The 576,716-nt window shown below is 37.5% G+C and overlaps 1 protein-coding gene across 1 annotated transcript; it reads right to left on the reverse strand.

The window, feature by feature from the left end:
- Window positions 1–112,941: 112,941 nt before the first annotated feature.
- Window positions 112,942–413,720, reverse strand: Prkd1 (protein kinase D1). Its single transcript, XM_051195802.1, has 19 exons — window positions 413,409–413,720; window positions 254,509–254,647; window positions 198,393–198,524; window positions 196,026–196,186; window positions 190,670–190,693; window positions 174,060–174,270; window positions 173,806–173,883; window positions 171,861–172,065; window positions 170,167–170,290; window positions 168,828–168,905; window positions 167,027–167,306; window positions 165,916–165,968; window positions 164,004–164,076; window positions 162,178–162,284; window positions 141,191–141,352; window positions 140,517–140,615; window positions 139,409–139,676; window positions 114,258–114,343; window positions 112,942–113,453 (listed from the first exon to the last, which is right to left on the reverse strand). The coding sequence occupies exons 1-19, from the start codon at window positions 413,664–413,666 to the stop codon at window positions 113,235–113,237; spliced, it is 2,757 nt and encodes a 918-aa protein (XP_051051759.1). The 5' UTR covers window positions 413,667–413,720; the 3' UTR covers window positions 112,942–113,234.
- Window positions 413,721–576,716: the final 162,996 nt, after the last annotated feature.

Genomic DNA, 576,716 nt, shown 5'->3' on the forward strand with positions numbered 1-576,716 from the left:
GAAATAGAAGCATTCATCGAAAGCATTCCAACCAAAAAAAAGTTCAGGGCCATATGGCTTCAGTGCAGAATACTACCAGACATTCAAGGAAGAACTAAGGCCAATACTCCTCATATTGTTCCACAAAATAGAAACAGAAGGTTCATTGCCAAACTCTTTTTATGAGACCATAATAACATTGGTATCCAAGTATAACAAAGACACAACTGAAAAAGAAAGCTACAGACCAATATCCCTGATGAACATTGAAGTAAAAATACTCAATAAAATGCTGGCAAACTGAATTCAAGAATACATCAGAGAAATCATTCACCATGACCAAGTAGGCTCCATCCCTGGATTGCAGAAATGGTTCAACATATGAAAATCTATCAACATGAACCACCGTATAAACAAACAGAAAAAGAAAAACCATATGATCATCTCCCTAGATGCTGAAAAAGCCTTTGACAAAATTCAACACCCTTTCATGATAAAGGACATGGAGAGATCAGGGATAACAGGAACACACCTAAACATAATAAGAGCAATATACATCAAACCAACTGCCAACATCAAACTGAATGGAGAGAAACTTAAGCCAGTTCCTCTAAAATCAGGAACAAGACAAGGCTGCCCTCTCCATATATTTTCAATATCATACTGGAAGTTCTAGCTAAAGCTATAAGACAACAAAAGGAGATCAAGGGGATCCAAATTGGAAAGGAAGAAGTCAAACTGTCTCTATTTGCAGATGACATGATAGTTTACATAAGTGACCCAATAAACTCTATCAGAGAACTCCTACAGCTGATAAATACCTTCAGCAAACTAGCAGGATACAAGATAAGCTCAACAAAATCAGTAGCCCTACTTTTTTCAGATGACAAAGAGACAGAGAAAGAAATCAGAGAAACATCACCCTTTACAATAGCCATAAGCAACATAAAGTATCTTGGTGTAACACTTACCAAATAAGTAAAAGACCTATATAATAAGAACTTTGTGGCTCTAAAGAAAGAAATTAAAGAAGATACCAGAAAATGGAAAGATCTCCCATGCTCTTGGATAGGTAGGATAAACATAGTAAAAATGACAAACTTGCCAAAAGCAATCTACAGATTCAATGCAATCCCCATTAAAATCCCACCACAATTCTTCACTGACCTTGAAAGGATAATAATCAACTTTATATGGAAAAACAAAAGACCCAGGATAACCAAAACAACCCTATACAATAAAAGTACTTCAGGAGACATCACAATTCCTGACTTTAAGCTCTACAAAAGAGCTATAGTTCTGAAAAAAAACCTGGTATTGGCACAAAAATAGACAGGTAGACGAATGGAATTGAATTGAAAATCCTGATATTAACACACACACCTATGTTCGACAAAACAGCTAAAATTATACAATGGGGTGAGGACACCATCTTCAACAAATGGTGCTGGTACAACAGGATGAGGATGTGTAGAAGACTGTAGATAGACCCATGTCTGTTGCCATGCACAAAACTCAAGTCCAAATGAATCAAAGACCTCAACATCAATCCAGCCACATTGAACCTCTTAGAAGAGAAAGTAGGAAGTACCCTTGAACACATTGGTATAGGAGACCACTTCCTGAACATAACTCCAGGGGCACAGACACTGAAAGAAATAATTAATAAATGGGACCTCTTCAAACTTATAAGTTTCTGTAAGGCAATGGACACAGTGGACAAGACCAAACAGCAGCCCACAGACTGGGAAAAGATTTTCACCAATCCTATATTCGACAAAGGGCTGATCTCCAAAATATACAAAGAACTCAAGAAACTAGTCAACAAAACACCAAATAACCCTATTAAAAAATGGGGTACCAAACTGAAGAAAGAATTCTCAATGGAGGAAATCAAAAAGGCTGAAAGACACTTAAGAAAATGCTCCAAATCCTTAGCTGTCAGGGAAATGCAAATCAAAACAACTTTGAGATACCATCTTACTCCTGCCAGAATGGCTAAAATTAGAAACAGCAATGATGACTCATTTTGGAGAGGATGTGGAGAAATGGGGACACTCCTCCACTGCTGGTGGGAGTGCAATTCGTGCAGCCATTTTGGAGATCAGTATGGTGGTTCCTCAGGAAAATGGGAATTAGTTTACTACAGGACCCAGCTATCCCCCTCTTAGAGATATACCCAAATGATCCACATCCTTGCAACAATGACATCTGTGCAACTATGTTCATAGCAGCACTATTTGTAATAGCAAGAACCTGGAAGCAACCTAGATGCCCCTCAATTGAGGAATTGATAATTCCATCTACACAATGGAATACTACTCTGCAGAAAAAAATAATGGTATCTTGAAATTCGCAGGCAAGTGGATGGCACTTGAAGAAACCATCCTGAATGAGGTAACCCAGTCACAAAAAGAGGAACATAGTATGTACTCACTCATATATGGATTTTAGACCTAGAGCAAAGGATCACCAGCCTATAATTCACACCACCAGAGGAACTAGGATACAACATGTATTCTAAGAGATTCATATAAAGTCCCTCACAGAACAGGGAAGGGACAAGTCCCCCAGAGCACAGGGGAAATGGGGGGGGGTAGAGCGAATGGAGAGAGAAGTAGGAAAAAGCGAGGGGGAGGAAAGGAAAACACATGAGACTAGGAAGATTGAGTCCGGTTAGGAATAGAAGACAGGGGAGAGAGAGAGAAGGGGGGGGGGAGGGAGAACATAAAAGAGGGAGCCAATGTTGTTCTGAAGATAAAATTGAACACAAAGAAAGGCTAGAGTGTAAAGAGTAGGGTTTTTTCCACCTGCTGCCAAGTCTTGTCCCACAGCCCCGCCAGCCCCAAATAACACACTGAGACTCTGTATTAGATATAATTTTGTTGGCCCGTTACTTGTTTTTTATCCGCTAACTCTGTCTTAATTATTAGCCTATTTTTATGTATTTTCACCTGGTCTTACCAGGGAAAGGCGGCTGGTGGTTCTTTTTTCTCCAGACTCTCCAACTTGACTCCTCCTTACTACTTCCTCCTTCCTCCTTGTCTCCTAGTTCCGCCTATCTTGCTTTCCTATTGGCCAACAGTGCTTTATTCATTAACCAGTATGAGAAACATATACAGAATAACCTCTCCCATCATCTCCTCTTTTCTTTCTAAATAAAAAGAAGGGTCTTAACCTTAACATAGCAAAATATATCACATAACAGTTATCAAATAAAAATTATAGTTAACACTATTTACTTTATTCATTAACCAGTATGAAAAACATATACAAAATGACCTCTCCCATCACTAGAGAACTACAAGACTGCCTCCAACTAACAATTTGAGCATCTGTGGAAAGGCTGCCATAAATGCCCTTCCTGGATAGTGAGATCAACAACTAACTTATCCATGGAGCCCTCATCTAATACCTGTTTTAAACAGGAGCAATAACCCATGCATAAACACTGAGTCGAACTAGTACCCAGATGCAGATGGAGAGGACAAGACCAGGCTGCAGAAACACATAGAGAAAGCTGACCCGAACAAGGATTAGCTAACGGTCCCCCAGACTGATAGCTGGGAAGCCATCAGAGGTGTGACTCGGGCCCCCCTGAATAGGGGTCTCAGCTAAAAGCACTGAGCAGTCTAAGGGACCTCAGACAGTGGAGCCAGGATGTATCCCTGGTTCACAAAAGGACCTTGCGAACACACCCCCCATGGAGGGATAACTGCCTTAATCTAGAGACAGGAGAGAAGCCCTGGTCCCTACTTCACATGATGTCAGATCTACATGACCCAAAGTGGATGGCATTCCCATACATATGGAATTGGGGTGGGGGGATGGGAGGGGAGTGTGGTTAGGGTGCATGTGAGAGGGCAGAGTGGGTAAAAGTGAGGGAGGGAGAGAGGGAGGGAGGAAAAAAGGGAGGGAGGAAGGGAGGGAGAGGGAACTGTGATCAACATGTAAAGTAATAAATTAAAAAGTGGTTCTTACAAATTATTAATACTATGAAATATATCAATTTTCATAAAGTTAAATATTATGGTTTCGTAATATATCCATTACTGTTATTTGTGTGGTTATTTTTTTAGGTAAATTAACATGTAGATAATAGAAGGGGAAATAATTGATGATAATTTAAAATTCATATTAATGATACATTTTTCTTCAGTATTTTGCTCCATACTAGGGTATTCAAAGCCCCAACCCTCACAATATACCACCTAACTGAACATCTAAAGAACTATCAGTTAGATGCAATCACATTTAAGCTGGAGATTCAATCATTGCCACAATGGCCAAACATTGTTTGAGAATTTAGTCTGTGTGTTGTACATTGGCAGTAGGAGTTCCTAGTTTAAAAAATAGCAAAATTATTACTTATAATTCCTCTCAGTGATTGAGGAAGATGTAACCCTTTTAGGTGGTGTGAAATTAATGACATGATATTTTAATGCTCGCTTCTTAACCAAAGATTTCAAAAGACTAGAAGGCTGTCAGACATGGAAAGAAATTAAGGGTTTGATTTCAAAAGACATTCAAATTAACAACAAATAGAAACGTTTGCTTGAAATCCTCTCAAATAGCTGAATTTAACCGGGAAAGAATATCAAACACAAAAGGACGTTTATTTTCCATATTGATTTAAAAAACTGTATGATAGTTCCCTAAACGTACTCTAATTTATCTCTATAAAATGTGAAGTGGACAGGCTTGATTAGTGAATTGATTAGTCCATTTCTTTAAAGCTTTGGTGCTTTCTCACAAATATGTTAAAATATAAAAGAAATATGGAGACAAGAAGATAGAACTGTTTAAGTAGACTGACAGCTTCTGTATGAATAAGGAATTTCTGCAATTTTCTAAGGAAGCCCACAGCATTGGGAAATGAATTAAAATGCCAGGAGTTATTAGAAATCACAGGAATATGTGTGAGTGTGGACATAAGCCTATATTAGTTATATGTCTATTTTTTTCAAAAGATTTGTGAAAACTATTTAAATTCTATGCTAAATTGCCAAAATTTAAGATAAAATTATAGTATGTCTTAGTCTATAAACAATGAAATCAGAGCCAGGCATTAGTGGCTCACCCCTTTAGTCCCAGCACTCGAGAGGCAGAGGCAGGAGGATCTCTGTGAATTTGAGGCCAGCCTTGTCTACAGAGCTAGTTCCACTAAAAAAACAAAAAATTAAAGAAGAAAAGATAATGTATTCTAACATTTTAGTCAAGAATATTTGCACATTAACTAAATGGGTTGAATTTCTTGGGTTTCTTTTTGAATATATATATATATATCTTACAATTTAATAGCTAAGACTTGAGGGAGGGTTATTTTGGTTTTTGTTTAATTTCTTCAACAATTCATTTTTCTTAATTTTTTTCAATTTAAACTTGAAACAAGTTTGTTTTATATGTCAATCCAAGTTCCCTCACCCTCCCATCTTCCCCTTATGGCCCCTATCAAACCCCAGCCCATTTCCTTTCTGCTCCCCAGGGAGGGTGAGGCCTTCCATGGGGAGTCTTCAAAGTCTGTTATATCATTTGGGGCAGAGCCTAGGTCCTCCCCCATGTGTCTAGGCTGATAAAGTAACCCTCTATGTGAGATGGGCTCCCAAAGTCCTTGCCTATATTAGAGATGAATACTAATACACTACCAGAGGCCCCATAAACTACTTAGTCCTCCTAACAAACACCCACATTCTTTTTGATGTTATTGTTATTGATAATTTGAAATTAGGGGTTGACAACTGACCTGATCAATTGGGAGGACACAGACCCCAGGTATAAAACTGGGGAACCAGCATTGGACTGAACCAAGCCTTCGGAATGTGGGTGTCAGTTAGGAGTCCTGGGCAGCCTATGGGACCTCTGACAGTGGAACCTGTATTTATCTCTAGTGCATAAATAGTGTTGGGGGCCAATTCTCCATGAAGGGTTTACTCTTTCAGCCCAGATACATGGAGGATGGCCTAGGCCCTCACCCAAATCATATGACAGACTTTGATGATCCCCCATGGAAGGCCTCACCCTCCCTGGGAAGTGGATGGGGGTGGAATGAGGAAGTTGGTGGTGGGGGCATGGGAGGATAGAAGGGACAGGGTACTGGGAATGATATATAAAATAAGATCTTTTCTAAATTAAATTTTTAAAAGATTTCAAAGTAAGAAAATTGTGTGTGTGTATATTTAAATGTGTATAAATAAATAAGAAATATCATGCATAAAAAATGAAATTAGGGGTTGTTTTTAATGAAAAAGAAACAATATGGGATAGAGCCAAATTGTGTGTGTGTGTGTGTGTGTGTGTGATTACACATACATTAAACATACACAAATGTATATATAAAATATGGTATTTCGATTAGCCAATATGTACCAGTGAAATGACAAACTGGTGACAACACAATAGAAAATTATTCATGCTCTCCAAATTGTAAAATTTGGTAAGTAGCATCAGTCTGTGGTCATTTCTGCTGCTGCAGTTTTCCTAAGAGTTCATGTACATTAAGAATTAAATGCAATATTTACCTTAGGCATTTATTTCAAGTGCATGTAATCAATACATGTTGTATTGATAAATTCATTTACAATTAGTATTGATTAATACCTGTCCTATTGGCAGTGAGAAGCTAGTCAACTGTAGCCTGCTCCCTGCACAGCACCAGCATTTTCTTCATTTTAATTTTTATTTACATTTTGAAATTTTCATGCAACTACATGCAATATATTTTCCTCATCATATCTTAGCCTCCCCTAACATGTCTCTTTCTCAATTCCATGTCCTCCTTTTATCAGTTTTAATTGACTTTTAAACCCACTGAATTCAATTAGCACTGCACACATGTGCATAGGCATTATGTTATCCACTGAGTTATGGGAACCTACCAGTGGTCCCATTCCAGAAGGAAAACTACTGTCCCTTTTTTAGTATTCATTACCAGTCAAATGCTCCTCATTTAGAGGTGGGACCTCAAGACTCCCTCTGGCCTCCATGTAAAGCTTCAGTTTTGGCTTGACTTTGTACAGACCTCATGTGTGTAAAAAAAGTTACTGTGCATTTATACATGCCAAGGCCAAGTAATGTCTAGATAACATTTCACACCACTCCTCCCCATCTTGTGGATATTATGTTTTCTGCTTCCTCTTCTGTGATGCTTTCTGTACTTTGGAGTGAAGAAGTTGCTATAATGCCCTCTCCACAACTGAGCACCCCCAGTCAATTATTCTCAGCACGATCAAGAGTAATGCATCTCTGCTATAACTACTTCTTACATTAAGATGCTTCTGTAAATAAGATTAGAAGCAGTATACATTTATGTTTGATATAAACATTAATATGTAAATAGAAGTTTTACAACATGACCATTAAAAACCAAACAAACAATACTTAAGTCTCCTCCAATGGTCTATGATTCTTAAGCAGAGGTTTTGACCACATTTACAGTACCATGCATGGATTACCACATGATGTGGAACAGGCCTTAATTCCAATCAAGAAGCTAGTAGGTTACCCCCTGAACAGTTTTTCCATAATTGCATCAATCAACACATCTTGCCTAGGTGGTAGGTCTGGAAGCACTCGGGGCTCTGCCCTGAATAAAGATTATTGATATATTTTATACTTAAAAGTTTGCAGAGCACTTACCAATATTATAAAAGCTAGCCAGCAGGTTGAGTTTCCTGGTCTATGAAGATTAATCCCTATGTATCCTGAATCCAAAATGTGTGGTGTCTTCAGCAATAGAGTCTTACCATCCTGTTATAGTGGACAGCCAAGACCAATGCAATAACTTGTAGTGGGTGTGTGAGTGTGAGTGAGTGTGTGTGTGTGTGTGTGTGTGTGTGTGTGTGTGTATTAATGGGGTCTTTCAGACCAATTATCTGTATGGAAGTAACCAGGCAGTAATTGGCATTCATGAATTTGGGGGTACTTCTGTTCAATCTGTTCAATTTTCTTTATAATACTACATCAAAGTCCTATATGAATCTGAATTAAGAGACAATGTGTATGGAGTGATTGAGGGATATATTTTAGTCCAGATAAACAGAAGTGTGAGAGTTGGGTATTGAAGATTCTCACTATCAGTGTGTGGAAATCAATATATGATTTAAGTAGTAATAGTGTTTCTTTTACAAAAGTAGGTGCCTTTGTGTTTGGAGAATAGATGGTAAGAATTTAAATGTCATCTTGGTGCATATTTACTTTAGTGAGTACAAAGTATCCTTTTGAATAATTTTGGACTCTTTTATTTGATATTAGAATGGCTACTCCAGCTTACCCTTGGGTTCATTTGCTAGAAAAATTACAACAGTTTGCTATGAGATAATATCTGTCTTTAACACTGACGTATGTTCTTATATGCAGCAGAATGGTGGATCATGTTTTCTCACTCATTCTGCTATCCTGTGTTTTTAAACTGGGGAATTTGGTCCATTGATATTGAGAGATATTAATGCTTCCCTTCTTTTGGTTTGGCTTGTGTGAGATTATTTCTTTTCTATGTTTTAATGAGTGTAGTTAACTTCCTTGTGTTAGATAATTTACCTCTAGTACCTTTTTGGAAGGCTGAATTTGTAGATAGATATATTTTAAATTTGACTTTGTCATAAAATATCTTCTTTCCTCTTCTGAGATGATTGAAAGTTTTGCTGGAGATATGCATACATACATACATACATACATACATACATACATACATATATATATATATACACATACCATGTATCTGTAGTCTCTTATAGTCTGTGGGACATCCATCCAGGCTCTTCTGGCTTTTAGAGTCTCCATTGAGAAATCAGGTGTGATGCTAATAGGTTTGCCTTTATATGTTACTTGGCATTTTTCCCTTACAGATTTTAATATTCTTCCTTTGTTCTCTATGTTTAATGTTTTGATAATTATGTGGCAGGGAAGACTTTCTTTCCTGGTCAAATATTCTTGCTATTCTATAAGCTTCTTGTACCTTTATAGGCATGTCTGTCTTACATGTCTTCTATGATTTTGTTAAAAAATATTTTCTGGGTCTTTGAGCTGTGATTCTTCTTCTTCTATTCCTGTTATTCTTAGATTTATTTTTCTTCATAGTATTCCAGATTTCTTGGATGTTTTATGCCAGGATGTTTTTAGAGTTAATATTTTCTTTGACCAAAGTATCAATTATTTCTATTGTATTTTCTAAACCTGAGATTCTCTTTCATTTCTTGTATTCTGTTGCTTACCTAGATTTTTCTATTTGTTTACTTGGATTTTCTTTATTGTTTATATTTCCATTTTTAGATCTTGAACAGTTTTATATATTTGCTTTGCCTGTTTGTTTTTTCTTGACTCTCTGCTTTCTTTAAGGGATTTATTCATTTCCTCCAGCTGTTAGTTTGTTTTTTCCTAGATTTCTTTAAGGGATTTATTCATTTCCTCTTTAAGGGTATCTCTTATCTTCATAAGATTGGATTTAAGGTCCTTCTTGTACTTCAGCTGTGTTAGAATCTCCAGTGCTTTCTGTTATAGGATGTTTGGGCTTTGGTATGTCATATTTCTCTGGCTTGTAATTATTGTGTTCTCATGCTGGCCTCTAGGTATTAGGTTTGGAGTAAATATAGGTTCAAATGCTGATTTCTGAGACTATCTTTGTTGGATGGATGCTTTTTCCCTTGGTTTCTGGTCTTCTGGCCTGTGTTTTTGATGACTGGTGAGTTATTAGGTCCAGTATGGTGTCTCTTCTTGGATTTTGGTGGCTGACATTGTCTCTGGGATTCTGAGGTTCTGAAAGCTGGTGGCATCTGGAGTTCCAGGTACTGGCATGGCCTTGGAAACAGGCGTTTCTGGAGTTTGGGGTACTGGCATGGCATCTGGGGTTCCAGGTACTGGTGTGGATTCTGGTAGAGCAGAGATCTTCTAGAGTCCTGGGTTTCAGCATGGCTTCCAGTAAAGCAATGTGTTTCTTCCAGAGTTGTGGGTTAGAAAATGGAGGGGAAGGGGTGTTGTTGGGGAAACTGGGAGAGCTCTGAGGAAGGGTTGGATGATGGTGGGTAGGGTCTTACTTGAATAACTGAGCATCTTAGTGATCTCCAAGAGAGCAGTGGGCTTCTACTAGATTTTTGGGTCAGGGTATGGAAATTATTGGAGGGGGTATTGTTGGGAAGTTGGGCAGGCTTTGATGAAACATTGAATATCTGCTGGTAAATTCTTACCTGGGGTACCAGGTACCAGCATGGTTTGTGGGTGAGAAGTGTACTTCTGCTAGAGTTGTGAGCCAAGGTATATCCATTCTTATTATTCATAAGTTTGGTCTTTTTACAGTGTCCCAGATTTCCTGGATGTTTGTGTCAGGATTTTTTTTTTTAGATTTAACAATGTCTTTGACTGATGTATCCATTTATTTGATGGTATCTTCATTGCCTGAAATTCTGTCTTCTATACCTTGTATTCTGTTGGTGAATCTTGTAGTTTCTGTTCAAGTTCCTAAATTTTTCATTTCCAGAAGTCCCATAGTTTGTGTTTCATTTATCAATTCCACTTCCATTTTCAGGTCTTGACCAGTTTTATTCATTCCTTTCCATTTTTGTGTTTTCCTTGATTTCATTAAGGGATTAATTTATTTCTTCTGCAGGATACCTGTCATCTTTGCTCTTTGATTTTCTTTTCTTATGTTTCAGTTATGCTGAAATATTCTGGGCCTGCTATGGTAGTGTAACTTGGCTTTATTAGAAACATACTACCCTGGCCATTATTGATTGTTGTTTTATGCTGGCTGTAAATGGGGATAGGTTAGGTTTCCCAGGGGGTCCATAGGAGGGAAAAGAACAGAGTTTTCTACCAGGATCTGCTTATTTAGTAGTCTCCTTGGGATGCTACTGGGGGAAGGCAAATCTTGAAGAGAGATCACCTTTTAGGATCTGGTATTGCACTAAGGATGAGATTTGGTGTATGTGTGGGGCCATCTAAAGAAACAAAAGGAATGGAGAGTGTATTCAGATAGGATATAGGCTTTCCTGGCTGGAGTGGTCTGTGGGTTACCAAAGAGTGACTGCTGGAGTTGGGGACTTTGAAAAAGCAATAAGTAGTGAGAGGAAGATTAGGAGGGAAAGAACTGTGGGAGCTACATGAGATGTGGACCAAAAGGAAAGGAAGTCTGCAGCAGATTTTCTGTTGCAAAGATAAAAATGGGGCTGGGTGAATTGGGTTTAGAAGAGAGAAGGGAATGGTGAAGACCTTCAGCTAGCTTACCTGTTTGCCTGACATGTTTAGTTGGCTTGTTTACAGGGAATGCCTGCTGGTGTTGGAGTCCAAGGATACTGGGAGTAGTTGGGGGACAGAAGGTCGGAGAAGGTCTTTGTGATCCCTTGGAGGTAGGTCAGAGAAGAAGGGGACTGCAGCAGGTTTCTGCCACCGATTTTAGGTGATATTGTGGGGGCTGGATCTGGAGGAGCATAAGTAGTGTGGATCTGCCTTCAGCTTACTTGTTACTCTGGCAAGCATGGCCCTTGAGTTAGCTGGGGTTGCCTGCTGGAGCTAGGGCCTGTTATAAATCAGTGAGTAGCTAGGAAACAAAAAGGACTTTAAGAGAGACATACATGGACCTCTACCCCCAAGAAGAGGAAAGTGACAAGATCTCCTGAGGAGAGCATGAGGGATCAGGAAGGATGAGTTGGGGGAAGAACAGAGAAAGACAGCAAGGAAAGAGATGCCTTAATAGAGGGAGTCATTACTGGCTTAACGAGAAATGTAGCACTAGGGAAATCTCCAGGGATCCGTAAGGGTGACTTCAACTAACAATCTAAGCAATAGTGGAGAGGCTACGTTCTCCTATAATGAGATTGTTGACTTGCCATCACCCAGTTGCTGATGGAAGCAGAAGCAGAGATTCACAGCTAAGCACTGAACCAAACTCCTGGAATTCAGATGTAGAGAGGGAGAAGTGATGAGTAAAGGGATCAAGACCATGCTGGGAAAACCCAAATCAGCTGACCTGAGCAAGTGGGCACTCATGGACTCTAGACTGACAGCTAGAGAACCTGCATAAGACTGAACTGGGCCTCCTGAACATAGGTGTCAGTTGGGGGACCTAGGCATTCTATGAGGCCTCTGACAATGGTACCAGTATTTATCCCTAGTGCAGGAATGGACTTGGGGGCCCATTCCCTATGGGGGGATACTCTCTCAGCCTAGATACATGTTGTAAGAGACTTTGATGATACGCTTGGGAGACCTTACCCTCCCTAAGGAGTGGATATGGGGTACGATGGGGGTTGCTGGGGGGGGGGGAAGTCAGGACAGGAGAAACAGGGAACTACGATTGGTATATAAAATAAGATTGTTTTTAACTTAAATAAAAATTAATTTTAAAAAATCAGTTAGAAGGAGGAGGAGATTAGAATGAGAAAGGGAAAGATCTGTGGAATCCACAGGAAATGGGAACCAGGATGAGGGTGCAGAACAGTCAGGGGTTAGGGGAGGCTGCACAGTTGTTCTACTGCAGAGCTGTGAGTGATACTGGAAGATTAAATCTGGGGGTACAGAGAAAGATCTGTAGGCAGCCTACCTAGTTTTCTGGCAGATATAGCCTATTGGTTAGCAAGAGATGTCTGCTAAGTTGGGGGCTGGAATAAAGTGACACTTGGGGGAGGGAGAGGATGGTTTGTGGAATATACAGGTTGGAAGGCTGATGCTGGTTTTCTGTTGCAGTGATAGACTGAGGGTTTGGATTTGGAGGGCAGTAAGGAGTGGTGAATGTCTTCTGCTGGCTTACCAGCAAATATTTCTTGACTATCAAACATGAGCCAGGTACAATACTGCATTTTAGAAATAAAACACTGAAATAATTTAAATAAAATTCTTGCCCTTGTAGGGGCACACATATTGTGCTAGTATCTTCTAAGACAGAAGGCAAAAATTTAATACAAAGTGGATCTTTGAGACTTTCTCATCTTTACTGGATTACACAGTGAAGAGGAGTCAGGGACAATGAAGTGATAAATCACAGGAATGAAACAGTTAAGCAGACAGTGTCATAGTCAAGAGAAAAAAGCAGCTGAGATTTTTTTTGGGGGTTTTTTTTTAAACTCCTTTGAAAATAATGGTTGAACTTCTGGATACCTGTTGAGATGTGCAAGTCAATTCCATGCATACAATTAGCATCATCATCATCAATCTGCAGCATCAACATCATCCTTTGGTGATCAGGAATGTTACTATTTCATTCAGATGCAATGCAAGACATGGGGTGACACAATAGCTTTGGGCTCTCATTAAGGCTTTTTACCAAAATGAGCCAAGAAGTAACAAGAAACCAGAAATGGATTTAAAAGACTTAGTGGGAACTATCTGGAAATTCTTTCCAGAGTGAATGGCTTACACTGAGCATTCACTTGTACTACACATTATTTTCTATGTGTAATTCTTATAATTGACTGTTCAGTCTTGTATAGAATAGGTAAGTCCTCTACCCTGAGTTATATCTCCAGCCCTATATATTATTTCTGGAAAGTGAGTTTTATCATTAGTAACTTGTATTAACTAGTGAAATTTATCATTAATGTATTCTTACTGAGATTCAAAGTTATAGAGTTTCCTCTAAGATGTCTTAAAATGATTCCATATACATAAACACTATGATTGTACATGAATAAACATAACAAGAGTACACTGTTATTTAATATGTACACATAATAAATACATCTTTAACTCAGTAATACACAAAATTTAGATAGCATCTTACTTTACTAAATTTTAAATAGTGTAGTATTTCAGGTTGAAAACTAAAAGAAATGAATCTTTAGATGACTTTATAGAAATACAATTTTCCTGAAAAGTAAATCATTTGTGTCAAATGCCTTTGAAATGTGTTTGTTTTTACTTGCAATGTTTCCCCCCCTAGTATAATTGTAGTGCATTTAATGGGAGGGGAACCATTTTAAAAGGGCACAAAAGAATGTAATTTTAAGAAGAAATATGTACAAATCTGTACAACAAATATGTACAAATATGAACAACATTGGTTGGAAGAGTTTCAGTATAAAATTTGTAAAAAATACACATATTTTCTAACTTTCAGTATCTTCTGATTGATTGCTGTAATGGTCACCAGTTCGCAATACCTTTGCAATTTCAGTGTCCTACACGTGGAGATGTAGATGTTCACCTGTTCAGTGGACTGAGCTTCTAGAAGCTGAAACACCTGAGATTCTGGATTGATTCCCTTTATTTTCTAAACACATTTTAGGCCAAAGACAATATTTTAAAATATGTGATGGATTTGGATCTCTTTCTCACTCTGTTCCCTTTTAGCAGCCTTGTTCTCAAAATCATACTGAGGTCATTTTGGTTAGTATGCATTTCGGTGCCCATAAATAGAGTCTCTGGGGTGGGAAAATAAGTAAAATATGGAGAGATCCTTGCTTAAAGGTTTATTTACATATGGTCAGCACCTCCAGTCTTGCAGTTAGACCAGGAGTGGAGGTTGACCATGATATGTTACTGTTGCTCTACTTCCTGAGCATTGACAATGTGTGCATTCCCACATTTGCTGCTGTATGTTGTGCCCAGAATTGAACCCACAGCCCCTGCATGCTGCAGTAAGCACTCACCAATGCAGCTACTTCCTCAGCCCAAAAATGTGGACAATCTCTGCCAACATTTCAGTGCTAGAAGCACCACCAACCTCCCCACTATCTTAGGGTGTGATAATCTGACAGGAAAGCAGTGGCCCATGATCACCAAAGCTCAGAATGAGAAGTTCAATGGCTAGAGAAGAGTCCCTCAATCACAAAGTGGGCCAGCTGTTTCTTCTTATAACTGAGTTTTATTTTTTTCATTTATGAAAAATGTTAGTCATGCTCAATAAGCACTCTTCTACTGAGCTGTGCCAACAGCCCTCAAAGCTAACATATTTATATCAGCCACATAATATATTATATTTCACATCCCACTATTTAATTTGATCTTTAAAGTAACTTTACCCTCAATTATAATTTTGACAACTTCAAATCCATGGGCATCCTTCCCTGTGTAACAGTGAAGCTTTGTTTTATCTAATTCCTGTAACCTCTGTAAGGATAACTCCCAAAAGATGCACAATGAGCAGCAGAAGTTACAGAGTGTGAGTAGGTAGAGGGTGGTATGTCAGTTTGCCTCTGCCCTTTAAAAGACACTGGGGGTGCACCATCATGGCTGCCTTTGTACTCGCTGTCTCTTACATATGGCCCAGGCATGCTTAGCACCAGTATCTTCAGAAGAGGTGTGAAAAAAACTTTGCTCTGAGTCCAGGAGAGTGGGCTGTTCGAATCCTCCTGGAGACAAAAGAAAGAATTGGTTCCAGTGCCTTTTTTCAATCCTAACAGCTTTCGGATGACACATTGAGAGTCATTTATACAGACTTGAATATACCCAAGAGTGTTCCTCGCCAAGCCTTCCCACAGTCTACATGAGCCAATGCAGATCATTTTATTTTAAAAGGTTACATGTTATACAAAACCCACACAAGTAGCTGTCTTAGATTTTCTCTACCCCTTTCGGACCTGTGAGGTCCCCTTGATCTATTCCATATGTAATTATAGGTTAAATGCAATTCTGGTTTTAGTAAGGCACTTTGAAAGGTCTTCACTATTGTTAGAGCTGCTCAGGTCAGCAACAAAACCCATTGTTAGTCACTGCTCTGACCAGTAGACAAATCAACAATAATTTCTAAAATCAACACATTTAGGTACTTTCCTTTAGATCAGTCACCAGACCCACATAATCTTCAATTTATACCCTCAGTTGTTACCTTCATCGTGATAGAAAACCCCTGGGTTTGCCTTGAAATCTCTCTCTTGACCTATGAGAATACTGTGTTTAATTCCCACTCAACCTCCCTAACCAGGAAGTGTTCTTACCATCTTGAAAAGTAGCTATGTCTTCATTCAATATGCTTAGCACCACAGGGCTCACAAACTTCTGTGGTGATATATTCAAGAAGTAAAACATTGGACTCAATGCCCTGCCCTGTAAAATCCTTTGTCTTCTTTAAATATACTTCAATAATTGAGCTGTGAAGGTATTTTATTCTTATTTTTTTATTATAGTCCATATTTTAATCTTGCATGATGTCTTTAATTTTGTGGTGTTCTCTTTTGAAGCCTTATTTTATATATTTTTGGTGATTGCTAAACTACCTAGGCATGTGGTACTTTTAAATAATATTTATATAGATAACATTTTAGAGAAACCAGATTAATTACTTTATTTTTACAACTATAACCTGTTTTATGAACAGATTTTTAAAGAAATAGCAACCAAGAGAAGGAGAGGTAATGAAGTTAACCAAGGAATTTTGGTCATTCTTATTTTTAGCTTCTTTTACTGCTCGGCAAAATACCAATTTTAGCCTTTTTAAATTCAGCCTATATAATTTTCATTAATATAAATTCTCTGATTAAAATAATTCCAATTCAATTAGTATTATGTAATTTCAGTTTCAGCTTGCTGGTCCATCTGAAATCACATGCTTCATATATGCAAACAAAATTTAAATGTATTCCTCTACCTGGAAACACACAGTGAAACTAGGACCTCATAAATATAAATATCTTAAAATCATTAAAAGGAACTATATATATATATATATATACATATATATATATGTTCATAATTTTATTTATAAAATAAGAGCATACATTTATATTTGGAAGAGCATAATTTAAATTTTATAACAGTACAAACCAAATTTTATTTATAAATTAAGAATATGACTTCACATACATATATATGTGTTGTGCATATTTTCCTAGATTTTTTAAATGCACACTTAAGAAAATATGTATACATATTCAATTTTTAGATTTCATGTTTGAGTCTGCTACTAAGTGCAGTGAGCAATTTTTCAAATCAGTTTTTATATTATTTATTTGCTGGAAATGAAAACAACATGAAATTATACTTTAATAGTGGATTGCCAATGCAATTATAAGTTATTTTCCCCAACCATCTCTATTTTTGGTAGATGATTAGTGCCCCGTGGGATCCAGAGACTTCTCTGAGCGAGAGCTGTTTGTTTTCTGCTTACTGCAATTATATATTACACATACACCAATGATGAGTAGCCTCATGTGTTGGGATAAATATGTTATTATAAGTTCAAATGCTTAGATACTTTTTCGATGTTTATTTGAGCTGAGCAAAACATAGTGGTTTGAGTTCACAGGGGGCTTTCAGAAACCTTTTGGGGGAGATTTTCAGCTCACAGGGGTTTGCAAGCAGATGGCATATGCAAGCAATCACACTTCTCCTTGGTGGGAGGAATGGCATTCTCAGGGTAATAAAATAAGAGAGGGAGGTGACATGGCAAGTCTGTTCTCAGAGTCTCTGCTTAGGCTTTCCCCACGAAGCACAGGCACCAAGTACAAGCTTGAGGGATAACATGGAATCAGAACACAATTGGGCTCTTTTCACAACACCTCCATATTAGCCCACTCTCCCTCTGAGATCTTAGAACCAAGTTGAACCATCCCAGTGTTAAGAACCAAGACAAGACATTTCCAGAATTTGATACGATTGTGTTCAGGAACACCAATCACTTGTCCTCACTGTCGGCCCCCTATGGAGCTCTAGGAAAGAAACAATGTCAAATGATTCTTTCTAACAGTTGGATCAGCAATCAGTTCTTCTCTTTAGAGAGCTCAAAAAAGTCTGGATTCAAGCACATACAACAAGATCCCTAGGCTCTCCAGCCCTCTCCACTCCTTTTCAAACTGAATCCCGACTGGTGCTTCTGCCCAGTCTCACAAGAACTCAAATCAATGACCAGAAAATAAGGATAAAGAAATACTGGAGAGATGGCTCAGCCATTAAAGGCTAGGCTCACAACCAAAAATATAAGAAATACTGTGTTTATGCCCAAAAGCCTTAGTCTGTTTAGTAAATGCAACAACTTGAGGTGAGTAAGGAGTGGGACAGGAGAGAAAAAGAGAAAATGGAAGAGAGCAAGAAAAGAGAGGTGGGAGGAGAGAAAACTGGGGAATACATGAAAGTCAAAGCTGATCAAGAAAACAGAAGAGGTATGGGAAAGATTGTCTCCTTCCTGCTCCTCTGACTCAAACTCTGACATACCTGGACCTCCAACAACCCTTCCTCCTAAGAAGGATTATAAGAACAAACAGAGGGGAAAAAAAAAAAGGAAGATATTTCAGTCCTCTTTTCTCCACAACATAGAGTTAATCAAGTCAGATCCTAAGTGGTTCTGTCTTAGGAACTCATAAGCCTTAAGCCCACAGTATACATGTGAGGAGCAAAATCAGTGCTCAGAGACTCTTAGGCATGGCTTTGAGCACAGAACCTCACAAATAGACCAACGCATACACCTGTAATTCTGGTTTAACTAGAAACTTTACTGGATGGATTAAGGACAGACATACCGTTTGCAAGACTCCACACTCTTGCCTTGAACTCTTGATTTGCATTCTTATTCTCCACAAAAGCACATCTCAAAGAAATGGTCTGTCTTCCACTTAAGCATGACTCCTCAGAAACAAAATTATTAAAAAAAAATAACATAAGTTTCTGCTGAATAAACATGTCATCCCAATTCACTTCACATGGAATATAATGCTGTAGTCTTCATACATTGGTTGAATAACCCACAATGAGAACCTTAAACTGAAGATAATGTCAAATTCTGAAATGCATCTCTTTTTCATGTTCTGATTGAGTGCAAACTAATCCTAGGGCATCTCAAATACAAAGTATTTGCTCCACCACTAAGTCTTACCCAGCTTCTGCCTTTCATCTGTACCAAGCACTATACTGTACATTTTGATGTTTAGGTACTATAACAAAACTAGCATGCTTTTCTTTTTCCTTTTCAGTTTTCACTGACAGAAGACAGCATTTTTCTTTTCATACAGTGCAACAAACTTTCACATATGCACTTTGGATACATTATAAAATAAAATGAAGGTTACTTGAACACCATCTCTGCAGTACCATGACAGCTGATTTGATAACAGAGATTGAGTGACAGGCAGGTAACTTGCATAGTATGAATATTTTGCAGTTAAAATAATAATAATGATTTCACATATGGGGGAGAGTAGGCTAGATGGTTCAAGATTAAGGTACTCTATTACATCCAAGTATTTCAAATAAAGCCACATGCATCAAAAATGACAACTCTGGTCAGAAAAGAAATTGCTTTACTTTGCCACTATTCAGGTTATCTAACTGATTCTTGCATATGCAACATATTACATAAGTGAAAAATCGCTCTGATAAATCTTAAAATGTGAAAGAGAAATCCATTAAATTAATACACCATTTATTGGAAGTTTCTTTTTAAGGTCAATGCAAATTCCAATCATTTATGTTAACTACTTATAATTTATGCTCACTTAGCATCTTGCTCAATAGCAAAATGCACATTTTTAAATACAAATAGTATATCTTATTAGAACACTAAACTTCATTTAGATGTACACATCATCACTGTGTAGTTCATGCACCACGAAGGGAGGGAGGTAAGTAAGAGACCAGGAAAATGAAGAATGGGAGATAGAAGAGATAATTAGTGAGGAAAATTGAACAATAATAAGAAAAGTTCACTTTTCTTCACTTAAAACACACAGTTGAAAACGGACTTTAGAGGAACACAAATGAAACTTAATGGGCATTAATGATCAATATTAGTAATGTATGAAATCTAGTTTCTTTCTTAGTTATAACAATTCTAGTGGCAATATAAGAAGCTAACAAAAATGAAAAATTAATGAATGTTAATGATATAAAAATTCAAAGGAACTGTTTTTACACTGCCCCTTACATTTAAAACTACTATAAAACAAAAATATTTATTTAAAGCCAAAACATAGTAAAATTACTTGCTAATTATATTTACATTTCAATTATTGACCTACTTTTGTAGAATAATTTTGGTTCATGTTAAACTCTAAGTGACTATTATTAGAACTATTATGAATATATATTCATTATATACATTTAAGAGACGAATGTCTTGATATGTAATAGGAAGAATGTCCTAGAAACATTTAGTTGGTGAGTTTTGTGAATGACTTGATGAAGATGAGAGATCCCGAAGCCAAACTTTCAGCCTGATTAAATAAGTACAGATGAAGAAAAACACATTAGGGAAAATGAATAAGAATGAAGAAAAGGAGATAATAGTATTTGTAGCCTGGAAGATAAGAGCAAAGAATCTATAAATGAGATGGTAAGTTTCAGCCATGCTGAACAGTTGAGACAAGATCCAATGATTTAAGCACCAAGGAGAGTGAGAATTGTCAGTAAATACCTGTCATGATTCAACATAATACAATGGTGAGGGTGAGGTGCAGAGCCAAAGGGAATGTTTTCATGGATTGCATATTCAATTGTGTACCTTCTACTGCTTAAATATTAGAAGTTCCAGGAAAAATTGCCATTTATGTGTACCAGAGCGTAAACATAGCAGATGTGCAAGAAGACACGGTGAATTGAAAAACAAGATTATTCTTTCAATGATTCAACAATTTTTAAACTATATTGTCATGTAATCATTATATGTCCAAGAATCAGGTTTTATCAAAAATTGCATTAGTATACTGTGTCTTCTATGGACAAATGCTAGAAACTTGAGATTTATTATTTCAAACTACACATTAAAGTTTTTTTCTGTGAAAAAAAACCCAATCCATTAATAAATACCACCAAATAAGTTAATGTTAACTACATTTAATTTTTACACAAGGAGTACCATCAAGATCATAATCATCAAGACAGTCTTATCCTTTGCAACTCCTGACACCTTTGTAAACTTATTTTCCTGACCAAAAAATAAGTACTTATTTTACACATCTTATTGGAGAACATTCTCCAATAAGATTGTTTTCTTGTACATAAAATTCTGCTGTACAAATCATTGTCTATAGGCAATAGCATGACCTCATAAACAATACTGTGGAATAAACTTTTATGTTATTGCTCAAATAAAATTTCTAGTATTGCTTCGTGGTTAGATCTTGGGGTGGTAGAGAATAAAAGTCATACCTTGTGTGAAAAATATTATCTACATTTTTTCTGATTATTAACAGTATCAAATAATTTATAGAAATAAGACATAAAGCTATTAAAACACTATGAAAATTTTTTTAATATAAGTGTAGAGATTAATAAAGGGCATATTTACAAAAGCTCCTGTCTGGTCCTGCCTTCAAAACCCTTCTCAGTGAAAGTATTCCCATAGCTTCTGTGGTTTTACTTTGTACAGTTATAATAATTAAGAAATTAATAGATATTTTATTTTTCATATCTTAAGAATTTATATGGATATACACACACACATATATATATACATATATATGTATGTATGTATGTAGATGTCCATTTCATAAACCAAATTTAAATATGGGGTAACACTAAGGAAAATGTAGGGGAAAAATAGTTAGAAATGAAGTCAATCAGTATACTTAATAAATGTAACAGAGTTAAAATCCATTTTTAAAGATGAAACACTAAATTTGAATAAGAGAAGGACAAATAAAGGGTAAAAGGGAGGGAGAGAGTGAGGGAGGGAGAGGAAACTGGGATAAACATGTAAAATAATAAATAACAAAAAAAATGCTTTGAAGTTCAAGGACAAGTTACTGGGGAAAGGGATTTCTATTTTTTTTCCACAGAAAATGAAAAGCTGTGGATTCCTTCCAGACTAATGTGGTTTGATCAAGCCAGACTGCCTGAAACAGAGTACCAGGTGATCCTACATTCAAAACAGCTGGACAAAGCAGCCTTACAGACTATAGCCAAGATGTCTGCATCTTCTTAGAATCCCCCATGACAGCACCCCTTACCATCAGGAAGTAGTTTGGAAAGAACGACGCCCAAATTCCCAAATATTGTCTATAAATGTTTGTTTTCATTTAAATGGACTTGGTTATATAAAATAAATAATTAAAAAAAATATTTAAAAATGTAACTGAATTAAAATTCATTTTTAAAGATGAAACACTAAATTTGAATAAGCGAAGGAAAAATAAAAACTGCAGATATTTTCTAGATATATGATTGAAATAAATCACACAGAATCATTGAAATTAAATAATTTAATTTTTATTTAAAACTCTACTATGGAATAAATAGAAACAATGTTGAAAATGACTTATCAAGCTAGGCACAGTGACATGTACCAAGTGTCCTGGTGCATGGGAGGCTGAGACAGGAAGATCACATAAGACTCTTCCTCCAAGTATGTCAGCATATATTCTGAAAGAAAATATTCATCATATACAAAGGAAGTAATTTTAAAGGAGATAACAAGCTTTCACTTTACCCAGTATTCTCATTGGCTCATTTCTCACAGATTTGAACTCATGGCTTAATTGTGTTTCCTGCGGGCATCTCTACTGCTGTTTTCTATTTCAGAATAATCAGTTCTAGTGGCCCTACAGTCTTTGCTGAAAACCTGCAGATCATCATCTCTAATTTGATCCAGACTTCTTACCTACATCTCCTGATTTCAAGAAAATGTCAAGTTTTTATTTCATATTTCTAAATTAAAAAATGGGAATTCCCCTTTCTTTCCATAAATAAGTAAATAAATAAATAAATAAATAAATAAAGGAACTACTTATAGAGATTAGAATAAAATCAATCCTAATTACCAGAAGTCATTTACAATTCTGAGGGTTAAAGAGTGAATGCTTAGTGAACCCAGAGGCGATAAGCAAAGGATCATTGGATGAAAGCTGTGATCTTTCATCAAAGTCTAGTTATTGAGTTCAAATGGACAAAGTCTGTGCTATATGTGATGCACTTTCAATTTCCTCTCTTTAGATGTTCTTCTGGGAGGTTTCATTAGTCCAGTACAAAGGAAATCTCTTTTTATCTTGATATGGCCCATAAAAACAGCACTCAGAAAGAGAGGGATAAAAATGAGAGATAAAGGATAGATTGAGGAGGCCATGGTTCCCACAACAGACAGAAAATTAAATGTAAACTGTTCTATTATCACATGAATAAAATGAAGGGACAATGTCTCTAATATCAAAAATTCCTAAGATACACTTCCAAGAACTTTTACACATTAACAAAAGTATCATTGAACTATACAAAGCAAAATACAACAGCAATGTGAAAACAGTTTTATGAGACTCTGTTGAGAAGCACATCTTTAAATTTCACCAGAACAAAAAGAATGAGTAACAACTGTACTCAGAAGACAAATACAGAAATCTGGCGAGATGGCTCCATGGGCAAAGGACTGATTACACTAAGGAGAATTGGAGGCACGCCCCTTTTTTTAAAAAAAGTTGGGTTTTGTTTTCTAATTCCAACTGCTTTAGCTTGATTGCAATAACTCAAGGGTAAGATCCTAGTACTGAAGACACTGCCACACACTTTGGACTCAGGACCTAGAGAAAAAAAGCTGAAAGCTTTCTATCCATGCTAGCTAGCTACAATTGTGCAGGGAAGTGCAATGCAGGATGAAGGGGCAGAAAAAGTATCAGTGGTCTAACTCTGCTCTAAATCCTTCAAACTAAAAAAATGACTAGCTTGGCAAGATATCTACAACAGTGAAATAGTGTCATTAATATTTTGGGAGTGTCTAACAGCTGCCTGACTGAACTGCCTCATTGTCTCATACCGGATACTCTAAACTTGCCAAGAACCTGTGGCTGGCAAGATTACAGACCACAAAGGAAAATCAGCTACTGTAAGGTTGTAAGCAAATGTATTGCCATTTTGCCTAAATTGGTTTAGTTTACAAATGCTTTCTAAATGCTTATCCTCATAGCAATAAGTTAGTACAACCTTCCATTCTTACCAACGAGCCTTCTTTTTGCCAGGAATGAAAGCTGTTACAGAGAAGCACAACTGATCAAAGAACAGAGAATAAGTGACTGTAGAGTGCCCATCCCCTAATGAGGAACATGTGATGCAAACCCTATACCTGTGTCAGGAAGAAGGGTTGGAAAATTATAAGAGCCAGAGAATCAGAAACACTAATACTAAACAGTGTTTTATGGGTGTGACAAAAAACAACCTTGAACTCTTGACAGCTCTGGTTTTCTAAATAAGACCTGCATAAGATTGCATCAATCAACACTCCAGCATGGGTGACAGAAGGGTTGATGAGGCCCAAACCACAAGGAGAAACAGGCAGTCTACAGCTGTGAAGGATTGGAGAATCATTACTCTTCAGGGAAATGCCCCCTAATAGTTGCCTATAATCAAGTGTTTGTGCCTATATCCCCATGCATATGAACAACATAATTTAGACTCAGTAATGCCTATACACACAATAAATTTACACAAATGTATATAGATACATGTTTATATATGAACAATAATTATATAACAGGATATGAATTTGATGAGAGAATGAGGGAATCTCAGGAAAAATTGGAGAGAAGGAAACATGGTCAATATGCACTATACCCATTCATGACAAAAGAAAGCAGGCTTTGATCATTTGGATTGAAATCCATAACTTCAACATATAGGATGTGCAGAAGTTGGTGGATAACTGAGGTTCAACTGTCTGTCTACCAGGCTAACAAACCTCGAGTTCAGTGAGAGACCTTTATAATATTAGGTACACAGCAATCCAGGAAGACACCAGATGTTACCCTTTGGACTTTACACACACAGATGTCATGAAGCACACATGAGTAGACACATACACTATACACTACACAAACACACACTACATACAAATGCACTCAGGCTGAATCAGAGGGAGAAACATAGAGAGAGGGATTTGAAACTACTGAGAATAATATTCAATTCATAAAGATTCAGAAAAATGCCTACAACAAAATAAAATGAATCTCAGTGATTTCCAAAAGAAAAAATTATAGAACATGCTTACTTACCATAGTTCAATAATAACTAGAACTTACTAAGCAGCAATTTATATTCTAATTTAATCCATATACTACTATAAAAGAAATGTTATCCACATTTTATAAATAAGCTACAAGACTAAAGGAATTTTTACTGAATTTTAAAATGATGTAAAAATAGTAAGAGAATCAGATATCAAATATATACATGGGTAGACAGACACACAGATATGTATTTAGATCAGAACAGAGTGCTGAAAATGGGGAGGGGGCGTTCCAGAACACTATATATACAACTATGTGTGTTTTAAATATGCATGTACATTTTTCTAGAAAGATGAAATATAAAAGAAAGACTCAAATAAAAGTGGAATCTCTGAATTAAATACACAATTGCTCAAATCAAAATAAGACCACTTGATATCAGGCAAAATGAAAGGAAAATCATGCCTGAACAGATTTTCTGAAAATTAGCTATTTCAAAGGTTTTTAACCTTTAGAATCATGAGTTTAAAGCTATAATAAATAGTCAAATTTCTTACATTAAATGGAAAAATAAGGATCTCACTCAGATGATAACCTAAATGGTCCCTTCTTCCCATTCCCTGGGCCACTCTTTTTCTTCCAGTTGAAACTTTATTCATGCTTTGAGATGATGGTGGATTTCTTGAGGACACATATATGTCCTTGGAATCTATTATCACTCTGGTCTTTATTTTTCCCAAGCATCTTTCAATATTTGTTGATACTTAAGTTGATTATTTGCAGTTGAATTTGGAGTTTTATCTTTGGGAACATATTACCAGTTACTCTGCTATGTTGAGAAAACACTGTGCTTTGGTGTGTGTGCATGCGTGCATTTGGCTTGAGATGGTTGATATGTGGAAATAAGCAAACTGAAAAGTGAAGAAAACATCCATTAAACAAAGGTGGATCCTTGCAGGTTTTCAGAACTTCATGACAGTTCAAACTGTTGCATTCAAAACTGTTCATTGCCTCATGAAAAAAAAAAAAAAAAAAACCAATAGCCACAGAAACTGATGCTCAGCAGTCAACTTAACAACTTAACTGTGCTTCCATGAAATCTACAAACACCTGCCCTCAAGACAGGGTAACCATTTTACTGTGTGGATTAATCGAATGGAAAATATAATTTCAAAGCTTGCCACATTCTACAGCTGCACTGCACCAGTCAAGTTCAACATTGTAGCTTCAATGATACACAAATGTCTCCTTAATTTTTTTTGAAATTTTTCCTGTAGCACTTTTGCAGTGTCCACGCATTTGTGGTTCAATCAGCAGTAGCAATTGTTCATGATTCCCTGTGGTTCCTTAAGACAGCCCACTGAGTTGAGAGAGTTGTTATTTTTGAGTTCCTGCAGCTCTCATAGCTACCTAGAAAGTAATACATGTAAACAATCACATCATATTCACTTCGAAAGAAGCACTCTCCTGCTATATGCCTTTTAAGAATTTGTTTGAAGTTTCACTATTAATAAATCTATTATTGAATATCACTCTGTATCTTATAAATTCCTTGAGAAAACTGTTATTATTATATTAATCAATAATTGCACTTGTCTCTATGTCTGGCAGGTCTATAGATCCTATGTATAGGGTTTCTACAGAGGGTGCTAACTATCAGGCCTTGTCCTGAATATACTGTGTGAATGCCATAGAGTAAAAACTCGATCTTTACACCCAAAGAGGTTAGTGCAAGAGCTAAAGAGTACCCTAATTTGCGAAAGACACACCATATGCCTGTCTTCAGGACAAACACTACATCTGATCCTTAGAACTCTTCAAAAGCTTCTCTATTCTTAATAAAAGTAAATCAAATACTATTTGGATTTTTTCTGAGAACATGTTTAATTACTACTGTAAACACCATTTCCATTAACAGCTGATGTCTATGTTTGACCAATTCAAGGTTAACAAACCCTATAAATTGATGTTTAAAATATATTCTCAAAATCCTGCCATTCTCAAGAACTCTTCACCATAAAGCAAAAATAATTTTTATCTTCATTTTGCACATATTGCTCATCTCATGGCACTAGACGCTCAAAAAAAATTACTTTGAGGAATACAACCAAGCAAACACACCGTTTCTGTCCCAGAGCTAAGCAGATTATTTTCATTGTGTTCTCAGTCTTAGAAAGTGACAGATGACAAAGGAGTTTTTATATTAAATTTTTACATAAAAATCCACTTCTTTCCTATTTGCTTTTGGTCAAACGGTTTTAAATTACCATTAAAAAGAGAATAATATGAATGCGTATCTGAATCTACACCCAGATCTGTGAATTAGGCTCACTGCCTATTGAATGCACCCTACACCTGTTACATTTTGCCACTGGAATGGGATAAGCATTGTAACTAAATGGATTATGCTGCATTTTACTAGAAACAAATTACCCAATACTACCATTTATGAGTTAAGATTTCCTGTAAGAAAATAGTGCAGGAAAAAAGAGGGATTATTTCATATCTTTGAAGGGTGTTTTATCACACTGTGCAATTGCATGCAATTTAACACCTAAACTGCTTAAAGTGCAAATGATATCAACTAGTCCACCCTAAGGGCCTGGTAATAGTCCTGCCGTTTTTGCTACAAGAGCAGGTTTTGTCGGCACTTCCATTATAAGCCTGGTCTTTCAGGATTTTTTTCCACTCAACCATGAAAATTTGCTGTAGTTTACAACTTGGCATAGAAGGTTTTAGCTTAACAGTCCCTACTTTTCTTCCAGCTATTTTTTTCCAAAAGAAGTCAGCTGGCTGACTCTGTGGCCCATAAGGAAAAGAAGGGCAAAGAAAAATGTATGTTGCAAATAGAAAACAAGTTTCAAACTAATAGTCAACCCATTAAGAGCTGGTTTTGTTTTGTTTTGTTTCTTTCCAGCCACATTAGTGTTCAGGCCATTTGACAAACCAGTATCATCACCTCAAAAGTTTCCTCAAATATTTGGCAAGTTGTCCTGTATCCATATACACTATCTAGACTTGGTACCTGACTTAGGTGACTTGATTTATGATATTTACAGTATGATAACAACTCAATAGAAATCATATTTCAAATTTTGAGTTTTGATCTTTTCCTGGGCTAGTGAAAGAGGTAAGGCTATTTTTCAGGATTCTAGGCAGAGGCAGAGTTACAGAGTCCAGTCAACAGCGACATCACTAATTAAGGTAAAAAATTAACACTCCAAGTGTGTTATGTTGCCCACAATGTTTTTGCTAGGGACTTTCATGTTGTACCATATCTATCTACAAAACCTCCATCTGTATCTTGTTACAAGAAGGAAGATAATTACTCTTGAGGCAAAACTCAGAATGTCTCCTGATTGTGAAGGCAATTGGGCAATTAGTCCATTAGTTCATTGAGATCCATCATATTTGTTATATTAAATGATAATAAATCTGTAATGTAGTGAATGATAAGCTTCAGTTAAACCTGCTGTCACCACAGACAAAAATATTGGGGAAATGACTGAGAGGAAGAAGCATTTGTCACATCAATGATACAGAAATGAATAATACTACATTGTCTATTGATCATTTAGAGTAAGGCTAGAAATCTTTCTGCTATACCAAAATAGCACATTAGTTATCATATATATAGTTACATATCATATATAGAAATAATATCATTTTATCACACAATAGCTTCAGAACTTTTTAAAGCATCATAAATTGTATAGTGTCAAGTCCAGCATGAAATAGAAAATACAAATTCCTGTCATGCAGAATTTTTAAGGAAGAGCTGCATTAGAAACTGATAGATGAGAAATATAATCAGAGCAAACATTGTATGCCAATGTCACTATTTAATGTACATGTATATAACTCCAGCATTTTAAGCAATGCCAGAACTCATGACATTGAAAGACTACTTTGGGGTAGAAATGTTGCCCAATTCTAATTAAGGTTTTTTCCAAACCACCGTGCAGTGAGCCCTAAAACTTTCAAGAGTATGAGCATGCACCCAGTCCCTTGTCATTCTCAGGATAACGAGAGACTGGAGAACATCAGCATTCTCTGAAGACTACTTTTTCGATGAGGTGTCTCCATGGGTATGAGCATATTGTCAAATAACAAGATCCATCCACTGCATATTAGTGGCAATGTGCCCATCTATACAGGTGCTTCCCTTGCCTCCTTATTCACCCAAGAACATTGCTTCTTTCTTCAGCACATTGCACTCAAAGGCTGATGAAAGAATGGACACTAACCAATCCCTGTGGAAATTCTGGAAAGGTTTGAGCATATTCAATGCTGTCTGGAATATTGCGATATTCTGAGAAGTCACACACAGTCCCTGGAAGAAATGCCTTTAGAAGAAAGCTTTCAAGTTATAGCATCACATTCAAAGGCTTTAACGATACCCTTGCAATTGATGAAACAGCAAGGAGGTAGTGGTGCTTCAGAAATGCTAGCAATGGGCATTGCTGAAAAGCGTATTCAGGAACTTGCTGGTATTGAGGTTGAAGAGCTTTCCAGCAAGGAACTGATTAAGCTAGAGGGAAAAAGAGGTAAACAAGTCAAGGAAGAGGTTATTTCCAAGGCAGCTAGAAAGTTTGCACCAAAGAACTGCCTGATGGTGTTTGCCACTGTCTACAGGAGAGTAGAAATGGATGTTATCTTTGTGAGATTTGCAAGAACCAGGAGGCTGACAGACGTATAACATCATATTGTGTGCTAGTTTGTCCTCTGGTCATAACAAGATACCATCCTGGAATTTGCCCTGGTATCCATGGCAACCAGAACAGAATAGTACAGTGATAGTCAAGTCTGTGATAATGGTAATGGAGTTAGGTCTGTCCTTGAGTAGGTTCAAGTGACCCTCAAGTAACCCTTACCTGCTATTCCTTTCTGCTCCTGCTGCAAGTGATTTTGGAACATACTAAGCTATTTACAAGTTAGAAGGTTGATTAAAAGCTAGACTCCAAGGTGCAGCTTCCATGAGGTCTCCATTCAAGACAGGATGCAACTTGGCAACTCTTTTAGGATTACCTACAATCTTGTAATACCTCACAGGGGTAATGCTTGTGGTTCTCTCTCACTCTATGCCAGTCATAATTAAACATTTCATATTTATGAACTCACTGAGCTATGCCATATCATTGTCCTCAACTTTGAAATTAGGAAGCTGGTTAAAAAGCCTGCAGTTTTAATGGTATAATCAAGATCATTTCCAGCAGGCTAGTTCAGAGTCTAAGAACCACCGTAGTTTACCATGTTACTCTATTTCAAGGAGCAATAATCCTTTGATTCCTGAAATAAAGTATATTTTATCATTGTGTATTAATCTTGTAATTCATTACTACATTTTATACTTTTTGTCCAAGTAATGATATTAACTGTATACAGTTTGACTTGAAAAGTAAATCTTTGAGATTTTAATATTCAAAATATTTTATTTTTAACAATGACCTCAGTGAAGGCTATATTTAAGATTTTTATTTTAGTATTTTTATCTTTATCAGTCTAACTAGTTCCACACTTTTTCCTCAAGATTTTTCTGAGAATGTGTTCCCTGTCTTTAGCCTTTATTGTGGGCATAGCACTGGCCTGCACTGAAATATTTATCAAAATTCTATATTTGCTTCATGATTCATGATGTAATTAAGAACCATTTCTATAACAAAGTCATTGCATGATAGTTGACAGTGCTTTCATGCAGGGATAGTATCAAAGTGTGTTTAGTGTTGATTTAGGAATTACTATATTTAGGAGAAATTACTGCTGTGATTTAATCAAGGGCAATAGAATAGCAGATTGTAAAAATTATCAGGTTTTTACACTATTAGCAGTGCTGCGCCATTGCTCCAGAGCAAATGAAATTCGACTGATGAAGTATTCAAAATCCTGCCTGCCCTCAGAGGGGCTTAACTTTAGCAGAGGGCACAATAAAATGAGATATAATACCTTCATACAGAGAATAAGAAACCAGTGCAAAGGTGAAAAAACTGGCAAGGATGACTCACGTAGAAGGGGGTCAAGACCATGCTGGGGAAACCCACAGAAACAATTCACCTGAGCAAGTGGAAGTTCATGGACCCCAGTCTGACAGCTTAGAAAACAGCATGGGACTTAACCAGGTCCCCTGAACCGGGGTCTTAGTTAGGAGGCTGGGTAGTCTATGGGGACTCTGACAATGGAACCAGTATTTATCCCTAGTGCACAAATGGGCTTTGGGACCCCATTCCCCATGGAGGGATACTCTCTCAGCCTAGATATGGATACACGGGGGGAGGGCCTAGTTCCTACCCCAAATGATGTGTCAGACTTTGATGATCCCTCATGGGAGTCCTCATCCTCCCTGGCGGATAGATGGGGGTGGTATGGGGGATTGGTGGGGGGATGAGAGGATGGGAGGGAGACAGAACTGGGATTGGTTTGTAAAATAAAATTATTTATAGTTTAAATAAAATGTACTTTTTAAAAAGGAGAAGAAGAAAAGGACTGCAATTAGTCCCATTTCCCTGCAGCAGTACCTAACTCATGCTTGTCAGATAGAGAAACACAAGGTGAGGACAGCAGCCATGACTCTGCTGGCTTCAGTTTTTTTTTTCTCCTGGACAAGAAAGGTCACAGGTGTGATCATTCTAAGAAATAGCTAACAAATGATTTGGTAAATACTTTTACTAAATCACCATAATTTTTGTTAAGTATCTAGAAACTGGCACTTCTTCCCTTGAATGTTCCTATTTCAATGTCCTTCTAAAGGACAGAGAGACTTAGTTCTTTCTTCCTCTTCCTCTTCCTCCTCTTCCTACTTCATATTTGAATCAGGATTTCTCTTTGTAACAGTCTGGTATGTCCTGGTGGCCTGGAACTCACTTTGGAGATCAGGCTGGTCTTGAACCAGAAAGATGTGCCTTTCAAGTGCTGTGATTAAGGGTGTACACCACCACTGCCCAGCTAGTAAACTATTTCTTAAAGAACAGTCTATAGGAGATCTTACCTATTGTGATTCCATGAAGCAAACAAATCCTCAATTCTCTTTCCTATATTCTTGGGATGATAGTTCCAAGCTGAAGGGGGTGGGGGAGCATGACCACTTTACATGAATGCAAATCTTGTTCTTTTCAACCTTGAGCTAGCCAAATATTAAAATGAACCTTGATTAATTGTGAGATGCCCCTCGGCAATTTGTTGCTAATAATAAATTATCAAATTAGAAAAGTGATTTTTAGAGTAGATTTGTTAAAATTTGGAGCTATTTCTTACATGCCCTTTTGAAAGAGAAAGATGAAATTAGAGCAAGAAATTGCATAAAACAAAGATGAATTCTGCCTCTTAGTTCCATATATTGCATGTTATAAGAACAATATTGTTGAAGTCTAATGTGTATGATTCATTCAGTCACCGAATATTCATTGACAAGGGAGCATGAGTATGCTGAAAGGAAAGAAGGAAGCAGTCCAAGTGGATCAGGATATGAAAGAAATGCATGGATTCATTTATTACACATAGGAAGGAATCTTGGGGGGAGCCTGGAGCTGCCCTTGAGCCATGCATTTACCTCTCCACTCTTATCTACCATGCATGTTTCAGGTAGTCTCTGTGATTCACTGCAAGATTTCTCAGCTACACAGTATATACTATGCACATTAATCTTTCTCAGAGGGCCTGTGAAGCATCTCATACCAGAGTGCCATATCCAGAAGCAATGTATTTTTTAGTTCTGGCACTAGTGTTGTGGATATCAACAGTCTATAAGCTTCAAAATCAGATGAGTTATGATTTAGTGTCTGGAGGGATGTTTGAGAATTAGCACTAATCAGTAATATGACCATAAAATAAATTCAGGTAAAATCTAGAAGGTTAATACTGTAAATGTAATATTCTAGATACTATACTTGAGAGATATCTGTGCTTATTGATCAATACACTATAATATAGGCTCTTATATTTAAATTGTTTTTTTTTTTAGTTTGATTCCAATGATACTTAGTTCTTGACAGCTTTGTAGCTCAATTGGCCTAAATGCTTGCCTACAATTCTGAAAGCCCTCAGTACCATACCAGATACCAGTCACAAAGTATACTGATTGTACTGGTACATCTGTAATTCCAGAACTCAAGAGGTAAAAGTTAAATCATAAATTCAAAGTTACACTCATGGAGAGAGTTCAGGACCAACCTGGGATATCTGAGATTATACTTCATGTAATAATAATTAATAACAATAATTATTATCTTTATAACTTGACTATAGGAAGTATATGAATAATATGAAGTCCTTGAATTCCGACTCATCATATCAGACCTCATGTGTGACATGAATACTCTTGGCAGAGCAATCTTCAAATGTCAATTTTAACTAGATATTTTTTCAGAGTTCTTATTTTTTTCTTTGTTGAAAGATAACTTAGTAGTAATATATTGTTGAAATGTGTTACCTGCCTGTGTGACTGAAATAGTGCTACAATAAAAAACATACAGAAAAGGCTTTATGAGGTATTCAGATTAAGAATTAATGTTAATGTGTGACAAAGATAGAATCTATGCAATATAGCTCACTAAAAACAACTTGACACTCCCTCATCCCTTTTGAGCTTAGGCTCCCATGTGTTTAAGCACTAAGTCATGTTATGATGAAAGAGGGAAATGGAAAAGAAGAAAGGGGAAGGGAGAAAAGAAAAGAAAGGAGAGGTCAAGGAGAGATGAGAAAGGGGGAGGGAAAGGAGAAGAGAAGCATTATGGAATAATAGAAACTTTCATTTGTATAAAAAGATTTCTTGGTACCTAGCTAATGGCTTAAAGTAACTAGGAAAGGTTGAATCTACCTGTGTTCTCTTGGGAGACCATGATGCCCAATACTGTTTTTTGAAATGCTCCTACTACATATGACAACACAAAGTTGTTGATGGGACTAGTAATATACCTCATGTTACACAGAGAAAAACATTTAAGAATCCTCATTCTACATCTGCACTCAGTGGGCTATTTCAGAGATGGGAAGAGGGAGTGGAGGCTATAAGGGAAGCTTGAGGGGATAGAGGTGGATCTGGGAGGAGTTAGTGGCAAGCTTAGGCGGTGATGAATATTATCATAATATATATATTGTGTGTATATATATGACATTTTCAAAAATAAATAATAAAAATATTATATTTCATAAAAAGAATCATTGTGCTCAAAACTCAGCAAAGATGACTTTTTCCAGTTCTTTACTGCTCATGTGATGATTCCTTTCATCTTGTTCTTAAAATTCTTCCCTGTGATTCCCAAGAACTTAGTTTATTAATTGCCCTTTCCCTGACATGATGGCTCCAACTCAGTTTCCCACTGGCTTCCTTTAAGTGATTGTCCTTGAATAATGCATCCTAATGTGGTCTTGCTTTTCTATATTATATTCTTAAAGCTCATTTCACTTCTATCAAATATTTAAGATATTGCTTTGAAACTTTCAATAATTAGGTAATGAAATACAAAGTGTCAAAGATTAAGTCAATTATGCATATAAAATATGCAAAATAATCCACTATGATGAACGGTGATATCAGCATCCTCATGAGGCAGAAAAACATTGAAAAGCAAACTATGAACAGAAAATCCAGCCAATCTACATATTGCCATAGTAAAATTTTCCATTGGGGAAAGTGGCATAAAATAATTCTTCATAGAATGTCATAACTGATTATCTCAATTTAGAATGTGTAAATTAAAGAAGTTTAAAAAGTAATAAAACAATGGTGACCCAGAGAAGAATAGCTGGAAGTTCTTTGTAACAAAGTTTGAGATATGTATCAGTCATATTTATAGAGAGGGATTTAAGAAAGAAGTCTGTGATTTACAAGAGGTAACACTTCAGGAAAAGCCTATATTCCTATACCTCCATTTTCATTTATTATTTTGCACTCTAGTCTTTGTTTTTATATAAACTTGCTTCTCTAGATATTAGCTTCCCTATTCATGAAATAAGTGTTTTAGTAAAATCATATTAGTTAACATAGATTACATATGCTTCACTAGTAATTTACCACCTAAAGATCAGTGACAAAGCTCTACCAATGTTGTATGTTTGACTTGGTTCAAATACTAGTCTGCTACATTCTAGTCCATTATGTGCACTGAGATGATCCAGCTGAGAAAGGCCTTGTTATAATGAGATGTCACTGTCTCAATACCACATTTCAAGAGTAGTGTGGTAGGTGGTGGTACTGATGAGGATAGTGTGTAACTTTTAATTGTCTTGACCTGAAGATGACATCATTCCCACCACCCCTAATTATCCTCATGTTCAAAGTGGTTGCAAGCATGTATGAAAATATGAAGGGTGTGTACATTGTGATTTGTAATAACCTCTATATCTACAACCATCTTAAATTTCTCGACCAGAATCCTAAACTCTGTGGCCCTTTCAATATAAACTCTGAAGTTTATAGACTACCTTTTATTAATCAGGCAAACTACATATTCTCAAATTTGCTACCTAGAATAGTTCACCATGTAGAGTATCATTGTTCTAATTTTATAGATGAAAACAGGTTTAAAGAAAACCATTTTCTTAATTAAGTGTTGGACTCTTTAACTCAACAGCTTTGATGGTTCCTGTTGTCTCGCTGTCTTTTGTGGTGCTGTATGATAGAAATGGTTTATAAAAGCTGAGACCAGCACAAGTAGGAAAAAAATCTGAAGTTTGCATATCAGATTAAAAAGCCTAAAGGGAATTGTGTGCTCTCCCCCATAAAATTGCAGGTTGTTTAAAATGCCACAAGAGTACAGACGTTTGATTGAAATTATTAAAAAAAAAATGATTATCTATCACTTACTAAACACATTGATAGTTTATTTCTGGGTTTTGGCCTATTAAAAAGGGAACTGTATGGTAAGTTGAGTAAAATGTGTATGTGTGTGTGTGTGTGTGTGTGTGTGTGTGTGTGTGTGTGTCTGTGTGTCTGTGTGTCTGTGTGTGTGTGTGTGTGTGTGTGTGTGTGTTCTTCCTGACGTGTAGGGTCATGTACTGTGAGACTGGATGGCTTACCAGGAGTTATTAGGTATAGCTGGGACTGTATATACGCCTGCTTTGTTCTAGCAGATGGAATGTCTGCTAGACACCTTAGCTCTCCTGATGCTTTGCTTACATGGTAATAACTCTGCAGTTATTTGGAAAGCCCAGGTAACTGGGAAGGGTTTTCCAGGGAATCTGTAGGTTTGAAAGCAATCATTGCAATAAGACAGTTATTTAATTAATAATTGCTGAAAAGATTTCCCTATTTCTAAATTTTTCCTTGATTTGAGATGCTTTTTACTCTTTTCATGGAGTGCCTGTTGTGGATCCAACACTACTTGAGGACTGACCTTGTAGGGATGAATGTGTCAGGGAATTCAGTTTAAAGGACTCAAGGAAATATTGTAAGGTGATGGTTTCAGTTTATTTTCCTCCCGGTGTGTCAAATCACATTCTCTCTCGACCAATATACTTTACTTTCTAATATAACTGAGCTTTACATTATTTTGTTAAGACACTTGTGTCTAAATGGGACCTGCTTTCAAAATACTCAGGAATGTTAATTACCTTGTTTTTCTACACAAAGGCAAAACTATATCTTAATATGCAACTATTTTTACTAGTTATATGATTTATTTTACATATATGTTGTATGATAAAACATAAACAAATATAGAAAACAAATTATAAGTGGAAAATTTAGGTTATACTACACTGAGCATGTTAGTCTTTAAGGAAATTGAACTACTAACATTTAAAATTTATAAGTACATACAACTTCATCATTTGAAAGAAACTTCTGAAAAGTAAGCAAATTTCCCAAAGCAGAATTGATATAAAGTAAAATTTTAAAGACTTCTCCCTTACGATTTCTCTTAATTATTCTTAGACTATCTGTTCAAATTAGAAATGTTTTCTAGTGTTCTCAAATACAGAAAAAAAAATGCAATGAGTTAATCCATAAATGCCCTCTTGTGACAATATCCAAGAATGCAGCTTCCTTTTCTGTATTATGGGTTTTGTATAGTTGTATAATTTTTTGGGAACAATTTTATATATCCATACTTACCAATTCCACTAAGGGAAAAGGTCGACTTACATCTTATCTGGTAAATTTAACTTACCTTGTTTTTAATAATGTATTTAAATTTAGGGATGAAAACTGGTGACAGGATCCTTTCTAGTTCAGATCAGTCACAGCAAACCCAGAGAGTTCCTTTTATCCTGACCTCCCTCTACTTTCAGTATAGGTGCAGAGGTTTATATGCTGGAGGTGTGAAAGAATGCTCTTTGCATTCTTTCTTGAGCACTTCCTCACTAGGCAACCCTATTTCTCAAAATGAAAATTAAAGACAGCAAATACAAGGAGCTTGCAGTAGTCAATTCTTTCCTGCTTTGGAGAATTTGATTCAGTTATTTAATCTTGATGGTAATTCTGGAGTTCACAGACACAACTGTTCTAATATGCTTTTTAAAACAAAGCAGTTAAATGGCTTTCCCAAAATGAAGTGAGTGTATTTGTTGTGTGGCCTGGAAGCCAGCACAAGGCTTTCTCAATGGATTCAAACAAATGTGCATTCTAAAGTCAGTAGACATCAATGGCCCTTTCATGTCTATGTCTTAAAATTTAATACTAAATTTTTTTTCTGTCTTAAGATTAAAATGTATTACCTTAAATTCAAAACATCAAAAGGAAATTGGAAAGTATTTTCTTTCCAAGATTTAGTCAGGAGGAACACTCAGTGAAGACACACATGATGAGATTTCTTCATAAAATGGTAAACAAAGAATGCTGGAATTAGCCAATGAGGAAAGTAACTAATGTGTTTAGATTCATCTACCTGTGTTCAAATGCTTCATTTTTTTTAAGAATGAAGAATTACATGAGCATGTGTGTGTGTGTGTGTGTGTGTGTGTGTGCGCGCGCGCGTGCGGACATGCACATGTGAGTGTGTATGAGCATATGTTTATTTATGCACACACAAATGCCTAGGTGTATATATGTTAACACGTGCCTTCAAGTTCAGCAAAGAAAACATTGAATCCCCTGAAGCTGTAGTTACAGGTGGTTGTGAGCTGCCTGGTGTGGGTGTTGGGAACCAATCCTGGGTTCTCTTTTTAACTGCCAAGCAAACAATCTCTCTAATCCCAGCCATTAATTTTAAGGAAATACTTATCAATTTATTTTTCTTGGATAGTAACATTAGGGATTTAAAAAGTTAACAAGGTCTTTTTTTTCTTTTTTTTTTTTTTTTTAACCTTGATTTGTCTAAAGACAGGGTCTCACATATCTCAAGCTGGATTTAAATTAATCATGTAGCCAAAAGTCCGCATCTCCAGGCCTCTGCTTTCTGAGTGCTAACATTAAAACATACCTAGGTTTTGTGACCCTGGTAATCAAACCCAGATTAATGAGAATTTCAGGCAAGCAATGTCATCTAGGACTCATTCCTTACAAGCAGGCCTGGGAAATGGTCAACAGTTAAGAGCATGTATTGCTCTTGCAGAGGAGCTTTCTGTTTATTACACCCACATGGTGGCTCACATATGTCTGTAATCAGGTTCCAGGATATCTAACACCCTCTTCTGACCTAGGTGCCAAGCATGCATGCAGGCAAAAGTCTCATAAATCCTCTTTTCTTATCAGAAACTGATACTAATAATTTTGTCACTGTTGTTTGGAGTTTTGTATAGCAAAAGTTTAAATCTCTAATGTGGACTTATAAAAATAACACAATTTATAAATTTCTATTGTGGCAAGATATCCATGTATCAATTCATAACCATATAAATTCATACTTGTTTTACTTCCTTCAAAATAAAAAGTAATATTATATAATATGCTTAAATTTCATTGGCAATAAGTAAATTTGATACTGTAAATTCATTCTATTTATACTTCTATAATTAAGCTAATTTTTGAATTAAATACTCATCATAATTAAACATGACAGTAAATAACAGAAATTCACAATTATTTTCTGAGGCTAATATAGCCTTAAGTTTTACAAAGTCTGATCATTAGCAAATAGTATGTAAAATGTGCAGAATACAAATTAGTGATCTGTGCTGGAACCAGAGACAATGTGATCACTGGAAGCTCCCCAACACAGAAGATGCAATACTGTGCTTTCTTACCTACCTGGAGAAAAAACCTAAGGAACAACAGAACCTGAACACCCCATTATACTGAAAATGGACATAACCAGCCACACAAATTAGTGTATCTCAAAAGCCTTTGCAAGTCATTGTGCCATTTCATTTTAAAATTATGTAAGAATTTAAAACTGAAATTTGTCATAAGAAAATGACTGTTAGTTAGAAAAGATTCCCCCAGGAGAGGCTCCTAGGCATTCACCCTAGCTGAAGTGCTGTTGGTTTTACGTGAAGGAGAGTTGATTTTCTCTTGGGCCACACTACTGCAGATGGTTCCATACTTGTTAGTATATAGGCAGCACACTAACTTAAGCCGTTCTTTTTTAAAAGAGTACAATAAGGTGGGAAGGGCTAGGGAGTAGATTGGGAGGAACTGGGGCAAATATGATCAAAATACATAATGTGCATGTATTCAAATTCATTAAAATATTGTAATTTTACTACTGTTGTGAGTCATCATGTAGATATTTGTGTTCTCCAATGATCTCAGGTAATCCCTGTGAAAGGGTTGTTGGATCCCACTGGGAGCATGACCCACAGGTTGAGAACTTCTGTTCTTTACCTTCTTTCACTCATCTGCTCTTGTCAAAAAAAAGAGTACTTTTGGTTTCTTTAATACAAATAAGCTAACCAGAGTTTTTACTGAAATGATTTTTGATGATGGGTTAAATACTAGACTATGTAGGTTTCATGAGACTGTAACTGTTTCCTCATTACTGTTGTTAGCCATTGGTTTCATCAGATTGTTAGATCTATGACTCTGTGTCTGCTCACCACTATGGTTAGCTGTTGGTTCCATGAGACAGAAAGCTCCACGAGGCTGCTGAGTGTTTGTCCATCACTGTAGTTCCAGAGCTACTATGGCTCACAAACTTAATACTATGACCCACAAAGGTAGCTTTGAGTGATTTAATGGCTTATTTTTTCCTTTGGTGTAGAAATAATTCTGTGTTTAATTTTTCTTTAGGACAATCTGTGTCTGCACCACATTTTCATATTCTCAGTTCCAAACTTACCCTATTGCATGCCAAACAACATAGCTGTCTCAATTCAACGGTGCCACCTGTTGATCTTTCTTTGTGGCACACATCAAGCTCCAGCTTATACAGAATCGTAACTTTAATAAGCTTCTGTATCATGTGTATACACACAGAGAGAGAGAGAGCAAGCTTCTAACTTTCTTCTTTTATTGACAGTATTGTTCAATCATCCAGAAAAATCCCTTGCAATTTTCTTATTTTTTAGTAATTCCTCTCTCTTCCTCTCACACATTGTCTCACTTATTTTTCAGTATATTGTTCTTTCTCGCTCTGGTGATAAATGTATACAATGTCTCAAGAGCTTTCACATTTTACCTGAAATTGGTAGAACAGAACTTCCTAACAGATCTTACACCTACCAACTAAGATGTATATATATTTTTAAAATTAACAATCCTAACAAAGCCTAAAATCTAAAACACTTGTAATACTATGCACTTCACCTGTTTTAAGAGTAAACATTGATAGCTTCAGTAAATACATTATATAAAATCTAGTGATCTACCATATTTAATGATTGGTCATCAAAATTTGTTGTACTATATTGTGTAATAATTTACTATGCGTTAATAGGAAAAGCATCAAAGGTAAAAGGACAGATAATTCCAGTTTAGATTTTTTTTACAACCATTTGTATTTAGTATGCAAAATGAGATGAATAAATAATAAATACATATAATAAAGTAATAAAATATCAATTGCTATATGCAATCTAAGAATTTAAACAGAAAATTAATTTGGAGCTGTATGTAAAATTTTAAATTATATCTAAAACTCAATAAGTCAAACGCTGTTTTAAATAAAAACTTTTTATTTATTTATTTTTCTAATTGTACGTATCTATCCCATTTCCCTCTCACTCCCTCCTCCCTCCCTCTCTCCCTCTCTCCCATTCACCCAACCACCTTCCCATCCCACCCACCCCCAATCCACAGGGAGCATATGATGCCTTCTAGGAGGGATCAACAAAATCTGTCAAGTCATTTGGAGTAGGGACTTGATGGGAGATGTCATTTTGTATATGTTTCTCATACTGGTTAATGAATAAAGCACTGTTGGCCAATAGGAAAGCAAGATAGGAGGGACTAGGAGACAAGGAGGAAATTAATATCCTCCTCATTTAATTAGCAAATACTATGCCTTCTGGGTAAAATAGATAAGAAAATCTTCAGAGAAGGCATTGACTTTTTTAAGGAAACATCAGAACCTACATCATATCTCCTTTACTAGCACAGTACTGTTTGTCTATGCTACAGTAGTATATTATGCAAGGATCTTTTTGTTTAACTATTTATAGTATATTTGTATCACACTACACTTTGTGTTAAATAAATCATAAAAAAATCATACCTCAAAAAAAAACCTTTTAAGGATTTAAATAACAAGGCAATGTGAATTTGCATTTTATTATAATACATGATTTTAGATAAAATATAATCTTAAAATAAAATATGTAATATATAATTTTCCACATTATGATTATAGGATTACTTCCCATGCTGTGAATTTCTTATTGACAATATAGGAAATCACAGGTCCTTTTAAAAAAGCAAAAGCAAGTCATGAAGAGGCTGATGTGTAGAAATTATTCAGACCAAATTTTAGTTGGATCTCAAAATCCCAAAGGACTTGAGAAGTCATTTCATTCTTTCTCCACTCCTTCACCATTCAGCATATCTACTACTGAACTGAAATAACACTGCATAAATAGTTTAATTCCAAAGCTAAGACTGATTTTCCACTTTTACATTTTCAATACTTATATCAGCACTCATCTGCAAATTTCTCTACCTGTAAGATTATTTATACCATTAGTTTATTAAGTATATCTTATGAGAGAAGAAAGAGTACAAATTATGATTATAAATGGCATTCTATTTATCTAACAAATACCTGTTCAAGCATTATTGGGTGTCATGCATTGTTTTTAAAAGATTTATAGATAGATCCATTTTATATAATTCCTAGGTTTTCCTTTTTCCTTTTTAATTCTTAAAATATCCTAACAATGGCCATTTTAACTTCTCTTGGATTCATTTTGTTTTACATATATGATGAAAGTGATTTATTTTAGCTTATGTGTATGAATGTTTTACCTACATGTATGTAAGTACAACACATGAATGTCTGGAACACACAGATGCCAAAACAGGGTATCAGAGACCCTGGAACTGTAGACAGTTGTGAGATTTTGTGTAAGAGCTGGGAACTGAACACTAATCCCCTGCAAGAGCACTGAGTGCTCTAAACTATTTGATTAGCCATCTCTTCTAGCCATATACATGCATGTGTATATATAACATGTTATATATAGGATATTATACATTTAATGATTGGTTTATTTTATAATAATGGGAGTAAAAACTGAGGAAGTATCTTAATGATTTAATATTGCCAGAGTTAATGTCGGGGAGAAGTTACAGCTAGAAACTAGTGTGTGCGTGTAGGTGGATAGAAAGCCATGTGAATAGCCTTGAATATAACTGGGCAGATATGACATTCCTGCTGTAGTCTTTATGTTTTTGTATGAAAATATCAGTTGATGCTACAATGAAAGGAGCGTTAAATAGCCTGATTGAGGACAGAATAGATGTAAGTATTTTCTTCTAAATATATACTCTTTATTATCAAATCATTAAAGTATAGTAATTTACTTTAAAAGTCAAATGTGGATTTGGGAAATCATCATGAGAAAGTAAGGGAATGACTAAATTTAAAAATATTGTGTTTATATATCAAGGGATTATAATAACAATAATAAGTAAGTGTGTGTTTGTGTGTGTGTGTGTGTGTGTGCATGTGAATACATATGTATCTTGCCCCTTTTAGAACCTTGTTTTCCACAGTGATTTTTGATAGGGATTCAGTCTAAGTACTTTACAAATATTATTTACTTTTGGAAAGGGAAAGAAAATAATAAAACTGTTCAAATCATAAGGTTTTATATATTCCAAGATAATTTTTTACTTATTACAGTAATGTATCATATTACTAGTAGTAAGTCTAATCAATGAATTTCATTACAAAGCTACCTATAATTTAGTGTACTTAAATCATAAATGTGGCATCATTTAACTGCTGACAAACTAGTCCTATTGATAGAAAAAGCTTGAGTTGAAAGAGGGATCTTAAAAAGTTTATAGCTTTATTTTTTTCAAGTACCACAAACTAATAAGCAAAACATATGAATTAGATAAAATACTTCATTAAGTTACTTTTATTGGGTGAGTCAATGTGATATGATTACATTTCAGAGACATTTAATTCCCCATCACATAAAATCACATTGATGTTTGGTTATATTTTCTCTTCTGGTGATGTAGCCATTCAAAGTATTTTATTCCTATCAAAGCAGAGATAATATGAAGTTAAAACTAACGTCATTTTCATCAAAGCTAATCATAAATTTTATTTTCTTAAGAGTTCCTTGGAGTGATCATATTGCAGGTCTCTACAGGAGACGCTAAAGTACTCTGGGGTCTTGGGTTCTAATTAGAAAGAAACCCATCCAACCTTAAATCATTGCTGGAATAACAGGGAGTAGAAACCAAAACACCCACATTTGGTTCACAAAGCTTTGCATGAACCCATTGAACACTGATATTTTAGGAAGGTATTTCATAATGTCGAAAGTATAATTGGCTATTCATTACTTAGATGGCCAGCCCTCCAGTGGTTTGCACCCATTTGTATAACTCATGTAAATGCTTAAATGCTGTCTTTCAAGCAACATAAAACTTGAATCACTACGTAAACTAGCAAATGATAGTTGCTTGCTATCTTCTCCTTGGTTCCCTTTTATTGGTTCAAAAATGGTAGGTGAACATCACAGATGCAAAGTATTTGCTGTTGAGAATGTGTGTTTACAGGTGTGAAATACCCTGAGGACGGGTAGAACTGATACTCTCTGCAGGTGCAGGCTTTAATAAACAGGACTTATCTCTCCTTTATCATGCCTTCAGATTATCTCAATTCACAGTAAGTATCACTTGTGCATAAAGCATATACAATGTACTATATTTATTTAGATATACATGTTACTAGATCTTTCATGAATAAAACCCAAAATGCATTCACGTGAGAAAATGGGGTGGTTTAATTTAAATATTTTAGAAGCGCTAGAATACTAATAAACATCTGGGAGAACAGATAAAACTGGATAAATGTTTAGCCTTGTTATGAGTAACACACTAGCACACGATTAGGTTTATAATGGTTGTAATTTAACAAAACTGTTGTATGAAATATTTTGTTTAACATTCATTAGAAACTGTTAATTCACTTGTGTTTTTCATGGGCTAATTTTTTTGCAGCAGACGCACATTATTAGTATAATACAAATATGCTAAAAAGCAAACAGTTTGGTGTTAAAATGTTTTAAGTAGGATTGTGAAAAGAAATTTTACACCAATCTTCATTTTTTTCCTTTTTTACAGGGAAATTTTTACCACAAATTCCATATTTTAATGCTATTATACCAACTCTATTTTTTAAACTCATTTTGTCACTGTTTTGTAACAGAAACACTGTAAATATTATAGATGTGGTAAACTATTATACTTGTTTTCTTATAAATGAAATGATCTGTGCCAACACTGACAAAATGAATTAATGTGTTGCTAAGGCAACAGCCACATTACATGCTTTCTCTTTCACAGTAGGCAGCAGAGCATATGGTTTTCTCTTAATGGAACGCTAGCTTCTCATTAACATACCAGTAGCAGTGTCAGAACTTACAAGCCAGCATAACAGGGAGATGGAAAAACTTATAAATTAGACCCTTTCTGTACTATTGAGAGGGAAATGACTGATGTTCTAAGGTACAATATTTAGCTAATACTGTGCCCTTTTTCTGCACCTTCTTTCCACAAAAAAAAACTTTTTTCTTTTAATAAATATAAATATTGAAGTACAAATAATTTTTACTCTGCTTCTAAGAATGATTGGCACCCTGATTTTGATAACTCTTCCTGAAGATAATATTGTGTTGTATTTTTACCCCTAGTTTGTTTGTTGAAAACAGCTGTATTTTTATCATCCTGTTTCAATACAGTAAAACTATTAAGGTATAAAGCAAAATTTTTGCATTTGTTTTATTAAGAAAATCCACCAGGTAAGCAAAAATGAAGAGGGGAACCATTTGTCTTCTGGAGGCTAAGAATGCCTGGTCCAATGACAGACATGGAACCTCCAAGAGACTGTGACTGGTGTACAAGAAAGGAAAGACTGTCTTATGTGGTCCTTGTGTCATGGTAATACAGCTTAGAATGTATCTAGCTATTTCATACCTGCAGCGGCTGGAATTTTTTTTAACCTCTTTTCTTCTTTATGCTTCTTCTCACTGAGAATTCAGCTGTTTTGTAGAACAGACATTTTCAGCTGTCATGTTTGAGGAGATACTTTCTAAAATTAGAATTAGTTATTATACTTAAATATGCGTGATCATGGCAAGTGATAAGACCTCACCTTCCAGGAATTCCATAGCTGAAGTGGACTTCTCACTTGTGTCGTTTATTTTCATGACATTTCCCTATAGTTAAATTTATAACACAACAGAAGTGGAATATGAACCCTGTTTCCCAGTGCTTCTGTAGAGTATGTCATGAAGAAAGCGTATGTATTGCTGTTCTGGTAAAAGGCTTGGAAGAAAACAACAGGGTAAACAGTTCAGACCAATGACTTCAATGTCTATAGAAGTCGATTAACTGGATAAAAGTTATACTCCTGAGTCTAGTTGGTTACACAGTTCATTCTGTAATGTTTGTAGATGCCCTCCTTTATGTTGACAGATCATGATGCATGACAATAACATCTTTCAAAGGAGTAAGTCAGGAATGTATTAAAAATATATATAATATAATAATTTTAACTATAAAATGAAAACAAGAAGCCAATCATTAGTATCCTAAACTAAACCATTTGTAAATGTCACCATTTAAAAATTATTTTTCTCTCTTTGAATTTTGGTGATCACCCAAATCTAGAATCTAGATTTTTTTGACTTAGCTTCCCTTTTTCTTTCTTTTTTTTTTTTTCATTTTTTTCTATGAATGAAAACAGACCCAGAAGTCAGTAATAAATAAATAAATAAATAAATAAATAAATAAATAAATAAATAAATAAGTACAGAGATATCATTAGCCTGATCTTCTAGGACGTGAACCCCAGTGTTTAAAATTTAAAACTCGTTTATTTTCCTTTTGCAAAAAGACAGTGACCCTTTTCACAGAAGGCCATTTTCTTTCCCATAGACAAGGTTTGTTTCCTAATTGTTCCCCTTTTCTCTTGCCTCATAATTTTTCAGTATTGCCAACATAACAGCAAACATTTTGAAAATGATGTTACTGTCGTTTATTCAGGATCAATGTTGTTAATATATAATATAAATTTTTAATTTAAAGGATCCTTACCACTCACACTTTCTGAGTAGCAAGTAGCAAAATAATCACAGTCAATGCTGGAAATCTAAGAATGTCAATGAATACTGATTTGGTGAATAACCTCCCCCCCCTCCCAGAATCCACAAGAATCAAAAAGAGCCACAAGAAATAATAGGTACGTTGTCATGCCCCTTTCCAAAACCATGATGAAAAAAAAAAAAAAATCCTTGCCTCTCAAGAGCTTGAAACCACTGAAGCAGCGCCATCTCCATATCCGAGTATCAGAAGCTTCCACCTTAAGTCTAGCAGAACAAGACTGATACTCTGCTTCAGCCAGTACCAATAGAAGGTGACACTCATCTGGCCACCATCTTTGGGAGGCTGCCAGGGCTTCTGCTTTGGCTTCTTGGTGTCTTCTGTGAAGGAAGCCAATTAAGATCACAAGATAGGGGCTGGTAATAATAAACTTCTAATGATGCTCCTGACTGAAAAGAGGTAATTAAAATCTGGATACAGATGACCCCAGCTTCTGTCGTTCTTTCGTTTAGTTATTACACTGACAATGTCCATGGGTTGGTTTTTTTTTTTTTTTTTTTTTTGTTTTGTTTTGTTTTGTTTTTTTGTTTTGTTTTTTTTTTTTAAACGGAAAGGATTGCTTTGAAAATGCACATTAATTTTTGGTTCTTCTGTAGCCCTGACACTATTCCAACAACTGCTGCGTCTTAAATGGTCCATCTTCATCGTTTTGGTGATTCGCTGAAACATCACCCATCTACCTACTCAAGGTTTGCAGTCTGTGCTACACAACCCATCTCCAGTTGCAGCCCCAACAAGGGCTCTTTGGTTCCTGTACTTCACTCAGACTGTCTTAGCATCCTCGGGGGCTTCGTGAAAGCTAAGACTGTTTTTGAAAAGAAGACAATTAATTGGAGAGCAAAGGAAACCAGTCCTCTTATCACTTGATCTGGTCATGGACGTAAGTGCTTCACACTTTTTCTATCCCCCTACCCCGCTGCCCAAAGCTTTCCTGCCCACCTGCTCTGCTTGGCTCATCAATTTTCTGCCCCCCCCCCCGTTTAATTCCTTTAAGCCTGTCCACCAAGAGGTGGTGATAACTCTCTGAAAAAGAGAGAGAGAGAAACAGAAACAGAATGCTGCTCAGGACCTTTATCTTGATCACACTGTTTGTTTTTGCATTGATGTCTGTAATAAAACAAAGAGGATTTAATCGTGTTAAACAAAAGCCTGTTGGTACCCAGAGGAAACTCATTTAACTCTACTCCAAGTCTCAGAGTTTCAGGTTTCTTGTCTTCCTCTTTGCGGATCCACCAGGCTGAGTTTCTTACCTGGGGCTTAAAATTGTGAGGTGTGAAACTCTTCTTTTGTTTTGACAGGTGCTCTTTGCTAAACATCAGCCCAGCCTTCCATGGTGATAATACACAGAAGGAGGAAAAACTTCAGAGAAGCTAATGACTGTAGTTACTCAACTTATGCTTTAATGGGTTTTATTAGCTTCCCTCCTTGGAGTTCTTTAGTATAAAGTGGGAAAACAAATTGGGCTGATAGAAAGAGAGTGTGAAAAGATAGTAGCTAAGAGAAGACCCAGGATCTATTTCCATCACAGGATGCCAAGAAGGAAGAAAAGGTGGGTAAAATGGGTCTGGAACAGCTTCTTGATTGAGGAGTGAAATGGCAGACTTACTTGTGGGAAGAAAACAAAGAAGGAACAATGTGGGATCTGGCCACTGAATCCTGGACAATAGTCCCACTTTATATTATAGACCCTGTCAGGAGAGTGGAAGATGATGAACTGATAGTAAACCTCTCATTTCTTCAGGAAAGGAGCTCCTGGGAAAGTAAGAGAAACCCAGAGTTTCCCACAAGTGGCTTGAACACACTTTGATGAATTGTGTCTGATCATTCCCTTACAGTGACTATAGAAAGACCTTCCTGAATTCAAGGAATTATGTCCTTGATGATCTCTACTTGCTATTATAGTTCTCCCTGGGCCTCTCTCTATGACCTCTTGCCTTGGTCATCCTCTATAGAGGAGAAGAATGTTCTCCTGAGGGTTGTAAGGAACTCTAGGGTAAAAACAGCTGAACCATGTTTCAAAGAGGCAAAAAGACAGAGCTGTGTTGAAAATCATCAACAACCCAGAGTGCTCCAGTGTTTCTCAATAACTAACAGAAAAAGTACTCTGCAAATAAGATGACTCAGTGGGTAAAGACACTTGCTCCAAACCTGGAAACTTGAGTTCATTCCCTGGAGCCCATATAGTGGAAGAGAAAACCCAACTTCTCTGACTTCTGTCCTCTGACCTCTAAAAATGTGTTATGAAATAAAGCACTTTCATACATAGGCACATGGGACCTCATACCCATGCAAATATGGACTCTGTGTTACAGCATTAATAAATAAATTAATTAATAAAATCATTAAATAAATTTAAATTTTTAAAAAGTGGGGGTTTTTTGTTTTTTGTTTTTGGTTTTGTTTTGTTTTTGTTTTTTTTTTTTGTTTGTTTTTTTACTTTTACTTCATACACTCTAGAAAAGCTATCTTTTCTTAGGTACTGGTAAAGAAATAAGTATGGATTTCTCCCAGATAAAGTTTAGTAGTACTTCCCAGAAACTTACTAAGAGAAGACAGAGATGCCAAGTTCACCCAAATGATTTTGAAATGAAATTGTTTATACTGCAAATTCTCATGTACACACAGTAGCAACAAGAAACTAGCACTTATACTAATTAATGTGGAATGTTCCCAACACTCTAAACCTGTAATGTTCGCCATTATTCCTTGAAGCTCTTCAGTCTTCTTAGAGTTGTGCATCAGTTCACTGTACTGAGCTTCTTGTTTGTATACTTCATACTCCAAATTCTGACTGTTGGTTTCCTAGAGGTTTTAAGGAACCTAGATATTCCTTCTTCAGAAAGGGTTTTGTCCTCTAACACCATTGAATCTCCTCAGAAAACCAGTCTAATTTCTGCCCCTACCTCACCTCTTCTATTTCTAAAACAACTACTTGTACTTGGACTGCTTGGGCTTTCTCTCTTCTCAGTCAAGGTCTTAACACAAATGAAAGTTTCTGTATAATTGCAGTGTGAAGTCTAGACACATTAATCCTAGAGAGATGGACCTAGGAGTCAAAGGGCAGAAAAAGGGGAGTCTGCATTTCCTTTATGTATCTACCACTCTTCACAACTTGGGCAAATCTTTCTCCTGCATTGAAAGCAGCTTCCCTCTGTGCCTCTTCTAGATGTCTGCTCTCTGTTGCTGCTGTTTGGGGCTTGGGTGCCTTGAAAGGCAGCTTCTTGCTGTCCCTTCATGTCTGGAGTTTCCAGCTTGGAGAAGAAGAGAGCCATGGAGCCTAAGAAGTTCTCATAGCAAATCTTTATTTGTTTATTATGATTCCTTTAACTGTTAGTTTCAAAATGACAATGCTATAAAATACAAGGACCATCTCTTCAAAGATTGAGGCAGATGAGAAAAACATAGGTAGAAAAAAAAACTAGCATTAGTCTACTCTTTCAGAGGTAAGTAATTCTTAGGCTAATTGCAAATCTGCTTGATTTCTTAAGCCAAATGACTGGTATTAAGAAAAGGAAACAAAGAAAATGATACATTTAAAAAAATGGAAATCTCCCCTACTAGTAATATACTTATCAGTTTAGCTTCATTAAGCATAATCTGGACATAATGTCCTGTATTTACCTTAAAATAAGTTAACATATGAGAGCAACGGGGAAGAAAACTTTCCAGTACCAATTACCTAGTTGGGACAATTCTAATCCATTATGAAAAGCAGCTTCAACACAATCTTACCACTCAAGTTTTCAATTTCAATTGTTAAAAATACCCCAATGATGTAACACTTCTGGCAATGAAGCATTTAATTTAGAGCAGTATTTTTTCTTTAAAGTCTTCTCTTTTGACATTAAAGTATACAGATTGATCCATTTTATGCCTTTCACTGTAGTCATGTTTTATAGCTTTCTTTTCATGGAGACTTAGTTTCATTGTGCTGATTAGAACTGGTTGGGTATTTAAAGAAAGAAGAGCAATGAACAAAACAATTTTTGCAGTGTTTTCTCCCAAAATAAAAGTTATCTGTTTGGAGAAGAGGGAGTCTGGTCCCTAGTTTTTTTGTTTGTTTATTTGTTTCACCCTGTGTGTTCAGCTACTAGAGCTCCCCAAGTTTAGGCCTTGCAGAAGGCTGTGACTTGTTAATGTAGGACACACAAATTATTTTGTTAGGCTGCCATCTGCTGGAGTCAGAAATCCAAGGACTTGAACATCAGAAGTTGCTTGCTTCACATAACATTTTATCTTTTCTCATTTTCAGTTATAGTGTAGACTGTTTTCAAATGACCATGTAATGTACAATTCTTAAGCAGTCAAGTCAGATAATATGAAATAAAAGTTTATCGGTAATTTACAAAACTAGATATGCAAGTAGAGTTTTGACACACTAGCTTGTGACCTCTATAAGATCATTTAGATTTTCCTTGGCATTAAAAAAAATGCTGCTAAATTATCCCTGCCAGGAAAGCAAGTCCTTTTTTTTACATTCATAATGTTAAGAATTCCAACACCCAAAGGCTTTTTTATAAATGCTGAACTCATTTTCTTTGTGATAGCTAAAATAGAGGCACAATTTGTTGTTTCTCACTAAAGAAAGCTTAACTGGGTAGTTCTCGCCACCCATGGTCAGTTTGGTGCCTACTCCCAGCCTCCTTTTTATCTTTATCATTCCCTAGCTGTGTGACCTTGTGCAAGTAACTCTGCTCCCTTGGGCTTTCTCCTTATCTGTAAATTGCAGATGATAGCCCTTACCTCATAGAGATGTCAGGTTATCCTGAGTTTGAAACCCCTGTACAAAAGTCCTTGGAAAAGTACCTGTAGCATGACAGATACACTGTACTCCTTAGATGTTTTGTTGTAGCTACTCCACTATATGTTACTATAATAAAATGCCTGAAATAGACTAGTGTTACTGTTTATTTCATAGCTTTTGCTATTTAAAAGCTTGAACAGGTGTCAGCATCACATCACGGTAGGAACATAGGCATGAGGATATTGTAAACAGCCATTGCAAGAGAGTCTTGGATTATACAGTTACTTCCTAGGTACACAAGCATTTGATCTAAAGATTTCTCACTGGCCTCTACTTCTGAAAGTTTCCAATACCTTCCACATAGTTAGCCTAGGGACCAAACTTCAAGGTGTGAAACTTTTTTGGGGGGCACACTCAGACTACAGTGTCATTATTGAAGAATGTCAAAGAACACAGCTTAATAACAATTAGAGAATATAGTTTTATCATAACTATGGAAATTTTTTATTCCTAATTTATGGGATATAAAATATGTACATGTGTTTACAGTTAGGGAAGGAGGGAAAAAATCGTTATTTTCTTCCCTCTGTGATGGTTTGAATGGTAAATAATACACCATAATCTCAGACATTTAGATACTTGGTTCCCAGTTGTTGGCACTATTTGAGGTGGCTTGGGAGATGCAGCCATGTTAAAAGAAGTATGTCCCTAGAGATGGGCATTGAGAATTTAAAGACCTACCCCATTTATGGTTCTTTCTCTCTGCTCCATCCTTGTGGTTCAAAGTGTGAGCTTCAGGCTTTTGCCTCCATTGATTTGATCTGACATCAGGGACTCTAACCCTCTGGAACCACAGGCCCAAACAAAATCTTTCTTTGATTATGTTATCTTGGCCATGGTATCTTATCACAGCCATAGAAAGATAAGTATTACTTTCCTCCTTCCAGTGAGCACTTAACAGGCTTGAGATTTACTCTGCAACATCCTTTCATAGTCTGATGCCTCCTCCACCTTCATTTCTAGGCATGATGAGATTTCTAGATTCCAGAATAAACTGTATTTCCATACTGCAGAAATCTGCATGTTTATCCCAACTCTGCAGGAGTAGTATCTCCTGCTGACAATGCTAAATGAGACCTGTAAGCAGTGAGCACATTTCTGTCATCTTTAAGGTTACTACCATGATCCTCCGCATTCATTAATATCATTTTTATGTATATATCAGTAACAACAATCTATTATATATTGGTGTAGTTATATTTATATGAAAATTATTTTTACTTTATATGCTGGCATGAGATAAGTAATTTTATCTCTGGAATTACAATGGTTATAAGAGTATAACCAAAACAATTCATTCAATAAATAGTTATTGAGTCCTACTCAGTGCCATTAGCAAACCACACAAAGTTTCTTGACCGCATTGAGTTTAATCAGTTATGTGGTTTTTTACTCAAGTTTTCTTTATATTGTTGAGGCTGTCAGAAAAGAAACCAACAAGAACCATTACTTTCTCTGCCTGTAGAAGCAGTAAGAAAGAGTAATTAGAAAAAAAAATCGGGAAGCTCCTTGACAGAAGTCTTAGCCTTCCTCAAGACTGTTAAGCTGGTATACATTGTCTCTTTCAGAGACAGGGCATGGGAAATGATGAAATTGGTCCCACCTCCCATTTTCCTTTTGCTGTTTCTTTCCTGTCCCTGGAGCCAGAGGATTGAGCCCATACACATACTGATGGCGAGCAGCAACAGAGTAGGACTGTAAAGACAAAGGGAAAATGCCCAACACTGATTCTGATTACAACTTTTAAATTACCATTATGTTCCTGGTTCTAATTTTCTTTCAAATGCAGTATGGTTTATCAAATAATTGACAGTTTCTGTGCTGCACATTGGGTGACACCTGTTGGAAATCACAGCTTATTTTAGTAAGCCCATGTCCTTTCAACAAATATCAATGTTCTGCACACTTGGAGGCCTTTTCTGATATCAAAAGTGGGCATTTGGCAGATCTAATATGAATGAATAAACTGATTCTACATTGTCCCTCTGAGGTTTATGTTCAGACCTCTTAAAGAGAGTATTTATAACTCTGTGAGTGGAAAAATAACTGTCACCACTCATTTCCATCATGCCTGTGCATCTTCTGGAACATCTCAGGTGTTGTCATGACTATGCTATGTCACCAAGCCTAAGAGGCCAGCCATAAGAACTTCATATACAAACAGAACACTTGATATTGAGGCCCTGTTTAGCTATAGAGGGTCTACATTTCATTTTACATGTGGAGTGACAATCAGGAAAAGTAATAATGTTGCATTAACTGTTTCATAGCAATGTTCTTATGGCTTCATCTACCTCAAAAGTCTTTCTTCGATTTTTGAGATAGGTTTTCTTGGTGTAGCTTTGCAGCCTGTCCTGGAACTCACTCTGTAGACAAAGAGGACCTAAAACTCACAAAGATCTGTCTGCCTCTGCCTCTTGAGTGCTAGGATTGCCTACAAAACCACTGTCCAGCCTATTTTTTTTTCTTATTCTTTCTTATCAAAATGAACATGGCCACCTATAAGTTTATCTTTTAAACAATAAGAAGATAAAGAATACAATCTTTGATTTTTGTTTATTTTGTTCTTGTTCCCCCCCACCCTTGGTATATCAAATCCTGGAAGGAGAATACATATTGTCTTTTACACCTTCCACACAGTCTCACTATCAATATGTACTTAGTAACTTTTCTTGGAGCAATGAGCTAACAGATACTGCTAGCAAAGCTTTTGTATATGGGGAATGAGAGGCCAGCAAAGACCATAAATCCATTTATTTAGTTTAAGCAAATCATGGTTCTTGCAATGGAATGGTGAATGCAGTACAATGAAATGGTACAAGGTACAGTTCATCTGGAACTTCATGGGAAGCACTTTAGTGGGTCAGCACAGCTTTCTCCTGTTAGGGTCTGCGTGATGTCTCCAAGAAAAGACCAACAGTCATCTATGAAATAAACAAGAGCACTTTATATATCCAACATAGATATGGCACCTACCTCTGATAAAGCAGAAGCTGAAGAGGATAGAAAATAAAATGAAGAAGTGTCACACAGCTAGAACACAGGAGTTTCTATTGAGGAGCCACATGGACTGTGGCTTAGGTTAATGATTAAGAAATTAAAAATGAGCCCCAGAAGCCCAGCTAGCTCAAATGCTTTTAATCTTAATATTTGGAGATATGTTTACAGGTTGCAGAGTGCATCATACCTGAAAGAAAGCTTTGAAAATGGCTTAAGGTTGGATTAAGATGTTTTTGTTAAATATCTTCAAGATGAAAAATCCAAGAACAAGCAGCCCAATTATTTTAGCTGCTATGCCTTTCTTGCTAGGATTGGTTGGTGATCAAAGATAATGAATGATTCCTGCACCTTTTTCTGCCCTCAGCTTACTGATTTCATATATATATATGAATATATATATATATATATATATGGAAGGAGGGAGGGAGGGAGGGAGGGAGGGAGGTGTATATACCCTAAAGATTTAAAATAGAGCTAACTGGTTCTTTTTCATATATAAATGTTTAGATTTATGATTTTTCTAACTTTTTTATAATATTACCTTTTGAGATAAACAATAAAATTACTGGACTTTTCTTTGCAACATCAAAATGGAGCCTATGAGCAAAAGAACTGGCTGAGGATTTCCTTGCTTGTTTACACTCTGTTAATCTATAGCAAGTTGCTTGTACATGAGTGTATGTGGGTTTTTTGGGAGAATTTGTTGTTTGCCAGTAATATATAAGATGTTTAATCATGCAAGGAATAGATAAAATATGCTGTTTTTTACTTCTATGCATTATAAGCATTCACGTGAAAACCAGAATGTAACAATATTATAATTTTCATATTTCTTAAAATATTCTACTGGGATATATAAGCTGTCTGGAGTAAAAATAAAGACACAAGAGAAGGAAATCACAAAAAAAAATAGAAAAAAAATGTAAAGGGAAAATTAGAAGGAAAATATCAAGGGAAAGTTAGAAGGACAATATCAAGATAGACTGAAGAGAAACATCAGAATAACAGATAAGGACGAGTAACACTAAGAATAATAAAATGAAGAATTAAGCTTTGACCTTAAAGAAAATTCTCATTTGTCTCTTTGTCCAGGTCTCATGACTCCATAAGCTCCCACTCAAGTCCTGTGCTGATGGAGACTTGTGCTTAAGGCAGCAATACCTGATAGGATCCCCTAAAGTCATTTGTCATTTGCTGCTCCTCTGACATGGTCACCAGCAGAAGGTCATTTCTCCAAGGCCCCTGATTTTAGCCAAGACATTTGGTCACAAGTAACAGAGATTCCAATCATAGGAATTTAAATGATTTTTTAATAGCATCATAGTAGGGTACAAGACTAAATAAAGAAAAAGATAATAAAATTAAAGGTGGACTGTGTCAAAAATCAAAGGGGAATTGCTGTACAGGGGAGCTCCATGAGAAAATGAAATCGATATGAAACTACTCTCTCCTTTGCAAATGCACTTCCTCTCTTTCATCTCTAAGTGTGTATCTCTCTATTATCACTTCTCTACTTCCTTTGAGCTTAAGAATCTGTTACACTTGGTATGGCAGGACAAAGATGGACCTAACAAAGTGCTTGCCCTGTGACCTTAGTGAACAGAGGAGATGGGAATCAAAGTATGCCCGTCAGTATCATGCTAGCATTCACAAAATTCCAGAAGATCAGCTTGAGAAGATCCACAGACTACTGGGAGGATGGGAAGGTAAAAGTAATGTGTGTTTAACTCCATTTGTTGTTGTTTGTTTGTTTGTTTTGAGACAGGATTTCTCTGTGTGGCTTTGGCAATTCTAAACTCACTCTATAGACCCGGCTGGCCTTGATCTCAGAGATCTGGCTATTTCTTATTCCAAAAGGCTGGGATTAAAGGTACACTCCCCCACTACCCAGAATTTATCTCCACTTTTATGATCAGTTGTTTTAATAGATTCCAATGAAAAGATTATGATTATTTATACTAAGGCTTAAAGGCAAATGATACTACACAAGAAAATTTAGAAGTAGCCAAATTCAGATTAAGATGTTCCTGTAGTACATTTCAGGGGAAACTGGTATCTATATGGTTTATTTTGGTTCTATAGCTCTATCTCCTTTTCCCTGACTGCTCAGCCAATGGATGGGTTAGTAATGAAAACTTTTAAGTTTTCAAATCTTCATTCCCTTGCTGCAATGAGGATACATTGTATGTGAAGTTTGTAATCAGAATTTAGATGGACACATAGTTAACCTCATGGGGTCTTGATTTTCATATGTATATAATGAGAGTCTCACTTTAGAAAATTTCAGGAGGCTTTTTATTTTTTATAAAAGTGAATCTTTAAGTCAAGAACTACCAAAAACCCAGAATAAGATAAATAAATGGGTAAATAAACATCTTAGATGCAAGAAGGACAGAGCCTATTCCTATATCCACCACATTCTGTCTTCACTCTTTGTCAAATGAATCTCACAGCTGTGTTGCCATCTCAGTGACTCCATGAAGCAGAGCCCCAGCAGAGCTGACATGTAGCAGACAACAACCAATGGAGTCTATTGATACTGTTACTTGGAAGTAGATTCAATAAAAATATTTAAGCAAATTGTGATGAGTATTTTCATGAGACTGTGAACAATGTGTTCTACTGGCTCTATCACCAACACTTGGTTATTTTTATAAACACTTGATTATTTTTATAAACACTAAATTTTATGATTATTCAGGCATTTTCTCTTCTCTCTTGATCACTGCTTGTCTGCTTGTCTATATATTTCTACAGCTAAGCTTGATAAGCAACTTAACCTCTACCTTTTCACTAAAAGATAGAAAAGGTGGAAATCAACCATTCTTCCTGTATGTCTACTAAATATTAGTCTACATGAATTTTGACTTAGTGTTTCCAAATAGTCAAAGAGAATTATAATAGTAAGAGATAGTGAGATTTTTTTCATGATTTTTCAGAAATGAAGTGTTTACTCTGTATTATGAATATAGATAGCTACCTGATTCAAAGTGAAAACAGATATATAACAAACTTTTCTTTACTGTAGTTTTAGATAGAAACTCAGGGCTTATTGAATACAGTGGTTTGCCTTACTGCAATACACATACCCATGGTAAACACAATGAAAGCCACACACATTAATTACTGTTATGTAATATGAAGGGGATAAAATTTGTATGTACGGAAATGTGACACAAATTAAATGACTTTCCATTTATCACATAACTCCTCGAGCAAGTTCTGAATCCTCACCCTGAATCAAGACACACTGTCTCACAGCTTTGAATAAAGATGTATCAAAAGTAATCTGTGAACAATTATTACTGAATTGTACAAATGACACATATTTTGGAGAAATTAGAGCATATTTAATTAAGCATATTAAGTTTATTGCTGTAATGGTACTTGTGTTCTTGATGTTTATGTTTTATCAAATATAATATAGTCTCCAAAGGGAAGGAAACATCATTTATTTAGATTTATTTAAATCTTCAAAGGTGATGGATTTGAATTTTTGTATTTTTATTATATTTTTATTATTTAAAACAATTTTTAATTTAAATGTATTTTGATTATATTCTTTCCCTCTCCTAAGTCCCTCCCGATTCTCTCCCCCATCCTACCTACCCAAATTTAAGTTCTTTCTCTAAAAACAAACAAAAACCCAATGCAACCACAACCACCCCAAACCTAGAAAAAAAATAATTCCACCTCAAAAATCCCACCAAAGTGTTTACCAGTTACGCTTACTATGTGTTTTTCACACCTGTTAGTGCTTATTTTCCAACAGTAATGCTACAATGTTTATAGTAGAGACCACACCCACGTATGGTCTAAGTTTCTCAAACTGAGAAGGTCATGTGAGTATGTTGAACAGTTAAGCATTGGAAAAAATCATATGATTTTGGTTCAACTGTCAAGTAGAAAAGATTTGCGTGGCTATCTAAGGTCATGCTTTCTCCCAGGTCTCCAGGACCTTGATAGAGACAGCTTCATTGGAGGAAAGAAGTCTGCATATCTTGGATACTTGATAGCTCTGATGGGAGCCAGTCCTTCACAGGACAGTAATCAAAATCATTATTAATAATCATCATTCAGAACACACACAAATGACTTAGCCCTGGTAGCATTCATAATTTGAGCTGGTTTTCTAGTACTATTAATGAAGAACAGTATTCTCTCCCTGGAGTTCTCTTCATAGTCAAGGCTGTGTATTTTGAAGTTTTTGTTTGTTTGTTTTGTTTTGTTCAATATGGCTTCTTATTAATGATATAACTTTAAAGAAATTTTCTTAATTGAAAAGGGATTGATAAATACTCTTTCGATCTATCAACCAAAGAGTAGAGATTTCTAAATTTATATTACTTGTATTTGTTTGTGTGTGGGGGTGGGGGATGGAAATCTTGTGAGAGTTGGTTCTCTCCTTTAACCATGTGGGCATCAGGGACCAAACTGAGGTAATCAGGCTTGGCAGCAAGTACCTTTAATGCTGACCCATCTCAGTAGCTCAAAATGTTTAGATTTTGTTAACTTAAAAAATTAGTGAAATTTGGTTGAAAGGTACATACTAATTTTAATGGCATGCAAAACAAAATTCTGTGAAACAAAATTCAGGTTCTATGTTTATTTAATGACTTGGAAGAGCAGAAATCTCTATGTTCATCCTCAAGAAAGGTCACTAAAGATAAAATTATGCTCTCTGAGAAACTTTCAGTTCCAATACTTCATAGGTTTACAAGCATATAAAATATCAAGTTTCATGTGAGAATGAATCAGGGAATGGAACAAAACATACAAAATATTTAATAATGGTAATCTGACAAATAACTTTGACTTTTGAGAATTTATCTGCCCCACTTTAGTTATCTGAGAATGGCTATTGCACCTCTAGAGACATTTACATCTCCAGAAAAATCTGTGACTTATATACTGAAGTAGGAAAAAAATGCTAGAAGTTACTTTGTGTTCAAAGATGCTTGCTTTGAATTGAATGTCAGAGAAATTTCTATCACTTATGCAAACATATGTTCTACATTCATTAAGCCAGGGGTTTTATCTTTAGCTTAATAACATAGTGTAATCCAAATAATATTACTCAATTTTCTTATTTTATTAACTTTTCTTTTTGAAAAGAACTATGAGAAAAATAGATGAGGGGAAAATAAATATTGGGATGGTCACCCAGCAGACATGTCAGCCCAGACTAAATCATCAGACACTTAATTAGCATGGCCACTCTTTCATCAGCATTTTTCAGTTTATTGTAATATGTTTTAACCAGAATTGTTATAAATGAGATGTGTAAGGAATAAGGTCTTTTACGACGGAAAAAAAAAAAAACAAACAAACAAAAAACAAAACTTCAACCAACAACACAGATGGAGTCATGCAAATAACTGTAATGACCACAAGGTGGCAAAGCATACAAATCTACTTCATTCAGAGTGGGATCTTCCTAAAGGACCTGTCTCTTCCCTTGGGAGGGGGAGGGGGCTGCTTCAAAGAGTATCTCCTGGGCAGAATAGCAAAGTTATACTCATTGCTCAAACTTGTAATGCTCCAAATTTTTGGTTCAGGGCATGAATACACGTACCATGTTACAGCTTTAGTTTACCGCAAACACGTCTGTTTTAGTATCAAATTGAGTTTTAAAACATCTAATGTGTACTTTGAAAGAAAAATTATTATGTCCCTCACTTATGATATACAAAATCCATTTGATATATCAACTTCAGTCAGTTAGATGGTAGTAGGCTTTATTACTCTAAAATTCAAGTCCATAATGATGAGTGTTAGTCATCATAATTTAGTTATTAACTCCAAAAAAAGTTAGTGTAGAGAAGCTAGACTATAAGACTTTTCTTATTGTTGTGTCCTAAACACTACAATCTCGATCTTTTTTCTCTGTATTTTTATAGAGAGGGAACAGTCCGTTTTTGCCAATTATATGATGACAGTGCTTCATCTAGAGCCCTAATTCTCCCTCAGCCCTAGACCAGTTCAAAATTACCCATCCAACATACTCTCTGTAACTTATAGTTACAGAGAGTACTTATAGTAAAACTAAATTAATTTTTTCAACCCCCAAAATGCATACCATTTCTCACATTGTGAGATACAATGGCACTACCTCTCAAGCCTGGGATGCATAACAGCCAGCTTTTGGGTCCTCCGTCACTCGTGACTTGCATCCAGGACACTTTTGGCTTTAGCCTCTTTCACATCCTTTTCACAGCTTATAATACCTCTGTTCTGTTCCTTCATCTGTGCTACTTTTTGTCATCTATCTAATATTCCTGGATGTAAAAAGTCACCAAAAACATTCTGGAAGATTTAGGAATGGTGTATTAGATATTTAGGAAAAGTAGCATTCCTATATTTTTCTGATTTGTGTCTAAAAGGGCAACAATAAGGAAAGATTGCTTAATGTGTAAACTAGTACTTACTTAGAGAAATAACAAATTTTCTACCCTAATAATGTTGTACAGCTGTTAAATGGTGTTCCCAGGTAATTTTATGGATTATAGAAATTATTTTATTATTGTAAATTAAAAAAGCTAGAATAGAATTGTAATATGTAACCTGTTTAAGCTGCCTAAAAGGAAAGCTCAACTCATGATGGGTAGTGGTGGTGCACACCTTTAATCCCAGTACTCGGGAGGTAGAAGCAGGTGGATATCAGTGAATTCGAGGCCAGTCTGGTCTATAGAGCGAGTTCCAGGACAGGCTTCATTGCTACAGAGAAACACTGTCTCAAAAAAACCAAAACAAAAAGAGGGAAAAAGAAAGGAAGGAAGGAAGGAAGGAAGGAAGGAAGAAAGAAAGAAAGAAAGAAAGAAAGAAAGAAAGTTCAATGCATGCTTCACACCTCACCTTGTCTGAAATAGTACTTGGCATATTGTTTCATAATTACTGCTTTTATTTAACTTGCTTCTCATGATAATATTTTCCTAGACATAGTCTATGGATCACTTTATGGATATCACAAGTTATCTTTATGATACTCAAATACCAGACTTATAAAAATCTGCTAGACCTATAATTTAGAGTCAGAGATTTTACTATGAAGTTCCATAGCCTCATTATATATGATGCCCATAAAGCACAATGGCTTTGCATATTGTTAAAGTAAAATCACTAGTTGTGTGAAGTAGCTGACACTCTGAATGTGCTTGCTCCTGACTTTCTTCCATCCCCAACTTCTTGATGTCTTACTGACTTACTACTCTATTTTCTTATTTCAGTTGTACTGTAGAACTCCTAGAGCTATGGGTCTAAACTCCACAAAGTTTATAGCCAGGTGAAAGTAGAACCTATGCAACAAATACCAAGCAGAAGATTGAGAACAAGATACATCTTTTTTAAGTGTCAGTTGGTAAAAGCACCTTGATTGCCGAAAAGGTTTTCTGTGAGCAACCAGATCCACTAGGATGAAGCAGGAATCTACTTGTGTTCATCCTTCTCAAAACAGTAGGATAAACAGCCTGAGGGGAAGTTTGACATGGTGGAAGTACCCCAATATCCAGAGAGAGGGCCCAAAGAAAGCTCTGGGAGCTCCTAAGCAGCATGTGAGAATTCTGAGGACAGGTGGCACCTCTCTTCTGACCATGGCACTACAGTACTTATTATGCATTACTGATTATGTCTGTGCCTCTGTTTCCTTTGATATAAACAGAGATGATAATGGGCATTTGTAGGCATATTTGGGGAATAAATGCTTACAGTGACTGGCACAATGTAAATGTGAAATGAAGATATGTTAATAGTATTATGTAGAAGCCAAAACTGAGATTGCTGTGAGTGTTCTGGTGGTTACTAAGTATGTTCAGACCCTCTGCTGATTGTCATCTCAATTCACAATCATGTACCAATTAGTTCCCCATGCTGGTATGGTCTCAGGAAGGTGATGAGACAAATTACTCAAGCAAGATCAAGTCATTTACCTTTGGTCTACAAAGAAAGTCAGCTTACAATCCACATAGGCCTCAATGAACAATAATCTCCTCAGAGAAACATCTTCAAAAGACAGTGCTCAGACTGAACATTCTAGATAGAAGCCTGCTTTAATGTTTTAGCTTTTGTTCTTGAAATAGATGCACTGTATTCAAATGAATATTAATGAATATAATTAAAGACACATTAAAATAGTCTACTGATTTGCTCTCAGGATGGTTGACAATTCTGTAGGCCAATACTCGGTTTAGATATGCAGGTGTGAAAGACTTCATGTTTCTTGTGTTAATTATCTTCTGATATAAAAGGTAATTAATTTTATTTTGATTGGCCGATAACTTAGAAGTTCCTGAAACTCCAATACAACTATGATATTGTAGAGCAAAATGACTTTAGTATTCTCTTATCCTTCCTTAAACTTATTAAACTCATCAAATTATGAGTCTGTCCTAGAATATAAGACTATATCAATCTATACTAAGAGATATTGAAGTAAGTAATTCTCTAAGTTAATCCAGCTACTTAAAATTTCTTCAAGAATGGTGTTTTTCATTAAATTTTAAAATTTATGTATTATATTTTATAACTGTAATTTATCAGTAATGTTAATCATATCATTAATCATATATATTAACATAAAAATATTCTTAAGAAAGTGGTCACTCTTTAATTTATGGGGTGAGTAATCTTATTTTCCAGATATACTAATAGATCACTAGCCTTAGTAAAATTATCTCAGATATTAAAATATAATCATATTTTATATATTGCACTTGTCCTAATTCCATCAAATTGGTTATATATACATTTTAAAAAGTTGTTTTCTTCCACTTCAGTTTATCATCCATTATCTATGATGTAGTAAGTTTATCTGTAGTTCTCAAAAGTAATATGTACAAATCTTAATCACCTGAATCTGTGATTGTGACCTTATTTGAAAAGGAATCACTGTGAGTATAATTACAGACCTCAAGATGAGCCTGTCCTGGATGAGAATAAGATCAGCATTCAATGCCATTTGTCTTCATGAGACACAGATACAAAGGGAAGGTCATATGAAAACTGAAGCAAAGGTTGGAATTATGTGTCCATCAACCAGAGAACTGAAGCCACTAGAAACTGGCGACAGAATGGGCTCTCATCAACCACAGAAATGAAGCCACAAGAGGTTGGCAGAAGGAAAGGCTCTCTGGTGGAGCTTTTTGGAGTTGTCTGTGTCTGGTTACATCTTGATCTCAGTCTATTTTTCTAGGAAACTAGGAAAAAACAGATCTCTCTTGCCTTAAACTTTTTTACAACTTTGTTAAGGTGCCAAGGCGTAATGGTGTAGATTTTGGATTTCCTACAAAGTCCATGTGGCTTAGGTGATGGTTCTCAGGATGTGGTACCAGAAGAAGCAGACCCTTTAAAAGGATGCACCCAAGTGGTCCAGTCATTGTGGGTGTGCTCTTTTAAGGACTGGAGCACTCTCTTCCTCTTGTTCTTGAGGAACTAAGAGTTTTCCTGTTACCATGTACTCCTACCATGATGCACTGTCACACCACAGGCAAAAGCAATAACAGCAGCCAAAAAAATTCAAAGCCTGGAACTTCCAAAGCTGCAAGCACAGATTTTTTTTTTTTATTCAAATTTTTGTTTTAGGTATTTAGTGATAGTGACAGAGGGTTGACAAACGCAATGAACAAACTAATATGTGACAGATCTCTAAAAATTCACTACATATTAGATTGTTTTGGTAAATATTTTTAGTTTTTCTGTTTTAAACTTTGAAGTACATTAATATTAGTTATTACTTCTCTGAAAAACAGAATTTTTAATATGTATTTTTGTCTTTTAAGTTAAAACAGAATTACATAATTCCCCTCTTATCTTTATTGACTCTGATTACTTTCATGTACCCCCATTCACTACTCAAATTTATGTACTCATTCCCTTTAATTGTTATTACTACATGTACCTACATAAACATATGTGAATAAATGGCCTGCTGAGTCTTTGTTGCTTGTTTGTATATGATTTCAAGGCTGACCATTTGTAATTGAATAACCAATTATGGAGCCCACCCTGGATTAACTAATTCTCCTTTTCCCTGAAGTTCTTAATTGCCTGTAGTTATTGTCTAGGGTTGAGTCTTATTAGGACCCCACTCCATAGCATGTCTATTGGTGCTGACATTGTTCAGGTATTGTTTAAATAGCCATAAGTTGAGTTATCATGTGTATAGTGCTCTCGTAATTCTAAGAGATATTATATCACAGCATACTTCACAGTCCTCTGGCTCTTACAATTTTCCCACTTAGGTTCTGAGACATTCCCAACTTCTGGTATATTGTCTGAGCTTAGGCAAATGAGTTACAATATAGATATTATAATATGGTCCAAGGTGGGACCCAGGTGGATCCCATGATTGGAGCAAACATGACATCAGGCAGAACTTACATGGTAAGGAAGTTTAACTGGGAATGGAAGGGACTGGGGTAAGGGAGAGGGAGGGAGAGAATTAAAAGAGAGAAAGAGAGGGAGAGAGAAAAGAGAGAGTGGGGATGAAATAGAGAAAAGACAGATCTGTCTGCCTCCTCAGAGATGATGGAAAGACAAAGAGAGAAAGTGGGTGGAGTACACTTCTTTAAAAAACCTTTGCAGCTATGGGTAGATGTATGAGTAATGTAGCAGCCATAGGACCCTGAGTGCAACCTGCCAGGTGACAGAGGGCAGGCCAGCATAATGTCTGAATTCTAACAGTAGCTGGATACCACACAATCTATTATTTTCTGCATTTTGAAAAGTCATGGTTTCCTGTAATTATTTCTATTTGCTAACAATAGAAGTTTCTTTGAAGGGTGAGAGCTAAGCCAAACTGTGGGCATAAATATATTTGGGACACAGTTGGGATTGTGCTACTTGAGTAAAGTAACAATTAAAGATTCTCCTCTAAAACCTCAATAGCCCCAGTAAGGTGGGTATGTTTTAACTACAAAGCATTATCTCCATCCTATTGAGTAGGCCTTAACTTGAATTAGCTAGGTGTTAATTACTTCCAAGATATGAGTGTTACTATGCACTTTGTACCCAGGTCTAGAGGATTCAAACTTCGTCTTGCCTGGAATCCTCCTTCCTGAGAAATAGCTTTCATAGTACCAGAAGGTAGTAATCATGTGCCATAAGGGAAACAGTTAATTGCCAACACAATTGTGATAACTATGAACCACAACAATGGCCAGCATGGCAAGATATTCCTAAAGATGGACAGTCAAACACATCATGGTGAAGAATTATATTAAATAAAAGTGTATAATTTTAGGACTGCAGAGATGGTTCAGTGGTTAATAGGACTTGTTTCTCTTTCCAGAGGACAACAGTTTGGCTTCCAGAAACCATGCCAGGTTGTTCCCAACACCTATTATCTCTCACTCCAGGGGTTGAAACACCTTCTCCTGCCCTCTGTGGGTAAATATTTTCTTAAAATTAAATGTGTGTGTATATGTCTATGTGGGGGTTATATATGCATGCTTGTGAGTAGTGTGTGTGTGTGTGTGTGTGTGTGTGTGTGTGTCCTTCATTTTTTCTAAGACAAAATATCCAGCAAGAGATATCTATCTTATATGCCATCATAGAACCCTCATCTAGTAGCTGATGGAAACAGAAGCAGACACTCACAGTGAAACACTGAGCCAAACACCTGGAATCCAGTTGCAGAGAGGGAAGAGTGATAAGAAAAGGGGTCAAGACCAGGCTATAGAAACCCACAGAGACAGTTGACTTGAACAAGGGGAAACTCATGGACCCCCAGACTGATAGCTGGGAAACCAGCATTGGATCAACTCAGAGCCCCTAAATATTGGTCTCAGTTAGAAGGCCTGGGCAGCCTATGGGACCTCTGACAGTGGAACCAGGATGTATCCCTGGTGTACAAAATGACTTTGGGAGCAAATTCCCCATGGAGGGATATTCCCTTAACCTAGAGACAGAAGGGAGGGCCTAGTCCCTACTGCAAATGACTTGACAGATTTTGATGATCCCTTCTGGAATGCCTCACCCTCCTTGTGGAGTGGGGGCAGAGATGGGATTGGAGGAGGGTCGGGAGTCATGGGAGGGAGGGAAAGGGAACTGGGATTGATATGTAAAATAAGAAAAAAAATATGTGTATATATATAAAGAAAATGTTTAATTTGGATTACAATTTTAAAAAAATAGTTCATTATGACTATAGCAATATGAGTAGGACACATTGCTCACATTGTGTCTATAGTCAAGAAACAAATTAGATAAATTAGGATGCTCAGTGGGCATCCTCTAGATTTGGTCTGTGAACAAAATGCATGGAATTATGTTAGAAATCAATGGAAGCATTTTCACAAACATGGCTCCTCAGTGATTCTAAGTTCCAGCAAGTTGAAAATGAAATTTGTAAACTGGCCACTATAAATCTACTTTTAGTACATTTCCACATTCCAATGTATCATTTTTTGAATTATAGCATTCTACATCTGGTACTCAGAGATTCTCCTGGTAATAGACTCAATTTAGACATAGCCTAAATCTTGGTGATGAATAATGATTGTGAATAGGAGAATATCTCTATTTAGATTAAAGACTAGAGTGTTAGCCTTCATCATAGTAACAAAATACCTGGTCTTGTTTGGATCACGGTTTCAGAGGTTGCAACCTGTGACTGCTGAGCCTTTGCTCTGGGCCTGTAATAATACTGTGCATCATAGCACAAGCAAATGGCAGAGGAGGCCTCTTAACTTTTGGTGACAGAAAAGTAAAGAAAGAAACAGAAAGTGGGCAAGGTCACATCACTTCTGACATAATTTTCTTCTATTAGACTACATCTTTAAAGGTTCTATGATCTGAAATTGAGCCACAGGAATACATGAACACTGGTCCATATGGAACCTACTTCAAATATAGATTTGGACATTCTTAGGCATGAATTTGAAATAGTCAAAATACACTAGTAGAACACTCATGGAAAACTTGAATTTAAGGTTATATCCAGTACTGAAATAAACAAAAGTGTTCAAAAATTTAGATAAATCAAGCAGTCTGCTTATAACATCTGGAAACAGAATCACGAAAGCAGATTACAAAGACAGGGGAAAACGTGCTATGCTTTAATGCTCAAAAGATGCCATGACCTCACATGACAATCAAAATAAGAAGCCAAAAACACAAAAAACATAGGCAGCATGGTAGAATATCTAGAAGGAGAATTGAAACATCTATTTGAAGGAAATTCCACATTCTTCAAGATGTGGAGAGACCATTCAATAATGTAACAAAGAAATTTAGAGGAAAACACAAAAGCAATTTTTAAAAGTCAGGCAGACATTTTGATCAGAAAAATATGCCTTAGCAGAAGTCAAAGCATAACAGAAAGTGTCTACAATAGCATAGCTCAAACAGAAAAACAAACTTTTAAACTTGAAGACAGTACATAAAAAAATAAATGGGAAGAAAAGTAGGAAAATAAAAATAAATGAAGAGTGAAACAGCTGTAAGAAAGAATTAAATGAGAATATATATATATATATATATATACATATACACACACACATAAACACACACACACACATGTCAGAAGGTAGTGGCATGTAATTTGATAATTTAGATGGAAAATAAATTAACATCTAAGAAGTTTGTATCCAGAAATGTTTTCCTTTATAAACTAAGGGGAAAATATTCCCATATGTGCATGTGAGAGGGCAGAGAGGGTTAAAGGAGGGAGGGAGAAAGGGAGGGAGGGAAGGAGGGAGGGAGGGAGGTAGAGGGAACTGGGATCAACACATAAAATAATAAATTTAAAAAAAAAAAGTGCTCTGACTCAAAAATTTAAGATCAAGAACAAGTTACTGGGGAAAAGGATTTCTATTTTTGTTTCCACAGAAAATGAAAAACTGTGGATTCCTTCCAGACTAATGTGGTTTGATCAAGCCAGACCGCCTGAAACAGAGTACCAGGTGATCCTACATTCAAAACAGCTGGACAAAGCAGCCTTGCAGACTATAGCCAGCATTTCTGCATCTTCTTAGAATCCACCATGACAGCGCCCCTTACCATCAGGAAGTAGTTTGGAAAGAACGACGCCCAAATTCCCAAATATTGTCTATAAATGTTTGTTTTCATTTAAATGGACATGGTTATAAAAATAAATAAATGAATAAATAAATAAATAATATTCTCATATGAAAAATGATGAGAGAATCTACCTTCATCATGCCTCTCTTATAATACTAAAGAAATTAATGACTAAGAAGAAAACATTCAAAACTGTCTCTATTTGCAGATGATATGATAGTTTACATAAGAGACCCCATAAATTCTACCAGGGAACTCCTACAGCTGATAAACACATTCAGCAAACTAGCAGGATACAAGATAAACTCAACAAAATCAGTAGCCCTACTTTTTTCAGACAACAAAGAGACAGAGAAAGAAATCAGAGAAACATCACCCTTTACAATAGCCACAAGCAACATAAAGTACCTTGGTGTAACGCTTACCAAACAAGTAAAAGACCTATATAATAAGAACTTTGTGGCTCTAAAGAAAGAAACTAAAGAAGATACCAGAAAATGGAAAGATCTCCCATGCTCTTGGATAGGTAGGATAAACATAGTAAAAAATAGCAATCTTGCCAAAAGCAATCTACAGATTCAATGCAATCCCCATTAAAATCCCACCACAATTCTTCACTGACCTTGAAAGGATAATAATCAACTTTATATGGAAAAACAAAAGACCTAGGATAGCCAAAACAACCCTATACAATAAAAGAACTTCAGCCTCTTAGAAGAGAAAGTAGGAGGTACCCTTGAACAAATTGGTATAGGAGACCGCTTCTTGAACATAACTCCAGGGGCACAGACACTGAAAGAAACAATTAATAAATGGGACCTCTTCAAACTTAGAAGCTTCTGTAAGGCAAAGGACACAGTTGACAAGACCAAACGGCAGCCCACTGACTGGGAAAAGATTTTCACTAATCCTATATCCGACAAAGGGCTGATCTCCAAAATATACAAAGAACTCAAGAAACTAGTCAACAAAACACCAAATAACCCTATTAAAAAATGGGGTACAGAACTGAAGAAAGAATTCTCAATGGAGGAAATCAAAAAGGCTGAAAGACACTTAAGAAAATGCTCCACATCCTTAGCTATCAGGGAAATGCAAATCAAAACAACTTTGAGATACCATCTTACCCCTGCCAGAATGGCTAAAATTAGAAACACCAGTGATGACTTATGTTGGAGAGGATGTGGAGAAAGTGGAACACTCCTCCACTGCTGGTGGGAGTGCAAACTCATACAGCCACTTTGGAGATCAGTATGGCAGTTCCTCAGGAAAATGGGAATTAGTTTACCACAGGACCCGGCAATCCCCCTCTTAGGCATATACCCAAAGGATTCACATCAATGCAACAAAGACATCTGTTCAACTATGTTCATAGCAGCACTATTTGTAATAGCAAGAACCTGGAAGCAACCTAGATGCCCCTCAATTGAAGAATGGTTAATGAAGATGTGGCACATCTACACAATGGAATACTACTCTGCAGAAAAAAATAATGGTATCTTGAAATTCGTAGGCAAGTGCATGGCACTTGAAGAAACCATCCTGAATGAGGTAACCCAGTCACAAAAAGAGGAACACAGTATGTACTCACTCATATATGGATTTTAGACCTAGATCAAAGGATCACCAGCCTATAATTCACATCACCAGAGGAACCAGGATACAAGTTGTATTCTAAGAGATTCATATAAAGTCCCTCACAGAACTGGGAAGGGACAAGTCCCCCAGACCTCAGGTATAGTGGGGGAGGACAGCTAATGGAGAGAGAAGTAGGAGAAAATGAGAGGGAGGAGAGGAAGGCATGTGCGACCAGGAGGATTGAGCCTGGTTAGGAATGGAAAATAGGAAATAGAGAGAGAGACAGAGACAGAGAGAGAGAACATAAAAGAGGGAGCCAATATTGGTTTGAAGATAAAGTTGAACACAAAGAAAGGTCGTGGGAACTACAAGACTGCTCCCAACTAACAATCTCAGCTTCCGTGGAAAGGCTATCATAAATGCCCTTCCCGGAGAGTGAGATCAACAACTAACTTCTCCATGGAGTCCTCAACTAATGCCTGTTGAAAACAGGAGCAAACACCCATACATAAACACTGAGTCAAACTAGAACCCAGAAGCAGATGGAGAGGACAAGACCATGCGGTAGAAGTACATAGAGACAGCTTACCTGAACAAGGAGGAGCTAAGGGCCACTAGACTGATAGCTGGGAAGCCAACAGGGGTCTGACTCGGACCCCCCTGAATATGGGTCTCAGCCAGAAGGTCTGAGCAGCCTAAGAGACCTCAGACAGTGGAGCCAGGATGTATCCCTAGTGCACAAAAGGACTTTGCAAACATATCCCCCATGGAGGGATAACTGCCTTATTCTAGAGATAGGAGAGAAGCCCTAGTCCCTACTTCACAGGACCTGTCAGATCTACATGACCCCAACTGGATGGCATTCCCCTACATAATTGTATTGTGGTGGGGGGTTGGGAGGGGAGGGTGTTTAGAGTGCATGGGAGAGGGTAGAGAGGGCAAAAGTGAGGGAAGGAGGAAGGGAGGGCTTGGGGGGAGGGAGGGAGGGAGGGAGAGGGAACTGGGATCGACATGTAAAATAATAATAATAATAATAAAAAAAAAAAACGCTTTGACTCCAAAATTTAAGTTGAAGGACAAGTTACTGGGGAAAAGTATTTCTATTTTTGTTTCCACAGAAAATGAAAAGATGTGGATTCCTTCCAGACTAATGTGGTTTGATCACACCAGACCGCCTGAAACAGAGTACAAGCTGATCCTACATTCCAAACAGCTGGACAAAACAGCCCTACAGACTACAGCTAGGATATCTGAATCTTCTTCGAATCCCCCAAGACAGCGCCCCTTACCAGCAGGAAGTAGTTTGGAAAGAACGACGCCCAAATTCCCAAATATTGTGTATAAATGTTTGTTTTCATTTAATTGGACTTTGTTATATAAAATTAAATAAAAAATACTCTATATGCATAAAAAAAAATAAAAGAACTTCAGGAGGCATCACCATTCCTGACTTTAAGCTCTACAAAAGAGCTATAGTTCTGAAAACAGCCTGGTATTGGCATAAAAATAGACAGGTAGACCAATGGAATCACACACACCTATGAACACCTGATTTTCTACAAAACAGCTGAAATTATACAATGGGGGCGAGGACAGCATCTTCAAAAATGGTGCTGGCACAATTGGATGAGGGTGTGTAGAAGACTGCAGATAGACCCATGTCTGTCGCCATGAACAAAACTCAAGGTCAAATGGATCAAAACCTCAACATCAATCCAGCCACATTGAACCTCTTAGAAGAGAAAGTAGGAGGTACCCTTGAACAAATTGGTATAGGAGACCACTTCCTGAACATAACTCCAGGGGCACAGACACTGAGAGCAACAATTAAAAAATGGGACCTCTTCAAACTTAGAAGCTTCTGTAAGGCAAAGGACACAGTCCACAAAACCAAACGGCAGCCCACAGACTGGGAAAAGATTTTCACCAATCCTATATCCAACAAAGGGCTAATCTCCAAAATATAAAAAGAACTCAAGAAACTATTCAACAAAACACCAAATAACCCTATTAAAAAATGGGGTACAGAACTGAAGAAAGAATTCTCAATAGAGGAAATCAAAAAGGCTGAAAGACACTTAAGAAAATGCTCCATATCCTTAGGTATCAGGGAAATGAAAATCAAAACAACTTTGAGATACCATCTTACTCCTGCCAGAATGGCTAAAATTAGAAACACCAATGATGACTCATGTTGGAAAGGATGTGGAGAAAGGGGAACACTCCTCCACTGCTAATGGGAGTGCAAACTTGTACAGCCATTTTGGAGATCAGTATGGCAGTTCCTCAGGAAAATGGGAATTAGTTTACCACAGGACCCGGCAATCCTCCTCTTAGCCATATACCCACAGGATTCACATCCATGCAACAAAGACATCTGTTCAACTATGTTCATAACAGAACTAATTGTAATAGCAAGAACCTGGAAGCAACCTAGATGCCCCTCAATTGAAGAATGGTTAATGAAGATGTGGCACATCTACACAATGGAATACTACTCTGCAGAAAAAAATAATGGTATCTTGAAATTCGTAGGCAAGTGCATGGCACTTGAAGAAACCATCCTGAATGAGGTAACCCAGTCACAAAAAGAGGAACACAGTATGTACTCACTCATATATGGATTTTAGACCTAGATCAAAGGATCACCAGCTTATAATTCACACCACCAGAGGAACTAGGATACAAGGTGTATTCTAAGAGATTCATATAAAGTCCCTCACAGAACTGGTAATGGACAAGTCCCCCAGAGCTCAGAGGAAGTGAGGGCGGCAGCGAATGGAGAGAGAAGTAGGAGAAAACGAGGGGGAGGAAAGGAAAACATGTGTGACCAGGAAGATTTAGCCTGGTTAGGAATAGAAGACAGGAGAGAGAAAGAGAGAGAGAGAGAGAGAGAGAGAGAGAGAGAGAGAGAGAGAGAGAGAGAGAGAGAGAACATAAAATAGGGAGCCAATATTGGTTTGAAGATAAAATTGAACACAAAGAAAGGTCTAGAGAACTACAAGACTGCTCCCAACTAACAATTTGAGCTTCCGTGGAAAGGCTATCATAAATGCCCTTCCCGGAGAGTGAGATCAACAACTAACTTATCTATGGATCCCTCAACTAATGCCTGTTGTAAACAGGATCAAACACCCATACATAAACACTGAGTTGAAGTACAACTCAGATGCAGAGGGAGAGGACAAGACCATGAGGCAGAAACACATAGGGACAGCTTACCTGAACAAGGAGGAGCTAACAGGCCACCAGACTGATAGCTGGGAAGCCAGCATGGGACTGACTCAGACCCCCCTGAATATGGGTCTCAGCCAGAAGGACTGAGCAGTCTAAGGGACCTCAGACAGTGGAGCCAGTATGTATCCTTGGAGCTCAAAAGGACTTTGGGGACACATCCCCCATGGAGGGATAACTGCCTTAATCTAGAGACAGGAGAGAAGCCCTAGTCCTTACTTCACAAGACCTGTCAGACCTACATGACCCCTACTGGATGACATTCCTCTACATATCTAATTGGGGTGGGGGGATGGGAGGGTGGTTAGAGTGCATGTGAGAGGGCAGAGAGGGTAAAAGGGAGGGAAGGAGAAAGGGAGGAAGGGATGGAGTGAGGGAAGTTGGGAGGGCAGGAGGGAAGGAGGGAGAGAGGGCGGGAGGGAGAGGGAACTGGGATCGACATGTAAAATAATAAATTAAAGTAAAAAAAAATGCTTTGACTCCAAAATTTAATTTAGTTCAAGGACAAGTTACTGGGGAAAGGATTTCAATTTTTGTTTCCACAGAAAATGAAAAGATGTGGATACCTTCCAGACTAATGTGGTTTGATCACGCCAGACAGCCTGAAACAGAGTACCAGGTGATCCTACATTCAAAACAGCTGGACAAAGCAGCCTGACAGACTACAGCTAGGATTTCTGAATCTTCTTCAAATCCCCCATGACAGCGCCCCTTACCATCAGGAAGTAGTTTGGAAAGAACGATGCCCAAATTCCCAAATATTGTCTATAAATATTTGTTTTCATTTAAATGGACTTGGTTATATAAAATAAAAAAAAAGGAAATTTGTTTATAAAAGGGATTAAGGAGGTCCTTTTTCTGCTTGTCCTCCTTGGAGTCTCCTGTCCTGGGGATTGCCAGCAGTTATACCTGCCAAGGAAGACGAAGCCATCCCCGCTCTGCTGATATCTCAGTGTTAGTTCTGCCGCTACCAACTGGGAGAGGGAGTGTTTCAAACCTTCCTGTACTCACTGGGAAAGCCATCAGAGTATTGGACCTGCTTGAACTGACCAGAAGAGAACCTTGGATCCATACCAACCAGGAGAGGAAGAAGGGATGGGAAGATGACAATATAAGAAGACATTCAACAACAGAAAGACCAACATAACTCCACTAGAGTAGAGGAACTCTACACGAGCAAAATGCGAACATCCCAACACAGATGAAGCAGATGAGAGCAACCTTGAAAACAACTTTATGAAGATGATAGAGACCCTCAATAAGTAAATGAGAAAATCTCTTAAAGTATTGGTAGAAAAGACAAAAAAAATATATATATATAAGATATGGAGGAAAAGACACAACAAAAAATGCAAGAAATAAACAAATATCTTAAAGAAAGCAAGGAAGGGCACGAAACGAAAAAACAAACAAACAAACAAAAAACCAAACAAGTGAAGGAAACAATTCAAGCAATTAAAAGCTTGAAAGATGAAATAGAGACAACTGAAAAACAAACAAAAAACAAAAAAAATCACAGTCTGAGGGAATGCTGGAAATAGAAAACCTAGGTAAACAATCAGGAACTAGAGGTGCAAGCATAACGAACAGAATACAAGATATGGAAGGGAGAATTCAGGCATTGAAGGTACACTAGGAGAAACAGATTTATTGACCAAAGAAAATCTTAAGTACAACAAATACATAATACAGAATATCCAGGAAATATGAGACACTGTGAAAGGTCCAAACCTAAGAATAATAGGTATAGAAGAAAATGAAGAAACCCACCTTAAAGTACAGAAAGCATATTCAACTAAATCATAGAAGAAAACTTTCCCAACCTAAAGAAAGACACACCAATGAAAGTACAAGAAGCCTACAGAACACCAAATAGAATGGACCACAAAAAATGTCCCCTTACCACATAATAATCAAAACACCAAACATACAGAATAAAGAAAGTATATTAAGAGCAACAAAGAAAAGAGGCCAAGTAACATAAAGGCAGACCTATCAGAATTACACCTGACTTCTCCATGGAAACTCAGAAAGCTAGAAGGTCCTGGATAGATATTCTACAAACACAAAGAGACCACAGATGCCAGACCACCCATCCTACTATACCTAGCAAAGTTTTAATCACTATAGATGAAGAAAACAAAATATTCCATGAAAAAATCATATTTAAACAATATTTATACATGAATCCAGCCATACAGAAAGTACTAGAAGGAAAACTGAAACCTAAGGAAGTTAACTATACTCACAAAAACATAGGCAATAATTAATCCTATTTTACTAAAAGCCAAAGGAAAAATGGGGGTAAATCCACACACAATACCACCAATAAAAATAAATCCAAAACAAACAAGAATTAACAATCAATGGTCATTAATATCCCTCAATATCAATGATCTTAACTTGCTTATAAAAAGGCATAGGCTAACAGAATGGATACAAAGACAGAATCCATCCTTCTGCTGCATACAAGAAACACACCTCAACTTCAAAGACAGATGGTGTCTCAGAGTAAAAGGTTGGGAAAAGATTGTCCAATCGAATGGATCCAAGAAAGAATCTAGTGTAGCAATCCTAATATCTAACAAATTAGACTTCAAACTGAAATCAATCAAAAGAAATGAAGAAAGTTATTTCATATTCATCACAGGAAAAATCCATCATGACAAAGTCTCAATTCTGAACATCTATGCCCCAAATCCAAAGACATCCACATTCATAAAAGAAACATTACTAAAACTCAAATCACACATAAAACCTCACACATTTATAGTGGAAGACTTCAACACCCCACTCTCACCACTAGACAGGACCACCAGACAGAAACTTAACAAAGAAACAAAGAAATTAATATAAGGTATGACCCAATTTGGTTTAACAAACAACTATAGAACATTCCATCCAATCACACAAGAATATACCTTCTTCTCAATGCCACATGGAACTTTGCTAAAATCGACCACATACTTGGCAACATAGCAAACCTCAACAGATTAAAAAAAAAAAATTGGAATAACCTCCTGTATCTTATCAGACCACCATGTTTTAATGTCAGAATTCAACAACAACACAAATTGCAGAAATTATACAAACTCATGGAAATTGAACAATGCATAATTGTGCCATTCCTGGGTCAAGGAAGAAATAAAAAAAAAAGATTAAATCTTCCTAGAATCCAATAAAAATGATGACACAACATACTGAAACTTATGGAACACTTTGAAAGCAGTGCTAAAAGGAAAGTTCATAGCACTAAGTACCCTCCATGCAGAAACTGGAGAATAGTCACACTAGAGAACTAGCAGCACACTTGAAGGCTCTAGAACAAAAAGAAGCAAACTCATCTCTCAGGAGTAGGCACCAGGAAATAATCAAATTGAGGGCTGAAATCAATACAGTGGAAACTAGGAAAACAATACAAATAATCAAATGGAACCAAGAGTTGATTCTTCCAGAAAATCAATAAGATAGACAAACCTTTATCCAAATTAACCAAAAAGTAGAGAGAGAACATGCACATTAACAAAATCAGAAATGAAAAGGGAGACATAACAATAGACACTGAGGAAATCCAGAGAATCATCAGGTTGTACTTTGAAAACCTGTACTCCACAAAATTCAAAAATCTAAAGGAAATGGACAATTTTCTGGATAGATATCACTTACAAAAATTAAATTAAGAACAGATAAGCAATTAAAATAGACTTATAAACCTTAATGAAATAAAGGCAATCACCAAAAGTCTCCCAAACAAACAAAAAATATAACAGGGCCAGACGGTTTCAGTGCAGAATTCTACCAGAAATTCAAAGAAAAGCTAATAACAATTCTCCTCAAACTGTTACACACAATAGAAGCAGAAGGGTCATTGCCAAACTCTTTCTATGAGGCTACCATTACTGTAGTACCAAAACCACACAAAATCACAACTAAGAAAGAGAACTACAGACCAATTTACCTCATGAACATGGATGCAAAACTGCTCAATAAAATACTGGCAAATTGAATCCAAGAACACATCAGAAAAATCATCCACCATTATCAAGTAGGCTTCATCCCAGGGATGCAGAGATGGTTCAACATACAAAAATCCATCAATGTAATCCACCATATGAAGAAAATGAAAAAGAAAAACCACATGGTCATCTCACTAGATGCTGAAAAAGCCTTTGACAAAATTCAACACCCCTTCATGTTAAAGGTCTTGGAGAGATCAGAGATAACAGGAACAAACCAAAACATAATAAAAGCAATATATAGCAAACGAACAGCCAGTATCAAACTAAATGGAAAGAAACTAAATGTGATTCCTCTAAAATAGGAACAAGACAAGGATGTCCACTCTCTCCATATCTCTTCAATATTGTACTTGAAGTTCTAGCTAGATAATAAGACAACAAAAGGAGATCAAGGGGACACAATTGGAAAAGAAGATGTCAAATTTTCACTATTTACAGATGATGTGATAGTTTACATAAGTGATCCAAAAATTCTATCAGGAAACTCCTACAGCTGATAAACACCTTCAGCAAAGTGGCAGGATACAAGAATAACTCAAAACAACTCCTTTATATAGATGATAAATGGCCTTAGAAAGAAGTCAGAGAAACATCACCCTTCACATAGCTACAAACAACATAAAATATTTTGGGGTAACTCTAACAAAACAAGTGAAAGACCTGTATAACAAGAACTTTGTGTCTTTAAAGAAAGAAATTAAAGAAGTTACCAGAAAATGGAGAGATCTAACACTCTTGAATAGGTAGAACCAACATAGTGAAAATGGCAATCTTGTGACAAAACAATCTACAGATTCAATGCAATCCTCATCAAAATCCCAGCACAGTTCTTCACAGACCTTGAAAGAACAATACTCAACTTCATATGGAAAAACAAAAAACCCAGGATAGCTAAAACAACCCTGTACAATGAAAAAACTTGCAGAGGCATTACCATCCCTAACTTCAAGCTCTACTATAGATCTATAACACTGAAAAAAACTTGGTATTGGTACAAAAATATACAGGTAAACCAATGTAATCAAAATGAAAACCTTGATAGTAACCCAAGCACCTATGAACACCTGATATTTGACAAAGAAACTAAAATTATACAATGGAAAAAAGAAGACATCTTCAACCAATGATCCTGGCATATCTGGATGCTGTCATATAGAAGATGCATATCTATCACCATGTACAAAACTTAAGTTCAAATGGATCAAAGATCTCAACATAAAGCGACACACTGAACCTCTTAGAAGAGAAAGTGGGAGGTACTCTTGAACAAATTGGTACAGGGGCCTGCTTCCTGAATGTAACACCAGTATCACAGACTCTAAGATTGTCAATTAATAAATGCAACCTCCTGAAACTGAGAAGCTTCTGTAAGACAAAGGACACAGTAAACAAGACAAAATGGCAGCCCACAGAATGGAAAAGATCTTCACCAACCCCACATCAGACAAAGGACTGATTCTAAAATATACAAAAAGCTCAAAAAGCTAGTTACCAAAACACCAAATAATCTAATTTAAGAGTGGGGTACAGAGCTAAATAGAGAATTCTCAACAGAGGAATCTCAAATGGCCAAAAAAACACTTAACTCATTGGCATTTACATACATACATACATACATACATACATACATACATACATACATACATAGTGTGTGTGTTTCAGAGTTATGGGTTCCTGTGTGTACTAACATGTATGTATCTTCATGTATGTGTTTCTTGTTTTTTTTTTTTTTTTTGGTGTGGAGGATCTTTTTCTTCTGCTTGTTTTGTTATATCATGATGTGTTGGTTTTGTTTTATATTATCTTAGTTATCCTTTAAATGCCTGTTTGTTTCCTAATGAGAGACAGAAATGGTATGAATTCAGATGGGATGGGAATTAGGGACAATTTTGCAGGAGCTGTCATAAGGGAAACCATAACCAAAATATATTGTGTAAAAAAAAAAAATCTACTTTCAACAAAAGAAAATTAGGAAACAAACAATCAACCAAAAAGAACTCCGAGTGTGCTGGATAGTTTGTGTCAACTTGACACAAACATAGGTAGTTTTATTTTAAAAGAATAAACCTCAATTTAAAAAATGCCTCCAAAAGACCTGACTGTAGGGAATTTTCTTATTTAGTGACTGATGACCGTCCATTTAGTGACCGTCCATTGTGGGTGGTGTCATCCTTGGGTTAGTGGTCCGGGTTCTATAATCTCAGAAAGCCATGTTGAAATATCCAGTATGTAGCACCCTCACTGGTATCAGCATCAGTTCTTGTGTCCAGCTTCCTTCATGTTGGAGTTACTGTCCTGACTACCTTCAGTGAGAACAGTGATTTGGAAACATAAGTGAAATCAAGCCTTTCCTCCCCAACTTGCTTTAAGTCATGGTGTTTTATCACAGAAAGAGAAACCCTAACTAAGATCCACAACATAGACATTATTTTGGGGATCTGGAAAGATTTCAAAGTTAAATTACTGAAGCTGTATTGGATTAAGCTTTATAAACACTGGGAGATAAAAATGGTACAAGCAATTTTATTTGGGAATAAATGACTCTAGTGTCAATAAAAAATTTCCATAGCAACAGATCCAGAGTAAAAAAATAAAGATTTATATATTTCAGTGGCCAGGAGAAGAACATCCAAATTATACCAAAAAAAAAAAAAAATCAAACTGTCTTTGTTTACAGAAAACATAAAATAAAAAAGATGTGATCTTATATTTGGAAAAACCAAAAAGCTCCAATGAATGGTATTAGAACTGATAAACAGATTATTCAAATTTAGGAGGTTAAAAAAATAACAGACAACATCACAGTGTTTCTATATAACAACAACACAATATCTGCAATTAAATTTAAGGAAACTATTGGGTTTTTTTTCTTACTTCTTTAGTCTTTGGAGGCAGAACACCCAGCTCCTAAATAAACACATAGGGACTTATTCTTTCTTATGTCTGACCTTAGCTAAGCTTATTTCTAGCAAGCCTTTCTTAAATTATTCCATCTATCTTTTGCCTCTTAGTTTTTATCTTTCTGTATACCTTCTTTACTTCTTATTCCATGGCTTGCTGTGTAGCTCAGTACCTGGCCCCTGATGTCCTCCTCCTCTTCTCCTTTTCCTTCCTTCTTTGTCTCCTTCTCCCAGTTTTCTCCTCCTAATTAGTCCCTCTACCTGCCAGCCTTGCCCATTCTTTTTCCTGCCTAGCTGTTGGACATTCAGCTCTTTAGACCAGTCAGGTGTTTTAGACAGGCAAAGTAACACAGCTCCATAGAGTTAAACAGATACAACAGAAAATACTGCAACACATCTTTACAATATTAAACAAATATTTCACGGCATAAAAAAAGTAACACACCCTCGACTAGTATTCCAAAATAAAAAACTTCCATGCAGTAATGAATATATGGAAGCTAAAAGGACATATACAAAAATCAGAGGATATCTATGTTTGATGATTAAAAGAAATAATATTGTTTAATGTGCTCATCACCCAAATCAGTCCACAGGATGTATATAAACATTACAAAATATGAAAGAATTAAAGAATAAAACTGTGATGATTTTGATTGTCAAAATATTGATTGATAACATGCAGGACCTAGAGTTTATTGGAAAGACTAGCCTCTGTGATTAATGTCTGAAGCATTAACTACATTAGGTTAATCTAGTGAGAAAACTCACTCTAAGTATGTCATCATCCCGTAGACTGGTGCCCTTGACTTTACAATAAAGAGATTGGTCAGTGACCACAACATTCATTTCTTGTTACTTCCTGACTGTAGACACAATGTGGCCCACCACCTTAAAAATCTGATGTCAATGACTTCTCTGCTGTGATGGTCTCTTCCAACTGAGTAACCAAATAAACTTTCCCCTCTTAATGCTGATTTGTTGTTGTTGTTGTTGAGACAGGGTTTCTCTGTATTTCTTTGGAGTCTGTCCTGGGACTTGCTCTGTAGACCACGCTGGGCTTGAAATCACAGAGAATCTCTTGCCTCTACCTCCAGAGTGCTGGGCTGAAAAGCATGTGCCACCAATGTCCAGCCCTTAATGTTGATTTTTAAAAGTATTTTACAACATCAATGATAAAGGTATCTAACACAGATATAAAATCTTTCAAAATGGCAAAAACATGAATAGCTAAAGGCATATTGAGGTCAAAGAAAAAAGTAAAAGATATTATATACTACCTGAATTTAAAATATTCTTCAAAAAAATAAAAATGCTAGGTGGTGGTGGCACATTCCTTTAATCCCAGTACTCAGGAGGTAGAGGCAGGAGGATCTCTGTGAGTTCAAGGCCAGCTTGGTCCACAGAGTGAGTTCCAGGACAGATTCCAAAGCTATACAAAGAAACCATGTCTTGAAAAGACATAAATGAATAAATAAATAAACAAATACATAAATCATTCTTCAAATAACATAAATTCTAAAAAGTATTTTTAAAACAAGAATGAGATGATTAAGGACAACAATAGACATGCCTTGACCTCACACAAAGAAGTACAGTCAACCAAGGGATGTTTTGAGCAGAAGAAATAATATTCCCCGGGGAAGAGAACATCAGTTAGTTATCTAATATCTACCAAGTGGACATCTTTGAAAATATACATACAAGAAATATTATACAGACTAAACAGGTTGTATCTAAAAATAATAGTGTGTGTGCGTGCGTGCGTGTGTGTGTGCGTGCGTGCGTGCGTGCGTGTATGTGTGTGTGTGTGTGTGTGTGTGTGTGTGTGTGTCTATGTGTGATGACAATTAATGGAAAAAAGAGTCCATGAATTTGAAAGAGTACATGGAAGAGTTTGGAGGGAGGAAAGGTAAGGTGAAAACTTTATCATTATATTATAATCTCAAATTATAAAAGAAATAATTATAAAATGGAAAAACATTAACATAAACAGAAAGCAGGCTGATCAGATGCTTGTAAAGGCATTTGGCTGGCAAGCCTCATGACTTGAGTATGATCCCCATAACCTACAGTGGAGAAGGAATGAACTCACTTCCATAAATTGCCCTCTGACTTTTACACATGCCCAGTGGCACACACACACAAACAACTAAGTAAGGAGGAAAATGTCCTTCCAACCTGGGGTACTCACAATGATGTGATCATAAAACCAGATACATAGGCTAATGGACACAATATATAGCCCACAAGGAAACTCCCACTTCTTCAGTCATTGTCATCAACTTTTGACGAAGTTGATCAGGATACACTGAAAGGGCAGGGTTTTAAGTAAACTGAGATGGAAGTTTGGATGTTCATATTCATAAGAGTAAAAGTTTATTCCTATCTCTAATCATTTACAAAACTCAAATCAGATGGGGTCCCTGCACTGTGAAGGCAAGTGAACACGAATCCATTGTTAACAAAGAAGCTATTTACAATTGATACCCACTGGCAAAGAGAAAATCAGTTGTTTTTTTTTTTTTTTTTTTTTTTCAGTGTTATACACTGGGTATATGAACCACACTCCAGGGCAGCCCCCATGGCCAATAGTAATTGGCCAATACAAAATGAACTCCATGTTTTGTTTCTGAAGGTTTTTTTTTTTTCTCCTTGCTGGTCTTTAGGTTGTTTGTTTTGACTTTCTTTTTGGTGATTAGGTTTTTGAGAGACAGAAACAGAGAGAGGGCACAGGAATGGGATGGGGGGCACTGGAGGGAAGACAGAGGGAGCACAAAGTTAGGTGGGTACAGAAGATCTACGAAGAGCTGGTTGGGAAAGGAAAACATGCAGAAAATATATTATGTGAAAAATTTAAAAATGAAAAACAACTATAAATATACTAAAGACTGAAAAGTTAGACCTAACCCTCTGAAGACACTAAGAAAACCGTGTGTTACTTAGTTTGTTCAACTTGACACAAAGTAGTCATCTGTGAATAAGTAACATTTACTGAGAGATTGTCTTAATTAGATTATAAGTAGGCAAGTCTGTTGGGAATTTTCTTGATAAATTATTGGTGGGGAAAGGGCCAGACAAATGTTGCTGGTACCACTCCTGGATGTGTGGTCCTGAGTAACAAATGAAAAAGGCTGCGTAAACAGTAAACAACATTCCTCCATGTTTCTGCTTCAGTTCCAGTCTTTAGACAGAAGCTTGAGATTCAGTACAAACTTCCTTCAGTGATGAATGACGATATGGATCTGTCAATCTGAAATAAACACTTTCCCAAGTTGCTCTTGGTCATAGTGTTTATTACAGTAAGAGAAAACAAACTGGGACAGTGACAGTACTTCAGGATCTGTTATGAGCATCCATTTTTTTTTAAATGGTAATGGGAATTTATTTATTGAGATAGGTTGTCATGTGGCTCAGTCTAGGCTCAAACTCCTTATCCATAGCTAAGTTTGGTCTTGAACTCCAGATTCCCTAGCCATGGTCTTCTAAGTACTGAGATTATAGGCATGTGCCATTGTTAATCTCAAAGGGGAGAAAAAGACCACTATCACAATGTGAGCCAGATTTGCAGCAAACTTGATTTTTTATTAGGGTGTACCCAAGAGTTGGTCATCAACTGCTTCCTAAGTCAGTTTAAAGAAAGCAGGTGCAAATCCACCGCTTGCCCCTTCCCTTTTAAAATAAATTTTTATTTACATTAAAAACAATCTTATTTTACATATCAATCCCAGTTCTCTCTCACTCCCATTCTCCCATGCCCCCACTAACTTGTCATGCCACCCTCCATCCACTCCCCCAGAGAGGGTGAGGCCTCCTATGGGGGAATCATCAAAGTCCCCCAGGTTGCCCCCCATGTATCTAAGCTGAGAGAATATCCTTCCATATGGAATGGGCTTCCAAAGTCTTGATCCCCTTTTAAGGAGTAAAATCATGAGTAGTTTTATAGAAGGGAGACAATGGGGCAATAAGGAAATATATAAAAAACAATCTCAAAAAACAAACAAAAATCATGTAATCATCATGTGATTACAAGGGTCAGGGAAGGTTAGGAAGGGTCAGGGTATTCTCAAATACTGGTCAAGGTCATCGGTTGCAGAAGGGCAGGTTCCAGGAAACAGGAAGCAACTCAGCTCTTACAGTAAATAGAAAATTAATTTTAACAATACAGCATAATGGCCCTTGCCGTCAAAATGGAGTCAAATAGGATCCTCATCCCCACACCTAACTCTCCAAAAACTTTTTATAAAAATACCTCGAAAGTACAGAAAGCAATAGTTAAAATATTTCAATAACATTGTATCAAATTAAAAGTTTCCTGTACCACATGGGGATAATTTAAGAAATTGGAGAAGAAACCTCCATTTTGAAAAAAAAAAAATATTTTTCCAACTACACATTTGATAATATACAAAGTAGGAATTAATAAACTTCTGTAACTGAACAGAAAATATAACCTGATTAAAAGCAAGCAATAGATTTAAATAAATATTTTTAAAAGAAATCTTAAAAATGTTCACCAATGTAAAAATACTCAAAATAAGAAATTATTAGGAAAATGATAATGCAAACCAATGTGACAATTAAATTGAAAACTGCAAAACAACAGCAGCAACAAAAACAACAAAAAACCTAAAGCTAAAACAAAACAAGCCACCCTAAAGATAACTGTGGTCAGGTGTTAATGGTACATGCCTTTAGTCCCAGTACTTGGCAGGCAGAGGCAGGCAGAGACAGGCAGATCTCGGTAAATTCAAGGCCACCCTGGTCTACAGAGCTAGTTACAGAACAGGCTCCTAAGCAACACAGAGAAAAACCAACCAACCAAACAAACAAACAAACAAACTGTGAAGAAAAAGCAAACAAAGAGTTCCTGCATTTTGTTTGTAAGTTTGTACATTAGTACCAACATTTTGGAAAATCTATGGATATTCCCAAGAAAATGAAACATGGAACTACTGTTATGAACACAACTTAACAAGTTGGGACTGCATCTTGCAGGTCCCTAGTCCTTCAGTGCAGCAGGTAATGGACGGCCAGCAGATGGGAAACAGAGACCTATAGGCATTACTCAAATTGAAGTTTTATTGAGGGGGAGGTAAGAAAATAAAGGAAGGAAAGAGAAAAGAGGTAAATAGACACAGAGACAAAGAAAGGACAGAAGAGAAGGGGGAGACAGAAAAAGTCCTGTCTACCCCTTCAGGGGAAGGAGGGGAGATGGAAGTGAGTGTAGTTTTTCTTTTAAAGGGCCAGGGTACATACACCTAACATGTGTAGGTGCATGAGAGGCAGGGCCAGGTTTACCTGAATTATGAAAACTACTGCTATTTGATATCTATCCAAAAATGAAGTTAGAATGCTAAGGAGGCATCTGCATGTCCCTGTCAAGAAATGGGGGTTAGGGGAGCTGATGCTCATCACTTGTTGATAGGATAAAATATTATATTCTCTCTATATATATTAGATGGAAATTCATTCTCATAATGAAAATCTTGGATTTGCCACAGCATGGATGGGACTGGAAGTCATCACTGGAAGCCAGGCAAGTACTACATAATGACTCCCTTGTGGAACATCACCAAATTATCTCATAGAAATTGAGAACTTAATGGTAGTTATTAAGGGTGTGATGGCCAACATTTATTGTCAGTTTGAGTACTTTCAACATAATATAGAAGATACTTCTCTGGGTGTGTGTTTGAAAGAGTATCCAGAGGAGTAACCAGGAGGGAAGATTCACCATAAATATGGGTGTCACAAGTCCATGGGTTGGGATCCCTGGCTGTATCAAAGATGGAGAAAGAGAGCTGAGCATCAGTGATGGGAGATGTCATTCTGTAAATATGTTTCTCATACTGGTTAATGAATAAAGCACTGTTGGCCAATAGGAAAGCAAGATAGGCGGGACTAGGAGACAAGAAGGATTTGAGGAAGTAGTGAGGAGGAGTCAGCATGTAGAGACAGGAGAGGACAGAGGTCCTGGCCCTCTCTCAGGTAAGATGAGACCACATGGAAATACTTAGATTAATAGAAATGGGTTAATAATTAAGACAGAGCTGATAAGAAACAAGTAACTGGCCAACAGCATTATATCTAATACAGTGTCTTTCTATGTATTATTTGGAGCTGGCACCTTGGTGGGTCCAGGCCAGTGGGGAAAAACCTTACTCCTAACTTAATGCCCCACAACGTGGCTAATAAGAACTTCCACTTAAAACTAAGAAAAGCTAATGAAAAGGATTTTAGAAGCAAAAGAACAGTAATAAGCAAGGCTTCTTGCTGACAGCATTTTTTTGGGTTGGACTCTTTTTTGCCAGAGACAAGCAGAGATTTGTGTGGCTCCTTTAAGGGAGATTTCCTGACTCAGCAAAAAAAACGCATGGTTTAAAGATCTCTGCTAGCAACTGAATGGAGTGTAAGAGAGCTGACAATGGCAGTGACCACATCTACAAGCTGGCAACATGCTGCTGGATGGCAGGGCAAACCAAGGCAGTGAACAGAGCTCTCAGTTCTGGTGGTAAAAGTACCTGCCGCCATCTTGGATAGACCCCAGCCAACCCAGCTATGACTTTCATTTTAGCAATGTTGTTGTGTGTCTGATGAAGACTCGTGGCCAGAAATAGATAAAGATTTACAGTAAAGACGGACTCACATTAAGAAAAAGCACGAAAAGTTTACAGCGTGTTCTAAAATATATATAGGCTTGGGAAAGAAAAGGAATAAAATGGTTTTAAAAAGACAATGAGGAGCTGAGTATGGTGGCACACACCTTTAATACCAGCACTCAGGAGCCAGAGGCAAGCAGATCTCTGTGATGGCAAGGTAAACCTTGAATGCAGAGTGAATTCTAGGACAGATAAGAGTTACAGGGAGAAACCCTATCGCAAAAAAATATAAAAATAAAAAGTAAAAGAAACAGAGTAATAAAAAAGCCACATAAAGATGGAAAGCTCAGAGAAACTGTGGATACTATATGCTATTCTGTTGTCTTTAAATTGATTGGCTGCTGAGGAAATAAGAACAACTGATAAAAGAAATGTTACTAGATTAATTCAAATTATATATATATATAATTTATTTTATATAACAAAGTCCAATTGAATGAAAACAAATATTTATATACAATATTTGGGAATTTGGGCATTGTTCTTTCCAAACTACTTCCTGCTGGTAAGGGGCGCTGTCTTGGGGGATTCGAAGAAGATTCAGAAATCCTGGCTGTAGTCTGTAGGGCTGCTTTGTCCAGCTGTTTTGAATGTAGGATCACCTTGTACTCAGTTTCAGGCTGTCTGGCGTGATCAAACCATATTAGTCTGGAAGGAATCCACATCTTTTCATTTTCTGAGGAAACAAAAGTAGAAATCCTTTTCCCCAGTAATTTGTCCTTCAACTTAAATTTTGGAGTCAAAGCATTTTTTTTTTAAATTTAATTTATTATTTTACATGTCGATCCCAGTTCCCTCTCCCTCCCTCCCTCCCCCCAGCCCTCCCTTTTACCCTCTCTGCCCTCTCACATGCACTCTAACCACCCTGCCCTCCCATCCCCCCACCCCAATTCCATATGTAGGGGAATGCCATCCAGTTGTGGTCATGTAGATCTTACAGGTCATGTGAAGTAGGGACTAGGGCTTCTCTCCTGTCTCTAGATTAAGGCAGTTATCCCTCCATGGGGGATATGTTCGCAAAGTCCTTTTGTGCTCCAGGGATACATCCTGGCTCCACTGGCTGAGGTCCCTTAGACTGCTCAGTCCTTCTGGCTGAGACCCATATTCAGGGGGGCCTGAGTCAGTCCCATGCTGGCTTCCCAGCTATCAGTCTGGTGGCCTGTTAGCTCCTCCTTGTTCAGGTAAGCTGTCTCTATGTGTTTCTGCCGCATGGTCTTGTCCTCTCAATCTGCATCTGGGTTCTAGTTTGAATCAGTGTTTATGTATCGGTGTTTGATCCTGTTTACAACAGGCATTAGTTGAGGACTCCATGGATAAGTTAGTTGTTGATATCACTCTCCAGAAAGGACATTTATGATAGCTTTTCCAAAGAAGCTCAAATTGTTAGTTGGGAGCAGTCTTGTAGTTCTCTAGACCTTTCTTTGTTTTCAATTTTATCTTCAGACCAATATTGGCTCCCTCTTTTATGTTCTCTCTCTCTGTTTCTGTCTCTCTCTCTCTCTTTTTTATCTTCTTTCATAACCAGGCTCAATCTTCCTGGCCGCACATGTTTTCTTTCCTCTGCCTCATTTTCTCCTACTTCTCTCTCCATTCGCTGCCCCCCCCCAATTCACCTGAGGTCTGGGGGACTTTTCCCTTCCCAGATCTGTGAAGGACTTTATATAAATCTCTTAGAATACATCTTGTATCCTAGTTCCTCTGGTGGTGTGAATTATAGGCTGGTGATCCTTTGATCTAGGTCTAAAATCCATATATGAGTGAGTACATACTGTGTTCCTCTTTTTGTGACTGGGTTACCTAATGCAGACTGTTTCTTCAAGTGCCATCCACTTGCCTACGACTTTCAAGATACCATTATTTTTTTCTGCAGAGTAGTATTCCATTGGGTAGATGTGCCACATCTTCATTAACCATTCTTCAATTGAGGGGCATCTAGGTTGCTGCCAGGAGGTTCTTGCTATTACAAACAGTTCTGCGATGAACAAGGTTGAACAGATGTCTTTGTTGCATGGATGTGAATCTTGTGGGTATATGCCTAAGAGGGGGATTGCTGGGTCCTGTGGTAAACTAATTCCCGATTTCCTGAGGAACCGCCACACTGATCTCCAAAATGGCTGTATGAGTTTGCACTCCCACCAGCAGTGGAGGAGTGTTCCACTTTCTCCACATCCTCTCCAACATAAGTCATCACTGGTGTTTCTAATTTTAGCCATTCTGGCAGGGGTAAGATGGTATCTCAAAGTTGTTTTGATTTGCATTACCCTGATAGCTAAGGATGTGGAGCATTTTCTTAAGTGTCTTTCAGCCTTTTTGATTTCCTCTATTAAGAATTCTTTCTTCAGTTCTGTACCCCATTTTTTAATAGGGTTATTTGTGTTTTGTTGACTAGTTTCTTGAGTTCTTTGTATATTTGGAAGATCAGCCCTTTGTCAGATATAGGATTGGTGAAAATCTTTTCCCAGTCTGTGGGCTGCCATTTGATTTTGTGGACTGTGTCCTTTACCTTACAGAAGCTTCTAATTTTGAAGAGGTCCCATTTTTAATTGTTGCTCTCAGTGTCTGTGCCTCTGGAGTTATGTTCAGGAAGCGGTCTCCTATACCAATTTGTTCAAGGGTACCTCCTACTTACTCTTCTAAGAGGATCAATGTGGCTGGATTGATGTTGAGGTTTTGATCCATTTGGACTTGAGTTTTGTGCATGGCAACATACATGGGTCTATCTGCAGTCTTCTACACACCCTCATCCAATTGTGCCAGCACCATTTGTTGAAGATGCTGTCCTTGTCCCATTGTATAATTTTAGCTGTTTGTAGAAAATCAGTTGTTCATAGGTGTGTGGGTTAATATCAGGATTTTCAATTCGATTCCATTGGTCTACCTGTCTATTTTTATGCCAATACCAGGCTGTTTTCAGAACTATAGCTCTGTATTAGAGCTTAAAGTCAGAAATGTTGATGCCTCCTGAAATTCTTTTATTGTATAGGGTTGTTTTGGCTATACTGGGTCTTTTGTTTTTCCATACAAAGTTGATTATTATCCTTTCAAGGTTGGTGAAGAATTGTGGTGGGATTTTAATGGGGATTGCATTGAAATTGTAGGTTGTTTTGGCAAGATTGCCATTTTTACTATGTTTATCCTACCTATCCAAGAGCATGGGATATCTTTCCATTTTCTGGTATCTTCTTTAATTTCTTTCTTTAGAGCCACAAAGTTCTTATTATATAGGTCTTTTACTTGTTTGGTAAGCGTTACACCAAGGTACTTTATGTTGCTTGTGGCTATTGTAAAGGGTGATGTTTCTCTGATTTCTTTCTCTGTCTCTTTGTTGTCTGAAAAAAGTAGAGCTACTGATTTTGTTGAGCTTATCTTGTATCCTGCGAGTTTGCTGAAGGTGTTTATCAGCTGTAGGAGTTCCCTGGTAGAGTTTATTGGGTCGCTTATGTAAACTATCATGCCATCTGCAAATAGAGACAGTTTGACTTCTTCCTTTCCAATTTGGATCCCCTTGATCTCCTTTTGTTGTCTTATAGCATTATCTAGAACTTCTAGTACGATATTGAAGAGATATGGAGAGAGAGGGCAGCCATGTCTTGTTTATGATTTTAGAGGAATTGGCTTAAATTTCCCTCAATTCAGTTTGATGTTGGCAGTTGGTTTGCTGTATATTGCTCTTATTATGTTTAGGTATGTTCCTGTTATCCCTGACCTCTCCAAGACCTTTATCATGAAAGGGTGTTGAATTTTGTCAAAGGCTTTATCCGCATCTAGGGAGATAATTATATGGTTTTTCTTTTTCTGTTTGTTTATATGGTGGATCACGTTGATAGATTTTCATATATTAAACCATCCCTGCATTCTAGGTATGAAGCCTACTTGGTCATGGTGGATGATTTCTCTGATGTATTCTTGAATTCGGTTTGCCTGTATTTTATTGAGTATTTTTGCATCGATGTTCATCAGGGATAGTGGTCTGTAGTTTTCTTTCTTAGTTGTGTCCTTGTGAGGTTTGGTTTCCAAAGTTATTGTGGCCTCATAAAAAGAGTTTGGCAATGAACCTTCTGTTTCTCTCTTGTGGAACAGTTTGAGGAGTAGTGGTATTTGTTCTTCCTTGAATGTCTGGTAGAATTCTGCAGTGAATCCATCTGGCCCTGGACTTTTTTTGGTTGGAAGGGTTTCGATGACTGCTTCTATTTCACTGCTGGTTATAGGTCTATTTAAGTTGTTTGTCTGTTCTTGATTTAATTTTGGTAAGTGATAGTTATCCAGAAACTTGTTCATTTCCTTTGAATTTTCAATTTTTGTGGAATACAGATTTTCAAAGTATGACCTGAAAATTGTCTCGATCTCCTCTGTGTCTGTTGTTATTTTCCCTGTTTCGTTTTTTTTTTTTTTTTTTTTTTTTTTTTTTTTTTGGCATTGTTTTCCTGGTTTCTATTTTGTTGATTTCAGCCCTCAAGTTGATTATTTCCTGGCGTCTACTCCTAAGTGGTGAATTCGCTTCTCTGTTGTAATGCTTTCAGTTGTACTGTTAATTCTCTTATGTGACTATCCTCTGTTTTCTTCATATGGGCAGTTAGTGCAATGAACTTCCCTCGTAGCACTGCTTTCAAGGTGTCCCATAAGTTCGGGTATGTTGTATCCTCATTCTCGTTGAATATTAGAAAGTCTTTAATTTCTTTCTTTATTTCTTCTTTGACCCAGGAGTGGTGCAATTGCACATTGTTCAGTTTCCATGAGTTTGCAGGGTTTCTGCTATTTGTGTTGTTGTTGAATTCCAATTTTAAAGCATGGTGGTCCGATAAGATACAGGGCACTATTCCTATTCTCTTGTATCTGTTGAGGTTTGTTATGTCACCTAGTATGTGGTAGATTTTACAGAAGGTTCCATGTGGAGCAGAGAAGAAGGTATATTCTTTTGTCTTTGGATGGAATGTTCTATAGATGTCTCTTAACCCCAGTTGAGACATTACTTCTGTTAATTCTTTTGTTTCTTTGTTGAGTTTCTGATTTGTGGTCCTGTCTAGTGTTAAGAGTGGTGTATTGAAGTCTCCCACTATAATTGTTTGAGGTTTTATATGAGCTTTGAGTTTTAGTAGTGTTTCATTTACGAATGTAAAACTATGCCCACAAAAATGTAGGCAGCAGATAATCCAACTACACCAGAAACCAAGGGTGAAGCAGAACTAATATATTCACAATACCACTGCCAACAACAAACCTAAATCAAACAATCATCAACAATCAATGGTCCTTACTCACCCTCAACGTTAATGGTCTTAACTCACCTATAAAAAGACACAGGCTAACAAAATAGATACGAAGACAGAATCCATCCTTCTGCTGCATACAAGAAACACATCTAAGTTTCAAAGATAGACATTACCTCGTGTAAAGGGTTGGGAAAAGATTTTCCAATCAAATGAAATTAAGAAGCAAGCAGGCATGGCTATCCTAATATCTAACAAGTTAGACTACAAACCAAAATTAGTCAAAGGAGATGAAGATGGTCATTTCATATGCATCGCAGGAGAAATTATATATTTTTAAAAAGCTTTGACTTTAAAATTTAAGTCTAAGGACAAGTTACTGGGGAAAAGTATTTCTATTTTTTTTCCACAGAAAATGAAAAGCTGTGGATTCCTTCCAGACTTATATGGTTTGATCAAGCCAGACCCCCTGAAACAGAGTCACAGGTGATGCAACATTCAAAGCACTTGAGACATAGCAGCCTTGCAGACTACAGCCAGGATTTCTTCATCTTCTTAGGATCCCCAAGACAGTGCTTCCTACCAGCAAGAAGCAGTTTGGAAAGAACGACACCCAAATACCCAAATATTGTTTATAAATGGTTGTTTTCATTTAAATGGGGTTGGTTATAAATGGTTAATGACCACAACCAATCTCTTTTTAAAGGTAAGAAGGGGATTATGATATAGATATGAATACTTCATTTTGGAATGGATTTTTATTTATTGATACAATTTAAGGTCAATTTTGTGATATGTATATTTCTCCTCTTGTTTAGGCATTGTGTTTATATATATATAGCTCATTTAAATATAATGTATAACTTAGATTATAGATAGTTACCCATGATAGTCAAAACTTAGAGTTTATTTGCTTAGGTTTTCAAGATGTATTTGATATGGATAGGCATCCTTGAAACCTTTCAAAGACCTACAGAATATGGCATTTAAAATGGTCTAGGATTTTTCTTGGCAGTGAGGCATCAATGCTCCTGGAAACACCACCTATGTCAGAAAGGAAGATGGACATTAAAGAAACATATTGTGAAGTTACTTCCAATATGGCAAGACTAGCCATTTGGACAAGATACTGCTCTTGTCTGGACTGTTTGACTTTATGCTGTATAAACTGTACATGCAGGACTCACAGAATAGTGACTGGTGATTTAAGATGGACATTGCTACAGAGTTCCTGCTTCATGAATGAGTCTGCCAAATAGTCTGCTGGACACAGAGAAAAGTGACTGACAAACTGCCAATACAGTGGACAGTTTAGTTTCCTCCTTTGCTGAGGAGTGTGCTAGACACACTATGTCCTATAGGCTGAAGATGGAAGATTAAAGAACTTGGGGTGACTGACCAGGCAGGGAGTTGTCTCTGTCATTTCTAGAGTCTATGTATCTTCCTTCTGTGGTCTTTGAAGGAGTTGAAGACAGATAGTTATGGTTATATTTTTCCTTAGTTAGCATTAAAGATAAGTTATTTATAGGACTTTAGACTCACAAAGACAAAATAGATGATGGAATATTTTCTTAAATCTTACTAAATGTTAATGAACTAAATATTGTTAACTGTGATTCTTATTTGATAACTGTTGTGTGATATATTTTGTTATGTTAAGGTTAAAACCCTTCTCTTTATTTAGACAGAAAAGAGATAATGGAAGATGTCATTCTGTAAATATGTTTCTCATACTAGTTAATGAATAAAGCACTGTTGGCCAATAGGAAAGCAAGACAGACAGGACTAGGAGGCAAGGAGGATTTGAGGAAGTTATGAGGAGGAGTCAGCATGTAGAGACTGAAGAGAACAGAGGTCCTGGCTCACTCTCCAGTAAGATGAGACCATGTGGAAATACTTAGATTAATAGAAATGGGTTAATAATTAAGACAGAGCTAGCCGATAACAAACAAGTAACTGACCAACAGTGTTATATCTAATACAGAGTCTCTGTGTGTTATTTGGGGCTGGTGTGGCGGTGAGACAAGACTGGCAGGAAAAAAAAACCTATTCGTAACACAGCAGCATTAATTTCTCTCTTCATTCTGACTACCGACAAAATGTAACCTGTTTCCTCATACTCTTAGAATCGTACCTTCCCATTATAATTCTTCTTCCCCCAAGGTGTTTTTGTCAGGTGCTTGTTACTGCAAAGAGAGAGAAGAAACTAGTTACATATGATATCTAAAAATATTGATCACATGGATATTGAGAATAAAGTGGTAGTTATCAGAGGCCCAGGAGAATAGTGAAAGGAGACTTTGGGCTAAGGTTGAGCAAGTCATCATTAGATTGGACTTAAAAACAAAACTGTGGAATAAGCTATTCCACAGTTGGGTGCTTATAGATAATGACTGTAGTGAGATAGTCCTTCTGTGGCACTGACCACGCCCATTGGGGTGGAGCCATAGACTGAAGTGCCTGTGGAAGGAGGTCAGAGGAAGAGCCAGGAAAAGCTCTCTTGCTGGCGGGACTGGGACAGGAGAGCATCTGGTGGAATTTCCTGGTGTTCATCTGTCTAGGTTGTAAGTTATTTCTCCCTGAATAAACATCTATTCAGCCTATCTGTTTATTCTGATCCTTATTTAACAGCAATATCTGGTGTCAGAAGCAGGATTAGGATTTTTAGTGGACCCGGGTTTCACCGAGGCAGCAGATGTTGCTCCCCTCCCCCATCATCCCCAATGGGCAGAGTCCCTTGCTTAACCAGGTGGACTCACCACAGCTTTGGGACATTTGCCTCTTCCTTACAGCAAAGTGCCTGAGAAGGCACTCACTGCTTCTCATTTTTTGCCAATTTCTGCACTGCACTTTGCATTTGCACAGAGCTGCTCAGCACCCACCCTGCTTGTGCATTTTCCCGTGGTTAGCCCTGCTGTCCCACCAATTCCACTAGACTCCTTTTACTGATTTATCTAACAAAATTTCACTTGCCATAGTTTGTTAAGAGCTATTCTACAGGGACCGGGATCAGAAGGATCATCTGCTGCCAGACGATATTTGGCGGTACACTTCCGGGCAGAACCAAGATCAGACGGGTCCTCTGCGGCTGGACGCTATTTGGTGGTACACCTCCAGGCGTAACTACCACAAGCTGAGATCTACAACTAAAAGCATCAAAGTTCCAGGACAGCAGAATTACACCTAAGGTAATTGTAACATCCTTTGCAATTTAAGCTGATATAATATCTGAAATCAAATGTTCCATAACTATGGCAGATAATTTTACAATGCAGGACTTTAGGAATTATTTTACTTCATATATAGAAGGGATTTTAGCAGAAGAAACTTATGACTGGACCAATATGTACTTTTATTTTATAATAGCAATGGGTTTCATCATTAACATAATATTGTTAAAGAAATGGTTTGAGATTACAGCAACCAATAAGGAACTTGTAAAAACCATAGGAGACTTAGTAACAAGGATTTGAAACACTGAAAATGATAGAATTCAAAGCATAGAAAGTATAGAAAGAAAGGTTCAGAATATTGAAAATGGCATTGGAGAGCTGACAGGTAGAATACAAACCGTGGAACATGAAAATGACCAAGTAAAAAACAGAATTTGTTTCATGTCAAATACCTCAATGACCAGAACAGAAACAATGTAATGCATTAACATGCTAGCAGAAACAGCTCATTCCTGGTCGGAGGAAGCTACTAATAAGTTTAAAAAACTGGAACATCAGATAGAAAGACTAGATAGAATCTCTTCCATGTCTGAGGATAATGGCAAGCTAGCAGATAGAACAATTTTTCTGGAAGACAGTTTACATGCCATTCAAATAATATCTAAGGATGAGAAGATTAAAAACATGGAATCATTTGTAGTTGGAGAAAGTAAGAAACTGACTGATGCAATGAAGTCTCTAGAAAGTTATTTGATTCAAGAAGTTCAGACACTCAAAGAAACAATGGTGAATAGATTTAAGGCTTTAGAAAACCTTCAGTCTGATACATCAGGAGAAGAACTACAGGTAAAAGGGCATGAAAAAGACTTAAAATTTCCCACACCATTTAGGGTCAGGGGAGCTTTCCCTGTATCTATTAATGAAAAAACAGCAACAAAAAAACACCCAAAAGGTATCATTGCATATCAGTGGGAACCAATAAGTATGAAAGATTTAAAAGGTATAAAGGAAGCAGTAGACTCTTATGGCATAAACTCACCATATGTGAAGCAATTAGTAGAATCATGAGCAAGGAATAACAAGGTAACCCCTAAGCATTGGAATCAATTAATATCAGCTGTCCTTGAAAACTCCTCTCAATTAGAATGGAGGGCTTTATGGAGAGAGGAAGCAAAAGCTCTTGAACTTCAGGGCTTAAAGAAAGTTTATAAAACTCACCAAGATAAAATTCTTGGTAAGGGTCTTTATCCTGACCCAGAAACCTAAGCTGCCTATGATGAACATATCTTGTCTCTATGCAGTACAGCATCTCTGAATGCTTGGGATAAGATTCATGAATTAGGAGAGAGGATAGAATCCTATACCAAGATAATGCAAGGACCTAGAGAACGCTTTAGTGTCTTTCTAGAAAGATTATCTAGGGCAGTACAATTAGAGGTAGCAGACATAGATGTTAGGCAAATACTCATAGAATCTTTAGATTATGAGAATGCAAATCTTCAATGCAAACAGGTGCTTTGGCCTTTAAAAATGCGATCAGCACCCTTGGATGAATGGGTCCTATATATAGGCAACATTGAGTATAATAACAATAAGACTGAAGCATGGGTAGAAGAAGCCATATCTAAAGGTCAGAGAAGATATCAAGATAACAGAATTCCTTACTATGGTGACTTAGAAGCTTGGGTAGGAGAAGCCATCTCCAAAGGTTTGAAGAGATATCAACATGTCAGATGTTATAACTGTGGTAAGATAGGGCATCTAAAAAGAAATTGTAGGCAAAGCTTCCCTAGAAATAACACTCCCAGGAATGAATCAAACAGAAGGCCTCAGCCTCCTGGGTTATGTAGAAGGTGTGGCAAAGGCAGACACTGGACAAATGAGTGTAGATGACCAGAGACAAGCAAGGAAACCCTTTACCATCGGGAAACTCCTTGGGGGGGCACTCAAAGCCCCCCCCAACACGTCACAGGTGGTCCAAACATTCCCAGTCACAGTGGAAGACAATCTCCCACAGGACAATTAGAAAATTCTGTGCCTATTATAAAAACTCATACTGCTCTGGATGACAAACTAGTGACGGAAGTTGAATCAAACATGACAGAAGGAAATAACGTATATTTTGGTAAACCGCTATAAATAGTCATAGGCCTAGATTGATAGTTAAGATGAATAGACTGACGGTTTACTGGACACAGGGGCGGATGTAACTATCATATCTAATAAATCTTGGCCTCGAAGATGGCCTCTGCATGAGGTAAATGTTCAGTTCTTAGGGATTGGAACCCTGTCTCAGGTAAAACAAAGCACGACATGGATTGAATGTATAGGACCAGAAGGACATATGTAGTGATAAATTTATGGGGTCATGATCTATTACAGCAATGGAATACACAGATTAACATTCCTCCAGTTTTAGATAGGAACTATAAACAACCTCATGATTGTGGAAAAAATATTATAAAGTACTATACAAGACAGATACCAAATATCCAAGCTGTACAAAAACAGAATGCAAGTGCTGAAAAAACAGAGGAACCAAAAGCCCTACCTTCAAAATGGCTAACAGAGGAACCTGTCTGGGTAGGACAATGGCCTCCGAGAAGTTAGAAGCTTTAGAAAGCCTGGTTCAGGAACAACTAAATGCTGGACATATCGAGGAATCAACCAGCCCTTGGAATTCTCCTGTATTTGTGATCAAAAAGAAATCTGGTAAATGGAGAATGCTTACAGACCTGAGAGCCATCAATAAAGTTATCCAGCCAATGGGCTCTCTACAGCCTGGAATGCCCTTGCCTTCTTTGATACCCAAAGAATGCCCTATTATAGTTATTGATTTAAAGGATTGCTTCTTCACTATACCTTTACAAGAACAAGATAAAGAGAAATTTGCCTTCAGGGTACCTAATTACAATAATTCTTAACTGGTGAAGAGATATCAATGGAAGGTTTTGCCACAAGGAATGATAAATAGCCCCACCCTGTGCCAATATTTTGTACAAACACCACTAGAAATAATTCGTAAACAGTTTCCACAATCCATAATCTATTATTACATGGACGATATATTGTTAGCTGACTCTAAAGGAGAAATATTAAAAAAATGTTTGAGAAAGTAAAGGAAGTTTCACCTCACTGGAGATTACAAAAAAAGGAGAATCTATCAACTATTTAGGATATAAAATAGGTCTACAGAAAATTAGACCACAAAAAGTACAGATCAGAAGAGATCGCTACCAGACTCTTAATGATCTTCAAAAATTACTACAAGAGATTTCTCAATTGCAAACCATTATTGGAGTAGAAGGGCATGATTTAAATAACTTGAAAATGGCCCTAAAAGGAGATAAGGACTTGAATAGTCCACATATACTATCACCTGAAGCTGAGAAGTAATTAGAATGGGTAGAAAAGAGGATAGTAGAAGCACATGTGGACCGTGTGGATGCAAACCTAGACTGTATTCTGGTTATATTACCATCTAGAGAATATCCTTCAGGGATTTTCATGCAGAGAGAAGATATTATATTAGAATGGATATTCCTACCACATAAACAGAATAAAACACTAAAAACATATATAGATCTCTAACTTGATTATAAAAGGTAAATTAAGGCTTCATCAGCTAATAGGAAGAGACCCAGCAGAAATTATAGTACCTTTAACTATTGAGGAAATTTCCTCCTTATGGAAAGATAACGAATATTGGCAGAGAGCTTTGCAGTAAATTTTTTGGGAACGATTAGCAACAATTATCCCAAAACTGAGAGGATCAAATTCATAAAGAAAATGATTTTGGTCCTTCCACGCATTGTAAGAAAAACACCTATTTCTGGAGTTCATACATTCTACACTGATGCAAACAAATCAGGTAAGGCAGGATATAAATCAGGAAAAATTAGCAAAGTGGTTCAAAGCCCTTACAATTCTGTACAAAAGGCAGAATTGTATGCCATTCTCATGGTACTTATGGATTTTAAAGAACCCCTCAATATAGTTACTGACTCTCAATATGCAGAGAAAGTCATTTTACACATTGAATCTTCAGAATTTATTCCTGACAATACAGAATTAACTTCATTGTTTATACAGTTAGAAGATACTATCAGAAAGAGGACTCATCCTATATATATAACACACATCAGATCCCATATGGGTCTGCCAGGTCCTCTAGCACAGGCAATGATGAAATTGATCATTTATTGATAGGAAGTGTCCTAGAAGCCACAGAGTTTCTAAAGAAACACTACGTGAACAGCAAAGGTTTAAACAAGGATTTTTCTATCACTTGGGAACAAGCCAAGGAAATAGTCAGGAAATGTCCTACTCGCTTATTCTATAATCCTTTACCACCAGGCAGTAACCCTAAAGGTATAAATAGGAATGAAATATGGCAAATGGATGTGTTTCACTTTGCAGGATTTGGAAAATTAAAATATGTACATCACACTATAGATACATTTTCAGGATTTCAATGGGCCACTGCTCTGAGCTCTGAAAAGGCTGATTCTGTTATCACATACCTATTAGAGGCAATGGCCATTATGTGCATACCTGCACAAATAAAAAGTGACAATGCTCCAGCATATGTCTCCAGCAAATGGAAACAGTTTTTTGAGTATTATAACAAAAAGCACATAACTGGTATACCACACAGTCCTACAGGACAAGCAGTGGTTGAGAGATCCAATTGTACTTTAAAAGAAATGCTCCATAAACAGGCAGGAGGAAGCAAGACACCCAAACACAGATTACATAATGCTTTATTAACATTAAACTTTCTTAATGATGATGAAAAAGGAAAAACAGCTGCAGAAAGACACTGGACAATAGAAAAAACTTCTGAACCAAATCAGCCAGGTACTTCAAGGATGTACTGACCTCAGAATGGAAAGTAGGATATGTGCTATGTTGGGGTAGGGTTTTGCATTTGTATCTACAGGAGAAGAAAAAGTATGGATACCATCTAAGTTAATCAAGATCCGAGTTGAACAGGACAAACATCTTAATGAAGAGAAATAACAAATCATCCAACAAATTAGGTCCCATGAGGTGTGCGGAGACATCTCAAAGGTAGGGGAAGTGTTCTGTCTTGTTCTTACAGGAAAACAGAGAAAACCTATCATCAAACAGCCAAAAGACACTGAACATGTAGGTACCTACAGAAGAGAAGACATCTCTTCAGAAACAATCACTTAATGAAAGAGAATCTGGTATATGGTAAAATTATTTAAGTGTAGTAAACTATTTCTATACAGAAATCTATTTCTCTCTACTATCTACTATTCCTGAAGTCCCAATTCATGTAAACCAATGCTGGCTTTGGAGTTGGATTTGGCTTTCCTTCTCTAAATTCAAGCATATTGTTCAGATTAAATTCATGGTTTCTGCCATAAATCAAGAAGCTAATTAGTGTAAAGCAGAAGAATACAAAATCTGGAGATTCATTCCTTACACAATTTTCTCTCTGAAATCCTAATTTTCTCACATACGTTTTAATGCTTATTGTTGTCTTTCCCTAATGCATACCTTAAAACTTGAAAATTTTACTTTAATATTGATGTGTAACTTTTCCACAAGGAATAATAACAATTCATAACAGCAGTCTTTGAACTCTCCAGAAAGAAGATGGGGCCCCACATTATCGTTTCCACTTGACTCAACCTTATGCTTCTGAACTACAAACATCACCCTAAAACCGGTTTGAGACTGTTTTGCTCGAGACAACTCATGACTACTAACTTGCTGTAATGGTGCACCTTTTAGGGATTAATATGTATGTATATGTATATAGTTATATTGTCTAAGTATTTGTTCCTGCTTTACTCAGGGAAGTTTTAATCAGTTTTTTAGCTAAGTTCCTGAGTATTACAGATTACCTTCACTCACGTTTCCTGTACTTATGAGATTAGTCAGATACAGATGCTTAATCTTCAATCACTTCATAGACATGCAGAACATGATATTTAAATATTTAATATTAGTACTCCGTTTACATGAGACACTGTTGCTCCTGACAGCACCGTGCACTTTCCTGAAAATATATTGGACACTGTTGTTGCTCCTGCTGGAGTTCATTCTCATCTCAGCTAATGGCCTGTTGGGCAGAGAACTGCCCCCGCCTGACCACTGTTTTGGACATGCAGTCTTATGTGCTTGCAGGGAGACAAATATAGAAGACTGCTGGACCTTGCCAAGTCAGGGTAAGACAGTCATTCTACCTCCCTGCTGTTGTTGTGGTCTGTCACGTTCTCTTGGCCTTAGCCAAAACTGGGTGTACCAACATTGCTGTGAGACCTAGGGTGACTGTCCAGGTGGCTTGCTGTTTCTGTCCTTGCTGCACCTTTTGGAAGTTGTCCATCTGCACTTCCTGTCTACTCTAGTATCGTTATTTTCCTTCTCAGGTCTTGATGAGGTTGAAGATTAAACTACCACAACTATTATTCTCTCTTCCTACTTAGATATATTAGGTACTAGACTTACCTTAAGTTTTCTAGCTTAGGACAACTCTATTGTAAACTCCGTTATGCCTTCACCCTAGGACTAGATATATAGGTCATTTTGTTCTCGTTTTTACTTTTCTTAGAGCACACTTGTTATTCACTGTTTTGTATATATTTTTGTATTAAGCCTAAATCTTTTCTTTAGACTAAAAGAGGAATTGTAGTGAGATAGTCCTTCTTTGGCACGGACCACGCCCATTGGTGGGTGGAGCCATGGGCGGAAGTGACCTGTGGAAGGAGGTCAGAGGAAGAGCTGGGAAAACCTCTCTTGCTGGTGGGACTGGGACAGGAGAGCATCCAGTGGGATTTCCTGGTGTTCATCTTTCTAGGTTGTAAGTTATTTCTCCCTGAATAAACATGTATTCGGCCTATTTGTTTATCTTGATCCTTATTTAACAGCGATAAATGACAATGCTCTTCAGAATGCTGTGTGGAATAGAAAGGTGTCTTTCTATTCTTATCCAACCATTAAAAAAAAAATGTGTAATTTTAAGGAAAATGGCTGGAAAGGAGATAAATATATTAGCTGACATTAGCCAGACTCAGTAAGACAAATGTCATGTTCCCTTGCATACATACAATCTAAAATAAATAAAGAAAACCTGAGAGTAGAAGAGACACTGTTGCAGAACAGAAAGGTTAAATGGAAAAGGAGATAAGCGAGGAAAAATGGGTGGATATAATCAAAGTACATTATATGCAAGTATGATAATGCCAGAACAAAATTGATTATTTTGTTGATGAATGAATGAAATGAAAGGAAATTTGTAAGATTGAAAAGAAATACATAAAATCATCTCTGTATTCTCATAATAAAACATAAAAAAGCCAATGGAATCTTCACAAAGCCCAAGGACCTATAAGTACAAAATAGTTGAACAGGCACTTCTCCAAAGGAGATGGACTGAGAGTAAATATGAAAACTATACTCTGCCTAATTAACAATAAGTGAGTGCAAGTAAAAGCCATGATGACACATTGTTACACATAGATTACAAAGGTTAAAATCCAATTTAAAGTGGTAAACCATCACCTTCCATGGACAAGGCAGAGAATTTGGAAGGTAAGTTTACTGTTGTATACTTTCATGATGGTAGTGAAAAATAGTTTTCAAGTTCATTATGAACTAACATGGCTTTCAAACCACGAGCAAAAACAAAAACAAAAAAAAATGGAAATGTCAAAACTGGACAGGGGAAGAAAACTAGACCTTGGCCATATACAAAGAATTACAGGTATCTAAGGAATGCTGAGAGTGGAAGAAATAGTCTTCTCCAGAGAAGAACACAGCAATAGGTTGTCCAATGTGAAATGGTCAACCCTGAAAACATACACATAAAGAACATTATATAGAATGCTTAGATTACATTTAGAAATGAATATATGTATAAATATGTAATATATTATTTACATACTCTATATTATTTATATAATATCTTTCTACAATAACTACCTAAAAGGAGGCCATTAATTTGAGATAGAACAAGGAGGGATATATGGGAGAGTTTGGCGAGAGGAAAGGTAGGGAGAAAGCTTATAATTATATTATAACCTTAAAAAAAAAAGAAAAATGTTTATGGGCTTTTCATACAACCAAACAATCTTGCTTATGGGTACTTAAAGGGAAGAAATAAAATCTATTGTCACAGAAAAATCTATATATACACATATACAGTAACTCCATTAATATCAATCCAAAGTGGAGAAAAAAAAATCTTAGTTAATGAATACACAGACAGATGCATCCAAAAATGGGAAGTAACACTGAGAAAATGGTGGGGTATTGATTCAATCAGTAATATAGATGTTCTTCAAAGGAATTATTCTGAGGAGACACTAACCTGAAATGTGTACAAATTGTGATTCCATCTATATGATAGTCTGAAAAAGGCAAGTTAGCAGTGTCAGACAGTAGATCAGTGTTTGGTGAGGGAAATGTGGCCAAGTTTCAAGACAAAGAGCAACAGGAAGGGTTTTAGAATGATGAAGGTTTCTGTACCTAGAGTTGAGTCGTTACATTAAAGAACACATTTTAAAGCTTAGGGGCATGTACAACAGACCTCTTATGCATGTTAGCTTAAAGACAGCAACAGATGTATATGGATAGCTTATTTCATTTGTTAATAATTTAAGATGTATTACTTAGAAAGAAGCCTTTTAATGTATCAATTTTCTTAGAAAAGAGGTCTTAGAAGCTATTTTCATGGCAGTCCTCATAGGATTAATGAGAGGATGTTTGTGAAATGTTTTGAGTGCCTTTAAAGGAAGTTGCTATGTGAATATAAAGAGTTGTTATCTTTACTCAGGCAGTTATTTTTTGCTTTTGCTATGAAGTTTATGATCATCCTTATTTTTCACTTTATTTTTAATGAATTGTAACAATAACATGTGGTAACCAAGTTATAAAATGAAACCATGTGCTAATGAGGCTAAAAATTTGTAATTAGAATTTGAAGCATCCGTCCTTCTAAAGATAATTATTCTAATGATTATTTCTGTATGTACACAAGCTACAATCTTCTGAAGTCCAAGTGTAGCTTACTTTGCAGTTTTTCTGCAGAGCATATTTCAAGAATGCATGCCCTCTGAGATATTCCTAGCATTTAGTTGTAATTCTAAAGGGAAAGCATAGAAAAGGAGAGAAATTGATGCTGATAATAAAAGAATATACTGCTTTCAAAAATGTTATTGAAGGTATAGTCAGCTAAATGTGGACTCAGAATGACCTTCTTAGAAGAAATTTAATCTCTCTGTGAACATAACTATAACTTAAAGATAGTATTTAATTTTTGGACCCAATAAGAAATTTAGAATTTTTTTTTCCTTTTCCCAGTAAAACATAAAGAATTAGAGTATTCCCATTGTCAAAAACTGCCACTACTTATTTTAGGCCAGAGTGTCAAATTTTTCTGGTCTTTGAGGTCATAGATAATCAAGCTCAATTTAACCCATACTATGTAAATTTATCTATCTGTCTCTTCTTGATGTGGCTTCCTCAGGACCTTTTACTTGGTTCACATCAAGTTCATTCTTCTTTCTATATTATTATGTAAATGTGTCCTCCTGTGCCTCTGATTCAAAGCAAAGTGGCACAAACCTCATGGAAAGCATCTGGAGATTCTTCAAGAGCCTTCCATACGTGGGAAACACTCCGTGTCAGATCAGTATTCAGCCAATGCTAGACAGTTTTCCCATGTAGATGAAAAATTAAGAGAAGAAAATCTGACAGCGGAGATCACTTAGACTACTTACCTTAAGTAAAACTCAAAATCATTTTGTCTGGAACAAAGCAGTTTCTATGTCTTTAAAAGAACATCTTCAAAAACAACATCAGATGATACTTCCATTTCTGGAATGGTATGTGTGCCTTACTTAAACATAATACTATTTAATCAGAATGGTGGGCACTTCAGAGTCATTTACAAAAACCACCTGTATCCAGCCTCCTAGACATGACATATGTCACAGAAAGATTCGTTTTTTCTATTATTTCTCAAGAACACATTTCTGAGATTTAGGAAGAATACACAGATGACAAGATGACCCAATCATCTTGCTTTTATCAAATGCTGAAGCAAATAGAAACATCATATTTCACAGCTAGACATATGACTCAAGCAGATAAAAACATGTATAGTCCTCTTTCCGAGGATTGCAGTTCAATTCTTACTACTCAAGTTACGTGTAACTCCAGCTCCAGGAAATCTGACATCTTTTTTTGGACTCTGTAAGGAGTAAGGTATTTCCCCGCCACCGGTCTGGTCCCACCCTCACGCCAGCCCCAAATAACACACAGAGACGCTGTATTAGATATAATGCTGTTGGTCAAGTACTAGTTTTTTTTTTTTTATCAGCTAGCTGTGTCTTAAGTATTAACCCATTTCTGTTAATCTAAGTATTTCCATGTGGTTTCATCTTACTGGGGAATGTGGCCTCTGTTCGCTTTGGTCTCTATATGTTGACTCCTCCCTCCTACTTCCTCGAATCCTCCTGTCTTCTAGTCCCACCTATCTTGCTTTCCTATTGGCCAACAGTGCTTTATTCATTAACCAGTATGAGAAACATTTTTTATAGAATAACATCTCTCATCATCTCCTCTTTTCTGTCTAAATAAAAGGGTTTTAACCTTAACATAGCAAAATATATCACACAACAGTTCTCAAATAAGAAATACAGTTAACAATATTTAGTTCATTAACATTTAGTAAGATTTAATAAAATACTCCATCATCTATTTTATCTTTGTGAGTCTAAAGTCTATGTAACTTATCTTTATTCCTAACTAAGGAAAACTATAACCATAACTGTCTTCAACTCCTTCAAAGACCATAGAAGGAAGATACATAGACTCTAGAAATGACAAAGACAAGTCACTAGCTGGTCAGTCATCTGAAGTTCTTCTGTAATGTTCCATCTTCAGCCCATAGGCCATACTGTGTCTGGCAGACTGCTCAGCAAAGCAGGAAACTTTAAACTGTCCATCTGTAGTGGCAGTTCATTAGTCATTTTTCTCTGTGTCCTGCAGACTGTTTGGCAGATTCTTCCATGAAGCAGGAACCCTGAAGCAATGTCCATCTTGAATCATCAGTCACTTTTCTGTGGGTCCTGCATGTCCAGTTTCTACAGCATAAAGTCAAACAGTCCAGACAAGAGCAGTATCTTGTCCAAATGGCTAATCTTGCCATATTGGTAGTAAACTTCATAATGTGTTTCTTGGATGTCCATCTTCCTTTCTGATGTAGGTGGTGTTGCCAGGAGCATTTATGTCTCATTGTCAAGAAAAACCCTAAACCATTTAAAATGCCATATTCTGTAGGTCTTCAAAAGGTTTCAAGAATGCCTATCCTTCTCAAATACATCTCTATATATCTAGAAAACCTAACTCACCTAACTAAAGTTTTGACTATCATAGGTAACTATTTATAATCTGTACTAAATTATACCTTACCTTTCTAGCTGAGCTATATAAACACAATACCTAAACAAGAGAAATACAGATATCATAAAATTGACCTTAAATTGTATCAATAAATGAAAATCCATTCCAAAACAAAGTATTCATATCTATACAATAGGACTCCATCAGTAAGAAGTTAAAAAGGTTAACTCTTATACTTCTTTATCTTAATGTAGAAATAAGAACTGAATTTCATGGTAATAGATAGAACCTGGAAACAACCTAGATGCTCCCCTACTGAAGAATGGATAAAGAAGATGTGGCACTTTTACACAATGGAATACTACTCAGTGGAAAACAAACAAACAAAAAACCCAATGACATCTTGAAATTCACAGGCAAATGGATAGAACTTGAAGAAACCATCCTGAATGAGGTAACCCAGTCACAAAAAGAGAAATATGGTATGCACTCAGTCATATATGGATTTTAGACATAGAGCAAAGGATCACTAGCTTACAATTCATACCACCAGAGAAACTAGAACCTAAGAGAGTCATACATGGTCCCCCACAGAAGGGGAAAGGGACAAGATCTCATGAGCATATTGGGAGCAGGGTGGTGGGCAGTAAGTGGAGAGGTAGCTAGGAGAAAGAGAAGGAGAGGAGGGGAAAACATGAGGGACCAGGAAGATTGAGTCAGGGGACAAATAGATGAGAGCAAGAAAAGAGATACCATAATAGAAGGAGCCACTATATCTGTGAAGAGAAAAACTGATTCTAGAGAAATATCCAGAGACCTACAACTATGACCCCAACTAACAATTTGAGCAACAGTGAAGAGGCTAACTTAAATGCCTTTCTCTGATAATGAGATGACTAACTTATATGCCATCCTAGAGCCCTTTTCTAGTAGCTGTTAGAAACAGAAGCAGACACCCACTCAGCTAAACACTGAGCCAAACTCCTGGCAGTTGCAGAGAGGGAGGAATGATGGGCAAAGCAGTCAAGACCAGGCTACAGAAACCCACAGACACAGCTGACCTGAACAGGGGAAGCTCACGGACCCCAAGACTGATAGCTGGGAAACCAGCATTGAACCGACTCAGAACCCCTGAACGTGGGTCTCAGTTAGAAGGCCTGGGTAGTCTATGGGACCTCTGACAGTGGAACCAGGATACATCCTTGGTGCAGAAAAGGACTTTGGGAGCAAATTCCCCATGGAGGGATACTCCCTTAATCTAGAGACAAGCAGGGTCTAGGCCCTACACCAAATGACTTGACAGATTTTGATGATCCCTTTTGAAAGGCCTCATCCTCCCTGTGGAGTGGGGAATGGGATGGGAGGGGGGTCAGAAAGGGCATGGGAGGGTAGGAGGGATAGCGAACTGGAACTGATATGTAAAATAAGAAAAATAATAAAAAAGAACTTCATAATAAAAAAATGACTTTAAAAAAGTAAAAATTTTCTTAACCTGTTATCCATTTCTATAGTTCAGACATCTATAGAATAGCTAGAATTTTATTGTCATAATACTTACTGTGGTTTGGATACTTATACTCCAAGGCCCATTAGGTAAAGATTTGGTTCCAGCATAAGATGATAATGAGAGGTGGGCAGCTTTTTAAAATTACAACTTTGGTTCCGTGACTGGCAATCCAACCTGGGCCACAGTGATGAGAGTTCTGAATCCTAACCATTAGACCACCAGGGTATGCTGCAATTTTTAAAAGTGGCACCCAAGAGAAAGACACCACCCAACAGAACTTGAGTGGAGGTGTTTATTTATTGGGAGAAAGTGAATGGGAAAAGTGGGGAGGGGAGAGGGGACAGGAACATCAGAAAAGAAGAGGCAGAGAGGGGGAGAAAGGAGAATGGACAGAGAGACAGGCATAGAAACACACACACACACACACACACACAGAGAGAGAGAGAGAGAGAGAGAGAGAGAGAGAGAGAGAGAGAGAGAGAGAGAGAGAGAGAGAGAAGGTTTTGGCAGGGCCCTTTTACAAGGAAGCTTAGTGTATGTGAACTAGTGGTGCTCTTAGTGGCTGCAGCTGAAAGCATGTCTTGTCAGAACCCCAGGGACAGATCAGAACAGATGCCTGAATACATGAGGCCTTGCATGTTTGGGAGACCCCAAGATATAAGAGATAGCATTGTCATGGGATGTCTACCAGAGCATGATGCATACAGGCACTATGCCAAGAGAGAGAAGTGTGCTGAAGTCAGCCATGCAGGAAGGAGTGGGAGTTACAAAGGACCATCAATGACCTTTGATACCAGATGTAGAGCTTGAACTGCTGGTTTTTGCTTTTGCATTTGCCTTTGTTTTCTCATTACATCCTCTTTCTTTCATTCCAGAATGGTAATGTATATTCTTTGCCATTTTATGTTGAAAGTTTATAGTTTCACATTTGCTTTTACAGAGGATTACAATTAAGTAATTAATAGCTTGTAGGTGTGGCTGGGACAATATATGAGGCCACTGGCAGCAGGTACAAGATCTACCGCTAATGTGCAAACTGACTTAGTGGAAGCCATTTTGTATGGAGACACCTTGCTCAGCCTAGACAAATGGTGGAATGGGGGTGTAGAGCCTTGGTCCTGCCTCAATGAGATGATGGGACAGACTTAGTAGACTTCCTAGGGGAAAGCTTACCTTCTCTGAGAAGCAGATGGGAGGTAGGGTGGAGGGAACGTAGGAGGAGCAGGAGGAGAGGAGGGACTGGGATTGGAATGTAAAAAAAAATTAATAATAATAATAAAAAAGAAATTGCCTTTAGACTCAGAAGAGACTTTGGACTTTTAAACAGTCCCAAGACTGTTTTAGACTATGGAGAGACATTTGAAGTTGGATTAAGTGAATTTTGGATTATATGGCCATGAGCCTATGCAGGCCAATGCAAGTGGTGATTTGAATGAGAATGGCACTAATTGGTTCACATATTTGAATGTTTGGTCCTTAATTGGTAGAACTGTTTCATAAGGATTGGGTGGTCTGACCTTATTGGCAGATGTGTGCCACTAGGGGTGTGCTTTGTAGCCTTTGCCTTCCCAATGATCTCTTTCTTTCTAGTGTTTGGTTTCTCAGCATATAAGCATATATGACCTGCTCCTATTGATATCATAATATACATTGTTTTAAAAGTATGAATTAATTTACTGACAGTAATGAATGCTGATTTACAAAAATAGGCTATATAGCATCACTGGTTTCCAGATAGGAAGATGGTTGGCAAGAATGACCTGAACTTTTGATCCTCCTGCCTCATCTTCCAGTGTTTGGATTACATGTATGTATCACCAAGTTCTGATTTCCCTGTGATGCTTAGGATCAAATCCAATGCTTTACGTATACTCGGCAACCATTGAACCAACTGAGCTACATTCTCTTTTTAATACTTCAATAGTCACCCAAGCCCAAACCAAAGATTCATTCTGAGCTCTTAAATTTCATATATGAGCACTAACAAAGACCACTGATACCACCTCTCAGCATCTCTTACATGGAACTCTTTCCCATCTTCTCATTTACTATGGCCTTGGTGAGCTCTCACTAGCTCACTAATGAAAAGATAGTTGGTCTTAAGGTCCTTCACTTTGCCTCACTGCTAACCCAGTCTTAGTGCTGCTGGCAGGGTGAGCTTGTTGATGGTGCTAACTTTTTCTATTTGAAGTGTGGATGATTTTCTGAGATTAAAATAATACAAATTTGGATGCCTTAAAACAGTATAGAAGAGCTTCTCAATCCAGATCATGCCACATCTCTTCTAGATGCACTGGATTAACTCCCCAGTTCTCAGTGCTATACTTCCATGACTGTGAAAGTATTCTTTTTAATCTTCCTATCCTCTGCCATGCTTTTTATGTGCAGCCTTGTAGAATTGCAAGTAGAAAAGAAAGATACGTACTGGTTTCTCAAGCCATACTCAACATCACCCCATCACTTTCATTCCTCCAAGCTAAAGGCTTTATCTACGATTTTCTAAAGGCATCACCAATTTCTTTGTTACCATTTAATAGTCAGAAATCCTGTCTGAAGAGGAATCCCTTATTCACCTCCAAAATTCATACATATAGCAAAGCACAGCATAGAAGAGAAATTCAGTAAATATTTGCTGTAGGAGTCATGTGCTTCTCTGTAGTTTTATAGTTTACACTAGGTTCCCCTTCCCAATCAAGATTCAAACACTCAAGGATCTTTTATGGTAAGTGAAACATACTGTCACAGTTATTAACATTATAGCCATCTTAATTTCCCAGAAAAAAGAAGTCAATGGAAGGATTTTATATTGTACCTTATAAAAGGTAGATATATATATTTAATGTAAATCATTATATTTTAAATTATGATTCTCTAGTGTATATTATTTAAAAACTGAGGTGTTTATATACTTTCACCCTTTTCCCCCTTCTTGATTTTTGCTTAGTAATGTTTTGTCATAGAAAAGGTGATGTTCATATTCCTACAATACCCATTGTCCTTTGTTAACCTGTACTACTAGTCTGTCAAATAACACATCCATATGTTTCTTTATGCTGTCACTAGGACATGAGTGCACATATGCACACACACACACACAACACACACACACACACACAATCCTAACATATCCCTAAAGCAGATTTAGAAACTAAATTTTCCAGACATATTTGTTCAAAATTCAGTAATAAAATAGAGATAGAATATTCTTGCTGTATTCCACTAAATTAACAATGTCCAGTCTTAACACCCTGATTTATTCAAGTGCCTCTTAACACTTATTCTTTGAAGCATTAATTACATGTATTTTTTTTTCTGTCATACACTATGCCACTGTCATCTCCCTGGAAGGAAAACACCCTACACTGCCCAACTTGTGCACCTGTAAGTCTGGCTGGCACATTGTTACTTTTCTCCTCTCTAGCCTGTATAATATTGCTTGAGTGGATGTTCTTATATATTTTTTCTTCAGTTTTTGTAGTCTATTTCAAAACCACCTTCCTTAATCACATGAAAATAAACCTGAGCCAGTCTTCAAATACGTTTCTGGTTTATGATCTGTCAGATAATGACATTGAGACTGCAATATGTCCACTTCTGCCTCCGAGGTCCTGTTTGGCTCCATTCACTTTTCTCTTGAAGTCATTCTTTTTTTTCTTTTTTTCCCCTTATTTTTCATATCGATCCCAGTTCCCTCTCCCTCCCTCCATCTTTCCCACCCTCTCATGCTCCCCAACCACCCTTTCATCCCATCTCCCCCCACTTCACAGGGAGGGTAATGTCTTCCTGGAGGGTTCAACAAAATCTGTCAAGTCATCTGGAGTAGGGATTAGACCCCCCTCCCCCGCATGTCTCTAGGTTAAGGGAGAATCCCTCCATGTGGAATGTGCTCCCAGAGTCCTTTTGTGCATCAGGGATACATCCTGGTTTCACTTTCTGAGGTCCCTTATACTGCCCAGGCCTTCTAACTGAGACCCATGTTCAGGGGGTCTGAGTCCATCCAATGCTGGTTTCCCAGCTATCAGTCTGGGGACCCATTAGTTCCTCCTTGTTTAGGTCAGCTGTCTCTGTGTGTTTCTGTAGCCTGGTCCTCCCGATGCAATTCTAACTATGTTAGGTGGCAAGCAAAATAAATAAATAAATAAACAAACAAACAAACAAATAAATGCTGTTCTATAAGCTGGAGAGATGGCTAAGCAGTAAAGAGCACTAACTACTCTAGCAGAGGACCCGGTTCAATCCCCAACATCTACACAATGGTTCACAAGTCCCAACACCCTCAAGTAGCTCATAGCCACCTGTACCTATTGTTTTAAGTATCTGATACCCTCTTCTGATATAGCTTCACAGGAACCAGGCACACATGTGTGGAGAACAGACATACACCCAAGGCCAAACATTCATACAATAAGAATAAATAATGATATAAAATTAAAAAGAAATGTTTCTCTACGCTTTAATGTACACAGGCTAAATGCCAGACATGACTTGTTTTTTCCTGCTATTTGGGCAGATACTTCTGTCCTTCAGTGTTCTGAAAACAAGATGTGGACTCTAGGTAAAAATAATTTGATTGACACTGATTTTGAGAAGAATATTTATTTCTTATTATTGAAAAAATACACAAAAGGCCAATGTTTGCTGAGTTGCTGGTTTTCTGTAACACAGCTGGTATTGTAAGAAAGGAAGAAATGCATCTGGTATGTATAGCAGTTTCCATTCTAAGGCATTTAGGCTTGGAGCAATGGTTCCACTTATTGAGGGGCACTTACTGGATTTTACATACACTGAGGCACACCAAACAGCCAGAGCATTTGAAACCATACAGTAAAGATGTCTTCATGCAACTCAATCTTAGGACTTAATATGCCTCTTGCCATCTTTCAACCCCCCCGCCCCCCATGCATTTTGAGTTGTTCACAGAACACCAGCAAATTATCTACTCCTCAAGAGTTTGCTTATAACACCACCATCGATGGGGCACACCAAACACAATGATGTCATGGATAGGTGCTGCCTCTTACCAAAAAGAGGCTGTTGTAGGAAAAACACTGATTTGCAAAGGCACAATGGAGACAGGCTTAATGTATTAAATATAACATAAATCATCCACAATAACAAGTTTAGTGTTTCTGGGAACTTTTGTTAATACAACACAGTTGGTCACACAAAATACAAATGCTTCTGTTGATTTGTCTTGGCAACTCAGATACATCAACAGTGCTAACAGTTTAACAGCTTTGTTCTCATCTGACAGAAAATAATGGCAGTTCTGCAAGGCAAATGTTAAACCTGACCGTATGTATTTATTAATTCCACAGTGTTTTGACAGATTAGAAAGGATGGAGTCAGAGGATGCTGACACGCTCACTGAGGGCTTTCATCTCTCTCTCTTCAGCCTCAGGACTGTCGCTGTGGCTAGCGCTCAGATTGATCAGGTGTGCTGGGTACTGCAGCCCCTGCTCACTGGCATACTGTTCCCACCTTGAGTCATCACTTTCGTGGGTAATATAGCGTTCTCCAATCTTGCATTCCAGCTCTCGTAAATCTAACCAGGTCTGATAGTCCTGAAGAAGAAATTCCAAAGTATCACCACAGAGATCACTGAAATTCCACATGCTTTCCCTGTGTTTTCACAGGTGACCTTTCCTTTCTGTTCGAACAGTGCCGCTCCATTCACCATGCATTCTTAGGCAGCACCAGCACGAGGAGCACCCTATTAACCTTAGAGCATGCGTACTGAGCCCAGGATCCGTGGCTCCAAGTGAGCATAATTAATGCTTGTAGTCAAGCAGTTAGGAATGTTGACATTGCTTTGCAATTTAATGGCAATAAGTACTCTTTTGGTATTTCAGAGTATCATTTTGTAAACATTAAAGCTCAATATGGAAACAACAAATATGTTAGAGAACACAGAAGACACACCCATACACTTTGCATCTACTCTGTATTTATATTGATGTATATTATCCCGAGACTTGAAATATAGCTTCTAAATGAGAAGATGGCATGGGTAGATAGGCACCTATTTTAACAATTATCAGGATTAAGCATACTGATACTTTCCAAATCTGGTCTTCTGAATTCTACTATAACCTTGGTATTATTATTATTGGGGGTGGGGCAGCAGGAGCAATTCTACATGTGTTGTGTACACGTGTGTATCTTCATCAAATTTCTCTGATACAAAGAGAGAGATTTAGAAACACTAAAATGTAATTAAATCTCAAGAAATCACATGCATTTTTGAAAAAAAATGTCAGGATAATTATACCTGCACAAGCATGACAAAAGATTTCTACAGCTAAAATCAAAATCTAATAAATAATTAGAAGCACATCCAAGTAAGAAAATCCACTGGTGACCTTTACCTGTAGCCAAGGGTGACTCAAGGTTTTATCCACACTGTAGCGCTTTCTCATTTTCACTTGCAGCAAGTTATTGATAAGATCGATGGCTGAAAATTAATCATTGTTAAAAATAGTTAACAATCATGGAATGAATATATAATTTGTTTAGAGTCTCTAGAACATCTATTGTTATACAGATGTGAGGTACAATTGTCACATTTACATCTGTAGAATAACAGTAAAACCTGAAACCAATTAGTTCACACCGTCTTCACTTTTTTTTTTTTTTGGATAAAAAATAAATGAAGTTAGAAATAATGGGCAGAATATTTAAATCCACTTCTCAATGTGAATTTTAATTTGTGTACTATTAATTTTTCAGTGTAGGAATTTTATTTTAATATCTAAAATTTTAAATGTCTTAAACAAATATGATAAGACTTTAGAAGACAAAGTTGTTCATTTTGTTACAAAATGCATCCAATATTTGAATACATATACAGCAAGTTCCAGGTTTCATTAGCTGGTTATGGTATGTCAAAAGGCTGAGGTAGCAGGACTGGTAAAAGAAATTCAAAGCTTGCCAGAGGTACAGTGTGAGATCCTATTTTCAAGCAAACACAAAATAAAGTAAAAGAGAAAATGAAATAGTTGATTAAACTGTAGATACATGGACATCATATATTCTGGAAAAAAATATAGCCTAACATGAATCCCATCTCAGGATACACCTGTGACCTAAAAACAAACAGTTCTGTAGGAAATGATTTAATCTTTAAAAGTTTTCCTTTGCTTTTTAAAATGACAACAAATTAATTTTTATTGACAATCATTGATTCCCTAGTAGTAGACAAGTAGGATCACTGTCCATTCAATTTCCTACTCTGCCTACTTGATAATTTACACAGAATTTAAGGGAAGAAGACACAAAGTATTTAATGACACTATGTGATAAAAGTTCTTAACATTTAACTTTTGGAGAGATGTACTTTCAGCTTACACACTACATTTTATTTTTAATATAAACATTTCTGACACATTTTTATAACTTCTGTATTTCATTTTATTGCTTCTCCAAAGTAAAGCACCCACACTTGAGAAAGTTACTTCTCTCACCTTTTGCTTATGTTTGCCTGAATTCTGACAGATGGATTTTTTTTTTCTGAAAACCTTAATATTTAAAAAAATTTGGAGTAAACTCCTCAAGTTTACCCAACCAACAAATTTTAATAGTGCAGTTCTGAAAAGTCCATTGTCCAATCCACATTAACATGTATGGTCTTGAAAATACAGACTGGCAGAAGGCCTCATGGTCACAACATCCAGTCCAAATAGATTGAAATCCTCTCTGTTATTAAGGAAAGGAAATTAGTTCCTATATTGTGGTTCTCCTTTGGTTCTAATACTTACAGTGTTTTCCTACACAGAAGGGCTCCACAATCAACACTAACTTTTTGATTAGGGAAATTAAATGCAAGGGCACACTTTTAATGGCCATCTCCTGTCTAAGAACTCTCCTTTGGTTAAGGGTACCTGAGGAAGCAGGATACTTAGTACAATTTCAGAGTCCAAGCATGTGTTTTCTGTGAGCTTTTGAAAGTATAGTTCTCTCATTGTACAGTGTGTTGGGCAGGAGCCTTAAAACATCCATTCACACGATTTACTCGCTGGTGAGTAAAGTGCACCTTCCATTCTGGCTGCTGTGAAGTCACAGAGCAATAACGGAGGACAAAGGTTGAAGGGAGAGCTCATGCGCTACGGTAAGCATGCGGCAGCATTACACTTCTCCAAGCACTGCAGGGCATAAATACACGTTATTAATTCACTCATTCTGCTTTGAATTCTATAATTAGTTAGGGGGGAGTACAGTAACTCAACAAAAGGTCTGGTTTGTGCCCAAATGGGCCCCAGCAGTGAACCACACTGCCTAATGGATAGGGGAGCCCTGGCAGAGAAGAAACTAGACTGTCTACAGGGAAATGGAAAATCTGAAGATGGAAAAATTGTCCTGAATGGAGCACATGATCCCACGCCTGCCTGCCCCAGTCCCCTTGTGACCTGAATAAGCACAGCAAACCAATGAGGTGCTGGGAAGAGAAAGCACTTTAGGCTGCAAGGAGGAAATTAGCAGGGTATGTGTGTGAGCTGATGTATTTTTGTGGCTCTTAAGAAATAGAGTGTAAACCAAAAGCCCCAAAATAGTCTCTCCAGTTAGCATTAAGGCTTTTCGGCTACTCAGAAAAGTATGGTCATTTCTGGTTTTGAGGGCATTGCTTGTTTATCACTGTCTTGGGGACTCTCAAAGAAGTTTAATTAATCAAGTTCCATAAATGCAGCATCCACTGCATAACGCGAAGTCTTTCAGTAAATCCACTGTATGTGTGCACGTGTCTGCATGCGTGTGTATTACCACATCTAGGTTTTTTATAAAGCTTCTGGGAACTCAGGGCCTTATACTTGCAAAGAGAATCCATGTTTCAAACGAGATTCTAAACTTCTCTTCCTCTCAATTCACTGCCCCCATTTTCTCTGTATAGGCCATATCTAAGCTGAAATAATAATAACCAGGTAACAAAAGTTTATCTCTTGAAGAACCAGAGGGATGGCTCAGCTGTAAAAAGCATTTTCTGTTCCTCTGGGAGACTAGAGTTTTGCTCCCAGAATCCACATTTGGTGGCTCATAACTGCCTGTAATTCCAATTTCAGGGAATTCTGTGCGCTCAACTGGCCTCTGAGCACCTGTGTACAGATAGCATAATACTTAAGCATGCATGTACACACGCACGCACGCACGCACGCCCGCACGCACACACACACACACACACACACAATTTTAAAAATGTTAATCATATGTATGTATCAATTGCTCATTCAGTAGTCTATTAACTAAAATTATCTAAGTAATTCCTGTTAGGAACTTCTTTAAGAAGCTACCAATCCAGCTGCAATAGCAAAAGACATGGATAATGTCCATCCCTTCCTGTATAGTCGGCAAACTGACAATTCTTAACATTCTATTCAAATCAAAGGGTTTTCCTTTTCTAAGTTACCTAGACTGGTCCCATTTGTATCTTAAATGTCTCAGATGGGAAACTATACTGTTGGATGCAACAGATTTTCAATCTCTCTCAGCCTCACATTTAACAGTGGGTCTAACAGTCTTTTATACCTATCTTTCCACACAGCCTTCTGCTAACAGTCACCAGACTTTTCTAATGTCCTTGCGAAAATTCTGAGCAAACTTTTGCTTATTATTCATGGCCAGTTTTATTTACACAGAGGTCTTCTTTATGTGACCCAAAAGACTATGTTCTCAAAAATGTTTCACCCATGCCTTATTTAGCATAACCATAGCCCTATGAAGTGCAGCTTAGATCTTTAATTCTAATGGAAAAGAAAACACTGCATTTACCCAAAACCCATAACCCTAGTCAAAGTGAGGGCGTCTGAGGCATTGGTTCTGAGTCTATACCAGAGGATCTGGCTTCAAAGGCTGTACTGTTATACAATTTGGCAGAAAGTAGCCACATTCTACTGTAAATGTGTTATTACTAACTGATAATGTCAGCATTTGACAAGTTTATGATTGTTTTCTAATCATGAACATTAAATTCTTCACTATGCTTGTAGTACACTTCTGCAAATTCACTTAGGGGCTTCATGTGTTTCTCTTTAACTGCAGTTCACCATTCAGTCTTTAAAAAGTAGTACTCTGAATGGGACAGGATTTTCTTTTGTCAGTTTTTTCACCCTTCCATGCTGAATAAGTCCATTTGCTATGTCTTAACTCCATTAGCAGAACAATTTTTTTTTTTGGACAATGCAGCCCACAACTGCAAACACAGAACTTTCTGGCCATATTCTAGACCACACTTCTAACTACCCGGGCTATTCACTATTCCTTGAGCGCTTTTTTCCTACTAGGATGTTCCCATCTAGTACATACTTCATTATTCCCAATAGGCTATAATAGGAGTGTACTGGCTGGTTTTGTGTGTCACCTTGACACAGATAGTTATCAGAGGAAGAAGCCCCAGTTGTAAGACATTTTATCATTAAGTGATCAGTAGGGAAGGGCCCAGCCCATGGTAGGTGGTGCCAAGCCTCAGCTACTGGTGCTTGGTTCTATAAGATGGGCTGAGCAAACCATGAGGAGCAAGCCGGTAAGCAGCACCCCTCCATGGACTCTGCATCAGGTCCTGCCTCTGGGATCTTGCCCTGTTTGAGTTCTTGCCCTGACTTCCTCCAGTTTTAAATAATGCTGCAGTATAAGTCAAATAAACCCTTCTCTCCCCAACTTGCTTTTTGGTTATGGTGTTTTGTTAGAGCAATATAAACTCTAACTAAGACAAGGTGGTTTTCCATCCCACAAATACTGCACTGTGATCAAGATAAACCTATCTTTGATGCTACTCAATCTATTACAGTGGCAATCCTACTTAAAAAGAAAGTAGCTATTCTGGCGCAATGATGCCTGGTACAATGATTCTGACAAATACTATTAGTCACTTCCTCTAAGAAATAAGGCTATTTTTCTAAGTGTTTAAAAGACAACTGTTTTGTTTATTATGGGGATCTGTCAGAAATAAAGTCTTAAGTTCTTGTTAGATGATTTCTGAGCTGACACTCTGTTTTAAATTCAGGTGACTTTAGCCTGTCTCACACACCTCACTATCTCTCCCACTTCAACCACAGGTCATCCAAAGTACACTAGCCACAGACCACATTGCTTCCCTTCTTAAAGGAGTCACACTGTCTATTTCTCACCTACTATTGAGAGCTCACAAGGCCAGTTTCACAAGGCCAGGAACGTCTAGTTCCCAGAACACATTGCTGTGGCTACTTCACCAAAAGAAAAAGACCAAGCAAAGAAAAGGGAATGGAAGAGATGAACCAGAAACTCTGAGAACAATCCTGGGGGATGGGGACAGTTTTATATAATTCCAGTTGTCAATCTGAAGAAAGAATCAGTATGCTAACAGCCACAATTGAAAGAAAACATTTGTGTTTTGGATGTGGGTCACCTTACTCTGAATAAGTGTTTCTATCTATTTTACCCAATAATATTTAATTGTGTAAGCATACTACATTTTCATTATTCATTCATCAATTGATTGACATTAAGGTGATTTCCAATTTCTGGCTATAATGAATAGAGCAGCAATGGGCATGGATAAACAAGTAACTCTGTAGAAAGATATTAGCTATAAATTTTAAATATATGTGTTTAAATCTGAAAAACCAAGATGTGAAGTACCTAGTCAGGAACCACAGGGAAAAAGAGTTCCTCTAAGAAAGGGGAAATAGAATATTCTATTATATAGAAATAAAGGAGAAACTAGGAGAATTAAACTGTGAGAGAAATGAAAGGACAGGATAAAGGAGGGAATATAGGAAGGGACAACTAATATTAAAGGCTTTTTAAAAAGTCATATGAAATCCCACTACTCTAGAAACTTCCCCAAAAACTTACATATGTGAAAGAAATATAAATGGAGTTACCATACGGTGAGGAAGACAATGCCATAACTTGACATTTTATGCTACCAAATAAAACCTCCAGTAGATGAAATGGCTTATATCTTGTTGATTGGACTAAGGGGTCCATAGGACCCCCAAAACATCACAGGCTATTGGTTGCTCTTCACAATCTAATGATAAAGCCTTTTTTGCTGAAGACACAATTTACTTATGTTTTCCAAAGTTAAGAGACCAAGTTGTAGACCAATTAGAAGCTTCACACTTACTGAGTAGCATTTGTGGTGTTGGGAGGTACTCTGCATGCTACTGGAGGAGAAAGGTAATTATCAACATGGCTAAGTTACAAACCGTGGGTGCCACTTACAATAGTGACCTGCCTGCAAGATATATTGGTGTAATAATGGTAAAAATGTTATAGTAGTTACCAATAATTTTTTATTGGATTTAATAGAACCCACGTTCTATGAGATGAAATCTATGCCCAAAACTGCTACAGTGGTCATGAACCTCAGATTTAACAGGTCATGAGCCTTAAGTGAAATTCTACTACTATCTTTCTGTTAAAGGAACATAGAAATAAAGTAACTATTAAAGATATATTCTGAAGCTCACTGAAAGGAACATAGAAATAAAGTAACTATTAAAGATATATTCTGAAGCTCACTGATCAGTGTGTCACTCAAAACTCATAAGACAGGGGTTTTATTTTTTGGAACTACACTGTAATTAAAACAGAGACCCACAGTGTAAAGAGTGAGAGACTTTGGAGCATTCAGTCCTAAATGGGATGTCTTTATAAAACCCTTCTTCTCAAGGCAAAGAGATGTACATGGAAGAAGAGGCGAAAAGATTATAAGAACAAAAGATTATGGAGGACTCCAAGAAAACAGCATCTTCCATAAACAACAGGACAGATGCACATATAACCACAGAGTCTGTGGCAGCATGAAAAGGAAGTAATGGCACATGTTTAAACCAGACAAATCCCAGCACCAAGTGGGTGTGAACACAAACTTTCAGCCCTAATCAAGAAAATTTTTGCAATTGATACCTGCTGGAAAAGAAAAGATCAGTTTTCTCCAATGGAGTGTTACTGGTTATAGCAACCACATTCCAAGGCAGACCCCCACACCCAAGAAGAGTTAGTCAACATGAAACAGATTCCATGTTTTTGTTTGTTCAGTTTTTCCTGTTGTTTTTAATGTGTGTGTTTGGGGTACTTTCTGTTTCAATTTTTTTGTCTTATATAAGTTTTAGTTATTTATTTTATTTTTTATTACAGTTGAAAGAAGTGAGAAAGAAAGAACATGAAGTTGGATGAATAGGAGGTGGGGAGGATCCAGTAGGAGTTGGGAGAGGGAATATGTAATAAAAATATATCATATGAAAAAAATAATGAAAACAAGGCAGAACGCTGACCTAGAAGGAACTGTGTAAGGCATGCCTTTGGAATGTGAGGGTGTGCGCAGAGAAAATTGGAGTGATAGACACAAAAGTAGGCCAGGTTGTGAATTCCTCTGAAAAGCAAAGTAAAGGAGAAAGAAAACAGCTTCTGGAGGAGGGAAGAGTGGGGTGCTGGATGGAAAAGTGAAATGTAGATGCCCAGGTAGAACAAGAAAGCCATGCAGAAAGCATAGGTAATATAGGACTCCTTAAGGCTTTTTAGTGCCATAAGATAATAACTTTTTCTGAGTGTGTACAAGATGTGCCAGCACTGCTAAAGAAAACCTAAAAGAACAGAAATCTTGGAGGACACCCTCGAAAGAAAAGTTACCAACATTTTTGCATAGCTAGCATGTAAAGCCCCCAGTTCACATCTTCCACCAAATCCCCTCCTCATCTTTGATACCCTTTTATCAGTTCAGTGTGTGGTGGCTTTCCCATTCTCTCCATTAGATTTTCACTCCATTGGTGTCAGACATTCATTTTTCACTACACTTTATGAGTCTCTAAAACAAATGATGCATCTGACCTTTAAGACATTAGAATACTGCTAAGAAGCCATATGGTAGCTTCAATACATTAAATAGAAATATAAATGGGCTCTTTCTCAGTTCTAAGTTTCAACACCCATATTGTGTCCATGGGGTTTGCATGTTTTAATTATAATAATTCTGGATGATGGTCCACCATGACTGAGCAGAATGTAATGGATCAGTGACTACTGTCAGAACATTAGAACAATGCCAAGAAAATTTGTAATAGAACATTTAATTTACAGCAGAGAAGAAACTTATGACACCCCAGTGCTCATCTTTTTTGTTCAGACACAATACTTTTTATTGTTATGCTTACTTTCCTCACATTTCTCTACACCCAAACCATTCAGGTTGATGTTTTTTCAGATTAGAAATCAGTTTAGAGATGCTTTTTTTTTTTTTTTTTTTTTTTTTTTTTTGATGGAGCCATCACCAGATACCCTCTGGCTCTTCAAGGCACTGGTATACCCCCACTCTTTTCAGTTCTGCCTTTGACTGCTGAAGTGTAGTGCTTACTACTCCTCTCCCTCTGCCTGGCTTCACGCTGATGGGAACTTGTGTGTTTATTTTAAAAATCGTTTTGCAACCCTTCACATTCCAGCTCTCAACCCAGCATGCCGTTGCCCAGCAACACTAACTGGGACGCTCCTCTCAGGGGCTGCAACCAGAGGCTGCCAGCAGCTAACAAGGCCACTGGAAATCATCATCTCACTCGTTCCTGAGTCAATTACCAGAATCCAATGAAGTGTAAGACCTTTAGAGACTCAAGGCAATGGCTTTCCTGCTCCCAGTTCTTTCCTCTGTAGAGAGTATTGTATCAATGGTTACTCTTTGCTTCACATTCAATCACATTTTTTTTTCTTTTTTTTTTTTTACCCTGAAGATCGGCAACACAATCTCCGAAACCACGAATTGTTTCAACACAAGCACACAGAGGTTATCAAACTCATGCCTGACTGACCCAAAATTTAACATAGCAACACAAATGTATTTCTGTCATAGCTTGGTCTCTATTTTCACTGCACACTAAAATCCTTTAAGAGAGTTAAGTTTCTAAACATGAATACTCAAACAAAGAAAGGTAAAAATCTTTAGGTGAGGAGCCTCCAGGTAGGTACTGGGAGTTTGAGAAATGCCATGGGCATTTCTATTACTTCCAGGGCTTGAACTTGGCTGTTAAACTGATTTGCAGGCTTCTACACACATTTCAATAGAGGTTTGAGGATTTTAAACAGGGGATTCTGGTTTTACAGGTTTGGGTGGAGTGTGATGCTATGTTCATGGATCCCTGCCAATGCTAGATTGCTGGCTTTTAGAACAGATTTGTGTTCCAACAGGCTGAAGGTACAAGAGCATTGAAAGTTAACAGCTAGGTTACTATGGTCCCATAGACCATTGAATAGATAGATATAAGTATACAGAGAAATATTAAGAAAAGAACCTATTTTGAAGCATTCCTTGTTCAGTATTTTAGAATCAAGACTTAGGGGGATTTCAAGTTAACTTCTGTGCAGAAAGTGCTGATAGTAATAGTAAACACGTTGGATTACACAATGGCTACAGTCTGAAGCAATTGGTGATCCTGGTAAGAAAACATTTCATAGGCATATGTCAGTAGGTCCTCTGTTTGGATCCCTCCATCTTCTACCCCCTAATTTCTAATTGCAGAATTAGGCAATATGGGTTATTAACATGTATAAGAATGAGTTAAAGCCTTAAAACTGACATTAACTCGTTATGATTCCACTCACTGTCCCCAAATCAAATGTTGTGCCATATTAAATGTCTTTAAAATGAAGGCTTCACACTATCATCAAGCATCATCATGATCACCATCATTATCATTACTATTGCATAGTTTTACTATGCAGCTCAGGTTGGCTTTCAACATCTGGTCCTCTGGCTCCTAAATGCTGAGATAACAGGATACCACATGCTGGTAACACATTTTGTTTAACCAGAGTCTTTGAACCCAAAGTTAGATCTGTTCTGAGGTTTTGTTTAAAAGCAACAGGATCAGATTCGCCAGGAGATAGACTGGTGCACACATGAAGGCTGATGAGCCTCCATTTGAAAGCAGTGACAATTGAATCAACCCACCAGTGTGCTGAAAAACAGAGAGGCTTCTGGTCATGGCACTGGTTTCTAAGAACTTGGGCCCTTCTAGTCCTACATATTATCTATGATTGGAGGAAACTGAGAATATTCTGAATAATTTCTCAGTGGATTGGCTTAATTTAGGGCAATTAAATGCCACATATAGATTTTTAAAAAATTTTCTTAAATTACTTAATTTGCTATACCATTTATTTTGTATTATTCCCTTTTGTTATTGCATACAGAAGCAAACAATTATTATTTACTCATTCTTAACTCTATACTCAGACATCTCCAATTCATGTAGAAGCCCTATTACATCTCAACCATGTTAAAACTTAAGAAGCAAAAAAATTAATTTTAATTAAAGTATTATACAAATATATTAATATTGGGGAATAAAAAACAACCAACTTTTAATATTTAGAATATCAACTATCTTGATAAAAGTTTTGGCCATTTTCTCAAATTTCCATTTATCAGAGAAAGAGATCATACTAATATTGAACTTGCCTTCCTGAGAAATAAATTCTTTCTTAGGGGGCAATTCTTTCCCATATCACTTCACTGGATAGGACATATTATATATTATGTACTATATAAACATATAAAACTCACTCAACTGGTGAACATTTTTTTCAAATCATAAAATACCACAGGCTCACAATTGTCAAATCCCCTTTTAATGAAAACAATGAAAGGCTCTTCTAAAAATTAAACGTAGCTCCAGAATTTTAAATTGAGATCATTTAAAATGTTAACCCTACCCCATGGAGGTCCTGACCCACATAATTCACTCTACTTTATCAACTGTGATTGCATTCCTGGCACCCAGTCAGCATTTAGAAGCAGTTCTCTGGCTAGTCTCAGTTCCTCTCTTGCGTGCTGTTATGTCTGACAGTGGTGTTAATATGTTGACAAATCAATCTATTCATTAATATTCAGCAGGCTTGCTGGATCTGCAAGCCTCATAAACTGTTACAACACAGTTTAATTATTAAGATGACAATTGCCGCTCTTTTGTTTCTTAGACCACTGGAAATCTGGGTCTTGTCTAACCAAAGCTTACATTCACTGAGCATACTTTTTTGTTTTGAACAATATGTTGTGAAGGGCGGACCTACAGCTGGTTCCGTTTCATGGCAAAGCACTACTTCTAAAGTGCTTAGCATTCTGGAACACTGTTGGCTTTTGAAAACATACCATGTGGTGATGGTGCTCGGCTTTTATTTAGCTTTTCTTTGTATTGGCACTGCTGCATTTTCCAATTTCTGGGGAAAAACACACTTGTAGACAATTTTATTTGAACTTATCAAGCTGGAATAGCAAAAACCACTTTAAAATAAAATGTGAATGCCTGGATACATTTACTGGCATTTCACAGCTACTGGATACTTTGAGGAACCATATAATCTATACTGTACAGCTGAGAATTGAGCTCAACTTGGAGGATAAATTAGAGCCATGCTTATCAGAGGAAAAGGGAGGCATAAATATTACTGTTGATACTGTTAGGGCTCACGAATGGAAGAAACCTGTTGTCACCAAATCATCACAAGTTGATAATTAATTAACGTTGCACTAAAGACACTGTTTGAGATCAGTGTGGGGATATTTACATTTTTCCTTCTCATATTTATATATGTGGTATGTCAAGCCTTCCTCTTTGATCAGAATTCTTGATAATATCAAGTCATGTGACTCCAGATCTGAGCAGCAATAACACTGCAGGTGGCCTGGGAATAGGTGCTTCTTCAGACTTCACCTGTGAACACAGAAAATGATCTTCTGTCTGCAGGGGATAGGGGCTCCTTGTGAGACAATTTCCCAGGCTGTCTCTGTGTTGATTACAGCCTGTTCGCCTCCTTAATGTTATATAAGGGAATATGAAAACTCAGAAGGGAAAAATAAGTAATTTCTTCACTGCCCATTACCAACCTTACTCAAATTTAATGCACATCTCTAATTGAACACATCAATTTGATGATGGCAATGTACTGTTACTCTTAACAAATGCTTTCAACTTCATCACTGCAGGGATGTCCTTATTCACTTAATGAGGCAACTTACACTGAAACAAATTATGTCTCACTTCACTAGCCTTGCAACCCTCTGTGTTTGGTTATCTGTATCACTTTTCTCCTGCTAAGAATAACTCTGGAGAAAGCAAAAGCTGTAAAATCAAGTCATACATGTAAAGGAACCACACAACCCATGCTATGATTCTGAGAAAATGAAGGGGTATGGGAAGAGAATTCCAATGACATTCACACTTGGAAATTGTCCTTTGTATAGACACAGCAGACTTAGATTCATGGTAGCTCTGCCTCATCTGCCTGGTCTCATTGTCATGCTGGGTGTTGCAGAGAAGAAAACAAAACCCCAAAGCTTAGTGGTGAATGATATTTGGATACAAATATTATATGTAGTTTATTTAAAAATTTGGAAAACTTTTAGATCATTTGTGGCAGAATTGTATTTATAAACCCCGAAATTCCTCAATTTGTTTCTCAATCCTTATTTTTTGTTTTAATTTGGGAGGAGGGTTTCTTTGTGTAGTCCTGGCTATCCTGGAACTAGCTCTGTAGATCAGGTTGGCCTTGAACTCAAAATGTTCTGACTGCCTCTGCTTCCTTAGAGCTGGAATTAAAGACATCACTACCTCCCAGCTTCTCAACCTTTATTTTGTTCCCTAAAGTTTTGTTTTCTTATTTTTGGCTTTGGTTTATTTTTAAAAGTCATCATACATACCTAAGAAAAGATTCAGGTCTGTAAGGAGAGTTAAAAAAAATCCCCTCTTACCCACTTTTCTACTGACTTTCTATAAACTAAATATCAAAAAGCATTGCTACACACTTTTAAAAGTTTATCTATTTATTATTTTATGTATATTAGTGCTTTACAGGCCTATATATACAAGCATCATGTGTGTGCCTGGTGCCTAGAAGCAAGAGAGTGCATCAGAATCACTGGAAGATGAGTTGCAGAACTTTGTGAGCTACTACGTGGGTTTCAGGAACCAAACTCAGGCTCTTTGGAAGATCAATCATTGCTCTTAAGTGCTGAGCCATCTTTCCAGTCCCCACACAGTGATCAATTTTGATTGTATTCATGATTCTCTGACTCTAAGTCAGTGCTGATTAAACTCAGGTCCATAAGATATGTTCAGAGGAACAGATTAAGTTTTCAGAATCTGTTAGAGATATTTTACACCGTTGTTACATTTTTATTATTATTTTTTTAAATAAAGTACAAGTCTCCATGCTTATAAATTCAAATGAACCCAATCTTCCACCACAGGTGAAAACAACCTGTTTTAGACTTGTGATCCTTTCCATTAATGGTGATGAGACAGCTGGATCTGGTGGCAGGTGCCAATAATTCCAGAAGTCAGGAGGTCGTGGGAGAAGGACTGCTGGGAGTTTGAGACTAGGATGTACAGCACGTTTTAAGCCATTAGGAGCTACATAGCACATCCTTGTCTCAAGAAAAGCAGCCACAACAAAATCTCATACTATTTCAGCTCTCTTGACATTGTTACTTTCCTCCCTGTCAATTTAAGTGTTAAATTACTTGTACTGACCATTTCTGTAATTTTGTTATTTGCCTGGCACAAATTATGGGGAAGGAGAATACTAACACATACAAGTATAATAAGTACTAATGTTCTATGAAACATTCTGAATTCTCTTTTTATTACTTTTATTTAGTGTGTGAGTGTGTGTAAGCACATGTGAGTGTATGGCAATGTGTGGGCAGGTAGGTACCACAGAGCATATGTGAAGTTCTGAGGACAACTAGCAGGACACCTCTCTCTTTTTTATGTGGGTCCTGGTGACTGAATTCTGGTTGTTTGGTTTGATGTTAAGTACCTTCATCCCTGAGCATTCTCACTGTCTCTATTCTTTACCTTTGATTAAACTGTATATTAAGTGACACACCCATGGCATATCACTACTCCAGTGCTGAGGCAGTATAGTTGGGCCACATGTACCTCTTGTCACCTATTCTCTGTGACAAAGAAGCTACATAATTCACATTCTTTTGCATGTTTATAATAAAGACACACTTAGTTTGAAGGTTATTTACATTCACGGATAATATCAATTATGTGAATAATTTATACATATTTCTTGATAGTTGATAAACTCTGGGAAATAGCCCATTGTCCAACTAGTCTGCTGCCCACAACCCCAGCTATGTGTACTGGTACCCATGCCAAGGATAACTTAAGCATTATGCTGATGGTGATTCCTTTTTCTCCATATTTCCTGAACTGCTTAAAATTATATCACATGGGAGAGCTTCACTTCTCTGAATATCTTTTAGTGTTGTCCTAGATTTTATGTATTTTTCCTTTTGAAAACACACCCCACCCTGGTGCTTTCTTTTCTAGTCATAGTCTTTGCAAGTTGATATGGATTAAAATACACATGATATTTTGAACATGGTAAATACCTGACAGAAATTATGTGGCTCTGAAGAAATCCTAGAAACAGATGGATTCTGTAAGCATTCTTCATTTAAACATCGGAAAGTACATTCAGTATTTCAGAGGATCCCCACCTGTCAGGTGTTTCAGGGAATGTTAACTGTAAAGCAGCAGCTTTGTTCTTAAATGGAACCATGAAACATTTACTTCTTTTATTTTTATCTTGGAATTCTTTATCTGCTTATTACTAAGAAACAATTCCCTTGTGTTTTGCTTTTGCATAGCACAACAGGCTTTGTTATGGCATCAGCATGTGTGTGGGTCCTGTACTTTCAGCATGCAGAGTTCATCATTAGTTTTTCCTGTCCCTCTTGATAGAGGTGAAAATTTAAGTTTGATTTATGAATTTCCTACAATCCAGGCAGAGGACAATGAACAAAGATAAAAAGACTCACTCTCATTTTAATCTAGCTGCACTTACTGTTCCCAAATTGAAGGTCTACAGACCACCTAAACCTAGAGGATGAGTATTAAAAAAGATCAACTATCGAACCAGAGTTCCTGCAGGCAAGATCCTTGACCCCCAAATCCTGGCCTCTGCCAAAGAACGAGGAGAGAGCCAGTTTCCAGTGAGATCCCACTACCCTGCAAAACCTTCTCAAGTTCCAGGTCAGCCCTCCTCCTCTTCCCCGGCTATTGGCCAGAGGTGAGTCTGGGCCCAATTGGGCTGCCTGTCCCCTACAACCTCTTTTCACCCCTCCCACGCCTGAACTCCCTGGGTTGGCCCCTGATCCTGCTGCTCCTGTCTCCAGCCCCCATCAAGAGCACCCTTGGAACTCTGATACACCCCCACCCATCCCCACCACCAGCCTACCCCCCCTACCCTATGCACTACCCCACCCACAGTCTTGCTGCTAGAGTACTGGGACAGAGGGTGGAGCCAACAGTCCACCCTACTTCGGAGACTTCTCAGAGCAACTCTGAACAAAGGAGACCTGACTATCCATGCTGGACCACCCGTAATTTCCACCCGCTTAGTCTCTGACCCCATCTCCAGTCCTCTGCTGGAGTCCCGGGCCCCTCCCAGAGATCCGCCTATCTCTGCAGGTCCACTCAGAGTTCCTGCAGGCAAGATCCTTGACCCCCAAATCCTGGCCTCTGCCAAAGAAGGAGGTCTCAGCTGGAGAGTGCCAGTTGCCAGTGAGATCCCACTACCCTGAAAAAACTTCTCAAGTTCCAGCTCAGCCCTCATCCTTTTCCACCAGCTATTGGCCAGAGCTATTGGCCAGAGCTATTGGCCAGAGGACCACTGTGAGTACCTGCTGGCATCTTCTTCTGGATTCTCATCCTTGACCCCATCCCTGGATCCCTGTCTGCAGAGAAACCTCCTAGAGAGCTTGGACCACACAGAGCTACAGATATTGAATCTCAGACCCACATAAGCCCATTGGGGAAGTACCATAGAGAGAGGGGGGATACACCACCAATACCTACTGGAAGAAGCTATGGGAAGAAGGCAATACAAGAGAACCCCTAACAACAGAAAGACAAGCATGACAGATGGATTCAGTGCAGAATTCTACCAGACATTCAAGAAAGAACTAATACCACTATTCCTCAAACTGTTCCACAAGAGAGAAACAGAAGGTTCATTGCCAAACTCTTTTTATGAGGCCACAATAACTTTGGAAACCAAACCTCACAAGGACACAACTAAGAAAGAAAACTACAGACCACAATCCCTGATGAACATCGATGCAAAAATACTCAATAAAATACAGGCAAACCGAATTCAAGAATACATCAGAGAAATCATCCACCATGACCAAGTAGGCTTCATACCTAGAATGCAGGGATGATTTAACATACGAAAATCTATCAACGTGATCCACCATATAAACAAACAGAAAAAGAAAAACCATATGATTATCTCCCTAGATGCGGATAAAGTCTTTGACAAAATTCAACACCCTTTCATGATAAAGGTCTTGGAGAGGTCAGGGATAACAGGAACATACCTAAACATAATAAGAGCAATATACAGCAAACCAACTGCCAACATCAAACTGAATGGAGGGAAATTTAAGCCAATTCCTCTAAAATCAGAAACAAGACAAGGCTGCCCTCTCTCTCCATATCTCTTCAATATCGTACTAGAAGTTCTAGCTAATGCTATAAGACAACAAAAGGAGATCAAGGGGATCCAAATTGGAAAGAAAGAAGTCAAACTGTCTCTATTTGCAGATGATATGATAGTTTACATAAGCGACCCAATAAACTCTACCAGGGAACTCCTACAGCTGATAAACACCTGCAGCAAACTCACAGGATACAAGATAAGCTCAACAAAATCAGTAGCACTACTTTTTTCAGACAACAAAGAGACAGAGAAAGAAATCAGAGAAACATCACCCTTTACAATAGCCGTAAGCAACATAAAGTACCTTGGTGTAACTCTTACCAAACAAGTAAAAGACCTATATAATAAGAACTTTGTGGCTCTAAAGAAAGAAATTAAAGAAGATACCAGAAAATGGAAAGAATCCCATGCTCTTGGTTAGGTAGGATTAACAAAGTAAAAATGGCAACCTTACAAAAAGCAATCTACGTATTCAATGGATTCCCCATTAAAATCCCACCACAATTCTTCACCGACCTTGAAAGGATAATAATCAACTTTATATGGAAAAACAAAAGACCCAGGATAGCCAAATCAACCCTATACAATAAAGAACTTCAGGAGACATCACCATTCCTGACTTTAAGCTCGACTACAGAGCTATAGTTCTGAAAACAGCCTGGTATTGGCAGAAAAATAGACAGTAGACCAATGGAATCAAATTGAAAATCCTGATATTAACCTACACACCTATGAACACCTGATTTTTGGCAAAACGCTAAAATTATACAATGGGGCGAGGACAGCATCTTCAACAAATGGTGCTGGCACAATTGGATGAGGGTGTGTAGAAGACTGCAGATAGACCCATGTCTGTCGCCATGCACAAAACTCAAGTCCAAATGGATCAAAGACCTCAACATCAATCCAGCCACATTGAACCTCTTAGAAGAGAAAGTAGGAGGTACCCTTGAACAAATTGGTATAGGAGACCGCTTCTTGAACATAACTCCAGGGGCACAGACACTGAAAGAAACAATTAATAAATGGGACCTCTTCAAACTTAGAAGCTTCTATAAAGCAAAGGACACAGTCGACAAGACCAAATGGCAGCCCACAGACTGGGAAAAGATTTTCACCAATCCTATATCCAACAAAGGGCTGATCTCCAAAATACACAAAGAACTCAAGAAACTAGTCAACAAAACACCAAATAATCGTACTAAAAAAAAAAAAAAAAAGTTTGGGTATTATACATCCCTGACCTTCCTATCCACACCTTGCAAGTACTGAGAATACAAGCTTGTGCACTCTAACTGAATGGAACAGCTTTCAGTTTTCCTGCATTTCTGGGCCTGTGAATGAAGGGCAGCTTTTAAAGGAACAATGAGCTGGGAATAGAACAGAAGCATGGTGAGCTCAACCCTAATGAACTGAAGAGAAGCGTCCCTTTTCCCAAATTAAACAACGCCTGAACTGTTCCTAAATAGTGACAGTTTCACAGCACAGTCACTCCTGGCTTCTGAAATAAAGCAGAATAAATCCTGTGGGGGGGGGGGATGTGGTATAGAACTGAAGAAAGAATTCTCAATAGAGGAAATCAAAAAGGCTGAAAGACACTTAAGAAAATGCTCCACATCCTTAGCTATCAGGGAAATGCAAATCAAAACAACTTTGAGATACCATCTTATCCCTGCCAGAATGGCTAAAATTAGAAATACCAGTGATGACTTATGTTGGAGAGGATGTGGAGAAAGTGGAACACTCCTCCACTGCTGGTGGGAGTGCAAACTCATACAGCCATTTTGGAGATCAGTATGGCGGTTCCTCAGGAAAATGGGAATTAGTTTACCACAGAACCCGGCAATCCTCCTCTTAGGCATATACCCACAGGATTCACATCCATGCAACAAAGACATCTGTTCAACTATGTTCATAGCAGCACTATTTGTAATAGCAAGAACCTGGAAGCAACCTAGATGCCCCTCAATTGAAGAATGGTTAATGAAGAAGTGGCACATCTACACAATGGAATACTACTCTGCAGAAAAAAATAATGGTATCTTGAAATTCGCAGGCAAGTGGATGGCACTTGAAGAAACCATCCTGAATGAGGTAACCCAGTCACAAAAAGAGGAACACAGTATGTACTCACTCATATATGGATTTTAGAACAAGATCAAAGGATCACCAGCTTATAATTAACACCACCAGAGGAACTAGGATACAAGGTGTATTCTAAGAGATTCATATAAAGTCCCTCACAGAACTGGGAAGGGACAAGTCCCCCAGAGCTCAGGTGAAGTGGGGGGGGTACAGCGAATGGAGAGAGAAGTAGGAGAAAATGAGGGGGAGGAAAGGAAAACATGTGCGACCAGGAAGATTGAGCCTGGTTAGGAATAGAAGATAGGAAAGAGAGAGAGAGAGAGAGAGACAGAGACAGAGAGAGAGAACAAAAAAGAGGGAGCCAATATTGGTTAGAAGATACAAATGAACACAAAGAAAGGTCGAGAGAACTACAAGACTGCTCCCAACTAACAATCTCAGCTTCCGTGGATAAGCTATCAAAAATGCCCTTCCTGGAGAGTGAGATCAACAACTAATTTCTCCATGGAGCCCTCAACTAATGCCTGTTGAAAATAGGAGCAAACACCCATACATAAACACTGAGTCGAGCTACAACCCAGTAGCAGATGGAGAGGACAAGACCATGCGGCAGAAGCACATAGAGACAGCTTACCTGAACAAGGAGGATCTAAGGGCCACTAGACTGATAGCTGGGAAGCCAGCATGGAACTGACTCAGGCCCCCCTGAATATGGGTCTCAGCCAGAAGGACTGAGCAGTCTAAGAGACTTCAGACAGTGGAGTCAGGATGTATCCCTGGTGCACAAAAGGACTTTGCAAACATATCTTGCAAACTGCCTTAATCTAGAGACAGGAGAGGAGCCCTAGTCCCTACTTCACAGGTCCTGTCAGATCTACATGACCCCAACTGGATGGCATTCCCCTACATTTGGAATTGGGGTGGGGGGATGGGAGGGGAGGGTGTTTAGAGTGCATGTGAGAGGGCAGAGAGGGTAAAAGGGAGGGAAGGAGGGAGGGAGGGCTTGGGGGAGGGAGGGAGGAAGGGAGAGGGAACTGGGATCGACATGTAAAATAATAAATTAAATAAAAAAAATGCTTTGACTCCAAAATTTAAGTTGAAGGACAAGTTACTGGGGAAAAGGATTTCTATTTTTGTTTCCACAGAAAATGAAAAGATGTGGATTCCTTCCAGACCAATGTGGTTTGATCAAGCCAGACAGCCTGAAACAGAGTACCAGGTGATCCTACATTCAAAACAGCTGGACAAAACAGCCCTACAGACTACAGCCAGAATATCAGAATCTTCTTAGAATCCCCCATGACAGTGCCCCTTACCAGCAGGAAGTAGTTTGGAAAGAACGACACCCAAATTGCCAAATATTATGTATAAATGTTTGTTTTCATTTAATTGGACTTTGTTATATAAAAGTAAATAAAATAAAAAAAATAAAGTTAAAATCATTACTCAAAAAAAAAGATCAACTATCACAGATATTCATTGGCCAACCTATTAGACTCTCCTGTCTTACAAACATTCCTGTTTTGACTTTTTGACAGTTTTCCTATTTCTCAAAGTTCAACAACTACAGTACTATCTCATGAGTTACATATGGGTTGAGTCTTGAAGTTTTCTGACAGTATCGTAGTATCAGGGAGCATCCTGATGATGTACCATATGTGACAAGCACAGAGACCTCTCAGTTGTGATATTTTAGGAAAGGAAATGGAAGGACACACACAACTCTCTGTAGGTTCACCTTGACATCTAAAAGTTATTTAGGTAACAGTGAACTTCCATATATATATGATGAAGTCATCTTATCAAATGTAGTGATCATTGAAAGACAGTTTATGAGTACTGGTCCTTCCAAGACAGGACTTATGCCTAGCCCTCATCATAAGCTGGACTGAGCAAAAGCTAGAGGTGATAGTGAGACCATTTCTAATTGCAGTCGGTAGTGATGGATGCACTGGGTAATAATAATGACAATCGAGCTAGGAAAAGTGATGAAATAAAACACAGCACCACACATAACATGCTTTATAATGAGCTAACATGGTGAATACTCTTCCTGTTGGGAGACATCTCCTCTGTACAGTTGTTTATCACCATGGTTCATTCTGGAGAGACTCCTTTGTACACATGCACTGCCTTATTAATGGATTCAGGGTCTCTCAATTGGGCAAGAACTCAATGATATGGCTAGTCTAGCTGGCTGGATTGTCTGGGATTGCCCATTCCTGCCTCCAGAGTTCTGGAATTTCTGATGGGTCATGAAGCAGAATTCCACTTCTCATACTGACATGGGCTTTATCCACGGAGACGTCTCCCCAGACTCAGGTATACTTAATTTCATGTTGCTATTTCACTTCAGCTATGGACTAATGAATATAATTAGTGGTGCTGTTACAGATAACTACAGACAAATGTATGTAGAAAACCCAAATATTCATGTGTTTTAGATGGATACAAGGATTGATGATACATAGGTAGATAGACAAATAAACAGACAAAGGATAAAGAAGAATCTGAAAAGAGAACTGAAAACACAATATGATAAAGGTATTTAAACTAATACTGTTAATCATTGCATTTTTAGTGCCATCTCGTATAATGCAACAACCCAAGCAGCACCATATTCTGGTGAGAAAACCAAGATCTAAGGGAATAAGTAATATGACTGATGTTGTAATTTAAGAGAAAGACAACATTATTTTTATCAGGGAAAGGGATCATAAAAAGAGGAAAGGGAAGTGGAGAGACCAGTCTCTAGAGATAGCAGCAGGAAAGAGGAGAAAGAGGTGGGCATGGGGGGGGGAGAGGGACAGAGAGGAAAGGGAGGAGCAGACAGGAAGAGGGAGAGAAAGAGAAAGAAAAGGTTGGGGTTGGGCAGGGACCTTTTAAAAGGGAACATAGTGAATATGCACAGGTGGTGCTCTTAGTGGCTGCAGCTGAGGGTGTATCATGTCAGAACCCCCAAAACAGACCAGTGCAGATGACAGAATACTAATAGAGGTTATCATGATTGTGTAGCACTGTCAAGTCAATTCTTCATTGTACTCTAATGCTATTTCTTAGTACCTTTAGAGATTATAAAGTATGGTGTGTTGCCTCTCTGGTAAAATAGTGAAAATATAGTAAAAGTCAATTCAGTAGGATAAATAATACATTAAAAGGATTACCAAGAGGCTGGAAATGTTGTGGGTATAAACGTGTAACTTAGGGCAGCTGTTGGGGATTGAAACTGCCAACACTCACACAGGTTACTTAAATCTATGATGGTGTCCTTGCACCTTTAAATTAGAATCAATAACAGTCTCTACTTCAAGGCTAGGGGCTGATATATGAATTTATGCATGGTAAGAACTATGAGTGCTTGGCTCTATGGCAGAGTCTATATGGCAGAGTCTATTAAAGTGTGAGCTACTATTATGTCTTCATTTCAGGTTGTTAACATGTGCTATGTTATTTTCCTTAAATTTTCTCATTTTCCAAATCATACTTCTCTCTCTCTCTTTCCTCTCCCCTTCCCTCCCACATCTCATACACACACCATGGAAACCTGGTTTCCCTGACACCTGTTAATGTCTTTGTATTTAGTTTTAGCTCAGCATATTTTTTCCCCTGCAGTAGTTTCCTTCCTATTTCTTAGTGGAGTTATCTTTATCCACAAGGCAAATTAGAGCATTAGATTCAGGCTTCTGGAATGACTCGAATGAATGCTCCAAGGGTATACTAGGACCTGAGCAGAGACAATTGTTCCCCATTCAGAGACTTTCTCCATAAATATGCTAACTTTCATTTTGAGAGCATGTACAAAGTCAAGAGCAGGTAAGCTAGGACATAGCAGGGGCAGAGTTCGCACTACATGAAAGACAACCTGAGAAGAAAGTTATCATAAAACAAAGCAGCTTTGAGAGAGGGGACAACACAACATGTGTTCTGCAGGAACCAACTGAACCAGAGGCTTACGTTTTATATCTTCTAATTGGGGTTCAATAAATTATCTTATTTGCTTGCCATAGGTTACTCTTATTGAAACAAGGGAAGTCCTAATGAGTTTAGAAACAGAAGTTTGCATTCAGTTTATAAATTTACACAATTAATTTTTATTTGCCAGTGAGGCCAATTGCCTAGCTCAGGGTTCTGCAGTACTTTTGCAATTCACAAGTGTATCTGAACACACTTGTAGCTTGTACAAATGCCTCTAAGATTTTATCTCATTCACTTGTCATTACTAGCTGTCCTAGGGTTACTACTGCTGTGATGCATTATTACCATGACCATAAGCAACTTGGGGAGGTAAGGGTTCATTGCACCCACAGTTCCATATAATAATTCATCATCAAGAAGAGCAAGGGTAGGAACTCAAGTAGGGCAGGAACCTGGAGGCAGGAATTGATGCAGAGGCCATGCAAGGTTGCTCCCTGAGGCTTGCTCAACATCCTTTCTTATAGAATCCAGGACCATCAGCCCAGAGATAGTCTGGCCCACAATGAGCTGGGCACTCCCCATCAATCCCTAATTAAGAAAAGTCTCTACAGGCTCGCTAACGCCCAGACCTTATAGAGGCATTTTCCCAATAAGGGTTCTCCTCTCAGATGACATAAAATTGGCTTGCACACTACCTTATCATTAACATAGGAATCATGACTCCATTTTGGTGGATAAGACTGTGATGCAAAGAAGGCAGTTACAGTGTCATTTGGATCTGTACTCCAGATCCTAGATCGCTGACCCCCTTCTTTTGCTGTTATAAAATGGCACTGACTGTCTTCTCACTTCACAGTATCAGGTTTTTCAGTGACTGTGGTGTGGTTTAAAGTACCCTGAGGCTCCTCAGTGGTCTACCAGAGTTGCACTCCCCATACCAGGCTCCAGCTTTGCTTGTGTGTTTGTCATTTTTGATATGCTTCCAATTACTCACTCATGGTCCTACAAAAAGTTCTAATCAGGGAATTATTTATTCTCATTGCGACAGGGGGACAGAGTGACATTTTTAACCCTTCAACCATTACTGTGACACAATTTAGGCTTTTATTTTCATTACTCAGGCATGAGTTCATTCAGAGGCAGGGAAATAATCATTTTCCACCCAGACTCCTGCAAACAATTAGTAAGGATGGGCTAAGGGGAGGCACAGGGACAGAGGCCAATTTATTCCCGAGTTGATGTTTAGTCCCTCAGTTATCACCTGGCCTGAATAGTCAGAAATCTCCTGAGCCTTGCCCAGCAAAATAATATGTGTATTTCTTGGTCACATTCATATGGCTTTGGAGTTACACTTGACAATTTCCTTTACGAAAATGTTCCACATTGTCTTTTCCATTCCTCTGTGATGAGGGAGTTCTATATCTCTTTGGAAAATTCAGCTCTGTCTGACTGGTTAATCTCCACTCTCTGAATTTGGAGATGATGGTTTTAAATTTAGCCAAAAATTAAAGAAAATAAATGACCATCTTTCCAAATGCACAACTCATTTCACCAACTACTTTTCATGATTTTGAAACATGTACTAACATTTTATTTTGAACTGTCATGTGGGTATAAATTGTGATTTCCTTACTACTGTTTTTTAAAGCCATTGGCAACCTATGTCTTTATCTATTCCCACCGATAAGAACAGACACGTTTCTGACCGGTATTAGGGATATTTTTCATGTACATTTTGGAAACAGTATCAAGTTATTTTACTGTATAAGAAATGTGAAGCACGAAGGCTAGTCTTGTCTAATTGGCAATGTTTCCTAACAAGAGATGTGGTCACTGGAAAAGAATAATTATTACACTTCATTTTTGCCTTTCCCTAAATTCTTCAGCATACATCATAGCTCCTTTGTAGGTAGTCCAGATTCTTTTCAGATATAACCATCTAGCTACAATTGATAAGAAATTAGAGGATATTAAAGGTGGCTGCTAATACTAATAACCACTAAAGCTCTAACAATAGAGATATCCCTTAGCATTTAACTTCATCAGTATTCAAGGGGTTCATCTATTTCAGGCAGTTTACCACACTCTTTTCATGGTTGTACCAACACATTCATTAGCAGGTATCAATGTGAGTGAGGGCTATCTATGAATGTGTCATCTTTAAATGGTGGAAATCTGAACAATTACTATGAACTCTGAACTATGCATTTCCCAGAAACTAACAGGGTTAATGGCCAGCCAAGCATGCTCAGACTACCTGTGGGTTCTGGTCCTGCTCCTGACTACTTTAATGACCTTTGCACCTGGTATAACTTCATTATCTTTAGTTTAAATTATACAGATTTATTTTACAAGATTTTTTTTTTGTGAGAATTAAATGAATTCCTAAGTATATTCACCATACTTTTAAAAGCTTGAACTAACCATTTCCTATGGCCCACCAGCCCCTGACACTTAAACTATGTCAATTCCCTTAAGAGGAGAGAAGTATTGATAAACATAAACAAGAATATAAATTTAGAGAATGCAAGACTGCCAAGGTATCATATCCTAAAGGAGTCATCACATATAAGTATGTTCTCATACTGAGCAAACATTTCTAGGAAGTGGCCAAATAAAATATGCATTCCCCACAAAGTAAAGCAGGAGAGAACATACTTGGAATATTAATAGAGACGCTATGATGATGAAAATGTCAATGTCATAAACTTGTGTTGGTGAGGCATCAAAAGAGCATGATTCAAAACCCGAGTCAAGGCTCACTGATGTCACACATCAATGTGAATTTGTCCAGTGTAAACAAATCTCCTTGGCTGTGTCACTTACCTCTTAGTATAAACTTTCCAGCCTCTTTAATAATAAACACACATTTCATCAAATGACATTTTCTATTTAGAATTTTGTTACTTCTCCGTTCACTTTAAACAAGTTTTGCTTCCACTCCAGTGAATACAAAGATCATTTTTTTCCCACTTAAATAATTAAAATTCAATTAAGAGCACAGCACTGCAGATGTCTGCCATTTTTGAAGGGAAGGAATTACCTTCATGAGAAATCTCCTTCCAAGGATTGGGCGGATACATGAAGGCTGCATTCTGGATCTGATCATGGATGTCTTCATCTTCATTAAAAGGGAAGGTGCCACTGAGGCTCACATAGATGATGACCCCAACAGACCACATGTCAAGAGAGCGATTATAGCCCTTGTTCCTCAGAACCTCAGGTGCCAGGTAGGCTGGAGTACCCACCACTGACCTCCGGAAGGACTTCTCTCCAATGATCCGGGCAAAACCAAAATCACAAAGTTTCACCTGTTGACAAATGAGAATTTGCTGAAACAGTGAGTTAGAGTTTTCATTAGTTCAGCTCTGTCAGGTATTCAGAAATACTTTATACAGACAATAACAATTGGCCCTGGTAGAAGAAATGCTACTTTCTATCTTCTATTTGTGAAGACAGTAGTTTATGTTGCAAGACAAAACTAGTTTTTCATTCATAAAAGTATCTCGTAAACCTTTTTCTTCCTACTCCAAATATCAGAACATAAATATGAAAATAAGTTTGGAGTACCAGGTAGAAGAACATGCAAATTGATAATGATTACCTTGCCTGAGGGTAGATAAGAGGTAAGTAAAAAGATGACAGGATTCACAATAACCATCAAAAGTAGCTCTGTAAGGGTCAGCACAGCAAGGCCAGACACCTACCCTGGTCATGTACTGTAGAGCTAGGGTTCCTAGAAAGATATCCAGGCTTTCCTATCCCTGTGTGCGAGAAAGGAAAACTTGCCCTTGTCCCCAGTCTCAGAGATCAGGCAGCATCCCTGGTATCCTAAGGTATCCTCCGTATAAAGGTCATGCTTTCCACACAGGGTTGGGACCACCTGCTCTGAGGAAGCCCAACAATAGACTGAGGAAGCACAGGTACCATCAAAGCAGTTTCAAGAAAAGTGACTGATACAGAAGCTATCCAGAAAAAACAAGGCAACAAGGTAATGAAGATACTCAGGGGAAGACTTCAAAGAAATTCACTTGCTTAAGGGGCAAGAAAAAAAAAAAAAAAAAAAAAAAAAAAAAAAAAAAAAAGGAGGCTGCATGGAGCATGCAAGGATGGCAAGTTGGCTTTCTGCTGAGAGTGGCTTTTGTACTTGCCTGAGGGAAAGGATCAGCAGATGCCAGCAACACATTTTCTGGCTTGAGGTCACAGTGAACGATGTTTTTGAAATGAAGATGCCGCAAAGCCACTAGTATCTATAAAGAAGAAAATCAACAAAATAACTTCATTTAAAGACATTACTAATTCATTTCAAGATATATAACCAATTTAAAGAGATGAATGAAATGAGCTGCAGCATGAATTTGAAAGGCCGAGAGGAACACCACATTGACCAGTCATGGTTCTTTATGTTCAAGATTCTCAAAAAGTCTACAGTTTAAGTAGTAGGTTGCTAAAGAAAATTCCATGAAAGAAGTAGCATATTCCTCAATGGTATTATATAGCAACAAACACAGGTGTAGACAAAGGAATTCACCACATGGCATAGAAATACTGAGTCAAAAGTCGGTATTGAGCCAGGATTAAGCTGCTGTTGTATTACAATTTCAAGAATGTCTTTAATGTGTGGATCAGCTTAAAGTGCTACTAATTTTGTATGCTGGACACTGAATGACATAAATATAAGCAAGAAGATATACTCCACCCTTGCAATCTTTTTTAGTTTAAACAAGAATCAGAGACCAAAACAACAAGGCTAGAGAGCTGTAGTTAAACAGTGATAACATCTGATATTGAAAACTATTTTTTCTGTCTCTAATTGATTTCTTACCTGAGTAATTAAAAACTTCGTTATGTGTTCTGGCAACCTGCCCTTTTCACTTGACAAGATCATCTCCAGCATGTCTCCATGGAGTTTTTCCATAACAACAAACACTCTTTCAGGCGTCTCAAACATACACTCCAAATTTACAACACCAGGGTGATGAAGGTTCTATTAAAGATAAATAAAGCACTTGAAGAAAATGAGTTTTTTGATACTGTTTGGCAAGCTCGCTGATTACATGAAACTGTTGAAGCTTAAAGCTTGGAGAAACCCACACTTAAGATTCTTAACACCTCCCAATTCCACATGTGCAGTCTTATATTTTTGAAATTCTAATGTTTCCAAAAACTATATCTTTATTTTCTATGCATAGTGAAGTTATTTCTATACTAACCAACCAAGTTCTAGCACAGTGAATTGCTAATTAGGTTTTAATTAGAATACCATATTGAGATACGTATAATTTCTTAGGATCATCTCCAATATTAAGCATATTGTCTTTAAAAAAGCACATGAAGGCATCTTACACAGTTTATATTTAATGCAAAAGGGATGAAATTCATATATGGAGTACATATATGGACTGACAGAACATTGCACCCAGACTCTGCCAGTGTTGCCCAGCTTCACAGGCTGGTGTAGGAGGCAGAAGATACTACCCAGTGTGAAGATCACTGTTGTCAAGGTGAAGTACCACCTAGCCAAGTACTACCTAGCCCTGGTTGGTCAGGATACTTTGTAGGATTCCCTCATGGTTCTCACTTCCCAATGGAGTAATGGCTGGCCATGGATGTCTACATTGTGCCTGAATAGCTGTGACACATAATTTCTCTGAGCATTACATTATTCCCTTCTTTGATTCTTAAATTTCAGTGTTGTTCTGGGTCATCAAAAGCCTTTAGTCATTTGACCTTTATTATTATTTTTTTTTAACAAAGCAATAAAGTTCTAACAGCACAAAACATTGACATGTTTTACCTGTATTTTAGTGAGAAAAATGGCAACATCAACATAAAACATCATGAACAAAAATTAAGAACTTCTACCTCCCGGACAAAAATGAAAACAAACAGACAAACAACAACAACAAAATGGTCACAGCAGAATCAAGGATCTCAGGATGGTTCTACTGAGTTTCTAATTCTCCTGGGCCAGTTCCATGAGGAAGGCTGTCAGATTTGAGGATATGATTAACTAGTTCCTTTCCTCTGTTTCATCTAACTGCACATCTGCAGTATTCTGGGAGGCCTGGTTTCCTTGACTATTACCTTCTGTTCCAGTGAGGAACAGATGCAATGAATAAGAAAGGAAAGATCAACAAAAACATAACTCTGCTTCCTAAATTATCTGAATATATGTGTCAATCTTCAAGCATCCCTAGCTTTGTTTCCTTAAGTATATGAGTTAGTGCTTTAAGAGACCACTCACTAATAGATTCTTTTTCTCCTTTTCCCTACTCGAAACCAAGGCTTTAACAGACTCATGCATGGGATGGGGCTTAGTAAATGTTGCATAAACAGGAAACATTCCCAAAATGTCTTAGCTTAGAAGTATGGAACAGATGACTAGAGTTTTTCTGTCTTATATTAAGAGGCATGTTCACTGCAAATCAGAATTCTACAAATGTCCACTCTTAAGTCTCTTTACAAAAGGACTAAGTAGGATTTTGCTGATTCTCCACACAGGATATTTTGCATTGCTAAACAAACAGATTTAAAAATAAGTAGCGTAGTCAAGACAGTATCCAAGTAAAGGCTGTACATACACAACTGTAAATGACATTTTAGAAATGTAACTCATGTTTTCACTGCCCTTGTCTTTCCTTTTACAACAGTCTATTGCTTCATAAGTTTCCTAAAGGATACATTGAGTGACAGCTGAAAAAAAAATCTTCCCCAAAATAAACACTTTCTTCTGAGCTATTGATAACAATTTTGTTTGGGGCAGTGTCTTATTCTATGTCCTATCCTGGCCTTGAATTGACGATGTAGATCTGGCTGACTTTGCATTCTTCATGACTATCCTCTTGCCTTAATCTCCCGAGTGCTAGGTGTGAGCTTCCATGTCCAGCTTTTTTTTTTTTTTTTTATTCTTGTCTCACTAAGTCAAATGATCAAACCTTTTATACTGAACAAGAAAATGTGTACATAAAGGAGTGAGATTATCTTATCTACCAAAATTCCTACATTATACTCTTTGAAATATTTTCTTAGTTTGGAGAATATATTTAAAAGCTATGACAAGGAAAGAGAAGATCAATTTTTTTTTAATCTATCTTCATATGTTATCAATGGCACACATACAATTTTTAATCATGTAGCACATGGAAATTAATACCTAGATACATTTCAAACAAGTCCATATTACTCGACACGTGTGTGTGTGTGTGTGTTTGTGTGTGCATGTATGTACATATGTATATCTTTGAAAATGACTGAACACCGCAAAGACAACTAACTATAGGGCAGTGGCCTACAAGGAGAATCCTTGCTAATTTCTGAAGCTTATGGCAGGAACTCAGATCATATATTTCACAGCGGAGCAAGATTCTGCAGGACTGTGACCATCTGTTTGCTGGATTTCAGTAACTTAATTTTCAGGAAATGAAACATTTGGTCAAGCACAGGAAAAATGGTGCACTTTCACACACTGTAGCCTGATGACATCTATGGAGTGAACACAAGGTTTTTCAAAAGTTGAGAGGAAATATCACTCAGAGATCAAGACAAAATCTCCTTGACTCAAAGCTCCTAGGATGATACTCTTAGAAGCAAAACATTTTATTGGGAAGTAAATTAATTAAACTGCACTTTAGGTTTCCACATATGTGATCAGTTATACATGCATTTGCCTGCATAGTGCTATGTTAACACTTAGTCTTTAATGGTACCAGAGTTGCTCTATTTGATAACTGGGGTTGGGAATTTATTCCTGGTATTAAGTCGTGATAAGCTATCACTATCAAAATTTCACTTTCTTTTTTGTAGGCTATTCTACTCTAATATATAAGGGATAATAAAGTAGAGAACAGAAGATATTAGATTCAGCATATCATTTATCATTTTAGGAGCAGCTTTGATGTGAGAGTGTTTGACTACTGTTTCATCAGAAGGCTGTGTGACTCAGCTCATACTGCAACAGGAAAAACTAAACAAGAAGTTCAGAATCAGAATTCAAAAGAACTGGAGGAACTGAAGAAGGGCCATCCCACCTCATAGATATGCACAGCAGAGTGAGGTGTCACTGTCATAGGCATGAAAGGGATTGCATTCCCCCCTCTTCAGAGTACTAAGAAAAGCACAGCATTCTTCTGTTTTCTAATTAGGGTCTCTTACAATTTCTGCTGTACTTGGTGGTCCTAGAAGTTATTATCACCTAATGCTTTATGAAAGGGAAATGGCTTATAATGCCTTGATAGATATGGGAAATTCATCTTGTGGGGGAAACAGGAAAATGCTTCTTAAAATTGGTATTGATATTGACTGGAAGGTCTCTTGGTTTCTAGTCTTACAACCATCTGCCATTGGTACAGATATTTAATGAAAAATGTCCAATAATGAACCAGTATCGTTCTACCCAAATTTGTCTTCTTTTGCTTCTTTTATTGACCAGTGAATTCCTGAGACCAGAGAGCTGAAGGTCATTCTAAAATTGGACTTGTTCCCTCTCTCTGAATAGCAGACTGTACCTTAAAATTGAAGGGCATACTCCCTCTTCTCTCATGTAGATCCTCTTGCCTTTGGCTTTATTATCATGCCTGCATTTGGACTCGTATCTTTCCTTAGTCAACTGCTGCTGCCACCCAATGAATCTTGTCTTGGGATTGTTTTCCTTCAAGGTAATCATTAAAAGAATGCCACTATAATCTTCCTAAGTTGACTCTGGCTTACAAGCCAGTCACCACTAGCTTCAGGAAGAGGTACTTTCTGTCAGCAAGGCAGAGGAAACCCATCAATACCTGTCTGTTTTCAACCTCCTGCTCACAGTTCCCTCCTTTTTGTTCTACACAGCTACTTGTCTTGGTCTATACACTAAAAGTCATTTTCATATTTAGCCACACATCCTCTTTCCCCAGCTTACACATCTACTTTTCCCTTAGCCTGAATGAGACAATTGGTTTTGTACAAACTTAGTTGTTGGAAAGATGTCTGTGACATTTGGTCTAAGTTGGATTCCTCTCCAGGATCGTTGGTACACTCTTCTTTCATAACACTTATGTTACACTGTTACTGACTTTATTTATACAGCAATAAGACAACAATCTCCTTATTGTCCATAATTTAATCAACTGAATTCTCTCTCTAGTGTCTGGGACACTTTAGATGCTCAGTATACATTCCTTCAATGTTACTGAAAGATGAACTTCTGCATCATTTGATTTTTTTATTAACTGATTAATATTCCTGAATATTTATGAAATTGATTATTTTTTATTAAGTTGAAAATGTTTTAAAAACTGAATAATTATGATATAATGATTTTATTTTAGATATGATACACATCTTTAATAGTTAGTATTGATATATTTGCATCAAATAACATACAATAATTACTTCTCTGCAGAAAACATACAGTATATGGATTTTCATTGCAAGCTCATTGAATTGTTGGTGCACAACCTTAGGACTCATGTGATGAAATCCTGTGATCTTAACTAACATCTTCTTAAATAACAAATGTCAATTATATGGAGGTAAATATCAGAAATGCTGCTGCCAGTGAGTTCCAAAGTGATTTTCCTAGTAACAAGGACATGAAAAAGACAGTATCATTCATTCACTTTCTAGGGGTCAGCCCTCAAAATATGTCAGCTTTGACACCTATTTGAACAATTTCACCATCTTTCTTAGGAACAAACCCATGGTTTTCCTCCCATCTAGATGATTTGTACTCCTTCCATGTCTTTGTCTCATTGGTAGCTGTCAATTCACATCATTTTAAGAAGCACTAGAGAGTGATCAGAAAGAGACCAGATGAGCGACAGGAACTTTCTTCTATGAGAGCCTCTCCCATCATGGCCATTTTCACTACATGATTCATAATTTCATTATTGCTGGAGGATGAAGAATAAAAACTCAAAATAGGCTACTTGGACAATAACAATGGTTATACTTGTGCCCCTTAGAAACAGGTTTTGACTTCCTTTCTTTGGTAGGTTTCTATTTTAACTCAGAACAGGTCTGGCTACCAGTATAGCCACTGCTCCTGGAGCAAAATTTCTGGAGCAGATTCCCTGGAGGCAGTTCCCCTGAGTGTGGATTTTTGCTCTTATCACTTGCTGGCTCCTGATGCACAAAAGTTAGACTCTATTGTGTCTATTTCTCCCTTTATAAAATGTGGTGGCAATACATATAACAACCAAAATGTATTATTCAAAATACACTGTATCTGGCATAAAGGAGAGCTGGTTAACACTGGGTACTTCTGAGACTGTAAAAAGAATTGGGCAATAATTTCCTTTTTAGTTTACTGACTGAACATCGGTAGTGCAGAAGATTCTTACTTTTACCTAACATGAGGCTGCACCAGGTTAATAACAAACATCACAATCTTGTCCTTCATCTTTGACATCTTTCCATCATTCTCCTTGCTGCTGGTACACATGAGAAACAACCTGAATCGAACCACAGCCTCACAGCTCTATGGGTCCGAAGTCTGATGAGTTCCTCTGTTTTCTCTATGTTTCCCTGGGCAGATATTAACTTGTTGGGAAGCCGTTCTCCTATCTGGAGACTCTGAGGGAGAAAAACTGATTTCCTATTTTATTCTGCTTTGTTAGCTTAGGGCTGGAGAGGTGTCAGCACCTATTGCTAACAGGTTGTAAGCCAGGAAGTCACCATTCACAACACCTAGCAGTGTTTTGCTCTCTACTCTGCTTCTAACTACAGATGATTTTTACTTTTAAGGACTCAAAGTTAGCTTAGGCTAATAGGACTAATAGAAGCTAACCATCCTCTTTTATGGTCTCTATAGTAGTTACTTTTTCTAATGCTGTGATAAGGCATCACGATCATGTGACTTACAGAAAAAAGGGTTAATTTTAGGTTTACAGTTTTAGTGAAATAAGAGGCCATCGCCATCAGGGCAGGGAAGCATGGCAGCAGGAAGATGAGGTACCTGGAGCAGTGGCTGAGAGCTCACATCTCAAACCACAAACAGGAAGCACAGAGAGAACTTTGAAATGACAAGTGTCCTTAAACTCTCAAAGCCCACCCCCAGTGATGCACTTCCTCCAGTAAGGCTGTACCTCCTAAGCTTCTGGTGGTGGTTTGAAAGAAAGTAGCCCCCAAGGAAGTGGCTCTATTAGGAGGTGTGGTCTTGTTGGAGGAAACCTGTCACTGTAGGAGTGGGCTTTAAGCTGTAGCTTCCCTCAAGGTGACTGTTGGTTGACTTCCTGTTGCCTGCAAGATGTAGAACTCTCAGCTTCAGCACCACATCTGCCTGCCCACTGCCATGCTCCCTGTCATGGTCATAATAGACTGAACCTTTAAAACTGTGAGCCACCCCAATTAAATGTTTTTGTTTGTTTTGTTTTTTGTTTGTTTGTTTTTAATAGGAATTGCTGTGAATATGGTGTCTCTTCAAAGCAATAGAAACCCTAAGTAAGACACTCCCTTAACTGGGGACTGAGTATTCAAATGCTAGAGCATATTGAGGACATCTTATTAAAACCACCACAGTATGCTCCTTGGTCTCATCAGGCCCATGGCTGTATCATGCTGCAAGATGAATTTAGTCCAATTCCAAAAGTCCCCATAGTCTCTTAGTCTCAATACTATTGAAAAGTTCAGTCTCTTCTGAGATTCAAAGTAATTATTCGATTGTAAGCCAGTGTAAAAGCAAAAAAGGAAGTCATATACATTCAGTGACACAGATTATATATTACCCTTTTATATGGGAGGAATCAGGACAGGATGAGGAAATATGGGACCAAAACCTAGCAAATTCCAAATCCCCGAGGTTCATGCCGGATGCCTCTACTTCTCCAGTTTGGGTGCCTGTAAGACACATCTGCCTCTTGGGCTGGCTTCACTCCCTGTGTGCAGCTCTCATGTTGCAGGGCCCTGGTACCTCACACACCTTGAGGTCTCCAGTATGACACAAGGTTCACCTCTACAGCTTCACACAATGGCCTCTCAGGTCCTCCATGCCTGCCTGGCCTCAGGGGTTCTGCGGAACTGTGAAGGAAAATTCCACAACCCCTATTCTAGTTTACCCTTCATGGATGTAAATCAGGCATGACATGGACATGGACGGCACTGACAACTTTGGCTGCTGGCTAGGGATGAACCCTGGCACCACTGGGTCACATTTGCAGAGCTTTTGTTTGTTGTTCTTTTCTAGGAAGAGAAAGTTCCTTAGGCCTTTTCTCAAGTTGGAAACTTAGCTGGGTGCAGATTTGTCCCGAGGGCACTGCTCCTTTGATTTCAAATCACATCAGGCCTCTCCTTAATATCTTTATCTATTTAACTACAAGCCTGGGCCCCAATATTACATTGTCTGATGCTCATATTCTCTTCAAAATGCACATTTTTTAATTTCTTTCTGCACCATTTTCTCTATTTCACTATAGACCTTCATAAGAATGATTACTAATAACCACCCAAAACAGTCAATGTTACGCTGTTCCCATATCAACTCTGCCAAAGAAATTAGTCCACTGCTTTCAAATTTAACTACAGTCAAGTTCTTAGCATAAAGTCAGAAAGCAGCCTTATTCTTTCCCAAAATATTACAAGAATGGGCTCTGTCTAGCCCAGTGGCTAATATCATTCCCCTCTGAAACCTCTTACCTGGGCTCTTACTGACTAATTCTCAGCATTGCTGTTTTCCAGGCTACTACTAGACTGGCTCATTAAGCACCACTTACAGTGTTTAATCTCTTTTTTAGTCCAAATTCTTCCACATTCCTCCAGAAAACATGATCAGGCCCACCACAGCAATATCAAAAACCACTTTGTGGTACCAAATTAAGTTACTTTTCTAGTCCTGTGATAAATTACCATGACCAAATTATAGAAGGGTTTATTTGGGGTTTACAGCTTCATAGGGATAAGGGTCTATCATTATCATAGCAAGTGAGTCTGGCAGCAGGCAGGCATGGAGGCAGGACCAATCAAGACTTCACATCTCCAACAGTAAGCACATGCAGAGATAGCTTGAAATGGCAAGTCTTACACTCTCAAAGCCCATCCATAAATGAAATACTTTCTCCAGCAAGGCCACACTAAAGTGGAAAAGGCTAATTATTAGATACTAAATTATTGATTTATTGGTGATTTACTAAAAGCACTGCTTGTACTGCCTATTTGCCAAGCATGGCTCCACCTGCTACCTAGAGCAGAATGGCCTGGAAAAATTAGCTAAAACAATGGGCTGTTGCCCTTAACAACCTGTTGACTGCCACCTATGCTTCTATAGAATCTTGCTTGCTTGCCTGCTCCACTCTGTGGTTCTACTACACAAAATGAGAATGCAGACTGGACCTGACATTGAAGACTTTTCAGAGCTGTCCTGGTTTTTGTCTACCAGTGACTTCTCTTTTTCACTCTCATGGGCGTTGTGGTGTTTATTCCAGAAAGAGTCCCTCAACAACAACCCTTAAGACTTGCCCTAAAGTGCCATTCGCTGGGGACCAAGTATTCAAATGAGAGATTCTTTAACTTTAATTGTACCTATAAAACCCCTCTTGCCACCAGCGTAGCATATTGATCATTTCTGGGATACACACCACACACACACACACACACACACACACACACACACACACACACACACGTATATGTGTGTGTGTGTGTATACATATGTGTGTATGCATCTCTTTGGAGGAGTATTCTACTTAATACATCACACAAAACCGCCATTATTTATTCAGCCTACCAAATTCCTCATTACTTTTTGAGAAATATGAGAGCTTTCACTTAAAACACAATAGGCACAATAGGAAAGAGGTGTAGAAACATCTATAATAAATATTACTTACTGCTTATTTATTTGTAAATGAACTCAGTCAAATGTTGAAAAGCAAAGTAAGTATTATAAAGAACTCCATAAAATCATCAGATTGTAACCATTATTAATATTTTGCCAGTCATGATACAGCTACTTCTAATCATCCTTTTTGTTCTGATGTATCTTCATATGGAAGAAAAATATCATTTTAAAACAATGTATGCTGTCCCTTCCCAGTTCTGTGAGGGACTTTATATGAATCTCTTAGATTACACCTTGAATCCTAGTTCCTCTGGTGGTGTGAATTATAGGCTGATGATCCTTTGATCTAGGTCTAAAATCCATATATGAGTGAGTACATACTGTGTTCCTCTTTTTGTGACTGGGTTACCTCAATCAGGATGGTTTCTTCAAGTGCCATCCACTTGCCTGCAAATTTCAAGATACCATTTTTTTTTTCTGCAGAGTAGTATTCCATTGTGTAAATGTGCCACATCTTCATTAACCATTCTTCAATTGAGGGGCATCTAGGTTGCTTCCAGGTTCTTGCTATTACAAACAGTGCTGCTATGAACATATTTGAACAGATGCCCCTGTGTGAAATGTTGCAGTCTGTCATATGAAAGTTATAAAAAAATAGGACTGGGTTTGGAGAAACCTACTTCCGGAGTGCTGCTTACCCCACATTATAGAGAAACACTAGTATCTTGTCACCACCATTGGCATGTATTTGGCTAGAAGAATGAATGAATCAGGAGAGTTAATAGAAAGAGATTTGCACTGCTCTAGCTTTCTGAGTCTCTTAACTGAGAAAGTGGAAAAACTGAAACCCAAGCTGTTTCTGTCCTGTGGCTTGGGAAAATTTCAAAGAAATGAGTGTGAGATGTTATTTTGAGAGGAAGACAACTGGAATTCTCCCAGGGAAGGAAAGAACAGCCTGGGATTGCAGTGGTAGAACACAGCTTTCTCCTGCCAATAAAGGTGCACATTTGATCCAGTGAATATTCCCTTGCAGAAGGGTGGACTCTGCAGCTGCTCAGGACTACACCCTTGCAGTTGCAAATACTGTAGAAGCTTAAAAACTCTCCAGTGACATTATACATGCCTGGATAGTGAAGTTGTGGGTGGGACTAGAAAGCCAAGAAAATGAATAACATTACATCTTACCTCGACTTTAGCACATCCATAATACCTAAGGATAAGGGAACCATTCTTACATTTACTGGACAATTTTGGCTGTAAGAATCAAGTCAAACACAGAGGATCTGGCAAGGCAGATGACTCCATGGAAAAGAGTAGAGGAAACCCATGGTATTCAGCTTGAATGGGGCATTCAAGAAGTCATTCATATCCTGGTGTTTGCTTTTATACTTCGAATGAAAGAAGACCTGTTGTGAGTAGCTTAGCCCTTTATTTTTCCTTTTAAGCCAAATGTCACAGAAAATGGATATGGGTGAAGCTCTCATTATTTCCTATTTCTCAGTAATCAAAAGACCATGACTTTATACCTGATGTGTATATCTTAATCCTTGAATATATATTCTCTAGGAAAGATATCACCAGAGCTTGGTAAGGGAATTTAAACTCAAGATTCAGGAAGTAAAGAGAGTACCAGAGTTGGTGGGAGGTCACAAAATGAAACATTATGACCCTTTCTCCTTCTGGAGGAGTATTCAGTATTAGTCACTGCACCACCCAGTGTAATACACTAAGATTTGAGGAACAATAATTCAGTTAGAGAAGGCTGAGATTTTGCCAACTGCCAATGGTACCTATATAGCCCTGTTTGGCTGGTGAAAGTGGCAAAGGGTATCAATTGCTGCTGGATTGAATAGAGTAAAATTAGGTGTGCTGTGGAATGCTATCCATGAGCATGGCATGACTGTTGCTCCTTCAAGCTCCCAGCAGCTGTGATTATAGAAGGACACTGACACAATATTAGTACTCTACAATGCAGATGAGGGGAGGCTAGGCTATAGGCAGTTGAGAAGTGTTGGTTAAATAACCTCTCCCCAAGGCTATTTAAATATTTAATAGTTGCTGGGAAAGACTATTCATAATGCCCCAGAAAAGAAACCTAATTAAATTCATTGGTTCATTAAAGTAGACTTGAGTGGAATTCTATGTCTAGTGGCCTATTTGTAGTGAACAGATGTTTTCTCATCTTCCAAGGAAACACACACTAAGCACAACAAAGTGATGCCTATTTACATGGTCGTGTCTAACATTATCCAGCTATTAGAAAATATCATGCCCTCCACTGCATATGAGTAACCAGCTCTATACATTATCAAATGGTGTTTTCAGCATCCCTTCGCAATCAGTATTAGATTAGTTTTCCTTGACTTGAGAGGGAAAGTGACAGTGTAGTAATTGCCTCAGGAATATATTTCTTGGTACCATTATATTTTTGAGGTTGTGATAATCAATGAGGATAATATTCTTCTCTCTCTCTCTCTCTCTCTCTCTCTCTCTCTCTCTCTCTCTCTCTCTCTCTCTCTCTCTCTCTTGCTTTTTTTCAGAGACAGGATTTCTCTGTCCTGGAATTTGCTCTATAGAGCAGGCTGGCCTTGAACTCACAGAGATCTGCCTCTCTCTGCCTTCTGAGTGCTGGCATTAAAGGTGTGCACCATGAGTCCCTGGCTGAGGATAATAGCCTTATGTGACATAGCAGAATGAATGTAGACTTTTCACCTGAAGACTGAAGGTCCCTCATTATCCATGAATTTCCTACACATCTGATTGCACGTCAGATAAGGTATAAACCTTCCCCATCTGCACAAGGCCAAGGATGTTAAGGCTTTGATAACCAACAGGCTTTGGCTCCCCTGTAACTATGGCAATGCAGTTAGGTGCACAGCACATGTCATGACTCCGGCTCTCTGGCAAGAACATGTTCAAAGGTATCTTTAGGGCTTGGGTCCTAATTCTGGAACACAGCTAAAATTAGATGGTATCTGTATTGATGCAGAGAAGATCAATTGGTTAAACTGACAGTTACAGATCCTATGAGACACAATCACTTTACTAGGTGGACTGAAGTCCTTGGAGTCACTGTAATTTACTCAGTATTTATGTGTCTGAACTACTTTGTGGTTCTGGCTCCTGTTACAAAAGTCATCTATATTCATGCTGTTTAAACACACACTATACTGCCAGAGTTGTTGTAAACACATAACATTGACTGAGATACAGCATGCTGGGCTTCTAGTCCAGCATGCCACACCATTGTAAGTTTTAGAAGGTACCCATATATGGAGTCCTACTGGTCATATGTATGTTCTACCTTACCAGTCCCCAGCTTTGCAGTCAGCATGCATCTTGGTGCAAGGAATGCACTTGACTATTTGGCCTTAAGATGCATTCTGGCTTGAATGAAGTACTAATCACTACATATGACCATCCATCTGACCTAGATTTTGTAGATCTGCTTAGTGTTGCTGCTACCAAGAGTACACATCTAACAGTAAGTTCCTTAGTAAATCACACTGTTTGGAATGCTAGATCTTTCTGCTATATTCTTTGCATGCAAGGCATCCTTAGGTGGCATTTATGTGCATTGGGCCTGAACAATGAGAGGATACTAAGCTATATGTTTTCTTGGAAAACGGAGTAGTTCAAACGGTACAAATTAATGAACAAAAGAATAATCATTTATTAAGATTGAAGCTAGTGCTTTCCTTACATTTATTGAATTGAAGATAAATTCTGGGACATGAAAGTCCTATTAAACTTATGTAATAATCATTAAAATCCATGAGTATTCTGTTCTAAATATCTCAAGGCATCTCTCTTTTATTTCATTCTTGTGATGATAAATAAGGGAAAACCCAGATAATGGGCAAGGCAGGTTGCTGTTACTTGGAAAAATTAGGAAATGAATCTGTGCTGCAAAGCATTTCTCTAAGGATGCTTGTGGCTATTTGCAAGACAGGTTGTTATAACACTTACTGAGAAGATATGGTATCATAATGGCATAATTATGTTCTCTTATTGGCATCTTGCTGAGTTTTCAATTCTTGTCTATGAAACTGGTGCTTCTACTCTGAGGTCAGCAGGCAAACCTGCATGCTGGACAGGAAACCCTCTCTACCAAATGAGATCTGTAGTTGTTGCATGTGCATATGGTCCTATTTTGTAACTCATGGGAAAGAGTATCATTCAGTTTCCACTTCAATGGTGACCTTTTGAGGTCACAATTTAGAAAATTTCAAATGGAAAACCATTGAAATTCACATTGAGATTATCTTAGGATAAAGTAAAGCTGACACACATTGTTAAAACATGCTGTATATATGTTTTAAATATTGGTCAAAGCATTGTACCTATACAGCTCATTTAACAATGAAATAGAAATATCTAGTCCTTGAAATTTATTATTATCAACTTTATGGGATATTAAGCAAATGTAGTTTAGTAGTTAACTATTACAATCGAACTTGTAGACACATTAGTATATTTACAAGGTCAAATGGGAATCGTAGAAAGACAGGTCATCTTCAAACACTTCAGAGATCTACAGAATATGGCATTTAACATGTTGTAAAAACATAGGTCCTTTTTTTTTTTATGACAATGAGACATGTCTGTTCCTAGCAGCACTAATCTACACTGGAGAAAGAGATGGGCATTGAAGAAACTCCACATGGAGATTACTTTCTGTGTGGCAAAGGTAAGCCACTGGGCAAGAAAGTGCAGTATGCTATCCAAATTGGACAAACAAGACATCAAAAAGAGTGACTACAAACCTTGCCAAGACAAGGTGGTCCAGTGTTTCAGGATATCCTGGCTCACATAATGCCTGTCAGATATGCTTGGCTTATAGGCCAAAGATGTATGCCCCAATGTTGCAGACCAAGCTTTGGTGACTGTCCAGGCAGCCGGATGCTTCTGTCATTTCACACATTTTTGGAAGTGGTTTGCTTGTACTTCCTGTTTACTTAGTTAATATTATTTCTTTCTTGGGTCTCTGAGGGAATTGACAACTAGATAGTATATTTATAAATTTCCTTGTTTGCCAGACTCAGTAAAGAAACTCACAAAAGATATGTTAAGAGTAATAGATTTGAAAGATGTTAAAAGATAATTTGATAATGCAAATTAGAATAGAAAGTAAATTAGATACAAGACTTTGGACTCATCAAGAAAGAATAGACAAAGTCTATGAATTTGTCAAATGCATTTCTGATGTACTTCTTGCTTGCATATACTACATACAGTTATTATATTTATTGCATACAATTTTTCTTATATTCGTTATAGCCTTTTAAAATTTTAGACAAAAAGGGGTATATGTGGAGATATCTTGCATGTACAAGTAAAGTCTGTTTGAAGGTCAGAGAATAAAGCTTGCCACTAGCTAACTATATAGGTCTAGACATCTGTATATACAGACAGGAAGTGAGGTAGGCAGAAGCAGAATAAAAGTAGGGAGAAAAAGGAACTATTTCTCTTATCTCTGGAGATGCTAAGGTGTGGCCATGACTTCCTCCTTCTCTCCCATCTCTCAGCATTTTCCTCTATATCTGACTCTGGGGTTTTATTACTTAGAACAATTAAGAACTCCATTTTCACAAGACATACATGAGTGAGGGTGTCTTATTTTTATATCAGTGAGGCCACAAACTAACTTAACCCAGTGAATTCTGGGGCTTCAGATGTACTCAGAACATTCATGGTAAAAAAAGAAAACAGTTTCCTTATAAAATAAGCCATCAAAACTGATGCGTTCTAATATTTTTGTTGCAATAGTAATCAATTGAGATTGATCCTATCTTAATGTAGCTCAAAAGATTAAAACAGACATGGTAGTTCTTGGCTATAATCCCAGCCAAGAACTCAGTTCAGGAGACTGAGGCAGTATTGCCATAACTTTGTGCACAGCATGAGATATACAGTTTATATTGAGTTCCACACCACCTGAGGCCACAGCCACAGACAACACACACACACACACACACACACACACACACACACACATACACACACACACAGAGTTGAACACTTCTATTTTTTCCTTTACGTACATGTGTGTGTGTGTGTGTGTGTGTGTGTGTATGCACGCACATGCCATATATGGGGGTTAAAGTATAACTCATGTCAGTGCTTAACTCCCAACTTGTTTGACAAAGGGTTTCTTAGGTGGGTTAATGATGTATGTTCCAGGTTCTCTAGCCAATGAGGTCCATGATTCTCCTTTCTTGGCCTCACATCTCACCATAGTCATGCAGGGATAACAGATGCACAGCACTATTTCTAGTTATATGGGTTCTTGGCATATGAACTTTGGTGGCAGTACTTTATTCATCAAGTTAACTATATAGTCTGGTGTTCCTCTTTTGACTGTTAATGACAACAGACATGCTTTATTCTGGTATCAAGAAAGGGCATGAGCTTTGGGGAGTTAGCTTATGATTAATAACCCAGTGTTTTATATATACTTATGTGAAATCTTCTGTAATCCCCTTTATTCTACTAAGTGGACCTGACTCAGCAGCAAGGTTAGGGATGGATGAGGGGGAAAAGACTGATATCTGTTTAGTAGAAAGGTTACATAATGTTCTTATTCATATATATTCTTGAACATGCCCAGACACTACTCAGTCATTCTCAAGTTCAGCAAGTCTGGAATGCTTCCATGGAGCTTTTGATTTCAAAGTTGCTGCAGACATGTGGGAAATATATTGAGTTTTCTCATTTTCTTACATAACAAGAGACAGAGAAATGCAAATGGAAGTCAACATGCTGAGAAGAAACAGAGGCAAATCCTCTCATCTCTCAGGTTGTTTTGCCCTTTCTTGACTTTTCAACATGCAGGATAGAATAAAATGTCATGTTCTTTACTCACCATCAGGAACTATTCAAGACTATCAAAAGAAGGAGAAAAAAAAGTCATGGACCATGAGAAAATATTTGTAAAGATGCTTTTTATCAAACTTTATAAAGGACCACTCCAAGATATATTCAAGAAGTTCCCAAAACTTAACAAACAACAACAAAAAAATCCTGAGATTTAAAAAAAAAAAATGAGCCAAGATTTGACATCTCACAAAATATACAGACAGAAAAATCTGTATTAAAAGAAGCTCTACATCAACTATCACCAAGGAAAGTTAAACTAAACAACATATCAGTACACCCCTATTAGAACTGCAGACACCTGGACGTCAGTAACAGCAAATTCTGATGAGGCAGGGAAGCTGTAGCGCTCTTGTTCAAAGATGTGAGAATGCAAGCTGGTCCTACCACCATGGAAGATAGTGCAGCAGCCTCTTGTAAAACTAACATGCATGTAAAACTAACTGCATGATCTAACAATTATGTACTTCGATATTTACTCATAGGAATTCAAAAGAGCCATGCTAAAACCCCTACATTGGTTTTTAAAACAGCTTTACTCATAATAGCCAAAACTTGGGGTCAAGTTGTCTTTCAGCAGGTACATGAATAACTTTTTGTATATCCAGATAATGGAATATTATTCTACCCTAGAAAATAAGTTATTAAGACAAAAAACTCTATCTATCTATCTATCTATCTATCTACCTATCTATCTCCCTCCATCCCTCCCTACCTATCTATCATGCCTGAGTGCAATAAGGTAATCAGGGGGCTATATTCTATTTGTTATTCTATTTGCAGGGCATTTTAATTAAGAAAAAAGTATAGACACATGAGAATTTTCAAAGTAGTAAAAGGCTGGAAAAGAGTGAGCAATGAATAGGACAAACATAGAGAATATTATTTGTTCAAATCCGCAGAAGTACCATACAGAGTGAACTTAATACAAACTATTGTTCTGGGTGATCATGATACACCAATACATCAACTATAACAAATGCTTCATTCTGTTGTGGGTATTGAGAGATGAGTGGCTTTTCAAGTGTTTATGGAAAAATCTCTGCAGCTTACTCTTGGTATTCTGTTTATTTAAAACTATAACCTTACCCCAAAGAAAATAAGATCCCAAAATGTGTATTGTGTTCAAACTGGAGAGATGGCTCAGTTGGCCACAAGCAAGAGGATATTAATTTGATACCCAGTACCCAGGCAAAAGGTAGGTGCAGAGATAGAAAACTAACTACAATCTCAGTGCCATGAAGTGAAGGTAGAAAGTTCAGTGATGGACCTGATCTCAAAAGAGTGGACACGAATGAAGACACCAATGTCAACTTCTGGATGAGTGTACATGTGTATATATACATGAACATTTACAAGTAAAACTCACTCTTACAATAAAAATTTAAAACAGAGTTTTTAAAAATCTCAATCTGTCTACACAACCAATATGACCTAGATTTTAACCCGCCATCTGGGTTCATTCTTAGAACTATGGTCATAGTTAGTATCTGAAAGATTTGGTATTGTAATTTGGGGGATTAGGCAGACTGGTTTCCAGCAACAGAACTTAAAGGCAAATTTCACATACTCTGTATCTTAAAGATACTAAGGCCAGAGTTTCTAGTGGAATTTCGACAAGTGATGTAATATTTGAAAGTCAATATCAATGACTCCAGTGACTGAAAGTAATTTTTCAAGTTAACATGGAGAGAGGAAAATAAGAGATCTTAACCCCATGCAAAGAACTACAGGCAATTAAGAAATGCTAAGGGTGGGAGATAGTCTTCTCCAGGGCAGAGCCTACCAACACCAAAATGTCAGCCCAGAAAACAGACATACAGGCAATACATAATATTATATATTATACAGACTGCACAGGGTGTGTTCATATATTTTTCGAGTATATATGTATAAACATATATGTAATTTTTAAAAAAGTCAATGCAAGAAAGCTCTGGAAGTATCAGCTATGCCTCTCTCTTCTCCATGCCATTACCAGATTTGTGCTTGGATTTGTATGATGAAAACCCCTTGAATTTCACTCTTAAATTTCTAAATGATTCTAACTTTCCTATTCATTTTGGGAGAATTGTTTCTTTGCTGAGATGGCTTCTCAGCCTACTGTCCCTTTCTCTCATATATTGCTTATCAGATAAAACTTTCATTGATTTCACCAATGTTACAACTCCTTTTGTAGTATTCCTGATTTCCAGATTGGAGTCAGGAACTAGGATTTCTTTCAGTATAGTTTCTTAGCATTTCTGAGTTTTGGACCATTATACCTGACAACCCAAATAGACTATAAACAACTTCAAAGGTTTTGTTGATTTCTATGTGGTCCAGAAAACCTGCCTTTGTTTTCTTAAAGCAATATGTGAATAACAACAGTTTCATTAGTGAAAGATAAGAGCCATGTAAGAATAAAACAAATTATGTCAGGATTTGCTCTTTGTTTTTGGGTTGATTTGGGGGTAAGAGTGGCACAATTTAGTGGAGATGCCCTGAGGACAGTAAATTGAGACTAAAGAATTTAAGAAGCCTCAAGTATCATAGAGGGACTGTGAAGGGATGACGGATGGCTATTACATAATAGGTGATCTATGCTCTGGGAATTAATATACATCTGTCTAAGACACATAGATTGGTGGAGGAATGAAGCCAGGAAGGCCACTAAGAGAAAGACAAGGAGAGATGGAATTTGCTAAGTGCAGGGTGCAGGAAGCAAGGAGATTTGAAAAAGGAATAACTGATCAGTTCTATGGAAGGACTAAGTTAATCAAGTCTGAAAGTACAAAGAGTGATAGATAGATAGATAAGAAGTCACAGAAATAGACAGAGGGTCATCTGCTTATTGTTATAAAACCAAGGTTTGGATATCAGTGTATTGACAAAAGAGCTTATGCATTTTTCCTATATTTCATATACTCTACTGTGCACACTATATTTGATGTTTTATAATTCCAAATGTTTTTGTCTCATATTGTATTATCAAAGGAAACTCTAGTATTATTCTTTCTATGGGTAAACAAGAGGTATACTTTAAGGAAAGCAAAAACTGGTATAATGAGTAGATTATATTTGGATATATTAGGTAAACTTTGTGTGTACTGTGATAAGGTTACACTAGCACATACATTTCATCTTGACCCAACAAGTATTAGAAGAGGATTTATATTTCATTTAGTATACTACACCATTCATATTTATATTAGATTTTGAATTTAAAGCATTCTATGATAAAGATATTTGTATCCAGTTTTCTTTAATATCCCTGAAAATAGCAAACAACCATTTTTTAATTCTAATTGTGTTGACATGAAAATAAGTCAAAATGACAAGAATGTGTCCCTTGGGAATATTATGCAGTAGCTTTAAACTCTATATTCATTAACATTTTTCCTGATATATCATAATTATGAAGTATTTACAGGTAATGAAAATAGATATAAATGATCTGTTACCCCTTACCTCCTATTACTCAGAAATAGCTAAAGGGTATAATGTTCCAATGATTGAATATGTTCATGGAATTCCTTCATCTACACAGAAAATATGGATAGGGAAAAAAAATGAATTCTCCCTTTTCTCATACAATATTTTCCCAATTTTGAAGAGGCCATCTGTAAACTAACATACTACTTCACAGAGTCAGAGACAATCTCCACAAGGAGTGTTTAGCAGAGCTACCCAAGGGATAATTTTCTTCACTCAGCACTACAACCCAATCTCCTGTAGACCCCTGAGCACTTCTAAGACTCCAGGTACAGCATAAGCCAGGGCTCTGGCTTCCAGAAATGGGAAGGTACCCACTCCACATCTGGAAAGTCTGTCTTTGTAAAAGAATATGCCCCAAAAGACTGTATCAGAGTAGGAACTGAAGGATGGGCCACACTTGCAAAGACCTCATTGATTAACTATGTAGATATTACAAAATATCTATAATATTTTAATACCTATCACAGTATTGGAGCTCAGTGACTAGCTAGTCTGAGTGACCAGGACTACAGAACACACCTCCTTTATTTCCAGCTTTTTATTGTTGGGGCTGATGTACTAAACTCCAGTCCTCATGCTTGTGTGGCAAGAACTTTATCCACTCAGCTATTTCCTTAGCCTCAACAATTAAAAGGGATTTTTTTCTGGTTACACACTAGCAAGTGCTGAGATATGAAAACAGGAACTGGCATGTAATCGTGGTTAAGGGTATGCCTGTGAATAGATTCCTGTGCTAACCTGTTGCCCAAAAGACACTAAACACCAGTTTAGGAAATTCTGAGAAACATAAAATTATGTCATTTTTTTCTATATAAAAAGGCCTAAATTTTTGGTTGTCATTATCTTCTTTACCTTCTTTCCCATGCTCTCCATACCTTTTCTCTTACTAAATCTTGTTATGTAATCCAAGTTGATTTCCAACTAGTAATTCTACTGCCTTAAACTATATTGAAATAATAGGCTCACACTATCAAGCTGGCTAAAATCAAATCTGTTATATTTACAATCAAACAAAACAGAAATGCAGAGCAGTAAACTGCTTGGTTATTGATATATAATTAAACACGTCAACAAAACTGTGAATCAAAAATTAGGACTAATTTGCAGAAGTAGGATTTATGGCAGTTATATGAAAACATGTACTTGTCAAGAATATAAACAGCTATGTTGACCAGTTAATAAGCAGCTATTCAATTTCCCTTTGATAACCAAAAGCCAGTCTAACTATTATACACAAAATAACTTATATAAAATATTTTGGTGTTACAGGGTATTGTTGTAAAGGAGAGTTGTGTCATTTTCCACATCAAATAAAAACACACCTGGAAAACCAGGAAAGACATAAGGAAAACCAAGATAATGTCTTTCTCAGACAGCTCTTACACACCTCTTATGATCAGAGCTACAAATTCAGTTCACAGAAAGAGAAGTGTTTATGAAGGTAAGGTAAGGTCATTTTTAACCTATGACAAATAGCTCTCAGTATGTCCATCCTTGAGAATATTCATATTTAATGAATATTATTGACATTTTAAACTGTGGTATTAAGTAGGTAGAGAAGAACCATTCAGGCAAGTCTGACTCAATTTGCCTTTCCAGTTAAATTGTTCTTAATTACCTAGGCTGTAGATAATGGATAGTATTTTATTGTTCTACCAAAGTCAAGGAGGAGAATTTGCAACTCTCAAGAGAATCAAAATGTTTACCTGTAAAATTGCAACCTCATTACGAAGCTGACTTTCTTGTTTTGTTGGAAATCTTAATTTGTCAATAATTTTAATAGCTACATCTCTTCCTGTTTTACGATGTTTACCTTTAAAGTAAAAACGAGAAACATTAAAAATTAATTATTTGGAAAATTAGCAGGCATAATTAATGAAAAGTTTTGGCCATATAGATTACCTTGAACCTCTGTTAGTTCAACAACTTTTTTTCTTGCATCATGCTCCCATTATCCCATTATCCTTACTGGTTCCTTCCAGATGGCATCCCTTCATCACTGTACTGCCATGCTTTTGCGTCTCACTTTCTTGAACACCAGTTCCTATGTCTTGATTCTTACAGACTCTACTTCAACTCATCCACTTACAGCAGCATCTCCCTGCACAGCCAATGCTTCCTGTAGCTCCACTTCCTGTCTTCATGGAAACCACTAACCTCTGAGATTCTATCCTCGTGGCCTCCATCTCCTGTATGTCTACTCTTCATGTTTTCATTCTTCCTTGTGGATCTCTACCCCCGTTAACACAGTGTTTCAGGACCTTCAGTGTCCAGTGTTCCAAACTCTCTTGAGTTTGCTGATCTCTCACCTTATCACATGCGATTCATTGTCACACTATAAGCTGTGACATATATTTACTACAATCAATCGACCATTATTTTTATTATGTAATTAGTACATTGTACAATAATAACTTTGGACTCTGCATATTAAGACTGGTTACTAGTCATTAGGTTTTCATTTAAAAAAATGCAGTATTTTTATAAATATTAAAATTACTTTGAAAATTAGAACAACTTAAATTTTCATATTATAAATTCTATATTTTGATTTCTCATAAAAAAGTACATAATAAGCAAAAGTGTTAGACAGGATTATTTTATAAAACAAACTCACAGAAAATACTATTTATCAAAATAAGAAAGGCTAAGGTATCATTTTCTATAGTAGGTATAACTTAACAAATAATAAGTTAAAGGCATAAAAAAATACAACTAAAATGTCTAGGACCTAACTGAACAACCCAGAATTGCCCCGTGAAAACCAAAAATTCAGATTCTATGAATTGGATATAGTGTGGAAAACATTAGAGATCAAAGATTTAGGCTTTGGTGACAAATAGTATCTGTAAGAGTCTAAACCAAGAGGCTGAGAGAAATGGAACTTCTTTGTTTATAAATTGGAGCCTACATATTTCTTCAATGTTTTGACTAAATAAGTAAATCAAACTGCTTCAATACTGCACATACGTAACAACAACGACAACAATAACTAAAAGTTTTTTAGGAAAAGAAAAGTGATGTGAGACAATATTCTTGTACACTGTGAAGATTTTTCACTCAGGTTGATTTAGTAAAATACTGATTGGCCATTAGCCAGGCTATCAGATTAAGAGACTACTGGGAAGAGGAAAGGCAGAGACACAGACACATGCAGAGAAAGCAAGATAAGAATGCCATACTGAGAAAAGTTATGAGGCCACTTTGCTAAACATAGATAAGAATTATAGGTTAACTTAAGTTGCAAGAGTTTGTTACTAATAAGCCTGAGTAATAGGCTAAACAATTTGTAATTAATATAAGTCTCTGTGTGTTTATTTGTGAATAAATGGCTGCAAGACCAGGTGGGATAGAAACTTACGTCTAGAGAAAGTCTTTCAAGATTTATCAGTTTTTCAAAGAATAGCTATGCCAGGAGAAGATTCTCCTAAAGTGACTCCTAGGCACACAGATACATGTCTTTCCCTGTTTGTAATTTTCTTGGTAACATAATATTTTTATACGCATGAAAACACCTATTGAACTAACTCACCTCCATAAACAATTCCAAACTGTCCAGAACCCAAAACTTCATCAGGAAAAATCTGATAGATGGTACTGATGTCCTATAGGTACACACCCAGAGAAAAACAAAGCTGAGGAAACAAGCTTTAATCCTATGACATTTTACAATCATAAGTATTATTACCTTATTTAATATAAATATAATTAAATATTCCAAAGGTCACTTCATACTTGTAAATGCTGGATAAAATTTTAATGATTATAATATTCAAATTACATTAGTATTAATATAATATTTTGAAAACTATTCTGCTCTTAAGTGCTTGGGATACAGCACATATTAACAGAGAGAAATAGGACCTAAAATCAATCAATGGCATTTATGATAAGTACCTGAAAGTAGAGATATTCTTTCTGCATTAGCAACCTAAAAATTTCACTAACTATTCTGAGACCCCATCACATGTCTATAATTAGCTTGCTTCACACTCTATGCAGAAAACTGAGGCTACTCCTGGTGGGTTCTTGTTTTCTACAAGAACCTAAGCTATAGACAACTATTTCAGAATTTCTAATTGCTATGTAGATAACCCATTCAGTATTTACTTGTGATATAATAATTGCTGAATTATGAATGAGCTAATATGGGCTTCATATTCTGACATTTGGTAAGCATCATCAGGGAAATAGCACAAAACTTTTACATATTATTAACCTGGTACTGTACATCCTAACACATTTTCTGGCTATTTTAAATTCTTCTACTGTTGATTCTTAAAAAAAAAAAAATTCAGTCACATTCTCCACTCAGTAATCTTATCCACACCTACCCCCTGTCCTTCTCTTTTCCCCAGTGAAACCAAGCTATTCCAAGGGTTAACAAATGAACTCTTCAAAATTCAGTTTAAAACTTTCAGTGGACAACAATGGCTGACCATGGCAAAATGCCTCTGTTGTTTTCAGAGTAACCTGAATCTTCCACTGTCTTTTCTGTTTAAGTAGAAGCAACAAAGCAGGAACCTGCTGGCTTGAGATGGGCATCCTAGGATGAATGTCCCAAGCATATATTTAACCTTCACTATAAAATTCTCTCATGTAATGCATCGTTGCTTATGTTCAGTTGAAAATAGTTTAACAAGGATTTCAGGGATAAGAGTAGTACTGAAAAGATATCCAATCCGTGGAATATATTCTTTGATAAACAATTCCAGGTCATTGTAAGCAGGATGGTAAACTGCTCTGTTTGGGTCTTAGGTAAAGTGAACAAACAGTTAATGTTGTTGGTCACAGGAATGAGGTAGGAAAGGCCTTTGCCCATTTTGGGTACTGACTGTAGAAGTGAAATCAAGCAAATGCAACAGCACGTAAAACATCTTACTACAAGATCTGTAACTTCCAAAGCCTGAAAAGTTCATGTTAGGTTTCTGCAGCTTTCTTGAGGTCTACATTGTGGCATGTATATGTGACTAAGAACATTTGCAACCCTTGTCATTTATTACCACTCCTTGTTAGCAAAGAAGTAAGCAATGGCATGTTTAAGAACTTGTACAAATATTATTTTTATTTTACTTGTATAACTATATTACTGTACAATATCAACCACGAATATTCAAGTTAGGTCAGGGGCACTACAGTTACCAAGCCTGCCACTGTCTAGTAGTATTCTTGATAAATCAAGTTGTTCTATTTTCGTATAAAGAAAGGATAAATGTGAAAAATCCTGTATCACACTATTATTTTCTGTTACAACAAACAGACTTTGTAGTGTATTATGGAATCTAGAATAATCAGTAAACAAACAATGAGATGTTCATAAAATATCATGCAACACTATATACAACAAACACTATTCTTTAGAAATACTGGATATATAAAATGTTAGATAAGTAAAAGTCAATCACATGGTATTGTGAGAAACATATTAATAGACACAGACTCACCACATTTTCCTGAATCTGGCAATTTGAAACTGAAATGCTCACAGAAATATCTTCTGGAAATTCATGTTTAAAAACAAACATAAAGTAGATGAAGTGTATGAAAAAAAAAAAAAAAGAGTGAGTATCAGTCATCCCAGTGGACTGCTTTTACATTAACCACAGCAAAAGATATTTCTGCCAAAGTTCCATTAGAACATATTATTCCCCTTAAAATTATAAACTCAGTCTATACTTGGTTTTTAAAAATGTATTTGTCAGCATAGAGCTCAGATTAAAAAAGACTTGGGTTCCATTTCTGACTTTGCCACACTGCAACTCTAGTATGAGCTTATAGACAACCAATTTTCTAGAAATTGTTTCTCTTAGAACATAGGCAAATCATTATTTGATGGAGTTCTAGGCATTAAAATAGAGTGCTCTTTTGAAGTGCTTGCTTGGCTTACGTACAGATATATTCTTTATATTCAGAATAACTACATATAGTCTTAACAATACACTGGTTGAAGGAGAAAATGATAAAAAGAACACATCAGATATGCTAAATCTTAAAACAGGTTAATCTGCAGGCTGCATGATCAATACATATGATGGAGTTATTCTTCTATTTCTTTTTTTTTTTTTTAGTTCAACTTTAATATTTCATTTTGACTTTACTCTAGCAGCATCTCCTTTACTAATGCACCGAAGCTTCTATCTGGAATAAAGTGATTAAATGTAACAATGATATTTATATTATTAGGCCCCAAGTAGAGAAGGATGAGAGGTGATTTGGGGAAAATAGAATCGTTTTCTTTTTTTCATATCTGTAGTATTCAAGTGAAACTCAAACTGACTGGATGGATTCTTTGAAGAACAATAGCTCTGGACACCTGTGCGTGTTTAATATACTTGAATCTGTAAAAGTTCTAAGATAAAATAAATACACTAATTGAATGAATGAAGTATTTTAGTAAGCATAGCAGCTTCTTTCCAGAGATTTCCACATTCTCCCACAAACTGAAGCCAACATAAGGACTCTTCTTCATTGTCTCATCGGGGAAAGCAAAAATCTGTGACTGGCCTATTGGGACCCTGAGTGCGTGCCATGTCAGATAAACACCACTGGACTTACTATGTAAATTGGTTCCTGAGCCCATGGAGGAACCCTTGGGGATGACAGGCATGAGAGCATGCTGAATGGCCACCTCCCACATTCTGGCCACGTCTGCACCAATGCCGCTGGTGAAAACACTGTTGTTTGGTGGGGGGCTTGAAGGAGTGACCACATTTTCTCCCACGTAGTACACTACATTTGCTGTAGTGATTTCAAAACAGTGGGGATTAGCTCCAAGGGGAATTAATGCTGAAGGTTTTGCGGGTTCCAGACATAAAATTTCAGATAAAGGAATTTCCTGTGGAAGACAAAATATGGTGACTCAGTTTATCAAAAGCATGACAACTATTAAATAAAATCTACACTATTTCAGGAAGGGAATTACAAGCAGACACAATTTACAGAAAGTACTTTATAATATATACAGCATACACTCAACTAATAAAATCTATGCCATGTAAAGAAAGGAATTAAAAATTTACTTCAAATATTTTATAGCATATACATCATACATAAACTTTAAGTTTTTATTGTAACAAGAGGGTTTTCCATAATTTCCCAGATATTTCAAGGTGTTTTTTGTTTGTTTGTTTTGTTATTAAACAATGTTTAGGGGGAAGGTAGAAGAGTCTAACAAAACAATTAGGCAAATTGTACATTTTTAAAATGAATTTGGGTATTCATGTCTGTTTTCTATTTTTTAAATTTTTTTCTTTGTTTTGTTTTTCTAGGCAGGTTTTCTCTGTATTGCTTTGGAGGTCGTCATGGAACTAGCTCTGTAGACCAGGCTGGCTTCTAACTCACAGAGATCTACCTGACTCTGCCTCCCAAGTGTTGGGATTAAAGGTGTGTGCTACCAAAGCCTGGCTCGCTCTTTTTATTTTAAATGTTCAGTCAAATATGTCTTGATTCAATATATGCTAAAATAATATAGCTAAATAGGTAAAGTAGTTTTGCTTTTAAGTTATGTGTGCCTGGATCATTCTAACCCAACCACCTTTTGAGAAGGGTCTCTCACTAAACTCAGATATTACTGAATGAATTTAGGAGTCCACCTGTCTCTACAACCCAACATTAGGCATAAAGACATTTGAACCATACCTGAATATATTAAGTGTGGATGCTGAGGAGTCAGTCAGATCCTCTGGCTTATGTGGTAAGTAGTTTACTCTATGATCCATCTCCCTCAACCCCTAATTGAAAAAATTAGGTGCCATACTGTGCTACAGAAAGCATGAAGCAAGTAAGATAATAATTTTATTTTTCTTTTTTCTTATTAAAAATGTAATAATGCTTCCTTTTGCATCACAGCTGTGTAAGGTAGCATGAAGAATCAAAGGAACTTAGCTAGAATCCTCATGTGCATTATTTAAATAGAATGACAGACAACTGCTGCAGAATAAATGGAGGAAACTGATCCTTGTAAATGCTGGCAGTTGTGAGGAATAGTTCTAGTTGTTAATCTCCAGAGATGTGCTAGGTTCCTGAGGATCTCAGAACTCACTCTTAGTCTGTGGCTGTGACCACCTACTGTGCTAAACTACTCCACTTAGCTTCCCCTCCAGTTTCCTCTCCATTATCCTGCTTTTCCCCAACCCTCCCCCCTCCCCGCCAGAAACACACTGCAGGATATTGTGACCTTCACTGATGAATGAAGAGGTTAGATCCTGATCCCCATCTGTAGCACAGAAGAGCTCCCTTAGAAAGAGCCCAGGAAGGGTCACACAGTTGGGTGTGGACAACATTCCTGGTTCCCTTCACTCCCAGAAAAAGGCAAGGGGGAGCATGAGCAACAGGGAAAGAAGCCAGCCAGTCCCACCTTATAGTACCGGCTTCCCGTGTCATTTTGGAAGAGCGTGATGCACTTGCTGTCCAATCTCCAGTAATGCCTTTTCCGCTGAAATGGAAGTTACAAAGCTTTAAAATAAAACAAGCACATCTTCCCAGTGATAACATAGATTTGACAGTGAAAATTATAAGGGCATTAGACCAACAAGACTCACAATTGAACTCCAGAAGCTATTTATCCAACATAATGTGACAGGTTTCTGTACCTATTGAGGCAGTGAACTGTACTAGCGACAATGGATTAGCATCCTGAGAGATACTTGGCACTTCATATGTGTATAATGAATGGCAAAAATTTGTTTTGAACATTTATTTGCTTAAAGAACTAAAGGTGATTTTGTAGTTTACAATAAGACAGTTTACAATAAAAGTGGCAGGTAGGTTTGTATGTGCATATCTTTTAGAACATGACAGATCCTGAGGATTCAGCTAGGTATTTTCACCTCTAATAGAACTCTGGATGCTATGTCACTAAAAAAATTTCATTTGATGAAAGGTTTGAACTCATGATTCCAAATTAACAAAGGTAGGGAAAGGCACATGACACTGCACATTCTCTTCAGCTGACTCTTGAGCTCATGGCTGTGACTTAGTAATGGCATCTCTCCTCTCTCAGCACCTAGCCTATGTGGACCTGTATGCACTCACATCTTTTTAGAACTGAAGCTTTAACATTATTTTTGGTGTCTTTCACAGCCACTCATAGACCAGAGACACATTGAGTATATTCTCTCCCAGAAGAAGGTTTAAGTTATAAATGATCAATGAAGGCACACATGCCTCTTTATCTAAGGAAGTCCTATTGATGGGTAGAGATGAGGAAAGTAAAATGAAAGGCTTTAATTAAATACTGAACCATGGTTCAAGGATGCCATCTTCTACTCACATACACAAATTTATTACTAAGCTATTAGGATCTGACTTATACTAAGAGAAACAGACTATAGGGCTATCACACACCTGAGTGGCAGAATATTTAAACATAGAATTTAAGTCTTGAGATTATACAACAGCCACCACTGTTCTCTCTTTCCCTAAAATACAGTTCAAGACCCTGGCATATAGAAAATACACTTTCATGGCTGCTCTAGAAAATCAGGTAGTCATTCCAGGTGTCTGCAGTTTTTTCTTTGCTGTAATTATTTTGCATGCTTTTAACTTTAACCCCATTACTTATTCGCCTACATCAAACATCCAGATACAATGTGTTCTGCTGACTCCATCCCTCTGCTATGAGGTCTACTCCCAAGAACTCATATTCCACAGTCCTCTTAGACAGCCATGTCATGGGGGAGCTTCTGTCTCCTTACCAGTGTGTCCTTGCTGGTATAATGGACCATCCATCCTTCCTTCATCACCGTGCTGCTTCTCCGCTTTGTGTGCTTGACAGACTGCACTACGCGCATGAGGGGGATGTTGTTGCTTGTGGAAGGGCTTGAAACATCAAAATACATTAGGAGAGACATATTTTCACATTTAGATCTTCTTTTTGTGAATAAAAGCTCATTTCAACTATTTCAAAGCAGAAACCAACGAATCCACATCTCATTTTCAGTGAAATGTGCTGTCAGGGGGTTGATGGTTCAGAAAGTGAGTTCCTCAAAAGAGTGACAGGCACTTCAGATGTTCACTTTACAACTCCCTAGGCAGAGTAAGAAGCACCTGGGTTTTCCCCCACTCATCTGGTTGGTGTTCAGAGTTTTAAGAAAATAGCAGAGTTTACTGTCAGTGTTAGGAAGCCATAGTATTGAAAATCACAGGGGATAGTTTATTATCTGTAGCAGGCATGATAATATCAATTTATAAATTATGTGCTATGGTATTATGATATAGTATTTCTGCATGAACTGTGTCTGGGTGATTTCTTAAAAAAAAAAAAAAAAAAACACTTTCCCATTTGAGTTACCTTTTATGCAGCTAGTATTCATGGGATTATTGTCATCCTTCACTTTTCTTCCCTTCTAAATGACTCTTATCTCTTTATGGATTTTTTTCTCCCTACCTCCTTCTTCTTTCTCTATTTCCCTCAAATTCGCAGACACAGGAGAAACGTATGCTCTTCAAAGTGAAGCCAGCTCATAAGACTAATAGTTTTCACTACTGAAAGAATGCTTATTATTCCAGTAAATGGAAGACATAAAATATATTCTTGCACAATCATAGTTAGTTTCAATGTATTATTAAATTTTGCATTGGTAAAATGGATAGAAAGGTGTCAGTATGGTTTGTAATGCCAATCAAGTGGGAAACTTTTCCTGTAAAGGGTCAGGTGGTGAAGGGCTTAAAATTTTGCAGAGTTTACGATTTAACCACTGTAGCATGGAAATAGCCACAACAGCTTAAACAGGAATGGTTGACACAGACAGCATGAATGGGCATGATTGCAATAAGATTCAATAACAAAGCGGGCAGCAGTTCCCTTTGGCCTGGTTTCCATGATGGACTGACTACAAATAACACCCTACATGTGGAGTGGGGGGGATGGGAGGGGAGGGTGGTTGGGGTGCATGTGAGGGGGGAAGAGAGGAAAAGAGGGAGGGAGAGAGAAAGAAAGGGAGAGGGAACTTGGATGGATATATAAAATAAAAATAATAAAAAAAAATTTGAAGATAACCCAGGGCTAAAATAGATAAAGTAGATAATAGATAGAAAATTATACATATTTCTTAAATAAAATGAAGAACAATGAGGTGCACAGAGCGTGATAGTTCATAATAGGCGTCAATTTTAAAGTAAGTAATTTCTGCTGAGATTGGACCCCTGATTATTGCATTTCCACACAGTGAACTCTTAGTATTAACTATTAACTTAATAGTGACCACAGCAAATACGTGTATTCCTCACACACGAAGGAATAGGTCAACAGATGAATAACGTCAGGACTGATGCAATGTCTTTTCTGGGCTCTACATAAGGAAGTGAGGCACACTTCAAGCTTCTTTTATACTGAAATATCTAAGAGTCTCTAGGAGTAAAACCACTTGCATCCTATTGGGGCTCTGACCTGATGGTCCTGTTGGAGTCCTCCTGGTCTGCGTCTGGATCCTGCATATCCGTACCATCACCCTGGCCCTCTGCCATAGCCATCTCAGCATCCTGGACCATGGCCTCATCCATGTCATCCATGAGTCCGCTGTTCCGCTCACTGTCATTGTCATCACTTCCTTCTTCCATAACAATATCAGATTCTGCCCCAGGGCTAAGCAAATCTAGAAAATTGTTTGGTCCCAAGAAAGTAAGCCTGGGATCTTAGAGCCAGTACTTAAGGGCAAGGCAATCCTAACAAATCCACTATAAGCTGCCTCCCCACAACCACCAAGCTGAATCCTATGAAAAGTTTATCTTTTCACTAACTTTTTAACATTTATTAATAGTATGAAAATACATGAGACAGTAAACATAATTTCATAACCTGAACCTCATTTCCCATATCTCCAAGGCAAAAACCAAACAAATGAACAACAACAACAAAACATTAAAAATGAAATTCTTTAAAATGAAGCCTAGGAGTATGGGAGGCTATGTCCAGGCATAAGAGACCAGAAAACTGGTAATATTTCATAGGACAGCCCTCTGGGGGTGGGGAACTCATGTAGGGATGGGGTTCATATGAAAACTGGGTCACCTATAACTACTATTGAAGCTAGCTTCTTAAATCATGTATCCCAATATATTAAACTGTTCACATAAACTACAATTTTTAAATGCCTAAAGTATTTGCTATTTGCATATTAAATCCTATCCATTTGCAGGTTATGGCAATGGTAAAATTTTAATTACATCAGTAACACAAATTACTCATTTTCAAAAAGGAAAACAGGTCAGAGACTCTGAACCTCTAAGTCTGGGAAATTCCCAATTTACCACATTGCTGTAACTACATGGGAAAATGCAATTTGTAGGTCACCCTCATCACAAACTTCTCCATTTCCCCTGGGTTCTGTTTATCAAGTCCAATTGAAATTCTCTAAGATCTAAAAGAGTCAATATCACAAGCTTCATAAAGTGGGAAATTCACCAAGCTTTCAACATTGCCAGTTAATTTTGGACCCCTATGCTGGAAATCTGGAAGCATTAGGAAGTGCCCCCACTCTATGCCCTTCCCATACCCATAGCTTTTTGTTCCCTTCTAGGTCTATTTCTTTACCAGTAAATGCAATCATGTGTTCTTCAGCTTTTCCTAACACAAATATGTGTTTGCATTTTAGCTTCTATAACCAGAGGATCTGGAAAGCTATTGGTGTGAAGATTAAACAGAAATAGTTCATGGTTTTTGGGGAAGGGGAGCCTGGGATCCTAAGTCACATACAGACAGAGACAACTCTAAGAACATTTGAGTGTAACAATGTTAATTCATGTTGTTGGATTGTTCTTAAGAAGATGTTTCCTAATATAGGAAGACAAAGACTTTCTGACAGTTAAGGTCTTCTTCCTATTTGAGATTCATGTTCACACTCATGAATATAATGGAAGCAGTAGCCTGCAAAGGCTAGACATTGGTAGTTGTTGGCCTCTAGTCCAGTCTCTGATCTTGATCTTCATCAGTGGGTGGGGAATGAAGTTAACTTCTGCTTCAATGCTTTGAGGAAGCAATGCAGGAAAATTGAGAGAGAGCACTGGTTTGTAGGTATTCCAACAGTGTCTATATTTCTGAACTAACTAGGCTTAGGGAACGAAATAAGGGTAGGTAATAAATGATATGAATTTTGTACTGCATGAAGATGTATTACTACTACTACTACTACTATTACTACTACTACTACTACTACATCAAAAGTTAATGATCTGGAATCCAGAGAGGAACCCAAGCCTTTATTTATTTGTGGCTGAGTTACAAATATCTCAACTGAAAAATGAAAGAGAAAAACCCTGACAAATCATAAATACTACAATACTACCATCTGTGATTGGTATGCAACACAGAACATGACTATGAAGATGTCCACTACCTCCATTGATGGTCACTTCACCCAAGCAGTTGTTTGGTACTTTTGGTGCACAGCGTTTGTGACAGTTGAATCTGCAATCTAATCACGATGATTTTAAAACAGACAAAAAAAAAAAAAAAAAAAAAAAAAAGAACAGAAATTCATCAGATAGAGAAAACATGACACTAATATATAGTAGCTTCAAAAGAAAGTTGATTCATTCAAGGCTTCATGGGTGTCCGGCAGCCAGTGCCTGGTACCCATGTGGGCCTCACCTTTGCACTGCAAGCCCTGACGGAAGAGGCCCTTGAGAAGCTTTTTGCAGAACTGGCATACCGTGGGCCGTGTGTAGGAGTGGATGACAAAAGTGTGTGGCACCTTCACCTTAGACATCAAAATTTTGTCGAGCTGAATTGGTCGTCCAACGTATGATTGCGAATTTGACCTCTTCTCACGACCAATAAATGACTCTGATGGTGACTTTTGCTGTTTTGAGAAATCATAAATGGCATTAATGTGTCAGGGACTTGTACTTGATTTAATTGCATTTTAAAAGTTTCACTTTGCTTTGCTCCTGAATTCAGTGATTTCATCATTGATATGAGGAAATCTGAAATTAGATTTCTGTTAATTAATGTATTTTACTCCCAAAATATAAAAACTTGATTTCTAGGACTTTTAAATAATTTCTTTTTTTTACTTCAAAATTTAATTTAATTACTTTTTAACACAGAAATACAAAATTGAAAGAAACAGGAATATCCTCGATCACCATATACACATGGACAGAAGTGTGACCAGCTCAGAAAAATAGAGATAGAAATGCAATCTTCACACAAAACTCTGAAAGATGCCTACAGCTTCTTTGTGTTCCCCCGCGGGAGAAAAAAAAATTAATGTGATTTTAAATAATTTCTCAATTATATAAAAAGGCAAAGGGCTAAAGTTAGGTAATGCTTCTTATAATTAAGAAATATAGCAGCTAATGGGTTATAGAAGGCACATAAATACTGGTATTTGGGACAATAATAATACCATCGTGCTTTACTCTCTAGTCTATCATTTGGGGACTATTTAATAAACCTAGTACGCAGATTTTAAAAGTGCATTAACTAAAATACCTTTGAACAATTTCATGAACATGTACTTGGGAATATTAGAATGAATTTATTTGGAACAAAAGATGAATAGAATTACTGCTTATCAGCCATTATAATTATGAACCTAGCTAAACTCCTACTCTACGTGAATAGCTTTAGGTGCCTGAAAGTCCTAGTTACAATCAGTTTATGCCCCTAAGCTCATACACTCTAAATAATTCTTTTACATTGAATGATAAACAAAGAGTGAAGCCCAAATATTGTCCTTACTTGCTGTGAGAACTCTGTCTTTTTATCTTACCTGCCTAATTTCAAAATTGGAACAACTATTGACAAGTTATTAAACCCCACTAGCATAAACTCTTTATGCATTTTAGTCTCCTGCTAACCAAAATCTAATGCTCAGCAGGGGATGAATCTTCAGACATACCAGCTGCAGCAAAATGAAATGCGATATGAGGTTTCTGCTCAGAATATTATGTTTGCAGTTACACTCATAATTAGAATTCAGTTATGAAAAAATTGATACTCCTGATGGCCTGTAAATGGTATTTCCTTATAGCCCATCCCTACTCTGATGGCTTCAACAACACATAGAATTTTTCTCTATCAAGGACTCACAGTGACCACACTAGGCTGGGACTCAAGTGGGTCCTTTATCCTCCTTTCTATCTTCAATTCCAATCATACTAGACTTACTCTTAGTCCTGCTGGAGCTTGTATGCTTAAGACCCAACCTCCCCCAACATCCCCCAACATCCTAATCCGCGTGGGACTCAACTCCTGGTACAGACCCAGGATCCTAGTTGCCCAACCTGGTGGCCCCTTTCAGTGTTTCCTTTTAGTCCATCTTCACTCCTCTGAGGTTGCCTTCAAGCACAACAGCCCTCTGCCTGGAACCCCACAGCTACCACACATGATTGTGATTCTGAAACCCAACAGACACCTTACTTGGTTAGGACTCAAGAGCAATGAAGAACAGAAGTCCCATCCAATAAAGACAAGACATCACACCAGAAAAATAAAACAAATTCAAACATCATAGCTCCAGACCTTAGATCCTAGTACAAACACACACACATGAATAACCAAGACACTGTTCTTCCATGAGAATCCAACAAATCCTATTGGGTAAGACCTAAGGAAAGCAATTTAGCTGAAACACAAGCAAGGCCATCAAAATAGTAATTATGAATATATTCAAGTACATTAAAGAAGATATGAATAAATGAAGATTATGAAAACACAAACAGTTGAAATAAAACAATGAATACAATTTAAATCATGAAATTAGAAAATACAAACTGAAATAAAACTGGAAATGAAAAATTCCAGATGTCTAATTAAAACCTCAGTGATCAGCCTCAACAACAGAATTTTAGATCTTGAAAACAACGTAGAAGAAATGATAGCTCAGTTATAGAAAACATTAAATATAAAGAAAGCACAGGCACAAAATATGCATAAAATTTGGGGTAGTATGAAAAAACCAAACCTGTGACTAATAGGGATACAGTAGAAACACAAATCAAAGACACTGAAAATACTTTTCACAAAATCAGAAAAGAAAAATTGTTCAAGTTAAGGAAAGAGGTAAAATAGGTACACAGAAATAGAATAAGAAAACATGATATGCACAATACAGAATAACCAAAATACTAAATATACATAACAAACAAAAGATACTAAAAAGCTGTGAGGGAAAAAGACCAAGTCACATAAACATACAGGCCCATTAGAAGAATGTGTGGCTTTTCAGTAGAGACTGTGAAACCCAGAAAGATCCTGGACAAATGGATTACAACCTTTAAGAGACCATAAATGCCAGTTAGCAAGAAAACCAGAAATTATGTGCCAGGATCTGTTGATTCCTCATGGGAACCATTAATATTTGGGAGGAGTGAAGGATGGGTGGGTTGGGTGGGGGGAGGAAACTAGGGGAGGGAGGTGGGTTGGGAGTTAGAACTCCCATGTAAAGTGAAATTTTAAAGTAAAAAGCAATTTCTGTCCATTAATCTAGGTCTACAGAAAGTACTACAGGGAAAACTTTAACCTTGAGAAAAGGCTAGTACACAAGGAATAAATAAATCTAAGAACAGTTAGTCAAGAGAGGGCAGGGGTCACCCACACAGCAATAACAAAATAACATGAATTGATAAACACTTGTCATTAATAGCTCTCAATATAAATGTTTCCAATTCCCCCCCCCCAATGAAAAAACATAGACTAACAGACTGAATTATGAAACAGGATCCATTTCTCTGTTGCATTCAAGAAAAACGCCTTACAATAAAAGATGGACATCAATTCAAGTTCAAAAGGTGGACCAACAATTGGATCCAAGAAGTAAACAGGCACAGGCATATTAATACCTGGCCAAAACAAACAAACAAACAAACAAACAAACCTTCAAAGCAAAACTTATCAGAAGATATAAGGAGATAAGAGAAGACACATACTCACTAAAAAGAAAACATACAAAGAGGAGATTACATTTCCAAGCATTTATGCACCAAACAAAAGATCATCCAAGTTCATAAAAGAAATGCTACTACAGCAAAACCTACATATTGGACACTCACACAGTTATAGTGGGTGGGTTCATACCAACCCTCACCAATAGACAGAAGAAGCAGACAAAAGCTAAACTTAGAAACAGTGGCGTTAAATGTCATAAATCAAATGTACCTAACAGACATCTACAAAAACACTAAAGAATATACTTTCTTCTCAGCAGCTCAAGGAACTTTGTCCAAAATTGACCACATATTAGGACACATAGCAAGCCTTAATATATATTTGAGGAAATATGTTTTATAATATATCTGTGAAATATATTTATATATTGTTATATATATGACAATAATACTCTATCTGATTACAACAGATAAAAGCTGAACTACTGGATGAAAATTGGGTCAAAACAAAAATTCATAAGTAAGTTAAAAACATCTCAAATTGAATAAAAACAAAAATGTAACATACAAAAACCTATATGACAAAATAAAAACAGTTCTAAGAGATACCTCTATAATACTAAGTGCCTACATTAAAAGAAAAAAAATGAAAAAAAATGAGAAATTCCTAGAAAACAAGAAGAAATAATACTCAAAAGAGTAGACAGAAAAAAAAAAAAAAAACGAAGCTCAGAATTGAAATCAATAAAAAAAAATAAACAAAAAATAGAGAAGAGCAATGAAGTTGACAAACCATTAGCCATATTAATCAAAAGAAGGAGGGAGAAAATCTAAATGAATTTAATTAGAAGTAAGAAGGGGGATATTACAATAGACTGAGAAAATTCAAATAATAAAGATGGCTTTAAAAACTCTATATTCTACTAAAATGGAAAACCTAAAAGTAAATTTCTTGATATACACAACTTAAAGAATGTAAGATTTATATTCACTAGCAAAATACAGGTAGTCATTAAAAAGCTTCCAACCAGCATGGAGGGGTGAGGAGAATAAGAGGGAAGGGTATGGTTCAGATAGGGGAAGGAGAGAGAGAACATGCAAGGAAAGAGATATCTTGATTGAGGGAGCCATTATGGGGATATGGAGAATCTTAGCACTAGGGAAATTCCCAGGAACCTACAAGGATGACCCCAGCTAATACCCTAAGCATCAGTGGAGAGGGTGCTTGAACTGTCCTTCCTCTGTATTCATATTGATGACTATCTTAATCATCATCATAGAACATTAATCCAGCAAATGATGGAAGCAGATTCAGAGATACATACCTAAGTACTGGGCCAAGCTCCCAGAGTGCACTTGAAGAGAGGGAGAAATAATAATAATATGAGCAAAGGTATCAAGACCAGTTAGAAGATATCCACAGAAGCAGCTGACCTGGGCTAGTGGGAACTCACTGACTCTGGACTGACAGCTGGGGAACTTGCATAGGACCAAACCAGGCCCTTTGGGTGGCAGTAGTATGGCTTGGGAAGACTATGGGACCATTGACAGTGGGAACAAGACTTATCCCTAGTGCTTGGACAGGCTTCTGGGAGCCCATTACCTTTGCAGGTATACTTGCTCAGCCTAGACACAGTGGGGAGGGCCTTGGTATTGCCTAACAGTAAGGTCCCAGAGTTCCTTGACTCCCCATGGGAAGCTTGACCCACTCTGAGGAGTGGATAGGGGGTAGTATGGTGGGAAGGAGTGGGTAGCAGGAGGAGAAGAGGGAGTGAGAACTGGGATTGCTATGTAAAATGAGAAGACATTGTTTTAAAAATAAAACAATGATAAAAGAAACTCCCAACCTTCAATCCCTGCATTTAGGAATCAGAGACAGGTAGATGAGTCTGAGGTCAGCTTGGTATACAAAGGGACTGCCAGGGCTATTGTTATACAGAGAAACCCTGTATCAAAAAAACAAAATCCTTCAAATCATAAACAAATAAAAACAACAAAGAATCAGATGGATTCATCTCAAAAGGTTATCAAAATACATTGTACAAAAAAGTAAATAAAAATTAAAAAATAAAACTATAAATATTCATTACACTGCAAAAAAAATGTGTCTTGATGTGGTGGGACCTAATAGAGATAGGCCAATGGCTTATGACACAAGCATAACAAATTTATTAAACCAGTGTACTTAATACTATTGAAGAATAAGTAATTGCACAGGATTTGCTTCAGTGTTTTTCATGACTGTAGTTACTGGGTTAGTTTCAAGACTCTAGAACAATGTAAGGCACCTTTTTTTCCTGTAGCTAGAAAGTTTAATAACAGAGTAAAAGATGAGTGGATGTCCTACATCCTTACTAGACTGATAAATATTCACAAACATAAAATTCTAAAAAACACTCTGGCCAAGTCATACTATCTTTAATTTAAGATGTCTAAGTCTGAGCTATGTTAAAGGGCCAAACTTAACATATGACTATCTCCTAGAGCTCAGAGCAACCTCACATGAAAGAGTAAGAAGGAACCTACAAACAAGTGTTCTCATCTCATCCACAAATTTCTTTTCACTAATTGCAAAACTTGAGTTATTCTTGAGAAATTGTCCAATTTATTACTTTCAAAACAGATCCCCATAAGGAATGAGAAGAAAATATTATGATTTTAGGGAAAAGAGATGGGTCACTACTCTACAAATAAGTAGGCAGTGATGGGAGTCGCTGTACCACATGACACAACAGAGCAGGGACAGCCAAGTCACAGAAGTTACAGTCAGAAACTGACTTTAATTGCTATAACAAAGTGAGCATGGAAAAAAAAAATGATTGAAAAGTCATAGTATCTGAAAATTTAAAATAAAATGGCATATCACCTAGATATATCTAAAATTATCTTTTTTTACTTTCAAACATAATTAATATTATCCAATATGATATATTTCTAAATGAAAAAGTCATTTCACAGTCTTGAAATAGGGTACATATGCATTGTACCTTATATAGAAATTGATATAAAGATGGCAGAGGGAGTTTGAACTCCCAATTTCATAAGAAAACTAGTACCTTAGAAAAAGGAAAATAGAAAATCTACCTGAAGGCCAGTTTACAATACTGGAGTTTGCTTCTGGAACCCTACATGCACTTATCTGTGTGAGATGTCAGATGAGAAATATAAGAATCTAAGGTAATGGAAACACAGGGTCACTACCTGCTGATGTCCTTACTGTTCATATGGCCTTCATCTATTCTTCGATTGTAGAATAAGGGCTTTACTGATGTAAACCAAATAAAAGCAACAGATGACAACCGGGGAGCTCATGGAACAAGGCCACTACCCTGTGACACACACAGTGTCCAAGAAACACTATCTTGGCATTCCTGGGAGTAATTCCATTAACAAACATTCATGTTGATGTGGACAGAACCCTGAAATTATATCTTTAAACATGGTATGGTTGCTCATTTTTATAATTCCTCCATCAGAAGTCTAAGAAATGATTGTCAAATTCCAGGCTGGAGGTAGCTGATAATAATTCTGTTTAAGCTGGGCAATGGTGGCACACACCTTTAGTCCCAGAACTTGGGAGGCAGAGAGGCAAGCAGATCACTATGGGCTCAAGACCGGCCATGTCTACAGAGAAAGTTTCACAATAGGCTCTAAAGCTATAAAGAGAAACTTTGTTTTGAAAAACAAATAAAAAATTCTGTTTAAAAAAAAAAACAATTTTTTTTTTTTTTTAGAATTTGAGTATCCCATGTGTTTCAAGATACTTGAGGTAACTTGAACATTCAGCTGGTAATTAAGAGATCTAATGCTAAGGTAACTAATGTTTTAGATACAGAAGAATGTCTCTTTAATTCCTTAACTCACTTCATTATTTTTTATAATGCAATATAAATTCGATATATTAACAGCACTCTACTCATAGATTACATTTCTTTCAAAAATCCCTCCATACCTACTGAAGAAATGATGGTTTCTCTGGGTTTACTTAGCTGGTCAATTCTGTTTAGGTGAATTGCCATTGTTGCTTAAGGCCTAATTTGGCTCCAAGTATTTATGAAGTTTGACAACCTGCACTATAATTTTTCCCATGGGACAAGGGGAATGTTGAAAGGCTCTGTGAAGTGAACAGCTGTATTTTGTTTTATTCTGTTTCATTAATATGTTCAGAGCAAAAACTGGCTCAAACTTCAAAGAACCGATTTCAATTACCTCTCTATAATTACCAGAAGCACATGCAGAAGAATGCACTCTAAAAATTTACATTTTATATTATCCCTTGGTCCAGTGAATGAAATTCCTTTTGTCAAATTTCTATCAGGGTCAATACAGTCATACAATAAGGTTTGGGGTACATGAATACAATTATTTGGTTAGCCAAACCAGACAATAAAGAATACAAAGAACTATTTCCAATCTCAGGGTATCACATCACATCATAGATATGGAGACTATCAGAATAGAACAATGGTGTAAGATTAATTTCAAATCCAGCAATAAGTACTAAATAGTTATAAGATCATAGAGATACCTTTATAAAACAGTTCTACTTTCTGAAGTCACAGTTCTCATTAACTGTTTTGCATGAAATGACTACCCACTACTGAAGCCTTTGCATTGGAGGTCTACTTAGAAAGACTATGTACCCTACTTTTATAGAGAAGGATTGGCTTTTAACTCGATACTCTACAGTAATGACTTAGTAAGGCTGGCACCATCCCAGGAAGTAATGCCTTGATTACATCATGGGACTCCTAGTGCCAGTCTGTCTTTAGATGTTAAATGGGATTCAGACATTTTTCTCAGCATAGCATATTCACTTCGAAATGCAATCTTCATGAGTTATCTGGAAACCTGAGTGGAAAAGCTGCCTGTTTTTTGTTTTGTTTATTACTTTTCATGTAAACATCAAATACAAGCCTTTATGAGAAATAAGAGTCAAAGCCATTTTACAGAAAAAAATAAGAAAAGAAAAACATGGTTCAAATAAAGCCAACATAGTCCATCGTGACTAGAGTTAAAAAAAAAAAAAAAAAAAAACTCTCAAGTTAAGGAGAATCAGTAAAATGGAGACTAGAATACATTGTAGATATTTCCTTATTGATCTGTCCCAACTGTTAAACACAATTAATCCCCCAAAGAAAGGGCTGACTTTGTTTTTCCCTTTGGTTTGTGTAGACCTAACTGTCCTGACACTCATTTTGTAGACCAGGCTGGCCTTGAACTCACAGAGATCTACCTGCCTCTGCCTCCAGAGTACTGGGAGTAAAGGTATGCAACACCACTGCCCAGCTAAGGGCAGACTCTTAATTACAACTTTTCAGCCATAAAGAATCAAGTAAAGAACTAAAACATAAAATCCCCCAAAAATACACACACACACACACACACACACACATCCAATTAAAACATGGGCTACAGGATGAGTCAGAGTAAAAGATGAACCACAAATGGCTGAGAAATAAAGAAATGATAAATGTCCTTAGTTACCAGGCAAATATAAATCATAACTACCAGTAAGAATGGCTAAGATCAATAACTCATTTATTGCTTGTGGGAATACCTGTACAGCTACTATGACAATCAGTGTGGTGGTTCCTTGGGAAACTGGGACTAGATCTATCTCAAGATCCACTTATACCAGTGTTGGGCACATACCCAAAGGATTCTACATTTTATTACAGAGTCATTTGCTCACCTTTGCTTATTCCTGCTCTATTCACAATAGCCAGAACTTGGAAATAGTCTAGATGGCATCAAAAGATGAATGGATAACAGAAATGTGCACATTATTTCACTTTAAAACAAAAACAAAATCTTTTATGTGTGTTGGCATGTGTGCCTGTGTATGTGTTTGTCATGACTTTTCATTTTTTATTTTATTTACTTGTTTTTTATTTGCCTGCTTATTTTCAAAGAGAGAAAGAATACATGGAGATGAATGGGTAAGGAAGTGGGTGGATCTTTGAAGAATTAGACGAGGGGAAACTTAACAAGATATATTATATGAAAACTATTTTTAATAAAAAAGAAACAACATATATCAGGCCAACAAGGTTGCTCAAAATGCTAAATAAACATTCTCAAGAAGCATGTGCATGAGAATAATGGGTGAAATATTTTGAGATACTTGAAATATAGACTTTAATGTTGTATTTCATTTTACATGGAGTGTAACTTTGACATATTCTGTTTGTAATACAGTGACATAATTTATGTCTATGCCAAGTCTCACATGAACTTAACATCAGTAATAAAAATTTAATTGTGATATTTTATGGGTATGGATGATTCACTTGCATGTATGCCTGTGTATCAAATGTGTGCAGGTACCACAGAGGCTAGACTAGGACATCAAATCCTCTGGAACTGAAGCTATGAATGGTTGTGAACTTCTATGTAGATGCTGGGATCTGAACCAAGGTTCTCTAGAAAAGCAACCCATTCTCTTAACTGCTGAGCCATCTCTCAATACAGTAACAGTAATGCAACACAAACCATTTCAATGATGTAAAGAACAATGGAGACCACAAAAATGTAAAGTTTTAGAAAAACAATCTTCTGCATGTACTACCTAAAAATAAAGTCTAAACAAGTTTGGATTTCCAAAGAAGACAGCGGTCAAAGAACGTTTCCAACTTTAACTACACTCTACAACTTCCTGTTTGTTTCCTGTTTCTAATTTGGTAAGAAATATGTACAGGCCCCTGCTATGGAAAATGAGGACAGCAAGATTAAATACTTACAGGCGTGGGTCTTTATGACAAAGATGTAATAGGGATTAATGAAGACTGCAATAATCTAGAGAAGACAATGTCAGTGTGAAAGAGAAGGCCACTGTTGAAATACTTCCCTTCATTCTTTCCTTCCTTCATATCTTCATGTATATAATTTTAAGCTTATTTTCTTTTTGAAAAATGTGTATATGCATGCCTGCTTGACTATAGGTGTATCATACACATGTGTACATACATGTGTACATTCAGGTGCCCACAGAGACTATAAAACACTATTGGATCCCTTGAAACTGGAGGTGAAAGTGGTTGTGAGCAAACATGTGGCTGTTGGGGACTCAACCTGCATCTTTGCAAGAGCATCCAGTGCTTAAACAGCTGAGCCATCACTGCAGCTGTCCTTTTGGCCATATTAGGTAAGCAGGAAGCCCAGGTATATAAATTATAAAATAAGTCAATCTACATTTTGACAACGTAGAGAGGAAAGTGAAGTGAAAGATAGAGAAGGGAAGGAGTGCATAGTGCAGTTTCTTCTGGAAAATAAGTCTGGTTCATTTAGAACAAAGGTAATGATAGAAAATCTTTGGTAGAATACAAATATGTGAACTTTGTAACTACTCCTATCACTCTCTATCATATAGGCAAGAAAACTCACTTAAGAAGGTTATAAATATTTGACTCAACTTACATAGTTTTTAAGTGTAACTATGAACTCATGTGGTTTTATTTTACACAATGGTCTCTCTCTCTAGCTGTTGGTTCCAAAATATCTTGGTTTTATGCTAATATAATATAGAAATTATTTATTTCACTCTTAGGAGTGAATAATGAAGGCACAGGACACAATGAAAATGAACAAACATCTTTCAAACCAAAATGCAACTGATGAGGAAATGCTGTGCAGCCTCAATTTTGACCTACACAAAGGATTTTCAATTATCACGCTTGTGCTCAACAGAAAGCATCTGAGTCATGGATGTTTTTGGAACACAATAACTAGTTGATTCAGAAGCTTTTGCGTGTAAGAGACATTCAGTCGGATGCCTACTGTCCTATTGTTCTGCTTAACCAGTATTAATAATGATTCTATAAAACCACACCCAACTATATATTCATCTTTGATTCCAGAAGTCTGAAGATGTATTGACATTCAACAATACCATGCAGATTAGCCCAAGTTCCCTCCACTGCCTTCAAGTGGGACCTATCCTAATTACCAAAAGCTTTCTGGGGCAAACACACCTGGAGGTCCAATGAGATGCTACTGGATATAGGAAGAATGGGAAAGAAATAACTCTCTGTGATCAAGGGTTTACCTCTTTATTGCCAATATCTACACACAACTGTCCATCTTTCTATCTACTCTTCCTTTCTATTCAGTGTAGAGGGCTTTTCCTTACTCATTTTTTTTTTAAGCTCAGTTACCATCTCCTCTAAGGGGTCCCTGACTACTTATTCATGTTCTACTCTGCTCTGGGTCACATCATTCTGTTGAGACTTACCAAAGTCTGAAGACAACTGGTATACCTGATCACTGTTTTTAAATTGTCAGTAGAGTAAAAGTTTTGTGAAGGAAAAACATAGTCAGTCAGTCTTACTCTCTCCAAATGGTACACTTCTGGAATCCTGCTTCACTCAGGATTCCTACATAGAAAGCTTCAACAAAAGGTAAACTACATTCACAATGAAGTGAAATATCACCCAGAAAGGAATTATCCTAAAAGAACTATATTTGTAGACAACACATTGAGTCTTACCAGATTTGACACTACCAACAAGTAAAAAATAAATCTGTCTAGGACAACAGAGCCCATCCTATCTTGAGACTACTCAGAGGGTTCTCTGTTTGTGCTCCAACACACAGTTTTATGGTTATTTGGCAATGACTAATCCCATCTTCACTTGGTGCTAGAAATACATATGAGGAAGCTCAGAACATGATTACTTTGTGAAGAAACATGAAACAAGCATCTTTCCTCAAATATTACCCTTTAGAGAGGGAGTGAGAGGTTTTCCAGCACAGAACAGTCTTTGACACTAGGCAAATATGAAGCCAGGAGAAATGAAGTTCACATAAGAGCACACGTGCTGTGTAGAAGGATGTTTGCTGAATCTCGAGGTTTTTTAATTGTGTTCTGATTCTATGTCCCTTGAACTTTATGCCAAATGTGCCAGATAAATGAGTTTGAATTCTCAGTTGGATGTCCTAAATATATAGTATAAATAAAGGCTGATCAAAACCTTTTCAAAACTGTTAAAAGGGTTATTATAGGGCAGGAAAAAAAGCGTACCCCCTGCTTAGTGGTGACGGATGCTGTGTTTTACAGAGGAGAATTCATTTCTTAATGTTTGCAGCCATTTATGAAAGCTTTCAAAGTAATGACACATAGAATACTCTTTGAAAAATATAAGGAGATCTAGATTTGCTACTAGAGTGCTAAAGTAGTCTCAGAAGTTGCATTTACTTTATATTGCTTCACTCTTTTGAGTAAACATAAGGGGAGGGCACCAGAGCCTTAGGTTTATTTAAGTGATCCACCCTTTGCAGGGAAAGCATCAGAACTGTGGAAGCGTTTTCACAAATTGCAGGCCCTGTTCTTTTAAATGTTAGTTACCAATACCCTACAAAGCATGGCCCCTAAAGAGAAACATGATATAAGTAGTTTTACCTTTAAAATAAAACATGAAGGCAATGCCAACTTAATGCTTTGTATTCTAAATCTACTTTTTTTTTTTTTTTTTAAAAAAAACTAGGAGAGGAAGGCATATCCACTTTGGAAGAAAATGAATGCATGTCCACAACTTCTGCTTTGGAACTTTAAATGTCAGGCTGAATCTACATATAGAAAGCGACAGGGGGTGGAGTGGATGACTAATTATCTAAGTAAAAACAAGGACACCAGTTTAGGGACATTTAATTTCATAACTGAGTATTTGACTAAACTTGAATAACCAGAGGTCTGGGCTGGACTTATCCCTGATACCAAGGAGGAGCGGAGAAAATATAAAGATAGCAAAAGACTTCAAAGATTACTGTTTTCCTCTAACAATCAACCATAAAGGTACTTGAGCAGCTTTTCACAGAATCATAGCCTATGTTAGTTAATGCCATACCACAGTGTTAGTGCAGTCGTGTGTGTGTGTGTGTGTGTGTGTGTGTGTGTGTGTGTGTGTGTGTGTGTGGGTGATTCACTTCCAAAATGATTTAAAAGGCAAGATGATATTTTCAAGATAGGGGCTTCTGGTTCCACCTATATGCTTCCACTCTCCAAAGAACTGAATGTTAAAAACATAAGAAAGCACTAAACTAAGTAACAGTGATATTTCTAGTGCATGGCTATAGGAGAAAACAGAGATTATTACCTAAATTGGGTTGTACAGAGAAAGTGACACTTTAGTTCCTAACTTTTGGGCATGGCCTTATCTTGTATTTTACATGTTTATACTGCAAACGATATACTTTTCCTGAGAAGGGAGCCAAAATTGGTTAACTTAGTCAAATTGACTTCACATTCAAAACCATGCAAGAATCATAGAAAGCAACTAAATATTTCTGGCAACACAAATATTAAATATAGTATATTAATGTACTTATATGTGTGCCTATGTACTGTGTACATGTCATAGTTCCTGTGTGTAGGCCAGAGGAAAACTAGTAGGTGTTCATGCTCTCTTTCCACTAGGTGGGTCTCTGAGGCTGAACTTAGGTTGTGGGCTTGAGGACAAATACCTTTACCAGCTGAGCTAACATCCTGTCCATGAAAATACACATGGTTTTAGCTTATAAAATAATATAAGATCCATTTCTAACTTCCTGCTCTTTCCTTCCATTGTTATTACTTTCATACCAAACTTTTCATGTTTTCTGGGTATAGGAAATCCCCATGACACATAGCTCTCACATACAATATGAATGCCCTTTATTTTAGTAAGAATTCAGTAGTTACAAGAGATCAGGAATGAAATTATCAAGCTGGCCAGGCCTGGCAGGTTGTTCAGAGGATGAAGGTGTGAGAGAGAAAATGTTCACTGTTGGGTCTTAGGGATCTTTCTAGAGGCTATGGCACACTGCCTGAGTGATAAACTGGGACTTCAGAGCCTTTGTTCAAGATCTGCAAGATCCAGATGTTTCCTAAATACTAAGGAAGGACGGACAAGCAATTTATGATACCCCTGTACAAGAGGGTTTACTGAAATTCTGCCCCATAATCATTGCATTTATACTCACACTTCCTTTCTATCCAGAACATAAATTAATTATGTAGATGCTACACACAAGTTCCAATGAGTAACATCAGGCAATCTTCTACTGAGCCTACAACGATGATTTACTTCAGGGCTCCTTCCCCACAGATCCACTAATCTTCACCTAGGATGGGTAGTTGTGAGGTTGAGAAGTGCTGCACAGCACTTTGCTGAAAGTACACACTGCTCTGGCTTCTGTTTGGAGAGCTCAGACAGCAATCAAGAGAAACCTCATGACACCTGGCAAGGTACTACAGGACAGTCGTGGTACATTTGTAAGTGGAAAATGACTTTAATGCAGATGAGTCACCAGTATTCCTGGAACTCCAGAACACAACAGTACCAAGCATGTGCCCCTAGATAGACACAGGCCATGTTGAAAAACAACCTGGAAATTTCTTCGACAATTTCTATGAAACTATGCAGCCAAGACTTTCTTTCCTTAATTACATGTGAGATAGTAAACATTATAAAGATGATAAGCTTATGGAAAATTGCTATTTAAAAAATTATGTTCCTTCTATAAAAAGTTGAACTGAATGTAGCTTAAATTTCACAAAAACTAAAGTTTGAGGATGTAAAATGATCAGAGGCAGGACAAGTGTTTAGAATGAGCATTGTATTTCCTGACAGGTTCTTGAAGACGGTCTGAATGTTAAAAATAACCAAAATGATTTGGACTAGGAGAATTTAATTTTGCCAAAAGTAAGCTTCTATAGAGGCTGCTAACCTCAAAATTGTATTAGTAGATGCCCCTTCAAATATACTGAAAACATTTCAAATAACTTTGGTTAATTTATTTTTTTTAATAAATGAAACTATAAAGCCTAACTTTTGTTTTTATTTGTTCTTTTTTAAATTTTCATCTTTTACATTATATTGCATCTACAGAGATCACCCATTCCTTCAATTCTTTCTTTTCTACCTTGGCTTCCCACCCTTGATTTCAAGGAAAAATGGCTCCACTCTTCTAAGTCCTTTGACCAGAATGTTACATTCATGTGTCTGCTCACATTAATGTAATTTGAAAAGATTCCAAATTTTATAAAACTGAAAGAAAATGTGTTCTCCATGTTTAAGAAACCATCATAATCTATCCTATAACATACATAATTACTAATTATTTATCAAAAAGAAAATGTAAAATCCAGTGTGAGTGAAAGCACAGGTCAAAGCAAAAATAGTCTTCCATTATAGATTAATAGACAAGGGTAACTGCCTCAGACAGAAAGACTCTTGGCCCCAACAAGCAAGTCAATAGCAGATGGGAAGGGATTGACACTAAGTGAAGGAATGATGCTTAACTAGGGCATGGGCTGTTGTGTATCTTTAACAATAAAGAAATTATTCTTAGATACAGCAGGGTCTCCTTCAGACCATCAAATTAGTAGGAAAAAATTTGAAAAACATTCATAAATCCTATTTTGGAAAATAGTATGTGTATGAGTATGAGAAATAGAAATAGAAATCATCAAACACTAATAACTAGTCTACAATTTTTAATAACTATTTGTTGAAAAGTATATATAACACAGTTGGTTTCTAGGAATCCAATTGTCTATAATAATTTTTCTACTCCCACAATTATTGGCAAGATACATTTTAGAGAAAAACTTGTCAAATTCTATTATTTTTCTCTTTATAGATACTAATGAAGATAAAGTCGGTTTATGACTGTGAAAATTGTGTACAAGGTTATAGAAAAATAGGCTATGAAGAATATTTATCTTATTTCCTGCAAGAGCTGGCCTTTGAAGGCATGGTTGCCCTTAACAGATACAAGTTCCACAGAAATCAAAATGTCTCTTTGTCTTTCACATTCAGTTCTTGAATATAAGAATTGAGAAGTGAATATGCCTCCTACTCCTTTTAAGTTTCATGACCCAGGGATTACTCAAAGGGACATGTATTCCTAGAAAATGATTTCTAAAGGCATTCAAGGAAAAAACTACAAGAATATATATATATATATATATATATATATATATATATATATTAAAGGAAACTTGTACATTCTTTTTTTATATTGCACTCTTCTCCATAGGGTTCCAATGGGCAGAATTTCAGTTTATAGAGTACCACATAAGTTGTCTTTTCATAGTCATAGACAAGACATCCATGTTACAAAATCAAGCATTTAGGAGCCAAACTTCGATCTAAGGAATGAACTGTAATTACTTTAATAAGTATATTGATCTTTGTCACTTTGAGGATTATGGGAATTCAAGTAATACGAAATGACAAAACAGTTTTACTCTAGGTTCAGCATTCAGTAGACTGAACTCTCATCTAAACTCTGTTAACCATGAATGTAACTATGGACTATTATTACAAGGTGAGTTTGAAGACAAGGTGATGGCATATTCTTAATGCCAGGTAGCTTAGTACCTACCTCAAAGCCAGGGCTTACAGGAGACTGAAACATGAAGTTGAAAGATCAAAGAGCATGTAAAGGAGAACAACAAGGGGAGAAAAAGACAGAAAAACAAAGTTAATAGAGAAAGGTAATGCTTATTAATAAACGATGTTTAACACAGGTTATCAGACAAAAGCAAAATGTTACATCATTCAGCTTTGTGGCCACACAAAAGTCCAAACTGGAAAATTCTTTTAAAATTTAAATGAAACAGGTCCTACTAAGTCACAGATGCAAAACATCTTGAGATTATGAGCAGTGGTTAAAAAAACTCTATGGTCTTAGTGATGAGGGGTTGCTCTTGTACCTTGTTGAAAACAAATTAGAGTCAAAATGAAGTATTTTTGACCTTTAAGTAAAAGATTAGGTTTTCTTCACAATAATTCTTGCTCTTAACGTGAAATGGAGGAAAAGGTCATTAAAGTAATCAAACATTGCATGGCTGTTATTTGCCTGCAGGTGGGAGTGGGGTGAAGGATAGTTCTGATCTGGTCAGGGGTGTCAAATGTGGGATGGCCAGATTTAAGAGGTTTAGGAAGGCAAATACAGGGCCTGGAGAGATTCCTTGGCGGTTATTAGCAATGACCACTATCCCACAGAATGTGGGTTCTATTCTCAGCATCCACATGGCAGCTCACAACTGTGTGTAACTCCAGTTTCAGGACCGCCATTGCCTGTGTCTGACCTCTGCTAACATGAGGTGCACAACGGATCCACAGCTATACATTCAAGCAAAACACCTATGTATGAAAAATAAATTTACAAAATTTAAAATTATCTAAAAGGAAGGCGAATATATCTGTAATGCATTTTTTTGCTCATTTTGTTGATTTCTGGTCTCACACTAAATTAAAATATCATTTGAAAGTAAAAAAAAAAACACATGCTTTAAAAGAAATGTTTCAATGTATAGTATATTGAAAATGTTTTTTTCATCTTTCTTTTTTAAAACAAAGGGAAATATGCAAGCAGTTGTTCTATTTGATAACTAGAACTCAAACAAAATGAACTCTAGGTGAAACATTAAAAACTGTATGTAGCACTGTACTCTGATGTTAGTGATTTTCTTCCTACTTGTTCAATAAATTACTGTACATTCATAAAAATCATTTACTTGTTTTTGAAAATGTTGTATCTTGATTTGTAATATGTTGCCATTGACTCAGGGGCATTGAGAGCTATGTACAATTAGAGTGAGGTTTTACCAAAATAACTTGGCGTGCACTTCTACTATCTGTGAAGTCTGTGAATTGGTGAAAAAAACATGGGGAATTTAGAGGCAATGACTTCTAGTTTTAACGTAGACCCACATATGGCTTTTGTGAGAGGGAGAATCAGTTTTCTCTGGGGATAAACTCCCTGATAAATTATTTTATTATAAGTGAAATGAGTTTGGAATTTGAATGACACCAACTCTCTTGATTCATTTCCATTTCCTCAGTGTTTTAAGTTTATTTTTTACCAAAATTTTTTTTACAACTTTACCTATTTCAAGAATTTTCATTTATTCATCTTGGTTATTTCTTATAAAATCGGTGTGCTGAGAACTGATTTGTATCGCTTGGAGCAGGGTTAACATATTTTCCAGGTTGGGCATTATTGAGTCTACCTTTATTTCCATCCAGCACTTGAAAAGCAGAGGCAGGAGGATCACAGTAATCTCTAGGTCAGTCTTGTCTACCTGGTTGGTCACAGATAGCCAGGGTGTCACAGTGTATATAGTGATGGGCTGTCTCAACAAACTCCTATTTTCCATACATCAATTTAATGAATTCCAAAAACATTTATTAAGCAGCTTATCCTTCACAGCAGTTACATTTTATATATAAATCTATATATCTGTATCTTACACACACACACACACACACACACACACACACACACACACACACACCTGTCAATCTGCATGCATTTTCTAGTTCTATTAAAATTTTCCATGTGGTACCATATTACTTAAAATTTTCATATTTAAACACTGTGTAATACAACATTACATTCTATGAACTTTTATGTGTGACATTTCTCCAGTTTTAGTTTATATCCAGAATTCTCGATAGTAATACCACTGTGATTTGGGGCCAGATATCTCATATTTGAATATCCTTACATTGTGACCTCTCTGTGACCAGAATTTCAAGTCCTGATTATATTTGTAGCACATAGATAACTTCAAATAAGACTTCTGTCTTATTATTATCAGAGTTTACGACTGTTACTTATGGGAAAATTGATTTGATACCAGCTCATCCTTCACATTTAAGGAAAAAAGGAAGGGATGGAATTTGTTGTCTAAGGTAGGCCTCATGTAGCTTGTTTTCAACTGACTCTTAATTCATAAAGAAAAAGATGAGGAAAATGTAGAAAAATATAATCTTCACAATCATACTTATCTTAATAAGCATGTAAGCATAAGTAGTGTACCTACTTAAGGATTTCATTTTACTTTTCTTTGTTTCTAATAACACCATTAAGCATTTACAAAAAAATGCATCATATACCTTTAGTTGCTCTATAGTCAGCTTATTACACTGGGCTGTCTTAGAGGATTGGTGATTTAGGGAGAGCATAATGGATGCCCTTTGCTACCAACACAGATGACACATACAGTTTGAAATACAACATATGCTATTTTGTCCTTTCTATCTTAGCAGGATTATATAATTCTGAGATTCAATTCATTTGCCTAAATTGGACAAATTAGTAGAAATAGCAATGTCTTACTCTGTGTGTAAACTAGCAACTCTATAGTCAAAACAGACAATTGTAATGTAGAATATTTTGTTTTATTTTAGAAGTTTGCACATGTCATCACAGACTTACAAAGGAGACACTTTAGAGGAATTGATGATCAATACCATCTTTACACAAAGCACCATCCTTCTCTGAAATAAGTTGTTCTTTAATATACACAGTACCAAAAGGTTTTGCTATTATTACCATGATATCACTTCTTGTTAGAATTCACTAAGGCGGAAAAGAGACATATTTGCATGGTCCAAGTGTGCCTGACTAGAGAAGCAGAGTTGGCTCTATACTGCACTAGCAAAGATGAAACAAAGTCAACAGAGAGATGTATGTCCCATGAAAGGTAGCCTAATGTTTCCTAATGTCTAAGAAACTAGATAAAAGATACTCAGACATTTCCTTGAGTACTCTGGATTCCAAGGTATATAAAACATGATCCTAAAAGCCAACATGTTGAGTATGTCACAAACATGGTTTCAAGGGGATTTCTTTCTAAATTTATCTGAAGAATAGTTTATACATGGCTATGGAAGCCTATGTACCCAATATCTTTCAGTGTCTCATGACCCTGAGATTTTCTTTTTTTAAAATAATATTTAAAAATTATTATTTTCGAGGGCATGATGGCTTCAGAAATCACTAGCATCTTATTGTGATCATAATTTCATGAGTTTTTATGGAAATGTTAAAGGCTACTTTGAAAAAATGAATTTTAGAGTATTCTACTACAGGGAATTCCCATTCATTAGTGAAACACTAATGAATTTTGACATTTATGTAAAATATATATTGTAATCAAGTAATTCAAATAATTAATTATTTCAGTAGCTTAAACACACCAATTAGTAATTGTCTTTAAAAACACAAATATATGTATTAAGGGTTATGGTTATATATTCTAAATTATGGTTACATGTAAGTTATATACTTTATATATATATAGATTTGATTTGATATATAAATGACACTTTACCTCTAAAATCTAAACTAGCTATAAGTAATGATTCAAAGTATTTATATATATGTATATAGCCATATATATATATATATATATATATATATATGAGTGTGTGTATACATTCGTATGTAGCTATATACACATATACATGTACACATTATATCTATATTATAATATATGGTAAATATTTAAAACAAGTATATACAAGTACATGCTATTATTGATACATATTCAAAATAAATAATATCTAATTTAAAATATCTAGATTGTAATACACTGTAATGATAAATAGTTCAACCATTAGATTTCTTGTATAAATTCTTAAAAAGCCCTTTTTTGGCTAATTTGAACATGACATAATATATTTATAATTTCACTTTTACATAATTTCAATTTCCTTATTCCAAACGTTATGCTTTGCAATAACCACAGTTATCCCTAGTACAATGGCCTAAAATCACTATTTTCAAAATTTCAAACTCAACCAAAAAACTTCAAAGCAGAGTAGGCAATGGCAATTATTTCAAGACACAATTTTTGAGTGATCACTTTTTTGCAAAATGACACTTATTCTAATAACTCACACTTAAGAGATTGCATAGAATAACAAACATACCTTCTGAATAGTACAAAAAATGTCATATTCATCTAATTACTACAAAGATGTAGTCCCTATCTTCCCCAGATAGTTTCAGTTAAAGAAGAATGAAAAGTAGAAGGCAATACCACCAAAAGAGCAATGTAGGTACAGGCTACAGACGTTTCCTATTTGTAATGATGAGTGAACCTCTGACATGTGGCTTATTCTACAACAAAATTAAATTCACTTAAAGTAACAATCAAATACTCTACATGTAACCTCCATTACAAATTTTCATAGGTAAGTCCATATACTCAAATTCAAGGTGGTTTTACATTTTGTGTTTGTCATCAGTTTCTGTAATAATTATGCTATGATGTGTCAGGGTGCTGGTGAGATAAAGTAGACAAGGGTAAGCTGGAGCCTGAAGCCATTAGTTATTTTAGAGTCCCATTCTTGTTATAAGTACCTCACATAATCCTCACACTATCCTGTGAAAGTTAAAAATTATTTACCTTAACAGATGCTTTCACCATGTCCATCAGCTCTTTCACAGGCACTAGAAACACTTTAGTTAAGTGCTGGTGCGTTCATGGTTCTTGGTAATGTTCAATGACAAACTTGCATGAATATATATAAGTAATGTCAAACAGTAAGTCTTTGGCATTTTCATAAAGGCATTTTTCAAAATCTAGCTCAGAAGAGACAGATATTCAGGATGCTATATGTCCTTAGAAATTTGCCGAGGAGACCATCTTTTGTAACATTAACACATTACTTCACACTGCTCATATGACTTATGACCATATGAAGCCTCACAAAATTTTCAATTTTGCAAAGCTCAGGAAAGAAAGCCAACTCAAAACTGTTGTCTATTTGATGATGCATTGACTAACCTACAACAGAGACCCCATGGAAACGTAATCATTAACATGGAGGCTGCATTTCCCTCTCAGTACATTCTTCTGGCCTGACACTGATATTACAATATCTCCCAGATTTTCCAAGCAAGTGGGGAATAGACAGATAGAATAGATAGGGGGCCATACCAGTAGAGGCTCATCAGGGGCACTGGTGGAGAACTCAGCAGATGAGGTGCGGACAGTGCTGAGTCCAGTGAGGGAAACATTAGAGAGCCTTCTCCTTCTCACACCACTGCAATTGTTAGGGATTTTAAATGCACATCTCTTATGGTAATTCAGACCACATCCTGAAAAACAAACATAAAAATAGCTCTCATTTAACCAAAAATTAAATCTGTTCCATCATTACATATAAATTAAGAATTTGAAAACATAGCACAACATCAATTTGTCTTGATGCTGCTTGGAAACACAAATTTTCATTTCTGTTTTCTCTGATTCTTTTTGTTCCTTATTTGAAAATGGATTTCAGACTCCTATTTTTCTGTAAATGCTCAATAACTCCCCTGGTTGTTGTTTTTTAAATTATTTTTTATTATGTATTTGTGATGTTCCGAGTAAAATGAATTTGGGTTTATAAAAGCCTACAAATGCATTTATAAAAAAGATTATACCATTTTAGCCATTACAATTTTAAGTGTGTATAGGCACATAGTGGGGAAATTAATCCTAGTACATCACACGTTTGGATGACACTGATCTGAAGCTTACTTGTACATATGACCTTAAACGAATTACTTCATCTCAATTTCCCAGTCTGTAAAGTGGAGATAAAAATAATTTCTCCACAGAATTAAACTGATAAATAAAATATATCTCTTGTTTGTTTCTAGGTAGCATGATATTGGAGGCATATTTCCCACTTCAGGAAGTGCTATTTACTCCCCACTTTTATACTATGCACATTCTCCGCATAACTGGCACCTGCTACATAGAAATCCCTTATCTGTTACAAAATAGTTCAGACAACTCTTTGTAAGGCATTCATTAAAGTTCAGGCACCCGGATCTCGATGAAGATGCTGTCCAAGGAGTTCTGGGTATGGTTTCCCATGACAGCATAATGAGTTGTGTTCACTTGCTTCTGGTTTTGTGGGTATACAGAATGCAAGAGCCATGGGGTCATGGATGTTCCTAACAAGATTTCAAAGAAAGGCCTGGGAGGCTTAGTAGCACAGCAGTTAAAAGTCCCTGTAGGCCTGAAAGAAAAAAAAAATGCATGGCCATATAAGGCAGATGATAAAGAACAGTGGAGTCCCCAGGGATTTGGAGATGCCCACGGAAATGGGGTGTTTGCTGAGGAAAGACAGTCATCCCTGCAGAGCTAGCCTAAGAGAGGCTAACTGAGCTAAATCAGCAAAACCATTAGAGCAGTGCTGTCTAAGCCAGTTAAAAATCACACCATGCCACTATCTAGAATAGATGCTGTGTATGGAGCTACAAAATTGGTATTTGCTCTTCTAGGTTTGGGTCCTGTTTGATGTGATGATCCTTCTTTGATATTTTACAATACCTTCTCAAATTTGAATGCTTACTCTGTTTCATTATGGTTTGGAAATATGTAACAGATTTTTGTTAAAATGTCGATCTATCAGATGTGATGAGGTGAGAGACATTGCTATGCATTCTTTGTCCTGATGTTCTGCTTAATTATAGACCAAGAAACAATGGAACCAAGTGACCATGGACTTAAACTCCTGACACCATGAGTCAAAACATGTCCTTCCTCCTTTAAGTGAAGTTCTCTCGAGTGTTTTGTCAGGCTGAAAGAAATCTAGTCAAAACAACACACCTGAGGCATGGCGTCTTCTAGATTGTAGTCTTTGAACTTCCACTGCACTGGTAAGAACTAAACAATTATGGAAAGATTATTTACAGACTGTATTCCAAATGGGTGATCATTGTGGCCATACTTCAAAGCAATCCATCTACCCCAATAGAGAACAGGGGAGAGCTGCATGAGGTGTTGGGACTAGATGGTACTGTTCTTGCATACTGAGTTCTCCAGTTCAAGGAGTTCTCTCCAGACAATGCTCACACCACAGTCTGGTGTGAAAAAAACACATGGATGTTCCATTTTACCCATTCAGCATTGCTGTGATCATGGGTCCTTTCAGTAACCATCTCAATCTCAGCTGCTTTTAATGCTTAGTATTCTGATTTCTCATCTGATTAATAAGATGAGAATACAGTTTTAATTTCTGGCTAAAATATCCCATGTATTACCGCAAGGGATACTCCCATGTGAGGAAAAAAGTAAAAATTCACCTTGTAAATGAGGTTAGGAATATCAAAGACGGGAAACATAAAAAATGAACAAAATGTCCCATACACAGTCACACACACACACACACACACACACACACACACACACACACACACACACACACAAAGATGGCTGGAGGGTACTCATGAAAGAGGGCAAGGTCATGGAGGGAAGACAGAAGCAGCAGGTTCTGCTCACATGAATTTCAGTGGTGAAGAAAACACTCACCTTCACATTTAAGGCCTTGGCGAACCAGTCCCCACAGCATTTCTCCACAGTGATCACAGAAAGCAGGGGCTCTGTATGAATGTACGAAGAGAGCATGGGGCCGGATCTGAAAGTCTTCAAAGGTGGCCGAAGCTGCAGAAACAGCAGGTTGAAAAAGAAATTGAATGGATATGCTGATCTGCACACAAGTGCAGAGTGAGTGAGCAGCCAGGCAACTTCACAAATAAAGTTAGGAAAAACCAGGCAAAGGTAGTGGTGCATGTTTATGATCAGCATGTAGGATATGGCAGCAAGAGGATATAAAGCTAGCCTTGGCTATAGAGCTTGTTCAGGTCTAGCTGAGACTACATGACACATGCCTTGTACTTTTCAGTCATTAGGCTTATTCTGAATTTCAATGATAAGCTTGGTGGCACAGGTGCCTTTCTGTTCCTTTCCTTCATGGCAATGCTTTGCATCATATCAATAACAATAAAATATTAGGGTAATGAGTGATTGACAGGATAAGCCATTCACTTCATGTATACCTGATATTAGTTGAAAACATATTGCTTTTTACTCCTACTCAGGAGCTGTTGACTATTGGTGGCTCCTAGAAGAGGGAGAGTCAGTTTCTTTTAAGAGCGTGGTCCCTGGTGGAATGGCCATGCTCCAGAGGATGATTCATACCCATGAATTTATGAGGAGAACAATAGAATGCAAAGGGCATGAGGCTGGGAAGGGATGTGGGGGTGAGGCCCAATCTGGGAGGAACCAGGGTGTGGAACAGGAGTTGAATATAATCAAAATACATTGTATGCATGTAAGAAATTATCAAAGAATTAATACAAGTATCATAAAGAGAAAGAGAATTTTGCTTTTCCCCTAAGGCATTCAAACAGATTAATAAAATGAAAAGGATACAGACTCAATTTAGACTGATGTGTAAACTGAGTTTTCCTATGAAGATGAACAATTAAAGCAGAAGGGTGCAACTGCATAGACTCATCATCTTTTTGGAGACACAGATGTGTTAACAAGTGAAAAAGGAAACCAAACATTGAAAGTATAACCTCTAAATAACTCTGAAATCTGTTCACCAACCTAACAAGAAGAGGGATTAATGTGCATGGACTAGCCATGATCCATTCAGAGAAAGGCACCAATAAACTATGTTTATGATGGATTGCACTTCTATTATTTCTATTTACTGCCTATTCTACGAATTACTTAGAGACACAAATGATAGGTGATTTCATTTATACTTTTGTATATACTTTTTTAAATAATACAAACATGGTTCAAGTTTATGTTGATGCTCAAATTAAGAAGTAGAAAGTGAAAGCATGGGTAGAAGTGCATTTCTTGAACTTTTCTGCAGAAGTGACTTCATGCTCAGTGTTCCTGAAGGCAAAAAGGACTCTCCTCGCAGTCAGAATTGATGCAAGATCCACTGATATGACCTACAAGACATCACATGTCATCACACAAACCTCAGTTCATCCCTCCTAGAAGAAGGTTTGCCTGATGATGGTGTCCTCTAATCCCATAAGACTGCAACCTCCACTAATACTTGCAGATATCCCTGGACATTTGATTGCTCAGGTTTTAGTCCTAGTGAATTTTGAAGAAAATATGCTCTAAATCAAAGAACATGTAGGTTAACCATATTATTGACAATGCTTTCACTAAATCAATCAGTAAAATATATTGCAGTTAAATAAGGATCAGGATAAACAAATAGGCCAAACAAATTCAGGGAGAAATAACTTACAACCTAGACAGATGAACACCAGCAAGTTCCACCGGATGCTCTCCTGTCCGAGTCTTGCCAGCAAGAGAGCTTTCCCCAGGTCTTCCTCAGACCTCCTTCCACAGGTCACTTCCGCCCATGGCTCCACCCCCCAATGGGCGTGGTCGGTGCCACAGAAGGAGAAAATGTAAATATCTCACTACAGTAAAACTGTGTGGTTATGATTTGCGTACCAATCATGTATACTAGTGATTGGGTTAAAATGCTACAGCCTCCTTAAAATTGATCTCTTACACTCACGAGTAATTTTTTTCTGAAACCATTAAAGAAAACACTTGAATACATTGTGCCAATCTTTCACTCCTAGTCCCCTTCACCATTGAATTCACCCTCCCCAGGACTAAACAACTATGACAATACTATGACAGTAATTAGTTGAATAATTATTGTAGTTTTCAAAATACGAAACACTAGAATTTGACAATACAAATAGCAAGCTGCGTTGAGACATTTTAAGAATTAATCAGGAAGAATATAAATAATTAAACTAAAGATTTTCAATGACACCTCCCCCTCTAAATTATGTCAGGTAATTTTTTTGGGTTTTTTTTTTTTTGAAGGGGATTAACATTCATAAGCAGTTAGCACCCTTGACTTATGTTTAAATGCCACATTACTAAAGTTCAATTTTAATATTCTCCTGTTAATTTTAGAATAATTAAATACATTTTTAAAATAAAACTACTAAGCATGGTGAGGTTTTGCATCCATTTGAAATCAAAGCACAACATCCATTCATTATGAATTTACCTGTTCTGCACCCTGGGGGAAATCAGCATTAGCTGAGTATATGCATGCCGGCTTGCCTAATCACAAAATCGCACTTCAGAGATAATCACTTAGCACAGGCAAACAAAGTGAAGGCTGCAATTCCATTTCATTTAAGTTTTGGAATCAAAATGGACAGATAAGAATAGGAATATTAACATGTCTAGAGATTCCAAGAAGGGAACAATGAGCCTGTCATAATCAATCAGCCGACCTAAATTAAAACGATATGACAGGGAAACAAACTGAACACAATGGGCCCTCATACTGGTATTTGTGTCTCTTTGATTTGCTCTATTCACAGTCTATTGTTACACTCCAGCATGCAAGAGAGGAGAAAATGACATGCTTTCCTTAGTCACTGAGCATTTGAAACAGGTAATTGAGCCAAAAAATCTTAATATAATCAGTAGTTCTTTACAGGTTCATTATAAATTGTTGGACAAAATGGACTAAACTGGTTAGCAGTACAGTAGAAATGAGGCTTCTGAAGCAAAATAAATCATCTCTGGAGGTCAAAACTATTTGCATAATAAAGTAAAACAATGTCAGATCTTCCAAGATTTTCGGTTTATTTTTTAACGCCTATTTCGACAGTGTGGGAGCAGCATTAACTCCTTGCAGCTGTGACAGGTTGGGGCTGATGTGCTACAAATATGTGATTACATGCTTTAAACACCATTTCATTTAAATCTAAGAGGTGAACACTATTATTCCACTGTACAGATGAGAAAACTGGACAAAAGTTAAGGTATCATCTTCTATAACATACAATCTGGACTCAGGCAGTCTTAGGCACCAGAATTGTACAGATTCTCTATTATCACAATTTATTATTCCTTGGAAAATGAACTATAGAAATTTATGTCTTTGTCACTGAGAAAGGTTTTTTGTTTTGTTTCCAAACAGTGCCATTATGTGTGGTAGAACAGGGGATCCCAGTAACACAGAAGAAATAGGTTCACTAACTTAGGCACTTAGGAACATTAAGTTCAAGGTAGGCTGTTCCACTCAAAGCATTCAGGGGAGTTTGGGCTATATAGAAAATGCGGCTTCCAACACCAAAAGAAAAGCTGGGAATTGCAACCCAACGTGACATGTAACCTTTGATAAGGATGCATTCTTATTTAAGAGACATTAAAAATGTTGAAGAAATTAAAATATTCTATGAAGTCAACTACAGAATGTATTTCACTTCATTTTCAGTTTTTTGAAACACATGGTGCACAAAGTTCCAGATTTCAAATCCATCTCATCTAATTAGTTCGGAGTTACAAGCAACAATTGCTTTGTTTTTGTTTTTTTAAACAACAGTAATTCCTAGTTTACAATGAGCTGCAGCTTGTGCTACATGGTAACCAATGTCATCCCATGCATGATTCTTCAGGTCTAACTCAAGAAGAATATTTTGAAGGTTTTGCTAACTAAAGATAGATTTCTGCCTTAATATGTAGACTATTTCAAGGAGCTTCTGAATGCCAGTACCCTGTACATGTTCACACTGTCATTTTCTCAATCTCTCAGTCTCCCATACCAGATACGGAGAAATTATCTTCTGCTACTTGAGCGTTTTCTAGGTGGGATAACTCCACCTCACATCATGCTATAACATTTGTAAAGACTCAACTCATCTCTGGAGCCTCCAATACCCCTTTGTGACCACTACTCAATGCCCAGCTTTAAAAACAAGCCTTAAAATAGTCTTTTCATTCCTTTCTCAAGTCAATCCACATAGGTCCTAAGAGCCTGAATTGTAGAGTTGGTTTATATCTTGTTTTAGTAGAAAACAGACAAAATTAGGGTATCTGTGAATGTGAGATACAAGTCAAGTTGAAAATGCCAGGCCCACACATAATCATAAAGTGTATCAGTGTCAGTATAGAAAACAGAGGGTTGGTCTGTCTCTGAAGTCTTCATTGAGCAGGAATACAGTAAACAATCCAGAATGATGGATAGTTTAAAATGAAGAGAACAGATATGAAAGGGAACACAATTTATTGTCCAATTTAATTTAATTACAGACATTCAAAAAGATTATATTTTGTGTATAATTGCTGTGGCTTCTTCACACTTGTCTGGTATACTATGAGGACGGAAAGCTAATGATATGATTCCCAACTCAGGTGCCCAGAGGCAACAGAATGATGCCAAAAGATAGTTCCCACATCCAAAGGACTGAGGCCCAATGGAAAGTGTGCCTGAATGGTGGTAAAATGATATCTGGGCCTGTCTACACTCTGCTCCCTACCACCCATCCACACAAATCTGTACTTGGGGTGCTGGTTAAACTTCTCTCTTCTCCATGCTATTTCTGTTAAAATTCTCCCATTATGCACCATTGTGGAAATCAACCCCACCTTTCCCATTTTATTAAACCTGGACACAGTAAGTTTTAGGAAGGGCCCATAGCCTTGCAACAGCAATATCGCTCAATGAGTTATTATCAACCCCTGCAATAATATCTTTGCCTAGTTGAAAAATGAAAAGGGAAATTTCTACTTGTATCTGAACATCGGATATAGAAAACATAAGTGAGATGTAATGACAGAAAACTAGGGGGCCTTGAATACACCATGACAGATGCCAACAACAACAGAATGTATATTTCAAGTTATTGATTAGGTAGCTCAGAAGGTTCTAGAAATTATAAGTGCATAACTCAGTAAGAAATGGTGGAAAGCAAAGTAGAGCATGACAATACAGTGTTAAAAGTTATTTTGAATAGCAAACACATTAATTAAGAAAAAAGAACACACAAACAAACACAGAGTTCTAGCTGGAATAATATATTGTAAGGCAGAGTAGCAACACAAAACCAATGTACCCTAATAAAGGGTTAGCTGGTGTAAACAAAAATGGAATATATCAGAGACAGAAGTGGTCACACAAGGGCAGGCTGAGACAGGAAAGTGGCTCTGCTTAAAAAGACAGGGCCAGAGAACTAGACTAGGAGGCTGAAGCAGAAAGGGCCTTCAGGCAGGTTTTTGTGTGGAGACATCAGAGAACCTAAAGCCTGGCCCACAACAGACAGGTTTGATTTTAAAATACAAATGAGCCAAACATTTTTACTGCAGTTGTGCTTTAATCTTTAAAAACTCAGAGGAAGGAAGAGCATGTTCCAGAAGAAAAGTTTCTGAGGCATAAGCAAATTATCAAAGACTCAAGGTCATTAAGTGAATAATTTCTAGCGGACCCAAATAAATAATATTTCAGGACACAGAAACTTCTGTTTAAGGAATCAGCAATATAAATTATTTTATTCCTATTTTCCTATTTTAAGTATATGGGGGTTTTGCCTGCATATACATCTGTGCATCATCTTTATGCCTGGTGCCAGCAAAGACCAGAAAATGGAGTTGGATCCCTTGGAACTGGAGTTACGGATGTCTGTGAGCCACCATGCAGATGTTGAAAATTGAGCAGTCAACATTCATAGATCTCTCTTTCTTTCTCTCTCCCTCCCCCCTCTCTCCAGTATCTGTATCAGTATTTTAAAACCAATTATTTACTTTTTGAGAATATAGTACATTAACAGCATTGCCCCATTCCAGTCCACTCTCCAAACCCTCACATATACCTCTCCTTGGCGTTTTCATACTCATGTTCTCTTTTCTCATGAATTATTGTTATATGTGTATATATTATGTATATACGTACACATATGTGTACTCTGTATTATGTATATATGTGTACGTATATACATAATATATACACATATATAATGTATACACACAGACACATACACAGCCCTAAATATGAAAGTACATCTTATTCAATGTGTATGTTACTTGCATGTATGTTTTCATGCATGACAAATTTTGTTGTGGTATGCTCTTCCTTAGGGAAGGCTATTTCTCTTACGCATAGCACTCCTTAAATGCCTGTAGTTTTTTTTTTTTCCTGTAGGGTGAAACATTGTCAGCTTCTAATGAAATTCTGATCTATCTAGTAAAATTTTTCTACAGTCTTTCTTGGTAAGAATAAAAATATTTTAAAGCTGGGAGGTGCTAGTGCATGTCTTTAATCCCAGCACTCAGGCGGCAGAGACAAACAGATCTCTGTGAGTTCAAGACCAGCCTGATCTACAAGAGCTGGTTCCAGGACAGCCTCCAAAGCCACAGAGAAACCCTGTCTCAAAACAAAAATAAATAAATAAATAAATAATATTTAATAAAGATTGAAGTTTATAGGAGAGGAAGAGAAATAATTAGCACTACTTAAAATAAAATATTTTACATAGTGATATTTTAAAATGATAGTTTACAAGAAAAAGAACTCAATATGAGGGCTTAATCAATTAATCCAGAGATAGGGTGTACACATGAATTTAAAATATGCTAAAACAATACAATAGTTCAATACAATGGGCCATCCTATAAAAATCATTCATAATTAGCAAACATGGGAGAGAAACACTTTGGGTCTCCACCTTTGGTAGTAGCTTCTGGGAAAGGGGAGGCTCATATCAAGTCCTGTGAGCACTGGCCAGTTCAGCAGGTACTGGTGGTTAGTTCCAAGGTCAGGAAACATAGCTGGCCCTCATCAAACTAGCACACTAAAACAAACCAGAACTAATAAACGGAGAGGAAGTGGGGTCAGAACTGGTATGGAAAATGGGATAGGAGAGAGAACTAAGATATGAAGTACACACGTATGAATGTATGAAAGAGCAAAATTAACTAAAAACATGAAAATTAAAATGATCTTATCTTACAGTGTTTTACTCAGCATAGTTACAGCAGATTTATTCACAATAGTTTTAAGTCATAGGTCATAGAAAGCTAATTATGCTAATTATGTTTACTGATTTCAGGTATACAGGATATAATTACAGCATTCAGGGACACATTTCTATACATTGTTAGATACAAGACTTGATGGTCAAACATATATTCTGTTAGGAAAACTCATAAGTATTCTATCATAGAAAGAAAATAGTTCTTCACCCATCTACCTCTTTTTTTTTTTTTTTTTTTAACGGGAAGACAGAATAAAAAGGTAGTTCAGGATGTACTCAAGAAAGACAGCACACAAAAAGCCTCCCTCTCCTTTTTCACAGGACTTTGAGCTTCATGGCCATCATAAAGCCTTCTTTCAGAGATAGCATCAAGGCCAACACAGCTACAGAACAGACAAAAGAAATATTTGTTAACTGGAAACATATAAAAAAAACTATAAAATACAGTATTTTATAATCAAATGAGTCAGGTAAAAAATGAGAGTATTTTCAGGTATTTTTTTTCACATTCAAATAAACTCACCAAGAAAAATTTTCTCAGAAAACTTCCTTTTCCTGCCATTATAATTGGATGCTTATGTCTTTAATACATCTCCCTTTGTGTTTTGTAAGCAGGTATCCCTCAGCTCACTGACTCCTAACTTTTCCACACCCCAGCCCACTTGCTTGGAGAATTTCCTCTGGTCCTGCTGCATGCTCACCACATCTTGTGGGAAACTCCCATTTTATCTGATCTGTATCCTTCTGAGCCTATTTCTTTATATAACCCATTTTGTCTTTTGACAATTTCATGTATTCCTATAGTGAACACAGAAACACACATGTGCACATGCACACATCACACACACACCCATAGTGATTACTATTAACCCACTACCTCTTATCTTCTACCCACCTCTTTATACCCAATCTGTTGCATTGCTTACATATCTCTATCTCACATCCCCATGTATTTGTTTTGTTTTGCAACTAATTGATTTACTCAGAATGCCTGTGACTGACCATGGATTTGAAACTATTTATTAGAATTTCTTAAGTTCAGCAGTGGATGAAAAACTGAAGGCAAAAATTCCCCCTTTAGTAGACTCTATCAATAGCCAGTAGTTTGGAGTAAGGAGCAAAACCTTCTGAGAGCCCTTCTTCCATACATGACTGATTATTGGCAAAGCAGTTTTGTGCCAGCTCAATAGAGATACCTACAGTTTCTCTGAGTTCCTGAACACAATGTTTGCATCATGCTAAAGGAGGACATTTCATGGTCTTTCTCCCTTTCAATTCTTACATTCTTTTGATCCCTTCTTCCTCAGTGTTCCATGAGCCTTAGAGGGGATAATATAAACATCTCATTTAGGATTAGGCTCTCAGCCATCACTAACTTTCAGCATCTTGGGCAGCCATTTGGTAAAAAACAAAGGCTTCTATGAATAAGGATTAGAGTAGCTTTTGTCTGTGAGTATAAACACTGGTGTCTAGAAGTCCATATGATACTTTGTCCATCTAGTTATATAGTAGTGCCTTCCTCTCTTGATCCTGTGACTTGCATAGGCCCAGGTTGTGGACTTGGCATGCAGAAACAGGCTTGGATTCCCTTCCTTTGGAGAAGCCCCAAATTCAATCAAATGTTAGTTGTCTCCATCATAGTAGTGCTATTATTGCAAGGTGAGTATATATCTAGCCTAACTGGTTGGTATTGCAGAAGCTGTGATACAATCAACAAGGGAGAAAAAACATCAAGGGTCTTACTTACCTGTGAATCCTGTAAGTGTACTTCTCACTTTTTTCCTCTAGATATTTCAGATTGCCATCTTATGTTGAGGTTCTCCATCAATATATAGTTAACTTTTGTATACAATCAGAGACGGAGACCAGTTTCATTCTTCTGCATGTTGATATCCAAGTTTCTTAGCACTATTCATTGAATACTGCCCCTCTTTCAATGCAAATTTTTTATATCTTTGTGGGAAAAAAATGTACCTTTAGCTGTACCTTCATGGACTTTCATCTAGGTCCTCTATTTTATTCCAGTGATCTATGTGTTTGTTTTCTCCAAGAACTACGTTGTTTTTACTACTATGGCTCCATACATAACTTTAAATCAGGTATGCTGGTATGGTGATATCTCTTGCATTACTCTTCTGGTACAGGAATGCATTGGCTATCTTTGGTCTTCTTCTATATCTGAGAAGAATGTCATTTAAATTTTCATGTGGAATGCATGAAACCTACAGATCACTTATGGTAGGATGGCCAATTATATAATAATAACCCAGGAGCAGCTTATGGGTATGTTTCTATCACAAAATATACTACTGTTTACTAAATAAATTGCTGGAGGACAAAGATCACAACATTTCAAAATGTATGCACACATAAAAGCAATCAGTTAACACCTGTGGTAAAATAAAGTCATGCCCACCTACATGTAGAGACAAGGTGTCTACACCCCACCGAGTCTTAATAATCTGCAAATACAATATTTCAAGTTCAAAACAAAGCCCATCAAAACCACAGTTTGAATCAGATTACAAATGGTTTCAGAGAAAACTTCCCAGATATAGCCTTAATAGTATCTTTTGACTTTTCAGGCACTACTATGGCAATGGTGAAAGGCCACAGATATGATATCACAGCTAGTCCAGGGCCCAACACAAGTCACTGCAAAAAGATGACCTTAGAAAATGACCCTCTCTTCTCTGTATCTCATTGCTCTTCACTGGGAAAGTTGGTAAGTGAGACCATCTTTATGGGCTCTGGAGGAGGACACAGGTATGTTGTGAGCCTTTAACATTTTGGTCAAGTGATCACTCAAAGTTCTTAGTAAAGTGATTAGGAGTATGGCCTTTGAAATCCAAAGTATCAACGTGTGAACCACTGTTATTAATATTATTTACAGTAATTAATATTATAATGACCATCAATGATAATGGGGAAGGATGAAGCTCTTTATTACCAACTTAACCTAAGTATTTAAAATGAAATTCTATTATTATTTGTTCATTCTACTTCGTAAAAAATAAAATGTTTGCACTCCAGAGGGAACTGCTTTCCCATCTACTGTTCTGGTTAACCATAATTAAGTAAGACCATAGGACTGATTCTAGTTCCTTCTCTAATGTGAATCAATTAACAGTTAGGAATTACAGTAGGAAAAGAAGGGTCACCATATCCTGATGGGACTGAATGACAAATGCCACAGCTGGAAAGAGATTAGAGAGCATCTCAGGTCAAGAAAGAATGTAAATGGTTACCCCATGTGTCTAGCACAAAGGAAAAAGAAAATTAAGTAAAAATGTCATGGAGTCAAATTCGAGCTAATGAGTGCATGCTCTGCAGGTACTCTGAACAGAGGAGCGAAAGGTCAAGTCTGCTGCTTAGAAAGCGCCATCATGTACAGGAGACTTCATACCTTTAAAAGGGATAATGACCTCATTTACATGAGGAACACCAGCATACAAATTACCCTTTAGGCTTCTAACAGAAGGACTGTAGACAAAGACTAGGTACAGCATTGTACAGGAAGGAGGGCAATAGGGGTTGCTGAGTTCAACAGCATCATTGTTGTCCAATATGTTTGCATGTAGAGGTTACAAGCTGAGAGCCTATATGCTTAGCTTCATATTTCTGAAAGTCTCACTGTACTTTACTTAAAACAGATATGTATATCTGATTTTTAAGCACAAATCCCTAAATGCTGTGAAATCTGCTGGGTACTTCCTCCAGCAACAAAAAAGTTCCACTACTGCTGAATCTCACTCAACTCTGCTTAAGGCTTCCATTGCCAACAGGACTGGCAATAGACACAGAAGGCATTGTGCTGATAGACTCCTTTAGTATTTTAAAGTTTTTATTGGGGCTTCAGATACATATAATATGTGTTTTGATCAAATCCACCTCTCATTCTTTCCTCCCTAATTCTTTCCCATAACTTAACCTCCATTTTTCCTTTCCAATTACATGGGATCTTTTATTTTAACCCCTCAAATCCACTTAGTGCTGTCCATATGTGCAGAGGTTATCTCCAAGGAGCCAAATACTTAAAGAAAATTAATGCTACCTCCTCAATAGCATCAATTGTCAATAACTTTTCAGCTATGGGTGGAACTCCATTATATCCCGCCCCTGTCCATATGGAAATTTTGTCTGGATTAATTTTGAACACGTCTATGCATGTTGTCACAGCCACTGTCTGTGCACATGTGCAATGACCCTGTCATATCTGGCAAATACTGTTTCACTGTAGATGCCCACTACTTCTGGCTTTCAATGATTTTTTCCAACCACACTCCCCAGGTAATTCCTGTACATTTTGGGAAGGGAGTATGATACAACCCTCTCGTTTAGAGCTGAACATTTCATAGTCTCTTATTCTTTGTATTTTGAACAGTTGTGGGTCTCAATATTAATCACTACTATGAGGAAGCATCTCTGATGAAGGTTGAGAGATGCACTAAACTTTGAGTATAAAGATAAGAACATAGGGGCAGTTTATATCTGAGTCCACCTAGCAGAATAATAGTACTAGGCTCTCCCTAGTTGTAGGCTCTACAACCAGGCAGATACAGGTTGGTGGTTCAGTTAACAGCACCAGGCATAATTCCATCTTGCGAATCAGGACTTAAAGCCAATCAAAAAGTGGCTGGTTATTCCCACATTTGTATGACTATTATACAAGTGGGCAAATCTTTCAAGGGATGCTATATTGTTCACAGGGTATAAAACTATGTCTTTTGATTTCTCTGTTCTCCCAGTAGTGTGAAAAGAATCAGCACTACAAAAGCCAGTGGTGAAACCTTCTGAGTCAGTATTAGCCTTGTTTCTCCTTGTCTCAAGTGTGTGATATCTTCAGCAGTAGGACCTTACCAGCAGGCTCGCAAAGGGTAACGAAGGCAATGACTATAGCATTTACTGCAGGTTTGCACCAATTCCTTACAGTAAAATACATCATTTATATTATTAACTCCTTAATATTAAAATCCTAGTTTGTATTTTCCACTAAGGGTTATTGAAATACATTTTACATAAATTAAAATGGGTTCATGTTGCACAATTTGATCATACATGCAACTATATAATCAAGACCACCACTGATATACAACATAATCCCATCATCTCCACATAAACTTTTCTGGGCCCTTTTGTACAGAATTTCCTCTTCTAGCCCCTTCTTCAGCAATCTGTACTTTAGTTTCTGTTCTTTTCCCAGAATAGCAGATGTAGAACTACAGTCTACTGCCCTTCAGCACAAAGCCGTCCACACTGATGTGTGCAGCTGCTGTCTAAGACTTCTGTTACTGGACTCTGTTTCATTTGGCTGGTAAGTCACAGGTTTCATTTACTACTTTGCTCCTTTCCACAACATAAGTCAGGGATTCACTGGGTCTCAGAGTAGAGGGTCATTTGGGAGCTAAATGAGGAACAGAAGGGAACCTAGAGCAGCATACCCATGAAGAGCTGTAAGATGAAAGAATATTCACCTGGGCTTTTGATTGGCAACACCAAGCCTCCATGCAGGAAATAGTTCCTCTACCTGTTTTCATTAGAATAAGGCATCAATTTTATTTTGTTCACTAGTTAATTTCAGCAATGCTAGGGATTATATGAAAAATTTCACAAGTAGAACAACTAAATAGATCATGGTGGGACAGTCTGATTTCCTCCCACCTGTGAACTGCCTCAGCCACCACTCTGGCCTATCCCCATTCTTAAGTAGTCAGTTACCATAACCAAGAAACAAATTTTAGATAGAACTCCCAGTGGCAACACCTATCAAGACCTCATAATAATTTTGTATCACGCAACAGACAGCCAAAACACTCTTCTAAGGACCATAGAGGAACCAGAAACCAAGCAACAAAACACCCACCCAAACAAAGACCATATATCAGCACCTAGAATTTCAATCTCCCCAGTCCCAGAAGGCTAGATGTCACCATAAAAACATAATCAATAAGAGCCAGGACGGTATTTCTCCCCTAGAGCCCAGCAACCTCATCACAGCAGGGCCTGAGTATTCCAATATAGCTGAATCACAAGAAAAAGACTTTAAAACTGTCATTATTAATATGTAAGAGATCCTTAAAGATGGAATTAATAAATTCTTAAAGAAATCTAGGAAAATGCCGGGAATTGGTTGCACACACCTTTAATCTCAGCACTCGGGAGGCAGAGGCAGGCGAATCTCTGTGAGTTCCAGGCCAGCCTGGTCTACAGAGTGAGTTCCAGGACAGATCCTAAAGCATTATAGGGAAATCCTGTCTCAAAAAACAAAAGCAAAACAAACAAACAAACAAGAAATCTAGGAAAACATGAACAATTGGAAGGATGAATAGAACCATTTTAAGAATGGAAAGTGGAAGCTGAATCAATAAAGAGAAACCAAGAAATGTGGAAATGAAAAGATGAGAAACTCAGATTGCAATCAGAGGAAAGCTTTATCAACAGAATACAAGAGATGGAACAGAAACTCTCAGACATTGAGGACACGATGGAAGACATGGATACATAAATCAAAGAAAATTTTAAATCAAAAAAACAAACAAAAAAAAAAACCCAAAACCTCCTGACATTAGAAAGAAAGAAATATAGATAGATAGATAGATAGATAGATAGATAGATAGATAGATAGATAGAAAGGAAGAAAAAATCCAGGATATCTCGGACACCATGAAGACAAAATCTAAGAATAATAGGAAGACAAGGAAAAGAAAAACAGGTAAAAGGCCCACAAAACGTTTAAAAAAATCATAGAAGAAAATTTTCCTAACCTAAAGAAAGAGATGCATATCAAAGTAAAAGAAGCATACAAAATATCAAATAGATTGGATCACAAAAGAAAACCCCCTAAGGACATAATCATCAATGCACTAAACATACAGAACAATGAAAGAATATTAATAAGCTGGTAGGAAACAAGAGCAAGTAACACATAATGACAGACCTATTAGACTTCCAAATGGCTTCTCAACGGACAATTTAAAAGCCAGACAGGCTAGAAAGATGCCATACAGACCCTAAGAGACCACAGATGCCAGTCCAGACACCTATATCCAGGAAAACTTTCAATCACCATGGACAGAGAAAATAAAACATTCCATGATAAAACCAAATTTAAACAATCTCTATCTATAAGTCCATAAGTTGATAGAAGGAAAAGTCCAACTTAAAGAGGTTGACTGCATCCAAGAAAACACAGGGAATAAAAATCCTAGACTCACAAGATGGAAAGAAAGGCAAAGAATATACCCACAACTACAACAAAATAATAGGAATCAAAAAACACATCTCATTGACATCTCTCAGCATCAATTGTCTTAAGTAGACAGAGACTAACAGAAGGATTGGGAAAACAGGACTCATTCTTCTTCTGCAACCAAGAAAACACATATTAATGTCAAGGATAGACATTGCTCAAAGGTAAAAGGGTGGTAAAAGATATTCGAAGCAAATGGACGTATGCTGGTGTGGCAATTTTACTATCTGACAAAATGTACTTCACTCTAAAACTAATAAAAAAACAAACTGGGGGGAGGGCAGAACATACTCACTGTTTGAAAAATCCAAGTGGACATTTCAATTCTAAACATATATGCCCCAAACACAAGGGTACCCAAGTTTATAAAAGAAACACCACTGCAGACTAAATCACATTAGCCCACTCCTCCCTACTTTCACTCCTTCAGCTCTGCCACTTTCCACAGCATATGAATCATTCTTCTCTTTCCCTCCCACTTCTCCACCACATATGGCACCAGGCAGGTCTGTGGATGTCTTCACCTAGCGCAGAGCCCAGCCTGTGGTGTCTTTCACCCACCTGGGCTGAGTGTTTCCAGGCGGAGCTATGGATGCCTTCTGCCTACCCACACTGTGATGACCCAGCCTGGTAGGAGGGTCTCTAATAATTGTTATAAAAAATAGATTTAGGGTCTAGAGATGTGGTTTAGTGGGTAAGAACACGGAGAACAAACTAAAATTCCCAGCAATTTGGTATGAACAAAGCATGACTATCACATCAGCATTCTGGGGTAGAGACAAGTGCATCTTACTGGTCAGTAAGCCCAACACAGATAGTGAGCTTTTAGTTTAATGACAGACTCTGTCACTAAGCAACAGGGATAGGTGATCGAGAAAGAGACTGCTGCTATAGGGAAGGGTGATGGAGAAAGAGACTGTGTTGCTAAGCAACAGGAAAGGGTGATGGAGAAAGCAGCTGTTTCCTATGACCTCTAAATGTGTGTACACAGACCAGACACATGACCCACTCCTTAGCTGACATAAAACATCATACATGTGCAAACTGATTTAATACTCATCTTATCCCTTGAATAGCATCTTGTTTACTTTCCATTATCCTTCTGTAAACTTGTGAATTCTATTTTCTTAAGCAGTTTAAGATTTTTTTCATCCAACAAGCTAAAATAATATTTTATAATCTCTAGTAGGACCTAGATTCAGGCTCTCTGGGTGTATGTCCAGCTTAACTCTCTTATTCATGACAAGTTGTTCAGTGTCTCTAAAATTCTTGTAAGCTCTTCCCTGTGCGTGGTGAATAGGATGCATTTAAAAGGATCAGCCATTCCATTTGGGGATGTGACTTATACTTCTGTTTCCTTTGTTGCACTTTTGCTTTATTTTATTTATTCATTTTTAGTTTTAGGTAGGGTCTCATTGTATAACTCTAGACATCCTGGAATTCATTGTGTACACAAGATGACTTAAACTCAGAGAAATCTACCTGCCTCTGCCTCTCAAATGCTTGGATTAAAAGTGTGTAGTATACTCCCCTCCTGGAAGGTGTCATCCTCCCTGTGAAGTGGGGAGGGGAATAGGATGGGAGGGTGGTCGGGGGGCATGGCAGGGACGGAGAGGGAACTGGAATAAGAGCAAAAAAATTAAAACAAAACCAAAAACAACCCACGAATGAAATGAAACATGAAAGTATGTGCTACTAAGCCTAGCTAGTTTCCTTTCTCATACCTTTTAAAAATAAATTCTTATTCTTAATATCCCAACCAGTTTCCACTCCCTCCTCTTTTCCCAATCTCCTCTCCCCTTTGCCCCACCTCTACTCCTCTTCCATTGTATTAGCAAAGCGCAGGCCTTGCATGGATATCAATCAGAGGCACTTTGTATTAAGGCTGGACAAGGCAACCCAACATGAGGAGTAGGGCCCCAAAACCTTGCAAAAGATCAGAGACAGCCCCTGCTCCCATTGTTAGGAGCTCCGAAGAAGGCCACCTTTCTTGTACTTTTATTCTGAGGTTTGAACATTAAAAAATTCTGTTAGTGCTAGAATAGGTAAGATTAAATAACTTCATGTGTTCTACAAGAGGTTATGCATGCTTCATAAAAATTTCATTTGAAGCTTTGTCTGACACAAAGGACTTTTAAAACATTTTTTTTTGTATAGAATAGAATTAGGGAGTTGGTAATTTTTTTAAAGTTTCCATTTCTATTAAAGACTATGAATGTCAGAATAAAATCAGGACAGCCCAATAAACTACAGTAGCCCAAATGATGTGAGGAAATATTCCCATCACAACAGAGTATAATACTTCAATACCTCACAGAACTTAATTGTATGTCTGATGAAAATAATAGATTTCACATGAGTATGCAGATTTAAGTTAATAAACTGTAAAAATGAGTCATAACATAATTAGCATATATTTTAAATGATAATCCTCATCTTAAATCAGAAAATATTGTTTGAAATGATAATGGGTAAGCATGAAAATGAGTATTAAAAACAGAACAATTTATTTATTAGCTTCCCCCGTTAAGTAAGCTCAAAATCTGAGCCATTTGTAAAGACTACCTGTTAATCAGATGGGCATGTAACAGTAGGAAAACAATGGTTTCCCTAGAGTCCTTTTGCAACTGTTCCAGCTGAAAGTAAATGATAAAACAAAAAGGTATACAAGCCAGAAAGCATGATTTATGCCATATATATTTTAAATTTTGGAAAGATGAACCTAAAATGGAAATTTAAGGCAAATAACAGATTAAAAATGGCAATCATATCTCATCTTCCAGGTATATGTAGAGATAACATGAGCATAAGGGGTTCTGAGCAAAATCTTCACAAAGTTGATTTTTGCATGCAAGAATACAGTGCCCAGTAGAGATCATATTTCATTTCTAAAGCCACTATACTTACCACTCACAAATTATAGATAGCCTTCAACATTTTTTTGCTTACTCTACATTTATAGTAACAGTGTAAGTATTATGTAAACACGCAGAATATTTAATCAAACAAGTTGAACACCTACCAGAATATATATAACAGTGCAACACAGAAGTCATGGTCATTTTTCAGGGTTTTGCATTCTTGCTGAGAGAACCCATGTATCAAATTCACACAAAACAAGAGAAGCAGCCTGTGTATGTGCGGTATAATATTACTGGATGATGCAGTGAGAGGCCCAGTGTGTAGTTCAGTGGAAGTGGCTGGTGGCTAATGTTTTTAATTTCAAGTTTAGTTTCTAGAATGTGCTAACTAGCATGGACTAGTATAGGAATGGATTTTGGGAGCCCATTCCACATATAGGGATACTATCTCAGCCTAGACACATGGGGGAAGGCCTAGGCCCTGCTCCAAATGATATGACAGACTTTGAAGACTTTCCTTGGAAGGCCTCACCATTCCTAGGGAGCAAAAAGGGAATAGGATAGGGGTAGGTGGGGGAGACAGGGAGGATGGGAGAGTGCGGCAAATGAGGTTGACATGTAAAACAAGCTTGTTTCAAATTTAAATTAAAAACACAAAAAGTTATAATCATTTTATTTAAAAGTATGACATATACAAAAGAACACCCACAGCTAAACACTGAGGTGAACTCTTGGAATCCATTTGCAGAGAGGGAGGAGTGATAAGAAAAGGGGCCAAGACCAGTCTACAGAAACCCACAGAGACAGCTGACCTGAACAAGGAGGTGTTAAAGGAACCCCAGACTGATAGCTGGGAAACCAACATAGGACCGACCCAGATCCCCTGAATGCGGGTCTCAGTTAGAAGCCCTGGGCAGTCTAAGGGACCTCTGACAGTCGAACCTGGTACACAAAAGGACTTTGGGAGCTCATTCCCCATGGAGGGATACTCCCTTACCCTAGAGGCAGGAGGGAGGGCCTAGACCCTACTCCAAATGACTTGACAGATTTTGATGAGCCACTCTGGAAGGCATAACCCTCACTGTGGAGTGTGTGTGGGGGGAGGGGAAGTGAATGGGATGGGAAGGGGGCCAAGGGGCAAGGCAGGGAGGTTGATCTGGGATCCATATGTAAAATAAGAAATAATAGTAAATATGTAAAAAAAATAACAAAAATATATGTACCATTTGAAAAAGAATAATTAACATCTAGTACTTTCCACCTAACTGAAGCGAGCCAGCATACTCTTCTCTTTGGAGCTTCCTGTAACAGCTTCCTTAGTAGGCTGAGGACTTACGACCTCAGGATGTTGTTGAAATTGGTGGGGTGCTCTTCACTAGCATGGAGGAGGAAAGTGAAGAGAGTGGAGTCATATCAAGAAGTGTCCTGACCACCTTAAACTAAGGAAACAGCAAGGAGAAAATACAAAGAAAAGCCGTAATATCCTACTGAAAAATACAGGAAATCAAATAATTCTTTGTTGCTTTATTAAATTTATAATTGACATTGTTTTAATTTGGTTATTTTTTGGTTGCAGAGAAAACCAAATGTTTCAAACACTAACAGATACAGGAAAGTAAAGAATATCTGGGGGTGAAACCTACATTTTCGATCCACAGCTGAGACATATGAAGCTAAAGTGCCAGGAGTGGGGTAAGAACAAACACGTCCAGACGGATGATATGGGTTCAATAGACCTTCTCCAAACAAGAAAAAGAAAGGGAAGTTGGGGGCATCTAGAAAGTACTAGTCAAAGGAACTGACTAGAAAATGTGAAACCAGAGAAGAGAAGCAGGCATATGCAGCCACTGAGGAGAAAGGGAAGCCTTCAAGGATGTGATAATGCCTCTGCTGCGTGGTCAGAGAAAAGATCTGCATATTGTGTAACATAAGGACAGTTATATCCATCTGCAGGAACAGAGTCCAGCCCCCTGAAGGGAAGAAATGGGAGAAAGAAAAAGGGAGATAGAAATGGAAGAGAAGGTGAGGTGTGGAGTGTGAAGTTTGGCATACAATTTCTATGACTAAATGGTGATGACTCTATGGGGGGGAGTAAAATGATTCAATGACTTCTTTATCATCTACCTGCTGATCACTGATGATCTGTGAGTTCAAAAACTGCCCTATTTGGACAATGCTGTGAGTATCTCTTCCAAGAATAGGTGAGCTGGCGAGCAACAGAGACTGGTCTTGTATTATGCTTATTATGCTTGGCTTAGCTTCTCATTTGCTAAAACAAGCAAATGAAAGAGAAGACACCTCCATTGTCCTCCTTTTGAATTCTATGCCATGCCATACATAATAAGTCTCCATTTGTAGTCAGCAAAATCACATAAAGGCACCAGGAACAATGCGCAAAGCTATGACTATCGTGGCCATGGGCCATTGAAAGCACCACTTAGGCAGATTTAAAGTCCCATCCCAGGCTCCACTGAATCTCACCCTGAAAATCAGGAAGCATGCTCCTCTCCAGCTGAATGCTGGACAAGGAGCACAGAAATCTGAAGCAGTGTTTTCACTTCAGTCTACTCCCTGCACTTTCCTTCATCAGAAGTTTTTCATTTAGTTCCACAATTGCTCCAACCAAAAAGAAAGCAGGGGCCCCAATTTGACCTGATAGCCTGGAAAAACAGGTATAATTTGTGGATAGCCTCAGCACTATGCTCTATTCCCCAGGGAAAAATACAGTTAGTTGTACAGATCCTAAGAAACAACAAGGGCTTCAGTCCTACAAGTGAATATTCTAAGAAGTAAAGTGTGCTTTGTGAGACCGTAAGTCCTTCTTTGAACCTATTTCTATACTTCTAAGAAGAAGGCTGAGAAGCACCTTCCATGGAATTGTAAGTTGAAGGCAACTACTGCCCTTACAAAGGAGAGCCATATCGGGTGTGTAGACTGCACTTGAAATAGCTCCACTTATCTACAGTCACAACAACCATGCTTGCTTCAGAATAAACCTAGTTGTTTCTAGCCAGTTTCTTAATGCACTACAAATAGAGCAAACCATTAAGAGTCATGTGGAAGTCTGCAGCTGGACCCTGGCTCCAGAGACATACTTGACTCTTTGCTATTTACTTAAGATAAATCAGGTACACTCTGGATTTGATGAAGTAATGTTTGTTATGGCCAATATACACAACTTTCCTTCTGACGCAAATTGTGGAGATCCCCTTGATGTTGTTACTGCCCAAGACCATCCTTCTGGTAGAATGTCACCCAATAAATGGCACTCCATAAAACCTTGGATTTATCTGAATCTTTTTTCTTCAGTCTTGCAGCATCTCAGGGCCAGTTGTTACACATTTAACCTAAGGCATTGTAGATTATCTGGAGCTAGGATAATCGTAGCATAGCAAAGATAGCAATGATGAAAAATAAATGAGTTTTGTAAGTTATGGTGTATAACACAGGCTCTGTAAGTGGGGTGTTAACACATCTATGGTTCTTCATCACTCACCTCTGAGACAACCCAGGTGAGAATCTTGTCCTGTGTTTCCTTTCTACCTCTTACAGAGCAGTTAACAATAAAAATGGTACCTAATTGGTTTTAGGGTCTCTATGATGTTTTTGGACTGTGTCTGAAAAACAGCCAATAGACAGTAAGTATAATCTACTTGTTAGAGTTGATTGCCTCCTTTCTGACTCCCCTGTCCTTTCACATTGCACCCCTGCATCATCCTTCCATTTCCTCCCTTTCCAGTCCCCTGTACATTCTACTCCTATTGCTTTTGGCACGTATTTGCACATACATGCCAGAAAGCATTAAGAATTGCAAAAGACCAGTGCTGCTTATTTTATCATCAAATCCAAATCCAATTTCATGAAAAGCTTCATCAGAACATCCAGCAGGATGCTACAAAAAACGAAAACTGCTGTTTAAAAGTATAGTCTCATGACCTGGGAACCAGTAAGTGGTAAGAATGTCAGACATCCACTCCATCTCTCCAAAGCTCTTTGCCTCCACAAAGACAAAAAAGAAGGCACCTGAACTGGTGAATATGTCATGACTAATCAGAATTAAAGTAACAGATGAAGTTAAAGTAGCCAGTGAGCCCTTCTTCGATACAAAGATGTATTCTGGGTAGCACAATGGATCACAATATCCATATTTGGAGAAGAATGAAGCACAATGGTCAAAAGTTAGGTGACAGAAGACAAAAATAATGAAATGAACCACTGCCTAACCCCCCCCCTTTTTTTTTTTTTTTTTTTTTTTTTTTTGCACAGAAAAATTTAATTCTGGATATTTTTTAAGTTGTTTTCTTTGAACCCTGATGGTTTCTGACAAGACTATATAGCAAGTTGAAAAGCTAAAGAAAGGAGAGGAAGAAGCTGAGATTCTGGAAAATGTGTCCTGCTTCTGAGGCATGGCAAGTTATTGTCCTGATACACAACAATATTGGCACACTGGGAAAGGGGGAAGGAAATGCAGAATGGCCATTGGAGCCAACTTGTATTCTCCATGCCAGTCGGTGTGCATTTGAAAGGGTACCATGGCAGGGCTTATTCCACACTGCATTCTGAGGCATACAAACTAAACAAATATATGAATTATTTTGAAATTATCAGGTGGGGATGTGTTTAGGTTAAGTACTATAGATGTAATATGTCTAATAAAAAATATTACCCCTAAGAGAGGAGAGATACTTCCTTTTTCATATTTACACTGTCCCGTGTGACAAACCATACTTGCCCTTGTAGATCATAGCTGGTTTTACACTTCCAATTCCAATAGGCAATTTATATTCAAGAACCCACATCCTTAATGGTAAATGCTTTTAAAATGATGACTTCCAGCCAACAGTACGCTGAGAAAATGAGCAGTTAAGCTTTCAAAATTGCTGAGTATGGATGCTAATTCACAATTACTCCACCAGTAACATTCTCAACAGCACAAAGACTGCACAGAACCTAAGGGTAATGAGAAGCAGAAAAAGAACCAGGAAAATGGCCATAAGTGAATGTGGTTGGCAAGGACTGAATCACAGAGTGTGTGATAGTTATGGACTTGGATTCACAGTTCTGTGCCACATTAGGTCATCTTAAATGCAAATGCCACATGGAAGTCTATTTTGAATTGTGATTATTATGCAATTATTTTCTGAGGAAACTACAGAGTGATAGAAAAAAAGATAGAAATTTATTCTTTCTTCCCTCTTAACAGGCTTTTCTCATCCTCACTGTGAGTAAAAGAATAAACTGAATCTTGTTACAATGAATTTACTTTTCTTTATAACTTTCAAATATTTTGAAAAATTAGCTTGTATCCTTGAAGTGATTAGTTCTAGAGAAATCTTAAAATACTGCTTTTATCAATATCCTTCCTCTTGGCTTATTAAAAAATAGTTTTGTTTTTCTCATCTCATTATTCATTTCAGAAACATTTTGAGCATCAGTTACATGGCCATCATAGTCTTTGAAGTGAGCAGAGTAAGGTGTGGTTCATGAACTCATGGAACTTCTGATCAAACAAAAGACAAGAAATAGAGATAAATTTACTGTCAAGGGTAAAAAGAAACCTTCATGTAGGACTTGGGATTTCAGCTCAACCCTATGAAGTAAATGCTAAGGTTACAAAGCTGTGAAGAATCAGGCATTCTAGACAGGAAGAAATGTCTTGATTAGAAAAGCAAAGGGAAACTTTTGGAGTGGCAGCTGTTCTGTTTGGCTGCATCATAGAATACCCAAAGGTTATGTGAAACGTGCCAGAAGCAGCTGGAGGGTCGCCAGGGCTTGTACTGAGAAGCCTGAATGACTGTTCTGAGAAGTGATATGGAACAGATAGCAAGCAAGGAGGCCTGCATATCTTCTAAAGAGCAATAGTACTAGCTTGCTGCTAGGCTTCGAGGAAACCTCAAGAAGCACGGCAAAAGCCTAAGGATGCTACATGAAAAGTTAAGGGGCTTCCATAGAGGTTATGCCAATGAATAGCGAGGAAAGGAACTTAAATGTAACCTATAGAGCTGAAAACTAATGTGATAAGTAATTCCCAAGAGCAGCCAAAATGACATGGAACCCTTGCCATTCAGTACAACCCAGCAGTAACACTAATGCTGAAAATTTCTAGTAAGGTGTGTGACTTCAGCAGAGAAATGATGGGGTCTGGTTTGATCTATGAAGTCAGACTATCAGTGAAGAAATGTCCTGCAGATCTTCTGGAGACAGCTAGAGACTGCAGATGTCTGCCTAGGTACTTCTTAAAGTGGTGGGTGTGAATATGCCATCAAGTGGATATAGGCAGGCCAAGAGGAGTTCTTCCCAGAAACAGAAAAGCCACAGGCAAAGAAGAGGCAACTAGGTTAACATAATCCATCAAAAAATAAAGCCAGGACACTGAAACTGAAATGTTTTTTTTAAGGACACGATGCAAATACAGATACAGCAGAGATGTGTCCATAAAGGGTTACTGACCCCAATCACACCATTTGAGTTAACAAATCATTTTTGCTAACATGTCCCAAAGCTGTGGACACGTGAACTGTCTTATATACTCAAAACCAAACTTCAGAGCCCAGATCTAGAACTGTGCTTTCTACTATGTCTGCCTAACTTTCCCAATGTCTTCTTTTTAAACACACAAGACGTTTAGTCATGAAGATACAGAAAAATACATAGTTTTATCTGGATTATCGTCCAACATTTTAAATTTACTGTTATCTCACAAGCTACTTAAGCTGGTATCTTGAAACAGATTTACCACTCTTTCTCCCTGGGTTCTACAGAGCTATTTGATGTCACAGGAGAGGGATGCCCAGTGAGGAAGTATTCATAGTGAATCAAGCTTTATTTCTAAGACTAAAACAAATCAGAGCTGGATAGCTGGTGAAGTAGACCAGTAAGTTTATGAAAACAATTCTAAGAGAGTAACAGGAAGTTCTCAGCCTACCAAAACGTGTAGGCATGAATGGACCATGAGTAGACCATGAATGGACCAGGGGGACAAGTCCCTGTTAACTGAGTAAGGCAAAGCCACACTATTCCATGCAGAATGCTCCCAAAAATATATTTAACTTCCCCTGTAGTTATCACACCCTAAAATTGCTGGCAAATTAAAGCACACATTTCCCCAATAGGTTAGCAATTTAACCTCATTTTACAAGGCTTTCATGCATTTCACACTCTTAATTTAAAAAGTATGAAATAGCATTTTCCTCCATCATTGAAGGTGCTTTACAAAAAAAAAAAAAAAAAAAAAAAAAACAAGTCTTGGAAAAAACCTTTTTCCATCCTTGATTCAAAAAATGGAGTCCTTCTTTGGAGTAGTTTAAACTGTAAAACCTAAGTCCTGTACATACTCAACTTACATTCACTAAGTAGTGAGTCTCAGGCCATAGGTGCAGTGTAAGTTCTTACCATTGCCTGCTGGAGATACCAGGACCAGCCCACAGGGCAGAAACTGGATGGTCCCTGGTGCACACACACCTTATTTGCATAGAGAAGAACTAAGTTGGCGACTGCTAGGGTGCTGCATTTCCCCAACTTGAGTTCTTGTTCAAACAAATGTCTTAACATTATTTCAAATGTGTTTAACGAAGTTAATCATACCAAATGCATGTAAGGGGACTTCTGACATGATAACTTAATCTGAAGTTCATTAGAAGTTCATTCAGATAGAAGGCACAATAAGAACATCTGGAAATATTTAAAAAAATGTTTTCAGTGAAAAAAAGAGTATAATGGAAAAATAACAGTAAAAACCTTAATACAGAAAGCAAGGGTCATGCCACTCAATGTCAGCCTCACCTCAGTTCACTAGAAAATAGCTTCCAGTAAAGACAATAATATCCTTTATAAAGCTTTAATTTAATATTTTAGAAAGATGAATAAATATGACAGTGAACAAAAGTACCCCCTATCCTGTGTATGAAACATTTGACCAGCTAACTATAACTCAACCAGCTAACTATAACATGAGCTCAGATGTTTATGCTTAGGAGAAAGGATTTCTATTTTGGACTGTGTAGCTCTCATCAGCATTTAGTTTTAGAAATAGAAACTTTTTAAACTCAGAATTTCTAACAGTAAGACAGATTCTCATTTTGATGATGACAGCTGATTTGGAGAAAATGTTTATTTCCATTTTAAAGTCTCCAAAGATGCATATATAATAACTTTCCTTGAAAACAGTGTTATAAGGGGGAAGACACATCAATTTTGGATTTGCTTTGCACAGTCCTTATCAAAGGCTTCCTACTTTCTTTTACTTTTTTTTTTTTTTTAATAAGTTTTGTGGTATAGACACAGTCACCCTGTCCCACTGCCAAGCTGGAACCTCTTCTCTTCATTCTCTGGCTCTGGTGTAAACCATTTGGCTCTTCTGTCTGAATGGGGAATGTATTCTACAGTTCAGCAGAGGTCACCCTTGTGTAGTGTGAGGGCCCTGCATGGGCAACTGCGTGATTTGAGCAATTTCTAGCAATAGCAGTGGACAGTGTGCTGGTTGGGAGAGGGAAGGAATTTTAAACTAACGCTCTAGCTTGTGCCATCGTATCCAATTTCTGTGTTAGTCATGTGTGACTAGTATGCTTCCTCTGCCTTCTATACATTCAGTTTGCTTCACATGCCTAGTTCTTAATGGCCAAATCCTTCCTTTGCCAGTACTAAAACTGATACCTAAAGGATCCCTGGTTTCTACTGCCTCATATAAATATGGCCAGTTTCCCTTCCAGAAATTTATCTGGGGCCTTTCTATTGTCTGAAACATGCTCTAGATTCTAGGTCAAGGGCTTTGAGTGTATGCTACCTGACTCTATTCATTATTTATCTGGTGCATGGCCTTGAATGAATTAGTAAAGCTCATTATACCTCAGCTCTTCAATCTATAAAATGAGGACAATTAAACTTGTAATTAAATGGGATGGTTTCAGGATTGCTTGAAGCATGGTTAAAACTAGCACTCCATTAAGTGCTCCAGAAAGAAATTTATCATTACATATGCTATTACTTCTGCCTGAGGTTAGACAAGGCTGACTTAGAAGTTACCACCTGCTGCCTGCCAACAATAAACCACACATAGGGGTATATATTATTGCCTTTTCTACTTCTACAAAATTGGTCAGTGTCTATAGAGTATTTTTTCATGATGTAGATTTGCAAAAGCGATCAGAACAGAGGAGTATCATAGCCTTAAGAAATACACTTTAATATCTCAGAGTGATATATCCCAGGTGAGGTCTTTTGTTATTTTACCGTGTCTCCTTGAGCCAAAAATCTTTATACTTTCTTACAGAAAGAGAATGAGAGAATGTGGTTTGGATAAGAACTGCACAGAAAAGGGCAAAGGTACCAAGAACAGCTGTGTCTTTAAAGAAACCCTGCTGGGGAGGCATTATCAAGGACCTACAAGTTTCAAGCTCAAACTTACTTAAGATAAATGGATTGATGTCCATGTTTTCCTAAAATTCTACAATAGTATGTTTCCTTGCTTGAGGTAGAAAATATCTTAGTCACAATCACCCAGGCAGGAATATTTAAATCACAGCTGCTTAAATATCAGCATTGTTATCAAGTGTATGTTTATGTATCTTTGCATTCCCATCACCTTTCCTGTTACACAGGACCTTCTATACAAGAATTTGTGGTTGCAGCCAATTACTCATGATGAATTCACTCACACCTGGCGATTAACATTTGTCATCAAAATTATAGTCACCCAAACCTTCACTGGCATGCCCACTTGTCTATGCATTTGCTTCCTTTAAAATAACGTCATATCCATATGGTGACTTCATCTGCCCCACCCTTTATTAACTTCTCACTTGTGATAAATCACAAAAAGTAGCCTTAATGTATTACACACTGTTTCCCAATCCTGGAGGCCAAAAGCCCCATTCTGGAGCTAGTAGGAGTGAATGTGCTTGTCTGTTTTCCCGTGTGGCGCATCCCCTGGCTCATGGCCTATCCCATCTCCAAGTCCAGTGACATCAGGTCAAGTTTTGTTTTGTTTGGTTTTTTCTCATTTCTGTTTCATTGGTTTTTCTCTCATTCTCTCATCTACATATAAGAATCACTATCAGTGGGCTAGCAAGATGACTCAAAGGTTAAAAGCACATAGTATTCCTATAGGCAGTCTGAGTTTGGTTCTCAATACTCAGATCCAACAGCTCACAGCTACCTGTGATTCCAGTTCTAAGGGCTCTCATATGTTCTTCTGGCTGCCATGAGTAACTGCACACTTGTGATCAGAGGCACAAACTCCTGCACCTTCAGCCAAACACACAGACTTAAAGCTACATCTTAACAAAAGGAATCATCATAGTTACCTTCTCAGGATAATCTCAAAATCAGTTAACTGGTAATTTTTATTCCATCTGTAATCTTAATGAACCATTTCATGTAACCTGACACATTCACAGATCCCAGGATTATGACTGGGCAACATGGAGGTATTGCTCAATCTACCATGGTACCTTGTATGAGGTAGGTAGGTCTCAGTTTCACATGTTATGAATCAGGAAAAGGAATGACAGTAATTAAATAACCAACATCATACTTACAGGTGGTGGAAAAGCTAGAACTACATTTCTGTGATAATGATGATGTTATGAAAAAGACAGGAACAACCACATAAGTATACATCCCATCTATGTCTATTTCATATTCTGAAGTAACTCACTCCCATGCTTTAATTAACATATAAATGTTTACCCCTCCAAATATTGCTTCTGGCTTCAGTATCTGCCCATCAGTGTGTGTGTGTGTGTGTGTGTGTGTGTGTGTGTGTGCACGTGCGCATGCGTGCAAGTATGCTTGCACGCACCACAGTGCATGAGTAAAAAGAACTAGCATATGGCTCTATTCTTCCCCTTATATGACTTATAGGTCCTCAGACTTGAGTGTAGATACTGCTGTTACCCATTGAGGTACCTTGGGTAGCCTGTTGTCTTATATCTTCATCACCTTTGTATGGTCCCTCTGTTCAGTTCATGGATGCTTTTGGTATAATATATCCCAAATTAAACACATCATCTCCTTAATACACACTCAGATTTTTAAGGCTCTTATTTAACATTATCAAATTGCTGACATCCAAATCATCCATGGCCAGTTTGCAACTGGAACACATTTATGAGTTCAGAGATTTTTTGCTTTGTTTTGTTTCTCAATACAATGGATTGAACCCAGAGCATAGTGCATGTCAAGTAAGCCATCTATCACCAAGCCACAACATGAGCCCTGCTATTCAAATCCTCATGTGTTTCCATTCAGTATTGCAATAGAAGTGCTAGTACGAGTAACAGCATTAGTGTCTACGCTGATGAAATCCACTGCATTGTTTACCCTTTTCTAAGTCTGACTCCAGTGATGCTAAGTGTATCTACCTGGTGGTATCTAGGTGATATTTAGAAGTACATCGAAGGCCACCCTCATTTCTTCCATTTTATCAGGCAAGTCTATACATCTTTCAATTTTCAGACTCAACTTCACTGGGGTGATTTTTTCCCGTCCTTCAGTTTAGTCTGAGCAGATGCCTTCTCCTAAAACTTCCTTTGCTGTACTTCAGAATAAATACTGACTGGTGATTTATTTTTATCTTGACTTGGTTCAAACCTTCAAAGGGTAGCTACATGGCAGTCACAGAGCACCACATTCTCTTCCTGTTCAGAACAGTGTCAACATACTTTGGAAGATGTTCAAGTGGAATGGCTAACTACAGTAGGACACGATTATAAATATGGTTGGAAATAATATAGTCCATTATATTTCTATTGTTGGCTTGTACATGTCTGGTCCTCTCTATTTCACAAATTACCAAAATTTATATCCAAAATGCAGACTGTCCCCATGGCCTATATTATTCTACTCAGTCTGATGAGGATTGTCTTATAGGTGTACACCAAACTCAACTGCAGGGTATCAAGCCATTTACTGTACAGGGGACTGGTGAGATAGCGCAGTGAATAATGTCAGGAACATGGAATCCAACAGAAAGTTAGCTGGTCAGACTAGCCAAAACACAGTTGCGGGTTCAGAGAGAAACCCTGCTTCAAACTTAAAGTAAAGAAGAAGATGTCAAGTATTACTCTTGGGCTTCCACAATATCTATACATAAGAAGACACACATACACATCACACACACACACACACACACACACACACACACACACACACACACACGTTGGAATCCATGTAATCGGTCTTAGGAACTAATATGTACTGATACTTCTTGAAACTGTTTCTATAGTTCCCAGGGGTATATCATCTTATACTTAGTTAACAATAATAAAAAATAACATCTATAAACTACTAGTGCTTCTATCATAGAAATGGGTATCTGTAAAGAGCAAATGCTTAATAAAGAGTTAAAATGTCATCAGAATCACCAGGTTCCGAGGGACCATCCACTTCATACAGAAGACTTGCTATGACTTGTACTCTAGACTTCATGTCTCAGGAAAGTTACCAACTCAAAGGCAGAACAGTTCCATGATGCAAGCAACCATACTATTAAAATCAGTATGTACAACAGCTTTCAGGGAAAGCACAGGGGATGTAATCCAAAATTTTACTCCATGAGTTGAACCAAAAGCATTTTAAATAATATTTCAGTTCTCTTTTGACATTATTATACTTGAATTCCTCCAGAAATTGCAGTGAATATATTTTTAACTTTAACAAACAGTACGATTTAATGTATTTCTGTTTGACATAATGAAATTGTATAACTCCCACAGCTTTCTACTTTTTTGATATTATATAAGAAGCCTGTAATTTTATATGCCAGAGAAGACAGAACACCTGAGAATAAATGCCTATTCAAGTCTCGAAGAGCAACAGCTGAAGGTGCAAGATGCATTGGCAAAGTAGCTCAGGTCAAAAGTCACAAGAAAACAAGAGCTGCTTGAATATACATTGCTGAAATGTGTTTTCCTGATTACACCTTAGATTTCAGCTTTTCCTACAAACTGTCATTGGTATTCATACAGGATCCGTCAGTGCATAGGTAGTCACTGTACTAAACTAATGTTTCCCCATCTCAAATATGGGATATTTGAAACTAGGATTTTAAAAAATTGGAAATGACATTTGAAACATAAATAAATGTTTCTAATTATTATTATCTGGATAATAAGATATGATACAAAACGTTTAAAATTACTGAAATTAAGTGTAGTAAGCATGGCTCGCTAGCATATCATTTCTTTTTAAATGAAGAGTGCAAAAGAACAAGGGGGCTGTATTCCTTATGCAAAATTGATTTTTATAGCTTTCGATTTTATGAGGCAAACTATCAAGTTATATTAAGGATGAAAAGACATGAACAAAATATTTGCAAGGATTTTATTTTATTTCTGTTGTGAACCTCATATGTGAGCACTGACTCTATCATCACGGAAAACCATAGATGGTAGGAAAGGATGGTCTGGCCTCTGAATGGATTTCCATCTTTCAAGCCATCACTTTGATTGAAATGCCTCAGGAAATTCTGTCCTTTGCACTTCATTTCTAATTCTTCAAGAGAGAAACCCACTGTTGCCTTTTAGATTTCAAGTATTGGTCCTCCTTGGAAACAAAATATCAAAATCTTCTGTATGCATGCATTAGAGTTGTATCATGATTGGGCCTTCTAGAAAGGCTTGATACTTGTGACAGTGTGGCCTGCTACCTTAGAAGTTTTCACAGGGAAATGGATCTTTAAGGGCAAAATCATCAATAGCCTGGACTGTCCTCAGAAGTAAATTGCAATATTCAGCCTACAGTGTTTCCATAATATTTGAAAAACTGTATTTGATATTAACTCACAGAAAAGAAAGAAGCTATGTCATTTACAGAACAATGAATACAACCACAGGACATCATATTAAGTTTTGTTGGCTGGTTGGTGTCAACCTGACATAGCTAGAGTCATCTGAGAAAAGGGAACCTTAATTGAAAAAATGCCCCAATAAGATTGCTCTGTAGGCAAATCTGTGGAACTTTTTTCTTTTTCTTTTCTTTTTTTTTTTTTTTTTTTCCTTTGACTGATAATTCATAAGGCAATGTACAGCCCAGGCAAGTGGTCCTGAAGTAAATAAGAAAGCAGCAAGAATAAGTTAGTAAGGAACATTATTCCATGACTTCAGATTCTTGCCCTGATTTCCCTAGATGACAGACTATAACTTGCAAATGTAAATGAGTGCCTTTCCTCCCCCCCATTGTTTTGGGAAATTACTCACAATCAGAAAGGCAAATAGCATATTCTATCTCTTATTTGTAGATGCTAAATTGCATACACATATAAAATCATGTGCGTATATAATTCATGAAGGTAAAAGTAAAATGGTCTAGAAGAACAAAGGTGAATAACTAGAGTGGAGATGGGAGAGAAAAGACAGAAACCCAGGGCTAGGAAAACATGGTCAACATACACTGTATATGTGTATGGAAATGTCCTTAAGATGCATAGTACTATGTGTGATGAATACAAACCAATAAAATTACGGCCTGGTCAGTCTATGGGGCCTCTGGTAGTGGATCAGTGTTTATCCCTATGAATGGACTTTGGGAGCCCATTTGGGATACTCTTTCAGCCTAGACACACTTGGAGAGGGCCTAGGCTCCAAATGAGATGACAGACTTTGAAGATCCTCCATTGAAGGTCTCACCCTCCTTGTGGAGCAGAAAGGGGATGGGATAGGGGGAAGTGGGGAACATGGGAGGATGGGAGGAAGAGGGAACTGGGATTGATATGTAAAACAAGATTTTTTCTAATTTAAATTCAAAAAAGAGAGGAAAACAAAGAACTCACATAAACTGAAAAAGAGAAAAAAAGGAAGGAGAGGGAGGCCTTCTCTTGTTGAATGCAATAAAGAAAACAGACTTTGAAAAAGGACATACCATAGAATAAAATATCTCTACTTGTTTTTCTATTAAATACAATGCCATGGATATGTCCTTGCGAACAGCTATACATTTCTTAATCTTTCATTTAACTATTGAATAATATTTTCTGGCAATCAGGTACCAAAAGTTTTGGGCATCACTGGGTTTCTGAAGGTTTGCTTGCATGTTTTTTTATTTTCCTGTATTTTTTTTATTTAGAAATAATCTTATTTTACATATCAATCCAAGTTCCCTCCCCCTCCCATCCTCCCATGAATGACCCCCCACTGGCCCCCCCATCCACTGCCCATTTTTCTTAATACTCTAAGAATATCTCAAAAGTATAGAATATTATTCTCATTATAATTTGTTTTTGAGTAATCTGTACGATTTTTCTGCTTTGTCCCCTTAACATCAATCAAAAAAAAAAAAAAAAAAAAAAAAAAAAGGACAATTTTACACCCCCAGGCTAACAGACATCATTTTCCTTTAGGATTTTTACTGATTTCAATTCACTGAAGTTAACTGTGTAACATACCTTGGGTTTGTGTTCCTTTGCAAGGTGGTCAAATCTTTTACACTCTCCCACCCTGGGATTTTTCATTTTCGTTGTCTATGTTTTTCTTTCAGTTACCTCATCTATATTTATAGTTTCTCTGCTAAGGAAACTCTCCTATTTATATAGAGAAGTCTCTCATTGCCTTCCATGTAAAGCCTATTATAATGTCTGTGACTTTGTCAGCAAGTCCTGATGCTTCAGCCTGTAGACCATTCAAGATCTACAGGATATTGTTTCCAGTTACCTTGACTCACATGATGCTATGTGCTATACCAAATAAATAACTAAATAAAATCACACATCAGTCATAACTTGGTTCTTCATAGTCAAAGAGATCACAAACATAAATTGTTCTGAAGGTTATCATATTATAGAAGAGGATTAAAAAGCACAGAATGAAAGGTTAAAGGGAAACATGTCCATATAAAGAAAATAATAGATGAATATTTATACTTTCTCATGTGATATTAGATCCTATATATGCAAATAAGTGTGGAATTGCTTCTGAGAGGTAATGAAATGCTTATAGAGACAGAAAAAAATATCATAAGGGATATGGCAATCAGAAGGATCCAAACCATCCTCAGACCCTTTTCTATAAGTTTAGGTTTGAATATTTATTGCAAAGGTCTTATCAGATAAGATATATGGACCAGTTCCAGATACCAAAGTATATAAATGGTTGTTCATATCCTAAAGTAACAACAGAGTAGGCAAGCTGACTATTCATCTATTGTTGAGTTCTGAGCATCAAAAAGTTTAGTGGAACAGAGCATGTATTCCTTAGATGAGCAGCAGCATATATGAAAGTTCTCGGCAAGAACACAGGGGACACATTTTAGATAAGAAACATTAGTGAAGGTACAGCAATGTGTCTGAATGAAAAATCTGTGCTTCTTCTTACATCTGAGAGAGACTGGGAGAATGACTTGTCTATAAAACATAATGCATGACACAAAATTGAACAGCGTAATTTTAGAATTGTCACAAAAGAGCCCAAAGAATAGTAAATAAAATCAAATACAACTCAAGTCCTATGGGATGGCCTGTCACATTTGAAATAGATAAAGACCCATACTCTGCACCTGGGTGAAGAGTATTTAGAATCTAATTTATCATACTCTTTTGAAACCTTTCCTATAAAAGTAAAATTCTAATTTACAAAACATACTATCTTACTTTGAATGATAGAACATGTCTTGTTTGATTGGGGAAATACAACCTAAAGATCAGGGCAATTCCACATATGAACTCATGGCAGTTGTAGCAGCAACTACAACACTGGGGCAAGGTCAATCCAGGCAAATTACAGCACAGAGGGAAACTGCACTTCACCTGGCCACTAGATGACGAGCTATTTGCTACTGATGGGCCTTTAATATAGCTTATACGAAATCTTCAAAAACTAATAAAATGAAGAAAAAAAAAGAAGAAAAAAAAATCACAAGAGGGCAGAGAATCAAGCTGACATCTGACTTCAAGACACACAGCCATACAACATTCTCCAATTCTTAATACTACTTGAACACAAGCATCTAGAGCATATAGTGCCCTCTGTATATTTCAATAGTAATGCCTTAAAAAGACCCAAAGTAAATTGTATAGGGTGCTTTTATATAATACATATTTACATGGTATTAAGTGAGTTGTTTCTTCTCTGTATTTTGAATAATAATGACTACCAGAAAAATTATAAAGCCACTGAAAGGGCAGATACTTGAATCCAGAGCTATTTAATGTATATTTTATATTCAAACTTTCACATACAGAAATGTGCACATCTGTCCACAAAACATATGTCCCATCAAGGCTAGAGAAGTAATATCACATGAAGAGCATTACTGCACAAACATACATCATCAGAGAGCCTGGAATTCATAGGCAAATCTCTCTTGGCAAGAACCAAGTCATATTGTATTTCATAAGTGTGGGGGAACAGTAGACAGATCCTCACAGTTACCCTACTGATATGTTATTCCTAAGAAAGAATAACTTCAATAGTCACATTCCTAATATCGGCCTTCAGAAATAAAGCACATTTCCACTTCTAGGCATGCCACTCCCCATAGTCTATATGGATTAAACACTGAAAAGTTAAGATTGTATATGACAGCACTCTGTGTTTTATATAATTTTCTCTTGTTCTCTCTCAGTGAACAGAAAGGCCAACTATCCTTTTATCGTACTTTACTTTTATTTATACATAATTCCCAGGATATACATTTTATCCATTGAAAGTTGGTAACTCAATACTTTGTAATCTACTCATCAGCTTGTTAGATCATTACTACTATTCAACTATTCAAAAGGGGCAATGGCACACCAAGATGTCATGTCTCATCACTTCTATGTAACTTTCTCTGGTATACCTACCATAGATATTATGATTGGTGTCTTTAATTTATCATAATGTTTTCAAGATTTATTCTGCTACAGATATGGCAGTATTTCATTCTATGTCAGCTTAATAATCCATGAATTAATATATTACAATTTTCTTTGGTTTATTAGTCATCATTCTGTTTACTCTACCTTCTGCTTATGATTAGTAATGCCCACATGAGAATTTGTGTACATGATTTTCTGTGGACATATGCTTTCAATAATTTGGCTACTTGGGAAAGAAATCTATTACTGGAAACCTGATGAGAAGCAGCCAAACTCTCCTGCAGAGAAGCTACATTTTTGTGTATTTCTATAAGCAACATGTCGGAGTTCCAATTTTTTCCCAGCCTGCCCAACTTGTTACTGCCATATAAGTGAGTATAGACATCCTCCATAGAAATGGATGCCTCACTGTGATTTGGTCTTGCATTTCCCAGTGTCAAATGATGTTAATCATTTTTTTTTCAATTGGAAACACTTGTATAATTGTATTTAAATTCTTTACTCATCTTTAAAAAAATACTTTCCACAGATTAAAAGGGATATTTATTACATATGATCTTATTCTTGCTATATTTACTGATTAATGTTGTCCAGAAAAATCTTTATTCCTAGATGCACTTCAAGTAATGGGTTTTAAAAAGCCACACAAATACCATTTAAAGTTCTCTCTTTAGATTAACAAGCAATAATGATTATGTTTTAAATTGCTTATCATCCACATCAAATTTAAGCTTAAATGTGATTTAAGTGCATGTAAACAATCAGTATATAGATTTAATATACCCAAAAACAGTTGTTTAGAAAGACTAATCTACAGACTTTGTAAGACACTGAACAGGAGGACAAGAAAGAGCAAAGGTAAATGTTATGAGTGTAGTATATTATCTCACAACACCTTTACAAGACAATCTTCAATACTAATTCTAGCATAGCCCCTTTCTTCACAGAGTATCACAGGCCATCATATGATTACAAAAGAGTGTGATGAATTTTAATAAGGGCAGCAACTCATAGATACGTTTGCCTGACTCAAACTTATTTCTGATAAGAACTCTTAGAAGAGGATATTCATGCTGATTGATGCAATATGAATAGAAATTTTCTGGGGGGAAAATTAAAAGAGGAAGAATTATTGTTCAAACAGTACATGACAAAAAAAAAAATAAAAAAAATAAAAAAAAAAAAACCAAGAAGGCAACAAAGGCAGTATAAATTAGAAAGTGTAACAGGTTGGCATGGTAACCAGTTAGAAGTAATAAAAGAAGTTCCACATGCTCACACACTAGACTAGGTAGAGAACAGGAGAAAGTTAGAAACATAGCTGGATAAACAAGTAGAAACCAAGTCACCAACAGTCTTAGTTCATGGAGGAGGATTTCTCATGCCAATCAATAACAACTATTGCTTAAAGTGGAAACATGGTTGATCTTAAAGACATAAATTTTTATATAGTATATATGATGAAACTTACATGTTACCTAAATGTTTTGTTCTGACAGTATTTGATTTCAAGACATAACACAAACATCCTCATAATTTAGAATATTAAGTTTTAAAGAATCATTAAGTTTGTAAATAGAGAGAAAGTTAAACCTACTAATCATGTAGTAGAGTAGGGTCACAGAAAATTTACATTGATTGGAAGATGTGGTTTTATGTAACATCAAGTTTTATAAGAGAGCTCAGGTATTTGTAACTTCAGTTTTCATTCTAATACTTCAAATTGTGGTTAAGCAAATCTTCTTTGTGATAAATTCAGAACTAGAGAAAGCCTGCTGATTAGCATTTGCTTCAGAAGCACATAATTTACAGAGTAGAGTTGGTGGGTATGTCAGATTATTCGGTAACGAGAGTATACAAAAGAAGGGAGAAAAACACATAACCCATTCCCCCCAAATAAAAGGAAAGCATAAAGTAAAATATATATGAAAACTGCAGTTATAAAACTAGTTAGTAACTTACCCCCCCATTTACCAAAACTCTAATTTATAAAAAAATTTATAAATTTATAAAATTTAAAAAGAAATCTCATCATATAAAAATGCAAGGACATAATTAGCACAAATCTTGACTACAAAAAGAAAAGTCAAAAGGAACATGCAAAGGCTTTCTATGCTTATAATATTTCTGTCATTTTTTAGTAGAATGCTACGTGTATTAGGGTTCCACAGAAATAAAACCAAGATAGATATAGACAGATGACAGAGAAGCAGGGTTACAGATGGACAAATAGAGAGGGTGGACAAAATAGATACAATAGATTTGAATATAGATATACATTTATCATAATGATTAAAACAAAGTATTATGGAGTCCTTGGAGGTCTAAGAACTTCACTCAGCAAGCTCTAGGCCAGGAAAGCCAATAGCACAGTAGAAATCTAAGGCCAAGACCAAAGGGTGAAGGCCGAAGGCTCTGGTGTATAGCAAAAGTTGAATAAGAAAATTCACCCATGCCCAAACTTCTCATTTCAGTCATGGTTTCAATGGAAATAATGATATATATCCATATCATGTAGGCCCACATGCTTTATTCAATATGGCTATAGACTCATGCTCAGAACAATGTATAACCAAGTATCTAGGCACCTGTAGCCCAGAAAAGATAGCACATAAAATTAGTGACCCTCACAATTGGTTAATACTAACAGTCAACAAAATTCAGACTTGCTTCTTATATGTTTAGCAAAAGTTAAAATAGCTGTGGTAAAATATATTACTAAAGCAGTAAGATTTGTGTAACCGAAGGCAGTAAAATCAATAACAAAGACAGAAAATGGCTTTTGAATAAATACAAGGAAACGAAGACTCCTTTCTTCAAAGGCTAGACTTTGTCATTTCTGTCTGGAGAATCCTTTGGACTTAGAATCTGTTTCTGTAAAAGGGAAACAATTCTGTAAAAGAGAAACCAGGCAAATAAGGACATACCCAAGTGATAAAATTTAAGCATCATCTATAATGTATCTTTGATGTGAAGGGTACTACAGCTTTAGGCTACTTTCCCCAAAATGCACAACTTTGGTTTAAAGAAAAAAACAAAACAAAACAAAAAATCACATAAAGCAGACTGAGAGGAGACATCCCATTGCTTATTGTCCTCATGGCCTTTAAGGTCACTGAAACCCAAATCAAACCAAACTAAAACAGGAAGGAAAGAAGGAAGGAAGGAAGGAAGAAAAGAAGGAAGGAAGGAAAGAAGGAAGGAAAGAAGGAAAGAAGAAGGAAGGGAAAACAACAACAACAAAAACAAGGGACAGTATAATAACAAAAAATCCAAAGTAAAACATGGGCGTGAGAAACTGTCACATACCAGAGGAAACAAAGGAGAAAGGACAGATAATTGCATTTTGGCATGCTACCTGTAGTCTTGATACAGAAGCAGGACAATGGTGGAAAGTAACTTGGTGGATTCAAAGCCTAGCCAACACTGATTTCCTCTTTTTAACTGATGTACATGACAATAATAATGAATGAATGATGTACATGTCAATAATGAAGACACCATTAAGGGAGATGAATTTCAGCATCACGAACTGTGTGCACAGCTTTTGCTACATTTCTATATGCCTAAAACTACTCTGAAATAAAATAGCTCAAAAATACACTGGGGTTTGAATATAACACCATTTCTATGGTTTTATCAGCTAAGGGCAGCATGATTTCTAAGTCAGAAAGATTCACTGTGCAGATTCATTCCTCTGCATGTTAAGTACTCTAGGATACCAAAAATAGATTTCAGTCCTTAGAGATGGCAAACCAAGACCTTTGCTGAGCACTAAATGTTTTAAAAGCATAAAACCAGCAAGATTAGAGATTTTCACTTGAGATAATCCTGAGATTGCTGTTAACCTTGAAGAATAACATGAATCAACTAGGCTCAATATATAAACACAATGAATTTGTAATAAGGAGAAAGAGAATCAAGGCTTAGAATTAAATCAACATATTTCAGTAAAGTTTGACCATAATTGCTATTATATCATGTTTCGTTATCTAATGTTTTCTAAAATGCTAAGATTTGTAGGATAATGCCAGTTAATATTTCTAAAAACGAAATATTTTAACCTTTCAACATGAAGATCACATGGTCTTAGTTTATATTCCAATATTAAGGAACTAAGAGAGTAATGATCACACAACTATGAAACTAGATCCAGTCCATACAATGTAATGAAAGAAGCAAAATTCCACAGTGGCCAAGAACCCTGCTCCCTTCCTTGGTGTTCAGTAGCTACTCCATGTGCAGCAAAAGAACAAGATTCATAATATTCTAACTTGGGAACTCCTCAAATATATTCAGTTCTTAAAGGCAGTAGTTTTTTTTTCTCAAATTGAGATCCAATTATGAAGTTCACTGATCATGAATGAATAATTTTTAGTAATATATCTGTGGAAAGTAGAAGTTCAACAGTGGCATAGGATGTGAATTCAGTAGGTTTCCTATGGATTCCTATGGAAGCAACCTAGATGGCCCTTCAACTGAAGAATGAATAAAGAAAATAAGGCACATTTATACAATGGAGTATTACTCAGAGGAAAAAACAATGGAATCTTGAAATTCACAGGTAAATGAATGGAACTAGAAGAAACCATCCTGAGTGAGGTAACCCAGTCATAAAATGACAAACATGGTATGTATTCACTCATATGTGGATATTAGACAGAGAGAAAAGGATTAGTTGGCTACAATCCACATCACCAAAGAAGCTAAGAAACAAGGAGTACCCTAACAGAGACATACATGTTCCCCAGAAAAGGGGAAAGGGACAAGATTTCCTGAGCAAATCAAATTGGGAGCACAGGGGGAGGGGAAAGGGAGTTAGGAGAAAGAGAAGGCAAGAAGAGGGGGAGGGGAGGAAGTGATGAGCAGGAAGATTGAGTCAGGGGAAGAATAGAAGAGAGCAAGAAAAGAGATGCCTTATTAGAGGGAGCCATTATAGATTTTTTTTAAAAGTTTAGTTTTGATTTTTTTTTTTTTTTGTTGCATTATAGATTTAAAGAAAAATCTGGAACTAGGGAAAGGGAAATGTCCAGAGATATAATATACAAGGATGACCTGAACTAAAAATCTAAGCAATAGTGGAGAGTCTATCTTAAATGCCCTTCCCCTATAATGAGATTGATGGTTACCTTATATACCATACTAGAGCCTTCATCCAGTAACTAATGAGACCCACAGTTAAGCACTGAGCCGGACTCTGGATTCCAGTTGTAGAGAGGGAGACATGTTGAACAAAGGGGTTCAAGACCATGTTGGGGAAACCCACAGGAAACAGCTGACCTGAACAAATGGGAGCTCAAGGACCTCAACCAGACAATTGGTGAACTAGTATAGGACTAAACCAGGCCCCCTGAACACGGGTGTCCGTTAGGAGGCCTGGGCAGGCTATGGGGTCTCTGGTAGTGGAATTACATTTATTGCAAGTGTACGAATGGACATCCAGAGCCCATTCCTCACAGAGAGATACTCTTTCAGCCTAGACACAATGGGAGAGGGCCTAGGCCCTGCTCCAAATGACGTGACAGACTTTGATGATTCCCCCATGGAAGGCCTCACCCTTTCTATCCAGCAGAAGAGGGATGGGATAGGGATTGGTGGGGGGCATGGGAGTATGGGAGGGAGAGGGAACTGGGATTGATATATAAAATAAAATTGTTTTTAATTTACATTTTAAAGAGACCTTAGCAAACTTTCACTATTTATTCTGATGAATAAGTATGATAAACATGTATTAACCTAAATTCATTTTGCCAACATCTGTATGCTTAGTTATATTTTTCATGTTCTGGATCAATGAGGAGTAAGCCAGTGTTCCTAAGGAAATTCTCAAAAATAAATGTAACTTGTAGGTGGGAAATTCACACTAGGAAAAATCTCATAGGGTGTCAACTTTAACACATAGCCATCTGAATGAAATGTAGACCTTTATTTCATTTATGAATAGTGATAAATAAATAATAGAGGAAAACAATTTGAAAATACCCAGCTCTATTCTGAACAACAATGTGATGTTAACATGGTATGTACTCACTCACATATGGTTTTTAGACATAGAACAAAGGATAATCAGCCTACAATCTCCACTGTCAGAAAAGCTAGGAAACAAGGGGGACCCTAAGAGAGACATTCATGGTCCCATGGAGAAGAGGAAAGGGACAAGATCTCCCAAGCAAATGGGAGCATGGGGGGAGGGGAGAGGTGGGCATGATGGAGCAGGAAGATTGAATCAGGGAAAGAATAGAGGAGATCAAGAAACGAGATACCACAGTAGAGGAAGCAATTATAGGTTTTAAGAGAAATCTGGCACTAGGGAAATATTCAGATATCTAAAGGATGACCTAACTAACAATCTCAGCAATAGTGGAGTGATACCTTAAATGCCCTACCTGGATAATGAGAATAATGTCTACAGTATATGCCATCCTAGATCCTTCATCTAGTAGCTGATGGAAGCAGAAGCAGTCACCCACAGGTAAACACTGAGGCAAACTCTTGGATGGGGAGGAATGATGAGCAAAGGGGTCAGTACCAGGGTGGAGGAACCCACAGAAACATCTGACCTGAAAAATGGGGAAAGCTCATGTACTCCTGTCTGATAGCTGGGAAACCAGGATAGGACCCACCTAGATTCCCTAAATGTGATGTTAGTTGGGAAGCCTGAGCAGCCTATGGGGTCTCTGGTAGTGGATCAGTATTTATCCCTAGTATATGAATGGACATTGGGAGACTATTCCACATAGAGGGAGACTCTCTCAGCCTAGGCACAGCCTAGGCCCTGCTCCAAATGATATCACAGACTTTGAAGACTCTGCATGGAAGGCCTCACCCTCCCTGGGGAGCAAAGAAAGGATAGAATGGGGGTTGGTGGGGGAACATGGGGGACAGGAGGGTGTAGGAACTGGGATTAATAAGTAAAACAAGCTTGCTTCAAATTTAGGATATATATATATATATAAAGAAAATCAAAGATGTCTTTAAACAGAGTGATATATCCAAAACTTCACTGGAGCCAGACTCCTGTCACCTAGACCATGTGATTGTTTATGACTCAGGTTTTTTTTTTTTTTTTTTTTTTTTTTTTTTTTTGCTCTAGAGTTTTGCTTTTCAGTATCACAAAATTGTCATGTGAAGAGAAACTACTCTCTAATTTTGTTTTGAAGAAGCCTATTATTGCCATTTAATGATTTATTTGTGTGTTATGTGTATAAGTGTTGCCTACATATATGTACCCCATATGTACAGAGAATATTGGATTCACTGAATTGGAGTTACAGATGGTGGTAAATACCACGGATCAGGGCTGGGTGAACTGAAATCAGGTTTTCTGATAAAGGATTAGTATTGTTATTTATGGAGACTTCTACCTCTTTTTACTTGGTGGCATCTTTGGAAGGTCCTTTAATCATAATGTCATGTCAGAGCTTTTCCTTTTCTTTAAAAAAAAAAAAAATGTTATTTTTCTCCATCTGTCTTTATTCGACAGGCACTGTGCATATATACCATGCCTTCTACTTTAGTGTTTTATGAGATTCCTAAGTGTGTGAACGAGTGGGTCTCTGTTTCTTGTGTCTTCTCTTGGTCTCTTTTCCTTCCGTTGGTTTGTTTTGTCTTATTTTGCTGTGTTAGTTTTTGTTTATCTTATCTTATTTTATTATTATCTACTAAAGCCTGTTTATTTTCTAAGAAGGGGCAGAAAGGAGGCGGATCCAGATGGGAGGGGAAGGGGGAGGACCTGGAATTAACAGGGGAAGGGAAACTATAATCAGGAGGGGAAAAGAAAACCTATTTTCTTTAATTTCCAAAAACATCTATTTTCAATAAGAGGAAACATAATGAACAATTGTTTTGTCTAATGAAGAAATCTTAAAACTCTACATGATAGATGTTCTCAGGTTTAACATGTGTTAATGATCGAAACTTATCACAATAAAAACCAAACATGATTAAGAAAAGTTGTTAGCAGAAATTTACATTTTTCTAAAAACTAAAAGGCTGAAATTGTTTCACAACAGGGAAAATAAAATCAGAGTTGGTTCAAATCTTATTTTTGTATTAAAATGTATGCAGTAAAGGAGATAATTTTTGTATCTGTACATTTTAAAGCCTGAAGTCAGCACTTGTGAAATGTCTATGGCTGTGAATTACTTTACAGAGTGGAGGCACACATACATTCTGGTGCTACATTGCTCTTTTCAAATACAGCTTTGTATTTGATTCCCACACTGGCATAATGAATAGTGTCACTGCTGGTTAAGACTTAAAACAGCTGCATTTCTAATTTTGGAAGATTATGATAGATTTTTATATGGGCTGCATGTTAAAAGCAAGCAAATGGCATGCCAACCACTGGGAGAGTGCTGGGCAGACAGTGGCATGGATGAGACACTGTGCACCAATCATGGAGTATCAAATAAAGGGTATTTGGCAGCTTTTCAAGTGATAAACCATCTTTTAACTCAAGTAAAAATAATTCACTCCCATGAAGCCTCCAGATAGCCCTGTAGTAGCATTTCTCATGTGCCTCTGCTGACATGGGCGACTGTAAATTTATGTACAATTTGATCTTTCTTTTCCTTCTTTAGATTCTTTTTACTGTGTGTGTGTGTGTGTGTCTGTGTCTATCTGTCTGTCTGTCTGTCTATGCGTGACATAGAAAGACACAGAGAGACAGAGAAATGAATATGTAAATAAAGTATATGTTATAAAGGAATTATCACTACATTGAAAGAATTCAAGGAGTATTCAAATATGTCTTCACAGTAGATGAAAGAATCCATCTACATAACACCATAAAATAACATGGATCAATACTAATCAAGAAAAACAATAAAAATCAATGTTCATCTATCCTTTTCAAAAATTGCCGTCAGAATTCCAGCATATAAATTTTCCTAATTCACATTTATTTTTATGTCTGTTGAGGTTTACTTCCTGAAAAAAGCATCAGTGATTGAAAAGAGAAAACAAAACAAAAAACAATTCTTCAAAATCGTATTTTCTCTTCATATGCTGTAATGAAAGTTCTAGGATTTACAAATTTGATTAAAATTTACACTTTCCAATACATGATATTCATTGACTGTATCACTGACATTTTATTACAATACATAACTTTTTAGGCCACCATAGATTACAATATATGTCCCCAAAATTTTGAGAAAACAAGAAACAATGCTATTCATAACTGTTTAAATATTCCATGTATATTAGCACAATGCAGTATGCTGGGTTGCTATTACTGTCATAGAAAAATATTCAGTTAAGATGAGAAAACTTTGTCATACCAACACAAATATTACACAGATAGTAGAGGCAACAGAGAGTTAAAATAAGGCACTTAAAAACTCAGTTTTAAGCCTAGAAGATTCTCCATGTACCCCTATGAAATAAAAAGAAATTAAGGAAATTAAATACTTCATCACATACACAGAATTATTCTATGATGCTGACTTGGAGCTATCTACGAAATTATTCTACAAAGTCAGAATTGAGAAGTCATAAGAATACCATTTCTCATTTTCTTCGAAGAGAGTCCTGTGGACCATTGGGCCTAAATATGGCATGCTATAAGGAAATTAGAGGATAATGGAGCAGTAGAATTCCTTTGTCTCACTCCAGTGTTTCTCATCAAGATATTACAGGCACAGACAGCATTTCTGTATGGGGTGTTGTGTGTGTGTTGGGGGGGGAGATATATGAATAGGCTGTGATGTGGGGGCTAAGTTTTATTCCTTCAGCTATTCTATCTAATGGAAATATTTTCTGTTGGTGAAAATGGCAGCTGTTTGTTATGTGTGTTTTGAAACCTTAATAAGTACCTAGTATGACTTAGAAATTTAGTTTCTGATTCACTTCATTTTAATTAAATATACATAGCTAGATATAGTTAGTAGTTTCCAAAATAAGCTGCCTATGAGAGTAGTCATGTCTCTCAATCAATTGCCACATCAGAACTTCATATTTTTTAAAAGATGGATAAAATAAGAATCCAAATATTTTCAGTCTCTAGTTTAAACTGAAATTCCAAGACGCTTTTCTGCCCAACACAGTGGAAAAGTAAATTTTTACTATGTTTTACCTTGGAATAAAAAGATATTTATTGTTTTTTACAGAGGTAAGAAAGAGAATTTCTATAAAGAGAGTTATATGGTTGTTAAAAAAAAAAAAAAAAAACCAAAAAACAGTTTTAATGCCATCAGCAAATCCTGCAACTCACCTATTTTTGTATCTTTCACATACAAAGATTTCACTTTTAATACAAAATTTAATTTTAAACAGTAAATCCCACAAATCCACTTGAAAGTACTAAATATGATAAGCTAATAAGACTCTTAGTGGATGAAGGGAGAGCATGTTTAACACACAGAAGACTTTTGGCCTATAGTTTATAAAATAACTCACAAAAAAAAAAAAAAGCAAAAAGAAAAGCCATTACAATTTCTAGAAATATTTTATGAATGCAAAGTTCTTTGAAGACCTAACATTGATATTTTTAAATACACAAGACTAACTGCATGTGAACTTTCAGTCTGAGAAGTAAATATTAAGAATTTCTAGCTACATGATGACCAAAGAATACAAGAAATCACCCATCGTGTATGGTTCTCATCACCTTTGTACCCTAGCATTTGAAACACTGCCCTCAATTAGTGCAGTAATGGATGAAAAGGGAAGGAAAGGAGCCACTATGATCCCTGGTTTATATCTCTTGCAAGATGGTGAAGACATAAGCCTGGAGCAAATTCTGTGCAAACAGAGGAGCTTGACATGTTCTCTGAAAACCATGGCATATTCACTGACCGAGATCTATGGAGATCTGGACTCTGGTGATGGTACATATGACTCAACGTTTCCTGTAGGTCTTGCCAGCTGATCCTCAGGCAAAGAAGCTGCCCTGCTAGATGAATGAAGACACGGAGATGTAGCGTGGACAGCAGGGGTATAGCGAAAGCAGCGTGAAAGGTGAGCCAGAACCTCAGGCCATCATGCCTCATTCCTTCCTGACTTGAAACAGATGTCTGAGGCCAGCTCCGGGGCCACCCTGAATAGCATCAACATGGACACAGGAGCCATGAGCAAGAGTTAACAAACAAACAAAGCTTGAGAAATGCAGCACTGAGGGGTGCACACAAAATGATGACTAAAGCAAATCAGGTTACCTGGACACACGATAGTCATAACCACAAGTTACAAGAACCAGAGTGAAAATCAGGCCAGAATTTTTTACATGTGAGATAGTGTGACATTAACTGCAAAAGTTTGGAAGTAGAACTGCTTTTCTCCAAATAAACGGGTTCTAAAATATAATCGACTCAACAAAACGTAAAAGGCAAATGGCCAGTGAGTTGACACAGCAGGTATGAGTCCTGAAAGTGACACTGTCAAAGAGGAACTCAACTCCTGCAAGTTGTTCCTTGACCTCCATACATATGTCTGGCACAACTTATGCCCCCATAAATTAATCTATGAATGTAATTTCTTAAAGGAAGGCATCAAAACTCCAGAGGAAAAGGCTAGTTTGATGACAATAATAGTAATTTTACCTGTAGAGTAAGCCAAGGGGAACTGATATCAGACATAGAGATGCAATTCTGACAGACCAGCTGTAATTTTTTAATGCAATATTTAGAATAACAATTCAATCATTCACTTGTGGATTTGTTCATCTTATTAATTTAAGCATTTATTCTATAAACACATGTTAAATGCTTTTTATTAGTCTCAAGAAATCTCAATCACCCTAGAGGTACCACTAATGCTGTGTTACAGATGATGGATCAAGACGTAGAGAAAGGAAGTGACTTGCAGCAGTGTGTGTGTTTGTGTGTGTGTGTGTGTGTGTGTGTGTGTGTGTGTGTGTGTGTGTGTGTGTGTGTGTCAGTTGGGACTAAAATCAAAGCTTTGAGACGACATCAATGACATAAAAATTCAAGCTATATACACTATGCTATAACACAAATATGATGTCCATATGTCAAATGCTGTCTCCATACCATCATTGTTATCATCCCTATCACAATGCAAACATGCATAAAATTTTCCTATAAAATAAAGCCTTCAAAGAACTATTCCCTGTGGGGCTTGTCTTCTTCCCTATCTGACATGGAGCAAATGCTTCCTGCGTCTTGAGATGTTGAAACAGCTCGAGGGGAAGAGGAGAGACAATGTACTGCTGCAGTGGAATTGCCTTGAGGAATCCACTCCATGAGGATGCAACCAAGAAGACTGTCAAAATAAGGAAAAGATATGTCAAACCACCACTTGGAAACTGAGGTCACAAATGAGGCAAAGTGGGAGGCTGGGGATAAGGGGAAACATTACAACCTAGTGAGTGCCTTCGGCAGTCTATTCCACATAAAAGTGTTTAGTGTGTTACACACAGAAAGCAAACCAGTATAGTGAAAATTTAAAGATGGAAAGAGGACTAAACTAATATTGTTAAAAAAGAGGAGAGAAGAGACAAGATAAACTATACTTATGAGAACTACAGATAAAAGACAGTGCAGTCTGTAGTTTTGCTTTTTCTGTTTTCCCCTGCCAGTATTTAACCAAGCTCTGAAAATATAATTTGAAGGAACCATTCAAATGCAGAAAAGCATATCATGCTCTGATTAGTGGGATAAAATCACAAACTGTCCCTCTGTGTCCTGAGCATCAGATCCATTGCTAAGCTTCTTCGGGGTTTATATTCACGTCACTCTTACCCAGGGGCCTAAAATGCATCTGATTCTCTCCATATTCTGTTTCTTCATGTAGGCACTGTACCAGCTTCTTATATGACAAGAATGATGAATACCGTATAATAAAAACTACATTCATGTAAATTTATTACAGGATACTATAATGATTTTGCTGTCATTAACTATTGTTAAAGTCATATAGTGACTAATTTGCACATTGGGCTTTGACATAGGTATGTAAGTAGTAGAAAAAGAGCACTGTTTATACAGGAGTTGGAACTACCTTTGGATTCAGGAATCCTCTGGGGGATGTATGGAAATTTACTTCCAAAATCATACAACACATAACCATACATTTGCAGATAATTGCAAAAGAAATTAGACAAAAAAAATCAGCATTTAGACTGAGATGTTACTATGTCAAATGCAGTCACAAAGAAATATTCACTGAGTACTAAAGTCCAGAGCTTTTACAACCCTAACTCCTCACAGTACTGGGGAGATATCACCAATAACTAATTTGGACCTTGGAAAAGTAAGCACAAGTTTCTCTGCATAGTGTAGCATATGAAATGTAATGCCTCTCTCAAGAGTTTTGTTACATACCATGGGTATTTTAGAGAGGGACTCAGCCATGCAAGGTAACAGCCTATTCTATGGCATGTATATGGCACGATGTCATGGGGATCAATCTTTTATACTTTCTAAAAAGAAATAAGGATATTTCCACAATGTTATCATGTAAGTTTCTTAGGATTATGTTTTGGGCGCCATTAAGAAAACATGAGGTCACTAAGTCCTGATTTTAGTTTTAGTCAGGGTTGTGTATTGTAGGAGACCCTGGGTGAGCAGTGGCAGCTATTATTCCATATGATATTTTTTATTTCCTCCATCATTTTAGAGCTCTGTGTGTTACTTAGACTGCTTCAAACTTGTGGCAGTCCTCCTGTCTTTGGGATCTGCATGCTGCAATACAGCTGTATAAGGAAGTGGCTTCGGCATTGCCGTAATCTGGCTGTAGTCTGAGTAGCTGTATTAAATATTTATATTTTTTTGTGAGAGTGAAGAGGCTAGAGAGGCTCTATAATAAGGTACTATGAATGGAACCTGAAAGCTCATTGTTGTACTCTGTGGCTTTTTGGTAATACAAAGTTACCTAACTAAAGAAGGAATTTTCCACACAAGTTCAGACCACTGGTTCCAAATGGCAAGACTAAACTGAGGTAAGAAGTGTGAACAGTGATAGAGCAGAGCACTGAGTGCCAGACTCTAACACCACCCCTACTTTCTGCATGAGGTGGGAGGTTAAGATGTATATTGTATATATTTTCTGATTGCTCTGCTACCCTGAGTTATCATAAATGAAATAATGTGCTTTAGATAATATAATATCCTAATATATAGCTTTAGACAGAATTATATCTAAATAGATCATACACATAATATCCAATGTAATGCAGACTAATGGCAGAGTTTTCTGATAACTTTTGTTTGTGTGTAAGGTTGTAGGGTGCTGTTTTGTTGTTTTTGATGTTGTTGTCCTGGTCTCTAGGTGTATGTGCTGTATATATGTGTGTGCGAGAATGTAGAGGCTGAATATCAATGTCGACTGTCATCCTCAATCCCTGCTCCTAACTTCTTGAGATGTGGTTTCTCACCTGACTACACACATCAGGTACCTGCTTGTCCAGCCTGTCTGTGCTAGCACTGGAATTACAGGAGCATGATGCCAAATGCGGATTTTTACTTGTTCTGAGGGATCTGATTTCAGATCTAATGCTTGTATAACAATTTTTTATTAAATGAACCATCTCCTCAGCCCCTTAACTCTCCATTTTTTTATGATAGGATTCTTGCCCTATATGAAAGGAGAGTAATGCATTCAGCATAGACTAGAAACCAATTTTCAAATTAATCATTCTATGGATATGTCCTGGAAGAGTATAGGACAGCAAAGGCAAGACCCAGTAGGTCCTCAGGGAAGGCTCAGAACATCCTGTGACAAACTCAGCTTTGTATGGGAATTTGGAAACTATGGCTTCACAGCTGTACAAAAGTTTTGATGACTCTTATAAAAATTATTTTATTTTTAAAATCTTGCTTAACCTGCCTTTCTTCAGAGTTATCAGATTTGGCTTCCCAGAAATGTCTGCCTAGAGGCTGCAAAGAGCAAACAATTTTACAACTATTACAGCTAACATTTGTGTGTGTGTGTGTGTGTGTGTGTGTGTGTGTTTACGGTACAGATGTTCTTGAGTGTGTTACATGTTTGCTTTATTTTTTGTAGCAACCTAAAGTTTAGGCTGTGGTCATTTCGCAGTCGAGGAAATCATGAATCCTAAATGACTTGATGAGGATGTTGGTAGCAAAGAATAGGCGAACGCATGAGCCCAACTGGTCTGATTCTGAGAACCATTCAATCATTGTACATAACACTTTACCTACAGGCAAAACACAGGTAAACAAGCAAATACAACCCAAACTCCAAGTTGTACTCATGTGTGTAATAGTTTATCTAACATAACATGCATCTTTAATTCAGAATACCCAAACCTCAGAGGTATTACAAACTGTGCCAATCATAAAGAAAATCACTTGTACTCTATGTGCATGAAATAGTTCCTCACTTCTCAGAAGGGTCTGAATCTTTTAGCAACTACAATGAACAATGCTAAGGGACATCAAAAGGAATGGGAAAGGAAATGTTGACACTCTCGGGTGGCTCCACATCCTCTGCGAGTCCTCCTCCACTTTTCCTTCTCTTATATCAACAACTTCCAAATGTTTTTCACAACTCATTCATTTTATGTCTCACCGATGGTCTTCTCTGCCTCCATTCCGGCTCCTGTGTCATTGAGTGAGATGGAGCCTCGAATACCTTCTCTCAGGGAAGGGCATTGGCTTTTTAATGAGGCTTTTGAACATGAGGCACAAATAAATACATATGGGAAGGAAGCAGTTTCCAGTGACAGTGAAAATAGAACACAATCTACTTGAAAGATACAACATCAAGGAAACTGATGCAAAATGGGTTGTATTTGTGGAAATGTCCTTGACTATTGCTAATGCAAGTGTCTATGCAACACAGACACGTGCACATGTGTTAATATGAGGGATGAAGACTAAAATGTAAAGAGTTAGGTACTGGAAATATAGTCCTATACCCCATCTGCCTCTGAATAAATAATCAATGTTCCATGAGACATCCATCATGAAGGGCATTGTAGCTGAATCCCATGACAATTATTTCAGAGTTACGTATCATCCAATTGAACCAGGGTATGGCTTTGACTTTGCTAAGAGAAATGTGCATGTGTAGTGTTTCCTGCTTCAGAACAGTGGATCTGAAGTTAATCCATTTCCTAACAGAGAGCAATTGCCAGTGTTGGGTGTGTGTACTAAGGCACTGTGATGCAGCTATTCATCTTTTTCTCCCTACCCCATCCATCCACTTCTGAGCAATATTTTCCTAACCCCTGGGTCAAAACCTACTAGTCATAGAAGTCATGTGTTTCAAACAAAGAGGGAACAGAAATCCAACCAATTAGCTAGCAGTAGCCTGGTTCACTATGAACTCTCAAAACAGCTTGGGGGATGATGAAAGGTCTTAGAAAGCACGGAAGAAAGAGAAATCACTGAATTGAGAGGAGAGAAAAATAAAATTCTCATTCTCATTCTCTCTCTCTCTCTCTCTCTCTCTCTCTCTCTCTCTCTCTCTCTCTCTGCTGTGTTTGTCTGAGAAAACATTTCTGATGGTGACACATTAAATATAACACAAAATTTAAAATTGCGCTTGCACCAAAGGAAAAGATGAAATTAAAGTGTGGGAAGAAAAAAGTCAGACAAATTAGGTAAAAAAAATTTGAATGGTAAAGCTAGAGTCTTCAAAAGGAAAATGTCCATAGTTTATTAATGTTGTGCAACTAACCAGTCAAAAGGCAGTTGGGGTGCCGGTGAAGGTGAAACTTAAGAATACCTTCATAAAACGCCATGTAATATAGATGAAGCATAGTGAACCATGCATTTCCATCCTGGAACAACCACGGAGCACATGAGCCGGGCTCCTTTGTCCCCATGACCTGCAATGCCCTATAACGTCTCATTTGTCTTCTTTAAATTATGTAATCCTGCCCAGAGGCTAATCACTAGAGGACATGGAAAATAGTGCTGCCTGTGAATTTCAAAGATGAGTGGCAGATATCTAAACAAAATCCAATATTTACATCTATGATACCTATATGTCCAAGTATCTTTGTATCTATGTTTATGTTTGTATATATGAATATAAAATATACACACAGACATATATAAATATATAAGTAAAATGGAGAGAAAAGGAAATTAAATTGAGAAAACCAATATTTAAAGTCCTCATGCACCTGTTTCAAGTGGAAGCCTCTGATGATGGCTAAATAAGGCACCAATCTATGACTATTGAAGAGTATCATTAGGAGCCATTTTATTGCCATTTATATTTTTTATTTTAATTATTTATTTTTTATTTTACATATCAATCCTAGTTCCTTCTCCCTCCCTTCCTTCCTCCCTCCCTCACATACACCCTGACCACCCTCTCCTCCCATCCCCCCACCCCAATTCCATATGTAGGACAATGCCATCCAGGTGGGGTCGTGTAAATATGTCAATTGGGGTCGGGACTAGGCCTTCCCTCCTGCCTCTAGGTTAAGGCAGTATCCCTCCATGGGGGATGTGTCCTCAAGGTCCATTTGTGCACCAGGAATACATCCTGGTTCCACTGTCTGAGGTTCCTTAGACTTCTCAGTCCTTCTAGCTGAGACCCATATTCAGGGGGGCCTGAGTCAGTCCATGCTGGATTCCCAGCTATCAGTCTGGGGGCACGTTAGCTCCTCCTTGTTCAGGTCAGCTGTCTCCATGTGTTTCTGCAACCTGGTCTCGTCCTCTCCCTCTGCATCTGGATTCTAGTGTATAGTTATGGGCGTTTGCTTCTGTTTCCGACAGGTACTAGATGAGGGCTCCATGATGATGGATAAGTTTAATGCCGGGAAAGGCATTAAAATGGGAATTAGTTTACCACAGGACTCGGTAATCCCCCTCTTAGGCATATAGCCAAATGATCCACATCCATGCAACAAAGACATGTGCTCAACTATGTTCATAGCAGCATTATTTGTAATAGCAAGAACCTGGACGCAACCTACATGCCCCTCAACTGAAGAATGGATAAAGAAGATGTGGCACATCTACACAATGGAATACTGTGCAGAAAGAAATAATGGAATCTTGAAATTCGCAGGCAAGTGGATGGCAATTGAAGAAACCATCCTGAATGAGGTAACCCAGTCACAAAAAGAGGAACATGGTATGTACTCGCTCATAAATGGATTTTAGACCTAGAGTAAAGGATTGCCAGCCTATAATTCACACCACCAGAGGAACTAGGATACAAGATGTATTCAAAGAGATTCATATAAAGTTTCTCACAGAAGGGGGAAGGGACGAGTCCACCAGAGCACATGGGAAGTGGGGGGGGGCAGCGAATGGAGAGAGAAGTAGGAGAAAGAGAAGGGAAGAAGAGGAAAACACATGAGACTAGGAAGATTGTGCCAGGATAGGAATAGGAGAGAGAGAGAGAGAGAGAGAGAGAGAGAGAGAGAGAGAGAGAGAGAGAGAGAGAGAATAAAAGAGGGGACCATTATTGGTTTGAAGAGAAATCTGAACCTAAAGAAAGGTCTAGAGACCTACAAGAGTGCCGCCAACTAACAATTTGAGCAACCATGGAAAGGCTACCATAAATGTTATTTATATTTTAAGCCCAGTAGTCTTTGGTTTTACCCTAGGTTTCTGGGCTATCTAGTGTCTGGTACTTGGTCACACAAACAGGGTCAAGTATGGGTTTTATCTCATTGTGTGGGGCTTACGTCAAATCAAACACTGCCTGGTAATTTCCACAACCTTTACCCTAGCATATTTTCTAGGCAGCACAGACTGTAGATCACAAGTTTTGTGGCTGGCTCGATGTTTATGTTTCTCTTTGGTAACATACAGAGCACTTTCCCATGGCAAAGACACTAGAATATGGAGGTAATCCTTCTAAGAAACATTACACACACACACACACACACACACACACACACACACACACACACATATATAGATATATATAAGAAACCTTGGAAGACACAGCTCAAAAATACAATGTCTCCATCAAATCCCACCTCTATGAGCTCAGGGAACACAGTAGAAGAGGAGGCAGGAGTATGGGAACCAGAGGAGATGGAAAATACCAAGACCTTCTAAATCAACTGAGCAAAGCTCATATGAACTCAGAGACTAAAGCAGCAAGTATCTAACCTACACAGGTCTGCATCAGGTACTCAGTGTAGATATTATAATTTTCAGCTTAGTATTTTTATGGTTCTCCTGAATGTGTGAATGAGTGATTATCTGATTCTTGTGCCTTCTCTTAGGACTCTTTTTCCTCTATTGGTTTGCCTTCCCAACTTCAATGTAATGGTTTTTGGTTGATCTTACTGTATTTTATTTATTATGTTTTGATGTTTAAAAACAGAAGACATAGAAAAAATTTAAAACTGGGACAAAAGGAAGTCCTCAATTATTCCTGGATATAACTATCCAGAAAATACACTTACAAAATAGAATGCCTTATTTGCAAAGTGCCATGGCTGGAGGTTTAATACGATTTATGGTAATAATGCATGCCATAAATGATTTTCTGAATATTTTGTTTGAGATAGCCCCTAACATTCAGAATAAGAACACTATGGAAAGTACTTCTCTGTGATAAGACGCAGTAAGCAAATGCTAGGAAAACCACAGAGAATGGCAACCTGGAGAAACACATGACGGCTTGAAAATTTAATTAAATTCATCAAAGATGTTGCTTATTACTTTTATTTAGCAAAGGCTCAGACTCATAAACAATAGAAAATGATTTCTTTTGTTAAATAAAAATTTACTTTGTTATAACAAGCTATTCTATGCAAATAGGGCAAACAAGGCCTTCGTATAACTAAGATGTAGAAGATCTGCAGAGACAAAATGTGAGTAGAAGCAAACAGGGCAGAGTAAATTAAATAAACAGATACAGGGGATGAAGATCAGGACACCCACCGACAAACACAGGTCAAGTAAAGAACTCCAGGAAATGAAGGCTAGAAAATCTGAAGCTAATGGATTTCCTATAATCAAAGAGACAGCAGGCAACAAAAGTCAAAGAGCAGAGAGGAACCAAATAACCCCAGTTTCTCAATAGTATCTCTGTTTTTGAAAATGAACAGTAAAAATCCAGACATATTTATAATCTCTGCCTCAGCCACCCAACATCATTGCAAAAGCCTGTGCTACAGCCATTCATGGATGCTATATTTTTTATGTTAATCTCACCCATTTTATTTTTCTGTATTGATAGGCACAGTACTCGTGGCAACAACTTTTGCATCCAAAATCTTAAAAAAATAGATTTTAAAACCCAAATCAAATGTATGGCAGACAGAAACACAGCAATACTTAGGGAATGAGCTAATTTTAAAAAATTGAATTTTAAATCCCAAATCAAATGTATGGCAGACAGAAACAGCAATCCTCAGGGAATGAGCTAATTAATACCTTGAAAATGGTGAGACCTCAACTACCTCTATTGCTTTTGGTCATAGCATTCTATAGAACATCAAATGCTCTTTACACTATTCTTTATTGGCTTCTAGATATTTGGGGAGCTTATGGGCATGCCAATGTCACTGTAAAGATAATTGTTTGTGTTGCTGTCCAAGCCATTCATGTTCCTTAATAGAATGCATGTGTCAATGTGGGTGTGAGAGTGAATAAGGGGATGGGTGTGGGGCTGGGGTTGGGTGTGTGACTTAGAGGTTGAGAGACAGCACACAGTGAAAATATATAATAGAGTATTTACTTGGAGTGAAAAAGGACAAATTCTCTCCCTATTTTCTTTTTTAAAGTCTATTTTATGTGGCCAAATCTGAGTTGGAACTCATTCTATCTCAAGTTGGGTTTGAACGCATAATCATCTGTCTCAGCCTGGTAGTGCTAGGGTTACAGATGTATACCTCCATGCCAATATTTTCCAAAAGTAAGTTTAAAAGTTCATGTAGCCAGAGCTAAAAAATATCTCATGTTGGAAACTAGTACATTATATGTTTTTTATGTTACTTAATAACCTATGTTCAAGAATTCCTCAAAAACAAATAAATAATCTACAGACATGTAAAACAGCATCCTACCTGACAGGACCACTTCAATCAGATCTCCTTCCTGGATATCACTTGCCATTTTGACCAGCTGAAGGATGTTTTCGGAGGTAGGATCATGACGGAAAAGCAGGATCTTATCATACAGTCCATAGAAACCACATTCAGGGAACTGCAAATGCAATACCACAATAGTATAAATGTCAAAAATCTTCCTAAATATTTTGTCTTATTAGAAAAATAAAATAAATGTCAGGGCACAAATATAAGCTAATTAGAAAAAGTACACATATCTAGAATATTCAATTAAAAGAAAATACATGTAAGACTTGGTATTCAAAGACTCCTTTAGTAGGAGAGAAGTTGTGCATTGGAAGGCTAGTAATGAATGACCAAGTAATTTACTAATTAACAAACTACAAAAAAAAAAAAGAAAGAAAGAAAAACATTGAAACAAGTTTCTATAGTAACATGATTAACAACCTTACTAGGCATAGTAGGTGGTGAGGGGATGAGAATGAATGCTCTCAACTAAACCAGAAATTAGCAAATTAGTTTGTTAATAATCTGTTACATATAACTTGACAATTTGGCAAAACACAAAACAAACAAATGAACAAACAAAAAATACAAAAATAAGTCTGTCTGTTTTGACATATTCCAGAACAGACATGAGTCAATGACATAGAACATGCTGTAGGTACTGAAGTGAGACCTATATCCTCTGAACCATGACAGAATAAGGCTAGACAACAGTACTTGCCTTTGGCTCTCATCACTACATTCCTTGCTTTTCTCCAAACTGTATATCTAAGGTCATATGAGAACTATCTAAAAAGGGTTTTCTGATCCAGTCAGGTGGATTTTCACTAAAACAAATGAGCTACTGATAAAAATTAAACTTTGGTAGATGAAGACTTCTGCTAACACATGGCTTTCTGGAGGGATTACTGATCACTCAAATAGCAAGCATTGTAATCTGGTGCAAACAGTCACAAGGCAGAGAAAGAGAAGACTACATTTTTCACACTGGAATTGGTGTTGATCTCAAACCCATGTCAATGTATGTGACAGAAAATCAGAGGCATAGAATCCCATCATTCAGAAACCAGAAGGAAAACTGGGAAATTGTGGGTTCTGAGCTAGCCTCTGTCACATACTGAGTTCCAAATGGCCTGGACTGCATAGGAAGACCTGTCTCAACACTGAAAAATTTTAAAAAGTGGTCTGCCTTCTACCTTCTATTCTATCTGACATTCTGAAGAAAAGTGCAGTGTATTATGAATCCATTTTTTCTTATTCATAAATTTAAGGGCTTCATTCATGTGAGTCTTTTTGTATAAATTAAAAATAAATATATTCAGAACATTCTGGGCTTTTAGGAGTCTATGTTGATGACAAGGCTTAAAACTACTTCTGCATGTCTCTTAGACTTTCCTAAAATAAACAGAGCAGCTGAAATGATGTCACCACTTCCACTGTGCTAATTAAAAGGGAAAAAGTAGTTCACTTTTAAAAAATGTCCTCAATAATATCATCATAGCACTAGAGAACAAAGAGAAAACGGAAATACCACTTTCCTCAGTCTCAAAAACAATAGACAAGTCACAATTATTAAAAAAAAAAAAAACCTACTTCCTTAAAGAATAAAGCATACTACATAAAAGGCACATAAGCACGTAGATCTAACCATTTTAACAAACATCAATAACCATGCTAACAAAATTATAATCAAGCCATGACACTTGGTCACTGAGCTATTCCTCTGCCATCCACTTGCCACATAACCTAACCATGGGTACATAGTCCCTCTCTACCCTACAGACTAGCTCATGTTACCACATTTCACATACAGGAAACAGCACAGCATTTTCTCGGTACTTTTAAACCATATGGCTTTCTTTGTTAGTTATAATATTACTGGATTCATTTGTACACATTGCATAGGTATTGTTTATTTGTATTTCATTAAATGGATCATGCATAATTGTCCATTCACCCACAAAGGGACATCTGTTTTTTTCCCTTAATTTATGGCGGTTACAAATAAAAAGTTTACAAACATTTATGTTCAAGTATTTTACTGGGCATATGCTCTCATTTCATGGGGGGTAAACACCTAGGAGTAGTATTGCTGGTTCTCATGATGAGTGTGTATGTGTCCATCTTTATACCAGTGTCACACTGGATTTATAATTACCATAGCTCTATCCAAACCTAGAAATAAGATATAACTCCTCCTTCCAGTTCCTTCCCTGCAAAGTAATTTGGAAATTATATATATTAAATAATACTTCTCATGATACACATGGATTTAAATATCACCTTATCAATTTCTGCACATACACAAAAAATTTTCATGATTTTTCAGTGATTATACATAGACGTATTTGGGAAGAAATACATTATTTCACATAGGGTCTTTCAATTAGGAGCCAAATAGGCCCATTTTAATTTATCTGAACAATATTTTGTAGTTTTCGGTATCTATATCTTGTGTCTATATATTGAAGTGATATATCTTAATCATATTTAGTAAGTTTATCTCTAGATATTTAATATTTTATGGAATTATAAACTTTAGAGTATAATACTAAAAATTTTAAATGTATTACATAAACATAGAATACATATACATGCAAACATATATGTATATACATATACATTTATATCAATAGGCTATATGTATGATATAGCAGATGATAGCTGCTTGATAGATATATGATAGATAGAAGATAGATCTAAAAATAGATAGATGCTAGGTAGACAGACTGATAGAGTGATAAACATACAGATAAATAGATATAGGCAAACAAAAAAGAAAGGCAAATAATATTCAAATCACAGCCAAGACCTAGAATAGCTCCACTACTGTATTACCTCCTCATGCCTAGTAAAGAAGGTCAATCATTATATTGACAATCTAGCTCACCGTCTTAGAAACTCAGAAACTTTTGTATATGTAATGTGGCCTTTTCAAGGAAGTCAAAGTAACTGTGGCCACGAAACACAATATTTCAATTAAAATAAAAGGGACAGGAATGTGCACACATACACACGTGTGGACACACACACACACACACAGAGAGAAAGAGAGAGAGAGAGAGAGAGAGAGAGAGAGAGAGAGAGAGAGAGAGAGAGAGAGAGACTTCATGCATCTGGGAAAGGGACCAGAAGAGAAGACAGGGTATGAATGATAAGGAAATAAACAAGAGTAAGGGTAGGGAGTAATTAAAATGCACCATAGAAATGTATAAAATTATTATGCTGATAAAGAAAAAAAGCAATTTAAAACATGAGGGCAAAAAGCTAATCAATAAGATAACACAAATGTTCTAGCTAGGTTTCTGCAGCTGTGATAAATATCATGACCAAAAGCAACTTGGGAGGCACTGCACACTATCAATACTGTAGGAATTTTTGGTGTTGTTTTGATTTGGTTACATCTGTGTCCTGGTTCTTCCATTTTAGAACAGAAAATATGCAACTTACTTTGACTTTATAGGAACACACAATTAAGAAAGTTTCAGCATTTTAAATACACTGAATTTTTAAAATGTCTGAAATTATAAAGACTGTGACATTTTGCATTTTTTAAATGTATGAATTGATATTTTACATTCTAATCCCAGTTCCCTCTCCCTCCTCTCCTCCTGTTTCCCCAAACCCCAACCCCACATCTGCTCTTTGGAGAGGGTAAGACCTCCCCTAGGATGTATACCTAAAGAAACATACATTTTCACCTATGTAGTATTCTGCAAACTTCATAATTTTGTGCTTTGTGCTTCATCCATCTATCTACACTGAGAGCAAGAAGTTTAAATTTTGGCATTCTCTAGAGAACTGAATGGTGTTGACACTGTTTGTTCTTTAAATGATTGCAATGAGATTTCATCGAAATTCTGCAATGAAATTTTCTGGGCCTAGAGTTTCAATATTCTTAATGGATGCAGTACTAATGGGATTTTGCTTCCTCCTGTAAATTTGCTTATCTCTAGGGGAATGATTCATTTCCTCTACATTGTCAGCCAAGAAATAAAGGTGTTCACATTATTCCCTCAGGTTACACTTATGACACCAAGTTAATCTGTTGAATGTGTAGTATGCACAGATGTTTGGACATGTGCAAACCTGTGTGTGTGTGCGCACGTGCGAGCATTCATGTGTGTGTGACTTGTCCTCATAGAAGTGTGCTGAAGATGTGGTCCTCACCATGGTGTCATAGTGGTAGGACATTTAAGAGATGGAGACTCCCCAGAAGGTGTTACCCTATCAGTGTGTTAGGATCAAGCTCAGCCAGTCTCTAGTTTCCTTCTGTGAAATGTATTCTCTTACATTAATATGTTCATCTGCCACAAGATAACACAGTTAAGTGGGGACATGGTTGTTGGGGCCAGTGCAATGATATCTTAAGTTGAAGGGTCCATGACTGAGTGGAATAAAATAATTTTCTGTTTCAAATTCTCAAGCCTTACATAATTCATTATGGCCCCACGAACTTCAAGAAGAGTCTTCCTATGCTGCCTGGGTCTGGTGGCCTTTTTCCAGTGACCAGCTACTGCTTTCCTGGAATTCCTCAGTAATTTTCCCATACGCATTCTCATATATTTCATTGCTATCTTTGTTATTTTCTTTATTTAACTTGATGTTGGATTGTACTTCCCTCCCTAAGTTCTTATAATAGAAGCTTGTATAACAGGCTTGAACCCTGTAAGATTTCTTATATAACAAGAGAATTTAATATAATCAGTTTCCTTCTAAGTACTCCTTTGACAGCAGATAATTCCGAAAATTTTTATAAAGCCATTTTCACATTTACTCAATACAAAACACTCTTTCTCGCATAACATAAACAACATACAACTTAAACTGGGTTAAAGATTCAAACTACAAAATTATTAGGAAACAAAAAAAAAAAAAAGGACAAAATGGGAAAAAAACACAAGAAGCTTCTGCATACCACCAGATTCAATGAACACAGCAGAGCAACATCCAAAGGGAGGGGAGAAAGTATCAGCAGATACTTTATCTCACAAGATGCTGACATACAATAAACACAAATAAAGAAAATAAACACCACAATTAGAAAAAGGCCAAAGGATCTGAAGAGATATCATATAAAGATATGCAAATAACCAGCATATATGTAAAATATTCAACATCACTAATCATCAGAGAAATGATGGTTAAAGCCATCATCTGATGTTACCTTAGATCAATTATCCTAATTTATAATCCAGAGCCAAAACATAGAACAAAACATAGAAAAAGGAGAACCCACACATCCAGAGGATTGAGATTGGGAATTTATAGGATCATTTACAATTGCTTTCTTGTCTATGTACAATTCATCATAGTTAGGATAAAGAAGGAAACTATTCTTTAGCAGATTAGTGGCTACAGAACCTGCACAGTGGCATATAATTCAGAAATTTTCATTTTAAAAAGACATCTTGTAACTTACAATAATATGAATGAGCCTGGAAGAAATTATGTTCAGTGAAATGAGCCAGATAGAAGGAGACATAAAAGGATCTCTCTGATACATGAAATCTATCAAACATGAACTCATGGCAGCAGAAAGCAAAATGGTGGCTACCATGGGGATTAAAGTTAGGGCAGGGATTGCACTGAGGTTGGCTAAAGACCACACAATTTCAGTTACACAGGTGAAATAGTTCAAAAGATACACTGTATAATTCAATGGCTATAGATAATAATATACTGTAGCTTTGTAAATGACAAAGTGGGAACTGTTCTCACCACATACAATAAAAGGAAAGTATGAGAGTTGCTATTAGCAGAATCCTAGGTGAGATACCTAACTCTTTGGTCTAAAAAAAAAAAAAAAAAAAAAAAAAAAAAAAAAAAATAGGATGCAGGCAGTTGTCCCACAGAAGAAATGCAAAACATAATGAAGAAAACTGGGATAGGAATTTAATTCAGTATGAATATCCCAGAAAGCAACAGGAGATGAAAAATATCAGCCCCGTTTCCAGGGATAAGGAATGAGGAAAGAGGATAGAGAATCAGCAATATATCAGTTCTGGTTGAGGAAATTGCCACTGTTCTACTATGGTTCTGAGGAAATTGCTGTTGCTCAGGCCTCAATCAGGGAACAAGTGCGGTTTACTTCACAGGATGTTTCTTTCATAGATTTCTGATCTAGGAATTGGGGAAACTAGCTTCCTTTGAAATGATTGCTTCTGGGGGAGGGGGGGCAACGACACAGTCTCAACACAGAGCCAAGTGCCAGTAAGACTCTATCCTTCCTAAACTGAATTTAGTAATCCTTGACAACCTCCCAGGAACTCTGAAACAGAACCCTGTCAAAGCTGGAAGTGGAGAATCTGTTGGAAATGAATTAGTCAATCTCATCTTCCTGTGTCAACACTGAATTAGGAGGAGTTTAACTTTAAAGAGTGTTTCTTTTTATTATCTTTTTTCTTATTTTACATATCAATCCCAGTTCCCTCTCCCTCCCATCCTCCCATGCCCCCCACCCCTATATCCCATTCTCCACCCACTCCCCAGGGATGGTGAGGCATTCCAGGAGGGATCATCAAAATTGGTCAAGTCATTTGGAGTAGGGCCTAGGCCCTCCCTCTTGCCTCTAGGCTAAGGGAGTATCCCTCCATGGGAAATGTGCTCCCAAAGTCCTTTCCTGAACCAGGGATACATGGTGGTTCCACTGTCAGAGGTGCCTTAGACTGCCCAGGCCTTCTAACTGAGACCCATGTTCAGGGGTTCTGGGTTAATTAAATGCTGCTTTCCCATTTTTCCCATGAGTTCCCCCTTGTTCAGGTCAGCTGTCTCTGTGGGTTTCTGTAGCCTGGTCTTGACTCCTTTGCTCATCACTTCTCCTTCTCTGCAACTGGATTCCAGGAGTTCAGTGTATAGTCTCAGTGTTTATCTGTGGGGGTCTGCTCCTGCTTTCATCAGCTACTAGAAGAGAACTCTAGGATGGCATATAAGTCTCAACTAACTTGACTATATGTACATTTAAACAGCAGTTTGACCCACAGTTTAAGACAAAGGAGAAAGATAGAAAATGAAGACACACATATATAAAATCAAAATCAGTGGTTTTAGTGAAAAACATATCTTCTTAAAGAAATGTATATTATTAACATGTTCAATTAGTCCATGCAGGATGATATCAGACTTTTAAAAATAATTAAAAGTAATCATGTAATACACAGTAAGAATATAAATTTTTATCTGTAAATTTAAATAAAGTACACTTTATAGCTAATATACATCTTGAACTTGTCATTAATTTAAAGGTATTTCATAAGAAACTTGGACAATTTCTGAAAGCTCAGAAATTTCCTCAGTCTTCATATTCTCTGTTCCTAGTTACTTCTCTTAAGGCCCAAAGCCAATGATGGATAACTTTTAAAACTTTCTAAGGGGATTCACAGCCCAGAATAAAACTGATCTTTATAAATATTATTTGGTAAAACATGAAGAAAACCCACATGGGCATTCTACTTTTGTTGAGTGGCAAGGTAAATAAATATCAAATAGACTAATCCCCCACCTCCACCCCACTGGTTATATAACTCATGATTTTCCATTACCGGTATAAATTGGTTAGAAAGGAGAATGACATTTATTTTCTGAATTCTGTTTAAATCAAACATTTTGAAGTACTGCTGGGAGCTACACATACATGGAAGCCTGTTAGGTGTTTTAGGAGAATTTAGCCTTAAATATGCTTTTCTGTGTCTGGTAGTGTCTCCTGTGTGAGTGATCATTTTATACTTATTAAAATTAATGTGTGCTTTCCATTCTTCTGTCATCATTTGAATCTCTCATTCTTTATATTTTGAGTTCTGCACACGACATACATGTCTTACTTGTTGGGAAAAAAATCCATTCTGGCAATCTCTACTACTTAATTGGGTTGTTGTCATTTAAAATTAATTTATTCATAATTAAGGTGACTACTTTTTCCCTGTTTTTTCCCCTATGTTCTCTTTGTTGCTTTTACTTTTTTTTAAACTAATGTGCCAGGCAGCCTCACTGTTGTGTACAGTTATCTGATCACACTTCATATCAACCCGAGGATCACACACTGTAGGCTTAATGTCCAATCTTCCTTCCAGTTATTTTTCATAACTAAGTATATTACAAATACCAATATATAATTCTAATCTTATTTGCCTTTAAAATGAAGAATACCTTTGAGTTTGGTTATTATTTTAAAGTTTATTAATCCTTGTGGCTTTATGAAAGACTGATATTTTCACATGATTCCATTTCTTGAAAGCTGATAAATTTTGGAAAGATATAAATTGTTGAGCTTCTTATTAATATTTTTAACACTTGAAAGTGTTCCACTGCCTCACTTATTGAATTGTTTATAACAGACACATAAAAGTACTTACATTTGTTGAATACCATACAAGATTTCTAATCATGATTATTTCAGTTGTCAATTTTCTACTGTTATGATAAACAACCATGGCCAAGGCAACGTATAGAAGGAAGGGTTTATTTGGGCCTTAAGATTTCAGAGAGATAAAAGTCCCTCATCTTTACAGTAGAGAAACATGGCATAAGGAAGACATGGCAATGGGAACAGCAGAGAGCTCACATCTCCAACTTCAAACAAGAAGCAAGGAGAATGAACTGGAAGAGCTTGTGGCTTCTGAAACCTCACAACTCAACCTCAGTGGCATACTTTCTCTAACAAGGCCACACCTTCTAAACTGCCCAAAACAGTGTACTAGCTGGAGAATACTTATTTATCCAAAACAATGAGAGGCATTTCATTCAAACTACCACACACCTTATGCAAGGTTCAAATTAGGACACACATAGTTACTGCCTCAAACACATATCATTTCTGTTTGCAATACATACCTTACTATGAATGGTTCATTAACTATGGGCTTTCACTTTTAGCCCTCATTCAGTAATGCTTGACCATTTCTCTCTTCCTTAACTTTACCCAGACTCTGGTTAACAATCATCAAGCTCCCAGTCTCTATGAGGTTAACCTTTTCAAATTCATTATACAAATAGGCTCTTGTAGTCTTTACATGTCTGCTTTATGTCATCTAATACAGTGATCTCCGGTATAATCAATATTGTTGCAAGGGGCAAGATTTCACCACTGTAAGGCTTTCTACCACTGTAGTTTGGAAATACCCTTTTTTCCCCCTATTCATTCCTTTGTTGATAGGCATACACATTGTTTCCACTTCTTGGCTACTCTAAAGTGTTCACTGTGGTCCTGATTTCCATTTCTATGATAATCGGAGATACTGAGTAGTTTTTTTTTCCATATTCCTGTTGGACATATATGTCTTTTTGAAAAATGTTTATATCTATTGTTTACATTTGTCAGCTATTCTTTTTTCTTTTCGGCTTTTGGATTACTTGAATTCTTTATGTGTTTTGGATATTAATTGTTGTCAACTGCACAGTTAGCAGAGATCTTCCAGGTCTATAGAATGTCTCTTTACTCACTGACTGTGTCACTCACTCTACAGCACCTTTTGACTTGAGAAGATACATTCTGTTATTATTTCCTTTCACTTGCTGTGCCTTGGGGTCCGTTGGGAAGTGGTCTTGCCCATTCCAGTGTTCTGAAACATTACTTTTCTTTCTTTCTGTAGTTTCACATATGTGGGCCTTACATTTTAGTATTTCACATATCTGGAGCTGCATTTTAATGGCTAAGAGATTCAGTTCCAATGACTATTCCCCAACAAATAGATATCCAGATCCCCCTGTGACCTAATGTTCAATCCTTTAGTAGATTTCTGGAGCTCTTGATTTTATAGGCTTTCTGTCATCTCCTCTCTTTGTCCCCTCCCTGCAGCAGAAAAGAATTTTCTCTGTATTCTTTCTTTCTCACTTGTACTCAGATACATATTGCACATAAAACTTTGCACTAAAATTTTAACAAAATACAGGCCATTATAACAGAAGTGATTGATTTTGACTCATGAAGGTAGAGAGAAACAAAAAACAAACAAACCAAAGTTCAAAGCAGTCATTACTTGGGCTATGGTAATAAAATGCTAGAAACATACAGAGTTATAGAGACACAAACTGAATGAATTAAATTGTACAAGGCTCTAATGATTATTTTTAATTTTCAGTTTAACACAATCTATAATAACCTTGGAATTGAATATCAATAAGGGATGGGCTAGATCTAGTTGACCTTGGGAGTACCTATTAGGGATTGTCTTGATTTCTTTGAGATAGGAAGACCCACCTATTGTATGCAGCATCATTCCTAGCTTTTGATCCTCAATTGTTTAAGGTTAGAAAAAAATTAGGCAGAGCAGTAACCGTACATGCATTCTCTTTCCTCTCTCTGGTCTTAACTGTGGACATTGGTTAGCTGCTTCAAGTTCCAGCTTTAATCCCCCCTACGCGCACCCCATCTTCCCTGTACGCTCAAATGACAGATGATGACTAGGAAGTACAAGTTGAATAAACTCTGTAATTCTTTAGGTGTGATAATTTGGTTGAAAGATATTCAAGGAACTCGGCAGACAAAAATGTGTTCATCACCCTTTCTGCACAGCAAATTTTTGTCCACATGTTCCATGCCTTCTTCAAAATAATTGCATATATCTCTTCATACGGGTACATTTCTGACATTTAAATACCACATTCTGTGTAATCTGTGATATGTATGCTGGATTAAAGGGTGGCTCCCTCCCATCACAGATCCTATTGCATAGCTGCATGGTTTTTTTTCACTACCTCCCTACTTGAACAGGTTACAGAGCTTAGGGCAGAACCACACTGGACATGGACAGCTAGGCTCACCGGACAGCTGACAAATCTGAAGGTTTTTTTTTAATTTTCTGTGTTTTATGAAGAAGAAAAAATACACATGATCCTTTTTGACTATAAAAGGCTTTCTTTTATGTGACATAATGTTCTGCTTGAATAGAGTCTATATACAATAAGACTTTCAAAAAGCATATTTAAAAATGATGTCTGGGAGGTAGAGAGTGGGACAGAACAATGCTGACAACTTGAAGGAGAACATATTGGGGAAAACACTCCTGGAACAACATTCCCTAATTTGGTCATAATCATCTGTTTTTATGCGAAGGTGTGTGAGCTTTGAAATTTGAAAACCCTCATTAAACTAAACATGCTTTGAAAGGGCTTAGAGGCTTGTAGACTCGGCTGGAGCTCATTACACGATCAGCCCAGTGTTTCTCCAGGCTCTGTGGTTGTGAGCAAAAACATCCCAGACAAGTGACTCCCGGCTCTCTCCAAGTTTGCCTCTAACAAAACTGTCCACTGTGAAAATACAGCCAACAAGCCCAGCACTGGTCTTAAGCTCATTCATTCTGCCCTATGTTGGAAGCCCCTCCACCACAGCGTGTAGTATTTGGCATTTGTGACCACAGAGAACAATTTACTGTTACATTTCACTGTAAATTAATGGCTGGCCAGACAATGTGCGCCAGAGTAGAATAAATACATGTTTTAATGAGTTGCTGAACTGCAACCTGGCCAAAGGGAAATCTGAGGAACAAAGGCTACCTTCTTACAGAGGAGACCAAGCACAGAGGAACAGGCAATTCTAGAAACAGATTAATCCACCACTCAGTCAAGTGGAAGAGAGAAGAAAGAGATGGCCCAATTAGGAAATGAAAATGCCTTGCCAGTTTACTTTTGATAAAAAGGTGAGAATCTAATGAAGCCCTGGAATTAAAATGTTGTGCTCAACAACAATGAGGATGTCAGTTGAATACTGCAGTTTTCTCACTAAAGGTGATCAGTATAGGGATGGTCTGTTTCAGTTACCAGAATTTTAAGAGGAGCTACCACTTAATACCTTGGTAAAAATAGTGGTCATGCTTTTCCACAGGCAAATTACTCAAAATCAGAGGGACCAACTGCTTAAGAGAGTATGCCTAGGTCTCTTCACTTAGCTTGGTATAGTTCTATCAGATGAGAATGTGTCTTGGGTCCCTCAACTAACCTGGTAGAGTTCTATCAGATGGTTCTGGAAATCAGCCTAATAGAGTTGGAAAGGAACCATTCAGAAGCAGCTGATCCTAAGGTCAAAAGGATCAATCAAGGAAACCAAGGCAAACAACCATTACTCTAGGTACATTAATTAAGAAACCAACAAATGATTTCTTCAACTTTTGAAAGCAAGCAACTGTGCAGCTCTGTGGTATCCTTAAATGGAAGTGTGTGGAGAGAATCACACTCTATGTCCTACAGCTGTGCAACCAGTGTCTGAATAAGCACAGAAAATAGAAATTAGAAAACTTAAAAACATTTCTCTGCACTCCCTCTACCCTGAGACACCCACCCCATCATCTCATCCAAGCTGACTCCAACTAAAGAGGATGCATCTGCATGGCCTTGCGCCAAACTACACCATAGTGACTTGGTAGAATCACTCATCTCTCTGTTCAGAGTACGATTCAGGATGATTAATATAATACCTATTTGCATAAAATAGTTTTTAAAAAGTCAAATAAATGATATACATATTATGCTTGATATAGGAAGATTCATGATGATAGCTGGGCAAAGAGCTCAGGCTGTAAATTTTTTGCCACACAAACATGAGGACTTGGGTTGTAATTCCCAGAACCTAAACGAAATGTTGGGAATGGTGGTACATGCTCATAATCCCAACTGTGGATGTGAGGATGGCACAGGAGGAGCTCTAAAGCCAGCCATTTTAGCCTAATTGGTAAACTCCAGTTTCGGTAAGCTCTATGTTCAGTAAAAGATTATCTCAAAACACAAAACAGACAGAACTGATGAGCAACCAAGGCTGCACATGTGTATGTACACCATGTACGAGCACACACACACACACACACACACACACACACACACAAGAGGAAGATTTGCTATACATTTACCATGTTGTGACAAACATCAGGCATGTTCACTACAGAGCCACAAAGACTTGCACTGCCAAATGCACTTTGCGCTTTTCTAGGCTACTGCACTGAGTTCCACACACAGAGAATGCTGGCAAAGACTCACACCCTGTCCTCTCATCTTGTGCAGGTTCTTCTCTTACACCAGCACCTGTATCCCTATGACTGCTGTGCAAAACCAATGGGCCCTTTGTTCAGAGGTGGCTAACGCCAGGTGTATATCAACCGTAGCAATCTTCAAGGTTCAAATTTAGAAACAGAGCTCATTAGAGTTACTCCTCTAGTCACTGTTTTGTAAAAAGTAAACAAAAAACATAATTTCCAATAAAAACAGGGGTTTAATTTCTGCCACACTTGCTTTTCTATAGTCAGAATCTGATCCATGGTCTCATGTCTTGTCAAGATTAATTTTTTCACTATATTTTTTATTAAATTCAAATATTTTTAAAACAATTTCATTAATAATGTTAATAATATTAAATTTGGGTTTTTAACTTTTAAATAGAAGTTCATTATAGCTTAAAATGGGGGACTTGTAGTGCTCCAGTGGGGGACTGGAGGAGGAAGAGCTCCTATGGGGGGAGGGGTACAGAGCATCTGTGAGGGGATTCAAAGCTCCCTTGGAGGGATGCAAACTTCCTATAAGGGGGAGTGCAGAGCTCCTATGGTAGTGGGAAGAGGGGTGCAGAGCTTTGTGGTGGTGGTGGAGGGGAGGGAGGTGCAGAGCTTCTGTGTAGCTGGTGAAGCTCAGAAAATAGTATCATTGAGGTGGTAGCTGGGCGAGGAACTGGGTAAGTTTGGTTTTTTTTTTTTTAATTAAATTTGTTCTACACTAATAAGTTAATAAACAGAGATAGATAAAGATTTAAAAAAAAAAAAGAAGGAATATCTCCTGAGAAAAATAGGTCAGCTAATTCATTAGAAGTTTAGATTAGATTTGCAATAATAGGCTGGCTATCAAATTCTAAAATCAGTTATAGTTACAGACATACACAAAAGTATAACCTGGTTAATTTTTTCAAGAAGGAAACAACTATAAATTCTTCCTTAAGCACATATAAATATTGATGCTTTATGTCAAATGTTGTTCCAGGAGTCTAATAAACTATGTCCCTACCTAAAAGCAGCAGATGGTGGATGTGACTCACTGGGATGCTTAATTTGGGGCTGAATTCTTTTCTATTTTAATTTCAATACTGTCATCTAGCAAAAATAAAAAAGTAATGAGAAAAGACTTAATAAAATCATTACTCCCAAATGCAGCAATTTCTGGACAATCATAATCTAGAGGTAGTTTACATTATTGTTTTGTTGCATATAATTTTTAAGATTTAAAATAAATGTTCATATCAAGCAATTACAGGTGCTAATGATTAATGAGAGCTTCACAATTGTGCTGTAAAAACACATCTGCATTATGTCTTGACAGACGTCAAGTGTCTGAGAGCTACTAAGTCTACATAGGTCCACTGAGATGACTAACACAACAGTGATTTGTTATATGGACGTGCAGCTTGGAAATGAAAACAGATATACTTCTCTCACTTTGTCTTCCAATACAGAAAACTGCCACTATGGTGTACTACAGTGCTTTTGTATTTCAGACAGCTTTACTGGTTTCTAACTGAAAACAATAGAAGTCTGAAACAGACAAAATGAAAGATTCGACAACAAGTCAAAAGGCCCACCCAATGTTAAGAACTTTAGAGAAGAATTAAGACTTCCAGTGATTATTGCTTTGCATTCCCATTTTAGGGATGAGTGGGGTGATGCCTAGAAAATAAAGGGTGCAAGGTAGGTGGTAACACTGGGATGTAAAAGAACAAAATGAGGCTACTAGCCGATTTTCCTCAATCTGACTCTCTTAAAGAAGAAACCCTGAAAGAGTGCACTAATGTTCACACCTAAAATCCCTGAGGACTTTTCTTGGTCAGAAAATCCATTCTTACAGGTTGTGAATACTGTGTAAAACTTAGATAAGTTATTTAATATATGTGTAGCACCTGTCTCCTGGTAATTTATACTTCTTACTAATAGGTCTTTAAAATGTTGGTGGCAGTGAGGTCACTGGCTGAATATCAGGTGACTACAGGATAAACAGGCATCAGCAACAGAAAAGCTAACTTGGGGTCATTAAAACACAACAAAATAGAACAAAAAACTAGTCTTGTTTTGGTCATGGGGCTCCCTCCTGGAGCTCTCACTTCTCCTACAAGTTTCTCCAGGTCTTCTGTGCTCTTGATAACAACATAGACATCAGTATGCCTTTCAAGTTATTTTCAATTTCCATAACATAACTGTACTCTATTTAAAGCAGTTAAGTGAATCCTTCAATTAGTATCAAGACTTTGAGTTAAAAATATAGAAATTAAAGATTGCTGTGTGATATTTTGACCACATTTTAATAATTCTGAGACTTCCCACAGTCCCAAGAGGTAGAGTGGATTGTTTTGGATGTGCAGTGGGTTATAGATGTTTATCGTCCCTTGGGGGCGTTGGTTGATAGTGGTTATTGGTCTTAATTGGGGGAAACTAATCAAGAGATTAGATCCAGGGATCTTCTTCTAAAAAAAGGGGAGGGGGAGATATAGGAATGACAGGATAAAAGGGTAGATTATTAAACATATTTTTAAAATAAAAAAGCAACTACTATTCTTAAACATTTTACATTGGTATTGATATTTGTATGTTGATACAAATTTAAAGTTACTATGTTATACTGTTTGAATGTTTCCTTTATTCTTTAAGTTATTTTTATATATTGATACAAATTTAAGGTTATTTTTGTTATGCTGTATACATGTTTTTACTACTATTTAAGGTTGCTTTTCTTTTAACATACAGTATATATGTTTCTACTCTTGTTTAAGGTATACTATCTATGTAGCTCATTCTAAAATTTAATATAAAATTCTAGTCCTTAGAAGCTATTATTACAAACTGTTTAACATAATTAAGAAATGTGGTGTTGTACTTAGTCACAAATCAAATTTGTGGCCATGTTAGGTATGATTACAAGGTCAAAGAGAAATATATTTTAGATAGACAGGTGGTCTTCAAACATTTTAGTGACTTACAGAATATGACATTTAAGTTGTTTTAGTAATACAATGCTTTTATGACAGTGAGACACATCTACTCCTGGCAGCACCAATCTACTTCAGAGAAGATGATGGGCATCAAAGAACCTCCATATGGAGCTTGCTTTCTATGTGGCAATGTGAGCCATTTGGACAAGAAACTACCCTTGCCTCAACTGCTGACAGTATGCTTTCTAAATTAGACAAGCAAGTCACAAAAGAAATTGACTGCTGAACTTTGCCAAGACAAGATAGGATAGTCCTTCAAAATCCCTGCTTTACAGAAAAGTCTATCAGATATTCTACGATTGTAGGCCAAAGATGGATGCCCCAATATTGCAGAAGAATGTTAAGTGACTGTCTAGGAATCCAGATATCTTTGATATTTCTTTAGTTTTAGAATTTGTTTGCTCTGTACTTCCAGTTTACTTGGGTATTATTATAACCATCTTTAGTCTCTGACATGCTTGAAGACTAGATAGTCATAGTTCCAGTTTTCCATGTTATCATATTCAAAAATGAAATGCACAAAACAGGTGTAAAGTGTATTATGCTGAGAAACATAAAAGCTTAAATTGTTTCTCTAAGAGAATGTTTTGATATCTAAAAAGACAGTTTTGGGTTGTCAATACAAGTTAAGATAGAAAATAAATTAGGTACAAAACTTTGGACTCACCAAGATTAATTAGATAAAAGAGTATTTTCTCAGAATTTGCCAAATGCAAATAGATTGGACATTGAAAATGTAATTCTTACCTGATAATTGTTCTTATTGTACATAGTTTTACTGTACTAGAGTTAAAACTTTGCTTTTTATTCAAAGGGGGTAAATGTAAGATATATTGATCACACTCTGACACTCCTGAGACTGCCAACAAAATTTATTTTCAATCCAAGGGCAGAGCTATTTACTGACTGAAACAATTAGCCATAGAATTTTTGGAAGACCTAAGACATGTAGAGAGACACAGGAACTAGTATGGTGGGACTTAGAAAGATTTGGAAATTTTATACTGAGGAAGGAGAGAAGAGGTCACTATTTGCTGCTCTGCACCTTCTTTGATCATTTAAGTTTTTATCTGATATGTGACACCCAAGTATTTATTGATAAAGAAAACTTAGACAAATGCTCCAAAAGGTTGTACTTGAAAAGATGGAGGAAGGAAGAATTATCATGCATTAATTGTGTTGCCTTTGAAAATCCCTTTCAGGAGTACCCTTAACCCATGAGATCACTAGATCTAATTGCTTAAGAATGTGTAAGAGATCCTCACTTGAAAGGGATTCTCTTCTAACTTAACAAAACCTTTCAGGAGGAAGTATGTGTTTCAGCTTATACATTTTACGGTATAGTATATATAATCAAAATCAGATATTTTAGAATAAGAGTTTTGTTTCACTAAAGGTTGATTTATTTTTAAATAATTTTCATAAATTGGCAGACTATGTAGTCTCATAATTATCTGAGGTCAGCACTGTCTTTATGTTTTATCTAAATACTTTGCTCCAATTCCATACCAGAATATTAATTTTAGTTAGTATTAAGCATTGTCTGGTGACTGTTTCACATATGTTAATTTTTCATTTTTAATTGCTTGGAAATTATACCGTATGTGTCTGCATTACAAACACAAACGATAGTGCCCTAATAGAATTCTGTCACACATCATTAGTCAACTTTCTAAATATATGTACATTTTATTTTCCAATTTACTTTTGAAAATTTAATTGAAGTCTTTGCAATTACACAGAAACATTTTCCCTTTTGTCTAAGGGACCAATAAATAATTCTATATGATGTTTTGATGTCCCAGATCAAAAGCTTAGAAATGAATGCTAAGAAAAACAGTATGAAGATACACACAACACAATTCTCTTATTGAAATGAAACTAATGATTGGTCATAGAGGAACAAGGAATGGGTATGAATAATAAATGTGCAAATGGGTTGAGAAAGCTTATGTAACAAAACTGTCACAAACACCACCAGGTTACTTCTTTATACTGATGGAATTAAGAACACAGGAACAACTTAGGAATAATGAGGACAGTACTGTCTCTCATAAGCTCCTGAGTGCCAGAGGCTAATAGAACAGGATTAACTTCATGATTCCACATACTGTACTAAAAGGAAGCCAAGGCCATGGATCTGATGTTGGCATTTGTACAGTGGAATTCCATTGTTCTGACTATGCTGATATGAGCCATTCATTCAGGGATTAAAAACTTACTTCCCAAAAGCCAAACCCCAAAGGAGTTGTGCATTTTTCTTCTTTGTACTGATAATCAGGCAACACATCTGATTTAAAAGAACAAAGGAAAAACAGCAAATTCCCCTCTTTTCTTTGATGTTCCCATCAATAGGTAAGAACCTCCTGCCTTATAAAATGCTGTACTACCTCTGGACAGAAGGGTTCAGAATGTGAGCAGGATAGCGCAGGAAGCAAAGATAATACAACCACCTTAAAGCCTTGTCTTGGTCAATTAGAAATCATTCATGCCATCTTACAATTTTAGGGTCCGGTAGAGATAGGTCACTGAGCATGTGTAGTACAGGAAGTGGCTGACGATTTGCTTACCTGGCCTAATGAACTTTCTTATGATCATTGTTATTTTATTTGATTTGTTTGTTTTTTGTCTCTTATCTGAAATAGGCTCTCAAATGGCACCAGCAGGCTTTACAATCTCTGTATATCAAGTGTCACCTGGAGCTTCAGCTCCCTCGGCCTTTATTTTCCACATGCAGAATAACAGGCACAGGAAACACATGTATACTTATAGTTTATCAAGGGCCTGATAGTGGCACATAAGATGGACAAAAGGCCTGGCAATAATGAAAATCTAAGCTATGATCTCAATTTTCTCTGCTTATTTCTTTTTATGTTTCATGCAGCTATTGGAAGCAATTCCCAAATAACTAAGACATTCTTTCATCTTGTTTCCTTTGTTTTCCACAAGCTAATTTACTCATAACCACAGGACCATAAAGGGGCATCATGGGAGATGTTTTATGAAAGGCATTTTTTAAAAATGTTTCTTTTTTGTGTTTACAAGGTAGAAGAATAAGACTATCTTGAATCTAGTTTACAAAAGAAGCATCTGGCAGATCTTGTCTATCTTGATAGATCAGGACCTGGAAGGTGTTTAAAAGCAATGCTGCCTTTTAGAAGAATAAAGAAGTAAAATATTTTGAGTGTGCAACTGTGTCATTTTATCTAGAGTCAGTCTTTCCCAAATTCATGTGATTTTGCATTCATTGTGATGAGAAGGGTGTACAAAAAGTTAGAAAAGAAATATTTCAATAAGGTGATTTGAAAAAGTATGGTATTTTAAATTTGGTGTGAATGAAAAAAGCAAAATGAAAATCAGGTTTGAACAGAAATCAAGTCAAGTCTGACTCTACATTCACAGAAAATAATTAGTTGAGATATGAACATACTAAGAATAAGAATGCTCTGCCTTGAAAACACCAAATACAAAAATTCAAATTGACATTCCTAACAAAATATGCATAGAGTATTGCCCTCCCTGCTCCACTTTTCTAGAGAAATAAATATCTGCTTGTGATCCAGCATATACTCTCTGACCATCCAGCATACACTCTGTGTCTAACCCACCTCCCTCTACTCTCAAGCTCCTCTCAAAAGGCTAAAGATGTAACACAGTGTTAGATTCCTCAGACAAGCACTGGATGTGATCTTCACTGCTCCCTTCCCACTTGCTTCTCTTAGTCCCAGGGCATTTCTATGTGTTCTCTGTCTGGAGTCAGTTAAAGAAAACAGCATCTTGCACTAACGAGAACTTCTCTTCATATACCATTGCCACAATCAAAACATGTCAGTGACCTGTATTTACTTGGACAGTCTGTTCCCCTTTGACTCTTAAAATAAAAGCAATCTTTATTTTTAGAAATCAGGATTTCCTTTCACTGTAGAGGTTACAGCCCAGACACATTTGAACACTTGAGTGTTTGTGATGACTTTGGCAGACTGCTCACTCCTGAGCTGAGGGTTTTCCATGTGGAACTCCAGGTCTCTGAGAGCCTGATTCTTATTTTCCAAACACATGTTTGCCCTTCTCCCATAATAAGTAATCATGACCTTATCACCTTTTAGAACTTAGGGTAAGCAAGAACAACATGTCTTCTCAGAGAATTAGTAGATGACAGAACAGTAACATACTTCCTCTTAAAACCACACCCCCACCATACCCACACAGCCACTAACTAGGAACTTAGTATTCAGATGCTCAAGACTTATGGGGAAAGATCTCCTCCAAATCAAAGCAGAAGCTAGGAACCTTTCTGACTCAAGATGACAGATGGCACGGAAAAGAACATCTACGTATACATTTGCAGATGAAATTCAATTGATTTCACCCCCAACACGGGCTGCAACTTGAGAAAAGTGAAGACAAATGAAGTTCAGTGGATACAGCTCCACAAAGGGTTGTACATGAGTTTACATGAAAACCCCAGCCAGCCCCTTACCCTATGTAGGTTTCAGGAAGTGGGGCCTGTCTTTTTCATGCATGCTGTCCTCAGCACCTAGGCACAAGTGCCCAATGTTTGCCTACTAAACATATCAATAATCAGCAATAGAATTTTTCCAAAACTTCAGATTAATTAATTTAATGTCAAATTCCACCTACAACATACTATGACACATTAAATTCTCAGTAAATATGTTCTAAATGAATGAAAGGTAAAGCATAAAATATGTAATTTTTGAGAGTTTCACTAGAAGGTTCTAGTAAATGATAAAAAGAACTATGAATTAGCAAAAACAATGGGTCTCTTATTTTGTTAAAAAAAAGGAATGCATTATACAATAAATATATTATCTAACGGGACTGTAAAAACATTTCATATCTTTTGTGCTTTTCTGTACTTTTCAAACTTATGACAGTATAAATACGACACTTTTGTAGTTATGGCAAAGAAAAGACATGCATCTAGGACTGATTTCTGTTGTCCTCTGGGATGCTCTGTGCATCTCCATTTTTTGCATATTCTGAGCTCCAGTTCATTGCATGGAAGAAGCAGATTGTAACATTACTCTTCAATCAAGCATGGAAGAGCAAAGGAGCACTAGAACGGAACACTAGATGGCAAGCGCTAGTCTGTGGTTGTTTTGTAGTCAGGACATCAGTTCATGACCTGTCATACTGAAACACACATCAGTTACATCTGTGTGGCACCACTGGGGGAGGTATGCAGGGGTCACTCTTTCAGCGGTTCATTGCCCATCACCATTGTGGAGTGCTGCTTACACCACAGCACACTGTCAACACCAAGATGCAACTGTGATAAGGGGCTGACCCCAGGGAAGGCATGTCAGGCACACTTTACTCAACTATTTACTTAATGGATCATTGCAAGCACAAGCTGTAGGTCAGCTTCCTGAGCTATATGCATGCAAAATCAGTGGCTCTCTATACATTCCTTTGTAGTACAGGGCTGCCACTTAGTATAGTTTTGGAATAATCAGCTTCATCAAAATTATATTTTAATGAGAGTGTTCAAAATTAGTAGTTAAAGAAACCTTTCAATTCTAAACCCTTACCCACAACCCCTTCCTCATGCTATGAATAATGGTGTCATAGAAAAAATATGTGCATAGATGGTACAGTCCATTAGAAAGGCAAACCATCCAAACAGCAACATGAACATAATATTAATACAAGAAAAATGTGTTTAGGTTTACAACAACAGAAATAGAAATATCAGAGTTTACTGCACTCCCAAATGAATTATTTGCTTCTCTTTGTGCTGTCTGGAGCAAGGGTCTCTTTGTCAGCCTGCATGATAAGGGCCCCTCAGTGGCAGATAATCATTGTTGATAATCTCACAAATATGAAGGAAGCCCCAGAAGGAACTCTATTTATTCCAGTAAGACAAACTGATAAAAAAGCATCTGTAGATTTAGGAACAGTTAAGTTTACTGTATTTACAAATCAAACATATCCAGGCTGAGTAGGTTGGCAGGACATTTTAGGAAATAATCATGATCACTAAGAAAAATGTACCTTTCCAATAGAATGATGCATTCCCATTAACTATACAAAAATAATCATATTAAAAAGTATCTGTTGCCACAGGATAGCATTTTACTTTTTTCATAGATGAAATTACTATTCCACCTTTCACCAATTAATCATACAAAAATAATTATAATAAAAAGAAAAACCGTCCTACAACAAAAGGCTAACAGATGACAATCCAACCCTGAAAAGATAATAGACTCTGGGACTATATTTTACATCTAATCATGAACTGTGTCACAGAAGAACATGTGAGGAACTAAAACCTAGACTTCTGATCTCTGTTGGTGGCCTTTAAACCTACTGTTGTCATGTGAAAAGCCTACCACACACAAATATGCAAGTCATAAGTGGTCCTTTCTTCCAGAACTACCATTCAGTCAAGCAAAGAATTAACTCATGTCATTGCTAAGTGATATTTTTGGATTCCTACTCATCATACATGTTGACACAGACAAAGCTATCCCTTATTAGTTATTTTAGAACTATACTCCTTCATTATTTTCAATATTTGGTATCATAGTTGTGTATGTGTATAAAAGTAAACAAAATTATTCTGCACTAGAATTGGTTACATGGAATTTATATTTTATTATGACTTGGAAAGGACATGTTACATGCCTTTGGTATCATTGAAATTTATGCTGAACCTTTGCTTCTGTTCAACACTGCCCATCTTCCCTCAGACAGAAAGGACAGATACTGTCAAAAGAGTGATTCATTAGTCCCAAATACATATACATCATGACACTAATTACCATAATGTAAAACGATAAAATAATAAAATGCCTAAAATACCCAAGACTCAAATTTCCAAAATGAACACTCCAGGAGATGAAAATGCTCTCACAAAATTTTGAAACCAGTACCTTGAAAACCATGATTCACTAAGGGAAGAAACAGAAGAGAGATGAGTAGATGGACAGTTGGGGAGGGGAGGAGAAGTCTTACCCTTAAAAAACAAAATCAAACAACTTCCTGACCCAGTGAACAAAAATAACTCACAACCATTAAGCATCTAAGCCACAGACAAGTGCCCAGTTAGAAGCTGTGCCTGCCAAAAAAAATGCATATGAATTGGTGAAGGGTCCTTACTAGAGAAGACACACTTATATCTATCACCAAACTGCAAAGAAAGAACAGCCCATGCTTTTTTTGTCTACTGGCATTATATTTCAAACAGTCCCCAGTTTTCTTTTGAGCAAATACATACAGTATGCATTCCTGTAAGATCTGAAAATTCAAGAATTTACTGGGTCATTAATGTTAATAATGACCAGAAAGGATAAGACATTTTATAAATGTCTATGTGAAGATTTGGGCTCCCTCACAAAATACAACAGATTTCAACTGAACATGAAAGCTACAAGAATGGAATGAGAACGGAGTGCCACCAAGGCTTTGAAAGGGAATTTTAAGGAGTTGTGAAAGTTGGGGTTTTCCATTAATCCAATCAGTTTGGTAGAAAATTCCAGTGACTCAGCTGGACATTTGATATAGTAGTGTTAAAATTTTCATTTGAAAATGCATAATTTTTCTGCATTGGAATTCTACCAACTGGTGAAGTTCCAGGGATCTTTATAATTAAAACCAAATCTACCTGAAGAAGTCCATAAGTCACCTATAAGGCAAATGATTTCTTGAGTAATAAGATAAAGGGACCAGGGATGGGCCCTTGTCCATCTTGTTTCCACAGATCTGTGGGCTGTCACTGAGTGAAACGGAATATGTGACAGAATACAATTATAGTACCAAAGAACTGAGTGTCTTGGCAACCACCTGTGTATAACAGTAACTGCAGTAATCCCTTGCCCTGAATTGGCTTTCTATCACATACACCCTTAACTTCAGGGGAACTTCAGTTTTCAAGGTTTTAGGCTTTATATCATGGTTTAACATTCAAAATTGTGATTGGGGAGGTTAGAATTTTAGGGACTTTAAGAGCTTTTTATCTTTGGGAATTGCAATATTTGTAACTATGGATGCTTGACTTCTCTTTTGAGATTGTGGCACAAAATCCAGTTGTCAGGTATGAAAGTAAAAGAATTCTGCTCATCTTTACCAAAAAAGATAACGTGAGAAAAAAAGGAGGCATTATCAGAGAAAGAGAGGTGTTGGATTTGAATCTTGAAGGTGACTCTTTACAAATCCAACCCCCAGCCTTTTACATTCCTCATCTGAGTCTTCAATCATGCATTTTTATTATGTTGGTCTTTTCTGAGGTGTCTGTACCTATTAAGGATAGGAATGACAGAACAGTTTCCCATTGAACTTCAGTTTTCTGGTTCCATGACCACTAAACTAATTTAGTACAGTATGGCTGAACAACAAAACATGATGCTCATTCTGTTTTTTAATTGTGTGTGTTATTGAGCTGAAACATCTGTTCTTTCCTAATTTTTTTCCCCTTGTTTAGGTGGACAAAGCTTCTCTCAGAGGCCTCCAAAGCAATACAGGCTATTGCCATTGTTGGATACCAAACACAGAGAAATCAAGCTAGAAACTTCCTATGAGCTAGACAAGTTCCATATTCTAGAAGATTATGTGCAAATTGCTCATGGAGAAGAGCCATAAATATTCTTCATGCTAAAACAAAGGCAAAACCCCTACCCCAATGTAACACATATTCTGGTTTCCATACTGAGGTCAATACATCCTTGAAGTACACCGGCTGATATTGTTTAGGAGTTTTTTTCTATTGGCTAGTGTCTTTTTTATGTTATTTTTCCTTTCTCATTAGTATTAAGAAAATTTAATTTAGGAAAACATTATGTAATCTGTATTTGGGGGTCTTTATACTCCCTTCCTGTTTATGTAGCATTTCCTTTAAAGTGAGATTAGATCTCTCAACTACTGTTTGCCCTATAGGATTGTGTGGTATACCAGTTATAGGCTTTATGTCATAATATTTTTAAAAAAACTTTCAATTTGAAGACATATGTTGGAGAATTGTCAGTTTTTATTTGTGCAGGTATGCCCATAATGGCCATTACCTTCTAATAGGTGTGTGACGAAAGAATCAACCTTTTTTAGAGCTCAGAGCAATGTCCCATTGAAACCTAAAATGTGTCAATAGTATGGAGTACATATTTTAATTTTCCATATTCTGTAAAGTGAAATGCTTCTACTTGACAAATTTTATTTATATGTATACCATTAGGATTACTGTGTCCTGGTAAAAATGTTTGGTTATAGAATGAACAAGTAAGAAATTTCTTTACTATTTCTTTGTTTAGTTGCCAAGTGATGAAAAAAAATCATTTTTTAAACCTTTGCTATTCACATAGTGATCTGTATGAATTTCTGAGGCTTCCAGCACACTTCCTATTATTAACCAATCAATTTTATCATTGCCTTGTGATAGAGGACCTGGCAAACCTGTATGGGATCTGGTATGTGTTATATACATAGGATGAGTTAAAGGTACAGATTATCATCACCCATGTTTCTTATACCTATGAGATTAGTCAGACATAGATGTGTGATCTTCAAACACTTCCTAGACCTACAGAATATTTTAATGTTTTAATATTGGTACTCCATTGGCATGAGACACAATTGCCCCTGACAGCACCAAGATACTCCTGAGAGTATACTGGGCACTCATGTCACTCCTTCTGTAGTCTATTCTAATGGCCTCTTAGGCAAAGAACTGCCCCCACTTTGCCTTCTGACTTTGGACATGCTGCCCTACTGTACTTATAGGAGACAAACATAAAACACTGCTAAACCTTGACAAATAAGAGTAAGACAGCCTTTATACATCCCTGCTTCTGTGTTGATCACTCAGATACTCTAGGCCTTAGGCAAAGCTGGTTGCCCTATGCTGCTTTGAGACTTTGGGTGACTGTCCAGGTAGCCTGCTATTTCTGTCTTCACTGTACCTTTTGGAAGTTGTTTTCCTGCACTTACTGCCTACCCTACTATCGTTATCCTCCTGCTCAGGTCTTTGATGGGGTTGAAGATTAGACTGTCATAATTATTGTTCTATCTCTTTCTAGATAGAAATTTTAGACACAAGACTTAAACTTTCCAGCTTAGGACAACTCTGTAGCAATCTATATTATATCTTTACCCTAGGACTTGACATGTATTTCTTCCCATTTGCTCTTGTTGAATCACTGGCAATAGGTGTGTATGTTCTTACAGTACCTTCTCCTAGAACATACTTGATATTTGCTGTCTTTGTATATAATTTTGTACCACGCCTAAATCTTTTCATGGACTAAAAAGGGAATTGTAGTGAGATATCCACCATGCCTTCACCCATTGTACCAAAGGGGTGTGGTAACAGGTGTGGACATGACTGGGGAAGGCTAGGTTGGGGTCTGGTATGTCAGCTCGCTCTCTTGGTTCCAGTAGGGTCACAGAGAGCAGCCTGGGCATGGATCTTTAGAGCAAGAAATTGTAGGTCATTGGTTTCTTGTGTAAGTAAGTTCTCCCTGAATAAAATATAATAATATAAAAATATAATATATAAAATGTAAAATATAATAACTTATTTCCATGTACCTTAGTCTGTGCATCTATACCTATGTGTTTGACAGGTTCCATATTCTAAAAGATTATGTGCAGATTGTTCATGGAGAAAAGCCATAAATAGTATGCATGCTAAAAAACAGACCTACCAAATAAGATGTTCTCACTGGTACAATAGTGGAATAACTATGATGATATAACCAACCAATCTCTACTTGGATCTAAGGCCCATTCCACAGGAGGGAATCCAGACCTGTTCCTATAAACTTGTCAATAGCACACAGCTGGGGAGACCATAGGCCCTAGAGGGAAACCTACTACTAGTGTATTGCTAAGTGGAAATGCTGTTAAACTGCCTTCTTATATTCATTGATTATACCGAAGCACAGATCTGTTCTGATTTCAAAGCCCCTGAGAGACATTCACAAATAATGGAGAGACTCATGATTAAGGTGCCAAAAACAAGTGAGTGTTCAGTACAGACTAGGACATCAAAATCACCCCCCTCCGTGGGTCAGGGTACATTATAAAAGAAGAGCAGGAAAGATTTTCAACATCTTGAGGATAAGAAAGTATGTATGTTACATAATGCTATCTCCATCAACTGACTTAGCCCTTCTTCTCCAGAAGTCAATGCACCTGTTTTACCTGCACAATATAGGCACAGGATTGGAACCTTCAACATTTTACCACAGATAGGAGAAGGGAGCAGATGAGGTCCCACTACTCTGTGAGGTATTATTGGTAGTTAACTATTGAAGGGTGAGATGTCATTTCATCTTTACATATCCACTGAAAAACAGCCAACACTAAGTAAATAAACCTCCTACCTGTGTTTATATGATAAACGCTAAATAAACCCAGTGGGACAAACACACACTTTGAAGTGAAGAAGAAAGAAGAGTTTCAGTGGAAAGGAGGGGGTGAGAATAAAAGGCAAAAAAGGCAAAAACACACTAAATACATGTATTATTAAATTTCCAAAATATAAATGAAAAAACTAAAAAAATAAACCCCCCCAAAAAAAACTAGTTGACACAATGATTAATGGTAACATTCCTATTTGCAGGGAATCATCATCAGGGAACAGCCTACAATACAAAAATAAAAATATGAAAGGAATATTCAGGAATGAACTGTTCTGCTCTTGCCCGTTATTTTCCATTGCAGAGTTTACTCATATGGATAACACTACTGATTTATTAGCATCGAAACTTTGGTTGTGAATTCAGAATATTGCTTCATTCATTTTTTTAGCCTTACAGTTTTAGCAATGAACTCAGTTTAAGTGTTTCTTTAGATAAACATCCATTTATTCTGCAAAGCACAGCCTTAATTCCCCATTTCAGCCCTTCCATTTTTCCTTTGTCTTTTTGGAGCAGTGTCTGTAGCTATTGCCTTTTCCTGTTCCATCTTTTTTTTTTTTTTCCTGTTTCTCTTTTATTTATATGAATTTTATTTAAATCAGAAATAACTGATTTTACTTATCAATCCCAGTTCCTGAGTTCCTGATCCCTCCCATGCTCCCCACCGAGCCCCCCTATTCTATCTCCCATCTAGTCCCCAGAGAGGGTGAAGCCTTCCATGAGGGATCATCAAAATTTATCAAGTCATTTTGGGCAAGTCCTAGTCTCTCCCCTGTGTATCTAGGCTAAGAAAGTATCCCTCAGTGAGGAATGGGCTCCTGAAGTCTGTTCATGCACTAGGGGTAGATACTGGTTCCACTGAAGGAGGCCCCATATTCATCGACCAAAGAAAATCCTAAGTCCAACAAATCCTTAACACAAAATATCCAGGAAATAAAGGATACCATGAGAAGGCCAAAACTAGGAATAATTGGTATAGAAGAAGGTGAGGAAGCCCAGCTCAAAGATGCAAAAAACATAATACACAAAATCATACAAGAAAATTTCCCAAAAGTGAAAAAGGACAGGCCTATGAAAGTACAAGAAGCTTACCGAACACCAAATAGACTGGATCAAAAAAAAAAAAAAAAAAAAAAAAAAAAAAAAGGAAGAAAGAAAGAAAGAAAGAAAGTCTTCTTAACACATAATAATCAAAGCACTAAACATACAAAAAGGAAAAATGCCAAGTAACACCATATAAAGTCAGATCTATTAGAATTACAATTGACTTATCAATGGAAACTCTGAAAGCCAGGTCATCGATAGAAGTTCTACACACACTAAGATACTATGGATGCCAGCCCAGACTACTATACCCAGCAAAACTCTCAATCACTATAGATGGAGAAAACAAGATATTCTGTGACAAAACCAGATTTAAACAATAAATATCCACAAATCCAGCCATACAAAAAGTGTTGGAAGGAAAACTCCAAATCAAGGAAGTTAGCTACACTCACAAAAACACAGGCAATAGATAATCCCACTTTACAAAAGCCAGAAAAGGGGGAAAAATTTATACAAAATACCACCACCAAAAACAATTCCTGTTCCATGTTAATAAAAGTATACTAAAATTTCCATGAATTTAAAACCCCATAAAACAGAACTACCTATGCAGAAGTTTTGTAAGTTGGGTTTCCCAAAACAATAAAACATCCTTCCGATTTTCTTTTTCAAAGATATATTTATTATAAAGAACTATTCAAACTTTAGGTCAAATGCAAATTCAACAAACCAAAGAAATGAAGCCTGGATGAGTGAAAACCTATCCAGACAAAACTCTGTGCACCAACAGAAAATTTCTTTTCTAGTTTCTGTCATTCATTGTGACAAGATTCTTAAAACTCTGCCCCTAGCACCTTAATCTGTAACATGGATCCCCTTTCATTATTGAATCACTGACCCTACTCTCTAAAATGTTGCCTTTACTTTAGCCTGCCATTAAGTTGCCAACCTTTGACCCAGATACTGAGACAGGGATGCTGTTTCAAACCATGCTAATTAGCCAGCAACTCAGACCTACCTCATCCTCACACCTGGGCTCCCTTGGCACTCTGTGAAAAATCAGCTTTCCCTTTTCCCTCCACCAATTGTCATGGCCATGCCTTTTGGTCACTGTTATTCATTTGCAGATAAAATAGAAGACTATTAATTCTACAGCTATCCTTTACTTGTGATCTAACTTTTTTGGAAACCTAATGAGGGAAGGAAGAAAAAAAAATCTCATTTCTATATAGTCATCTATCTCTATATCTATAATAGTTATACATATGTATTTCCCTCTAGAAAACTCTGTCGCTCCCAATACCCCATTGAGTTCTCAGAGCATATGATATAATTTCACAGACATATGACAGAGAAACAATGTTTATATTCCCTAAAGTGACACAAACTGAATTCTAACTGTAACAAACTGCTGTACCAATCTATGTTTAAAAACTTTACATTTAGAAACAATGACACATGCTGCCAAAGTCTGTTTAGTGTTCTTTCTCTGTACTATGTATAAAAGATTCTCTGTATTTAAAATCAAAATTTACTAAGTGATGAACATATATTTAAGGTTTTGAAAATATGTGTGCATGGATTTTTAAAGCATGCTTGTAGTATTCTATCAAGACATTAAGCTTTTAAGAATAAAAACACTATAAGACAGTAATAACATATATGGCTCTTTGAAAAAATAAAACTTTATACAAAAACTGCCCAATGCTTGCCCTTTATTCACCTCAAAGACATAGAACAACTGTGCATGGAGAGTCTGTGATGGTTAGCTTTAACTGTCAACTTGACACAACCTGAAATCACTTGGGAAAAAGAACTCTCAAGGAGGTGCTGTCTAGAGCAGGTCAACCTGTGGCCATGTCTGTGGAAAAGTGTCCTTACTGTCTTAAATGAAGTGGGAACACCCACGCAAAATGTCAGCAGCACATCCTCATAGCAGTCAAATGCAAGGACTTGGAACAAGGAAAGCTCTTGTTCCTTGACCCTGAGTCTGGGTTGTTGTTGTTTTTTTTTGTTTTGTTTTGTTTTGTTTTCCCTCTCTCTCTCCCTCTCTCTCTCTGGGGTGCATGAGCTGACCCTCGTTCAGGTCAGTAGTTTCTATGCCTTTCTCCAGACTGGTCTTGACCCCTTTGCTCATCACTCCTCCCTTACTGCAACTGGATTCCAGAAGTTCTGCTCAGTGTTTAGCTGTGGGTGTATGCTTCTGCTTCCATCAGCTACTAGAGATGAAGGCTCTGGGATGGTATATAAAGTAGCCATCAATCTCATTAACAGGGAAGGGCATTTAAGATAGCCTCTCCACTATTGCTTACATTGTTAGTTGGGGTGATCCTTGTAGATCTCTGGAAATTTCCCTAGAGCCATGTTTCTCTTAAAGCCTATAATGGTTCCCTCTATTATGGTATCTCTTTTCTTGATCTCCTCTATACATTCCCTGACTCAATCTTCCTGCTCTGTCCTGCCCAACTCTCCCCTCCTCTTACTCCAAACTCCACCACCCGCCATGCTCCCAATTTGCTTGGGAGATCTTGTCCCTTTCCTTTTCTCCAGGGAACCATGTATGTCTCAATTAGGGTCCTCCTTGTTTCCTAGCATTTTTGGCAATGTGGATTATAGGCTAGTAATCCTTTGTGCTATGTCTAAAAGCCATACATACCATGTTTGTCTCTTTGTGACTGGATTACCTCACTCATGATGGTTTCTTCTAGTTCCATCCTCCTTTTGCCTGTGAATTTCAAGATGTCATTGTCTTTTTCTCCCAAGTAGTATTTCATTGTGTAAATGCACCACATTTTCTCCATCCATTCTTCAGTTAAGGGGCATTTAGGTTGCTTCCAGGTTCTGACTATTATAAATAATGCTGCTATGAACATAGTTGAACAAATGTCCTTGTTTGAATGTGCATCCTTTGGGTATAAGCCTAAGAGTGGAATTACTGAATCTTGAGGTAGACTGATTCCTATTTTCCTGAGGAACCACCATACTGATTTCCATAGTGGTTGTAGGAGTTTATACTCCCACCAGCTGTGTACCCCTTTCTCCACATCCTCTCCTGTATAAACTGTCTTTGGTGTTTTTGATTTTAGCCATTCTGACAAGAGTAAGATGTTATCTCAGAGTTGTATTAATCTGCATTTCCCTGATAGCTAAGGATGTTGAGCTGCTGAGTACTTTTACTCAGTATCATTACTAATTCCTTCATTCAGCTTCTTTAGGCATCCAAAATGGATTGAATACCAAGGGCTCTCCAGGAATTGTTTAGGCTTCTAATGTTGTATTGGAACTGCTGAGGTACCCAATTTTATGGACTGAGCATCTCCTCAGTTCTCAAGCTCTCTGGAGTCAGACAGCTATTGTGTGTTTACTCAGGCAGCATAGTGTAAACCAATCTGATAAATCTCTCCATACATACAGATATGGTTAGTTTATATGATCTATACATATATAATACATATTTATTCATTCCATGTGTTTTGTTCCTCTAGAGAGCCCTGACTAGAGCAGGTACTCATGCATATTAAGAACTGTGGGATGGTTCCCTCCCTCCCTGGCTTCACTACATGCCAGAGTCTTCACTGCAGTAGCAAAATCTTAAAGTCCTGCAGACACACTTAAGTGGGGCTGCACAGTGACAGAACCGAAACAACTCCACAGACCAGGAAATTGTGGTATTTCAGAAATGACCTGAAAACCTCAGGACTCCACACAAGTGACTGCACTATGACTTAACTAGTCAAGGATTGTATAAAAGGGAGAGTCACTGTAAACCCATTTTCACATTTTATTCAAGTATTCATGACAGAATAGATTATTTGTCTTAAAAGTCGCATATATCTCAGTAGTTTTTTGTGTGTTGTTTGTGCAGTTAAAGAGTGGACACTTAATTACAAACTGGCAGCTTTTTTTTTACTATATAAACATAATAATAGTTGTAATAATGAACTAAATGAGTCAATTATCTGAGTGATCCTTAACAAAGATTAGCAGACTTAAAGTGCCACATTGCTAGAAAGTACCATAGCCATATACCCTGCAATATGTCTTTGAAGTCTGTTAGTTATCTCCCCAATCCAGAACATACATTTTTGTGCACTCACAGAGCAGCTGGGAATTCAAATAAGGAATTATTCTAAAATAAAATATACCCCCTGCTTCACAGGAAGTCATGGTGTGATAAGAGCTGGAGAGCCATGTGTTATCTACATAACCACCAAGCCAAAAGCAGAGTACCAGCCCTACCTGAAGTATCTTTAAGAAAACACTGGGAAACTGAGTTTGGAAATGAAAAGTAGCTGAATAGGATTAGTGGAACAAGGGATAACATAGAATGAATAATAGTTGTGTGTGACTATAACAAGTTCCATCTCAATAAAATGCAGGTGAGATTACAGCGACTAGTTCATATTTACCATAATAAGGATGGTTTGTAGATATAGAAGTTGTTAGATGATTTTTAAGTAGATGCATGGGCTGGGCATGGATAGGGTTCTCCAAAGATAAGCTTTAAAGGGGTGAGACTGGAAAGCAGGGTAAATGACAAGAATCCAGAACTATGAGAAGGGCTGTGAGCCAGCAAGGCTCAGCTGAGAGAGAAACAATAGATGTAGATAAGTGATTTACTATACAGGCTGCAGTGTTCACAAGGAAAGAGCACAGGCAGGGCAGCTTTCAGATCAGCCACACTGAGCTCACCAGATGGCTTGTGCATTCTTTAAACTGGGCCAATGGGATAAAGCGCAGACTAAGGAGAAATGAGGCCCCATTCTAAGGACCTGTAAGATGCCAGGAGGTAAAGTTTGTTTTTTGGGTGTGCCTCTGCTAGTGATTGCTCTGCTCAGAAGCCAGTAATTTTCTGCCAAAATTATAATTTCCCACAGAGTAAATAAAGTTCTCTCCTTACCAAGACAGTGAGTAAAAAGCGTGGAAAAAGAATAAGCAGGGAAACAAGAAAGGAAGCTACTTCAATAAGCAGAGCATACAATGTGGAAGAAAAGGAGAAAAGTGAACTCTGGGAAGTGGAGAAGAGGCAGAGGCAGCAGCTGGAAAAGCAAGCCAAGCTTAGGCAGTTCTCCATCCCCCACCTCAAGGCAGTTACAGGGTGCTCAAACCCTGGCACCTAGAAACTCCTAGAGCTTCCAAAGGTGTCTGACTTCAAATATCTCTTGTTGGTAACTGCCAGTTCTTCACTGAAGGGATCGGGTGGGAAGGAACAGTGGAAGGAGTTCATTCTGCATTTTGCAGAAGGTAAGCAAACAGATGAGTAAAAGAGTGTGGCAAAGAGAAGGGCTTATTTACATCGTGTCTATGAAGTCATTTCTTCAACAGATTTAGAGTTCAAGAGCTAAGCTTCTAAAAGGTAGGGGCTTCACCCATACCAAAAAATAAAAATAAAAAGGTAGTTTAAAAGGTGGACATTTCACCTTATTTCAGATTCCCTTTTTTAAAAATTAGAGAATGTGGTCCCAGGGCCTCACCTTTCTCCATGACACCCAATGCCTGGACTAAGAGAAGCTTCCCTTTTCAGATGGGAAAAACTAGGATTCTGGTTTAGGATAACAGAGTGTAATCATCCACCCAAGGTTCATGTGTTAGGGATTTTCAGTGATCAGTGTAGTGCTTTGGAGGTAGAATTATCTTTAACAGAAAAATGAAGCATTTTCCCCACTACCTTAGTACCACCCACACAAAGTATTATAACACAGCTTTAATTGGGAGCTAAATAAGAGATTCTTATAAGTACACAGCTTTGGGTATTCCATCACAGTACAAAAAGGAAACCACACTCAAAGATGAATGTAGAGAACATGCAAATTTTGAGGCCTTGGTCCAACACGTTTAAATTAATTAAATTTCTTGTTGTATCAATTATTTTCTATATTGTAATCATATTCACTTGATAGAAAAATGCATATCCAATATAAATGCATATTAATACAAAAGCTCCTGTAGTGAAGAACTCACAATTTGGAGCTCTCATAGTAGGAAAATAGTTGCATTCTATGGCATTTTCAGATAGTATTCATTAACGGCAGGTAATCATTTTGGCCTTCACCATAACATTTCTCTATGGAGACTGTAAATTTCTGGGGTTTGCAGGGTTGTGTGGCCATACTTGTGAGACTGGGCACAAAAGCAGTAAGACTGGGAAGGTGCTAGTAAGAGGAAACACTTTGTTAAGATGAAGATAAAACAAGGGAGAAGAAGAATACAATAGTAACTAGGACTCTTTCAAGGGTTCTTGGAATTTCACCTGAGGGCATGTATAACTCAGCTGGTATACCGGAAGTGCAGACCCATGCAATTAGGGCATGCTAATTGTTATTGTTTCAGACAGAGTCTCACTTTTTTACCCCAGGATGGTCTTGAATTTGTAAACCTCTTGCTTTGGTCTCCCAAAGGCTGGTCTTACAGATATGTGCCCCACACAACCCTCCAGATTTTCAAATCATTTGAAAGCATTGGTCTTAGGTTACTGATGCAATTCCCTCTGCCTGAGGGAAGCATAAAACACCTTCCTATGAGCATGAAATAAGCTCAGTAGTTAAACTGGTCATTTCCACAATTTAGGGAAGAAACCTCAAAATATTCCAAAGGTTACCACAGCACAGTTAGCAAGTGTACTCCTCACCCTCGATAGGTAGGCAGCAGTGTGGAGGTGCAAAGGTTTGTGACACTGTGAATGGACTCAGGCATCATTTGAGTATTGTGGGAGGCATCCACTAAAGTAGGTAGCATTGTAGTCTTTATAACACAGATAGTTCCCAAGCACAGATCATGGATGAACTCATGAGCATGGGCTGAACTGGTTGCAATACACAGGACATGAATACATTGCCAGCTAATTTAAGAGTGAGAACCTTGAAAAAACTGCATACATAAATTTTTGCACATATATTTTCTTCATGTCTCTGGGTAAGTACATATTACTTGCTGATTTTTTTTAACCTATAAAATTAACACCTATTTTTTTTTTAACCCAGAAGGCTGTGGTCAAAAATGGAGTTGGACCACAGCAACACAGAACTCCAAAGCAGTAAATAAGAAGCCAGCATGTGCAGGTAGTGGGGGAAAAATCACCATTTACTTTTCTATATGGCTGTTTCAATAGCTTTCCTATTGCCCCTCTTAATAGGAATACTTCCATTCAACCCAGAAGTCCCTCTTTGTTCTTCCTGCACCTACGATTATGCCCATAAGAGATCACACAGCCCCACTTCTGCTTTAATAACACAGGTTCATCAGAGCAGCTCTTCGTCTCAAATCCCCTTTCTGGTGGAAAATAAGGCTCCACCATTTGGAATCTTCTTGGTTTCTCAAACTTGTCAATTAAAACACATCATGCTGAATTTTGTCTAGATTCCTACCTACTGGCTCCATTCTGACGCTTAGAACAGAAGCCATTCCACCTTTCTCTTCTAACCTGTTTATGTTTTGATAAACAGTGCCTATATAGTTTATCCTAAGCAAAACTCATAAAATTGGTGGCCCTGGGTATACAAGTGTCATGTTTTTGCCTGCAATCAGTATTAAAATCGAAGCAACTAGTATTAAAACTCTTTGTAACATTGAACTTACAGATTCTTAACTAAATTTTGCTAAACTTAATTTAAATTTAGACCATTGGACTGAATTCATCATAATGAACATTACTAGTTAACTGGAGCACCGTCATGAAACCACAAGACACTTACATTTTAAAATCCTAAGCTAACCCTAAGTCATCAAGTGACTCAGGACTGTATGTGTGACTCCTTGGGAAGAGACCAAGGATTCATTCCTCCTGTGATTGTTGGGAAGTTGAGTTAAATTCTTAACAGTGTAAGTCACTCCAATGCTCCAATGTCTGTGGTATGTTTCAGAACTGGAGTGTTCCCACTATCTGGTGAAGTAGAGGGTACTTCTGGGACTATTCACCCAGCTCCCAACTGCTGCCCATCATCCTTGTGCCTCATTTTCATTATCCACAACTATTTTCCTGTGCCAGGACCTCTGACACCAGTGTAACAAGTGGCCTAACAAATAGAAACGGAAACAGAGGATGCAATTTTGGAGAAAGGTAGGTTATCAGAAAGGGTTCTCCCTCTTCTTTCTCTAGTGAGAGAAGTGGGTCTCCCTAAGTAAACAAAATAAAATAAATAAAGTTTTGAATAGCAGTGATGGGAGAGGCAGCCATGGTAATTGTTCTCACTCAAATGTTGTAATTGCAGACAATCTGTAGCAAACTACAAGTCGTGATGAGATGGAGAGATGGATCACAACCGTATAGTTACTGTAACATACACTCTGGTAATCAATAAAAATATTCTCAAAATGAGCGAGCTACAGACTTAACAGTTGAAACATACTAGAAAATGATCACAAATACCATTATGAGCTTGCTTCCTGCAGAATCCTGAACATTCTTCTCCACATCTTTCTAGGAACTCAGCTCATCAAATCAGAACTCAAGGCACTGCTTCTGTGGAGTTGGGTTCCAAATTTCAGGGTTATGTTTTGAAATCCTTAGATGCTTTATTTATAAGATGTGTCCATGCCTCTCAGCACAGTGTAGCGATAGTATGTAATTCCAAATAAATTAAGAATTCCAAATAAATTATAGACAACTGCCAGAACATGGAGGAAATTTAACAAATAATGAATGTTAGGATTAATAAATTTCATTCATAGTCCATATTTCATACTACAAAGTTTAAAGAATTTATATTTAAGTTCAGGTAACTAAAAGCTACCCTCATGCACGCCATAACTTCACTCTTTAATCCCACCCCTCCAAAGAACAATTCTGAAAACACAATTCAAAACATACAATGAAATTTATTTTAAGAACATTTATTTACATTTTAAAGGGGGACTTATTTGAGAAATATGCAAAATAGAACATTTGATAAGGTTTCTATGCAAGAGCAGAGGGAATAATGACATACATTCCTTTCACTGTTGTGAATAGTTTGTGTGGGTGTAATAGTTATGACTGGATCAAAATTTCTTAAAAGAAACTGGTCAAAAATTGAACTTTATTAGCGCACATCACCATGGAGGGTAATTTTGTTCAATCAAGTGTTGTGATTGCAGGTATATGAAATATTTTAGCAGATCGCCTTTCTTTTGACAAGATTCATTAAAAGTCACAAAGGGTTGCTGCCACACCTGCAGCTCAATGTAAATACAAACAAGGCTGGAGTTCTGATGTGCACAGCAACAGAAGAAACCCTTGCCCAAAAGCTCAGATACAAACCAAGTTATGTCTCATATTTGCTCTCTCTAGTTGCCCATCCACCTAAGTGGAGACAGCCCACACTCATCTTGGGTCTTCCCGACTCACCCAAGCTCACACACTAGATCCTCTGACACAAAACATCTGAACACACTCTGTCAGGCTTCTAAGTCTACACTCCAAACACCATAGCACCAGTATCCAGCAAGCAAGTGAAAACACACTTATCTCTCACAGACTTTTACTCCTAGTCCCTCTTAGACGCATTTGAAACATCTCTCTCATGCTTTTTGGAATGTGATTTGGGGCATTATAGTGCGGTCCCACTTGTACAATGCAGAGAGCCACTAAACTTCTCATGTAACTTGTCAAGCCTATGGTAGGCAGTAAGCTGGTGTAGCTATCTCTACTCCGAAGTATTTTATGAGGAAATAACAGATCAGCAATAGAAAAAGTGGGAGATGAGATTGCCGTGCATTTAGTAGTAGAAGGCAAACAGAAAAACGAAGGGATCAAAAGTTACGCATTCAGGAAATGGAGTTCCTATCTGCTGGGCACTGCTGGGGACTTCCATACACATCAATGATTTTGGAGTATACCCAAAAGGAGCCATATGGTGGACACTAGGGCAAGGAACTGGACACTGGGACCCAGCACTCTCGATTTGCTCCTGTCACTCTTTCTCATGGCTATACTCTTTCTTATGATGCATGTTCTGTCTAGCATCTCCCATCCTGGGCTGGGAATATGCATAGAGCAGATTGGGTTAAGGTATCTGAACTCCACTTACGGGACAGAGATATGTTTACATCTCCTAACATGGGGCCACCTAGCTGTGAACTAGTCATGCTTTCAAAACATGAGCTGAAATAATACCTTCCTTGGAGTTCTTCAGTCAAGTTGCTCATACTGACTTAAGAACACAAAGTACCATGAGCCAATTTGTGTAACTGCTACAGAATACTCAAATCTGGGTCCTTTATAAATTGCAAGAATTTCTTTCTCTCAGCTGTGCAGGCTAGAATGGTCAGGCAGAGCTGCGTAGACTGGGGAAAGCTGTTTTCTGCTCCTAGAGTGGCTCCTTGTTGCTGTTTCCTCAGGTGGCCAAAAGGAAACAAGGGTGAACAGAGGTGAACTCCTTCTCCCAGTCCTTTTATAAGGCACCTAATGACTCAATCACCTCTCAAAGCCCACACTTCTTAATGCAGGACTGAGTTACAACATGAATTTTGGACAGGACAAAAGCATTCAACCATAGAAACTGCTTTGACTAATGCCAACAAATTTCAAAATTCCAGAGATTTGAACTTTTCCTTAGATAGCTTCACTAGAAATAGTTGTCTGAAGGCAAATGCACAGCCTGAATAAAACAGGTGACTGTAGGAGCATTACTCCAACTGAATCTAATATTGGATATTTTTTTACATTTTTTAAATTTGTGTTACAAACAATCTTGTTTTACATGTCAATCCTAGTTCCCTCTCCTCCTCCCCTGCCCCCCCACTGGCACCCTATCTCATCCCCTTTCTTCTCCCCAGGGAGGGTGAAGCCTTCCATGGGGACTCTTCAAAGTCTGTCACATCATTTGGAGGAGGGCCTATGCCCTTCCCCCGTGTGTCTAGGCTGAGAGAGTATCCCTCTATGTGGAATGGGCTCCCAAAGTAAATTTGTACTACCAGAGGCCCCATACACTGCCCAATCCTCCTGACACCCACATTCGGGGGGGGGGGGAGGGGAGGTCTGTGTTGGTCCTATGTTGGTTTCCCAGTTATCAGTCTGTGGTCCATGAGCTTCCCCATGTTCAGGTCAGCCATTTCTGGGGTTTCTCCAGTCTGGTCTTGACCTTGCTCATCACTCCTCCCTGCAACTGGATTCGAGAGTTTAGCTCAGTGTTTAGCAGTAGTTGTCTGCTTCCATCAGCTACTAGATGAAAGTTCTAGAATGGCATGTAAGGTAGTCATCAATCTCATTATAGGAGAAGATCATTTAAGGTAGCCTTTCCACTATTGCTTAGATTGTTTAGTTGGGGACATCCATCTAGATCTCTGGACATTTCCCCAGTTCCAGATTTCTATTTAGACCTTAATGGCTCCATCTATTATGGTGTATCTCTTTTCCTGCTCTCCTATATTTTTCCCTTGACTCAACCTTCCTGCTCCTTCATATCCTCCTCTCCCATCCACTTCTCACCTTCTCTTTCTCCTAATTCTCTCTCCCCTCCCCAATGTTCCCAATTTGATGGGATGGGAGATCTTGTCCCTTTTTCCTTCTCTGGGTTACCATGTATGTCTCTCTTAGAGCCTTCTTTGCTTCCTAGCTTCTATGGTAGTGGGATTGTAGGCTGGTAATCTTTTGCTCTACTTCTAGTATCCATAATATTGAATTTTTTAATCCAAGCTTGAACCCAGGGTCTGAATGAAGAGAATGTACAGAAGCACAGCACAAACATGTACTGTGCAAATCCTAAAGACACTCAAGTCTCAAAATCAGTCAGTACTAGATGGCAGTGCTCCTGAATTCCAGGCAGACACGAGTCTAGATCCTTTCTAGAGGGAGATAGCTTTATTCCAGAATCCCATTAAATGTGATTGTATTCAAGTCCTGTTCTGCTCTTCAAAGCACATCACACATGGAAAGAGAGAAGACAAGAAACTGAATGGGGCAATTTAAGCATATAGATAGGAGACTAAAAACCAGAAGACAGACCTTTGTAAAATTCTGGACACTACACAAAGGAGGAGAACCAACAGCAATAAAGTAGTCAAGGTAAACTAAATTCTTAATAATCAGTGGAGCCCCAAACTAACCCACAACTAATGAAGCCCATACCCTCTTATTGGTTAGTACTGAAGTTCGAGAATAAGACACACTGCTGAGAGTTGAGAAACTCCCACACTCTGCAGGGAGCAGGGGAAACCCTATAAATGAATTTCCTTTTCTAATGTAACATCAAAAAGCATTCAGTAATTGAATGGGTATATACACTTTAGCCCATGAATACAATAGGTAAAACCCATAAGTGAAAAAAGAAGCCTTTAAAATATCTATAATTTAGTTCTATTTGAATAAAAACAAACAGCAAAACCAAAGCTCAACAATATATTTTAGGTTTGTACACACAGGTGGTAAATTTTTAATAAAATGGCAAGTCACTAGAGTGTGAAAGCCATCGCTGAGGAGACAGGAGATGCTGAAGTTCCCATCCTTAACTTGGTGGTTATTGCACAGCTCAGGACTTTGCTACAATTCTAGTTCTATGGACTTACCAAGTTGCAGGTCTCATACTGAAAACAATGACAGAATAAAAACAGCCTTTAGGAAAGGAGTTTGAGAGAATGGAAAGTTCATGAGGACAAAAAGGAATGAGAGAGCTCCTGCTAGCATAGTAAAATTTGGGGACAGCATCCTTCAGTTCACATGATACAGGCATGTCAGTTGTGCATAGCACCATTCACCCCTCTCTACAGCTTCTTCAGAGGCTTATATTAGCTCTGCACTTAAGGGTTGACTTGCTGATGGTTTCACAATCACCAAACTTTTATGACATGTTCAGGGAAGAGTATGCTGGATGTGGGGATCTCTCTGGGCATCACCGTGGTGGTCACACTGATTTTCCCCCTCGGCCTCAACAGGTAGGAAGAGTGACATGGGGTGTGTGTGTGTGTGTGTGTGTGTGTGTGTGTGTGTGTGTGTGTGTTCTCCTAAGGACTTGTTTCCTTCAAAAAGTGTTGCTGCCAAAAGTGTGTGTGTGTGTGTGTGTGTGTGTGTGTGTGTGTGTGTGTGTGTGTGTTTTCTCCTAAGGACTTGTTTCCTTCAAAAAGTGTTGCTGCCAAAAGTAACCTCTTAACTTGTGGTAGATTTTGACAAATCATTTAGGAAAAAAATGTAGGAAATTTTTAGATGTGGAACTCACTGAGAATTTAAGATTGTGACTACTTCTTGGGTAGGAAACTAAAACTTTTGTCATCTCATTTATTCAATGTTCTGAACATTCTTTGAACATTAGTATCATTCAATACATGAAGTCTGGAAATGGCCTAACAAATCCTTGACCATCTTAGGGGAGACAGTCTACAGTGGGTTAACAAACTTCCTTCTCTCTACCCAACCAATTATCAAAGAAAGAATGGCTTGCATTATACTGTATATAAATGTTTACATTTGCTTCTAGTTAAACTTATACTATTCTTTTTAAAAATACAGCTATTTAAGTTGCTACATAGTAATCGTACATATTTCTGGGTCAGTACAAAGTAAGTGTGTGTGTGTGTGTGTGTGTGTGTGTGTGTGTGTGTGTGTTGTGTTGTGTAAATCTGTTACATTACTCTCAGTGGCAACCCCAAAATTCAACTCAAAATTCTGGTTTTTGTACAGCTTGGGTCTTGTCAATCTTTCTTCCTCTACAACAAAAAACATGCCCAGATTCTACCATACATCTGATCAAGTATCTGTTTTATGGAGTCCCTGTGTGTCCCGGGTGGTTTTGTGTGACAATGTGATACAAGCTAGAGTCATAAGAGGAAGTAGCCTCAGCTGAGGAAATACCTCCTTGAGATCCAGATGTAAGGCATTTTTTTTCATTAGTGATCAATGGAGGAGGGCCCAAAACATGGTGGGGCTTGCCATCCCTGGGCTGCATTTCCTCTGTGAAGCACACTAGAGCTGATCCTGTTTTCAGGGACACAGGTGAGCCAGCCCTTAGGGCATGTGAGCAATAGAGGTGACCATGACACCCCCTTATCTGCTATGGGGTGGCATGGTCGAGTGAAACATACCCTGCCTTCTCTGCCCCTTGCTACCTGTGGCAGGTGAGAGAGCTGGCCCTAGCATCACTAGAGTAAGAGAACCCTCTCTGTCCCTACACCAGTTACAACACAGGGAGAGTGGGTCCTGCACTCCACCTAGGAAGCACCCTAGAGCTGACCCTCTCGTGTTGTGCGGGGGGTGTGTGCAAGGGGAGTATGTAAGCCAGCCCAGATAAGTCATGCCTCTCATGAGGGCATGAGAGCAGGAGAGCTAATCCAGCTCTCCCCCATATTCCCCACAGCAATCTGGATCAAGGGACCTGAGGGCCCTGTACCTTGCCCGGGCAAAAGAGTAGAGCTGGTCCTGGTGATGTGGGTGAGGACCCTGATCTAAGGGCCCAGAGCAGAACTGGCCCCACTCCTTGCTGTAGGCTACATTAGGTGAGCTAGCCGAGACAGTGCTGGCAGTGCTGGAGAGCCCACCTGGGTAGTGATGATGAGGGAAAGCCGCGGCTGACCAACCCAGCTACCACCCAGGCCCAGAGCCAGGGCTGGATTGGCCCACCCCAACATCCACCAAATCTATGAACTGTTGGAGCATTAGAAGGGGAGGAACATACAGGTCCAAAACAGGATCCCCATGACACAGGACAAGATATTCATCAGGCGTCCCACTGTCCATCATAGGTGGTATAGCAGCAGAAACCAGAGCCCTCAAACTTACCAAGGACTCCTGGCAATGAACACTTGTAAGTAAAGATGAATGGACTAAAGGGTAAACTGTGTGTCTCAAGTATTTATACTACAGCTTCCGTGACAAGATTCTTCTTTTGTTTCTCTTTGTTTTGTTTTTGTTTTTTATTTTGTTTGTTTGTTTGTTTTTGCTTGGTGTCTGTTCTTTCATGTCTGTTGTTGTTTTTTGGGGGAGGGATTTTTTTTTTTTTTGAGAACAGGTTTCTCTGTGTAGCTTTTCAGGCCTGTTCTGAACTCTGTAGAACAGGTTGGCCTAGCCATAGAGATCCACCTGCCTCTGCCTCCCAAGTGCTGGGATTAAAGGCATGAGCCATGACCTCTGTTACTTCTTTTAAATTTGGTTTTGTTTCAAGGGGAGGGGGTTACAAGGAAAGAGGGTGTATTCAAGAGGACAGGGAGATTAAGTGGTATGTGAATGCATGATGTAAAATCCACAAAGAATCAATAAAAGATATTCCACTATCTTAAAAGGTTTTTGCAGGATATGTTCATTGATGCCTTGAATTTTCACTTATATATCCTAGTATATGGCAGGCAATGTGTCACATATGGACACATTCCTGTATATTACATGTTGATCATATATAGTTTATTACAATCTTTCATGGGTTCCATCTCTGTCAATGTAGCTCTGTTCTGTCACAATTCTATTCTATATAAATTCCCAAACTGTGCCTGTATTTCATATATAAACCATCTTTCCATTAGCAAAACTTGCAATAAAGCTTAGGTTATTACTGGCATCTGAAAAATCAATCAGTAAACAGCTCAAACTGTGTTTCTCATGCAGTTAATTGTTAAGCAGCTGATTTCATTTTAATATGATTGATTTCAATAACAATTACATCTTATAAGTGATTGATTTTAATAGTTATGTTTAGTTTCTGCTCATACATAATAAATGCAATGCTGCTAATTACAGGCTTTTAAGGTGCCTGAACTTTTTCTTTATTCCTTCAACCAAGAGGTAAATCAGTTACCATTTGGCAAGCCTGATAGGAGATGTCATTATGTATATGTTTCTCATTCTGGTTAATGAATAAAGACTGTTGGCCAATAGGAAAGGAGGATAGGAGGGACTAGGAGACAAGGAGGAAGAGGAAGTAGTAAGGAGGAGCCAAGATGGAGATTCTGGAGAGAGCAGTAAGCTGCAGCCGGCTCCGGGTAAGAAGACCACATGGAAATACATAGATTAACACAAATGGGTTAAAACTTAAGACAGAGCTAGCCGATAAGAAAGTAGTAACTGGTCAACAGTATAATATCAAATACAGAGTCTCTGTGTGTTAATTGGGGCTGGCGCGGCGGGCGGGCGGGCGGAAAAACCTGTACACCTTACACAAGCCCCTACTGTTTTACAATATAAAAGACTGACTGTGTTATTTTATAGATAAGGAAATAAATTTCAATGATTTTCCTTAAACTCTCTAACCTGGTTTCTCCTGGAGCCATGCTGACCTCCCAGTCCTGTACTAGCCTCTACTTCAGATAAACCCAGAACTAACCAGCAGGAAGGCCTTGCAGTCTTAACACAAGTCATTGATTTACCTGTCAAGCAGGGCAAGGCAGAAATCTGTATGTCTCTAGAGACCCCCCCCCCCACAGAGAGTCACAGTGACTCATTAACAATACTTACTAGACAGGCTAAATTTACAACTACAGTGTAATCATTTCTTTCAAACCTAGATTTTTATATTTACTTTATAAGGCCAGCATAAGAAATGTATGCAATGAAACTCCAAATTCTCTATCCACATTAAGTTCCCTGAAACACACTCAAAAGAATGTGGAGTCATAATGTAGTGGTTTTTCCACTTGTTTCACAGCCAGGTTATTTCCCACCAATAATGATAGCTTTTCCAAATGGCTTACAAAGGTTCACAATGTTGATAAAGTTTGAGATTACAGTGACCAATTAGTAATCTATAAATTCCTTCGGTAGCTCTTCTAGACTCTAATCTCTTAGGGGATCTTTACTTCTCTACAACTGTAGAGATGACTATAGAAGCTTCCAACATGCTCAGTGGCAAATCTGACTCAAGGCTGAATTCCTTCATTGTTAAGAAGGTTGCTCACCATTTCCTTATCTCTCAAATCATCTAGTTCCTGTGGAACAAGTTTGCTTTGCCTCCAGAACCAATGTCTCTCTCCTTGATGACAAACTTATCACAGCAGATCAATTGTTATTCTACATTATTCTTGTCATGGAGAAATACCTTATAACAAGCCTAAAACAAAACAAACAAACAAACAAACAAAAAAAAAAACCTTCCTTTTCCCAGTGGTTCTAACTTGTGCCTATTTTGACAAGATGCTTATGTTTCAGATTACTCTATCCCTTAAACTTTCTATCCAATTTAAAATATGCATCTCTCCTTCCCCTTAGGACCATCCTTGTTCTCTACTCAACAAAAGGAGTTTTGTCCCATAGGAATCCGTGTCAGGTATTCCCTGAATATACCACCCAATCTGAACCAATAGCTTATAAGCAGGAAACTAAAACCTCTGGAATAGTTTATATGAGTATCGAGAAATAACAGAAGTGGCAATGGATAAGAGTAATGGAGTAAAAAAAGAAAGGTCAAATCACCAAGACAAAAAAAAAAAAGGCCCCAGAGGAGACACCAGATTCCCATATGAAGCCTTTTGTATTCCTATTTTATATTTTTTTCATAGGAAATATCAATAGTTCTTGGGAATTTATTAAAAAATGACTTAAAAGAGTCATTACAACAGTTAACTATTTCAACTTCTACATACTGGTATGTAACAAATTATATATTGTATATATGTAAAGTCACAAAACACCTAAGGAAACAATGACACGGTATAGAATGTCTTAAAAGGAAATTTACACCTGAATATGAATAGACACAAATGTGTAATACATTACTAAATACCATAGCCAATATAAAATAATATCCACTTAATTATCATGCAAGTCATCCATAGCCATATGAGATATTGTGAATTTAGTCCTTCAACATTGCAATCAATCAAACCTCTGATAAATCAAATCATGACCTTTCAGATTCAAGTTTTATATAGATTCATTCATACTACATTGTAGTCTGTTTATTCAGTAGCATCACAGACACTAATGCAAAGATGCACACAAAGGTGAGAAATCTAAAGTACATGTCTTAATTTTTCACTTAAAAAATAGTTATCTGAGCATCTATCAAGTCACAGCAAGTGTGCTGGCAGTGGTCTGGGCTCTGTGCTGATGGTTGCTAACTGATCATAGTACTGTTTCCTTGAGGCTGAGGAGGAATATTGAAACCATGCAGAGTTCTCCCCAGCCACAAAAGATCTTGATCAGCTTACAGTATCAGGCTGTTTCCTCTACAGTAAAAACCTGGATGCCATGCAACAGCAATCCTCGATTGTTATGGCTGGATCTCCTTGCTGGATTGTCTATAACACAACCTGGCTACTTCCTCTAAAATATCCTTTCCTTAAACCTCATGACCTCACCTCTGCTGTTTTCAAACTATCCTTCTGCAAGTTCCTCATCACTCTCAGGCTTAGATTTGAAGAAGATGCCACAAAGCTGTGCATTATACTTTGCTACAAAGAAATGCTGTCCTTGGTTTTATCTTCAGTCCATTAAAGCTTTATTCATATTAACAATGCTGCAGCCATTTTATTATCTTATCAAATTCTTGTGTTCTCACAAGAATAGCAGATTCAATTCCTCTAATGCAGCAGTTCTCAACTTGTGGGTCAAAACCTCTCTGGAAATAGAATGACCCTATCACAGGGGTCATCTAAGACCACCAGGAAACACAGATATTAACACTATAGTTCATTACAGTACCAAAATTACATTTATAAAGTAGCAGTTAAAATAATCTTAAGCTTGAGAGTCATGGCAACATGAGGAACTATGTTTAAGGGTTACCGCATTAGGAAGATTGAGAACCACTGAACTGAGTTTTCTTCTGCAATGATGACATAGTGAACTAGTGGTGTAAGAGGCCCAGTGTAGCAGCAAGAGCAGCTTCAAAAACACTTTTGCACCAAGTTAAATCATTTCTAGTTCTTGATCAAATTGAGAAAAGAATCCTGTCCTAGTCAGGGTTACTATTGCTATGATGAAACACCATTAGCAAAACCAGGAAGAGAGGAAAGAGTTTATTTGGTTTATACTTCGACATCACTAAAGAAAGTCAGGGCATGAACTGAAGTTGGGCTGGAACCTGGAGGCAGGAGCTGATGCAGTGGCCACGGAAGGCTGCTGCTTACTGAATTACTCCTTATGGCTTGCTCAGACGACTTTCTTATAAAATGCAGGACCAGGGAAGACACCACCCAAAATGCACTGGGCCCTCTGCCATCAATCAGTAATTAAGAAAATTCCTTACAGCTGGATCTTATGGAGGCATTTTTTTCCATTGGCATTCCTTCCTTTCAGATAACTCCAGCTTGTGGCAACTTGACACCAAACTAGTCAATACAATTTGTTTCTCTTAAACACTTAAAGGCTATTATAGAGTAGTTAACCGGCCTGACTTCAATACTTCTATAGCTTGGGATAAAGAGCACTGAAGAGAGTAGGATGGGTAGACTGCCTCAGGAGGAGCAGTCACAGCACATCCATTTCTTAAATTCAGTCTTAGGCAAGTATGGTTTGTGGTGCCTCCAAAACATTACCACAGGAAAACCAAAATAAATAAATAAATAAATAAATAAATAAATAAAATAAAAAAGTAAAAAAAAAAAGAAAAAAAAACCTCACTGACAAACATATCAACCTATCATATCCGAAAGTAGTGAAAAAATCTGAAATATTTGTAGACCTGCCTCCATGCGACACTGCAGTGTGAAAGGGAAGACATGCTGCTGAAAAACAAAATGTCTGAGACTGACTTGCCCAACACAAGGTCACCACAACCCAAATTTCAAAGCATGCAGTATCTGTGGAGCTCAATGAAGTGAAATAGATACAGTTAGATATGCCTGGCACTCAACATCACTATTAATTATACATCACACATTAAGCTTGCTGTGATCTGGTTGTGCATTCTCACAGTTCATATGCTGAAGCATAATCACAAGCTCAATGCTATGGAGAAGTAGGGACATCAATAGATTAGATCACATGGAATCAGAGCCTTCTAAATGAGTAGAGGGAGTCTGCCTAGTGAGGATGCAGCTGGTAGACACTGAAGCTGCTTATGCCTAGGATATGTGATTTCCCCAGTCTCTCAAACTATAAGCCATAACTTATCTATTTGGAAGTTTTTTGCTATGATGAATGAAGAAAGGTATGTACCAAAAAGAATAGTTCTAACAACAATCTAAAAATGTAGAAGCAGCTTTGGAATTGGACAATAGATGAGGCTGACAGGATCCTAATAACCCTCTTAGAAAAAGGTAAGGTTGCCCAGGCCCTAAAGGGCAACCCCAGCAATGGCTTCAAATGGGACAACAACTGCAGAGCAAGATTTCCTTTTATGACATTCTAGTCTACAGTGGTCATCATGAGAAGGTGAGAGGTGTATTGCATACATGGACATAACTTACCATGCCAGATACCATGGTCACAACACCATGTAGAGAAATCAAGTTTATACTAAGCAGGAAGTGTCTTCCCTCCTGGCTAGTGTCATATTACTGGTAAGTAGTATGTAGGCTGATAGGGGTAAAAAAAGACATGAACTATCTTATATAGCTTTGACCCTTTCAGTTGCAATAATGGGTATTTCAAATGAAGTCTGAAAAATATATTACGATCCCAATGACAACTGTCTATCATTGGGTTAGAGTAGAAACATTTTGAATACTTACTCCATATTTTGTATATTTGTATATTTGGATATATATATATTAGAACACAAGAATACTTCCATGATATAACCATAGAAAACTCTAAAATAACTTATTAAGGGGTCGGGGAGAGGGACTCATATATTTTATAAAACAATATTTAAAAGAGAACAATGATATTTACCAGCCACATTTGTTTTTTTCTTTTTTGTTTTTTGTTTTTTGTTTGTTTTTAACAATTCACTGAAGTATATACAATCACCTATCCTGAATCTACCAAAAAGTACAGTTTCAGGTTTCCTCTTTAACTAAAGGGTTTTTCTTCTGACTTTTCAAGAATAACCATATTGTTTATATATTCAAAGGTAAGAGGATGATATAACCTTCATGCCCAAATTAGTTTCTTGAATATTTCAGTGTATTTGCCTACAACATTGTATCATGACACTGAATTCAGTTGGAAACAAAAAGGTCTCCTTGTTTTGAGAAGACTGTGAATGAAGGAGAAGAGATATTTCCAGTTGGCACTCGGTCCTGACTGAGCAATAAGGGCCCTCCTCTGTATCACAGCCAAGTGCTCTGCATTCAAGGGCTCTTGCCTAGTGTATTCTGTCATTCCAAGGCACAAATGCATCCTGTGCAATTTGCTTTATCTCAGACTGTTTTGCTTTGAGGACTTCCCCTGGGTTTTGAGTGTTACTTGAAACAACAACCAAAAATCCTAAGTGGATCACAAAACGTGATTTTGTGTCATTAGGTAAAGGAAATGAGTCTAAGTGTAAATCTTTCCATTAAAAAAATATTTTTTTTATCAAAACACAATTTCGTTTGTTTAAAAATATTTGTTTCTGTTGTTTGGTTTGGAAATGCTTCTGTTTACTAAATAGTCAAGCTATAAACTAGTTACAAGCACCACCTAAGTAAGATGCATTCAAGATGCAAATTTTAAGTCATGTTGCTAATAATATATGCACAGCTGAGTGAACAAGTTACAAGAAAGATGTACATTTTGGATACAGCCTAATTATTATTTAATTTTCATAATGTCACAAATAACAGAATGTTTATAATATACTCAGCAGCTGTTAATAATCTGTGATAAATACCTGTAGGTATTCACGCTTGCATTTTGAAAATAAAAACAGAAAAGACTGATGCATCTTATTGATTACAGCATTCATCAGCAGACTAAACTTAATGCCTAGAATCACTCAATGACAGCATTTTCAATCTGTTTTATTTTATGTACAGTACAATTTCCACATTTCAAGGCTAATTTTCAGTTTCATTGTTTACATTTGTTTCATTTTCTTCACTCATTTAAGATAAAATTGTCCCTACAATAAATTTCCTTCTAAATAATATGAAATCACTGTACCTCTGGCTATCTATTATCCATATCATAGTACAACATTAGGATCATGATCATATTCTATCCAGTCACACTCACTTGACTGTTTAAAGATTTGAATTGCAAGCCCTCATAAATGAGACAACAGAGATAACAATATACTAATTGTGGGATCCAATGTGACTATAGTATAGGGTGAAATACAAGATGAAGTTTTGGCTTCATTTGGGAACACAGATCACAAACATTAGATATGACTTCTTTGGGGGTTATTGCAAATATTGTAGACTTGACCTGGAACACAGCATAGATAGCAGCCATACAATGAGAAGATAATGATGATGAAGAAGATGGTGATTCATTGGGGAGGACCTTCTGTATACACCTTTCTCTTATTGGTTGATGAATAAAACACCGATTGGCCAGTAGCAGGCTATGAGAAGAGAATTCTGGTGAGAAGATGCAGAGAGGACACACCAGAAGAGATAACATGTAGCCAAAAAAAAAAAAAAAAAAAAAAAAAAAAAAAAAAGAATAACAGGTCCAGACCCTTCTTCAGTAAGATAAGACCACATGGAAATACTTAGATTCATAGAAATGTATTAATAATTAAGAGATAGCTAGGCAATAAGAAACCGGAGCCATCGGCCAAACAGTTTATAATTAATATGTCTCTGTGTGCTTATTTGGGACCAGGCTAAAAAGAAACTCCAGCTATAGATGATGATGATGACAATTACATGGTCTTATCTATTCAATACAGGACTGTTCTGCAGACCAGGCACCTTCAAATTATCTTATAGATATAATCAGATAGGCCAGGTAAAACCTTCTATTTTCAGGAATAACAACAACAAAAGGGGGGGCCTAATGGTTTGTCGCTGTCTATCAGACTCTGTTCATCAGGAGTTTTTGTATGTACATGTCTTCAGTCTGCTCCCTCTCCAGTACCCCACACAGATTGAGATCCAAATTGGAGTCCCCATGCTGCTTTCTGGGGAAGAAAAGGGTTGAAGAAAAGGTACAAATCTTTCCATCTGTAATCAAATCTCTAATTCCACTGTCTCTGCATGAAAGCATTGAGAAAGGGTATTAATCTGAGCATGCCTGCCCTCCTCCATCACATTGCACAGTTACTGCCTCTGCCATTGTATTCATTCACAAATATAGCTTCACAGCTAAAACAGGGTAAGTGGAACTTCAATGGATACATACCCCAAAATAAGCACGAATAAATTAGTGTATAGATCAATATTCAAACAACTGTACCAATTTCAAACAAAGAAAACTATTGTTTAACATTTTTCTTTATGAGTCAAGTGCAACTTTCTATCATTTCTCCCTCATTTCAGTTCAGTGCAATGTGATGTAATCATTTGCTAGGCAACACACTACACTCATTCAATATGTATTGCTTGAGCAGACATCCCCTACCAAGGTACTATGTAACCATTCCCTAAAGTGGTTATACCAGAGCCCCTAGCAGTGTATTAAAGTTCCAGATTGACAACACTAAGTACGTACAATCTTTACAGTATGAATCCTTATAAAAGTACACGTTCTTTAATTCTCACACTAGGAACAAAATATGCACAATCCCTACAACATAATTTAGAAAAGTAATAATTCTCCTCTTTTTGTACTCCCAAAGAAATAAATTACACCTAAAAAGTTCTCACGTTCTATAAAATTGTGGTCACCTATAAAGCTATAAAATTTCAAAATGTCAACATTTTGTTTATTTAAAATATATTTGAGTCTTTATTTATTTATTTAATAACTTACCTGAGTCTTTTGTGTCACATGAAATTAGAACACAAGTACATTATATCCCAATCATAGATTCATGAATTAAAATACAACCACTTTCATGAGATCAAAATTTCATGCTACAATCTTACAGAGTTAAGAAAAATGAGCTACATTTTAGTATTTTCATCACAAGTCAATGACATTAGGAGCCTTTAACATCAGTTTTGTTATACATTACTTAAGTGATTACTTTATAAAGAACATTTTTAAGGATTTGAAATTTCCAATTTGTACTTGAGACATTTTACTCATAGGAACACTGAAATTTTGCTTAAATAGTAGGTTTCTCTTTAGGATAGAGACTGAGATTGCACTTTAAAACAAATCCAATTTCAGATTCACATATAGAAGCCATTTTTAAAATCCTGAAAGGAAGACATCAACAAAGAAAAAAAAAATGAAAAGATTATAAATTTAAAATAATCCAAACTATAATGACCAATGAAATAATCTGTTCACTTTTTTTCTGCTTTGAGGTCAATCTAGTCAATTAGATTTTGCTTAAAATAAACAAAATCCACCACCAAGAATTCACAAGGTGAGTTAAATAGTAACTTTCTTTGTAAAGATTCCTCAGGATTTAAAAGGGAAAAAAGAATGAAGCTGAGGCCTGAAGAGATGGCTCAGCCATTAAGTGTACTTGCTACTCTTGAAGAGGACACAGGTTCTGTTGCCAGCACCAACATGGCAGTTCACAACTATATGTAACTCCAGTTCAAAGGGACCCAGCTGTCTCTTCTGGCCTTCAGGGCTCAGCACACATACACATATGCACACACGCAGGTAGAACACTCATAAACAAAATTGAATAAATTTGAATGTTTTTTTTAAAAAATGAAGATGGTTTATAAAAGTCTCCCAACACAGCTCTTGATGTTTACAATTTGATTTTAATTTATTCTTAAACATACACTATTACTCTTCCTTCATTTCTGATCATATTTCATTTAGATGAGAGAACTAAGGACAAAGAAACAGACAGCAAACAAATGGACCACCCTTCCTTAAGCCAGCAACTCTTGGGCTGTGTTATTACAAATATACAAATGCTTCTTCAACAACAAAGCATCTTTATGGATCTTTTGGAGCTATATTCTTAAAGAAAAGTCTCAATAATAGAAGCCCCAAAGACAGGATGCCTATAAGTCTTCCAATAAATTTCTTCGACTTACAGTCCTAATAATATACCATTCATACATACCCCAACATGTGTATTAAAGTCTACCTAAGATTCATGGGATTTAGTGATTCAATAACACAGAGTGGCAGTATTTATTTAGTGGTATCATTAAGATGGATACTTTAGTTCAACTTTGATATCCACTTAAAATTTTCTTTAAGTATATGAGTAACTATCCCTTCAATATTATTTTTGTATTTGTGTGAATTTTCCAAATGACATCAATTTCAATTTTCTGAACACTAAATATATCAAGAGTTCATCAAACTCCTAAATGTTTTGAGATTATAAGTAAAGAATAAGAGAGGAAATGTCACACCTTAAAACAACATGTCTTTGTCTTTTCACATGTATTTTACATATTTAAAGATAAGCTATATTTACATACAGATACACATTCAATTTTTAGTCTGTTTTATGTAGTGTCATTGTTATTGGATAAAATGGGCTAAATAAAAAGTTCCCCTTCCTTTCTATTCTCACCACAATTTTACAACATGTATTAATTCCCACCTAATATTCATTTACTGAAAAACCTGTCTACAGGCTCTAATTTAGCATTTTCCTCCTTCCAGTATGAGCAATTGTGGAGTTTATACAAAAATCAAACATTTTGATGACTTAATGGTCAAAATGAATCAACCTAAAATTGCTTTCAAATAACTATAGCAGAATTTACCAAGTATAGAATCATGATTAATTGTTTTGTGTGTCCTTAGTTCCACATAGTGAAACAATTACTGAAGACAACTGAATACAAAGCAGTATTTAGTGGAATGCATATTTTAGTTTAAATACAATACCTGAAATAGTTAAGGATGTTAGCATTAACTACTTTTGGAAGGATAGGCGAAAGAGGCAAAGTTGGTAGAAAAGACAAAAAAAAGGTACAAGCGTAATTTATGCAGATCACTTCACGTGTGTTTTGCTGGCCATATTAGTATACTTGTTTTTTTTTCCCCTTAATTACAAATTCTATACTTCCCTTTCATGTACTGATACATAAATAACAGTGATGTGCATATTTGTAACACTCTTCTAAACAAGCAAATGATTTCTCTGGCTAAATGGTATCTCCCAATAGAATTACAGGGTATATTATGTTGGCATGAATTAGTTTGTTAGGTAAATAACCTTAAATGTGAAATAGCAATCAACAAGTATGCATAAAAATCATTTAAATGTGTATGGTGTGCTTTCCTGAATTGAGTGATTCTAGTTTGTCTATCTTAAATCCCCCAACTTCTAAATATGTAAATTAGTGTGAGTGCCTAATTATAACAATATAGAAGTTCTTAAATATATTCTTTAGTTATTTATCACTTCATAAGACTGCCTTTTTTCCTATGGTAAACGATGAACTTGTCTATTAAATCCCTTGGATGTAGAGGCAGAAATGCCTGTAGCTTCCAGAATAGAAAAATTAAATGTTTTGGAGCAAGTTCTGGGTTAATGACATTAATTTAGTAGCCATCAACCTCTAAATGATATTTAATGTCACAAGACTGAATGAGATTCCCAAGGACAAGCACAAACAGAGAAGAGACTGGATCCCAATCCCTCCAGCCCTCCAACACTATGAGGTCTGGAGAAAGAAAAGCAAGTGAGCTACAGACATCTGGCAAGATTCACTGAATTCAGTGCACTGCAGCAAGGTCTATTGAAATGAAAACCAAACACTCAACAATGGACATTTAACCTAGAAGGTTATTGTTGAAATGTGACTCAGGCAAGACACCTCCAATGGTACAACAGTGGCCTTTTCAACTTGGGTGTAACAACAGCTGTCTAATTGGATTAAGGCTCACTAATAGGATGGTATTCATACCTGATACTGTAAACCTGGCCAATGGCCTATGGCTGAAGAGGTCATTGACCCTAAAGGAGAACCCAATACCTCCACTGTCCTAAACTAATATAATTTCAGGTGATGCTTTAAGACAATATTAATGTTCCTGGCTACAAAGAAAAATAAATCATACAACTCATGTGTTATACATTCTTTTGTGATAAATGCTTAGCCAAACATAATAAATGTTATTTAATTAAACAGAGCTGCAGGAGTGAGACCATTATCCATGACTGGTTCAACTTGAGGTTTAAAAGCTTCTGGAAAGGATGGTTTATCAATGTATGTCTACAATATCAACATTGTAGTGTTGCAGTATATGGAACATAAATATCCTGACCCTGTCACCAGCTTGTCATTCCATAAGGTGGTTTCCTGAAATAGCCTGATGTTTATAAAAGATAGGACTCTATACTGATTATAGCAGGTAACAAATTCAAACTACCCCTGTGTCCCACAATTAGTTGGAGACTGTTCCTCCCTCAGTCTCCAGAGGATAAAACATCTTCCAATTCTATTGTTCTAGAAGCATAAACCACTGGAGGAGCAGCCATACCCCTAAGTGCTCCTCCTTTATCCCAAATTCCATAGCTCAGAAGTAATAGCAGCATCACGGTCAGACAGGGCTCTCTCTACTTTCTCCTTTGCATCTCTTTGCCAACACCAGTACGTTTTATGGAAATTAGTTACTCATAACAAAATCCTGGTGACATACATACATACATACATACATACATACATACATACATACATACGACCTCCTATTAAAACTAAGCTGGACCCAAGTAACAGGCATTCAGTTTTTAAATATAGCACTAAATACAAACAACTCTTGCCATGTGTTAAAACAAGGCATTCCAGAAACCACCATGAAGATGTACAAACATTTAATTAAATACAAAAGCTTGGCTTCAGAACTCTTACAAGTTACAAAAATGTCACCAGATCTTTCAATGATTAAAATGGACAAATATCAGCTTTTTTCCCCTCATTTGGAAATTTTTATGTATTCAAATCCATGTCTGAAATGAAAATTTGCCCCTATAGTTTATTCCTTTGAGAATTGCACTTATTTTTGACAGCAATATGCAGTTCCACGCAGTTCTAGCCACTTCCCACTGCTTTTCAGACTCTTGTGGCAGAAGCACCACCAAAATACACATGCATATTCATGAGCTGTCTGAAGCATTAATTCCACACATGGCAATATACACTTGCATCTGCAGTTAGAGCTTCTAATTTGCAAAAGCAAATATAATGTGTCTAAAGATCTTGATGAGTGAGTCTTTCAAATGCAAGCCCACAGCATTAAGGATCGCGGTACCCTTAATTTCAAACAGCAATTGGATAAATCTCCTGACTACCTAATATAATTCCTTCCAAGAGTATCTCTATGTGAACATGATTATTGCCCATGCTAATTCCCTAATTTGCTTCTTATGCCTATACCAGGTTATACATATTCATACCAAAGTCCTTTGGTAGTGTACCCTTCTGCTCATCCTAACTAAATTGTACTTGCCATAATATAAATGTATTTCCCCCATTGTAATGTATGAACTGCCTGAGAACACCTTACAATGACTTTTCTCAGTACAGAAATAAACGAGCCTTTGTTTTGGTCAATGATAGTCCCTTAGTTGACATATTGATTAAAAAAAGTTGAAACAATCCTTTAATCCACTGAGTCTACTCCTTTTATGTATAAGACTCTCACTTTTGCCTCTGAGTTCTCAATTGTGTGCCAATGACTAGAGAGTGACCAGATTTTCATTCTCTTTCTGTGGTGGTAGTCCTTTCATGATCTGGCAGCAACTTAAGTCAAGAAAAGTCCAGGCTTGTTAATTCTCTTAAGCAAAGAAAGGTATACTAGCAAAGTGTTGGACAAATAGAGAATTAAAGGATTACTGTAAAGCTAAAAGTATTAATAGTTTGCAAGAATCCAACTTGGAGACTTGCTAAATCCTTGGCAAATGCCAATATGACAAAAATCATTAAAAGGTGAGAAGCTCAGTTGATGGAGTTGGTGGTTTCAAAAAGTGACACAACAATGAGTCATCTCTGCCAACCATTCAGACTTTAGAGAAGATGATAACTTACTTTCTTGTACTGTGAGTTACATGCTTATTAATGTTGTTTTGTTTAAATCATCTATAAGAGGCTTAAAAGAGACACATGAAAGTGCTTAGGGTTCCTGAGGAAGCCATATTGCTTGAGCTGAAATTCTGTTGTTTATTGCACATATTCTCGTCTCCTAAAAAGGCTGCAGTGATGGGAATTACAAAATGTTTATTAAGACATCTTGCAAATGAACATAAGATGTTGAGAAGCAAAACGTCTTTCTTTAACAACATTTCACGGTCTTAGAGACTGTCTTTGGGGAGTTAAGTACAAATGTTTATCTTCCAGAAAGACCTAAATTATTTTAACATAGACTCAGTATTTATCAACTCCTTATTTCTGAATTCAGATAGTCACTAGAATGTATTGCAGTTCTCTAATCGCCACACACAGCACTGTGGGGTCACTGGTACTTGCACAGGGTGGCCAACATGGAGTTGTTTGGCACTGCATTCCTAGAGAACTCTGCCCTAGGTTTCTCCTCTCATTCTGTCAGCAGATCCACTAAGTACCACCTGTCAGCATGTTTCTTTGTGGTTATCTGACTGCTCCAAAGCCTCCACAAGCACAGTCCACAAGAACTTCCCAGTGCCCCTAAGGAAAGCACTCATGCCATGTGCCTGTGTATACATACTGTCTCCTGTGGCCGGCCATATGCATGTTAAATAAGTTGCTTTTAAACGAAACAGGATTATATATTCACAAGGTCATAGAAATGTGAGCAGAGACTCAGAGCTAAGCTTGTATTTTTAGGGGGAGAAAAGGTTCAGTGCCACTGATTCTGTTTGAGGAGATGTCACAAAACAGAACCAACCCCTGCAAGGCTAACTGCACATTTCAGTGGACTTCCAAGTTGTTGCACTTCTGCAACGTTTTTGTAAATCTAAAGACAAAACACAATTCCTCATCTGTCTACCTAACAAAACTCCAGTAAACTATTCCTTCTTTTAGAAAACAAAATACCATATGAAGGAGAGACAAATAACTTTAAAACACTTAACTTTTCAGTATGTATGAGATAATGAAATGCCTCCCTCCATCCCTCCAGGCTGACCTATCAATGGATGCTTCATTCTTGTTTACACAAAACTTACTGATAATAGCTTGTAATCAAGGTTATAAAATACTTCCACAGAAAAACCGAAAATAAACGTAAATAAAACAGCATTATGTCATAGTCTCTTCTAAGTAGACAGACTAGCCATCATGGTGCCTTCTGAATAAAAACATTACCTTCAATAAACATATAGGCAGTAGGAAACAAAAAAAAAAATTGAGACTACAGTGTGGTCTTAAATCCCAGCCATCCATCAGACTCCACATTCTACACTTCAGCCTGCTTTCTGCCTTTCATAAATGGATGAATTGAGGAAGAGAGATGTCAATAAATGATGCTGCCCTCTTTCTGGGTCTGACTCTCCTTGCTCTCCTTGCAGTGGCATTCATAGCCATGCCCTTGGGAAATAAACAGCTGGGCTTCTTAAGGGTGGCTATGAAACATTACCTGCTCTGATGCTTTTCTTTGAAGTATGCTAGCTTGAGAATGAGAAGGACTGGGGGATATTACTGGTTATTTAATGAACAGCCAAAGACAAGCAGTGAATGGAAACATCTGTACTATTAGTCTATGTGTCTTACAACTATATTCTCAGGTACTGATCTTTTCCTAGCAGGCAGAAGTTCTTTCATAAATGTCTATGGAAGGATACAGGGAAGGAGAGGAAATTAATGAAAGAAGGAATAAGAAATGGAGGGTGGGAAGGAGGAAGAAAGGGAAAGAAGGAGGCAGAAGGAGTGAGGGACGGGGAAGAAGGGAGCAGAGGAGGGAGGGAATCGGGGAGGAAGATTGGTTAACTTTCCTACAAACAGTAATTATTTTACTTGAGGCAACCAAAAAATAGTTCTAGCTTCTAAACATTTTCCCCTGTCTATTACAAAATGATTTGCCAACAAACGTGAAACATACACATTCAGGAAAGAATACAAAAATGAAGCATCTAAGGCACAAAACAACCGAAGAATTTAGGCTCCATCAAAAGGAACATTCAGAAACCACAACTAAAAACAAACACATGCCCATGAGATCAGACATCTGGGGCCACAGCAGGCCACTGGAACCTTGGAATGAATGCTTTTACACATTAACAAAGGTAGGGCCTTGCTAATTTACATTTAAAACCAGGTAGCAAAGTATCATCTTTAGAAAGACACTGCTAGAATGGAAAATGATGTAAAGGAAAACTGTAATTAAGTCAGTTGCAACTCTATAAGAGATCTGAACCTGAAGAAGCCATCAGTGATTACATCAAATTATCCAAGGAAAATTCCCTATCAGGTGAACTGATAGGTCAGTGAGGCTTTCCCATAACCTTGAGAGGATATCTTTCAAGACTAAACAATTCCTTAAGTTTCAATTCAGAGGCAATTAGGAACTCTCCCATTTCTGACTCTGCTCAGCAGGTATTTTGCTATGCAAAGACATTGCCTAAGAAATCCACACCACCATCGTCATGAACTTCTCAATACACACTGATGCAGGAAGTACTCCCCATAGCTTCGCAACCTGTATCCATTTTTATGATTCATGGTCACTCAGACTGGATACAAAACATTTTAAAATCTGAGCACTAAAAATTGCACCTCCAGGAACCAGGCCATGCATGACTGCCATGTCTATTTTCCTCCAAAATGCTGCTCTTTGTTTCAAACTTGAAAGGCTTCTCAAAATCAATGGAGCATAGAAAATGGGCAGAAATCATAGTCAGAACATTCCAGGTGGAGAAAAACACAAGTAAATGCTGAAAGATTGGGAAATACAATACAGATGCAGAAAAAGACTAAAATTCTATAGCACACAAAATCCACACACAAGAATACTATAAAGGCTAACTAATAATTCTGGAGGCTATTAAATAACCAAACTAGAAATTTACTAGCAATGGGAAGACACTAACCTATGTAACCTTATTAAGATGGATAGTGCAAGTGGTATCGGATCCAGACAGTTATTGCAACTGTCTGAAGAGTCAGCACACCTGAGAGGGAAAGACAGGGTTGATGATGAGATGGGAATGTGAGAATAAAGAAGAGGACATGAGTGGGGATGGACCAGGAACTTGGTTGGACCTGCATAAGAGGTAGTTTTACCTGAGAAGATGGCAAAACCTAGAATTACAGGGAAAGATATCTAAATGAAGAATTGCCTTTTTCAAGTTGGTCTGTAGACCTGTTTGAACTAAATTGTCTTGATTGATAATTGATGTAGGTAGGAAGAGCCAGCCTGTTGTAGATACCACTACTCCTTGGGCAGTGGGCCCTGTCCTAAACAGTGCAAGAGAAAAGAAAGCCAGCTGTGAGCAGGGAAGCAAGCAAGCAAGCAGGTCTGCATCCATGCATTTACTTATCTGCTTTTTATTGGGTAGGGCTTACTTCTCAAGTTCCAGCTCCAACTTCCCCAGAACAACAGGGTCTACCTTGGAACTGTAAGCCTTTGTTGCTAAGTTGCTTTTATCACAACAACAGACATAAAACTAGGGCAATTTTAAGGCAGAGTATCTGGAAAGCCTGAAGCCTAACCAAGGTTAGCTACTAAGGCTACAAAGGTGTTTTGTGTTTTTAATTACTGGCCTGCCATTTAAGCATCATTCTATATTAATTATTTTAATTTCTAAATACCATTATTTAACATCTGCAATGGTGTTTAAAATTCTAAACCAAATCTTCTTGCTGCCAGACAGCCACAAGTACTAAAGATTTTCTGAATGTTCAGGCAATTCATAAAAACAGGTAACTGCCAACGCGGGGGGGGGGGGGGGGGGATTATCTAGAAACAGGTTAGGTAAGGCCAAAGAGATAGTTATTCAACTAAGGGCCCTAACACTTGTCCTCCAACATGGATAACCAAGTATCAGAGAGCCGGCTGGACTCTTCCTTATGCTGTGACCCTGAAAACCTGTGGCAAGGCCTCCCTTTCTAGAGCCTTAGTCCAGCAAGGCAATACTTAGAAAACAACAAGGAACAAGGACACTAGTTTCCCAGCAAGTGACTTCCCAGGAGTTCAGGAAGCCCAAGGTGCCTTTGTATTACTTTCTTCTCTTAGAATCCCAACTAAGAAAATGTATCCCAATGCTTAAAACAGTTACCACAGCAACAAAGTGAACAGTTAAAAGGCAACGAACTTAATCAATGCAAGTCATTGTTGGAAAGATTATCCCTTGAGACAAATCTCTCACTGCTAAGATTATTGCTATTTATCTGAAGTGTTTTCTGAAAAGGTAAGAATGAGTGACTGAGGGCTTCCAATCAATGAGACGGTGCCTTTTTTACTTTCAATGAGTCAAACCTCCCAGTAGACCTGAGTTGTACTTTTAATCATGGCATTAATCGATAACAATTATACCCACGAGAATGACAACATGGGTTCTCCAGAAAACCTCATACGGCTTAAAGTGCTGCACTTGTAGAAACAGTCAATATCATGTGTTTTGAAACAGAATTTGGGTTGGCTCTTTCCTTTTCCCTAGAGCAAAATGATGGTGCTGCTGACACTGACAGGCGTGAACACGGTATTCTGCAGACTTCCCTTTGCTTCACAATTACCTGGAGATCTTATGGAAGTGCAGACTCTTATTCAGTTCATCTGAGACATGTCCCAAGATCTGAATTTCCACAACCTCCTAGGCGATGCTATCAGTCAGCAGACCACACCTGAGGTATCAAGAAGTAACCACTAGGTTAGTCAGAAAAAAGGGAAGCTAGACACAGTGGCTGCAGGAGGCTCACAAAACTAGGATTTAAGAAACAAGAAAACAGTAATGCTAGACTTAACTCAAAGAACAGTGGCTTCTAATAATATCCTAGTTATTATCTGGAATATGACTGGACATTACTGTAAAGAAGAATGGCAATCGTAGTAGGCTCGTGGTCATGTAACTGAACCAAAGACAAGGAATAAGAATAGTTTCCATGTGTCAAACAGGTACTCTGTAGCAGGCACTGTTCCAAATGCATGGTGCAGAGTAAACAATTAGTCCCACATTTTTTGAAGTAGGATTTCTACCAACATCCTCATTCTGCAGATGTGGACAGAGGAGCCCAGGAAGGTTAAGTCGCTTGTCCACCATGAGAGGGATATTAAACTGGTGAATGATGAGGCTGTCGGTCTGCTTGGGAGCAAAGGCTCTGACTTTGGGGCAGGGGCACTGTGAGTCCAAGTGGGAACTGTGAATCACTTTAAGGTGATGTAAGCCCTGTAATCTGTCAGTAAAGGAGACTAAGTAACAAAAAGGCAAGGAAAGGGATCAAGAATAACAAGTCAGAGAATTTAAAAACTGGAGCATGGATGTAACTTTTAGGGCAAATCATAGATTTAGAAGAAAAGTTGCATCACCTACACAGGCTGTGTTGAATGAAAACCAATCAATCAGCCTGACAAATAAACACCCAAAAGAGAAAAACTAAGCCAGTCCAAAATTAAATAAATAAGTCTCACCAACTGCTGGAGGACAAGAACAGTGCATCTGCATGAAATACAAAGAAAGAAAAAAAACTCCCAAGGACAGCAGAATCATGATTATTCGCACATTAATCACCCAGTTTACAGATTATCTGGGCCCCTTGCTGGGTCTCCTTCTTCTTCCTACAGGATTGATTGGACATTTTGCTTCTAATTAGCAACTTTACAAAGTAAGTAGGGAGCAAGGGTGACAATCAAATCAGTTTATTTTGCTCCTGCTTGGGGAGCTAACAATAGGTTTGGGAGAAGGAGGTTAGGATATGAAACTAATGATGCAAATTCAGTCTCATTAATCCCATTTTCAGGAGCTTTCCTGGCCTGGCCCTCAGGCTGCAGGAGGAAGTGCACCACATGGGGACAGTAAGTCTGCACTCTATACTAAACAACAGTGGATTCTCTCTAGGGAGTTTGCCCAGGTCAGGCACAAGGACAAACAACAACGGGGTCTGTTTAAATGTGTGCTGGGAAGCTGATGTTCCCATTGTTCCGATGTGCCTAAAACAAAGCCTGACCTTGGAAACTTCTTAAGTTCAGTAACCCTAATGGTGCAACTCACATGCAGGTCCTCATGGCAAATTGGAACACTGCAGGAAACAAGGGAGAAACCTTGCTGGAGTTTCCTAAGTCCAGGAGGGCATAGATGTGTTACTATTTCCAAACCAACATGAAATCACTGGGTTTTTTGTTTGTTTGTTTGTTTGTTTGTTTGTTTGTTTCAAATCAGAGAGGTCTCCAATATTGAAATTTGGTCATAAAAACTACTTGTTTTGGGCAGAAGATATGGTTCATCATTTAAGAGTACTGACTGATTTTCCAGAGGACCAGGATTCAATTCCCAACTCCAAGATCTGACACCATCACACAGACATACATGCAGGCAAAGCACCAATGCACATTAAAAACAACAACAAACAAACAAAACAGCCTACTGGTTTTTCCTTGAGCCTTCTGCAATTCTTACTTGACAGGTCTAAGGTGAGGCAATATAAATTTATTATGCTAGAACATTTCATGTGCATCTAGTTTATCTAAATGTTTTCCATTAGCATGTTCCTTTTTATAAGAATCATTCATTGTTTCAAGACAAAAAATCACATCTCTTTAAATTCCAAATGGAAAAGAAAAAAATCAGGCCTACTTACAACTTGATTTCAACAGACACGTATACACATGTTTTGCACTTCCAATGTTATTTAGAACACATCTCACTAGGTCTTGCTGTGTTGATATTAGCATGGTACTCAAGAAAACGATTCCAGGTGGCAGGCACCTGCTCTAGCTTTGAAATATCAATCTGTAAACCTCCAGTAACACACCAAGATGGGGATGAGCAAAAAACTATACATTTCATCACCTAGTAGTTTTGGCAGAGCATTTGGAACTGGCTATAGCCAGCTGGGCATTTTGCCATTTCCTTCAGGCAAAATTAAAGTGGAAGACGCAAGGGTTTTATTGTAATTTTCCACCACATATTTATATCATTATGGGTTTTGTGCTGGTCTATTCCCCACACAGTCGCACTGAATATCTTCTCATTATATCACTGAGATTTGAAGCAAATATAGGATGATGCAATGAAAACAAGTGGGCACTGTGTATAGAAGATGATTGCTGAAGATAACACCATGCCTATCAGAAAGTGCCACATAATTTGAAGGGCCCCTTATTCAAAAAAAGCAGACATAACGTTCCATTAAAGGTACTAAAAAAATCAAGATTTTTTTTTTTCCTTTTTTCCTGCAGTTTCTCCTTCATGGTACTGTTTCTTTGCTACTTATAGACTGAGAAGCCTGCAGTGTAGTGAAGACCTCCTGAGTGTCTGCCCTGCTGTCAAGTCACAATAGGAAAAAATGGATCTCCTTGCTAACGGTTGCACTTTCCTACCAGCTACCAGAACAGTGGTGTGAGCTGTACCTGTGAGGGAAGGTCCCTCTGGGTTTCTCTCTTGTCATAGGCCCACAGCCCAATGCACAGGCTGGCAAAGGTCTCTAAGGAAAATGTGGATCCTTTGGAAGGACTCACGGGTATCTAGATGAGAGGAGGGAGCTTTTCTCCTGGATGGAGATGAACACATCAATGGCCTCCTTGAAAATCACATAGTCCTTGCTTACGGACATGGTTGCCTACCCACCAGTGGCTGAAAGAAGAAGCAGCTCTTGGGAAAAGTCAGGAACAAAGTCATGCAGATCCTAAGAGCTAAAGAGCAAGCAGCAGAGAGTAGCAAAGAACCCATCACATGACAGCAATGTCAAGAAACAAGACTGCAAGGCTAAGGACAGACCTCCTTCTCCCATCACTGACAGAACACAAATGCAAGGTAAAACTGAAAACTTCAGGAGAGGGAGTCTGAGCTCTGAGCTTTAAGCCCCAAGCTAAGCTTGCTCATCACTGAGAGTTGAAGCCATGAGGGTATAGGGCAGAAGCTCAGGCCTGTGCATGCTTTCCTCAGCAGTCATCCTACATTCAGACACTAGGCATGGAAGTGGCTCCTGTACAGGAAGTCTTGGCTGTGGATGTATTCCACATGTATTTTGTACAACTAAAGATATATCTCTGCACACAGTGCACACAAAAGCAAGGAATCTGATTAAAATGGAGTAGATGGACATTTATGCCTGTGTCTTAGCTATGATTCTATACTACAGTTTTCTAAAATGCAACTTACCTTTTATTTGATCTATTTATTTTAAAATGAATTAATTGAAACAAAATGATATTACTCTCACCCTTGCCTCTATCTCCCGAACCTTCCCTCAGCCCCTTTGTCTTTTACTGTTTTTGTTACATAACCATATCATACATTTATGACACAAGGAAGGATCTGAACTGAATTGACCTGCATTTATATTTGTATCTTTTTATTTATCCCTACCTCTTCTTCATGGGGCCTGACACATCTTTTAATCTTATTCCCAAATGACCTACAAATATCGTTTCCATTGTAAGTAGCACATACATTCTATTCTTTCATGCCAATATGGTACTTTAGGTATGTAAAATTTTATTATTCAATGTATGTAAACATATGTGTGTGTTATACAATATTTTATCATATTTTCCATGTTTATGATAAAATAAAAATATAAGTAGCACTCTGGGGCTAGGCATGATGGTCCCTAACTGTTAATGTTTCAGCACAGTGGAAGCTGAGGCAGGTAGGCAACCTCTGCAAGACAATCTGAAACTATAGGACCTACCTATACAGGGAACTTCTGCCAAACGGAAAAAGAAAACAAAAACAATATGTTTCCCCTTCCCTCAGAAGCCAACAAAGAGCTGTCTACATTCCAGTAGATGGCCTCACTCCCACAGCCATACAGGCTAGACTTGAAAACAAGGGCATATCAAGTGGAAAGGGGGAATGGTGATGGCATAGAGGAAGAAACGAATGAAGGCAGGTGTGATGGGAGATGCGATTATGTATATATGTTTCTCATACTGGTTAATGAGTTAAGCACTGTTGGCCAATAGGAAAGGAAGATAGGAGGGACTAGGAGACAAGGAGGAAAGAGGAAGGAGTAAGCAGGAGTCAAGATGGAAAGTCTGGAGAAAGCAGAATGCCGGCCGGCTCCCCGGTAAGATAAGACCATGTGGAAATACATAGAAATGGGTTAATAATAAAGACAGAGCTAGCCGATAAGAAACAAGTAATTGGCCAACAGAATTATATCAAATACAGAGTCTTTGTGCGTTATTTGGGGCTGGCACGGCGGCGGGACAAAACCTTACTCCTTACAGAGGTGGATTTGATCAAAACACATTATATGTACCTATGAAAGTCTCAAACAAGTTTAAAAGGCTCTAGGAGGTCGAGATTAATCTATTTTAAAACATTCCATTACACAGGAGTCAACTCTATGCAGAGTCAACTCTAAGCCAATTTTAAAAAATGTTCCTGTAAACTGGTAGATAGACTATGTTTCTAACCACGTGAAACTGAAAATATGTATTTGATGTCAGCCTAGTTATTTAACTTTATAGACAACAGAGAGGGGGGAGGAGAGAGAGAAAGAGAGAGAGAGAGAGAGAGAGAGAGAGAGAGAGAGAGAGAGAGATTTGGCAAAAGCCAAAAATATAAATTCTTCAGGTTGAGTTTCCAAAACATCTAGGGCAGATGAAAATTCTGTGTCTCTTTTTATGTTTGTCCATATGAGCAAAGGATAGAAAGATCCTTTCCAGTCCAAGGACAGTATGAAAATGTCTGTGGGGATTTGAAGGAGAGCTGCACAAAGAGCACCTATCACTACTCAGCCAATGTCAACTGTGATGATGGAAGAAACCTACTTTATTCCAAAAAGCCAAGCATATTATAAATACTCCATAGAAACTAGTGATTAATATCAACAATACAGCATGCTGTAACAGTGAGGTCACAAGTGGCCTCGGTGCAAAGCATACACCCCTTTGCTGTATCTACCACTTCCTCCTACATCAGGGGATGCTCATGGCCAACTCCAGTCTCCAGCCCACCTTTGCAAACACCTGAAGAACTGTGTAAATAAACAAAAAAGTTTGGGATCTAAATTAATTTTTACCAATGCTAACTCTGTACATCTGGTAAACACATTGGGCTGTTCATTAGCAAAAATGGAATTTGAATTTCAAAGAGGAATGAATATTCATTCCCTCTAAGTAATTACATACTAAGGTGTTCAAATGTATTTGTTGAATGAAAGACTGAATTAATGAATGGATTATGTGCAGACATCTCACTAAGCTGGCTTTTCCTTTCTCTTTTCTTGCTAAATGTCATGCAGCTTTGTTTTAGAGTTAAAATATCCCAGCAGAGGGGCAGGAAGCAAAACAGAACAGCACTCTGCCCATGACCTCACTTGGCTGTGTCGTGCTGTCCCACTTCATAATTAATCAGTGCCAGTAGCAGTCAGGTGTAGGCATGCCAATGACTCTGGCACAGTTTGCCAGGTGGGGCAAATTATTGCATCTTTGTCTAGCCAAGCTTTGAGCCTACAAGTCTTACAAAAAGCACTTAGGAACTCTGTGAGCCAGGGAGTGATGATTGCTGACTATTAATGTCTTCCTTCTAGTAGTGCCCAAGTTCTCAAGAATGCCTAGACTGCTGGCTATACTGGCAGACACTGGCAAAGGACTTTTCTATGACCTGTCTTGGGACCCGCAAGCTCTCAGTGACTTCCCTCTCATGTCCACATGAGCCTCAACCAGTGTGTGCACCTGATTTCAATGTACTTTCTCAAAGGTATATTTAAAATCATCTGCATTCAGCTTAGGCTCGGATCCCAGGCTGGCTGCATGCCCTGTCTCAGTGATTCCCTGCTGCCTCGATGGCTGGCACCAACACAAGTACAGTTTTGTATCTACTCATCACAAGAACTTGAATCTGTTCTTTTTTCTCGCTGATTCCTAGGCACTCAAAACTAAGCTAATTATACTCCATGCAATTTAATTAACTATAAACTAAAGTTTTAATGACTAAGCAAAATAAAGGCAAGTGTCAACTTCAGTTGTGTCACTACACAATGTGAAGGATGGCGGGAATATTTAAATAAACACTCATCTGAAAGATGTTGGCAAAATGCATGGTTTCAAATAGATGAACAATACCAGGTGATGCTGAGTCTTTCAAACTGAAATTTTTTAACATATGCCAATAGAATCAACTGTAACTCTCAATTCTCTATTTCTAGCTCAGCTGGTTTCTTGCTAAATTTTAAACTAAAATGCTAAATTCTAAAAATACTTTTATAATTATTTATTTAGTGTGGGGGTGTATTATAGATGTATACACCACAGCACATGTGGGAAAGTCAAAGGATGGCCTGTGTGTCAATTCTTCCTTTGCACCTAGGGATGGAACTCAAGTTCCATAGGTTCAAGAGATGGGCCCAGGTCACTCTGTTTGTGCAGCAAACACTGTACCACCACCAATGCTTAGATGACCTTTTAATCAAAGAAAAAATAACGCCACAACATTAAATAATTTCAATTGGGTTTATAACTAGCATTGAGAATATCTAAATTATTTGAGGTAAATCGCATGAATCATTGTTTAATTCTAAATGTCTATTATACACATACAAATAACACCGATCTTTGTGGTGGATCCATACACATCCATTACAAAAATTCAGTTTTAAAATATCCCCACAGGAAAATTATCCTAGACCAAATAGGAAACATAACAAAGAAAGAGAAGAAAGCCTAGTATAAAATGAATCATTTTGGCAGAAACTCACATCTGAATATGAAAGAGAAAAGAGAAAACAAGGGAGATATTTATTTCTAACAATGTCCCCATGAAGAGAACCTGGATAACATAGAGTGTGGAGCCAAGCAGCCGCTGAGAACTTAGCTGAATACATCTTGTAGCACTCATGTTTTCTAGACCATTTTGATCATGATGGATCCATTCTGCAGAGCACAAATACTATTCTTCTCTTTTCCTTTTTTTTTTTTTTTTTTTGAGACAGCCTCACCAATTCATAGATATGCCTGCTGTTCAAGACCCTGGATTAAAAGTACATGTAAAAAACAATGTAATTTAAATTCTCTCACTGTGTAGTTATAAGAAAAAATAAAGGTATTTCAATGATCAGAACATCATCAGCAGTTAATCAAAATTCCTCCTAGACCCATTTACTTTGATTTTATAGGAAGTACTAAAAGTGTATTGACTAGCTATATGTCAACTTGAGGTATCTGGGGAGAGGGAATCACAATTAAGAAAATGCCCCTGCCAGACTGGCCTGTGAACAAGACTGTGGTGAATATTTTTGACTGATGATTGATGTGGAAGGACCCAGTTCACCTCTGGTGGTGACATCCCTAGGCTGTGATCCTGAGTGCTATAAGAAATCAGGCTGAGCAAGTCATGAGGAGCAAGCCAGTGAGCAATATCCTTCATGGCCTCTGCAGCAGCTCCTGACTCCAAATTACTATCCCAGGTGTGAGTCCCTACCTTGAAATCCCTTGGCCATGAACCATGCTGTGGAATTATAAGCCCAAACATACCCTTTTCTTCCCAAGTTGTTTCTGGTCATAGTGTTTTATCACAGTGATAGGAACCTTAACTAATATAGAGAGAAAGCCAGGAGCATGGACAGGCAGCAAATCCTGCTAAGGGAGACTCTTTATGTCCACATGGGGAGCTGTGGCAGAAACTCAATGTGGAAGCTGATTTCCACTGCCTTTAAAACATGCTTGTCACTACAGTATTATTAGGTTTATAGAGCTTGACTGATTTTTTTTTTTTTACCCATAAACACATATTTAAATATTCTAAAAGATGGACCTTCATCTTAAAGCTCATCTTCACCCAAACCAATGTTCACTCTGTTCTTGCCCTCTGAGAGTTAGGCCTCGGGTTCTCTTAGCTTTCCTCACAGTTTTACAGACCAATGGGCTGGAGTGGTTGCACCAGGGTATGATGTCCCCTGTGATATGCAAAATCTCGTTGAGGTAGCCCTGCTGTTGCTGAGAATGGTCAGACATAGTGAACTTCCAAATCCCTGTGTGCCCAAAGCATCATATTTTCTCTTTGGCTATACCAGACATGTATCAACTATGGCCTTCTAGCTTCCAGATAGATCATTTTATTTCATTTAGTTTAAAAACTCACAAAAGCGTAATAGATCACAACTAATATTTTCTAAATATAGGTTCATATATTCTTCATATACCCAGTGTTAGTGGGAGCATCTGTTTTTACAGATGAGAACACACGTGTAGGGTTCTCTTTAAAAGAAAGCTTTTTTCCCCAGGTGTGTACACCTGACATCTGTGGAATCTTACAGGACAATAAATGTGACAATATCCTTGTGCTCAGTATGTGTGAGAAGCCAGACTCTAGGCATTAAATCCTGCCAGTGCTTTTATGATGGTGGAGGATGAGTGACAAGCGATTTACTGTAGCTTCCAAACATTACATTTCAAAAAGATCAAAGAAGCACATGTCTTCACTCAGCATCCGCTAGCTTTCAAAGAGTGCCCTCTGAGGAACTGTGAATGCTGGTATCCAACAAGTCATGCCATGAGAGAAAATGATGAACCCATCATAGTGGGGAGGAAGGGAGAGTTTCATTTTTACTTAACAAATAATTTAACAAATATATTATTCCAAAGTGTCCAATCGCCTATCACAACATCCTCATGACACCTTACAGTGTCATACTGTTACATGCTCCCATTTCACAGTACAAGAAGGTCAAGGGGGCAGGGAGAGTAGCTTTGCAAAACCCACCACTGGGTTTTGAAGATCTGGTATAGGGTGGAGCCAAAACTGTAAGACACAGCTTCTGTATGGCACCTGGTCTCTGCCAATCATTGCTTCCATCATGATCATAAATTACCCAGCAAGCCCACCAAAGTATGCAAACAAAATTTAAAAAAAAAAAAAAAACAAAAAAAAAAAACATGATTACTGAGGAAAATAAATGTGTGTAGCTTTGTGGGGTTTTGCTTTGTTTTTACTTTTCAGTTAAAAGCATCTATTTTTTTCCATTGGGAAACTATCATCCAAACACAAATGACAAAAGCAGCAGGGAAGGAAATACTATTTTCAAGTTTCTGGTAGGTCATCATAAACAATGAAATGGGAAAACAAATTAAAGTTTTACAAACTGTCATTTGACAACATCCCTTTACCTGACAGGCTATGCCAACATCCAACACCATGGTACTGTGTGGTGGTTGCCCTGAGCTCCCCAGGGTGGGAAAAATGAAAGGTAACCATGTTTGGAAAGCAAAGAGAAGCATATTGAGAGCAAGAAGAAATGTGCAGGGTGGTCTGAGTGTTGGGGAAACAGCCCAGGCTGCTTCTCCATTCATAAGTTTAGCCGGGATGGCAGAACAGATGACAAACAGCCACCAACAGAAACACCAGAGCTCACAATGCACTGCAGTCCTGGGGATAAATACCCAGAGCAGCTGATTCAACACAATGCTAATTTGTTTTCCTGTTTAAACACTCTAAACATTTGCTATCTATTAAATATTCATGTATGGTATTTTAATATCTTCACAGTTTGATTCTCCAAGGAATTAATAGATAAGTACCTGTAGTCAAACTAGCATACTTCCCTCAGAATAATAGCAAAAGCATTTATTCTAAGATTTAGTATCAGTTGCTTGGAAAGTATATGTCTAAAGGAGAATTAAGTTCTCTTGGAACTGAAGATGTCAAACACTGAATGGATGATTTCATTTGATAAAAGTAGCTTCATTTGTGACATATTCCAGTGTTAGAGGAAACCACCAACGGAGTACATCACTTGATAAATATTGGCATATTCAGTATTCTCCGTCTGCATAATCACTTTCATAAAGAGTATTTGCTTCATTTCTAAATCAAGTATCACAAAAAGCATCTGTTCCACAAATACAATTATGTCATATGTTTAATAGAATTTTTCTTATATTAGACATGGTAACAAACTATTAGTACTTCAAATCTATATTCTGGTTAGTTTAAGGGATAGTGACAATACTAAATTAACAGGTAAACAAAATCCCAAAATAAGGACCGTTTTTTGAAAGTAGGCAATGAATGCATTGCTTATTCTTTAAAAAGCCAGTGTCACAAAAAAAAAAGAGAGAGAGAGAGAGAGAGAGAGAGAGAGAGAGAGAGAGAGACAATGTGATTACAGGGTTTAAAGAGACAATAGGGGACAGAACTAAATTCACCAACTTACCCTCAGCTACAGCATGTACTGCAAGAGGAATAAACACTCTAAAACAAGTTATTGGATGAATTGAAGCGATACCTCAGTGGGTAGAGCTTGCTATGCAACCATGAGGATCTGAGTTTGAATGCCTAGAGCAAGTGCAATAATAGTAGGCATCTAAAATTCCAGCAATCTTACAGGAAAATGGGGAAAGGCAAAAGAAACTTGCAGGCCTGCCTACCTGACCCACAGTAGCAAACCACAGAAAGCACCTAACTCAATCAAACACAGTAAAAAGGGAAAAACCAACACCCAACGCCTTCCTTTATCCTCTATACATTTGCCATGACAAGGGCGTGCCCTTGCTCACACAAAAGAACATGTACATATACACATAGGCACACACCTCTATCCATATACATCAAACAAACAATAGAGCAGCCTTAAATAAATAAGAAGTTTGGGGCTTGGTTGACAAAATTAAAATGCAAATGGCAATTTTGAAACTTGAAATTGCTATATGTTCCCCCACTGGGTGGGGGGACTTGATCTATGGGAAACACAGAATAGGTAAATACAAAGATCACATACAGTCTTACAACACCCTCAGGGAGCTCAAGAATAAAAAGTATGAGCAAGGAAAAGTAAATGCCAAATGCAAATCTGATGGAGAAAGATACTTTCTGTGTGCACACTACATGTGAGAATGAAGAAATGAAAAGATTTGACACAGTTCTCAGGGAACTCACAGTTTAAGGAAAGGGGGAATATAATTTTGAAATTACAAAGCAGACTTTGAATGGTATTGTTATAAGGAGTGTGTCAGGCACTCTAAGAGGGCTCAATGAGCCTTTGTTTAATAAACATAAATTTCATGTCAGGGATTGGAGCTTTAAAGATGAACAAATGCTCCTTGAAATGAAAGCAAAGGAAGTGAGAAGGGAAAACCAACCTACAGCTCAAGAGAATAGCAGAGAGTCATGAAAGCATAGGGTATGCTCACTGACTCAAAGGGAAAAACTACAACTTTGAGCAACAGCCTCCTAGAGATGTAATTTAGAGACAGATCCCATAAAGCCCTGTAGACAGCATGCTATGAAACCATGTAATAATCCTATGGCAGGAACGATGAAATATTTTCAGCAGAAAATTTAATTGATGTTTATTTCAGGCAAGCTTTCTGGTTGAAATGTTGTGGATAAATCATCAAGAATAGCTGGGAGTTAAAAGATGGGAGCTTGGTGAAACTGCAATATTGAGACAGCCCAAACAAGGGAAGAGGCACAAATGGAGGGAAAATAGGAAGAGTAGAAGAGTTCAGCACCCAACTGTGTGGGCAGGGAAGCTATGAGGATGCCTTTTTCCAAGGTCTGGAAAGATATCTCAGTGGTTAAGTGTGCTTGCTTCTCTCATAGAAGACCAGAGTCACTACTGCCTGTAACTCCAGCTCTAAGACATCCAATGCCTTCTTCTGGCCACCATGGGCACCTGCACACATGTGTACATATTAACATATAAACACACAAATCCACTTAAGTGAAAATATATATCTTTTAACGGATTCAGTTTTGTAGCTCCAACTCTGAGGCCATTGGTAGTAGCAGAGGAAACTGGAGAATTATATTTCATTGTGTGATATTTAAAGTTGCAGGTAGTCAGCTTAGGTTTCAGTTTCAGAGTTTAGAACTGCGAAATCCACACTGAAAGTCCAGAGAAAAATATACTCAATATAAAGATCACTGGTGATCATATATACATGATCACTTTTAACCTATTTCCTCGGGGAGAATAAGGAAAGAAGGCAGTTGAGGATATGTATTTAAAGAGGACGAGGAAGGGGGAAAAATATAAGGAACAAGAAAAACTGAGAAAGAGTCATGCTATACATTATATGATGGGTTAAATCTGAGAGGACGATGTTTTGAACACTTGCCTGTGACCAGTGGGGCAATGCTGGAAAAGCTGTGGAACTTGGATATGTTGAGCTCTAGTAGGCAGTAGGACATGGCAGGAGGGCCTTTGAAAGTCACACTAGCCCTGCTTTCTACTGCATGTACTGATTCCTAAAGTGCTATTATATGAACAGCCTCTGGCCCCGAGACCCCTGCTGCATGACCTGAAGAGCTACCTTGTCTTAGCCACCAGGGAGGACTGAAGCTCTCTGAAATCATGAGCCTAAACAAATCCTTCCTCCTTGGAGTTGTTCCTTTGGGTATTTTGCCACCATGCAGAAGGCAGACAATGTGCTCTGCACACAGGTTAGACACCAAACCACCCAGAGTGGCACGACACCCTCATGTGGCCTGCTCAGCACCAGATGCTTCACTAGAGTCTTGAGTATTCACTGGTCCACCCTGCAGCTCTAAGAGTAACCAGATGCTTTCAGATTTGAGAAGAGAAGGTTCAAGTGAAGCTCTCTTCCTGCTCACTCTCCTAATACTCTATAATAAGGGATGCTAAACAGTGACAAAAATCACGAAGAAACAAGCCTTTAAAAACATGCAGACCTTAACAAGAGGAGGTTCATGGCATAAATCTTGAAAACAAGCATCCCTCTTTGAACGGATAACTATTGCATGTATAGGTATCATGTGTGTGAATGCATCCCTTTTTTAATACTGTAGATGAGAATAATAAACTGTTAGTAATATACTGCCAACACTCTGGTTATAACACACCAATATCAGAAGATTCTGAATTAAACAACAGCCTCCTCCACATGGAGTGCCTGCAGACACACACAGCAAAAAGCATGATCCCACCACCACCACATGTCCACAGTGCTCAGAGTCAGGCATCCTCATCAATGCAACCTTTAAAATACTTTGCCTTTATCACCCAGAGTGACCACCAGTCAAGTGCAATCACCCTTCCTCTCATTGGAACAATGATGCCTGTAACCAGGAAGTCAGCATAGCAACCTGGTAGCGCAACTCACTTCATGAGCCAACTCATTCTATATGCAAAACTTTTCTTTTTAGAAGTCATGATGACTGTACTGCCTAGAACATCAATGTTTTCAGGCTCTTGGGTCACTAAGGAAAACAGATTGTTTTCCTTGTACAATCATTTCAATAAATACTACCCGGTCATCTGAGTACAAGTATTCATTACAGGTGTGCTATAGAAAATCACGAGTTACAGATCAAGTTCAGTAGTTTCAAAACAAATGACATAGGGATAATTTATACAGAATCCTTCCAACAGATTCTTCAAGAAATAATCTGAATGCATTGCACGGGCATTTTATGATCTTTTTGTCATGTTGTGACTATTTCTCAGGGATCAATACTCATTTTATGCCTTTGCAATTCAGCAATAAACTAAGGCTCCCAAATGGTGTTGCTGTTTGTCTAGCATGTTAACAGAACTGCAATTATTTTAGTGCTTCAATCTGGACCGACAAGGTGACCTTATGATGAACCTCCTGTAAGAGAAACAGTATTGTTTATAAATAAAACCTCAAGCTGAGATTCTTAGTTTCCAGAGGAAGAATGCAATCACTGTGTTTGCAGGCAGTGAGTGTGTTGCCCTTTACTTGAGACATAATATCTAGACTTTCATCAACATTTTTAAAAAAGGTTGTTCTCAGTCCAGAATCCTGGGTTTTGTTCATGCATATCTGGAAACTATTCTCCTTAGGGAATATCCCACAAGTAGCTAGGTTGTAAAAGGCACATTCTCAACTGTGCTGCTAGAAAAATAAAGACTTCTGTTTTTGATTCAGTCCCATGATATTCTTAAAGGAACAATTGACTAAAGAAGAGCTAAACATTCCCAAAGAAAATTTAAAGTCACGCCAAAGATAAACTATATGAAAAACTAACTGAAAGATTAGAAGCAGTATAATTAGGTTTAAAAAAAATTTAAGCCAAACAAAACCAAACTCCAACACTCACAAGCTAGAAGACCTTAAACAGGTTCCTTGCCTTTTCTGAGACTCCAGATATAAATATTGAATACATCATGTGAATGAACTAAGTCTGACATTTGATATCTACAGACACCAAATATTGCCTTCCTCCTTAGCTTTCCAATTTGGTACTGCAAAATGACAGCATCATTAAGAAATTCCATAATTTTCCATTATGTGTGTGTGGTTTGCACTGCAATGATTATTTAGAGGTCTGTAAACAAAGAATAGCCTCAAATATTCCGCTTGATACATGTTAAGAAACCATTGAAAGAGAACAAGCTGTTGTTCTGAATGTTAGTAATTTGCAGAGCCTATGTGTTCACATAACAATGTATTTTTAAAAAATCTACTTAAATGCAGACATGTTTAAAAGCATGTATTTCATTAGTAAATATGAACAAGGCTCGTAATTTAAACTTTTCCTGGATCCTAAGCACATCGGGCAGATTATTCCACATAACAAAATCACCAAGTACAGTCACATTACACTTTTTGTATTGCCTATTGTGCTGGAACACATACACAACACTCTTCAGTGGGGTACTCCATAACTTGGCCAAGACCATTTTTAAAAGCTCTTAAATAACAGGTGAGACAGAAATTCTAAGTTGTTGAGGGAAGAGATGTTCAAATCTTTGATTCTCAGTTATAGCGATTCCAAACAATCATATTCACATAAACAAACATTTTTCATCTTCAAGCTGACTAGCCACCTATTTGAAGGGAATGAGCATTCCACCTATGCAGAAACAGCAACAGTGTGTATTTTCCATTGTGTATTTTGGCTATGTCAATATTCAATTTATAAATTCTAAGGCAAGTCCTCCCAAGGTGCTGCATTGTTCAGATACACACTACATGCATTCACAATAATCAGGATTGCCATCACTGGGCTACAGTGCCTGGGGTCTTGCATTTTTTAAATATTTTTTTAAGGTAAGGGGACAACAATTCTGTATTTAGTAAATTCATAACTGGAAATAATAGACTCCAAATGTTCTAATTCTAATGTCCCTTTATTCATTTCAGTGAAATAGCCTCTGTCACACTTACAGATTCCTGCCAAAGTCTACATGGGTCAAGCTTAGCAATAGCAGATTGGCTAAATAATGTTTTGCCCAAGTTTCCAAAACAAGTTTCCAATTTTCCATTTGTAAAAAGTTAAGGTAGGAGCTAAACTATTTTGAACAACAATGTTGGGTATGCTGGTTCATACTTCTAATCCCAGCACTTGGGAGACAGATATAGGAAGATCTCTGTGAACTATAGGCAAGACTGGTCTACAGAATGAGTTCTAGGCCAGCCAAAGCTACATACTGAGAACATAACATAAACTTAATTTTTAACTCCCATTGTACCTCATAGTTATAACCATCCTTGATCTCAATACAGCAACCTCAGGGCAGAGCTAAATGAGCCCTTAAAACTGCAAGTTAATAAATCAACTTAGAGTCAATATTATTTGAATATTCTGAGCCCCATACCAAAATCGTGGAGGGTTAATAAACTCACTTATAACTTCTAGAGCAAATAAAGTCTCCAATAACTTGCTTCAAAATCTAAAAAGCTGCCTAACACCAACACAGTGCACTCATGTGTAATAAGTCTGCTTACATCATTCACTGAATTAGTCTACAGAAAGCCTGCTAAGCCTACTACTCATGGGCTCCCAGTCTAGAACACTAACTTGGAGACTCTATAATGAGCTGAGTTTATGCTTAATTAAACATGCACCATATTTATTTATGTGTTTCTCTTTGTGGTACTGAAGATTGAACTAGTTTTGATTGGCACAAAGCCAATCAAAGCATTCTACATTAAGTTATATCCCTAACTGTTTTCTCTCTCTCTCTTTCTCTTTGAATAGTTTGGTATGCAGTCTCACTAAGTTGTCTAGGATAAATGTTGAATTCACCTAGTAACCCAGACAGAACTTTTATTCCTCTTGCCTCAAGCCTCCAGATTAGCTGAGACTTCACTTTGGGCCTGCATCACCAGGCTCAACTAAATGGTCTTTGTTTTTGTTTTGTTTTGTTTTGTTTAGGAGTCAGAGAGCCATGTGACTGCAGACATCCCAGCATCTGTCAGGAATAGCATCATAACCCCACGGCTAACCCTTGTCAAAATATACTGAGAAAGACAAAGAATTAACAAACCAGCAGAATGCCCTTTTCAGATTAATGCTACACTCCACGAAAGTGCCAGCATATGCAAGGTGTGATGTGTAAGAACTCTCCAGATAGATGACCACTCTGTTCAAAATAAAGTGAGATCAGTTTTTCTTTATGGGAAACCGAAGGATACAGTCTTCCATGGACTTCAGGAGAGTGTCTTTCTTGGGTTACAAACAGAGAATATATGGGAGCCATTTCCTAGTCAAATAAATGTAGCTGGCATAGTCCTCAAAGGAAAATTGTATATAAGGACAATTTCTTTTCAATGTTATGGATTTTATGATGGTGGGATGAACAGGAAAGGTCCATGGGACAGACAGAATGTCAAGCTGACACTTGACAGCCAAAAGGAAGTAACCACTGATCCGACAGAGTTTTGTCTTCAAATGTATATAGATATATGCATGCCTTTGAATGTGTCTATATGGAAGAGTTCTACCATGAGGGAGAAAAATTCCACGCTAAGAAAATTAACATAAATTTCAGTAGGATAGAGGATAAGAATCAGATATTTGCTAACTCATCATAAAGATTATTGACAAATATATATCAAAGTGTGGGTCTAATACTAGGGATCAGTAGTAATTCATTCACCCATCAGTCATATAAGAGTAGGATTATAAATAGCATACTGATTATCAACTATATCATTCTAAATAAGAACATAAATATTTTTTCAAGATTCTAGTATCTTCCACATTTCCCCCTAGAGCTATTTTAATCCAAATAATGAGATAAATTATTGCTCTTCCCATTCTTTATCCTCCACAATAAAGGTGAAGTGTCTTCATTTCATTTCACAAAATGTTGTGTAAAAGTATCCTGACCAAAAGCACCATGAAGAAATGGTTTACTGGGTTTAAAATTACAGGTTACAGCCCATCAATGCTGATAAGTCACAGAGGCAAGAAATGGAGACAGCTGACAACACCATATCCCTGGTCAAAGGCAGAGAACAATGAATGTACCCATGACTTTTGCTCACTTGTTTATTTCCTTAGGACCCAAACAGTTTTGTCAGCTCATAGAGGTCAGGGCCAGTCCATGAAATGGTGCTTCGCAAATTCATGGTGTGTCTTCCTACAGGGAGCTCACATTTAACACACTCCCTTTCAGATATATGCACAGTCCAGACTGATCTAGGAAATCTCTCATTATGACTCTACCAGGTGGTTCTAGGAGCTACCAAGAGGACAGTTGATATTAACAAGCATGGGTGTTGAGAGATGTCTCAGCAGTAAATAATACTGGCTGCTTTTCTAGATGACTTGGATTGGATTCCCAGCACAAAAATGACAGGCCACAAGCACTGTAACTCCAGTTGTAGGAGATCTGATGACCTCTTCTGGCCTCTTTGGACATCAGGCATATATCTGCTGCACAGACATACATGCATACAAAACACTCATTTACATAAAAATTTTTAATGAAAAACAAAACAGCCAAACTAAGCAGAATGGTGGGTCATTGCTTTGGGGAGATTTATGATATTATTAGAGTAAACATTAACACCTGTAACTGGGTTTTGTTCTCTAAAACCCAAATTCTCTTGAGAACATTACATTAGGTTCTTTTAGAGACAGGGGGTAAAGAACAGATTGAGATCAAGTGTGCAAAAACAAGAGTATGATGAAACCTTACAAGACAAGAGAGCAAATGCCAACATCTACTATTCTAGAAGACTGCAATTGGGACATGTGGGAGCACGGTTCCATGGCAGAAAGAAAAAGAATCAGGTAGAAACTCGGGATTTTGAATGCACAGTGGATGACCCTTCACTGCTGCATCTCATGTGGCTTTTGTTCTCCTACTTCATCTTCTCTTATACCATGTTAGGAGTAGGTTTTGTCCCGCCACCGCTCCAGCCCCAATTAACACACAGAGACTCTGCATTTGATATAATGCTGTTGGCCAATTACTTGTTTCTTATCAGCTAGCTCTGTCTTAATTACTAACCCATTTCTATTAATCTCCACATGATCTTTTCTTACCAGAGAGAGAAGCTGCGGGCGTTCTGCTCTCTCCGTCTTCCATCTTGACTCCTCCTTCCTCCTTCCTCTCTCCTCCTTGTCTCCTAGTCCCTCCTCTCTTGCTTTCCTATTGGCCAACAGTGCTTTATTCATTAACCAGTATGAGAAACATATTTACAGAATGACATCTCCCATCAATACTATGCTACCCAAACACATAAGTGAACAAGCAAAAGCAGTAACATCACCTGGAAATATGATAGAAGACTCTTCCACAGGCCTGCTAAGTACAACATCACATTCCAGAACATCACAGTAACTGATTGCAAATTTATCATTGAAAAACACCACTTTCTAGTTTAGTCTAGTCAGGAAAACAATGTCCCAACTGATGTACCTCCTCTGCTTTTCCATTCCAGATCCTAGCTATTAAGGAAGTAAGGAATAGGCAAGAGAACTGTTTCTGAAGGGGTTAAATCCTATTTAAACATATCACACCTCCAGTACAAGTGAAACTGTTCTCACTGGCTGGTAACACAACTAAGCTTGCAGCTTTCCTGTGATGTCTTCTATTGCTTACTGGCCCTCATCTTCTCAAGCCATGTCATGTGCTCATGTCTTCTCTATCTACTTTTCTTGGCCTCTTTTTACTTTCCCCTTTTCATCCTGTTCTATTTTGTCCACTTCCATTTCTATTAACTCTCCTGTCTCATTTTCTCATCTCAATTTTATCTTTCAATTTTCTGACCTATTAATAATGTTAAAGTGTATATGTATGTGTGTGTGTGTGTGTGTGTGTGTGTGTGTGTATATATATATATATATATATATATATATATATATATATATATATAGACAGCCCTTTTCACTATCTAGATTTCCAGGGATTGGGATTAGTGATCCTGTACTACAACATATATATCCAGTAAGAAATTCAACATGTAAAGGAATACTAACCCTACATGTTCAAAACACACATACACACACACACTCCTACAGCCACATCATATAACCTGACAAAGTAATGGTCAGCCAAAACATCAGTGAATTAGAGAAAATAAATAAATGACAATTAAAATCATTTCTGGAAGCTGTGAAAATGACTGTATACCTCATTAAATGATAAAATTTAAAACCTCCTGAAATCTGGAGGAGTTTGTAATTGTTTCAAGGAAAGAACACAGCATAAATGATGGTATGTAAGTCCCTTGGCTAGCTCTTAAGGGTCAATTAAACATTGCCTGTTGATAAGCTCCTTCACTGTGGGCTGTGAGAAACCCCAGACATAAACACACAACGATTACAGCCTATGGCTTCAGTGCATCCTATCTGATGCCAGGCTTGGGATAGAGATGACTCTGGGACCTAGCTATTAAAGACCATCAGCTAACACCCCAACCATCACTACACTAAAGACTAAATCTCACAGAGTCCTGACCTCCTAACCTATAAAATATATTGACAAAGAAGTTGTTTTATAGCACAAAGTTTTGGGGTTGTTTTATACCAATAAAACAGAAACAAAGCCCACCTACAAAATAAATCTGTCAGAAGGTATTTTTAGTGTGTTTTGGTCCCAGTTTTCCTTAAGCCAACAGTAAACTGCTCTATATAACTGAATAGGGACACATGTTGCTGTGTACTTTGGGTTTTGCCTGTTTATAGTGTGCTTTTTAAACCATTAAGGGTTGCAAGGAGTGCCATCCTTGTACATTATGAGTATGTGTGAAGTGCTACCATGTGAATACTCTCCAGTTATTATGTGCTAAAGAAAACTAGAAATAAAATATATATTTTAAAGATTCATTTAGAACAAAATTTGTAACCAGAAGGAAAGTATATATGCTCATGTTTGTTTTGAAATGATAACAAACCTTCTATTAATGAATTGCTCTGAAGTATGAAGCTCCTGTTTTTCTCCTCTAAGTCATAAATCTCACACTTAACCTTGTTCAAGTTCAGGCAACTCCCTCACTTACCTTCTGAAAGTACGTGTCCTTTGCACCAGATGTTAAAAATGCTACATTTGGTTTTTATCTAAGTTCATAATTACTGCTAAAATATTTCCTTTAAACTTTTATTTGCATATCAGGGAAAATAAACAAAAAGAATGACACAGATTCACTTATTTCCTTTAGGCTGGCAGATTTCACAGAAAGAGTTTTTTGTAATAGAAAGTATTAATGAAGCAATGTTTTATGCAGACATTTGCTACTTTGTCTTTCATTTATAAATGTGTTTTAATGAGGTAATGGAGACTACACAGCCCTGCAAGTGTTCCATTCTCTAACATTTGTTCTGAATTCAAAGATTAGAAGAGGCTGATCTGCTGCATTTGCGGGGAGGAGGGGGCTGGCTTATGAATGTGGCACTTAACAGCACACTGTTTGTTTCAGCAGCTGCAACACTAACTCATAAATAGCCCATCTCCTAAACATATGATTAGACAATAACGGGGATCTGAAATTTGTTTGAAATCAGTAGCCATAAAGTAGCTACAGTGTACTACTACAAATCGTCCCTCCCTCCTTCCAGTAAAAATATGTACTGACACATGTTTTTACTGGGACTTATTCATGTGCCAAAAATCCATTCAGAGTGGAGTTGTCTTTGTACAATTCAATGATGTCTATTACCAAATCTTCTCATTTAAGAAATCTATACTGGGTTAGAGCCACAAATTAATTCATGTCTACCCTAGGGATATACAATATTCCCTCAAATGTATATATTTGCATGTGTTTGTGTTTGTAAATTTAATCACAATAGTGACAGACTTGATAAAAGGGAGTTGTAAGAGACAAAGTCTACCTTCTAATTAATACACAGAAAAAAATAACAGATATAGCACAACCACAAGGAATGAAGCCACCAGTCTTATTGGTACCCTGCATCTACAGAGAATATCATTCTTGGTGACTACCAGGATGCAGACAAACTGCCAAAATAGGTAGACAGTATAAAATTTCCTGCTTCATTGAGAAGTCTTCCAAACACTCTGTAACCTATGGGCTGAAGATGAATGCCCCAACATTACAAAAGAACTTTGGGTGACCGTCCAGGTAGCAAATGTGTCTGTCAGTTCTAGAGTTTATATAGTATCCTTCTGTGGTCTTTGATGGAGTTGAAAACAGATAGTCATGGTTATAGTTTTCCTTAGTTACAATTAAAAATAAGTTACATATAAGACTTTAGACTCACAAAGATAGGATAGATGATAAAATATTTTCTTTAATTTCTGATGTTAATGGACTAAATATTGTTAACTATAGTTCTTATTTGATAACTGTTTTGTTATATATTTTACTATGTTAAAGTTAAACCCATTCTTTTTATTTAGGCAGAAAAGAGGAGATGATGGGAGATGTCATCCTTTAAATATGTTTCTCTTATTGGTTAATGAATAAAGCATTGTTGGCCAATAGGGAAGGAAGATAGGTGGAACTAGAAGAGGAGAGGATTCTGGGAAACGTAGGACAGGGTCGCTAAGTGATCTCAGGAGGAGAGGACGCTCAAGTCTGTTGTTCTCAGTAAGATAAGACCATGTAGAAATACAAATATTAGTAACTATGGGTTAATAATTAAGACAGAGCTAGCCAATGCTAGTCACTGGCCAACAGTTTCATAATTAATACAGCATCTCTGTGTGTTATGTTGGGCTGACATTGCTATTGGACCAGACTGGCAAGAAAATGGAAGTAACACTGGAATTTAAGTATTATAACCTTAGAATCTAACACTGAATGATGACACTTCTCAGGTACACACATGAATGGTTAATGTGTCCTTCAATGCAATGCCACAAGATAGGCTACAGTCCGCTGTATTTAATACAGGGGGAAACAAAATATTTTTTTATTCTTCAGGGATATATTTTAAATTTTTACCCATTTTGGACCATTCAACTTATTTCCATCCTTCCCTAAACTTACTGTGTATTCTTTCAGTCAAGGCTTTAACTACTTTGTTCAGGTGTGTTTGTCTGTTTAGAAGGCCTTTTTTGTTTGGATGCTTTTGTTTTTGAGACAAAGTCTTGCCAAGCAGTCCTGGCTGGCCTGGAACTGACCTCAAACTTGCAGAAATACTCCTGTTTCAAGTTTCCCAAGTGCTAAAATTACAGGTGCACCACACATCAGGCATCACTGTTTCTTGAATGATTGATGTTACAAATGTTCACAGTGGCACATACAGAATTATTTTTACATAGTTTAAGTTATAACATGTAACTACTTTGTTTTTCACTGAAAGATAGTTTGAAATATCATTTCCACATAAATATATGTATGTAGCTTCAAGAAATTATTATTAATTTCTAGATATATCCATCCTTTGACATAAAACACTATTATTCTTTTTCTACTGTTTGTTTGCAGTTACTATTGTGGTACATGTCTCCTTGGGTCTGAGAACTTTTTAGCACTGTTCATTCACAACTTCACTAAAGATGGCCAACTTTCTCCAAAGTAATTCAATGAATTCACACAACACTACACCATTGAGAGAGACCACCAGAATTTTCCTACTGTTCATCACCAAAATCTTACATTTCTGACCATGTGACATGTTATTCTCATTCAGAAGATATGAATTTCCAAGAAAACTACCAGCGCATTGATTCAATTGTTTAAATTTTTCTCCTTTTCAAATTCAGTAAGTGTTCGCCCATTTCCCACTGGTATGTGTACATTTTTCTAACTGATCCATAAAATTTCTTTCCAGTTTACCTATTATACACATTATTCCCACAATAACTTGACTTTTAGTTTTGATGACAGTGGCCTTTTCTATACAGGAAATTTAATCCTGAGATGACAAAATCTGTCTACATTTTCTGTTATGGAATAGAATATTGTTTACTATGTAAAAATGTGTTACATTTGTTAGAATTGCAGAATAATAGTTTAACTATGTAAACATGAACATGTGTTGCTTTTCTTTATGGTGCATTTGTTTAGCTAGGTAAAGATGTGTTGCAGTTTTCCTTGTCTGCTTAAGGCAACTATTGATCTAATAAAAACTGAACAGCCAATAGCTAGGCAGTAGAGGGATAGGCAGGGCTTGTGGGCAGAGAGAAAAGGGGAGCCAGCCAGCCAGTGTGGGGCCAGCCAGTCTGTCAGAGAGGTGCAGGAAAATAGGACATATAAAATGAGAAAGGTAACAAGACCCAAGGCAAAATGTAGATGAAGAGAAATAGGTTAAATTAAGTTTTAAGAGCTAGTGGGACAAGCATAAAATAAGGCCGAGCATTCATAACTAATAATAAGTCACCACATCACGATTTGGGAGCTTGTGAACCAATAAAGCCTGCTACAATTTTCCTATTACTTAGTGCAAACAAATTCAACACATGAGAATGTATCTTTTGTCTACAAATTTATGATGGGAATACTTATTAGTGATTTTCTTAGTGAAAATTAATGGAAGAAGAATTCAACTAACTTATTCCTTGTTTGGGGCAAAATGATTCAAATGACACTCAAATCTTGAATAATAAAAATTATTGTAATAGAACTGCTCTTTCATTTTATACTCAAGCAAATATATTTTAAAAGTCTGTAGGTTTTATTAAAATAATAGCATCCAATGTAAAAAGGCTCCTAGTAGTTTATGATATGATACTAAACTTAGAAATGGGACCGTTGGCAGTGTTTGATCTTATTTCTTTGCTAGCTGGTATCACACTATGAAAATGGTTATTCCTTTCTTGCCAGGTTTGATTTTAGTTTTAATTATGTGTGTGTGGGTATGTTCCCTGAAGGTAGCACCATCAAAGAGGGAAGAAGAATCTATTGAAGCTAGAGTTATGGGTGAGCTATCAGAAGTGGGGGGCTGTGTACCAAAGTCAAGCTCTACAGAAGAACAGCAAGCACTCATAACCACTCACACATCTCTCCACTCTAGGTTTTTCTTTTTGTTTTACTCCTAGAGTGAGGCAGATCTTTTTTGTTTTGTTTTCCAGAAATTAGAAATGTAAGCTTTATACTCAACTGGAGAACACTACAATAAAAACAAACTAAAGGGAAAAGGTCAATTTTGCTAATAATTAATATCTGTAACTAAAGTATATCTGAAAAGTACAGGTTTAAAGGTGACCCTTTAGGAACTCTTTCCTTACCTAGTACTATTTATGTGGATGGGAAAGTCACTCAACATCTAATAGCCTTCCATTATTGTCACCTTTATCCATACTTTCCTCCCATGCAAAATAATTAGATAAAATGATCACCAAAACAATGTTCTTTATAAAGAACCTGTCCTCCAAGGCCAAAAGATCACTCACAGAAGCTATGAAACCAAAGTTTCATTTTAACATTCAGCTGCCCAGATGAGACAGACAACTTCCCTTCTCTAATAGATCTTCTGAAATGAAAATCCATTACTTTCAAACCAGAGACAGTGTGTCTCTGAGGAAATGGATTCTGATAATGACAAATACATTCACTGCCACATCAAGAACAGAGAGAATAGAGCAGCCTGTCCTTCCTATCAAGTAGGAAATACCTCAGATGGGAACACAGGTAACACACTATTCCACTTTACAAGTGGCTCTATATCCATTTTCAAGCTATCTCCAAAGGACTTGGGTTGATTTAGCATCCTATACATTGAAATCACTACTTTTTAAATTCAACCAATTTCCGTTCTGTATACAACAAAGCAATACTTTCAATTCCCCTATTTTCTGTCCATCACATCCATTACCAACTAGGTAGCAGTGGCTTTATAAAAGAAAGAAAAGAGGAAAAATTCTCAAGAAAGTAACTAACTATTCAAAAGTCGTCAGCACCAGCAGAAGCAAGGGAGTACAGCACCACTCCTAAAGGGCATACACACCTCCAACTTCTCTATCTTCCAGGCCCACATACCAATCTGCCCCTGCAAAGTAATTATGGAGACTTGGATGCTAATTTCCGAGCATCCAAAAAACTTTCATTTGTCTGCAACCATGAATGTTTACAAGCAGAGTTTCTCAGAAAAATCACTGAGAATAGATTTCATCAAATTGGCTCTGCTAAATAGCCTTAAGTTAATGGCTGTTCTGGTGGGGGAACTCTCTTCATCCACCTTGTGATTCGGGCAGTTCTGTATTGACACACTATTGTTGAAATTCCATTTCTTCTCATTTCTTTTTTTCTTTCCCTCTGATAGATCAGTAAAACACATTTTTCCATTAAAATTATTTGAAACATGAAGTTTGAAGTAAAAGTAATGAACGAGGAAGATCAAAACAGGTTCCTTATATTTCTAAATCAGGGATGAGTTGTCCAACATTTCAGAAAAAAATATAAACAAACACATGCTCAATAATTAATATTTTATTTTCCAGATTATAGACACTATATAATCAATTCCCAACCACTACGTTTTTTTGAAGGGAGGAGGGGTGGTGAGACGGTGTTTGTGGTTTTGGAGGCTGTCCTGGAACCAGCTCTTGTAGACCAGGCTAGTCTCAAACTCACACAGATCTGCCTACCTCTGCTGGGATTAAAGGTGTGTGTCACCACTGCCCTGCTCCCACCACAACTTTTTAATCTAAGTATCTATTAGTGACACTATCTTGTAGCAAGTTTGTTTACATGACAACTGTGTTAAGCATCCCTTATCCAAAATGCTTGAGGCTAGAAGTCATTTGTTTTAGATTTTTTGGAATTTTAGAATAACTGCACATGCACATTGAGATATCTTCCTGGCAGTACATGCATTTTTTTTTTTAAGTCAGGACTTGCATTTTTCATATTCTCTTACATGTTTTTTGGTATACCTATGATTAGGCTACAAACTGTCATGAGTTCAGTTATATGTATGTGTATGAGAAAGGGGGGGAGGTGGGTTGGGGTATGATATAATGTTGGCACTCTGTAAAGTTTCTTTGGAATTAAGCTAGCTTAATTCAGTGGTGGTAGTGTGATATCTAAGATCCATGACCTCACTAGCCTGGGGTAATTAGCTAGTTTTTCAGAGGAAGGCATGATTCCCTCCTGTCCAATTAAGCAGCTGTTAGTTAATGTCAAGATGTAAGGGCCACTATTACACCTTTAGGGGTATCCTGCAATATTGATTATTGTTGTAACTTGTATTATCACAGGTCAGTAGGGTCACTGATTACTTTTTCCCTTGGCAGCTTGCATACCACTTTTCAGGACTATGAGAGCTAGTAGCCAAGAAGGAGGCTTCTAGGTTAGCTGTATCTCAATTTCTACAAGCCAGGTGTCTGAAGAATATGGTGTCTTCAGCCATAGGAAGTTACACAGGGGAAATAGAAAAAAAAATAGGTGTGGGGGTCTACAAGAGGAAAGTGCAGAGGGAATAATACAGAGGGAGAGGAAGATGGGATGGTTAACTAATAAGAAAAATGGTAGAAAAGCCACAGGTAATCACATTTTTTATTTTTACATAAAATTACATATATAAATATACGTGAATATATATATGTATATATATTATATATATATTCATGTTACTTGAGGTAATTATGTTACTCACAAGAACCTTTGATTATCTAAGAAAAACCCCAGTGCTGTGCATGAGAAATCACCTTATCAATTGCTGGTCAGGTCAAGTGAACCCAAGTGACTCTCAGAAACTCAAAATGACATAGCCTCTTGCAGTTGCCCTCAGTTGCCTCTTCATTGTTTTTACATAGAACTTGGCTATTCTGACAACATCAATGATACTTTCCATTTCATGATCCATCCCTGCCTTTATTCCTGGCTAGAATAAATGAAAACTATGTGAAAGGTTCAACATTTGTTGTTGTTTACAGGTGTGAAAAAAAATAATAATCTTCTAAGTGCATAGTATCGTATACCAACAAGCATAAAGTCGTAGACTTAAGAATAAATTACAATCTTAAACCAATTTTGATCAAAATTTGCTACTTTTTATTCAAATATTCCTTTCACTAGAATTTACTCACCATACCCTCTGAAAGTCTTCCAATTTGGTGTTCAACTACTGAAAAAAAATTACTTTAAGATCCAGGTACATTTTTTCTATAATCCATGATTCCTTTTCATATTTCACATCATAAGACACAATATACCACATTGGAGATATAATCACATGGGAAATAGAACTAAAACTATATGAACTGTGTGTCCAAGGAGATCAGGAAGAAAGAATTCACATACAAAATGAGATGGTTCCATAAAGAGATGGCAGTTATGTCAGGCTGTCATAAGATCGTGGCTGAACTGGGGGTTGCAGGGTTGGAGGAGCAGGAGCTAAGAGAAGCATTCTGGTAAATACCAAATAAAGTAGCCAGCAGGAAAAATTGAGGTTCATGGAGAGAACCCCAGTTTAAGGAGCAAAAGCTAGGCTGTCTTACTAAGGCTTAGTATGCTAACCGTGCAGTTTTGAGATCAGAGCACTGAATGAGAAGTTGTATGGAGATAATGAAGAGTTAGAAAGAGCCACAATGTTGAGGCTGAAGAAGTAGTTACTAGCACTGATGACTGTAGGGAATTACATGAGGCTGCAAGCAAACAACTCCTGGCTAGTGGCAGGTGATGGGAGAAAGATAGCTGTGAGCAGAAAGTGGCAACCAGTGGATCTAGAAAAGCATCTGTGACACTACCCCAGGCAGGATGACTAAGGTTACAGCAGCACTGCCAGGAAAAGCCAATCAGAGCCACAACTGAGGAGGCCCCACACCTTAGAAGCAAAAGTGTTTCTATCTCCTTTCATTGAATTAGAAGCCATGAGAAAAGCAATCTCCATTGGAGAGCATTCTAAGATGAACATAGTCTCATCACAGCAACCAACTCACATGCAAAGGGAACAGGCAAGAATGATGAAGGCCTTACGGAGTTACCAAAAGAAGATATTTGGGTCAGAGCCAACTGAAAAGCCAATATAATCAAAACACAGTTGCATGAGCATGACAAGGTTGGATTAGTGCAGTTGTGAGGAGAAATGAAGGGTCACAAGACTCCCCAAAGTGCAACTGAAATCATAGGATAGTCACAACGATGCATCTACCATGGAGCGTGCTGAGTGAGTTTCCAGTAAGAACAGCTTAAACAATACCATCTAGTACTCAGCACAGCAGATAAGTCAAACTCAGTTGTGCAGGCAAGCAGCTACATGTACTACTTGATCAAGTTTGCTGTTATCTATGTTCTTACTAATGTCTAATAATAGTTGGATTTGATAGCTGTGTCAGAACTCCCAGGGGAACTATGGCAATGCTCAAACCTGACCCCAGACCAAAAACTCAGAAACCCTGGAATGGAAAGTGGGTTCAACAATCTGTTTCAGAAAATATTCAAGCAACTGTAATGTGTGCTAACGTGTGAAAAACACTGACTTTCTCTACCAATTAGTAAGTAAAGGGTGATAAAAACCCACTTCTCCCACTGTGGATTTATCAGTTTCTCCTTATGATTCTGTTTGTTTAGCTATTTAGAGGATGTGCTCTTTAGGAATACTCAACACTCAAATCATTCATTATTTTAAAGTATTTCTTTTAATAAAATCTAATAAAACTCCTCTTGTATATAATATGACCCACACTGTCTTCAAAAAACTGACATGTCCATGGGATTGTTACCTCCATGTGTTTGTGTAGTATTTACTGGAAAGTACTTGGGAGTGTAGACAAGCAAATGTCTAGATACTAAAGGGGAGAGAATAGAAAGTCACCAAAGACACTATCAGAAACTATAAAATTCAGAGTCTTTCACACCAACTACCTTCCAGACAAAGCCAAGGAGGTATAAGGTGTTATTAGCTCAACTATGGCCCCCACACACAGAAAGAGAATTCATATTCTGGCACCCAGATCCTTAGTCCTTCAGATGTTTGAGGCAGAACCTGTACAGAACTAATGGTGGGGAAAGAGGTTCTCAAGCCCTAAAACTACCTGATGTCCTCAGGAGGAGGTTACCATAGAAGCAGAAGAAAACCACATGTGAAGAAAGAGATTGTCATGCATCAGTTAATGGCAAAGGAGGACAGAGAGAAGATAGTCATCAACCAAACAATGGCATGTGAATGCTGAGAGAGCCATGAACCAGCCAATGGAAGAGACCTTCAAAGAATACAAACCTGACAACACACTGATCTAAATTTTCAGTCTCCAAAACCATGAGAAAATAAACCCTTACATCACCCTACCGAGGGCCTCAGTGATGGTTAGCCGAGAGAGAACTAATACAGCCAGTAAATGTAAGGTAGGAGTTAGGGGCTCCCAACTGTATGTCTGCAATAGACAACCACAAAGATCAGAGTACAGACCCTGAAAACAGTCCTTGTGGCTGTGACCTGTTACAGGTACTCTCAAACCACAAATATTGAGAAAACTGTAAATTATTCTTCAAACATTTTCATTCATGAACAGACCTGAAAATAACACATCTGCTCAGCAAATATTTAAGCGCCTACTAGTTACCATTACTATTCTGTGAACTTTGACAGAAACATGTCTGACTCCATTGAAGTCATTATACTACATACACACACACATATATATATATATATATATATATATATATATATGTGTATGTACACACACACACACACATATATATACACACACAGTAACACATAGCGAATAGATCTAATCTATTAATGAATCAAAGAATCAAACAGCATATTAGAAAGTGCTAGATGCTACAGATAAAAAAGTGTATGGAGACCTCAGAGTTGAGGATGAGGTACGTTTGCAGCTTAAATATGGCTTCTAAACTTGCTTATTTAAATTCCGGTATCAAGAAGAGTCTGAGGTAGGAAGACTCCTGTGATTCTCAGTACTCCCAGGGCACACAAGAACCTGTCTCAAAAACAAAAATGGGGCCAAAAAAGATGGCCTGATTTTGATCTCTGGAACCCACATGGTAGAAGAGAACCAAGTCCCAGAATTTGCCCACTAACATTTACTCCTGTGTTTTTGCATGTGCATGCCCCCAAACACACAGAAATACATGCAATTTAAGTTTCTTTATAACAAAAATTAAAATTGTGTCAAATATTGGACCAACTAAATAAACTATATAATTTTTATGTCAAGTAGTATAAAAGCATTTAAAAGTAATCCGATGATAGGGAAAATAGTCAGATATCAAATGGCTGAAATTTTTCAATAAAACTCACTGTACTTTTTTACACATGAGTCTCTGTTCTACGTGGGCCTGTGGGTATGGCATGCACAGGTAGGTGGCAGGGTCAGAGATGGTATCAGAGACTGAAGGAAGGAAAATGACTAATTTCATTGGCTGCATAAAATAAATGAAATTTATTTTATTGTGTATTAAGAGAAATGTTTGAAGTTTGGCATCCCAGGACTTATAAGAAGATCCACACAGTTGTCATGAACCTTGGCCCCTTCTTATCCATCAAGCAGCTATCACAGCCCATTAAAGAATTAGTAGAGCTGTGATAGCCAATCCAGCAGGATAAGATGGAAAAAGGGGCATAAAGAAAAGCAACTGCTTCCATTTTAGATGACTCTCTTTTCGTGGAACCCCATACAAGATTTGTTTATGGGGGAAAAGAGACCTTACATGGATGGAAGCATGCCACAGTGTTGTTGCTAACTTTTCTTTTCTTTTTTTCCTTTTCATTGGGGGAAAATCTTCATATTTCTAGCTTCACTGTAGAACTATTTATTTGAAATTTTGATCTTTATAAATAGTCACTGATAAAATTCTATTAAATGGCTATTCATTTTTTTAATTTATTTTTCCTATTTTTACATATCAATCCCAGTTCCCTCTCCCTCCCTCTCTCCCACTCTCCCATTCTCCCATGACCCTGGCCCCTTCCATCCCCCCCCAATCCACAGGGAGGGTGATGCCTTCCAGGAGGGGTCATCAAAATTTGTCAAGTCATTTGGAGTAGGGACTAAACCCTCCCTCCTGCCTCTAGGTTAGGGGAGTATCCCTCCATGGGGAATGTGCCCCCTAAGTCCTTTTGTGCACCAGGGATATATAATCAAACTCCCAAAATAAAAGAGTGTTCAAAAGTAGCAAGGGAAAGGGGAGACACAAAACACCTGTCAGCAGATTTCTCGTCAGATAAATCAGACATCAGGAGGCAGGGGACCAACATATTCAACATTAAAAAAGAAAAATATCCACCAAGAATCAGATAAATAATAAGACTGGTCTTCAGAACGAAGGGAGAAATTAAGACATTCCCAGTTATTTGAGGGCATTATTTTCTAATACAATCACCATAAATATTTATGCACCAAAGCAGATTACCAAACTGAAGAAACTAAAACCAATGAACAGTGAAGCAGTCTTATTTCTTTTGTCCTAAAGTTCTGAAGTCTATTTAATTTCAGCCTTAGTTCACAGAATTGGAAGGTCTGATCAAAAGGTCTAAAATTTATAAATAGGAAGCTAGCACTCACAAAGTAAAGGCATACTTATCAAAGGTCCAATCCCTAGACAGCAGTGAGGCAGACTTATGAATAACCATCCCAGATCCTTGCTCTTTGGATTTCACCACCAACCAAGTTTCAGCTATAAAAGTAATTAATATTCACAGAAAAATCAGCTTTAATAGAGGATATACCATAAGCTTTATGCAAATCTAGCACTGTGGGGAGCCTTGCTTTCCCCTCACTTTGTGCAGTATGGAAATATATGCGTGGTGAAAGACAGCACAGAAACACTGCCACCCCTCCTATGTCACATGACATAAGGAACAAAGGAAAATGCCTTGGCAAATACTGGAAAATACAGGCAAACAAAACTGCCGCTAGTCTGTAAATCCAAAGTAAACTATATGCATCCCTATGCAGTGTTCCCCTTGAGATAGCAGATCAGTCTATACTGGGCAGTAATGCCATTCCCTCTCTCCCTTACAAAAATAGGGTAATAACAGCAGACAGCAACTGTAATACCAGAATAACCGGTTATGTGGGCAAAACCCAAGACCAGTAAGGAGCCCTAAGAACAAAAACATCAAAACCACAGGTCTCCCATGAGGTGTTTTTTTTTTTTTTTTTTTTTTTTTTTTTTTTTTTACAATGGATAAAACAAACAATAAGTAGATGTCTGGCCATGGAGAAGGGAATACAAACAGCTAAAGTGTGAAGAATAGAGTAAAATATGAACCAACAGGCTATGGCAATACTGATTATATGAATGGTTCATAATGCTTTTGAGCTCAACACAGGAATTCATGGTTCACGCTTCTACTTTAAATGTTTAATAGTGGTAGAACACAGGTCAAGGTCATGGTAAGCCCAAGCACAGAGTGCCCACAAGTTGTCCTAAGGGTTGGGTACCTGTGATGCAACCAAACCCTCAGCACACAACTTAGCTTGGTGAATTGACATGGAAAGATCATTCCAAGGGAATTCCTTCTGCCAGTCTTTCTCTGTGGCCTGACCAACACACCTGTTTCGATTCCCAACTGCCATAAGGCAGCTCAAAATCTTTTGTAATTCCTCTCAGTTCCAGATGTTCCAACTCCCTCTTCTAACATCCATAGGTACTTGCACACACATGGTACATAGACACATGTGCAAACAAATATAATAAACAAATAAAAATTTTAATTCAAAAAATAAATTTTAAAGTAAATCCAATTAAATAATACCATAACATTTTTCAGTAACAAATGTTTTCTTTTAAAACGGGTATGTGGTATCCACTTACAAATGAAAACAATTATTTTGTGAATTAAACTATAGAACTAGGTTAGTTCTTAGGAATACTATTATTACTATGGGTAATGGCTGACCAACTGTGAACTGGTTTGATAAATGCTAACATTCTACAAATGAAACTTTGTCTCACCCCACAGACTCAAGAAAATAATGATAACTATAAGTTTATTCCAACATCCAAACAAGGCAGTCTAAGCTCAAGTCTTGACTTCTCTGCCATTGGCTCCATTCTCTATTTTTTTATTTAAATTTGAAACAAGCTTGTTTTACATGTCAATCTCAGTTCCCACACCCTCCTGTCCTCTCCTTTTTCCCTCACCAACCCTCACCCTATCCTCTTTCTGTTCCCCAGGGAGGGTGAGGCCTTCCATGGAGAGTTTTCAAATCTGTCATATGATTTGCAGCAGGGCCTAGGCCCTCTCCCATGTGTCTAGGCTGAGAGAGTATCCCTCTGTGTGGAATGGGCTCCCAAATGCTCCATTCTCTGTTTTAAAATGCAAATTATGCCCATAAAGCACAGCATACTTTCTACATGACCTCTAGTATGTTAAAAAGAACAACTAACACAGCCCCATGGGTTCTTAGAACACTTCTGAACATCTCAGGATGCCAATGAGAAGTCCAACACATTCCTTTCCATCAGTATCTTACCAATACAAGAAGCAACTAAGTCATTTTAAGCACAGGTAGCCAAGTGGTGAATTTCCTAACCATCCATGGATTAGTGCAAAACTTTTCGTATCTACCATGTGACAGGATTTTATTATTTGTACAAGAGAAAATTGACTCACTTATTTTCCATCACCAAGAGTTTTTCCAATGCAATGACACATGGGCATCTGTGGGATGCTCCAGCTGCTTAGTCTAAAGGCATGAAGCGTGGTGAAAGAACTGACACATGAATCCATGCTCATGCCTGCACATGTTCAAAAGGGGCGACACAATCCAGTGGCAGATGGGCAGCAAGGAAGGAAGTAACTGGAAAGCAACTCCAGGAGTTGAGGCTTACAAGATGAACATACTTTAGAAAGGAAATGGGGAGACGCAGAAATGACCTCCCAAAGATCTACAGAGAACAATCAGGCGAGGCGGGATAGGAGTTTTCTAAAGGTCACCACCATTAAGGAATAAAGTTGGAAAGTATGAGAAAAACGCTGGTGAGTTTAAGCTTGATTTTATGAATCTTTTGTAAAGAAGCTTTGATTTATAGACAAGAAAGGAATGTTAGGGAACATTAAATGAAACTTGGGTAGCCAACTCGTAGCAAAACCCAAATAAGGCAATGAACTCCAGCAAGCTCTACTATACCACAACTTGACACCGGTTTAAACATGGTAGCACACTTAAAATCTCCTAAACCCACCTGCCATAATCCATCTAGTTCTTAAAATTCTGATATCCACCTATCCACCAGGACATATGCTTTCCAATTCACAGACTTGGGTCTCAGGATCCTGCTTGAGAACAGGCAGATTTGTGAATGCACAATACAGACAGGATAACAAAAGAGTTACAGGGAAGACTTACTTATCACACTTGAGGGGAAATTAGCCAAGGAGTGGCATTTCAAGTAAACATGTGAAGGACAAGTGAGTGCTGAATTGGGAAAGAACAAGAATGAGTGTTTTAGCTAGGGCCTCAAAGGCAAAATGCAGGAGAGAAAGAAGCCAGCCCCTTCTTTACATGGTAGCCAGCATAGATGGAAATGGGGGACACAGGGATAATAGTGAAATGAAGGTAAGGAAGGTGGTGGTAAAGGCCACAGTCACACAATATAGACTGTGAGCTGTGCTGTGAACTTGGAATTTACACAAATCACAGTGGTACCATGGCCAAAATATTCTAAAAGACAACCATGGTAAGATGTAATTCAAGAAAATGCATAGTAGAACTTTCTGGGAGGTTTCTATTGTTTAGTGGACAGCCATGCACATAGTAAACCCAGAAACACATGATTAAATTCATTCCTAAATGAGCCAATGACTCTTGAATCTGGAAATTAACATCCACAAATTAGTTTTCAAATGATCAAGCTGGCAATGTATTTCAGACAACAATGATGGGGTGAGTGGTCACAGACCCAAATGTCTGAACCACTAAAATATATCCCACAACCCAATTATATGTTCTAAAATTTTAAAGTCATTATTGATAGGATCTTTATATTTATGCATTCAAAGTAGGGATCTTACAGAAAAGAGATTTTAGTTCTGTATAAACTGTTCCTTCAGTTTATTAAAATACTTTTGGTTGCTTATCTTATGTCTACATGAGCCCGTGTGCGTGTGTGTGTGTGTGTGTGTGTGTGTGTGTGTGTTTGTGTATGTGTGTGTGTGTGTAGAAATGCTGAAGACTGTTGGTCAATCAAGACAAGCTCATGCTGAAATTGTTGAGCTCTGGGAAGTGAGCCAGTTTGCAATCACTATAGGAACCGCTTGAGCGAAATTCCTTGTTACCACTCTAGTTGTGAGCATTGCCAGAGCATTGCTCAAAGGAGGGCCACTCTACATAGTTTAGCCCTCTCAGATGCAAAAGATGTCTCTTCTGAAATCAGGCTGAATTGTTTTTAAAAGGGGTGTCAATAAAATTAAGCACAACTTATTCACTGATTACAAGAACAATAAAAAGCAGAGGCTCTCGCACTGTAAAGACTATTAGAAATATCTGGAGTACACTAGAAGGGCTATAGTGCTCAATCTGATTTTCAATTTGGTTTTTACAGAGTCATATAAAAGAGGAATGAGGTCTGTAAAATCAAAGACTTTCTCTAGTGACTGGGTTTCCTCAGAAATAGTAATAATGAGAGAGTAATTTGGGGGGGGATAAAATGAAGATTTTCAAAAACACATAGTTTTGAAAGTAAAAATTGAGATTTCTATGCATATAAATTCACATTCTTTTGCTCCGCCACTGTCTTCTTGGAACAATGCAACTCTGGGCACAGCCATATCAGTTTATTATTCTAGTTCCTATGGAAACATGCATTCCCACCACTGAAGCCAATCAATATGAACACAGTGCAAGGCAAAGACACTTCCAGATAAACCATATCCTTTGTATCTCTAGTAAAATGTGCGCTGAACTTTCAGAAACAATAACAAAAAAGGGCAAAAACATAACTTTGGGATATTCTCCGAAGTTACTGGTCACTCTGAGAGCATTCTGAAAACACAAGCAAAAACACAACCCTACATTTTAGAACCTTGTGTTTAGAAGTTGGCTCATGCAAATAGCATCAAGAACAGAATGAAGAAGGCTGGACATACACACACACACACACACACACACACACTCACGAGTGTACACACACATACAGAGAGAGAGAAAGGGAGGAGAGAGAGAGAACAAGCTTTTATTTAAAAGAGAGATTTATATGTTTATATGTTCTGGCTAAAAAAATATATTTTATAACACTCAAAAACTCAACAATCAAAGGGAATCATATAAATAATACATATAATTAAGCGTGTATTTCATGACATTATAGCACACTGGTATTTTCAAAGATTTTGAGAACTCTAGAGAAAATCAAGTAAAAGAATACTTAATCTAATCGGAAAATGTTAGTTGTTACTCTACATGGAACTCTGTGCTAAGATATATGAGGGGAGAACTGAATTTTCATTTTGACAGGGATATTTATGTCCTTCTGCCCTAAGACACTCCTCAGGAGCAAAATAGACAAGATGCTACTCCAGGAACACTGAAACTACAATATGATTTATAGGCACATGTGGCACTAAACAACAAGATAAAATCAACCATGGGCCAAGTGAAGCATGTGCTGAAAGGAAATTCAGTCAGACTTGGCTGGGAAAAGTTTGCACAGCAGAGGAGAAATGGGTTTAACTAATTAAAATAATACAAAAAGAATTCACACAGTGACTCCGAGAGCTAAGGGTTTCATCTTGAAAAGAGGGGATGCAGGCATGTGAGGAACCAGGTGACAAAATGCACATGAAAGGCAGGCATTTGACTTCAGAGTGACAGGAATGGTTACAGATGACAGTTCTACATGACTGGGAATGTTATGTGAATTCTGCCTCAATAGGTTATTTTTTTATGTTGGTGGCACTAGTGTGGTGACTATTTTCGTGAGCTTTAAATGTTGGGAATGGCCAAACATAACCACATGATATAAACAGATATAATGTTGGAGACTGTGTAAGATAAATCCAATAGGCTCTAAACACAGCATGATGGTAATGCTTAATGGCATAAAAATATTTGTATTGGTGTTTTTTAAAAAGCAAATCCCAAAGCAACTATTCCCAAAGGTCAACAGAGAAGACCAAGATGATGCACTACCAAGGCAGCTAAAAGATCTGATCTTGGAGAGTTCTTTTACATTTTTCTTTGGCCTTCTTTTCCATTTCAAAAATTCAGAAACTTACTTTTCTGTGTTTTCATTTAAAACAAAGACACTTTCATTCAAAATAGACTCCTACAAATACAGAATTTAGCAACATGATTCCGGATTTTAGCTAGGCCCAGGAAGAAGGCAAGGCAATATGCAACTCCTAAGTATCACTCAAACCATGTTGAAATTCAGGCTGGCTGTAGGTAGATGAGTAGCTTACTCCAGAGCACATGGAAATTCTCCAATGATTTTATCTTTAATCTCATTCTACATATTCTCAGTTTGCCTCAAAGACAACATGAAGACTCGTCTATTTTGATATGATTTTCTGCTTGCAAATGCTGTCTACTACCAGTTACTCCCATGTAATTGATGGTCTTTCTGCATTTGTAGTTGTTGTTTTTCAGCCCACATACTTGTTTTCCTCTAAAGAGATTACCATAAGGGTGGTCCTTCCCATCAAACACTGAAGTTCACCACCAGGGATCACCACCTCCTTCTTAAGGATCCTCCATGAACATGGTTAACTTATGGCATTATAATCATCCCTGCTTGCTAATTTTCACTTATTATTACCAAAGGTGGGGCAAAAATAAAGGCAATCAAGTGAAACCCTTGGCTCAGATTTCCTCCATATTTCATGAAATCCATCAAACAAATGCCCAGATTACATTTGACAGTAAGATGGGCAAGAGCATACCCCTTCAGCTGGGGCCCCTTTCCCAGCTCATTCATGGATGCCAAAATCAGAACCTACAGTTCGGGAGCTATGCACAGTTGCATCTTGTTTTGAATTTTTGTTTGCAAACTGTCAGTAAGATCAGAATAAATTGCATGATATGCAGTCCAATATGTATATTCTTGAGCACATCTCAATGTATCCACCAAAAAATATTCATAGCTGCAGGTGTACAAAAAAAAGGCAGAATTATGCCTTGATTTGTCTTGATAAGCATGGCAATTTTCTGTACACTTCTCATAAAGTGCTAATCAATTTCAGCTCAAAATAGATTGAAACACCCAACAGATTGCTGCCACAGTCCACAAATGTTTGTCATTCGTAAGCTGTGGCAATAATGTGAATTCTGAGGGGGGAAACAGCAACTGAACTGTGCCTTGTAAAAACTCCTTTCATTTGCTGTGTAATAATCCCTGAAGAAATGTTAAGAGTCATTTTGAAATCACATATGTTAGAAATTTCCATTCTCATCTGAACATATCTCAAAGTAGGACTTATTACATATTAACACTGTGCATCAATTGCAAATTTAGTCGTAGAGGAATTATATTTAGGGTTGGATGTAATAATGGTATTTAAGAACCACAAGAAACATATGTCATGTTCAATAATCCTCTAAAATAAAAGATTACAGATAAGCTCAATCACATGCAACTTGAAAGTAGACCAACAAATGATTATCTGCCAGTATATTTAACTATTATTTTTTTAGCCATTTTAAAAGATGTTTTGTCAATACAGCAGGCCCTCCATCCTTGCATTTCAGAAACACTTAGAGCTGCTAATATTCATATCAAAGCACCTTTCTGACTAGCAGTACTCCTGCCATATGAATCACTCATCTGCCCAGGATGTCTTGCCAAATGTGAATGCCAAAGCCTTGCAGAGTGTCCTCCTCCTATCCAGGGAGCCTCTGCTCAGTCCTAACAAACACTACCTTTGCCTCTGTGCATGTGAGCAACAACTATAATGACACATTGTTGGGGTATGGAAAGCATGCCATAGAGAGTAAGAAATTCAATGAGAATTGATAACATTTCAAGTTTTCACACCTTCTACTCTACTATAAAAGTGAAAAATATAAATTTAGGATAAAAAAAAAACTACACAATTTGTCTTTAGGGAAAAAAGAGTACTTAAAAGTTGTGACTTTAAGCAACTTCTGTAATCACCATCTGCCAAAATGATTTATTGCCAACATGAGAGACAGTAGAGTGTAGTAGAGGCATGCACTGCAGTCAGAGTCTAATTCTTACACGATCTGCCACTTCAAATTGACCTTAAAGAACCTATCTATCTTCTCTGTTAGTTCTTTAATTTATAAGAGGGGAGTTTAAGCATAATTAACCCAGGATTACCCTGGTGATTCAATGGTATCATGCACCCAAAGCGCCTAGCAAAACAGTTTTTTGTCACATCTTAAGGAATCTATTTCTGTTCCCATCACTATAGTGCAGTGTGATGATAGCAGGGGGTCTATCCTATCTACTTGGTCTTCCTGTTACATACATTAACCTTCCATAAGAAATAGTTAATATTGGGAATCTAGTCTGCACACATGAAAATGGAAGTTACTTGGGCGCAGTTCACCACCTATTAGCTAACTACAAGTAACAGTTAAAAATACCTTGTACAACATAAAGGGTGTGCCTACAACACTTCCACACAAATGGAAAATGATCGTCTTTGGCTTCTGTCAGGTCTAATACAGCAGTAGCCATTGATGAACAGCTTCCATGGTCTGTCTCATTCTCCTCAGGAATCACTGAGGGAAAGGTCAGAAGTTCTAATCTCTACTAAATGAATTGAGTGTGGTGAGAGGACGGGCTATTCATTTTGTCCACACAATTAAAACCCCAAACACACAACTCAAGAAAAGCATGTTCTAAAATGCAATAACAATAATACATGTCATGGGCTGGAGAGATGGTTCAGGCATTAAGAGCACTCACTTTATTCCCATAGGAACAAGTTTAATTCCCAGCATCCACATAGTGGCTCACAACCATCTGCAATTCTAGTTCCATGGGATTCCAAGCCCTCTTCTACCCTCCATCAGCACCAGGCAGAAACACAGTGTACAGACATAACATGCAAGCAAACACTCATGCACATAAATAAATAAATAGCTTTTTTGTAGTTTTTTTTTCCTTTTTTTAATTTAAATTTGAAACAAGGTTGTTTTACATGTTAATCCGAGTTCTCTCACCTTCCCATCCTCCCCTATCACCCCCACTAAACCCCATCCTATCCCGCTATCCCCGTTCTGCTCACCAGGAAGGGTGAGGCTTTCCAAGGGGAATCTTCAAAGTCTGTCATATCATTTGGAGCAGGGCTTAGGCTGATAAAGTATCCCTCTATGTGGAATGGGCTCCCAAAGTCCATTCATATACTAGGGATAAATAATGATCCACTACTAGAGGCCCCATAGACTGCCCAGTCCTCCCAACAAACATCCACATTCAGGGGATCTGGATCAGTCCTATGCCGGTTTCCTAGCTATCAGACTGGGGTGCATGAGCTCCCCATTGTTGAGGTCAGCTGATTCTGTGGGTTTCTCCAGCCTGGTCTTGACCCCTGTGCTTATCACTCCTCCCTCTCTGTAACTGGATTCCAGGAGTTCTGCTAGTGTTTAGCTGTAAGGCTCTAGGATGGCATATGAGGTGGTCTTCAATCTCATTATCATGAAAGGGCATTAAAGGAAGTAACCTAGATACCCATCAACTGAAAAATGGATGGAGAAAATGTGGTACTTTTACACAATGGAAAAACACAATGGAATCCTGAAATTCGCAGGGAAATGGATGGAACTAGAAGAAACCATCCTGACTGAAATAACCCAAACACAAAAAGACAAACATAGTATGTACAAATCATATATGGATTTTATACATAGAGCAAAGGGGTACCAACCTACAATTCACACTGCCAAAAAAGCTAGGAAACAAGCAGGACCCTTAGAGAAACATACATGGCCCCCTGCAGAAAGGGAAAAGGACAAGATCTCCTGAACAAATTGTGAGCATGGAGGAAGGGGAGAGGGAGTTAGAAGAAAGAGAAGGGGAGAAAAGGAGGGGAGAGGTGGGCATGAGGGAACAGGAAGTTTGAGACTGGGAAAAAATAGATGAGAACAAGAAAAGAGATACCATAATAGAGGGAGCCATTATAGATTTAAAGAGAAATCTGGCACTAGGGAAATGCCCAAAGATCTACAAAGATGAACCCAACTAACAATCTAAGCAATAGTGGAGAAGCTATCTTTAATGCCCTTCCACAATAAATTGCTTTTATAACATACATTTTAAGTGGGTCTAAACAATTTCCAGAGTCTGAGAGGAAAACAGCCGATTTCTGTGACATGAATGCCATTTATAACTGTCCCTTTAGAATATTCCCATTTGGCAGTTGCTATGGAACAAATTGATGCACAAAAACCGTTGAAACAGAACCACATTCCAGTGAACTCAGGCTACTGAAATACACACTCGTATTTACAAGTCGTTATTTCCCTAAGATCAAACTGTCATTTGCTGGTTTCTCTGTGACACTCACTTAGATATATGCACTGTGTTTTTCCTCCAAATGCCAAAACAGCAGCACAAGCAACATCCTAGGTAAGCTCAACCCACCTTCAATTCCCTTGACAGTTTAACAGAAATCTCCCCTCCAGATTCTAGACTCTGGGCAAACCTTGTCATTCAAGCATTTCCCATTTCTACCAGCACCGCATTTCTCCTACAGTTATCAACACTTCTGTAAGTACAAACTTTTGGCACTTTATCTAGATAATGAGTCAAAATTTAGATCATACAAAAAGTTACTGACTCAGAAAACTATACTTCTGTCACATCGCATGCTTTCAAGCTTTTTAGATGAAAAATAAAAAAAAAATCCCTACACAAATATTAATGTTTCCTACATGGCAGATAGTCCATGTGCATTATTATTGCTTTGAATAATCAGTGCATATGATATTTGCTTTCTAAAAGATTTTTGTTTTTAATTGTGTGGCGGAGCAGGTATGTAAATTGATTGCAAGTTCCCATGGAAGAGAGTATCAGACCTGTTGGAGCTGGAGTTAAGTTCTGTGAACTAAACTTGAAACATGTTCTTAACCTGCTGAGCGATCTCTCCAGCCCCAGGATGCTTGCTTTAAATATTATTTTTAAAAGTACCTTAACATATTTCTAATTTTTTTTTAACCATTACTGTCAAAATACATGGACACCCACCTCCTACATAGGAAAAAGAAAGAAAAATGCAAAAAATTTGAAAATTAGAGATTATAGCCATAGTAAGGTTAAGTATGAACAAAGTTTATACTGCTGTATACATTCAGTCCATAAAAGATCACATACATAACTATATATAAACATCTATACACTAGACTATGATGTAAAATTTGGGTTTTCCCAATTTTAAAAATTGAAATAAAATAACCTTTCTTCATCCACCTATCAAATCACAAGGCTGTAACTTTTAGCAAATGTAAGTAATATATGACATATATATACTTTTTAAATATGCTTCCATTGCTAAATTCATACACAAATATATAGCTACATGTAATCTTAGCATTATTCTGAAACTTCATATATTTTACCTGTGTAGTTAAAAAAAAAGCTTCAGATTTTCTATTTTATATGTAAAAATGTTTGGCATGTATATAAGTGAGTTCATGCATGCCTGATGCCTAAGAAAGTCATAAGAGGGTGCTGGATTCCCCTGAACCTGCAGATAAAGATGGTTGTGAGCCACCTTGCAGTTGCTGGGAACTGAACCCAGGTCCTCTGCAAGATCAATAAGTGCTCTTAACCACCGATCCATCTCTCCAGGCCATAGCTGAAAATCTTAGTTAATGATTTTAACAGAAAAAAAATAATAAAAGTAAATGATAACATGATCTTAATATTAATTACTTATAGTGCCAAAGATTTTTACTTCAACAAAGCCAATATGTTTATGTTGGACAGTTAACTTTTCTTAGCCTTGGTTTTTAAACCAGACTCAGATAAATAAGGGGGAGGGAAAGCCATAACAAAGGCCTATGAAATGTTAATAAAGAAGCAATAAATAATATATGTGACTATGGTGGTTTGGAAGTAACTGGCTCTCTGGCACTAGGGAAATGTCCCAAGTTCTACAAGAATGACCCTAAGTAACAATCCAAGCAATACTGGAAAGGCTATTTTAAATGCCCTTCCCCGATAAAGAGAGTGATGTCTACTTTACATGCCATCCTAGAGCCTTTATCCAGTAGCTGATGGAAGCTGAAGTAGACACCCACAGCTAAACACTGAATCCATTTGCAGATGGGGAGGAGTGATGAGCAAAGGGGTCAAGACCAGACTGGAGAAACTCACAGAATCAGCTGTCCTGAGCAAGGGGGAGCTCTTGAACCCCAGACTGATAGCTGTGAAATCAGCATAGGACCAACCCAGACCCCCTGAACGTGGGTGTCAGTTAGGAGGACTGGGCAGTTTATGGGGCCTCTGGTAGGGGATCAGTATTTATCCCTAGTATATGAATGGGCTTTGGGAGCCCATTCCATATAGATAGATACTCGCTTAGTCTAGACACATGGGGTAGGGCCTAGGCCCTGCTCCAAATGATATGACAGACTTTGAAAATTCCCCAAGGAAGAACTCACCCACCCCGAGGAGCAGAAAGAAGATGGGATGAGGGTTGGTAGGGGGAACAGGGGAGTATGGCAGGGTGAGTGAAAGAAGATTGACATGTAAAACAAACTTGTTGCAAATTTAAATTAAAAAAATGGGGGGGGCGCGGAAGAGAGAAAGTAATTGGCTCCCCTGAGCTCACAAGGAGTGGCACTATAAGGAAGTGTGGCATTGGTGCAATAGGTATGGCCTTGATGGAGGAAGTGTGTCTGTCACTGTAGGGATGGGCTTTGAGGTATCATATATGTCTAAGCCACATGCAGTGTTTTAGACCACTTCCTGTTTCCTGTGGAAACAAGATGTACCTCAACCTCCAATGTGAGCTCCTTCTCCAGCACCATGTCTGCCTGTATGCCTCCATGTCTTGCCATGATGACAATTCACTAAATCTTTGAAACAGCAAGTGACCCAATTAAATATTTTCCTTTAGATGAGTTTCCATGGTCACATGATGTCCCTTCACACCAACAGAAATGCCAACTAGGACAATGACATACTCAACAGATGAGTTAAAACTCTATGGAAGAGAATAGCATCCATAGAAAACAGGTAATTCATTAGACGGCATAATTGAACTCATTTTATTTCACCATTTTCATTATTGTTAGCACAATATTGTCTGTATTTTTTACATTAATTGAAAATATGACAGTGTTGACAAAAGAACTATAAGAACGATATTGTTGTCATTTGCAACAATGACATATTTAAAGACAAGCAATGCATCTCCTCACCAAAGGCAGGGGATGCTTTAGCTAAGGGTGATTCAATACTCTGCCAATGTCCACTTAAATGTGGGTTGATGAAAACATTCTAAAAGTAGGTCTTAGGAAGAAACATCTCTGATTTGTTTGCACTTTTTTACTTACATATATCCACAAATAAAGCACCTACTTACAGTCATTTTGTTCTATTACATAATTATCGGCTTCCCTTGATCCCCTTTTATACAACAGCATTTACAAACTTGTTCCAACCCCCCCCAAAAAAAGCTAGGACCCTCTTTCAGAAACAGATGGAAGCAGATGTAGAAATCCATAACTAACCAATGGGCCAAGCTCCTAGAGTACAATCAAAGTGAGGGAAGAGTGATAACATCAACAAAGGAATCAAGATCATGATGGGGAAACCCACAGAATCAGCTGACCTGAGCTACTGAGAGATCACTGAGTCAAGTCTGACAAATTAAGAACCTAAATAAGACTGAACTAGACTCCATTAACAAAGGTGACAATGGTGTGACTGAGACAATTTATGAGGCCACTGGCAGTGGATCCCAGGTCTAACACTAATGTACAAACTTACTTAGTGGAGCCCATTCTATATAAAGAGATACCTTGCCCGGACTAGACACAGGAGTGTGGGGGGGGGGGTGGAGAGGTGCCTTGGCCCTGCCTCATTGAGATGATGGGACAGACTTAGTAGACTTCCTAGGGGAGACCTTATCCTCTCCAAGGACCAGATGGGAGGTGGGGAGTGAGGGGGAGCAGGAGGGGATGAGGGAGAGGGAACTGTGATTGGAATGTAAAAAGAATTAATTTACAAAAAAAAAGAAAACAAACCTGTTCCACACTTCAAATGTTCAAATGCATGCCCTCATACCTCTCTTAAAGCAGCAACAACCACACTACCACCACAGCACTTGTGTGTGAGCTAGGCAGGACTATGATCCCAGAGGCCAACTCCACAAGGGTAAGGTTGTAAGGAGCAAAGAAGGCTAGCACATGCAGTGGGTTGCTCACAGAAGCCAACTCTGTTGTAAAGTGTGTCTGTCCTTTGGTCCAGAATGAGGGCTCCAAGGCTGTCCATTATTCATCAGCCATGAAGACACATTGTGGGAAAAAAGCAGCTGGTGCCTGTGCAAGGCATGCAGAAACACAGACATCTGCACATTTGTCTTCCTAAGTTCCACCTGAATCTCACTTCTGCAAAGGCAAAGCCATAAGAATAAAGGAGAGATCAGGGCTAAGCAGACATGGGGGCAAAGGGAGGAAGGGTCTTGAGGGACCTGGAAAGGTGGAACTTTGCAGCGGCTGATTTTGATGATAGGTATGCAAATCTACATAAACATTAAAATTCATATAGCCCTATATTCCATGAAAAGAATGTTTTACTAGAAATTCACTTTTAAAAACAGCATAAAACAGTAAGAGAAGGAAACAGAAAACGTATAACCCCTTTAGTATTTAAAGATTTAGTGTATCAAACAGATAACACACAGAATATATCCACAATGTATCTACAAAACATGAGTACAGAAAGGATCCAGTACCCTAAAGCTGTTTGTAAAACTCCAACTCAATCACAAAAGAGAAGTTATGAAGGAAGACAAATGACAAGAAGCAAACATGGAAGCCTATATATACATCAATAGGAGGGGAGCATCAAGCAAGCCACCATGACAGACCACTCTGAGACATGCCTCCATGCAAGACAGCCCTTATGGAACTCCAGAATGAACAGGTGAAAGGACTGTTAGCACAGCACTCGGGTAGGATGGAAATAGTGAAGCAAGCATAGAAGACAGTCAAGCACAGTGGTTTTCAACCTATGTGTTGTGACTTCCTCAGGGTCAAACAGGGGTCGACAAAGAGCATCAGAAAACACTACTATTCATAGCACTAGCAAAATCACAGGAAGTATTAGAGAATGTAATAGTATATTGATCTAGATTATAAAAAGCAGGAGTCCGATACAGAGGGAAATGCTGAGAGATCAGAGACGAGGAACAAGCCACAGCACACTTTACCTCCTTAACATCTCAGCAGACAAGAGAGCGACTTCCTGTTTCTCCCTGCTTATATCCTGTTTCTGCCAAACTTCCTCATTTCCTGTCTGTCAGAAAATATCTCCAGACCTTTATGATTAGCTAGTGACAAGTTCCATTCTCTAACCCCCAGACAGTCTTTATTTGTACAAACAAGATAACACCACAAGTAATTTTATGGTTGGGGGTCACCACCACATTAGGAAGCTTGAGAATGACTGGTCTAACAGATCCTCAGAATTACCAAAGGATCCAATAATTCCACTTCTTTGAATATAACCAGAAGAACTGAAAACGGTGTCTAAACAAACACATGCACACTAATACCATAGCAAAACTGCTCACATTGGCTAACAAGGAGAATAAATCGAAGCATCTACTTACAAATAGATCCATTTTGATGATAACTGAGCCACACATAAGGAAATGCTATTCAGCTATTTAAAAAAGGATAGGGGTCTACTGTACACCACACTATATGAGTCTTGAAAACATCATTATGAACTAAGCAAAACACAAAAACTAAATACTGTACAATTCGATAAACAAACTATCTAGGACAGCAGATGAATGCAGGAAGAAGAGCGAAGCTTATCATAGTATGGGAAAGGGGGGTGGCAAAGGCACTTTGTGATCCTTGGGGTTCCTGTCCAGAAAGAAAAAAATGCTTTGCTGTGGGAAGAGCTATTGGCAGATGAGTGCTGCTGAGGAAGGGGATGTGTGTTCTTTAAGGGTAAGGCTCCTGACAGGTTGGCCACACTCCAGTGATGGCGCCACACTCAGGAGTATATGAGCAAGCACAAGTTGAACTTGATGGGATATGAACTATTTGTTGTTTTTTTAAAGAAGACCTGATGTTAGGGGGTATAAGGAGATGGAGTAGATCTGGGAGAAGTTGGGGGCAAAGGACCAGAAGGGCAATATGATCAAAAATGCATTGTGTGAAATTGTCAAAGAATTAATAAAAACTATTTAAATGTTTTTAAGCTAGATAATGGTGACTGCTGCTCCACTTTGGGGGTGTGATTAATGCCATTGAGTTGTCCCCTTAAAATGATTACTTATAATAATAAGCTTGTTAGACATTTTCCTTTTATGCCATATTAAAAAAAAAGTGCATCAAAATTTCAAACCCCTTTAAACCCAGAGCCCTCTCTGGAATGATTTTTTTCTACTCTACTCTAATTACAGGAAGATTCTTAGAAAGGCTATCTTAGCATATAGTCCACTCCTGCTCTAATTCAACAAGGAACCTACTTCCTCCCAGAATGGCCATGCTCTCCGACTAGACTTCCATCAGGTCTTGTTACACTGCCACCAAGACCTTTATCAGCCTCTGCCCTAGGTCTCCTTCCTAAATGTCCTTGGCTTCTTGAACAGGAAGCCCTGATTCCCTCCACCCACCTCTACCTGTTCCTGCTCAGGTCAATCCTCGCTGGTTGGAATGGATAGATTCTAACCCTTGTCAAATCTTGCACTTATACTCTCAGATTCCAATTTAGAGACTTCTTTTGACACTCTCCCAAAGGACATTCACTAGCAATATCCATCCCTTCCCAGAAAACTCAGTTAAACTGCCTAGATCTCCTAACCTCCTGCTTTCATCCCCTTCGCCTCCTCCGAGGTATTGCTTCCTCCTTTTTCCTTCCAACAGTACCTCAGCTCCCAGAGTTCCTCATTCCCTCCTTGTATGCTCCTTATGTACTCCTTCACTATTTAGGATTACATGTCATTCTCCCTCATCCCCGCATAGGACTGATTTTAGACTCCTTAGGGACAAGATCTGCCTGTCACTATACATCAAAGATTGAAGATAGATATGGCTCACACTGTAATCTCATCCCTTCAAGGACCAAGGAAGAAGATCTGTGATTGAAGTCTGTCTTGGCTCCAGTTCAGCCCAAGACACAGAAGACCATGTGTAAAAAGTTAAAAAGAAACACTGGATATCAGTCCCTCACACAGGAGTAAAGTAAGAAGGTGACAAATATTTGAATAAATAACTGTTTTATTTTTCTGGATGGTTAGCTAATAACCAAAAAATCAAAGTTTAGACAAGGTGATTTCAGCACATACTCAGTGTTAAATTACTCTACAAATATTGTTTCATAGCGGTCAATACTTTACGTCACAATAAACAGGTCAACATAAAAGGTCATCTACTTGCTAGCAGGCCTTCTGTGGCTTTCTGTAACTGGCAGAATATCCTGGAGTCAAGGGGGGGGGGGGGAAAAAACTAAAATTCTGCTAAAGACCCAAAGACCCAACCACAGGTATTCATCTCTAGAAATAATTATGGCTGTAAATAAATGTTTCAGTTAAAATTACTTTAAAAATTGTGTTTACTCTCCAGTTTTTTTTTCAGTTATTTTTAAATACAAGTAAATTTTACCTCGTCCCTTCACCCGACACAGGCAGTTTTAGAAGTCAGATTCTTGTTATGTAGACCAGGATGGCTTTCAAATCATGGTCTTCCTGTTTCTGTATCTAGAGTGCTGGCATTACAAATGCATACAACTAAGACTGGGATAAACTGTTTCTAAGTCCAAGATTCTTTTTTTCTGAGATTTATTTATTTATCCCGCATATACATATGCACACTGTGTATAAGTCTGGTGCCCACAGAGATCAGAGGAGAGCACCAAAATCCCTGGAACCAGAGGTTCCATCAATGAAACTTGGATAATCCCTACCTCTTGGTACTACCATGTAGGCAAGTCTATTAATGACACAAAATTTACAAAGTATATCATGCCTAAATATAATTAATTAAAAGTTTGCAGAAAAGAGAAGTGTGTTCTTATGTGTATATTATTGCTTCTTCCAATATATATTAATTTTAGAAGGAATTTTATCTTTATAACTCACACTTTCACTAACAGACATATGTTAACACAATCCAAACAACGTGTCTGTTCCAAAAATGAATATTCATTCACTTTATTGACAAAGTAGCTCTTTTTAGCTACATTTAGAAGAAACTTACTTTGGGAAAAGACTTGTTTACTGGTTTCTGAGTTGTATTTGATTGACATATCACAAAATAGTTCGTTCAGTACATGAATATGTAAACAACTCCCAGTCCTATGGGGCTGTACCTAAGATTTGCCACCTAAGTTTGCAGTCTTCAAACCTCCCAGGATTTGGAACAATGACAGAGAAAAGGAATCAAGTGAACACAATTCACAATTGTGGGACTTTGCAATCTGTCCTCACTCACTGCTCCTACACACATCGCTGTCAGCAGCTGACCCCGTTAGTGAGCCGATAAGAGGATTGTGAAGGCCAGCAGATTTTATTTTTAACCTTCCCCATATGGCTGACCTTCTCCACTCAATGTGAGCATCATCGACAGAGACAAGCATTGTATGGCAGCTCCTACCCAGACATGTTTGGGTAAATTGGTCAACTCAAACATGACGCTCAGTTGAAGAAAAATATGTACATCGTGATTTCTTCAGGTGATTAACTGGCCTTGGATTTGAAAGCATTATTTTTAGTCCTTTGCAATGGTCTGTTTATATAATAAACACAACTTTTAATTAACTTTTGTCACTAAGATTTTTCAGTTGTTTTCTAAAAAGATAAAAGAATGACAGTAACAAGATTTTGGAAAAAATACTTCATATCTCAAGTCTAATATAAGCAACAGTAATGATCACTTAATGTAACATTGTTAGCTACTGAAAATCAAAAGGTTTTTCCAAGTGTGAAAATTTTATGTGCAATATAGAATGAAACTGCTCATTCATTAATTCAGCATACATGCACAAGGATGGATTGAAAGCTCTATTTAAAAACAAACAAGAAAGCCAATTTCAAGACTTCAGTAAGGTGCAAAGAGCACATGTTGGCATACAGGTAAAGCGCAGAAGCAGACAAGATTTGAAGGGAGAGAGCTGGGAATGCAGAATAGAGCCAGTACAAATCTCTTTCCTGGGAAATCCTTCACAGAGACAACAGCACTTAAAACCCTGAGAAAAGGGCCAGTAAGGAGGCTCAGACAGTAAAGGTGCTTGCCACCTGAGTTTCACCTCTGGAGCCAATATGGTGGGAGAAAAGAATCAATAACTGTCCTCTGACCTCCACAAGGCATTCAGAAAAATTAGTAAGTTAAAAAAACATATTATGCATCATATATATGTGTGTGTGTGTGTGTACACACATTTTACTTATTCATAATATATACATAATATATAATACATATATTTTCTCATATGAGGCTGAACTCAGCGTTTTCCTGGGTGATGACATATTCTTTAGCAATGAGCATGGGCTGACCAAAAGCACTGGAGCCAGTTAATAACCTTAACAATGGTTTTCTCTTTAGGCATTAGTTCTCAGCCCTGAGGAAATCAACTGCATAGTTTATTTCTACGAAATGGACACAGACACAGAGATTCCAAGGTTAAACAATGCTGTCCTTCCACTCATAGTCACAAATACACAGAGAAAACCTCTGTGGTTTTCATCAAGGTTCTTAATTTGAAGTCTTCAGTAAATGCTCCACCAAGATAAGAATATGGTCAGGCAGCAATGGTGGCAGACACCTTTAATCCCAGCACTTGGTAGGCAGAGGCAGGAGGATCTCTGTGTCTTCAAGGCCAGCCTGGTCTACAAAGTGAGTTCCATGATAGCCAGGAACAGATTAGAATGTGTGGGAATGTGAGAACTGTTCTGAAATCCAACAACTGTGTAACCAAAGGATAATTTTAAATATCTGAGCCCTAAAGACCAATAGTGCAGACACTAAGAATGACAATTAGTAAATGGGCTCTCATGAAACTGGAAAGCTTCTGGAAGGCAAAGGATATCATCAAAAGGGCAACCTACAGAATGTGAAATATTCACAAACCCCACATTTGACGACAGGTTGATTTCCAAAATATATAAAGAACTCAAGAAACTAGACATCAAAAGAACAGATAATTTAATTAAAAATGGATACTGACCTAAACAGAAAATTCTCAACAGAAGACTCTCAAATGGCAGAGAAACACTTTTTAAAATGTTCAACATCCTTAGCCATCAGGGAAATGCAAATCAAAATGACTCTGAGATTCCATCTTATACCTGTCAGAATGACTAAGACCAAAAATACAACTGACAGCTCATGCTGGCAAGGATATGGAGAAAGGGAACACTCTTCCATTGCTGATGGTTTGGCATCAATATGGCATTTTCTCAGAAAGCTAGGAATCAATCTACGTCAAGACCAAGCTATACCACTCCATCTCACCATAAAGACACTTGCTCAACTACATTCATAGCATGTATGCCTCTCAACCAGAGAATGGATAAAGAAAATAAGGTACATTTATACAATGGAGAATTACTAAGCTGTTAAAAACAATAATATCATGAAATTCACAGGCAAATGGATGGAACTAGAAAAAAATTATCCTGAGTGAGGTAACCCAGGCCCAGAAAGACAAACATGGTATATGCTCACTTATATGTGGACATTAGCTGTAAAGGATAATCATACTACAATCCACATACCCAGGGAGGCTGAGTAACAGAATGCTCAAGGGAGAGACACATGGATCTCCCTGGGAAGGGAAAATAGGATAGATTTTGTGGGGGTGCTGGGTTAGATAGGGATAGGAACAGGTGGGAATCAGATGGGGAGGATGGTGGGGGAGAGTACTGGGAGAGATAACTGGAATTGGGATGTGTTTTGGGGATGAGGAAGAAACCTAATGCAATGGAAACTCCCAGGAATCTATGGAGGTGACCCTAGCTAAAAGTCCTGGTAATGAGGGATATGAAGCCTGAACCAACCATCTCCTGTAACCAGGTAAGACTTCCTCCAGTAGAGAGATTGGAACACCAACCCAGCCATGAAAGTTTTGGCCTACAATTTCTCCTACCTGCAGGATGTGCTGAGGTAAAGGTGGAGCAGAAATTGTGGGAGTGGCCAAGCAATGACTAGTCCACCTTGAGGCCATGCCGGGACCAGGAAGCTCACCCCAACACTGCTTGGAAGGCCAGGAACCAGAGGCCAGATAGCCCAGAAACCTAGGATAGAGTCAAACAAACCCAGCAAAAACAACAAACAAATAAGTAAATAATAAAAAGTAAATGGGAAAATTCCTAGTGATACCAATTATACTCAAAGGCAGGAGCCTAGTATAATCATCATAATAAACACTTCCTGCAACAACTGATGGAAACAGATGCAGAGATCCACAACCAAACTTTCCGCGGATTTCAGGGAATCCTACAGAAGAGAGCAAGAACGGACAGTAGGAGCCAGAGGGGTCAAGGCCACCACAACAAAACCAAAAGAATGAACTAAACTGAGCTCATAGGTGCTCACATTAGATGTAGATTGAGACTCTGAACTGACAATCAGGAATCCTGCATGTGTCTGACCGAGGCCCTCTGCATATATATTATTGTTGTGTAGCTTGTTCTTCCTGTGGGACTCCTAACAGTGGAAGCAAGAGCTGTCTTGAATCTTTCACCTGCTCTTGGGAGCGTTTTCCTCCCATTGGGTTGCCTCCCATAGCCTTAGTATGAGGTTATGTATCTAGTCGTATTTCAGCTTGATATGTCTTGGTTTGTTGATATCCCTGGGAGGCCTGCTCTTTTCTGAAGGGAAACTGAGAAAGGAGTGGATGGGAGGCAGGGAGAAGGGGGGACTGATAGGAGAGAAGGGAAAGAAAACTAAGTTCAGGATGTACTATATGAGAGAATGATTTTGTTTTTTAAGATGAAATGAATCCTTCCCACCACCAAAAAAATAAAAAAAAAAATTAAAACTAAAAGATCCTCAGCAAGAAGAACAAAAAACAACACTTAGCAGAGTTAAGGGAAATTCCCACTCCCTATAAAGGAGAGATGAAATTAACTTATCCTCATGTTCTAATAAATTATTACAGGCACATTTCACAGAATATCTGAAGTATGAGAAAATACTCTGGTACACATCCAAAGCCCCTTCAGACAGCCACTCAGTGTAACCAACAGAAATTTATGAAAGAATGGGAGGATGGAAAAGGGTTTGTTTTTATCCAGACATATTCTTACAGGAGACAAACAGTAAGTTCCAGCCACTAGAAATCACTGCTTGTCGGGAATATTCTAGACAATAACATGACCTGAAGGCATATTAGTATGTGTAACACTCTACACTGTTTCTATGCCCACGTATTTATAATGCTCAGTAGTAGGTGACAAAGTTGAAAAAAGGTATTAGACTGAATACAAAGGCATTATATCATTGCTAAATATATATGCAATGATGTATATGTAATAATTATATATTAAATAACATATATTAGGTATAATACATATGTAGACCCTGATACATAAAATTTCTACTGAAAATAGTTGCTCCAACTCAGTCTCCTTTTGCCTGGCCAAAGGAAAATCCTAGCACCACTAAATTGGTGATAATACCATCTATGGCATAAAAATACAGAGAAATAACTTATCAATGTCTTCAAATGAACAAGTTTATTTTCAAAAACCATATTTAGGGCAGAGTTCCTAGAAGCACAATCAACCACTCAATGAAAAAAAAAAAATATACTCTGTGCCTACCACATCTGCTAATAACACACATAGCCACTTCTCCTCATATAATACACTGTAAAGAACAAGATAAAGTGTTCAACAGAATGTAGTAGAGTTCAATGTAAATGTACATGCACTAAGATCTCCCAAAGAGTTCCTCAAAGCTCTATTACAACAGTATGATTACTTTCACTGCCATGTCCTTGTCTATTATGTCTAGTGTATTCAAGTACTATACAAAGCATTATGTGTTGACAAAGCAAAACCATGACACATCAGAAGGCTAAAGCAGGAAGATTTCAGATTCAAGGCCAGCCTTGGCTAAATAGGAAGTTTTAGGACACCTAGCTTCAACTACATGCTTGAGACTTTTTCTTAAAAAGGAAAAAGAAAGAAAGGAAAGGAAAACGGAAAAGGAAAATGTGAATTGTATTTGTTCTTTCTTTGATGATAGTAACTGTCAGTCTAACACAAATAACTGACATTGTACATGGAACAGTTTTCAGCAAAGAAACTTGTGCACCTCTAAATGGCACATCTGGTGACTCCAGATGGTGATAATTAGCATAATACTTCTGCAATGACACACCAAAAGCCTGACACTAAATAAGACTTATGCCTGGTGTCAATTGTTGCTCTTGCCAATGTTAACATCAAATCATATAGAAACAGTGCCAATGCTTACTGAAGAATCAGCTGAGACTTAGGTTAGTAGTGAAGTAACTTTGATAACAACCTACTATTCTCCTTGCTCCTCTGCAAAGAAGTGTGACTATAGAACAAAGAGTCAGAGTGGATACAGTAGACTCTGTGTATAATGAAGGAAGTCTAGATCTACATGCAGAAGAGAGAAACAATAGTCTTCAAGCATAGAACAAGCCATCTGCAATCGGACAGGCAAGAAAAACTATCAAGAAGGAAAGATTATTAACACACAACATAATGTGCCATAATTTCCATGAAAGATTTCAGGTGTTTAAAAGTCATGTGGGGGTAAAAACACAAGAACATATGAAGGTCTCCAGAAAAATGCATCAAGCATCAATTTTTATGTGGAATGGCATTCATAAAATATCTGATGTCTGACACCTAAGCACAGGTTGAGTTTTAAATAAGCAAATATATTTGCCAAAAAAAAAAAAGCCTAGGTCATATAATTTAGAACTAATAAAACAGATAATCACAAGTAATATATATAGACTTCTATGACATACAAATTGACCAGAAGGGCTGGCACGGAAAATCAACAGAAAAAAAAAAAAAAGTCCCACAGAGCAACAAAACGGAGAGAAAGAAGAAGAAGGAGGAGAAGGAGAAGGAGGAGGAGGAGAAGAAGGGCAACAAATATCCACTTCTGGGAAAACAAAACAAAAACAAAACCTCACTTTGTTCCAATGGTTCCAATATTTGTTCGTACATATTCAGTCTTGTTCCCAAAATAACTTCCATAAGAATTGATTTTTAGGTCGAGGGAACTACAAGACTGCTCCCAACTAACAATCTCAGCTTCCGTGGAAAGGCTATCATAAATGCCCTTCACGGAGAGTGAGATCAACAACTAACTTCTCCATGGAGTCCTCAACTAATGCCTGTTGAAAACAGGAGCAAACACCCATACATAAACACTGAGTCAAACTAGAACCCAGAAGCAGATGGAGAGGACAAGACCATGCGGTAGAAGTACATAGAGACAGCTTACCTGAACAAGGAGGAGCTAAGGGCCACTAGACTGATAGCTGGGAAGCCAACAGGGGACTGACTCGGACCCCCCTGAATATGGGTCTCAGCCAGAAGGTCTGAGCAGTCTAAGAGACTTCAGACAGTGGAGCCAGGATGTATCCCTGGTGCACAAAAGGACTTTGCAAACATATCCCCCATGGAGGGATAACTGCCTTATTCTAGAGATAGGAGAGAAGCCCTAGTCCCTACTTCACAGGACCTGTCAGATCTACATGACCCCAACTGGATGGCATTCCCCTACATATGGTATTGTGGTGGGGGGTTGGGAGGGGAGGGTGTTTAGAGTGCATGGGAGAGGGTAGAGAGGGCAAAAGGGAGGGAAGGAGGGTGGGAGGGCTTGGGGGGAGGGAGGGAGGGAGGGAGAGGGAACTGGGATCGACATGTAAAATAATTAAAAAAAAAAAAAACGCTTTGACTCCAAAATTTAAGTTGAAGAACAAGTTACTGGGGAAAAGTATTTCTATTTTTGTTTCCACAGAAAATGAAAAGATGTGGATTCCTTCCAGACTAATGTGGTTTGATCACACCAGACCGCCTGAAACAGAGTACAAGCTGATCCTACATTCCAAACAGCTGGACAAAACAGCCCTACAGACTACAGCTAGGATATCTGAATCTTCTTCGAATCCCCCAAGACAGCGCCCCTTACCAGCAGGAAGTAGTTTGGAAAGAATCATGCCCAAATTCCCAAATATTGTGTATAAATGTTTATTTTCAATTAATTGGACTTTGTTATATAAAATTAAATAAAAAATACTCTATATGCATAAAAAAATCCTATCTCAAGAAAAAATAAATATAAAATCTCAAAAAAAAAAAAGAATTGATTTTTAAAGTCATAGAGTGCTACTTAAACAAGCAATATTGGACACAGCTGCTTGCTGCAAAGTGGTGATCCAAACTTCTGATGGATGTAATTTCCCTTCAACTCTCAGTTGTATTCCCAATACTCAGGGACACCCACAAACTCCATGTTAGTGTTTCAGAGGCACCATGAGTTCCCCAAACTGACCCTCCAATCCTTGAGTCACTGGGACAATTATACTAAGTAAGGGTTTCATTATGACATTGTCACACCGGAACTTAATGGACTTTGATCATATTCTTGAAATTTTTTTAACTTTAATGAATTTTAAAAGTATAGTTCTTCTACCTAATGTGTCCAAAATAGTCACTTTAAAAACCAATTAAATTTATAAACTAACTTAGAAGTAAGTCTATTCCCAAAACAAAATGTCAATAAAGAATCATAGTTTTACCAGGGCTGATCTCAAAAGTACTGCAAAACCCTGGGTGTAATTCCCAATCACATTCAAGAACAGCAAATCAAAATTCTATTTTTTATGGTCTTTTTCAGTATTTTCTCCAGTAGTACATTAACTACATTAGGAATAGAATTGCTTGATTACATAATAAAAAACGCTATCTGTAATAATAGATAACTTCTTAAAATGAACAAATAGAACTATACTTCAGGAATTAGTGTTCATGCAGTAAAATTTTCATTTTAATGTTTTGGTCACTGTTACAAATATGAAGGATAAATTGTGTATTAAAAGGAAACTAGTATTATTATATGCCCTATAATTGCGCATTTAAATGTAAAAAGGCATCGAATAAGTACTACATAAGTGTTTTTTTTTTCCCCTTTGAAAACAAGAAAGGTTTTCTATTTCCAACTTCTTATCAGTCATGTGATCCAAAAGCCATTATCCAGCCACAGTTTCCTTACCTGAACACACAGGCAATAATGTCTTATGTATTTTATGTTGTTTTCGTTAAGAAGCAAGTTTTTTTTTTTTTTTTTTTTTTTTTGAAAAACCAAGCTAAACAATAATATTATATATGTGATTTTTAGCTTAGTTTTAAGTTCAGGTAAATCCAAGAACTGTCAAGATAGGGAGAAAGATGTGGTATTAATATTAACAGTTTCATCCTTTACAAGTACTTTTGAGTATTTAATAAATAGAGTTATGAGTACTGTAAAATGACTTGTGGGACGTTGCCTGAAAAATCGAAGTCACTTCTATTTATCTAACAAAGACTTATAGAGAGCTAATCTATGCCAGATACATGCTTAGATTCTGAGGATGGAGAAAGAAACATAACAACGACCTCACTGAGCACATGAATTCATATAACACAAAGATATCAAATAACTAAAGTGCAGAATTACATGTGTAAAAAGAACAAGGTCAATGTAACACATGACATTTGTATGTGTAAAAAGCCACACTACCATGCTTTACCGTAAGATACCTAATGTAATTTTACTATAAAAATCTGTTAAGTTTGAAGTTGAAATAACATGTCATTGTCAACTCCTCTGTCCCAAATTACCAGAAGTACAGGAGCATGCCATAGGCACAAGCTCAGAATAACAAAGATAAGAGCTGACTGTGGGTGCCCAAGAAATGTTAACCTGAAGGGTTCAGCTACCAAGATGATCAACATCTAGATAACATGACATCTATGTATTCTCACTGATTCCTCTAAAGAAAACTTTTGGAAAAGATTTTTAATTCTATAAAATAAAGGAAATGACATAAGCTAAAAAGTCATCTCTTGGTAATTCTCTAATGAGGTTCTCAAAATATTCATGCCACTTTACCTATATGAATTTTTTAAAATCCTTGGGAGATTATGTAATTGAAACTACCATCATAGCCTCAGCTGAATTTGCCAATTTTATTTACTGAATCGGGTCTCTCTAGACAACTTAGTGTTTTCCAGAAGAAAACAATGAGCAGCTATCTTCAGCACACTCAGCAATTCCAAGTGTTTTCTCAATTCTCCCTAATCTGATATAATTAAAGTAGTAAATCTCCAAGTAACATCTTTTCACAGGAAGAGGTACATTTTACAGACAGTACCTAGATTCAACTCTACCCAACACTTCCTATCCCTTCTTCCCTCATGAGTGTCTGCAAAAGGCCACCCTTCATTCTCCATCTATGAAGGAAACATTTCTGGGAAAACAAAACAAATGGGGCATTTGTTAGGTTTGCCATTTGTCCCAAGTTTGAGACCCAATAGAATTGTTTATGACAAGGAGCATGGAGGAAATGGGGGAGGTGCCTTGACATCACATAAAATAAAGACAAGATACAGGTTATAAAAATAGCACATTTTAAACTATCATGAGACTGAAACACAACCATCGATGCTTTTTCTTTTCCACTAAATACATTCCAGGAAAAGGGGAGCTTCAGTTTAACTGGTTAATGGCATAAATCATATAAAAATGACACATGACACAAGAAATCTGAGTTTCACTTAATTATATTCTGATGGATAAAAATATGTAATGTTTAGTTAAGTGTTGAGCCACTGTTGTGAGAGCTAATGCTTCATAGGACTGAAAATTTCATTTATCACAAATGTCTGCTTCAAGTAGACTTTCTGTTTATACAAGCTACACCTGATTTCTAAACACCAAGAGAGAATCCCTATCACAAACATGCAACAACTACTTTTAAAATTTAAGCTGCCTACGACCAGTGTACTAGAAACCAGGTGGTGGTGAACAGCACCAGTGCATGCCCTTATTCCAGTACACAGATGACAAAGGAAAGTCAGAAGGATGTTCCAGGTCTTCATACAATAAGGGGCACAAACTGAGATCACCTATGCTATAGCAGAAGCTTCTCAGAAACTTAGGGGATATCAAAACAGTCTGTAGTAGTAAGCACAAAAAGTGGCTTGAATTTTCATGTGCAGCAGAAGTACCTTGATGGTGACAGTCTCTATCCAGCTCAGAAATTAAATGAAATGAAAGAGGGAAGGGTCTTCTTGAATACAAGTTTTCCTCATCCTCTTGCTGTGTCACACCCTCATGTACACAAGCCCACAAGCATTAATAATTAGTAATTATTGTTGGTAGTACTAATGATTAATTAACTATACAAGCATTAATATCACACTGTTATAAACCATCACCTGGAGTCATGCTGACTCTTCTCTATCTCTAGAAATAATGGTCTCCTCTCTCCTCTCAAGGCTATGTCAATGCTTACATCACTATAGCTTCCCTTGATCTGCTTGCCTAGGACCCCACATCACTGAGGCTCTAAGGCATGTCTCTGAAAACTCCACCATTATTACCAGATGATAAGATTTTCTGCTACTTGTCAAATCTCCTCATGGAATATTCAGTTTTCCATATCTACATGTAGAAAATTAATAAAGGACATAAATACCTTAGCCCTTTCTTCCTTTATAGGAAACACACAGTCTTGAAATAGATGTTTGAGAGAGTTATTTGCAAAATTCAACTCAATTACAGAATTTACATGCAGCTAACTAATTACAAATATGTGCATAATTAAATATGGTACAGTATGATAATCATTCATATACAATTTCTAAAAGAGTTCTCTTTTTACTGCTTAAAATTCTGTAAAGGTACTAGTCACTGCCAGGTGTCATGTAATGAGAGCACTCCAGGGCTGAAACAGGAGGCTAGCAGTACTGAGGCCATCCTGCAAAAGTCCATCTCAAAAGACAACAAATAAGGGAGCTTCTCAGGATGAGTTTAGTAATCTTTTGGGGTTTTTTGTTTGTTTGTTTGTTTGTTTGTTTTTGTTGTTGTTGTTTTTTGGAAACAAAAATAGAAATCCTTTTCCCTAGTAACTTGTCCTTGAACTTAAATTTTGGAGTCAAAGCATTTTTTTTTAATTTAATTTATTATTTTACATGTCGATCCCAGTTCCCTCTCCCTCCTTCCCTCCCTCCCTCCTTCCCTCCCTTTTACCCTCTCTGCCCTCTCACATGCACTCTAAACACCCTCCCCTCCCATCCCCCCACCCCAATTCCATATGTAGGGGAATGCCATCCAGTTGGGGTCATGTAGATCTGACAGGTCATATGAAGTAGGGACTAGGGCTTCTCTCCTGTCTCTAGATTAAGGCAGTTATCCCTCCATGGAGGATGTGTTCACAAAGTCCTTTTGTGCACCAGGGATACATCCTGGCTCCACTGTCTGAGGTCCCTTAGACTGCTCAGTCCTTCTGGCTGAGACCCATATTCAGGGGGGGCCTGAGTCAGTCCCATGCTGGCTTCCCAGCTATCAGTCTGGTGGCCCTTTAGTTCCTCCTTGTTCAGGTAAACTGTCTCTATGTATTTCTGCCGCCTGGCCTTGTCCTCTCCATCTGCATCTGGGTTCTAGTTCGACTCAGTGTTTATGTATGGGTGCTTGATCCTGTTTCCAACAGGCATTAATTGAGGGCTCCATGGATAAGTTAGTTGTTGATCTCACTCTCCGGGAAGGGTATTTATTTATGATAGCCTTTCCACGGAAGCTCAAATTGTTAGTTGGGAGCAGTCTTGTAGTTCTCTAGATCTTTCTTTGTGTTCAATTTTATCTTCAAACCAATATTGGCTCCCTATTTTATGTTCGTTCTCTCTCTCTCTCTCTCTCTCTCTCTCTCTCTCTCTCTCTCTCTCTCTCTCTCTTTCCTAACCAGGCTCTCTTCTATTCCTAACCAGGCTCAATCTTCCAGATCGCACATGTTTTCCCTTCCTTTCCTTCCTATTTCATGGAATAATTTGAGAAGTGTTGGTGTTAGATCTTTGAAAATTTGGTGGAGGTCCTCAAAGTACTCCATCTAGTTCATCAAAAACATCTATACACAAAAGTAAAAAGATGGAAGAAAACTTTGCTAGCTATACCTCACACAAGGCGTTAAAATCAAGAATATATAAAGAACTGCAAAAATTAAACACAAATGAAATTAAGCTGTCAATCAAGTCCAGTTTTTGAATGCTGGACAGACAGCTTTCAAAAGAACAATTACAAACGACCAATAGATATTTTTATAATATTCAAGCTCTTTAGCCATCAGTCCGTTAAATTAAAGACAGTTTTAGGTTCCATGATACTCCAGTCTGAATGACTGTCATCAATAAATAAATGACAAGGAATGCTGATGAGGATGTGTGTAGGGGGTAATCCTTAGCTACTGTTACTGGGAGTGTAAACTGGTACAGCCGCTGTAGGAATCAGTGTGAAGCCTTCTCTAAAGAACAAGAAATGGAACTATCCTATGACCCAGCTATACCAATCCTTGGCAAAAACACAAAAATAAAAGAAGAAAAAATGAAGCTCCAAGGAACAGGGATGGTGAGGACAAGAGAACAAAGTGCAGGAGGAACATATTTGCTGCAAAGGGATATACTAGGGAAAGGAGTAGAAATAAGAGGTATGCAGGGTGTGGTGGCAAATCAAAATAATAAATATTTTAATATATCCTATATACATCAATATATATGTATATTTAAAGCTCCATATGGAAACCTACTTTGTAAATTAAAACTTAATTTCTTAACATAAAAATTGGTTTTCATCAGAAGTTTACAGGCTCCCTGATGCTGATGAATAAGCCTTGGTAGTAGCTCCAGTAAATCTACTCTGACATAATTTAAGATTTATCTTTCCTCACCAAACTGAATGCCTGTCAGCACATGGAAGATGTCCCTCCACATAGCTCTGGGATGTCACATGTTTTCCAAGTATTTTTCTGCACATAGCTCTCCCACACCTTAGTTCGTTTCATTTTAACACGAATGTCTGAACATACAAACTTGCACTGAGCTTAATCCATCACAAGAGAGGTTAGAATGTAAGTACTGACTGGGTTTTCTTTTTGTAAGAATGTACTGTTAGAATACATCCTTTGCTCAGTCCATAATATATACAGCACCCTTCTCAAGGATACCTACAGGAACACTACTGATGCAAGGTCCATGAGTTCCTAACTAATAGATACTCTGGGGCCAGGATCCCTTACCTGGGAAGTAAGAAGTACCAAAAGTACATCGATGTCATATCCTGCACAAACACTCCTACAGTGCCTTGACCTAGGAATCAGTGAACTTGGCTTCAGGCATATGCTATGAAAACTCTACCATCAACAGAAATCCATTAAGAAGAGATTTTACTTAGACCACATGGGCTCTGATCCTTCTCAGAGACCTTCACCATGCTGTCTCTTATAATGGGATCTGAACACTCCTCAGAGCACTCACCAGGTTACTGCATCTCTATCTGTCAAAGGAAACAGTAGCTCTTTTAATAGACCTATTACTAGTTCTTCTAATAGACCTATTACTCCCCAGCAATCCATCTCAGTGCACTTCCTGAACCCCTTATGTCATTTGAAACATTCCAATTTCACTCTTAAGGATTCATGTTAACAAACACATCAGTCAAATAACTGAAAGAGTTACATTTTGTATAACAAAGTTTGTAAAAACAAACTTTTGAGCCTTTCCCCACTAAATGTAACATCATTCCAGGATCACCCAACAAAAGGATAAAAGAAGACAAAAGAGGCTTAGGTAGGCCTCATTTTTAACACGAATTTGTTTTCAGTTGTCATGCTGACCTCACAATAGAAGTGTCATAAAAAGACTCCACTTCAATTACAAGAACATTTAACACAACAAGGACTAACATATCTGACCTTCTAACACATACTAACTCATGGAAAAGGTAGAGGCTCCAAGTAACTGTTGTTCCAGGTGTACACTGTGCTATGATTTGAATAGGATGGCTTCCCACTGAATCTCACCTTCCCTTCTTTCCATTTTTCAATAATTTTGTAAGTGGATGGGACCTTCAAGAGGCACTCAGAAGACAAAATAGGTACAGAAAAGAAACTCGCTATAGTGTATTATAGTTAAAACACTAAGTATACAGGACAAATAAAGAGCATCTAAAGCTGCAAGAGAAAAACTAGAAGTCACATATAAAGGGAAACCCATAAAAACCACAGCTAAATTCCCAGTACAAATTTTGAAAGCTGGAAGAGTCCTGGCGGTAACATACCCAACAAAATTACATGCCATATTTGAGAAGGAAGTAAAACTTTCCATGATATATACTAGTTCCTAAAAGTTCTACCAGAAAACTTCTAGAAACAATCTACAAATTTCATCAATGTGGCAGAATACAAAGTCAACTTGCAAAAAACTTGATAGCTTTTCTGTATTTCTTCTCTTCTCCATTTCTCAGCTGCAATACTAAACTCAATACCTTACTGAATAGGGCCCACATTAGTGTGAGTTTGGGTCATGGAAAGAATGTAAAATAACAGGATATATGCAAAAGTCATACAGAAACCAATCACTATTTACTATCTAAAACTATATATATAGTTTAATCCCTACATAGTGTAAATGAACTCTTTCTATTTGGGTTGAAAGGCTTCTTTCAAGAGTCATAGACTAACAAAATCTCCACCAATAGACATGAGAATCTTCCTCTTGAGCTCTTGGTAAGACTTGTCCAAGAGACTCCCAAAACTCTATAGGCTATGGATGCTACCTCTGAGATACCAAAGCTATGCCCTATTGCTAAAGATACCAATCACTTAAGACATATGATTTAGAGGACCTGTCCTGGCCATCCAAGATACCAAAAAGGGAAGCGACCAACAGTTCTACCCAGAGATGACATTTATGAAGCACAACATTGACCAGCATGACACTGTAACCCTAAGTGTGCAATAGCAGCATGTACTTCAGTAGTTACCAAAATCTCTCTAATTGGTCTTAAGCTCATTCAACAATTGGAAGACTGTGCCTGGTACTAAAAACATAGCCAAATATATTTGCCGGGGCTACTAAAGTTATGGATTTACAGAACCTGCAACCGACACTTTCCTAAACTAACATTACTAACTACGTTCTAAATATTAATCCTTATACCCTCAGGTAAGTGTAGTCCTCAACCCTCATGAAAATAAATAAAATTTTTTTCTCTGTGAACACACACAGTGACCATTACAGAAAACCACAACTGATCAAAATTCGAACAATAAAAAATTGTGGGGTGCCTAGTCCCAACTGATAAGGTACAAATTCCTTCACCTAAGGATTAGGGACTGTTGCAGTACAGTAGGTGGAAAGATTCTAATACTCAGAGGAAGAGACATTTGCTGTGTTGTGTGTCTCCTAGAAATATCAGAGAAGCAACATCTGTGCTGTCTCATCAACATGCCCAACTAAACAAGACCTGAATAATGATGACCACAAAGGATATGCTAACATGATAGGGGACAAAACTTGTGAGGCCTCAACTGTAAACAAAAAATTATTGACTCTTAGAGAATGCTGGGAAAATCTCCCAATTGGTTATTCAATATCAAGTGGTCAGCCCTGTGATCATACTCATACAGACGACATTATATGAACTGAACGCATTTTATTTATGCCTTTAGGAATATGTTTATGTGTGTGTGTGTGCGTGTGTGTGTGTGTACATATAATATATATATATATATATATATATGGATATATATATATATATGAGGTTATGAATTTGAAAGGGAGCAAGTGGGCATTACATGGGAAGGGTTGGTGGCAGGAAATGGGAAGAAGGAAATGCAATTATCATTGCAAAAATAATATATTATAGCAAATATTATAGCAAATAAATGGAGAATGCAGAGATTCTGTGCAGCTTTTTTTTATTGCTTTCCAAATAAGCCTCTGTTAGTGTTTCCACCAAAAAGCAACCATTGTTAGGTTAGAGCTACAAAACATACTTTGGAATAGAAGCATTATGAATAATGTCCATCTGAGACTAATGCTTTCACAGAGTTACAAATATACTCCATTAGCCTCGATGAATAAAATTCTTAGAATACCATGGGAAATTCAATACCATGCCTGTTAATTGTCTGCTGAAATAAATACTGATAGAATCTTTCAAGACAGAATTCAAGGGTTTTAAATGAATTAATCAGGCAAAGCTAAGTTATAAAGATTAAATGGTAGAATAGCAAAATTTCATTCTAACAAGTAGTTGAAAAATCTGATGTCAAAGAATTTACTAATTATAGCAGCAGGTTGTTTCTGACCAAAAAAAAAAAAAATCAAATTTCTTTAGATGCAAGTTGCACAGCTTTGATGAGAGTGTTGTTAATATTATTCTTCCTAAAGTAATTAAAGTATTCTTTATAAAATAACTGCAATATTTATGCTCCAATTATATGTGTAAGTTTTCAGACACTCTCTGCCTTTGTCTATGTTATTTGGTACTAAAGTGCTCCCTTTTCTTACATTAAATTAAAGAAGGGGGGAAAATCAATAATAGCAATTGCAGGTGGTATAACACATGTGTATAATGAGAACATTTGGAAGCACTTTCAACTTCAAATTAAAGATGAGAACTAACTTACTGGCACAATTTTTTCAATGTACAGTTCCGTTCCATTTTTAATTTTCAGCATATATTTCTTGTAGAAAATAATGTATAACTTGATGACATTTTTGTATGATGAACTTCATTCAAGCGTATTCATTCTCCTTTTCACCCTCTGGTTTTCTCTCTATTCCTACTGGTCCCACTTCCCTTCTTTTACCTTCAAGGAATGTTTAAATCTATAAATTTAACATGTGAGAGAAAGCACACAGTATCTATCTAGGGTTTATTTTGCTGACTAGGATGATCCCTGGTTCCATCAATTTTCTTGCAAATGGTATGGTTTTTTTTTTTCTTTATGATCAAATAATACTGTGTCTTTGTCTGTGTTTCTGTGTATGTGTGTTCGTGTGTCTGTGTACGTGTGTGTCCATGTGTACTACACTTTTTTAATCTATCCATCCATAACTTGGATGATTTCACAATAGCCTGTTGCAGATACTATTGCAATAAACATGAATGTGTATCTCTATTAAACAGCAGATAGATCTTTAGGTTTTAAGTAGTATTGCAGGACTTGTAAATATCAGTTTCAGCACCAGACTGAATACATAATCGTTTTATGTTCTAGTTCCACTCCTTCATATGAGGACACACTAACATGTGAAATTTTCATTGCTGACTAGAGCTGTGTGAGAAACTTCCCTCACTGTGTGGATGCTCTCACTGAGCAGAGAGTGGGCACGTACCAGTCACTGACCCAGAGGCAGAAATTTTACAGCTTTGACTTCATGGAGTCTGAGATCTATCAGAAAATAGAAACATGCAACAGGTTACATAGATATTGACTGAAAGTCCTAACACTTGACAGGATGGAGGAGCCCAGGGTAACAACAGAGTGCTTAACTAACAAAGGTGACTCTGAGGAAGTGAGGCTGAAGTACAGGCATCCAGAATAAACAAAGTGAAAAAACTAAAGTAGAGAGAAGAGATGGGGGGGGGGGGCTAAAAAGTCAGGAGAAATGAAAAGTACAAAATCATGAAATGAGGGGATCAAAGGTAACTGTCAGAGGCCGGGTGGAGGAGATGTGATTGCTCTCCTGCATCTATCACCCAGATCATTTGGTCTTCTTTATTATTAATGTACTCGTAATTACCTATGTCACACGCCCTTGATTCCATCTGAGTGCAAGAGGAGATATGTCATTCCCATTGGAGAGCCAGGAGTCAGCAGAGTTCTAAGGGTGTGGACTACCGCCTCTTGGGTACCAAACAGAGAATGAAGAAGGACCTCATTTACCGAGGACATCATTTAGGGTTTATGGAGATGTGACTTGAGGAGACTTATATTTAAGCAAAAGCCTCTAGTTGATAAATAAAGAACTGATAATGTACATGACTGTGTGGTCAGCAGTATAGATAAACAGGGTTGAGTTATGATTTGAAAACAACAGAAAAGACCTGGCGATTTTACCATAGAGAAAGAATAGTGAGAGTACTGTGCTGAAAATGGCTGTTAGCTTTTGAATTCACCCCTGGAGTGTGTGTTACACATGATGCCAGAAGCAATCGGCAATGTTTATCAATCTGGACCTTGGTTTCTTCACAAGGTCTTAGAGTAATCAAAATCTAAAATGCTCATTTTCATTTCTAGATCTATAATGTTAACATATGTATCTTTACGGCAGATGAAATGGCTCGCCTTGAAAGACTTGTGAGTTGACTTCAATCCCAGAACCACACACTAAAGACAGAAGAGAATGTGTTACATGAAGTTCCTGTTTGAGCTCTCTGATATGTGCTCACTTGTGTGCCCACACTCTCCTTCGCTTCCTGTCTCTAATAAAATACCCATCTTCAATTATTAGCATATATTTAAATTCTAAGCCCAAAGTAGTGGCTGGCTAATTTTTAGAAGGAGATATGGTATAGCTCAAGGACTTGCCTTTGAGGATATAAACACCTATTATGCTTTTAGATCTCTCTCACCACCTGGTGCCTTCACTTTCATCAAAGCCACATCAATCTCTCATTTGAGTTCCTGAATAAGCCCCAAATAAGTCCCAAAGGAGCCTTCTCCCTGTCACCCCCACAATCTACCTTTAACGCTTATCACTGCTTCTCCCTGGGAACATTAGAGTCCTCAGACTTGCAGGTCACGTAAGATAAACACGGTGGTATTTGCTTAGTTGACAGAGGAGGAAGTACACTTCAGTGCTTTTGACACCCAGATAATGAATATGCCATCAGGAAAATAAAGCAAGCCTGACTTATACACTCATCAACTAAACCTCAGGTGTAGATATAAATCCAGGCAAGCAAAACTCAAAATAAGCAAAGATAATACAACAAGGCAGCCAGGACTTAGGGGCACCTGTGTAAAAGAATGAGCTAACATCTGATGTCCTACTTTATAAACAGAACTAAACATAAAAAAATCAGGGAGGAAGCCGGAACCTGTTTGTCTTCTGCCACTGCAGTGACACACAAATGATTCTTTTATGGAAGATCCTTGCAAAATAAACAAAATAAACTGTTATATTTACCAGAACAGAAATGAAGGAGCCTGAGCACAAAGTAAGAGAGAAAATAAGGACATCATTATTAGTCAACTTACTGTAAATAACCGAAATGTTTTTTCAAGTTAAAAAGTCCAACCCAAATTTCTTACATTATAAACATTTATAACCATTACATAACTTATTTAAAAGGACATGAAAAACACTCCTGTCTCTCTATCAACAGGAGAAAGCAGTGTGGTTTGGAAGCTCAGGGTGCCCTTCCAGACCTCTTTGTACCTCCGTTATTGGCTCATGTTACATGTTTTGGGAACCATAAACACCAATCAATGATATCTTTCACATAAATGTAAATATAGCTTTGTATGCACATTCTAATGTTTGCATGATGGCAATAATGAGGATATAATACAGCCCATTTTCCTGCTGTCTCGCTGATATATCTTGGTTGACAATAATCAGTTGAACACATGATTCTGTACACTTTTGTGAGACTTCCATTTTTTTAAAAATTAAGATACAGAATTGGTATAACTCCATGTTATACATTGATATATATCAAATAATATCATTTCTATCCTTCTTCATAAACTTCCCACAATGTCCTCTCAGATGCTTGTAATTTGGTTTCACATCTGCAGCACTCAGAATGCCTATCCTCCATACAAGTATTATTGTTTTCACTTTTGCCAATCAAATAGAAGTCTCTCAGAGATGTTTTATGAGCCGGGCAGTGGTGGGGCATGCCTTTAATCCAATCATTCAGGAGGCAGAGGCAGGCAGGTGAATGTCTGTTGAGTTCAAGGCCAGGTTGGACCACAGAGTTCCAGGACAGGCTCCAAAACTACAGAGAAACCCTGTTTCAAAAAAAAAAAAAAAAATAAGTAAAATTTAAAAAACCCTTTTATGAATACTTTACTACATTTCAAAGGAAGAATCTTTTTCCCCCCTTGAAAGCATCAGCCCATTTCTGTGGCCTACTTCCAGAGTTTCTGGGAATGGGCCTCAGGCATGTTCACCTTTATCATACCCCACAGATATTTTTCAAGGAAATAAGTGGAGAGTAGCTACATCTATCCAGCTGAATGTCACAAGTTCTGCGTTTCTTGTCTCAGGATATCCACACAACATGCAATGGGCACTTGCAGAAGTTGAAAAGGAAAAGGGTTTGGACAGGATCATTTGCCCGGGGTAACAAGAGAAACAACTACTCACAGTGTGTTAAAACATACATCCATTCCAGAAACCTTGAAATGTGAACAACTGTGTCATAAGGTGGAGAATACTAATATACACTATTTGACCAGGGAAACTTGCAAAGGTCTTAAAGTTAAAATTTACTATGTTGGAAAATTTATATATTGTCTTAGGTTTCCAACTAATGTGTTTTAGGGAAATAATTGAAAAGAACATACTCAGAACAGATCCTAGAGGCCATGTGTTAGCTTGGAAAGCAGAGTGCAGGGCCCTTGCTCTTGAAGGTGACTTGAAAGCCACAGGCTGATGCTGCCTTTGGAGGGAGGAGCGCTCCCCAGCCCCATCCAAGGCACACTGCAACACCTTGTGTATCTCTTCTCTTCCATGATCTGGCAGAAAGCTAATTAGACCCTGCTTTGTTGCTTACTCACTACACAGCCCTGTTGCTACATGTGTGTGTCACAGCTTACTAATTACTAAAATGGGAACAATTCCAAACCCACACATTAACTTTTATAAAATCAGAGGGAAGAACAGAAGATAAGCAGGTAGCTAGTAGGTGCTTATTTTGTTTTGTTTTCTTAGATATAGTTAAGAATTAAAGTGATTTAAAGACTAACTTTCATGGCAAAAACTGGCATCTTCCTTGTGATCTCATGATTCTTGAAAATTCAAATACCTTCAGAATACAATAGTAGAATTCAGCTACCAAGCACAATAGGATTATATTCAAAAGTCCAATATACCATCCCAAAGAAAATGATAGCTTATCAATGGAGGCACTCGAATGTATATAGTTTAAAAGAAATAGATTCTGTAGTACTTAAAACTCCTGTCAAATAAAGTTGATTTAGAATGTGTTTCATGAGCAACTAGAAAGCTAACATTTCCTTCCCAAGGTAAATTAAATGTGAGAATAATGGAACACATGTTAGTATTTTATGTGTTGCATAATTACAGGCTAGATAAAATATTTTAAAACATGAGGTACATGAAGAACTTTTAAATAGTTTGGTAAGTTAATTTAATAAAAGATGTTATTTCATCCAAATACCAGAACTTTCTTACAAACTGCAGTGCTTTTCTGAAAAACGATATTTTACACTAAGTACAGCTGTTCTTAAAGTATAAAGAGAAATATATGTATTATTATTTTAAGTTAAGCAACTTACAAATTAAAACTGATATACTCTAAAATCACAAAAGTTATTTCTTAACTTCACAAATTTAAAATGTATTATTATTATTATTATTATTATTATTATTATTATTATTATTTCTTCAGTCAGTAGTGTATACAAATTTTCAATTTGGAGATTTATAATGTTATATTTATATGTAAACTTGCACATTTAATAAAAAGAATTTATACAATGCTTATGAGGACTATTAAACATAATAGTGATGGAAGCATGAGTTAGCAAAGAGGCTAGCACCTACTTTTTAATAGGAACAAAGGCTCATGAGCTATGAGACTAAGGATGCAGTCAGACGAGCAGTCTATGTGCTCCTCCAGAAGAGCCAGGATTGTTTTCTCATTGGATACCAACAAGTCTATGTTTACTTGGCCAGCAAATATTACACATATTTAATAAATAAATGCATGCTTTTCAAATATCAGAGTTTTGATGGATAACAATGTAACATCTGTGATGTTTTGCCAGCTCATATGGCTATTGACTTCTTAGAAGACTAAGCCATCCCTAGTTCAGCCCTAGTTTTGTTCTCAAACACAAGAGATTACTAGCACTGTTACTAATGCTCATGTTGGTTTTGTTTTTAATTGAGCTGGTAAGAATTTAATAAAATTGGCTTCAATTCCACCCAAATGATTTTATCAGTTGTGCCTAAAGATACAAGCTGCCTGAGCCCTGCTTTGATATTAGTACAGACATTTTAAACTAAGTTGCTATAAATATAAAAGAAGTGAGATAAATTTCATAGAAACAATAGTAAAGACTATTACCTGTATGCTATTTTGAGCAGAGGAGAACCAATTATCATACAAGAGACTGAGTCACAGTGTCTTGATCACTGGAGTATTCTGACGCTTAATTGATAAAGACTATTGAAACATTCAAAGTGAAAATTGTTATATTTATGGTGCAAGGTGGAAAATGTCTGCCAAGTTATCACTTGCTAGCTTGTTCAACTCACAGCTCACAGTATCAGTGAAATGCATGCTCACAGGACACTGCTGGCAGCAAATAAAATACACTTTTCCAGCAGCAAATTTAAATACAGTTATAACTAAAGTTAAACTTAATGTGTAAACCAATTTTCTAGTAAAATGGAAAATGAACTACTGTTTTCCTCAAAACAATTAGTCCAGTTAAAAATGTTTAAGACATTGTATACCTGTACCTGACAGATAGATAGGTAGGTAGGTAGGTAGGTAGGTAGGTAGGTAGGTAGATATTTAAAAACATGTATTTTTAATACAGGTATCTAAATTCAAGTCTCAATTCTGACTATTTGAAATCCTGGGCACTTCTCTCTATGCTCAATATCCTTACTTATAAACTCAGAGAAAAGTAGGTATCTACTGCTTCACTAGTTTTACAAATTAAATGTGTTAAATATCTAGGTAGGAACCTTAAAATGCCATCTGATAAGGTAATATCTGATGTTAGCTGTATCAAGAATAATAATCAATATAATTGACTATAATTAATACTAACTGCTACTGTTATTTTGAGCTTTCAGAAGTAATTGCTACTGATGATATGCCAATGGTCCCCTCAGGAGGTTATATGCTGAATTCCAATGGCATGGTTCCCAATGAATTCTTATCCAAGTATCCAATGGGAGATTAACAAAACCTAAAAGCTCTCTGCTATTATTTCTAAAGAGGTGGTAAAATAAGGATTTCTTACCTCTGATGACTCCTTGTATAAGACCATTCATCTGAAATTCACACATAGATTTTCAGTTATAAATTTTAAACAACAAAAGAAAAAAAAAAACACTGCCTAAACAAATTATGAGGTCTGTAATGCTAGACAGGAAGTGAGACAGATGCCACACACGATGATGAACACACACTAAAAGGAATAAGGGACAAACTTTGGGAGGAGAAACACAGGAAGACCACACTACATGGTCAAGAGCGGTTTAACAAGGCCTCAGTTCTAAGTTCTGGCCATATATGGAGTGAGAGGGGAATAAGTCGAAAATGAGAAAAACAGGATGAACATTTTTTTGTATCGCATCTTTATCACACTTATTATAACATTTATCAGTGGGGAAATAGGTTCCCTTTAATGTACATTAAAATAACTTTTAAAACATTTTTGGTTCTTAAGACACTATTACCTGGAAAGAGAAGTGAATATCTTGTAATGGATAAGAGCAGGGGAGTTCTAGAAACCTGAGAGAGAGGCTGCAACCAACCTTTCCCGTGTTCATTGAATCCAACTGTAAGAACAAAACCCCCTCAAAGCACTGACATCTGAGATTTGCCCTCCAGAGGAAGACCTTACATCATACAGATGCATGCCCAAGCCACAGTATTTGCTTGAGAGCCCAGTCTTCATCAAGAACTGGATATTATACTAGCAAACAACAGGATTCCAGAATATCAGAAATGATACCCACCTAGCAGCATTTACGGTAACTATGGAGAAGGTAACTCCTGAGTATCTCAGGACTTGAGAATGCCCAAGAGGCTTCCAGCTGTGTGAAAAGGTAAACCAGGGATTGGAAAACAGCAGAGCATAAAATCAAAAGCCTATGAAAATCTGGACCATCAAGCGCTAATGTCAGTGAAAAGAAAGAGCTAGAGAAAGCCTTAAAAGTACCGTAGACATAGGGCACACACAATATAATAAGTGTGCAAAATTATGTTTCAAAGTAACAGAAGCTTAAGAGTTGATAGGAAAAGTTAAATATTTTTAAACCAACCCTACTGATACAAAGCAAAGCTGTCAACATATTGACTACTGAGTATTTTAAAAGCTCCTCCATGTTTCCTCACAGCTGTCTAAGAGCTTCAAATTCACATCACAGGTGAATAGGAAACAAAACCCAGTCACCAGGCATTGAACAAACATTGGTTGCATTTCTTATTACCTGAGAGTTTTCCCCCGCAAAACAAATTTTCTCCACATCCTATACTCTTCTGCCACTATATTTCATGTATAAGTTTTTTTATTGTTTAAAATTGGGCTAAGATTTGACAAGTAAGACATTGAAGTGTCTTTTATAGTATTTCAACATGGGGTCTACTAATAATCATAAGGATTACTGCTACAAAGACTCATTCAATTAAACAAATATTTATTCGGGCCCCACCATAAAATGGGCTCAGGAAGGAAGGCTTGTATTCCTAACTTTAAATCCAGGGCCAGTAAAAGGCAAACAATTCCTCAGAGGAAACTCAGACCCCAGGGTTTGTTGTTTATTTCCAGCAGAAACAGACCAACATTTCCTCCAGCATTTCTCATCCTCCTAAACACTATCAATTCTCTTCACAGAGCAGTTCTTGGAATAATAATCACACATCCCAGAGTACAAGGTGATTCTACATTCAAAACAGCTGGACAAAACAGCCCTACAGACTACGGCCAGGATATCTGAATCTTCTTCGAATCCCCCATGACAGCGCCCCTTACCAGCAGGAAGTAGTTTGGAAAGAACGACGCCCAAATTCCCAAATATTGTGTATAAATGTTTGTTTTCATTTAATTGGACTTTGTTATATAAAATTAAATAAAATAATAATAAAAAAACGAAAAAAAAATCACACATCCAAGGTAGAAACAAGAACTTCCCAGTCTCAAGATATCAAGTATCAAATACAGATACACATACTAACCATATAATCCTGTTTCTAGGGACATATTTAAAAGAAAATAAGGGAAATAATTCTACTGCCTTTGGTAAGAAGCTTCTAAAGATGACAATGACCCTTGCATCTATAGTGTTCACTCACTCCTTTATAACTCATCCAATAGAGACTGTGGACCTCTGGGTATAAATCAAAGTTTTCAAAATCAAAACACTTCAGCCTATCAAAGGCAGCTCTGACCTATGTAATACGTCAAATAATTGTTTCCAGGCAAAGATGGACATGTCAAAGACAATATTTACACATTGTATGAATCTAAAAGTATAAAAAATTTTTAAAAAATGTGAAGTGAATACAAATAAAATAGGATGAAACCTTATTTGTAAGCAATGAATTTTTCTAGAATGTCTTGAAAATTTATAGGAATATGTTTTCCTAGATTTTTAATAAGCAATGTAAATTATGTTCTTGTGTAAAAAAAAAAGGAAAATCAAAACCCCATTTTTGATGTCTGCTATTATCAACTGAAAAATCTTTATGCATTTTCTGGAGATATGTTACATACTATTCACCCAACAGGAAGATTTGGCTATTAAAGACATATCCCTCTTACTACACAACTACCTGTAGCACTTAATTTCTATGCAAAAGACAAATCAAAAGCAAATACCTTTGTGTCCATGCTTTGCAAAAGAAAGTATAAAGAACCTTTGTACTGAAATAAAAGCTATAACAAGTTTGAATGTCAATCCTTAGGATAAAACTGATAATACCAAAAGAGGATCATTGAAGATATATATGCAAGCAGAAAAACATATCACCACATACATATAAGGAGATTTTAAACACAGTCAAAAAAATGAAAATAGAATCCTAATTTCCAAAAGTAGCCTGTAAGTTTTAACTAGATTGTTAAACAGGCCTGTGAAACTATCAGTCTTCAAAGAATTGCATATTCAATCTCCTTAGTCTCTGAGAAGAATAAACAATAGGACACAGTATTTGTTCAATTACCTCCAAACTAGAAAAAGGAGCTGAAATTTTTCTAAATTCAAATCAGTAAGACTCTATCAGTGAAGACATTGCATGTTTGAAGTGTAGAACATATAGATATCAAGCTGGTGCTGATCTGGAGGCTTCATTCCTACAGTCCAGCTTTCTGGTACTAGAAATGTACTGTGCATGGTTAAAAAAGAACATAATCAATCTTAGACAGCTGTGAACCTTTTATGTCACAATAATGACCTGCCTCTTAAGAGATGTTCACTGAAGCCAACAGTGGCACAAAGGGTATGGGAATAAACAACTACCCTCTGATTGGATGTAAGGATTACTACTATTATGTTGCTATTGAAACAGGAATAGTATAAAGCTGGTGCCTAAATATTTTTTATACCCATAGATTAATGCATCTCCCCATTCTCATCAGAGAAGCTTCTCTTTGAACACAGAAGCAGGGCTGGTGAAGAACTTTTCCCATTCTGTGGGCTCCCTTTTTGTCCTAATGACAGTGTCCTTTGCCTTACAGAAGATTTTTCAGTTTCATGAAGTCCCATTTATTAAATGACAATCTTAGTGTCTGTGTTATTATTGTTCTACTCAGGAATATGTCGCCTGTGCCAATGCGGTCAAGGTTGTTCCCCACTTTCTCCTCTATTGGGTTCAGTGTAACTGGATTTATGTTGAAGACTTTGATCCACTTGGATTTGAGTTTTTATACAGAATAATAAATATAGATTTGTTGGCATTCTAAACATGCCAAAATCCAGTTATGTCAGCACTATTTGTTGGAGATGCTTTCTTTTCTCTATTGTATAGTTTGAGGGGTGATCTCTAGAATATATAAAGTCAGTAAACTATACATCAAAAAAAAACCCAATAATCCAATTTAAAAAATGGGTTAATGACCTAAATGGGGAATTCTCAACAGAAGACTCTAAAATGGCAGATAAATACTTAAAGAAATGTTCAAAATACTTATCCATCAGCAGAATGAAAAAACAACCCTGAGATTCCATCTTACACTGGTGAACAAAAAGCACAAATGATAACTCATGCTAGAGAGGATGTAGAGCAAGGGGAACACTCCTCCATTGCTGGTGGGACTGCAACCTTATGCAGTCACTTTGGAAATCAATATGGCAGTTTGTGAGAAAATTAGGAATCAATCTACCTCAAAACCCAGTGATACAACTCTTGGGCATACACCTAAAAGACGATCCATCGTACCACAAGGATACTTGCTCAACTATGTTCATAGCAGCTTTATTTGTAATAGCCAGAACCTGGAAACAATGTAGATGCCCTCACATCAGGAAATTTGAAGGCAAATGGATGGAACAAGAAAAAAAATCATCTTGAGTGATATAACCCAGACCAGAAAAGCAAGCATGGTATGTACTCACTCATTAGTGGATATAAACTGTAAAGTAAAAGACAACTATACTATAATCTGCAGACTTAAAGAGGGTAGGTAACAAAGAGGTCCCAAGGGGGGATGCATGGATCTCCCTGGGAAGAGGAAGTAGAGATCTCCTGGTTGGACTTGGGGGTGAGCGTGGAAACTTGTAGGATCTGGTTGGGGGGGGGTTGAGTGGAGGGAGATGGTGCTGAGAAAGATGACTGGAAAGAGGGTCTTTACAGAGTCAGGTAGAAGCCTGATACAAGGAAAACTTCCACAGGCCTACAAGGATGATCCCAGCTAAGACTCCTGGCAACAGTGGATGCACAGCCTGAACTGGCTAACCCCTATGATAGTATTGATGACTATCCTGGTTATCATTTCAGAGCTTTAATCCAGTGACTGACGGAGGCAGATTCAGAGATCCACAACCAAACATCGGGCAATGCTCAATGAGTCCCGATTAAGAGAGAGAGGAGGGAACATCACAGGAAAACCCACAGAAACTACTGGCAGGGCTCATCATAACTCACAGAGTCTGAAACATCAATCATGGAGCCTGCATGTGACTGACCTGGGCCTTCTACATATATGTGACAGTTGTCTAGATTGGTCTGCTTGTGGAATTTCTGACAATGGGAGCAGGGGCTGTCCTTAATGCTTTGACTGGCTCTTGGGAATCTATTCCTCACACTGCATTGCCTTGCCCAACCTGAATACAAGGAGAGGTGCTTGGTCTTAGGGCAGCTTGATATGCCATGCTTTGATGAAGCTCACGGGAAGCCTAATCCTATTTGAGTGATTACAGAGGGGAAAATTTAGCGGGGAGAGGGGGGAGGAGAGAAAGAAGGGGAGAGACTGCAGTTGGGGGTGTAAAACAAATAAATAAATTCTTAAAGTTTAAAAAATTTAAAGGAAGAATTTAACATAGAGATTCATAACTGGTTTAGGAGCAGAGACTAAGTAACTGAAGTTACTTAGTTCTGCCCTAAATAGAGCATCTATATCATATTCCCTCCTCCCAAGGTTTAGGGATCATTGCAGAAGTGGGAGTAGAAAACGGTAAAAGCCAAAGGTGATAGAAAGATAGACAACCAAGGTCTTCAGGGCACAACAGGGAAGTTGGACATATGAACTCACAAGATGTTGGAACAGCATGCATAAAACCTGAGCACACTCAAACCCAGAGGGGATATGTGGCCACAAAGTTCCAACTCTAGCTGAAGAGCTCTGGGTAATCAATAGCTGCCAGGAGACAGGGAGTTTGTTTACTTTAGGGCTGTGACATCTACGAGGTTTAACATGCTCCAGTGGTTTGTCACAACCCCATCGTATGTAGGCAGAAATAATGAGACAGAATGGATTAAAAATGAAGTCAGGTGAGTATGGATTAGGGTGGATCTGTGGGTAATATAATCAAAATACAATGTTTGTAATCCTCATAGACTTAATAAAGATATATATTTTTAAAGAATAAATGAAGTTTAAACCCATAACTTGAATAACTTGAACATTAAATTCTAAAACCCAAATAAATTTATGAAGTCCTCTTGCATTTAAGGTGCCCCAAAGATGCCAAAATTTTTTTTACTTAAAACACCATCATAGAAAGACATGCATTAAATGAAGAAACAAATACAGGCAAGGTACATTTTTAACAGAAAAAAGCTGGTAAGACATTAGCCAAAATGCTAGCAGTGTTTAACTGAATGATGTTATTCAACTCAAGGATAACCTGACTTTCTTACTCCTTCTGCAGCAAATCTGACATGCATTGTTTACTGTAGCCAGCTACCATAGAAGTAACTTCTCTCACATTTCTTAGGATCAAATATACCAAATGCATGTTCCTGAGCTAAGGTTGGGATGCATTTTCTCTGAAGACTCCAGAAGAGAAAGCTCTAGTCTTCAGCATCTTGTTTTGACTGTATTCTTTGGCCCATTTTTCCCTCTCTCAAAACTCCTGTGACTATTGTCACCTCTCCTAGTAGTTCATGGCTCAAACTTCTGTTTTCCTCTTAAGATGGCCCCAGTATCCTTTGGTACTTGTCCCATCTCTTCCCCATTCTAGGTCAGCAACAGAAAATCTAGTGCCTTGTGTTCTTTACATGACCTGCTTTAGTCTCACAGTCCCATCCATATTAAAGACTGTTCGCTTTTGAAAACATGCAGAATTGGCCTGGATTCACCAGATTATCAAGAAAAGATCGCTTCTGCAAAATCCTAATCACATCCCTCTTATTATAAATGGTAGCATTCATGGGTTCCCAGGATTAGAGTGAAAACATCTTTAAGGGCCATGATTTTACCTACAACACATTTCAGTAATTTTCAAAATAAAAGAGAAAAGATAACTGTTTAATTGAAGTAGAATTATGTTTTCATCTGGAAAAATAATAAATGGAGATGATTATGCAAAATCAAGTCCCTTTTCAAGCGGCCTTCAACCACTGACCTGCCTTTTTTGAGAGCCACAACACTTCATAGCTTGACTTCCAAACCCATAATTGCTAATATTACTTCAACAGTACATCTGTCAACAGAAACTAAGTATGCAGCAATAGGCAAAAGTCATGTTTCTTTATCCAAGCTGTGCCTATAAATATATAAAAAACATTATTGTTCTCATAGAACAACACATTTCCAATAGGTTATATCCCTTTTTTCTAAATAAAAAGAGATTTTCTAAACAATTCAGTGTATTTCTGAGCAGTTTCTCCCTCTTTGTTGACCTTGCTCTATTTTATCCAGTGAAAAGAATAAAATAAATAACAGCTCAAATGCACCAGAGTTTGTCTTCTGTGTTAAGTGGGTATATTTGATTCTTGTGATAACTTCCAGTGGTACTGAAACTGAAAGACATGCATTTCTACTTATCTATTTTAAGAGCACAATAAACTATGAGAACTATCAAATAATAAAATTATTTGACATATGACACAAAAAACATACCTATCTGTGGCAGTATTTTGGTTTTATTTGCATTCAAAATGAGATTACCATCAACTGCTTTATGATATGAAATCTAAATGCACTTATCTAGAAACCTTTGGCCAAAGATAGCATTCTGAGCTTGAGAGATGGCCTGGGAGCAAAGAGTATGCACTACTCTTCTTGAGGACTTGAGTTAAATTCCAAGCAACCCCGTCAGTTGGCTCTTGGCTCACAGTTGTCTGTAACTCTGGCTCCTCAGGAATCCAATTTCTCTGGCCTCTGTGGGCACCTGCATTCATCTACAAGTACCTACATATAAACACATAAACATAATTGAAAATAACTAAAAAGTAAAACATGTATTTGTTTATTTATCTTACTCTAGGAAAGTCCTACAAAATGAACCTTTTTAACAATCTAATGCCTTTCAATAAATTAAATTCTGCAAGTGTTAACTTTAAGTGTAGGTTCTTGGCAAAAAAAAAAAAAAAAAAAAAAAAAGATTCTTACAACTTTACTTGAAACTCCATACTCCATAGATTTAATGGCAAAAAGAAACAAATTAAGAGAATCCTGCAACAACAATGGGAAGGCAAAATTGCCAGCTATAACTCGGTGTACTGATTCTTAAGCATGGGGATCTGACACAAGGCTTACAAGGCAGCCCTTCACAAGTAAACATCTAGGAAATCCAGCCTAGTACAGATGGACACCCTGCTGCTTTTAGTTAGCCAGGGAACTACCATTAGGTTACAATGAAAAAAGAATTCTGATGTAATTTATCCACTGTACTGAAGCTTTCATACTCCCAAGTGCAGGCTGAAGAGAGGGCTCACTTGTTAAGAGCCCCTACTGCCCTTTTGGAGGACCAAAGTTCAGTTCCCGGTATGGTATGGTATCCATATCTGATACCCATAATTCCAAACCCAAGGGCTGCAACATCTCTGGCCTCCAGTTCACAGCCTGTGGGCACAACCACACAGACAAAGACATTAAAAACAAAACAAAACATGGTTCCAGGGGTTCCAGCACCTTTGTTATGCGCCCAGTCATTAAGGACAGGAATGCTTAGAAACAAGTCTAATTAAACTCTGAATGCCATGTCTTTCTACAATATAGCTAAGGTTTTCTAAAGCCTGAGGATGGTACATTTAGGCTACAAGAATGCTAGTCTTAGCCTTAAACACATTCAAAAATATAAGGCAGTATGCAATCAGAATAGTGAACACTATTAATGGAAGGAAGATCCCCAGTTGGCTTGTGACTGATTGTGCATAGGAGGGAATAAGTTTACCTAGGAAGCATTAACTCACAATTGAAAAAAGTTTAAAAAGACACATATTTATTTTAAAATAGACACTTGCAAAACACTGATTTACCCTGAACCACAATGAGACCACAAGTGTACTGCGTGTTGCTAACCATACTCCATACTCCAGAACACTCTGTACCAAGATCTCATTGGAAGGAAAAGCTCTGAAACAACAACTTAATTTCCTCACACAAAGTGTCTTCAGATGAATTCTGTGGCATCTGACATTTTAAAGATATTGAGTATTAGTAACCCACAAAATAAATTTTGATTTTTGTTGTTATCATTAGGTAATGACAGGACACTCCAACTTAATTCTATTGCACCTATATGGGTTACCTAAAAACAAACAAAACAAATATGGTATGGACAACAACTACATGACTAATAAATTGCAGGACATCTTAGAGTTGAAGAATACTTTTAAACCAAACAGCCATCTCTCTCTAAAACACTAACACTCCAAAGAGGGTCTTTTTCTAAATCTCTTGACTAATGCCAAAGACATAGGAAAGAGGTGCCTTGCCACTAAACATCCTTGTAGGGTTTGCCTTCAAAGTCACTAGAATTCCAGGTGACCATTAATTTGAAAGTGAATTCCAAATGAGAGAGGCTCTGAGAACCAAAAATAATTGAAACTAGCATGCATATCACACCACACTATTAAAGCTAAAGTACATTTTAAGTGAATTTCAACCAATAAAATAGAAAAATTAATGTACACACACACACACACCACTTGATAATTCCACAACCTTGGTTCAAAGTTAAGTTATTGCAGCAAGTGAGTCAAGTACTAGTGGTTGGAAGGAGGCAAGATTATACTCAGTAGCTGTGCAATTTTGGGTAAAAGGAAATAAATGACCACAGCAGAGGTCTGCTCTGAGAGAAGTGAAAAGCATCAAAAAGCTGAGCTCCAGCTTGCCAGAGACAAAAGGCAAGTTTTGCTCCCAGAGGCTCCCCTCTGGTGGCCATCATGCCATGAGAGAAGTCACCAGCTCAAGGTCCTCTACCATTGCATGGAATTTTCCAGAGGAGGCCCTGGAACTTTGTCAACTATGACCCAATGCTCCAGAGACAAGCTATTCTTCCCTCTCTCCCAGGCAGCCATAGTGGAGCTGCTTAGAGCTCACATGGAAGACACCCAGAAAATGACAAAACAGCATAATGGCTTTGTAATAAGCTACTTCCTAGACTTCTCCTACTTCTTGCTGTTCCTCCATTACTTAGTGGGGCCAATCCTGCTGACAAATTCCACAGAAGAATAAAAGCTTTGCAAGCACTGACTTCCCCTGACTTTCAGTGTCACTACTATCAAAATCCCACTAAGAGTTGTATTTTGTCAACCAAAATGGGTGCATGGATGTTCACCATCACAACTGAATGTTATCTTGAAAGCTTAACTGATGGGAGCATTGGTTCTTATCATTAAAATGACTAACATTAAAAACCTAGATAGTGTCCAGCAGGCTTGTGACCATGGTGCAGGAGAGGTGGAGATAGGTAGGTCCCCAGAGTTCACTGGAAGGCTAAGATAGCTTAATCAAGAAACCCTGGGTTCCACTGAGAGATCTGGTCTCCAAAAACAAACTGTGGGCCAGCAACATGGCTCTGTGAATAATAGTGCTTTCTGCCAAGTCTGACGCCCAGAGTGTCATCACCAGAACTCACAGCATGTAAAAATACCCCCAGGAAGATGACATGGCATGCATGCTCACATATAACCACTCCCTATCCCATACACAGAGGAAAATAAATGGATGTAAAACAAAATCAAGGTGGACATTACCTGAGAAATGACAGAATAGGGTGCCCTCTGCTCTGCACACACATGTCCATGAGTACCTGCTCAGACTTAACACACACACATACACACACACACACACACACACACACACACACACAATTTGTTTAGACCCTGAAGTACAGCAGCTTACTCGTACTTTTGGCCATAGCTTCTCTCTAAATGGTGCTCTTGGTCAAGTGGCCTGACATCTGGTTCCACTATGCTGAAGGTGTAAATGGACTAACCCAACTCTAAAGCATTAGAGCATTTTCAGCTTTTAGTTACACTTGCCACTGCAGGAATACTGAGCACAGTTTTGTGTCTCAGAATTTTATGGAAACAGGTAAAAAAAGGGACAGACTTCTAGCTGTAAGCTCCTGACCTACCCAAAAATCTGCTTTCTGTGGCAACTCCCAGTTTCTCCTTGTCTCTTGTGCCAAATGTTCCAGGGCCTTGATATGTCACCCTCTCTCTAGTATGGTCATAACACCCTATAGTTCTGAGAAAAAGATGCAGCTACTTATAATGAAAATAAGAATTCCTTGCACTACCCAAGAATCCCTTCTGGACTCCAGGACTCCAGCCTATGGCTCTTCTTCTTTCTCTTTCTTTCTTTCTTTCTTTGATGGGAGATGTCACTCTGTATATGTTTCTTATACTGGTTAATGAATAAAGCACTGTTGGCCAATAGGAAAGGAAGATAGGAGGGACTAGGAGACAAGGAGGAAATAGGAAGTAGTAATTTTTTTTTTTTTTTTTTTTTTTTGTTCGTATGTTTTGTTTTGGGTTTTTGTTTTGTCTTTTGTTTTTTGGTATTTAAAAAAAATGTGTCATCTCTATCCCCCTGCTGCACCAACCCATTTTTGCATCTTCTTATTTTTAATACTTCCAAAGCCAATGTATTGCCTGGGTAGTCTTGGGTATGTACTTTTCTATTGGACAGTGGTAGACTTAATAGGGCTACCTTCTTGGAGGAAACTAGCTTTCCTTCTCCTAAATGTTAACAATTGCCAACAGCTACAGATTTGGGAAGGAATTGTGTGCCCAACTCCTCTATCCCTACTGAATTTGGTCTGGTTTGGGTTTGCACAGGTCTGGTGTATGCTGTTGAAACTAGAGTAAATGCATATTTGCAGCTAGTTTGTTGTGTTTCCATGTAGTCATCTACCACCTTGGGCTCTTAAAAACTTTCTACCTGGTCTTCTGCAATGACCCCTGAGTCTTGAGAGGGGTTGGTGGTATATGTTCCTTTCTGGAGCTGAAAATCTTGTAATCTCTGATTTTCTACACTGTGGCTAGTTGTGGGGCACTGTGTTAATCACCATCTATTGCAAATAGAGAATTCTCAGATGAAGTTTGGGAGATGAATTGATCTACAGGTATAAGAATATGTCATTATGAGCCAGCGTAATACTATGTCTATTTAGCAGCATAACAGTACTAAATTTTCCATTAGGCCCTACAGCATTTCTAGCCACAGATTTGTTTAACCCAATAATGGTTTCAGGTATGGATATCATCCTTTGGAGTAAGACTTCTATCCATTCAAAATAAATTTGGATACTCCCATGATGTTGATGACATAATTGAATCAGTAAGCATGGTTTTTCCAGGCTAGTCATTATTATAACATGAAGATTTCATATAGGTATATTTGTACCTGTCTGTGTGAGTACATGTAATGTGTGTGCTGGTGTCTCCAGAAGCAAGAAGAAGGCTTCCCTAGAGCTGGAGCTAACAGATATCTGTGAGCAATTTGATGTGGGTACTATAGATCAATCTTGGATCCTCTGGAAGAGTGGGCAATGCTCCTCTACTCTGAGACATCTCTCCAGCCCAATGATTTATTCTACCTTTTACCTAAGTATGGTTACTTTCAGTGGCCTAGATGTCAGATTCCCCTACAGTTGGAGTTGCAGGCAGTACTGAACCACCCAGTGTGAGTACTAAAAATAAAACATGGGCCCTCTCCAAGGGCAGTGAAAGCTCTTAACTTCTAAATAACCATTCCAACCCACCATTAGCAATAATCTAACTAAAAGGAGGGTGTGTTTAATAGATAAAAGACATTGAGAAATATTCTCTTCAATAAACATTTAAGCAATGATATATTACCTAGTTCAACAAGTTAAAATCCCCAGAACTAATTAAAATTAAAAGAAGAACTTGACTTTTTAGTTATGATCAGCCATTAGAAACAAAGATAATAATTCAGAATCACTCTCTTTATGATACCTTTAATGTGACTGCTTAAAAGAGTTAGAAAAAGGCTTGAACTTTTTGCTATATCCAAAACTGACAGTTTAATGTAATAAATAAAATGTTTTTAATGATTAATTTAAAATATTTTAAAGTCTGAAATGTATACAACACGAGAGTGAATGAATAAATTTCAAATCCAATACAAGTTATTACAGGCCATAGTGATGGCTCAGCAGGTGGGAGCACTTGGTATTCTTGAAGGGGACCCAGATTCAATTCCCTGCACCTACCTGGAGGATACAACTATCTATAACTAAATTCCAGGGCATCTTCTTCTGCCTATGAGCTCCTGTATACATGTGGTACACATGCATCCACTTAGGCACACAGTTATACACATCAAATAAATGTCTAAAAAATATTAAAAAGTAAACTAACTTAATACATAAATTTTATCTTGAACAAAATTAGCATTTCCCTGATGGACAAATACGCTTTTGTTTACAGCACTTCAAGCATGGCTTTGATTACATTCAGAATCCTTCTATTCTGTTCTTGCTTCATTTTGTTTTTTTTTAACAGGTTCTTCAGCCCTGACATATTATAGAATCTATTTGAATCTGAACTATTTGAACTTCTGATCCTCTGGCTTCCACCTCCTGAATGCTGTACTGTGACTACAGGCTTGTGTGCCACCATGTCTGGTTCATGTAACAATGACACCAGAAAAATTGGAAGCAATAAAACTGATGCTATAAAGGATTTACCAGTTAACTTGCTTAGGAAATATAAATTTAGTTGAATTTGGCTAGAGGAACATTACCTCCAATATGAATCAAAGGTAAGCAGTGTACTGACCAGACTTGTTAAAAACAGTGAAGGAAGAAAATTCTTTATCATAATTGAACTCTGGTGTTGCTGAAAGTTTCTGTTAATCTTTATTCACCAAGATTGACCTACAGGTCTACAGGTAACAGCGAGACAACCAGCTGGCCATTAGGCCCATCCATATATCAAAGGGGACAATCCAGGATCACAAACACCATGAAGTCATGGCCTATCAACCATTCTTCTAGGAGCTTGTCAGACAATGCATAAATCAGCCAGGTGGGAATGAAGAATGTGGGTAATGGCTATTTGAAAAGATTAACATTGGTGTACTTAGGAAATAATGCTGGCAATATCTTTGCTGTGTAAATATCCCATCTGTCCAGCTGGCCAAATTCAGAGTCTCCTTCTCAGTTTAAATTTTTCAGTGTGACCTGTGGTTGGGACCTAACGGAGATTTAAGGATAGCAGTGTGTGTGGAATGCATGAGCCTGAGGTGTTTATAAGTTAGTAAAACTTCTATTCACAGCAGGCTCCTCTTCAGGCACTGACTGGAGCCTGCATTTGTTACATTAGAGTTTCTCCTATATTAATCTCTAAGTGTATCAAGTGATTTCTCACTAGGAAGGCATATTACTTCTGTAGCAACCAGTTGATTATGAAACTAGGACAAAAATATACACAGATGTCTATTTAAAAACTGTTGCTTAAATTGAGTCTTAACAATCTATTATTTCTGTATTTTTTTCCTTGAAGCTAGTTTCCTCTGTCAGGTGTGTTACACACAGTACAGCTCTCCAATATAGTTAAAAGAAATAACAAAACACAATAGGAGCTTTACATCGATAGATGAAAATATTCAGTAAACCAGGCTGTGATCATAGCAAATCTACAGGAGTTTTTAAAGTTAAAGAAAGGAGAATTTTAAAGGAAAGAATAACATACTGCTTGATGAAGCTCAATAAGCATGGGGCTTTACAGGCATATCTTGTTTGAAACCTTTCAAGTGTTAATAGCCTTTGAGAGTTTCTGCCCCCATTTTAGGCACAGGAAGCCTGATGCTTGGAAGGAAAACTAATAAAAACAAGAAGAAATGGCTGAAGTTCCTCAGGATTTAATAGCCTTGTCTTCTGCAACAGCAAGCAAATTCCCCCTACACTTTTAAGAGCAACATTAAAAAACAGAGCCAAAGAACAATGAAACATTGAGACAGATCGCATGGCTTTACAATGATAAAAGAGATAAATATCTAACAGTTTATCAGTGACATCAGTCACACACACACACACACACACACACACACACACACACAGACCTATAAAAGTAAAGGATTATAAAAAAAAATTGATGCAGATTACATGGCACTACAACAATTTAAAAAAGATAAATATCTAATTGGTCATCTTAGGGAGGAAGGATTAGACCCTAAAGAAGAGTTAATATCCAAACACAGAAGGAACTCACATAACTTAGTAACAAGAAAAAGTAAACCTCAAAGAATTAAAGTGTAAGCAAAACAGAACATATAAAGGATATACAGATATACAGAAAAAAAAAATGTTTACCAGCTAACCATCAGAGAAGTGTAAACTGTGTCACCCCATCCAGGATAAACAAGTGTCAGTAAGAATGTGAACACAGGCCCTACATACACTGTTGGTGAGACATAAATCAGTAAAGCAATTATGAAAATTGTAAAAAGATTTACCAAAAAATAAGAATAAAATCACCGTCCCAGGTATATATCCAAAGGAAATGAAATCAGTGTGTCAAAGAGTGAAATCTCTCTCTCTCTTTCTCTCTCTCTCTCTCTCTTTCTCTCTCTCTCACACACACACTCACACAGAGAGAGAGAGAGAGAGAGATGGCAGATACAGGGAAGACCATGCATTCTTAGAAGGACATAATATAATCAATCTGCAACAATACGCATAAACCTGGAGGACATGAGCTATATTAAAAGAGCCAGGCACAGAAAAACAAGTCTATTCCTCACACTTGTATGTTGAATTATAAAACATTGAATTCATAGAAGCAGAAAGTAAAATAGGAGTGGTAGTTAGGGCTGGGGGTGTGAGGGAATGAATAGAAACTAATCAAAGGAAGCAAAGCTTACATTCATTTGGATGAGTAAATTATGAAGATCTAAGATACAGTGAAACTACAGATAATTATTAATTATGGTATGCCTGAAAATTACTAAGGATAAATGACAAGGTTATCACAGAAAAATAACCATATGAGTTCATGGGCATGTTAATTAGCTTAATTCGCTCATTTCATAATATATGAACAGATAAAAACCTGACATTACATATCATACATATGTCCAACTATTATTTCTCAATTATACCTTGACAAAGCTGTGTGAGGAAGGAACTCTTGTTGGATCACCTCTACTGAAGGGAACTCAGCTTCAGGATGTGCTTCAAACTGAGATCCATCAAACATCAAATGTTTGTTTAACAAATAATACAAAACCACTGACTTAGAATGAGCCTAATGAAGGCAAAAATGAGCATCACATGTGCACTTTACTTAAGAAGCCACTAAGTGTCTCAACAGGGAAATGTCTCAGTACAGATAGTTCCAGATGCCACAGAAAGCCAGATATGATAGCATGCATCTATAAGGCCAGAGAACCTATGGAGAAGCCCCAGAAGTTCATGCCCAGCTGGCCTGATGCATATAATGGTGAACAGCAAGAAACATAAGTTCAAACAAGGTGGAAAGTGAAGGTAAACAGTCAAAGTCAGGCTATAATCTCTAGTCACACATGATGGTGCACATGCATGAGCACACTACACACTCACTACACCTACACACACTCACACACACACACACACACACAGCTGATGAAACATGAGTAACCCCAGGTCTTAGTGGTCACCTACTCAGAGACTACAATAACTTGGTGGATGAAAAAATAGCAACTCCACAATGTCTTAAATCTCAGGTCTTTCTAATTTCTACCTTTTAAACTACATTTCATTCCTACCTCCCCACCACCCATCCCCAGCTCTGAATGTCTGAGGGAATCATGAAAATCAATGTTAATTGTGGTGATATCTTCTTTGTACAAATAAAGTGTGTTTGAAGATCAGAGGGTGGAGCTTGCCATTGGCTAACAGATAAACAGGAAGTGAGATGGCTATGTGAAGAGAGGAATATAGGCAGAAGGAAACAGGAACTTGCTCTTTGTAAAGCAGGGAAGTTGGTGAGGCAAGGTGTGGCTGTGACTTATTCCTTCATCTCTCTGATCTTTCAGCTTTTAACCCTATATCTGACTCCAAACTCTTATTATTAAGACCAATTAGAGCTTGCATTACAATTAATATTTTCTCACAAAGACTATATGGGTGGCAATCTCTAAGCAGATTTCATATGGTACCAAGCAAAGAAACTGCAAGTATCCAACATGGCAGTATGATATTTATATCATCCAAGTAAGCAATCTTGTTACCCTTTAAACTCAGCAACCATGGTGGCACTGAGTACAGAAAAAGAAATGATCAAAATAAACTTTAAGATAATTGTCCACCAAAGCAGGTTTCAGTGGTCTCAACTCGTGGAACCAATGAGGAGTGTGTGTGTGTGTGTGTGTGTGTGTGTGTGTGTGTGTACATTTATATACCTCTCATCTATTTATATATGTATATGTATCTCTCATATATGTGTGTATACACACATATATATGAAACTTTCCATATTTTTCCAACATAACTTAGAAAAAGTTTCAATAGTGTATATGCTTCTTTTGTGAACAAGATAACACATGTCTGCATAGCCTTGAATTATCAGAAATGCAATTTGTCAAGCATATTCATACTTTTCACTAACATTTTCATTATCACATTAATTCTTTTCAACTATGATACACATGAAAAAGTGGCCACTGACAATTAAGGAGAGAAACACTTGGAAATTCTTGAAATTGTGCCTAAATACAAGCAGTAAATTCAACAAATTCCTCATCAGTCAGTGCTTTAGTCAGAACAGATGCCAATGTACCAGGAACGGGTACATTTTTCTCTTTTTCACCAAAATAAGTGGAACAAAATTCCCAAATGATTGCATATTTTAACATCTAAGCTGTGTATTTGCCAACACTGTTAAGCTGCTGTATCAACTGTCTAGCGTTAACCAAATAAAATCTTTTGCAACTTTGAGGAAAACTTCTGAACAAGAAACTATGCATCTGGCCAGGTAAACTGTTGCTGAAGATATATTGCACTTACATAATTGTTTTCCCTTTCTATCTATTCAAATTACATAATAGTCTATAATTATGTGTTGCCCACAAAATTCAAAATATTTTTATTTAGTCATTATTTTTGTTTTTAAACAGCATGATATGGGGCTTTATGTTGCCAAGTAACTTCAAGAGGTCACTTCAAAATATTTGTTTGCCAATACCAGCAGAATTTTTAGGAAAATTTTTACATATTTTATACATGAGAAATATTTTGTCCATAAGTGGGCCAACTGTCTTCTTGGTTTATAGGTCCTATCATTAGAAGAAACACCATGCCATCATGCCCTCTTTATGTTAAATTGTGCAACACCCTGCACCATTTAAAAAAAAAGTTTCAAGAAAAATGAAAGTCCATTTTCAAAACTCTACTATAGAATAATGCTGGTAAAATTAAAAGGTAAGTAAGTACCTTTAACAGCATCCTACACTTTTACTTCTGTTTGTGTTTACTGCTCACATGAACCAAGGTTAAAAACAAACATTAAGTCTGGCTTGGTGGCTCAAGCCTTTAATCCCAGATTTAGGTAGCAGAAACAGGAAGATCTTTGTGAGTTTAAGGCCAGCCTGGTCTACAGAGCAAGTTCCAGAATAGCCAGAACTGTTAAACACAGAATTCCTGTCCTGAACCTCCCTCAAAAGAACGGAAAGAAAGAAGGAAGGAAGGATTGAAGGAAGGAAGGAAGAACTAACAATATCAAACTCCAGCTGGGCTCTATCTTATCTACCTTTAATGCAATCTGAGATCAGCCATGCTATGCGGATTATGGTAGTAATTTCCTGCTGTGGGAGCTTTTATGTTTACCTACAAATGCAGCTTGCTTTGTTTTATTTTGTTTTTATCTTGGAAGCACAGTGTAAATACATTAGTCTTTGGGGAATACTTAAAGGATGAGACTTGAGTAATTCATTCAAAGTACACTTGCTTCTAATATTTGCCCTGTGAATAGATCATGGATGGTATGGCTGAGACATACAGGCATATTCTCAATAACACTGCAATGTTACATAAACGTATCTTTTGCTAGCAAGATAATAGTGAATAACGAGAACTTGAGTTGATTGGTAGTAGCATGCACTGTACACATACTTACCAGGCAGTGATTTTAACACTTTGCACATATTACCTTTCACGTGCAAAGAGAGCCTATAACCATATATTCACAGATCTATAAACTTTTATATTGTCTAATAAGTTCATTTTAAAAACATGCATAAAGTAATTTAAAACTTATATGTAATAATCTTGGGGGAAAAGTTATGATTTCAAAAAAACGTTTAGAATCTTCCCTAGTAGTTACAGCATGAGGTTGATAGTTGATAAAAAACTGGTGTCTTAGATAGAGGTTCTAATGCTATGATGAGTCACTATGACCAAAAGCAACTAGGAGAGGAAAGGGTTTATTTCAGCTTACACTTCCATGTCACAGTCCATCATAGAAGACAGTCAGGGAAGGAATGCAAGTAGGGCAGGAACCTGGAGGCAAGAGCTGATGCAGGGACCACGGGGGGGGGGGGGGGTACTCTTTACTGGCTTGCTCTCCATGGCTTGCTCAGTCTGCTTTCTTATAGACCCTAAGACAACCAGCCCAGGGGTGGCACCACACAAAATGGATTTGGCCCTCCCACATCAATCACTAGTTGAGAAAATACCCCACAGGCTTGCCTACAGCCAGGTCTTATGAAGGCATTTTCTCAATTGAGAGGCCCTCTTCCAAAATGCCTCTTGCTTGTGGCAAGTTGACATAAAACTGAGGACAACATAACTACCATTAAGGATAATACTTCAATGAAAGTTTTAAACTTGAGTAATTTTCTAGTCTAATCTATGCAGCCACAACTACAATGCACACTACAATCATGTTCTTTCAAATACCTTGAACTTGAACCTAATGATCTATCCTAATCATTTACAGTCCAACTCTTCCCACCATAAAATCTTCAAGATTTATTGTTTTCCTCATCAGAATTTCAAAGAGTATTCTTCTTGTGAAATCTATGGCAGATACAGTCTACACCTTGAGAGAAGTTTGACATATCTTTGTACCCATACAGAGATGCTGTGAGGCAGAATATAATGGAAACCCTCCATCCTGAAGTCCACATTATAAAGTATAAACAATACTTCAGTATCTGGAAGCTGTACCTAAATAAGCAGCTCCCCATATATGCATCAAAAATGTATATGAATTAATTGCACACATGTATACACTACATACAAACACTGTGCACACAAGCTGAGGATCCCTAATCCAAAATCTTCTAACTGTGATTTTTTTGAGCACCAATATGTCACCAGAAGAAAATTCCACACCTGTCCTCATGCAACCACTACCAGTCAAAATGAGTTTTTGAAATACTAAAAGTATGAATAAAATATAAGTTGTGTGTTTAAGTATGGGTCTAATCCCAGAGATATCTCACTATTCATGTTATAAATACTACAGCACTCAGAAGAACCCAAAGTCCCAAACTCTTCTGGTCTCAAGAGTTTTGGATAAAGGATACTGAACCTGAACAGGGCATTTATGTCACAATATACTATATGACCCCAATGAAATCCTAGTACATACATTACTAAGCTTGAAAATTAACATGAAATTGGAAATGCATGATATGTTTTTTAACAATCACCTATTAAAATGTCAAGTTATGTGCTTTATTATTAAATCAAAAATTAGTAGTGCATATTATGTTCAAAAATAAAATTAGAATAAAAATATATAACAAAGAGTACAATTAGTTTAAAAGGTTTTTGTTGTCTACACACCCTGGGGGTAATCCACCAACTAATTACTTCCAGCTTTCTCAATCTGTGTAAAAGTGGAGTGGCTAAAATTAACTATAAGGGTTAAAAGGGACACAGCAACTGTTAAGTAAACAATATACAATTAAGAATGTAAAACAATGACAAGCAAAGTAATGTTACTATCAAACCAAAGCACTAACCTTGTTACTCTGGTAGCTATTTTTCACTTAAAAGTTCATTCTTTAATTTTTTGTAGCCAGAAAGACCAGTATTACAAGTAAAGCTTAGGCCAGGTGTCTTATGGATGGGATTACACTAAGTAAGGGTGTCTAAGAGGGGAGCTCTAGTTGAATTTTCAGTAAGATAAAACTCAAAGAACAGGAAGTCACATAATTGAACTGTACATCATTCACTCAATGTCCTTGGAGTTGTATGTGTAAGGGTGCACCTGTGTGTGCATGCATGCTAAGGTAGGTACATAGCCTGCCATGAATCCAGACAAACTATGTCATCCTCTGAAATGCTGATCCTTACTCCACAAAAGTTCCTTCTCATCCTATGTAGTCAAATCCCTTTGGCAAGAGTAAGTAAAAGGCTCTCAAAGCAAAAGCAGAAGTCACACATACTGACTAAAGTTCAATCTTTAAATACAGCCAGGCTCCAATGCTACACACATATAAAGTGCAAACATTAAATGACTAAATACTGTAAGATAGACCTTAGCTTATCTTCCCAAAAAAAGAGAGTTAATGGCATCTTATATATTCATACATTCTTCCAGGCAAAGGAAGAGATTACTCTAAACCATCAGATTAAAAAAAAAAAGTTATTAGTAACTTTTACAACTCAGAATATAACACCTTAAAATAATTTCTGTTGAATTGTCATCTAATTTCTTCAAGAGTGAACACAAATCTGATATTTTCTAAACCTACAAATTAGAGAAAACCAATATTGTTAAGTTCTAAACATCATTAAAATCTTGAAGCCAAGTTTCTTGGTACAGCAGCTCTCCTATTCATCCCTGTCCACCTCCGGTACTCAGTGCACAGAGAAGTTTCCATGAATAATACTGTTGAAATCTACTGAACTGGCAGCTAATATTTCCAATGAGTTAAGCTGAGGACATCTATGTTAGTATTCATGTGCTCTTGAACATGAACTAGATTTTAAAAAGACTCCTAATACTGAAGCAATAAATGAGAAGGATGATGAAAATCAAGAGAACCTTCCTTTTAAAAGCCTAAATGCTAAACTGCAAATGACTTGAAACCCAGCTACCCAAACACCCATTTTAATATTAGTAGTCTCTCACTCATCGTTCCCCCTTTCATTTTCTCTCTGTCTCTCTCCCTTTCTCTCAGTTAATGTCTTCATAAAGTATAAGAGAAAACATGAAACAAAGCACAAAACTCCACACACACATATACACACACACACTTCCTTACCTCCAACCAGCAAGCTGCCCACTCCTGCTGTCACACCACACAGAGCCCTCTAAATTTTGTTGCTGCCTGGGAAAATAACACACCCATCCCAAAACAGACAGAGAAGATACACAGACAATAAATGATGTACAGGTACATAGATAACAGATAGATGATTGAAAGGTACATGACTTATTTGGATAGATGGAGGGATGACAGATGATAAAAGATGACAGATACAGATAACAGATAAGTGATTGGTATCTAGATGGATAGATGATGATAAAATAACTGAAAAGTTATACTGTCTAGACCCGTTATCTAGTACATTTTACTTATAATATTTTGGATATGCATGACACAAAAAATCCTATTTCAAAATCTCTCACTTTGCCATAACCAACTGAAAAAAAAAAAAAAAAACCAGCAATCCCAAGAAAACTTTTCAAACTTTTCTACTGGCAAGAAGCTACAGAATAAACACCATGAAGAAAGTGTCCCCTTAGAAAGCACCAGTGGGGTGGTGCCCTTCTCTTTCCAGCATTCCTGCAGCTTTCAGGAGTCTTGGCTCACATCTAAGCAGCTCCTGACTGTACTCCAGTTTTCTTTCTGCCATAACATTTTTGCCATTCTAAAACACCCTCCACACATCTAACTTGCATTTCAGATATGCCTGGTATGGTTATCTCTCTTGGGAAGATTACTGAGCTTTTTACAATGTAAGTTTCTAATCATCTCAAGGCTTTTTTTTTTTTTTTTTTTTTTTTTTTTTTTCCCTAAATGAACCTTCCCCACATCCTACTGATGATGTCCCAGTCTGCTGCATTCCATGTCCTCTAGCACACACATCTCCCCAGGTACTGATAACACTCTCCAGGCAGCATTGCCCCAGCCAACTGGAATTAGCTCTCCAGCCAAAACCCCAACCCAAACCTCTTGAACCATGCATGTTGCTTCCCATTCAAAACTTCATCAAGGACACGCAGAGGCAGAGAGAGAGAGAATTTATGTAGGTCAAAGTTTGTCTATATGAATCTAGCCCACTATGTTATATTTCTTCCGAATTTGCTGTTAACATTGTATGGAATCCAACAGACTCTGTGTGAAATTTCAATACATGTATTGTGTATGCTTGTGTGGCAGTGCTTTTTAGTTAACTAGTTGGTGTCCTACAAAACTATTTAAGGATACATAGAGTAAGGCAGTCAGAGCCTAGAACACTTGGTTGTTTGTTTTTTTTTTTTTTTTTTTTTTTTAATCTCGAGAAAGAGGAGAGACTGAATTCAGTACCATTTTTAGTCTTCAAGGAAGCTACAAACAGTTCAATTACATGACATAAAATATCACTCCTTTTAATTAACAAAACTTCCAGGCGCTCACTGTTACTTGAGTCTGGCCTCTAGAATTTTCACTTCCTGGATTAGTGACTGATCCCCAGGAGCTCTTCCCTGGGATCTCTGTGCTCACAGCACTGTTTATACTGCTCAAAAATTTTAGCATACTTTGTTCCAAGCATTTGAAGAAAATCTGCTCTTAACTATTCATTAAAAGGTGAGAAGTAGTCAGTCAGTCCTGGGGGAGGGGTGAAATTCTGCACCTTTAACTATCTCCCCCTCTCTCCTTCCCCAGAACCCTGACTATTCCTACTGTGAAGACTGGCACTCCTGAGCCCTTCCCCCTTACATTCAGCGGCCTCTTTCTGTGATGTATCCTTCTGGATGGCTTCAGAGATAACCTAAATTCAAAAGTGTACTGGAAACAGTGATCGGTGGCCTAGCCAAGCTTTATGGGCCTTTTCCCAAATAGTCTAGTGGCCACTACCCTGAGTCTCACAGCCTCAAACTTAAGAACAATGCCAGCACTGGGTGTTTCTGCAACCCTAGACACTCACTACTCCAGTCTTCCAAGATCAGAGCATGGAAAATGAAGCCAGATTTACAGAAAGACTGTAAATTTCAGGATTTATTGGTGGAAAATGTTTCTAAACTTACACAGAGGTGGTACTAAATTCAGGAACGACTTGGGTAGTGGTGTGCTAGCAGCTCAGTTGTTTTCACAGCTGGCCTGATCAATCACCCTGTCTTAAAAGCACTATTGACAGGTGAGAAATTCCTGGCGTCCAAGTCGCACCCTGAACTCCTCAGCATCAATTAGAGCTGAAAGAGGAGGATGGAGTGGAAGGGAGCGGTGCTGAAAACGCGCTGGGCTGTCCCAAGGGAACTCTGGCGCTGGAAAGCGGATCTAGCACCAGGTAGGCTCTGGTCCAGAGCAAAGAGTCCGGACAACTAGGAAGCCTCAAGAATATGCCTGAACACCAAAAGAAAAGTGCAAGACTCCTTGGACTGTCATCAGAGGAAGGTAGTTAAGGAGGAGAGGAGGCAGACGTGCCAGCTGAGAAGGGCTAGAGATCAGTTACGAGTGGACTGACCCGCAGGGAAAGCAGTGCCTGGGGTGAGGGCTTGCAGCCCAGTCACCGCCAGGCTGCACGACGCAGGCGAGGCCGGCTGCAAAGTTGGCGGGCCCCGGGGCACCTTACCTTCTGGTCCACGATGGAGCAAGCCATCTCGCGGACGTGCGCCAGGCTGTAGTCGCCAGACGAGTCTTGAAGGAGCAGCACCGGCTCACGGCTCAGGCCGATCTGCAGATGGAACGAGATGCCCCCCGCCGGGGCCGCCCCGAGCACCGGGAAAGGCGCGGGCCCGGAGCCGGGGACCAGCGCGGCGGCGGCGGCGGCCACGGCGGCTGCCGCGGGCAGCAGCGGACTGGGCGGACGCAGCAGCGGAGGGGCGCTCATCGCGCGAGTGAGCCCCAAAGTTTGGCAGACGTGGGACGCAGCGACGCTGCCTGCGGCGGCCGAGAGAAGCCAGCAAACTTTCCGGGAAAGTCTGCGCGCGGCCCCGGGCGGGCGAGGGCGGGAGCGCCGAAGATGGCCGAGGGTAGCCCGGACAAGCCGGCGAACGGGCGGGCGGGCAAGCCGGCGGGCGGGCGAGCGCGCGGCAGAGCGGGGGAGGCGCCCAGCTTCTGCTGCCGCGGCGCGCTCCGCTCGGGGGACCGAGGCTGGTCCGCGCGGCCGGCGCCGACGGGGCGGGGCGGGGCGAAGGCGGCGCCGGCGAGCTGACAAGGGGGAACGGGAGCCCGGCGGGGAGCCGCCCCCTGCACGCAGCAGCCGCCGGGGCCCACACTGCTGCCCCAAGCGCCGGACCCGCCCATTCAGGGCAGTCCTGGCCACCTCTTGCCAGCGCTTCCACACTATGCACTTCCACCAGCGAGGCGACTTTCGGTGACCCAGGAACGCCAGACAAGCAGAACCCACTTAGGTCGGACTCCATCTGGGAGCCCTCGAGTTAGTGAATGGGTAGATGGTCAGTCCTCTGACTTATTGAAAACCTTGTCTCTTGTCTAATAGTCTATCTTAATGCACCCTTTCCATCAGCCCCACCTGCTTCCCCACCATCTCCTGAAGGGCAGGCAAGACCAAGGTCTGAACAAGGCTCTTGGTTTTCTACTTTTGTGTTTGAATTTCTGTGTTGCAGTCTCTGTCAACTTAAAACCGGCTTTCTAGGAGTGGTTCCAGCCCCACGCCCACAGCACCCACGGGCTGGTCAGTCTGCACTAATCAATTTTGATCGAAGCATACCGGTGACTGGGCAAGAAGAATTGCTGCTGTCCTATCAGGATGGTTCTTTGAATGTGTAGATTTACTAGGGCCCTATTTGGTTTAATGGGCTGCAATGATAGTTATCAGAGAATTGTTTATTGAAAATTGTATTATGAGGATTCTTAATAAATTCTGAAGGGGCTCCATCTTGCCAAGCCTCCCTCTCACCTCGACTTCCCAGTGTGTAGAAGCACACACAAACCTTTTTGCATGTTTTCATTTGCAGTGCATTAATCTTATTTTGCTTTTTATTTGTTTGTCTGGTCTTGACTAATACTTCTCTTCAGGTCCAGGACATTGGAAGACAGTTTTCTACAGAGTTGTGTTGTGTGTTGGTAATGGAACCTTGAAATCTCCAACTACATGTTTTCACTCACTGTTCTAGAAGACTCTGGGTTGATGCTACAGAATACTGTTCAGGATAAGGGTGTTGTTCCTAAGTTCACTGCTTACTTTAGAGCAACTGGTTTTACCTAAGAGTGGGCAGAGCAGGAGAGATCTGTATTTTCTAGCTACCACAGCTCTGAACTGAGGACTTCTCTGTCCCAGAATCAGCTGGCACCAGCTACCTGTGAAGTCAGACTAGGTTCTTGCCATGACAGATTACACAGAATGTAGGAAAGTAAGACAGTAAATAAGGTTAGTTCGTTAGCAACAGTTACCATAAGTAACAGTAACTGAGTGATTAAGGGTAGTACTGTGATCAAGAGAGTAAGGAGGAAGGCCAGTGAAGAAAAGAAGATTTTCTGGTGTATTTTGATTTGAGCCAAGGCCTGGCTGATGCAAAGGGACCAGTCTTAAGAAGAGCTGAGGTAATGTCTTTCTAGTCATAAGGAACAGAAACGACCCTCAAAAGAGGACTCCAGACACAGGAGAAGACATGGAAGTGGAGGAGAGGAGGCTAGAGGGCTGCCAGAAACCAGTTCTTCAAAGCTGTGGTACATTGTTTCTGTTTTATTCTCAGGGCACTGCTGAGCCACTGGAATGATTTTTAACAAGAAAGCGAATGTGATTAACATGGCTGCTATGCAGGAAACAAACTGTAAGAGAGGAAGAGAAGCAGAGGCACTAGTTAGGAGATACTGGTCTAGTTGTTCTCTCTACAGGACAATTCATGATGGTGGTGGAGATGCTAAGAAATGAAAAGTAATGGTTTTTAGTGTGGGGGCAGAACTGAGGGCCTTGACTGCTTAATCAGATTCACAAGCAGTGGGGGAATAGAGGTACCATGAAGAACTCCAAGGTTTCTGAGAAGCTGGTGTGATGTTGCTGCTAATGATTGATAATGATTGGGGCAGGACACAGGGAGGGGAAGAAGCAGGTTGGAGAGAAAGAAGATTCATCCTCCGAGCATTTCAGTTCGAAATGACATGAGACATTTATCTGGAAATGATAACCAAAACTGGATTTCTGAGCCCTGTATTCAAGAAAAGAAATGGGTCATAACATTGGAAATCATTTCAAAGTTGTATTAAACAAGATCTCTTAAAACAGCTTCACATACTCATTAGTTATATGAGAGTTATAGGAACATGGGTAAACCACGTTGGAAGAAAAAAAATAACTGTGAATAACTCCGTATGCTGTATTAGTGATGTGAAAGATTCTTGTAAGTGCTGCAAATAGTTGAAAGGGAAGCAAAAGACAGAAGCAACCAGAGAAATTGAAGTTACATTTAAGAAGCTAAGCCATTCCTGGATGCAGAAGAATAAATAAACGAAGCAAACAAGGACAAAACGAATCTTAGGGCCACCCAAATGCCCCATAAACAGCAGAAAGCCTCCCCCAAACACACCCAACAATTAGTTGCTAACAATTTTCTGCCCTATGGGAAGCCACGGTTGAGACAGCTTCTCACCCTGCAGGCAAGGATGACCTGAAACTATGGTCCTGTTTCCTCCTCACAGGAGCTGGGAACTCAGCCATGTGCCACACCCAGTGACTATGGAAATTGTTATGGCAGGCATCTGAAGACTGAAAGGCTGCCAGCCACTACTAACTTGCTGAATGGCAAAGGAATGAATAGTATAGCCTAAGAAACCTGGTGTGTGTCTGGTAACTTTAAAATAATGTCTCAAAAACTTAGAGGACTTGAGACAGCATTGGTGGTTTCAAACCGTTCTAGATACTTTATCCTTAGAAAAGGAGAAAGTATTTAGAAAGTGAACAATAACTCGTAAGTTTGAATTGTTGCTGATGTCACTGGTATAACGCTAGTGGTTACTAGGGACATCTTCCCAGAAGCTTCAGAGCCTTTGTCAACATTCTACCCACCCACACTAAAAAAAATTGATAAAGGTACACAAATGAATGCTAATCTTGCAGGTGTTCTTTTTCAAAGAGGTTATATGTCCAAATAATTTTTTAGTTGGGAATCAACAATAGAAAGCAGTTTGAAAATAACCTCATTTGAATAGAAGTAAGATTGGGAAAACCATAAACTCAGTCCAAATAAGATGGACAGCAGACAGGAAATTAAAATTTAAGAATTTGCAGTTCTGAGGATGAAGAGATTACACACACTCATCTGAAAGTTTACAACTTAAGAAAATGGGGACTAGAGGAATTGCATAAAAGTCTGAAACTCAGAAATGTGAAGCAGATATTATAGCATATCCTTTCTTTAAATATTAACTGAGCTCTAGGAACTGAATGAATAACAATATAAATGGAAAGATGGGTGCATGGATGGATGGGTGAGTGAGTGAGTGAGTGACGAGTGAGTGAGTGAATGGATTGATGGGGATGTGTGGATGAATGGATGGATAGGTGGGTGGATGGATGGATGGGTGACTGGATACATGGATGGATGGATACACATTTTTTTTTTGGCTGTTGTTTAGAGTGTTCATTTATAATTTTACCTGGCAACCCAGGCTACATACAGATCATGGTACAAAAGAGCACACAAGAACAGTAAGATTCTAATGTTGTGCTGAATGTTTTTATACAGATATGAGGCAAGCTTTGGTCATCTGAGGATGAACTTCCATTGATAAAATTCCTTCATGCAATGGGTTGTACATAAGCCAATAAGGCATTTTCAAAATTAGTGACTGATGGGTAGGGCCCAGTGTATTGTCAGTGTACTATCCATGGGCTGGTGGTCCTGGGTTCTATATGAAAGCAAACCAAGCAGGCCATGAGGAGCAAACCAGTAAGCATCACCCCTCCATGGCCTCTGCCTCAGCTCCTGTCTCCAGGTTCCAGTCCTCTTTGACTTCCCTTGATGATGAACAGCAATATGGAAGTATAAGCAAATACACTTTAACCAAAATAAACCCTTTCCTCCCCGTTTCTTTAATGATCTTTCATCAAAACAGTAGTAACCATATCTAATACTAATGGAGACAACAGTCATATAGTCATCTGGCAGATATTTGTTACTAAAACCAAGGATCATATTTTTTTTTCAACTTGACAGAAGCCAGACTTGAAAACGGGGTTGAAGTGAGTCCACAATATCTAAGATATATGATTAATGGGAATTTATTAAAGAAGCACTTACCCTATTAATAGTAAATAACCACTTAAGTCTATCTGCTACTAAAGATGCAGTCTTTGCCCTTCTAGACTACTGCCCAAGAGAATGAACCAACACCTTTTCTTCCTTATAAGGGGTCATGTCTGCACACCTGACACCACACCCCTAGGATGCGGTCACCACTGAAAGTCCATTGGCAAAACAAGATGCCACTAGAAGACACCACATAGCTGCTGAGGAAGAAAGAGACCCCTGGGCTTTACCAGTAAGCCAAGACTATGTGGAGATATGCAAATTAATAGAAATAGGTTAATAATTAAGAGAGAGCTAACAATAAGAAGCCTAAGCCATCAGCCAAACCGTTTATAATTAGTATAAGCCTCTGTGCATTTATTTGGGAATGAAGTGTGACGGGACTTGGCTGGACAGAAACTTCTGACCACACAGACTTACCTGGAAAGAGTAAACTTCAGTTGAAAAAAAATACTTCTATCACATTAGCTTATTGGCAAGTCTCTGGGGCTATTTTCCTAATTAATGACCAATGTGGGAAGACCTAGCCTAATGGCAGATTTTCTAGGTGTTCTGAAAGCAGGGTAAACAAGCCATGGGGAAAAAGCCAGTGAGCAGCACTCCTCTGTGGCCTCTGATTCAATTCCTGCTTGACTTCCTTACCTGACTTCAATTAATGATGACCTGAGAATTAAAAGTTAAAATAACTCCTGATCATAATGTCTTTATCACAGCAATAGAAACCAAACTAAGACAAATCACAAGACAAAATATTACACTATGATGCTGATAACTTCAAGGAAATGAAAAAGGGGAAATAAAGTTGTGAACGTAATTCTTCCCCAAAGGGGGGAAAAACTGATTTTTTCTTTAAGCAGATTTGAAAAACTTAAGGAAAGATTGATATGATCCTAGGATCTAATATTCCAAAAGTGACAGGAGGCTTCGGGAGATAAGCTTCCAACTGTTACATCACAGATAACCCAGGTGAGGTATAAACTCCAAAGCCAGAATAACTACCTCAAAGGTTATGAATGAGATGAGAGCTGTCAAAAATAGAGATAGAAGGTAAAATATTCAAAAATGCTTTATGAGTTCATTTCATGTATCAGTCGTGTTCTTAGGAATGTATGTGATGTGACAGGGGTTTTATATATGGCTTTTTAAGAGGAATGAGGGTTCTAGATCCCCGTCTCAATTTCAACTAGAAATTTCTGCTTTCAACTGTTAATATCAGAGTCTCACAAATTTCACTGAAAGTACAAGTTTCCATTGCTAACAAAGAATCTGAAGTTCCTTGGGAATGCATAGAATGCAAACATGTTTAGAGGTTTTAATAGCTGCATGATCTGCAGTGCACTCGTGTGTGGTTTTGAACAACATAGCTTCACATGCGCTGTTTTATGTCTTACTCTTCTTTAAGATGGAGAATGTTGTACTTTGTTTATCAAAATCTCAAATAAATTTGCACTAAGTTATGAAAATTTGCAACTGCTATTAGGCAAATCACTGTCTCCTTCAGACCTTCAGAATATAGTGAGTACTGTGTGAAACAAATATTAAGTTGCTCTTAAGTACTGATGTCAGTCTGAATTTGAAGTCCTGATGGATGCCTCTGTGACTCCTCTGATATGTCAATCAAGGATGTAGGTCTGGAATACATAGTGAACAGCAGGGGTGAGTACCATGTGGGTGTCAACAATTAGAAACCAGCTACTGAAAATGTGAGATAGAATCATTTCTCCACAGTCTAAAAAAACAATGATGGTGAACAAGATAGATATTCAAAATCAATAAATAATATGTACTATTACATTCACAAACATATACTAAGAGATCACACTTTAATCTAGAACAAGGTTTCTGTGGAGTCTGTTTCATATGGTTCTTGCCTGGTTACCATAAAATTTTACTTTATTCATGAATTTTCAGAAAAAAAACTGCTTAAAATAACTTTAATCAGAGATCTTATTTCTTAAATTCCAAAAGTTCAATCTTCCAAGAAGAGATGAATGTTGCTTGGTTTTATAAATCATTTGGACAAACATGTCTCTTAAAAAAATCATGTTAACCTTAACCTTTCATAGTACTAATAAAGACCCAGCTGCCTAATAATTAACTAATAGGAAATTTCTATATTTTCATTTTAATGCTTATGACCCCTCACATGTGAGGATTCTGTCTCATGTAATTACAAAATGTACCTTTCTTATTGAAGAATAAAAGCTTATTATGTAGAGTAAAAATGAGTTTCATATAAAGGAAAGAAACTGTGTGTCATTTATGGTTTAATTCTTTGGAATTGTGTCTCTAAGCTACTTTCTGAATATGATGTCTGCCTTGATTTATACTTCCGAGGAAGGCATAGTTTAGTCTGAGATCAAATAGATATCCACCAATAGACTTTAATATCCATTAATATTTTTGCTATTGTTTCACTTCTTGAGAACTTCAATCAACTGGATTTGAAAATATATATACTGAATTCTAGATCTATTTTCCTTAAAGAATGGTGTTAGATAGGACACTTTATTTTCATTTCTAGACATCAATAATACACCTGGCTTCCAGAAACGTTTTGCAGGTGCTCTTTAACCTATATTTCTCTCATTTTTTGTTCTCCTCAATGAACTTAAACATTTCTTGTTCAAAATGCTAAAACTTGTTTGTTGTCATTGTTTGTCTTTTAAGACATAGTTTCTCTGTAGCCCTCTCTGGCTGTCCTAGAACTCACTCTATAGAATGAGTGGCCTAGAACTCAAATAGATCTACCAGCTTCTGCCTCTGGAGTACTGGGATTAAAGGCATGCATCACAACTGCCTGTCCAAACTGTAAAATTCTTAAACTGTATACATTTTACACATGTGTGTAAAACCTAAATTGACCTTTCCATTTCATCTTATTGGTTTTGGTTGGACTTGATTCCCTAAATACCATCATGTCCTGAACAGTGAGAAGTGACACTATGACAGGAACTAAAATTTGCTGTCTCTGAAGCATGATGATAGTAGTTCAGAATCATCTGTATAAAGCAGACTGATATCACCACTCTAGCAGTGTGATTTCCTTTTGCTTCACTATCCTCACAAGGCCATGAATTAGACTGCTCAACTGTAAATGTACTCATAATCTTTTACTAAGTAAATCTAATATTCAAGTTCAAAAGCTATCAAAATCAATGCACATTCTTTTTTTTGTAGCAATACAATTCTAATACACTACACATGGCCCAGTTTCCAGGGTTTAAAAACTTTTCTTCTAATTTATATAATTTTTATATAATTTATATAATTTTTAAATTTAAATTTTGAGCAAGCTTATTTTACATATAAATCCCAGTTCCCACACCCTCCTGTCCTGCCCTGTTTTTCCCAACAAACACAATCCCATCTCTGCTCCCCAGGGAGGGTGAGGCCTTCTACAGGGAGTCTTCAAAGTCTGTCACATCATTTGGAGCAAGGTTCAGGCCCTCCCCCATGTACTTAGGCTGAGGGAATATCCATCTATGGGGAATGGGCTCCCAAAAATCCATTCACATACTAGGGATAAATACTTATCCACTACCAGAGGCCCCATAGACTGTCCAGTCCTCATAACTAACACCACATTCAGGGAATCTGGGTCGTTCCTATGCTGGTTTCCCAGCTATCAGACTGGAGTCCATGAGCACCACCTTGTTCAGGTCATTAGATTCTATGTCTTTCTCCAGCCTGATCTTGACCCCTTTGCTCTTCACTCCTCCCTGTATGCAACTAGGTTCAAAGAGTTAGGCTGTGTTTAGCTGTGGCTGTCTGCTTCTGCTTCCCTTAGCTACTAGATGAAGGTAATCATCAATCTCATTATCATGGAAGGTAGCCATGATAGTCTCCACTATTGCTTAGATTGTTAGTTGGGCTCATTCTTATAGATCTCTGAACATTTCCCTAGTACCAGATTTCTCTTAAAACCTATAATGACTCCTTCTATTATGGTATCTCTTTTCTTGTTCTCCTCTCTTTCCCTGACTCAGTCTTCCTGGTCCCTCATACTCACCTCTGCCTTCCTCTTCCCCGTAACTCTCTCTTCCATGCCCCCATGCTCCCAGTTTGTTTCAGAGATCTTGTCCATTTCCTCTTCTCCAGGGGACCATGTTTATCTCTCTTAGGTTACTTCCTTGTTTCCTAGCTTTTCTGGCAGTGTGGATAGTAGGCTGATAATCCTTTGTTCCATACATACATATATATATGAGTGAGTACATACAGTGTTTGTGTTTTTGTAACTGGGTTACCTCACTTAGCTTGGTTTCTTCTAGTTCCATCCATTTGCCTGTGAATTTCAAGATTCCATTTTTTTTTTTTAGTTGTTGTTGTTGTTTGTAACACTAAGTAGTCCTCCATTGTGTAAATGTACCACTTTTTTTCCATCCATTCTTCAGTTGAGAGGCATTTAGGTTGTTCCAGGTTCTGGCTATTACAAAGAATTCTGCTATGAACATAGTTGAACAGATGTCCTCCTCCTCCTCTTATGAATATCCATCCTTAGGGTATATGCCTAAGAGTGGAATTATTGGATCTTGAGATAGACTGATTCCCATTTTCCTGAGGAATTGCCATACTGATTTTCAAAGTGGCTGTATGAGTTTGTACAACAAACAGTGGATGAGTGTTCCCCTTTCTCCACATCCTCTCCAGCATAAACTGTCTTTGCTGTTTTTGATTTTAGCCATTCTAACAGGAATAAGATGGTATCTCAGAGTTGGCTTGATTTGCATTTCCCTGATGGCTAAGGATGTTGAGCACTTTCGTAAGTGTCTCTCAGCCATTTTAGATTATCCTATTGAGAATTCTCTATTTAGTTCTTGTAGTGAGATAGTCCTTCTGTGGCACTGACCACGCCCATTGAGTGGTAGAGCCATGGGCGGAAGTGACCTATGGAAGGAGGTCGGAGCAAGAGCCAGGAAAAGCTCTCTTGCTGTCGGGACTAGGACAGGAGAGCATCCGGTGGAATTTCCTGGTGTTCATCTGTCTAGGTTGTAAGTTATTTCTCCCTGAATAAACATCTATTTGGCCTATTTGTTTATCCTGATCCTTATTTTACAGCAATATCTGGTGTCAGATCTTTACCTGACTTTTTAATTGGGTTATTTGGTGTTTTGGTAACTACCTTCTTGAGTTCTTTGTATATTTTGGAAATCAACCCTCTGTCAGACATGGGGTTGATTAATATCTTTTCCCATTCTGTGGGCTACCATTTTGTCATATTGACTGTATCATTTGCCCTGCAGAAGCTTTTCAATTTCAGGAGGTCCCATTTATTAATTGTCAATCTTAGTGTCTGTGCTACTGCTGTTATGTTCAGGAAGTGGTCTCTTGTACCAATTCATTCAAGGGTACCTCCCACTTTCTCTTTTAAAAGGTTCAGTGTGGTTGGATTTATGTTGAGGTATTTGATCCATTTGAATTTAAGAATTTAAGTGCATGAAGATAGATATGGATCTATCTGCAGTCTTCTACACATAAGCATGCAGTTATGCCAGCACCATTTGTTGAAGATGCTTTCTTTTTAACATTGTATAATTTTAGATTGTCAAAAATCAGGTGTTTGTAGGTGTGTGGGTTAATATCAGGGTTTTCAATTCTATTCCATTGGATTTCCTGTCTTTTTTTGCACCAACACTGAACTGTTGTCAGGACTATAGTTCTATAATAGAGCTTACTTAAAGTAAGGGATGATGATGCCTCCTGAAGTTCCTTTATTGTTTTGGTTATCCTGGGTCTTTGGTGTTTCCATATAAAGTTGAGTATTGTTCTTTCAAGGTCTGTGAAGTTTTGTGCTGGGATTTTGATGGGGATTGTATTGAATCTGTAGATTGCTTTTGACAAGATTGCCATTTTTTAATATGTTGATCCTTCCTACCCAAGAGCATGCAAAATCTTTCTATTTTCTGGTATCTTCTTTAATTTCTTTCTTTAAAGACTCAAAGTTTTTATTACATACATCTTCACTTGTTTGGTTAGCATTACCACAAGATTTTTTATGTTGTTTGTGGCTATTGTAAAACACGATATTTCTCTAATTTCTTTTTCAGCCCCTTTATCGTCTGTATATAGCAGGGCTACTGAATTTTTTTTAGTTAATCTTGTATCCTGCTTACTTTGCTGAAGGTGTTTATCAGCTGTAGGAGTTCCCTGGTAGAGTTTATCTGGTCACTTATGTAAACTATCTTATCATTCCCAAATAGTGACAATTTGATTTCTTCCTTTCTAATTTGTATTCCCTTGATCTCCTTTTGTTGTCTTATTGCTCTAGCTAGAACTTCAAGTACAATGTTGAAGAGATATGGAGAAAGTGGTCAGACTTGTCTTACTCCAGATTTGAGAGGCATCGCATTGAGTTTCTCTCCATTCAGTTTGATGTTAGCAGTTGCTTTGCTGTATATTGCTTATAATATGGTTAGGTATGTTCCTGTTATCCCTGATCTCTCCAAGACCTTTATCATGAAGGGGTATTGGATTTTGTAAAAGGCTTTTTCAGCATCTAGTGAAATGATCATGTGGTTTTACTTTTTCAGTTTATTTATATGGTGGATTGCATTGATGGATTTTTGTATGTTGAACCATTCCTGCATCCCTGGGATAAAGCCTACTTGGGCCTACTTGGTCATGGTGGATGATTTCTCTGATGTGTTTTTTTATTCACTTTGCCAGTATTTTATTGAGTATTTTTGCATCAATTAGGATAGCTACACCTGCTTGCTTCTTGGGTCCATTTGATTGAAAGATCTTTTCCCAACCTTTTACCCTGAGGTAATGTCTGTCTTTGAAGCTTGGATGTGTTTCTTGTATGCAGCAGATGGATGATTTCTGTCTTCTTATCCATTCTATTAGCCTGTGTCTTTTTATAGACGAGTTAAGACTATTAATGTTGAGGGAAATTAAGGACCATTGATTGTTAATTCTTGTTTGTTATAGATTTGTTGTTGGCAGTGGTATTGTGTATATTTTTGCACTGCTTTATCTTTTGGGTTCAGGTGAAATGGGATTATCTATTGCCTATGTCTTTGTGAAAGTAGTTAACTTCCTTGGGTTGGAGTTTTCCTTCTAGATCTTTCTGTATGGCTGGATTAGTAGATACGTATTGGGAAAATTTGGCTTTGTCATTAAATATCTTGTTTTCTCTGTCTATACTGATTGAGAGTTTTGCTGGGTATAGTAGCCTGGGCTGGCATCCATGGACTCTTAGTACTTGTAGAACATCTATTCAGGATCTTCCGGCATTGAGAGTTTCCATGGAGAAGTCAGGTGTAATTTTGACAGGTCTGCCTTTATATGTTACCTGTCCTTTTACCTTCGCTGTTCTTAATATTCTTTCTTTATTCTGTATATTAGGTGTTTTGATTATTATGTGTCAAGGGGTCCTTTTTGTTTGGTCCAGTCTATTTGGTGTTCAGTATGCTTCTTGTACTTTCATAGGAATGTCCTTCTTCAGATTGGGAAAGTTTTCTTCAATGATTTGTTGTATATGTTTTCTTCACCTTTGAGCTGGGCTTCTTCACCTTCTTCTATGCCTATTATTCTTAGGTTTGGCTTTTTTTTTTTTTTTTTTTTTTTTTCAGTGTCCCACATTTCCTGGATGTTTGTGGTAAGGATTTGTTGGTTTTAAGATTTTCTTTGGTCCATGAATCTATTTTCTCTAGTTTATCTTCAATGCCTGAGATACTGTCTTTGATCTCTTGTATTCTGTTGGTTATGCTTGCATTTGTAGTTCCTGATCATTTGCCCAGTTTTCTATTTCCAGCATTCCTTCAGTTTGTGTTTTCTTTATTGTCTCTATTTCAATTTTCAAGTCTTGACCTGTTTGAGTTGTTTCCTTCATCTGTTTGATTGTTTTTTTCTTGGCTTTCTTTACTTTCTTTAAGCGATTTGTTCATTTCTTCCAATCTTTTGTTTGTTTTTTCTTCCATTTCTTTAAGAGATTTTCTTATATCATCTTTGAGGGCCTCTATCATTTTTATGAAGTTATTTCTTAAGTCATTCTCTTCTGCTTCATCTGCTTTGGTGTGTTCAGGTCTAGTTGGTATAGAGTCCCTAGATTCTGGTGGTGCCATGCTTGTCTTTGTATTGTTAGGTGTTTTGTTGTATTGCTGTCTTCCCGTTGCTTCTTCTAGTGGGTGCAGGTGGGGTCTCTCTCTCTATGCTACTCTCCCGGTGTGAGTAGGTGGGTCACGAGTTCGATGTTTAATTTTAAGTGTGCTGAGAAAAGAATACACAATTTCTCAAAATAATATGTACTGAAGAGCATTGTGAATGACTTTTTAAAAACCTTTTCTTTACCAAATAGCTTGTCTTAGTGCAAAGAATTCTATAAGCTTCCCAATGAATTGATATGTTTGTGTGTTGGTTTAAATTTATAATTTGTCATTTGTACTCCAAAACAATAAGGCTATTTTTATAAATAAACTTTTTATCAAACATGTTTACTTTTTTATATGGAATTAGATTGTCCAGACTATACAGGACAGAAATGAACATTACATTTTTCACTTGGAGCTCCTAAGAGCAATCGTTTGTCCTACCACTGTTACAGAGGCATGCTTTAGTACAGGACCATAGACAAGTCCACTAGTGTAATCTTGGAGCAAAATCATACAACTCTAGTATGAAGACAGAAAAGGTACAAGCATTGTTTCCAAGATGATCTTCTTGTGTTTCCACCATGTTCAAGAGCTCTGGTCATAGAAAACAGCTATAGGTCAGACATTGCCTATAGGATTCCTTAGTGAGTTCAGGATAAGGTCTGCTCATGTGACTCAGACACACCATGCTCACTCAGCATGACTGTGTCCCTGTCCTGTCAAGGAGCATATTAACTCCAACACAGCTAATAGTATTGGCCCAGGTGAGACCATCGTGCAAGCATCTCCACATACCCATCTCCAAGTGTGTTCAGAACTCAGTATCTGTCCAGTGCATTATGCTGTCACAATTAATTGGTAACAGTGTGGCAATACTCTACTGAGTCAGTGACTTCAGCTTAAAGTATACAGCATTACTTAGTGGCCCAACTTCCAGAAATGTACAAAAAGATGCCTCCAAGGTCTTTTTATTTTTTTTTTGTGAGGACATACACTGCTTTTTGTTTTTTAATTGCAAAATTAATGCATACTAATTTAGGCTTTGAAAAATATCAAGTCTAAATTAAAACTAAAAAAATTATGCTTTGGTAAATGACAGCTTATGTTTTATTTTTGCTCTTTGTGCTCACATACAGAAGCATATTGAAAACATTATCTTATAATTTTGGGGGGAGGTGAGGAAGTTTGCTTCAGCTTCTATGTCAGGGCAGGAACTCAAGCAGAGCAGGACCCGGAGGCAAGAGGTGATGCAGAGTCCATGGGGGAACACTGCTTACTGGCTTGCTCTTGAGGACTCTACTCAGTCTGCTTTCTTACAGCACTCAGGAACACCAGCCCAGGGACGGGCCCGACCCACTGTCAATCATCAATCAAGGAAATGCACCTTGGGATTTCCCACAGGTCAATCTTTTGGAGGTACTTTCTCAGTTAACCTTCCCTTTCCCCAAATATGTGTAGGTTTCCATCAGGATTACTCCTGGGATCATGAGGAGCTCCAGTATTGCTACACCTTCCCAAAGTCTTGTACTAGTGTGGGAAACAACTCCTGAACACTGTACCTCTGGAGCCACCTGCACATCCTTCAGGTAGGCTAATAGGCAGGCATCTCAAGGCTCTTCTCCATAGCAGCTGTTTTGTCTCCATAAACTGGAGGAAGGGCCTTGTGAAAAGCCAGGTCTTGCCAAGTTCTTCACTTTTTTTTTGAGCTGTTTGCTCTCTGAGCCATGTAACTTCATAGTCTTGTTTCTTAATATACTAAAGCATATTTTTTCAAAGTCATTTACTGTTTTTTCAGAAGTAATCATTTGGGATTGCTGCAGAATGGTGTAGACTCACTGTAGTGGTACACCCAATGTAAAGATACAAGACTAGGAGTAAAGAGCATCTTCTCAAAAATACCTTTAAAGTCCAGTAAATTCTCTATAACTGTGCCAGAGTTTATAGTCATTAAATACAGATTCAGATAGTTGCAGGGGAAAAAAATCTACTAACAAAAATTTCTACAGGTTTTAAAAATGGAATCATTTAAAATGAGGAAATTTGTTAATATTATGATGGTGAAATGCATTAAAATGACTTAAAACCTTAAAAATTATTTTAATTAAGACATTTCATAAATGTTTAAATTGAATTTTCAAATCCAATTTGACACCTTTGAAGATCAGTTCTGCTGTCAGAATTCATAATGGTGATGTATGCTATATTTGGAAAGTGGTGTCTGTGCATGTGTGTGTTTGTGTTTGTGTTTGTATGTGTGTGTGTGGTGTATTTTATGACAGAAATTCATTAACTTCATAAGTGTTTGCAGCCTTGGCTAAAAAGACAGCAACATATATTTGAGCATGAGAGGAGAATGAAAAGAAATTAAAAAATAGGTTATAATAGAAAGGTAAAACCTTAGTATATAAATATTTCCATTAAATGTACATGAACTAGAAAATTTAAATACAAGGCATGTGAATCTGGATTAAAATTTTATCAGCAAGGCCATTGAGATAGTTCATTGGGTACAAACACTTCCTGCATAGTCCTGAGGACCAGAACTCCAGACCTTATAAAGAAGCTGGATGCAGCAGCATCTGTCTGTAGTACCAGCAATGCTATGGCTATGACATAGTTAGGAGACAGGAAAATGTCCTGGGAGCCTACAGGCCAGCTATCTTAGACTGCACAGTACAGCAGTAAAGACAAAAGACACTGTGACTCAAATAAGGTGGAAGGTGAAAACTAACTCTCAATAAGTTGACCTATAACTCCACATGCCAATAGCACATATGAACACACACATACACATAAGAATATAACCACTTCAAATATAACAATATAGGAAAATTGAAATGAACACACACACACACACACACACACACACACACACATATACTGTAATTACTAATAAAAAATCAGAGGTGCCTTAAGAGAAATAATTATTTTTCAAGAACATATTACATACAATAACAAGGTCAGTACACCAAGACTGCACAATAATCATACAGATATATAATTCAAACAATCAAACTACAAAATTCAATAAACAACCTGATTGATGTGAAAGGAGATGGTGATGTCAGCATCCTCATAGCATCAACCGATATTAGAACTAAACAGGAAATCATGAGGAGCACAGCAGAAATAACAATATCATCAGCCAACATCAAATTCACAGTTGCAGAACACTTGCCCTGAAAGCGCAAACATACATTTTTTTCAAGCACCAAAAGGATATTTACCAAGTTATGTGATGTCCTGAGCCATTAAAGAAATCTAACTATTGTCAAAGAATTGAAACAAGATGGGATGCATATGAAGCAAAAGAGACACATGACTTCTCTCCAGTGTTTGCATTCCTAGGTAGAAAATCCATAGTCTTTGACCTGACTGCTTACTTCTCTGAATTTTCACACTGGTCTTTGGGCTACTGGCAAGTATCTACATGGAGTATGACTCTCAGTCATAGTGTAACGCCTCCATGCATTTTATTGCCTGCCTTTCATTCCCGAATTTCTTGTTTCAGTTTTTCCCTTATGGCATCATTTCCCTTCTGTCTAGAGAGCTTTCTTTTTTCTAGGTGCTCTTTAGAATAGGTCTCTGATTATATCTGAACTCTCTCATTCTAGCTGAACCGTGACAGTTTTTATTGTACATGGAGTCACTATGGGTATTCCCACCACATACAATCTTGGCTTGAGGGATGAGTACTTCTATAGGTGCTCCTTCTTCATGTGGCAGACATATTCACCCAGTCAGCCTCTAGGCTGCAGCTCATCTCTCCTTATGAACAAAAAGATCACTGGACAATTGTGGCATACTCCTTTGATCCCAGCACTAGGAAAGCAGAGGCAGGAGGATCTCTGTGAGTTCAAGGCCAGCTTGGTCTACAGAGTGAGTTTCAGGACATCCAGGTGTTGTGGAAAATTAGTTTAACTTCAAAAATATATGTTACATTTGTTTATTCTGCATCTGTTTAGTTGTGTAAAGATCTGTTGCTGATTCACCTTGCCTGCCTAAGGCACCTGATTTGTGTAATAAAAAGTTGAACACCTAATAGTTAGGCAGGAGAGGGATAGGCAGGGCTGGCAGGCAGAGAGAACTAATAAGAGGAGAAATCTGGGCTGGAGAATGAGAAGAGAATAAGGGAGAAAGAGAAGAACACACATGGAGCCAGAAGTAAGGCAGCCACCAGACAGCCAGACATGTGAAGCAGGAAAGAAAGATATACAGAAAGGTAAAATGTTCTTGATGTAAAATGTAAATAAAGAGAAACATTAAAATAAGAGCTAACATAAGGCTGAACATTTATAACTAATAAAAAATCTCTGTGTCATAATTTGGCCCTGACATAAACCTGGTACAGCCAGGGTTACACAAAGAAACCCTGTCTTGAAAAACAAAACAATAAGATGTAAGTTCTCAAGAAATAAAATCAATAATACAAAGGATACAGCAACAGAAAACACTGGTACTGAGCCAAAAACTCAAATGATCAATGAATGAGAAAAAAGTCAATAAACTCCAAAACTGCAAAGAATCAGATAAGGAAGTTATCTGATAATAATTAGTTTAAAAAAAATCTAAAATCCTTCTGTAAGCAACATTTCTTAGATTAATGAAAAAGTTGGCAACCAAAATATAAGAAATAATAAAGTGGAGGTTGTATAGGAGTTAATAAGAGTAGGGATGACTGGATAGAACAGTGGGTATGAAAATGGATCAAGTAATTTACAAATCTGGTAAGCCAAAAGAAAATGAGCTAAAAGCAAAAAGACTGTTGCCATGGTAGAGATATGTGTGCATGTTGAGTTTCAAAAGGGAGATGGGGATACAAAATAGTAGGATAGGTAAATTATCCAAAGAATCAATAGCTAAGAAAGTCTAAATTTAATGGAGAGGGAAAAGTTCCATAGATTTATGAAGTGGACTGAATTCTACTTGGGATGAATCTAAGTAATTTCACACCAAATACATTAAACTTATGAAAACTAAAGACCAAGAAAACATGTTGAAAGAAGCCAGCAAGAAATGACAGCCCGCCTACAGGAACAACAGTCTGAATGACAGAAACTGTGAGAGGCCAGAAGGAGCAACACATCTTAAAAGTCTATATTCCCTCAAAGTGCCATTTGAGAGTTGGGGGATACAGATATTCTTGTTATTAAAAAAAAAAAAAAAAAAAAAAAAAAAAAAAAAAAACTAATGGGATTCCTCAGAAACCTGTTATTAAAGAATAGCTAAAAAGAATTGTCTAGACTGATAAGAAAATTGTGACAGAAAATTTTAACTTTAAGAAAGAAGGACAGGCTGTATATAAGTAAGTGTCAATATAGCAAACTGTAATAAGTTAGACACACATGTACATTATATTACTCTACATGTAATATATAATTGTAATTTGGTTCAATAATATACATTGTATCCTAAAACAATTAGAAAATCATACAAAGCAATCTCCTAATGAACACTATTTAAGTACATAAAATGTAGTTTACTTTCTCTTAGAACAACAACATATTCCAAAGGAATCTTCACTCCGTAATCAGTGGGATTGTAGCCATATTTTGCAGCTCAGCACAATTTTCAAACTAGTTAGGTAACTTGCTCTGACTGGAGAAGTTGAATCGTGGATCCTTCTCAGTGTTAGTTCACCACAGAGGTCCTGGATAACTGTAGCATATTCATTCCAACTCTCATCATGCATTGATAGAAGACTATTCCTGGAGAAAACAGGAATTAATTTACAACCACATCCCCACACTGTGCATGCAGGGTTACTAGCCTCAGTAAGGGAAAATGGGTGGTGTTGTACCCTGAAGCAGAAGCTCTGAGAAAACACAGGAAGTAGGAACACAGAAACATCTACCCCAGCAAGTATGGGGAAGAGAAGTGGATGCTGGTTACCATACCATAATGACAAACAGAGGATTAAGACTGTTGGAAAAGGATGAGAGATTGAATATGATGAGCTTGGTGTGCCTATAACACAGCAGACCAGATGTGTGATTCTGGAGAAAAAGAAAAGACTTGCCAGTCTTGTGTCTTTCAAACATTGTTTCTAAGTTAGAGACTTAAATTTCCTCTAAGAGAGTATGACATTGCTGTGTTCTAATGAATAATAGGATTGTTATTTTCAGGCTTCTACATTACTGGCTATGGTATGTGTACCACCATACACACACACACACACACACACACACACACACACACAAACACACAGAGGCCACATGGAACACACAGATCTTCCTAGCATGCTGAATTCCTTTAAACACAATCAAGTGAGCCAGGCTCGGAAAATATACTCATCTAACATTTATAACTCAATGAAGGACTATAATTCTTAAAAAATGATAACTTCCATTGATAGTTGTCTTAGTTAGGGTTTTATTCCTGTGAAGAGATACCATGACCTTAGCAACACTCATAAAGGGAAACATTTACTCGGGGCTGACTTGGAGTTTCAGAAGTTTAGTTCATTATCTTCATGGTGGGAAATATGGTAGCGTTCAGGCTGGAGAAGGAGCTGAGAGTTCTACATTTTGATCCACAAGGAGAAGGAAGAGACAGTGAGCCAATAGGTCTGATTTGAACTTCTGAGACCTTAAAGCCCACCCCCAGTGACCCATTTCCTCCAACTAGGCCATACCTCCTAATAGTGCTCACTCCCTGTGAGCCTATGCAGAGCCATTTTCTTTCAAACCATCACAACAGATAAAAAAAAAAAAGCATGGTAAAGTTGGTGATTAATTGCCTCCAAAAAGCTTCAGGATTTGTAATATGTAAGCCTTGAATGGTCAGTGTGATGTTCATGGACTTCAGTCTCACTAGTAGAAGCTTCACATATGTAGTGTAGTACATGATATCCCATCATGAATTTAGACAGTCTTTGTGAAAGTGTGGTTATGGTTGCCATGCTGAAGGGCTGGTAACACTTAAGAATCATTTCTGGATTTTAAGTACATGGAGTAAAGGTGCATATAATCAGTGAAGTATTTTCAGAATATGTTTTTACAAAGTAGAAGCAAAGTAGCAAGGGTGGTGTATATTTGCTCTTTTGGGCTATATAGAATCATTTGAAAACCTGCTTTTGTTTTGTTATTTACTTCAAAGTGAATACTGCTTTCTTCCCTGTGCTCAGAGTAACAAAGGGCCAGATTCTCCCAATGATTCCACTCACATAAATCTTTAATACAGGCCTGGTCAAGTAATGAAAGGCTCTGTTCATGCATGTATTATTTTCTAGTGTCTGCAGAGATGATGCAGTGATTAGTAAGTTTCCTCATATGAAGCAATTCTGGAATTGGCAATGGATTATGGGTACTTCTCATGAGCTTAACCTATTTCCACCCTAGTTCTTTAAATGAAAATACAAGCTGTCTGGTATCACTAATAAGTACACTTCCTCCCTAAACTAGACAGAATTAATAGGTTTACAGCAAAAGGTTCTTGCAAACAGAACAATTTGTTATTAGAAGTAGAAGGAACCCTCAAGGAATGAGTATCTGGGGTTCGATTTTTGGCAGATTTTATTTGAAGACTCCATCATAAACCTCCTACAGCTAATAAACACATTCAGCAAAGTAGCAGGATACAAAATTAAAATCACTCAAAAATCAGTAGCCTTTTTATGTACAAATGACAAACATAACAAGAAAAAAATAATCAGACAAACAATCCCGTCACAATAGCCTCAAATAAAATAAATAATCTTGTAATAAATTTACCCAAAGAAGTGGAACATTTATGCAGTGAAAACATTAAGTCACTGAGAAAAGAAAACAAAGAAAATGACAGAAGATGAAAAGATATCCATGCTCATGGATTGATAGGAGCAATGGTGTAAAGATGCCTAAAGCAATCTATAAATTCAGTGCCTTCCCACACAAAGCTCTTATGCACTTCTTCACAGAAATTGAAAGAATCCTTTTAAATTTCATTTGGAAATACAAAAGACCCAGGATGCAAAATAATTTTTGACCAAGAAAAGAACAGCTAGAATTATTACCATCCCGGATTTTCAGTTACACCACAAAGGTACAATAATAGAAACAGCATGGTATTGCATAAAAACATATTTATTAATAAAGGGACTAGAATTGATGTCCCACATGTAAACTCCCACTCCCACAGCTACCTAAATTTTGATAAAGAGGCCAGCAATACACATTGAGGCATCTTCAACAAATTGTTATGATCCAATCTGGTACCTACATGTAGAAGAATGAAACTGGATTCATGGCATTTACACTGAAAAAGACTCAACTCCAAATGAATCAAGGGCCTCAGCATAAGACATGATACCCTAAATATGATAATGGATAAAATATGGAATACACTTGAAGTCATTGGCACAGGAAAATGGCTTTCTAAAAGGGACCCCCATTAACATATTGAGGCATTAAAATCAATAATTAATAAATAGGAACTCATGAAACTAAATGACTTTTGTACAGGAACAGACACTATCAGTAGATTAGTGTTTCATTGGAATCCACACAGAGGTTAGGAAACTAGTATTTAGTCTTTAAGAAGAATAATGGAACAGGAAGCCAAGAATAGTGGCTCGTGCCTGTAATTCTATTACTGGGAACAAAATCAAATTTAATTCCAGTCTGAGCTACACATTGAATTTCAGATCGGTGTGGGCTACAGAGTGAGACCGTGTCTCCTATAATTGAAACAGAAATGGAACACTGACACTTTATTTTTCCTCTTTCTATTGTTATAAAAAATACCTAAAGTAGGATACTTTTTAAAAGAAAATAAGCATACTTCACTAAGAGTTTTTGAGGGTTCCATTCCAAGACTGGCAAGATCATGTGGTTGGTATCTGGCACATACCTTATGGTATATGCAACTCCAAGGGCAAGAATGAGTTCTTAATCATAATGACACAGGAAGCTGGAGGTATTTGATGGCCCCAAATTATTCTTTTTCAAGCACACTATGTGAGAATTATGATGCCGAAAGAACAATATGCCAAAAGGCAAAGGACAGCAGTCTCGATAGCGTAATCACTTTCCACTGGCTACCGCTTCAAAGTTCTACCACAACATGTGGCCACAACATGGCCACAAAGAAGGTTGACCTTCCAGGATACAAGGTCTAGGGAACATAATCAAGTCTGCACTACAGCAGGTACCCAGTGTATGCTGGAAGTAAATAATTACTTATCTTAATTGTCTGTCCTCTAGGCTCTCTGAAATAACCTGGCTGTTAAAGGCAAGAAGTAGAGTATAAATTATTGCTTTCTAAGAATAATACAATGGGCACAAAGACACCATGGGCTACAGAGGGACTTCCCTACTTCTAGGTATGCTGAAACTGATAGGAAGTTTTAAATTCCAAGCTCAAAATAGGAGAAAAGCCAAGGTGATAAAGTGATTAAGCTAAAATTAGCTCTCATCTCTACAGGGCTGATGAAACTGAAAATTAAATGTAGTCTAATCCTGTGGTTTCAGAATTACATCATTTAAATTCATACAGTACCATGCTCTTACTGAAAGTTAAGACCTTCAGGTGGAACTGTACTGGGTGAAAATGGAAAAACCTGAAGGCTTGGAATTCTTACTCTGCACACTCAAATCCATTAAACATCTCTTACTAGGAGAAAACACGATTTCTCTGGTGTCTACATTACCTGGTGGCCTGGTAAACCTCTGGCCTGAGGTAAATGCTTCACTAGGTGATATGACTTTCCTCAAGACCTATTCCCTATACCCTGCAGTTTCTTATATCCATAACTCATATCAGGATCTAACATTCAAAGAATGAGGAAATTAAGGGCAGAAAGCAAGGTTTCAAAAATCAGTGAAATGCTTTCCCAAGTTATAATGGCAGAAACCTAGAAGAGCATGTGGTGAGTAATATTCTGAGACAAGAAACACTGAAAACCTGAGTCTGGGAAGAAAAGCCTTGCCTCCAAAGAAGAGTAGATAATGTTTTCTAATTTACATTGACAGCTACAGATGCAGGGGCTTATATGGGGTAAGTATCCTGAGTTGGAATGCTAGAACAGATACAATTCTACTCTGAGGTAGTTTTAAATACTTGAGGGGTGGGGGTGAGATTCAAAAAACAAACAAAACAAAATCAAACAAACAGACAAAGGCAAGCAACTTTGAAAATCATGCGGTGTGATCTCTGGAAACGGAAGGCACTGGTGGGAAAACAGCCTTGTGAACAGCACTGAGCACACACACTCATCAGGAAATGCTTTGTTCTTGCTAAGGTTTCAGTGATCTGTACAAGCAAACAACAGTAGTGATAACCAAGCCTGAGGACAGAGGCCAGGACGGTACCTCCCAGCAGTGGCTCTTCCGTCAGTCATCAGTCCACATCAGAGTCTAAGAAGACTGAGAGATTTTATAGATATAGATATGGATATGGATATAGATATGGATATAGATATATTCTTAGTTTACATATTGATCCCATTTCCTTCTCCCTCCCATGTCTCCCAGCCCCCTCCCATCCCATCCCCCCCCCACACACACACTCAGGGAGGGTGATGCCTTCCAGGAGAGATCTTAAGGAGGAGCCTGAGATGATACTGTTTGAAGCTTGGCTCCTTAATCCAGAAAGCAAATTCCAAATGAAGATTCCTGTTCTGGCGATATGTTTTAAAGGGTGTCCCCAAAAGAGACTAGAAAAGAACCAGGCAGGCAGGAAATTATGGAAAAGAAAAAGCAGAATGGGGGATAAGAGGATCCCAGCTTCAGCTGCGTCCTGCAGGGATGCCATATTTCTTCCAAGTCTGTGTCCTGCAGGGGTGCCATATTTCTTCCAAGTCAAGGCAGAGAAGCAAAGCAAAGAGCAGAGCTTTTATACCTTGCATACAGACACACTAGCTAAGCCACACTTCAGGTAGGAGTACATAACCCAAGCACTTTGTTCTCTGCACCTGCAGGGAAAATGGCTCTATTACCCTAAGATGTTTCTGCAAGTATTAGTATTGCTGGACATCACATTCAGACACAATCCTAGAGGGTCAAGCAGGGCCACACAGAAATTATAAGAGATCAAGCAGATCTAGGCAGAACATTGACAAAGCCCACTGAAAATATCATAGGAATTCTTGTGACTATTGCTGATATTCTGTTCTAGCTACCATGTTCTATTGCCACGACAAAACACAACAACTAAAACAACTTATGGAAAACATAATTCATTGGGCCTACAATTTCAGAGAGTTAGTCAATGACTATCATTGCGAGAGCATGGGAAGAACAGGCAGGCATCTTTCTGGGGCTGTAGCTGAGAGCTCACATCTGATCCACAAGCCCCGGAGCAAGAGCGAGAGCAAGAGAGAGAAAGAGAGAGAGAGAGAGAGTATGACATGAGCTTTTGAAACTGTAAAAAGCCCCAGCCCAAGTGACACACCTTCTCCAGCAAGGCCAGGTACCCTCACTTTCCATATAGTTCAGTCAATCATAGCAGCTGGGCTGCAGTTGGAGACCAGAAGGGTTGGCCTGGCAGCTGGATTCACTGTGATCGTAACAGTGCTTGAGTTTATTTGAGCCATCCCTTCTCTGCAGTCCCCTGGGACAGGATCAGATGCCAGTCCTTCTGGAGCCTTGGAATCTTAGTGATCATATATACTATTCTATGTTAATGCCTTGCCTTTTCTAATGTTAGTGAATTTTATTCAGTGGGTTACAAAATAACAAAATGGATTGTAAACACATCAGGGTAGAAATGGACATCACTGGACTCTCAGTCATGAAGCTGTATAAAGTTAACTGGAGAGAATTGGACTGTTTTAGAAAAAGCAGAAGAGACCTTCAAGTGTAAATTTCTGTTTATACAATACTGGACTGGAGCATATTACTGTTACTATGTTGTTTGTGAATTCTACATGGTAAAAGAATGAGGATTGACATGTGTCAACTAAATAAGTGAGCAAAATAGCAATGTTTCCATGTGCTATAAGATTTGGAGTGTCTACTTTGCAGTTGGATAGCATACCACATTTTCAAGTCTGTTTTTCATGGTTAAGTTCATATAAAATGTCTTGCATGTCCAGTAGCTTGGGTGCTGACATGGAGCTATGAATTAAACAACCAGAAGGATTTATACAAGGCAATTCAGAAGGGACCAATATGCAAAATGCCTTTCTGTTGTTTTTTTTCCCCCCTATTGCATCATTCTAGATACAATGGTGATAAACTTTTTTTATTATTCTTTTATTTCTTATTTTTATTTTACATATCGATTCCAGATCTCTCTCCATCTCTCCATTCCTCCCTCCTTCCCTCCATCTTTCCCTCCCACCCTTGCATGCGCCCCGACAACCCTCCCCTCCTATCACCCCCACTCCACACGTAGGGGGAGGTCTTTCAGGAGGGGTCACCTAAATCTGTCAAGTCTTTTGGAGTAGGGACTAGGACTTCTCTCCTGTCTCTAGGTTAAGGGAGTATCCCTCCATGGGGAATGTGTCCACAAAGTCCTTTTGTGCACCTGGAATACATCCTGGTTCCACTGAATGAGGACCCTTAGACTGCTCAGGCCTTCTAGCTGAGAAACATGTTCAGGGGGTCTGAGTAAGTTCCATGCTAGATTCCCAGCTATCAGTGTGGGGCTCATTAGGTCCTCCTTGTTCAGATCAGCTATCTCTATGTGTTTCTGCAGCCTGGTCTTGTTCTCCCTCTGTGCATCTGGATTCTAATTCAGCTCAGTGTTTAGTTGTGGGTGTTTGCTTCTGTTTCCATCAGGTACTAGATGAGGGCTCCATATGGTGGATACATTAGTCATTGATCTCACTCATCAGGGAAGGGCGTTTATGGTAGTCTTTCCACTGTTGCTCAAATTTTTGTTGGGGTCAGTCTTGTAGGTCTCTGAACATTTCTTTAGGTTGAGTTTTCTCTTCAATCCTATAATGACTCCCTCTTTTATGTTCTCTCTCTCTCTCTCCCTCTCTCTCTCTCTCTCCCTCTCTCTCTCTCTCTCTCTCTCTCTCTCTCTCTCTCTCTCTCTCTCTTCTCTTTTCTCTCTTCAGTTGACAAGACCAAATGGCAGCCCACAGACTGGGAAAAGATCTTCACCAATCCTACCTCTGACAGAGGCTGATCTCCAAAATACACAAAGAACTCAAGAAACTAGTCACCCAAAACACCAAATAACCTTATTAAAAAAAAGGGGGTACAGAACTGAAGAGAGAATTCTCAATAGAGGAAATCAAAAAGGCTGAAAGACACTAAAAAAAAGTGCTCAACATCCTTAGCTATCAAGGAAATGCAAATCAAAACAACTTTGAGATACCATTTTACTCCTGCCAGAATGACTAAAATTAAAAACACCAATGACAACTCATGCTGGAGAGGATGTGGAGAAAGGGGAACACTCCTCCACTGCTGGTAGGAGTGCAAACTTGTACAGCCATTTTGGAGATCAGTATGGCAGTTCCTCAGGAAAATGGGAATCAGTCTACCACAGGACCCGGCAATCCCCCTCTTAGGCATATACCCAAGTGATCCACATCCATGCAACAAAGACATGTGCTCAACTATGATCATAGCTGCATTATTTGTAATAGCAAGAACCTGGAAGTAACCTAGATGCCTCTCAACTGAAGAATGGATAAAGAAGATATGGCACACCTATACAATGGAAAACTATTCTGCGGGGGAAAAAAATGAAATCTTGAAATTTGCAGGCAAGTGGATGGATCTTGAAGAAACCATCCTGAATGAGGTAACCCAGTCACAAAAAAGAGGAACATGGTATGTACTTGCTCATATATGGATTTTAGACATAGAGCAAAGGATCACCAGCCTATAATTCACACCGCCAGAGGAACTATGATACAAGGTGGATTCTAAGAGACTCATATAAGGTCCCTCACAGACCTTATATGAGTTCTCTAGAGCATGTGGCAAGTGGGGGAGGGCAGTGAGTGGGGAAAGAACTAGGATAAAGAGAAGGGGAGGAGAGGATAGCACGTGGGATTAGGAAGATTGAGTCAGGGGAGGAATACAATGGTGATAAACTATATATCAGGAAAATGTTTTGAACAGTTTTCCTGCCAGCCTGGTCCCAGTGCTGCATCAGCTCCAAATAACACACAGAGATGCTATATTAGATATAAAGCTGTTGAACTGTTACTAGAGTTTCTTACTGGCTAGCTCTCTCTTCAATATTAACCTATTTCTATCAATCTAAATATTTTCACATGGTGTTATCTTACCAGAGGGAGGGTCTGGACCTTCTTATGTCCCTACATCTTGACCCTTCTACTAGATCTCCCAGAATCCTCCTTGTCTTCTAGTCCCACCCATCTTGTCTTGCTATTTGCTAACAATGCTTTATTCATTAACCAATAAGAGAAACATATTTACAAAATGACATCTCCCATCAAGGAAAATTCTTTGCTGTCCTTGTTAGTACTTTCTGGAAAACATAGATTCATTTACCTTCGCTACTTTTCTCCATGAATAAGAACAGATTCTATCGTCCCAAATTAAGCATTTTAACTATATTTCATAAAATAAATATATTTGAAACTAGCCTTCAAATATGCTATAGTAATAGAGCATAAAATCACAAGCTTTCAAAACATCTTCTATGTTTAGAATTTTCTAGAGCACTCCAAAAATTTTTACTCTAAATGCCAATCTTACATACTAAAACAATAATAACATTTCAAGGGTATTCAAAATGTTCTGACCAAAAGCCTTTTGGGAGGAAAATTACAACAAAAATATTTCTACATTTCATGGGATATTGATTCATTTTCAAATAAATATTAGCGTACAATTGAAGGAATAGCTAGGGCAGTCATCTTCTAGGCTTCCTATAGGATTCAATAGAGAGAATGGAACAAATCAGGCCTACCCAGCTCTCCATATTCTCCTCGCTGGAGATAATTTCATTGTTCACAGTTTGGGACCACCTTTGAACAGAACTGTGATGTAGTGACTACCCACTTTCTGGCATGTGTCAATGTCTGCTGCTAAAGAAAAATATATATAGTTGCTTAAGGGTACCTCCCACTTTCTCTTCTAAGAGGTTCAGTGTGGCTGGATTTATGTTGAGGGGTTGGGGTGGGCATGGAAGAGAGGGAGAAAGGGAGGGAGGGAGATGGAACTGGGATTGTTATATAAATAAAAAAAATTTAAAAAACTATATTTGCAATGAAGTAGCAAAACATTGTGAGTATGCAACATGGGCTTCTGAGTCACTCCTTCACTCAGTGTAGTAGAGCCTTCCCGACCTGCTAATGATCAGCAACAGTGTGACATTTTCACTTACAATTTGCATTCCACCAAACATATTTAACCCATTTATGTGAGTCATGTGACAAGCAATACAGACTGTAGTAACTTCAAGGTCTGTGGTCAAGTCTTCTGTCTGCACAGTATAAGTCAGAAGCTCTCTTACAAATGGAAGATGGATAAAGGCAGGACATATGATTCCCAAATGAGTAAGGGTTTGTCTGCCAGTGCTCAATTTGTATTTTCTGAAGGCCAGAGACTCTTTAAATACAGCCTGGATGTCATGGCATCCCTGCTCTAGGATATTTTAATGTGCTTGACACCTTCCAAAACTGCCTTTAGGGCCACTTGGTGACTAAATTTGTGCAATGTGCCCAAATTCAGTCTATATGACATCAAGTATAAAATAGATCTACCAAATCATACTCTTTGTTTGAGGACAGCAGGAGCCATCTTTCCTTTTAGAAGGAGGAGAGCGGCAGTCTCTAGGGATGGATAGCTACAATCTTATTGATGTCATCATGCTCTCATGCTTTTACATGTGCATTAAAGTAAGGCACTTTCCTGTCTTCCTGTGCACTTGATAAAGCAAGGCTACACACATCACAGCTACTAAAGCCTTCCAGCTCTTAGAACCAGGACAGAGTAGATGCTAAGCCATATCTACACTACAGCTAGTGATTGGAACAATCACAAAAGCTTACATATTTACACTCTGTAACTTGATTCTACATTCATTTAATTTTCCCGGTTTGCCTCATTCTCTAGAGTAATTAGAAATAACATTCTGGTGTAATTTCTGTTGCTGTGCTAAAATTCCCTGACAAAAAGTAAGTTAGGGGAGAAAGAAGTTTATTTCAGCTAACAACCCCAGCTTACAGTCCACTATTGTGGGGGAGTCACATCAGGAACTTCAAATAGCCAGACACATCTCACATTCAAGAGCATTGAATATATATATATATAATGTCTCCTGGAGACTATATACACACACACACACACACACACACACACACACACACACACACACACACACATATATATATATATATGTATATAATGTCTCCTGGAGAGACATTAATGTTGTTGTTTGTTTTATATTCTTTTTGGTCTTTGGTTCTTTTACTCTTTACTCTTTTGGGAGCCTGCCACCCAGCTCCCAAATAAATCCTACACAAAGGCTTTCTTATGAATATCCTGCCTTAGCTTAGTTTGTTTCTTGCTAGCTTTTCTTAACTTAAATTATCCCATCTACCCTTTGCCGCTGGGCCTTTTCCTTTTCTTACTTCTGTACATCTTACTTTCACTCTTACTCCATGGTTGGATGTGTGGCTGGGTGGCTTCCCCTTTTCTCCCTTTTTCTCTCCTTTCCACTTTGTTGCTCCTCTTCATCTCTCTCCTCCCAGATTTTCCTCTTGTTTTCATTCTCTGCCAGCCAACACCAACTGTCCTTTCTCCTGCCTGGTCATTCATCTCTTTATTATACCATCAGGTGTTTTAGACAGGCAAAGAATCACAGCTTCACAAAGTTAAACAAGTGCAACAGAAACAAAAGCAACACATCTTCACATCATTAAACAAATGTTCTAGAGCACAGACAAAAGTAACACACCTTAAAATAATAATTCTACAATACATGAATAAGTATCTGTTCACTTCAGATAGGTAATCACTGACAGACCGAAATAAGGATACCACCAAAGTACATCTTGATGAACTTACAGGTGCAGAAATGATTCTAAAAATGGCTGTTATCACCAAAATCCCTCCCCATCAAGGATGATGACTCATGAAAAATGAATTCTGGGACTTCCTGCACAATTTTCAGGAAGCTTGACATTCTAAAGAGTTTCCTTTCTGGGCAGTTCAGTTGGTCTGAGCCTTATCCAGGGATCTCATCCACTCTGCCCCTTCCAGGCACTTGGCTGGCCTCTTCTGATCATCTCACTTGGTCTGAGAGTGTCTTTTAGCAGTCTTGACTATATTAGCCTAGAGGGGGGCTTCTATGAGCCTAGTGCATCTGGTCACTGTACGTGCTTTCATGCAGAGTTTGCGCTGTTTATTCCCTGAGTCTTAAGGAGGCTCCACTTAGAACTTTCAGAGTCTCAACAAGGTTGTGTGCAGGATGGGATGCTTAACTTCCCTCTGGAATAACCTGTCTTAATGAGCTTCACTCACCCAATATAGAAAGTTTAAAATGATAAGAAATTACTATATACCTGTCCACAGGCCAACCCAGTACAATAATCTGTCACTGAAATTCTTCCTAGTATATTCTAACTTGTGTCCAGCCAACACAGGAAACTCACAATCCAATTCTCCCCCAAATGACCAAAAGACCACAGCTTTTCTCATTAAAATGTTTTACTCCCAACCTACTCCTTATCACTTAGGTGACAATAATGGCACTATGTGCCTTGGATTATTTGTCATATTCCCCTGGGAGGATAATGATGTCTGCATATTAGCTATTGAATTAAATGTGCTTTTATTCCCTGAGGTCTCTCTAGATGTCAATTATATTTTTCTATGATCCAAAAAGAAAATGTGTTACACTCAAAAGGATAGATGAAGAAAAAATTCCTGAAGAGATTATATGCAAATCTGTGAGACGGCTCAATGGATGGAATTGATGCCATCATTTAGTATCAGCAGGAAGTTACTACTGTACATAGACATAAATGGGCATATTCATATATATGACTAAAATACATATAGACTTCAAATATGGAAAGCGATCTGTAAAATGTAGTAATTCAAAATGACAAAATTCATTTGAGTTTTGTGCAATGCTAACTGTAGATTAATCCTATTCAAATGTGTGTATGTGTAAAGAGAGGAAGAGAGGGAGGGAAAGAAAGGGAGAGATGGGAGAGAGAGAGAGAGAGAGAGAGAGAGAGAGAGAGAGAGAGAGAGAGAGAGAGAGAGAGCTGAGATCTACCTTACATTTTACTGATTTCACAAACTAGAGTTATATGTGAGGAATCACAAAGAAAGTCATAGAAGTAGAATGGTAGAATGACAGCTCCTACAAATGTTACATCCATCTCCAAAGAACCTATGATTATGACCATATTTGGTGTTTTTGGTAGATGTAATTAACTAAAGATTGCAAAATGAACTTATTGTGGTTTGTTTGGATACGCGTAAGGGACAATGACAACTACTTTTGTAATATAAACAGATGCAAGACACATAGAAGGCTGGTGTGAAAATGGAACCCAAGAAGCACCTGGAGCCTGAAATAATGGTGATAGTTACTTTCTATTGTGATGAAAAATATAGATAAAACTTCAGGGGAAAGGACTATTTTGGGGTTCATAGTTTCCATAGCTGAATCCCCTGGTTGCTTCACTCATTTTGTCTTTAAGACATCTCACAGATGCATGTGACATACTAAAGTGTTTAACTCATTGTCACCAGAAACTGAAGAGACAAGGAACCAAGCCCCAGTATCCTCTTCAAGGATGCTCCCAACAACCTGTTTTCCTAACACTAGGACCTACCTTCACCCCTATGATTTAGTGTCTTTGGTACTGGAAAGTACTCCTCACACTATCAAAAGAAAAATGTAAACAAGCCAGCCACAAACCCGTTTTCTATAATGGTGTGCTACCTACATTATATGCCATGACAATGGTGGCACAACTGATCCCCTACAGCAATTGTGTCTTGTGAGAGTAACTAACCAATAACTGGTTTGACTTAAGGCCCATTCCATCAGATAGAACTCATACCTAACAGTGCTTGGGCAACCCAGAACCTGAACCTAGATAACCCAGGGACCTAGAGTAAATCAAATAATACTGATTTTTTAAAAATATAGTGATAAAATGACTCCTAATGGTATCCACTTATACTCATATATCAGTGACTTGTTCAGTCATTATCCAGGTAGCTCCCTCTTGTAGTAGATAGGAACAAATATATAGACTCACAGCCAGAAATTATGCAGAGAGTGAGAGACCTGGAAACACTCAGCCCTAAATGTGTTGGTAGACTCTTATTTACTGCTTCTTTTTTACTGGGGGTTAAATTGCTTATCTGTTCTTGATTTAACTTTGGTAGGTGATGTGTATTGAGAAAATTACCCATTTCCTTTATATTTTCCAATTTGGTGAAGTATAGGTTTTTAAAGTATATCCTTATGATTCTCTGGATTTCCTCAATGTCTATTGTTGTTTTCCTTTTTACCTCTTTTTTTTTTTTTTTTTTTTTTTTTTTTTGATGTCCTCTCTGTCTGTGCCTTTTAGTTATTTTGGATAAGTGTTTGTTAACCTTACTGATTTTCTTGCCTTTGGGTGTCATTTCTTCTTTCTGTTCTAGAATTTTCAAGTGTGCCGTTAAATTAGTAGTGTGAAATCTCTCTATACATACATACATACATACATTCATACATACATACATAGGCACTTAGTGTTATGAATTTGCCTCTTAGAACTTTCAATGGGGGAATGTGTATTTTTTTTTCATTTAATGTCTTTCTTAATTTCTTCCTTGACCATTTTTTATTCAGTAGTGAGTTGTTTATTTTCCATGAGATTGTAAGCTTTCTGTTGTTGATATCTAGCTTTAATCCATAGTGATCAGACAGGATGCAGGATAGCACTTCACTTTTCTTGTATCTTTTGAGATGTCCTTTGTGTATGAATATGCAGCAAATTTTGGAGAAAGTTTGGTGATCTGCTAAGAAGAAATATTCATCTGTGTTTGGGTGAAATGTTCTGTAAATATCTATTGGGTTCATTTATTTTATGAAATCGGTTAGCTCCAGCACCTCTCTCTCTCTCTCTCTCTCTCTCTCTCTCTCTCTCTCTCTCTCTCTCTCTCTCTAGTTTTTGCTGTATTGGATGACCAATATGTTGGCAAGTATGGGCCACTGAAGTCTCCTACTATCAGTGTTTGAGGGTCAATAGGTGATTTTAGCTGTAGCAGTGTTCCTTTTATGAATTTGGGTGCCCAGGTGTTTGGTGTATAGATGTTAAGATTTTCAATGCCCTTTGTATAGATTTTTCCTTGGGTGAATATGGAGTGTCCTTCCTTATCTCTTCTGATTAGCTTCAGTTTGAAGTCTATTTTATCAGACACTGAAATCATTATAATGATTTGATTCTTGGATCCAATTGCTTGGGATATGTTTTTCCATCCTTTTACTCCACAGTGATGTCTATCCTAGATGTTGAAGTGTATTTAGTGGGTATAGCAGAAGGATGGATGGATCATGTTTTTAAATCCATTCTCTTAGCCTGTGAATTTTGTTTAGGGGAATGGATTGATGTTGATAGGTATCAATGAACAGTATTTCTTGATTCCTGTTATTTGCTGTGGGAAGTGTTGGTCCCCCCCCCATCTTGACTTTAATAAATGTTAGTTATTCCTTGTGTTTTATTTGGTGTGGTTAGGCTCTTTAAGTTGAATTTGTCCTTCTAGCTCCTTCTTTGGAGCTGTATTTGCAAATAGATACTGCTTAAATCTGGTTTTATCATGGATAATTTCTTTTTTGGTCCAATCTCTTTGGTGTTCTGCATGCTTCTTGTACCTTTAGGGCTAGCAAAATTTTCCTCTAAGGTTTTGTTGAAAATATTTTCTGTGCCATTGACCTGAGATTCTTCTCCTTCCTCTATTCCTCTTCTTTGCAGAATTGAACTTTTTACACTATCAAAGAATTCCTGGATTTTTTTTTTTATTTTTTGGATTTAGCATTTTCTTTGATTAAGTTATCCATTTCTTGTATCTTGTCTTCAATGCCTGAGATTCTTTCTTCCATCCTTTGTATTCTGCTTGTGAGGTTTGCCTCTGAGGTTCCTGTTCCAGTTTCTAAATTTTTCATTTCTATATTTCTCTCCATTTGGGTTTCCTTTATTGATTATATTTTCACTTTCAGGTCTTCAACAGTTCTCTTCACTTCATTCCACTTTTTTGTGTTTTCATTAATGAATTTAGTATATCATAATAGCTATTTTAAAGTTTTTGTATGGTGCTTTATCTTTACGGTATTTTACAAAGCCTACTGCAGTAGGGTTGTTAGGCTCTAGTGGAGACACCTTGTCCTGAATGTTACTGATTGTGTTTTTTATCCTGGCATTTAGGCACCTGGGTTTTTGATTATGGTAATTCTAGGTACTGATGTCTGGTATTTTCTTCATTGCCATGTGTCCCATTCCTTAGTTTCTGTTGCCCTTTGTTATTCTTAGGAGAGTGTAGTGGCTGTGTGTTGTCTGGTAGGGGGTGAATCGAAGATTCTTCCAGACATGGCCTTTAGGGGTCGCAGGCAGAATATTGAGAATGGACTATAAGGGGAGGGAGAAAAACAGGGTATATCCTCAGGATCTACATAGACCCCTGGAAATGGAGGCATAGTTCAGGAGACTCAACATCAGGTGGTTTTCTTCAGAGCTGGGGATGAGACTGGAGATTTGGATTAGGAGGAACACATAGGAGGGAAGATTTCCTATTCCCTGGCTAGTAAAGCTTTCAGATTTCCAGGCAATGCCTGATTCCATTCTTTTAGGCCATAAAATACGAGCATAGCAGCATCTCCTTAAGAGTTCATTTTACTTATTTATTATTCTTTTCTTATTTTACATATTGATCCCAGTTCCCTCTTCCTCCCTCCCACACTCCCCCCAACCAACCTCCTATCCCATCCCCCCCCCACACACTCTTTCTAGCTATTAAGCTGATATAGTTAGCTCAATATTACAATGCCAACTGTAGTAGGTGGCAAGAAGTGATGAATTTTATCTGGATTATTTGAAATCAACAAAGGCATTATATGGTGAGAGTAAGGGATGCAAACAGAGTGAGGAAGAGATAAGACTACAAATGAAACGGAACTAACTCTGAGTGATCAAGATTACTGTTTTGAAGATTTAAGGACTTCATTCCTGTAGCATTTGGGTTGTTAACCTTGAGCAAAAACTAGGGATAGGTACCTATTGCTCAGAAATAGTGTTTACATAAATAGATTGTGGAAATATACGGGATACATTTACTCAATGACAAATTTACCACAGACATACCATGTGTCCATAGAATTTGAAATGGTAAAGTAGACACAAATTCTGACCTCCCTGAGCATATGAAAATGAAAGGGAAGAAAAAAATCCTTGATTGGTTACCGGTGGTCATGTGGAGAAAGATCACGCTTTTAATTACATTTATGATCACCTGAAAAAAGGCAGTGTGTTCATATGGGTCTACCAACTTGGGTTCATTTGACACTGATAATGTTTTTATGTTTGAAAGAATCATTAAGCTATGATAGATTTGTCAGTCCTTCTAAAATGTACATTTGAATTTCTAAGTGTATGGGTTGTTTATTATGGTCTTTGTTACTTGCTATTTGGAGAATTGCAAGTGGCAATCTCGCCAACTGCAGGGAAAACCAGGCAGTGAGAAGGGTTCTCGTTTGAATTAGCTCATGCTTACTGCTAAAAGTCTTGTCTTATACTCATCTAGAGTAATTTACAACCCCAATTTAACACCTTAAGTATGTAATAAAGCCCATGGATTTTAAGTTTTAATTCATAGAAAAAAATGAATGAAATGTAATATGCACTTAGCAATTAGGTAAAACTAAGCTTAAGGGTTGACAGACATTGTAAATGCTTTCTCCCTATATGAGCTCACAAGCTGTCTAAAGACATTGAGTTTTTATGTCTGTTTGAAAGATCTTCCAATCACATGGACTCAAGAAGCAAGCAGGTATAACTTTCCTAATATCTAACAAGTAGACTTAAAACTAAAATCAATCAAAAGAGATGAACAAGGTCATTTCATATTTATCATAGGAAAAATCCATCAGTACAAATTCTCAGTTATGAACATCTATGCTCCAACATTCATAAAAAATTACTAAACTCAAATCTCACATAAAACATCATACACTCATAGTGGGAGACTTCAACACCCCACTCTCACCACTAGACAGGTCCATCAGACAGAAATTTAACAAAGAAACAAAATAACTAACAGAAATTGTGTGCCAATTGGATTTAACAGACATCTATAAAACATTCCATCCAAACACAAAAGAATATACCTTCTTCTCTAAAATTGACAACATATTCAACAACATACATAGCAAACTTAACAGATTAAAAAAAAAAAGGAATAGTCCCTCTTATCAGATCACCATGTTTTAAAGTTGGAATTCAACTAACTCATGGAAATTGAACAATGTGCAATTACACCATTCTTGGGTCAAGGAAGAAATAAGGACAGAAATTAAAGACTTCCTAGAATTCAATGAGAATGAAACAGCATACCTAAACTTATTGGATTCTTTGAAAGCAATATTAAGAGGAAAGTTCATTGCACTAATTGCCCATATAAAGAAATTGGAGAATAGTCACATTAGAAAATAAACAGCACAACTGAAAGGCCCAGAACCAAACTCACCTGGGAGGTGTAAGTGCCAGGAAATAATTTGAGGGCTGAAATCAATAAAGTAGAAACTAGGAAAACAATACAAAGAATCAATGTAACAAAAAGTTGGTTCTTCAAGAAATTCAACAAGATAGACAACCCTTTATCCAAACTAATGGAAAGGCAGAGAGAGAACATGCAAATCAACAAAATCAGAAATGAAAAGGGGGACATAACAATGGACACTGAGGAAATCCAGAAACTCTTCAGGTAATACTTTGAAAACCTGTACCCACAAAATACAAAAATTCAAAGGAAATGGACAAATTTCTGGATAGGTATGATTTACCAAACTTAAATCAAGAACAGGTAAGCAATTTAAATAGACCTATAAATAGAAGCAGTCATCAAAAGGCTCCCAACCAAAAAAAGCCCAGGGCCAGATGGCTTCATTACAGAATCCTACCAGAAATTCAAAGAACTAATACCAATATTCTTCAAAGTATTCCACACAATAAATAGAAGCAGAAGGTTCATTGCCTGCCAAACTGTTTTTACCAGGCTACAATTACCTAGGTACCCAAGCCACACAAAGACACAACTAAGAAAGAGAATTACAGACCAATATCCCTCATGAACATTGATGCAAAAACACTCAATAAAATACTGGCAAATTGAATCCAAGAACACATCAGAGAAATCATCCACCTTGACAAAGTAGGCTTCATCCCAGCGATACAGGGATGGTTCCACATACAGAAATCTATTAATGTAATCCATCATATTAAAAAAAAACACTGAAAAAGGAAAATAATATTATCATCTCATTAGATACTGAAAAAGTCTTCCATAAAATTAGACACCCCTTTATGATAAAGATCTTGGAGGGATCAGGGATAACAGGAACCTACCTAAACATACTAAAAGCAATATACAGTGTGATTCCTCTAAAATCAGGAACAAAACAAGGCTGTCCATTCTCTCCATATCTCTTCAATATTGTACTTGAAGATCTAGTTAGAGCAATAAGAAAACAAAAGGAGATCAAGGGGATACAAATTGGAAAGGAAGAAAAAGTTTCCCTATTTGTAGATGATATGATAGTTTACATAAGTGACCCAAGAAACTCTACCAGGGACCTCCTACAGCTGATAAACACCTTCAGCAAAGTGTCAAGATACAAGATTAACTCAAAAAAAAAAAAAACAGACATTATAGGTTTGAAGAGAAAACTGACACTAGAGAAATGTTCAGACCTATAAGGATGACCCCAACTAACAATCTGAACAATAGTGGAGGGGCTACCTTAAAGGCCCTTGCCTGATAATGAGATCAATAACTACCTTATATGCCATCCTACAGTCCTCATCAAGTAGCTGGTAGAAACAGAAGCAGACACCCATAGCTAAACACTGAGCTGAACTTCTGGTATCCTGTTGCAGAAAGGGAGGAGTGATGAGCAAAGGGATCAAGACCAGGCTGCAAAAAACCACAGAGATACCTGACCTGAACAAGTGAGAGCTCAAGGACCCCAGACTGATAGCTGGGAAACCAGCATAGGACTGACCACTGAACGTGGGTCTCAGTTAGAAGCCCTGGGCAGTCTAAGGGGCCTCTGACAGTGGAACCAGGATGTATCTATGGTGCATGATATGACTTCGGGAGCATATTCTTCATGGAGGGATACTCCCTTAACCTAGAGACAAGAGCGAGGGCCTAGGCCATACCCCAAATGAATTGGCAGATTTTGACGATACCTCCTGGAAGGCCTCACCCTGGGGAATAGGTGGGGAATGGGATAAGAGGGCTCGGGGGACATGGGAGGAGGGGACAGAGAGGGAACTGGGATTTACATTTAAAATAAGAAAAACTAATTATACATGCATATAAGTGCAATAATTGAATAAAGAGAATAAACACAGAAAAAAAAGAATAGAAAAGTGTTCATGCTAATATTTTGCTTATAATCATACGTTTTCCTAATGAATAATGTAGCTTAGTAGCGGTGTGAAGGTGTGTGTGTGTAATGATTTCACTAGACCCAAGATAAATGATAAGTGGGTGCTTATTGGGGAACACTTACACAGAATATTATAAAGAACTATGGGAGCACTTCTCTACTCTTCCTATCAAATTGGCTGACCCAAGAGAAAAGACTGCATAAAAAGAAGTCATGCCTCTAGCGTCCCTCTTTTTGATTCCAAGGTTCACCAGCAAGCCTGTTACAATTCCCCTTTTTGTCTAAAGAAGAAGGTTTTAAGTGTGCAAAATCTATATGTAATGATAACAAATGTCAAGTATATTCCAGGAAAAGAAAAGGTAAACATACACAAATTAAAACCTACTATCAGGGAGAACAACATTGAGCAATAAATATATATTACTCTGATAGCAGTCCTAATCTAGAAAGTCTAAATCTTGTCTATCTGAAATAAGAGAGGATATGGTTATGACTGTCTAGTCTTCAACCTCATCAAAGATCTGAGAAGAATAACAATGCTAGGGTAAACAGGTAGTGCAAACATATGATTTCCTAAAGGTGCAAGAGAAGTTGGTAACAGCAGGCTACCTGGACAGTTGCCCAAAGTCTCAAAGCAATGTTGAGGAGACCAACTTTGGCTAAGGCCTAAAGTTTTAGACCAACCATCTTAGAAGCAGAGTAATTTAAAAACTGTCTTACCCTGACTTGGCAAGGTTCAGCAGTCTTCTTTAAGGTTATCTTCTGCAAGCCCAGTAAGGACAGCAAGTCCAAGATCAGTGGTTGCAGTGGGGGCAGTTCTTTGCCCAAGAGGCAAGTAGCCAAAGAAAGAATAAACTCCAGATGGAGTGTCATTGGTGCCCAACATACTCTTGGGAATAGCTCAATGCTGTCAGGAGCAATTGTGTCTTATGTCAACAGAGTACTAATTATTAAAACATTTAAGTGCCATATCCTGTAGGTTTTTGAAGTGTTTGAAGATCAAATATTTATTTCTGACTAACCTCATTAAAAGAAACATGGATAACTATAATCTATAATTTTCAGAATCATAATTGCTCAATGGCTGAATTTTCCTAAAATAATTTAGCAAGGACAATGACTTCAAAAATTGTAACTATACTATATATTTTACTATGTTAAAGTTAAAACCTTTCTTTTTATTTAGATAGAAAAGAAGAGATGATGGAGGTTGCCATTTTATATATACGTTTCATTTCTCTTATTGGTTCATGAATAAAACAATGACTGGCTGATTGGCCAGGCAGGAACTCTAGGCAGGGCTAAGAGATGAGGAGAATTCTGAGAAATATAAGCAGATGAAGTCATCATGTAGAGCCCAGTAATAGAGGACTTGGCAAGGTGTTCTCCGGTAAGCCAAGACCATGTGGAAATACAAGGATTAATAGAAATATGTTAATAGCCAATAATAAGACCAAGGCACAGGTCAACAGTTTCAGGATTATTATAAGTCTTGTGTGTTTATATGGGACTCTTGAAGGCAGTGTGACCCTGCCAGGACAAAGAACCTCTTTTTACAGTGGTGGCACACACCTCTAACCCCACACTCAGAAGGCATAGGCAGGCAGATATCTGTGAGTTCGAGTTCAGCCTGGTCTACAGAGTGAGTTCTAGGATAGCCATGGCAACACAGAAACCCTGTCTGGAAAAAGAGCCAAATAATGATGATGATGATGATGATGATGATAAATGTAAACTTCCTTACACCTAGTAGGAGTGGTTCCAACCTTTACTGACACTTTTATTTGAGTTCATCATTGTATTGGTTCAAAGGCTCAAAACATTCCTTAGTTCGCATATGCAGTGTGAAAGAGTAATGGGTGGCTAGTTTAGAAAAAAATTGTGCCCTCTGAAATTATACTGAACTATATGAAACAGACATTTTTATGTACCACACAGGCTAAAATCTCTAAATTTCTTGTGGTCACCTAACATTGTTGGATTTGTTCAACACAACAGTCTGTAGTCATTTTGTTTGTTCATTTGCCTTGTTTTGGTTTTAGTTTCCCAATTCAGATTTTAAGGAGACCTATACTTACATGTTTGTTTAATATACACTTGGGAAGAAGGTAACTTAAGCTCTGTAAATCCTTATGAGCCTACACATATTTCTTATAACATTCCAAATTATTTAAAAAGTATTTTTATTGTAAATAAATATTCAAAATGTTGACTTAAAAAATTGTATCAAGACTGAGATATTGTACCAGTTTTGTTCCTGTTGCTATGATAAAATACCCTGACAAAGCAATTTGTGGCATTAAGGGTTTCTTTTGGCATAAGGTTCTAGACACAATAAATTATGGAAAGGATGACAATAGGTAGGAACAGGAAGCTGGGTGATTATATTTTCATCTGAATATAGGAGTGAGCTAGAAGATAGAGGGGTCAGGCCACAAACCCTTAAAGCTTTCGCCTAGTGACATGTCTCCTTCAGCAAGCCTCCACCTTCTGAAGGTGCTACAACATCCCAAAGAGTGCTGAGAGCCAAGTGTTCAAACACACGAGCCTAGGAGGAACATTTCTCATACAAACCACCACAGGTATGAAGCCAGTTTGGATAACAATGACCTTGTGAAGACTGTTTTCTCCATTTGTATTTTGTATTTGTCTCTAAAGCAATCTGAGTGTTTGCCAGAACAAACCATCAAAAGCATAGGGCAATTCAAAGGAAAGAACTCAAAATGACAATTGATAAGTAAGTGTAACATACTCCCTCCATCATCCCCATCACCAGCAAAGGCCTTTCAGCATTTCTGATGGGATGGATAATCAGTAAGAAAACATACCCATATCCCAAATCCTGAATCTGTATATGCTAACTACAACAAAGTTTATTAAAATTAGGTGCTCTTAGGTGCTCAGGCTCTCTAGAAGGGTAGAAAGGTATACACATAAATAATTCTTTGTGTTTCAAATTAAAATGTGAAAATTGTCTCATGTTGTAACACACTCTCCCACTTCATTCCTTGCTGTGTTCACCTGAAACCAGAAGTGAGCGTGCAGAAATTGTGGTTATGTCTGTTACTGTGGGCAACTGTTGGGATTCTTAGTCCTATTTACTTAAATTATATTGAGAGTTTTCAAAGTCTCTTAACTGAGAGAAGCTAAGCTAATTTTCCTTGGGGTGATCATACTTATCCTTCCAACAATAACTCCTTTCTTTGAGAGGAGTTTGTGAATGCTGTGCAACTAGGCACAAGTGATTGAAAGTGTGTTTACATACAAAATTGAATTTCAGTTCAGTTGCAGGAACTTAAAATAAGGACAAAGTCTTACAGTTTGGTTTGAAGTTTCTCTAACAAAGTTTCATGGCCGGTGTCTCAATCATGGTGCAAGTAAGTTAAAGATAAAGGAGTGTTTACACTGTTCAACTTTCCCCTATCCAAAATCCAACCATTAATAAATAATCACTTTTAGTCCACATTTGCCCTGTCTGGTAAAAACTGAATACAGCTGTATTAGGGAAATATTTGATTTTAATGAATGACCTTGTATGTATTTTTATAGAAAACTAAAAGAAAGATATGTGTGTATGTGCTTATGTGTATATGTCTGAGTATCTGAGTACATTTAATATTTATATGTGTGTGTTATGTATGTGTTATATATGTATGTCTATGTGTATAAGTATATAACTTTGCATGTACATATATGTGTCTCTGAATATCTCTCATCTATCTATATATGTGAATGTTGTGTATGTGTCTCTGTGTGTATAAATGTGCATAAGTATTATATGTGCATATATGTGTGTTCATGTGTGTGTGTGTGTGTTTGAAGATCGCTGGTTATGTACAAAAAAAAAAATCATGTTTTTCAGGGAAGGGTTCCAGTGGGAGATAAATAGAAATAGGAATACATTTGCAAAGTTAACATTCAGGAAACAACCAGACATTTCTGATGATAAATGTTCTTTTTTGAATAACATGTTTACTTCTTGAAGTGAACGTTACCTATTTTTGCTTCAATAAAACTTGTTTATCTTGTTCTACAGCAACCAAAGGCCCAGAAAGAAATATTTTCTCAAGAATGTTCTGTTCTAGAAAACAGGGTCATTTTAACAGTTGGTAACCTGCTGAAGGCTCCAAATGCTTACAGCCTGTACACAGATCAAAGGACTCTGAACCTTTGATATTCATAGTCACCACCATTTCTGATGCAAACAGTACTTGCTTGATTTTATATTTTTGTTAAAAAAATATGTGTATTATTTAACAACTAAATTGAAATAAACATGCATTTTCCCTGACTGAATAGTCTAACATTTCTCAAAAGTATCGAGCAAGATGTAAGTGATATTATTTCTTTAAACATACACATGTGCATGCACGCGTGCGCACACACACACACACACATGTGTTAAGTGAATTTGACTGCATTGTATATAATAATGCCTTCCTTTGTATTCCCTGTTATTCAGTTAGCCAAAGTTCAGTGCAATAAATGAACATATACACTATTTAATGTTTCCCAAATGTCTTCACCTATGCAATATGTATGTGTAAATGTGTGTATATATTACTGTATTTGTAATTTAGTGTTATCATAAGAAAATACACGAAGTAATAACCTTATAAAGAAAAAAAAAGATTCTAAAGTTTAGAAGTTTGAAATCCAAGATAGGGCAGCCCTTGACTTTGGGGCCTCAGCTGAGGTAGGCTTATGCTAGGTTTACACAAAAGCAAAAAGCAAAGAAATATAAACAGAACAAAAACAAAAAAGCAGGAATGTCACAAACCCCTTGATGGCATGTTCCCTGTGACTTAACTCCTCAGAGTCCTCAGCATCTTCCTATAGTGTCACATTGGGGATAAAACCTTCAGCATGTAGACCTGGGGGGATACTTAGCCACACCAACAAGACCAATTTCTACAGACACTTCTTTCTGGCCCCCCCTTGTTTCTATCCTCTAGGAAGAAGACAGAAGGGGGAAATAACTTGCCAATATCTACTTAATAGTATGGTTACTAGAGTAGCTTTGTATGCAGCTGTAACTTCCCACCTAGTTTGTTCTCATCACCAGTTTAAAAGGGGGAGGGCAGCTTCTACAAGCCCAGCTTTGGTATCCCATGTGACACTCAGCTATCTCTTTTGCTGACAACTGTAGCTGGCAATGACACAGCATTTCTCCAAAGCCAGTGCTCCTGCTCTTTGTGTTACATTGTTGCCACCTCCTCCCCAAGTTAAAAATCAAATCCCATCGACCTACTGAAGCCAACATTGAATTATAACTCCTGTGGGAACTTGTAACTTAGGAAAGGAAGAGGAGCCCTGGTCAACTTCATCTCATTCTGCTAAATCCCACCTTTAAATGAGTCAAAAGCAAAAAAAAAATAATTCTTGGAACTAATGAGTGAGTTCATTAAGGCCACACAATCACAAAATAAAATGAAAAATGATTATATTTCTATATACTAGCAATGATTACATGTGCACTAAAACAAAAAAATATATTATCTACAACTGCTAAAAATAAATTTATATATAAATGTAAAACAGTGTGTATGACTTGTATACTGAAAATTATGCAACACTGATGAAGGAAAGAAACCTAGAAAAATGGAAAAATCAACCTTTTATGGCTTAGAATTTTACTATTGTAGAGCTATTATTTCTCTTTGTTTATATATAGTTGGCAATTGACTACAAAAATCATTTCACTATTTTTGTATATGTGGGAAAGCTTTGTAAACTATTTTAACAAAGAGTCAAAAAATTAGGAAATTAAGACAATTTTAAACATTAATAAGACAGTGGTAAGACCAGATTTGCCCAGTTCAAGATTTATTTTATACATCTAATAACCAAGACTGCATGCCACTAGTAGATGTGAACAAGTAAATCAATGATCTGAAGATTCTGGAGAACCAGTATACCCAACTGGCATCTGCAAAGCTGCAGAGAAAGCTCAAGTGACTTAGATGGAAAATTTGAATAAACCACAGAAAGCAATTGAACCATAAATTTATAAAGAAAATACCTTGCCATAAACCTCATATCCTGTGCAAAAACTGAACTCTAGTTGATCATAAACTTACATGTAATAACTATAAAATATATAAAAAGCAAAATTAAATAAGTTTCATTAAGCAATAGTTTTACTGTTTTGAAAAATTCCATACATTTATATAATTCATACTAATTATATCTACCCACCAGCACCTCCTGCTAACTCCTCACTAGATTCCCATTCCATCTCTTTCCTGATCTCATGTCCTCTTTTTTGTTGTTGTTGTTATAAGTAACACCAAGTCCAAATATGCTACTCTATATGCATGACAGTGTGGCCATCCACTGGGGCATGGGCAACCTACCAGTGGCCACATCTCCAAAGGAGATTGACTCTTCCTCCCTCAGCAGCCATCAACTGCCATTAACTTTTCTGATGCAGATGCAACCTCAGTAAATTCTCCCAGTCCATGCTGAAATTTTAACTGGTTTAATCTTGTACAGGTCTTATGCAGGTACACACAGCTTCTGTGGATCAATACATAACTGCCATGTCATATCTAGAAATCAGCAATTTAAAGCTCTCCTCCCCATCTTCCAGCTCTCACATATCAGCCCCTACTTCTGAAAGGTTTTCTAAGCCTTGGATGTATGGAGGTTGGTTTACATGGCCCAGCACAGCTGACCATCAAGGTTATTTATACTCTGCTCCTTGATCAGTGCTGTATCACTGCATTATCCACTAATCATTGCAAAAAGAAGCTTCTCTCATCAAATGGGTATGAACATAAATATTTAGAATGCAGTTTGACCACGTGACCATTTAGCAAAACAGAAAGTTTTCCCCTAGGGCATATGAACTCTTCAGTCATGAGCTTTTGGCCAGGTTTACAGTACTAGACATAAAGTCTTCCCTATAGAGCAGACCTCATATCCAAGAGAAAGTGGTTCCTTAATGTCATAGCCCTTATGCCACTATTGCATCCGTAGTTACATATGGCTAGCAGTTCTGTGTTATAGTATGTAACACCCAGGACTGAATAAACCATTGATATTTTCTGACCCAGAAACTCATAAACTCAATCATCAGGAAAAAAAAGCAAATAATATAGGTAGGCATGAAAGCACACACCTGTAATCCCAGCACTCAGTATGTGGTTACAGGAGGATCAGAAGTTCAAGAACATCCTTAAGTACATAGGGAGTTCAAACCCATCCTGTCTTGTACAAGACACTATTTCAAAAGAAAAAGGAAAGAAAGGAAGACTAATATGCAAATTAAACCACAATGAGCTATCATTATACGAGAACAAACGGGAGTAGAAAAACTGAATCACTAGGTGGGTATTAGTGGTCACACCTTTAATCCCAGCACTGGAAGACGATCTCTGTGAATTAAAGGCCATTCTATCGTGGTTTAATAAGGATCAGGATAAACAATTAGGCCGAACAGATGTTTATTCGGGGAGAAATAACTCACAACATAGACAGGTGAACACCAACAGGTTCCTGCTTCCAAGAATTCCTCCTCGGAAGTCCTCCTGTCCCTGTGCAGCTGGTCCCTGTGCAGCTTGCAAGAGAGCACTCTCCTGCCTCCTTCTACTTAGTTCCCCAGGTCACCTCTGCCCCTGGCTCCACCTCCCAATGGGTGTGGTCAGTGCCACAGAAGGAAACAAAGTGAATATCCCAGTACACCAGTATACCAGTCTTGTCTACAGAGTGAGTTCCAGGACAGGCTTCAAAGCAATACAGAGAAACATGTCTCAAAAAACAAAAACATAACAAAACAAACCTGTATCCCTCACATATTGTTCTTTAAAATGTAAAAACACTAGCAAAACATGTATCGGCAGTTAATTCTAAACAATTAAACATGCAACTCTCATATGACCTATTCATGGATATTTGTCCCAAAGCAAAGAATATTTATATTCATAGATGTTTACAGAAGAATTATTTGTAATAGTCAAATGGGAGACAACCCAAATGTCTTTCCACAGGCAAATCATTAATCCAAATTCTATTATATATCTTTTCCCTGAAATGCTATTTACCAATTAAAAAACATCATCATAACTCTCTGGCAACTCACCTGAGTTCAACATATTAAATGACCTGATTTCATTTATATAGCTTTCTTGAAATAGCAAATGTACAGAAGAGGAGAACAAAGTAGTAATGAAGGAGAGAAAGCAGATGTGGCCATACACAGGCCATGTGTGGATCCTCTTGATGACTTAGATATCACTTTTCATGAGGTCAGTCAGAATTCTAGAGCTCCAGAAGATGTTGCCATTAAGGGAAATCTGGCAAACAGGGTCTCCCTGTCCACTTCTTAAAAGTAGCTGAAATACAATTACTTCAAAAAGTCTTTTTAAATACACTGAAAGAGGACCATATCCCACTTGAAAGAAAGTAAAAATGAATGAAAAGGCAAGTATTTATGAGGATATAAAACAAGAACAATTCTCATTACATTCTAGGTAGGGCTATAAGTCGACATAAGTACTTTGGGAAACTTCTCACTATTATCTACCAGTGGCAAACAATTTATAACTATATGTTTACTCTAGGAAAAAAAAATTGTTTCAGACTAGACACATTTTCTTTAATAGTCCCAGACTGGAAAGAACCTAGGTACTAAACAACTGTCTATTGGATGTGTAAGTTCCAGTAAATATGAACCTCCCAAGCAAAACATTGCTTGAAAGAGATCAAGTAGAATAATATGTAATATGTAACATGTATCAAATTTTATTATTTCCAAAGAAAAAGCAAAACTAACTGATGAAGCCTTGATGGTGCCTTGGAGGATGAGAAAACTTTTTCATTTGGAGGCAGCCTAAGAGAATCCTTCACAATCCTTCACCTTGTTGATTTTACTCTTTAATAAACTTCTATGCTGAGCATTATGGTTTCATATGAATGCTATGTGCATTTATGTATATTATAGGATTTTAAATCTGAAAGAAAAATAATAAAGCCATATCTGGCATACTACCTCAGCAGATACAAGGCCAAGGCAAGAAGAATGGCATGAGTTTAAGACCAGAATGAGACCCTGTTTGTTTCAAAACAAAGAGAAAGCTGCATATTTTCTATGAGGAAGATGGTACTGCAACAGCCATTGGGAGGACCTGCTGAAGGTGCAGATTTCTATAAGAACACCAGACACTGTATCAATAATTGGAACACACAAGAAATCCTTATACAACTTTAACTAGACTACTACCCTACTACCCGAGAACTCTTTTTATGCCTTAATTCATTTCCGCTTTCTAGAAATCTAGTTTTTAGTTTCTGAAACAAGACATTTGCAATTTCTTTTTCTTCCATCCCTGTATCATGTTCTCTAAATCAAGAAACATGGTGAATCAATTAAATATTGGAATAGAAAATGGAAAATTCCAACTAGAAAACTGGTTAAGATCATTAACTGCTTATTATATTCCCTGGGGACATAGCCTCTTAGCATGGACCCTTAGTCCTCCTAGCTATTTAGTACCACCCTTCTGAGCTTTCTCTTCTAGCTTGTATCCATCCCTTTCTGTCAGCTGTCAATCAACAGAAACAGTTTCTATCAGGGACTCCCAGTGGCCACACTAGACTGGGAATCAAGTAGGTAATTTTCACTTCCTTCCTACCTTCCATTCAGGTCTCTAAAGAGTTATATTTTGTGCTGTAGCAGTCTACCTGCTGGAGCACCTTCCCCTACCTTACCTCCATTCCCTGGAGACTCTGCCTCTTATCCTCCTAATTATCTCCTACTGTGCCTACCATTTTCTCCCAGTCAGTCCCCATTTGGCTGACTTACACAAGCACTCTTTACCAGGGATTCCACAGCCAGTACACATGCCTAGAAGCCAGAGTTAACAACAACCAAAGAATGGAAAGCTCATCCAACAAAGACAACAACAAGAAGAAGCACTCCAAATATCATAACTCCAGGTTACTGATCCCAGCAAAAAATAAAAACAAAAACTAAACCAAACCAAACATGAACAACCAAAATAACATGCTTCCTGAAGAAGCCAGCAACACTACTGTAATGGGCCCTGGGAAAAGCAATAATGAATATGTTCAAGAATATTGAAGAAGGTATGAGTGAATCCCAGAATGGAGACCTTGCCAAGACAACCAGTTGAAAGGAATAATGAAAATATTTTAAAACAATAAAGAAGAAATGGAATCACAAAAGAAAAGCCAAATTGAAATAAAACTGGACATTAAAAACTTTGGGTGTCAAACAAAAATCTCTAAGGTAAGCCTCACCAACAGGTTATAAGATGTGGAAGAGAGAATTTCAGGTGAAGACAAGTAGGAAGAAATGATACCTCAGTTAGAGAAAATGTTAAATCTAAAAATTCTGGGACAAAACATTCAGGAAATATGAGACATTATGAAAAAGGAAAAAAATATATGAACAACAGAAATAGAGGAAAGAGAAGAAACCAGAAAATATTTTAACAAAATCATGAAAGAAAATTTCCCCAATCTAAAGAAAGAGACTCCTCTCAAATTATAAGAGGCATACAGAATGCTACATAGGAAGGACCAGAAAAAAATTCCCCATGATGCATAAGAATCAAAACAATAAGTGTATATAACAAAGAAAGAATGATAAAAGTTTTAAGGAAAAAAAAGTTGTAGATAAAAGCAAATTACTAGAATAACATTTGCCTTTTCAGTAGAGAATCTGAAAACCAGCAGGGCCTCCACTGATAGTCTACAAACTCTGAGAAACCATAAAAGTCAGCCCAGGTTACTATGCCCATTACAATATATGAAAGAAGAAAAACATTCTAAAATAAAACCAAATTTAAGCCATATTTATCTACCAATCCAGCACCAAAGAAGGCAACCAGTCTGAAGGAATTAACCACACCCAAGAAAACACAAAAAGCAAATAACCTCATCATAAAAAAAAAAAAAGTGGAAACATCCACACAATAACAACAAATAACAGGAATCAATAAACACTGCTCATTAATAAATCAATGTTTCTGGCATCAATTCCTCAATGAAAAGACAGACTTACAGAAAACAGAATCCATCTTTCTGCTACATCCAAGAATTACCTTTTATCATCAAGGATAGACATCACCTCAGTGTAAAAGGATATTCCAAGCAAATGGCCCCAAGAAGCTAGCTAAAAGAAACTCCTACAGTTAAAATCATACATTGACTCTCTCACACAATGATAGTGAGTGGCTTAAATACCCCATTCTTGCCAATAAGCAGATCATTCAGTCTAAAATTGAACAGAGAAATACTAGAGTTAATATAAATCGAATGACCCTACCAGGCATCTATAGAACATTCTACCCAAACACTAAAGAATATACTTTCTTTTCAGCAGCTCATGGAACTTCCCCCAAAATACCACATACTAGGACACAAAGCAAGTTTCAACAGATACAAGAAATTGAAATAATGTCCTGTATCCTATCTTACCACCAGGGATTAAAGCTGGAAATCTACAACAAAAACATGTTCATGGAAATTGAGCAACTTGTTAGTGAATGAGAAATGTATCAAGACAGAAATCAAGAAGTGAAAAATGTTTTAGGATTGAATGAAAGTGAAAACACAACATATATTAATATATGGGCTGTTGTGGAGCTTTTCTGTCCTGGCTGGTCCCACTGCTACTTTCAACCCCAAATGAACACACAAAGACTTACATTGATATTTAAACTGTAGGCCAGTGGCTAGGGCTTCTTATTGGCTAGCTGTGTCTTAATTATTAACCAATTTCTATTAATCTATACTTATTAATCAATAAGAGAAACATATATACAGAAGGAGATCTCCCATCTTCTCCTCTTTTCTGTCTAAATAAAAAGAAAGGTTTTAACTTTAACAAAATTAAATCATATGTAGCAAAACAGTTATCAAGTAAGAACTATAGTTACAATATTTAGCCCATTAACATTTAGCAAGATTTAAAGAAACTATTCTATCATCAATCCTATCTTTGAGAGTCTAAAGTCTTATATGTAACATATTTATTATAATTAATGAAGTCATAACCATAACTATATTTCTTCAGCTCCAACAAAAACCACAGAAGGATAATATGTAAACTCTAAAATTGACGGAGACATCTCACTGCCTGGTCAGTTACCCAAAATTCCTCTGTAACATTGGAGCATCCAATTTTAGCCCATAGGCCATGTGTGTCTGGCTGACTTCTCAGCAAAGCAGAAAATATGAAACTGTCCCACCTGTATTACTAGTTTGTCAGTCATTTTTCTCTGTGTCCTACAGAATGTCTGGCAGACTCTTCCATGAAGCAGGATCCCTGAAGGACTGACTGTCCTGTCAATAGAAATTCAACAGTCACTTTCCTGTGGATCCTGCATGTCCAGTCTATATAGAATACAGTCAAACAGTCCAGGTAAGAACGGTTTCTTACCAAATGCTATATGGAAAGCAATCTCCATAACGAGTATATACAGAAGGACATCTATCATCGGGCCACAATGAAAACAGTTCTAAGAGGCAATTTCATAGTACCAAGTGCCTATATAAAAAGGAGAAGAGATCTCATATTAGTGTATTGTGGTTTAATAAGGATCAGGAAAAACAGATACTCTGAATAGATGTTTATTCAGGGAAAAATAACTTACAACAAAGACAGATAAACACCATCAGGTTCCTGGTCCCAATGATGCCTCCTCTGGATGCCCCTTTCCCTGGGTCATGTCCGCCCCTACCCCCACCCCCAATGGGCGTGGTCAGTGCCACAGGTGTGAACAAAGTGAAAATCTCACTACATTAGTGACTTAACAACACACATGAAAGCTCAGAACAACAAGAAGAAATAATAAGCCAAAAAAGCATATGGCAAAAATTAATTAAACTCAGTGCTAGAATCACTGAAATAGAAACAAAGACTAATACAAAAATAAATGAAATGAAAAGTTGGTTCTTTGAGAAAATCAAAAAGACTAACAAAACCCTTGCAAATTACCAAAAAGATAAACAAAGAGGACCAAAATTAGGCAACTTAAAAATAAAGAGGGAGATGTTACCAAAGGCACTGAGGACACTCTGAGAATCATGAGGACATACATATTTTATAAAAATTCTTTACTCTACCAAACTAGAACACCTAAGGAAAAATGGACTAATTTCTTGATATAGGTATCCTGCCAAAGTTAAGTCAAGAATAGGCAAGCACTTTATTTTTTTATTTAACTTTGTTTTCTTATTTTACATATCAATGCCAATTATCTCTCTTTCCCATCTTCCCATTCCCCCCACAGCTCCCCTAGTGCATCGCCCATCCACTCCCCAGGGAGGGTGAGGCCTTCTATGAGAGATCATCAAATCTGTCAAGTTGTTTGGGGTAGGGCCTAGGCCCTCTCCCACATCTCTAGGCTAAGGGAGTACAAGGAACATCTCCAGAAGTCCATTTGCACTAGGACTACATCTTGGTTCCATTGCCAGAAGTCCCATAGACTGCCAAAGTCCTCCTAGATGATACCCACATTCCGGGGTCCTGGTTTTGTCCGACGTTTGTTCCCCAGATGTCAGACTGGGGTCCATGAGTTCTCACTTATTCACATCAGCTGTTTCTGTGGATTTTCCCAGCATGGCCTTGACCCCTTTGTTCATCCCTCCTCTATCTTAAACTGGATTCCAGGAGTTTGGCTCAATGCTTACATGTGGATCTCTGCTTCTGCTTCCATAAGCTAATGGATGAAGGCTCTAGGATGGCATTTAAGGTAGTCATCATTCTCATTATCTGGGAAGGGCATGCAAGGTGGTCTCTCCACTATTGCTTAGATTCTTAGTTAGGGGTCTTCCTTGTGGATCCCTGTATAATTTTCTAGTGCCAGATTTCTCTTTAAACTCATAATCACTCCCTCTATTGAAATGTCTCTTTTCTTGCTCTCTTCTATTCATCTCCCTACTCAATCTTCCTGATCCCTCATGTTTTTCTCCCTCTCCTCTTCTCCCTTCCTCTTCCTCATCCCTCCCTACCCCATGCTCCCAATTTGTTTAGGGGCTCTATTTAGTTCATTACCCCACTTTTTAATTGGATTATTTGGTGTTTTGGTGACTAGCTTCTTCAATTCTTTTTGTATTTTGAAGATCAGCCCTCTGTCAGATGTGGAGTTGGTGAATATCTTTTCCCATTCTGTGGGCTGCTGTTTTGTCTTGTTGACTGTGTTCCTTGTCTTACAAAAGCTTCTCAGTTTCAGGAAGTCCCATTTATTAATTGTCAATCTCGGTGTCTATGCTACTGGTGTTATGTTCAGGAAGTAGTCTCCTGGGCCAATTCATTCAAGGGTTTCTCCCACTTTCTGTTATATGAGTTTCAGTGTGGCTGGATTTATGTTGAGGTCTTTGATCCATTTGGATTTAAGTTTTGTGCATGGTGATAGATATGGACCTATGTTCAATCTTGTAATATCTGAATCCAGTTATGTTGGCACCATTTGTTGAAGATGCTTTCTTTTTTCCATTGTATAGAAGCAGAAGGATCATTGCCAAACTCTTTTTATTATGCTACAATTATCTTGGTACCCAGTCTATATAATGGTACAACTAAGACAAAGAACTACAGATCAGTCTCCCTCATGTTCAATAAAATACTGGCAAACTGAATCCAAGAACACATCAGAAAAATTATCCACCATGATCAACTAGGCTTCATCCCAGAGATGCATGTATGGTTCAGCATACTAAAAATCTATCAATATAATCCACCACATAAACAAACTGAAAAAGTAAAACCACAATTCAACACTCCTTCATTATAAAGGTCTTGGAGAGATCAGAGATAACAGGAACATACCTAAACATAATAAAGGCAATATACATCAAACCAAAAGCCAACATTAAACTAAATGGGGAGAAACTCAATGTGATTCCTTTAAAATCAGGAACAAGGCAAGGTTGCCCACTCTCTCCATATCTCTTCAACATTGTACTTGAGGTTCTTGCTACAGCAATAAGACAACAAAAGGATATCAAGGGGATACAAATTAGAAAGAAAGAAGTTAAATTTTCATTATTTGCAGATGATATGATAGTTTACATAAGTGACCTGAAGAATTCTACCAGGGAACTACTACAGCTGAGAAACACCTTCAGGAAAGTGCCAAAATACAAGATTAATTAAAAAACATTAGTAGCCCTTCTATATTTAGACAATAAAGGGGCTGAGAAGGAAATCAGAGAAACATCACCCTTTACAATAGCCAACAACAACATAAAATATCTTGGGGAACTCTAACCAAACAGGTGAAAGTCCTGTATGACAAGAACTTTGAGTCATTAAAAAAAGAAATTAAAGAAGATAACAAAGAAAATGGAAAGATTTCGCATGCTCTTGGATAGGTAGGATCAACATAGTAAAAATGGCAATCTTCCAGAAAGCAATCTACAGATTCAATGAAATCCCCATCAAAACCCCAGCACAATTTTTCGCAGACCTCAAAAGGACAATACTAATATTTATATGGAAAAACAAAAAACCCAGGATAGCCAAAACAATCATGTACAATAAAGGAACTTCTGGAGGTATCACTATTCCTGACTTCAAGCTCTATTATAGAGCTATAGTAATGAAAACAGATTGTTACTAGCACAAAAACAGACAAGTAGACCAATAGAATCTAACTGAAAACCCTTATATTAACCCACACACCTAGGTGAACACCTGATTTTTGACATAGGCAAGGACTTTACATATACCCATTACCACTAGTAAAGTTGAATCAGTAATCAAAAATCTCCCAACAAAAATAACACAGGACCTGGTGAATTCAGTGCAGAGTCTACCAGACCTTCAAAGAGGAATTAATGCCAATACTCTTCAAATAACTTCACTAAATACAAACTATAGGAACATTGTCCAATTCTTTTGTTTGTTTGTTTGTTTTTTATTATTTATTCTTCTTACTTTAAATATCAATCTCAGTTCACTCCCCCTCCCTCTTCACCTCCCTCCCTCCTTTCCTCTTTCTTTACAAAACTACTATTACCCTGATACCAAACCACACAATGACCCAACAGAAAAAGAAAATTATAAGACAATTTCCCTTATGAATAAAAATGTGAAAACTTGACAATAAAATACATTCAAGGCAAATCAAGAATATCTCAAACATATTGTCTACCATGATCAAGTAAGCTTCTTTCTAGAGATAAATAGACAGTTCAATATAAAAAAGTCAATAAGTATAAGTCACCAAATAAACAAACCAAAAGAAAAAAATCCATTTGATCATCTCATTAGATTTAGAAAAGGTTTTTGACAAATCCAACAACAATTCATAAAAAAAGGTCCTAGACAGATTAGGGATACAAGACATATACCTCAATATAATAAAGGCAATTTACAGCAAGTTCATAGTCAATATCATCCTAAATGGAAAGAAACCCTAAACATTTCCACTAAAGTTAAGAACTAGATAAACTTGCTTCTTTCTATATGTTACTAAATTAATTACTGATGATAGAAAACCTTACTCAAAGACCCTTGACCCTTAAAAATCACAGGGACTTTGATGCTTACTCTTGTGATCAATTCGTACTACCTCCAAAGAGCAAGCTATTCCTAGCAGATTATACACTACCCAAAAGAACCATAAAAGAACCATGTCTACTGGTTTCGATTCATATTTATGTTAACTTTCAAAGTTGCACATTTCCAGAAAACCTTTATTGTATCTAAAGGTAGAAAACTTGTACATTTACAGTGATTTTTAACCCTATATAATAACAAATAAATGAAATAATTTGTTTTGTTCCTACAGAGTTGGTTATGATAGTTAATTTTTTACTTTTTAAGGTAATGTAAGGTTAAAACACATCTGAGTATCCTTGCAATATCCCAGGTACATTTATTTCTAAAGGAGGAATAGTGATTTTGGATGATGTACTCATATACATCTTTACATTTAGAAGGCCTGATGATTTATTGAACAGGAAACCAAGCCATACATTGACTTAAGTAACTACTGTATATAACCAAAGACTCCCATGATGATTAGCATGCATTAAATCCTACACCAGGAGTTTTACACAAATCCAAAAAATTCAAACCTATATTGCAAATGAAAGACAAGTTTTTAAATACCTCAAAAAGCTTTGATTTTTTTTTATTTATATCTTACCTTTGGCAGAATTATGTTACTCTTCATCTTATGAATAAGGAACCACAGGTCAAAAGAATTGTTTTGGCTTCATAAAGGCCATCTGGGACACAGATCCATCTATTTGATGGCTGTTAAATGTGCCCTGGTTCCAGAAGATCTGACCAGTCCCTTCTCCATGATGACAGGGTGGGCCTATCCAGGGTGTTGTGTTATATATTTTGCTTTGTTAAGGTTAAAACCCTTCTTTTTATTTAGACAGAAAAGAGAAGATGATGGGAGATGTAATTCTGTAAATATGTTTCTCTTATTTGTTAATGAATAAAGTACTGTTGGCCAATAGGAAAGCAAGATAGGCAGGGATAAGAGACAAGGAGGAGAGAGGTTGTAGTAGGGAGGGGTCAGCATGTAGAGACTGGGGAGAGCAGGTGCCGGCCCCATTCTCCAGTAAGATAAGACCATGTGGAAATACTTGGATTAATAGAAATGGGTTAATACTTAAGACAGAGCTAGCCGATAAAAAACAAGTACTGGCCAACAGCATAATATCAAATACAGTGTCTTGGTGTGATATTTGGGGCCGGCATGGCGATCAGACCAGGTGGGCTGGCAGAAAAACCTTACTCATAACATATATATATATATGCTTTTCACTAATGTAGCTACTCCATATAGTGTGTGTGTGTGTGTGTGTGTGTACTTATTTTAATTTTTAACCATTCTGGAAGCAGTATCATCACTCTCGATTGCTATTTTAGTTAGTAAATGTCTGACTGATTGCTTTGGAAACTTTTAAAGCTAAGCTCTTTTAACTGATTAGGGATTTTTGTCATGTGCTAATTATTCCCACCTTCTGGCATGTTAGGCTTTCTTCAATTGCTTAAAAGCAAGAAATGCTTTCTTGGATTTTCACACAAATGTATACATAGATTGTACATCATGGCATGGGGCTCCAGAAGCAGTAATAAAGAGTTGTGTTACTAGAAGGTAATTAAAATGAAATGAGTCTAGGAATCCTGATCTGGCCTAGTATATATCATTAACACATCAAATCACACACACATACATATACACACATACACACACACACACACACACACACACACAGAGAGAGAGGGGGGGGAGTGTAAGGGAGATGTCAGATACAGGTTGCAGCATAAAAGAATGCATATATTGCACCATGAAAAACAATGGAATTAGAAAAAACAAAGAACGATCTGTTGAGAAGGTAATACTGTGTGCGATTTGGGGGTTATACCTTCAAAAACAATAGAAAAGTCAATACTTCTGTGTTGTTTCTTGTAGCACGTGTTTTAATTGGATACAATAATTAAAACCCAGAGTCAGATATTGGGGTATGTACTGAAAGATCAGAGAAGCAAAGGAGTCAGCAAGTAGAGAGACTTCGTACCTATTCTGAATCCTCAAACCAAATGGGTAATTCTGTCTCTAGGAATCCTTAGACTGAATGCTGTCTCTAGGAAACCTCATTCTGAATGCAATGTGTTCTTGTCTCCTCCTGCCCTATATTTCTCTCTCCACCCAGCCATATCACTCCTATCTCCATCTCCTTAGTGCTAGAATTAAAGGCATGTGAAGCCCAAGTACTGGGAATAAAGGTGTGAGCCACCAATGCCTGACTCTCTTTCACTTTTAGACTGGATCAATCAAGGGTGGCCTTGAAGTCACAGAGATCTGCCTGCCTCCCCAGTGCTGGGATTAAAGGTGGGTGCCACCACTGCCTGGAATCTATGGCTAACTAGTGTGGCTAACTCCACTCTCTGATCTTCAGGCAAGCTTTATTTGTTAGATAACAAAAGAAATATCACCGCAGTTTCTAGTGAATAATAAGAAAATAAAAGCACACTTTGCTGAGTAGAAGAGCGTGGCATGAGAAGAAGGCATGTAGTACTGGAGCTTAGAATGCATTTTTCCAGACATTGGGTGACATTTTTTTCTTCGACATTTTTGAACAAAACTTCACTTGCCAACACCAGTAATTGCTTGTAGAGAGTCCACAATTTGATTGATGATCTAGAGAGATACCCAATCTCCTTAGAGCTTCATGAAAGCGTTAAGCACTGTCCAGTGAAAATGTAGTAGTCTGTGAATGCAGACAACTAGCCCAGCTATGCCATACTGTAAGCAAAGCAAAATAAGGAACTGAGTCCTCAGGCACCCAAACTCCAGGCAGCTAGATGCCCAGAGGATGACTCAGAAAAGCCTATACACAATTCCTCTTCAATTCTTACTTTTATAATTAGCTCATTTTTCCCTCATATCCAGCCTTTACAAGAATATCCAAATAACAAGAATCTCCTACTTCTCAACCTTACCCTTGCCCCCCCCACATTACTTTAATGAAACTTCATGAATTCAACAATGAATGTTTCTTTTGTCTGTTATAGTTGTGTAGCCACACTTTACTTGTACCAATGGTCTCCATTTGTCACACATCTGACACAAAATCTGCCATATTAGGTTTATATAAGTTTGTTTTTTATCATTTTTGAGCATATGTTAAAGTAGTCATTATATTTTCCAGTGACTGAAGTACTCTCTATGTCTTTCTATTTTTCAATGACCCTAATCTATCTATGTGATGTATGTGTTTTAAGAGCGAGTTTGAAAGAACAGAGTTCAACTATTCCCAAGTTCTAATTAGTGTAGAAAATTCATTGTTGCATTTCTCACCATTAACAGAATTCTATCTACCTTTGTCTTTTTCAAGTAGCAGAACTAATTGGGGGTGATTGGAAATGCACACTGGATTCTTTAATGGAACTGAAGAGTTTTTAATTCCTGTAAAGTGTTCCTTAAAACCCGGTCTCTCCTGTGTTCAAAGCCACTCCAATGGGGTGAGGACAGCGTCTTCAACAAATGTTGCTGGCACAATTGGATGATGGTGTGTAGAAGACTGCAGACAGACCCATGTCTAAATGGATCAAAGACCTCAACATCAATCCAGCCACATTGAACCTCTTAGAAGAGAAAGTAGGAGGTACCCTTGAATAAATTGGTATGGGAGACCGCTTCCGGAACATAACTCCAGGGGCACTCCAGAGAGCAACAATCAATAAATGGGACCTCTTCAAACTTAGAAGCGTCTGTAAGGCAAAGGACACAGTCAACAAGACCAAATGGCAGCCCACAGACTGGGAAAAGATTTTCACCAATTCTACATCAGACAAAGGGCTGATCTCCAAAATATACAAAGAACTCAAGAAACTAGTCAACAAAACCCTATTAAAAATGGGGTACAGACTGAAGAAAGAATTCTCAATAGAGGAAATTAAAAAGGCTGAAAGACGCTTAAGAAAGTGCTCAACATCCTTAGCTATCAGGGAAATGCAAATCAAAACAACTCTGAGATACCATCTTACTCCTGCCAGAATGACCAAAATTAGAAACACCAATGACAACTCATGCTGGAGAGGATATGGAGAAAGGGGAACACTCCTCCACTGCTGGTAGGAGTGCAAACTCGTACAGCCATTTTGGAGATCAGTATGGCATTTCCTCAGGAAAATGAGAATTAGTTTACCACACGACCTGGCAATCCCCCTCTTAGGTATATACCCAAATGATCCACATCCATGCAACAAAGACATCGGTTCAACTATGTTCATAGCAGCATTATTTGTAATAGCAAGAACCTGGAAGCAACGTAGATGCCCCTCAACTGAAGAATGGATAAAGAAGTTGTGGCACATCTTCACAATGGAATACTACTCTGCAGAAAAAAATAATGGAATCTTGAAATTGGCAGACAAGTGGATGGAACTTGAAGAAATCTTCCTGAATAAGGTAACCCAGTCACAAAAAGAAGAACATGGTATATACTCGCTCATATATGGATTTTAGACCTAGAGCAAAGGACCACCGCTCACACCACCAGAGGAACTAGGATACAAGGTGTATTCTAAGAGATTCATACAAAGTCCCTCACAGAAGGGGGAAGGGACAAGTACCCCAGAGCACAGGGGAAGTGGAGTGGCAATGAATGGAGTGAAAAGTAGGAGAAAGAGAGGGGGTGGAGAGGAAGGCATGGTGGACTAGGAAGATTGAGTCAGGGTAGGAATAGAAGACAGAAGAGAAAGAGACAGTGTGTGTGTGTGTGTGTGTGTGTGTGTGTGTGTGTGTGTGTGAAAGAGAGAGAGAGAGAGAGAGAGAGAGAGAGAGAGAGAGCATAAAAGAGGGAGCCATTATTGGTTTGAAGAGAAAACTGAACCTAAAGAAAGATCTAGAGACCTAGAAGACTGCTGCCAACTAACAATTTTAGCAATGGTGGAAAGGCTACCATAAATGCCCTTCCCAGATATTGAGATCAGCAACTGACTTACCCACCATCATGGAGCCCTCATCTAATACCTGTTGGAAACAGAAGGAAGCACCCATACCTAAACATTGAGTCGAACTAGAATCCAGATGCAGAGGGAGAGGACAAGACCAGGTTGCAGAAACACATAGAGATAGCTGACCTGAAGAAGGAAGAGCTAACGGGCCCCCAGAGTGATAGCTGGGAATCCAGCATGGGACTGACTCAGCCCTCCCCTGAATATGGGTGTCAGCCAGAAGGACTGAGCAGTCTAAGGGACCTCAGACAGTGGAACCAGGATGTATCCCTGGTGCACAAAAGACCTTGTGGACACATCCCCCATGGAGGGATACTGCCTTAACCTAGAGACAGGAGATAAGTCCTAATCCCTACTTCAAATGACTTCACAGATCTACATGACCCCACCTGGATGACATTGCCCTACATGTGGAATTGGGGTGGGGGATGGCAAGGGAGGGTGGTCAGGGTGCATGTGTGGGGGCAGAGAGGGTAAGAGGATAAGAGGGAGGGAGGGAGAGGGAACTGGGATCGACATGTAAAATAATAAATAAATAAATAAATAAATAAATAAATAAATAAAACCCAGTCTCTCCATGTGATTCTACAACTTCCCTTGAGCTGCAAGGTTGGTACCTGACTGAGCAGCCAATTAGCAAATGGAACTGATAAAAGAGAAAACTGGTCTGTTGGATTAACTGCATTTTCTGTTGGAGCACTTTATGCACTTACCTAAATAGACAGAGGCTAGATTCTGTGTTACCCGGTTATAATGGACACAGGTGGAGATAATTTCTCAACACATGACTTCCTTCTTACCACTATCAAGCATCATTTAAAAACAAACAAATAACAACAGCTACAAAAAGAGGGGCAATTCCTTTCCTTCTTGTTGCTGTGCTAATTGGATGGGTCTAAACTAGTCAAATGAAGACTCTGAAATGTGAATGCAGAGAACTTGGTTCAATGGCTTTGAGAGCCTCATTCTGAAATGGGTAGGATGGAAAAATCTGCTGAGTGTAGCCTGCCTTTATGCAGAACAGAAAAGAAAGCAGAGTGAACAAGAGAAGAAGGAGATACAAAACAGGTAGAAGAAGGGGCCTGAGTGGGAAACCCTGTGGAGAGTGACTCATGTTCTAGGCTAGCACATGCAGAGCTCTGCTGCACTGCTAATTTTGTTGTTGTCATTGTTGTTTTTTTGGGAACTATTCCTTCATGCTCAATCTAGCTGGCTTTGCCTTTAGCTATAGGAAACACAGAAAATCCAAAAAGTAGATTACTTCAAAATGGAACTGAAACAATATTCTTAAATTATGGAATGTCATTATGGAATGACTTCAGAGACATACCAAGGAAACAAAAATAATTACAATTCTGCTTTGAATTAACTGAAAATGCTTTTTAATATTCTTTCCTTTTAACTTTAAAAACATTAATTTTTTTACTTGATACTTATGAGTTGGGATATAATTTGGTAATATAAAACATTCAACCTGGTCAGGTATCGTGACACACTACTTTAATCCTTGCATAAGGGAGGCAAAAGCAGACAGATTTCTGTGAGTTTGAGGTCAGCCTGATCTATAAAGTGAGTTCCCGGAAAGCCAGGACTACAGAGAAAGACCCTGTCTCAAAACAAACAAACAAAAACCCAACCTGTAATGAACAAATGAGGGTAATTAGCATGCCTCTATCCTTAAATCATATATCTTGACTTTCTGATGAAGTTATCACATTTATGTTACACATACATTGCTCACACACAGTAAGTATATGACTGAAATGTCATCAAAATTACTGCTATGGGAATTTGGGATCTTTCTTGGATCTTCCCCAATGTAATATTGTATAGTTTAATTACTTTCATTATTTCCTGTCTGTTTTCCCCTTAAAATGAAAGCTAAGTTGATTTGGTTATATTTTAAGAATGATTATATGCATTAGTAAGCCCTTGGTGATTTATAATAATAATAATAACACCCAACATTGGTGTGTACTTGGTGAGTATTAGTTGAAGGGAAGGCGTGAATGGATGGACTCATTGTATAAGCCTAGCATGTGAAAATTCTGGCTATTTTAGGTGTGTTGCGCTGTATGCATTTGTAATGAAAGCATGTATATAGATGGGTGATACAACATATTTCAGATTTCACAGCCTTCTTCAGAATAAATATCTTCCTGTGTATATTAAAATCATTCTGATTTTTTAATTATTATTATTTTCATTTAACAGAGGTCTGATTCCTTGTTTCCTACCATTAACTTACAGAGAGAAACTTTCTTCCAGGTATATTGAAGAAATCCATATCTATAGTAATTGAGAGGAATCATTATGGGATTAATTATTCATGGAAAACAAAGGAATGATTGTGATGTCTGTCTCCACATGTATGTATCTGCGTTTTTATTTCTGTCATCCATGAGTCTGGCTTAAAAAAGGAATGAATAAAATGTAAATGGAAGCAGATTAGACAATAATTGTCATAAAACAATAGTTTCTCATCCTCCAAAATTTATATTTAAAAATTGCTAAATGTATCTTTGTTCACCAAGCACTTTAATTAACACCTATAACATGGTGATTATATTATTCAACATTTAAGTGCTTAATTTGCAATCTGGAATTACAGGCATTCCCTGATAAAGATATATTTTCATTTGTTGCATTTGTATTTTTAGTAGAAGACAAAAATAAGCAGATACTTATATGATAATATGATGCTAGATCCATAAACACAAGTTTTCGTTTTCCTCCCTCCTTCCCATTTCACTGAGACTAAAACACAGTAACCATCTATTTTTATGGACTGAGCTGTTGATTTTTTTTTTTTTTTTTAAACATTGTGAGATGTTGGAAGTAGTGTACCTGCCATCTACTGGAAGTCTGTGGGAGGTACATTTGTCTAGGAACAACTCCAGTCCCACAGAGTCAGAGAGGGGGGCTAGAAAATGCTACCAGTGCTATTTGAGGATATTGTATCACAGGTTTTGAGGTCTTTTCGTGCTATTAAAGAAAAAATGACCTCATTAATCACTGGTACAAAATGGGCCTACTTGAATTTGAAAAGGAAAAAGGAAAAAATGACTCACCTTTGAAATGTTAAAGTTTCTACAAGGCCAACAGGGAAAAGAGCAACAGATGTCCTTCCCAGCATTCTCACTAACAGGAGTGCTCTGGCTTTGTGTGTGTGTGTGTGTGTGTGTGTGTGTGTGTGTGTGTGTGTGTGTGTGTGTGTGTGTGTGCGCGTGCGTGCGTGCATGTGTATATAGGAGTGTGCATGAGGCTCTTGTCTCATGGGGCAGCTAGGGTTCTAAGTTTCTTTAGTGACTTTTATTGAATATTTCTGGCCTTCATTAGATTGTATGACTAAGGCCAAGTGTAAAAGTGGGAGGAAACAGGATATAGAGACTGTACAGAGTGGTGAAGAATTGTAAAGAATGAGACACCATAGTTAGTTCTTTAATTACAAGCTTTGGGGACTATATTTAATTCCATCAACTCTGCTCTGGGTCAGATAGCTCCAGACCTTCATTTAACCTCCACACCTACCAGGCTAATTAGTAGACCCTATTGAAATCTCATAAGGCCATTTTCTTACCTAAATAGTTTTAATATAACCTATATAAGGACTCCTTTTCCCTGAGAGGAAAAATCAATAAATAAATAAAACCACTGAGTTGCCATTTAATACTATTTTAATGTATGACTTTAAAAATATTGTTTTAAAGATTTAAAAGGAGAATTTAATGCTTACATGCTTTGGTAGGTAGAAGAAAATCTCAGATGAATTGCATATGTTTCTTTCTCTCTCTCTCATTCACACACACACACACAGACACACACACACACACACACACACACAGTTTGAGAGTTTCAAAAGGAATGACAAAAGCATCAGGAAGAATGCTTTCACTGAAGGTCACACTTAGTAGTGTGCAAACTCTAGTTTGCCTATTTCATACCAGTCACTGCTATTTCCATTACCTCACATTACCTCTAATGAAATGGTAAAATAAACATGTGATTTGAAATTGAACCAGGAATGTTCTTGAACCAATATCATGTGAGCAAAGGGAAAAAATTATGGGTATAAAACTATGTGCTAGAAGTGTCCTTGACATTGTGCAGGAGGAGTATCAACTTAATTGGAAATTCAAACAAGCAGATCACTTTCCACACAAGTTCCAGCCTTAAATTAGCATACTTAAGCACATCAGACAGAACACAGTGGCAACTGTTATTTCTGGGCTAGTGGAACAGTTATAAGGATGAGTCGCACAAAGGGTTCCAATGCTAAGTGATGAAACAGTAGGACTTTTATACTGAGCAGCAGGACAGATTAGAGACACAGAAAACCTGTCTGCCCCAACATGTAAAAGTATTGGGGGAAAGCACAAAGGGCAATGTTTAAAATGCACAGCCAAACTCAGGAAGAAACACATGACGTCCCCAGGAACTAAGAGCAAGGAGAAAATAGAACAGATTAGAAGACCTGTGCTGCAGCTTGACAGGTTGTTGGGGTGGGGGTGGGAGTAGGGAGACATTGTCAGTTCTGCAAATTAATGAAGACGATAGATCACAAAACAAGGTTTGGTGGCTGCATGAGTTGGAAAGTAAGACTGTCCAACTTTCACCTCACACATAAGCTCTTAAAGCTGGGACACATGTAGGACTGTGGGTCCAGGGAAAGGGCAGAGAGGGGACAGCCTATCTACCAGTGGGAGGAATTTCATTAACTTGACCTGGGATCTTGACAGGAATAATTATCCCAGTAAAGATTATCAACTGAAGGAGCAAAGACAACTAGACCACAGGAGCTTCAAATAATAAATTTAAAGCATACAAACAATTTTATTGAAATAGAAGGAGGAATGAAAAATCTAAGAAAGCAATATAATACTATCCAAAGTACCGTTAAAGAGTTTCTTTTTTCTGTCTATCATCTATCTATCCGTCTATCTCAGTGCGCACACGCGCGTGAGTGTGTGCGTGCATGTGTGTGTGTGTGTGTGTGTGTGTGTGTGTGTGTGTGTGTGTATGTGTACACATCGAGGGATACTTGGAAAATTTACTCATAGGATCAGGTATACGAGTATCACACAGGGGCCTGAGAGGTGGCTTAGTGATTGAGAGCACTTTCTGCTTTTCTGGAGGACCCACAACAGGCAGTTCAGGACTATCTGTATTTCCAGATCCAGGGATCTAATGCTCTCTTCTGATGGAAGAGGGTACCCCCATATTCATGGCACACACATACAGACACACATACTATTAATTAAAAGAAAAGTAAATCTTTAAAAATAAATGTGTTGGGGCTGGAGAGGTGCCTTGGTGGTTGAGGATACTGTCTGCTCTTTCAGAGGACCTAGTTTCAATTCCCAGCACCGACTTGGCAGATCCCTTCTGCCTGTAATCCAACTCCAAGTGATTTGACATCCTTAGGAAGACATACAGACAGACAAAACAACCAATGCACACGAAATATAAATTAAAAAATGAATCATACTGTTTATAATTCCGTCATGGTTTAAAACATTAAAAAGCCAAAAGATGCTTATTTTCTTTATATTAGACTAGCTGCTTTGTTTCCTGGAAGTTTTAATTGAGCATAATTAAAGATGGTTGCTAGGGAAAACCTGAAAAAGGAAAATTCTGGGGAAAATAAATAATAACTTAAAAAACTAAAAAAAAAATAAGTTGATCACTAAAGATATTGGGCATGGCTGAAGAGTAACTCTGATTAGGAAAATTAGTTTACTACCAAACAAAGGACTCCTAATGAAATTCTGCTATACTCATAGATCAATGTTTCACTTGGCTGTCATCTCAGAAGCTGCCTCTTGTAGCATCTTTGAAATAACACAGAGACCCACAACAGGACAATTTGCAGGAAGTGAGAGACTTTGGAGCACTCAAGCTTACATGGAATGTCTACATCAAATCCCTCTTCTCAGGAACCCAGAAGCTGTGAGGAAAATAAAACAGAAGACTTCTAAGAACCAGAAGGGAAGAGATGACTACAAGGAAAGTGTCTTCCAGGCACAACATGACCAGTGCACATGTGAACTCACAAGACCTGCATAGATGTGGGGCCCCACCCCTTCCTGTAATTTATACTCAAAGGGCATTGATACTGTCAAAGAGAAAAATTAATTTTCTCCAATGGAAGTGTCACTGATGGTGCATCAGCTATACTCCAGGGCAGGCTCCATGCCCAGGAGAAGTTAGTTGTCCAACACAACACAAACTCATTCATATTTTTTTTAGCCTTTTGTTTTGTTATGGATTTTGAGGGGTTAGGTGGTGGGAGTAGTGATGGTAGTGGCTGCAGTCTTTTGTTGTTTGGTTTGAATTTTGGCTTTGTGTTATTGTGTTGATTTCTTTTGGTTTATTATTTTTTGTTTGTTTTTTGCTTTTTTTGAGATTGGTAGTGAGATAGAGAAAACATAAAGTGGGGTAAGAACAGCAGTGTGTGGATCTCAGAGGAGTTGGAGGAGGGAAAAATGATGAAAAATATATGGAAAAATAATAAATTAGGAGAAAAGGGGGAAATCAGTTTGACAATTGATGAAAAACACACAGACTTACGAGAAAACATAAGAGGCTAAAGATAGAAGTAAAATGAGAAATGTACACATACAGCCAAAGGCACTTTAATAGTGGCTGGAAAGTTTCTAGAAGTGATAAGAGGTTCTCAGATTCAGGAAATCCCATAAAACTCAAATAGTCTCTAGAGCAGCAGTGGCAAACTAATGACTGGAGAAGCAAGCTAAGAGGAGACACAGATGGCATCAACAGACATAGGGGCTCGCTTCTCAGTAGTCATTGAGGGGGAAGAAATGACTTGCCCTCCTTAGTGAGCTGAAGAAAATTTAAATTCTCATAAAAACAAGTAGTTTGGATGCATTTATTATCATGTAGGTTAGAATCAAATGTCATTTCCACAAATGAAAATAGATAACAATGACTATCAAAATCCTCACAGAAGGAATTTCTTAATAATGCTCTTTATGTAAAAAGATTCAGTAGAGGTCAGGGGTAGAGAAATGAAGAGTGAGCATATAATTTGGGACACAGTAGACAAGTCTAAATGACCATAGCTTTGGTATCATGGAACAATAACAACCACTGACCTGAGAAGGGGGAACATGGAAAGGCCACTTCTCAGCAAAAATGATAAAGGCTCACATAATCTTGACTGGTAATAGTGTCCCGGGGCCACTCTATCTCTGAAAGTCTTACAAAGATGTCAATTTCTTTTCTTTTTTTTTTTAATTTATTTTATTATTTTACATGTTGATCCCAGTTCAATCTCCCTCCATCCCTCTTACCCTCTCTGCCCTCTCGCATGCACCCTGACCATCCTCCCCTCTGATTCCCCCCACCCCATTTCCACATGTAGGGCAATGCCATCCAGGTGGGGTCATGTAGATCTGTCAAGTCATATGAAGTAGGGACTAGGACTTATCTCCTGTCTCTAGGTTAAGGCAGTATCCCTCCATGGGGGATGTGTCCGCAAGGTCCTTTTGTGCACTAGGGATACATCCTGGTTCCACTGTCTGAGGTCCCTTAGACTGCTCAGTCTTTCTGGCTGACACCCATATTCAGGTGTTCTGAGTGAGTCTCATGCTGGATTCCCAGCTAACAGTCCCTGTTAGCTCCTCCTTGTTCAGGTCAACTGTCTCTATGTGTTTCTGTAACCTGATCTTGTCCTCTCCCTCTGCATCTGGATTCTATTTCAACTCAGTGTTTAGGTATAGCTGTTTGCTTCTGTTTCCAACAGGTACTAGATAAGGGCTTCATGATGGTGGGTAAGTTAGTTGCTGATCTCAATATCTGGGAAGGGCATTTATGGTAACCTTTCCACCGTTGCTAAAATTGTTAGTTGGCAGCAGTCTTGTAGGTCTCTAGACCTTTCTTTAGGTTCAGTTCTCTCTTCAAACCAATAATGGCTCCCTCTTTTATGTTTTTTTTCTCTCTCTCCTGTCTTCTGCCAATTTCTGTTGGATACTGTGTCAATTGGATATGCTGAAATTTTCAGAGTAGCTACTTAAAGCATGAAAATATCATATTTAACTTCTGTCTTAGTGTTCTATTGCTGTGAAGAGACACCATGATCATGGCAACTCTTATAAAGGAAAGCATCTAATTAGGGCTTGTAGTTCAGAGTTTTAGCCCATTTTCATCATGTCAGGAAGCATAGTATCATGCAGGCAGACATGGTGCTAGAGAGAGGCTGAGGGTTCTACAACTATGTTCGCAGGCTGCAGACAGAGGATCACTCTGCCTGCCTGGCTTGAACATTTGAAACTACAAAGTCTACTCCCAGTGACACACTTCCTCCAGCAAGGGTACACTTCCTAATCCCTTTCAAGTAGTACCACTCCTGAATAACAGTGATTTAAATATATGAGCCAATGGGAGCCATTCTTATTCACACCACTACAATGTCCATATCAGTAGAGGAGGTGGGAAATAGAAAAGTATGGCAAACAGAAAGTGGAAACTGGAAAGTCAGCAACACATTTTCAATACTATCAATAAATGTAAATAAAGTAAGATGCCAGCTCAGAGACTTTTACATTGTTTGCAGCAGACATGTCTGAAGTATAAGGATATGCAAATGCCAAATATATTCCTCCTAAGTTTGTATAAGGATATTCAAATGTCAAATATAATTCTCCTAAGTTACCTTGAAATACAAATTTTTAAAGATGTCTTAAAACTTAAGAAGAATAAATAAAATTGTAATAAGTCATGCAGAATCAAATCAGATAATTTTAAATTTCCCAAATTAACAAAAATTCATGAAAACCTAGCAATTTAAATTGACACAATTAAGTATGATCTACTTGCTACTATAAAAAAGAAAGAAAGAAAGAAAATGGAAAGTTGAGTCAGACATATTTAAACCTCTCAATATTCCTCGTAAAAGTTACTAAAATAATACCATGGGGCCATTATATCCAATACCCCTAAGTGCTCAAGTTGTGGACAGAGTAAACACATGAGCTTCCCAAGCTGAGGAAGAATGGCAGCTGACTTGAAATCTGACTGGAAACAAAATGATGAGAAGTCAGTAGGGTTGCAAACATGGGACATTCGTGGTCTTGGAGATAAATGTAGAAAAAAGCATGTCACCCAAACATATTTGTTTAGTTTTTGCTTGTTTTAATAAACCCTGGACAGGAATCAACAACTTTTTCTTACCTGTAACTTTATCTGAGAAATATTGGAGTATAAGGGACTGCATTGATAAGCCCCCCTGGGGTAGCTTGTGGTAGCTGGCTGTGGAGTCCTTGACTTTCAGCAGGGCTTTTCAGCTGTTTTAGGTGTGTGGGGGGGGTTGCAACCCAGAAATGCTGACACCTTTCCCAGTATGTTTGTATCAGCTCTTCATTTTTTATTGTTATTGCTTGTGGGGATTTTTTTCCTTGTTAAAACTCTCTTATCCTTGTTTTCCCCCTGTTACTTCAATGTGGTTTCTTTTCTTTTTTTCTTTTTTGGCAATAATTTCACTGAATTAAATGACTTAATTGACATATTAGACACAATTGTTGCTTTCCTGAACAGACCATAATGTTGTAATGTCTAGGAATTAAATAACAAAAGTAGACATACTCCTATTGCGTCAACACACACACACACACACACACACACACACACACACACACGAAAGCTTTCACCATGGATTAAAGAGCTAAATGTTAAAAGACAAATTTTAATGTAGAACAAACAAAACAAACAGGACAACATATTCTAATCTTCAAGTTCTAAAAATATTTTTCTTTTATAAGACAAAACCAAAAACAATTCAAAAGGAAACTATTTTGATGAATTTGACTGTAGCAAAACAAAATTCTATTTATTGAGGGATTATGAAAACTGAAAATGGAAAAAAAGTATTTCTAATTCATATTAACAAGAGAAAAACACATCAATAATATAAAAGTCTCTGGTCAAAAAATGAAGAACAAAATTCAAAACTGCAAAGGAGAACAACCTATAGGAGAAGAAATCCAAGAGGCAGCTGGATGTACAGATCTGACCAATGTGAATTGAAATCACAAGGTCCTTTTTTCAGTAAAGTACAGAGTCAGAAACAAGATAATGCCAAATACAATGTGATAGGGACCAATGGGTAGAATACACACCACTCTGGGATGGCTACAAGGAGACATAAAACCTTTGTAAGCAATTTGACAGCAGCTAATAAGCTGGAGGAAGCAGAATACCCTTGACTCAATGAATCCATTGCTAGCACAGATTCCCAGAGACTGTCCCATAGTATTTACTATTACCAAAGATTAGGGATGCTGTAACATAAATGTAGAACAATAGGTTGATGCACCTAATATGATTTATACAGGCATGCTGCCACACTCCTGCAGGACAGGAGGGAGCTCCTAGAGATCCTTGCTATAGGCAAAGTTCATTTAGGCCAGTGCAGTATACAAATGTGATAATTTTATAAGTATAACATCAGTTGAAAGAGAACAAAAATCAGTTTAAGTTATCAAGTCCTTATTTGTTTTAGGAGATTCAAGATTTTTTATGTTTTGGTGTCTATGAAAACATACTTTGCCACTGTCCTGAAAATACCTGCAATGTTTTCTTCTAGCCATTACAGTTTCTGTGAGAGATTTAGACAGTTCTTGTCATAGCATGACCAACACAGAAAAGATGATCCCAGAGACTCTGATAAGAGCAGAAGGCTTGGAAGCTAGCCTAAGTGTTCCATAGTCAGGATGTGGATCTCTTTTCCTTCTTGTTCTAGTTTCATTGGAAACAGGTAATCATTGGAAGAGCAGAAAGAAGGCTTACGGAACTGAGTGGGTACATTTGTTTGCAGGCCTTTCAAAATTAACTGAAAAATATGAAACCAGAGAGTGACAAAGATTTAGAATGAAGACTTTTGAAAAGAAATACAAGTAATACGATCTATGCTATAATAGACAAATAGAAAAATTGATCTCCTCTGGTTTCCTGGTGTCACTTCGAAAACTCCACATTCATATAAGGGACAACAATAAAGAAAGAAAGAAAGGGAGGCTATCTATAGTACCAAAATATTATGGAGTATCTTCCATTTGTTTGACTCAAGGCAGAGCTTTCCATGGGGCTTATGCATCAATTATCTAGAAAATCATCAGTCTCTATCTCCTTTTAACAAGTAAAATTGAAGATACATTCATTATTATTAAGTTTACAATATAAAAAATATATGCCCCGAAATTGTGAATATGGGAGAGTTGTCCCCATTACCCATCTGTCTTGTGGTGGCATGGGTGGAGGAGAGCTGCCCCCATGCCCCTGCCTAGGGCAGGTGGGAGAGCCTGCCCTGTGGTCATAAGAATGGGAGAACTGTCCCTGATCCCCATCAACTGCAACACTCAGGGAAGCAAGCCCTGAATCTTGCCAGGGCAGCACAATAGAGCCAGCCCTGTTAGCAGAGGTGTGGGTGAGCCATCCCCAAATTTGTGATCACGGTAGAGATGTCCCCATTCGCCATATGTCTTGTGGAAGCATGAACGGGGAAATGATACCCTTCCTTAGCCCACCAGTGCCTGGATCAGATGAGAAAGTTAGCCCTTTGGTCACAAGAGTAGGAAAGCCAGTACAAAGTTGTAAACCCTGGGGAGCTGTCCCCATTTCTCATCTGCTTGGCCAACCAACCCTACAGCTGCCCAGTCCCAAACCCAGGGTAATTACTTGGCCCACCCAAACTTCCATCCCATTTATGACCTGCTGGAGCACATGAAGGAATCTGGCCCACAGACTTGAAACTGCAGGGTATCTGCAACACAAGGCAACAACAGGATACCTAGTGAGGATCCAGAAATTATAGTGTAGCAGAATCAGAAGCCTTGAATCAGACCAATGACTCTTTGCAATGAACACTTGCAAGTAAAGATATATGAATAAAGGGATCTACAGTTTGATTCACCTTAACTACTTACTTTAGAAGATGTAGGAATCATTATTTCTCACACAAAGGAAAAGAGAGTGTAAAGGTATTCACTCACAGAGGAAAATACAATGAGGGTTTTTCATCAGAAAATATTGTGGAAGTTGTGTAGTAATAGCATATGCCTTTAATCCCTGAATTTAGGAGGCAGAGGCAGGTGGATGTCTGAGTTCAAGGCCAGCTTCATCTACAGAGTGAGTTCTAGGATGGTCAGGTCTAGACAGAAAAATTCTGTCTCAAAAAATAAACAAAGAAAAGATAACAGCAGCAATAACAAAACAAAAAAGAATAAAGGAAGAAAATAGTAGAAAGAAACATCAAACCACCTACTCCCTAAACTCTTGAATTTTTTCAGGAATATGTGGTCCATTCCCCTAGCCATAAAATGAGCAATGACACCTGAGATCATCATAATTTCCTTGACTGAATTTCATCACATTTTAGGCATAGGGATGAAAACAAGACAAATACCTAAAAATTCCTGGTAAATTGTGTTTGATTGAGAATTATATGCATAAAAATATTTAACCAGGGGTAGTGTCCTGAACTTTTATTTTTCCGTATTTATATGACAGACTCAAAGTCTAGCAGAGCTGAGATCTGATGAAGCACCAGGTGCAGGACTTAATCTTTAATTGGGGTAGAAAATTTTTAAATAATAAAGGTTCAATTCATCCTTAGGGAAATCTGGCCTGGCCATTGTCTCCATGGAAACAGGGAGTATAGGTCTTTAATTGCAGACAAAACAACAGAACATGGGTTCTTCAAGTTGCCAATTGAATCTGAGCCTGTGGTTTTTTTGGTTTGTTTGTTTGTTTGTTTTCTCCATAAGGTTCTAATGGCACTCAGCAATACAGTCTCAGTTCCACAGAGCTATCTTTATCCTGAGACTCTTAAGATATTGCAGGTGAAATTCAGCTACCATGGCTACCATGCCAGTAAATGACTAATACTCCACCAGTATCTAGGAATGGAATGTTTTCTGTTTTTTTTTTTTTTTTTTTTTTTTTTTAGGGGGTGAGGTGGAGGGGTGATCTTTGTACTCTCTGGCTAGAGAGAGATCTACTTCCCAGACTTGCATGTATGTAGATAACTTTCTAAAATCATTCCGGATACTGCCTTCCATTAGGTTTCCAAAAAGTCAAAGTCAAAGAGAGAACTTCTTGGGCAAATGATTAGTAAGGGATTCTCTTTGGAGACCTGAGCTATAAAGAAAGCAGGATAGAACAGAAATGAAGAAAAAAATGCATCCTTTTAAGATGCAGTAGGCAGAAGTCAAACCTCTGCCTGATCACCTGAGAAATCCAAATCATGAATGGCACACTGAACCATCCCACAATGAGGCAAGATGGTTGTGTACCCAGACAAGCCTTCTCTGAAAGGAAGAGCTGTCTGGGTGAGAGGCTACAGTAGGCCAATGGCTATCCAGAGGTGAGTGGTTTACTGAGAATGAGCAGCTAGCAGCCTCCCCCTTTTCCCAGTTGGCCTAGAGAAAGGGATGAGCAGGGACCAATGCTCAACTGCAGGAGGAATGAAACTCCCTGCTGAAACATTAAAAAAAAAAAAACATCCTATGAAGATGTCACTTGGCTTGTAAAGAAGAAAAAGGTGGTAATTAGGTAGACAATAAGGATGCAGGGGTATTCAAGCAACAAGTTCGCACGGTTCAAGATTGGAGAGGATTTATATTCAGAATCAAATACACCTGATTTTAATTCTTCTGAATTCAGTGGAAGATTATCTACTGGGTGTTAATTTTTGTTTCGCTTCTTTTCTTTTCCTTGGATTATTTTCTTTAAGCTGATAGCCTGCCAATTCTTCCTGGCAGTAGTATCATTGAATATAGCTAGTTAATGAGGTACACTGGGGTTAGTTTACAACATTCATACCAATTAAGGTATTTAAACATCTCACTTGAGTAATAATAGACACCTTATAGAAAGGCTGGCTACTTTGGCAGCTTAAAAAGCATGTAAGCAAAGTTGTCTTACTATTGGCTCCAGACTTTCTGGAACCATGTGGCATATAAAGGTTAAAGTTTAAAGAAAAACAATCAAAGGGAGTCACACAAAGAAAAGCTGGGAAAACTCTGACCCAATTTATTATTTGTAGGAAAAGTGAAAAAAAATTAAAAATTAAAAATTGTTCTATAGTATCTACTTGTAAAATATCTAAATTTAAAACTCCTATGATTGAAGTACATGTGTTCTCTTATTGTACTGACATTAGGATCATTACTCAGTTTTGTCACAACTCCCCCATGAAGAAAATAGTTTTGAGAGGTCAAGATTCAATTTTATTATTGGTGAGTATGCAAATTTATAAGCATGTATTTATGTGTTTGTGTTCATATGAACCTGTGTGAGACACACACAAAGAGAGAGAGGAAGAGAATTTATATATAGGTATTTTAATTCAAAACAGAATATAAATTGCTTAAATTCTAAATTGTTTGTGCATGTGTATCTCTGGTATATCATGGAGGTGATCAAGAATTGACACAACAATACAGTTACCATTTGAAATTGTGAGATGAGAAAAGCCTTCCTTTAGAACTTGCCAGCCAGGATTTGATGTTGTACAGTCAGGAGCTGTGGGTTATTAAATGAAATCAAGAGCACATCAGGCTAGCAGCATCTTACAAGCCATTAGTGTTTCATTTGAAGGGAGTGTCTTGTTTCTGAAATATTCATAGCTGGAATCCACCACCACTGCTGAGATTTACATCTTCTTTCTCCCTATTATGCTTGCTGAATCTCCTCACTTGCTATTGTAGGAAAAATATTCAAAGATTTATAGGCAGCAAAGAGAAGGCAGCAAATTATGACATCCATTATTGGCATCTGCTCTTGTCTGTATCCCCAGGAAATGCAAATACAAACGGCATCCAATTTCCTACTACAACTGAGTTGCAAAGGGAACTGTTATATGCAGATGAGGCAACTTCTATTTGGACAGAGATAAAATGGAAGAAATTTCATTCTACCACACTTGGCATGTCATTTGCATAACTTGGAGAAAGCTGTCACAAAGGAATAATAAAAAATCATAAAGCGCTAGAAGAGCCACATACAATGCCTGTAGCTAGACTGCTTACATCAGAAAAGGCATGGCTGTGAGTTGTATGGGCTGGTGCAAGATCTAAAAACAAAAGAAAGACTAAATATAGAAGCTTCTATATTCACCAGTGCAGTGATCCCACTTCACGTGCCTGGCAAATGGATTACACTAAGTTTGAAAATAACTTATAACTCAGTAAGCAGAAAATACACACCCCACATGACCAAGTTTTAAGATTATTTTGGCATAGAGTATTTGCTTCTCCTATAGCAATGAGGATAAAGACGTTTCCCATGGTTCTGTAGAGTTTTTTGGTTTTGTTTTGTTTTTTGAGGGCAAAGACTGCATGTATCCACTGTACTCTTTATTTTACATGAGTTTTAAACATAAATACATACTGTAAGTGTTTAGTGATCAAAACTGAGTGGGCAGTAGGAGATGGTACTCTAGGGTGGCCTATCTCTCTATAAGGCTGGTTCTTGGCGCCCATGTCATACCTATCCCATTTGTTTGATGGTTTGGATGGTTTGGGGTGGCAGGTGCTGAAACTTGGTCCAGGGTAGTTGATGAGTTGACAGGATCTTTTAGAGCTGCAATAGTGGAAGGTAATGAGCCCACAAATGTACTACACTTAGGAACTGGTTAAAACTGGTTTTCAAAATTGGGTTAAGACTCATAGAACTTCTAGTGCTCAAGAGTAGTTGTTACAAAAAAATTAGAAAGGTTAACACATATCTTGTTATTACTTCATCCTTTCTCTCTCTCTCATACGTACTACCTGGTCCTGTCAACTCTCTGTCTTTTGTGCATTCCCATGATAACAACATCTTCATGTTGTGATCAAAGCCAAAATGCCTTCATTAGAAGCCAAACAGTTTTAAAGAGGTTTATCCTGCCAGGTTGTGAGCTGAGTAAACTATATATAAAACTGCCTCAGTTATTTTGATATATAAATAAAAACACACTAATGTAGTTGGTTCAGGAATAATTATCCGAACTGTCATGTATAATGACCAGCACAATACCTGATAAAGATTTAGCATTTCAGACAAGTTCTTTATTCCTAGCTTTATACATCTTCCCTGAAATGTCTCAAGTTGAAGAATAAGAATGTTAACAATTTTTGACAATATTAGACAATAAGCACATGGCTCATGTTATTAAGTTATTTGTTTTCTCTGTGCTCTTATCTTTAAGGTTCTCTCATTCTTAAAGCCATTTCCAGATTATGAAAACTTTCATTCTTGCCTCAGTTTACCTTTTATCCAAGTCATCATACTGGATAACTCAGTGTCTAGGTAAATAAGATACTCTACTTTTTGAATCATATTATATTCTTCTTGCTGGCAAGAGTGGATTCCTGCAATAGTGTTATGAGAATGGAAAAAATATGACAACCAAAATTATATAAATGAGAGCCACAAATAACTCACAGAATTGGGCAGGAGGACATCAAATGCCATGCAGAACCACATAGGCTGGGCTTAAAAGCCAAGCGAACCAGGAAGCAAGTGGAAGCCTATCTTCAGGATGAAGATCCTCTCAGTTACCATGGATGTTATAAATAGATGGAAAGACTATTTCTGTTGGCTGGCATAAAATTGAAAGCTACTACTTAGGGATAAGCAGAAATGTTCTCTGCCCCACAACAGGGCTTTCTTGCTTGGGGAATCTTGTCTATGGGAGGAAAGAGAGCACTGGGGCTTGTAGCTATGCCTCTCACACCAGCTGTTATTGTCATGGTATCACACAACATTGACCTCCAAGCTCATATCTCATCCCTTGGTTCTTTGAACTCTTTGTACTGTAAGGCTCTTTGCTTCTCTTCTATGGTTGTAGCATTTATACCTGAGTAATGTTCAGTACCTTAATCTTCAGTCTACTCCTTCTCACACCCTTCCCAGTTCCAGCTAACTGTTCTACCAGCTCCTCTCAAAGACCAGTTCTGAATCTGTTCTTCTCCTGAGTTAATAACTACCAGAGAGAAAACACATAGCCAATGACTCCGTTACTGTATCCCTGGACTTTCACTGGCAGTGGGTTGTAGACACTACCTAAAATTTCAGGATTATTCTCAATTGTTTTGAATTATATGTTCTAAGAATTTCTGGGTAAGGTCATGCTAGGCTTGAGAACAGATTCTATGTATACTGCAATTCTACCTTTGACTTCAAAAGAAGGGTGTGTCTCTTGCTCCAACAACTGAGTCCTACACTGCTCTAGTGCTGCAAATTGTTTCCTACCTCATCTCTTTGATGACCTCATTGTATCACCATGTTTCTCCTTTTCTAACCTCGATCTCCCCCACTCATTTTCTCTCTTAGTGTTTTTATCTTAGAAAATACTATCTTTGATCTTTATCTACTTCCATATCTTTCTTCTCCTCATAAGCAGGCTGCTCTTAAAATCATATTTCAACTTTTAGCGTGAAACCCTCTATCTACATTTCTTCCATAGAGTTATAGAAACTTATCTGCCAACACACATTGACAAACTGGCTGTCTCATGCTTCCTGGGAGTCTTAGACTCCAGAGTGTTCTAGAAAACAGGGCAGTTATTTCCATACTTTTGTTCCACCTACTTTTTGTTTTGTTTTCTTTTTTTAAATTTTATGAATAGTTTCTTATATGTTCTATCTCCCCCCTACCTGCCCACTTCACATGGTGGGCTGAATCTTGCTCTCTGTCCCTGAGACCATGCTACCAACAGCTAGGATGACCAATTCTCAAAGTAGTGTCTCTACCCAGAACCCTCCCTCTGGTTCACCAAATTTTATTTACTAACTAATGGCCACCTTTTATTTTGTGTGTCACCAGAACTTAGGTTCTGGCTCACCATTTATATCCTAGATTCACCTTCCTCCTCCACCACAATATGCCTGAATCATACCATAATTTAATCTCCTACTGTGGCCATTAAATCAACACCTCCTTGCTATGTCTTTGAACTTTCAAATGCTTCTGTGTTCCTGCTTCTTGCAATAAAAGTGTTGGAAAGGTTTTAGTTCTCCACAGAGTTGAAGATGTCCTATATTCAGTGACTTCACACCTGACCTAGTCTAGATACCTTGAGAAGGATTTTTTAAAAATGGATTTACTATATATACAAATATGTTCTCTGCACACAGAAAATCAAAAGGACACAGGAATACTCTTCATTTGAGTTTCCTCAAATTCTTACTAAACTTTCCCCAGATAAACAATGGATGCCCAAGAGTAATTATTGTTTATGTTACTGCAGAGAGAGAGAGAGAGAGAGAGAGAGAGAGAGAGAAAGCTAGAGCTATTGAAGGACTTGCAGAATCACTTAGAACCAGACAGAATTCTATAAACATGATCTACACATGAAATTCAAAAGGTGGAGCTAAGGAGATAACTTCCTTTTTAGAGTGTTTATATAACATGTGTGGGGACTTAGGTTTGATTCCCAGCATCAGGTAAAACCACACACGTTGATAAAAATCTTCAATCCCAGTATTCATAGGGATTTCAAAGACACCCTGGGATACATTATAGTCGGTCTCAAAAAAAAAAAAAAAAAAAAAAAAAATAGAGGGCATGGATATGGTCCAATGGGCAAGATTGTTTCTGTATAATTTCTGTATAATTCCTGTAATCCCTGTTCCAATCACCAGCATGAATGTAAAGCCCATAACATTAGCATCATGGACAGATGGACAGAGACAAGATATAATGATAGCAGAAGTCTCCAGACAACCTCTTTCAACTTCCACATTCATGTGAACATGTGCATACAACCAAACATCCATATGTACACAACCACATAATAAATAAAGAAAATTTACAATATTCAAAAATGAACTACTCATAGTCAGATCTACATATACTTAATAGTATCTCCATATGTATTTTTATGGTCCAATAATTACCCCTGACTACTATCCTCTTACCGGAAAATGACTGACAGCTGCTGACAGTAACCAAGAAACTCAGAATATTCTCTGCTATACATTAGATAACATTATAATCTTATAGCATAAACAAAGATGGGATTCTTGAGGTTTTCTGACTCCTGGTTTTGCATAGTTCTTGCTGAACCTGTCTAAATCCTAGAGACTGTGTAAATCCTAGAAACAGGTTATCATTGTGTGCTCTTTAAATAAGTAGTTCCGGTAGCTTATGGAATTAACCAACATCTCATATCCTCATTATCAGTGTTCAGGCAATCAAATCTACTCTCCAGCCTGTGCCTTCCAAATCAGAAGAAGGTTCAAATCTGAGAAGCGAATACATTTATCTAAGCAGAGCCTGTCAGAACATTTTTAATAAAGACTTGGCCCAATTTCAGAGCTTTCTTTTCATTAGGGCAGGTCTGAAAGCAAAGGCCTTGAAAGTGGTTAGAAAAACATAGTGTAATCACTATGGTCCCATTATCCTGTCCCTGGGTAATCATTAGGCATCAGCTTGCCAAAGCGAAGGGCGGCAAATTACTCATTTATTGTTGCCTGAGCTGTGCGGAAGATTGAAACTGGACTACTAATGATTTTTTTTTCACCTTGTTTGGGAGATTCTGTGGAGGAGTTCACATGCAGCACTCACTGATTCTGCTTAGCTAGAGGCTGTACTTTAAGAAAAATATGAGCAGGAAGCAAAGCATCACCTTCCTGCCAACTCAAACCCAGGGAACTTCCCCACTTCACCAAAGCAGTTCTACAGAACAAACAGAAATGTTTAAGATCCCCATCCAGAGAAAAACCTAGTGAGGGGTCTGAATACCTCTTGGTGGACTCAATGAGACCTGATACTTAAACACAAACCAGGGTTAAGACAAGTATTTACCAAGTGTAGGAAAAAGTTACTTTAAATATCATTTAGTGTCATGTTCAGTAACGATTCCAAAGCTAGCTGTGGGGATAAACAAGCAAATATTCCCAATTGCATTACAATGTTTGCACATACCAAGTTGCCCATTGCTAAATTTATATCTACATTGAAACAAACAACTGTAGCAAGGGTCTGAGTAGACCTGACATGTAGGACCGGAGTGAAACTCTTCACACATCACGTAAGGGAACCCAGTTATCTCTACAAAGCAGATTTGAGTATTTGCATGACTGTTCTGAGGTGAAAAATTACTAAAAAGTATAGCTTATCAATCTAAATGAACAAAACAATCCTATTATAAGCAAAATACAATTTATATACAGAGTCCAATTCTAAGGTACAAAGGTGCTGGACAATCTCTGAAACAGGCAAGAATTAAGGCTCCAGAAAGTCTTAGGTAGTTTTTTGAAGTCGAACTGTTACATTTGAAAGTAAAGATAGAAAGCTTCTTGCTTCTATAGGAAATGGTACATTGTCTGGAATGGGGATGTAGGAATCAAAAGGCATTGATTTCTATTGCTAGCTCTGCTGGTGACTGCTTCTGTAGTCTGAGGCAATTTCCTTAGCCTATTTGTGACTAAATCTCGGCATCTACAAAATGAGGTTAGTAATCTTTTCTACTTGAGAACAGCGAGTATTATTATTAGGACTTTTGTTCATAATATTAATGTTTGTGATGCCTTCAGAGATTTTCAAATAAAAAGCATATGGAAGCCCTAATTTATCATTACTGCTATTTTCCATGTTACTGAAAAAGCGTACTGTGGAAGATGATGAGTTAACATATGCAACATTCATTTAGAAATAGCAGGAATAAGCAGCATTATTAAATGCACAGATTTCATCCTTGAATAACATTTAGGAAATCTACAAGGGTTAGCTTCTGATCAACCTTATATTATGCAAATACCAATTTTGGAGCATTTAGCAAAAGATTTGGCATGTTTGTCTATTTCGCTCTCTGAACTCGTGGCTCTATTTCACTCACATAACTTAGAGAAAATATGCATCATGATTTGTTCAAAGCTTAGAAAGCCCTTGATATTCATAAGTCGTAATCCTTTCTTTCATTGTGGATTGCTTAAAACATGTCTGATGCATCATCATTCAGTTTTCCAACTATCTGCAACATGATCTCCCCTTTGAGGCTCAGGAGTTTTCACAGCTTGCTTAGTGTTTAATGTCTCAGGATGCTGGGTGCACTCTGATGGCACCTGGCTTTCGGAGGCTATTAAGGTGTGCATTACAGGCATAGGGTTCCTTCGGTTTACAGTATCTTACCTACAGAAACCATTTCTAGGGCTCTCCACTGTAACATCATCATTAAGGTTACTGGCCTTCTGCTGCAGACAACATCATTAAATCCTATTGCAATTACTCTTGTTAGGAAATCTGCTTTTTGGCACTAACAGTGCACAGAGCTTTGCAAGTGGTGATGTGAAGAGGGACAGTGCTAAGCCCAAGGGTTTGGGAAGCTCTATGCTAAGAGAGAAAATGGATCCCTGAAGTAAGCCATTACTAGACTCTCTGGGGGATATACTTGCTTTTGAAATTTATTTCATGATACTAAAGTGGGCTTTATTCTTATTTTATTTTCCTCCCTTGAGGAATGAAGGAGAAGGGTCCAAATAGGAAGATGTCTTGCCAAAGAAAGACACAGAAAAAGCCTCAAGGATGACTGGGGAAATGACACAACGTTTTAAGGTAAATAAGAGAGAGTCTAGTCTGAAAGCATGATTCATGTTTCATATACAAGGATAGTGCTCCTTACATCTCAGGCTAATGAAATGTCTGTTGGGATCCACAGTGCCCTAGCTCTGCTGGTTGAGAAGGATTTAGCAATCCTCGCCTTGAAACAGTGTCTTGTACCACAGGTGACATCAGGGCAGAGTCACATTATAAGCCCAATTTTCTTTTGCAACAGTTTAACTTGATCTAATTAATCTCTTGATGTAAGCACCCAGAGCCCAGGCAGTCAGGGTGATGCTAGTGAAGGTAGTATATGTGTGTACACATGCTAATATATGCACAGGACTATGAGAGACAGTGCAGAGTGCTGGATGAAATTCCCCCTGTGTAGAAAAGTATGAGTATTTACTTCCTAACTTTAGTGCTTTTTTTTTTTCTTCAGGAGAATGGTTTTCCCTGTTTATCTTCTCCATTTGTTTCCTCATCCCTATAAGGGCTTTTGAAGATTGACTCAGTGGGTATTGATGAAAAAACCTAGAAGCAGCTAGGTGATCTTTGAAGTGCCTTCCTCTATTGGGTACAATAATAAGCTGTGCTGTTAAAGTGCTCCTGCAGTTGCCAAAGCCAAGTAGTACAAAGTGGCATTTGTATATTTTTCCTATTGTGCTTTATGAACAAGCAATTATGAGGAAATATAGCAAAAGTAAATGGAACATATGCATATGAAGCTATACCAAATTCTCTAGAACAGAAGCTGCTTAACATAATAATAACTGTCAATAAGTATTAGAAGAACTTGAAGTAGACTAAGCATGCCATGTTCCAAGTGCATCAGTTCATTGAATCATTGCCATACTTCTCTTAGTATTAGCTTGGGTTTATTAAGAGGAAAATGAGTCACAGAGAGATGAAAACCACACTACTTAATTATAGGGAGCTAAGGTTATCCTGAATTCAGTCTTCTGACTTAATCTTCTACATATTCATACAAAAATACATACATATCTTTAGTTTATAACTACATATACACAGTTTAGTACAATTTAACAATTCTTACTCTTTTTAAAACAATTTTTATTCTTGTCTGTACACCTCATGTACACATCATTTGTAGGCACAAAATTGTAGGTCCCATTTTAATGTAACCATATTCTCATATATGAAATAAATGTCTGTCTTCTTGGGGCTCATTATGTTTGCCTGTCTCCTCTGCTAAGGCTGTGATCTGTAGAGAGTCACACCACACAGAGAGACCTTAGAAACAATAACAAAACCTACTGACATCCAACTAACATTTTCTCATTACCAAGCAACTCTCCATGTAATCCTCTCCCATCCCAACTCCTTTAGGAGGTCACTGCATATCACATAGTAGGAAAGTAAAGTATGAGCAAAGGGAATTACATGCTAATCAAAGTTCATCTACTATCCTTCACACATCATGTTTGCATATTGGTAATAGGACTATTCTGATACTTTCATTACAGGAGAAAATGAAAGCCCTTTGGAAAAGAAACTCATATGCTTGGAGACAAAGCCAAACAATTGTCTGCAAATCCCTATTGTTCAATCCTTCCCTTGTGTCCACAAGGGCCTGGAGGCAAGTGTATCCCTCATTTTGTTCCTGTTCTTTGATGATAAGAGGACAATAGACAAAGTAGTTGAGGATAAACCCTTCCCCATTTAGCTGTTCCATTCTTTTCTTCTCCCCAAGGAAGCCTATGGAAAGGAACAAGAATTCAGAACAGTGTGACTAAATAACACCTGTTAAAGTTAGAAAAGCCCTGAATAGGTCAATTTTACTGACTTCACAGAGGGAAACAACACAGGAACCTTTTCATGGGAGGGAAAAGGCACCGCACCACCCACCTGAGTTTACAATGACTGTTTACTCACCGGCCTACTGCCATTATTGTCATCAAACTTTATTGATAAGGTCATCCCATGTCAAAACTGCAAAATACAGGAGTTCTCCTTCTGGCTCTCTGTCTTTCAGAAGGTGCCAGTGGTCTTTCTAAGCCCCATCCCTGAACCTCTACCAGCTTGACAACTGTCTTCATCATCTCTGTCACTACATAATATTGGGAAGATTTGACTATTTTTTTTTTTGTTTTCAATTTTCCTGCCTTCTTTTCCCCATGAACATTTTTACCTTCTGTTTCCCATTCAACATATGCCATGTTAAATCCATTGATGCGAAGCAAATCAAATAAGCCAATTTCTGTAGATAGAGAGATCAGCTGCTTTTGCTAAAGCATTGGAATGATATTAAAATAACTATAGATTAATATAAATATTTAATATGCATTGTTAGTTTTTTAAAGAAACTTTTTTAGTCATTTTTTTTTTTTGTCCTTTGGAAAACTCTTTATTTAGATCTTCAGTTCATGTATTACCACATTTCTTATATTTTAATTAAAATAACATTACATCATTTCCTCCTTTCCTCTGCCTGTATTCCACTGTGTTCCTCTCATACTCATGGCCTTTTTCTTCGATTGTTATTACATATTTGCATCGATGTGCAAAACCCCTCCATTACTAGGCGTCTTTCTTCAGTATGGCCATCCTCATAGAATCCTGGGAGTTTCTACTGTACTAGGTTTCCATATCTTGCCCCAAATGCCCTTCAATGCCAGTCACATCTCCTGTTCCCTCCTGTCCCACTCTCACTCACCCTCAGTCCACTCCCAAAAATCTATTCTATTGCCCCTTCCCATGAGCCCTCCTTATTACTTAGGTGTTCTGGGTCTGAATTACGGCACGATTAGCATGATTGTGGCGTGATTACTGCTTATAAAAAGCTAATATCCACTTATAAGTGAGCACCTACGATATTTGTCTTTCTGGGCCTGGTTACCTCACTAAGTATGATTTTTTTCTAGTTCCATCCATTTGTCTGATAATTTCATGATGCCATTTTTTTTAACAGCTAGGTAATACTCCACCGTGTAAGTGTACCACATTTTATTTATCCATTCTTTAGGTGAAGAACATCTAGGCTGTTTATAGTTTCTGACTAATATAAATGAGGCTGCTATGAACACAGAGGAGAAAATGTCCATGTAATAAGGTGGAGTGTCCTTTGGGTATATGCCTAAGAGTAGTATACCTGGATCTTGAGGTAGATCAACTCCCAGTTTTCTGAGGAACTGCCATATTGATGACTATAATGGGTGTACAAAGTTACACTTCCACCAGCAGTGGAGGGGTGTTCCCCTTGCTCTACATCCTCACCAGCATGAGATGTCAAGTGAGTTATTAATCATAGCCATTCTGACAAGTATAAGATGGAGTCTCAAAGTAGTTTTGATTTTCATATCCCTGATGGCTAAGGATATTGAACATTTCAAGTGTTTCTCAGCCATTTGAGATTTCTTATATTGAAAATTCTGTTTACATCTGTGCCAAAATTTTAATTGCTTTCTTTGGTTTGTTGATGACTACTTAGTTGGGTTCTTTACACATTTTGAGTATTAGTCCTTTATTAGATGTGGAATTAGTGAAAATCTTTTCCCATTCTATAGGCTGCTCTTTTAGCCTTACAAAAGATTTTCAGTTTTGTGGAGTCCCACTTATTAATTGGTGAGCTCAGTGCCTAGCTATTAGTGTTCTGTTCAGAAAGGTATCTCATATGCTGATGCATTCAATGCTATTCCCCACTTTCTCTTTTATCAGGTTCAGTGTATCTGGTTTTATTTTGAGGGCTTTGACCCACTTGGATTTGAGCTTTTGTGCAGGGTGATAAATATGGATGTACTTGCATTCTTTTTTAAACATGCTTTTTTTTATTGATTCTTTGGGAATTATGCATCATGTATCCCAATACGCTCCCCAACCTATGTCCCAATCCCTCAGAAGCCATCCTTTACCCTTGTAGTTTTCTCCCAATGGAAAACTTAAAAAGAAATAATAAAATAACAAAAATACAAATAAGAATATTAATTAAAACAAACCTGCCCACAAAAATACAAAAACAAAACAAACAACAACAAAAATCCTACTTTGTTCTCCATCTTTTCCTGCACTTTATCACATCACCTGTTCATTCATCTGAGTGGCATTGGGAGCTGCTATGTGTCATGCAGTATACACTTTTGTCCAAATAGCTTTACTTGCAAATGTTCATTGAAATAAATTGTTGGTCTGATTCAGGACCTCTGACTGTCGGTACACCATTAATACTGGACCCTCACTGAAACTCCTCTCAGATATCCTGCTGTTGCCCCACGTCATAGAAACCCTGTGACTATGATTCCACAAGATTAGTCTCTTAATGCACCCCATCAGGTCGTAATTAGGGTAATGTGGGGGTGTGCCAGCTCAAAGTCCTGGATATGGGCTTGGATAGTGGCTGAGTTGGTCAGTCTAGGTTGCTGGGACCACTCCCCTCAGGTGAGGAGCAGAGCCAGCTTTCCTAACTGTGGGGCCAGCCCTTATTGAAGGTCAAGACAAGGGTCATCAAGTTTCACTATCCCAGAGCCTGAGATAGATGAGATCAGCTGCCTCTTTGGTGTGGCAGAGTTTGGGGAGGCTCTCTCTGGGTCAGTGAAGGGCAGGGACAGCTCAGCATGCCTGCCCTTGTATGTCAACACAGGGTTCAAAACATGATTCAATATATGGTTAATATGGACCCTGTGATGACACAGGCAATGGACAGCAACATAGACCCCAGCTACAGCAGGACACAGCCAGAAGCAGCAACTTGGGCCCAAGTTTCTAAATGGCCTCAGCTGGAAATGCAAGCCTCCCAGATCAGCTTGGGCCCAGAAGTAGCATTGTGTCTTGTTTACAGCATGGTCCTAGGTGGTGGCCCAGACACCTCCCTGGCAACCTCATGACCTTCATGGCAACAGAAACTATGGACATCAAAACAGACAGTGGCTACAACAGAGCTTCAGACCCAGTAATGCTCCTTGGAAGCAAGCAGCCTAGGTATAGACATCCCTATGGCCATGGTTGGCAAGCAGGCCACACACAGGTTCTCTCTCTCTCTCTCTCTCTCTCTCTCTCTCTCTGTCTCTCTCTCTCTCTCTCTCTCTCTCAATCTCTGTTTCTCTCTATCTGATTCAATCTGGCTTCAATCTACAAAAGCCTGTATTTCCAAGTAAGACCACATTCACAGCTAACAAGGGTTTACATCTCAGTAGATATTCCTAGGGAATACATTTAAGGCTACAACAGTCTAAGTAGGAAGTATTTCAAGTAGAATAGAGGATATGAGCAATGGAAACATAAGGAGAATGGAATTCATGAGACCCAAGTTATGAATATTTATAGTGACATTAAAAATCTCTTCCAAAGATGCCTTCTGTAAAATAGCCTATAGAAATTATGCATATTGGAAATATCTCTTCTAAAACTCTACAGTGTCCTCATCTTCTCCAGTGCTCTTCAGCAATGTTGAAGAATGTTGAAGGGTTTTAGGTTTTCATTGTTTAATACTTTTATATATATATATATACATATATATATATATATATATATATATATATTATTTTATATAACCAAGTCCATTTAAATGAAAACAAACATTTATAGACAATATTTTGGAATTTGGGCATCATTCTTTCCAAACTACTTCCTGCTGGTAAGGGCACTGTCATGGGGGATTCGAAGAAGATTCAGAAATCCTGGCTGTAGTCTGTAAGGCTGCTTTGTCCAGCTGTTTTGAATGTAGGATCACCTGGTACTCTGTTTCAGGTGGTCTGGCTTGATCAAACCACATTAGTCTGGAAGGAATCCACTTCTTTTCATTTTCTGCAGAAACAAAATAGAAATCCTTTTCCCCAGTAACTTGTCCTTGAACTTAAATTTTGGAGTCAAAGCATTTTTTTAAATTTAATTTAATATTTTACATGTCGATCCCAGTTCCCTCTCCCTCTTTTCCTCCCTCCCTCACTCCCTCCCTCCCTTCTTCACTCCTTTTTATCCTCTCTGCCCTCTCACATGCACTCTAACCACCCTCCCCTCCCATCCCCCACCCCAATTCCATATGTAGGGGAATGCCATCCAGTTGGGGTCATGTAGATCGGACAGGACATGTGAAGTAGGGACTAGGATGATGGGAGATGTCATTCTGTAAATGTTTCTCATACTGGTTAATGAATAAAGCACTGTTGGCCAATAGGAAAGGAAGATAGGAGGGTCTAGGAGACACAGAGGAAAAAGGAAGTAGTAAGGAGGGGTCAGCATGGAGAGTCTGGAGAAAGCAGAACCGCCAGCCACCTCTTCCTGGTAAGACCACGTGGAAATACATAGAAATGGGTTAATAATTAAGACAGAGCTAGCCAATAAGAAACTAGTACCGGGTCAACAGAATTATATCTAATACAGAGTTTCAGTGTGTTATTTGGGGCTGGCGCAGCGGCGGGACAAGACCAAGCTGCAGGCAGAAAAACCTTACTCGTTACACTAGGACTTCTCTCCTGTCTCTAGATTAAGACAGTTATCCCTCCATGGGGGTGTGTTTGCAAAGTCCTTTTGTACACCAGGGATACATCCTGGCTCCACTGTCTGAGGTCCCTTAGACTGCTCAGTCCTTCTGGCTGAGACCCATATTAAGGGGGGCCTGAGTCAGTCCCATGCTGGCTTCCCAGCAACCAGTCTGGTAGCCTGTTAGTTCCTCCTTGTTCAGGTAAGCTGTCTCTATGTGTTTCTGCCACCTGGTCTTGTCCTCTCCATCTGCAACTGGGTCTACTTCGACTCAGTGTTTATGTATGGGTGTTTGCTCCTGTTTCCAACAGGCATTAGTTGAGGGCTCCATGGATAATTTAGTTGTTGATCTCATTCTCCTAGAAGGGCATTTATGGTAGGCTTTCCACGGAAGCTCAAATTGTTAGCTGGCAGCAGTCTTGTAGATCTCTAGACCTTTCTTTGTGTTCAATTTTATCTTCAAACCAATATTGGCTCCCTATTTTATGTTCTCTCTCTCTCTGTCTCTCTCTCTCTCTCTCTTTCTCTCTCTCTCTCTCTCTCTCACTCTGTTTCCTGTCTTCTATTCCTAACCAGGCTCAATCTTTCTAGTCGCACATGTTTTCCTTTCCTCCCCCTCGTTTTCTCCTACTTCTCTCTCCATTCCCTGCCCCCCCCACTTCCCCTGAGCTCTGGGGGACTTGCCCCTTCCTGGTTCTGTGAGGAACTTTATATGAATCTCTTAGAATACACCTTGTATCCTAGTTCCTCTGGTGGTGTGAATTATAGGCTGGCGATCCTTTGATCTAGGTCTAAAATCCATATATGAGTGAGTACATACTGTGTTCCTCTTTTTGTGACTGGGTTACCTCATTCAGGATGGTTTCTTCAAGTGCCATCCACTTGCCTGCGAGTTTCAAGATACCATTATTTTTTTCTGCAGAGTAGTATTCCATTGTGTAGATGTGCCACATTTTCATTAACCATTCTTCGATTGAGGGGCATCTAGGTAGCTGCCAGGAGGTTCTTGCTATTACAAATAGTGCTGCTATGAACATAGTTGAACAGATGTCTTTGTTGCATGGATGTGAATCCTTTGGGTATATGCCTAAGAGGGGGATTGCCGGGTCCTGTGGTAAACTAATTCCCATTTTCCTGAGGAACTGCCATATTGATCTCCAAAATGGCTATATGAGTTTGCACTCCCACCAGCAGTGGAGGAGGGTTCCCCTTTCTCCACATCCTCTCCAACATGAGTCATCATTGGTGTTTCTAATTTTAGCTATTCTGGCAGGATTAAAATGGTATCTCAAAGTTGTTTTGATTTGCATTTCCCTGATAGCTAAGGATGTAGAGCATTTTCTTAAGTGTCTTTCAGCCTTTTTGATTTCCTCTATTGAGAATTCTTTCTTCAGTTCTGTACCCCATTTTTAATAGGGTTATTTGGTGTTTTGTTGACTAGTTTCTTGAGTTCTTTGTATATTTTGGAGATCAGCCCTTTTTGGGATGTAGTATTGGTGAAAATCTTTTCCCAGTCTGTGGGCTGCCATTTGGTCTTGTCCACTGTGTCCTTTGCCTTACAGAAGCTTCTAAGTTTGAAGAGGTCCCATTTATTAATTGTTTCTCTCAGTGTCTGTGCCCCTGGAGTTATGTTCAGGAAGCAGTCTCCTATACCAATTTGTTCAAGGGTACCTCTTTCTTTCTCTTGTAAAAGGTTCAGTGTGGCTGGATTGATATTGACGTCTTTGATCCATTTGGATTTGAGTTTTGTGTATGGCAACAGACATGCGTGTCTATCTGTAGTCTTCTACACACCCTCATCCAATTGTGCCAGCACCATTTGTTGAAGATGCTATCTTTGCCCCATTGTATAATTTTAGCTGTGTTGTCGAAAATCAGGTGTTCATATGTGTGTGCGTTAATATCAGGATTTTCAATTTGATTCCATTGGTCTACCTGTTTATTTTTATGCCAATACCAGGGCATAGTTTTCAGAACTATAGCTCTGTAATAGAGCTTAAAGTCAGGAATGGTGATGCCTTCTGAAGTTCTTTTACTTTACAGGGTTGTTTTGGCTACCCTGAGTCTTTTGCTTTTCCATATAAAGTTGATTATTATTGTTTCAAGGTCAGTGAAGAATTGTGGTAGGATTTTAATGGGGATTGCATTGAATCTGTAGATTGCTTTTGGAAAAATTGCCATTTTTACTATGTTTATCCTACCTATCCAAGAGCATGGGAGATCTTTCCATTTTCTGGTATCTTCTTTAATTTCTTTCTTTAGAGCCACAAAGTTCTTGTTATACAGGTCTTTTACTTGTTTGGTAAGAGTTACACCAAGATACTTTATGTTGCTTGTGGCTATTGTGAAGGGTGATGTTTCTCTGATTTCTTTCTCTGTCTCTTTGTTGTCTGAAAAAAGTAGGGCTACTGATTTTTTTTTTTTTTTTTTGAGTTTATCTTGTATCCTGCTAGTTTGCTGAAGGTGTTTATCAGCTATAGGAGTTCCCTGGTAGAGTTTATTGGGTTAGTTATGTACACTATCATATCATCTGCAAATAGAGACAGTTTGACTTCTTCCTTTCCAATTTGGATCCCCTTGATCTCCTTTTGTTGTCTTAAAACATTAGCTAGAACTTCTAGTACGATATTGAAGAGATATGGAGAGAGAGGGCAGCCTTGTCTTGTTCCTGATTTTAGAGGAATTGGCTTAAGTTTCTCTCCATTCGGTTTGATGTTGACAGTTGGTTTGCTGTATATTGCTCTTATTATGTTTAGGTATGTCCTGTTATCCCTGACCTCTCCAAGACCTTTATCATGAAAGGGTGTTGAATTTTGTCGAAGGCTTTTTCCGCATCTAGGGAGATAATCATATGGTTTTTCTTTTTCTGTTTGTTTATATGGTGGATCACGTTGATTGATTTTCGTATGTTAAACTATCCCTGCATCATTCTAATTACTCTCCTAGATACTGCAAACATTCTTTGTTTCCATTCTAACAAATCTCTCTTGTCTACTTGCTTTTCCATCCTATGCTGTCCACTCCATTCTAGATTTCACTACCGCAGGTCCGCTTAACATGTTCCTCTCATGGTAATTAATAGAGATCACATTGTTAAAGTCAATTGTCAATGCTCAGTCCCCATCTTTGACCCATCAACAACATCTGACACAGTTTGCCCCACTTGTGTCCTTGATGTCCTTTGACTTTTATGACATTTTATTTCCCTGAATTTTTTTTTTTTTTTTTACTTCAGTATTTATTTCTTCCAGTCTCCTAATTTCTTTCCAGGCAATTAATGTTTGTGCTTTCAAGAGCTTACTTACACTTTTCTCTCTCTACATACTGCTTTGGTAGATCATTCTCTTCTCCTTAAACGTCACATAGTTGATAAGTCACAATTTTACAAAAGCCATCTATACCTCTCGTCTGTGTCCTTAAGTCTTCTTGACTATTTCAATACCTGCTTGGGAATATAATAGATCTTGTAGATTCATTCACCATATATTAGAAGCTAAAATGAGCCTGCCAACAACCCTTTTTCTTTTGTAGCCATTTCTATCTCTGATGGCAACTTTGTTGCATTAGACAGTGTCAAACACCACCTGCACCACCTTCCCTTTTTCTTCTATATCCTACATCCAAACCATAAGACCACCTTCTTCATCTGTACTGACAGATAAAATCCGCAGAAATCTACTATCATCTCTTGTTTGAGCTATTTGGCCTGTGTTTACTATGTTTTCCCATATTTCATTTTCATCATATCAGTCAGGGTATAATTTCTAGAACTTGAGTCATCTCTTATCATCCCAAAATCTTCCAATGGTTTCCTAATTGTTATATAGTTAGTAGTCTCTGCAGGGGCCACTGAGATGCTATAAGAAGGGATCCATAACATCTTTGATCTTATCTTACCCTGTGTTCTTTGACACTCATTCCACACTAGCCACAGTGGCTTCTGCCCATTCATCAAACATACCAAATTTGCCAAATCTTAAGTGTCTTGGAATGGCCCTTCTTTCTGCATAAAATCCTCTTCTGGTTATATTTATAATTATTTATAAATGTTTTTCACCCCTGCAAATCTAATTTTCTTTTTCAGAAGACTTATTTTAACAGTCACCAAAACTCTTTGTTAGTATTTTTTTTTTTTTTTTTTTTTTTTTTTTGCTTGCTGGTCTGGTCCCACTGCCGTGCTAGCCCCCAAATAACACATAGAAACACTGTATTTTATATAATACTGTTGACCAGTTACTAGTTTCTTACCTGCTGGCTCTGTCTTAAATATTAACCCATTCTATTAATCTAAGTATTTCCACTTGGTCTGCCAGAGTCTGTCTCCGGTAAGATAAGACCATGTTGAAATACTTAGATTAATAGAAATGGGGTAATATTTAAGACAGAACCAGCTGATAATAACTAGTAACTGGCCTACAGAATTATATCTAATACTATGTCGCAGTGTGTTGTGTTATTTGGGACTGGTACGGCTATGGGACAAGGCTGGCAGAAAAACGTACTCATAACAACTCTTCAAATTACTCATCATTTTGTACTTATAATTGTTTATGCATTATGAATTGTTTATGTGATATAATTTACTTATTTGTTTTATTCACAAACTGTGAGTGCAAGGCTCACCAAAGAAATTTCCATCCATTTGTCAACTGATATATTTTGAACACTAAGAGGAAAATTCAACATATCAAGAAATATTGTTGAATGAATGAATGTTTATTTATCTTTTAAAACTACACCAGCAACTTCTAAAAGGAAAAACATGTTTTTTTGTTTATCTCTAGTAACTCTACCATTGGACGTATATTCATCCTATAGATCAGTGGTCCTCAACCTTCTTAACACTGCAACCCTTTAATACAATTTCTCATGCTGTGGTCAACAACAACCATAAAATTATTTCATTGGTACTTCATGACTGTAATTTTGCTATTGTTATGAAGTACGATATGATATGCAGGATATCTGATATGTGACCCTTGTGAAAAGATCATTTGACTCCCAGAGGGATCATGACCTACAGGTTGAGAAAAGCTGTGTAGAGGAAAGCAAATGACACACCTATGGCACACTGCTAGACCTAGTTTCAAAGCCCTTTGTATTGTAGTTATGTCCACTAGAGATTTTTCTGAACAAAAGAATGTATGCTTCCTAGGTTGACTTCTTAAATCTCCCTTGTGATTTTTTGCTTTATCTTTGTTTTCTCTTCTGCCCCCTCTTGAGCTAACACACAGGGAATTCAGGGAACACTGGAAGGAAAGATGATGGATCTCTGCGTCATGAAGTAAAAGACCCCTGACTTCACCGACTTCATGAACATTGTGCTGGACAAGGAGATTGATGATGACTAAAACCTTTTGTTTGAATTTATTGATTACACTAGATTGTTATGACACCTTCTAGTTTCACCAGAAATGTCTGTTCCTTATATTATCATCTTGGGAAGGTAGGACAAAATCAAATTATGCAAAATTATTAAAATGGTACATATTTGGTTTCAAAATTGAAATCTCTGACAAAATGGAATTACTGTTTCTGAAGCAGTTCCTTTAACTAAACATGCACTATACTAGCATTCTTTTTGAAGTAAGAAGGTTTGTGTCTTTTGGGCTTGAGATGTGAACCTTGGCCTGTTATGATTCACCTTTCAGAAGCGGTGTCAATAGGAAAGTGAGGTGGCTCTTTGTGCTTGGCACCACCTGGCTGCAGTTACATCGCTCAGCACCGAACATGCTGACTGTGTCAGAGTTGAGTACTGTCATTCTGATGAAGTGGGGAGTGTGTTGCCCTAGTAGGAAGCCTTTTAAATTGAATGACAAGGTTTTTCTTATTTGTTACATCCCCAGGCCATTGTCAAATCATATAATGCCAGCCCAGGAAAGTAATTACAGAACTGTAGTGAGGCTGTTAGCAGCTGCTTTTCATTTTCCCCATTGTGACTGGGAGGTGGTGAAGAAAAATTGGGATGACTAAGAACCACAACACAAATGCCACCCAATCTACTGGGCAGTCACATGCAGCACTCACATGCAGGGAAAGGGAAAGGAACAGGCTCCTGCAGTGTTAGCATAGGTGCTAAAGAGAGGAACACACTGAAGGGTGTGGGCACGGACCGGTGGGCTGCATTCATTAAAGAGTTAGAAATATCATCAGGCCACAAAAATCATACTTCTCAAAACAAAATCATACGTTGATTCAATTAAGAAACTTTGCTTCCTCTTAGACATCATTTCTTTTTTGAGTTCTTTGTTTACTGCTTGTGAAAGAGCCATAACAACCCTTGATACGTTACTCAAAGTTTCACAGATGAAGTTGCACAATACATTTGAATTCTCATTAAAACAGATGGACTAGTACATATGAAAGGGATACAAATAATATTTAGTCTTACCAAATTACCACAATCTGGTCTTTAAACCCTTATAAGCCAGCCAGTGCTTACTTTCAAGGTCAATGTATTTGCTAAGTTCTCCCAGCACTACATTTAAAAAAAGTAAATCAAAAATATATGTGTATTACTTAAAAGTTACAAAGACTAAAATTTACAGAAATTATTTAATATTCTTAACACAACTGGGTGTCATGTTTCTAATCTGTTGACAATCTAATCAGGATAAAGCTTATGGCAGTAATTATTCATTTTCTATAAATGAATTTGTTTACCTAACATATTAGCATGCTACCTAGTTATTGCACTCAAATATAATTCTCTCTCACTCTGAATGTCATTGTTTTCCTCTCTTTGGCCATTGAGACATAGTAAATATGTCTGTCTGTCCTGTAGAAGTTACAGAAAACCATCCCTTCCCAGGTTCTGGGCAACACCTCTTTCACATAGAATATGGAACCTATTTCTTATGATACAATTTATCTGAAAGTGCTAAAAGTGGTCAGGGACTTTGGATCCAACAACATTCCAAATGAAAATAATTAGAATTTGATATAGAGTGAGATTTGAAACCTGTCGGTACACATCACTAAGTAGAAATAAATTATGGCTTGTCAAAAATGACAGATTTCTACAAGGTGCTTCCTTTTCACTTTGAGTAAGACCTTTTCCCACCCAGCAATTAACTTTATTCCCATTAATATTCAGTAGCATTGACAAGGCTGACAGAGTAAATCTGGGTTTTATAAAAACCAAAGACAGATTGATGGAGACTCATTACTTTGTCTAATAATTTCATCCTTGTAGGTTAGCTCTTAATAAATGAAGAACAGAGCTGTTGACTGCAGCATTGGGTTGTTGTACCAGGTAAAGGACTCAAATTTTCTCTGCGTAGTTCCTTTTTGTGATTCATAAATTTGTTTTTGCAAATAAACAGTAATTTTGCCTAAAGGGTTGCAGAGGTGACAAAATAATATATTTATACCATACCATAATACTCTTACTACTGGCAAGGTTTTCTTTAGAGATATTTCTTCAAACTCTGTAAATAATAATTATGCTACACAGTTAAATTAAATAAAATGAGTAACTGCACTCCAACGACCCTTTGATTATAGATTGAGGAAGCCTAAGAGCAAGAATTTGCTTATGGTGTGGTAGAAAATGTATAAATGCTTAACTAACAACTGAATGGATCATAAAACCCAAACATCTTGGTCTTTCTTCCTATATGGTATAAAAAGTTAGCGGTAAAATGGAGCAGGTTTCACAAAAGCATGAGATGTGTCAAAGGCGTTGCTGCTTGGGGACAAAACATCTGTTCCTTTTTTGGTTTTGTCATACTTCCTTAAAAAATTAAAACTGAAAAATGTGCTTCTTTAGGCTTGAAGTGTGTGTGTGTGTGTGTGTGTGTGTGTGTGTGTGTGTGTGTTTATAAAATAAGAATGTTTTGGTCGAGTTCAGCTTTGCATTGTCTTCTGGAACTGTCGCTGTTGGTGAGAAAGATATGACATTTGCCCATAAAATCATCTTGTTTTTTACCCTGGAAGTTTCTAATTTGTTCTTTTCCCTTGCTATGGCAAGTGTATTTGAACAGGTGAAATTTGGTTACCGTTCCTCAAGAGTTCTTTTTCCTTAATGTTATATAACTCAGAAGATTTATTAAAAAAAATGCCTGGAGCAATATTAGTGATCACTATGCCACTTGTATTTAATTTTCTCTGCTATGACAACGTGCTGTTCTTTGGTAGAAAAACCATAAATTTAGTCTTCATCAAATTCATAGTTTTTTGGCATAAGCCTCATTTTTCATAAGTGAAAATTCATGTAGTGAAAATGGAATCATTTCACACAGGTCTCCTCTAAAGTGCATTCACTACAAATCTCGGATCTGTCTTTCCCTCTTCACTGGGACCCATCTGCAGACGGGCAACTCACACCTGAACACCTGGAACAGAAATTCTATGCACACTACAGCTGTGACTTCGATTTGTCCACACCTTGAGCTTTCCCTGAATGTTCCTTTCTCACACTCCACAAACCTCACATCAGTATATCCAATTACGTCTTGCTTGTTTTATTTACTATGATCTACATCTGTAATTTTAATTTTATTTAATTCCATTGCTTTCTGTCTGTTGAAGTCTCTCCAAATTGTAGTGCTAATATTTTCTTGAAGTAATTATCTTTCTTTCCTCATGGTTATTCTATTTTTAATCTAGTTATGAATTTCCTTCTGCTCTTCATCAAAACAGCCTTCTTAAAAGGGATAGCAACTATTAGAAATGCTGAATTTTCTTATTAGTTGAAAATGCATTGAGAAACAGTGTGGGAGGACACTGAGGTGCTTCATCTGGCCTTATCCTCCAGGAACAGCTAAGCCTAACAGAGCTCCATCACATGCCATTGTGCTGCCTAGGTTTTGTCAATGTGATACAAGATAGAGGCACCTGGAAAGAAGAAACACAGACTGAGAAAATGCCTGCCTAAGACTTACCTGTAGACAAATCTGAGAGGCATTATTTTTAATTAATGATTGATGTGGGAAAGTCCAATGCACTCTGAGTAGTTCTACCCCTGAGCAATGGTCCTAAGCTTTATAAGAAAGCAGACTGGGCAAGCATGGAGAGCAGGTCAGTATACTAGAAGTCTCTGCTTCAGCTCCTACCTCCATGTTCTTGCTTTGAGTTCCTGCTCTGACTTCCTTTTGCGATGGACTGTGATACAGAGATGTATAATAAATTAGTTCACTGCTCTCATGTTGTTTTGTGGTCATGGTGTTCAATCACAGCAACGGACAGCAAACAAGGACAGACAGTCTTTGACCTATGCTTTGCAGGTATTACTCCATTTGCCCAATACACTTTAGTTTTCAAAAATTGTGCTTCATTATTCAGGGAATAAAGATAACAGATACAGATATTATTGCATTGAAGAGATAGTTCACTCTTACAGCTCTTAAGGAGCAGACATTATTATTGAGCTGACTTAGACTCCAGAGGCTACTCTGGACTCCAAGGTGGAAGAGAATGAAGGCTTGCATAGGACACAAGAATGTGTGCACTTTGTTCATTTCATTAGCTGATATTAAGTAATAAAATGGAGCCTTGACTACACAGTGATTCAGACAACTCTGTTATAGAATTAACAGAATGTAATTGGTAGCAAGATAAAATGCATTTCACTCCAATAAGGTTAACCCAGAAAAGTAGATGATACAGACCTACATATAATGACTGTATTTGCAGCAGGAGCACTAATATCAGAAGAATTTTACTAGAAGAAATTCAGGAAGACGCAAGAGTCAAATTTTAAGTGGTCGCTAAAGAAACAAATTAGACTTATTTGTCTATAAGAATAAAAAGGGAAATAATCTTAATTGAAATACAGATAACATGCCAAGACAAATTATAGACTTTAGAAATAAATGTGAAGTATGATATTAGCACAAACGAGCTAGGCCTTATTTATAAAAGCAATGTCAAAATAATTCTCAATGTTATGATGGGATACTGACAAAGTATCTCTGAAAATATATCTCCTGCCTTAAAATTCCTCCACACACTGAGGCTCACACCCAGTTTCTGAATTTTCAAAAGACCTGGGAAACCATATACATTGGTAAGTGACAGGGATCAAGGATGAGCTGTGAAAGCATGCAAAAACACAGAAAAATCACGATTAGATTGTGGAAGAAGTGGGATCTATGAAACAGCAGGAAAAGCAGATAACCCAGATATAAATTAATTATTTAAACATGAATATAAATGAATTATCTTTTCATTGCTAGTCAGAAAGACAATTAAATACACTTAACAGTGAGACAAGAAAATAGTCTTTACTAATAAGATTTACTGAGATGTCTGTAACTTACAGTCATTAAACAGTACTTAATTCTAAGTCTGTGAAAGAGACTTTTAAGTTTCCGTCATTCTATATTTGCCTGTGGCAGCTATATAAGCCAACAATACTGCTCTTTCATATTGGTGACTCAGTGCTCATAAGTGTCATTGTTTTGATGATAAGTTTTTCATAAATGCTAGACAATATTCAGGAAATTCATTGTAGTATACCTGTCACTTTAATAGCTTTATATTTTCAACATCTTAGTACCTATAAGTGTGAGGAAAGAAATTGTTGTGATATGTAAAATTACTTTCCAGACTCTTAAATAATGCAAATGTTTCCCCCACCTGAATTTTAACAGGATATTTGAAAGTTTTGCTCTGTGAGCATCACTGTGCAAAGTTAACACATATCACGGGACATCTATTAACACTGTCCCCTTCTTAAAGTATGTCTTAGCTACTGTTCTATTGCTGTCAAGAGACACCATGACCAAAGCAACTCTTATAAAGAAAGTATTTATCTAGGGTCTTGCTGATATAGCAGAAACACATAGGCATGGCCATGGAGCAGTGGCTGAGAGTTTTACATCCTTATCCACAGGCAGCAGACAGACATGGATACCTGACCCTGTATGGGTTTGTGAATCTTCAAGCCCACTCTCAGTGACACACCTCCTCCAATAAGGCCGTATCTTCTAATTCTTACCAAACAACAAACTGGTGTCTAATGATTTAAATATCTAAATGTATGGGTACCATTCTCATTCAACCACAAAACCCTAACAATAGAATTATCCTGAAATTCCCATGGAACTAAAAACACTCACATAATTTAAAAGTATTCTCAATAAACAATCAGTGGTTTTAATACCAGAGCCCAAAGTAAGAGGTCCCTTCCATAGGAGACTTTCAAGCATGTGCTAAAACACTTTAGCACTATGTCAACTTGGTTGTTATCCCCTCCAAAGCTCATACTGAAATTCTGTTACCATTGTAACAGAAGAAAGAGGAAGTTTAAAGAGGGTCCACCAATCTGTGCTTGTAATGAGTGGCAGAGGAAGACTCAAAGATTTTTAAAATGCCTTCATCGTTCCAGCACCCCTTATCTTGACAAATATATGAATTCCTTCCAACTACATCAACCCATATATCAATCCCCCTTACCTGCCCCTTTCTCTGTTCTCCTTGGATGAGAATGCTTCAAATCTCCAAAGTACTGTTTTTCTAAGCCATTTCCCTTTTCTTACATTTTATGCAAATAGGTCATGCTCTTGTTGTTGTCATGAGAACCCCACCTTCATAAATGAACTGATGCCACTATTGCAAGTTTGCTTCTCCTGCACCACCCCTCTTTTCTCTCCTCATGTGTTATCTTTTGCTAAGTTGGGATATTTTAGTAAGGGTTTTTTCCAGATGATAGCACCTTAACAGTAGGCCAGCTCAGATTCTACAAATATGACTCAATATATTTCTGACCACTGTAAATTCTGCAGTTGCAAGCATTCTGTTACAGCAGTATAAATAAACTAAGACAGAGCATTGGTAGCAGAGTGGAACTATAACAAATACTATAACAAATTGAAATGGTGGAAATGGCTTTAGAACTTGGTAAGGAAAAGAGGTTAGAAGTATTTGAAGGAGTAGGTTAGAAAAGGCCTAGACTGCTGTAAAACAAAGCAATAATAACAATTCTGGTGAGGTCAGAGAAAGAGAAGCACAACAGATACACAGAATAGACAGCATCCAGACACAAAACAAATATTTACAGACTAAAAAAGATTGAAATTACTCTGTATCCTACCTGACCACAATGTAATAAAACTCAAAATTGACAGCAAAGAAATCTTCAGGAAAGACAAAAACTCATGGAGACTAAACAGCCCATTAGGGCATGATTAGTTGGTCACAGAAGAAATCAAGAAAGACAAAAACATTTCCTGGAAGTAAATGAAAATGAACACAGAACACAATAAAACCTCCACAACACATTTGAAAGCAGTTCTACAAGGGCAATCTACAGTCCTAAGTGCATATAGCAAAACAAATATTTTAAAAAGTAATTAGTAGATTTAATGATGTAACTGAAAAATTTGGAAGAACAAACTAAATCCAAGCCAAGTTGACAGCACTAAAGAATAAAAATCAGAGCAGAAATCATTAAAATAGAAACAAAACAAAACAAACAAACAAACAAAGAAAAACATTAAAAAGCATCATTGAGTCAGTTCTTTTAGAAGACAAACAAGATTCACAGATCCTTGGCCCAAATAACCAAAAGAGAGGATTGAAATTTAAACAACCAGAAGTGAAGAGATAAACATTAAAACAGATACTAGAGAAAGTCAGGATATTATAAGAGAATACTTAAAAAAAAACCCAAAAACAAAAACTATACTTCATTAAACTGGAAAACCTAAAAGAAATAAGTGAATTTCTGAATCAAAATTAACCAAGTATTCAACAACCTAAACAGAACCATCACAAATAAGGAGCCAGAAATGTTAATATTAAATGCTTATGTCAGTCTAGGCCTTTTCTAACCTATACTTTCAAGTACTTCTAATTAGGAAATTAAAGGGATATACATGGGAAATAAATCAAATTATCCCTATTTGCAGATGAAATGACACAATTTGTTAGAGATTCTAAAATTCTATCAGAAAAAATCTAGAAACAATAAGCAAATTTGGCTATGTGGCAAGATACAAAATTAACTTATACAAATTAATAGCTCATCTACATATCAATAACAAATGTACACAGAATGAGATCATGGAACACTCCCATTTACAATGGCTTTAAAGAAGTAAATAAACCTAACAAAGGAGTGAAGGACCTCTTCAATGATAAATCTCTGAAGAAATAATTTCAAAAATTAGTCTGTGATATTCTGCCAAGAAACAGCAAGGGTTTTCAGAAGCATACTGCTGAGTTTGTAGTTCAATTTTATGAGTATTTTTACCTCATCCTTTTTCTGCATTGATCCATGAGGATGTGTTGTATTTCTCTTAAGTCCTCTTAAAATTCTTTTTATCAGTATTTATACTTTGTGGATTATATGTTTCATAGCTCCTTTGTTAACAGTAGTTCCAAATAGTTTACTCTTTTTTAAGGATTTCATTTCTCCAACCAATTAGTTCATTTTTTGCCCATTTTCCTTATGTTTCTTTAATGCGTAAAACCATTCTACTAGCCTAGTTGCCCTTATTTATTTTCTCAAATTAAACCCATAACCCTTTTTCTTTTAGCTCTCTGTGTCTTCCTTTATATTTGTGTCTTTCACAATTGAATTTTTAAAAGCAAATATTCCCTGATTAATATTGGCCTAATACTCTGCAATGATTTGTACAACCCATACTACACTACTATATGCATGGTCATAGTGTCACTGGCCATTATCCCATCAATGGTTATGACTTTGAACATTTTCTCATATTAAATTTTAAGCTCCTTTTAATAGGATTAGTGCTTTCTGTGTTACTGTCTTCAATCCCAATAAACAAACAAACAAACAGATAAATAAATAAATAAATAAATAAATACCCTCACAGTGTCCTTTAGGTACAAGATAATTCTTCCAAACTTATTTCCCACTTACCTTTTCTTTTGTGATGAGAAAAAGCTCACTGGAATGATAAGAAAGTGTTCTTGTCTTAAATCATTGCTTCACCATTGGAATACTGCATGTTGGGTGACTTTTTCATCTATAAAATTGAGTCCCCAATGTTTAATTTAATGAACTGTAACAATTATTAGAAATAAGCAAATGAAATCTATGGCTAATTAAGAAATTTGATAAGTGGCACTTATATTCACTACTAAAAACATAATATAATAGAAAAATAAGCTTTGTTACTCCCAGAATCCATAGGTTATTAAATTAAAAATTCAGTTCTGGGGATGGAGCTACTTCCCTATGAGTTGGTTGGAAAATTCTCTGAGGCCATCCAAACAACATAACACTACAATTGATTGTTCACCAAAATTAGGTAGCAAAACCCCAAGATATCAAATGCCTTGGTTGCAAGACATAGAGAAATCATGCTGGAACTGTTCTGGAATAATTTACCTGCTGACTAGCTGTCAGCATGCTTGTAGGCATGTGGCAGACTGCTTTTATCAACAATAGTCTTAATCATCTGTGCATCCTTTGTGTAAAAATACTAACTGGCCAGGCAAGATGTGTCCACTGATACAATAGTGGCAAGTTTGTTATGGTGGTAAACAATTGTTCCCAGACTTGATTTCATGCCTGCACTGTAGGAAGGAATTCACATCCTATACTGAAATACAATCAATAGCCTATGACCTGAGAGGTTATAGGCCATAGTGTTATTGTTGTGCAAAATGGACTTTATATGTTCATCAAATCACCTTGTAAAAATCTATGTTTGTGCCCCTATATTAGTGCTGCTATCAACTTTGGTCAGAGAAGATTCTTTTGTAGTTGGTAACAATCTGCAGAGACCCATAACTGCTCAAAGCACTAAGAATAAATGACTGGAGTGCTCAGAAAGAGAACATCAGGCTTAGTGTTGAGAACATCAACTGCCCTTCCAAAGGACCCATGTTCAATTCCCAGTACCCACATAACAGCTTACAACTGTCTGTAACTCCAGTTACAGAGAATCTGACACCTTCACACAGACATAAGTGCACAAAAAACACCCATCAATGCTCATAAAATAAAAATAAGTAAGTTATTGCTGTTAAATAAGGATCAGGATAAACAGCAAGTTATAAACAAAACCAAAAGGAAATAAAGAGAACATCCATATTACCCTATTCCATGCTCAGCAACAGCATGGATGAAGGGATGGAAATAAAGTAAGGCAGAGACAGAGGAATGTTGGAGTGGTATGGAATGCTGCCTTTTGGGATGACAGAACTGTCACATTCTTAAAATCATAGCTGGTATAATTACCTGTGTAAAACCTATACAATATTATACCTGTCAACACCTTATCAGAGTGGGGAGGGTCTAATGAGGCACTATCTTTCCCTGAGGATTTACACACAATTAGTGACTGATGGGGTGGGAAAGAAATTCTTTAACATTGTGTAACTACTTGTAAGCTGCCTAAGTTCCTGTAAATAACCCCCCTCTTCTACTCTTGATGAAACTCATTAGTCTCTCTCTCTCTCTGACTCTCTCACTCTTACACACACACACACACACACACACACACACACACACACACACAGAGAGAGAGAGAGAGAGAGAGAGAGAGAGAGAGAGAGAGAGAGAGAGAGAGGTGAGCCTATGTACACAGACATGAACTAGAAAAGAGGCTATTTGGGAAGAAGGGTGTGAATAAAGGCACTTGTAGGATAACAGGAGAGCTTAAAGGGGTGAATATGATTCAAAGTCATTATGCATTTGTATGAAAATATCATAATAAAACCCACCAAAATATATGATTAATATATTCAAATAAAATAACCATTTAAAAATTTAGTTCAGAATATCTTTTAAGTACAAATGTGCAAAGAAAAGGGGAAGAGAAATATCCATTAGGAATCCTTGGACATTTAGGCTGGTTGGACTCACTGGAAGTGCAAGCTTATTTCAGGATGTATTTTAATGTCATATCTAAGATCAAAACATCCCTTTCTAAGTCTTCATAATTCATTTCAGAGATAATACCCAGTTCTGGGTAAGAAGTGTGACATTTACTTGCTTGTTGTAATCTAGTTGAGCCTTTAAATCCTCTGCATCTTAGATTAAAACAGACAGATAATAGCATGAGACACAATGTACAGGTCTATCCATACCTCGGAGTGTATTATATTCCTGATGTGAGAAAGTGACTGATGCTGAACACTAGGCGCTGAACACTGGATCTTGACACCATCCCTTACTAGCAGTAGAGGGCTTGCTATCACTCATTTCTAGGATCTGGTGCTGAAATTTTCATATATGTTCAACACTTTCTGACACAACACATTGCTGTCAATCAGCACATGGCTTCTGTTCTTACAAGTCACACAAACGTAATGCCTTTTTCATCATATCTAAGTACTTACCACATCGTAACAACATAAGGTTTGCATTTGGGATCTGAACAACAAAACCAGCATAGGTTTCTTTTTCTTTCTTACAGTTTTCACAGGAAGAAGATTTCTTCTTACAGCCTGATTAGTGACCTCAACATACATTCTCTTGCCTTACTAAATTAAGAACTTTCACCTTTTCACACTTAAACTAAAAGCACTTTTCTTTTCATATTTGACAGATCTATATTGCCAGCATCACCACTCTCTGCACTTTAGGAGAACTGTGAAGTAAAATATGGACTATCTTGGCTCAAGCACTGATAACAAGACAGTTTATTTGAAAATTGAGATAACTACTAAGTGACTAGTATGTTGATCAGGAAATTTGTGGAAATGCTATGAAGTGCTGATTCATGTCCTTCTTGGGACCACTCTGGAGATTTCATCATTCGACTCAGATGGTATGCAATTTAAAACCTATGATTGCTTTTTACTGCTGAAAATTTCCATTTAGTATTTGTAAGCCATTGCTGACCGGAGGTAACTGATATATCAGAAAGCAAAACCATAGCTATTTAATGTCAGTATTAAATATCAAATGCAGCAATGTTTGAAAAGCCCTCCTCCAAACCATTATTTCAGTATGCAATGAAAGAAGGAATCCTGAAGATACATTTATTGTTATTAGTTTCTTCTTGGTATTAGGTAGCCAGAACACTATAATGCAAAATGTGTTTCTATTACCTGAATCCTTTTTCTTCTCAACAAAGTTCTGAAGTAAAGAACTGCAAACAATTACTTTAATTTTTTGTTGTTGTTGTAACAACCAAGTCTAACCAGAACTAAATGGGAGGATTAAGTAAGTAGTGATAATTGTGTTTTCCTGAGCTGTATCACAGTGAGATAACAGAAACCATCTTCCAAAGGGGAGAAAAAAACCACAATAGCTAAAGAGCAAGCCAACAGATGTAGGGGGACAGTTAGAAAGTTACATATTCTTGCCCTTACCTACTGCCAGTAATGTTTTAGACTTCAAACCAAAATTAATCAAAGCAAATCAAGAAGGTCATTTCATATTCATCACAGTAAAAATCCATCAATACAAAGTCTCAATTCTGAATATCTATGCCCTAAATAGAAAGACACACATTCATAAAAGAAATGCTACTAAAAATCAAAGCTCACATAAAACCTCACACACTCATAGCGGGAGACTTCAACACCCCACTCTCACCACTAGACAGGACTACCAGGCAGATACTTAACAAAGAAACAAAAGAATTACAGAAATTATGTCCCAATTGGGATTAGCAGACATCTATAGATTATTCCATCCAAACACAAAAGAATATAGCTTCTTCTCAGCTCCACATGGAAACTTCTCTAAAATCGGCCACATACTAGCCAACACAATAAACCTCAACAGATTAAAAAAAAAAAAAGTGGAATAGCCCCCTCTCTCTCATCAGACCACCATGCTTTAAAGTTGGAATTCAACAACACCACAAATTGCAGAAACCCTACAAACTCATGGAAAGATGGAAAGTGAACAATATGCAATTGCGCCATTCCTGGGTCAAGGAAAAAATAAGAAATTTCCTAGAATTCAACGAGAATGAAGACACAACATACCCGAACTTATGGAACACTTTGAAAACAGTGCTTCCAGGAAAGTCCATTGCAGTAAGTGCTCATATGAAGAACACAGAGAATAGTCACATTAGAGAATTAACAGCACAACTGAAAGCCCTAGAACAAAAAGAAGCAAACTCACCTCAGATGAGTAGACATCAGGAAATCATCAATTTGGGGACTGAAATCAATGAATTAGAAACTAGGAAAACAATACAAAGAATCAATTTTGAGAAAATCAACAAGATAGACAAACCTTTATCCAAACTAACCAAAACTCAGAGAGAGAACATATAAATTAACAAAATCAGAAATGAAAAGGGGGACATAAATGGATACTGAAGAAATCCACAGAATTTTCAGGACATACTTTGAAAACCCGTACTCCACAAAATTTGAAAATTCAAAGGAAATGAACAAATTTCTGGATAGCTATAACTTACCAAAATTAAATCAAGAAGAGATAAGCAATTAAATAGATGTATAACCCCTAATGAAATTAAAGCAGTCATCAAAAGCCTCCCAACCAAAAAAAGCCCAGGGCCAGATGGCTTCAGTGCAGAATTCTATTAGAATTTTAAGGAAGAGCTAATACCAATATTCCTCAAATTGTTCCACACAATAGAAACACAATGTTTATTACCAAAATCTTTTTACAAGGCAACAATCACCTTGGTGCCCAAGCAACACAAAGACACAAATAAGAAAGAGAACTACAGACCAATATCCCTCATGAATATTGTTGCAAAAATACTCAATACTGGCAAATCAAATCCAAGAACACATCAGAGAAATCATCCACCATACCAAGTAGGCTTCATCCCAGGGATGCAGGGATGGTTCAACATAGGAAAATCTATCAATGTGATCCACCATATAAACAAACTGAAAAAGAAAAATCATATGATTATCTCATCAGATGAAAAAGCCTTTGACAAAATGCAACACTCTTTCATGGTAAAGGTGTTGGAGAGATCAGGGATAACAGGAACATACCTAAACATAATAAAAGCAATCAATGTAAAATAAACCAACAGCCAACATTAAACTGTATGGAGAGAAGCTTAAGCTGATTCCTCTAAAATCAGGAGCAAGACAAGGCTGTCTGCTCTCTCCGTATCTCTTCAATATAGTACTTGAAGTTCTAGATAGAGCAATAGGACAACAAAAGGAGATCAAGGGGATACAAATTGGAAAAACTTTCACTATTTGAAGATGATGTGATAGTTTACATAAATGACCTGAAAAACTCTACCAGGGCACTCCTACATCTAATAAACACATTCAGCAAATCAGAAGGATACAAGATTAACTAAAAAAAAAATCAGTAGCTCTACTACATACAGAGGACAAAGGGACTGAAAAAGAAATCAGTGAAACATCATCCTTTACAATAGCCACAAACAACATAAAATATATTGGGGTAACGCTAACCAAACAAGTGAAAGACCTATATAGCAATTACTCTGTGTCCTTAAAGAAAGAAATTAAAGAAGATAGCAGAAAATTCAAAGATGTCCCATGCTCTTGGATACATTGGGTAAACATAGTAAACATGATAATCTTGCCAAAAGCAATATACAGATTCAATGCAATCCCCATCAAAATCCCAGCAAAATTCTGCACTGATATTGAAAGGAAAATAACCAACTTTATATGAAAAACAAAAGACTTATGATAGCCAAAACAACCCTGTGCAATAGAGCAACTTCAGGAGGCATCACCATCCCAAACTTCAAGTCTACTATAGAGCTATAGTCCTGAAAACAGCATGGTATTGGCACAAAAAATAGACAGGTAGACCAATGGAATCAAATTGAAAATCCTGATATTAACCCACACACCTATAAACACGTGATTTTTGACAAAACAGCTAAAATTATACAATGGAAGGAGGAAAACATCTTCAACAAATGGTGCTGGCACAACTGATTGAGGGTGTGTAGAAGACTGCAGACAGACCCATGTCTATCGCCATGCACAAAACTCAAGTCCAAATGGATCAAAGACCTCAACATAAATCAAGCCATACTGAACCTCTTATAAGAGAAAGTGGGAGGTACCCTTGCATAAATTGGTACAGGTGACTGCTTCCTGAACATAACTCCAGTAGCACAGACACTGAGATTGATAATTAATAAATAGGACCTCCTGAAACAGAGAAGCTTCTGTAAGGCAAAGGACACAGTTGATAAAACCAAAAGGCAGCCCACAGACTGGGGACAGATATTCACCAACCCCACATCTGACAGAGTAGTGATCTCCAAAATATACAAAGAACTTAAGGAACTAGTCAACAAAATACCAAATAACCCTATTAAAAAGTGGGGTACAGAACTGAAGAGAGAATTCTCAATAAAGGAATCCAAAATAGCTGAAAGACACTTAAGTAAGTGCTCCACATCCTTAGCTATCAGGGAAATGCAAATCAAAACAACATTGAGATACCATCTTACTCCTGTCAGAATGGCTAAAATCAGAAACACCAATGACAACTTATACTGGAGAGAATGTGGAGAAAGGGGAACACTCCTCCACTGCTGGTGGGAGTGCAAACTTGTAAAGCTATTTTGAAGATCAGTAGGGTAGTACCTCAGGAAAATGGGAGTCAGTCTACCACAGGACCGGGCAATTCCACTCTTAGATATATACCCAAATGATCCATATCCATGCAACAAAGACATTTGTTCAACTATATTCATAGCATTATTTGCAATAGTAAGAACCTGGAAGCAACCTTGATGCCCCTCAAATGAAAAATGAATAAAGACAATGTGGTACATTTACACAATGGAATACTACTCAGCAGAAAAAAAACAATGGAATCTTGAAATTCACAGGCAAATGGAAGGAACTTGAAGAAACCATCCTGAGTGAGATAACCTAGTCACAAAAAAAGAGGAACATGGTGTGTTCTCACTCATATATGGATTTTAGACAAAGAGCAATGGATCGTCAACACATAATTCACACCACCAGATAAACTAGGATACAAGGAGGAACCTAAGAGATTCATACAAGGTCCCTCACAAAAGGGTATAGGAACAAGATCTCCTGAGGATATTGGGAGTGGGAGGGGAGTGAGTGCAGAGGGAGTTAGGAGAAAGAGAATGAGAGGACAGGAGAACATGTGGGACCAGGAAGATTGAGTCAGGGGACAAATAGATGAGAGCAAAAAAAGAGATACCAAAATAGAGGGAGCCATTATAGTTTTTGAAGAGAAAACTGACTCTAGAGCAACATCCAGAGACCTACAAGGATGACCTCAAATAACAATCTAGGCAGCAGTGGAAAGGCTACAATAAATGCCCTTCCCTGATATTGAGATTAATAACTAATTTGTATGCCATCATAGAGCCCTCATCTAGTAGCTAATAGAATCAGAAGCAAACACCCACAACTAAACACTGAGATGAACTCCTGGAATCCCATTGCAGAGATGGAGGAATGATAAGAAAAGGGGTCAAGACCAGGCTACAGAAACCAATAGAGATAGCTGGCATGAACAAGTGGGAGCTCATGGACCCTTAGACTGGGAAACCAGCATTGTACTGACTTAGACCCCCCCTGAATATGGGTCTCAGTTAGAAGGCCTGGGCAGTCTAAGAGACCTCTGACAGTGGAACCAGGATGTATTCCTGGTTCATGAACTGACTTTGGGAGCATATTCCCCATGGAGGGATACTCCCTTAGCCTAGAGAAAGGAGGGAGGGCCTAGAACCTACTCCAAATGACTTGACAGATTTTGATTATCCCTACTAGAAGGCATTACCCTCCCTGTGTAGTGGGTGAGGAATAGGGAGGGAGGGGTAGTTGGGGGTATGGGTGCATGGGAGGGAGAGGGAACTGGGATCAATATGTAAGATAAGAAAAATTAGAAAAATTATATATATATATATGGAGAAATTGCTGTCAGTATGCTTCTATGAGATAATGAAAATAAAGGGTAAGACAGGAAGAAAACAAAGGAAATCAACATGATTAATACACACAATTAGCCAAGTGAATGGGTATTAAGAGCATAAAAAATGAACCATCTTGTAAGGCCTTTTTAAGTTAGTAAAAAAAAAAAAATAACTTGACTGTGTTAAAACTTACTGTGTAGTTCATGTGGCTGTAAAGTCATATTGGCTAGGCTTGCCTGAGTATCACCTCCCAGGAATACTCAAGGAACATGGAGGCAGTAGTAGGTACTCTAAAGTAGTCTCCTTCTGAGGAGCTGGAAACCAAGAACTGTTTGTGATGACAAGGTAACAATGAATTCACCCCACCTTCCATCCTGATTGAGGGAAAACTGGTTGGGGAAACTTAGGCCCAAAACTTAAGACTCACAACCAATGACTGGCTTAAATGTGTTACATAGCCAGCTGTCATCACTTGCTTTCTGTTGCCAGGATAAAACACTGACCACCAACAACTATCAGAGTAAAGGGTTTGCTTCACTTCTATGTCTCATGCCTCACTACTCATCATCAAGGATAGCCCAGGCAGAAACCAAAGTCAGCACTGAAGCAGAGTTATATAGGAGTGCTGCTTGGCTTGCTCCCCATGGCTTTCTCAGTCTGCTTCCTCACACACCCAAAGGTGGGCCTCCTCACATTAATATGGAAAATACCCCACAGGATCACATACTTGACTATATGATTGTTTTGGAGTACTGATTCAGATTACAAGTACTGTGACTTGATATGTTACAAGACAACCATGGCCTTCCATAGCAAAGCTTGCCGTGTTGCTATTACAACAGAGCCCAAGGTGTGAATTTAATCTCTTTTGTACCTTGGTTTCCTGTGTATAAAATAATGAATGTTGGTAATCATTAGGTTAATGAGACAGTACTTATGAAGTGTATAGCACTGTGTCCCCATTTAGTACATCCAGGATCATGTTCACAATAGAGAAAGCTAAGGAAGCAGGAACACCCCCCCCCCAGTACTATTATTTGGATAATTTCTGCACAGTTGATTTATTGTAGTATCACAAATGTTCTTTAAATGCATTTTATATACTTTTTTTCAATGAACCAAAAAGTTTTATATTGTTAATTTAATCACCATGCCTCAAATATGTGAAGAGACATGCTAACACATCTGGGTTAATCTTTCAAGCCTCTACACCTAGATGAAGAGCTAAAAGCATTTAACAGGTGCTGAAATAGAAAGAAATCATTCTTCTCTTGGGATGAGCCACCTTGTAGGTTATTCAATTCAAAGTGATCACACCTAAACACATGTACATGTAAGCAACACTAAATAGACTCAGCATGTTAATACACACACACACACACACACACACACACGCGCACACACACACACACACACACCCAAATTAAAGAAGAGTCAATAACCTGAGAGCAAATGGGGGCACAGGAGAAATGGGAGGGAAAAGAAGGAGGAGTGAAGATGATATAAATAAATGTACTCATGTATGAAAATCTAAAAATGAAATAAAATTTTAAATAAAACTCAAAAACAAAACAACAAAAGCTAGAGCAAAAGGAAAATTTTTCCATTCATCTTAAGCATTTTGCCATTGATTGTTTCCAATACTTGAAAATGACAATCTGTTTTACTGAGAACCTAATTGCCTTATATATTTGAAAAATCAGTTTCCCCCTTGTTATTCCTTTAGAATCAAGTGTAATATCCTTGTGAAATTGATATCCAGCTCACAATTTCTGAAACCTGTGTTTCTCTCCACAGCTTTCCTAAATCCTTAGCAAGAGGCACAACCCTGTTTTCCATTGCTCTCATTCTGCAATTCCCAGGCAGGATTGTTTCCTTGCCTCACACAGAGGGAGACAGCTCAAAAGCAGCTTACATAGTGCATATCCCACCCACATCACTGCCCATCTTCTGTGACACAGACATGAGAAAACCAATAGACAAAAAAAGCACACAAGTCGGGCCGGGTCTAGATGGGAATAAAGTAGCTGATAATTCATGCTTTGTTATTGTCCTCCCTCTCCTCCTACAAACATTTCATATTCAGTCTTTTGGGAGGGATTAGATAGGCTCTCTTGATGGGAGATGCCATTCTGTAAATATGGTTCTCGCATTGGTTAATGAATAAAGCACTGTTGGCCAATAAAAAAGCAAGATAGGTGGGACTAGGAAACAAGGAGGATTCCAGAAGGGTTAGGAAGGAGACTCAAGATGGAGGACCTACAGGGTAGTACACCAGGCCCTCTCTCTGGCAAGATGAGACCATGTGGAAATACTTAGATTAATAGAAATGGGTTAATATTTAAGACAGAGCTAGCCGATAAGAAACTAGTAACAGGCCAACAGAATTATATCTAATACAGAGTCTCAGTGTGTTATTTGGGGCTGGGACCAGACCGGCCAGAAAAACCTACTCATAACACTTTCTACTCCTTCCTCTGGCTCCATGAAAACTTAGCATACAGGAAGGTTTGTTTCCTGGACATTTCTAGAGTCACAAGATCACTGATTAAACTAACATATACAACCATCCCTGGCCCACAAATTGACCTTGCCCCCAATTTATTTCTCTGCTTCATGTGTTATTGTTGTTGTTTTAAGTGCCTCTTTTCAGGAAGAGGTTTTAAATTAAAAGATATTTGTAAGTCTTTCTTAACTTCTTGTGCTGAAAGATTCTGCACATGGTCAGTGGTTGCCCAGCAAATAGGCATTTACTATATTGAAATCCCTTAAAGGTGTCAATGATATACTGGCTATCTGAATGATAGTGCATGACAAAGGTCAAGTATCTTACACTCTACCTACCTAGCATATACTTATCCATTGATAAAATACAGTGGGTATATAAATAAAACAAATTATACTTTTTAATTTTTTTTATTTTAGGGGAGTTACAAGGGGGGGCAGACATGGAAGGACTGGAAGGTGAGTATGATCTGGTTCAAGTGAAATTCCCCAAAACTCAATAAAATTATGTTCAAAAAACTTGTAAGCGTTTGTATGCACATGCACACATACTCAAGAATCACTAAGTGAAGCTAAATAAATATGCATTAATTCACATCTGAATTTTTATGAAAATAATTGAAAACAAAGTGATTTTACTCATGTTATATAATAATTTTAGTTATCATAATGTACAATAGACAGCATGAACTTATTTTCTTGTATAAAATGGGAATTTGTTGTTTGGCCTACATTTTCCCAATCAGCTCCTCTTACCCCAGCCTTTGGTAATACCCATTTTATTTTCTGGCTTCTTTGTATTCACTTTTAGTTTATTGCTACTGGGGTGTGTGATGTGGTTCAGGTGTGGAGGTCAAAGGACTCTGTAAGGTCACTTCTCTCCACTCACCTATGATCAGGCTGCAGGCAAGCCTGTAGAGCATTGTCTTAATGACTGATTTATGTGGGAGAACTCATCCCATTGTGGGGAGAGTTATCCCTGAGCTGATGGTCCTGGGTTTTGTAAGAAAGCAGGCTGAACAAGCCATGATGAGGAAACCAGTAAGCAGCGTTCTTTCTCAGCCTCTGAATCGGTTCCTGTCTCCATGTTCTTGCACTGTTTGTGTTCCTCTCCTGGCTTCCTTCAGTAATAGACTATGACGTTCCTTTCCTCTCCAACTTCCTTTTGGGTCATGGTGTTTCATCCCAGCAATAGAAACCATAAGATCCAAGATGGGGCACCACTTTGTCATGGAGGTTCTTTCCCACCAGCTTACCACATTTGCTCACTCTGAATGAACACTCAGAGACTTATATTAACTATAAACTGTTGGCCAGTGACTTGGGCTTCTTATTGGCTAGCTCTGTCTTAATTATTAACACTTAACTATGTATTTCTATATATTTCTACATGGCCTTATCTTACTGGAGAATGCCTGGCATATCCTATCTTCCTGCACTCACATCACTCCTCCTCTCTGCCTACACTTCCTAGAATCTCCTTGTCTCCTAGCCCCACCTATCTTCCTGCCTGGCCAATCAGTGTTTTATTCATCAACCAATAAGGGAAACATATACAGAATAATATCACCCATCAAAGTGAAAAGATTGTAAGAGCCAGAGGTGATGGATGACATAGGAAACTGTGTGTTCAAGATACAACAGAATAGATGCACATAAGAACACACAGAGACAACACATAAAAGACCTGCACAATTTATACTGGAAAAAAAAAAAAAAAACTTAGCACTAAACAGGGGAAATAGACATAAAGTCCCACCCATAACCAAGAAGCTATTTGTAATTGACACCCACAGGAAAAAGGAATGCCATTTTTCTCCAATGTTGTGGCACACATATATCAACCACACTCCAAGGCAGAGTCCATGCCTAGTACTGGCTGGCCCACACAAAACAGACCCTATGGCTTGTGTTTGGAGAGGGGTCATCTTTTATTTCATTTTGGTAATTTTTTTGTCTGAGTTTTGTTTTGATTTGGTTTTCAGTTTTGTTTGGATGAAGCTAGTAGATAGGTAGATAGATTGTTCTGACAGTGTGTTATATTTAAAGACAATAGCTCACACAAGGTGATATAATGGCAAATGTTATTAAAAATCATACATTCTGATCTTTTAGACAATGGTTCTAATTAGTGGTTCTTGAACGATGTTACTACTTTATGCACTAAATTATCACTAATGTAAGAAGAACAAATGAGTAGAATAACATAGATCAAAGTCTGTCTGCAAAGGAGGAACTGGGAAGGTAATATTTTCTGAGCATAAGGAGCCAACACTTAAGTAAAGCTGGTATTTTGGAGCCAATCAAGGAAGCAGTTAGCAAGGGAGGTTCTTTGAATTCCTCTCTTCTTTCCTGGAGGTGTAAAAGGATGCCATGTGGTTCCTTCAGTGCTGGAGGAGCTCCAGAGAAATATCTCACCAAGCTTTCATGACAGATAGGGGCCAAATGCATCCTGGATGATGTTCTCTGGTGTGCAAAGGAGGTGTTAAAGAGCCAAGGAAAAGTCATCGTCAGGTTGTTCTGAGCCAGATAAGGAAAAAAAAATTTTAAATGACATAAAAAGAAGTCAACTTTGCTATAGATGGCTTTTAGCATTTTAGAAGATTCAACCTGCATTCATGTTGTTAGTTCCTGAGAGAGGTGAGGCTGTAAAATGCTAACCTCAACAAGGCTGTGAGAAACAATAGCAATGTAAAAATAAAGTGAAAAGAAGAAGGGTTGGAAAAAATTCAGGGGTTCAACTCAAAGAGCAATACCATCTGGCAGAGATGGAGCTCTTGAAGCCACAATGGTTCATTAAATACAAAAGGAGGTTGGGTAGGAATTTAAATATGTGTGAGGTAATGATGCTTAGGAAATTCCCTGCTGAGAAAGTAGAGGGCACCCTAAAGCTTTTTGGCATTGACCAACACATCATTCCTCTACTGCATTCCTTAAACAGTTGTTTAAAATAACTAAGGAGAAATGGAGAAAAAAACCTTTGGAAAGAGTGAGTGCCTCCAAAGAACTCCAATCCTACATACAGTGTTATGGCATTAAAATGCGAGGCACTTTATCAAAAGATGAAAGTTCAAAGAGGCCCTGGCTTCATGTTGGATAAACAGGAACATATGCCCAGCCTCAGAAATATTTAAAATGTGTTGTGAAACTTCACTCAGTTATGAGAGAAATGTTAGAGTTCAAGTGTGAAAAATTCAATTGCATTTTTGAAAAAAGCAGGTTCCAGGAAAGACCACAAACTTCCTAAGCATGTCAGTACCACTCACCATGACAGCAGAACAGAAATGAAAATGTTATTAAGGCTTAGCAAGTCTTTCCACACAATGGATCCAGTGAGCCCACATAATATTTAAATGACACTATGGGATGTATTCCTGGGAGGAAACAACGTAAGTCCATATGAAGGAGAAAAGGATATTGGAAATACTCCATAGTTACACAGTGTGGAAAGTTTACACAGTCAAGAGAAAGGTGGGCAGTTATTCCACATACAGATTGGCACCAAGGCTCCACTGTGGAAGGCAAGACCTACACAACTCATTGCACATGAAAAAGTTGAGCTGGTGTCTATATAGAGCCTTCACTCCTAGTATTTTTGGTAGTGGAAACTATTCTGCATGCTACTAAAGGATAAATGTAAACACCAACCCAGCCATAAATGCTTGCATAGACTTGGTGTCCTGTCTGCAGGATATGCTGTGGCAATGGTGGCACAAAGCTTGTGGGAGTAACCAACTAATAACTGATTTGACCAAAGGCCCACTCCACAAGATGGAACTCATACTCAACACTGTTTTAGTGATCGAGAACTTGAGATTTGATTTCCCAGAGTCTTAGGGTACAACCAAATACTATTGTTTTAAAAAGTCAAACAACAACAACAAAACAAACTAAAACAAAAGCATAGCAATAAAGAGCAAAAATATAGCTCCTAATGACATCCCCATATTCATCTATCAGAACCTTAATCAGCCATTATCAGTGAAACTTCTTCCTGCAGCAGATGGGAACAAATACAGGGACCTTTAGCCAAGCACTATGCAGAAAATGAGACCTTGAAACACTCAACCATAAACAGGGTGTGTCTTCATCTGCCCTCAGGGCTGAGTAAACCCTAAAGAAGAGGTAAGAAGGGAGTAAGAACCAAATGTGATGGAGGACACCAAGAAAACAAAGCCCTGTCAAACAAGATTGATGCACACACAAACTCACAGGAACCGAGGCAGCATAGCATTCCCAGGCTTGCATGGGTATGCATGAGATGAGGTCTATGGTATGTGAATAAGAAAGGCTCCTATACTGTCATATATGTGAATGCTTGATCATCAGGAAGGGGGACAACTTAACAGTGATTAGGACAGTGATTAGGATGTATGGTCTTACTGGAGTATATGTGGCCTTGTTGGAGAAAGTGTGCCACATGCTCAAACCAAGACCAATGTCTCTCTCTGCCTGCTGCCTGCAGATCCAGGTGTAGAATTCTCAGCTTCTTCACAGCACCAAGTCTGCCTGCACACTACTATGCTCCTGCCATGATGATTAATTGACTAAACCTCTGAAACTGTAAGCTTTCTTTCATAAGTGTTTCTGTGGTCATGATATCTCTTCACAATCATAAAATGTTGACTAAGACAGGGTCCTGGAGCTGAAAGGAGAAGTTAGACACGTATCCACATTCCTCACGAAGAAGCAATCTCCAACTGACAAACACTTGCAAATAAAAACAGAGTTTCCTTCAAGGTAGTCTCAATAGGAAACCAATTACCCTTAAGGGTAGCCTGCATGGCAAGCAGTAGTCAACAGAAAAGAACTCAATGGCATCTTTGATGGTTTCTTGTCTCATAATGTTATATCAGGGATTTTCCTTTTCCTATTTTAAATTTTTTGTTATTTTTTCTTCTCTTTTTTTTTTTTTTTTTTTTTTTTTTTTTTACCCCACAGGTTCTATGTGTATATATTATGGCTTTCAATTTAATGTTTTTATGGGATTCCTGAGTGTGAGTAAAAGTGGGTCTTTGTTTCTTGTGCCTTTTCTTTGACTCTTTTCCTTCTCTGTGTGTATGTGTTGTGTTTTGTTTTGTCTTATTCTGATGTGTTAGACTTTGTTTTATCTTTTTATTGTATTTTATTATTCCTTAGAGGCCTGTTTGCTTTCTAATGAGATACAGAAAGGGAGTGAATGAATGGGAAGGTAGGGAATAATTGGAAGTAGAGTGAGCAGAAACTATAATCAGGATATATTATGTGAGAAAAATATTTTCAATAATAGGGAAAAAATTAAAGATTTTTTATAGAAGATTAATTAAAAGGAAGAAGAAAACAACACACAAATAGCCCAATTTGCCTACAAAGCCCTATCCCAAAAAAGAAACTTATGGATTCCCAGTTGTAATTGCCAAGGGCAATTCATAACCTTCCTCTAATTAAGTAATTAAGTGTCTTGGAGTGGCTTATATTCCAGTTTTTTTTTTTTTGTTTGTTTTTTTTTTTTTTTTGCACATAGTCCATGTATTCATGGGGAAGTCAGTAAAATAAGTTATGAATAAAAATCATGTACCTTAAATAGAATGTCAGCCAGTTGAAGGAACTCCTAGGTAAGTTGGATAGTCTGGTGATATAAAGCCATTACTCTGTCAGGGAAGGGTTCCATATTCACATGGCAATGACTCACCTTGGGTGCCAATCCTCAATGGGAACATCCCAAAGTCTGAGCTTTATCTTTTAGAACTCATAATTTGCAAACTACACAGGAGCAAAGCAGTGCCAATAATTTCCACTCAAACCCTGTCCCTCTCCCTGGAACTACTCTTTAAAGAGTAATCCATATTGCTCTGCCTCTGGGCCCAAACAGTTAACCTCCCAAAAGTAACATTGGCATGCTGTTGTGAAAAAAGGTTAAGAGAAGAGAACACAGTCTTGGACGGAAACATTTTATAACAAGGTACTCTTCTGGAAAGCACTTTGCTCATTCAACATCATCTTCCAGCTATATGCACCTGTGAACTCTGGTCTTCCTTAAGTATTTTGTAGTAAATTGTACAACACACAAATGCACGGTTTTCCATCATCTATGCACTACCTATTATTCAGAATCCACAGATGCTGTCACTTTGCCGCTTTGTCTCAGGAAATATAACATAGATGAAGTTAGAAATATGTGTATCTCTCCTTCCCAGCAATATCTCTTTCATTGCTCTTCTATATAGAAGAGCATGTACATTTCTTTGGGTGTTATTTCTGACTGTATTCATTTTGCCCATATGCTTCAACACTGTTTAGGTTGTCCTAAATTGTACATATGGAACTACTTTGTTCACTTTAGCAGCTGCTTAGACAACATTCACTCTGTAACTGATGAGTCTGTTTCTATAATCTCCTATTAGACTTTTTTTTATACCATTTTATGCAATGTGTATGGATACCCTCCCACACATTTCTGCACACTCGCAGGAAATCTACATGGCACATATTCACTCCAGGAAGCATTTCTGGATACAGTGCATTCACATTCATCTTTGCTATATAGTACAATTAATGCTACGTGGTAGAACTTTTATCATTCTGATGACTATGTAATGCAATCTCCTACTTGTGTGAGCTTCCTTAATGATTACCAAGCCTGAGCATCTTTTCATGATTGGCTTCCTATTTTGTAAATTGTTCTTTCATGTGTCTTCTCCACTATTCTTTTATATGTTGCTTTTGTCATACTCATTTGTAGTTCCTTATATACTCCAAACACTATTATTTGTCTCATATATGTTTGCAAATATTACCTTCATGAGATCTGTTTTGACTTTGTTGAGATGTGTCAGACATTTTAAATACTTAGGTTTTTTTGTTGCTTTGTTTGAAGTATACTACAATAGACATACACACAGATATATTAAATGTAAATTAGCATATACACAAATATTACCTGTTTGTCACTTCTTGAAACAGATATAGTAGTTTTAAGTTCTAAACATGAATACTTATTCTGTTTTCCAATTTGCATTATGCAGCTGGGCTGCTGTATTGCTTACCAACTGCTTCTTATCACAAATTCAGTGCCTATGACTTGAGCAAGGTGGGAGGACTAGGTATCAGAAAGACTAAGATAGACTCTTGTGCCTGCCACATGCTTCCATAGACCATACCCTCTCTACACCTTATGTCTTTTATCTAAAACATCAGCTTTATGACACCAGAGATTCGCCTATTCAACCTAGCCTTTATTTCTTCATTTGATGACCCCAGAAATACCAGCTTTAGCTTGCTCTTCTTCATTATAAAGCTGAGGAAACTGGACAGCTGAGAGTTTAACTAATTTTATTATAGATATGTAGTTGCCACAGCTACTCACCAGCAGATCTGTCACTCAAACTTGCACACCAGTCTTCCCAGTCCATCACAACATTCCTTCTGTGATTTCCTCTTTATAAGCACATGTGAACATGTGGCTTATGGCCCATGCACACATATTTTATAAAAAAAAATAAATTTCCTGTAAATGATATTCTCAATTTTCTCCTTCATTTCAAATTTGAATGAACTTAAATTAGAGGGCTCTCTATAGCACACACAGAATCTATAAATTCAGTTAAGTCATAATGTAACAAGACCCTCTTCAAGTTTGTATTCCATTTCTTTTTTCTTGGGTGAGGGGCACAATGTTTGTTTGAAGACAGGGTCATGGTACAAAGCCCAGGCTTCACTTGGACTCCTAATCCTCCTGCCTCAGCTCCATTTCGTGATGAGACTACAGGTATGTGCCACCATGCTCAGCTTTCTTCATTCTTGTCCTGCTGCCTGCTCTTCCAATATTATCATCTATAACTTCCTTCTTCAAAATCTTGGGAACATGTAGGCCTGACTTGAAATTTATAAAGAACTGAAGATCCTGAAGGAAAGTACAATATTTGAAGTTCTTCACGTGCTCCCTACCACCAGCATAGGGTGTTTGGCTCTGCGTCAGTGTCTCTTTATCAGTGTGTACCAGGATAACCATTTCTTCCTGAGATGGGTTTGAGCATCTGCTGTAGTATGAAGAGGACAGGGATATTAGGGGCAGAAACAGAAGAAGAAGAAGAAGAAGAAGAAGAAGAAGAAGAAGAAGAAGAAGAAGAAGAAGAAGAAGAAGAAGCAGCCGCCAGCTGGCTTCCATCAGTCACTCCATGGTCACTGTCCATTATACTAACACTTGTTTCTTATTCTCCCCTTCAAGGCCTTCAAGGTTTTCGTGATCTTTAATTCCCCATAAATCAGTTTTTCTTTTTTAATTAGTCATCAAATCTAAAGGAGAAAAATGCTGCCATTCAACACAGACAGAACACATAGACACAGAAGTTCACTCCATCACTTTTGAATGCATGTGAAAAGGAAAATATAATCAAATAAATTGGGTAAAGCCTTCCCCAGACTTTGTTTACACATTCTAATTTCTCACACAGTCAGGACTTTGGGTGATACTTTTACCTATAGCATATCCCTTTGCACTGCCCCATAATGACAGACCTCTGCTATTGTTTCTGAGTCTCACTTCCTAAGGTTTCACTAGTCTTTCAAGTATTGACATGGATGTGATCATAGTAACTAAGAGTTATGACTGCTTTCTTGGAAATAGTGACTATTAAAGCCATCCTGATCTGAGAAAAATCAAAGCATGAACAAAAAATATAAATACACCACAGGAAAAAAATGGCATGGAATAGATAATTTTCCTCAGCTTGTAATTATAGGAGGGAGCAAAAATGGGAAAGGAGAGAAGAAGGGGGAGGGGGAAAGATGGAGGGAGAGAGGGAGGGAGGAAAAGAGAAAGAGAGAGACCAATTCTTTCTCATCTGTCTCCTCCCTCTGTCTCTACCACCCAGTTTTTTCCCTCTCCTTCCTTTCCCTCTTTTCAAAACAAAACTCTGTGACGTAAGTCAATTTAGTGACATGTATTATCTGCCATTTATCAATGATTCTGAGCCAATTTGTTAACTTTGTTCACTATGATAAAAGTAATTTTTTGTTAATCATGACTTTTTGAAATTTGACTAGTGAGTAAGCTTTTCTTTCATAAGATAATGGTTTAATCAAGGATTGGCCTATGAATATTTCAATATACTTTAATTTATACAATTAACAGATCTTAGGACTACAATATAACTATAGACTTCCCAAAATTCTGAATCTGTTCATAAACAATACATTTTTTAGAACCTTAGTAATATTTAGTGCATATATATATATATGTACACATATACATATATACATGCATACATACACACAATATATATATAAATATATATATATATATATATATATATATATATATATATATATATCAAGGAAGTGCATCCTACACAAAATCCACCAGTACTGTAGAAATGCTTCCCAATAAGAATTACCTAGTTTAACCTCAGAACAAAGAATTTAAAAGAACAGTCAAAACTTTGTAGGAGAATTTAAAGAGTCTAATGAAGCTATGAATAAACAATTAACTTGAGGAGAAAAAAGCTAAAGAGAATAAATGTCCAAGTGATGCCCATGAAAACACAAACATAAGACTGTTGGGAATGACAAAGACAATCCAAGATTTGAAAATAGAATTCAATATGAGATAGAAATATTGAAGATAATTTAAGCTGAAAAAGAAAAAGATGGAATTTAAAAGCCCAACAATGCAACTAGAAAACTCAAAGAGCAGTTTGACAAGTAGAATGAATCAGGCAGAAGATAAAATATCAGGACTCAAGGATAAAGTAGAGAACCTAGACAAAATAAAACATAGGAAAGGAACATACAGGAAATATGAGACACCATGAAAAGGCCAAACCTTAAAATATACAAATTGATGAGAGAAAAGAATCTCAGGTCAATGATATAGGCCCTATCTTCAACAATATCCTAGAAGAAGAAAACTTCCCCAAACTAAGGGAAGACACGGCATTGAAGAAACAAGAAACAGGCAAAAAATAAACAGGACTAGAAAAGAGAATTCCTACAATATATCATAGTTAAAAAACTAAGGATACAGAACAACTAAAAGGGACACAGAAAGCTAAAAAAGAAAAAAAATAAACAAAACAGAAATCACATATAAAGGAAAATCCATCAGAATAACAGTTGGTTTCTAAATGGAAACTTGGAAAGCCAGAGAGCCTGGAGCAGGGCATTCCAAGTCCTAAAAGACCATGACTGCCAATATAGATTAATGTACACAGCAAACTACCTGACATAATTGAAGGAGAAAAAAATCCACGATATAAACAACCTAAAAAATTATATTAAGCAAATCAAACATGAAGATATAGGAAATAATATCTTTGAAGAGAGGAATAAGCCTATGTAGCCATAAGATGGTATACAGAACTACAAAGCTGTGATTACTAAAATACCAGCACCACTAAGAACACAAATAACCATATCATAATTCAACAACACACTGATGGCAATCAACTGTAGATTGATGAATTTTTTAAAAAATTCACACATTCATTATTACCATACGTGAATAAATTTGGTAACTTTTTGCTGGAGTTTCTTTTCTGCCTGGTCCCATGGTTGTTTCAGCCACAAATAAAGAGAAGAATTAGATTGGACAATCCCATAAGGGACATTGGTTAGAAGTACTATAAGTTACTTAATTTCACTGAGCTGATTGAGATATAAATTCATCTAAGTACAAGAGGATTGCAAAATAAAAAGGGCTATAGTAATTATAAAACTGCTGATAGCTAGGCTTTCTTATTGTCTAGCTCTATCTTAATTACTAACCCATAACTACTAATCTATGTATTTCTACATTGCCTTATCTTACCAGAGAATGCCTGGTGCAATCTATCCTCAAGGTTTCTCCCTTCGGCACCTCTCTGCCTATCTTTCCCAGAATTCTCCTCATCTCCTAGTCCTACCTATCTCCCTGCCTCTACTGGCCAAACAGTGTTTTATTCATCAACCACTAAGAGAAACATATATACAGAAAGATATCCCCCATCAGCCCCATCATCCCCTCTTTTTTTATCTAAATAAAAAGCAGGGTTTCAACTTAAACATAATACAATTATATATAACAAAACAGTTATCAAGTAAGAAATACAGTTACCAATATTTAGTCTATTAACATTTGGAAAAATTTAAAGAAAATACCCTGTAACCTATCCTATCTTTGTGAATCTAAAATGTTATATGCAACTTATCTTTTATCATAACTATGGAAAACCATAACCACAGTTTTTTGTCTTCATCTCCATCAAAGACATTAAAAGGATAATGTATAAATTCTAAAATTGACAGAGACATCTCACTGCCTGGACAGTCACCCAATGTTCTTCTGTAACGTTGGGGCATCCATCTTCAGCCTACATGCCTAGTGTGTCTGGAAGGCTTCTCAGTGAAGCAGGAAATTTGAAACTGTCCACCTGTATTGGTAGTTTGTCAGTCATTTTTCTCTGTGACCATACCCCCGTGTTCAGTAATACACTCTAGATAATATTTGGACTTTATCAAAGCTTTGATTTATATAAACTACTTGATGTAGCAATTAACATGTTATTTTAATTCATCTATCCTAATGAAATAATTTAAAAAGTAATCAATGACTCAGACAGAGGGACATTTGTTACAGTTAATTAGAACATAGAATAAACAGAGAAATAACTATAAAAATTATAACTATAGTTGATGAACAAATTTTGGCATTTCAGCTTTAAACATTTAGCCAGTAAAACTTATTAGTTAGCTCCACATTTCCTGATGAGGCAAAGTCAGCAATGCCTATCAAATGTTTCACTTGCCCCTTTTATTTTGCAATTCTCTTGTACTTAGGTGAATTTGTATCTCAATCAGCTCAGTGAAATGAAGTAACATATAATACTTCCAACCAGACACAACCAATGACCCTTATGGGACTGTCCAATCTAGTTCTCTTCTCTTACCCATTAAGAACAGTGGAGATTACAAATACTTCAACTGTAACACTTCAGAGACTCCATCAGCCTGGGTCTTCCTTGATATGTAACATAGAACTTTCTATTTACCCACTTAGTATGTGTAATACAAGTATTAAGTATATACTTATACTATTAAAGTGTCTAGAATTTGAGATTGTGTTGCTGTAGCATAAACTGGCCAGTCTAACTAATAAATATTTGAAATGCTCTTAACATATTTAATGAAGAAAGCATTAAGATGCAATATACCTACTCTCAGTAATTTGCCATAGATTAGAGCATCTCTCCATCCTCATCAGAGAGGCTTTTATTTTTTACAATAGATGGGATAAACTCAAAGAACCACAACTGCTTAAGAGGATGAGCCTAGAGACTACAGAATTCTCAGTCTGAAGTGCAACATCTATATCACACCCCTCCAGGCAAGTCTCAGCAAACATATCTAGAGAGGCAAATGGGTAGACTCTAAGAATCAGGGGTGGTGAATGGTTACAAGGGAGTTGTTTCCCAGACACTGGAGGACAGATGCACATAAGAACTCACAGCACAAGATCTGTTCACACTCAAGCCAGACAAAATCCCTGCATGGAAAGAGAATCTGGGTGTGAAGTCCCACCACCCATTGAGGAGCTATTGGTAATTGGTAGATTGTGGGACACTGTGAGTTTTCTTTCTTTAAGGATATGGTCTGTAGTTGGTCATCCATTCTCCAGTGGAAGGCTTCACAAGCAAGAGTATATGCTCAAGTGAAGTGAACTTGATGATTTTTTTTTAAAATGATAAAAAGAAGACACAAATGCAGAGAAATATGGAAGGGGAGGCAGATCTAGCAGGAGCTGAGAAGGGAGTGAATAAGATCAAAATACATTGTACAGAGTTCTCAAAGAACTGTTAAAACAGAATAAGTATGTAATATATGACATGTCCATACAATTTTAATTTGTATAATCATACAGTGTCGCCAGATTAAATTTTGTTCCTTCTGACTATGGTAAAAATAATCATGTTTTTTACTTTAATAATTTTTTCTTTAAAAAGTTAGAGCAAATTATATCATACACAATATTAAATAAAAACCACTTCCACTGATTGATAAAGAATGTAAATTTCATGTGCTTTTTTTTTTTTATAAGGGAACAGTTTCAGATGGGGAATACATAAGTAGACACACAACATTGCTCCATCTGGGTTGGGGGACAGGGAACAATACACATGGTTATAGGCTGCAACCTTGAGGCAAGTTCAAGAAGTTTTTTAGTTGTACTTATAAGGTTGTGATACCATGCACTGGGGCATGGAAAACTAAGAACAAATATTTTCTCTTTGGAAATTCCTTGGGGGTAAGTATGGGTGTGGAGTGAATAACAGAAAAAAAGAACCATCCAAATGTTGGAGAAGTATCTGCTTAGATAGAGACCAGCACTTACAGCAAAGCCCACGACTCTGATGACATTCTGGACTTTAGTGTTCTGCAGACCACTCCACACAGCCCTGCCCCTCCACCTTAGGTCTATACCTTCAGTTGCCATTCCTCCTCCATCCCTTTTCTTGCTTCCTCCACTGCCAGGAACCATCATGCCCATAGTACATTTTCCACTACTCAGCAATGTTTCCATTATTCCAAACACAGTCAGGATGACGGAGACATGCATGGCGTTTTAGATGAAAGAAAAGTCAGGTTTCTTTCCAATCCTGCATGGCAAGATGGAAGATTTCCTAGAAGGATGGGAAAATGAACATTACTTAGGTAGAGAATTCTTGCCCCAGCAGCAGAAGATGGTTTTCCCTGATGTTGGTTAGTGTCAGGTGTGCAGCTGATAGAAGCATCAGCATATCTTTGGGGCCGTATTCAAAGGCAATGGCTTCCTGTGTTATGAATTTTCCATGCACTGAAGCAAATCCCTAAGCAACGAGCACCCTAGTTCTCTGACATGGCATTGATGTAAAGCCTTAGATACATTACAGAAAAGCAGAGAGAATAGGATCAGGGTTTGAATCCATGCCATGGTGATAATGAGGATGGGCTCACGAGGTCTGCTGCTGGCAGAGCTGGTGTGTGCTTTAAGACATATAGCAGTGCCAAGAAACAATACAGTGTGACAAAAAGCAGAGTCACGCTCTATTGCAGGCTCTAAATTGTACACTTCTGTCTCTATATATAGTATGTCCAAAATGTCATTTCTACTGTCATCAAAACTTTTTAGATTGTTGTCACTCTAAGAAGAACAACAGCAGTAGCATTTCTTTATACTTAACTACATCTGAACCATGCAGGGAAAAAAACCCAAATGTGTTTTACAGGAACATGTTTGATGTATTAGTCTGGGAGACTCTGGGGAGAAGGTGATTCTGAGTCTTGATACTGTATAGAGAAGGTTTCTGTTTGACACCGACCACACGGTGTTGTACTTTTCTGGATCTAGCTGTCAGAAACCTCCAACTATGGTGTGAAAGATGTATAATATTCTTTCAACAAGGCTGTTTTTTTTTTCACCCAGTATTATGTGGGTTTGAAAACAGAATGAGAGCACTCTTATTAATAATCCATCCACATCTTCAGCACACAGCTGAGGTGCTGGAGGCAGGGGGCTGTCATATTTCCAAATGCTGGGGGAAAGAAAAGCATGTTCAGGGGTCGTGTGGACTTTTCTGATTAGCCTGTCTTTTCATAAAAGACAGTTTTGCTTCATTTAAGGCATAAGATCTCGTATATGAAAACATATTATAAAATAAAGTTTGCTTTTGTTATAAGAGGAAAAAAATGCTGGAGAATGCCTTAGGGGTGTTTTTATGATTTCTCTTATGCCTTCTGTGTCTACAGCTGTGAAACTATTGAAACCACAACCAATGTACTCTCTGACAGCCCTTTGTAATCACTCTGTCCTCAACACTAAACCCTAGACCCAATTAATTTGTTTTCTGTCCCCGTTGTTTTTGTCCTTTTCATATAAATCAAACCATATGATAGCATCTTGGGAATCTGTCTCCTACCACTTAACAAAATATGTTTAAGTTATCTATATCATTTGGTGAACTTATAGTGCACTTATTTCCATTGTTGAGCAGAATTTCATTACATGGATGCTTCAATCTGCTCATGTATGCAGCAGCTGAAGGCTATGTAGTACCTGTCTCCCAGTGTGTGTGTGTGTGTGTGTGTGTGTGTGTGTGTGTGTAAAATCACTATAAATATTAATATACAGGTTTTTGTGTAAACATGAGCTTTTATTTCCCTTGGTTAAATACCTACAGGAGGGTAGCTGAGTCATATGTTAATGTATAAGGATGAACCAATTGACCTCCACAGTAGCTATACCCTTTATATTGCCCCCCCAGAAGAAGCATGCAGCAGTCTATTTGGTCAGCATTCTCACTCACACTTAGTATTGCCAATCTTTTTAAATATGATGCATTCTGATAAAGTGCTAGATAAGATAGACAGATGATAGAACCTGACACACCAGCACATGCATTATGATATTTCACTGTAGTTTCAGCCTGCATCTCTCTGATAACCAGTGATGATGAACATTATTGCATGTGCATATCTGGGACCTGTGTGTCTTCTTTGATGATGTGTTTGTATGTTTTTATTCTGCCTCTTTTAAAATGGATCCTCAAGTGTAGTAGTGCTACATACCTTTAAGGCCAGAGCTGGGGAGGTAGAGGCAGAAGAAGGATCAGGAGTTCAAGGCCAGCCTGGATTATACAAAACTCTAACAGGAAGAAAGAAAGAAAGAAAGAAAGAAAGAAAGAAAGGAAGGAAGGAAGGAAGGAAGAAAGGGAAGAAAGGAAAAAAGAAAGGAGGAAATAAAGAAAGAGAAAATCAGATAATAATAATAAGGAATGACTCAGTTTTCTTACTGAGTTTTGAATTATTTTTTATTCTGAAAGGAAGTTTTCAATTTTTGTCTGTTTGTTTTCTGTTTTTGAGACAGGATTTTTCTGTGTAGTCCTGGCTCTCCTAAGACCAGGCTGGCTTCGAACTCACAGAAATCCACATACCTTTGCCTCCCCAGTGCTGGGATTAAAGGTGTGTGCCACCACCACTTGGTTGTGGATGGAAGTTTATTAAATAATAATATTATGATGAAGCCTAGAACTTTTTATTTTCCTGACATTATCTTTTACCAAATAAGTTTTCACTTTGAAGAATTTTAAATTGTCTTTTTTATTTATTTTTTTATTTATTTTATTTTTTGCTGTTGGTATTTTGCGTATTATGCCAAAGAAAGCTGCCAGGTTCCATGTCACATACATTTGTTTGTCATAGAAATTCAATAGTTTTATATTTTCTATTTAAATCTATGATGATTCTGAATAATTTTTGCATGAAGCATGATATGTGAGTCAAGGCTCAGCTTTTAATACAAATGTCCAAATTTTTTATCAGTATCACTTGGTTAAAATACTAAAAACAGTCATTGATATTGCACTATTGAAAAAACCCAACTGTTCTAATGTACCTATGCCCACTTCTAATTTAATTCTGTGCTGCTGATGTATGTGTCTGCCTTCTACCAATACCATGCTATCTTGGGTACTGTGTGTTGACAGGAATTCTTGAATAAGACTGTACATCTTTCAGTTTGCTTTTGTTTGTTTGTTTGAAAAATTGTTTTTTGTTACATTGGTTCCTTTGTCTTTCCATTTGAAATGGAAAATCTGCTTTTAAGAATTTTTTTTTCTCTCTCTCTCTCAAAAAAAAAAAAAATCACTCCTAGGGATTAGTTTGGGTTTGTGTTCAATCCATATAAAATGGAGTTGAGAACTTCAAGAAACTTCTGCAAACCACAGTTAAAAATTCTAAGAGGCTGGGGTGGGTGCGATAACTAAGTGGTTAAAATTACTTGCAGAGAACCAGTGTTAAGTTCCCAACACTCACATGGATGGACCCTCTGTAATTACAGTTCTGGGGAATCTAATACCATTTTTCTTGTCCCCCTGAGTATCAAGCACACACATGGTGCATATACATACAGGTAGGCAAAGCACTCATGCACATAAAATAAAAATAAAATAAAACCAGGAGTCAATTTAGGATCAGTCTATTTGAGCTAATATTCCTATTTATACACTTGTCATTTGATTGTTATATAACATCTGCCCTTACAATATTATCAGTACTGGAGAAAAACACTGAAATTCCAAATTATTTCCTTGCTCAGTTCAGCTTAGTGGCATGTTTCATCATAAAAGAGAACCTGTTTCTCAGGTGGGTACCTCAGCTGAATAGACCTTAATCATTAATGCTATTAATTACATGAAAGGCTGTTCATTCCCATCACATATTCTCTCTGTTTGTGTCAAACAGCACATCTCCAACTGGAAACAATGCTCCCTACCCAGGAGGACTGAGTGATAGTTAACCCACAAAGAATCACCATTTCCTTTATGTTCCAGCATGCTTGTCCCATTTGAACAATGACAACAGAGCTGCTTAGAGAAATGGACTCTAACTCAGATTACAAAAAGAAGTGTAAGGTAGTATTCTACCATATTAGACTAATTCCTAATTCCAATCTGGCTTATGTAAAGCAGCCTGAAATCGATGTTCACAGTGCTGTGGGCTCACTATCATGCTTCTGTCATGGAGACAATGGCAGGCACCCTTTCTAGTGTTCCAGCTACACAGTGCCTGCTTCTTTTCAATTGAGTTATTTGATTTACTGCCGGTTTTCTTGGTTTCCTGTAGAATTCCATTATAGAAGCTGCAAACATCTTTTAATTGCACCCAACTAAGTACCATCCTTTGTTGCGAGGAGGGTAGCTTAAATCTTGAGGATTTAAGTATGGATGAAAGTATAGCACCATGTTGTGCATATCGAAGAGGGAAGAAAACAGCACAGAATTATTCCCCTTTTCTTCATCACAAGCTTCCTGGCAACGTTTTAAATTTATTTATAATACTGCTGTCATTAATATTATGTTCACTTGGTTGAAATTATTTTGTTTCTGCCTTTGGAAATAGAGCCGCTCAAAGATGATAAATAATAACACATTATATAAGTACTGTGGATTATTTAACATTCTGATTAATGAGATATTTTCTAACCCAAAATGACAATCTTTAGAGCTATGCAGATGTAAGCTTGTCAATCTCAGATCATGAATAGTGTTTACAATTGAAAGATGAATCTGAAACATTGGTAAAGTGGTTCATTTTGCCTTCAAACATTTTTCATATAATAATGGATGGAATAATCAGAATAAAAGGTTCTCATTAGACACTGACCTTGTCTGTATGGCACTGAGCCAGACCAGATGACACAAGCTCATCTGAAATTTCAAAGAGTTATTTTAGAATGTAAAATCAGATTCTGCTGTTAGCAGAATCTTTCTATTTTGGTTGACTATCAAATAAGCACAGCAAAAGCTGAATAGGGGTTGAGGGGATGCGAGTGGGTGGAGTATGAAAGAGAGGGTGTGTGGAACAGAGCTCCCTCCCCTGTAGCCTCTGTTGCTCTGTCCTTCTACAAGAATGCATCTGGTGAGCGGATATGGAAACCAGGCTCTCTTCCACCTCATACAGTGGGAGGATGGAGGGTAATAGCACTTGAGTCTCTACCCTGTTGGTTATGAACATTCTCACATTGCCTGATTATAAATGCTTGATTGACATCGTCAGCTTTTACTATCTAGGCCATGACCTGACACAGGTGTTCTCCCTCCAAATGGGCTCTGTCCTCATTCGGCTTTCTGATGCTTTGTTGAGCAGTCATGAGCAGCCATCTTGAAAATCTTTCTCCTTGCTTTAAAGACAGGTGTATTCACGAGCATGTTTTAACAATCAGATTCCTGTCTTTGTGTTTAATTTTAGTAAGAAGAAGAAAGTTTGTGGGAAGAGTAAGATGCAGGGCAATCCTAAAATCAGTTCAAACCTGACTGATTCTGGGCTTTTTTTTTTTTTTTTTTTTTTTCAGGGACATGTTTTTAAAATGCTCTGTTCCATCCAGAGTCATGAAATACAACAAATGAAAGACACAGATATATCCAAAGAAAAATTTTTTAAATTGCTTTAGAACAAAATGCCTGCAAATACTCTTCTAGGCTTTAACTATTCCCATGCCTCTGGGTTCTTGGTCCTTTAGTCACTTCAGGGTTACAAAAAGTAATAGTAAATTTCTTGATAGCACACTTCAGTCAACCAGATGAATAGAATAAAATTATTTTTGTGAAAAGTAGTTTTCATAATGTCAGAATCATTTCTATTCTTTCAGTGAGTAAGGACGATCCTTCCTCGCCTCGAAAGATGTTTTCTAACTTGTGAGGCAGTTTTCTAACTGCCTCCACATCTTCAACATATACCTCCAGAACTCACAAGAGCTGCCTTCTAAGCACATACTCAACTCAATGCAGTCAAACGTCATGGTCATTACCGTCTTCTTCACAATAGTGTAGCAGTGTTTTGTCAACACTCAGAACCCTACGTGGAAGATAACAACTGAAGGCAGAAGAAAGTGTTAATGCTTTTAGAAATGTTAGAGAATACATAAAAAGGGAGTACTCAGTGTGTACAGAATCGTGGAGAAATCAAAACCTGCACAGACAAGGAAAGGAGAAACAGCAAGGAAGGGCTTGAGGGAACAACTCTACCTGTACCTGAAGAGGGTGCTTCAGGGAATGTAATGGCAGTGGCTTTTGAGGGGAACAGAAAAACCAGGAATGTCACCAGTTAATTTACTTCCACCTCTGATAGCCAAATGCATGGCTATAGAATGTAAGACCATTATGCCAGTCCCAGCACTGGATATGAGAGAAATGCACATATTAGGAACATGAGTACTTCTATTTCACTGAAAGTGGCATGGAGGGCTAATTTGTGGCTTCTATACCTGGGGAGTAAAAGACCTGAAGAGAGGAAACAACAAACATTGGCACACCTTACAACTCATAATAATGAGAAAGGCCATGGGTCAACACCACACAAATAGAAAGTGGGTGGATTTGGTTTTTTTTTGTTTGTTTGTTTGTTTTGTTTTTTGTTTTTTTTTTTTTTTTTGTTTTTGTTTTTTTTTGTTTTTTGTTTTTTTTTTTTTTTTTTTTTTTTTTTTTTTTTTGGACTGGAGCAGATGGTACCAAGGAACAGAAACAGAAGTGAAGCTGGAGTCAAAAGGAGACTGTCTGAAGGAAACCACTTCCCCCCCAAATAGGTTTACTACAAGAAGGAAAGGACATTTTACAAAATATCTAATTTGGGCTCTCAAATATATATTTCAAATATCAACAGGAACAAGTCAAGAGAAATACAATTCCATGAAGAGGAAAAAGAAAATTGTTCAAATAAAATCTGTGAGGAAGAATGAACAGCAGACTGTACTGAGAGGAAAACTCGGTGAAGCACAAGCGAAGGTTGAGAAATGAGCCAGAGATGGTGGAAAAAGAGAAGAAAATGAGTTTTTTCTATGGGAAAAAACAGCTAATTATATATGTAATAGATTCGGGAACATTAGAAGCCAAAAGTAAAAGATAACTTTAAAAGAAGTTAGTCAAAAGCATCAATTGGTAAATACCAAATCTACACAATAGAAAATCAACCCATAAATAAACAGAATGAAATGTTTTTGTTTTTGTTGTTGTTGTTTTAATCTAAGGAAATTTATATACATTAGTGTCCTCAAAAAATCATTCAGCTTTTGGGATGGAGCAAAATTGTACCTGAATAGGATCCTTTAGTGATATCTCAACACCATTAAAGCAGAACAGATACTCATCTGCTAAAATATTTTTCAGGGGCTACAGAGTTCAGGCAAGGGGTGTAGTATGCAATGGGGACATCAGGAAGGAAAGAGTCCACTCCAGCCTGCAACCTAGAAATCTTCTCCCAGCACAGGGAAGGAGGACTAAAGGCTTGACCTTGGACTCTAGCACAAGGGCTGCTGACCATTGTAAAACCCAGTGCTAACTATTGTACAGGCTTATTCCAATGCGCTCACCTGATGGGATAGGTTCAGACCAGGTGGTCACTGATTCCACCACCCCACCACAACCTGAAGCTGCCAAAAAAAAAAAAAGAAAAAAGAAAAAAAAAGCATGGAATACCACCTGGTATAGAGTAGAATAGGAAGTTCACATGGTGATCAGGTTGGATGGAAACCCATGGCCCCACATATGTGATACAGACAGGTTTTGGCAGTAGGATTTCTGGTATTGGTGTGGACAAGGAGAATGCTATCCTACCACCAAAGACAACAGAGGATCTGGGTGTGGGGGCTCAGTTACCCATCCAGCTTAGCTCTACCTTTGTTGCCAGGTAATGACTTTCTTGAGAAAAATACAATTCAAAATCTTTTCTTTGAGATCTTTAGTAACATCGAGTGTTCCAAACAGTGTGTTCAACACTATGAAACCCTGACTCTGAACATTATATGGAACTTTTCATCATGGTGCCAAATAAGAACACCTGAAACCTAATGACTTTTACAAAAACAAAATTAAACTGAAACTAAATCTAAGTATGTCAACTAAAAATACAAGGCTAATTTAGGGTGTGTGTGTGTGTGTGTGTGTGTGTGTGTGTGTGTGTGTGTGTGTGTGAAGATCTTGGTAGTAAAGACATTGCCTAATTAAATTCAAATTTGAACTTATTAGGTTTTCCATATAATGCAGTAAAAATGTAAGGAAGTGTCATGGTTTTCTTCTTATTCAAAGAAAAATGTTTTAGTAATTTATTCAGCTCAGAATGAAAATTGTTGTTCCTAGGATCCATTGTATCTGAGGAAAGCATAAGTTGTTAACTTCCATGTCAGTATTTCTTAGATAATGAAGTCAGAAGAATGTATTGCTACAATTTAGACTGTTTATCTCTTTAAGCTTATGACCATGTTATTGAGCAAGAGAAAACCTGACCTCTTTCTGAACTTGACTTGTCAACACAAATGTATGCAGGGTATTCCTCAAGCCTTTTATAAGTACTGGTGTCTTGTTTCTGGAATTAACATATCTTTCACCACTGAGCTTCTGGGAAGAATCAAAACATGAAATTCTTTTTTTTCTGTTTTTGCATTTGGATACATTTCATGTTTAGCCTGTGTTCTTCTCTCTAGGTTCTCAGATGGTTTGGAAGCCAGGTAGCTGTGTATAATCCACAGAGAACTTTGGGTTCTGTTTTCGGTCAGTATTCTGCAAGTAATCTGGCCTTCCTGGTTCCTCATTCCCAAGGAAGAACAATAAGAAATTAGAAAAAGAAAGCATACTCTCAGAATTTGTACTAGAACCAGGAGGGTTAGGGTAATAACCATGAAAGCTAAACACAAATAGCCATAGGGAAAATGAGCTGTTTTCTTGTATTTAAACACAACATAGCAATGGTTGGAGAGAACTCTAACTTCATTGAAACTTTTTCCTCTATTCTTTAAGGTTGTCTTTCCTTCTGGGATTTCATTTTGTCATTGTTGTATTCCAAAACCCTCCACCAAATGCCCACACAAAATCACTTTTATAAAATTAGGAAGTGGGCATTTGTGATGATATGGGTATGGGAAGTGATTGGTATGCTAGTGTTCATGTGACCAGATGTCCATGATGTCTTTCCAGAACTCTCAGCGCTAAGGAGATCAGAATCACCAACCAACAAAATGAAACCCAACTATGGCTGCTACAAAGTTTCTCATTTCTGTTTGGACAGAGGAAGTCCACCAGGAAAAACAATTTAAAATGGTGTAAACACCATCTTGTCTATCTGGAAAGCTACCAGGACTAGGGGTCCACTCACCATGCCTTTGTCTCCAGTTAAACACCTGCAGTTAGAACTCCCTACCTCTGCCACTTGGCATATTGTGGGGACAATTCTCTTTTATCCTAAACACAATAAACTATCTTTCTAAAAGGGTGGCTCTCATGCTCTGTTAAAGGAAACACTGTCTTCTCCAGGTCATTTTCTGTGGCATTCTAGTAAGGATAAAGGCCTAACTAGACTTCTTAGTTCACTATCTCCAACTGGATTTATATTCCTATGACTCTATTTCCTGGGTCTGGTGACCTTGGTTTCTCTAGTTTGCCTTTAACCCATGATACATCCATGCAGTTCAGTTAGACTTTACGTAGACATGATCTATTTGAAGTTGCTGAATTTCAGAACATCTGTGACTGTGTTGTTTAGAAATCTAATAGTCATATTAAAATTTTTTGAAAAGGACTTCAAAGCATGAATCTTAGTATCTTTCCTTTTAGAGAACACAGCTTGTCATTTAGGATTTGCTGTTATGTGTGGATAAGAATTCGAGCTTACCTGAAGCAGCTGCTGCCACCTCATTTTATGTTCATGATAATGAAGTGAGAATTTTGGCAAGTGAAAACCGTTGTTTAAAACCTAAGAGGCTGGAAGCATCTGTCAGACAGTGTATTGAGGCCTGAGCTGAACGGTTTACAAAGCAGATGATAAATGTGTACATGTTGTGAATTGTGGATGTATGTTGCTTTCCTAAGTTTTGTATACAAAGTGGTGAAAGTTTTCATTCTCTTAATGTGACTCATCAATACAGCAGATGAAATGTTTGATAGAAACATTGCTGTCATTTCTAATGAATTCATAAGCTATTGTTCAACTCCCTTTTACGCTGCAAGCCCAGCTGAGAGCTCAGGAGTTCGTGTTCAATCAGCAGAGTGTATGCCATCCTCAGAATATTGGGATAATGACCAACATCTTTGTGTGTGTGTGTGTGTGTGTGTGTGTGTGTGTGTGTGTGTATACAAACAAATGCAAAACTGTCAAATTTGATTTAAGAAGACCCAGAATTTAACTCTTCATTGGCTTGTTCTCTTTGATAGTCTGATTTATATGAACTCTTTTAGATCCCCTACATATGTTTGAATATAATTTGACTTTTTTATCAAAATAGCCAAAAAGAACTTTTGTGTAACCTCAAGGATAATACACAAGAAGGTACTACAGTTGATAGCAGGGTTAGTCAAAGCAGATGTTTTCATTGAAGTTTGAGACCCAAAGAAAAGATTTATAGAACAAATGCCAGTATCTATGGCCTCCAAGCAAGGCAACTTCAACTCATACCTATGTGCCAATGAAGATGAGACTAACTTGTGGACCATGGGGAAAAATACAATCATCTCTTATATGGAGCAAATTGGCCGTCACCATCCCAGTAGGAATTTCCATATTTTCTCCTAAATGTCTGCAAAGCCTCATACCACCTCCTCATTTTCCAGTGTCATCTCACTCACTTTTGACTTAATTACCTATGGATTGCCATTGGTATCAAATAGCTTCCGCCAAAGAAAAATGGCTTCTTGACAAAGAGTTGCTATTCAAGTTAGAAACTTATATGAAATACCCGATTTAGCTTCATCAAGAACAACTTAAAGTAGAGAACAAACAATGTGAAATTTAGAGCCCAACACAACTAGAGAATGTGAGGACAGAAGTGGTGTCAGGGGAGGTAATGGGAATGAGAGGATTGGAGGAGAACCAGAATCTCCTCATGCATTTTCTCTGATTGTAAGTATCTTGAACATATTATCTTCCACTGTTGCAGGCTTTTATCCTCATGGCAGGGAGCCCAGCCTCTGGTTATTCTGGACTCAAACACTTTTCAGACTCAAAACTCCACAGAACTTCCCTGTCAGCTTGAAGAAATCCCAAGAGAGAATTGCAACTTGTCCAAGCTGAGACTCTGTGCCTATACCAGTGTTATCAACCTGAATGGCTACATACTATGATGAGTTTAGTGAGGAAAAAGGAGCACTTTGTTTAGCAGTGTCCATCAAAGAGACATAGTTAACATAGGACACTTGCATGAAAGGAAACAGAAAGGGGGTAGTGATGATTTGCATCAGGAGTGAGGGTCCTAAAAAATACCAGTCTTTGTGAAAGCCATAGAGTGAAGGAGCTGTCACAAAATATCCTGTCATGTGCCCTTTCAAAGAATTCTGTTGTTGATTTAAACATAAAGCATCCATTTGCTTTTTCTCTGTCATACATTTTCAACATGATCTTGTGTTGTTATCAAGATGCAAATCTGTTAAACTTAATCTTCCAGAATTCAATATTAAAAAGGAAGCAAAACTATACAATGGGGTATTAGGACATCACACTATATCCCCATGGCAGTCTCAGAACAAAAATCCCCATATGGTACTCAATGATAACCAGATATAACAGCAATAATTGTGATTCATGGCAACTGCTAGAATTGAAGAGAATCAGAGGGAAAGCAACAGGTCAATGTATCTTATTATAACACTTCATAGTCTAGATATGCACTGCAGTAAATAAATTAAAGTATACACTCAATTATCTTTAGAAGAGTGAAATCTCTTTGTTTTGGGTGAATATTTTCATGAAAATGACTTCACCAACAATAGAAGATAGATATAGTAAAATACCCCATGAAGAAAAGTTTGGCATCTAAAAGCACAGTCAGGAACAGACAGCAGACTGGTGAATTATTTTTGTAACAAACATGGAGTTCAAAATGTTAATTTTATTATTAGAGTGATCTCGCTAGCACAAAGAAAAAAATAGCAGCACAAAATATTAGTAGCTAAATCACTGAAGTAAACAACTCACAGGGCAAATAAATTATCAATAACAGATGAAATGATACTTCATCAAGGAATACAAAAAAGTAAAAAAATGGAACTGCACTGAATCAAATAAAACTAAAAATAAATCAACAGCAAGATTAATCAGACCCCTGAGTTGATGCATTTATACAGATGGAAAATCCATCCTGAATCTGTGGAACCTCAGTTTAAATTTCATACTTTTACTGTCCTGTGATGTTTCTTTTAAAAATTTGTTATTTTACTTAAATCTTTAAGTAATGGTTAAAGAAACAATTTGAATCTGGGTGGTGGTGGCATACAGGCACACACCTTTAATCTCAGCACTTGGGAGGCAGAGACAGGCCAATCTCTGTGATTTCCAGGCTAGCCTGGTCTACAGAATGAGTTCCAGGACAGGCTCCAAAGCTATAGGGAAATGCTGTTTCCAACAAAAATACAAACAATTTGGGAAAAAGTTAATAGATAACAAATAGTGTCAGGGAAATGTGGGAAAGCTAGTCTTCTATATCAGTACACATTGATCTAAATTCTCCTAATCCCTCTGATGAGTATTATGCAATAATTCATACAATTAAATATGTATACTACGACCTCACAATTCAATTTCTAGGAATGTATTATATTTTAAAAATACATAGTCAATGATACGTATGAAGTGTAGAATATTGGAATAGACTAATTACCCTTCAATATACTTGGTTATATACTTAAAAATTTTTTATGAACTTTGAGTTTTATGTATATAGAAAGATATAAATAACTATGTCTTTCCTGTTGCCTATTTTTTACATATAAATGGTAGTTGGGTTATAGTCATTCATTCACTCATTTGTTATGGCCACTTTTTTATCCAAAAGTTATGAACATAAACCCTATCATCAATAGCATTTGATCTATCACAGAAAGTTGGCAATTCCCTCTTTCATTGACATGCAATACATTGATACTTACTAATATGGTACCACAATACAAAGCTACATATATGTATGTGTGTGTGTGTGTGTGTGTCTGTGTGTGTATGAATATTTCGAATTATTTAATGAAAACAAAATCATATACAAACATATGAATTGGTCTTTGATGATAAAATTTACTTTATTATGCCTGGATCATGTTTCTCACCATAAATATTCAAAACAATGATGACAAGTCATAAAGAATATAAAAGATTAATGATGACTGAGCTGAGTCTGAACTTAGGTAAGAAATAAGTAGAAACACTCTACTCATGAGTAGTAACACTTAGATAAGAAATGAATAGTGACACACTTCCTCCAAAAAGGCCACACCTATGCCAACAAGTCCATACTCCAAGACCTTACCTCCTAATGCCACTCCCTAAGCATTCAAATACATGAACCTCATTCAAACCACCATATAGACCATGACTGTACATCACAGCATATTTCTATGGGCCGATTTTGTGTGGTTGTCACATAATTTCCCCTCTCTTAAAAGTTAAATTGAAGAAAAATAAATGTTTTTTGATTAATATGTTAAGGACATGTTGTTAAATATGTATGCCAGAATGTACAATAGAACATTGAATCAGAAAATGGACATATTCTTGTGGTTAATTTTTTATTCAAACTGTTTTATTAAAATGATTGTTCCTTTCATAATGTAGTAGAATCTTCAAGTGAAATTCAAAGAAACCTAGATGTGTGTGACTGAATTATCTCCTAATTGAATGCAATAACTTTTGATTAGCACTGATAAAGTTGGAAGTATTACAATTTATTATAATACATTTTCATTGTAATCCTTTGTGCTATAGCCAAAACACTTTTGGAATGATAGAGTTCAGAAACGAAAAAAATTAATTCAACTTCATATTTCAAATCATTCAAGAGCACCTTATTTACTCCCATATAGACCCTCTTGTATATTTTACCACTTCCAGCACTTAGAAGGAAATATTTGACATTTCCTTCTACAAAGTTCTTTCTCAGTAGGCTATTTCAAATGTCAACAAAAACAGCAGGAGAGTCCATGATTTGGAAAGAGCAATTGAACAGGCACAAATGACCCCTGTTTGCTTAGAATAAAATTAAGTGTTTACCTCCATGCTTGACAGTTTCAAAGAACTTCCACGAGTAAAAATTTTGCTTTAAATCAGTACTCTTCAAGTCTTGTTCCTCAGCATACAAGACTTTGGTGGTAGTGTTTTAAGAGCTATGCAAAATTTAAATTTTCTTTTAAAATATGCTTTGACTATTTTTAAAGATATAAATAAAAGCAAGCATAAGTTATTGAGTTCTCTCTCAAGTTCTGACTTACTAAAGACCACCAAAATTGTTTGTATATATAATATTTGCTTGGGCAATAGAGCATGGTTCATTTTCTGGTATGTACTTCAGCCCCCAAATAACACATGATACATTATATTAATTATGAAGCTGTTGGCTGTTGACTAGCGCTTCTTATTGCCTAGCCCCATCTTAATTACTAACCCATGTCTACAAATCTAAGTATTTTCAGGTTGTTTTATCTTACCAGAGAAAAGGTCCTGGCCTCTTACTCCATTGTGGTCTACATTGTATCTCTCTGTGCCTACACTTCCCAGAATCCTTCTCATCTCCTAAACCCACCTAACTTGCTTCTCTATTGGCAACAGTGCTTTATTCATCAACCAATAAGGGAAACGTATTTACAGAATGACACCTTCCATCAGATATGGTGCACGATAACCAACACAAGTCTTTGTCATAGAATTTATGGGTGGGCTCATAAACCTAACATTGGGCAGATCCCAATGTGTCCCATCCCAGTCTATCTTGCAGACAGAGCTTCTGCAGCAGCCTAGAGGAAGATATGTGGCTCTGGTCTACAGGGACACTATTCTAACTAGAATCTTCTGTGTCTATTTGCACCAGTCTTAAGTCCATGATACCATTTTAAATATTGTGGGCTTAGGGAGTGATATAACACTTGGTGGTATTAGTGATTATAAATGTAACAAAGGGAATCTGGAGCTGGTTCTCTGAGAGCTAGGTAGTACCCCACAGTCCTTGACCTTATGCTAGTAATTGATCAGAAATCCAAAACTAGCCTAGTCCTAGAAGGAATCATGGGAGGGGATATATTGCTTCTTTTTAGTACTCTTCTTGTTCTTTTTGAACAATGCACCAACAGTGTATAGGACTCGCTTTACTCTCTGCCACAGAAACAATAGCAGTACATCAACAGCAGACTCATACACATCAGGCTATATTCTAGTGCTGCAATAGTAGAACTAGCTACTAACTGATAGAACAATAATCTGCTTAGAATTTCTGGAAGGACAAAGATGAATAAAGCTAGGTAAAGAAGATGCATCAATGCCTCAAAGATGTTGCACAGTAACAAACATCAAGATTCTCCTGGAAATAATGGTTTCACTTAGTTCTCAAAGTCAAGTATGACATAGTCATGAGTCTGGGAGAATTCACAGAGCTATTAAGAAAGATCTGCCTTGAGGAAACTCAGTGAACTTAAAGAAAAATAAAACCATTTCAGTGCTCCAATAAAGAAAAGACACTTTACAAAGAGATGGAAGTAATCAAAAACATAAAGCCAACTTCTTGAATGAAATTAAGATACTCGCAGTAGGCTTGACCCTGGCCACACATCCTATGTAGCATCCCAGTTTTGTTTCTTGTCTGACACCCTGTGTGCAGCATTTCTTTACAAAACCCAGAAATAGCCCAAGTCACACATCCTGTGTGTCCTCAGTCCCACACACACCACACTTAGCCCAAAGGTTTTGCCCTGGATGTACACCCTCTATGCTGGTCCAGTCTAGTGAGTTCCCAGGACCCTAGTCCATCTGTATCATATTCATCTCCAGACCTAGCCAGGGACACACATGTGTAAGCCAATACAGATTAATGGGTCCCTGGAACCTCACCTTTCTATGGCATCCCTAATCTTTAGGTGCCAGCCTCATGTGGTGAGTACCTAAGACCCTGGCCCACCCATGCTATCCTCTCACTCCCAGTCATAATTGGAGAAGCATAGTATTGCGGAGGAAATAAGATTCTGGGACACAATATAGGCTGATCAATGTTTATTTAGGGAGAAATCGCACCAGAAACAGATGACTGCTGCAGGTTCCCATTCCAAGGATGCCCCTGGATGCTTTCTCTCTCCAACCAGGAAGTAAGAGAGCAAACTGGAGTCTGGGACCCCAGATCTAGCCCCCACTGGTCATGTCTACAACAGTCCCCATGGCGCAATGGGTATGGTCAGTGTAACAGGTGTGGATGGGGTGGATATCTCACTGCAATTTCCCCTTTAGTCAAAAGAAAAGATTTATGCTTGGTACAAAACCATATGCAAAGACAGTAAATATCAAATATGCTCTAGGAGAGGGAAAAGTAAGAACATACACATGTAAGACCTATTGTCAGTGAAATAACAAGTGCAAATGTCCTATGGTGAAGGAATAACAGAGATTACTATAGAGTTGTCCTAAGCTGGGAAGGTTAAGTCTTGTACCTAATATTTCTATCTAGGAAGAAAGAACAATAATTGTGACAGTATTATCTTCAACCTCACCAAAAATCTGAGAAGGAAGATAATACTAGGGTAGACAGAAAGTGCAGGCAAGCAGCTTCCAAAAGGTACAGTGGAGACAGAAACAGCAGGCTACCCGGACAGTCACCTAAAGTCTCATAGCAACATCGGGGCAACCAGCTATGGCTAAGGCCTAGAGTATCTGACAAACCAATACAGAAGCAGGGAGGTGGAAAGGCTGTCTTATCCCAACTTGGTTTGACAGTCTTCTATGTTTGTCTCCTGCAAACATAGTAGGACAACATGTTCAAAGTCATCGGTCAAGGTAGTGGCAGTTCTTTGCTCAAGAAGCCATTAGCTGAGAAGAGGATGGACTCCAGAAGGAGTCCCAGCATACTCTTGGGAATAGCTCAATAGTGTCGCATGTCAACGGAGTATTAATATTAAAACATTTAAATGCCATGTTCTGCAGGTCTATGAAGTGTTTGAAGATCAAACACCTATGTCTGACTAATCTCATAGGTTTAAGAATCATGGGTGATAATAATCTGTAATACTCAGGAACATAGCTGTACAAACTACTGAAACTTTCCAAAATAATTTAGCAAGGACAATGATTTTAGCAATACAACTATATGCATACATACATATATACATATCTCTAAAACAGAAATAGAATAATTGAAATTTTTTTCCAAGGTAGAAAGGTATAGTGCAACATGATAAAAATATCATAAATTGTAAAATATCTTGAACATATGTAAAAGTATACATACATAGAATATGATGAAGATAATTGTGCACAAAACATTGAAAACAGAAAGATCTTACACAATATGACAAAATATAATATACAAATTATCTGAGAAAGGAATACAAACTTAATTTTATATAACTTACAACATATAAGAATCTATAACAATGTAAGTTGTATATGACTAATAATTACTAAGATAATTCACAAGAAGATATGTTAGCCTACCTATATCCCATCCTAACCATACCCTTCCTAACCATACCCTATACTTATGTAAAAAATATACCTGAGTCTGAAAATAACCTTCCATACCCAATCCTAAGCAACTAAAACCAACCCTATGCAGATGAATATTATCCCTTAATGCTAACAGTAGGGAAAAGGGGAGTCATTTTCTTAAGATTATTTCCTGCTGAAATGGGACAAGGATGATTCTATGGGATCCTGTAGGGAAAAAAAATTAAGGCAACAAAATTTCTTGAGGGAACTAACTGTAGCATTTGTAGCTAGTCTCTGCATGGTAGGAAATGCTTGACTGAAGTTCTTATCTGAAACTCTGGCCAGGGTGCAATAAGAAGGTGCACTGTTTCAGCTAGCCAGTTTTAAGTTGTCTTGAGCATTATAGTCCCAAACCAGTTTTAGGGTGATGTTTGTAGCCCAGATGCATCAGGTTGAATAAGGTGGAATTGATGAAGTGGGGCCCCATCTTCTTTCCAGAGAGTTCAGAGATTGCTATTAGGAATTGTTATAGTTCCTTTTGGAAAATTTGAACATTAATATCAAAACAGAAATTACAGCTTTTATAGGTAAGCAACATTAAGGATGGAAATAAGTATTAGGGAATTTAGAGGAGGAATGCCAAATGAAACTCCAAATCCAGCATTGATTAATGTGAATTGGGACTAACAGAGTACAAGAAAGTAAGTAAAGAGAAATAGATTTTTGTACAGAAATAGCTCACCATATTTAGATATTGGTACCAAATGTCAGATTCAGCCCAAATCCTTCAATCTAAAATACATCCTGAGCATCTGAAGGATTGCTTTACCAATTTCTCATACTTGATCTTAAATCAACTAATCTTGGGCAGCAAAAGAAAACCCAAAATTCCAGTCAATGGAGGCAGTTTAGATCCTCTCATCAGACATACACAAATACAAGAAGTACATATGCTCAGATCTACTCACAAAAGCACAAGCAACATGAAAGACCAATACAGCACATCTCTTCTCAATCTATCAGTCATATAAACATTTTTTAAGTGAAAATTACCTAGATGAACTTCAGGACACAGAACATAAGAGAATATCATAAAATTTCTTCAAAGAACTCAAGTGCTTTAAATGAAGACATGAACAAAAGGCTCAGGATATTTAATGAGAATAGCAATAAATGTCTGAGTGAATTAAAAGAATGTATGCCTAAATGAAATGATGGGATTGAAAAACTCAATAACCCAGTTAGAAAACTCAGAAGAACACCCAAGTATTAAGTAGAATTTTAGGACTTGAAAATAAAGGAGAGTAATTAGATTGCACAAGGAAAGAATATAGAAAAAAAAATCCTAACCATGGTGGTGCACACCATTAATCCTAGCACCAGGGAAGCAGGGGCAGTGGGATAGCTGTGAGTTTTGAGGTAACTGGGTCTACATAATGAATTCCAGGACAGTCAGGAATGCATTAAAAGTTTCCAGGCCAGTCTGAACTATATAGTGGAACTCTGTTACAGAAAATTAAACTAAAATAATAACCTGACTAATAATAATAACCTTCAAAATGAATATGCAGGATCTGTAGGAAGCCATGGAAAGACCAAATTTTCCAATTATAAGTTCCTGGTAGAAGGGATGCACAAGATCAACAATATCATAAAAGAAAGCTTCCCCAAATTAAGGACAGATATACACGTAAAGAAAAAAGAAGCACACATAACACCAAATAGACAATACCAGAAAAGAAAGTTCTGTGTCATATTTAAATCAAAATAGTAAGCCTAGAATGTAGGGTGAAGGCTTCATGTAAACATAAGCTTGACTGATTTATGTTCAATAAGTTGTGTGGATGTTGTCCTTGGTTGTGTCAGCTTCTATCAGTTTGTGGAGAGCAACTCACTGTCTTAGCAACAGCCTGGGTTGTTTGGGGATTTCCATGGGACCTCCTTGTCCAACATCTCAAATGAATGTGACCCAGTCCTGCTACTAGAAACCTCCTTTGGTGGCAAGGTATGACCAATTGTGACACTGTCTCCCTCTTTGTTAGGAGACCTCATTAGGATTGACTTCCTATATTTTAGGAAGTTTTCACTTCACTAGGTTTTCATCAGTCCTCATATGTTCTGAATTCCAGCTGTCTCTCCACACATTCCTTCCCTCAACTTCATCTCCCCTCCCCTCTCCAACTGATCCTCCCATTCCTGTCCCTACAGATTCTTAGTCCACCTGTCAAATCTATGCTATTTTCCTCTTTCAGGACAATACGGGTGTCCCCCTTCCCCAAGTCCCTTCCTCTATGCTGAATCTCTTTGGGTCTAAAGTTTGTAGGTTGGCTATCATTTATTCCATGGCTAACATCCACATATAATTGAATACATGCCATATTTATCTTCCCAGTTCTGAGTAACCTCACTCAGGAGATTTTTTTCTAGTTTCATCCATTTGATTGCAAATTTCATGATGTCATTTATAACAGTCAGGACAGGAACTCAAATGGGACAGGATCCTGGAGGCAGGAGCTTATGCAGAGGCCATAAAAGGGAGCTGCTTACTTGTTTGCTTTCCCTGGATTGCTCAGTCTTAGTTTTTATAGAACCCAGGACCACCAGCTCAGGGATAGCACCACCCTCAATAGACTGGGCCCTCCCCATTGATCTAATTGGAAAAAAGCCTTATAGCTTGATCTCGTGGAGGTATTCCTCAACTGAGGCTCCCCCGTCTTTGTTGACTTTAGGTTATGTCAAGACAAATTGAGACATAAACCAGCCAGTACAAAACTTAACAATGAATGAAAACAAAACAAAACAAAACAAACAAACAAACAAACAAAACCAACTCTACAATGAAAACTTTAAATATCTGAAGAAAGAGATTGAGGGAGACACTAAAAACTAAAAAGACACCCCATGCTCATAGACTGGGAGAATGAATACAGTGAAAACGATCCACAAGCTGAGGACTAGCTCTCTTTGGTAATAGCATGTTCTTTGTCTGTTGTAGCTGTGCTCCCATATCACTCTCAAACCAACGTCAGTGGTTTGAAAGAAAATGGTCTCCAAAGGTAGCACTATTAGGAGGTGTGGCTTTGTTGGAGTAGGCATGGCCTTGTTGGAGGAAGTTTGTCACTACAGAGGTGGGCTCTAGGATCTCTTTTCTTCAAGCTATGCCCAGTGATACAGTTTAGTTCCTGTTGCCTGTGGATCAAGATGTGGAACTCTCAGCTCCTTTTCCACTTGAATGCTATGTCCCACCATGATGATAATGGACTAAACCTCTGAAACTGTAGGCCACCCCAATGAAATAGTTTCCTTTATAAAAATTTGCACAGTCATGGTGTTCTTCACAGCAATAGAAACCCTGACTGAGACACCCTACTTAACCACATCTGTAGTTTCACCATTGTTCCATTCTTCCCCTGTTCTGCCATCTTCCTTTCCATTTTCCAGGGATACTGAGGGCTCTGCGGGGTCTACTCTTCACTCTCTTGGCAAGTGTCAGTGACTATAATGATCTTTGATCACAGCCATGATTCAGGTTTTCATCTTCAGTGGCTATCACATGCTCCCAGGTCTAGTTCTGCACCTGCTCCTCTTTAGGGTCAAGCAGCGTGTAGATGGAGTAGTTGTTGCAGTTGACCAACTCTAAGCACTGGATCTGGGTCTAGGTGGCAGTTCAGTTGGTCAGCCACCCCCCCCCTACCTGTGGAGTGGCTTTTACTGGCTGCTATATTTTAAATTAAAGAATCTCAGACCAACAAAATAAAAAAAGAACAGATCTTTACTATGCCTGTTGTTACAAGAAATGTTAAAGAAAATTATCACAGTGAAAGGGCTATTAGTGAATAAGAAAAAAAAAAGATACAAGGTATTAAACTGACTGTTCAAATTAATAGAGTTAATTATAGAAACTAATTTAGAATGTTTTAATACTGTATATTAGTTAGGGTTACTATTCCTATGATGAAACACCCTGATAAAAAGCAACTTGAGGAGAAAAAAGCTTATTTTACTTATGGTTTCACTATCATCAAAGGAGGTAGGAGGCATGGAGGGTGCTGCTTATTGACTTGTTCATCATGGCTTTCACAGTCTGCTTTCTTATAGAACCCAGGACTGTCAGACCAGGGAGGACATTACCCACAAGGGGCTGGGCCCTCCTTTACCAATCACTAATTAAGAAAATGCTCAACAGGTTTGCCTAGAGCCTGATCTTGTGGAGGCATTTTCTCAATTGATAATCCCTCATTTCAGATAACTGGCATGAGTCAGGCTGACATAAAACTAAGCAGCACATACTGTAAGTACGGCATATAAACCATTTATGTCTTTATTAGGAAGACCCACAAAGAAAACAAATAAAATTATTATCACTACCTTAAATGGATTTAATTATCCACTTATAGGACATAAAGCAATGGTATGGATAAAACACAAGACACAATTTTGTATTACTTATGAGAAACTCATCAGTTCTCTGGACTATATATAAACTGAAAATAAAGAAGGGGGAAAGATTTGCATACAAGTGGAATTCAGCAGGAAGCATGAGTAACTATACTTCTTGCAGGTGAAATAGACATTACATTAAAATGGGAAAGGGAGGTCATTATATATTGATAATGGAGTCTATAGAGAAAAATAACAATTTAGATATATTATATGCCTTGATAGAGCACTCAAATATATGAAAAATACTAATAGATTTAACTGGATAGGCTCCCACACATTAATAGTTGTGAGTGTTCACACTATAGTTTTAACAATAGGTGGATTGTCTCATTTCTGTCATCCTAGACAAAAAAGCAACAAAGAAACATCAAAATTAAATTGTGTCATTGTCAAAAGTAACCCAAAGGATATAGATACTAAATAAATATTTTTTCTCATTAGCACATGAAACATCATCTAGAATAGAATATTCTTTTCAAGTCAGGGGATGGGAAACCAAGAAATTTTCCACAATATTTTAAAAACTGAAATCCATGAACTTATCACTTATGACCACAGAAAAGACTATCAATTAATGACAAGAAAATACATGTATATGAATGTGTGGAATTTAAAGAACTACTTTTGAGAAATCAGTGGATCATGGAAGATATCAGCAGGAGATGATAACACAAGAGAGGGGGTTGAGCAGCAGCACTGAGATGGAAGGCTGACAGCATTCAAGGCTCACATGGAGAAGAAGAAAGATGTGAAACAAAAACCAATCACTGCATCTCAGAAGCCAAAAGAATTACAAACCAAAGGCCAAAGTAATACACAGAAATAATAGCAACAATTGGAGGTGAAAGAGTACAGATGGATACTAAAAAATACCACAAAAGACCAGCGACAACAACAGTACCTTCTTTTTAAAAGATGAAAAAAAAATGACACAGTCTTAGACTAACAATAAAACAGAGGAAACTCAAAATCAGAGATAAAGAGAGACATTATAACAGAGATACTGCAGAGACAGATAATTAAAAGTTATTGTAATCAAGTATATGCCAACAGATTTCATGACATAGAAGAAATAGGGTTACTAACAATGAGCCATGAAGAAAAAAAAATCAGACCACAAGGAGCAATAAGACTGAACTAGTAATAAGAAGCCTCCAAAGAAAGAAAAACCTAGGACATATTCTCCATACTGAATTGTGCCAAGTGTTTAAAGAAACCTACAATTATTTTCTTTGTATTATTTTTTAAAAGAATAATAGAAAAGAATTATTTAAAACACATTACATGAGGCTAACATGACCCTGCTACAAAACCATGGAAAGACATGACAAAAAAGTAAGCTAAAGACTAATAACTTTGAAGAATATAGATGTGAAAATCCTCAATAAAATTCCAACCAAGTCCAATAGAATGTTGACCTAGGGATGAAAGATGAATTAATATCTGGTAATAAGTAATTTAATATACCATCTAAACCACATTCAAAGACAAAATCTATAGGATCATCTCTTCTTAATAGATGCATAAAAGGCATTTTACTTTACACAAAGAATTACAGGCAGATAAAGAATGCTAAGGGCAAGATTAAGAGTCTTCCCCATGGAATAGCACACTACTCAGTTATCGAATACCAATTGATCAGCCCTGAAAACTTACATATAAGTAAGTAACATTCTATTGCAGACTGAAACTTGTATTTAGAATATATGAGTGTGTGTATGTACATGTGAACGAATGTATGTAACAATTATCAATGAAAAAATGACCATGCTTTGAAAGAGATCAAGGAGAGGTATTTGGGAGGGCTTAGTGGAAAGAAGAAAGAATGATGTAATTATATTATAATCTCAGAAAATAAAACAATTTTTAAAAGGCATTTTATAAAATTCTACACACCTTCATAACAATATGACTGAAGAAAAAAAGACTAAGCATGTAGAGAATGTACCAAAATAAAAACAAGAGCCATTTCTAATAAGCCAACAGCAAACATTATACTGATACACCTAAATCTACTACAGGTATTCCTGAAAGAATGGAGAGCAGTAACAATTCATGGGTTAACTGGATAAAGAATTACATGGAATAAATAAATCCAATACCCTTGATCAGTGTATGTGAGGGGTAAGGGATACAGTAATTTTATATATGAAACTTTCGAACAATTCTGACTAAAGAATAGAATGGTGTGGGCTGGTTGCTTCTAGCTTCTCTGGGTAAAGCAACAAAGGAAGGGAATGAACTCAGAGATTCAGTTTCCTGGCTCCAGATGCATATGAGCAATCAGAGCTGTTATGTGTGTCCTGAAAGAACTAGCCTTCCAGTAGTCATCGGTAGCAGACCAAAATGAAGTGCTCATTATGCAATTGGCTGACTTACAATGCAAGTTTAATTTCAGCCCTGAAAGTTATCTGTAGTCAGTGTGGGTCACTATGCACTGAGTGGAAAAGTAGGATCCAGGAACTTGGGATAAAGATGTGTGGGAGGACTCTAAGAGGCTGAGGACATCAAACTCACAGTTTGATAGGGTTCTTTTGTCTAGGAAGTAGCCTCTTCACTATTAAGGGGCTTCACCTGGCCCCGCAAGATCTCCCCAGTAGCACTGTTCTCCCCACTATTTTCCAGAGGGAATTAATGTAGTATTGCCTATGGAAAGAGCAGTAACTTTCCTGAAAAATATGACAAGGAACCTGGTATCAGGTAGACTACAATGATATGTTTACACAGAAGAAACAGCAGCTCTTACTCCTTCTGGAATAACATACTTACCTTGGATATGAATTTAACTCCCCTACATGTAATATTTCTGAAATACTACAATCCATGCACTCATATAATTCCTCATCTACTATCAGAGTATTCCCCTGTACATTTTATCCGATGAAGAAAAATTAGTAGCACTGATATGAACTCCTTGGTATTGTTACATAGTAAAAACAATAGAATATCAAAGAAAACATACATATCTGTTTAATGTATATGTATTGACACAAACATATTCTTAATAAAATAAAAAAACAAATAAAAGTTACACTAATCATTTTGTAACTGATCATGTGACCTTAATAGGCATTTATTAAGTACCCATTTCTATTATCATTCTGTATCGTGCATGGAATTGGAGACCATTTAAGATATCATGTAGAAATTGGAGATAACATTAAGTGTAATGAGTCAAGCACAGAATTATAAGTACCACATGATTTCACTCACATAGAGAATCAAAAGATTGACCTCATGTCAGTTGACAGTGGAATGATTTTTTTTAGCAAACACCTGAGAGAGTACATAGTAGCTGTGCTAGGAGCTAGGGAAATGTCTAGGTTGGAATAAGCTGGGAGCAGGAACCGTAGATAGCAATAATGTACAGTACATTTTTAAAAGCTAGTAGTTGCCCTCATGTAGTAGCTGATGGAGATAGAAGCAGACACCAACGGTTAAACACTGAGCTGAACTCCTGGAGTCCAGTTTCAGAGAGGGATAAGTGATGAGCAAAGAGGTCAAGACCAGGCTGCAGAGAACCACAGAGACAGCTGACCTGAACAAGGGAGGCTCATGGACCCCAGACTGATAGCTGGGAAAACGACATTGGACCAACCCAGACTCCCTGAACATGGGTCTCACTTAGATGGCCTGGGAAGGCTACAGGACCTCTGACAGTGGAACTAGGATATATCCCTGGTGCAGGAAAGGACTATGGGAGCACATTCCCCATGGAGGGATGCTCCCTTAACCTAGAGACAGGAGTGAGTGCGTAGGCCCTACTCCAAATGACTTGGAAGATTTTGATGATCCCTTCTGGAAGGCTTCATCCTCCCTGTAGAGTCGGTGGGGAATGGGATGGGAGGGGGGTCGGGGCATGGGAGGATGGGAGGATGGAAGGGAGAGGGAACTGGGATTAATATGTAAAATAAGAAGAAAAAAATAGCTAGTAGTTGGCCTTGGTAGCACACACCTCTAATTATAGTACCTGATGAGAGGTGGTGGTGAAAGAGGCGATATGATAAGTCAGGTTTGACTTATATAGCAAACCTGAAGCCAGCCTTAACTACACGGTGAGACCCTGCTTCAAACAAACAAGCAAAACAAAATCAAAAATGACAAGGAAGGGTTTTTGACAATTTTCATCATAAAGAAAAAATATAAAGAAATTACCTACGTTTGAGATACATGGGTGTGTCATTGCAGCCAGGCAAGGGTTACTCTAGAGAGAGCATAAAAGGAAAAGTAGCCTATGTGATTTCTAACCAACTGTGGGATCTCTGAGAGAAAGCATTTCTATGGCTTGGCAGGGAGTCACAAAAGAATGGAGGTGGTCTAAGAGGAGTGGCTAAAGATGCCAGTGAGGAAGAACTGTGGGATACCCCAAATTCTTACTGGGGAACAGAGTCTCAAGAGGATGGAGGCATGTTGACTTTCTTCTTCATCCTCTGCAGATCTGTGTCTGCTGGACCTGGGTTCTGAGGACCTGAAATAATAGGGCTGTAGACAACCTTACTTCAGGTGCAGTATGCTTATATACATGAATGTAACAAAGAAAGCAATGATCCAAGCATGGTTACTTGAGTTCAGAACAGCAAACATGTAAATAAATGTCAGTAAGTGCACAGTAAATATTAACAGAGCAGCCCTTTCCCAGAACAGGCCAAATTAAACACAATGTACTATAGAATATGCCCGGGAAAGCAAAAAATCAAGGCCATATCCAGATTCAGGGTACACTGACCAAATTGGGTTCTATAGCTATGATATAACATACAACAAGAATAAACATGTCTTATAAATTTACTGTAAAAGTTTTTCACAGAAGATATGAGATCACATCCAAGAACATTCCAGGGGAAAAAAGTGCACCTGAGGTAAAAGGCCCTCTGCCTTTTTGCTGAGAGCCTCCCTCACAGTTCCCTAAGTCATTGTTTACCATGGGCCATTATTTTGATGGGGGATGCCCTTCTGTATGTTTTGAATATATGTTTCTATTATTGGTTGATGAATAAATCTGTTTTGGCCAATCGTACTCAGCCAGGAAGTATAGTCGGGGCTACCAGACTAGAAGAATTCTGGGAGGAGGAACTAAGAGAGTGAGTGTGAGGGAGACCCCATGTAGCTACTGGGAAGGTAGGATGCCTGGGCATTCTCTGGGCATTCTTCAAGACCACATGCAGATACATAGATTAATAGAAATGGGTTAGTAATTAAGAGTGAACCAGCCAATAAGAAGCCTGAGCCATTGACCAAGCAGTTTATTATTAATATAAGCCTCTGTATTATGTTTATTTGGAACTGAAGGGCTGTAGGACAGGGCAGGACAGAAACTTCCATCAACATTCTTTTGATTGTGTTCCAACATAGGTGGTCTGGGAGAAGAGCAAGCACCACATTTCTTGATTGATCAATGTTATGTATGAAATGATCTGCACCTGATAGCCACTGCCCATTAGTCTACGATTATTTCTATGTTTACATAGCATGTAAAATACTAACAAGACGTAAAGCATAATAATGATGGAGACTCTTAGTAAATAGAATTGTTTACCTAAAGCTAGCAATAAATGGGGAAAATGGCACTTAAAACACCCCCATCTGCCCTCCAGAAATATAGGTGCCAAGGAATAATCTTATTAAAAGCTTTCCATTGAATTAGTCCATCAACAACCCTTTCATGTTCTTTCCATTAAACTGAAAATCAAAATCATTTAGAGGAAATATGCAGCATTGACAGTATCAGGGAAATGACACTGGAGCATGGGTGCCTTTAAATTGAGCTGCTGAACAGGAATGGGTTGGGAACAAACTGAAAAGAAGACATGGCAGTGTTAGATTATGGATTTTTCTACAAATTCTATTGAAACAACTCCTAAGAGACTGATGCAGCCCACAATGGTGGGATGACTTAAGAGTCATTGTCCTCCTCCCCTTCTAAGTTCAAAACAACTCAGGATAGTTCATATGCACTATGTGATGGATTTTGAACAGTACACGATTTTTGTGTCTATATTTGATAATATGTTGAAAGTTAAATTCAGGACAAAGACCAAAAGACCATGTTTATTTTTTTCCTACAAACTAGCTCCTGGTTAAGTATTGTATGTTTAGCATTGTTTGAGAAAAAATGAAGAATTCAAACACAGATAATCATAAAAATGCAAATACATACATATATGCCTGAATATTTCAACTTATCATATATATACATGTATATATATGTGTGTTTATATATATATATGTTTATGCATATATATATACACTTCTGAATATTTCAATTTATGCTATCTATGTAAGTATGCCAATGTGTATATACACATTTCTGTAACATTTTATTGCACACACATTGATTCACCATTTTCATTGTTTTGATTTGGGGGTAGAGAGAGAAATGAAACAGCAAAGAAAGAGAACTGAAACATATTGTAAATAAAATGAATCTTGTTTATTGCAAGTCCTTAGTATTTGTTTTACAACAGTTATTTTCATATTCAGCCCACACCAGCTGTTCCCCAAACATAGACTTTTTAAAACTAATATGCTCTACACCAGCACACTCATCTGTGAACTGTGTAGTGCACGGTAATTTTTGTCTTAGTGCTAAACTTCTAACTATATGCACCTCATCCAAAATCACAAAAGAGTTTTTAGGAAAGTAGCCATGAATGGAAGACAAAACATGGCTTACAGGTTTCAAACAAAAAATATCAGGTGTCTGAAGAACATGACTCACTCATAAAAATGTTTCCTGTACCAGGGTTGTGTTTGGCCTTTAAATTCAATTGTGAATGTAGAACCAGATGCGTTATTAATAAATGTCATCATTTCGAGTGAGTTCAGTATTAATATTGACACAAACTTTCTTCCTGCTCTTAATTTGGCATCTCAAAAAAGATATGAATGTTGGCAAGCGCTACTATTGACAATTGATAAAATTATGCAAACACAATGTTTTTTGCAGCTTTTGAGTAAATACTGCATGCTAATGAATTCAGAGTGTTTGCTGTGTTCCTGCAGGAGCTGAGTTTGTGTAGGTGGACCACACCACTAATGTGCTTTTCTAAGCCTATTGCACTTATCTCAGCAGAGCTGGTGCTTGTCTTCTAATAAGCAATTTGGTGGTTTCATCATGAGCTCTGAGGCCCTCCAAAGACCATTTATATAATAGCATCTTGTGGAAGCAATGCTTTTCAAGAACTTTTTGAAAGTAATAATTATTTTATATATTTGTGCAGCAGCAAGGGGGTCTTCAACAAAGCCCCCTGATGATTTTCACTCTAAATTTGACGCTACAAGTTTATTTTTCAATTGTAATAAAATGCTTATGGCCATAAAGGGACAGATAATTTTAATTAAAAATTTTAAGATATGCAATTTGCAAAGGAAAACATTCAGCTACCTAATGATTCTTTTATATTCCCACCCTTGTGCTTTTAGAAGATAAATCAAAGACTTAATGTGTCAATACACTGAAGAAAATCCAGAAGTAAAACTAATTAAGAATAGTTTACAAATACCCAAATGAGGTCTTTCTACATCTACACATTGGTTCCTTGTCTTCTAAAAAAAATGTTGATTTGTGATGCACTGTTAATAAAGCTATGATAATTCTGACCTACTAGGGACTCCAGGATAAGAAGAAATAAAGAAACACTGGGTGAGTTGTATCAATTAGTATAATCTTAAAAACATTATGTTCATACTCTGATAAGTTTATCTCAATATAATATGTAATTTGCTACATATAAAGAGTCTTTCTGCAAAGAACCAATTAAAATTACATTTTAAAACAAAATCATAACATCTATGGTGGTTTTTCAATGTTTATGGTGGAGAACAAAAGTTTATACCTGCAGGATACAAATATGTGTGATAATTATAAAATACCTATATAAATTACATATACATAATATTGTATGCATTAGAAAAGATTAAGCAGAGGATGAGGAAATAGCTTTTACTAACATGTTTGTCTTCAAACTTGCAGACCTGAATTTGATCTTCAAAATCTATGGAATTATAAAAAATAAAAAAAAACCCCTAACATGGTGGACCATTTGTTAAAAAGAGATTCTGTCTCCAAAAGCAAGGTGAGTGTCATGTCATCTGGGAATAATAGAAAGGGCTAATGTCTAGCCTGCTCATAAGCACAGGTGTGTACATATGCACATATACACACACACACACACACACACACACATACACACACACAGTAAGAAGAAGGGAGGGAAGGGGGAGAGAGAGAGAAAACATAAAGTCAGAAGCTAAAAAGTGTTGGACTTCCTAGTCTCAAAGAGTGTGTGTGTCTCATAATAACAGTGAACACCTTTCGGGTCAATTCCCATGCTAAGAGTTCTAGACATATTAACCTGTGCAATGCTCATTGCAGCCCTACAGTGAGTGATACTAGCATCTTCTAAATAATAGATCAGAAATTTGGAGGTCTTAGGTGATGATGAGTGTTACACATTAGGACTCGGCTGGTGGTTTTTAGCTCACCAGGAAGTTTGGCATACCATTACCGGCTTACTAACAGTTGACTACACTATTTGAAATATAAACAAAATGTCGGTTTAAAGTAAACAATAAATGTACAAAGGATGGATGATAAAGGTGCTTTCTATAAGAATGCATCTTTTTAAAAATATAAAATATTTTTATTGGTGCATAGTAATTAAAACATTGGGCTCCCTTACAAAAGAAACCCCTATTTACTGTTTGTAAGAATGTAAACAAATATAGTCACTATGAAAGTTTCTCAAGAAAGTAAAAATATAACTAGTCCTAGTTACACATTTACAGAAGAACCTGAGTCAGCATACCAAAAAGATACCTGAACATTGATTCATATATGGCAATACACAGTAGCCAAGTTATAGAGCCAGCATAGATGTCTACCTATGGATAAATAAAGGAAATATATTTACACAAAGATTATTCAGCCCTAGAACGCATGTGTTTTTTGCTGTTTATCTCCCACAACGATTCACAAACTCTTCCCTTATAATTTCTTTGGAGCATGCATCCACAATGCCACAAATGACCTCCTAATGAAAATGAAAGAATATATGATCCAGGAGTGTTTTTATATTCATTAATTATGGCATCTCATTGATTTAATCTCTATTGTCAAAATGGTAAAGACAGCAGTGTAATTATTTTCCTTGAACTGTGGTTCGTGATCTAGTTTCAATCTTTAGTTCCACTTAAAGAATAAAGAGGTCCTTAGATTGTTTATAGTTAACATTATAAAGCACAATCCCGGAGGAAAATGCCTCTGTTGAATATGTGGTCTCCTGCAAGATAACATGAGTCTAAATATTTGTTTTTTTATTAGTAACTATCACTGCACAAACATATATGTTGAATTGGCCTCATTCACTCCTGATGCCTGTACAAAAGAAGCTGTTTAAGGCATCATGAATCCCCAATGCAGGTAAGAGCCAAATGGACAAATGACAGGCCATGCCTCACAGACACTTGCAGCCTTCTTTTGTTTCTTTTCAGATTTATATTTGCTTTTCTGAGCACACCCCATTTATTTAATTAGCATTCTGCAAGATTTTTATCAACCTCTTCTTGCCCATTTCATTTTCTTTCTGTTCCCTTCCCCATCATGTTTCGCTATCAATTGTTTCTTTATTCAATGATTACATTTCTGAGACTCTTCCTGGTTGTATCCATACATGAAAATCTACTTGTCTCCTACTTCTGATATTGTCCTTTACTGAAAATATGACAATGTATCCCTTTTCTTGAACTTCAAGAAAGGATGCAATACCTGCCAGTTTCACATAACAAAAATTGGCCCTCCCTGAAGACAAGTCCTTGGGCCAGTGTTGTTGCAGTTTGTACAAACTGCAGTCACAAAAGAACATAAAGCAGGAGCAAATGTGCATGTACACGCACACACACACACACACGTGTTATAGTATAAAAATACTAGGTAGAAACAGATTATCTTGGACAAGCATTACATTTAACATGGAGATCATGTTCTTAACTCCTCTAATACAGCATCCTTCTTCTAATATAAAAATGGCGAAGGAAAAAAAAGGTTTCTTTTTAAAATTTGGCCATCCTCAAATAATTTTTACAGCAAAGCTTAGTTGTATTTTATTTTTAAAATTAAGCGAGAAATTGTTTAGTCTTTGACATTCAGAAATCAAGTCTCAAGACAAAAGGAAAACCCTGCTGTGAAGGACCAGCTCTTCTGTGCAGCCCTCTGTTTTGTGAGCTCATGTTGTTTCCTTCTTATACCCAACATCATTGCATCTGGCCATTTCCCTCAAAATTCAAACTACAAAAATACAAAGATCAGAATATTTCTGTTTGCGTTGATCTACATGACACCCAAAGTGTATGAGACATAGATATATACATATGCATTTAATAAATATTGCCGAAACCTTGTATAAGCAAGTCTTGTTATTTCAATATATATATATATATCTTGTTAGGAACTCATCTATCTTGATCACTATATTAAAATTGGAATGAAGTTGCTAGCCAAATGGCAATAATTTTTTAAAAGCGCTATTCTAGAGTTTGATTTTGTCTTTCTTAATGAAAGCTAATGTATTCTTAAGAATTTTGGCAAACCTTCATCTTTTTACCAAAACCTTGAGAGACACCTCTGAAGAGCTAAGTAGTTCAAAGCTCATTGAATTTCCAGTTGAGTTGGATGCCCAACATGCTGAATTCTACATCTAGTCAGACTATGAAGCAGTTGGATGATCTCGACTAGGTTTCCTCGATATTTTGGATATTAATCCTATGATTATTGTACATAGGAGACAAAGTATAAATGAGGAGATTATGGGCACCAAGGGAATCTAAGACTATGCTGTCGGGGCCCACTAGAGAGTGAACATTAACTCCTTTTTTCTGATTTTTCACCTAGAAAATAACTTCTTACTAGGAGGAAGAGGAAACAAAGATGACAAGGGAAGGATGAACAAGTTAAGATTCTCCAAGATTATGTAAATAAACACTTGAAATCTGGATGTATAACATCAGGACTTCCCAATCCCAGTGCTATACCCTTCTGGAAGAGCCATAACCATCTTCTCATTGGTTTTAGCATTGTTTAAACAGTTATCTAAGTGAATAAAATTTCATTCTTCCTGTAAAAGTCAAGGCATGCAGTGATTTAAGGAAAAGGGTTTTTTTACACACTGAAATAAAGGGTGCTGGAGCTGTAAATGCCATGGAATGGCTGTGATTAGACAACTCCTGTAAAAGCCGAGCAGTGTTACAGTTCTGAATGCAGTCCCTGGTGACATGTTACTTGACTCATCCAAAATCATGCCCTTCCCACTCCAGTTAAAATGTTATCTCCCATCAAAATATGACATCCCAAAAACAACATGCCAGTAACTGTAGGCCTTAGGGAACTGCAATGAATATCATTCAAATTAACTCTGACTGACATTTTGGTAAATCACCTCTGTAAGTCAGAATGGGAACATTTCTAAAGCTCTCAAGCAGTGCCAAAATAGTAAAGAAAAAACCACGTACAGCACTCGGGAGGTGAAGTGCCAGGTGAGTCAGAAGCCAGGAAAACATCAGCCATACCAACTAAACTGGAACATGAGTGATGGGTCCTCATCAACAGCTCTGTGTTGATTTATCAACTCCTGTCAACTCCTGTGGTAGAGCAAGTGAGACATATGCAGAAATAGTAATACTTGCTTACACACACATCTTAGAAAAGCAAAGCCTTAAAATCGGCAAGAACCAGTTCACACGTGGACTCTACAGTTTACCAGTTGTTGAACTTTAAGAAAGTTAAATTTCTAAAGCTTTTTGTCTTCCTGTCTTTCCCCAAGACGCAGATGATGAAAACACATATTTTATATGGTTGTCAGGACTCCATGAGAGTATGCATGTGACAGGCCCAACACTGCCAAAGCATAAATTAACTAAAGAATGAGTGTTGGCTATTGTTTCTATCCCATGTATGCTGAAACATGTGCTGAGAATAAATGCAGTTGCTGCACTTAAACTACCAAATGCCACAGGTTAGTGATGTGGACCATTAACCTGTTCATTGTTTACAATGTGATCATAGAAGACTGGAACTGCAGCTCACTAGCAATTCCCAGCATCATGGTGTTTGACTATCATGGGTCAAAGAAAAGGCAAAAATGAAAGGCCTTTCCTGCATGTGAAATATAGGTATGTATGTGTGTAGATACCTTTAATAAGTTGAAAAATCACTACATTGGACATAATAAACCAGGAATGGCCCGCATATGTTTTTAAGCTAAATTCACTAAAAACTGAACTAATTACCTTAGAATTCCACTTATAATTCTGTTTATAGATAACAATGTTTTCCCAGTGACAAACTGGTACTTATTGAGTTGACCTTGGGCTCTGCTCATCGCTGTGGTAGTCTTTACATATCTCTCCGTGTTAGCTCACTTAATTCTATTGCTATGAAGAAAGTAGTTTTAACGTTTATAACAATTTGCCAATGGTGACATAGCTGATAGTTTTTAGAGCCAGGATTTGTCCCTATATCTGACCTTGAAGCCAGTAATCTTAAGCTGAACTTTAATTGGGACATCAAAACTGTCAGGTGAAATCACACCACTCAGATTCACTACATTCCTTCCTGTCTTGCACACACTGCTCAAGTGCAGATGGGTCTTCACACAACATTACCTTAACTGATAGAATACTGAACTGACTAGGCTTTCCCACAGGATCCCCTAGCCACAATGCATTCCCAGTCCTCCTGAAGATCAGTTTCTGGTGTGGTATCAATTCTACTCTTCAATGAGTAAAATCACCAATGAGAAAATTCAATTCACATATATACACTGTCCTCCAATCTTCTCAATGATGGATGCAAATCTTTTCTTTCATTCATACTTCCCAATTAAGTGTTACATGTTGGACTTCAGTTTATCTGAATTGCCCAAGATTTTTCTGGCTGATACCCAGCCAGATAACCTGCACATGCTGTTTTGTGACCTTCAACAATAATCTAAACCATTCCTGTGTTCTGGATTGCCAGCTCAAATGGCACTTCATTGACAAGCCTTTTCTGATATTTTATCATACTTCGTGATCATTACCTCCTCTCTACATCCATAGCTCTTTATGTTTTCCCTACATGTTGATACCTTCATTTTTTGCATGTATACTGTCTTGGGCTTTCATTTTTTAGGAGGTAAAAATTGAATCTGTTCGTTAAGCATTCCAGTAACTGAAACTATAAAAATAGTTACAACTTACGATTATGTACACTTTCCCCAAATGTTGTTCTAAGATAGTTTATATATTATAACTGAACCTGAAGGATAAACTTATGAGGGATGTGTGGTAAACAACCTCTAAGGTAGCCTACAACTATCCTCAATTCCTAGTATTCACATCTATCTGCTAGCACCAACTCTTGAGTTTGTAGTTAACAGACTGACTTGCAGCTAATAAATACAAATATGGCCCAATGGACAGGATGCTACTCCTGAAGCTTGTTACAGAGGCTATGTATTCCCTCCATCATGTATTCCCTCCTTCTTGTTTGATTGAGGAACCCAGCTGGCATGTCATAAGCTATGTTACAGAGGAGTTCACATGACCATAGATGGGGAAAGACATATGGCTAACATTTAAGAAGAATACAAAGGGATGGGTCTGATAGTTTATCAAGAATTTAAGTTATAACATGACCAGAGGAAAAGTAAACTGGGTCTTCCAGATATGCTGCCCACTTCTCACAGAATTGAACCAAATGGCCTTGGAAGTAGATCCTTACCCAGGCATCTTAGAGGTGAGATCACACCATGAGTTTATTGACTCCCTCAATGCAGCTATATGATTGACCTGGACTTGGGGCTGCTTATAACTGTGACTTACAGTTGCATGGTCATTTAGTATGTGGCAACATAGAGTGTAAGTTACTGTTTCATTTCTTTTGTTCACATGACAACATTGAGGCTTATTTACTTAGTAATTAGCAGGAAAAAATTTAAAACAGCATAGTAAAACTCCTACCTAAGCTACACTGCCTTCTAAATTAAAATGAAAGCACTTCCCTTAAATTAGATTATGAACTTCAATATAGTCAAGTGATTTGGAGTTGACCTCAAGAGGCTTTGTAGTATCTTAACTTACACTATTATTAATGGGTCTCTGCTGATTTTTCCAAGCTTATGTTAATTATTCTTATTCAATATTTGCTCACCTCTTGCTTTCTTTAAAGTAATAAGCTATCTGTGTATCTTTTAGGGACGTACGTAAAGCTTCTCTTGAGATTATCTTTACCTCATTTTGTATTTTGAGCTTAAGCACAGTTGGTACTAAGTATGGTAAGGTAGAAATGATGTAGGAATTTGGCTGGTCTGGATTGGAAGCCTACTTTTGAAAAGCTCTGCCTGTGTGATATAGATTTGAAGCATGATCAAAATCTTTCTAAGCCAAGGCTAGCCAATGTGTCTGGACAAGCATGATACATAGTACTGTACACACATAAGTCTATGGTTTCATTTTTAATGTATAGTACATTTCTTGGGCCTTTACCTGGGCATTTTCTCTCTACAGTTGTAATCAAATCTCATGTCTCTAACATACTCTTCCTTGGCCACAACAGTTTAAAATTGCTGATCCCTTCTCCAACTCTGCCCCCATCATTTATCTACCCTGTTTATATGGACACACAATGGTTACAGTGTCAGCTGTAAGTCAGAAAGACATCTTAGTGTCTTTATGGTATTTGATTAAGTAATTTAGTATAAAAAAAAGCTTAATTGAACACCTTGTACAAAACCCATGGAAGAAAGCCCCAGTGATGAGGAAGTCTTTAATACAGTAGTGGGAAGAATGACAGTAGCCTGGAAATACCTGTTCAAATAACAAACATTTATATTTTACCATTTCATCATAAAGAGATTTAAAAAGGAAACAGATTCATGTGATACATTTGAAAATGACTGACCTGAGATGATAGACAAAACCAAGTCAGAGACAGGTGACTCTTTGAATGTGGTACAAGTTCCTAACTGAGTGTAGCAGTGGCATTCAGCCATCTACACCCATTTTTTGCATTGTGGGAAACAGAGCTACAACTGCATTTCCGTAAGTCATAGTTTTTGAAAGACATTCCAACACACAAGCCCATGTCTCTATACCAGCACAGAAGTACATAATTTAAGCTGTTGCCTGCCTTTTACCTCCAAGTATTCCCACCAAAAAGTGACCACTTGGTGCTGTAGTCAATCTCAGTCATTACATGCAGCTACCCTGGAAATCCTGTTAATAGCAGGATTTCCTAAAGTACTTCCTCCAAGGCCCCACCCTCACCCTTCTTAAGATGTCCAAAGGGGAAAAAAAAGTTAGAATGCCATAATTCCACAAAGATGAACACATAACTTCTAACCAAGCATGTCTTGACTGAACTCAGACTGACATGCCAGGCTGTGATTTCATGACCTGGCAGTAATGGTGGTGTAATTCTCTAACAGAGGATGTTCCTTACTTCTTTTTCCCTGGGAGAAGATATGAGTTTCCATTATGAAAGTTGTAAGTACCCTTCTAGTGAGTTACATTAGTGACAAATTTTAAAAATTATTTAGATTCTTTAAGGAATAGTTCTAAAGAATTTAAATTCAGGTAGTGGTAGTATGTGATACGGATTACAATGAAGATCCAATCTACATCTAATAACAACAACACCCTGTGTCTCAGACACAGAACTAGGCTGCATGGCTTCTCATTCTATTTCTTCCACATACTCAACCATTTTTTTTTTCTTTTCATTAAATGGAATTAAGATCAGGTGGTTAAATTGAATAGAATAAATGAGTTAATATATGACACATGTTTTAAAGTAGTGTCCAACACTATAATGAAAACTCCATACAAGATTTATATGCTTGCATCAGTTCCTATCATATTCTTGCTGTCAAAGACAACCAACAAGAAGAAATCAGAATTCTGTACCACATATCCTCAACTGTCATCTGCTACCACCAATTC

Source organism: Phodopus roborovskii, unplaced genomic scaffold (genome assembly GCF_943737965.1).
Source record: "Phodopus roborovskii unplaced genomic scaffold, PHOROB, whole genome shotgun sequence".
Lineage (NCBI taxonomy): Eukaryota > Metazoa > Chordata > Mammalia > Rodentia > Cricetidae > Phodopus > Phodopus roborovskii.

Excerpts from the sequence above, each read along its gene's own strand:
- Prkd1 (XM_051195802.1), bottom strand. The coding sequence starts at position 413,666 with ATGAGCGCCCCTCCGCTGCTGCGTCCGCCCAGTCCGCTGCTGCCCGCG. Across the intron at positions 170,291-171,860 it reads GACTCCAACAGGACCATCAG|CCCTTCCACAAGCAACAACA; the intron begins GTCAGAGCCCCA and ends TGATGTTTCAAG. Across the intron at positions 165,969-167,026 it reads CTCAGGAACCAATTTACATA|AAGATATTTCTGTGAGCATT; the intron begins GTAAGTCCAGTG and ends ATGAATTTCCAG.